Here is a 561,333-nt window from a genome sequence, read left to right as displayed (position 1 = left end):
TTATTGGTAAACTGCCATGAATACTCCTGATAAATTTACATTTTCTTATAATTTCCCTGTTAATTTTTTTTATGTTTAGCATTTTTGGTTTCCTATGAAACTTTATTTCTTATGTCTTGCAAACCTTCAATAACTTTCTAAGTCTGTTCTGCCAACAGATTGAGCTGTAGATCTCTGCAGCTCCTCCAAAGTTGCTTAGGAAGGTTTGTAGTTTGCCACTCTTTCCATTTTTCCATGAAGCATTGATTTGAAATTTCCCAAGCTTTGGATATAATCATATAATGCTACTATGATTTTCTCTTCAATTGGCTCCTCTGGATTTTATTTCAGGGTATTAGAGTGGAGGGTGGCGTATGCAAATACAGGAAAACCCTTTATTTTTATTATGCTAACCCTAATTTTCTTTCCACTCTACAAATATGCATTACATTTCATCTATCACATTCAGACATCTGCAGCTGTGAAAAAATGTTTTCAGTGCATTTTTTGTTGTATTATCTGACGCATTCTTGCCTTTACCAGCAGCTACATGATGGAAAAATAATGGAAACGGGTCATTAGCTGTAAAAATCCAAAGGCTTTGAGACTTGTGTATTGTTTTATTGAATTCTCATGACCTTTCTTTTGACTGACAAGGTTATACCTCGGGTAAAAATGAGAAAAACAAACAAGTCTAGTCTGACTCTCTTGATTTTCCTATTCTACTTCCTTTTCACAGAGAAACATGGTCAGGTTAGTCAAAAAAACTCTTTTTTTTTGTTAAAGGTTATTTAATTTAGACAATATTCAAGCTGTGAGCCACACGGTGAATAATAGTAAGTCATTCAGTGATAAATATAGAACTGTATTCAGGTCACTGATGGAGAAATTTTCTTATTTTATAGTACAATTCACAAAGCGCAGAGGTTGTTCACAGTTCATTAATTACCTAAGCTCCACACATAATGAGGGTCTCATGAGAACGAGGCTTAAGGCTTATTTCTGTTGATATATTTCGCTCACAAAGATTTTTCTCGCATGCACACAGGAAAAGAAACTGATGTGGGAGGTCCTCTTTCTCCAGATGCTAAAGCAAGAGGAACCTAAATAATGAGGTAAACAAGTAGTGCTGTGCAAGTTGTACGGTGGCAAAATATCAGATACTTTTTCAAAAATCACACTCTTAAATTGAGTAAATTCAATAATCATCATCAGAGGGTCCGCGCAATGTTACCGCTGCACCTGGCCCACAAGAACAGAACCACATCTCCAACACGCATAATGTGCATGTCGCACAAAACCAGCGCAAACCTAAACCACACAAAGACATGCATGTAATGCGCCTGGCCCACAAGAACAGCGGGCCTCTTCAGCTGCTTGTTTTTGTTTGTTTTAGCAAAGTATACTAAATAATAAAGGCAGGATACCAAAGCCTACCCGTGTGATCCACGGCAGGTGGAGGATGGAGATTCCCAGGTTCAGGTGATGTTTCTGAGACTTCCAGAGAAAGTCAAACATTTTGACTAGATTTAACTGTTTAACCTGCAGTCATAGCGAGACGCTCAGAAAGAGAGCGGCAGATGTCACGGTCGGCCAGCTGGGTGACCAGTCAGCTCTATGCTTCATAAAACCACAGAAAAAAAAACTGCTCATAAACCCGCGACCCTGCCTGAACTGCGCACACTGTAAAAAAGTGAGGTAGGATTCACTCGACCGCTCTTTGGACTACAGGAGGGATCAAAATCAGCTCATTCATTTTTAGTTTACACAAAAAGCGCCAAGCTGCCCAATAAAAGCAAACTGACCAATAAACATGTAAGCTTAGGACTTGCCCACCCCCACAGACTCACATGGGCTATGTTCAAGATGTTTTGACACAAGATTTTTTTTTTCTTCACAATTTTGTTAATAAAGATGGTTAGATAATAAAAAAGCTTAAAGAAGGTACGGACAACGGATGCAGCTGCTGGCACTACTGCTTGTGGGGATCATATCAATATTTTTTGTATTTTTTTTTATCAATTCTAATAAAATAATGTGTATGCAGCGGAAGCGTTTATGAATTTTCATCTTCTAATGATTCTACAGGAGAATAAATGTGAAGTGATGGAGGTTTATTGCACTTATTCACTTTATCAGAGGGGAAAGAAGGGATAGCGTTCCTTTCAACTATTTCAGAAGTTTGCTTTAAATACATAAATCAGAAAATGACGACAAGCTCCAAGGTTATAAGATGCTGTTGGAGAACACAAACTTCTATCCTGTTGGTGAATCATAGCTGTAGAAGGCTATATAATATATATACAGACACATGCCATGCATTTGTGCTCAAATTGAAAATTAGAGTTTTTAAAATTATTCTGCTAGAGATTAAAGTAAAAAAACCGTGTTTGAATCATTTATACAGCTAGCTAGTTATCTAGCCACCTGGCTAGCTAGATAACTAGCTAGCTTAGCTTAAGACAGACAGACAGACAACTAGCTAGTTATCTAGCCACCTGGCTAGCTAGATAACTTGCTAGCTTAGCTTAAGACAGACAGACAGCTAGCTAGTTATCTAGCCATCTGGCTAGCTAGATAACTAGCTAGATAACTAGCTAGCTTAGCTTAAGACATACAGCTAGCTAGCTATCAATCTATGCAAAACTTTTTAGACTTTTGACTAAACCATAAACTTAAACCTTATTTCATTTTCTTTTGGCTCTTCTTATGTGCGCCCCTTTATATTTTTCTATCCCATGAATTTCCAATAAAATCCACAGAAGCTTGTGGCAATAATGTGCATCAACATAAACCCATCACAGGTGAACATTAATCACTGCTACTTTCACTCATTTAAACCAACTTCCTGGAATAGAGCTAATGTAGAGGAGAGTGCTGTCATTTGAATTGTAAATCTACATTATTCAAAAGTTGCTTTAAGTTGTATGCGTTTTTACCCTTCCTCCCATGGGGTGTCTGGTGATAAATCCAAACCCCGAGTGCTATTACTCATATCGAGTCTGTGTGTGGGGGTGTGTGTGTGTGAGATTTCGGGGTGAACCAGCAATGTGGAAATGAAAGAGGAGCAGAAAGTTGCAAATTAAACTCCTTACTTCCTTCCTTTTGGCAGGTTCTTTTCAGCAGGAGCTGACGGGGCTTGAAGGACGCGCTAATCTCACTCAAGGAAATTATATTTAAATCACAGAAGCCCGTGTCTCCTGTACTCCGCAGTGTGGATTTGGGGATTTCTGTCCAGTTTCGACTTCCACCACGATTCCATACAATCAATATTTGATCAAGGTCCTAGGCATCAAAGCTCCGCGAATCTCCGTTTTGACTTTTAATTCCCCACCGTGACGCGTAATTCTCTGAAACAGGGATGGCTGCTTGTGCCAATATTTGATTTTTCTAAGTGTGCTGTTGCAGTTGCTGCCCTTTGAACCTTAATTTTAGCCCTGACTGGCTGCTTTGTACTTTGAATTAGCCAGAGAATCAGTAGGCATTCAAAGGGATTTGCACTGACACACCAGACGTGTGGAAAAGTTGGTTGTGAGGTATTGTTGGAAATCGTGTTGAAGTCGAAGAAATTCATGTTCAATGAATTAAATTTGGAGGTATTTGTGCTAATGTATTTCATGCCATTAGCACCGTGGGCCACAATGGGACTCGGTCCAACAGACACTTTGTTACACTTACACCTCTTTTTAAAAATTTTAGTCACATTTTTAAATGGTTTTAAAGGTTTTTAAAAGGTTTTTTAAAACTTTTTGAGTTGTCTTTTTGAAGATGTTTAGACACCATAACAATGATTTTTGATATAAATTAAAAACAGGATGAAGATTCCCTAAGAAAAGTTTTTTAAACACCTCTACCACTTTCAGTTTAACACTTTTAAGGGGACTTATAATGCAAAATTCACATTTTGTATTTACACTTGGGTTTCTACAGCTTCTAAAAACTACCCAAGTGATTAAAAAAAACAACACCCCACTGTTTTTTTGGCTATATGTTAATTTTATTTGCTAGTGTCTAGATCAGTGGTTCTTAACCTGGGTTTGATCGAACCCCAGGGGTTCGATAAGTCGGACTCAGGGGTTCGGCGGAGCCTCTGCCACCGAGGTAAAGACACACTTGTGTAAAGTCGTGATGACGCCCCGCTTTGCCATCACTTGCTGCAGAGGATCACGTTACATTGCTTAGCCAATCAGTGCTCCGGAGGAGGAGCTAGAGGCAGTAGCAAACCCGAAAAGATGCGACTAAGGAGCAGATTTAGACTATAGAATTTGGTAAAAACTGTGAGTTTTCAATCAGAGCTTCGGAGGAGCACTGATTGAAGGAGTCCCTCTCAGCATGGATTTGAACTTGTGTCTTTAATTACTATAGCAAAACTCACCATTTTTACCAAATTCTATAGTCTAAATCTGCTCCTTAGTCGCATCTTTTTGGGGTTGGTACTGCCTCTAGTGGCGTGGGGGTGGTAACACAGCTAATATAATTACATTACTAAATCAGAATACCGCAAAGTATTCTGTGTCGGCGGGGGGGTTGAGAAGGGTTCGGTTATGAAACTTGGGGGGTTCGGTACCTCATAAAAGGTTAAGAACTAATGATCTAGAAAATAAGCCTCCTGATTAAAGCCTCAGTATGTTTTTTTTTTGTCTTTTTTCACACATTTGTTAAACCAAGCAGTACAATATGAGGCAGATAATCATTGAAAATTAACTATTATATTGCTGTCTGAAGAACAACCAATCAGAGCCAGGAGGAGGGTCTTAACATTGCCAATCAAACTCATGTGCTCGCTGCTAAATGCAGATAAACAGAAAAAATTGTTTACCTGCCGTCTTCAATGGTTATGCTAACTAGTTTTAGCAACAGAATCTCCTAGCTGCAGCGTAGCAGAGAGCAGCGTCACATGAAGCTGCGATTGACAGCGCTAAGACCCGCCTCCTGGCTCTGATTGGTTATTTCTATTTAGAACAGGAAGAAGGCAGAGGAGCTTGGTAATTTCCACAGATTCTGTCTCATACCATACGGTCATGATACTGACGGTTTCAACAAATATGTAAAATATTTTTATAATTATATATTTGCATTTAGAAAAAATATTTTAAATATTTTTATATGTAACCCCTCAGGTTATATATATAACTCTTTTCTCCTAGGCACCTTAAACATTTTCTTAGATACAATGCACTGTAGGCTTTTTCACCTTAAGCAGTGTTAGTTGTTTTTTACTTAACCTGACTAATGTTTTCCACTCACATATTGGAGGCTTTACACACTGTAAAGTCCTTTACATTATAATACATACAAGTATTTTCCATTGACTTAAAACACCCAGTAAATGTAGCGGTTTGTTAGTAACTGTTATTTACTACCGCCAATAAATGCATCGTTTTACTTGTCGCTACCTTACTGGTCAGTCAAGGGCAAAATCAAGTTTAAGCAATTTGATTGGTTGTGATGGACTGGGGGGGAGAACGGGACTGGAGGTGCACGTGCCCGCTGCGACGGACGGGGGTTGATTCGGCGGCCATTCATGGTCAAGGTTGGATTTGTACCGCTGTGGACTGTTATTTTTGTTTAACTAACCAGTTGGAGCTACGAACTTTTTCTTGGACGTTTTGCCTGTTTTTGGAGCCACAGAACCGGACCACGCTCGGCGTCTTGCTTGGATTTTGGAGCTGCAGACCCAAACCCCGCTCAGGAGCTGGAAAGGACTGTTGGGCTGGAGTTGGAGCCGTTTTATTGCCGTTCGTTTGAAACTCGTAATCCATGGTGGGGTGAGTAACCCATTCCTCGTGGTTGTTCTGGGAGCCGCCATCTTTGGAACTGCTATTCCGAGGATGAATGCTAACTGAGTCCTTTCAGGCCTGCAACGCTGATAAAGCTAACGGACTGCTTTACTAATTCAAGAGACTGAATAGTGTGATTGATGCATTCAGCCTTGTTCGCTAATTTTTTGTATTCTGTTTAAAAGGGCTGTTTTATACAGTTCTGAGACTGTGCGGTTGCACTAAGTGTGTTAAAAGCTGAACGTTAACTGTGCACTGTTAATGTGCATTGCCCCTGGTTTATTACTGACCAGTACGGTTTATTAAACTGGTACGTTTCAACCTTAGCATTTTTCCTTCCTTATTTTAAGGTTAAAGTTGCACTGCATTTAGGTCTTACTTGTAGAACTCTTGGCCTTGCTATTGTGCTCAGTTACGCACTCTATTTACCATATATGCCGTTGCCAATTAACACACTTATTCCTCAGTGTGAAATACTTCATAGAGTGTAGGTCAGAGAATCTGGGCGCTGTTCATAGGGGACACTTGAACAGTGGTTACATATATTTTTACTAAGTATTTTTAATAAATATTTTTATTTAATTTTTCCAAGGGTACGCCTCAACTTTCACTTGCTAATAAAATAACCAATAAACTTCTTTTGGGTTCCCACAGATAAAGCCCAAAAAGTATGTAATACGGTTAGTTTTTCTGGGTCTAGATAAGCATTTAAATAAATATGGTTAGTGGAAAACTAATTTGATTTTACAGACTTTATTCTAAAAATGGGTAGAAGTCTGAAACTGTAAGAAAAGCTTCTTCCAGCATCCTGCTCTACTGGTTTTAAAACACTTTATCCATGTCATTACTGTAAAAGTACTAATAAGCAAAGCAGGAATGGATCGTCCTCTTTACAGCTAAGTGAGCCAAAGAGCATTTCAGTTATTTAAAGTCATTCTCAGAAGACAAAACTAATACCAGGAGGAAATGGCTTCAGCAGCTGAGATGGCATTTCTGAATACGTTTCTAGGTTTTCTTATTTATGGCAGCAAAAAAAGCTGAATGGGAAAATCACAGAGGACTTTTCTTTTCCTTTTATGACACTTCAAATGAGACGTAATTAAGGCCATATTTCCATAACGTTCCTCAAAAACTTTAAGGACAGTAAATTTAATTAAGCTATCATACTGGGGGCACAGTGACCTTGTCTCAGCTGAAAATATAAAAATATATGTTTTTATCCTTTCAAAGGTATGCTAATGATATCGTTTGAAAAAATGTAACAGCCATAACAACCATGATTTATTTCAAAGCGGAGCGTACGTCTCCCCTGTGGTCTCCTTAAAATCTCTGCATGATTCTGTAAGTTTGAACTGGTGAAATCAGGACAATTAAAGAACCTCTCTGCGGTAAACATTAAGCGGATGGTGCGCATTTTGAGCAGAAATTGGGGATTAACTTCTTAAAATGTTCTGCCTGATCCCCTGACTGGACTTCAAAGTAAGAGTTATGTTGGAAGAAGTGGTATTGGAGGGCCATTGTCAGCGGGTTTGTCGTGCTTCTGACACTGAAAACCCACAAAGGAACTCAAGAATCACAACGGATATCAGTGCAAGTCCACAAGACGGCTTGAAAAAACTTTCCTGGTGTGAAAATTACAATTCACCCCCACATAAAATCACTGAATGTAGTTTTAACCTAAGCTGAAGAGTGTTGCATTGGTATATTGTACATGTAAATGAAGGAAGACCATTATTATGAAGGACGTTGTGTTCAGACTCTTCCTGATTTCCCATTATAGTTTATTTACAGCCTGTGAATACGGCATGTATGCAAATTACCAAATCATAAATTGATGTTGGCGCAGATTCAGAGGGCAGGCCTGGCTTAATGCTGCGTTTTTCTGATCAATTATTCCCCATAGGCTTGCAGACATCAATCTGTGGTCATACCTGGCTTTACATTTCTAATTATTTTATGCTTTTTATTGACTCTAGCATAAAAGCCTTTCAGTGTTTGGAATAAAATCAAACAACACGACCACTTCCATGGCTTTCTGTGCTCCTAAAGTGACAGAAAGCATTTTTAGTGGTCTTAATTCTGGGAACTTGGATGGAAATGGAAGAAAGAAAGTTAATTTTGTGTCTGGGATCTTTTTGTGTTGATTGGGTCATAAGTTTTGCATCATTATGCAGCTAAAAGCCCCAGTAACGACCCATTTTTTGATTTCTGGCTGACGCCACTAAACTCTTTAAGGGAGTTCGTGATGCATTAAAATCTAACATGATGCCTAGATGGTTCATCAAAATGCAAAAGACACTAGGAACGTAATATAACAGACATAAAAAAATAAATTCACATAAAACTGAAGTTATGCTAAACTTTTTGTGATTTTGAAATCCATTTAATTATTTATATTGAGCCATCTGAGCCACCGTACTTATAAAATTACAAGAGTATCTGGAAGAGAAAGCCCTACATCATCAACGAGCCTCCAAGCACCATCACAATGTAGCAGTAAACATTCATTGTTCATTTTTACATCTGTTCATCCTTTAATGCCAGAAACTCCTGGGATGTTTCTTGCTTGAAAAATTTATTCAAACTCGCCTGATAAAATCTCACAAATCCAACTGAGTCTTTCAAGCTATCATTTTGTTAGTTAGCTTCTTATCTTTCCAGTTATCCATCTTGCTAGCTAACTATTTTGCAAGCTATCTATCTTGCTAGCTAACTGTTTATCTTGTTAGCCACATATCTATCTTGCTAGTTATCAATCTATCTTGCTAGCTAGTTATTTTTGCTAGCTAGATATATATCTTGCTAACTACCTAGCTATCGTGCTAGATACACATCTATCTTGCTAGACTCGTATTTATAGCTATCTACCTTGCCCGAAAGCTAACTATCTTGCTAGTTATCTATATCTATCTTACTACCAATTTATCAATCTGAGCTATCGCAGTGGCAAACTATCTATCTTAGCTATCTATCTTGCTCGCTAGCATCTTGCTAGCTAAATAGCTAGCTGTATAAGTATGTTGCCCATTTTTTCCTTCTAATGTAAGACTGGTATTTATAGCCAAAAACTCCCATTCTTCACGAAACACAAATGGACTCCAAAATGGAGCCGTTTTTCTCTGGCAGCATTTGTAAACTACAGCCTCTAGGATAATTTTTTTCTTCCTTGATGATGAATTGGCTTTCATCCCAACTATATACTCGACTTACGTCACTGTAAAAATAAAAAACATGGCATTAGTCTTACCAGGTTCAGCTATGCAATGTCGTTTGGATACAGAATGTTTTCCTGATGGCTGAACATTTCCAAGCTGTTTATACTCACACAGATGAACATGGCGTTTTCAGACCTCTAGAAATTGACAAGCCACTAAATATTCTGGTGTTTTGCAAATATACAACTTCAGTAATCCTACCTGACTTAAAATAAGGAAAGCTTAATATGATTATTCATTAGAAAGTAAGAAATCCATGTAGATATTCAACTATGTTCTGACTTACAGAAAGATTCTGCAGAGATCTTTGGCTATGAGATCACTGGTATTGTTTTACTCTGCCTTTCACTGCTGCAATCTAGTCTATTTGAGTGAGCAGAATAAGGTAGAACAGGTTGTACATGAAGTGTTGCATGAAAACACAGGGACGAAGCGTTATATATCCACATGCGTCACTTCCTGCACTTCTGACTTGAGATCTTCTTTGTAAACAAAGACTATTGTTGCACTGCTGGAGAACATTGAAAGTGGCACAGCATTCAAAAAACACTCAAATTAATTGGTCCAAGATGATGACTGCGCCTCACCCTCTGATTTACATCTACTTTCATGTCAGATCACTTTTTTCCATTATAGTTTCTGTTTGTTTGCTAGTTTTCGAAGCCATTAGATGAACCGCGCCATAATGCATTCTGTCTGGCTTCCATTTCTGTGACGAGCACTTTAGTCACACTGTCTGAGGAGGCAGGATTTGCCGTTTTTAATTGTACATTCAGTGTCAGGATGAACCAAGACACAGTAATCAGCTTGTTTTTATAAAACGAACAAAGAAAGTTGTCAGATTATGTTGGCTTTCTAACATTTTCCTTTTTATTTATGATCAGTTTGTCATGTCAGAAACTGGTAATGGCTGTATTTTTTATGTTAATTAATGTCATTTTTGCGTTAAGGGATTAAATCTTTATCCAACTCATGTGGAAGCATGAATTTACTTACGTAAGTGGAAGTCGCAGTGATTATTTTTTTCGGTCTGAGCCAAGGTGGTTGGTGTTAAGTGCAGGTTGGTGCGTATAAATCCTGAGTTCTGGCTATAGGAAACAAACTGTGCAGCTGATGAATCACAGCCTCCTGGTTATTAACAGGTCTATTTGTTTGCAACTCTATGCTAATTTGCGCTGCTCCTGGTGACTGCTTTGGTCATTATTGAAATGAGTCTGTGTCTGTAAATCACCACACCTGCCTGCGGTACTTATGATTTGCAGCCACACAGTAAATCTGCCTCTTTTCTCCTCTGATTAGTGTACAAAGGAAGATGACTTTAATTTGTTAGATCCTGCCCTGGCGTTGATGTCTTTTTTCAATCTTTGGTTTGCTACTGCAATCACATTTATAAGTATGTAAGTTCAATTTAATGCAAAATGGCATGTTCATTATTTAAAAAGCATCTTCCTGTCTGCTGGTGTTGGTGAGAACCAGGACTTTAAGCATTTTAAAGTCTTAAACTTCTGTAACGCTGTGATACGTGAAGTAAATCAGCTTTCATCCAAAGAGCTGGTGCAGGACGTCATTAATGTCATAAATCTCTTTGTTTTGTTATTTGTTTTGCTTGTTATAATCGCAGGATTTCTTGTTGTTTTTCTAACAAAGTACGTGGCTTTTTGGATGCTTTAATATATTCAAAAACTCGCCAAACGTCACCCAAAATTGTCCCCGAACTAAAATTTTTGAATTCCAGTGGAATTGCAAAAACTGCTCTACAGCGCCCCCTAATGTGAGATAGGACAAAAACTGTAGGTCTGAAATTAGGTACATGGGTAGATCCCCCCCCAAATTAAGAAAAAAAGTCTTGGAGGTACCCCCGGCCATTTTGGGTCAAAGGGCACATTTTGGCAACTTTTCACTTTTGCACACCTCGAACTTTAACGAACGTGTTCTAGGGATTTCGACCTATCAGCTTCATTCTTGATCAGGATGCAGGTAAGGGGTGGGGCTTTAAAAGTTATCAAAAAAACAAAGTTTTTGTTTTATGTTCAGGGGGCGTGGTCGAGTGGCAAACTTGTCGTACTCACCAAAGCAAATGAAATGCTATAACTTTCACATAAAAGGGTCAACTGGCACCAAACTTGAGTGATCCTGGTTGGATGCCTGACAATCCTATGTTGGCATAGCCTGACGTCATCCAAGTCCCGCCCCCTCAGAACAGGAAGTGGCTTTTTTTTTCTTGGAAAGCTCCATCTCTGACCCCCTTCAGGCTGGAGCGGCGCTGAGCTGCAAGGGCCTCCAACGCTGCTTGCAGCTTTAATTTATCTTTGTATCTGTTCTTAAGTATGGCAGGATTGGTCCTCCATAAATCTTAAGTGAATGGATATATAGACATCAAGTTCCCCTAAATGTTTCTACAATAAGGATTCTCTTTTTTATCTGAAGAAAATATTGATTTCCTTCTAGTGGGAGAAAAAATGTCTTTAAGCTTAAGATTTTTTCTGCTCAGAAGCTTTACTGACACAGAAATGGTCGGCTAATTGTGGTAAATAAACATCAACCATGCATTTTATTAGTCTAATGTCCCTAAAGCTTTCCCAAATTTTCAACAATCACTGTCATTAATGTTGGCTAAATTAAAGTAACGCAAATGTTTTTCACAGAATGAGCAAACTCATAGCTGCTGCATTCTTGTTCCTGAAAACAGGCTAATTGTTTTCTAGACCAACAAAATTTAAATCTAAATTTTATTAATGCATAAGTGACGGGCTGTTTTTTATTTTCTGGATCTGCAATGATTTACATGCAGAGCCAGTAAGAAAATATTACCATTTTCTTTAAGAAAAATATTGTAATTTCTTTGCTTGGTAAGCAGATAAAACCGAATAAATGGCGAAAGTTTATAATTTGCTTTTTGTGGGCTGAAATTGACAATTTAATATGTCAATTTTGGTGTGCTTTGCACTACAAAGATGTACATTTAGCTCAAGATTTTTAGTTGACATTAAATAAATCTTTTTTTAGGTTTGGACAATTTTACTAAAGTCTAAACTAGTTGAAGGACTGAAAATATGATCTCTAAGAAAATCTGAACTGGATTTTGTTCATCTAGTTCTGTTTGCAAATATCCTGCAAACTCAATTCACCTGTTTTCTAAATCACTTTGTGATTTAAAAATGTTACATAAATGGCATTCTGTCAGTCTTTTGTTTGGAAAAAATTATGTATGACTTTGGCAGAAATGGCAGCCATCAAAGCGTTTTTTTTTAGTTTTTTTTTTAGAAGTTGACACTTTTAGTGCCTCCCTGCTGGTAGTTCTGCCATTTTCTCTTTGTTCTGTGCTGAAGTTCTCCACAGGAGTCTTTTCTGCAGTCGCACACTTCAATATGCTCCTAAAGTTGTCAATTTGATCCATGCACGGACTTGATGAAGGTGGTTAAACACTTACGCATATTTTATCAAGACGCTATTTCTTCTTTTTGTTTTCAACTTGCATTGCTGCATAAAGCAATGCCTCGTACAGGAAGCAACATATTTGGGACAAGCATTTTGGTATTACACACTGTGTTGCACAACTTTCTAAAAGAGCTAGCTGATCATCTTACAAAACATCTCTGGAGACATGAAGACCCCTTTCACACTGGATGAAGACCCCACTAAACTCTCAACGACCTAAATGACCTATGTGGACGTGGTTTGATTGCAGCAATTTGTAAAATCCCCTTTAGTGTGAAGGCAATCATTTCTTTTTTTTTTCCACTCAGTACTTTGTAAAAAGATGTATCCCTGTAGCAGGACATGATGCCTGTGGCAGCAGCAGTGGAAATAACAATAACGTATTCAGAACCTTGCTAATGCAGAGAGAGGGGTCAAAACCAGGGCAGGGGTCAGCAAGGCCAGTCTAGCTCCAGCTATCAAGTGATTAGCCAAGAGTTATATGCATGGTCCCCACTTTACAGATAACCTGCTACTGCCTGGCTGCAGAAATTTTGTATTTTCAAAAAGCTGAAAATGAGAAGCCAGTTGTATTCCTATTACACCCATTAAGATCTAACAAAGACTCTGCAAACAACATCAAATTTCAGGCTTGGTATTCACCCAACATGGGTTTTTTTCTGAAATTGGACCCAGTTTCTGCAAAGACTCATTGCAGTAACTTATCTAGAGGACTTCCAGAGCAGGTTGAGGTCAAAGGCAAAGCCAGGGTATCTGCAGGTTTCAGCAAGTCCAATTTAAGACTTTCTAAGGCCTTTTTAATGTCACCTTGAATTAAATTTAAGCCCAAAAACGATTTAAATATAGAGGATGGTTATGGGATCCTGGTGTATTACAATCAGGCATTGCCAAACTTAAGAGTTTAAGACAAAAGTGAGCCAGAGGCAAAAACAAAAATTATCCAGTCAACTGGCAATAAAGTTCCACTTAGCCTGATAGGAGCAAAAAAGCTAGCTGACTGGTTAGCAAGGGTATATTAGCAGCTAGTTACAGGTAGCCTAAACTGCCTTTCACAGACGAGATACGGCAAAATTTAAGATCTGTGATTAAAGTATTTAAGGCTAAATAAACATGTTGAGGCCTTAATTTCAGATGGATGAATTTAAGAGTTTTTAAGGACATGCAGACACCCTGGAAGCATTGGTCAGAACCTTAAGTCAGCTTTCATTTTCATAGATCATGCCATGTTGGTGCTGGTGAGACCCTACATAATAGGTGCCCATCCATTGATGCTACCCAATACGCTGCCACAAATGATAAATGTCAAGTCCAGAGGACTCCAAAGCACTTTACTCAACATTCAGTCATTCACACATTCACAAGCTAATGGTGGTAAGCTACTGTAGTAGCTTACCACCATTAGCTACTGTAGTAGCTTACCACCATTGTTGTTGGTGGAGCTGCCACGCTCCACCAACAACTCCTACACCATTGCTATAATTGCTGCCACAATGACGTTCTTAGGAAAGTTTCATAGATGTTCAATATGGAGAGTCGTATGAATCCAGAGCGCACTGCAAAGACCATCAAGTTTCTGGCTGACTTTACATCACAGCAGGATGTTTATCCAGCTTTGAAGTAAATATAAATGGCAACCCACACTAAATGTATGTGGTCAGTGGTTGTTGTTCCAACTTGTGGCAACCAGCAATCCTTTTTAAACTTGCAGAATATTTGACATAGTTGTTGTTTCATGTTGACATAGTTCAGCACTCAGCATCCACTACAACCAATGGCACATGTTGGGCTGGTCAATTGGCCTCCAAGGCTCCTATAACCATTTATTAATGCAATGCAGTGCAGTTAGGCTGATTTGTGTTACCAAAAAGACAGACTCTATGAATTACTGAACCTTTATGGACTTTTTTGGGGAACCATGTCCTACAGATAATGGCTCATTTATTAAAATAATTTTATTTTTGTCCAAGACTGTTTGGTTTTGCAGTTTTGTTTAAGTCAATAAAATATGTGAGGTTAATTAAAGCTGAAATTAAACCAGCAAATTAATTCAGAGGCTTTATTCAACCCAGGACTGTTTGTTCTGTATTAGCCAAACCGAAGGAGTAATAGCACAATTTAGTATGGATTAAACGATGGAAATCTGGAACCAGACTTGTAAATAAAGACCATTCTCCAATATGAGTCAGCAGGGAGTACTCCTGTGTTTGGGCCAATGAGAAGCTTATTAAAACACTAGTTCTCCAAGGACAAGCTGATTCTGAAGTTGGGAAATTTGGGATTTAATTAAACATGAACTACATAACGAGACTCTGCAAGCTAATGGCAAGGTTTTATCCCAACAGGTCAAGGACTGGTCTAACACTGTATGGCTAATTGGTAGTTCTCCCCATTATTCTCCTTCTGAAATGCAGCACAAAGTCGAACCAGCAAGAAGCAAATTGACGAAATGGCCAAAGAAAAAAAAAAAAAAATCAAAATTTAAAACAAGAAAAAAATACTCTAGTTTTGTTGGTAAAAACGGGTATGTTTTATAAAAATGGAAACTTTGGAGATAAAAAGTCTAGTTATGCTTCTAGTTCTTCAGAACGGATGTTTCTACTGGAGATCTTCTGTAACTACAAAGGCAGGGACATGGTATCATAATTAAAAGACTGTATTGGGTATATATAAAGCTTCTTTAGATGCCTTTTAGTCAAAGAAAGCTTGGCTTATTAAGTCTGGAAACTTATACAACTGATTGCCCATCACTATTTAATCTCAAATAAAGGAGAATGACTGAAATGACTGATTAGATTATTTAGTATTTGGGTATACATTAATATTTGTGTTAAATGTATGCTTCTAAATCTTTCTTTTATGAGGCAAAATATGGTTTGATTTGGTTTAAAAAGTCTTTTCCCCTCTCTAATAGCAGCTTGAGTTTCTTTAGCTTTCCAAGCAAAACTCCTTCTTCCTTCATCCTCTGAAAATATATTACTGCAGCACATTCAAGTTTTCAGACATTCATAATTGAGTAGCATATGATGAATAGCAGAAGGGTGTTCCATTTTAGGCAGGCTGGAAAACAGCAGCAAGATCAGCAGTGATTCAGTGTTCTTTTTCGCAGCTATGCAACCCTCATGTGTCTCAATACAGAATTTAATTCACCACAGTTAGTGGAAATAAATGTTTTAAATAAATGTGAGACATTTGCCATTTTTATCCCCATGCCAAATAAATATTTTTGTAGTTTTTGTTTGTTTGTTTTTTTTAGCGTGTATTAGTGTCAAATGAGGGACATTTAAATGGATTACGAATGGGTTGGAGTTGATTATACAAGCAGTGGAAGGCATGGAGTTTCATTTTTGAACTATAAGGACATATCTGATCTTGTAAAATATGTATGCCACCAATTCAAGTTCAGTTTGTTGAGCAGGTAGCTCTAAAAAGCTAAGAAATATGAAAAATTTGGCCTATGCCTTTAAATTAAAATTAAAATTAACATTTTTATGGCCTTCATTCATTCATAAAAAAGCTTGGAATCCAATCCAGGAACTAGTTATCTGGGGAAATCATTGCCCACTTCTGTTTCCTCTGCAGTTTTTATGGTCAAATCAAATTACCAGATATAAAAATATCCATTTGCATTTATTATTAACTCTTTAAATTATAATTCCTCGGAATCCTGTCAGTTTGTGAGTTAAGTTGCCCCCTTGTGGTGGTTTTCAGCTACTGCAACATTAACTGCCAGACCTTTTCAGTGTGTATACACAGATAGCACAACATGCTACACCACAGAAAGTCACTTCTCTGAGTCTGGGAGTGGAACCAACGGTTAATATTATAAAGTTGGTTATTTTAGTTGTTTTATACAACAGTGGGTTATGTTAGTGTTTGGAGAAGCTTATTTTGAGCTATGTAACCGTGTTAATGATGCTAATGCTAAGTGCGAAGTTAGCCGCTAGCAGGAGGCTAGCTATGAGGCTAACGATGAAGCTTCAGGTTAATTTTTGTTGTATTTTATATAATGCTTATTTCTTGTGAGAGAATTCAGATTATGATGGGGGGTATTTACTTGAATGTAAAGACATATATAAATGTAAAATCAAATTCTAATTGTGCCTTTTCTGTATATTACAAGACATAAAAACACAAACCATATTAGTTTGGTTTTTTTCATTTACTTGCCAAACTCTTCTTTCTTCTGCATAATCAAGAATGTAAAATTTTATTTTAGTAACTGTTAAAGCTGTGACTTGAAAATTAGAAAAGAAAATATCTTATTGGTAATAAAAAAAGTCTATTTTTATGCAATTAAAGATTGATATTTACTCGTCTCTAATTTTGCATGCTCCCCGACCTTTATACCTTTCTATCTATCATGATGTTTTTAATAAAAACGTATGAAATTAATCTACATGGAAGTTCAGTACATTGTTTGTATGACCGGTTTTACATAAAAAGCTTTTCTTTTTATGACATTTTGACTTGAAGAAATCACATTGAAGTTGCTCCAAGTCAATTATCCAGGATTTCTGTGCAACCTGGAGATTTTTTTATTGGTTTGAAGTATTTCCCAGACCTGGATAAGTATGGAAAAATAGTTTTTATTTTCCTCTTTATACTCTCCCCTGAATATATGTCTCTTCTTTACTTTATTTCTTTACTCCTTTCCTACTTTGTTTCTTCTGTATTCTTCCTCTCTTTTCCTTCATCCGTTGTTTCCTTCTTTTGTTTACTCCATCTTTATGGCCTTTCTTTTCGTCCATGTTTTTTTTTTATCTTCCTCCTTCCTTCCTTCAATCTGTTCTCAATTTCTTTAAGGTTTTATATTTAAAGCCTTCTCACTGTGGAAATGTCTGCCATAAATTCACAGTAACTTTAATTTAGTCATATTTTAAAGTAAACATTAAAGACTAAGTCTTGGTTTTTCTTCTAAAGGCGCTAGAATATTGAACATTAAATGTAAAAGACACTCCTTTATGTGACACTTTAAGGTTTTTGTTTCCTCACAACATAAAACAAACGCTCCAAATGTCATGTTCTAAAAATCCCAAAATAAATAGGATTATCTCTGTTTTATGGAGTATAAATTTGTTCTGTTTTCCAGCTTTTCCCATCTTATCTACTTTCTCCTTAAGCACCAGATATCGTAGACGGCTCCCTCCCACAAATATCTGGACCGTCCAGTTTATTTATTCCCCACTTGTGCAGCTCTTGCACTGGAGCCGGTTCACCTCTGACGCACATCACTCATACATACACTTACAGAAAGCTACTTTATGTGGTTTTGTCCTACCGCTCGTAAAGTCATCCCATCCCTTGTCAGGTGACGGCTTCGTCTTTTCAGCACAAGAGCCTTTAAAGTTTAAGGGAGGATTTATCGATGCTTGCTCATACAGATGGGTGTATAAATAAAAGTAATGACGGATACATCACCGGCCAAGGTCACACTGGCTCTGCCACTCCTTGGCGTAAGTGTATTTTAGAAAGGCCACTCTGTTGATTAAAATATGATTTAGAACGAGGTCTGAGATGGTGGATATAGTGCTTGGTTCATTATCGCTAAATGGCTTAATGGGAGGCATTAAAACAGGAAAGTCCTTTCTGTGGTTCAAGCTTTTACTACTAGCCACTGTTCTTCTTTGGGTGGCTTACAGTATCTATGTAGTTATAAAGTCCTTTTTTGGTATTATTAGGGTTGAAATTTCCATATCCAAGCAAAGGTACCTTACAAAATGTTACTGTTTTGAATTTTTTTAGTCACATTTCAGCCACAGACATCAACAAAGCTTGAGAAGAACGATGCGTCACTTTATAAATATGAATATATTTTTAATTTGTATAAATGAAAATCTTGAATGTCAGTGATTTTTAGACTGGGTCTAGCATATCAAGAAACTGACATTTTTGTCCCCGTTTTGGTTCAAAACATCCTGTTTTAGATGAAGAGCGTCTGTTAATGCAGTTTACATTTTGCTGTAAATTATCACAATTCTGAGCTTGAAAGGTGTAAATTTTGCCAGTTGTTTAAGTTAATCTCAGAAGTTTTCTGAAAAAAACGGGACATTTCTGAGTTTCATAAGATGAAAATATTTGACTTTTGGAGATATTCAGAGTTTCAAAATTCAAAAATGTTAATGAAAAGACTTTGGGATTAATAAAAAAAAAAGAAGAAGAAGGGGGAGATTTCTTGGATTCAAAGAGATTTTTGTAGAAATTTAATCCGTTATTTATTCTTTTCTATTTAAAATGGCCCTACTTCTAAACTGGAGCTACAAAAACTAAATCTAAACATCTGCAACACTTTTAAAACTTCAGCTGAAGAGAAACTGGAGCACAGTAAGATTTGACTAAGTGGTTTACTAAACACAAACCGTCAGAACAGGAAAAACACTCCAAAAATAAAATGTAGCTTCTGAGGGCTCTTTGATTGGTGGTTCAGAATCAGCTATTTTGCCTCAGCAGAAACAAAAGATTTAAAATTATTTTTAACATCAAATGCAGGGGAACTCGTTTGGAAAACGCTGCGCCGAAAGGAAGAAAAGCAAACAATTTATGCACCAACTATTGCACCAGAATTAAGAACACTGCTTGAGGCCGGTGGTAAAGTTAGAAAAAAGAAAGAAACAAAGCAATTTTCTTCTAATTTCAGCTGTTATTTTAGATTCAAATGTGACATTTTTATTGTTTTTAATTAGTGTAGAGAAAACACGGCTCTTACCTCATTGGTGGATTGTATTGTGAGGAGTTTAAGGGGACGTCTGAGAGATGGGGGAGCACAAGGGGGTCTTACTGCAGAGGAATGCTGTTGGCAGGGTTTTATCAAAGGCATTTTGGCTGCAGCTCCAACTGGAAGCACAGGAGACATTTTTATAGCTAAAGGAAGGCTGGATTTAATTGGATGCCAGCATTTTTTTGTTCGAGTGGAGGTTTTACAACACCATCATATCTCACGGGTTTGGATAGTTTCTGTAAGTTCAATTTCCTGAATTTTACCTGCAGAAATGTGTTTGTATGAACATAATTTTGTCCCATTAAGGTGGTGTTTGTTGACTCTGTGACACGGGAACCCTATTGCTCTTTTTAACCACGTAACAAAACATGAACACTTTCGACGCAGCCTGCAGTACAAAACATATTAAATGACGAGTTTACGCAAACATATAAATCTATTTCTTGATCTATGACTAAATAAGCTACAGAAAATATCAGCTCATCCAGCATGTGAGCATCTAAACAGCAGCGACCTATTTAAAGAGCTACAGTCAACCCTGATTTAGGCCAAACTTCACTTAATAAACACAAAATAAAAAGCAGCATCGTGCCTTAATGAGAGGAAATATTTTGTAGGTTTCTAGGACTGGCTGAACGTCCACCAATAAATTCTTGTCTCCTGCCCACTAATATGGACTTCATAGTTTTGGCAAGGTGTATTAAAACCAGGACTGTCAACGTTAACACGTTATTAATCTGAAAAGTTTAACACACTAATATGACATGATCCAGATTCATCGAATCGACACAAGAGACTATCGACAGCAAAAGGCGAAAGTTTTACTCCAATCAGAGTGAGCCCGACTGCGACAGAAACAAAAGTTTAACATTTTTCAACTTTCTTGTGTTATGAGGTTGAAACTTCACAAGCACGAATTACAAGCGACACCAGTTCCATAGAGAATGAAGAAGGAGCAACGTTGCCTCCCGTGTGTGGAGCCCAATACACGGTCCTGTACTGCGGTCAACAATGCAGAGTCGCAAACACAAGTGAAAAAATGAGCGAGGGGAAAATACCTGATGGAGGTTTGGGTAGTATAAGGTGGTTAATGCAGCAACTCTTCAATCTAAGCACAAAGGGTTTATAGTAAATATCTCTAAATGAATGTTTAAAACAAAATTACTACTTTTCAACCTTCCTGCATATGAAACCTGGAAATCTTGAATTTGGTTTGTAACAATAAAACATGCAGATTTACATTTAGAGCTTGCACAGTGATTAATCATGATTAATCTGATTGACAGCACTGATTAAAACCACATCTGGGCCACAACTACAACACACAGCACATTGTACCACCAGCACACAACACAGGAGCTACAATAAGTACAAATGGATGGTCAAACGTGTACATCTGGCATGATTAGGTGAGATCCAAGAGCTCCTGACTTTACCGATTCTGGAGACTCCCAGCTAAGAATAAGGCGTTTTTCAGAATCATTTTGTAGATTTTTTTGGTTGTTTTTCTTTTTTTTCTTAGAAAAAATAACTTCAACCTGTTCCTATTCAGGTGTTGCTTTAATTGAAGAATTGTACTTTTATTGCTGGACTCTAGCTAACAGGTGTTTTGCCGTTTCTTTGTTTGAATTGAAGGACGGGTTGGTAACAGCAAAAAGGATTACTGAAGGCATCGACTGAAAAGTTAACTTCTCTTCCCATTTTAATTTGGAGTAACTAAACAATAATAGCAGAGCATTCTATTGCCGATCCATTTGTCAAGGCATTGACTTCAAATTTAGAAAATCAATGGCTATTTTAGATTGATATTTTTTGAGTAGCGCCTTTTCTTTGAAAAACCACATTTTTATTTGAGCAACAAACCTTCCTTGACTAATTTTCTCATATCTTTTTCATGCGTTCACCCTTTTGGTGCGGCCGTGTTCATCTAATAAAGACGTACGAACAGCAGAATCCTTAGAAGTCCTGGCTTAGTAAATGTGACGGCAAATAAATTTCCCCCAAGACGAGACCTTTAATTAACTGCCTGCTGTCATTAACAGGAGCAGGCAAAATTTGCTTCTGCTGACGATAACAACCAAAACTACGGACTTCATTAGGTGGTACAATACCATACGTTAAAGTTTAACATGGATTTAAAATCAAACGGGAAACCAAGTGATGTCTTACATTTTAAACTGTTTGCCGCAGTATCGTCCGTTTTCCACCAAGAACTAATGAGCTACCCGTAGAAATAATGGTCAAATCAGTCTCATTAACACCGAGGCTACATCTTTCAACTGCCTTTGCCCTCTAAACTGTTGTGGAGATTTTTCTGCTCCTAATGGGAATGTCAAATACACTCACAGACACCAACTGTTAGAAACCCAGAAGCATAAAGGACCAATAGTGTTACCAGTTTCATGAAATAAAGCTACGAAAATCCAGGTTTCCATTGTATCCTGTGTCCCCCATTCACTCCGACACCCCCAAAGGAAGCATCAAATGCAACCAACAGTCACAGTCAACCTTTCAATCAAAACGATTTTAATTAAAACTGTGTAAGCTTGAACTAATTTGAAAAACAAAAATGGGAAAGATTTCAGTGAAAACTGCTTCTATGAAGTTTTTATTCTTTTATCTTTACATATTTCTTTTCTACTTTAAACATTGAAGGTACAAAATGTTGAACATTTTAAAGAGGTAATGAGTTTTTGGTTGTTTTTCTTTTCAAAGGTGATCCATTATGCTTCCTCAAACATGTTAGAATAAATCTAAGGGCTATAAAATATTTTCATTACATTTTAGTCTCATCAGTTCTGCCTATTTTAAGCTCCTTTCAGAATGAGCTGTTTTAGGGGCTCCTGTCACTTTAAATCCAAATAATCTGCTGCTGATCACAACACCCAAGCTTAAGGTTTACTCCCACACATGAAAATAGCTGCAATCATATGTGCAATTATACAATCATTCATGTTCATGAACACAAAACCAACAAAAATCCAACAACACTTAGCTTTTCCAGCAGCCATTGTACAGCACATACAGTGGTAAAACCAGATGGTGGAGCTTTGCTTGGGTTGCTAGGTAACGGTGTGGGCTTTGCTGGGGTTGCTAGGTGATGGGCAGTGCTTGCTAATTTAATTTTGGAAATGGCTAATTTTCCAATTTAGTGTCAAAAATTTGCTTTTTTACCTATATTTCTTTAAGTGCATCACCAAAATCGCCTTTACAGAATGATATGGACGCTGACAGAAGCAGTGGAGTCCCAAGCGGAAGGAGAAAAACATGCAAAACATAAATTTTGCATACTACATTCCCTTTAATAACTACATCCAAATTGCATGTGTCTTGGTTCTTGCAAGTATTGTCAAAATGATTCATAAAAGTGCAGTATTTATGGCATGCAGCTGTGCAACACCTATTTTATGCTAACATTGTTTGTGCTGTGGTGAAACAATTTGTTTTAGCTTTACCTGAAATGTATTAAAACCTCTGTAAGCTCTTCCCAAATGGGCACGACTGCAGCGCTACTCTGCAGGAAGGTTGAAACTCTCGTTGCTCAGCACCTGTGGTTTCACCGAAGCACACCTTAGCTACTGTTTCCACCACCCCAGCCACCAAATCAACCCTTCAACATGCTAATGAGCACAAACAGGAGAGGGGCGAGGTGCGTGCACAGAGGGTGAAATCATGTTCCAGTTGTTCCATGTCAGTGGGAGCATCTTTCCGGCTCTGACAGATCGCCCAATTAACCTTATTTACCGCATTTCCAGTCGTCCTCTAACGAGCTCCACTGGGCTTCTTTCTAATAACGAGCTGCCCAGATCGGGGACCGTTGCCGTGTTGGTTCTAGTCGCTTTTGTCCCGCAGTTATTAAGGTGACAAGACAGCAGCTCGTGTTCTCCTGTGCTTCCCGAGCCAGGACAACCTTAATGTTTCCATCCTTATATGTTTTATGTGGTGTTTTCTTTCTCCCTGAATTTGTCAAATTGGATATTTGCTGGTATTTTTTACTTAAAGTTTGCATGTAGGGAACTAGCCACATTATTTCATGTTAGTTATGACACACTGCTAGTCCCACAAAACCCCTTTTAACACAGTTACTAAGTTTTTATCTGTGAAATAAGCAGCATAAAACAAAACAGTCAGTGCTTTATTTTGATAATGCATGCATTTCTATTCACAATAAAATTGCACAAATTAGAGTCATGAAAGTAAGTTTGCGTAATGGAAACGCTGGAACGTTTGTTGATAAATTTTGGCACTAGGATGTTTTTCAGCTTCTTCAAAATTGGTTTAAGTCACAAAATTGTAATAAAAATGCATATTTAGCACCACAAGTGTCATGTTATGTTACTGCTGGTGTAAAAGACGACGACAGGAGGTGATAAGAGGATTTTTAAGGCTTATTGCATGAACAAACTTATTCACATGTGACTTTAAGTGCATTCCGAAGTTAATATAAAACACCAAAATTGTGTTTTCTCAACATTAACGGAAAATCAACAAAGTTTGTAATAGAAAAGAAGCTAATGACATTCTGTCTGCAGTAAGGAAAGTGGAGTTGACAGCTTTGTTTTTGCATATTTTCAAATCTGTCTGACATATTTAAAGCCTTTTCTTTATTAGATGAGCTCTGCTCAGGATTTATAAACTGAACATTGAGACTAATCCCCAGTTGATTGGAGCCATCTTTAATAAACCAGCAGCTGGATGACATCAAAAACATATAGTTTAATTTGGTCTGGCTGGAAACGACCTTCATGTTCAGGTAGACAAAACAAACCTCCTTCTTCTCTGTACTCAAACTGTAGGAATTAGAAATACATATTTTTAGAGGTGAGACGTAGCAAAGCATATACTTTGCTACACACAAGTAGCTTTTTCAGGTATCAAGTATTTTTTGACCGTTTTATTAGGCCAGTCAGCATTTTATTTATTTCCTTTCTTTCTTTTCAGTGACTCTAATCCTCTTCCATATAACAGTCATGACAGATGGAAATTATCCAATGGGAGCACAGTTTGTGACACAGAAAAATATTAACAATGACACGAACGGAGACATTGGACTGAAAAACATTAGGCGGCGATGGATCAGATTTAGATCCGCTAATTTGGATTAGCAAGTCGTCCCCACCCTGGGTTCTCTAATTAAGAAAACCCAATGGACGTTGTTTTGTGCCAGTCCACACACCACGAGTTTCAATGTTGTGATAACTTCCTGAATGCATCGTGTCAGAAAGAGCAGGAGTTTTTAAAGAGACAGAGACCCAATTCCAAGGCCTTAAACTACAAAGTCAAATTTCTCTTCTGAAGGTGACACAGTTACTTGATTGTGCTATGAAATGCCACTATATGCCTGGAAAATACATAAGATTGCTCCTTTAAAATGTGTGGTAGTGAACATGAAATGGTGAACATTTAACAGTCTTCATTTTGATTCTTTCTGCAACAGAACAGTTTAACTGTGGTCTTTGTTGTTGTCCTTGCAAAAGTCACATTACTTTCTTTGAATGTGACATTATTCTATGAGAAAATTCCTCCCTGGAAAGGAAAAAGGCACAAAAAAGCAACTTTTTGATGCTCCGGCCACTTGTGATTCATCTATTCAAGCAGTTCTGCCTTTGGAGCCGATACCGTCTCCGCTCCGTGACCTTCACTGGACAAGCGCTGGTTTCAGGGCTGTGATTTTCAGGTCCCCACTGTGTTTGCTGTGGATGCCTGCGGAGACACTAATGCAACCCATAGTGTGGTGCTTTAATATGGTACCTAGGGCAGGTGCTGCGAATCCTTTCCCATTCAACCTTTACCCTTCGAGAGCCACTCGAGCGATCTTTGAGTTGCTATTTTTATGAAGCAAAGGAATCTGAGATGAACACAAACAATGAGTGCCCTCAACTAAAAGAGGATTTCTGTGTGTTTGAGTCCAAGTGCATTATTTGTGTTAAGACACTTTGAGTGGATTACTGCCTCAAGAGCCCCCCAGGCCTTTTTACCTCCTGCATAAGTAGCTGTTAACCAAACAAATCCACTGTGCTAGCAGAAAATTACAACAGCCGGTGTTTGTTAGTGATCCATACCAAGTAACATGCTTAATAATCTTGTAACAATCTTATCTCAGGTTAATGCTGTTAGCAGTGCCATGGTAATAAGGCAGATGTGCTGCTGCAGCAAGATTCCCATAAGGTGCGATGCTCCTTTCGGCCAAATCAAGTGGCTTTAGGAGAAGCTAATGATGGAAAAAAGTGGAAAAAAAACAACATTAAAGCGTTGTTCTAAACCCAGCTAGCTGTTCTGTAAGCATTTACTTACACCAAGGGGTGCAAACTTTTTGTCATAAGTCAAAATTCAACAAAATGAGCCCAAAATATATAAAAAAAAATATCTCTAAAAGTCACAGGATTAATGTGGAAATGCAAAAATTTCCACACAACTGGTTTCATAAAGTTACTCTCAAATTAAACATTTAAACCTAATCATCTTGTCATCTTTTAAACTGGCTTTAGTTTGGATTTATGGTTTTGGATTTTAATTGAATCAGAAATCATTATTCAAAAATTATTCTATTAATTTGCTACATTTCTACTAGCTGTGCAGGAGGCTCTACTAATGCTTTTCAAGTACATCAATTAAAATTTGAGAAATATCTTGGAATGCATAAATTTACAAAAAACAAAATTCTGATTTTTTACTGCTGTGCTGCCAAATTAACCTTCTTCCCAAAAAACACTGCCAGCTAATTAAATAAGGTTAAATTTGAGCTCAGATTTGGTTTTAAGGTCTCGTTTAACAATATCAGCATGAGTAGTGCAATATAAACACCCAAGAATAAAAACTGTTTTATATCCTTTATGCCTAGTGACACTTATTCGTATCACACCTGAATCTACAGCCACTGGAAAGCAAAAAGTGTTAGAGGTAACCTGGGATTGATCTGTGTTTTTCCTTTGGGTAAGGAGCCTCAGAAGAATTGCTCTTTCCTCTCCGGATAGCAGCAAATATTTGCAAACCTGATTGGAAGCCATCTTCAAAAAGATCCACTGCAGAGCAGCGACATCAGAGGAAATGTAGCGTGTCGTCTCCTGTAATGCAGCCGGGCCCATCTGATAATCAAGCTGGCACGCGGCACTCACTTTTATTTGAAGTGTAAAAGTTGATGAATCAGACTTGGCGCTGCACTTACAGGACCCTCTGGTCTGCTGGGCTTTTGTCTGTTGCCTGGCCAAGATTCTTTCGCCTCGTCCATCCCATTAGGGCGCGCTGCCCTCCAATATGCTGCCCATCACCATGCATAGTGGGGGATCAGCCCAGTCCATTTGAATTACAAAGGACTGGAATTACACTGCCTTTCTCCTAGCGCCTTTGAGGCATTCTACAGTTAGTTTGTAATGGATAAAACACGCTCTGTTTCACTTAAACGCTGCTTCCAATCTTTTGCTGCTCTATTTTTGCAACAAAACAATACCTGCATGACCAATTGGTGTCATTACAACTCAGTGAAGAGACATCATTCAATCTCACAATGAAACTGAAATCTTTACTACCATTATGAGTTAGTCAATCCTGTATTTACAAAGTGCTCCCTTCCCATTTCAAACATAGGAACTCGGCCATTAAACTGCAAAGTATATCAATTAATTAACCAACCAAGCAAAGGGGCTTTTCATACGAACCCACTGTTGAAAAATAAAAAAGAACACTTCACAGAAATGTTGGAAAATAAAAGGTGTAACGAATAAATAAAGCACTGTGTACTCACTAAGTGGCAGTATCTCTGCTGCTCTCGGTTTTTCACAAGGACGCAGCAGAGGGAGTATAGTCTGAAAAATATGGTATATTAAAATTAACCATTTTTTCTGGACTCTTAAGTTTATTTGTATGGCACATTTCAGCAACAAGGCAGTTCATTAGTCTTTTAATCCTGGAAATGTTCTTCAGGAGATAGAAGGCCGACTTTGTAATTGTCTTTATGTGATTATTTATGTTCGAAGATAATATCTTCAGTTTTGTTTCTGTTCAGCTGGAGAAAGCTCCATACATTTACCTGTTCTAAGCATGTGTTCAGTACAGATGGGTTCAGAGTCATAATGTCACCATTACTTAGACCAGTGTTTTTCAACCTTTTTTGAGCCAACGTACATTATTTTAATTGAAAAAATCTCGAGGCACACCACCAACCAAAAATGTAAACAAAGATACTCTGTAGCCGCCTATATTACATATTTAGTCATTCTTATCAAAGTCTCTTGAATAGGAATCAAATAAACACAAAAATGCATTTTTATCACATTTTACATTTCTTATTTCAAATTGCACTTAACATGTCCACTTCAAAAATACCCCTGAAAAACACTGTGGTGTTAAATTTAAAGAAGTTGTAGAAAACTTCAAACTGTTTTACAAACTAATCCATAAGCATCTTATAGCCGGAATACAGAAAATAATTATTATTCTGAAAGAAGCAATAATATTTGGGAAACATTTCACTTCATATTCACTGTTACAATATGAAGAGTTGCATGTACAAAATGTCAATATCTGTATATTTTACCCACCTAGTGTGAAACCTGTGCATGTTTGGATGAAAAAAGACAATTTCCTGGCAGAAATTGAAGAAAGACAAAGCTCTTCCTCAACATCTCAGTCTCTCTCTGGTTTTAGTTTTTATAGTAGCCAGACTAGAGAAGCTCAATTCACACAGATATGTTGTGGGAAATGGACCCATGTTCTTTCCAACCCAACTACTGCTGAGCTGCTCTGTCTTTTCCATCACTGTCTTGCTAGATACGATGCTCTCACTGCTACCTGTTACATTCATGCATCACTAATTCTCTTGTTGTAATGTAAAAGGCTGTGTACCTACTGCCATCTAGTGGTAAGAACATTACATGATTACGCCGCTAGTCACTGCTACAGCAGACATTCGAAGATGGCATTATTTGCAGATAATTCATTTTCAAAAAATCTTTTAAAATCAATTTCCATATTTTTCGGACTATAGAGCGCACCATACTAGCACCTTCAATTTAAAAAAAATAAAAATAAAATATAAATAAAAACTGGAAGCTGCTCTCTGTTTTCCATAAGGACCCAGCAGAGGGCGGCGTCCTAATAAATCTGCATATATTAAGGACGCTGCACTCCGTTTCCAAAGCCGAACCATGGTTTCGTTCACACCGAGCTTAAATGCAGCGGCTCTATTTCCCTCCTGTAGTGCCAGATCGACAGCCCTCAACTTAAAAGCTGCATGATATGAGTTTGAAAACATTTCTCCGTCGTGCCTGCTGCTAGCATGTGGTTGAAAATTAGCACGTTCTTCTTTTGATTTACAATTTTGACTTCTGATTCACTTCCTGCTAGAGAGCCCCCTGGTGGTTGAAGAAAAATACACAGCAAAGCCACATCGGGCTACAATCCGCATGGTTCAAAGCTTAGAAAAACAGTAGCAGCTTATAGTCCGAAAAATACGGTACCGTAGGTGAAATTGAATCATTTCCACGGCACACCTGACGATCACTCACGGCACACTAGTTGAAAAACACTGGATTAAATGACGCAGTTGCAAAGGGTTAATATCTTGAGTCATGCAGAACTGATTTGACCGTTTCCATGGCAACGATGAGAAGCAAGACATTCCCCTAGAACTACAGCTCATGACCTCTTCTATGACATGGATCTATGTCATAGATCAAAGAATGTTGGAGGTTATGAATGCTTGCATCTCAAAACATCAGGTTACAAACAAACAACTCTTTGACTTGACCACTGTTATACCAGGATTTTTAAAATGGAACAGGCATTAGTCACAATGTTTTTTCCCATCAGTTTCGGAGTTGGATATATGGTAACAACGGGAGTAAAGAAGGTTTTTAACAAACTGCTTCCCAATATCAAATTTGAAAGAAGCACCTCTCAGGACGACACAGAGTACGATATTTTTGATTCGTACCTTTTCAATCCTTCCCCGGCTGGGGAAGAAGTTTTCCCTGAGAAAAACATTTGCTCACAGGACGTTTACACTGACTGTGAATATGATGTAATTGATGCCTATCTTTTCAAGCCTTCCCGAGCTCAGAAGGAAAGTTCACTGGCTGGGGAAGACGATACAGTTGAAGAGATGGCTGCATCAGAGAACGATTTATCAAATGATTCCCCTGCCGAGGAACAAACATCCTCAAGTGGGGAAAAGGCGACATCTGAAGACGGGAGCCAGGAAGAAAAATCTGACCAAAGGAATGATGTCTCTGATCTAAGAGAACAAACTTCCCCGGCTGGGGAAGTTTGCTGTAAACGTTCTCCCCCAATGTTCTCTTGGGCAGGAGTTGAGTTTGATGAAGACTCAACTCCTGCTCAGGTGAAAAAGGCATCAGAAGACTTTACCCCTGAAGAAACATCTGTCCTAGAGAACAAGATCTCTGATCTCGGAGAACAAACTTCCCCGGCTGGGGAAGTTTGCCGTAAACGCTCTCCCCCAATGTTCTCTTGGGCAGGAGTTGAGTGTGATGAAGACTCAACTCCTGCTCAGACAAAAAGGACATCAGAAGACTGGACCCCAGAAAATAAATCTGTCCAAGAGAACAAGGTCTGTGATCTTGGAGAACAAACTTCCCCGGCTGGGGAAGTTTGCAGAAAACGTTCTCCCCCAATGTTCTCTTGGGCAGTAGTCAAGTATGACGAAGGACAAGAAGACTCAACTCCTGCCCAGACAAAAAAGACATCAGAAGACTGGACCCCAGAAAATAAATCTGTCCAAGAGAACAAGGTCTGTGATCTTGGAGAACAAACTTCCCCGGCTGGGGAAGTTTGCAGAAAACGTTCTCCCCCAATGTTCTCTTGGGCAGTAGTCAAGTATGACGAAGGACATGACGACTCAACTCCTGCCCCGACAAACAAGGCATCAGAACAGTTTACCCATGATGAGACATCCGTCCTAGAGAACAAGGTTTCTTCCCCGGCTGGGGAAGTTTGTTCTCCCCCTATGTTCTCTTGGGCAGGAGTTGAGTATGACGGACAATATGAAGACTCAACTCCTGCTCAGACAAAAGCAGATTTAGAGGATTGCACCCAGACCCAAACAGATTACTCTGATCTAAAAAAACAAACTTCCCCGGCTGGGAAAGTTGGTGGTAAACGTTCTCGGCAAATGCTCACGTGGGCAGGAGTTGAGTATGACGAAGACGACGAAGACTTTTTTGCCCCTGCTGTGACAAAAGAGACGATGGACGACTGCAGCCATGACGACCACAGCTATGATGTCCAGGAACACACTTCGCCTGATAAAGAAATTGACTGTGAAAATAATACAGCTGAATTTAAAGGCTCACTTATTATCCTACCAAAAGCGCAATTGGAAGATTGGACATACGAGGCAAGATGCTTGCTAACAGTTCCTGAACATAAAAAGAAGACTAAACCCAAACCACAAGCTAGAAAATCTTCTTTTTGGCCATTTTAACAGACAGTTAAAATGGCCAAATATATATATATATATATATATATATATATATATATATATTTTTTTTTTTTTTTTCTCCTATTATTTAGAATGGCAGAAGTAATTACCACTGGTAAAATGTATTTACCAGTGGTAATTACATTTCCTGTTTCAATTCACTTCAAAAATACTTTGTTAATCCCAAAGGGAAATTACATGCTGTCACTCATCAAGATTCTTCAAAGAGCCATTGAAGAGCCATCCCAAGAACGTCTCGTCAAAGAGGATGGTCAGGACTGTCCCTAATTTTCTAGATCCTACGAAGAATCCTTCTTTGCATTAACATCTCCAGCAGTTGCACAGTCGTTTCCAGAACAGAACCAGCCTTCTCTATCTATTGCTGCTGCCCCAACAGATGACAGCAGAAAAGATGGCGCTCCAAACAACAGATCTGCAGCATCTTGCTGCAAACCTTGAAGGATCTTAGCTTCTGTCTGCTCTGTCCCTTCTTATAGACGCTTCACTGTTGCATCTCCAGTCCAGTCTGTTGTCTTGGGTTTGAATCCCGGCCGGCCTGGGTTCTTTAAGCATGGGGTTTGCATGGTCTCCATGAGCATGAGTGGGTTCTCTCCGGGTGCTCCGGCTTCCTCCCACAGTGCAAAACGATTTTGTGCACATTAGATAATAGATGATGGAAGAAAATGTTATAATTTTATAATAATATAACAATTATTATAAAATTATAATAATTAATATAATAATTTGTATATTAATATTCATTATTATTATTATTGCTATTATTACAAATTCCATCAATCCATTTTCTTCCGACCCCGGATAAGCGGAAGAAAATGGATGGATGGAATTTGCAATAATAGCAATAAAAATAATAATAATATTAATATATTAGCATATTAATCAATACACAATGAATTATACACTGTATAATATGATACTTAGTGATATAGTAATTATTATATTACTATATTACATCATAGTAATATAATAATTACTAATTATATTAGTAATAATTTACTAATATAATTAGTATATTATATTAATACAAATATAATATACTATCTATCTATCTATCTATCTATCTATCTATCTATCTATCTATCTATCTATCTATCTATCTATCTATCTATCTATCTATCTATCTATCTATCTATCTATGTCACAATATAATATATAATATATTGTGATAATATATCATATAGTAAATAATACTATAGTACAGTATTATACTATAGCATAATACTATAATACTGTAGTATTATAACATTTTATAGTATAATAAAATTATGATCATTTTATAATACTAAAATGATTATAATTAATCACACTAATTATTAACAATAATAATAATAATTAATAACGTTTGCTGCAGATGGGCACCAGCACCCCTCCTGGTGTTAGAAAATGGATGGATTGATTATTTATGTTGATAATTCTAATTATTACTATTGATAACAATAGTAGTAATAATATAATAACATACATTTATTATAATGTAATATTATTGCTGTTATTGTTTAATAATAATAATTTTCCTACACAGAAATCAGAATATTCAGTATGTTAAAGTTTCCCGTTTTCATGGCTTGATGTTTATTTTGCGATTATTAATAAGTGATCGCTGTGGTAGCTTAGCTACCGCTGCTATTAGATAATCACACACCTGCTCAGCTGATGATCAGTCAGAGTTGGTGTTTAAGTCGCCTTTTTTATGTTCTGACGGAACTGAAACACAGAATTTCTCACCATATCTACATGTTAAGGTTGTCAAAGCATAACTAGCATAACTGAACTGTTTTCCTTTCCCTTGATATTTTTCTGAATTAACTTTTTTCCTGACCTGTTCATCTAGTTGTCAGAGTAGCAAAGCACTGCATCCCTTTTTCTTTTATCAGGCTACATTTATTGACAACCTTTAGCCAAGTACTTCATTAAAGCTTTGTATTTTACATATTTTATAATGTGTTTGGTAAAACACTGAGTTATTTTGTCCTCTAGTTTTAAATAAGCAGTTTAATAAATGAACTAAAGGTTTATAATAGTTGTCGCGCTACAAGTTCAATTATCTCTGTTATAGATCCAGATACGCACCTCACATCAGGAAAAATAGATCAATTATTCTTCTTCTTCTACAGAAATGAATAATTAATCCCAGGTCTTTAGTCAAAACTCCTAGAGATACTTATTTTCCTGGGTAATTTAAAACTTTTTAAATCTAACTCAGTTTTGTCCGTCCCTGACAGGGTAGAAGAAAAGTACAGGTGGAGGCTCAATCTTACCCTCTTAATACAAACTGAATTCTCTACTTATTGGGGAACAAATTCATTTTCTCATTTTAACAAATAGACCATCAGCTCCAAATATTTTTATTTCTTAGGAAACATTAAAAGCATTTCTGAGGGGCCAAATTATATCATATACTAACAGAATAAAGAATAAGTATAACTTTGAGCTTAATACTTTAGAAAGACAAATTTCTGACCTGGAGAAAACAAACCAAATTGCCCCAACTAAGGACATGAACAGAGAACTGGTGAATCTGAAACTAAAACACAACACTATGAATACATATCAAGCAGAGAGAGCAATAATCAGGTCCAAACAACAATTTTATGAACCTGGAGAAAAGGCAGAAAGTATTGGCATGGCAACTTAAAACTGAGGAAACCAAACAAACAATTAACGCTACTGAAAAACCCCAAAACGTTACAACGTTTAATCCCAGAGGAATCAATGAGGCCTTTAAAAAGTACTATTCAGATCTTTATACATCACAATCTCAGGGGGATTTATATGAAATCAAGTCCTTTTTATCCTGCGTTGATTTGCCTTGCTTATCAGAGGAGGGCAGGATAACTTAGACAAAACCTGTTATGTGCTGCGGGCACATTATTATTTTTGACTATTTCTTTTCCTTGTTTTCTTATAGACTTTAGTTGAATGACCTTTTGTTAATCTATTTTGGAGTTTGGATAATTATGTTAATTTGTGGCGCTGTTGGTCCGCCTATAAATAGGCTGGCTTTTGGCATGTTCAGGAGGCCCGCCATCTTCCTTCCTGAGCTCCGCCTTTTCCGCTCGCGCGGTGCGCGCACGTCCAGTCGCTGTGGGCCGCAGCTGACTTTCCAGCCTGCCATGCGGTATTTCTGTTAGCTTTTGTTTGCTTTTCTTGTGATTTTGGCCTGGTGGGACCGGTTGTCCTGTTTTCGATCTTTCTTTTTATTAGATTCTTTTTTGCTTTAGTCCGGTACCAGTAGGGGCTTCGACGGCCCTGTGCCGGGTCCGGCCCCCTGCTGTACCGTTTTGTTCTGTTTGATCGGCTCACCAGGTCCAACTTTCTGTTAATACTTTTGGGGTTTTGTTTTTCTTTACTTTTTGGAACACGGGATCTGAGGGCCTTAACGCTATTTTCTTCACAGAAAATCAGAAGAAGCTGACTTAAGAAAATCAAAGTGAAGAGAATTTATAAATAAAACATTTTGTTAAACCCTCATTTTTTTGTCTCGTGTCCTCAAATATGTTGTGCCCTTGGTGGACGTAACAGCGGCTCAGTTTAAGTTCTTGGCACAGATGTTTGATTTGCAGACTCCTCTTTCATGGCTCAAAATTGAAACAGTGATAAAAGAAGAGACGTTTAGGTTAGCAGGCTCCCTTTCTCCTAAAACCCCGTTATGGGGAAATGGACCACTACCAAAGATTTTTCAGTCTGGTAACTTTAGATCCTGGCAGGAAAAGGGAATTTGCCAACTGGAGCACTGCTACGAAAATGAACTATTTATGTCACTACAGCAGTTAAAAGAGAAGTTTAAGTTGTCAAATAAAAATTTCCTTGGCTATATCCAACTTTGCGACTTCATGAGAACTAATCAGGAAGGAAGTTGGAAGTTGCCATCCATGTCTCCCTTTGAGGAAACGTGTCATGCCAATCAGCCATCATGTAAAATCATCTCAAGGGTGAATACAGCACTCATGTCAACTTTACCTATAATAACTGGTATGGAGAGTTCCAGAATCAAAAGGAAAAGGATTTGGGAATATCTATTGAGAGGCAATTATGGAATCATTTGTGCAGAGAAAGTCTCACCTCTACTCTAAATGCTCGATTTAGACTATTACAATTAAATTTTCTATATCAGTTATATTTTACCCCACAAAATTTACATAAATATAACTCCAATATATCTCCTCTTTGTTTTAGATGTGGCCATTCCACCTGGCAATGCTCTAAATTGCAGGGCTTTTGGAAGGCAGTTTGCGAAACGCTTTTAGACATTCATGGCATCACGATTAATAAACTTCTGTCGTTTCATAAGTGACTGCAGCCAGTCGTTTATGGTAACTAATGTTATACTGGAGCACCCAGATGTTAAATATTAGGAGTCCTAGGACTGAACCTTGGGGAACCTCAGATGTGACTTCTGTCTGCTCCAGTGAGAATTTACCTACTGACATAAAAAAACCTTAATACGCTCTCCGACTGTGTAACTCTGATATAACTGAAGTCTGCAGCAGCCATCTTAAAGCTTTTTGTCTTTTATTCATCAAACAAATGAGGTTGTCTGAGGAAGCTGCAGCTCTGTCACTACCTGGGAGAAAAAGAAAATAAAAAAATTTAGATTTTGCAACTTGAACTGTGGGTTCATTCTTCTACCTGCATGCAGCTACATCAGGCAGGAAAAGTACCTGTTTCCCATCTCAGACTCTGTCTGTACGATGAATCAGAGGGTAATTTCTATGGCAGCATCCATCCCTAACAGTCCTGACTTATGGGTTCCACCTTCGACAGCCTGCTGTGCTTTGCCTTCATTTCCTTTGTTTCTAATTTCGATTTCTATCCCTTGGACATGATGCTCATTGTCAGTTGTCGGCCTCGGAGATTGAATAGCCCAGCCATGCCTCCCAGGAGGCCCTCTGCTCCACTGCAGTCTTGGCAGGGGAGGAGATAGTTGATGTTGCCTCTTTCTGCTCCTCTCTTTGAGAAGCACAGACACTCATCGCATTTGATTCTGCTTTTCCCCGTAGATGAAACTGGGTTTGTTGGGGACATGATTGGCATCTGCGCTGTTTCAACAGATGCGACTCAACGTAGAGGAAAAGCACACTGTTGTATGGATGTGCTTGTTGTACATGTTTTTAAGTTTGGTTTTGGTTTGTAGCTCAAGATGGTTCATTTTCATGACAGAAATCAAGAAATATACATAAAAAAGTTGATTGTTTTGCTGTAATGTCTAACAAAGTGAAAGCAAAGTCTCCAACTCTAATTTAATAGCCAAATATTAAGATTTACTCAGATAAATCTGCTAAGAGGAGATACCTAGCAAACCAGCACCCTAAGAATTTAAGAGCTTTCTGTCTGATTTGTAATTCACAACAGTGAGGAATGACTGCTTGTGATAAAATTACAAGAAGTCATATTATGTGTTTATTCTCATGTTATTGACTTTATTCTCATAATTAATTATTTTTATGTTCTTAATATGGCCCTAATACTACATCATACTATACAAATGTTATATCTTTATTCTAAATGCTCATGAATTCTCACCAAACGAGTTGGGATAATGTAAAATATCAAGATTCTGTCTTGGTTTATAAAACATTGTATGGCTATGTTCCATCTGTGTTACAGCAGTTTATTTTTAAAAAGTATCCGTAAGCGAACAAGAGATCTTTCACTTCCCATCTCATTGAAAAATCATCTTTAAAAACGGCTCTTGGAAAGCCAAAACTGTCTAAATTGATTTTATGCTTTTCTTACTCTGTAGTAGTTTTTTTAGTTTTAACCTTGCATTTATTTTGTGCTTCAGCCTAAACCTGCCAATGGGATTAGAGATGAAAACTGTGTCACCTGGTTATAATGTTATGTATTTACATGTTTATGTTCATTAATACATATAATCCCATTTTTTTTATTTTAAACAGACTATACATCCAACATTAAACATAAAAAGGTGTTTTTAAAATGAAATATTTACTGTGGAAAACAAAGAAATTCATTTTATACCTATATATGGGTCTAATACATGATATTTGCCTTTTAAACATAATATTTGCCTTTTAAAATGGTTTAAGACTTGGATAATTTGAATGCTTTACTATTTGAAAGCTAGAATAAAAAGATGTGAGTTATCTCCTTTCTATTGAATCAGTGACTTGTTTAAGATCAAAGTCTTTCTAGGACAATCTCACTACTATCCCCTCAGGCTTCCCATTGTTTTTTAATCTCAGGAAAAGACTGAGATTAAAAAATTAGTGCTTTAGAGGGAACTCTAAAGCACTAATTTTCTCATTGAATATTCCTCTGGCATACATACTTCCCGACACCCTTCCTCCACTTTTAAGTGCATCACTTCCTCTTATTTTCATAATAAGAGGCATTATTAAAGTAGCAGTTTTTGGTAGTGAGACGTCCGCTGTTGCATTCGTCAGTTTGCATGTAGCATGTAGTGTATTTTTGTAGGAGCATGAACTCTGTTCGCCTGTCTGTGTTGTCTGCTTGTGTAAGTGCAGAGGTGGACAGATTGTGCCTGGCCTTGCGTGCCCGTGGCCTTTTGTTTTGAGTCCCCACAGACCTCCCTCTCGTGACAGGCCCCCGTGTTTGGGTGGAAGCCCCACCGAGCGCCCTGCTGGCAGGTTAAGTGCTCCTGCACATCACCATGGGGACCAGAGACGGACAGGCAAAGACAGCGTTTTGCTGTTCTCTCCTTAATGGTGTCTTTGTTCGTGTAAATGGGTCTTGGTGAACGACGAAAATAAAATTGCTCCGTTTCTTTTATGCTGCTCCCAGGCTAAATTGTGTTATATCCTAGATGGAAATGCATTTCTTTCAGATGACTTGCTCTAGTGTTACATTAACCTTTTTTTTTTCTTTTTTTACATTGTTTAATGCTATATAAGCAGGATATAGAACATTTCTTGCCCTGGAGGAGTTGGAAAAGCTTAAAGGTGACCCATTATGCTTCCTTGAACAAGTTAGGATAGGTCTATGGGCTATACAAAACATGTTTGATACATTTCTTGCACAAAATGATTCCTAGATTATATTTTAGTTTGATCAGTTTTGCCTATTTTAAGCTTTTTTAGAATGAGCTGTTTTAGGGCATCCTGTCACTTTAAATCTAAATAAGCTGCTGCTGGCCACGCCCCCCAAACTCAACATTTACACTCATACATGAAAATGGTTTCAACAGAATGGCAATTATGCAACCGTATATCTTTGAAAAGTATAAGTGGAGCCTGCTGCACAACCAACACGAATGCAGAGAGTGGTTTCTGGACTGTAAGTCAACAACAAAACATTTGGGTTTTCCAGCAGCCATTGTACAGCGCATATAGCTGTAAAACCAGTTGACTAAACGGACTGGCGCTCAGCTTTGGTTGCTAGATTTGCTAGGTTGCTAGATAACGGGGTTGGGGTTGCTAGGTAACAACCCCAAACATTCCAGAAGTTATTAAAGCAACTCATTTTCCAGACACCAAAAAACATGAACTTGTTGCCAAAAAGCAGCAGGATGTTTTTCTTAAAGCTTGAGCTGTTTTTAGAAGCAGTAGAAACCCAAATGAAAGTTAAAAAAAAGAAAAAAAACTGTAAAATGTGAGTTTCGCATTTAATGGACACGTCTTCATGTCCTGCTTGTTTTCACACAGTCAGCCACGGCTTTCAGATGTTACATCTCACACCCATTTCAGAGAGCTTTCTGTTGCAGTCAGCTTATTGCTGCTTAGCACCTTAAACTGCAGCTTCAGAGCAAGTTTTATTTACCTGAATCTGACGTTGACACAAATGGCTCTGGAAAACATACAGCTATTGGTGTGCTGCACAAAATTAAAGGGGCAGTATTATGTAAAATCAACTTTACATCATGTTAAGATGTTCTTCCTTCATCATAAAACATACCTGGAGTATTACTTTGATCCTCCCATGGTATTAGGGATGCCTAAACGCTTACTCTCGCAAAGCTCCGCCCATTTCCACAAAGCTCCTCCTCTCCAGCAGCATCCAGCCGAGTTTTGTGTAGAAAACATGTTTGAAGGACTTCTATCTTAAAAAAAAATAAGCCTAAGATTTCTTCCAAATAAATAAGTAAAAACAATTTTTCTGTCTAAAAGATTTTGACTTTCCCATGAAATCTTTATGCTTACTAAAACATTTAAGCTAATTTACCCATGCATGTTCCTAAAAGAGCAGCAGTCCAGCCTTCATCCACATGAAACAAGATTTTCCATGCATCATTCTCATAAACTCATTAGGCTGCGACATTCAGAGCCAGAAGTGCCACAAACAAGAAGCGGAGCCTGTTCGGATTGATTGGACTGAATGTTTCAACGCTGCAACAATGCTGATGAACAGATGATACTGCAAACAAACCGAGCACACTTAATTAAATCTTTGCAGAGGGAATTATCTCACAAAGGCATTTGCTTTGAAGCATTTAGACATTCAACAAAACAGAAATTGGCTGAAGGGAAGCTGATTGTTCAGCAAGAGCCTCCGGCAGCAAAACGGATGAGTAGAGGTGGAGGGAGACCACACGGCGAAATGAGCGCATGAAATTTTACAGCATGACGATGTCCAAACTCACTCTGCAGCACAAAGGTTTTCCAACGTTTTCCAGGAGGCTTCATTTGTAGAAACGGCTCTTAAATGTACCGTAACACTGACACCTTAAAGTTCTTCTATGGAAAAGGATTGGGACTTCTGAAAATGTCAGAATTCTGAGGAAAAAAAAGACAAAATTCTTAGAAAAATAATTATTTCTTTCTATTGCTGTTTGACTATTGCTGTCAGTCAGGACCTCCTCAAAATTGTTGCAAGACTGACTGCTACAGGAAATCCATGCTGTATGATTTTTCCATCACTGGTTTGGCTCTTATGTTTCTTATGTGCCTCATCAACTTTGAAATGTTCAGTACTTCACAATAGGATTTGTCTGGATTTTGATTGGCTTGTTCTGATACTAAAATCAGACAGCTCCAGCACATTTGGTCAACTGGTTTCAAAGCTGTGTGCACTGTACAATGACTCGTGGAAAAGACAATTGTTTTGTTGTTTACTTCCTATCCAGAAACTGCTTTCTGCATTCTTGTTAGGTGTACAGGAGGCTCCACTTCTGCTCTTCAAACGTGCGTATGTAAACGGAGGTGTGGTCAGCACACCTCCAGATTTGGATTTAAAGTGACAAGACACCCTAAAACAGCTCATTCTGACAGGAGCTCAAAATCTCATTATCTAAGATTGGTTTTGTGCAAAATAAAACTGTAATGAACATGTTTTGTATAGGCCATAGACCTATATTAACTGGTAGAAGGAGTCATAAAAGGTCACCTTTAAGAGTAAGGTTTATCTTTCCTCCATGAACAGTCGGGAAAATGGTAAAAGAAAAAAAAAAAAACAAAGCTCTGTGTTGTAGGGCTGCAATAAATGTTTCAGTGCACAATCTAATTGCAATCATTTTTAAAAATTTATTTCAGGTTATTCACATATCCGTACCAGAGAGTCAAGAGATGGAGAAAGGAAGAATATGAAATCCATATTTTCTTACTACTACTTCCACAACTAATAGTAATAACTAAGAAGAAGAAACAAAATAATAGATCATCAGAATCAAATAGAGTACCTCTCTGTCGTTTTCCATCTGTGCTATTTGCAGTACCGTTAATAGAGTGGCTCTGTATTTGCTTGTTGAAAGGAAATGGTGCTTCTCACTTGCACACAGTGGAAGGGAAGTGATTTAGTTTTATACATTACAAACTAAATGCCCAAAAGGATTTAACGAGGAACTATTACTGAATTGTTTTCTTATGAATGATTTATTCCAGTTAATGACAGCAGCTCTTCATTAGTAGTCACTGGGAATAATGCAGTTTCTGTCGGTACCATTAGAAAAAGCTCCATGTTTATGAAGTGGTCGCTCTTATGATGTTCTTGCGACATAATTACTGTATTTTTAGACATGCACTTGTTTTTATTATGAGCCTGCTGTGTTTTTGGTTTACTTGAGCAATGGGAATGTGTAAATACGTTGTTCAGTTCTGCTTGTGGTGGAGGTAAACTTGGTGATGTAATTATAAAGTTGTTAAAAGCCATATTTGGTGGAAATTAAGGTTTTTGTCTTGGATGTCAACATTTAAAGCAATGGTCTCCAATGTCCTGTATACTTTTGATCATTTGGATACAACCAATTTAGCAGTCATGCTGAAAATGAATGGTGTGAATCGCTTTTAATCGAACTCTAGTCCATTTGCCTAGAAAGTCCGGTTTGTTTGGGGAGGTTTGGCTGTGTGATCGAACGACGATGTGGACCGAAAAAGTGAACTCTGTTCCACCTAAAAACCTTTGTCTTGATTCGGTTGAAGTAAACTCTCGTGTAGTTTGAGCCCATATGTGAACGCCAAGTGGACTAGAGACCTTTCTAAAACCAGGAAGTGGACTATACCCAGGGCATTCTGTGTAAATACAACCAAAACAAACATGCAACTGTAGCGCTAAAGGGAGAAATGGCTCATGTTTTTTTTTTTTACCAATGACAAAAGAGAAATCTTACAACCACTAAAATCTGACGCCACTCTAGTTTGTCTGCATTTTGAGAAGAAGGAAGTTGCGCTCAGTGTCTTCTTTAGAGATTATTGTCATTTCCTACAGTAGGTCTTGGTGCAGCGCCCCCACAGTTGAGGAGGGGAACATGTTTCTCAGTTAGTTTGAATTGTTTGCAGTGCAGTGTGAAAGCAAACCGCAGCATCTAAAAATGTAACAAATGTTGCAACTTTGGTCCCCAATCGAACTGACTCTACTGGACTATCAGGGGTGAAAGTTCAGAGTTCATGATTCAACAGCCGTCATGGGAGAGTTTCTAGTTCAGAACCACAGCTTACTGGAAAGAACAAAGACTCACAATCTCACATCGCCAAAAATAATTTTGATCATTTCAGAGGGTTTTTTCCTTTAGAGTTTCTTAAACTCATTGAGGTTTTTCTCATGCAAGAAATGGCTAATAAAAAAGCAAAGAAAACTTCCAATTTTAGTGAGAGATGGCAAGGATTTTTGACAAAATAATAAAAAATAATAACCTTTATTTAACCAGGATTTTCTCATTCTGATCAGAAAATCTCTTTTGTTGTATATGAAGCAGATGCGTCTCACAACAATGCACATCTTGGTACATGTCAGAAATTCCAATTTAATAAAAAATAGTTGATGGAGGAATCTTCTACTTACCAAGGTAAACAGCTTTTATGAGTGAGATGAGAACAGACAGCAATACACCCCGTCCCACCTGTCTCACTCTGCAACTCGCGCAACACCAGCGATCTGTGGGAGTTTTCATTTACCTGCGACGCAAACGCTCAGCGTCTCTGCTCTGAATGAATGTTGCCATGAATGCTTCCCAGCTGACCTTATTATAAAGGGTGAGAATCGCGGCAATGGGGGTGAGGGAAAGAAATGGGTCGACTGCCTGGCTCGCTGCAGGTTCTCCGTCAGGCAGACACAAGAGCAGTGATGTGACTAATGCCGCAAATGGGCTGCTGTGCTTTCAATATGGGCTGCAGCAGAAAGGCAAAGCAAATGGAGCTCCGCTGCCTGTCTGCTCACCTACACACCTTAGAGACTCTTTGTGGGAGGCAATGTTACCTTTGTTCTCCTGTTTTTATGTCTGAGCAAGTCTAAGCCAGTTCTAAAACGTATAGAGATTCATGTGTCTAGCATTTATTTATATCTGCTTGTTCATTAAATTTTTCCATACAATGCTTTTTAGTAATAAACCTCATTCCAGTGGTGACTAAAGTCGGTCCTTGAGGGCGACTATTCTGCATGTTTTTGTTCTATTTCTGGTTTAACCAATCTGAATCAAATGGTTCATCAGAACCGGGGTACATGGTGAGGACAAAACATAAAATTTTACCAAGAATATTTGGTATCGTTTCTGGTGCAAATATCTTAGACCACTTGAAATAAAAGAAAAGTAATTTATTTTTTATTTATTTGTTTCAAAGATAAACCTTTTTGATATGTCGTTTTCAAGAGGGCCCTTACAAAACATTAAAATAAACTGTAAACAGCAAAATTACTTATGGGTAATGTGTCTACGACAGTGTATTACGGCCATTGTTGATGGAAAAAAGACAAGTTTCCGCCAAAAAACAGGAACATTTTTGAGTTTCAAAGTCAAGAAACTCAGATTTTTGACTTTTGAAACTCCTAAAGTCAAAAATACAAATCATACTACAATAAAACTAGTTTACCTAAGTGCTAGAGCTCTGCTTAGGTCGCTAGGTAACGTTCTGGCCTTCCCTGGGGTTGCTAGGTAACGTTCTGGCCTTCCCTGGGGTTGCTAGGTAACGTTCTGGCCTTCCCTGGGGTCGCTAGGTAACGTTCTGGCCTTCCCTGGGGTCGCTAGGTAACCTTCTGGTCTTCCCTGGGGTCGCTAGGTAACCTTCTGGTCTTCCCTGGGGTCGCTAGGTAACCTTCTGGCCTTCCCTGGGGTCGCGAGGTAATGGGCTGACCTTCCCTGGGGTCGCTAGGTAACGGCCTGGCCTTCCCTGGGGTTGCTAGGTAACGGGTAGTGCCTGCTTGTGAAGTCACATTCCAGAGGTTTTTTGAAACGGCTCATTTTCCAGGCATCAAAAGCATTAACGTATTGCCAAAAACAGCTGCGTGTATCTTTTTAATCACTTGGCTGCTTTTAGAAGCAGTAAAAACCCAAACAGAAGAATCAAAATATGAAAAATGTAAATTTTTCATAATTTGGGTGGGGAGAATTCTACCAGTCTACAAATGACTGACTAGTTAAAGTCTTTCACACAACAAACCTAATGAAAGAAGCTACGATTGCATTGGTATGCAATGACATTATTCATGTTTAAATCTTCTTAAATCCACTTAAGACTTTCTGAGGATACTATGGAAGCCACAACATTATACTGCTGGTAAATACAGAGTAGACAAACTCTCCTCAAATGCACCTCTGCGGTGTAATAGCAGCTTCAAACACATGCCTCTAGTTTAGTTTGTTCCTACTGTCACATTAGCTTAAGTCAAACTGACCAAGCATGGAGACACCATCCTATCTAGAAAGCATTTGCGCCTGTTCATGCACTTCTATTTCAGGAATAACAATTTGTACAGAAAACAAGCTGCCTTTCTATTTCTAGGATGGCGCAGTCGGAATTGAAATGCTACAAAGCAACACCAGACGAACAATTTATGCTCCTTTCTTGTTTTAATAGAACCATGAGAACAAAGGATTTTTTAAAAATTCTAGTTTTTCATCTTCTACACCTTTATTTTGAAAGGAACCATTGAAGGTGGACTAAATCAGGTGTGTGTATTTAATTCTGAGAAGTCTTTTTAAAGGGGAGTATTTTACATCAGACTACATTCAATAGCATTTATAATTCATTCTTCTTTGAAAGCACCAAAATGTTTTTGGTGGCAGGGGGGAGGAATATCTAAATGGCTCCTTTAAGTGCTTCTACCCCATATTTCCCCTTTGCACCCTTCATTGCATCCTGTCACTATGTATTTTTTTAGGATGGATTGTTATCTAATGACGGTTTGATCCCTAATAAATGTAGGTAGTAAATATCTTTTTGTTCTATGAATATCAATTGTACAGTTATTATTATGAACATTTTTGCAGTGCAGTAGCATCTTGTGTTTTGTAGCTTGACTTTATCTGGGTTAAACGCAGCATTACAACCAAACGGTGGGACCAAAATTAAAAAGCAGGCATGATTTAAAGTTAAAAAATCTATAAATGTTAGTCACTGATTTTACTGAATATTCTAGCTTGCAGCTTTAAGATCAAAAATGCTTTTGCTGTACAAGATAAATCTGTACATTAATTTGCTATGGTGTGTGCAGATACGAGTCCCCTAGCAATATCTGAGGCTAAGTTTGAGCTTCTCAGAGGAAACATTAAAGATCTGCTAATTAGCATCATCCAGACCCCATCCGCAATAAGAACTATGCAACGTGTTTTTACCAAGATGAATGGAAAGTTAATTACTATTAAACAAATCTTTAGATAAACCTTGTGGATGGTTCCTTTTTTGATCAAACAGTGGGCAAAAAAAGGGAAAATTAACCAGTAAATATGTCCTTCCAGAAGCCGAAGCTGACTAAATATCTGAGCTTCCCTTACCAGGGAACCATGGAGTCAGAGTGAATAAAAACATGTCAGCAGAAATGTAAATGGATGGTTAGTTTAGCTGAAATGGCATTGTGGGTGGTTAAATTCAAGTTTAAACCAAAATTACACTGAAAAAACACAAAATCTTACAAAATCTTTCTTCCTCTTACGGATAAGAGGAAGAAAATGGATGGATGGATGGATGGATAACTTAAAAGTAAATTTCTGGAATATAGATTTCTTAATATAGATGAAAAAGTGGTAGATTATTTCATTTATCACATAGGAAAAATGTCCTGTTATAAATTAATTAATCTACCAATAATACAAGAACTTTTTCATCAATGTTAAGAAATTATTGACCTAAAACAAGCCCCTGTTATGTTGTTGAAATGTTACTTATAAGTTAGTTCCTTTCAAGTGCACCAGAAACTAGACCAAAATACTTGGCAAGATTTAGTGTTTTTGCAAAAAATGAGTTTAAAACCAGAATTAGCTCATAAAGAAACCATCCAATAATTTTTATGTGGCTTTAAGTTCATCGTTTCACTATTTTGCATCTTGCATGGATATAGGTAGATGTCCAGAGGTATATCTCTCCATGTGACAAATTACATCAATTTACTCTGATGAAGTTCAAGGATGACACCATTATGATGATGTAATAATGAGTCCGGCCCACCTGACAGCTTCTAATAGGAAAGTGCCGAAGGACATTTTGGTGATGAATGAGAGCGTCGTTGCGCTCTTTATGTCAAACTCGGGTGTAACCTGAATATGCTGAAGGCTTCAAAATGCTGAAAACTCACACCTGGGATTAAAGTATTTGCTCAGACTGAAATGTAATATCCTGTCCAGAGTTTCTCCCAGATTTTCAGATTAGATTGCTACCAGCTGACTGCTATATTAGTTTTGAAGTCTTTATAAGAGGCGTGGGCTGGTGTGAGACTGTATGACAAAAGAGGAAAAGTGCTTCTTTTTTTTCTTTTTTTTTACAGAATTAGAAGAAACTTATATATTTTTGAAAAATTATTCAACTGCTTCACCATGAAAACTAAAATAGAATAGCATAGAAATGCTTTGTTGTTGTTAAAAAGTGGGACAATTTCGATGCAAAAGCAGCAAAATGGCAGCAAAATGTAGGTTTTTTTTATGTTATGACCTGAAACTTGATATATTTTAAAGAGATTTTATAAAAATTGTGCACATTCATCATTGCAAAGAATCTCCACTTCAGTGTTATTGGATGAAACCATTTACTGCATTCTTGTTGGTTGTGCAGGAGGCTCCACTTCTACTTTTCAAATAAATATGGTTGTATAATTGTGTAAGTTTTTGTAGCCATTTTTACATACAAGTATAAACGTAAAGATGGGAGGATTGGCCAGCAGCACCTTATTTAGAATGAAAGTGACAAGAGGCCCTAAAACATCTCATTCTGAAAGAAAATAGGCAGAAGTGACCAGATTAAGTGTAATTAAGAATGATTTTGTGCAAAAAAATGTAATATGAATATATCCCAAACCTTTCAAGGAAGTATTCTAGGTCACCTTTAAAGGAGGAGCAAATGAAAACTCCTTGTTATAATTTCATTTTTTAATAGGAGGTTCTTTTCTAATAACCTTTCAGGTATTTTTTTTCTATTCATCCCAGTGTTCAGACTAATCATTCAGTTTGACAGAACTCCTTTACCGACACTGACAATTTTTCAAGTCCTTCAGTCTGAGAAGGTATACTTCAATTAATTTAGAGACACTTTAGCCCCCCTGCTGTTTCAGAGCCTTGGGACCTCGCTGAGTGTGTGGGTGAGGCAGCTACTGACCGACCTCCAGACCCCTCGCTGCTCCACTAATGACCCCGCCGGCCACCTAGCAGTCACCGTCCCGTAAAGCAATCTCCCAAGGGAGGGAAGCAGCAACATTAATAATAAGACTGAAGGGGGTAAAGATTCACCAAAAGCAGAGAGCCACTGACAGCACATCAAATATAAATGGCCTCTCTTCTGCTGGACTAATGTGTTTGTTCATAAGTGAGCGCATTAGGTTTGAGGATGGTGAATGGAGGGTGCTGCGAAGTGCCTGGGGATTTGCTCCTCTCTGTGTAATGATTGTCCATTGAGGAGATTATGATGCTGTGTTGCATTTGTGGCCAGTATAATTCTCAAGTTATCTCTGCAAACTTTTATGAATTTAATAATAAACACGTTGAATACATTTTCAGCGCCTCTGGCAGGCATGTTAGTTCTTTCACAATATCAAATTATTGTGTGACAGATACATTTACAATAATCGGCCATATTTATTTACTGTCATGGTGTATTGATTTTTGGTTTGGAGATTTGGTTGTGTCCTTGTGTTGGACTTGAGCCACTCAAGGCTCAGATCAGAACCTGTGACCCGGCTAACAAGGACATATTTGAATATTTTTGGTCGTTTTATTAATTTGCACTTACCCTCTTTAGTGTTAGTCTTTTTTTTATTATTTTTTATTAGTGTTAATTAGGTTACATTGAACTGTGTTTTGTTTGTGAAACCACCTTTTTTGTAATTAATGATTTTAAATTTACTCTTTCTCTGGACATGTTTTTATGTTGCCACACATGACTCCCTAGATGGGGGTGCGAAAGGTCCTGGGTTCATATCCCGGACGAGCCCCCACGAGTTTGAGTTCCTTTTATGATGATGGTTAAGGAGTAGAGTTGTTTTGCTTTAATCTTATTTTTAAATGTACATAATTATTTTGTTCTCATTCTTGTTGTCTTGCACTCTGGTCAACATCTGTTGTTTTTATGCATTATATAAATAAATCAACTTTGATTGCATTTCCATTAACCATAAAATTGCTGAAATTGGAAGTACAAAAATAAATTTACTTAATGGAAACAAAATATTTTTTGGTAAAAAGTTTTAGCGCTTGATTTGGTGGTTCTTTATTAAAATGTGTATATTTCATAAAATTGCTTTGGAAACACTTTTTCACATTACATGAATCATGTGATCAACAATTGGTTGTTACTACTTGCGGAACGACAAAGAAGACTACAGGAAGTGGTAGAAGGATGATGTCATCGCATGTTTTTAAGAACTTATAGCGTGAACACCTTATTTTCAGTTGTTTCCTATTTAACTGAAACACCCCAATTCCAAGAATTTTTTTTTTTTACATTAGCAGAATATCAACTAAGTTTTTTACAAATTCGTAATGGACACACAGCTACTGACATGCAATAAAAACAGATGCAACCCCATTGAGTCACTAACGGGTATGCCAATGTTTCCGTAGGACCACAGAGACTTTAAATAATTAACATGTTGGTATTCGGACATCAACAAGCTGAAACTTTCTTGCGTTGTACTTTTATTTTGACTACAAATTCTTCACAAGCTCATCTCTGTTTTAACGTCCATATCAGAGAGCAATAGACGGCCTGTTAAAGGTCATGCCATAGCACATCAGTTGGACTTACGGTCTTTGACTAGGTCATTCCAAACCTTAATTGTTTTGTATGCAATAACAGGTGAACTTTCTTTGGTTCATTATGCTGCTAAATTCACATTTTGTACTTCAGTTTGGGTCTCAACTGCTTCTACAAACTTATATTTGATTTAGTCCTTACTGCATGTTGTTTTCATGGCGTTTTATAAAGAAATATTTAAAATACAGTTGTGTTAACGGTCTTTTTTTAGAAGTGCAAAGCATTAACGCAGTTTACTTTAGACCAGAAACCTGAAAACATTTGTCACTGGCCTTCAAATTTCCTTTATTTCGGAGGTTTTCTTGTGTTGCATTGTGCATCAGACCTCTTCCACTGCCTCCAGAAAACAATTGTTCTGTCAGCAGAAATTCCCCTCACACCTCACTGCTTCCATCTGTACAGAAACTCTGGCAGTTTGCTTAACATACAGATGCCAGATGCGAGCATTATGACCGCACTGCTGCTCCACCTGTTAAAAAACGTCTCTTTTCACATTACAGAGGTAAAAATCAGGATCTGTGTCCAAGTCACAGATGAAAAATAAAGTGACAATCTAATCTCTTGACTGAGACATTTCTTAATAAATTTTGTACGAGATTCAATATATTATTAATGCTTTTAGTGAGCATGTTAATAATTTCAGAGGAAATACAACGAGCTTAACTTTCTGAGCTTTTTAAAGGATAAATAACTTTTTGTAAACAATGCATCAAAAACAGTTTCACCTGATAACAAGGAGACTGATAATGGTGTGATAATAAACACTCACCTGCAAGCCATGCATATTTATAATGGCTGCACTGATCCTTGTTCTGTCTTTGTCGAGACATGTTGCACAGAATTATGCAGCAGTAGATCGATGAAAGAGTCTGCAGCTCCTATATCACACACATCTCTAAGCAACACCATCAAAAACAATAGAGATTAAAGCTTTTACAGCACTTTTACCACATTCCTCAATAAAATGACCTAACATTTCAATTTCGCGGCTCGCCACATGAAACCCAGTCCCATTTTTTAACCTTAGCTGCCCGCTGAACGATAATGCATCATAATAGAAGATCCTCATCTCTGGACATTCACTTAAAGGGGCAGCACTATGGATTTTAACACATATTAAACACGTAATGCTTATTATAATAAGTGTTTCCACTGCGGTTTTGTGAAATAAACCAATTCCGAAAATCAAAACTGACTTTTTCCATTAAGCGAATTTATTTTCTAAATGTCAAATTGTGTAATTATATGATCAATGGAAACGCAGCGAGTTACCCCTCTGTAAACCAGAGAAAAAGACTCGGCGTACCTCTGTGTGTGAATGTGTGTTTAGAAATATCTAGAAAACTTTCCTTCCTGCCACTTCTAATCACAAGCATTTTCAAAGTCCACTCCATCCTCTGCTTGTGATTATTAACCCTTTGCACGTGACGTGATTTTGATGGAGGTCAAAACAACCAGTTCTCTTTAAAGCTAGTCTAAAAACAGACATTTGTAACCTAAAACCGCAGAGTCAATCATAATGACTGGCAGCCCTCGGTCTAATTTTGCAGCAAACACTTTTCACAAGGTAAGAAGACTATTGTTCATATACTTTGTGATTAGAAAGATATTAAATATCGCATTATAGAGAAGGTGCGTCTAACCGGAAAAACCTGGTTAGCATCTCGTCTTTTGTACGTTTTTAATGCCGCTCCGGTTTAAGAGGAAACGTCGTGTATGACATTGTGGTATAAATCATGTGGTGTGAATTCAGGAAAAGTCGGTAATTTAATCAACACGTCAGGAGGGGGGAGGTTCGGGTCGGTTTCTAAGCTAGCTGTTTCCAACTTATGTAAATACCGTGGACTATGAGCCCCAACCAGGTGTTTCGTTCAGACAAATTAGCTGAACTCGAACAAGTAGAAGCCACGAATAAACAAACAATTTCAGTCGCTTTGTTCAACACTCCCGTCCCTCACTTCAGACGTTCGTCACAGCACCTTGAGTGATTGTCGTAGTTGCAAAGGGTCATTAAGGAGTTTCTGCCCTCATCCACTGATTTTAAAATCTGCCTTTTAGAAGGTAAGAAGATGCATATTTATCACCCGTTATCCCTGACTGTGATATACGAGAGCTGCCTTCTCTTCACTTTCCCCAAAACTTTCCATGCAAACCACCATCACACTGTCCTCCTCCACGTATCTGTCGGGTAATGTTTTCACCTTCATAAAGTATATCTTGTGTTGACATTGACACCTTCTTAGAGGAGCATCAAGGCTGTGTCCGGGTTAGCTGTCAGTAAAGTGTAACGGATGTCATTGTAATCTCTCTATAGCTATAGTAGCTGCATGGCTGTTACTGGAAATGGCTGAGCATACTGTACATTTTTCACTCCGGCAGAAATTAGATGTCCTGATTTATTGAGGCCCATAAGGGAAGCGTTTTATAAATCACTGAGCTCACATCTTACTCCAAAATATAGATGGCAAGAATTTTCAGCTTCTCAGCTGAATTCCTGCAGTAAATCAGTTCGCTGCGGCACGCCAGCCTCTTCGTGAATGTCGTCTTCACAAAATAATCATTAATTCAATTTTTACTGAGACTTTCCTAACTACTTCTTCAAGTCGGTTTATTCACGTAACGCCAATTCACAACAAATGTCAAGAAGAAACAGATGAACTGATGTAGGATTATTTTCTACGTTCATGAAAAATAACAGAAGGCGAATTATCAGGATTATTTCAGCTGATGCCTCCAGGAAGGAACCACAAACAAACAGAACGCCAGAGCAGATGTACGCTGCAAAAACTCAAAACATTACCAAGAGTTTTGGTCTAGTTTCTGGTGCAAATGTCTTAATACACTTGAAACCAGACTTGCAACAAGATGTTGCAGTTCAACAAGATGTAGGAGCTGGATTTAAGTAAACCCTTCCTTATTATTGATTAAAAATGAATACATACTAGATAAACTGGCAGATTAGCACTTATAAGTGAAAGAATCTGCCAGCGCAAATAGTAACTTTAGTTCATTAATAATTACTAAAGAAAAGTGTTAGCAAGTTTGTTACAATAAACAATCAATTAACTGCATGATAACATAAAATGAGCACAATAATTTCCAGTTTTAGAATATTTTTTTAATGTTAATTTTGTTTTGAGAGACATCAAAATCCATTTTATTAAAATAATTATTTCCATTGAATTCATTGTTTTTGGTTGTTTTATTTTGGATATTTAACAGTTCCAGTGTTAAGTGTTTTTACAAAATGTAACTTTGCAAGTCTTTAAGAAGGCAAACTTTCCAATATGTTACTTGAAAATGTTCACAAAACAACAACGTCGTCATTAATCGCAATAATTTGGATCACTTTTTTCAAATCAGTGAATGAAACCGTCGTTTGGAAACTTGATTTTGTATTTTTAATTTTAAATTACAATTTATTTGATGAACCTAAACATTTAAAAGCAAATTATAAGAGATCAGTCAAGGGGAAATACCTTTCAGGATTACTGTTCATAGAAGTGCAAATTTACCCTTTATTAGGCTTTTATTCTATTCTATTCCTGTAAGAAATAATAAATGCATTCTTTTACGATCATATGAATAAGTCAGTCATCACAGATATTTATTAATATGCACTGTGTATGCGTCTCCAGAGGGAATATTTCCACTGTCCTCTGTGAAGCACATGGCAGCACTTTGTGCTTGAAAAGCTTTTATAATATTTAAGGTACTTTTAAAAGGTTAACAGCATACATAATAAAAAGAATGATCACTGATGTGATTTTCATTATACAAATCTGAGCCATTATGGTTCTCTCACAAGGATTCTCTAAAGGCCCTCACTCATTCCTCAGTGGATATATTCATGATTTGATTTGCTTTGATTCTTTGAACGCTGCTTGAATGAAATATTTTATGACACACTGTCTTCATCCACTGAGACTCATTTGAGAATTAAACATGCTGCCTTCGCGTCTCTGATTTCTTTTTTTCATTATTATTTTTGCCTAATTAAGTCTGCTGGACATGTGTTTGCTGAAGGTCACTGGGACTGTGAATTTTTCCCTTTTTGAAGTCGTGTTCAAATCTGCTAAGGCCAGTTCAGGGAGTTGGTGCTCTGCCTGATCCGCGGACCCCTGGAGGAATCGCAGCAGTCGCCCGCCAGATCTCTGTGGGCATTTTAATAAACCTTCCAGAACTAACAGCAGTCACATGCATGGAAAACACGGAAAGCAGAGATTTGAAACCAGCAGAAATGACTTGATTCGTGATCTAAACAACACAAAATGCAACCAGTTCTTTTTTTATTTATCAATTGGTTTATTCAAAGTTGTTCTTATATGACTTGAGTTAGTTTTTTTTTTAACCACACAAAAACAGAAAAATTTGAAGAAGTAGAGTTGGTGGTGGTCTGACAAAGAAATAACAGCTCACCATTCTTCTAAACTTAGTCACATGGTGTATTAATTATCTTATTCTCCACTCTGAAGGTAAAGATGGACAATAAATCAACACCAATATATATCGCCATGGGCACATGATCGATACCAATAATACTGGTTTGATAGAACATTCAATAATTTCACTGAAATCTGATCTAGAACTGCACAGCATGCTGGGAAATGAACGCAAAGGAAAGACTTCAGCCACTCAACCTCACAGCCAGTTAAACTGGATTAATTGCACCACCTGACCAATTCAGTGTTTGGTTACCTAGCAACAACCTGTTGAGTAACTTACTGACTCACTCTTTGGTTACCTTAGCAACTCACTCACTCTTTGGTTACCTAGCAACAACCTGTTGAGTAACTTACTGACTCACTCTTTGGTTACGTTAGCAACTCACTCACTCTTTGGTTACCTAGCAACAACCTGTTGAGTAACTTACTGACTTGCTCTTTGGTTACCTAGCAACTCACTCACTCTTTGGTTACCTAGCAACTCACTCACTCTTTGGTTACCTAGCAACCGCCTGTTAAGTAACTTGTACAGCAGCTGTTTTATGTTTTGCTACTGTGCCTCATAACTCCCTAAAAACAACAACAATGTTGTGGAATGAAAACTGGATTCAACAGTGGAGGTCAAGCCACAGTTTGGGAGAATTTCAGAAATTTAAAACGAAAAGCTAATCAATATTTATTGATGTCGACCGTAATAAAACACGTACATCCTGATATGTTTTTCAGTTGTCCACTTGCAGGTCAATTTTGCTAAATTTTGCTTCATTGTTGGTGAAATCGTTTCTTCTCTCAAAGGTTCTGACGCTGCTAAGCCATAGAAATATAGTTGGAGGTGTTGGGGGCGGGGGCGGGGGGTTACAGAAAAGTAAAAAATACAGCATCTAGCAAGAGGTAAGCAATTAGCAATTAGTGGGTCACCTTAAATCTCGGTTCTAAAAACCAGAAAAGAAATGACTCTTAAATCTGCTCAAATCTGGACAGAAGAAAAACATGCGACTTCAGTCGCAGAATGAGTTCTGACATCTGCCACTCTGCTCTGAAATTGAAGGAAAGATTTTGAAAAGTGGACTCTGTTTATTACTTTAAGCTGTACAAGCTGTAACCCGGCACAAGGTGTACTTGAACGCATGCTGGGAATCACTCCATCCCTCAACGATTCATACAGTTCAGCACCTCTTTCCAACTTTCCCTGCGAGTTCACAGAGAAAGTTAGAAAATGTGTTAATAGTGTCTAATTTGGAAATAGAGAAACAACTAAAAAGTGTCTCATGACTTTAATGCCTCCTTTATAAAAAATAAGATCAACATCGACAGTCTAAGCAGTTTTAAGAAAGTAACGGTAAAAAGAAAGCACAACCTCTTTCAGTTGTACGGTTTTTGTGTAAAAACATACTAAAAATTACTTTCAAAATTACTGAAATCTAACCTCACGAGTAAAAAACAGTTTTAGAGCCAGTAAACAAGAACATTTTATAAGCATAAGACATATATAAATCACAACTGACCTTTAACTTGCTCTTAATTAATTGTAACAATAATACTTGAGATGAGAATGAATAAAGACCCAGTTGTGTTTATTATTTCCTAATACATAAAACTCTAAAACAGTTCACTACATTTTGGTAATATATGTCTCCTGTCAAGTCTTTTGTGAAAACTTTCAATTCAGAAGTTGTTGAATGAAACGTAAAAACAATGAAACACCATTGATTTGGTTGAAAACAATAAAACTGCTGACATGCCCTAAACCCATCCCAGCTGGCGGGATGCCAGTGCTGCCACCTTTATTTGGATTTCAATCAATTTCGTTTTGACATCAGATAAGGATAAACAAGGCTCATTAGCATCGCCTTAATTAGATCTCTGCCATGGCGCGGTAATTAGCTCAAAAACCAAGTCTTAGATCTCCCAAGTTACATCAAAAGGATATCTTTCTCAATTAGAGTTAAGAATCCTCTTTTCATTTCTCTTTGTTTACCTTCTCTGAGTAGCATTCTCCATATATTGTGGGTGACAGCTAACGTCAATAAGATTAGCATATTTTCCCACCCACTAAGTAAAGGGTTTTTTTCCTTTAAAGTGGAATGACACAGTTTAGAATCTCATCCAGTAAATCTGTGCAATAACAAAACCGCTCAGTGCTTCTGGAAAATGCTTGTTTTTGTTGCATAAAAAAGGTTATACCTTTGAAATATAGTAATTTAAAAGTAATTAGAAGCATTTAATTTGTTTCCTGCTGCTGCTTGCTCGATAATCTGCCCAGGCAATTTGATGGTTCTGTGTCATTAAGTCTGTTGTTTTTCCAGAGGAAGCCATCATCGTGGCAGCCGACGTTTGAGATTACGGTTAAATTGAGGTTTCAAAATAAAGTGTGGTGAGGAAAGGTCACGGCCTGACTGGAAAGGGTTATTTTAACTTCTCACCCATATTTACGTCATCTGAATTGGATACATGTGATGCATTGTGCTTGTTGAAAAGATCTGACAATGAACCAAACAAAATATATATCAATATACTCACGTTTACCTACTTGACAGAAACAATTCAGGTTATTACAGTATTGTGTCACTGACTCTATCTATATATCTGTATATAATGCGTTAATACATGCCACTAATCTAAAAATGTTAAGGTGTTGGTATTAAATAATGCAAATTAATGAAAGTGCAGCAGCGCGTTATGGATTCGACACACAGGGAGAGACGATTGACAGCGAAAGGCTGAAGGTTTTACGGCACTCAGGTTTAGCTCAACGCCGTGGACCTGATTGCGACAGAAACAAAAGTTTGACATTTTTCATCTTTCTTGCTGCGTCACTAGTATGTGCACATTTACATATGAGCTCAGAATTTCATGTGTACGAATTACGCCGGTCGCTTGGCTGGAGGCAAGCAACTGTTGCCTCACCGCACAAGTTAAACGTGTGGAGCCCAATACACGGTCCTGTACTGCGGGCAACAATGCTGAGTTACAAACGCGTACTGTGCTGAGTGGCAAATTTTGCTTTAAAAAAAAAAAATCTATGAAAGTTTGGATAGAACCAATGTAGTACATATTGCAGTGATGACTTGTCCTACCATCCAAGCACAAGGAGTTTGTAATAAAAAGTTTTACATTGTTTAAAACTTCTTGGATATAAAGACCTGGAAAACATTCTGTTTGGTTTGACGAAACATTTTTTGAAAACATGCATATTTACATTTCAAGTTTGCAAAGTTAAGCATCCTCTGCAGTGACAAGTTTTGAAAACGGGGAACATTTCTCGGCAAGACTCTCTGAACGAGGGGCTGCCTTATCCCCCAAACACTCAGCGGGAGGAGAACCTCCATAACTCAACTAACATTTAAATTAACGGATTTAGTTACCTCTGCTATATTTTTTATTCGTACAGTTGAAAATGTCAGTGCATCTGCACCAAGTTGTCAGGTGTGTGTAATCTGTCAAAATGACTGATGGCCTTCAGATTTTTCCAACGCTTATGGAAAATATTTGGTTGAGTTTGTGAGGTTGGACCTTTATTAGAATGACTGAAATAAACATCGAGTCTCTGGTTCCTAAGAGTTTTGTCCTTCATTCCTCTTGACCTCCTGTTTTCACAAGGAGAGATCAAGAAGTGCAATGTAGTATTTCCAAAAGTTTAAAATTTGCTGAGTCATAACTTTTGTTCTGCTCCAGGAAAAAAAAAAAAAAAAAAAAAAAAAAACCTCTCCTTGGTCAACATTTCCCTTTTGACTGTTCTGGGCTTGTGTTTTATATCTCCTGTCTACAGTCAAGTGTGACATGAAATGGGAGATCTTTGAGTGACCTGCTCTATTAACAGAGAATTATTCTGTCACTCAAGTCTTTGCCTTGCCGTAGACGTGTCAAAGTTTTCAGCTGTAGCTCCCAAGGCATGCGCACCGCAGCTGTCAGAGGATGAATTGTTGAGAGAGGCTTTTTAAATATGAAGTGCCCAGCAATCTTTAAGGGGAGTGGAACGCATCACTCAACGACACATCCGACAAAGTGAAGGGTTTCAAAGCTTGACATTTGTCAACAGGCCATTCTGAGATTTGTCTCCCGTTTTGTGCTGTGAACTTTCCAAGCCACAGCGAGTGGTCAGTGTATTTTTACAAATAAAAGTGCTTATGTTCTCCGCAGACATTTACCTCGATGGAGCTCTTAGAGCTTTTTCCCTTGTGCCTGGGGCTTGTCTGACAGCCTCTTATGTTCTTACTGTAAAACATGTTTCAAACTTAAACATGTCACAGTTGGTGTCAGTGCCAACGTAGCAATCAACTTTGCCTTGAAAAAGTTTATAGCACATGGTTTTTTTCACATTTTGACACTTTAGAACCACAAATTAAGTGGGTTTTATTGGGATTTTAGAGAAAGTAGTTTAGAATTGTAAATGACAACACCCCAAAATAAAATCAATGAATCTAATTGCCTTCAGAAATCACCTAATATAATGAGTAGAATAAATTCTCCTGTTCTGAAAGAGCCACATACTGCAGTGTTGTCTTCAAGGACTGATGTATCAGTGTTTGTCCTCCCGCTCAAACACTGACCTTGGATGACCTTGGTGGTTTGTAAGAGAGCATTGGTGACCAAACAGCATGCTGATGATATTCTGTACAGCACATTTTAGCTACAGGGACGTTAAGAGGTTCAGACGTTAGATTTCAAGTAAAATACAGGAAAGCAATGAACATTTGGATCAACAGCTGCAATTGATAGTGTTACAGCTATTAATGGAAGGCAGTGTTTAGGCCAGTGGCTTTTAACCTGGGTTCGGTCGAACCCCAGGGGTTCGATGAGTCGGTCTCAGGGGTTCAGCGGAGCCTCTGCCGCGGAGGTAAAGACACTTGTGTAAAGTCGTGATGACGCCCCGCTTTGCCGTCACTTGCTGCAGAGGATCAAGTTGCATTGCTTAGCCAATCAGAGGATCACGTTACATTGCTTAGCCAATCAGAGGATCACGTTACATTGTTTAGCCAATCAGAGGATCACGTTACATTGCTGAGCCAATCAGAGGATCACGTTACATTGCTGAGCCAATCAGAGGATCACGTTACATTGCTTAGCCAATCAGAGCTGCGGAGGAGCCCTGATTGAAGGAGCTCCACTCTCAGCATGGATTTGAACTTGTGTCTTTATTTACTTCAGCAAAACTCACAGTTTTTACCAAATTCTGTAGCTTTAGGCGAACTTCTAAATCTGCTCCTTAGTCTCATCTTTTCGGGGTTGCTACTGCCTCTAGTGGCGTGGGGGTGGTAACACAACTAATATAATTACATTACTAAATCAGAATACCACAAAGTCTTTACTATTTATTATTAATTTTTCATTCTCTTAAGAATGTAGAGCTGATTAAATAATCTAAACGCCTAAAGACCTTAAGGTGGTTCCAGTTTCTCTCGATGGCCAACCTGTTGAAACTGTGGCAGATTTTAAATACCTTGGGTCGTTCCTGGACAGTCAGCTCAACTTTGCTGAAAACACTGACTATATTTTGAAGAACTGTTCTCAGAGACTCTACCTTTTAAGAAGACTTGGTGATCTTGGAGTGACCCGACTCTAGTTGGGTCACCCCCATGTCTTGAATTTGGGTTAAAAAAAATCATATTTTATTTATCACTACAGAAGGGTTCAGTGAATGCGTATATGAAACTGGTGGGTTCGGTACCTCAAAAAAGGTTAAGAGCCACTGGTTTAGGCAGATTTGCTGTTTTTTTGGAGGATGGTGGGTTTGGTCCAGATTTGTGGTGCATAAAACCTGAATGCTGCTCCTCCATGTTTGGTTCTGGTGAACCAGAAGACCTTCAGTGTATCTTAACATGGGTCATATCCTCTGTAAGACCAGCCTTCCAATGAGCCAGACATAAACTTCTGGGGTGAAGATTAGGGTTGAGGTGTGATTGAAGGTCATAGGTCGTTATAAAAAAGATCACTGGATTTTAGGTTATGGTTGGAGTCAGAATGGATTCAATGCAATGCAATTAATCAAGACAGCAGCAGTACGACAGAGTATTAGGACCAAGAAGACCTATAAAATAAATTATGAGAAGAAAGTTATAATATTCCGACTTTATTCTGGTATTCCTTGACTCTTTTCTTGAAATATTTTAACTTTATTCTCGTAATATTATGACTTTATTCTTGATGCCATGACTTTATTCATATATTAAGAGGCTATACTCAAATTCTGACTTTATTCTCGTAATTTCATGATTTTATTTTGCTAATACGACTAGATTCTTGTACAGATTCTCGTTATGACTTAATTTTATTCTCATACTATGACTTTATTCTTGTGATCTAACTTTTTTTCTCATAATTTATATTGTTAGCATGGACCTACCATTCTGTCATACACCAGAAACTGTACATGTATGGAGTTCATTCATCATTTACCAGTTAATCAATTTTCCAGGTGGTTGGTGCAGACTCTGGAGCTTTTTTTTGCTGTAAAGAGGTAGAATTTCCTGTTTCAGGTGAGAGCAGGTCTGCACCATGAAATCTCATCTTCGATTGGATTGGGTGAAAGAATATCATCTGCAGTTATGGTGTGACAAGTTACAGAGACTTAAGTAAGGTACGGAAGGAGAAAAATTAATAAGGTCGTAACGGTGGTAAAATTGCGACAAAATTCTTAATACTAAAGTCCACAGGGTCAGAGCTCCATCTTCCAGGTCGTGAGCCCAATAATACCACTAATTGGCTCCCAAGCAGGGAAAATTACAAATCCGGGTCTTTCCATTTGCGGAGTAGGTACTTCCAGATAGCCTGTGAGATCTCAGGATGGAGCGATAGACATTTTTGGACATTATATGGCGTTCTATGATTGGTGTAATGGCACGTTTCGATCCTAATACCCACGCATGATGGAGAAATCCTCTGACAATGTGCAAAAATAGGCTAAAAACCAGCCTAAGGAAAGATCCTCGCTCAGGTTGATTTTGAACTACATCAAGTTTCAGTTTGGAACGATCTTGATGAATGAAATGACACACAGGTGAAACAATTAAGCAAATAATCCATGTCTAAATAAAAATCCCCAAAGCTGGTTACAACAAGTGATTGTCATGGCAGCAGGATGTGTAACTGGAACTAATTTGACACTAGTCTATTAATTAGGCATTCTAACTGTACCAATACCCCCCAAAGATATGAGATATTCATTTGCGGATCTTTCTTATTTGTTGGATCCAATTAAGAAGCCCCCCTTCTGAGCCGATATGCTGAATTAAGTCTTATTAGAGATAAAAATCTAACTCAAAATAACAGGTTGTCATGGAAAAATCATGCACATTAATATAATTAGATCTGATTGTAGCATTTGAGAACACGTTGGATACATTAATGGAAAAAGACATAAAGTGCACTTAAATCCCTGAATGTGAAACGAGGGATAAAAAATGTCTATGTGCTTTACATAAGAATATATTTCAGAAGTTTCTAATTTTCAGGAATCCTGATGGGAAAAATTAATCAAAGTAAATATATCTCAGCTGAGATGAGCTAATCAGAACAGAGAACCGAGGAAAGCTTCCTCTTCTTCACACTTTAAAATTGTCAAAATGAAGAAAACCACAAGACCACATGCACCAAACATAAAGACACGCATACATATTTTCTCTCACAGTTTGGAAACAAACTAAACCAAACCAAACTTCACTTGTTTTAGGTCAGTTACATTTTTTTACAGTGTAGTTGCAGCCTAACAAGAAACATAAAAAGCCAAGTTGCAGTTTACAGATGCATGAAGGGTCAAAAACTTTCACTTTTGGAGACATGTTCTGAGGTCTGATGAAGCTAAAATGGAACTTTATTCCAAGGTGACTTATTAAGCTTCCTTCAACAGGCTTGAACAGGTCTGTGGCCTATACAAAACATTACATTTATACACAAAATGACAGTTTACTCAGTTTGTTTCAGAATGAGCTGTTTTAGGGGGTCTTGTCACTTTAAATCCAGGATCAACTTGTGGAAATCCGCCAATGAGTTTGGCTGCTGGCCACGCCCCAAACTCACTGTTTAGATTCACACCTGAAAATGGCTGGAGACAGATGCGCAATTATACAACAATACAACTTTGAAAAGCATAAGGAGAGCCTCATGCACAACCAACAAAGATGTAGCGTTGGTTTCTGGATGTTTAGTCAAAAACAAAACACTTGGGCTTTCCAGTAGCCATTGTGCAGATGCACTAACTGGGTTTTCTAGGTAACAGTTCTGCATTGCCTGTCGATTTTCACTCAAAATTCCAAAGGTTTTGGAAATGGGTCATTTTTCAGACACCAAAAAAAACTAACTTATTGCTAAAAAATGACTGGGTGTTTTTTTTGTACTCCAATTTGAGCTTTTTACAAGCAGTAAAAACCCAAATTGGAGTACAAAAACTTTAAAAATACACACTGTTTGTAATCTCTAACCCATAATGTGGTGAAGCATTAACCTAAATGTATGGATTTCCTTCTTCCAGTGCTTGAACTCTTCAGTATTGCGCTCTAAACACGGAAGCACAAAGCAGAACAATGTTCTGTCTGACAAATTAAATTTCCCATCACCCGCAACATTATTCAAGTGTCCGGCGCTGTTTGTGGCTGCAATGCATGAGTCACCAGCAGGCAACACGAGGCTGTCAGCTGCGCCTTGTGACTTGCTCTCAATCTCAGGCAACCCCACTGTCAGAACACAGGGATGTTGGCAGGAGCATGTGGTCCAACACATGAAACTGTCCAAATGTTAACAGGCCTGGCACAGTTCAGGCCTGGAAGGCATAAATATTAATCTTCCCCAGTTAGATATGAACACGTGAGTCCTTCCAAATTAAGTGGCATATTTACACAAGCTGATCCTGTAATGGAGAATGTTTCCCTGAGTCATTTCCCTGAGATGAGCTCATGTGATAATTATATAGGACAGCATGTGGTTTAGGGAAACACATTTATTTTTAATACAAAAAGGGACATTATTTATTAAGCTTTTTTTGGATTTAATCTATTTTATTAGGATTTTTTGGCAAAGACCAAAAGAAAGGAGTGTGTAACAGACATGGAACAAAAACAAAGACTTTTTTCAGGTGGAAAAACAAATAATCTCACATCTGTCACGTATTTTTAGCCAGAACTCAAAGAGTAAACAGTCCAACCAGGGTTTATGCACTTTTCCTACAGTAAAATTCAAGCATTTTCAAGGCAAGTTACCAAAATTTTCCAGCATCACACTTTAGAAATAAAAAACAATCAAAAAGAACTAAAAAAAAACTGATATATACAGTATTTTTTGTTATTAATAAGTCATTGAGCAATCAGGAATAATATATCTTTGTGACATTGAAACAATTTAAACAAATCATGTTGAGGTAAATCACCTTCCTGCACAGATTAAATGCTAAAATACAATTTATAAAGAAAGTAAAAAAAAATTTAAAAATGTTCTTGCATAGTTTTCTGGAATTAAGCAAATATAAATAATTTTGGTAATTCTAATTATTCCAGAACAAGAAAAGTTTAGTCTAACTTAACTTCAGATAGAGAGAAAAATATTTATTTTAATTATGTCTGAAAATATCTGATTTGAACTGTGAATAACATTTCTAAACTCTTTAATCAAACATTAAATTAAATTTTTTTATTACAAAACTGCAGAGTTTGAATATGAAGCACTTTCAAGGACTTTTTTAAGAAATCAAAGACTTTCCAAACCTTGAAAACACCTCATTCAAGTTCAAGGATTTCAAGCACCTGTAAGGACCCAAAAAGAAGTCAAACATATTTACTTTCATAAGTGGAGAATTACAGCTTCATATGTGACGCAGCATCATGCCGATTCCAGAAGAGACATAACAGCTGGTCAGAGTTTTCCTATTTAGTATCTGTGGCAGGAATTAAAAACTGATTCATTTTGTGAGGAAGAATCTTTGAAAATTTCAGTTTCTAAATGAAAACTGATTTAAAAAATCTGAAAATGGTAAATGAGATTTGGTCCTTTAAAGTACCGACTCTTTCTGCTCCACACTTTCTGATTTTCATTGGAAGAAATGATAAAAAATGTTTGTATTTCCTCAGAATTGCACCCTTTGTGTTGGCATGTTGTGTGAAATCCCAATAAATGACGAGGCAGGGGGACAATAACTTTCTGTAATATGCGCATGGCATTTTGGGAGGCTCCCACCTGCAGATCTTTGGAGCTATTTTAACCACATGTCGATCAGAACAATTATGTCTTCTCTGGGAAACAGAAAAAACTGACGCAGATTTGAATGCCAACGGTTAATTTATGCTCACAAGTTGAAGCTGAAACTTACCTTCAGTCAAGATTGATGGTTAAAACAGACAAGTTCATTTGTGCAGCTCACGCATCAAAGTGCCAGAGATTTTCCTCCGTGCACGCAGCACGGCGGCGCAAATCAATAATGCATTATTTATTTGCTTTGCCTCTAATTCAGCCGGGATGAAACATCAATAAAGACTCACTGATTGCAGTAAGTGTCGCATCAATTTGCCCTGATTTGTCCTTTACTTAACAAATGTCAAACGGAGATAAATGTCTACTCTTCCACGTCTTTTATTTGACGATACAGTCGTGGCCAAAAGTTTTTGGCAGTGAAGTGTTTTTATTAACTTTGTGGTTTCGGTTTTCACGGACAGTTCCATTACTTTCAAATTATTCTGCAAAATGTCCAGATGTACGTTAATTCCTTCTAGATTATTCAGCTGCAGGATCTTAAATGATTTCAGTAAAATGCCAGGACAGTCCTGCTAGAGAAGGTTGTTGCCACCAGTGCAGAGTTCAGTAAATACTGGCAGCATCTTAATGCTCAGTGGCATGAATACTTTTGGGTACGAGTGAAAACACAAAATGAATCCTCCAATTGTTCTGAGACATTGAGAAAATCATGTCTGACAAAAAAAAAGTGTCTGAAATTCAACTAACATAAGGCCTCAAAATGTCTTACCTTCATTTTGTATTTAAAATTTCCTGGGACTTTTTTGTCAGGCAGAAGTTGTCACAAAATGCAAATGTCCTCGTTGCAATCTGTAACTCAAGGAAGATGCAGCTACCGCTAACTAGCTGCTGATATACCCTTCCTAGCTAGTTAGCATTTTGCATCTGAGTAAATGCAAATTTATCACTACCTTAAGGTAGAAACAGAATCCTAGAAATGAATGTACAGGTTGTATGAATGAGCACAAAGGTGATTTAAATTGAAAAGTAATTCCACTTTGTTCTGATCATTCTGTGGTGCAATATGAAACCTACACTGAAATAGTGAAAACATTATAAAAGTGTAAAAATTAAAATTCACACACATACCTTTCTGCGAGTTCTTTTCACTTCAAAGTGTAGCTGAGTTGTACAGATTCAAAGATGACCAAAGATGACCAGGTATTCATTTTTTCTGTGGGTGCAGATAAAAAAATATGTTGGAGATTAATAGGAAGAAATGCAACAAATACTAATGAGGCCCCATCAATAGACTCACTTTATAGAATCTGAACAGTTTGGCATATTAGATCAAAACAACTGTTGGAAAATGTAAGAACTCATTACCTTAAGCTATTAATAGCTATTTTTAGATAATCCAGACACTCTATGAACAACAATAAACTTAAATTCAAATGTAGAATATGGACAGTAAGTGTATAACTTTGTCAGATTTCCAAAGATTTCTTTATTCCAAACACTGAAGGTGTACAAGAATGACTTTCACCGCCATTTTTTTTTTTTTTTTTTGCTCCCGTCACTGGATCCTCTGTATGCTGACTTTTGTCATTAGCTGGCCAACTTTTATGAAGGGCACCAGTCAGTTATAGCATTATGTGAGCTGCTTTTAATTGAATTGCCTCCTCCTACGAGTCCTTTGTGGGCTCCGCGTTCTCTGGAGGGAAACGTGAAGAGTGAATTATAAATCTGCATGTAGAGGAGGGAAGGTCCTGTGGCAATATCACTTTTCACTTCAAGTCTTTGAGGTAATGAGCTTAGGTTTAAGAGCAAAGCGCCAGACAGGACTGAAGTGACAGTATTGGAAGCAGCTGAACTCTTGGGATACAACTTCTTAAATCCTCATCACTTTAATGTCAGAACTTAACTCGCGCCCGATGCCGTGGTTATCACTCTGCAAGCATGGAAGCAGAGAGAGACATTTAAATGGAACACAGGCAATTTAACACACTTCTCTTCGTTTAACTAAGCGAAGTTTTTAAATAAGTGATGACACTGCCTCTGTGCTACGTGCCTCTGGAAGACTGGAATTTATTCTGCCTGAAAAGTTAGATATTTCTCATTTGTCATAAAGGCCAATGTTTTGTATTTTTTAATTTTATTTTGACTTTATTTTTTCATTTGAAAGAAAAGCAGTTCATCAGGTATGAAATCTGCTCAAATGTGAAGTAAAATGGTCACTTATTTCAAGTTTACTTTACCTGGAATAAAAATAACAGCACTTGTATAGATACTTCTCAAATTTGATAGCCGGTGCTAAATTTAGCACGTGCTAAATGTGTCAAATATACCATTAAATCTGCCTGTAAGTGAAAAGATTTGAAGATTTTATTTTTATTCTCCCTCTTTCTTCTCTGAAGGTAAAGGTCTGAACAGTTTGTATCCAGGATGTGTGTGTTCTGCAGAGATATAAGTAGCCCGTTTCCTGAGCCTAGACCTGTAAATTGTTCAGTTTGCTGTTTGGATTTAGATGTAGGTCAGAAAAGTTCAGTTTTGGTCTCAACTGACCAGAGTGCCGTATTTAATGTTTGTGGTAACGTGAAAACCTCAGTGTGTTTCTTTGCCTCTTACATCTTTTCCTTCGACTTCAAAACTGGCAAACCGAGTTTTCCCTTATTACTTAAGCCTTTCCTTCTGAAGACATGCAGATTAGTTATGGTCCATTCGCTGAAAGGAGAAAAAAAAGTCAGATATTTCAGTGACTGACCAGCCATTTTCCAGTGTATTGATTGGTGCATGCCTAATTTTCCCCTAATTACCGTTACTTTTCTTCAGGGTAAAAACAAACGGTTGCAAAAATAAAAACATATTCCAGTTCCCACAGACTGTTTACATCTCATGTGTTGAATTTTCTCCCAGTAGAGAACAAATGACGCACCCAGAAAAAAATTTACCTTATGCAGCAGCAATTTTGTGTAACATCAGAGAAGCAGCACAAACATGGTGCGCAAAAAAAAAAACTCCCAAGAAGCAACCTATGTTAATGAAGCAACTTCGGAGTTTATTCAACAGAGACCACTAATGAGACACAGAGTGGCGGAGGAGGGGATTGTTATGCATCTGAAATGCAAATTAAATTTAGAAGTTAAATTACAGTTTGGCCACATGACAATACCAAGATAGTACAGAGAAGAGCCAGCTAATAAAAATGGTGTCACTAGAGAAAGGATAAATGAAAGAAAAACAATAGAATGAACAATGTCCCATTTTTTAACCATCATGGTGTGCTGGGGATTTCTGAATGACTGAAAAACCCCAATGTTTAAATCAGTGAAATATGTGTTGCTTTCAGAGAAAATATTCCTATGAATTCCTGAATTTCCCGAATGTGGGACAAAGGAAAGATATTTCTATTTCAATTCTGGAAAAATTGTGTGGATGATGGGTCGCCAAGAGATTCATACAGAGTACAGTGATGTAAAAAATACAGGACACGATGCAACGACCTGTCGTTTCTACTATCAATACTGACATTCATATACAATTCACAATAAATAAATAAGAAATGGCATTTAAATGTTCTGTTAAATGTCATCTAAAACTAACATAGACCTATCACAATAAGTCCAAATGATTACAACATTGTTACTCCAGATTTTGAAGTAGTTTTTTCTTTTTCTTTTAAACCTCATGGTCCATAATCTTTTAGTTTTATCTTATTCACAAAACAGGTTTAGCTGATCTCTTAATGTGGCCAAATCAGTCTTTTTGTGAGCCTAAGGGTGTTTTCTCACCTGATAATCCAGTGTATAAAATTGCAATATTTGTTACATTTTCAGTTGCTGTGGTTCACTTTCACACTGCACAGTTTTAAACGAACCAGCCTTTGAAAAACTTGTTCTCCTCGTCGCCTGTGGTGGCGCTGCACCAAGAACCACTGAAGAAAACGAAACTAGAAACTCAGAAGACACTGAACTCAAATTTCTTCTTTACAAAATGTAAACAAAACTGAAGCAGTGTCAAAGTTTAGCAGTTAATGAAGAGACATTTGTTTGTTTTGGTTGTAATTACCCAGAATGCCCTGCACTACAATCCACTTCCTGCTTCTGGAGCATTTTCCAGTCCACTTGGCGTTCACATAGGCATTCAAACCACATTTGCAGGTGGACCATAGTTCACTTTTTTGGCCAAAACAAGCCATGATATATTTGTTTTTTCTTGTTTTATTGTGTTTAATTTTTCAACCAATCACAGTCCAAATAAAGCAGCATCACCTCCAGCCATGTGGTCAGCCATAGCTGCTCACCTAGCTGGGAATTTCTTCCCATCGACTCCAAATCAAGTGTAAAAGCTGCAGATTGAAAACAAAGTCGTTAACAGTTACTTAGGTAACAGCCACCAGCAGGAAGAGTTCATTGTGAAGTAAAAGACAAAGCTGGATGTAGCTTCTATAAACAGAAATAAATTAAGACATAAACTTAATGTCAGCGATAGCTGCAGATAATCCGTAAAAGAGAAAGTAGCAAAGTAAAAAAAAACAATAAAACTAGATAATTTAATTGCCTTCCTGTCAAACTGTGAGCTTGTGTCACTGCTGATAGTCAGTTTAACAATAATGTAAAAACTAATATATATCTAATATCTAAAAATCTGCATGTATAACAGACAAAGTACATGTTTTTTTATATATATTTTTACCATAATTTTTTAAGCAAATGAAAACGCCTTTCTACGTCTACAGTATGTTTGAACATAAAAGACAAAAACTCTCATCAGAGTTAACCTTGTATTACGTAGAAATCTTTCTACAAAGTTTAATCAAAAAAGTTGAGTATTTAAATGTTTTAATTCCACGATTCCCTAGTTAATTAAAGAAAAAATTTAACTAATTTAGCTATTTGGTGGTTTGATTAAACTGCATCTAATTTTAAAAGTCACATCTTTAAAGTAGCAGGAAATTACAAGGTTAAAACTATTTGTACAAATTCAGCGAAATGACTTTCTCACTTGGCTCTTTGTATAAAACTCTATATTTTAGGTTTAAATCTGTCTGCTGCTGAAAATAAAATAAATCTTGTTTATATCCAAGTGAAAAAAGCTGGTTTGCATTTAGGATTTGGAAGAGGAGCTAAGAGAGTGACACGGTTCAACAATTTTGTTTGTGATGCTTTAATCACTTTGCATCAGCAAATATGAGATGAAGTATTGATTCTCATGAGAAAATGAAATGGATTATTGTAGAAGCAAAGAATGGCGCTTTAAAGTACTCACACTAAGAAAGCTTAAATTAATGGGGATAGAAAAGCAATAGATGTTCCCAGTAAACAAGGTTAAAGGGGACCTATTATGCAAAATTCGCATTTTGCATCTTTTGTGCTTCCATCTGGGTATCAACTGCTTCTGAAAACAGCCTGAACACTTAAAAAAAACACATGGTTGTTTTTTGGAAAATAAGTTAAAAGTCACAAATTAGCAGGCACTGCACATCACCTCGCAACCGCAGCAAAGTCAACGTTACTTAGCAACCCAAGCTACTAAGCTCCAGCACATTCAGTCACCTGGTTTTACTGATGTGCTGTACAATGGCTGCTGGAAAAGATGGGTGTTTTGTTGACTTATCAGAGGTGGGCGATATGGACTTCCAAGATTTATCACGATGTTTTGCAGTAGCATTGTGATAACGATACCAATTATAGGCCCACAAACACAAATAATGCTTTTAAAACGCATTCCAATTTGTACAATTATCCCGCTTGTTTAGGACAATGATAAAGAAGAGAGATTTGCATCAATAACTATGGTTCCAAATTTTGTGCCTATTTGAATTTAAAGTGACAAGATGCCCTAAAACAGCTCGTTCTGAAAGGAGCTCCGAATTACAACGGCATATTAGGGCAAATTATAGAACAATGAGAGTAAATTTCCACAAAAAAATCAGAAATCTTGAGATTAATCTCAGAAAAATTAAAGAAAAAAACTTCCTGAAATTTCTGAACTTGGAAGAGTTGAAAAATTGCGATTTTAAAAAGGTCAGAAATTTCCACGTATTTTATTGAAGATTTCTGAGATGAATCTCAAAATCTCTGGTGGAAATAAAAGGTATATAAATAACCACAATGGTCCTAATTTGCCATTGTACAAAACAGACAGAACTGTGCAGATTAAAATCTCATCATCTAAGAAAGATTTTGTGCGAAAAGTGTAAGAAACATGCTTTGTAACCTGTTCAAGGAAGCATAATAAGTCACCATTAAGACCTTCCTTTCTCTTCTTCTCTATTCCTATTTATTTATTTACCACAGCACCTAAAGACAGAGCTTCGATTAAAGGATGCGGTTGTGCACAAAACCCAAAGTCAGCACACTCATAAGGCAAACCGCCTTTAAATTAGGTAAAGAGGTTGAGCGGTTTAATGGATGGCTCTGGCACCCAGATAAGGAATGACAGCTTTCGCTGGTTATAGATATGAGCCCCCAAGTGCAGCTCTGTCAACCAGAACGTCATTTACCAGCTTGAGGGATGTCGGCATTGATTTCAGCTCACCATTGATAATGCATTCCAACAACACCGGTCCGCTTCCTCCTCTTGTCAATGGGGAACTTGATGGGAGGTTATGGTGACGGATGCTGCTGTCTTGTCAAATTAACACAACATGGATGTGATGTTCATGCTGTTCTGCAGACACTGCCTTCAACAGGTTTTAACCTCATAGGACAATCTTAACAGTAAAGGAACAAATGGGTATGAAGTTGGTGTGAGTCCATCATTGGATAATTAGGCTGCAAAAAGTTGGGTTTGCTTATTTTTATTATTTTAAAACCATTTTTGCCGTTGTGTTTACCAAATTTCATGACGATTTTACAAGATGAGATGTTTCTTTGTTTATACAAATTAGTGCAGCAAGTTTTCGCAGGAGCTTAGAAAAGTAGCAGATTGATACAATGTTTAATTTGTATTTGCAGTCATCAGTTTTTAGCTTTTAATTTCAGATAAATTGTCTGAATTACCAAAAAATAAGATGCAGAACATTTAAAATGAGCTGATAATGGTAGTTCATTTCCAATGGTCAATGATACTGTCTTACTCCAAAAGCAGAAAGTGGACTACAATACAGGGCATTCTGGGTAAACACAACTAAAATAAATGCGAGTATCTAGCGCTAGAAAGAGAGATGGTCTTTAACAAACAAGAGAAATCCTACAACCGTTAAAATCTGACACAAATCCATTTGTTTTACATTTTGTGAAGAATGAAGGGTCTTCTTTGAGACTTTTGTGTCATTTCCTTCAGTGGTTCTTGGTGCGGTGCCCCCACAGGCGAGGAGGGGAACAGGTTTTTCAAAAGTTTTGTTTGACTCGGTGCAGTGTGAAAGACAATCACAGCATCTGAAAATGTGACAAATGTTGTAATTCTGTTCCCGATCAAACTGATTATCTACAGTATTATCGGTTGTGAAAATACCCTTAAATGTGAGTTCGGAAACCTTCATAAACGCTGTGTTTACAATAAATTTAAAAAATGTCTTACTTTAGAGCAGAACTCGGCAAACGGTGTTCAAGAACTGTAATATTGTGTTCAGTGAGGGTAAAGTCATTACCAAATCTCATTTGGTCCAGGGCTAATCGCTGGTAACTGTGCCATCTAACAGTTATCCACTGTGAGCTTCATAAAACCCTCATTGTTCCTGGGTTTAATCATCCTAGTTGACTTGTAGATGAGATAACAAGGAGCTCTCCCTCCCCCCCAGCCGAAATGAGCATAAACACGGCGCAGCTCTCCTAACCCTGCTGAGACAGAAACACTGCAGCGGCGGATGCGTCACAGCCTGTGACACCTCACATCTCTTTCCCGTTTGTGAAACGAGAAGAAGCAGCTACCTGCCATTTTAATTGCATTTCTCGCTTTTGACTAATCACAGAGGACGTCTGGGCCCGCTGGGCAGCCAGCCAGCTGGAGCAGAAGGATACTGTATGTCATTTTTACTCCCCGGCACAGGAAAAACAACATGGCTGCAACAAGGAGAGACGCCCCTCCCCAGCGAAATGCGTTAATTTTACCTGGTGGGGTTTGTTTTGATTTGATTTTCAGATGTGTCCTTCGGTACACATTTAGGAACTATGAGAGGAACGCATAAACATGTAATATGTGCATAGTTGATGGATTACTCAGTATTTTACATTCTAGTTGACAGTTATATTACTTTTGTGGACTCCAGAATAGCGACCCTTTGCATGTTACTGTTTACATCTGGAAATTTTGCGAATTAGCACAACATTGGAGGGCGAAAAGACGATTCTTTCATTTGCTATCCATAGACGCGCTGCCGCGCTACAACGATTTTGTTAAATGAAACAAAATCTAGCGCAGAGATATAGGAAGCTGGTGATGGTGGTATTATTAATTTAGTGCAGTGTGCCACAACAAATGGAAGATTAACGCAGAAAAACATTGAATAATAACTCAAAACTACTCGTATTCTACTTTTGTTCTTGCTCTCTGTGTCTGCTACACTATACAGACTCGTTTCCATAGCAACTGACTCTTAATAATGTATCACGATTAACCACCAAAAAACATGCAAACATTTCCCACACATACAACAGAATATTCAGCATGTTGCAGTTTTACGTTTTCAGTGAATCTCCTGCAGCTCCAGCTTGTTTAAATTAGACAATTTTATCTACGACATCTTCTACTGAAGATGTATCAGAGTTGTCTTGTTTTTTACCTGAACCAAAACACACAGAATTCCACAGCACATCTTAATGTTAAGATTGTCGAAGTCAAGCTAGCATAACTTACCAACTTTTCTTTCCCTCGCTATTTTATTTTTTTTATTAAAAATTTTTCCCCAACCCTGTCTAATTCAGTGTTGATAATTAGTAACAAAGCTCTGCATCCCTTTTTCTTTTATATTTAGTGCATTATGTTGACAAGTTGACAGTTAAACCCAGCGGTAGTCATCGTCGATTGATCTAGGTTAGATTTAATTTGGATTCTGAACTAGAAATGATCAAATTCTTTCCAAATTCCCTCAGAAAACAGTAATATAGTGCAAAAATTAAATGCATTTAATTTTTGCAATTAAATTTATTTTTCACAGGGCTGTCCTCATTTAACTGAGTATTCAGGCTGCCCTCTTGATTATGCCACCCTGGGCAGTGTGCCAAGTGGTCCATCTTTTTACCCTCTGCTGTAGAGAAACCATAATTTTAGATTTGTTTTGGTTTTTTTTTTATCTTTGTGAATTATCACCATATGCTCATAAATTTCTGATTTTACTGGGCAGAAAGTATGCATTTGATGTGTAAAGTGGACCATTATCCAACGTTATAGAGTAAAATACACACTACTGTGAAAATCGGCCAATTAAAACCGTTTTTGATGGTGCTTACAGTTGGGGTCAGAAGTTTGCATAGACTCTACAGGCATGAATATCATTATTTTAGTGGATTTAATGATTTATTTACGCTGATTATACAACAAGCAACTTGAACCATATTTTTAAAAAAAAAAAACAAAAATTGGGTGCATTAGTTTAGGCTTGCTGTTGATTTTCTCTCCTTCAAAAGAATCAACGTTCGCTGGAGATAATTACTAGCACCCCTACAGATCCCACTGTCGACAAGGGTGGATGGAAAAGAATCAAATCATACATGCATAGCCCTATCTAATGATTAGCTATTTTAGCTACATATAGTTAGCTTTATTTTAGCTAATACCTTAGCAAATTAAACAAAAAATATAATTTTTGCAGCCATCAACAATGGTGATGATGCTGGATATTATATAGAAATAGTAGCGCTTACCTGCCTTATTCACCCCAAAAACTCTTGATGCGTTTCCAGAGGGTTTGTCTGCAGACGAAGTAGTGAACAAAAGGAAGGAGCCACACCTGCACAGACAAAACAAGCAATTTTTTTCTTTTTAAAAAACATTTCTAGCTTACTTCTCTGGCATCAGACAAGGGATTTTTAATCAAAAACCGGTTCTTAATTGTTCAATTACTTGGAATTATAAAGCTGCGTGCTCAATGATTCCGCTGATCAGTTCCCGTCATATGTGACGTAGATGCGTGATGACGTATTTTGCTGTAGAAAATTTCCAAGATGGCGCGGTGGCAGAAGCGCTCCAAAATACGTCTAAGATGATGCTAAGGCCAGTTGCACCATGTTGAGAAATTTAATCACAATAAAAGGAGAAAATACTTCCAACATCCTCAAACAGTTGGCCAGACAACCTGAAACCGATTTGTATAAATGTAAGCCGTTTGATACGTTGCTTAGCAACGGCGGAAACTACAGCACTAGTCTCTTGCTATGGGTAACGTTAAACTCCTCCGTGTCGTGGTTATTGTAGTAATAATAATAATAATAATAATAACAATAATGATAAATGATAAATAATCTTCATCTCACATTAACATTTACCATCGTATTCAATAAATTAGAATATACCGACAAAGTTCATTCATATTAAATTATACCTGCTCAACGGCTGCTGAGGTGCAGAAATTTTAATTTCATATTAAAATGTTAATTTGACAAGAGGATTCCTTTTGCTTAAGCAAGTTTTAATTTTGTTTAAATTGAATACAACATGGTGCATATCTTGAATTAATTTATTTCCTAACTACATCAGACTTTCTTTTTTCATTTTACGAATTCTGAATTCTGACTTTAATTTCCCCTAAATTATGACTTTAATCTTCAAATGTCAGAATTATTTAATTTTATTTTTATTTACAGTGGCCCTGTTTCTGTTTCTTCTGCAAACAGAGAAACAATTTTCCAACTGAGCAGTACAGAAGGACGCTGGTTCAGGCTCAGGCTGAGGTCAACAGTTCGGGCTTGAAAAGTTACCCGCAGCTTAATGAACCAAACCTGCATGGATGCAAGATGAGAGTAAACATTTCTTCACACATGCAGTGACCCTCCTGCAGCTCCAGCTTGTTGACTGAAAGAGACACGGAGTCTGACACGCGACCCGTCTCTGTCACTCAGCTGAATCTGGCTGAGTTTGCCTGCTGGATAATCAATGGGTGCAAATCTTCTCACAGATGTTGGGTTCAAATCTGTGTGAAGGGGCGAGGTGTTCACACAGCCAATAGTTAATCACATTTTGTCACTTTGCAACAACAAAATGTAAGGTGTTAATTAAAAATGTTTTTACATTTCTGTAAACTCTCACTATGTTGTGAAAGTATAAAATGAGACAATCTGTGAAATAAATCCTCCCTGTGGTCCTAATGCCATTTACAGAAATGAACAACTCCCAGTCAAAAACAACCAATCAGAGACAGCAAGAGGGTCTCAGCGCAGTCAATTAGGCTTGTGTGCGGGCTGCTAAATGAGCTAGCAGTGGAGAAACAGCTCACCATTCATCTGCTGTCATCAATGGCGTTGCTAACTAGCTGTAGCATTCATGGCACACTATGTCAGCAAGAGGAAGGGTGTGACTAGCACGTACACAAGCTTGATTCACAGAAAAGAAGAGCACAATGTAATATAAATGTTCTTAGCCTACATGCACACCACAGCTTTTGGATTTTTATTCATAAAAAAAATAATATTTCATTTTTCTTACTTACTGTGCTGGTTTATCACAAACTCCAGATATTTTTGCCAGGAACTATATTTTGAGCCTGCTGTTGTTTCACCAGCCTTTCTGGCTGTAAAACTGCATCGCATAGTTGTCAATATTTGCTTTATTGCATCATTTTCCACAAGATAACATTGAGCTTCCCTCTTTTTCTTCTGTGAAAAATGGAAGAAAAAGGTTTCTCAACAATCAACAAAATGGTTCAGATTAGTGAAGTCATTTCCATCATTTTGAATTAGCTCAGGGATTGAGGCTTTTCTTTTTAAAGGGGATTATTCCTCAAGCTATAGCACTGTAAAAGAAAAAAAAGAGGCTAAAACTGACCATCTGAATCAATATTTTCTGACATCTGTGTCCATCGAGTACTTCATGCTGCTGTGTATCTTAATGGAGTTTGTTTGCCTCACAGCACTTTTCATTTCCCAGCTGTGATTGTCTCATGCCGTCGTAGCCGTCAGCCTGCGATCTGCCGATAGCTCTGATTCGAGGCAGATGTCTTCCAAAGGCACGCCGCAGAGCCCGATCCAGCACCGCAGCAAGGAAGGGCTTTTTCACCCCCGCAACATCATAAATGCTGGCTTTGCAGGGCCATCAGAGGTGGAGTAATCTCTGCAGCTCAAAAAATATATATAAAAATGACCCAAATCTTCGCGGCCCAGCATTGTTGTGGAGGGAATGTTGCGCTGTAGGGTGTGATTGCTTCCCCCCCGTGGCCTGGAGCAGGGGCTATCTGCAGCTGTTGGCGAGAAAATAACAGATACTGCAAAAAAAAAATTTGTCCTGGGAGATCCAGACGGCAGCTTACAGTGAATTAAGTGGAAGTATGAACCGTGTAAGTGAGCTGTGTCTACTGTGTGTAAAACAGCTGGTATTACTGTGGTTTTGGTAATTAATCTTCTTGGAATTTTCTTGCCAGTTAATTTTAGGCCCCTAATTATTCCGACATCCCAAGGTCAGGCTAACAAACCTGTAAGTGACTCACCACCGGGCCACTCCCTCCTCAACACTCGGCTTAAATTTCCTAATTATGTTTACTATTAGTATTCTACTGCCAGGCTTTAATCATGCAGTGTGTGTTTATTGAGCATGCAGCCTGCTCTGGCCTTCAGTTCATGTTTTAAGAAGCACACTCATTAAACGCAGCGACTAGAGGGCTAATACTAGGTGGACTGAAAAAACTTGTTGCTTCAGTAGATTTCAAATGAGTGCACTCATGTTAAAATACCATTTCTGTGTTCAAATCAAACATTTTCCACGTTTAATCCAGTACAATTCAGCTGAAAGACACACATTTGTTAAAGATGGCTTATTGAACAGGTTAGTATGGGTTTATGGATAATATAAATCATGTTACTCACATTTTTTGTACAAAAACATTGTTTGAAAATAAGATTTTAGTCTGGTTTTTTCTACCTATGAGCCATTTTAGGTTCCCTGTAAATCCAAATAAGCTGCTGTTGGCCACGCACACTCCAAATCAACGTTTACACTGTCACGTGAAAACGGCGGTAAACAGATGCACAATTATACAACCATACATCTTTGAAAAGCAGAAGTAGTGCCTCCCGCACAACCAACAACAATGCACCAGTTGGTTTCTGTTTTGTCAGTCAACAACAAAACACTTGTCTTTTCCAGCAACCATTGTACAGTGCATACAATGGTAAAACCAGCTGACCAAATGAGCTGGAACTCAGCCTGGGTTGCTAGGTAACTGGCGGAACTCCACTGGGGTTGCTAGGTAACGGTCAATGCCTGCTGACTGGTGACGCTACATCAGGCAAGTTTTTGAAATTGCTTATTTTCCAGACACCAGAAAATACGAACTTATTACCAAATACAATTTTTTTTAAGTAATTGGACTGTTTTTATAAGCATTCACAAGGCAAACGGAAGTACAAAAATATGTATAATATGAATTTTCCATAAATAAGTCCCATTTAAATTGATGCTAACTTGGATTATGCAGACACACTGATTCAATCAGATTCTAAAAGGCTGAAACAAACGGGGGGGTAAAGGCTTCAGAGAAGCCTAGTCAAGGTTTGGACATCAGTCAGGTAAAAATATTGAATATTGTGAAATTACCTAAAATGGGACTTTCATGATGCATTATCCTCCAAAGTGGCTGGTTTAATTCTGCAGAGAATTGGCAATGAGGCGATTCCTCAGTAGCTACGTTTCCATTACAGATATGCACAAATCTTTAAATATACAATGCTATAAAAATACAATTTTGCAATTGCAATGCTCCCAAATACAATAAAATTACATGAATAACCTTGTTCATGCAATGAGTCATTAGAAACCATGCTGCGCCATCAGTTTTCTACCTATTCTTGTCGTCTTCTTTGTGGTTTCCACCAGTAGTAATATCTGGTTGTTGATCACATGCAAAATAAAAACTGTTTCCCTTGCAGTTTTGTGAAATACACTAGGTAACTTCAAAGTGAATCAACTATTGGGAGTTGTTTGAAACATTTTGACACCAAAAAACTGTAACATATCACCAAAAACCATTTTCATGGGGTTTTTAAGCGATTGGACTGCTTTTATAAGCAGTTGAGACCCAAATGGAAGTACAAAAACCTCCAAAATATTTATTTAGGATAATAAATCCCCTTTAAAGATGTACGGATACCCTGTCCAGCCAAATCTTTCCAGTTAGGAGTCACGAGAGACGGATTTTCTAATAATGGACCAAGGTTCCTTCCAAAGAAAGATCGATTTATCAACCAACTCAATAACCTCTATATGCAGTGACACACAGATGAGGGGTAATTGTTCTGAGAATGAAGGTGTTCCTGTTTGCTCCGATGGCGCCCATTTCAAACGCAGGCGGCCGGGCAGCTGGAGGAACAGCAGGTCTTCATATGAGGAGAAAGTAGATGCTCTTTGGTTGGCTGACCCTGAAGTTTGAGCCAAATTATTTACAATAAAAGCTCCACATCAAACCTGTTTAACATTCAGGATGGGATGTATATGCAGCAGTCACACTGAATGCCAAATGGTACGGCGGGTAAAGACTATAATGCGAGCTAAGAGTTGTGACACATATGAAGCGTAATAGAAGGGAGCAGATGTAGAGCTTTCATTGGCCGTTAAAATGCCACAATGAAACGTCTTGACTTTTGTTGTCAACATGGACCAAATGTTGTTTTTATCAGATCATCTGGTAACTTCTTTTCTCTCTCAACCTTCAAAATGTTTCCTTATCGGCCATACGTCCCAGCACACAATTATGCACATAAGTTAAACATGTCAAAGTAAAAACTACATAAAAATCATGTGGCTTTATTCACTTCAATGATTTATTCACGTTCATATCTTGCTGATGCACGGCAGACAGGAAAGTAGCCACATAAGGAGAGGGACAGGAAAAAGAAGATTGATTACGTTCTTGTGAGCTGAAAGAGCCGGGCGGCCCAGAGGAGAGTCTCCTGATAACACAGTGACATATTTAGGGATTTAAGCTGGTGGTCCGTGCTTCTGAGACTCGTATCAGACAGAAAGAGTTACGATCCAACAATGTTTTATGAGAAAAACCATAAAATTTTGTTGTCTGAATACAAGTAATTTCTTAACCTATATTGGTTATTCATGAATCAGGAAATAAAGTGCCACCGAGATGCTTGCTGTTCTCAGAGACTTCATATCTTGATGTCCAATAAACGTTTCTGTGATGAGATTTTGTCTGTTTTTTGCTTTTTTTATCGTACATAAATGTTTCAGATCATAAAACGCATTCAAATACCAGACCAAGATAACCTGAGTAAAATGCAACATCTGGCATTGAGTCTTTTGGATTTCGCCCAATTTTGATTTGCAGAATGTCATCCCACAGTATCAAAGTTTGATTTTTGAACCTGGTTTCTTAGTTTTTTTGTTTTGAAACCAGTCCTGGGTAGACATGAGCCCCTTCTGTATTGTCTAGTCTCACTCCAGGCAGTTAATGTATAGACTGTGGACTGGGCTAAAGAGGCCTTCATATGCAAAATTCGCATTTTGCCCATGTTTGTTCTTCCATAGGTCTCGGCTGCTTCTAAAAAAAAACATTTGCGTACTTAAAAAACATCCAATGTTATTTGGAAATTAATGTTTTTTGGTGTCTGGAAAATGATCCGTTTCAAAAACCTCCCAATTGTTGAGTCAAAATCTGGTGTTGCCGTTACCTAGCAACACCAGCCAAGCGCAGCCCGTTACCTAGCAACCCAAGATGAGTTCCAGCACGTTTGGTCAGCTGGTTTAATGAGATGTACAACAGCTAACAAGCGTTTTGTTGTTGACTTACCATCCAGAAACCACTTGATGCGTTCTTGTTGGTTGTGCTTACACTGACATGTGCTAATTTTGTTTCATTCTTTTTATACTGATTTTATTTTTTTTTATTTTCTTCTGCGTAATCCGAGATGCATAATAAAACAAATAAATTGCAATACAAATGTAATACATGACAGTCATTCCTGAACACATCTGCTCAGATTTTTAAAAGTAGTATTTGAAAATCCCGGAATGGTTTAATAACATTTAATGTTTAGTTTTCACAGCACTTTGGCGCTGTCAGAGAACAGTGATTTTTCTATGCATGTGGAGGATTTACTGTGATCACAGCACTGCCCTGAAGTACAGACCCTTACACCTACACATTCGCTGAGGTGTTAGTGGCTCCATAATTGGCATCATACATTAGGCTAGATAAAGGTCATAGCTCAGAATGAAACAAAACAGTATAGAAAATATCTTTTGTTTTTTATTAGCAATTTAAAGATTAAAACAAAAAGTATAGTTTCTTGTTTTTCTTCTTTCCAGCTGAGAATTAATCATATCCGCCCACATTGTTTGCTATTATAATTTCCTTCTGTTACTGCAGTTTGTCATTTAAAACATCTTCATTCTGTCTATATCAAAGATAGTCATTCTTTCACTTCAGCAAATGCCATTCTGCAAGCTTTTACCTTACACACCATCATAATAATCATAGTCATAACCATCTCCGATTAATTTTCAGGTTCTTGATCACAACTGCAATGTAATGCAGGGTGCTGATAAGGAGGTCACGCTGCATTGGCTGAGCTTTATGATGTAACAGAAGATGTATGAAACTGCGTGTGCACGCCGAAGGATGCGATTCACTTATTCTTCCAATATCTACGGCTTCACCTCCAACAATTGGGAAATGGGATTAACGACGGCATTGTTGCTTCAGGTGATTTGTGTTGAAGAAAGAATGGCAGCCAATGCCAAACGAAATGAAAGAATTTGTAAAAAGAAAAACAATCTTCCTCAAAGACACAAATTTGAGGTCAAATAAGATTAGATGGATTTTAGTTTTCTCAGAGTTTGCTGTATGTACTGCAAAAACTATAGGGAAATTTTCCTTTCTGCAATTTTTCTATTAGTAGCAGGTTGATTGTAGCTGGTCTAATACATTCTCACTCTGAGCCAGGAGGTAGGAGTTGGAAATGCAAATATTGAAAGCATTGATCAAAAGCAGTTTTTCAGTGTTGTATGATATTCATTTGCAATGTGGAAACTTCGAGGGATGGATCTAGTCTTTGCTCAGACTGTAAGTGGTTTGAAACTGGTGTCCAACGTATGTGCTGCTACCATTTTAAAGATATTCACTGTTTCCAGAGGTCAGCAAAGGTCAAGCAGTCAGTCCACATTTACAAAATCAAGGAAATTTAATGTCAAAGAACTGTGCTACAAATATTTTAGCTGATACGGTTTTGTTGCAGGAATAAGTTGATTTCTAGTGACCTCTGGTCTAGTGCAGTTGAATGACACCATACTTTCTTTGATTTTGTAAATGTGAACTGGCTGGTTGACCTTTGATGACCTCTGGAAACATTTATTAACATTTCTTAATATGTTCAAATTGATAGCAGCACAAATTGTTGTTGCACAAACCAGAAAAACAAGACACAAACGGTTTACGCTAATCATAGCAGGACTCACTGTGCACAGTCAGGACAGTTACAGTAGAACGTTTGGTTCGTTCCCATATTGTTGCGAAAGTCTCCAATAACAGAACAAAGTTGTTAGATAGGTTTCTTTTCTGAAAAAAAGTCACAGTCAGGTCTAAAAAGTTGCTAACTATGGTGACAAAGTTGGCATATTTGGCGACAGGCCATTTCCTAGACCTGACCACACCCATATTTAACTCACAGACATTATATATGTTGCCACCATATTGGATTGATCTGTCTTCACTCTAGGCTCGCATAAAACCCAAACACATAGCAAGCAACTGTGTCCGCAACTGTGTCCACATTTCGTGCAGCCTATGGTTACAATAACTGGTGCAGTATTGAAAGTAAATCGTATGCTATGCTTGTTTGGCAGTCAGCAAAATGTTAACGTTTTGTTAATGTTTGTCTTTCTTCAATCTTAAAGGTTTCCCAGTAACATAGATTTAAAGAGACAATGGGAAGTTGCAACAAGAAGGAGTGATTTTGTTGCCAGAGTTGTCTCTATGGCTAACATTTCCAAGCTCGAGGACTTTGACAGAATGGGTTAGATTGTCAGGTTTAGAGATGGTGTGACCACATCTGTCTTCAACTTCCCATCTCGTCTCGAAGAGTAGGTGTGTTTTTCTTTTCCTTTTTCCGCTGCTTCACCCTCATCCTTTGACCGGAGCTACTATCTGCTTCAACTTAAAACAATGGTGGGCTGATCATCAGAGGGAACAATGAAAGGTGGTCAACGCAGAAATCATATTTGTTGGTGTGTAGAGATCTGTGTGAGAGTAAAATACATTCAAATGAACAATCACACTTGTAAAAGTAGAAAATGTATTCATTTATAAATATGTCATCCCATATGTTTGTCTTTCTTAAGGAGCATAAAACAAAGTATTTCAGCATGAAAGCTTGTATTTTTAATTTGTATTTGTATTTAATAATTATAACTATATCTCTACTGTTTGTAATAAACAAAACAATGTGAAAATTGGATAAAACATTTGGGAAGTTATGATTATTTTAGTTGGAAAACAGCTTTCTCAGTTCAACTGAGGCGAGAGAGGGATGATTCCAAGATGGCCGCCATGCTAATACATCGGTTTCAATAGACAGCGCATGTCTTCTAGGTGTATGTGATTTATTGCCAAAAATGTGTTTCTCTGGTGTCTGGTAAATGAGCCGTTCCAAAAAATTTCCATAATGTAACATCACAAATCAACAGGTGCAGTCTGTTACCTAGCAACCCAGCAAACCCCACACTGTTACCTAGCAACTCAAGAGGAGTGGCAGCTCATTTGGTCAACTGGTTGTACCGCTGTACAATGGCTGCTGGAAGAAACAAGTGTTTTGTTGTTGACTTACCATCCTGAAAACAGTTGCTACTTTCTTGTTGGTTGTGCAGGAGGCTCCACTGTTGCTTTTCAAATATGTATGTTTGTATAATTGCATATCTATTTGCAGTCATTGTCACATACAAGTTGGGGGGCAGGAACAGCAGCAAGTTATTTGGATTTAAAGTGACAAGAGGCCCTGAAAGAGGAACTAGAAGTAGACAGAACACAGCAGAATGAAATCTCACTAAAAGTCGTTTTTGCAAAAAAATAAAAAATAATGAACATGTTTTGTATGGACCTTGAACAGACCTGTCCTAGTCTGCTCAAAGAAGCATAGTACATCACTTTTAAAGTCATTACCACTTCCTCAACCTGCAAAACAACCAAACAGTTCAGTTGTTTTCTACATTTTAATAGTGCAACAGCTTTCATAAATACAGTCACTTTATCCTGGGGTCTTATTGGATCTATTGCATCCAGTTCCCGAGAACTAAAGTCTTTCATCGGAAATATAAATAATTGCTGCTTTGTATAAGTTACAGCTGGATCAATAGTCTCTGGTTGCTGCAGTGGGAGGCCGGTTATGGATTCGTACATTAGCCTAAGCAAAATTTAGCCATTAGCATTTACCACAAGTCATTCTGTGGAACATATGAAAGGGCCTGTTACACTTCATTAACATAAAATGGCCTCTCATCGCGCATCAATCCGCAGCCATTAACACCACTCCCCACAGTCCGAGCTCTCACAGCAAAAGTGACCAATGGTGTGGACAAACGCACCCGCTGAGCCGCTGTGGCAGATGGTGTAGAGGGGAGATTAAAACACAATGAAAATCACCTGGCATGCAAACAAAACCTAAAGCTGAGGGCATCATATCACCCGGGATACTTTCTATACATCTGCGGAGAAGGCTCTGTTATACATTAGGTTATTACCCAGATTAGATTTGTTAATCTCTGTCTGCCGTCTTGTTCCATATCAGTTACATTTTCCTCACATCTGGCTGTGCACAAGCATCGGGGGCCTTGTGAGAGACATCACTGCACAGATGAAATTCAATAATGCAGTTATAGGGCTCACGCAGGATCTAATTTCATGCTAGACCACTCATCAAATCATCATATAAGCTACTGTAATTTTGAAAGAGCCGTTATCATTTTTACATAGCTTCAGGAAACGTTTAGTGAGCGCTCCGTAAGACGCTGCAGTTCAATATGTTTTCTTATTGCAGTTACCAACAATAAAATGATTTTCAGTTTAAAATAGTGTATTTTAACAATAGGTAAATAAGAACGCGTTTGTGCTTTGTGTGCACTTTGATTGCTGAACTAGACCAAGGTTCTTTAATAACATCTTGTTGATGCAGAGTTGATGTAACAGCAGCAGAATGTCAGCAACACAACACCATCAGCAGCCGGCTGTCAGAGTGTACACCGGACCCGTCAAAACCAATGAGTCAAACTGCAGGAATGATGAAGACGCATTGCAAACAGTGGACAGATAAATATATATATATATAGACACAGGTACCTATCAGAATTTTGTGATACAAAAACAATCATTTCAGCACTTATTCTACATTAACAGGGGAACTATTATGCAAAATTCACATTTTGCATGTTTTTGTACTGCCGTTTGAGTCTCTACTGATTCTATAAACGGCAAAAGCAATTAACAAAAAACACACCAAAAACCTCCAGAATGTAGCATCACAAATCAGTGGACGCTAACTGTTACCTAGCAACCCCAGCCGAGTTCCACCCGTTACCTAGCAACCCAAGCAGAGCTCCAGCACTCTGCTTGCTCCAGCAAGCAGAGCTCAAGCGTTTGGTGAGCTGGTTTTACTGCTGTACGCACCACACAATGGCTGCTGGAAAAGATGAATGTTTTGTTGTTGATTTGGATTTAAAGTGACAGGAGGCCGTAAAACGGCTCAATCTGAAAGCAGCTCAAAATAGGATGAAATTATCTGAATAAAATCTCATTGCCTAAGAATGATTTTGTGTAAAAAATGTTTTGTATCCAAACCTTTCAAGGAAGCATCATAGGTCACTTCTAATATTCCATATTCTCTACAATTCCATTGAAATGCAAATCTTTTTAAAGGGAACAATGTAAAAACAATTGCATAAGTGCATATAAATAATATATTGCATCTTGTGTTGCCTTTTGATTACTTTCCAGCCACCAATATCCTTGGGTACACGTGTTAAAAACTTCATATTTCTCCAAAAACCTCCGAATAGATTAAACTGAAACTGGTCAGGGAAGCTTCCCAGAGTAACGCTGAAGCAGCTGCAGGAATTTCAGCTCATTACTAGTTTTATCTTCTGTGTGTGGCAGAAATCTCCCGTATTCTCCACATGTTGAGAGTAAAGACTAGAGTTGAGAAGCAGAAGCATTTTTCCTTTCTGAAAGACCATAAAGAATTTTTCTATCCTTTCTTACAGTAGAAACATCTTGGTCTCCTGCCAGCATCTCCCAACGCCTTCTGGACGGATACCAATCTGAAAACAGGCTTGGTCTCAGTCCCAAGACATAAATTTGGCACAAAAATCAATGTTAGACATAAACAAAGCAGCATATCCACAATAAAATAATAAACTTTACTTACTTACTTGCTAATTGAAGGAACATGAGTCTATTGTGAATTTCACAACACAACATGTAAGCTAATGCTAAAGCACTAACTTCACTTCAAATTAAATCTACCCTTGAAAGACTGCGGTTATAATTACATAATTTATCATGTTTAAAAACTAATGTTACAAAATGCAACTGTTACAAAATGGTGGAAATATCCATGTGAATCCAGCTTGCAATGCTGCCCAAGCTAATGTTTAAACTGGAGGATTCCTAATAAACTAAAATAACAGAATCACTTAAAAACTAAAGTTTGAGAGTTTAGTTCAATCAAGGTTGTCCAGGATTATCTCTGCACGCCATTTTGTCATGAATCATGTTCACCACTATTGTTTGCTCACCCCAGTGAGTCATAATGAAACGCTCTGAAGAAAGACAGTAAGCTGTGTTTTTGCTCCACTCTGGACAAGGACGTCAGCTTAATGTTTGACAGAATAAAAGTCTATAATCTAGACACGTGGAAACGGACAGAACTGAGCAAGAAAAGTTAACCTCGATCCAACAAACTTCAGGATTGTGAATACGGCAAAAAACAAACAAACATTATTTCAAAGAGCTGACTCTTAAGCTCATGAAACTAAGCAGTTGCATCAGGAATGAAACATCATATTTGCATACATGTCTGGCACTTTGTTTTGTTCTTGGCTCTGTGAAATGTAGGTGAGACTGATTTAATGATGAAAGCTGATCCGCACTCAGAGGTACTCGACGAGATCAAAGCGAGCTCACAAACCTCCTACATTCTCATTTCAGCCGAGTTGCAGAGCACAAACTGCTCCGTAAGCTCTTCCTCTCTTCTCTCCAGCAGAATTTCCTTAATGTAGAGTTGTGATTGTTTAGAAACTTCATCAACAAGGTAATTGGATTACAGCGGCTTTGGGTGACCTCTGCAAAACGACTGCATATTGCAGACATTATGAAAAGAAAAGAAATTTAATTTTTCCACTATTTTTTTTTTAATTCAACATTAGTCCTGGAAATTCTCTAGATTTTTTTTTTTTTTAATAAATATGAAAATTTCAGAGTTTTAAATGTCAAAAAAAGGCTAGAAAAAAACTCTGAAACTTTAAGATTAAACTTAAATTTTCTAGACAAAATTTTACATTTTCTGAGTTTAAAATGTTGAAAAGTTTGTAGAGATTTGTTAGAAATGTTTAAATTAATGTCAGAAAATTTTCTAAAAAAAAAAACACGAACATTTATGAGCTTAAAAAGTTGAAGATTTGTTCGAAAAAAACTCAGAAGTTTTTAGGTTGATTCCAGACATTTAAAAAAAAGGGAAATTTCTGCGCTTGAAAAATTGCTGGGAAAAAAAATCTGAAATTTTGAGAATAATCCTAGAAATTTTCCAGAAACAATTTGCAAAATTTCTGTGATTAAAACATTGAAAATTTACTGAGAAAAAAAATCTGATATTTTGATCTTAATCTCAGAAATGTTCTTGAGAAAAACTAAACATTTCTGAGCTTTTTTCTGGAAAGTTGGTTTTATCTTGTTCCACAATATAAAGTTGCCAGTAATACTTATTATTAAAACATTTTTTCCAAAAAGTTACACAAGTAAATGTAATTAGTTAGATACCTAAGTAATACCACTGACATTTGTTCGTCCTTCTCCTGACTGATACATTTGCATAATCAGATCCTGTTTAAATGATGGTTTTAGCTAAAAGATGCATGTTTCAGATAAATCCTGAAGGAACAACTGAATTTACAGAAGCTTTTCAAAATCCTTAAAACTGGATATTTTAAAGAGTTGTGAACTTTTTTCCACTTTATTTCAGTAAAATACAAGAGACTATTTTTATCTTTATCTTTACAAGGTCAGCCAAAATGTCAAGATTAGCAAGAAAAATGTTACATTGAATCAAATTCAATAATATCGTTTTCATGGTTTAATTTCTTCCACAGACTCTCAATAAAATGAAAAAAAAATGTTTAAAAAAGGTTTGACATTTTAAAACAGTTTAATGGGACTTGGGTGGTCAAATCAAAAACATCCTTTTCTTTGAGCAGCTGCAAAACGTCAGGGTTTTATTTTGGAATATTTAAGAGCAGTTGGATTTTGGGTTCATTTATCATGTGATGCTAAATATTTAATCAGTTTTCGTAGAATGCATAAATGTGTCCCTTTTAATGACGACTTGGTTGTGTGAAATAGAGGCTCTACAAAACAAAAACTGTTGCAGAAAACCAAATATACACTCAGTAACGCTTCCATATATAGCAGGAAATCCTTATCACTTCTTTTAATATATCTTATCCAGCTTCTTAATCACATTTCCTTCTGATTTTTATTGAGTTCCACTCATCATTTCTCAGCTGTATTTTCATAACTTTAACCTGTCAGTAAACAGACAAGTGAAGCGACGCTGAAATTACAATAAATGTAAAAAAAAAAGAAAAAAATTAGGTGATTGATCAATATTTTACAAACAGTTAGGTTTCGAATGAGTATAAAATAAAACTGGAAGCTCTGTAACAAACTGTGCCAAGACACCAGAATACAGGTTTAAAATCCAGATTGAATTATTATTTTAAAAAAATTAAATAGCACCTAAAAAATCTGAATATTGTAGAAAAACTAAAACAATTTTGTCACTCATTTCATAAAATGAAAGTTATGAGTGTCATAATCCACAAGTCATTGTTGCACAGAACCTTTTATCCAAGTAGATTCGTAGAAAATTGAGTGGAAGGAAAACCGTCAGGAAAAGGTGCACCAGTAACGGGGATAACTGGAGCCTTGAGAGGATTATCAAGCAAAATCCATTCATAAAACAAATCAGATACAAGTTTCTTACCTGAACCAAGCAGAAAACTATCTGAACTACTGCTACATAATACATGCAGAAGGAGGAATGGAAAAACGTTTCAGAAGCCCGACTTTTTATATTTGATCTTATGTAATATTTACATTTTCTGAGATACTGAATTTAGGGTTTTTATCTGTAAACCACAGTCATTAAATAAAATATTTCACCCTATGTAATGAATCTATTTAATGAGTTTCACGTTCTGAAATGTGGCATAAAATATTAAACGTTTTCATAATATTCTTTTTTTTTTAAATATGCCTTTCTATTTGCTTTATTTCAGGTAAAAAACACCAAGACGGTTGGTGAAAATTCAGATGGTGCAGCAGTGAGAAAAGTAAATAAACAATAAAGTAAATAAACTAAATAAAAGTTCAGTTTATTTCTAAACTATTATGTAAAAAAGAACAAGACAAAATCAGAGCAAAAACTAATCCAGCCGCTTCTACAAGGTTGGATTTCTTGAACATTCGCCCCAAAAATGTTTGCTCAAAGCCATTTTTCAATTACTTTTTGCTGCAGTAGACAGTGAATACACATTGTCTGAAGCCTGCATATTTGCTGATTTCTGCATTTCCTTTAAGGTCCCTTAATACAGACGTTGCACATAATCAGTGGGTGAATAGTTGTGATGGCGTCTGGCAGTAATGAATAAGATCACTCAAGCTGATGTAGAACCCTTGACACAAGAGCCTGATCAGACAAATATTAAAACCTGAAATTAGAAAAAGATGTGATGACATATTTCCCCACATTCTCCTGAGATGTCTTTACTATCATCAGGTCAGCAGGAGATTTTAATATTCTGATCATCTCGAAGGTAAATGCCAGGTTTTTAAAGCAGTATGTAGATGTGATTGTTCTCTATGGACCAAAACTGAATTCAAAATAAAAGCAGAAATATCTATATGTATACATTTCCTTTTCCGTATATATGCATTTTTGTCAAAAAACATCTGTTGTGATTTTTCCTTATTTATATGCATGTGTTTTTGTCTAAAAATATATTTTTGTTGTTCCTCTTTTCCTTGTGGATATAAGAAGAATAATAATAAAAAACAATACATATTTCTGCATTCTGTCAGTTTTGATCCTCCATATGTATATACGGTATATTGTGACAAAAAGCATGTATAATGAAAAGGAAAAACAAGAAAAAAAAACACATTTCTGCATTTAAAAAAGTCATTTTTGGTCCTCCACTATTCTCAGAAATATTAAACTTAAACTAGTGCTGCCGCTATAATAAAATATTTAATATTAAATTTTACATTAATTTAATTCAGTCCTTGGAACGAAATGTCACTAGTTTACATTTTTATTTCTAAACATACTATGTTCGCAGGTTAGACGTAACATCACCTGTCAATCATTCTAGGCGGTTTCGGAATTTGCCCGGAAGTACACGCCCCTTATCCGGAGGAACTGGACTTCCGTCAACATGGCGCGCTGTGGGTCATACAGAGTTCGAGGAAAAATAATCAACGTTGTCAGCCATTACCCGGAGCGTTGAGAGGCGGAATACAATTTATTACATTTCCAAAACTAAAACAGAGTCTGGAAAGGGCTCTTTGCATGTCAGCTTCCGTGTTCGGGGTTAAGCTGCCGGAAGCGACCAGACATGGCCCGTCACTTCCGGTCATGACCGGAAATGACAGGACATAGCCGGTTACTCCCGGTCTATTGAAAATGGCATTTTACGCTATAGGTGCTCGCAGGGCTTGCACATAATCAGGAAGGTAACAATAAATGATGTACCTCGATCCAAAGCCCCAACAAGTAAGCCGGAGAAAGGTTTTAAGATGTAAGCCTCGTTATACATTCACGGATACGAAGGTGAGTTTTACTTTCTTTAAACTTTGTGGCTAGCATTAACTTTAGCTTATGCTAGTAGGCAATATTCTCTGACATTTTTCTTACAATTTTACCATATTTAGTGTTTATTTTCAAGTATATTATGTGTGTGTTTGTTGTCGTTAGTGTCAGAGACCAAGTAAAGGTTCGGGCCTTTTGCTCCCGAAGCATGAGGAAACGCATCAAGCCCCATAGCTTAGAAGTAGGGCAGCACTTGTAATTGTCAGTTCTAGTTCAGCTGACTGTTCAGGTTGAAAGCTGTTGCTTTTAGAAAAATATAGCCGTGTTCCTTAAGGTCTCCGCGTTGTTTAGTTTTATTACTTTTGCATGCTTCTTGTGAAGAGCTCAAATAGGATGGTGTTTACGGATCAGCTGCTCGGCTGTCCGGCTCTGTTCTGCTCACTCGTTCCCATAAACTCGCTCTTTCAGACTGAATGCAGAAGTGGTTCCATGGAAATAACATAGGGACGGCTCTTTTTTTTTTACCATCCGTCTCCCCCCGGTAGTTTTAGGCTGAAGAGGCTGATCCGGAGTGAATGAAGGCTGCAAACGTTGCTTCATCTGGTAGCGACGAATATTTGCAAGCCACCGTCTTCTTAATTCAGGATCGTTTGGAAATCCATGAAAACTTAGAAGCCCATTATATTTAGAAGACAACAATGTTCATGGTATTGCTTTATTTGCTTCTGAAATGCGACTTTGTCCTTTCTAGCTATCATGATAACTAAAAGCGGAAGCAAGAGAGTCGCATTTCGCTCATGCGGATGTGACGTCTGCGCCGTAAAGCCCAAGTAGTGGACCAAAACCGAAAGTCCACCTCGTGTCCGGTGGAATGAAACTGAGAAGCAACTCCAACATGTTCCTCTGAACGAAGGTAACTGGTTGTAAACATCCTTTTTTTTTGTCATGGTGACCCTTATTCGCTGCACAGTGGCGCAGTTGGTAGAGCTGTTGCCTTGCAGCAAGAAGGTTCTGGGTTCGATTCCCAGCCTGGGGTCTTTCTGCATGGAGTTTGCATGTTCTCCCTGTGCGTGCGTGGGTTTTCTCTGGGTACTCTGGTTTCCTCCCACAGTCCAAAAACATGACTGTCAGGTTAATTGGCCTTTCCAAATTGCCCCTAGGTGTGAGTGTGTGTGTGCATGGTTGTGTGTCCTGTGTGTCTCTGTGTTGCCCTGCGACAGACTGGCAACCTGTCCAGGGTGACCCCGCCTCTCGCCCGAAACGTTGGCTGGAGATGGGCACCAGCACCCCTCCCGACCCCACTGAGGGAAAAAGGGTGCAAGAAAATGGATGGATGGTGACCCTTATTGATAGTCAGATCAAAGATCAATAAGTGAAGGTAGTTGTGTTTGATTTTATGTGTGTAAATTCCAATGTTAGCTCAGTGGCAGCATGTAAACATGAACTGCATTAACTGTGGTATTTACATTTAAGCACCTTTTTATGCTAATGTTTACTTTTAAGCATTATTCTGAAGGCATATTTTTATAAACTGGTATTATTTAAGTCATTACTCACCGGTTTTGAGCGACGCAGCGTTCACACTCGGATCCAATCAATTTTCCACCTTTAGTCGTCCTCTGGATGCAAAATACTTGGGTCAAAGCTGCTATTTATCCATTGTTTCCTGAAAAATAACTTTACAGGCCTGATGTAAGACTCACTGGAGAATTTTCTTGCCTCTTGTCCTGGTCTTAGTTCTGGCTGATAACTAAATAACTCAGATTGTCTCGGGTAACTCAGTGTTACCTGAGACGATTCTTATTCTGTGTTTTTCCGACGCATTTCTGATTACGTCATGTTTCTGCAACCGTGTCTTAATTTTTAAAAGTAAAATAGCAGAATTCACCTTAGTTAATCAGCTGGGTTTTAGAAAAGTTCATTATAAATGCAATCTAAAGAATTTTTAGGGCAATTTCACCATTCATGCTTCCATAGTAATGCAATGAAATTATGGACCAAGTAAAGTAATTTCACTTACTGAGGGAAAAAATTAAGTTTTTTCAGTCTAAAAATATTGCACAGCGATGTTCATAACTCATAAGATTGGTTTAAATGTTGATGAATCTTGATGTCTTGCATATTATTTCACCAAAAACAAATAATTCATCCCTTAAAAAACTCACTGGATAGAGTAGAGATTCCAGCTTTGGCCTCACAAATAGAAAAATAATAATAAAAAAAACAAGTCAAGCCAGAACAATTTTCTAAGCTTTATCTAGCTGAACAGCAATTACATGTACAAGATTTAATAACACACTCTACTTGTAGTCCTTTAGGGGTGAAGTGAAGAGAAAATAATTCAATAATGCACTTTTCAGCTCCAGTGGGGCCAAGCAAAATCATACAAATTGCCTCTAGCGATTGCCACTTGACGAGTACAAGTTTGAAAATGCTCTAAAATAAAAGAATAGACGCTGGTTTAGGGCTAGAAAATGCAAAGCTGACGACTACAACGCTTGTATTTTTCCAAATTCAGTTTGAAGGCGACGCCTGTAGGCTGCATCAACCAGTGGCTGTACTACAAAAATCCTATTTTAAATAAAACATTTTTGCTCTGAATTGAATCACAGCGAGCTGATTCTGCATATCAAGATAAATGATTACGCTATCTGACGACTGGAGGAACCTTTTGTGAGCTTTGTTCAGGAGTTTGCGGACAGAATGTAACAGATTGCAGTCAAAAGCTGCAATGGTCTGATCATAAATATTGCAAAGGCTGTGACACTTTGGCTCAGACGAGTCCCATGCCTCCTCCCTCAGAACAGACAAGTACATGTGTTTTTGCCGTTAATTAGAATCGGCGCTGGGCCCACGTTGCATGATTAATAACCTTGTACCTTTTTAGTTGCCTGCAAACAACGATGACTCCCTGCTTGTACGCCATAGATAGCTTGCGCCATTCATCACCCCTGTAAGGTCAAGCCCAATGTTGCATTACGTTGTGTAATTACAAGTCTCTTGTTCCTGGTGTCATGTTCACTTAATGGTTTTGATTTTGACAAATATGTTCATTTTGTTTCTTTGGACTTTAAATCAATGTTTGCATAGATATACAAATACAAGAAGGGTTGCGTATTTGTGGAGTTTGTACAGTTTATAACTGGAAACAATCAATCTGATTCTACAATGATACAGATTTTTTTATTTTCAGTTTGGACATTTGTAGTTATTTTAGTGATACATGTTTGTTTTTATCTTTGTGCAAATAGCTCAAACCCCAAGTTGGACTTGGTTAATGGTTTCAACTTAAATTTATTAGCTGGATTTGGATAGTTAAAAAGACGCACACATTTTTTTCTCTCGCTGCCTGAAGTTGAATCCAAATAACTTTTCTAGTTTTAGCTTAATTAGAATCACCAAAATTATTTCCATCTGCTAAATACCAGAAAACTTAGCAGGAAGATTTTTAGATATTTAGAGATGCCTTTTTATTTGGTGTAATCAAGTTTCAACTGTACATTAAACAACTAAATTTATTTGTTTTGGAAAGGTTTTTATAAAATAAATGTAAGGTTTAAATTGTCTGGTGTTGCGTAAAGAAGATAGGCATCACATTTACAGTTTGCTATCAAATATATTCCTGGGTAAAATGTGCTCCGCAAATTGTTTTGATGGTACAAAAAACCTCAACCACTGTCTTAACCAAACACATAAAACACTTGTGGGACAAGATCTGAAGTGATTAGAGCGTGGACATTTTGTTTTGGCAGCTCTTTGTTTTAAAGCCTGGCAAGATATTTAGCCAGGTTAGCTTCATTTGAAGCCTAGAAGCTATGCTGCTTATTTCATTGCTTCACTCATTGTTTTCTTATTGCGGAAAAAAAACATGACTTTTCTACCATTCTGCTCTTCGTATAGTTAAGCTAGTATTGTTTTTCTTTTACTGTTTCGCTTTTTGTCTGAATAGTGATAGCATATTTAGCATTTAGCATGTTTAGCGAGTCTTTCTATTAAAAAAAACATGACTTTTCTATCATCCTGTTGTTTGTAAAGTCAAACTAGCATTGTTTTGCTTTTTGTCGAAATAGCATTTAGCATATTTAGCTTCGTTAGCTTCCCTGGTTGCATAACTGAAACATTACTTTTTTACAGTAGACACAGTAATAACTCTCAAAGAAAATGTGATCTTGTTAAAAGAAAACACTGCCAACTAGCTGCAAATGGTAGAAACAGTTCAATGCATTACAATAAAGAGCACAGTCTTCCCAAGGTTAAACCAAAAACATGAGATATTCAAAACTGATGCACCTTAGACAGCTGCGGTATCTTTCTTTGTTTCTCTCTCTGGAGGAAATCCATTACCACACACCTTTTTGGCTTTGGAGAATGCCACTGAGCAAATGTGTGTCTCCTGACACCTTGAGTTAATGATCAGCCAGCTTCCACAGAGGCAATGTATTTTGAGTCACCGGCGAAGCATGACAATAACCTTTAACATTATCATTTACACACATATTATACAGCAGGACACATTGTCTATAGGCTGCCTGCAGCAATAAGTCATCTGCCACCGATCGGGTACAACTGTCATTTTTTTCCCCTTCTTTTTATGTTAAGGTATGTGACTTTAAAGAGGTTTGCAGGCCAAAATCATCCATCTTATAAAATTTCATTTTTGTCTTTTATGGGACGCCGTCCCACCACTCCTCCGCTCTGAGGTGAAACATTATGATAATGTCATTGACGAAATGTTCTGAGATTAAAAAAGAAGGGAAATGAAATTAAGTGAGTCTTATCAGCCCATCGAATATCGCCCTCGCATGCAGAAATTTTAGTTATTACATATGTTTAAACTGCAGGGTGACAGTTTCAAGGTCACGTCATGTGCCAGGAGGAGAGTGAAATATTTGGGAGAAAATGCAGATTGACAGGCGCCGAAAAAAGAAAGCCGTGGTGAGACGATGTGTGGTGAATCATGCTGTGCAGCAGGATTTAACACCAAGACACAGCAGCGTCTGCTTTCTCACTGTTTTATTAAAACAAAGTCTTTTGACACCAATTTAACCCCGTTTTTAACATCTAAATTAGCGGCATGAAAAGCTAAGGAGCAAACATGTTGGAGAAAGTAAGACCATTATTTTTGGTTTGGTAGAAAAACTCTGTTGCATTTAATGTCATCTTTAAATACCGCTGTAAATGTTGCACAAACTGCAAATGTGCATTTATGTAAAGAATTGCATCCCTTCTGCATAGTGGCAAAACTTAAATATTCATAGCAGTTTTACTGTTTAAAACTGATATTTAATTACCACTTTGTGCATATTGCATATATTATTTATTTTATAACTCAGCTTTCATGTCAAATGTTAACAAAACTTAATCAACTTTTGCTTTGAACTGACAAGTTGGTTTGTTATTTGATATAGTTGAATATATTGATATTTAGTAATATCACTATAAACAACACATGGTTTGAATTTTAGTATAAAAATAGATTTTACAAATAAGTACCACTTTTTCTTGCAGGTTTAAAAAAAATTCATGCAATGTATAAGTAAACCGAGTATACTAATAAAATAAAATTATGACAATTAAGTCATAATATTACGAAATTAGTTAGAATATTAGAATAAATCCGTCTGAGAATAAAGTCATGCTATGAGACAGGCAAAGTATTACATTTTGAACAGATAATTAATTACCAAATAAAAATGAGAATTTTTTTTATTACTTGAATCAAACATGGCAGATTTGTTTCAAAATTTTGAATCTGATTGTTTTTTTTTTCTAGGAAAAGCCGTGAATATTTATCCTGGTGATTTTTCATATTTGCTCTGATGTACTTTGCAAGGTGAAGCAACATGTCCGTGTTTTAATATATGAATTTAATAAAACACCAGCATTTTCCTTTCTTTGCTGCTACTCTCACCGTTTCCACCGACTTCTCTGCCATTTCTAATCCCATCCCATGCAACACTCGGTTGGGAAGCAATCAAGAGAGCTTAATATTTTGAAAAAAATTAGTTTCTCGTTCCTCAAACGTCCTCGTCAGTCAGTGGAACTGCTGAAGAAGCAACACAGAGCTGGTGAAATAATAATCACTGGGAAGAGAAGAAACTCTTGATTCAGTCAATTACCTCTCTGGTAATTCAGTGTTTGGAGGCTTTGACGACAAGTTTAACATTTTCCCCACACTTAACCAAAAATGGACTGGTAGCTAATATACAAGACAGGAATTACATGATGCGTTTTCATTCATCGTTCTTAAAGGAGGACACATTTTATATTTGCTTTAAGCTTTGTAAGCTGTTCATATTTTGGTTACAGCGGCCAAAATACAAACAATGAAATTCAACACAAACATAACACAAATCTATTCAATCTACATATATATATATATATATATATATATATATATATATATATATATATATATATATATATATATATATATATAGATTGAATAGATTTGTGTTATGTTTGTGTTGAATTTCATTGTTTGTATATATATATATATATATATATATATGTAACCATGAAAAGAAAAAAAATATATAAAAACCTTTACAATAAAACATAATGACCAGACTAATAAAAATTCAGTCACAAATTTACGATAATAAAGTAGAAAAGTACGAGAATAAAGTCGTAATAATATAATAATAAAGTCATATGTCAAGAATAATGTCATAATTACGAGAACAGTGATATTTTGAGAATAAAGTTAAAATATTATTGCAAATTGACTTATAAGATTTTTTTTCTTCCAACTAGAGCTGGATGACATGGCTGAAAAACTTAACACAATATAAGTGTTTCATATCAGTCAATATTGATAATTGATTAGTTATTGGTTTTAAATATATTGGTGACTTGACCTTTCCTGTTTTATCCACAGTTTTCTCTCCACAACGTTGTTTACTTTTGAACAGTTATGAGCCAAAGTGGTGGAACTTTAAACTTCTTAACAACAAGCTACTTAACAAATTGTTGCTAGGCAACCATAGAGAGGGAGAGAGTGAGTTGCTAGGTAACCAAAAAGTGAGTGAGTTACTCGATTCCTAAAACTTTGCTTAGCTTGCTGTGAGATGATGGTTTCCTCTGCCTACATCTCCCAGAATGCCGTGCGGTTCTGGATCAGAGTTCGGCGAATAAACGACCACATATAAACGTTTTATGTGATGTAAACAACAGTTTTTATCCAAAACTTTTGTTTATATCAACATGTGAACATGTGAATGAACGAAATAAAATGTAAAATCTGGATAAATGTAATAAGGCGGCAGTATACTGTCACAGCTTGCTAGCTTCCCTAATGAAAACTGTATTTCTACAAAATAAAACAAATGTGCTCAGAATACGACCTTTTTATCAAAAACAGATGCATCATTTTATCTACAACATAACTGATGGTGCAGATGGGAGCCGGGTGATTTAATTAAGGAGGCAAAACCATCTTTTCTCCTTGAGCACTCAAAGACCTTTGTAGCAGCAGACATTTTGACTCGTCACAGTGGGAAGAGCACAGGTGGAATTAATGATGGCTCATTTCCATTAGGTTTCACCGTAAGCCGCCACAGTGCAACAGCGTGCGCAATAGGCACAAGTAAAATAAGGCCATCATTAAATACCTGCGCTTCCCAACTGCTACATATCACAACGCCTGCGGTTGTGATATGGAAAAGTTGGTCTCTGCTAAATGTGGTTTAGTGTTTCCAGCTAATGCTAATGATCTGTCGGTTCAGCAGCAGCAACACAGACCAAAAAAAAGAGGCTTTTTGTTTTGATCCCCCAGTTTGACATTTTAGCTGCGTTTTACTTCATCACCTCTATATCACTTTCTACATGTTTCTATTATTACAAGTGGCATGCTGCTCATCCTCTGTGTTATTGAGATCTGCAACAAAGTTGTCAACGTTTATTTAGAAGAGGAGATGTGTGTTCTCTGTAGAAAACACAGAAAAGTGCTGGAATAAAAATCTGTTTTCCTTTATTTTTTGAAGAATAGGGCAAGAAAAGTCCAGGGGTAAAACTTTTGGACCTGGCAGATATCCCTTACTGCAGTGGGGAGTTTGGAAGAGCTAAATGTTTTCTGACTTTGACCTTGTGTTTAACATCAACAAATACTGGCACTGCAACGTACTTCCTGCTGGTGGAGGCCATGAACTGCATCACTAACAATGATTACTGTATATCAAGATTGAAAAAGCTTTTAAATGTTATCTCATATGAAATTGTGACAATTAAAATCTTGATATTCAGCAATACTTGTGGCCGGTTCACCTTCTAACTTTACGTTGTGTCCTGTAGTGAGGTGCATTAAAGCTGCGATATTTAACTTTTACAAAAACATGTTTTCATATTTGTTAAAACTGTCACAATGTCATCACAGTACAGACTAATGTCCACCTCCTCCCTGAGCTGCTATTTCCATCTGAATGCGTCCTACAAAAAACAACCAATCAGAGTGAGGAGGCGGGTCTTAGTGCTGTCAATCATCCTCATGCATTCGCTGTTCAATGTGCTAATGGCAAAGAAACAACTCACTAGACAGGAGAACAGTTTATTCAAGGTCATCAGTGGCTAGGCTAACTAGCCTACAGATTGACAACATGCTATGCCAGCTGCAGTGTAGCAGAGGCCAAAGAGCAGCGCCACATAGAGGCTGATTGACAGCACTAAGACCCGCCTCCTGGCTCCGATTGGTATTTCTAGTCAACACTGAGATAGAAGAGCTTAACCTTTTCACAGATTATCTGTCACGACTTTGACAGCTTCAACAAATATGTAAAAAATATATATTTTATAAAAGTTAGATGCTGCAGCTTTAAGAAAACGAGACTGGAAATAGGTTGACTGTCAAAACATATTGTCCTGCAGGGAAATGCAACCCAAATCCATTAGTTATGCCCAAATGTGACCCATATCTGACTTTTTCACGGCAGTCTGAATGTCACAACTCCGATCTTTTCACAGCCAAAAAATCTGATTTGAGTCACTTCAGCATGAGGAACCAATTCGAATACGTATCTGATTGATTTTAAATGCTGTCATATTGCATTTTATCTCACTTTTATGTCGTAATTCTGCACTGGAAAACCCCATATAACTATAAGCTTATGAAGGACGTCTGTGCATGCTTGACTCTTTGGGTTCGCAAGACGTTTACACAGAAGTTTGTTTTAATAAGGAGAATGAATAACCACTCATAACAAACAAAAAGGAGTTGAGCATCAATACCTTTTCATCAATATTAAGGATTTATTGACTTGTGCCAAAAAGTTACTTCTGAGTTAATTTTGTCTTATTTTAAGTGCAGTTTGCACTAGAAACTACCAAAAATACTTGGTCAAATTTTGTGTTTTTGCAGTGTATTCACATTTGCCTTAATTTCAAGCGTTAATTTTTCTCCTTTTATAAATCTTAAAAGTTTCTCCAAGGGAGGAAATACTGATGTACATTCTGTGCCTTTGCTTTAGTTCCAGTCAGTAGTTTCAAGTGCATTTTACCTTTGGCACCTTTTTTCAGTTTAGTCAAATATTGATTCTCTTTGTTCTTCTGCCTTTTCATTGCTTTTGAAAATAAACAGTGCTCACCTACGCCTGTCTGGCTTTCAACATCTGTCTGCAGTTTGCTCCTCTGCTTTCCTCCCAGCTTGATTTTGTGTCAGTTGTGGCTGAAAGTAGGCAGTTAGATAATGCCGCACAGCTGACGCTGCCTCACTTGAGCAGCAAGGTAGCAGTTTAGTCCATTGCCTTGTCATTCTCCAAACCCAATGATCTGTACAGTTGTATAACTCCGCTCATCACCTTGACGCAACATCTGCTGCAACAACAAAGCTGTGGACGCAATTAACATAAGAGACACTTTCAAAGCTCCGGCAGGCTGGACAGATGGGAGGAAGGTAGACTTCTGTGTTAGTGATTTGTGAAATTCTGCCAGTTTTTTTTTTTTCTCTGTCTGAATCCAAGACTCTTATAAAAGGGTGAAACTCTCGTCTGGTTTATACAAAGATGAAAGGGTCAGCTTACAAAGTGTTTGCACCTGTTGGAAAGTCAGTTGTGTGCCGTTTATATTGGAAATGGGAGTTTCTGACTTTGGTCCTCGATGGTTTACAGCCATCATTAAAATGTCAGGTTTTTGTGACGTTAAAAACTTGACTTTGATAAATCATTTCATTTACCTTGCACATTTTATTAGATAAAGAAAAAGCACTAATGTTTTAATGTATAAGGGCACCCCATTTTGTCAGAGTAATGGGGACACACTAAGAAAATAAATAAATAATTGAGAATAAAGTCGTATTTCAACTTTATTCTTGTGAAAATATGAAAATCCTCAAAATGACTTTTTGCTCAAAATATTTTGATTTATATTTTCAAATTGATTTTATTCTGATACTTTTTGTAACTTTTTTTCTTTGTTAATTATACCTCCAGGAATTGACGGCTAAATGCACTAAAGGGAACCTACCCTTAGAGTGCATGGGTCTTAAAAGACACCTCCAGGAATTGACGGTTACATGCACTAAAGGGAACCCCCCCCTATTAACTGCATTACTCTTATCTCTTTCGAACTTTATATTATATGAATACAGGAATTGATGACAAGAATCCTTTTGGATCGACATATGGCCCTCAAGAACAAGAAACTTGAGCAACACGACCTAGATGGATGAGAGTGAAGACGTCCACAGTGCTGCTACCCCTTGCTGAATTCTGGCACCCCGCCTTGGCCCAAGAGTACGACTGGAGAGTTGGCAATACCCAAAGGTCAGCTTCCTTTGGGTAAGATGGTGGAGAGTCAGTTCCCAAATTGGCGCGTATGCTGTGGTGATGAAGGGGACTTAGGAACGGAGGTCTCTGTCGACGGGAGACGTTAAACTGCCCGAAAGAGTCGCCCAGCACTCCGTGTTCTGCGGTAGTGACAAATACTGGGACCTGGTAGGGCAATGGTGCCCTACTAGCATCACCGGCAGAGTTCCGACCCTGGAGCGACTAGCGCGACCAGGGCGGTTCTCAGACCACACCCAGGGATCACCCACATGCAAGTTATGTGGGGGGAACACCGCCCAAGCCCTGTGAGGTCATTTGGACCTCACAGTGGGGAGCGTGGTAACGGCGGAGAGCAATCGATGACTCCCTTATAACAACAATTATAGTTGTTAGTATGGCCCTAATACTCCGTCATAATGTCTGTGGTCAGTTAGGCAGTGAAAACTTTTAGACAATACATCCTCTATACTTTCTGTTATGTGTTATTGATTGATGTATTTTCTGTGTGTTCACATTGTTTACAGACTAAAAAGAGAAAATTAATGAGGCAAATCAAACAAAACTAAACAAATATTCTGTTAAATGTCTTTCTGGCTGGATATTACGGTTAGTTACATCCAGAGAACAGAACAGCTTTGATATAAATTGAAACAACTGAACCAGCTGAGAGGTCTTCTGCAGCCAATGGACTCAGTGACGCGCACCAATGAAAAATCTTAATATATCGCCCTGCGGGTACAAACACTCAGAGAACAATGCGAGCAGCTTTAAAAGTTTTGGAGACACTGACCTCTGGTCAATAGATTTCTTCTCCTGGTGGTTTTTAATACCTACTTGTGAAGTAACTTCACCAATTGACGGTTTTAAGAGTTTAGAGTTATCCTAACATTTCAGTGAATGTCACTATTTAAAATGCTAATTATCTTAATTAGGCAGGTGTGCAGTTAAACAGCACAGCTTGGACTTGTCACCTTACAGCTGAGTGATTGTAAGTGATGCATGGATTCTGGATGTCAATGCAAGAGGTTTCATCTGCCTTGGAGTTAGAGAGTCATTTTTGATTTGTTGGGTGGCGTTAATGCGCCAAAGTGAAATGAAAAGTCTGCTGAGATGGAAAACCAGAGCCGTTACCAGCTCCAGCAGGAAGCAGGATTTAGGGAACAGATTCTTCTACGTGTCATTTATCAGCACAATGACAATAATCCCAATAAACGTCCAAAATGTGTTTGTAATAGAGTAAAGTATCTTCAAATTTCTCAGCATTATTATTTAGTAGAAGCAAAATGATTTTAAGAATCTTCACAAATAAAAACCAAAGGTTGTGTTTGGAGTCAATGTGCTGATTTAAGTCTTAACAATTAGAAGCTTTGATTAAAAGCTTATATCACATAACCAGAGAAAATGTGAAAAGTTATTCTGCCGGTTTACTCTGACCGCACGCTTGTAGTTTTCCGACCTCTAAGCCACAATGTCCAACTTTGCAAAAACCTCAGACATGCTGGGATACATGCCTTATAGTATTAGTTTGGATTCTGGGCAAATTCCAAACTTTCTCATAATAAAACACCATAAACCATCAATTCAATGCTTTAATTGTCCTCAGGGTCACTGGGGGAACTAGTGCCCATCTTCAGCAATCAGCAGCAGGAAGGCGGGGGTAGACCTGAGCAGGTCACCAGGTCAGAGTTTGACTTAAAACTAATGAGGCATTTTTCTCCAGGTTCTCTGATTTTTATTTATTTAGTTTTCCAGTGGGAGGTTTTTGTTGTAAAAGTAAATATCAGCAGGAATCTCAATTTCCCACCTCCACTGACATGAGCTGTCTTCTGCAGTAGTTAATCTGTGTCATCTGTGCGGTTCACTAAGACAACATGCTAAGCTCCTAAAACATGGCTGGAAAGTTCAGTTTCAAACTCTGATAACTTTTAATAACTCCTTCAAATATGAGCTAAATGTAAACATCTAAAACTCAGTACTGAACGTTCACTTTTAGACCAAGTAAAGGTGACCTGTTATGCTATATGGTCAATGCAGAACATGTTCAGTAAAATGTTTTTGCATAAAATCATTCTTAGATTGTGAGATTTTAGTCCGGTCAGTTCTTCTGTCACTTTAAATCCAACTAATCTGCAGCTGGCCACGCCCCCCAACTCAATGCTTACATTCGCTCATGAAGATGGCTGTTAACTGATGCGCAGTTATGCAACCGTACATCTTTGAAAAGCAGAAGTGGGGCCTCCTGCACAACCAACAAGAAAGCAGCAGGTGGTTTCTCAACAATAACTTTACAACAAAACCCTTGTCTTGTCCAGCAGCCATTGTACAGCGGTAAAACCAGCTGACCAAATGTGCAGGAGTTCCGCTATGGGCTTCACTGGTGTTGCTAGATAACGGGGAAATGTCTGCTGATTTGTGATGTTGCATTCCAGAGTTTTTAGAAATGGCACCTAAAAATATTAACTTATTGCCCAAACGAGCTGGATGTTCTGTTTTGTAAGCGCTTGGAATATTCTTAGAATTTGCAGAAACCCAAATGGAAGTACAAAATCATTCCAAAAAAAAAAAAGGTGAATTTTGCATCACCCGCCCCCCTTGAGATCGGCTAACTGTGAGGCACTTTGGTTTAGACATCAACCCAAATGGATTAAACAGATTGTATATTTACAAAAATGCACTCATGCACGACACAGACAATATGCAGAGCCACCTTTTTCATGCATAATAAACTCAACATATTGTAATTTAAAATTAAAACTGTATGCCTTCGCACCTCATGGACGCTCTTATTTGGCTCCGTAATGATTCCTGTCAAGCAGCCAAATGAAGACATAATGTGACCTCAGGTTGGTGAAATGCTTCCTTGCAGAACAGATTAGAAAAAGGATCCATAATGTTTCTTTAAGGCAGGTTTTATTTATGCTATTCCATACTCCTCACGGTTTCAATGCTAAGCGAAAACTTTAATCCTAAATTCTACTTTATTGCTTCTGCAGTGAAAGTATTTTCAATTCTGTCCAATACTTAAGCAGCGTTTTCTCCTGCCCGCTGTGTACCAGCCTTGCGGTCATGTTATCTGATAAAGTAAAGACATAAATAGATCTTTGAAGCCTTTAGTACCCCCTTTCGGTTGCTGATAATAAAAATGAATAATTCTGCCATTTTTCGGCGGCCCATTCGGTGCACATCAGTGGATTCCTCTAAAAGAGCCTTTTATTATTCAAATTGCCATGTCTGTCCGTCTGATGGGCTCTCCCAGAGGAACTCTATTATCTTACCTTGTATCTGACTTCACTTGAAAAGGGGGAAAAAAGTGGATTTCTATTGAAAGAAAGTGACACAATGCAGCAGAGGGAAAAAAGATCAGAACATATCAATTTATTTTTAACAGCCCTTTTGACTTGAAATTTACCCCAGATGTCCGTAACAACTCAAGTATACCGCAGATACCAAGAAATTAGAGCTAATTAGCCCAGAAATTAAATAATGCGTGATAAAGTTTAATGACATATTCATCACACTTGGCCAAATTAATGCAGTACTCAGCAGAAAATACGTCTTTATGTAGAAACTAGGTTTAAATTTGACTCATTCTTCCACTGTTTTAGAGTGAGAAAAAAAACAGGCTTCATTATGCAAACTGTGGTTCAACGATGTAATCGACTTGTTTTATGACTTTCATCTGTGCGGATTGTTAAAGGAAGCTAGGTAAACAAAGCAGTAAGGCACATAGAGGTGGAAATAAATCTTCATCACATGGAGGGATTATCAGTCGACGTCACATTGTGTGCCAGCATCCACTCCGCTGCACATGTTGCCTTCAGAACACATTCAAGAACAAATTATTCTAAACTATTACAATTAGGCTAATAAAATAATTTACAACTCGCCGCCAGCGCGGATCACCTCCCTTCACCTGGCGCAACTCCTGCATGAAGCTTTGCGGCCTGTGCAGATGTCAGGTTTTATTTTTAGTGCATTGATTCTGTACCTCAACCTGCTGCATTTTTAATCTCTGAAGGCTTAATTTGTCACCTTGATGGATGCAGAGCATCTTCATTTTCCTTCTAATTGTGACCAAACTAGGAAGAAATTATTGTATTTGTCCTTTGCATGCTAAATGTGAATTTCCCGTTTTTCTTTTTTTTGCTTATAAAAACGTACATTATAGTCGAACCCTATTCTGATGTTGTTGCTCACCATGTGAATGTTTCTTATTTAGAGGAATTCAACATATCTCATCGAGAGCTAATGATCTTACTGTGAACACATTTCTTTTATATTGCTAATAATGTTTGAAGCATTTTCTCTCGTCATTTATCGACTCGCCTGCATTTAATGTTTACGAGTCCTTAACACGCATCTCACTCATTTCATTAATGATAATTTAGCAGCATAACTTATTTAATCACTCTGTGATAAACAGTTGGGGTACGCTGACAACATGCTAACTTTCTCTCTCTCTTCACCAAAAACTGGATGACAAAAGACTTCAGTCTGGTTTTTGTTTCTGTTGTTTTGTTTATTTTGGATATTTAAAATGTCGTCCAGTTCCAGTGTCAAATATTCATTAGAATTTAAAGTTTATTGATCTTTGAGGGTGTATTTCTGCATTGTTTTTATACCATTACATCACTTGAAAATGGTCTCAAACAGCAAAATTATCGTTTATCGCAATAACTCGCTAAATTTGATATCGTGACAGGCCTGTTTCTCCACTGTATGTTTAAATTTACCTTCTCCATTACCTCAGATCTGTTGTTTTCCAGTTGGGTCATCCATGGGGGTTTAAGCGAAAACTTTAAAATGAAGATATTAGTTCAGCTGCTTTGAGTGTTTACCACTTGCTTGTGTGACTTTTCCCGACAAGATTCTGATCCCAGCTGCTCGTATTTTCTGATATGAACACAGAATCCCATTAAAACACACCTGATGTTTGTCCTTGGGGAATCCACGGAGCTCTTGACTAGTTGAAATTGAGGCTCGAGCGGAGCACTGTTTATTTATAGCACATTTTACAGCACCTTGTTGTCAGGGTGATATGATATGAAATGGAGGGAAAAAAATGTTTTAAATGAAATCTCTTCAGCGAGTAGAAGCTTCCCCCAAAGGAACGTCGAGAAACCCCTGCAGGACGGTAACGCTAATAACCAAACGTATGTAGATATATATAAAAAAAGACAATTTGCAACCAGCAAACAGTGGCTCAGGCTTCCTTATTAGAATAATTGACGCATTTTCAATGAGGACAGCTTTTCAAGAGTGCAATCTATACTGTCTGATTTCAAGAAAGGAGGAGATTACACTGTCAAACACTCTTCTGTTTACGGTTTTAACTGAAGATATCGGCCTGTCGGGGGCGATGACACCTGGCAGTTATGTCCTGTTAGATATGACTTGTGAGAGGGCTGCATGGTGCTAATTTTAGGGACAGTTAAATTGCCTGTGGAGCGGCCGCAGTGCAGTAAGTGGCTCATCAGTTGGCTGTCACTGGAGCGAAGTATGAGGATATAGTGGTTTTGTACAAACAGTAACATATTACAGCTCTGGCAATATTCTGCAAGGCTCCCAGGAGACGCTCCGTTACGACGCAGACTCGAACTTTAATGTGTTTTATTGGGAATTTCATGTGACAGACCAAGACTAGAAGTACATGATTGTGAAGTGGAAGGAAAAGTTACACACGTATTCAAAGTCTTTCACAAAGTGTTCAGCTTTGATCTGATGCCCCTGAATACGATCATGTGCAAACTTTTTGTGTATTACAGCAGAGTTTAGCTGTTCTTAGAAGGCGTAAAAGGTTCTTTAGCGTGTTTTCACATCTGATAGATGGAAATTGAGGACCAAATTTGCAACATTTGTTACATTTGCAGCTGGTGTGATTCGCTTTCACACTGCGCCGTGTCAAACAGCCCAAACCCTTTGAAAACCTGTTCCTCTCCTCACCTGTGGTGGCGCTACACCAAGAACTACTGAAGGAAGCAACAGAAGACTTTCTTCTTCATGAAATGATAATAAAAATGGAGTGGGGTCACATTTTAGCAACTGTAGGATTTCTCTTGTCGTTGGTAAGAAATAAATAAATAAACACGAGGCATCTCTCCACTAGTACTAGACTCTTGTTTGTTTTGGTTGTATTTACCCAGAATTCACTGCACTGTAGTCCACTTCCTGCGTTCACATATGCTTTTACATCTCGCCAATCAAACGGGACTTCATAGACAAAAGTACTAGAGTTTGATTAAAGTGGACTAAACAGACCTGGTGTGAACACAGCCATGCAGATGATTAGTGAATAAACAGCATCGTGAAGACCAAGTAATTCAGCAAGCAGGTCAGAGAAAAGGCTTAAAGCAGGGTTAGGTTCTAAAACAACAAGCCAAGCTTTGAGCATCTTAGACGTTTAATCCATCATTATGGAAAGAGGATGAAAGAACATGGCCGAGCAACTCTGGAGACCACAGATTGCATTAACTGAATTTATTTTTTTAATGGTGACAAAAAAAAATCTGAAAGCCATCGATTAATTTTTGAAAGATTACAAAATAGTTTGTCTAGAAAGTACAAATTGTTTGGGTAGGTGTGATATTAAAATTTAATCCAGGTCTCAGAAGGGTTGAAGTGAACTCTAGTGTGGTTCGTATGCATGTATGAATGCCAAGCGGACCGGAAAAGCAGGAAGTGGACTACAGCGCAGGGAATTCTGGGTAAATAAAACCAAAACAAAAACAAGAGTCTGATGCTAGCAGGAGAAATGACTTGTGGTCTTTTACAAACGACAAAAGAGAAATCCTACAACCACTAAAATCTGAAGCCACGCCATTTTTCCTTATATTTTCTTTGAAGGAGGTTGCACGCAGTGTCTTCTTCAGAGGTTCTTGATGCAGTGCCCCCATAGACAAGGAGGGCAAAAGGTTTTTCAATTAGTTTGGATCGTTTGACTCAGTGCAGTGTGAAAGAGAACCGCAGCAGCTGAATATATAAGAAATGTTGCGGTTTTGACCCCCAATTGAACTGAGTTTACTGGACTATCATGTGTGAAAACATAAGTAGAGACAAATCCTAATCCTACAGCATGAGTGTACACTGGTTCTGCTCAGTATTTACGCAGATTTTATTTGTAAAAACCATTTAAACCATGTTTTATTTTCCTTCTACTTCACTATTATTCACTATCTTGTGTTATCAAGGAAAACATAAATGATATGGGCTAATTTAAGAAAAGCTGATTCATGTTTATTCGTTATGAAGACAATTTGACGGGTCACATTCACTTCACAGCAGGAAAACCACCGTTCCTGGATGGCAGAAAGTCAGTATAAGAAGGTATGACTTCAATGGAAAACAGCCCATTTCCCCTTGATAGGATGGCCTAATTAATGGCCGGGATAATTAACTGGGTCCCATTTCACTGGACCTGGAGAGCGAGGCAGCAGCCCCATTATCCTGTTGATAACTGAAGTGTCCTTTCTTTCATCTCCACTCTTAATGCCATCAAATACCATTACTGATTGTCCAATTTACAGAGAGCTCTGGGATCTCACTCCTCGCTGAAATACAGAAGTGCATCACAAATAGGAGTCGGTGCAATCACAGGCCGATGAATTTAGCCATGGCCGTGGTTTATTTTAGGGTCAGCAGCAGAAAGCCAGTATAGACGCCATGTCTGAGCTGAGGTACAGCTACAAATGTGTGCAAATTTTTGTATATTTTTGTCTAATGTCAAAATAACTCAATATCGCAATTGTGGTGTTTCCATAAATTAAGCAATTAAAGTCAAACAAGTAAGCTTGTTCACACGATAAGCCATTAAATATCATGTAATCAGCTACATGAGAACTTCATAATTCTTATTCAAGGAGAAATTAGGGGTCGATCATATGGCTGAAAAATGTATCACAATGTAATCGTTTCATATACGTTTATCAATACTGATTAGAGTTTATATATATATATATATATATATATATTTGAAATCCTGTCAAACTGGTGGCGAAACATTTTCTGTTTTATCCTGTTTTTATTCCACTTTATTTTTAAGCAGAATGAGGCAAAGTGAAGAAACCTTAAATCACTGCTGCGCAAGTTACTTAAGTTGTTGCTAGGTAACCATAGAGCGAGTGAGTTGCTAGGTAACCAAAGACTGAGCTAGCCTTTTCTCTGTCTATATCTCCCAGAATGCTGTGCGTTCAGGACTGGAGTTCAGTGAAATTACTGAACATTTTATCAGACGATATTGATCACTTATCTATTGCAATATATATTTTTATTGATTTATTGTCCATCCACAGCAGGAATAATGCCAAATACAAGATTTTATTTAATTAAAATCGGCCAAAGTTGAAATCCTTGTTGGCCCAGTTTAGCAAACTAAAACCAACCATCTTCGACTGAGCTGATGTCCTGTTAAGTATCATAAAATCATTAAGCAGAACTGCATCTAAAGCCATGTCATCTTCAAAGAAATCTATGAACAATACATGAAGAATCAGCCCATGAAAATCTGCTGGTTGCTGTTATCTGGGTCAGCACCTGTGAAAACGTATCAGACTGCTATTTTTGGCGGGGAGTTCTCTTTCATCAAGTATCGCTGTCTGCTCTCAGAGCTCTGTGACATATTCAATACTTTATTGTTCCTGACGTGACAAAAATGAGAGCTTTCATAATTTTCACTGACACCACCAATGTGCTTGCTTGACATCAGTTGTACATCATTTATGTCCCGTAGCACAGTGGGCTAACAGAACCGGGTCCGACCGAAACTAAACAATATTTTACTGATAATAAAACTAGCAGACCCACTCTAAAAACTAAATGACTGAATAAGTCTAGTTCAGTTACAGTCTAATTCCAAGTAGTCAAAGTAGTACTGCTATAACTAATACAACTCAACTAAACAATATATTTCACTAGCAAATCCAGTCTAAAATCTAATTAAAACTTACTGAATCAGTCTACCTCAGTCACTACTTCTACTAAAACAGTGGTTCTTAACCTGGGTTCGATCGAACCCCAGGGGTTCGGTGAGTCGGTCTCAGGGGTTCGGCGGAGCCTCTGCCGCGGAGGTAAAGACACACTTGTGTAAAGTCGTGATGACGCCCTGCTTGCCATCACTTGCTGCAGAGGATCATGTTACATTGCTGAGCCAATCAGAGGGTCACGTTACATTGCTTAGCCAATCAGAGGATCACGTTACATTGCTTAGCCGATCAGAGGATCATGTTACATTGCTTAGCCGATCAGAGGATCACGTTACATTGCTTAGCCAATCAGAGGATCACGTTACATTGCTTAGCTAATCAGAGGATCACGTTACATTGCTTAGCCAATCAGAGGATCACGTTACATTGCTTAGCCAATCAGAGGATCACGTTACATTGCTTAGCCGATCAGAGGATCACGTTACATTGCTTAGCCAATCACAGGGTCACGTTACATTGCTTAGCTAATCAGAGGATCACGTTACATTGCTTAGCCAATCAGAGGATCACGTTACATTGCTTAGCCAATCAGAAGATGTCTACACAACTCCCTCTGGCAGATTAAACCTCATGAGAACTCATAAGTAGTAGATTTATATTTTTTACACAAACACGTCTGACAGCTTAAAAGGATGTTTAGACATTTCTCTCTGTCCTTTATTCGTCACAAATCCAGATTAAATGTGTCAAACTGTCAGTCTGTCACACTTTGTTCACATCTGTCTCAAAGATTATCGGTGCATAAAACTGCATTCCTCCGCATGCTGTGGAATAATCTAATCAAAGATGATAATTCTTTAATTACCACTGTCGTTAGGATGGCTCTAACTTCACAATTTATTTACTTTTGGACAAAATATTTGAAAACCCTTTGCTGACCAGAGATGGACTAATATAAAAATCTGTCAGAGTGAAAGGGAAGCTGCAATGGATTGGTTTTAGAAGAGGAGACTCCATCTTCTGCATTTCAGCACTGAAACACACTTGTTTACCAAAAGGTTTTATTATTAGAACCATGAAAAGCGAGAAGAGATAAAACCCGGTGTTTGGGAGAAAGAAAATGCCCTGCAGCAGCAGCAGCATCTCCCCGGTTTGTAGTAAAACAAATAACATCTGCTTCTGTTAACGCCACCTTGGCTGCAGCTGTGTTTATTTCCCATAATCCCCAGGGAATATAGACCAACAGTAGTGATGCCACCATGATTGTCAAAACTGCTTCATTAACGAGTAAAACTAATCCAGAGGATTTGCTTCTGTCTTTCATTATTCGAAAGAGACTTTGAAGTCTGCAGCAGATTTATAGTTTTGGATTAGTTTGATTTAAACGTGACTTTTGGTTTATCTATTTCAGTTAGTTTTAGTATGTTTTTAGAGTGGGTTTGCTAGATTTTATTAGTTATTTGTGAAATATTTAGTTTTTATTAGTTATAGTCGTAGTAACTGAAATAGACAGTCTAAAAACTAAAACTAACTGAATTACAGTGGATTTGCTGGTTTTTATTGGTTATCAATCAATCAATCAAATTTTATTTGTATAGCACATTTGAACAACAAGGCATTTCAAAGTGCTTTACATAATTAAAATAAAAACAGCATGTGACATTAAATAAACAGTGAGAAAGAGAAAGAATTTTATTTAAAAAAAAAAGAAAAAAGATAAAAACATTAAAACCCCTTTAGAACTTCAGTTAAACGCCGTTTAACTGGGACTCTAACCCTCAGGGACTTTAGTCAAAAACACCGTTTGACAAGGACTCCAACCTCTAGGTTTTTAGTTGCAACTCCGTCAACTGGGACTCTAAACCCCGTAGGACTTTAGTTAAACGTCGTTTAACTGGGATTCTAACCCTCAGGGACTTTAGTCAAAAACACCGTTTGACAAGGACTCCAACCTCTAGGTTTTTAGTTGCAACTCCGTCAACTGGGACTCTAAACCCCGTAGGACTTTAGTTAAACGTCGTTTAACTGGGATTCTAACCCTCAGGGACTTTAGTCAAAAACACCGTTTGACAAGGATTCCAACCTCTAGGTTTTTAGTTGCAACTCCGTCAACTGGGACTCTAAACCCCGTAGGACTTTAGTTAAACGTCGTTTAACTGGGACGTTTTCCGGGGGGCTTTACATAGTTAGTGAAATTTTGTTTAGTTTCATTTTAGTTGTTTAGTTCTAGTACAATAACTGAATTATTTAGTCTTAGTTTTTAGAGCGTTTGCTAGATTTGTTTAGTCATTAGTGAAAATGTTTAGTTTATTCTTTATTAGCTACACTTGTAGTAACTGAATTAGACTGGCTAATTCAGTTAGTTTTAGTTATTAGAGCGGGTTTGCTAGTTTTTGTTTAGTTACAAGTAAAATGTTTACTTTCACTTTAGTTTTATTAGTTCTAGTAGAAGTAGTAACTGAATTAGACTGTCTTATTCAGTTAGTTTTAGTTAGTTTCTAGAGTGGGTAAGAGTTAGTTGAAATATTGTTTAGTTTTTATTAGTTATTGTAGTAGTAGTTGTACTAAATGTCTGACTGAATTAGACAGTTTAAATTAGTTTTTAAAGTGGGCTTGATAGTTTTTATTAGTCACTAGTGAAACATTGCTTAGTTTCACCTTACTTTTATTAGTTTTAATACAGTGGTTCTTAACCTTTTTTGAGGTACCGAACCCCCCAGTTGCATATGCGCATTCACCAAACCCTTCTTATTCCAACTCCCCCCACGGACACACAAAATACTTTGCGGTATTCTGATTTAGTAATGTAATTATATTTGCTGTGTTACCACCCCCACACCACTAGAGGCAGTACCAACCCCGAAAAGATGCTACTAAAGAGCAGATTTAGACTACAGAATGTGGTAAAAACTGTGAGCTTTGCTGAAGTAATTAAAGACAAAAGTTCAAATCCATGCTGAGAGGAACTCCTTCCACCAGGGCTCCTCCGCAGCTCTGATTGGCTAAGCAATGTAACGTGATCCTCTGATTGGCTAAGCAATGTAACGTGATCTTCTGATTGGCTAAGCAATGTAACGTGATCCTCTGATTGGCTAAGCAATGTAACGTGATCCTCTGATTAGCTAAGCAATGTAACGTGATCCTCTGATTGGCTCAGCAATGTAACGTGATCCTCTGATTGGCTCAGCAATGTAACGTGATCCTCTGATTGGCTAAGCAATGTAACATGATCCTCTGATTGGCTAAGCAATGTAACGTGATCCTCTGATTGGCTAAGCAATGTAACGTGATCCTCTGATTGGCTAAGCAATGTAACGTGATCCTCTGATTGGCTAAGCAATGTAACGTGATCTTCTGATTGACTAAGCAATGTAACGTGATCCTCTGATTGGCTCAGCAATGTAACGTGATCCTCTGATTAGCTAAGCAATGTAACGTGATCCTCTGATTGGCTCAGCAATGTAACGTGATCCTCTGATTGGCTCAGCAATGTAACGTGATCCTCTGATTGGCTCAGCAATGTAACGTGATCCTCTGATTGGCTCAGCAATGTAACATGATCCTCTGATTGGCTAAGCAATGTAACGTGATCCTCTGATTGGCTCAGCAATGTAACGTGATCCTCTGATTGGCTCAGCAATGTAACGTGACCCTCTGATTGGCTAAGCAATGTAACGTGATCCTCTGATTGGCTAAGCAATGTAACGTGATCCTCTGCAGCAAGTGACGGCAAAGCGGGGCGTCATCACGACTTTACACAAGTGTGTCTTTACCTCCGTGGCAGAGGCTCCGCCGAACCCCTGGGGTTCGACCGAACCAGGTTAAGAACCACTGGTCTAAAGGGTTTTATTGTTTTCATTTTATTTTTAAGTTCCTTGTTGCTGTGAGTGAAAAAATCACTCATTTTTTCCTTGGCGAATGATAAGTCTGATAAGATGAGAAAATAATATTTCAATAAATTATTTTAACTTGCATTTTATAAGAAGGATTGGAAAAAAAAGTATAGTGGGACTGTTAGCTGTATTTTCTTCTACTGAAACGGTGTCGAAAATTATACATAGCAATAAAAATTACAAGTAAAAATACCTCAAATTAGCCCTGAAAGTTCTAAAATGAAAATCTAACACCTAAATTTGACATGCGAACAAAGATGTGCTCTAAATTATAAAAGAAAATCCCTGATTAAAGCCAATTTTTGGCCTGCGGTGAAGGATTGGCATTCTTAAAACCTTTCTTTCTAATCATCAGGGATGAAAAAAAAAACTGTTCATGTTCTGATTACCTAAAAAGATAAAGTCTGCATTAAGGACAAATACCTGAAACTGAAGGTCAAACGTTCCATGTTTAGCTTACAGATGCATCTAAAACTAGACTGTAGTTTAATATCCAAGAAGCAATTCAGTCTCGTTGGAGATAACCAGAGACATGATGGATAGATTGAGCCAAGTCCTTTGGTTTCACTCGTTTGTTTCACAAGGTTTTATACAACACATGCTGTTAAAACCTGAGTTTTACTGTTAATGTATAAAATCACCAATTTTATAACACTTGGGATTAAATCAAGAGAACGAGTAAAGGCTTAAATGCTAATTGTATCACTTTTCAATAAGGAAGCACCTTATTTAATGTGTAGATGTTTTATGCTTCCTGAAACAGATTAAGATAAGTTTATGGGATATACAAAACATTTTTTGCATGAAATCATTCTTGGACAATGAGATTTAAGACTATTTTGTTTTAGGGCCTCTTGTGACTTTAAATCCAAATGAGCTTCTGCTGGCCACTCTGTACGATTTTACACCCGTGCATCTTTGAAAAGCAGAAACAACCAAACATCTGTCTTTTCCAGCAGCCATTGTACAGTGGTAAAACCAAACCTCCTCTTTCTGGACGGCTTTTTAGAATCAGTTTTGACCTAAACTGAAGTATAACATTTATCATCTTTTTTTTTATGCAGTGGATTTAGTTTCAAATATACTTTTTGGTTAGAGGTGGGGGAGGACAACATGTATCCATTTAGCAGTGAGGTCAAACAAATCAAGAGTGATGCTTGTAAACCGTAAACGTCCAGCAGCTTACCAGCATGTACGCTCCAGAGATTCAGCAGCGGAGGATGTGTACTGCATCAAAACTGCTGATCCTGATGTAATATCGACAGGCGAGGTCTCTGTGTCTGACACATTAAGGTCATATTACCGCCTCCCCAGCCGCCTCCCTTTGCCGGGCTGAGCTCCAAATATACCCTTTTCCAGTACAGAAGCATGTTTAGGATTAAAAATTCATGGACTTAATGTTAAACGTGTTACAGCCTCGAAAAGTGTTGGAAACCAACCCAAACAAGGTTAAAAAAAACAAGCTTTTACTCGAAAACCTGGAAGAATCCAATATAAAAACCTCAAACAAAAATATAATTATTATTATTATTTTTCTTAAACCTGGAAGACAATATTTCATTGAAGTGTCAGGGCAAAATTCAATATATCTTCTTGGCAGCATAAATAATGCAATACAGGCTCTTAGGGTAAAAAGGAGAGGACGTTATAAATATGAAAGATATGAGTTATATTGATGCGGCCTAGTCAGGCTGGCTCCTGTCATCGTTCTTATGAAACAACAAACGAGTCCACTGTCATCAGTCTCAGCCGGTTCCAACTCTAATCTTAAAGGTGAAACTGTTTTTACCTTCATAACAATATAAGAAAACACCCGAGGCGAAAACATTTCTGAGATTTTGTTTTAAATTTAGAGTAAAAAAAAAAAAAAAAAAAGTGCAATATTTTCCTCTAATTGACTTTTTTTTTTAAAGTATTTTGTAATTCAGACTGAATTCAGATCCTTCAGCCAATAATTGTCGCCTGGATTGAGAATCCACATGATTTTCAACGTGGCTGATCCTCAACCATGAGTCTGGTTTGCAGCTGTTTTATTATTTTATATCCCTCTTTGCAGCAGTGCTACAGTTTATTTATTAGCGTCTCGACGCAGAAGTTACTCTTAAAAAGCCTCAAAATATACAGTTGTGAAATTTTTGATCTGCTGAAACATTTCATAAGACATGCTGCTTGATTTTCTTTGGTTGGTAGTTTTAAATTAAGTGTATTCTTCAGGAGGTTGTCCCAAAAACAGGAAGTGGACTACACCGCAGGGCATTCTGGGTAAATACAACCAAAACAAACAAGAGACAAAAGAGAAATCCTACAACCACTAAATCTGATGCTGCTCCATTTTTGTTTACATTTTACTGAGATGGGTTTTTTCTGCTCACGTCTTCTTCTGAGGTTTTTGTGTTTCCTTCAGTTGTTCTTGGTGCAGCGCCCCCACAGGTCAGGAGGGAAACAGGTTTCTCAAAGGATTTTGTTCTTTTGAACATGAAAGAGAAACATAGCACCTGAAATTTAATAAATGTTGCAATTTTGGTCCCCTATCAAATCAAACGGAGTCTAAACACTTATGCAGCTATGCATTGTTTCTAAAAATCACTGTGTGCTACGTCTAAATGGATACATTTAGAAAAATAAAAATATTTTTCCAAGAAAACGACATTTTCCAACCAAAGACTCAATTTGATTCAAAACTACTTTAAAGAGAAAATAAATCTCGTCACAGTATTTGATATATCTTCAAACTCTTGTTTTAATTATTTTGTTAAAATCTTGTACATAATTTTCGTAAAACTTACTGGTATCTATAAAATACGTTTATAACATGATTTGTGTGTGTTTTTTCTAAACAAAGTGCGAAGCGTTATAATTTGAGAGCAATTCAAACCATTTTTTTGCGTACAGTTGAGAAACTACAGTAGAAAAACAAAATCCATTTCTGAGATGGAATCCAAAACTAAATTATCAATCAATATTGATATTATTAATATTTTGGATCAATCCGCCAAACTCTACTAGTCCAGAATGGATGGGCTGAAACCAATCTTAAGCTTTTTTTTTCTGGTTTTCTGTTGCTAATCCACCTCATTTGCTTTTGCCTCTCCTCTTTAAAGAGTTGATCGGTAACATTATGTCTTCCACCTCCTCCTTTTCTCTCTGCATCCTTTTTTTTAATCTTCCCTTGTTGCCACGGTTACACATCACAACAATTGTCCCAAAAAAGAAAAGTGTGTTTGTTCTTTTTGCTGAATATCTGTTTCTGTAAACAGTTTTTATATTTTGAAGTGATTTCTCTGAAGATGTAAACTGTATTTGGCTGGATAAATTGTCCCGGGGTTTTTAGTCGCGTTGTGGATATGAAAACAATAAGACACAAGTAAGACTGTGTAAAGTGGGGGGTAATTTTTCTCCTGCAGATTTAGCCTTTTCCCTCTTTTTCTCTTTTTTTTTTTTATTCGTCATAAATAATAAAGGTTATGCGAAACCTCTCCGTTGGTGTTTAAATAAATGTTTTAATATACAATGCAAACCCAGAGGGAGAGCAACGTTGCGTTATTTCACGATGAAAAGTTCAAAGCAAAGCTTGAGTTTATGAAAAAAAGAATATGCTCTCATCCATCATAAGAATTGGATGAGCTGTAGTTGGGATAACAAGTGGGATCCTTCCAATGTTCCCTCCCAACACACAAAGCAACTCGCTGTTCATCCATAATCTGAATTTTTCTCTCTTCCACACAGTATGACTTTGTAATCTGTGGATCAGCAGGAGATCTGATTTGTGTTCTCAACACATTGGGTGTGTTTTAGTGAGATGGGGGTTGAACTCAGCAGCTGGTAATCCCAAGAAAAAGGGTTGTATTTTCTCTGAAAAAAGAGGCATAATGTTTTTGTTGCTTTGAAAATGTATTTTTCAAACGCTGACCTTGGCCAAGGACTTCGTCATGTGTGGAAGCGGCAAGTAGGAGCCAATAAGAAACCCTTCAGTTTCTGACTCGCTTGGATTGAGTGGCAAAGTTTCTCTCTCAGAAAGAAGAGCATGAAATCAATTTGGAACTATTTGGCTTTTAGATAAATTCAAGAAACTGATTCTATTTCAACAGAATTGTGTTCAAATTCCTCAAGTTGCAAGATTTGGATTGAAACTGCCTGACTAACGTTTATAATTAACCCTGAAAAGATTTATGTTTTTCTTATTTATTTAAAGATGCCCAGCTCACACTAACTTTTGAAAACAAACCTTTTGGTTGAATAAACATAATTTGGAATCAAAATCTGACATACGGGAATAATTTGGGGCTTAACTGTGCGATTTGTAGCGGTGGATAAACAAACTTCATTACAACTAAAGAAAAACATAGAAAAACATGTAATCCTTTCTTATGTAAATTTTGTGCTTTGTAAATGTAATTTTCTCATTTTAAGATGATCTTAGCCAACAGGAACAATAAGTTTAACATTTAATATTATAGCTAACAATGAGCTAACAGCATTTTTGCTAACTTGTAAGTTGTTCATGTGAGATTTATTTTATTTTATTTCCTATAACTTCTTGGTTTTGCATCCAAAGCATCTGGAAAGCATTGTCAGATTTTCACTTTTTCCACATTTTATTAGGCCCTTATTCCAATTGTATTAACACTAAAAAAACACAAAATATTACCACTTTTTTTGTCAGGTTTTCACTGCCAAAAGTACAGTTGAAATAAGACGAAACCAATACTTACTGCGAAATTAGATTGTGTGATTATTATGCCAAAAAACACAATGAAAGTATTTAATCAGGCAGGATAATTGCTACCTCTTTTACCTGAAACATTCTCCATGCTGCTGATCCTTGAGCTGACTCACGGTCATTGTACGCTGCACTTGTCAAGAACTCTGAGCACCACTGAAAGGCATTTTTCCCAAGCTATTTCGCTCTTCTTTCTTCAGTATCCTTTGAGCTTACAGCAGGCAGATGCCGAACAGCCCAAGGGATTTTCATTTCTGAAGCAGAACAACAGAAATGTCAGTACATTGGCTCTGGGCGCCGCGTCCAAGAGAAATCAAAGCCTTGAATGTTTCTTGTAGTCCAACCTTGGGATAAGCTTGTACTTTCATACCTGGGCCGTGTTACCTCAAGATCATAGCAACCTTTTGCTGTGAGTAATTGCAGCAGCTCTCTGTTGGATTGAATGTATTTTAATGTTGAAATTTGGTGTGATGGACTAAATTAGTCTAAAAAATGTGGCTTCCTTTTGTATTTAGTCCATTTTATCCAGTAGAAAATGAAGTTTTTTGGGCTTCTTGTAAAACACAAAGTGTAGCGGCATCATCAGAATCAATCAATGGGAAGATGGATGGGGATAAATACAGAACAAGAAGAAAACCTGTTACAAGCTGCAAAAGCCTTGAGATTGGGTTGATATTCCTCTACGTTTTGGTGTTTCTGCTACAGTATAACCTAATAAAAACAGTTAAATCATTAGCAGGACTGGAGGACTTTACAGGAAGTTGGAATGTTGACTTACAGTTTTCACCAGTCTTTGCAACTTGTCCACAAATCTGAACCAATCACCTAAAAGTCTTCCGTATTTACCTTGCGGTTTCACAACACCTCTGGAAAGCCGATTCCTTTTACATGCCATCCGTAGCTGTGCTGCCACAGTGGAACAAAAACATTAACAACATGAAACCTGGAGGTGCAGGTGTTATTAAGTTAGTGAAATTCGCCACAGCAGAGGGAAAAATAATGCTGAAAAACAGTTGCTGCTGTTAGCTAGGCTAACACTGTGGTGGCTGATTAGCTACCGCTGCTATTAGCTAGGCTAACACTGTGGTGGCTGATTAGCTACCGCTGCTGTTAGCTAGGCTAACACTGTGGTGGCTGATTAGCTACCGCTGCTATTAGCTAGGCTAACACTGTGGTGACTGATTAGCTACCGCTGCTGTTAGCTAGGCTAACACTGTGGTGGCTGATTAGCTACCGCTGCTATTAGCTAGGCTAACACTGTGGTGGTTGACTAGCTAATTTAAACATCTTTTATACTGATTATCAGTCAGAGTTGGTATGTAGGTCACCTTCTTTTATTTTGTAACTGAACCTAAACAAATCAAATTCCACAGCACATCTACATGTTGAGGTTGTCATAGTCCAGCTAGCATAACTGACACACTTCCCTCTCTGTCACCAACTTTGTTTTTAATTTAAACTTTTTCCTGACTTTGTCATCCAGTTGTCATGGTGTTGATGATTAGTAGTAAAGCACTGCATCCCTTTTTCTTTTATATATTAGGCGTACATTTAAGATTTAGCGTGTCATGTTGATAACCTAATGGCTAAAACCAATGCTAGTCATCGTTGGCAAGCAGTTTTTCGGCCAGCATGACGTCACACTGCAACAGTGAAACTCTTACTATAAAAAGTATTTTTAAATGTATGTTTTCTATAATGTATTTATGTATATATCTTCTCTTAAATGTGTTTTTTTTCTGTTTTTGCTTTTCTTTTTGATCATGTTAGCTTGGTGCTGCTCTTGGGGGCCCCCTGGTGGTGTGATCGCATTGCCTTTAGCTGCCTCTGTTGTGAATCTGAACTCTGAATGCTTTTTATTGTAACTTAATCTAAATGACATATCCAGAGTTACCTCCAGATCATAGAAACCTCCTGTTGCCGCATGATTCTCTTGCTGTGGTGAGAAAGCAGTGCGAAGAGCAGAAGGTTTTTGGGTTTCAGAACCACAGGCTGACCTCTGGAGCATTTTATCTGGCCGTTCAACCTGGCTGGATGGCATTCTCTTTGCATGCCGTCCTTGTGACTGGCCGCTTGGCGTAAAGCCCGGGGAAAGCTGGCGCACTCTGCAACCGAATTCCCCCTCCCTTCCTTTTATTTCCCATCTTTACCCTTCTCCCTCTCTCTTACTCTCTCTGATTGGCCACTTGCCTAAAGACAACTGCAGAGCTTTGTGTGGCCTACGAGTCTCTTTATGCCGTTTTCACAGCCGTGGCTGGTAGGGAGACATCGCCATGATAGCTATAGACAACCGCACAATTATACGGCATCGTCGGTAAGTCACAGCGACGCGGCTTTTTGCAATGCATGAGCCAACCATCAGCGGTGACTTACCGAGACGCCGGTGTAATTCAATTGCAGGGATGGCCTTGGGTGGTGCAGAATCAGGGGGACGTACAACAGCTTATTATCCACCTCTCCGACTGTCGATCAAACTGATGGCTCACTCTTAGTGGCATCTCATTGACATTGTGTTGAATGTCCTGTGTCTGCCCTGCTTAATTGAACACAGAATTACCCAATTTGGACACGCTTAGCGGAAGGGAGCTTAACGAACGCAGAAAATGGAAGATGAGATCGGCGCTGACCTCTGGATCACACTCGGTGCACAGAAAGCAAGCGGCGCCCGTCACAGAGATTACCCAAAGAGCTGGACTCGACGCCGTTTTATTTCAAATGTGATAAAGGCTGGAGTCCAGCTCAGCTCTTCAGTTTTTTTTATGGTTTTAACACATTTAAAACATTTATCTCAAATATAGACGACTTGATCTAATGACGGTTCAGAAACACCTTGAATTTGTTTCTAATCGGAGGTTAAATCACAAAATAATCTGTAATTATGAACTTTTTCAATAGTAGGTCTTAGGAAATTAGAGCTGAGTGCTAAATTAATTTGATCAATTAATCAAAATTTTGGTTTTTGAATATTTAATTTCTGGAAAATCTGAACAAAAAACAAAGAAGTTACAACTAGGCCTGTCTCAATAAGCAATAAATCAATAAATCACATGATAAATTACAACGAGCTCAATATCTTCCATTTGCATGATTTATCTCAGTTTCTTTTCCACCAAAAACTGGATGACAAAACTCTTCAGTTTGGTGTTTTGGTCTCCACTAGCCTTTTTTTTGAAGAACAGTTTTCCTTACAGGGACTTCTTCATGCACTTTATTTTATTTTTTTTCTGTTTAATTTATTTTGGATTTTTAAAATGTCTTCCCTCATAAAGGTTTCCCTCTAAACACTCAGATGTATCATGTTAAATCAGAGTTTCTACAGGTTTTACCAGCTCAAATTTAAAACCTTTTTAAGGCTTTTCTGAATGAAATTTAAGTTCTGCATCATGACAAACGTACAAAAGAAAATCATATATTTTATATGAACGTATAGAAATATCCTTGAAAGTCAATAAAACTCTGCAGCTTATGACACTTTTGTGGCTGTCCTTCACTACAACAAAAATAATAAAATTACGAGAATAAAGTCAAAATAAGGAGAATAAAGTCTCAGTATTATGAGAATTTATCAAAATAAAATTGTACAAGAAAAGTCATATTACGAGAATAAAGTCATAATGTCTTGAGAAGACATATTACAACTTCTCAAACTATTATGTCTTTATTCTCAAGTTATTACTTTATTCTCGTTATTTTATTTTATTTTTTAGAGTTACCCTAAAACCCCTTCGTAGTTGACAGAATAATCTCTGGTCAGCATGTGAATCACTTCCCAAAGTGTTTTTGCATCCTTCAGATATAAAGCAGCTCAGTTTCAACACCTTTATAATCAATCATTACCAAAGTGATGTGAATTTTCCCGGATCTAATCTGATGACATCTGCCTGTTTGCTCTCCAGATATGATCGCATGTAGTGCTGATTTAAATCAAACATTTGGTAAATTCAGTCAAATGTAAATCATTTGACTGAGGAGGTTTCCCCTCATGAATCTTTGATCTATATGAATAATTAATGATTCTTATTTTTCACGTCTCTCCTGCTGTGTGGCTGGAATTAAACAGGCTTTGGATGTGATATGTAGCATCTTTCATCAGTTTATGTTAAGCCTGGATTACAAGTTTTTGCTCATTATTTGTCAAAAAAGCTGTCGTTTCTTTTTTTGTTGTTGGAAGTTTTAGTTTTGTGGAAGTAAAAAAATATATTTTTCATCACATTTATGTGTCAAACCAGCAGCAGTCGCTTTAACTTAATAGATCTCTGCTGCCCTCTAGTGACTGCTTCCTGCATCTCAAATAAAAAAGTTTTACGAGGATTTTCTAAATATTTCCATCTGTTTTATGGTTCAAAATATTTTTTTCCAAACATACCAAATGTTACCTTGATGTTATACTACTTCACTCCAAAAGATAAATTTGTTAGTTTATTACAGGGATGACATTTTTTTCAATAGTTCCTGGAAAAAAAATAGAATCAGTTTGTACAGATGTGCATAAATATGTTTACTGGACACCAAAACATTTGGATTTTGTGAATCATCTTTGATAAATGAAGAAAAGTGACTATATAAACAGATAAACTTGTTCAAAATTCAGTTAAAATGAACTAATAATGACAAACTAAGTTCACATCTCCATCTTGAAATACTTCTCATTCATATAATTTTTTTTTTCTAAAAGAAAGTTTAACTGACATCATAATTCAGCTCAACATAAATGCGTTTTTATAACGGCTGAATCCCAAAAACAGCTTCTCTCATCCTCATACTTTAATGCTTTTGTCATCAGAAAACAAACAAAAGAAAATAAAATGTCCATTTTGCAAGTCGCAATCACTTTAACAGTCAATTTAGTGCAAACGGGACTTAACATAAGCTTGTTGAATTGTCCTTTAAACTGTTAATGCTCAGTCAAAAACACACAGAAGCTGAGAATAAATAACTGCTACATAATAAAGTTTTTATTGCCTTAGAGAAAATGGCTGAACTGCACAATTTTTGATGAATCTGCAGCTTTAAAATGCTGATGGTATTTAATTCAGCTGTATTTTGGGAGGTGATTATAAACATAAACTCAACTTTGCACAAGTTTCTACTGACAAAACTAACAAGCAACTTTTCAGGAAGATATATAAAAATAAAGTATCAGTTTAGTTGGCAGATTATTTCACTCATTACAAGACAGTTTTTGTTGTTAAGTAAAATAATGTCAGTACATTTTATCAAGATTAACGAATTATTGACTCTAAACAAACTATTTCTTGCTAAAAAAGATAAAGTAATTTGCAGTAGAAACTAACAAATACTTGGTAAGATTTAGTTTTTGCAGTGTAGGCGTCTACATGTCCATTAGATGGAGCCAAATACCAGCTTAAGATGTCTCCATTTTCAGTGTTTCTGTGACAGAATATGTGCAAAATGTGCATTAGACTCCACTAAAAAAACTAGCCTGTGATGGGTTTCCTTTTGAAAAACAACCAATCGACTCAACATGAGCCATCCGTGAACATCCTGCTCCCAAACAAAGACAGGCACCTGGTTTTCCCGACTTAAATACACCGAGAAGAGGAGAAAAGCTTGTATGAGTCGCTGCTTTCCCCTCAACAAAGACAGCATTTACTGTTTCTGAACGGCAATCACATCTCCACCCTCCTGGAGAAAATCCTCCAGATGGGTTTGAAATCTGCAACAATTTGTTTGGTCATTAAGACGCCTATTCAGAACTGCTTTTGCTTCATAATTATAACAAACTAGGCAGCGTGCCATGTCACTGATGCATTCCCTGGTGCTCACAAGTAATTTTCTTTTCCTAAGGGGGAAAGACGCTGCTGTGTGTTCTTTAATGTTCGGCCCACGTCTGGAACTTGCAGCTACAAGAGTGCTCAAATTATTTCAAACACACGGAAGTGGATTGAAGATTGCCTGAACAACAAAGCTGGGTTTCTACTCAGGAGTTTATCTCGGTCGTTATTTGACCAAACCATGTTGATGCTTTGTGGTTTTGCTCAGGTGTGAGGAGCACGTGAGCCATTGTAGTTGCATGAAACTAGCCTTTGAGCTAACCTTTGGTCATGAAAGGATGAGGCTCTGAATACGAATGCACCAATCACTGGTTTGACCTGCTGACTTTAACCGTTTCATTTATTTCTGCACTACTTATGGGCTTTTAAATGTGACTTATTCGGCTTCTTTGAACAGGTTAGGATGGATCTACGGTCTGTACAAAACATGTTCACTTTTCCATAAAATCATTCTTATACAAGGAGATTTTAGTCAGAATGAGCTGCTTTAGGGCTTCTTGTTTCTTTAAATCCAAACAGGTTGCTGCTGGCCCCCCTCAAACCAATGTTTACGCTCTCATGTGAAAATGGCTGCAAACATTGAAAAGCAGAAGTGGAGCCTCCTGCACAATCAACAAGAATGCAGCAAGTGGTTTCTGGATTGTAAGTAAACAACAAAACACGCGTACACCAATGAAACCATCTGACCAAATGTTCTGGTGACCCCACTTCGGTTGCTAGGTAACAATTCTGGGCTTGGCTGGGGTTGCTAGGTAACGGCATAGCAGCTGCTGACTTGTGACGCTACATTTGGAATGCTTTTGAAACGGCTTTCATTTTAAATAAGGAATGCAATTAAAATCACAGATAAATAAGTTCGTACACACACAGTTTAAAAAAATGCAGCGCTATGATCTGTCTACCACTTCCTGTCGTCTTTTTCGTCATTAGTAACATCCGGTGTTTATCACGGCCCCCCAACTCAACGCTTACACTCGTATGAGATGTCAGCAAACACTGTACGTTAAATATGTCGTGCATCCGTACATATTTGAAAAGTAAAAGCAGTATAAACCAGATGTTCTGGTGCTCCACTTGGGTTGCTAGGTTACAGTTCTGGGCTTGGCGGGGGTTGCTAGGTAACGGCACAGCAGCTGCTGATTCGTGACGTTGCATTTGGAATGCTTTTGAAATGACTCTATCGTTAACACAATTAAAATCACATAAAAAAGTTCGTACACACGATGAGTCGTTAAAAAAAATGCCACATCATGATCCCTCTACCACTTCCTGTCGTCTTTTTCATCATTTCCACCTGTAGTAACATCCGGGTGTTGATCACATGACTTGTGTGATGTGAGAAAAGTGTTTCCAATGCTGTTTTGGAAATATTCCAATTTTAATGTAACCAAAAAACCACAAAAGCTTTTTATTGAAGGTGAAAGTTGTTTTTTTCCCCCTAAATTGGTTCTCGTTAGAAAAATAATTTTTTTTTAACTCCAATTTTAAAAGATCAGTGGAAACTCAACTAGTGCCAAATACAACGAACACTGGGTGGCTGTTGTTGCCAGTGTTTTAACAAGCGGTTATTAGCATTAGTAACATAGAAACTGAGAAATACATTTTAGTTTTTTAAAATTAACTTGATGATCTGAAATGTTTACGTGAGACCAAAAAGCACAAATTTGAAAATTACCAAAATACTTCTTCGTGACTTGCTGAGCTACAAAGCCTCCCTCTGGAGGTCTGGATAGGTGATTAGAAAACAAGAAATTAAGAACCAGAAACCATTTTCTCACGTTCATCTGCAGGTTTTCCGAGAGCAGCTGTAATTACGAGCACATATTTTCTAATAACACTTTTTCCACGATGCGTTTCTGAAGTGCACCTGGATCGGCACGTTGGGTTTTTCGAACGCTAAAGGTCAGTTAATGGAAAAATCTATTCTGCCCTCAAGTGGGGTGGTCGAGGCTGCAGTTATGTAATCAGAGCATGTTAAAAATAATGACTTTTTGGTTACAGTTTAGCCACATTAAGCTGATATGCAGGGAATATGAGAAATTGTCTGCCCTGGGTATCAGCTTGGAACTTGTTTGTGCAAGAAATTACTATTATAAAAATGCAGGCGAGGGGGGACAAGGGAAGAAAAAGCCTCAGGCAGTTCTCTGCTGCTGTCACATCTCGTCTGCATACCAATATTTCACCTGCATTATTGATTGCACTACTTTGCGTCTTTTAGTCCCTTTTTTTTTTCTTCCAGCCACAATAGACCCATAAGAAACATCATGCATTATGAAACATGACACAAGGCCTGTTTTGTACTAACATCGCAGGGAATCGGAGAAGGTGGGGGGCCAAAAAAACATCCTGGAGAACTGAAGCCTGGAGTTGTGACATCGGCTTTGTTTCTGCCGCCTAAAACAAACAATCCTAAAATGAGATTTAGTGTTCAGGAATTGGAACCAGGTGAGTTTTTTGCAAAAGCAGAACCGCCTCCAGGATGTTGATGATGCCACTATTTTAAGCAATAATGGGTCAATAAAGAACTCGTACTGCCACTGAATATTTTGCTTGCGTCTAGGCGACACGGCTAAGCCATGCTGGGTATGCCGAGATTTTTAAAAAGCGCTGACGGCGTCCTGTCAGGTGAAAATCTCCTCCTATTTGCACAGGATACCGAGCCTCTCTTTGTATTCTCAGCCCATTGCAGTCTTGTATTCTGATAGCCTGTTATGGATGACCCAGGAGGAGAGATTGACAGTATGATAACCAAATGTTCCTCCAAATAAAGTTGCACCTAAAACACTTCGACTCAAAACTGCAAATTAGGTTTATTGGCAACATTTTTAAACCAGCATCTGCAAAATATGAAATAAACGAATTGGACAAGAAGGATTTTAAATGCTTAATGCAACTAATATTCCAAGTGGTTTCTCCTAATTAAATAGAAAATGCCACACTTAATGAGTACTGCAGCCTCTGAAATGTTTAACCCCGAAATGACCAGCATCTTCAGCACTATTGTGATTTGGCTTCAAACACACCAGAGATTTTCAGTCGAGTTCAAGTCAATGGATTTATCTGCAAAAACACAAAATCTTACCAAGTATTTTTGGTTTCTAGTGTAAATATTTAAAGTATTTGAGATAAGACAAAACTAACGTACAAGTAACTTTTCAGCAAGCATTATGAACGTTTCTAAGTAAATAATCCCTAATATTAATTAAATACAAGTTCCACTGGCAGATTATTTTTATTTATTACAAGACGATTTCACATGATAGCTTTAATGTTGGCTAACTAGCTAAAAATACTAGTTCCACTAGCAGATTTTTTCACTTTTTCTGTGTTGGAAGTGGGAAAAAAAAATCTGACAGTGGCACTAATACTTTGTATTAATTTTCAAGAATTATTCACTTAAAACAAGCTTCTATATCTTGCTGAAAAGTTATTAAAGACGTTATCAGAGAAGTACGTTAGTTCACTTGAAATAAGACAAAACTAAGATATTTACACTAGAAACTAGACCAAAAATATGTTTGGCATGGTTTTGTGTTTTTGCAATGTAATAAGAAAACAGTTCAATTTTCTTCTTGGTGGATTTTATTTGCTGACATCCTAACCGCCACTTATCCAAAATCTAACAGCTTTTATACAGAATTGGAAGCAAATGTCCTGGAACTTTGGGTTGCTAGGTAACGGACGGGGCTTGGCTGGGGTTGCTAGGTAACGGGTTACATTCCGGAAGTTTTTGAAAAAACATCGACTTATTGGCAAAAAACAGCAGAGCGTGTTATTTTAAGCACTTGGGCTGTTTTTAGAAGAAGTTGTGACCCAAATGGAAGCACAGAAATGTGAATTTTGTGTATTACGTCTCCTTTTTGTCACAACTACACAGAGTCATCCACTGAACACGGGTTTTTTTTTTTTTTTTGCACAAGTGTTTCAAACTGCTTTTCCTTCGGACTTCCCAGGTGCTGCTGTGCAACAAACCATCTGTTGTGTCATGTTACTGGGTAATCCCAGAACTCCCGATGGGTTGTCAGCGTGTGAGTTTAACCCAGAGCCCTGGAGGCAACCAGGACTGAAGCTGTCACTCACAGCAAAATGAAAACATTTTTTTTTATTCCTGGAAAACCTGGAGATCTGTAAGGTGTAGCATCCAGCTCTGATGTTAATGTATTATTCGCACAACCTCCATGCTAATGTTCCCTGGAAGCGTCCAGGCTCATGGAGAGGGTACAGATTATCTACCTCAGACGCCAACAGACACCCCGAGGGGAGCAGATGCCCTCCTCATATGTTCAGGTTTCAGCTCAGGTCAGGGTGTCGACTCACGAAACGCGCTGCAATTCTGCTGAAATAGCGACGCAAGGCCAAACGTTTCTGCCAAGGCGAATCGGATGAAGAACATTTCCTCTAATGCTTCCCACTGGATGTATAGTTGAGTTTTTCTTTCTGGGTTAAATTAAGGAGGTTAACATTCACTGACTTGCACACTTCATGTTAAATATACATCACAACTTCCCTGTATTGAACGTATGAAAAGTCAGATTTGATTTGCAGAAATCATGTACTTAATGATCATATTAATATTCAGAAAAAAGGAACAAAATACTTATTTGGGTGACTGACAACTGCTAAACTCATTTTCATTTTGAGCCATATCCACACTGCAAAAAATCAGTGTAGAAACTATTTTTGTCTAGTTTCTAAGTCAGTAACTCTTTTTAATATTAATGGAAAAAATACCAGTTTCACTCTTGTATTATTTTACTTGTAATGAGACATGTGACAAACCTTCTTTCAAATGATTCAGAAAGAAGAAATTACGTTAAATTCTAAATATAACGTAAAATAAAGAATTAGATTGAACAGATCTGCCATATGGATCACTAATGCTTGACATTTTTTCAATATTGAGACCTATATAAATATTAAAATCAAATCGGCGCATCTGTAAGCACGAGGGATGTTTAGTAGAAGTAAGAAATACTGCCACCTGCAGGTGGGAGTTGGCATAATTTAAATCCAATGTTTTTGATAGGTTTTCACTTTATTACTTTTAGGGATTAATAATGCATTTTTGATTTTGTATTTCAATTTTTGTGGAAAATTTGTGATAGACTAAAAATGCATTAGTGAAAAGAAATGAGAGGATCTGATTTTTTGCGTGAATTTCTTTGTAAAAAAAAAAAACTGGAATCAAGCAGAAAACGGATAAAATCTGCTTAGATTTGATTGATAAAAATATTTAATCAGATATGTTAACTTGAAGGATCTCTTTTGCGTCCATTCAGAGGGCCATATTGAAAGTTACAACTGGCCGAATTTGGCCCGAGAGCCTTGGGTTTGACACAGTGAAAACCATCATGTGGTTATTAAAATGTGTTGTCAGTTTTATCAATATGTGGGATCAAAGATGGTGATTAAGGGGAAGGAAAAAGGTCTCAGCAGGTCGGCTTTGTGTGCGAGTCGTGACGGAGAGCGGGCAGGAAGTCACAGTCATCTGACACACAGACACGGTCAGTTCCACCGCGGCGCAAACGCAGCGTGAACTCCAGAGACTCAAAAGGTTTCCTTCAGAATTAGGTTCAGCCTCTCCCGCTTTCAGAGTAATCACTAATGCAGAAAGAAGCAATCGCTGCCGACGCCCCGCGCTGGCCCCAGTCCAAAACCTTATGCAACACCTTAAACGCACTGCTTCAACTTTTCCCACTTTTTAAACCCTGAAAATTTAAAGTATTTTATTGGGAATTGGAAGAAAACATTTTTAAAAATAGGCTTTAATGTCAACCATCCCTTCTGTGAGTTATATGATGTAGTTACTGTATGAACCTGTCACAATAAGTAGTCAATCAACTGATTGCATGATAGAGTAAAACATTTTTGTTTAGAGACATTGGCTGCATTCACACTGCAGCCCAAAATGATTCAATTCTGATTTTTTTTCCCATAATGCCACCTGATTTTTTTTTATGACAGTCGGAAAAAACAAAAGTCGGATTTTTCCGAAAGGGCCACTTGAATATCCGATACGCATCCGATCTTTTCAAATGTGACCTGAACCTGCAGGGCCAGGTCCTGAACGTCATCGAAACTCGACAAACGTCACTATTCTGCATCCTGATTCGCAAGCGGGAAGAAAAATAACGACCACAGCGGAATGTAATGAGGCTTAAGTTATTAATATGCTGCCTCCAGTCTAGACAACAACTTCAAAATCATAAGACAAACAAACTTGCTCTTTTGGCAACAAGTTGATGTATTTTGGTGTCTGGAAAATTGGCAGTTTCAAAAACTTCTTCACTGTAAAGTCACGTGCGCCGTTACCTAGCAACCCTAGAGTTCTGCTCGTTACTTAGCAACCCAAGCAGAGTTCCGGCACCTTTGGACAGCTTTTTGTAATGCACTGTACAATGGCTTCTGGAAAAGACAGGTGTTTTGTTGTTGACTTACCATCCAGGAGCCACTTGCTGCATCCTTGTTGGTTGTGCAGGAGGCTCTACTTGTGCTTTTCAAAGATGTACGGTTGTATAATTGCGCATCTGTCTGCAGCCATTTTCACGTGCGACCTTCAACATTGAGTTGATCTTATTTGGTTTTAAAGTGACGAGTGACTCATTCTGCAAGGAGATCAAAATAGGCAGAACTGAACAGATGAGAATGATTTTGTGCAAAAAACTGTAATGAACATGTTTTGTGTAGACCGTACACCTATCCTAACCTTTTCAAGGCAGCATAACAGATCACCTTTAACCCCGTTTTAAACTCCAGGACATTCTCCCTGACCTGCTTGATGTGTTGTAGCAAACCAAAGCGGCCTTCCCTTCACTGAGCCACTGGATTTATACATCTGAAGGCAACTGAATGCTCTGGATTTGATTTTATTGGCAGCATTTTTTGAAGACCATCTATCATTTGCCTCCGACTTCACGATAATGCTCTATTTTATGTTGGTCTATCACAGAAAAGGAATAAGTACAATAAGTAAGGTAGCTTGAGGTTGTCTTGCAAGACACTTTTACAGATAAAAATGTAGATACTAACAGGAAACATAGCAAAAAACATCCCTTAAAGTTCTCTTCAAGCTTATTAAACCTAAATGTAGAAGTGCCATATTCTTCTATTTTATCTGTTTGATGCTAAAATTGGATCACAGTTCACAGATCGGACATCATGCTCTGTTAAAGAAGCTGTAAAACTAGCCGAGACCATAAACAGTTTTAGAAAATGTTTATTGAGGTCACAAATCAAATAAGAAGTAGGGTCATTTTCCCAAAGACGTCTGCACAAACAGTTTAATACTTTCTGCAATGACTGGACATAAAAACATCACAGGGATTAGATTAATTGCTTGGCTGCTGGATTGGAGGCACTGGCTTGTACACGTGTACCTAATCACCACTTAGCTCCATAAAGTGTGATTTATGGAGTTCTTATTCAACTTTCCAAAGCAAGAGCACTTTATTTTTAATGATGATAGTTTTCTGGCTCAGAGTAATAACAAAAGTTTGACTATTTGTGGTTGTAGTATAATTGGGATGTGTCTTTTGTAGATTAATATTGGAGATTTAAAACTCTGTGGAAGTTTATTGAGTGCAGGAAGATTTTTTTAGTCTTTTATTCTGAAATTGAGAGTTTCTGCATAATTTTGAACTGGATATTGGTATTCTCTAGATACAAAAGAAAATGAGGCTTATTAAAAGTGGGGGTTTGTACAAACCACACATTTGTTTTTAATGCATGGTTGCAATATCAGGGGAAACGTGAGGATTTTTAAAATATTTTTAAACAGCTACTAATGTCTGCAGATCACATAAAATGCATACAACGTCTCCAAATTTTCCTCCTGCATCCTTATTCGTAATAATTACCTTTATCACTTAATTTTGTTTGTGTTTGAGCCAAATGAAAGAGAAAGTGTTTGAGTCGTGCAACAGAAATGATGTTTTGGTTGATACATTGTAGTTTAGGGGCCTTTAATTACAAGATCATTTGTTATTGATTCCAAAATGTTGATGTTTCTAGCAGTAAACTGAATTTGTGTGTTAAATTTTAATTTTAAAAATTTATTTTTGACACCAGCATGCAATTTCAATTTGATTTTGATCCATTTGACAAAACGTTTAAATGCTTTATTACCAAACTAATGGACTATTTTCTTTGTTATTAATTTAATTTTTAGTTATCCTACTAAACCACCTTTATCTTTAAATTAAACAAAGTGATTTTAAGTGAGCAAACTTTTCATTCTTTCACAAATGTAGCATATTTGAGTATTTTCAAATAGTAGTTGTTACATTTGTATTACAGAACAAAATCTGGGAAAACTGAAAAGAAGCATGGCTTAACCCTTTTCAGATCATTTTATTAAGAAAATAAGTATAAAAATATAAATATAAAACAATATGACTCGGCATTCAAATAGCATGAAAGCAGTGTGTGACAGTTTCCTACAACATACACTTTCCATTACATTTTACACCTACATGATGAAATGAATTCACAGTTTGACAAAAAGAAACTCCACCAACCATTCACATGAACATAGTTCGTCAAACAGATATAGCAAATAGTTTATACGATGTCCATCATTAAAAACACTTTGTACATTTACAGTATTTAATGGAGTTGGCTGGAAAAGCCGTCGGACTCCTTCCCCCGTTTCCCACCCAAACCGAGCCGGCACCATTTAACATTGATAGTATACAATACTACTATCGTTCATGTTGATTACAAAACACATTATTCACACCATTGTTCACAAAAGTCCTAAAATTTAAAGGCATCTTTACTGATTATGACCAAAAAAAAAAGCAAAAGACTGAGATTTATATTGGATCTGCTTATAGAAAACTCGCTTCAAGTCTCGCTCTGTGTTCGAATTGTCCAATCGTTTACAAATATCGCCATTTTGTTTTGGTTTTAAACGTTACGGGGTAAAGAAAAACTAGTTACTTTCACTTCGGTAACTTTGTTGGAAGAAAATGTACATTTTACTTTTACTTGAGTAATTTTATTAAGAGTTAAATTTCTGGATTTTCTACCTACTCAGTGAAAAACAAACAAAAATTACCAGCTGCAGTTTTAGCTAAAGTTTCATAAGATTTTTATAGAAAGAAACAGATTTGGAAACAATTGTTTTTCCTTTATTTTGTTATTGTTTGTTACTGATCTTAAATTATTGTGCTATAAAGAATATTGTCACCTCCCTAAAATAATGGCTCAACAGTGATTTTTCCAAAACATGTTCTAACCAATAAAATGACTTTGAGGAACCTGATGCTATATATTACTTTATAAATGGTCTCAAAACAACATTAGTGTATATCGTGATAAATACTGGGGCAATTTATCGTTAAAATTTTGTGAGTGAAGATTTACAATATAGCTTTCCTGTTTCCAGGTCACTTTTGGCCAAAGATGACTTTTAGGAAGCTGACAGTATAAATTACTTGAAAATGATCTAAAATAACAATGTTAACATAATCATGATAATTAGAGACAATATATCGTCTAGAAGAATATTGTGAGTCATTATTTCAAACATAGCTTTTCCGTTTCCACGTCATTTATGAAACTGATAATACATATTTTTCAAAAATTATCATTTATCACGATAATTAGAGACAGTATTGTCTTATAAAATTTTGTGAGTGAATATCTCAAACATAGCTTTAATGTTTCCACGTTACCTTTGGCCAACAGTGAATTGTAGGAAACTGACAATATACGTTACTTTAAAATGGTCTACAACAACAATATTATTGTTCATCACTATAGACTATCATTATTCAAATTTTGTAAACATTTCAAACATAGCTTTCCTGTTTCCACATCACAATTGGCAAAATGTACTTTTAGCTGATGATATATATTACTTTAAAATGGCATCAAACAACAATATTATCGTTTATCGCGATAATTACTGGGACAATTTATCGTGTAGTAAAATTTTGTGAGTGAACATTTCGAACACAGCTTCCCGTTTCCATGTAATCTTCCACATGAGGGTTTAATATAGTGCGCATGAGTTTGTGCATTTTCACGCACATTTGTAGGTGGAGCAAACAGACAACCAGTTGACTATCAAGCTAGCTAGCAAACTAGACAAACAGATAGCTTGATAGATATTAAGACAGACAGGCTAGTTAACCAACTAGACAAACATGTGTCTGGCTAGCTAGTTAGCCGAAAGGACATTGAAAAGGAGTTTGGATCGCAGAGAGACGGATGGCTTCGTTTAGGTCTCTCTGTCGGGGCTTCTCCCTATGTACATCTCCGCCAGCTTCTTGAACTGTGGTCCCCAGTTGCTGAGGTAATCGTAGTCGTGGTCCCCCTCGGTGGCGGCGGACTCCAGCGAGCTCAGGGACTCCGCCAGGGACCCGGTTCCCTCGTACGCGTAGGTTGCCAGGGAGTCGTAAGGGGGCGCCGTGGGGTCGGCGTCGTTCTCCTGCAGCCGCCCGTTTATGAAGTCTCTCACATCCGTGTTATCCTTTATCGGTGATGTCCTCCGAAAGGGAAACAGCATTTCGGGTATGATGTCCCTGCGAAGCTTGTTAGCATCCATCACCTCCGGGTTGCGCAGCGTGCCGATATCAAAGGCCTGAGTGTCCTCCTCTCCTCCGCCCTCGTCGTTGTAGCTGACAACGTTGTCTCTGACATCCTCTTTGGAGATGATCAGAGGCTCCTTCTTCCTCTGTCTCCTCAGGGCAGCGAACAGCACCACGATCACTGCACAAAAACAGCAGAGAGGGAGCGCGGAGCATAAGATGCGTGCCTCTGAACATGTGTCATGCATTAGGGAGCAAAAAGCAGAAGGGAGACACATTTGCTACCAGTGACAAATCCCTAACTCTGCCTCGGGCGTTCACCTCCTATTATTAAAGATTCAGTGGAAAAGCTTTTTCTTCCCCTTTTTCTCCTGAATGGCACTTTCACTTTATAAAGTGCGCCGCGGTTCGAGGATCCCATTTTACACTCGTCAGCGAACATCTTCATATTTCATCTCAGGGGTGAAAACGCTGCCATGGAAGCTGCTGGAGTTGAGCTGTGCAGCTATTTCACATTTAGTTTCAACAATTTGTTGTTGTTTTTTTACAAGGTATCTGAACAGCAACAAAAAAAACAAACATATCCATAACCCATCCATTACTCACACCGATTTTAACAAAATATGTTAACAAAACTGCTGTAAAAAATCCTGCAAGATTTAAAATTGTGTATTTTACAGAAAATGTAACTTTAAATCACTTTTAAAAAATACAAATCCAATTTAGACTTAAAATTTAAGTTATAAACAAAGCAGCTCGATTGTATTCTGAAAATATTACAACTTTATTCTTGGAATGTTGAGTTTATTAAAATTTGGCTTCATTTTCAAAATATTACGACTTTATTCTCAAAAAATGTCAACTTATCAAAATATTACGACTTTATTCTTGTATGATTTCCACTCTATACTGGTGCGAGTTTATTCTTTAAAATTTTAACTTTTTCTCAGAATAACATCGCATTATTTTTCAAATGCTACAACTTTATTCTTGCATAATTTCCACTTTATTCTCGTAATATTATGACTTAAAATCTTTTCTCTTTTTTTTGGTGCGGCTCTTATACTTTGTCTTAAATTAGTATTTTATTCGAATTAAAAAAAACTCAGATATATTTAAGAATCTTCACCAGCGATGATGAACCTGATCAAATAAGGACAACTATGATTTTTCAAATTAAATGCAAAGAAGTTTGTGCAGGAAATGTAGGACAACATGTAATTATTTAAAGGGCATAAATTTGATGAAGTGAAATTCTCCCTCTGCCTCTTCCTCTCTGGTTTTTCTCGTTTTTCCTCCCAGTGGGCTCCGCAGCGCTCTGCTTGCCTCCCACCTACGCGTTAATTGCAATGCTTTCAGCATGGGCTGAGGCCGTTTCAGACATTAGGACGTTTGTGACTGGCCAGTGCACGATTTCAGACAAAACATAAGTGCAGCTCCAGCTTCCTGCATTTCTGAGTCAAATGGAGGTGAATGAGACAGTCTGTCAGGGGGGTTTCAAAGGCAAAAAGCTTCAGATAATGAGCAGATGTCATGATATTTTGTTTGACATGAGAGGCATAAAAATTCAACCTTCAGTTCACTTGAGAGGCTTGTTGAGATCTGCCCACCGGATATTTGTTTATATATCTGGATTTTAAAATGCAGACAGATGGAGGAAGAGCTGGTCTTTTCTGAACTGCTTGTGTCATTAGTCTGGTCAGAGGAAAAACGAGGATAAAGATGGGGTCAGTTCAACACATGGAGAGAGTCAGAGTTTCTTATAAACAGCAGTGAGTACGCCCACACATGCATGCTAATTTATGAGGATTTTTTTTCTGAAGTTATCGTGATTATTCTTACAACTTTTGCACAGCTTTTTGCAGCACGAGGAATTATTGTAGGTTTTTTTGGCCAAGAAACTCGTGTAAATTAGGTTTTAGGTCTCATTTGCTCTTTACTACTTAGATAAATAAATAAGATCCAAATTATTCCTAGGTCAGACGGTTTATTGTGGCCAAAGTAAAACTATCCATCCATCCATCCATTTTCTTGCACCCTTGTCCCTCAGTGGGGTCGGGAGGGTTGCTGGTTCCCATCTCCAACCAACGTTCCGGGCGAGAGGCGGGGTCACCCTGGACAGGTCGCCAGCCTGTCGCAGGGCAACACAGAGACACACAGGACACACAACCATGCACACACACACACTCACACCTAGGGACAATTTGGAGAGGCCAATTAACCTGACAGTCATGTTTTTGGACTGTGGGAGGAAACCGGAGTACCCGGAGAAAACCCACCATGCACAGGGAGAACATGCAAACTCCATGCAGAAGGACCGGGGCCGGGAATCGAACCCAGAACCTTCTTGCTGCAAGGCAACAGCTCTACCAACTGCGCCACTGTGCAGCCCCAAAGTAAAACTAAGATTTGCAAAAAAAAAAAACTGATATTTTGAGATAATCTCAGAGTTTAATCTCAAAATTTTGTAGAAAAAACCTGTAAATTTCTCAGTTTTAAAGGTGACAATGTTCTAGAAAAAACACAGAAATGCTTAGATTAATCAAAAAGATTTCTGGAAAAAACTGAATTTTCTGCGCTCCAACAGTAACGAATTGAAGGAAAAACTAAAATTTTGAGATTCAGAAAAAGGAAAACTTTTGCATCTAAAAAATTGAAGTTTTTCTAGAAGAAAACTCAAATTTTGGAGAAGAAAAAAAATCAAATTCAGATGAATCTCAGAAATTTCCTAGGAAAAAGCGCTGAAATTTCTGAGCCTCAAAAGTCGAAAGTTTACTGGAAAAAACTCAGTCTCAAAAAATTTTAACATTTTGAAATTTTAAATTTGCAAGAAGAAACTCAAAAATCTTTTAGGAAAAACTTAAATTTGAGTTTCAAACCTGTAAAGATTTCGCCCAGATGTTAAGCGCTCTCTTTAGTTTTCACAGGAAATCTTCATCTTGGTGTAGTTTGTGTTTCCAGATCTTTACCATAATGACAAAAGACTGTTTTGAGTTGGAGATTTTGCCAAACGTGGTTCCAGATTTTGCTGGATAAACAATCTGAATGCAACACTTTTCATTTTGCATTTATGTAATTTTTGGAGCACAATGTCCCCTTTTGCTTTGTGCAACTTTGTGTTGCTTTTCCACATGAAATCTCAATAAAAACTGGTTGTAGTGCAACAAAATGTCAAAAATTCAAAGGGTCTAAGTACCTTTCCATGCGCTGTATAATTTTGGGATTAAAGTGCATCAGTTTACTGGAGCAAAGGCCCTTTTTCCCACCGCCAGGAGAAACCGTCGTCCCTCCTGATTGTGTCTGTATAATTTGTGCATCGGCGTCGGTGTGAAATGTAAAATCTGCAGCTTGAACTCCTGTTTTCTTTAGAAACTTGATTGGATTTTCTAAGCCCTTTTCATCTCTGCCGTCCTACCTTTTTCATCTACGATGTGCGGCTTATGTGGAAAAATAAGATAGGCATGAATTTTAAGTGAAACACAGGGCAGCTGCCTCAGAGTGAAATGGTCTGGCAATGCATATAAATAGCTCACCATTTTCAGGTGCTCATTCGCTTGTCATTGATATGCATTTTACGCAAAATTTTACACAGTTACAATGACTTGGAACAATGTGAAGGACTGGATGGTTTGTTACGCTATGCAGCTTTAGAGAGCATCAGCTAAAGGATGCTCAGGGTTTTGAAATGCTGCAGGGTTCTGTTTGTTTGTGTGAAACATCAAAAATGACCTGTGATGACCTCTGATGACCTTGACATGTATGAGACAAGCTGCAGCAGTTTAGAGAAAACACTAGAAATCTGTCCAGTCGCTTTCTTTTAAAATCTTTTAAAAGCAGTAATCTATAAACGTAATGAAATGCTGCCATTCCTGTTCACAGATGCATGATTAATCTGCCTCTACAAACATAAATATTACAATTTATCACTCAGTAGAGCTCTGACTTGTGTAAAATTAACATTTCTCCTCTTTTGTATTGTTACAAACAGAACAGAAGTTCCTTATCCCAACTCATTTGATCAGTAATGTGGATTTTAATCAAATACAGTTAAGATAAAATAAAAAAAGCAGTGGAACAACATAAACCATGTTAAAGTAAAGATTTCTGGCTGTAACGCCACACTGTTATTTTGTAACTTGTTACTTTGTAACGGTTGTTATCTTGTAACTGTTACTTTGTAATGGTTGTTATTTTGTAACTGTATATGTTGTTACTTTGTAACTTGTTACTTTGTAACGGTTGTTATCTTGTAACTGTTACTTTGTAACTCACTTTGTAACTAACAGTTGTTACTTTGTAACAGTTGTGACTTTGTAACGGTTGTTATCTTGTAACTGTTACTTTGTAATGGTTACTTTGTAACTTACTTTGTAACTTGTTACTTTGTAACTAACAGTTGTTACTTTGTAACAATTGTTACTTTGTAACTAACAGTTGTTACTTTGTAACGGTTGTTATCTTGTAACTGTTACTTTGTAACAGCACCATAGTGCAACATGTGGTGCTACAGTGTAGCTCCTAACATTCAGGTCACATTGTTACATTGTCACATTGTAACTCCATCGTGTTTGGAAACTGTAACTGCAGTGTGACATTATATCATCCCATTATTATAACGTATCGTAATTTAAATTTTAAGTCTCACATAAAATAATTTTGGTCATTTTATCTGACTTAAAACTAGAGATTTTATTCTGATTTGACTTCAGACTGTGGGTTTTCTATTATTTGTATGAAAATATCTGGTTTCATCTCTAAATTAAGTCTTTTAATCAAACTTTAGATTACACTTTATTACAAAACTATGAAGTCTGAATGTCAAGGACTTTCCAAACCTTGAAAACAATTACAATTCAAGCACTTTCAAGGGAGGCTTTCAAACTTTTCCAGCACCATGTTGGGGATAAAAACAATACAAATGAACTGAAGAAGACAGTTTAAATTCACTATATTTTAGAATTTGATGCTGTTAATAATGTCTTGACATGGTGTTTGACATTCTACAGTAGAGACAAATTAAATTAAAATGCAACATTTTAAATCTAATTATTTTGGTAATTCTGACATAAAACAAGAGATTTTATTTTTATTTCAACTTTAGAAGGTGACAAAAAAAAACACTCTTATTTAGGTGTAAGAAAATATTTGGACATTAGATTAAACCTTGAAAACACCTTTTTAAAAATCCTGGAAGATTTCGAATCTACTAGGATTTCAAACCCTGAAAATGTGTCGATCTGAGACCAGCGATGGATTAATTTCCTCTCCTGCCACAAACCGCCACATGGGTCGGATGCTTACTGAGCAGGATGATCACGCAGAGCAGGATGGCCACCAGCGCTCCGGTGGTGAGGCCGTCTGAGAAGGGCAGCACCTCCGGGCTGCAGGACTGCATGTTGCCGCGGCTGTCGCAGGCGCAGACGCGCACCACCAGCGTGCTGGTGCTGCTCTGGATGGGGTAGTCGTTGTCGGAGATCACCACGGGGAGGAAGTACATGCTCATCTCACGCCGGCTGAACCCGCCCCTCCTCGTCAGGATGTTGGCAGTGTTGTCTGCGGGGAGACGGAGCGGGTCAAACCAACGGATGTCCTCTTGTCACAAATGTTTGAGATAAAAACTGAGAATTTGTAAGTTGTGACCCCAACAGGTTCATTGAACAGGTTGGGATGGATCCATGAGCGAAACACAGATTCATCACATCTTTTGCACAAAATCATTCTTGGGTAATGAGATTTTTACAACGGCGTCTTCCACCAAAATGTTCTGAGTTTGAAATATAAAAAATTTAATGAGTTTTATCTAAAAAAAAAAAAAAAGTGGAAATTTCTGACTTTGAAAAGTCAAATTTTTGCTAAAAAGACATTTTGACATTATCTAAAGAAAAGAAAAATTCTTGGTCCAAAATAAAAATAAAAAATAAAAAAAAGACATTTTGAGACTAATCTCAATTTCTATTAGTAAAACTGGGAATTTCAGTTTAAAAAGTTGAAAATTTGCTAGGAAAAACTGAAATATTAAGATTAATCTCAGAAATCTTTTAGAAAAACGGTGGAAATTTCTGAGTTTGAAAAGTTTAAAATTTTTCAGAAATACAGAAATGTTTATATTAACCCGAGAAAGTCAAATTTCCATTTTTGTTCTTGCAAATTTTCAGATTAAGATTTCAGATTAATCTAAAAACATCTGAGTTTTTGCCTCAATCTTTTTACTTTTGGAGTTTCAAAATGTTCTTCTTTATTTTACAAAATGTTGGAAATTAATCTAAACATTTTACTTTTTTTGGCAGAAATTTTCTCCTTTTTGTTCCATTAATGATGCTATAATAAGCCATTGCCGTATTTGGTCTGCTTGATTCTGCCTATTTTGATCTCCCGTCACAATGAGCTGTTTTAGGGACGCTGTCACTTTAAATCAGCAAACTCAATCTGTCTAAATCCAAATAAATGACCAAACATTTTATTGTTTTTTTTTTAACATATCAGTTTTATATTAAACATTCCATCCAGGAAAAAGAGCAGTTGAAGTTGCAGGAAGCTGCAGCGACTCAGAGTTTCTGTGTTTCTGGTACAAATGTCTCCAACTGTGTGCTGGGAGCTGAACTTAATCCTACCTTCCTTGTCAACGATGGTGAAGTTTGGGTTGGTGGCGCTTATGCTGAAGACAAACTTGTGCCCGACAAGCGGTTCGTCTGTGTCAACAGCGCTTATTGTCTGAATCAGCTGCAGAGGGAAACAGCAAATAGTGAGTATTAGGGATGAGAAAACATCCATAATTCTTCATAATACAGGGGTTTATTGGGGATGTGATGCGCAAATAAGACATTTATGCATGAATCTTGTAATACAGTGCTCATACTACAACCTCCTGCAAAAGGGTTTCAAGTCACAAAGTAGACTTTTACTCTGAAAAATGGACAAAGAGGAAACTTAATGTGTTTTAGACGTAAAGTTTACACAAATGTAAATACAGTGTCTAGCTGTGTTGACAAAATCATCTGGAAGGGAAATCGAGTTCATAATTCAACGCATTTCATTCACCTGTCCTGCCTTGACGTTTTCACAGACGAAGGTGTCGTAGGACATGGCGAACTCTGGAGCGTTGTCGTTGACGTCCAACACCTTGATGAACACGGGCACTCGAGTCGTCTGCCGAGGGTTGTCTGAAACACGAAAATGAAGCTTTGTCTCGCATTTCAGGACTGAAGAGAGCTGTTTAAGGAACTGAAGGAGGAAGTTACTTATTTCGGTGGCCACCACAGAGATGTTGTGCCATTTGGACATTTCTCTGTCGAGGGATTTCAGCGTTGTGATGGTGCCGTTCACAGAATCGATGTTGAACAGCCTTTCAAGATCCGTGTGTCGGTCAATGGAGTATCTGCAAGAGGGACAAGGACATCGTTAGCAATTGGTGCTAACTGTAATCTCTAAATGGCCGATCCGGCTTGGCTAAATTTTCTGGGGGGTTTTCTGAAGTATTCTTGGAAAACTTCCCTACCCTGGGAATTTTTTTCATAAAGCATTTGAAAATACGGCATTTAAAGCTGGAACACACAATGAAATGCGAAATGCTACTGGACATGCTATTGGCTGGTGTTCGTAAAGAAGCCAATAACAGAGCGCCAATCATTTTCCTAGTAGTTGATTGGCTGGAGCGGAGATGAGAACAGTGTTGCCAGATTATCCTCCGAATAGCGCAAATTGAAATGGCAAAAATAAATAACACACCATTTTCGGAAGAAAACAATTTTCAATAAGGTTTTGTGCTGGGATAAGGTGTTTATTGGCCATATTAAATAAATATTGTTCCGAAAACTGCAATGGAAATAAATTTTTTGCATCACGAGTTAATCACAAAAGCACTGGGTTGATGCAGGATGTTACTACTGTCAGAAACGCAAAAGAAGACGACAGGAAGTAGCTTCCACATTAGCAAAATATAGACAAAAATTTGTGCGTATTTGGAATGGAAAAACAGCAACTTTTAGCTTATTTTACACAATACTAGACATGCATTAAAAGATGAACATAAACAAGTAATTTCCTTTTTTTGAATTGAAAAATTTACATTTTATTGGAAATAACAGCATTTATTTACTGAATGTACATTTTTTGTATATTGAATGAAATTTTTTGCATTAACTGAATAATAATTGCATAGCAGAAGATGCCTAATAGAAACTTTGTGTTTTTGCAGAATTTGAGCCGTTGAAGCTAAAACCAAGTCACTTTAGGAGTTCTGGGTAGAAAATATCTACAAAGACATTTTTATTTCAATTGCAAATGTATATTTTTTGTACAGTTTTGTCTAAATTACCTCCCTGAGTGTGTTGTTCTGTCAGCGAATGTCCTTTTTGAGTCCCTGTACCCCAGTTAATGATTAATAAATTAGTTGATTATTCCACTAATCGATTAATCATGATTAATCGTTTCAGCCCTAAATACAGTACATTGCAAATTGTGGCTGTAACGTGATAAAAATGTGAGAGTTGAAAAGGTCTGAATGCTTTTGAAACATTACACCCAAAATCTTATTTCCATTTTAACTGGAAAAGAAGAATCCCTTTAAATATACCCTGGACGATGCTGAGTTGTAATTGAAATTTCTGGCTTTAGGCTGAATGTTGGGTTTTGTTTGTTTAATTTGCATAGATTTGTTTTTTAGCAGTCAGAAAAGAAAGAAGAAGAAAGCATATTCTCTTTTGTCAAAAGATGACGCCTCTCTTTTTTTCTTCCTGGAGTCGGCTCATTTGTCATCGTCACCTCTCATGCTCAGCCGAGATTTGAATATGCAACACGAAGCGCTGCGTGGTGTGCCACAGCTCCTGCGACGGGGGACGGGCGGCTGCCATATGCGCGCCGAACGGTTTCTGTGACCCACGCGAATCAATACGGCAAATTAGGAATGTTTGACTTTGCGCGGCGCCGTGGAGGGAGCTTACATGATTCTGGGAAATAAACATCGTCTGTATTCACTTCGCCGTCTTCCGTTGGGAAATCTCCAGTAGGGACCTCATGAATAACACTCCTTCTCTCCCCTGTCGGAGCACTGACACGTGGGCGGGTTGATGGATTAGATAAACCTGGTGGGCACATTTTCATCTTCACTGCATAAAACTGACAAGGAGACTGTAAATCCACCATATCGCACTTCTTTCTGTATTGATTTTTCCTTTTTGCTGGTATAATTGAAGAAAGGGGAATGAGTTTCGAAGAGATCAAATTAGGAGGATGAAGCAGAAAGCCCACATGGTTGTCGAGGAAATGTTTGCTTAGCGGTCTATTGATCTAGCCTTAAGTTTGTAGAATGAAGCTGATTTCATTTCATGCAGTTACAGTAACTCACAAAAGTATTCACACTGAAAGAATCGATGCATTTCGTGAGGATTTTATCTTGTAAATCGACATAATAGGATAGAATATTTATTGTCCCACCGTGGGATTGGTGTGCAATCCCACTATTTAGCTCAATCCATCTTAAAAAGGTGACCTGTGTCTCTTTTAGCGTTTCATGTAAAGAAACTTCCCTTTGACTTAATTTTAAATATATTACACTAAAGTTTACTGTAAATCTTTGACAGAATGTATTAGAAAAAGGAATGAAGGACACAAAATGGAGTCAAGGGTAGAAGATAAAGAAGGAAGAAGAAAAGAAGGGAAATTAGTTGATTATTTCAATAATCGATTAATACGATTAATCATTTCAGTCCTACTTCAACAGGTGAAAAGTTCAGATCTTTCTGCTTGAGTTAACATCAAATACAGCGTAGAGCTAATCTGATTATTTGACTGACTGATAAATAATTAGATGAGAAAAGGTGCTTACATTTTTAATAATTTGAACCAGGTGAAGCTAAAACTGCAATTTGAGGTAGTTTTAGACAAAGTTTTTCTATCTTAAATGCAAAAAGTATGTTGTTTGTACAGTTTTAGATTAATTACTGTTTCAGCAAATGAGCTTTTCTCGATCTACTCCAGCTAATGATTAATCGATCACTAAATTAGTTGATAATTACTTTAGTAATCGATTAATCACAATTAGTCTGATTAATCGTTTCAGCTGTACTTCCAACATGTGAAAAGTTGACTCCTTTCTGCTTGAATTAACATCAATATGGTGTTTAGCTGATTTGTTGACTATTTGATTTACTGATTAACAACTGGACAACAAAAGTTGCTAAATAGATTTTTAAAAAGTAATTGTAGTATTTTAAATGCAAAATGTTTATTTTTGTAAAGTTCTAGCTTAATTACTGCTCTCAGCATGTCATTTCAGCAAATGGGCTTTTTTTGAAAGTCAGTATACTCCAGTTAACGAGTAATCAATAACTAAATTAGTTGACAATAATTTTAATAACTGATTAATCACGATTAATCATTTCAGCCCTACCTCTGACATCGATATGTTGAAAGCTCGGTCCTTTCTGCTTGAATTAACATCAACACAGTGTAGACATAAACAGTAGATTATTTTTGATTAATCAATTAATAATTGGTTAGCAAAAGGTGCTTCATAGGAAATTTTTTTAACGGATTTCAACCAGGTGAAGCTAAAACTGCTACTTGAAAACTTTTGGGTAGAACATATTTACAGATAGTTTGTTTAATCCTATATGCAAGATGTTTATATTGTTTTGGCTTAATTACTGCTCTTAGTTTTTATTTTAACCATTAGACTTTTTTTAGTCTGTATACTCCAGTTAATGATTAATCGGCAATAACAAGTTAATCGCGATTAATCATTTCAGCCTGTCTTCTCACATCAACATGTTAAAAGTTCAGCCCTTTCTGTTTGAATGATCAATTAATTAAGAAGTCTTGGGTGGGACATATTTACAGATAGAAAACTTCTTTGAGTCTGTGCACTCCAGAAGTCCACAACTGAATAATCACAATATCACGATTAATCGTTTCAGTCAAATCCAAAGCCTGTAAATCCCTGAAGATAACTCGTGTGGGATCCTTATTGTGAGAAACGTACTTCACTGGCTTGTTGTCTGCGTCGGGATCCCTGGCCAGCACAACGCCGACGAAGCTTCCGGCGGCCGTGTCCTCGTGAACTTCGATGATGTAAGGGTTGCGGGCGAAGACGGGCGGCTCGTCCACGTCCACCACCGTCACCTTGACCGTGGCGGAGTCTTTGAACTGCACGCCTTGGATGAACCTTTCGTCTATTTCGGAGTTTATCACCTCCACTCTGAACTCGTAGTCCCTCTTACTTTCATAATCCAGCGCCTGGAGATGAAAGAGCACCAGAGAAGGAAAGCTGTAGACTTTTCCATTTAAAAGAGAAAGCCTGCCTCCGGGATTTTGATATGCGATTCATTGCGTTTCATTTGTCTGCCTTTATCTTACTGCCTCTCTAAATTCAGAGTAACAAATCCAAGTCAGGAATACTAGAAGATCTTAGGGGAAAACTAAAGAGAGTTTCTTGCAAAAGGCTCCTTTCTATTATTCATTTTACAGGCTTATGATATCTGATTTTACACTGCGCTTCAAAAATAAATCCTGTCACCTTTTTCCTTTTTTTGCATGAATAAATGTTTTCAGGGGGCCATTTTTTCTTCATAAGAAAATCATGCTGGGGTTAAATGTTCTGTAATGTTGGGAGGGAGTCATTTTGTAAATCCAGGCTGGCTCAAAAAATGGCTAAGGTTTGGCTGGAATGGAAATATGCAATAAGTTTCAAGTTCATTTCAATCCCAAGATATTTAGGAACATAATAACAACCCTTAAACCGTTAAAAAAAACTTACAGGGATAAATAGTTGACTGGAAAAAAATATTTCTTGTATTTTTCTCATTTTGTCTGCTTACAACCACAAACTTAAATGTGCCTTTTGGGTATTTCCTGTTAAAAAAATAATTAAAAAAAACATCACAAAGTTGAACATAATTAGCAGTTAGGTGAAAAATAATGCATTTTATGTATCAACAAACCAAAAAAAATGGTAACCCCAGGCTGAAAACAGACACACTAAATAAATTTGAATATTATTAAAAAGTCTGTTTATTTCAGGAAGCTTATCTCAAAGTGAAACACATTATAAAGATTAAATGCACCAAGATGGACGTTTGAAATTCTTTGTTACTGTTATGATAATTACAGTTTTGGCTTAATTATTACTCTGAGTATGTTGTTTGAATATGATTAATCAAATATTAAATTAGTTGACAATTATTTCAATAATCACAATTAAGACGATTAATCGTTTCAGCCCTAACTGAATTACACACAACTGATTGCAATGGATTTAATCAGATTTAAAAATACTACAAATATTGTGTAATATTCCTTCATTTCATAATAATCCACTACTTAAAATCCAAGTAAAATACAGGAAGTTCTGAGTGTAACATGATAACGGGGCGATACCTTTTTAATAATGATGACTCCTTCCTGCGTCGCCTGGTCGGTGGTGATGTTGAATGTATCGTGACCGCCAATGATGCTGTACACCATCTTAGCGTTGTCCCCCACATCGGGATCGTCGGCCTTGATGCGTCCGATGGCGCCACCTATCTCCGTAGACTCCACCGTAGTCACTCGGAAGGAATCTAAATGAAATTTAAATGTCTGTTTTTCAGCGTTTTAAGCCTCTATTGAGTCAGTGGAGATGTATTGGGAGGTCCTTACGGTTGGCGAAGCGTGGCGGACTGTCGTTTACGTCGGAGAGGGTGATGCTGACTGTCGTGGTCCCCGAAAGGCCCCCCATCTGTCCGGCCATGTCTTTGGCCTGAATCACAACCTGGTAGTGCTCCTTCACCTCTCTGTCCATGCCAGGTAGAGCTGTCTTTATGGTTCCTAGTGAAAAATATCTTAATTTTATTACATTTATATGACGATTGGATGAGATCTCAAACAAAATCAGATTCCTGATGAGGTTAGAATCCATGTTTGGGTTATTTTCAATACCAGATGTCTACATGAATCTATATGCTCCAGAAGTATTTCAATGTAGAATATGCTGGATTATTCTGAACTTTAAAATTTTCAACAGTTTTACTCCAAATTGCTTAAAAAAAAAATCATGCTAACAGAAGTGAACTCTGGTGCGGTTCAAATGCATATGTGTACGCCAAAAGCAGGAAGTGGATTATACCACACGGCATTCTGGGTAAATTAAACCAAATTAATGAAGAACTAGTGAGAGAAATGACTCATGGTCTTTTATCAACAACGAGAAAAATCCTTCAACCGCTGAAATTTGACGCCACTCTAGTTTTGTTTACATTTCGTCAAGAAGGAAGTTGCGCTCGGTGTCTTCCTCTGAGGTTTTCGTGTTGTTTCCTTCAGTAGTTCTCGGTGCAGCGCCCCCACAGGAGAGGAGGGGAACAGGTTTGTTCAAGAACTTTATTTTCAGTGTGAAAGCGAAACGCAGCAGCTGAAAATATATCAAATGTTACAAATTTGGTCCCCTTTCGAACCGAGTGTACTGCTTTCAGATTGCTTAAAAGGTAAAATCTTACTTTACATTGCTTAAATTATTGTCTGATCTCCTTAATGTTGTGTTTTATTCCGTTTTGTGATACAAATCATGAAAATCTGACAAACATATAATTTCTCATGACATTAGAAAGGCATCAGAGTCCTTGCCGGGTTTGTCTTACCGTGTTCTGAGTCCACAGAGAAATATGGCTGCCCCTGCAGGATGCTATACACCAGCTTAGCGCTGTTTCCGTATGTTTGATCATCGGCGTCAGTGGCGGTCACCGTGACCACAGACGTACCTGTGAAATGCAAAGAAAACACACACAGTCGAGTTCAGCTGCTTGTAATGCTGTGATCTGAGTCAACTTATTTTCTTGTTTGCTTTCAATTTGCATGGGCTGGCTGCAGGCCTCAGAGCGCTTTTCAGCCATGCAGGTTTTTTTCCAGCTTTTAATACCAACCGTGCCCTCATGTTACTGTTTCAACCAGTAGCCAGTGACTAATCTTTAGTGACTAGATGGCCTAAAAACAGGGCTGGAGTTTAGTTTCTCCTGGCACCTCAGTGATTAAACCCTGTTTTTTCTTTTTCCCATTTCATTTGTGCGGATCCTTTGAGCTTTGGTGAGACTGAAACAAGCAGCCAGCTGTCGAAACGAATGCATTTAGTTTAAAAGGATAAGAGTCGAATAAAGATTTTAACTAATTCAAGTTAAGTATATTATGTAGTTTTAGGGCCATACTAAGATTCTTTTTTAAATTATGAGAATAAAGTCATATTATGAGAACACACGTACAAAAATAAAGTTGTAATATTATGACATTATTGTGGAAATATTATCAGAATAAGGCTGTACAAGAATAAAGTCGAATAATACAACAATAGTCATACTACGAGAATAAACTCATTATAATGAGAATAGTCATATTACGAGTATAAAGTCATAATATTACAACTATTTTTGTGATACAACTTTATTCTTGTACAATTTATTCTTGTAATATTATAACTTTATTTTTTATTTCCTTATTGTGGCCCTAATACTCAGTCGTACGAATGTACCTAAAATAGATGAGATGCAAGTTTGTGTTAGTGGTCGCAACATAAATTTGCATTTTAGACAAAAAATTTTTTACTATTTAAACAAAAGAAACGAATTGTTTTATTTGAATCTTTTAATGAATTTCTAATGTTCTATAAAAATGCTTAAGTGGCGAAATGAAAAATCTGAAGAATGTGCCAAATTCTTTATCCGATTAATCAGTTAATCGTCAGAATAATCGATTAATCGGTTCCATTTTTGTCATATCTGCTTCTGGGATCAAGATTTTTGAAAATATTTTCGAATTGACTTTTGTTTCAGTAGCTCATATGTTTCCATGTTTAGTGCTTTACAATTTCAAACATGAAAGCAAATAAAATAATAATTTTGTTTTTATTTTTTTTTTGCTTTACAGCCATAATAAATATGGTGTTGGCAATAAAATGGTTATTTTCTCATTCAGAAAAGAAACTGAACTGTTTATTTGTATCTTTTAATGTATTTCTAGTGTATAAAAATGCTTATGTGGTATAATGGAAAAATCATTTTTATCTAATTAATCGATTATGCTGATGAGTAATCAATTAATCAGTTCCAGTTTTGTTTTGTCGGGCTCAGGGTTTATCAAGATTTCTTCTTTGGAGAACATTTCAAGTTGATCTCTTGTTTCAGTGGCTCGTGTATTTTCAAAATTAATGCTGTACAATTTCAAACATGAAAGCAAATAAAAGAATCATTTTGTTTTGAATATTTTTTTGTTTGATAAATAGGACATCCCACCATTTTGCTCAAGGTTACCACACAACCAGAATCTCGTGGTGTAAAAAAACCCCAAATAACTGAAGCTTACAATGAGCTCAGCTCCTCTTAGACATCCAAACACGGAAATCGCCTCGGTAATAAACCCCGCTTTATCCAGCCGAGCGTTTCAGCAACCCACACTGCACATACTGTCCTTGGCATTCAGGAGACCTCTGCCATGTCCTGTTTGGGTCTGACTGTCTCTGTGCATACTAATGATCCCCTGAACATCTGTCTCACTTAGTTCCTCCACCGATAGCGTAAAGGGAAGAGGGGGTTGCTGATTCTCCATGGCTGGCTGCCTTGATAAAGTAACGTGTTCAGTTTCAACATGTGAGGCAGCTTATTAGTCCACAGATGAGTAGCGGTGACCCTGACACACACCTCTCCCCCGCAGCCTGTGCAGCTGGGAAAACTGAGGACACCCATTTATGAATTCCAAATTGAGTATTGTTATTTGTCATAAAGGCAATTGGTTTTTTGATTTACCCCTGATTGCTCCTGTGTATTAATTTGCAGCTTCGTAATTGAGGATTGATTTCAGCTTGCATGCATTATTTTCATAAGCTTTGTTTATATTCAAGCCAACCGATTTATTCCCATTACTTGAATTCGAATGGAGTGCAATGAAGCAAACACTTAATTGGAAAGACTGTGACAATCTAAACTTTCAATATTTCAGCTGCCTATTAAAAATGGCAAATGGCGTTACTTATTATGAATGCCCAATGAGGCTGACCAAACATAGCAGTCAGAGAACTGCAGACAAGCTGCACATTATCACAGTAACTTGCCTCATATGCATTTTAAAACTTACCATTAATTCACCATAAAAGCTGGACAATAGGTTTTTGCAATAAATGATAATACTGTTGTTCTGAAACCATTTTTAATGGATTTATAATGCAAAAAAAAATCCTCAACGATCAATAAGGTTGAATTTCTAATGAACTTTTAAAACCCTTTAAGGCCCAAGTTTCAAGTCTCCGCCTGGATATTTTTGCTTATTTTAATTGTATTAAGTTCTTTAAATGTCCTGAGTAAATATGTTTGTCCATTTCTCCAACTTTCATTCTCTAGCAGTTATTTTCGCAATTTACTGTCTATTAAAAGAGCGTTTCATCAGAGTAAACCAAAGAAAAACAAACTCCCTGCAACGGCAGGAGTGAAATTACCGTAATAACCCAATATTGGCTGGAAAGCGCAACGTCTCCCTTTTCAGAAACAACTGGAAATTGTCAAGATAGCTCAAAGTATGGTGGAGTTTAAGGCACCACAAAGTTGGCGACATATTTCAGCCGATGAGGATTAACACTGGAACTGGAAGACATTTTAAATGACTAAACAAAACAACAGAACAAATAAAATGAATTATGAAGTCTCTGTAAACAGAATTGTCCCTCAATAAAAGGCTGGTTGAGGCCAAAGCACCAAACTGAAGAATTTTGTCATCCGGTTTTTGGTAGAGAGAAAAAAAAGAGAAAAACTCTACATCATGCAAATGAGTTCATCTTAATTTATCATGCAATTAACTGATTTATTGCTTATTGCAACACTCCTACTTACCATATTCTACTCAGTCTGTACTGACCACCCATAACATTATGACTGCTGGGCTGTAAAATGAGCAGTGTCTATGTCCTGTTTGCCTAGGATTTGCAGTTCATCCAAAAAGCAAAGGGGGCCATCATCAAAACGGTGCAGGCAGGGATCAAAGAACACAGAAAGAGAGAACGGAGGTGCTCATCCAAGCCCTCGACCTCAATAAATCCAAATCTGATGCAATCTAATGGCATCTGCGGGAAGCAAGGCGAAACCATCCTGCAAATCCACAGGGCCCAGAGGATCTAACGCAAACTTTCTGGTACAAGAAACTTACAGGGACCCGTGCTCTGACAGCATAAAGTTAATAATATGGCAAAAAGTCTGACTTACTTTTAGGCAGCTTTGATGTAGTTTCTATTAATATTAATCACAATATGAGTGACAAAAAACTTTCCCTGTAAAATGGAATGGTTTTCTATTTGTCTGCAACATTTTCGAGGTACGTCTGTGCAGATTGCTGTCTATTTTAGGGCTTCAACTAACGATTAATCGATTATTCTGACGATTAATCGGTTATAAAATTGGCACATTCCACAGACTTTTCATTTCATCACTTAATTCTTTTAGTGCCTAGAAAGCAGCAGCATATTCCTGAAGTGAAGCTAAAACTACTACTGACTCTCTTCTAAAAGAGATTTTCTTTGATTTACAGACAAAAGTATTTTCATCTTAAATGCAAATCCAAATGTTTTTCGTATAGTTTTGACTTTATTACTGCTCTGACTGAATATGTTGTTTGAACAAATGAGATTGTTTGAGCCTTTACACTCTAACGATTAATCGACTACTAAATGAGTTGATTATTTCAGTAATTGATTAATCACAATTAATACGATTAATCGTTACAACCCTACCTTAGTAGGGGTTATTCTAGTGACTGAACATTGTCATATTTTATACTGTATTTTAAGTGTCATAGATTTGCATTTTATACAGACAGTACAACAAATTACAGCTGCTGTTTTCTTGATAAATGTCATTTATCAAGAAAAATTTCTTACGATTTTAATTTGTTTTCACAATAAACTTAAGTTATTGATGTTAAATAAAAAAACAAAACAAAGTGTTATTTTTGCTATTCACTTTAACTTTGAAATTATCAGATTTTCTAGACTTTGAGTTAATTTTTTTTACATTTATGAAAAAAAGAACAATTTTCTAGAATTCTTGTTTTTTAATTTTTCCAGAAATTAGATATTTTCTCTGACACTTGGAAATTTCTTTCTTTAAAATTTTTGAGATTGATCTAAAATGTTTGCAAGTTTTTTTCTTGCAAATTTTCAACTTCCGAAGCGCAGACATTTACTATTTTTTCTAGAAAATTTGAGATTAATCTCAATCTCTTGAGTTTTTTTGGTGGAAATTTACTTTTTCTGTCAACAATGACCATAAAATGCTCCCATAAATATCAGTCAACATGATGTTTACATTGGACAATATTTGCTAATGTCCGGCGTGTTTTCACAAACTGCTGTTTTCTTCATAATCTTGTTTATGAGAATAGTTTTTTTTAAAGATAATGGAACCAGCAGCACAATAAAAAAATTAATGATGCAGAAAGTAGCATGCAATTTATGCAAAACCAGCAATATTTGCCAATCAGAATCATAACCACAAACTTTCATAGTGTCTAAAAATAAGAGGACACTATGAAAATTCAGGAATTCATGCTTTGTAGTGACTTTGCATAATGTTTGTCAGATTGGCAACGTGCATCTGCAAGAATCTGCATGTTTTGTACATTGTAGTAAAAATAATTTCCTCTTGGAACCAAACCAAAAACTCACCAACTTCAGACATTTCACGGACGCTGGCGTAGTACACCTCCTTGTCGAATCTGGGCGCGTTGTCGTTGATGTCGTGGATCTTTATGTTGAACTCGGTGTCGGGTTCGAGTTCTGCGTTGGTGTTTCTGTCCAGGACCTTGGCGTGAAGCGTGTACATGGCTTTCTCTTCCCGGTCCAGCCGCTTGGTGGCGTGGATGTCTCCGGACTTCTCGTCGATCAGAAACAGGGTGCCAGCCCCGTCTCCGGTCAGGACGTACTTCACGGTGCCGTCGCCTTTGTCCGCGTTGGAGTGCAGCTGGAAATCAGAAGACAAGTTTGTTCAATACAGAGAACAAACTTTAGAAAGTAATTCTGTCTGACTGAAAGGTGGGAGTTTTATTTTTCCACTCTTTTTAAAGCAAGGTTGATATAGGGCTGGACAATGTGGCTGAAAGATTTAGCACTATATAAACATATTACATCAGTCAGCATTGATAATTATTTCTTAATTTCTTGGCATAAATATTTGAAATATTGCCAAACTTATGGAAGAAGATCAGTGCCACTGAAAAAAAAAGATTTCTGACTTTAATCTCCGTTTATAATTCTGAGAAAAAAAGTCAGTTATTTTTTTAGTATCAAGTATCTGGGGATCTTGTTCACGAATGAGTGAAGAAGGGAGCAGGAGATCGACAGGCGGATTGGGGCAGCATCTGCCGTGAAGCGGGCGCTGTACCGGTCCGTCGTGGGGAAGAGAGAGCTGAGCCAAAAAGCGAAGCTCTCGATTTACCGGTCGATCTACGTTCCCACCCTCATCTATGGTCATGAGTTTTGGGTCATGACCGAAAGAACCAGATCACGGATACAAGCGGCCGAAATGGGTTTCCTCCGCAGGGTGGCTGGGCTCTCCCTTAGAGAGAGAAGCTCGGTCATCCGGGAGGGACTCAGAGTAGAGCCGCTGCTCCTCCACGTCGAGAGGAGCCAGTTGAGGCTCAGACATCTGGTCAGGATGCCTCCTGGACGCCTCCCTGGTGAGGAGTTCATGTCCCACCGGGAGGAGGCCTCGGGGAAGACCCAGGACACGCTGGAGGGATTATGTCTCTCAGCTGGTCTGGTAACGTCTTGGGATTCCTGGAGGAGCTGGAAGAAGTGGCTGGGGAGAGGGAAGTCTGGGCCTCCCTTCTGAAGCTGCTGCTCCCGCGACCCGACCCCGGATAAGAGGAAGAAAATGGATGGATGGATATTTTTTAGTGACCCTGGTCCTCTTCCATGCAGTCTAGTGATGTGACTAGATTCTAGGACCTTTCCTGCTTTATCCTGTTTTCCCTCCACGCTGTTATTTTGAAGCAGTTATACGGCACGTTGCCAAAACCTGAACCCAAAGAGGGACAGAGGAGCTGATTCCATTCTAACCTGTGAGAGGTTGAGCAAAGAACACACTTTCTGCCTGCATCTCCCAGAATGCAATGCGGTTCTGGATCTGAGATCAGTGAAATTACTGAATATTCTGTCAGACATATGTATTGATAATTATCACGTGTCTATCACAATATATATATTGTTATTGGTTTATTATCCAGCCGTGGGTTAATGCATGTTTTCATAAATATTCTGTTGGTCTGAAATGCATTGCTGTGTTTTTATTTTTGCAGCAATTTGGAGTAGGGTTGCAACCAACGATTAACAATTAACAAGTAATTGATTACTACTTTAGTTGACAGTCATTTCAGTAATAATAGATTAATCACAATTAATCCGATTAATCGTTTCGGACCTAATTTTGAGTATAAATTATATTATCTGTACGTTCCACACATTTTAACACAATGCAGTGCTTAATTTTGAACTCAATTTGACATTTTAGTACTGGAATATTTCCTTGGCTGCTTTCCAAACCTGCATCTGGTCTATAAATAAAACCTTTGAAACAACGTTGCTATTTAAATTGTAGTTTTTAATTTCTGATGCCTTTGTTTTATCTGTTTTAGAATAAATAGCCAGACTGAAACCCCAATCTAAGAGATTCAACAGATTGGCTCTTTTATTTTTCCAATGTGTACTGATGGACTTGTACCTTCAGGGCACATAAAGACGATTACAAAGTCAGCCTTTTATCACCTGGAGAACATTTCTAACATTAATGTCCAAAGAAAATCTTGAGAAACTTGTGCATGCATTTATTTTTAGTCAAAATAATTACTGTACGAGTGTCTTCACAGATATGCCTAAAAAAAAAAGCAAAAATAGAGCACATTACTCCAGTTTTAAAGTTCTTACACTGACTCCCTGTTGCTCAGAGAATAGACTTTAAATTCCTCTTTTAGTTTATAAATTATTCAGTGGTTTAGCACCAAATGCATTAAAGATCTGTTCTTGTATCAACCTTCCAGACCACTCAGGCCTCCAAACATGGAGAAGCAGAATTCAGTTTTTACGCATCACAAATCTGAAACAGACGCCCAGAAAACTGGAGATGCTCCATTTTAGTTCAATAAAATGTCACAATTTAATTTCAAAATTAGTGTATTTTCCTTTTGTTCTGGGCTTGACACACGCATATCGCGCCAAAACTCATTTTCTCTTGGTTTGGGACCTAAAAACGTGCTAATTAAAGTTTCACTTATTTTACTCACGGTGTTCTGATAATCTTGGTTATCATCAGAAATTCATGCGACTCGTGCCTAATTCAAATGTTTTAACGTCCTTTCAAATCGTCTCGAATATTCCTCAGCTGTTTCACGGTGGTGCATTAAGGCTCCACAGAAACCCCTTGTGAGCGATGAAATAATGATGTAAACCCACCAAGGAATCGGTCTCGGTCTCTAAATCTTCGCCTCCCACTGCGGCGAGGGCGCCATCGCTCATTACTCAAGGTCAAATTATGCTCCGATTTCTCTCCCAGATTGGGCCTTTTAAAAAAAATGAGGAAAATCTGACCCAGAGCAACAATTGCTAAAATTAGTCACCTCTGACCCATCGATCACCTTGAGGAGCCTGGCGGTGTCAGCGAGGAGTAATGGCGCCATATTGTGACAGACACTTGATTCAAGCTCATTACTGCGCTGGATCTGTCAGCAGATATATTTAGAGCACTATCTCACATGGGCTCACATTTTAAATGACAAGGAGTTAGGGACGCGGAGTGTACCTCGGCAGCTTATTAATATTAATGCCTGCATGCTGCGCGGGGAAGTAATTATTTTTTTTTTCTCCTGCGTGTGGAAGGAGCGATGCCAACAGCACAACTTTTGGATGGAAATCAGAAAAACGCAACGCCAAACCGGTCCGCCGCCGTTCCCGGGGAGGCATTAGAGAACGAGGACGACGTTCGAAAACAAGACGCCGTCAAGTTCAAATGAGCAGTAGATGCGGGATTTGGCTCTGTATTTGAAGAAAATTTCATGCAGATGAACCCTATTATTCCAAGTCTATTAAAGAAGAATATCAGTCCGCTTGAATGTTTACTTATTCATTGTCGTGAATTTGAATTCCCTCCTGAGCTTTAGGCCAGTGAACCAAGGATTTAAAGCAGGATGCTATGGATGTAAAAGCTCCTGCTGTTATTGACTATAATTTATGGGACAATTTAAGCAGGTAGCAGAGTATTTGTATGAATTTCTTGCCCCCGAAACAAGCTTCTCATTCCAGATAAAAAGAAAAAAACGTGGAGGACAGGAATTGAAAATTATCCGGCGCTAGAAATGCAACAGTACGCAGTTTTTGTTAATGCAAACCACATAAAAATAAATGAGAAACAAACACAGAAGCACCTTCTCCCTCTTAAAAACTCATAATTCAACAGTAATCCTTCATCCTCTACTTTGAAACCAAATGTTTATCTTGGGTGTTGCGTGTAGGAGGACGTTGATCTCCTCAGCAACATGAGAGGAACATATTTCATCAACGTTATTCAGAACTGGGACTCTTCAGACTTCTTCTTAATTAGGCCAGAAGAATTTCAGACCACAGGAGTTGCCTTTTTTTCTCCCTCTAAAGCTTTTGATTATATTTTGCACTGGTTTTTTTTTATGTAATCATTACCATATTTCCCTGTCTGTGTTGCTAATCCTGTAAAATAAAAATGAATATGAAAATAACAAACAAGCAGCCATCAAAGACGCCTGTACTTTACCGACGGAGCAAACATGCTTCCTTAAAAACATCCGTCAGTCTTTGGAGAAACTTGTATTTTTAAATAGTGAAAGTTTTCACACCCAAATGAACTTTTTAACATTACAAAGAAAGTTTTCATGTTCAGATGATGGATTCAATGAGACGTCAAACGTTTGGGATATTATTTTATAGCTTAACTCTGCAAACATTTGTAACGGGAACACAGCTGTTGACTTCAGCTATAATGCTGCTTGTATTAAATAAAATATTTAAAGATGCTACCTGCCAAACAGTCCAGTGGGTTTTGATTAATCAGTGGACGCAATTTGTCCCAAATAAAAAAGCCCTCACCTGGAGAAACTGAACATGCGACAAAGTGTCGGGTCTATCATTGAGAATGCACTGCGGACAAAGAGATTTGGTGGAAAATAATAGAAACAAAATGGTTAAAAACTAAAGATCAGGATAGTTTATTCCTTTTCCAAAACTCAAAGTCTGAACAAATGTGAAAGATTGATAAATTCCTGTGGCTGACCTCATGAACAGCTGTACAGCTACCACATGTTCATCTACATGAAGGTTTTAGTCATCATTGCACCGAAGGCTTAGTGGTCAAATCAAAGATGGATTCGTCAAGCTGGGCCCAAAACAATAAATGTTTGCTTTGGCTACTAATGGATGCAGCTTCTTTGTAAAGCGGCAACGTTTTAGGCATGTGGTGCAAATATTCTGACAAAAGTGATCAAACATAGTTCAGATACGTACTAGTAAGTAAATACTCACACGCTTTTTACAAGTGCAAAATGCGCCCAGCACAATAAGCCAAAAAAGATGCAAAAATATGACAGAAAACACAACCAAGCTAATATTTGGAATATTTAAAAAATATTCTAAAAGTAGAAGACAAATATTTACCAGCAAAGCCAATTTTCAGCAGCAGGACAACCTAATAAATCCAGCACATCTTCACGTTATGGCACAGCCGAGCTGCTGTGACTCAAGGTGGTTGAGGCTAACACTAACTAGCTGCTAACACACCCTTGGTAGCTAGCTAGCTAGCTTTTTAGTGTCTAGAATGATATATATAAGTCTTAGATTTAATTAATGATCATCTTAAAAAGTTTTAAATTTAAGTTGGTGAAACCTGCAGAGTATTTTTGTTACATGCTCCATAATTTGTGCAGAAAAAAATGTCTGAGTGGGACACATTAGCCTAGCTGAACTGCTGTGACTCGAGACGGTGGAGGCTACAGCTAGCTAGCTAGTTTTTTTTACATCTATTGCCAGAACGCAGGTCTTAAATTCCATTCATTGTGGTTGTAATTAGTTTTAAATTTGAGTTGGTGGAACCTGCCAATGGATTTAAGTACCATTAAGTTCCAGATTTTTCTAGCTTGGGTCGGAGCCCCGCTAACCTTATTTTGCTGCCTGACTTAGCCGACCTGCTAACGGCTAACGGCTGCCATGATGAAGAGATTTTCAGTTGTTTATGTCACCCGTCAGTAGCCTGATTAGTGAACACCAAACGTTTAGGTAATAACCAGTTTCTGTCCTCTGGCTTGCTAAATTTCTCACTAAGAGCTTCTGCAAACAAGGAACATTTGTGCAAACAGTGATAGCATGAAATATTTCAACATGTGCCAGGAACACAGATTTATCCAATAATACCACAAAAACTCAAAACTCCCTCGCTTTAAAGGCTACAAACCAAAGTGTGCGGCTCTTCTCTGACACGTGAATCTATATTCATGACTTAAATCTATATCAGTTTGCACAGCTTGGAAAAAAACGCCTTGGTAATTTTGAATAAGTGTGGCACAAAGTGTTTTTGCACAGCCTCCCCTTAGAAAATCAAATGTTAGCACATCCGCACTATATTTGCAGAGACTTAGCGGCTCGTCTTCCAAGGCCCCGTTGCACAAACACAGCCTCTTCAAGGCCTTACAACAGAAGCACAGAGGAGAGCCTTGATGAGTTAAATCGCTTTGCACAAACACTGAGGAATTGTCAGTAAAGCAGCAAAAAATCATTGGCAATTCTTGTCAGGTCTCTGGTAAGCATTGCTCGCTGCTGCAAAGAGGAGATAGCAAAATAGAGCACAGAATGGATGCAGAATAATTACTCTTTCTCCTCTCTCTCCCTGCGCCTTTTAAGACCTGGGCTGTGATTCTGTACTGTGCTATAATGTCAGATCTGCAGGTTAAAGTTGCAGCTCGCCGTATCTCTTAATGCGCTTTACGATTTTCCATTACTTACGCAAAAATGTATCAAACGAGGCCTTCCTTTGCGAATTCCCCTGGATGCTTATTGTCCAAATATTAGCACAACAAAGCAAGCTACCTTGAATATTTTAATTTAGGCCAGCACATTTTGTTTACAAGGCACAGCACAATGCAGTGTACCAAGAATTTAATAGGATTTAGCTCACTTCAAACACACCACTCCAGTGCTCCTGAATCCAAAGTTTGCGGCTGTATTGCTCAGCATTGCAAGTGTTCACACTTCACAGCCTCGCTTAAGAAGTAGGCCACCGCAGCTGCAGACAGCACAGTGCTCACACTCACTAATGGCCTTCTCAAAGTATGTTAAAATGAGATTTTTTTTCTTCCTGTTTCTTCTTATGGGAGGGTGGTTTTGCACTTTGATTGCATAGGATATGAGTGGACCAAAAGATACGCCGTGCTTCTTTTAATCACGGCGACAGCTGCGACAAAGCAGAGGGTAAAAGGTTGCAAATCCTACAAACGGAATGAGTAATTGTTTGTCTATGTCATTTTCTGGTATCTGTCAGCAGCATTCGGCACGCAAAAGCCTGAAAACGGCGTGTCTTTTGAACGCTGCGATAAGCATTATTGTGGAGCAGCAGTGCACCGCTTTTCCTTTCAGCTGAGCAGAGGGCTATAAAAGACTGACAGTTCTTTACATCTAGTTTCACTGCCATAATCAAGAAATCAACCTCAAGTGACAGTTAGTGAGCGTGCAAAGGCTGATTGGAGAGGTTTGATTGAATGTGAAATAAACAAGGTTTCCCACAGTGCACTGCAAAAGGCTATTAAGTGATCTTTATGTGGAAGAAGACCATCAAGGCTTTGATAGCTTTGTACAAAACATGAGTTCTTTTCGCAGTTTCATTACTTTCTTTTTCCTGTCTCGCTTCGTTCTTTCTTGCAGTCGACTTTGTGATTATATAATTACACAACGTATGTAATGTATAATTTATGTCAATTATGTAATGGGCAATTATGGGCGAAGGAAAGAAGTGATGTTCCTTAAAAATAACACTGTAATGAGTCAAATTCATATTCTTCTCTTAATCAAGTTTACAGTCTTTGAGGGCAAATTCAAGTATTGATGCTAAAAGTACAAAGTTTCTATAAAATCATCCAAACAATGAGCCAAAAGTCAATTTTAGATAATTGACTTTCCAGATAAATCTTTAGTCTTTCACCTTTACTCCAAAGTCCCCACTGCAAAAGCACACTGCAAAGTCAAACACTGCAAAAGCACAAAATATTACCAAGTTTTTTTTGTCTAGTTTCTAGTGGAAATATCTTAGCACAATTCAAATAAGACAAAACTAACTTACATGTAATGTTTCAGCACGATAAAAGAGCTTGTTTTATGTCAATAATTAATATTGATGGGAAAAGTACTAGTTTCACTGGCAACTTATTTCACTTACATCTTGTAATTGAAATAATCTGCCAGAGGAACAAGTACTTTTTATGTATTTTATACATAACTGAACCTAAAGCAATTGTATTTCCTGATCATTTTTTTATTATTTTCAAAATGGTTGTCATGGAAAATGTATGTTTATCTAATTGCAGTAAAATCTACAATTAGATAAATGTGTTTGGTGTTAAATCATAGCCCATATATTTTAAATCATGGAAATCAAATATATTTTCTTGATCTTTTTGCACACTTTTCAAAATGGCCGCCGTGGTTGTAAGGGAGAATATGTGTTTGCGTTAAAGTCGGCACCAGTTACTGCCAGTGGTGGGCACAGCTAACCAAAAAGATAAGTTCACTAACCACTAAATTTCTAAACAAGCATCCGAGCTAGGCTAGTGCTAAACTGCTAAACACACAAAAAATAACAGAAGCTAACATTAAACACATGAAAAATTACCGGAAGCTAACGCTAATCAGTCTGAGCCACACATCTTCTTCTTCTTCCATTTGACGAATGGTGCGAGACTCGCAAACAGCAAAGTCCTCGTTTCTGATTCTCTTACATATCAGTACTTTAACGTCGTTTGGATAGGATGAGCAATATTACACACATGATGCAACATAAAGTTAAACCAAGTTATGAAAGTGGTTCATATTTAATGCAATAACTGGCGGACATCTTTAAAAATGGCGGTCATATGAAAAACATTCAACCTGATCACTTTTTTTCCTCTGTTACATTTTCCATTTATGTTGTTTGTATTTTACAAACAACACTAACATGCTACTAAACACAACTGTAAAAACTACATGGATATTTGACATATTTTGAATTTGTATGTTTTATGAAACTATATGTATAATTGTTACTACTGAGGTTATTTACTTAACTTAATTTTTTGTGAACTTCACCCATAAAAACAATTAAAATAAAACTATTACAAATAAAATGGCTATTCGTTTAAAAAAAGTCATTTGAACGACACAAGCTCATTTTCCTGAATCAAAATGGACCTTTTGTTGATTTCTTTTAAAGCAAAGTAATTTTTATGTTCAGTAAATAAACGTAACATTGAATATTCAACAGGCTGTTCTCATTTTTTATTCTGTAGCTCTACACTACAAAGACCTGAAAACAAGTAGTAAAATAAAATGTATTCTGAAGTGGACTAGAAGACTGTCTGCTGTGATTTATGTAGATTACATGTGTATTATTGGTGAGGCCTATTCAAACCCCCATATAGATAATAAATCTGAATAAGTTGCAACAAAGGCATCACTATAAGTGCTCTCTACAGCTTGGAGAGGTAAAATGGATTCTCTCTGATCGTGATCTCGAGAATCTCACAATCTGGCTGCCTTGAAAGGTGATAGCCACTGGGGAGAAATCAGAAAATGGAGTTAAAATACTCCTCAGTTCAAGATGAGTCATAATGTTTTAAGAGATTGAATAGACTCATAATTAAATGCGGCCTGTTTGCTATTATCGAACTTGTCAGTGAAATAATATTCTTCTTCCTGTGTTCGTGCTTCCTCTATGAAGCCGTTCTGTTTCTCTGTCACCGGCAGAAGATTGTGGCTGTTGTTAGATTTACCGATGCGTATCGCCACGCCTCCGCCTGTAAAACAAGAAGCACAGAGCCTTCACCAGCACCGCCACCTGTAAATTATTTAACCGTCATGAAGTTCTGACAGTTTAATGACTTTAGACGCGAGGAGAGCGCGGAGACGGCGAATGTGATTGCCACGAAAGTTGGATGCCAAGAGGCATCAAAGAGTTTGGGGGAAAAAGGAAAAGTCATTGATGATTCACCGGATGGCTCCTTTTATACTTCACAGCAGCTGCTTTGCTGCATCATCACATATCAGAGAGTGAATTTATATATATTTTTTGATTGATATGTTTTCTTCCTTTCCATTTTGTCTCTCTTTTCTGTTTATTATACGCTGCACCTTTCTCCTCACCCCCATCAGGATGATAGTTTCTGCAGAGGAAGTTGTCATCCCCCCACCCCTCTCCACTCAACCCTTTCACGAGACACTTGTTTTCTCCGGAGACTGAGGTGCCTGATGAAAGCAAGCCTTCTTCTGAGAAAATTGGGTGTTGACAGTCGCCTCATTTCCCTCTCCGAGTTGATAACGGCGGCGTTCCACCATGCTGCCTGTCTTTGCGGTGAGCCGGTGAGCTGACAGGAACCACTCTGATCTCCGGGACTGCAGATGAGAAGAGTTGTCCCAAAACTCCCTCGGATCGGTTGTAGTCCTTAAATTTGATCTCAAAGCTGAATCTCATGCTGATAATGTGTCCAGCCTCCTTATCGTACTTTTAGTAAGTACGTTTTTCCGTGGAACAAGTTCCTGACCTATGAAGACCTTACTGCAAAGACAGTCTCTTGTTTTTCTGGTCAAGAAAATAAGAGAATGCCCCCTACAAAACAGTTTTAAAAGGGACGTATTTTGCAAATTTGTACGTTTTTGAGCATTTCCATATGAGTCTGTACTGTTTCTAAACAGCGCAGACACCAAAAAAACAAGCTTTTGTTTTTTGGTGTCTGGAAAAGTAGCCATTTCAGAAAACTCAGCAGGCACTGCCCTCTCACCTAGTGACCCTGGCCAGTTACCTAGCAACCCCCGCAAAGCCCAGCCCGTTACTTAGCAACCCAAGCTGAGCTTCAGCACATTTGGTCAGTTGGGTTTTCCTCTGATCTGTGCAGTACAATGGCTGCTGGAAAAGACAAGTGTTTTGTTGACCAATCAGAATTCAAATTCAAAAATACTTTATTGATCCCAAAGAAAAATAAAATGTTTGTGGTAACTTGTATTAATTCAGATTCTTCAGAGTTATTGTAGATAGTGAAGCTTTTTGGCAGGAAAGATCTCCTGTATTATAACGACTCTGCAGAACTCTCTTACTGAAGACACACTATTTTTCTAAGACAGTCTCATGAAGAGCATGGTCAAGGTTGTCCATGGTTTCATTACTTTTATGAAAAATTTTTTCTTTTTTTGCGTCGTCACCTCCAGAGGCTCCACAGTCGTCCCCGTTAAAGAACCAGCCTTGCTGAGCCTTTTAAAATCTCAAACCTTGCAAACCTTGAATGATCTTAGCTTCCTCAAAAAAATCTCCCGTCCAGGCTGTTGTCCAGGCGAACATCTATTTATATTCCTCAACCACCTCCACTTCTTCTCCCATGATGGAAACGGGGTTAGATCTAACCCCGTTTCTCCTGAAGCCTACAGTCATCTCATTTCAAGAAGATGCCACAAAACGGTCAGCTAGATCTCTGTATTCAGCTTCTTGTCCATCTCTGATACACCCGACGACTGCAGAGTCATCTGAATATTTCTGTACTTGACAAAAGTCTGACTTGTGCTGTAAGTCTGAAGTGTAGAGTGAAAAGGAGTGGTGAGAGTACAGTTCCCTGTGGTGCTCCTGTGTTGCTCACCACCTGTTAGACACACAGTCCTTCAGTTTCACAAGCTGTGGTCTGTTGTGAGGTAGTCAGAGATCCACGCCTCCGCCTGTGTCTCTATCCTCAATCTCTTTTTGTGATAATTTTAGTGTTCATGTCAGTTGTGCACAGTGGCGCAGTTGGTAGAGCTGTTGCCTTGCAGCAAGAAGGTTCTGGGTTTGATTCCCGGCCCAGGTCTTTCTGCATGGAGTCTCCATGTTCTCCCTGTGCATGGTGGGTTTTCTCCAGGTACTCCGGTTTCCTCCCACAGTCCAAAAACATGACTGTCAGGTTAATTTGCCTCTCCAAATTGCCCCTAGGTGTGAGTGTGTGTGTGCATGGTTGTTTGTCCTGTGTGTCTCTGTGTTGCCCTGCGACAGACTGGCGACCTGTCCAGGGTGACCCCGCCTCTCGCCCGGAACGTTAGCTGGAGAGGCACCCGCACCTCCTGACCCCACTGAGGGACAAGGGTGTAAGACAATGGATGGATGGATGTCAGTTATCCAGTGCTACTCCACATCCAGCCACTAGGGGGCGTCTGTCGCATTGGTTGCATAGAAAAGGCTTATGGACACACGCAGAAGAATAAACCTTCCTGTTAAATGCTAACAGAAGCTCAACATGTATACCTCATCATTTCAGTCACAGGTCAGTAAATGTGTATTTTAATCGATATATGTTGTTGACTTTTAAGTTTTGAAGATATTATTTGACTACTGAGTCACACCATTTGGTTTCTGATGAATGTTTTTATATAAAACGACATATTCCTGTATGCTAACTAGTGCTAATGCTAGCGGATTTTGAGCATGTCTGTTAAGCTAACTGTCAAACAACTGGAAGACTGGTGAATTTCCTATGAACTTTTTGTACTGATTTAAAAAAAAGGTTTTCACAACATATTACATTGTTCTTGTCTATTTGTTGTAGACACTGGAACAATCAGAACAAACCGTGTTAAGATAAATAAGTTGCTCAAATTAAATACTAAAAGACAATATAGGTAAAAAATAAATAAATAAAATCTGAAAACCGCTATGTTTTCAAGCATTTAGCATATAGATTTTAGTGATTCTAACTGACATAAAAGAAGAAAAGTTTAATTTAACTTAAGATAGTAAGACAAAATGTCTTTGTTCATTAATCATCTAGCTTCAACTGTAAACATTTTCCAAACGTAGGCTTTTAATCAAGCATTAGCTTGCACTTAATTACAAAACTGTGAAGCTTGAAACAATAATTTTGTATTTTAAATGACTTTATACAGAAATTAATGCCTAATTAATATTCAAGCATTTTCAAGAACCTGTTCGAACCCTGTCCATTTTACTTTTCTCCAACTTATACTTTAATATCCTGAGAGAAATGGATAGTAGATACCAGATAATATTCTTCAGTGTTCAATCAGTGGAAGCTTGATTTTAAGTATAACTGTACTTTTTAACTGGATTAGGAGTGCGCTGGAGAGTCCATTGGTATGCACTCATGTGGATCTGATTGCTCCAGTTAGCTCTGCCCGTAACAATCAAGACTTCTGGCAGCCCATCCATCTCCTCCCAATTACATCAAACACTAGCCCAACAAGCTAAACCAGCTATAATTACTCTGCAGACAATGCACTTGGACACTTTACCTTGCCAACGTATTGATGGTCATTTCCCGTGTACTCTTCAAGCAGAAAGAATTGATTCCACATCCATCCCCGTTTGGAACGCTGAAGAACCTTCCCATCACTCTCTGGCATCCCAAACAGATTCCCAATATTCCCAGTAATGAAAGGCAGTGCAGTACTGGGCCACAGGAAATAGAGCATCAACAGGAGCAGAGCTTGATTGCCTATCATGGTATCCAATCGGCAGGGAAATGTCCGGAATGACTTGTGAATTATGGAAATAAGCTGGAAGGTAGCCTTGGCAGAACAGGCATTGTATTTCCTTTCACTCGTGTCCTTTAGGTTTCTGTGAAGAGAGAGAACTGCAGTTAGCGTGGACTTCGTGACACTTCGTGGAGATTACAGCACAAGAGTGCTCTTGTATCCACGAGCTTCAGGCTAAATTTATTCAATCGTAACATCAGTTTGTGCTTCATAAAATCAGTAGCTGGAGAAAATATGACACCAAGGAAAAATATGTCTATCACATGATTTATTTATGAGGGCGTTGAGCCTTAAAGTTTCTAATCTGATGCTGGAATCTCGTCTAAATTCAAATATACTCAAAGTTATACAAAATAAATGAAAAACATATTCAGATATGATTTACAAGCCCATGAACAAGTATATTTTCCATGACATAAAAATGTCAATGCTTTGTCTTTGGTAATGAATTTTAAAACTGATGGAAACCCCATAAGACAGGAACAATTATTCAACATATGTCTACCTTGGAGGCCTAATTGTTTCATTCATTCATTATTTGAAATCAAGTTTATTTTTATAACACATTTAACAACAAGGCAGTTCAAAGTGCTTTACATCGTAAAATCACAATAATAAAGTCAAAACTTGAGAAATCAGTAAATCAAAATCATCAATACACATCAATGTTTCAGTGATTATAGGTCAAAAGAATAATAATACTTTTGATTTCTCGTCATAAATTCCAAATTATGTTTTAAAAAACTGTCCACATTTTGTCAGGGTTGCTATTTTTACTGTTTTTTCCACTGTTTGTTCCATGAGAACATCAATAAATTTCAATACTTTTGAAAATATAATTAAATGGAGTTACTTTATGCATTTTAGTGATTTCAGTGACTTATTTGAGCACATTACAAATAGTTTTTAAGAGCAGTATTTGTGTTTGTGGGACTAAAATAGGAGTCATAAAATGATCGATAGATGATCAGTAGATTTAAATAGTTATTCATTAGTTTTTTTGTTTTAAATACTTGAAACTTTACTTTTCGCTCCACACTGTTGTATTTTATCTTTAAGCAGTTATGAGAAACCTTAAACTACTGCTGCAAGTTACTCAACTCAGGTCGTTGCTAGGTAACCAAAGTTGGGGAGGGTGCTTCTTACAAGCAGGCTGTTGCTAGGTAACCAAAGAGGAAGTTAGTTGATTCCACATCTCCCAGAATTCTGTGCATTTCTGAAATTAACTAATCTTTCAGACGTATTATCTATTGATACTGATATCAATAGATAATATTGATATCGGTATCAATATTATCTATTATTGATAGATAATATCAATAATATTATCTATCAAAATGCAAAAGCCATTTTAGAAGGTTTCTAAAATGGCTTTTGCATTACCTGCTGAGACTGGAGTTATTTGAAGATGGCATCAGTCCACTTTGATTTTGGCCCCATCTGACCAACACCTAGCATTAGCCTCCATGGAAACTAATCAGATGAAAACTTTAAGTGCATTACCCACTACAAGTAAGATAGTATTTGTTCACAACTTTTCCACAGAAACCCAATTTCAGAAGTTTAACATACTCCCTTTTGGGTCGTGAATGAAACAATCGATTTAAAAATGTAATTCACAAGAGACAGAGGCAGAGGGGTAGCTATAGATCTACAATGTACCAAGCTTTAGGAATCAGCTTAAGGTCTCAATGTAATATGTGCTCAGGTTCTCTTTGGTCCCCAATTTGGTCCAGTTTTTCCCTGACCAGTGTCTATCATGTCTATTGTGTCTATCGTGAAAGACACATTGTGTCTATCGTGATATATATTGTTATTGATTTATTGTCACAATGGTGCCCCAAAATATCGCAATAAAACTTGTAAGTTCGTATCGCCTGCCCTTACTTCAGAGTCACTTAAATAGCCTTAAAGAGGCATTTTTGAGAGTCGAATGCATAAAATGTGAGGGGGGAAAATCCCCAGACACAACCCTACATTTTTTTTCCTCAAACTCACGTTTTATTTATGCGTCTCGTTTCACACCCAGTTGCAGTGTGCAGCTTCTCTAACATGTGAAAATGGATCGCGTTGCTCACAGGAAGTCTCATTTTTAATCTACCCTCTTTTCACGACTCCTTGTAATTTTAGCTCTAGTCTATTTTACTTCCTTTAACTGAAGGGAAAAGTCATTGATTTTTGTTCCTACATCAAAAACGTTGTGAATCCACATGAGCATATAAGGAATGGCCAAAAACGACCAAAAATCACCCCCAGTTGCTGCCCAAGGTTTTGTCTGCAGATTAGCTGTTTTCTGTTATTGGCAGTCTTCTTCCAAGACCTCACTATAAGGCTGTATCCCCAGCAGGAATGGCCCCTGACAGGTAATTTGGGTGTGCATGCATAATTTACCGTCTTTTGGGAGTTAATCCTAATAAATCTTTCTGCTCTCTTTAAAGCCATTTGTGAAGGCTGAAGTTGGAGATTTATCCTGAAAAGCATTCTCTGTGAAACTCTGGGACTGCTGAGGCCAAGTTCACACTGCAGGTCTTGATGCTCAATTCAGAGTTTTCATTTTTATTTATTTAGCTGTGTGTGGTTGTTCATACTACTAATTAAACATGACCGCAATGAGACTTAAGTGTGAACAGTTTACGACTTTACTGCAGTCCGCATATGTAGAAGAACGTAGACGTCACACAGCAACGCTCTGTTTACGGAAATACCAATGGAAATGAAGCCATTTTTGGATTGATTTAAAAGTTTATTCAGCAATGGGAGCCAACACTATCGTCACAAGATAACTGCAACACAAAGGAAGCTCAACTTCGGCTACGTTCACATTTAATTGCAGCTTGAAGTGACCCAATCGACAAATGTCACTATTCTGCCTCCTGATACGTGCAAGCAAAAAGAAAAACAACAACCATGGCGGACGTTAATAAGGAATAAGTTGTTATTGTGCTGCCTCTGGTTGGGTAACAACTTCAAAATCGTAAGATAAGCTCCTCCATTAGCATCTACATTTACTTCTGCAAACACTGAGTATTTCTTATTCTGCTTCCTTTTTATGGCAGTTGGCAAAACACTGACATCATTGCGCATGCGGGACACTGTCAGGTCGTTTGCAGCTCACACAGGAGATCACATACAAGTTGCATGGAAGTATAAACAACCATTAACATAAAAATCCACAAAAAAACTGGAACTGAGCATTAAGGCCTGCAGTTTGAACATAGCCAATGGACTTTAGTGAAGCATTGACTGCAGTTTCTGTGGAGAAGTCTGTTTAGGAGATGTAGTCAGAGCTAAGAGCTGTGGGATTATAACGCATTTTAGTGACCGACTTCTTTCATAATTTCCTGATTTACAGCGTCCAACTTTTTCTGATCCAGAATTATGTCTCATGTCAGATTGAAGACACTTTGAAAACAGGTGGATATATCTGAATTTGAAAGTGAAACATCACGGTAACAAATTTTGCTGGATGATAAATTGTCCCAGTAATTACTCCGATAAACAATATTGTTGTTTTGAGACCATTTTCAATAAATATATTGATAATGCCATAGCAGTGCAAGTCTGCTTACTTTAATTTTGTACAAACCAGTTCACACTGGAACTGGAAAAACATTTTAAATATCCAAAATAAAACGTAAAACCCAAAAAAATAAAAAATAAAAACATCAGAATTGGTCCATTTAGACTGCCTTGAAAAAGTTTGATTTTCCTGCTGTGTAAATTTAGCCCAAGTCAGTTCAGCACTTTTGTTCATAGCTTTTAAATAAGAAGTCATTAATGTCTTAAATGAAACAACATACAAATAAAAACAAAACTTTTTGTTCTAAGAATTAAAAATAAGAGCTATTTGAATGTCTTTGCTAGCTCAGGAGTTTGTAAATAATTTGCATACTTGGGGGATTTAAAGTACTTTTGTAATTATGATATGTTGTAGTACAAGTAAGTCATCAAAAAGTATGCATCTTGGTAAAAGTATAACAATAACAAGACATGTTATTGGTATGATAAAATGATGCTAATGATAGTAGGTAGCTTAGTAACAATAAAACATCTGGTTAGTATGGGGGGCCTCCCAAATAAAAATCAGCTTAGGGTCCCAAAAAGCCTTGGTCCGGCCCTGCGTAGGCGTTACACGTCCAGTAGAGTCCAAAGTGTTGTAGTTTCCCAGGAGTTAAAGCCATAATCATGCTGATTGGAGCTACATTTCTCTGTAGGTACAAAATGTGACATAAGTGTGACACGAATGCTGCTGAAATCAGGGGAAGCGCCCGCCTTGCAATTAATCCAGTCTGATGCTTGTGATTGCATTTTCTAATTATCATTCCAGCCCGTCCTTGAGATTTTAATGGCATTCTGGATATTAATCTTTGATGTGGCGTGCCTATTAAGCATTAGGCCAGTGTTTCTTTTTCAAAAATTCTTCCAAACACTCCATTAAAGGATGAATGAGCGCGCTTGAAACCACGCCAGATCCTATAGGGTCGAGCTGAATTATCTCGACTTATTCAGCCCATTAAAAAAGCGGGGCGCATTAAAAGAAATTGTTTATGACTAGATTAACTTGTAGGGAGCTTATTCGGCTTGGCACTACAACACACACAGATGTGGAGGGGACCAAATTGTTAAATATGCTTTTATGGGTGGTTCTCTTTGAATGTTTTCTCTTAATCTTGGCAACTACGCATTCCGGCTGGCTGGCAACAACTTCACCGCGCTCCATTGCTTTAATCTGCAAATTATACATTCTTGTTTTGCTGAATAAGAACATCTTTGATCAGATACAAACGAGCTGTTCATCAGGATCTGCTTCCTGGGAAGAAGAAGGAAAAAAAAAAAAAAAGCGCAGCCTTTGCAACATTGAATATGAATTTTCATGCACATGCCGTCCTAAAAAATGAACATGCAAGCTTGGAGAGAAAACCCAGAACTGAGCTCTGCAACTAAGCACTTTTGTGGATTCTCTAACTCGAGGAGTACAATAATTATAGCTGCAGTATGCTCTTGAGGTAAGCCTGCATAGAAGGTTTTAGAAGCGTAAAATATATACAGCAGAGCTCAAATTTATTCATACCCCTGGTAGATCCAGAGTTAATAGTTTTTATGCAACAAAGAAGTTGATTTCTGATGGGAAATGACACAGGAATCTCTAAAAAGGTGATAAAACAATGTAAACAAATCAATATTCAGTTTCCAAGGAGAAACGTTGGCTTTACAGTAGAGCTTCGACTCGTCCAAAAACTTTCAGATTAGACTTAAAACATTATTTTCAGTGAAATGAAACAAGCTGATCTAATTAAAAGATTATTTTAAATCTAAATCTTCCTTGTATTCTAGTTTAAATGTTTAATGACTTCTTGAACAAAGCTTAACGTTTTCTCAAGAAGCTGCTTTACCAAATAAATGTTAACATATTTTACATATTATTTGTAGAAATACAAAACGCAAAATTTTTTTTTACGATGAAATTTGTCATGCTAAATAAAGCTTTCGATTATAGTGCTATATGCGTATAGTTCCACTTTCTTTCCATGTTCACACTAGTATTTAACTTACATTAAAACAAATCTTGATTAAAATCATTAATTAAAAATCCAAGTTTATCCACTAAAGTCCAGGATGTTATTGTCTTCATGTTTACCACTTTCCTCCAATCTGGATTAAACTTCTCCAATCTGAGATTAACGTAAAAAGTTAATTTCACCACTATATGTATTTTAATATTGGTGGTTCTTAAACATAACTTTAATAAAAATCCAGCTTTTTTACTTGAGGTAATGACAGAAGGAATATTTCTCAGATGGACAAACCTAAAAAAAACACTATATCTTTTAATTTAATCTGCCTGCTGGTATTACTTTCTAGTTTAAACTTAAACTAGTGAAGATATTTTTCTGATCATGATCAACCTTTTCATGCTAAAAGTTTTCAATTAAGCTTATGTCGTTATTTTATATATATATTTTTTTTTCACTTCAATGTTCGAACTAAAATGTAACGCAGATTAAATTAAACCCAGTGAAGTACTGGAAGCTAATGCGATATCTTAACATTAAATGCAGTTTGCCACTTTCTTCCAATATGTATTAAACTCAAGTTAATTTCTCCACTGTGTGTATTAAGAGGTTTTAATATTTGACATTACTTGAGTTAATGATAGAAGAAACATAATCCAAACTTTTTCTTTTTAACAAAAACCGAAATTTATTTAAATTTAATATGTCTGTTGGTTTTACTTTCGAGTTTTAAGCTTGAATAAAGACATTTCCTGGTTAGAATAAACTTTTTAAGCTAATTTCTCCACTATGTATTTCCTTTAATGTTACTATTAGTTATTTAATATTAAAATGTCTTTATATTTAACCTTAATCAAAATACTGCTATTTTTTTTTACTTGAGGCAGTGATAGAAGGAATATTTCCCAAATGAATAAACCTAAAAACCATCTATTCTTTTAAATTTAACATGCCTGCTGGTGTTATTAAGTTTAATCTTAAAATGGGGCTCTAAATATACTCGTATGTAGATGTATTTATTAGCAGATGCAGCGTTACGTAAGGATTGGACCATATAATTAGGCGTCAACAATCCAAAAACTCCCACGCACAATTTGAAACAGCCGGCTATTTCGATTCAAGGATTATGTGGAGCAATATTCAGCAGTGAAGGTCTCGGATTACGAGAAAACACAGAAGAAGACGACGACAAGGTCATGCATTTGGGTTAAACATAAAAAAAAAAAAAAAAAAAACATAACTCAGGCTGACACAAGCAAACAAACAAAAAAAAAAAACACTATGCGAGGTTTGATTTCCAAACTATTGCGATCTGATTGGCAGGTTTAGTGACTCCAGTGATTGCTTGCAGGGACAGAGTGTAAATCTACCTGAAGGGGTGGGGGGGGGGGGGGAGGGTATAATGGACAGGGTTGGCGGTGGGAGGGGGGGGGTTGCAGTTGCAGTTACACCTGCCTCCACTTGGTGGAGCCCTAGCCCTTCTCAACGCCGCTCGGCTGCAGTCTTTGCCAGACCTCGGCGAGCTTTACTCATGTTTTGAAATCCTCAAAGCAATTTTGTGATACAGTGCACACTTCCAACACCGCCGGCTCGGCTGGGCTGGGCTGGACGTTTCTTGAAAAGAGTCCGACAGTTAAAGTATGCCATGAAACCCAACCTGTGTATTATTTAGAAGAAGAAGAAGAAGAAGAAGAAGACATTCTCACTGGACTTTCTTTGAGGCTCATTAGACAAAAAGACTAAATATTCATGTTTAAAAAGTGAAACATGCAGCAGTCTCTACTCTAATTTGCACCAACTGGCATTGCTTTTTTCAACCCCTAAAAAAAAAGAAAAATCACTTAAGAGTGAGGAAGAATAAAAAATCAAGCCGGTCAGGGTTGGATTAAGTTTGTGCTTCGGAGCACATGTTCAAGATAAACACCTGGAGCTATTTTTTTTTTTCTTTTAGAGATATGAACGCTGCACCGCCTCTCCATCAAATCGCAGTATAAGTGCGACTTTCTTTCTTGTGGAGACTCAGAAAGTCAAACAGGTGCAAACACCTGCTGTACGTGCGTAGACACCAAAAAAAAAAAGAGAAAAAACGAGCGGGGATGAGTGACAGGTGCTTAATCTGAATTAACAGCTGCAAAAACAACAAAAAAAGATGGATTCATGAGGAGTTTTCAGTCTTATCTTTTAAAATCTTGACATGTGATTATGGGTTGAAGTAGCATCTAGATGAGATATGATGGATGGATGAGGGGAAAGGAGGAGAAAATGAACTGCTTTACCTTTGGTTTTGCTCTGCTTAGCATCCATCTGTGTGTCTGAGTGAGCGCTGCTCCGTCTCGGCGCTTAGCGGTGGGAGAATCGGACTCCTGACGGCAGCGCTTACATTCCAGGACTGACAGCGGCACAGCTGCTGCGAATGTGTATGGGACTGTGTGTGTGTGTGAAGGAGAGGAGGAGAGAGAGAGAGAGAGGGTCCTCCTCGCTCGCTCGCTCACTCACTTACTCCTCCTCCTCCTCTTCGTCCACACTTTCCTTCTTTCTTTCCATCATCTCTCACAGTCCCCTCCTCTTCTCTTTCCTCCTCCAGCAGTGCATCAATCCTGCCGGTGGATGTCACCGAGGCGGAGGCGACTCTGCCCCCTGATTGGCTGCCATTCACAAGTTACAGATAAAAGGGGATGAGAAGAACCAGAGCGCCGACTGACGTCTGATCTTCCCTCAATGACGGAGGAATGAAGGAGAAAGAGGCCATAACTTGTAAATCAGAGTAAGAAGGGGAAGAAGGTGGGCTTCGTTTTGACCAGTTTAGCTTCATCTTCATCATCTTCGACTCGTAGACTTGGCCGCCAGCGTGAGGCAGGTGCACACACACAGAGTCCAGGCACTCAGTCATCCCTCCTCATTACATGCTGGATGCATATCAATCCGTCTGCATGCAGCGCGGCCCACTGAGAGCCGTATAACATCTGTGTGCATGCACAGTCGAACCGCGGAGAGGTAGAGAGTAAATAAAATAATGAAATTACAAGAAAATGCAAATTTACGAGAATAAAATGACGAGAATAAAGTAATAAAACTACAAGAAAAAATTCATAAAATTATGAGGTTAGTCATGTTACAAGAATAAAGTCAAAATTACGTGAATAAGTAATAAAATTACAAAAATAAAATTGTATAAGAATTAAGTCGAAATAATTCAAAATTAAAGTCGGAATCTTCCGAGCATTTTCAAAATATAACAATTCTCTATTTACAACTTTGTTCTAGTATTTGAGTTAATCTTGTACGTCTAGTAATATTTCGACTTTATTCTCCAACAACTTTATTCTACAATAAATAATCAATTCTATTTATAATTCCCTTTATATATCCAATTTAAATCTTAAAGGGGGTGATGGCAAGCTACTGGATTGTAGCTACAGCTGCTCTGTGGCAGCCTGACGGAAGCTAGGCGGCCATTTTCTGCCACTGGCCCAGGACACAAACGATGGCAGGCGGACCGGGAATTGAACCAATGAACTACCAATTACTGGACGAACTCCTACCTCCGTCGCTCACGTTATGACTTTATTCTCATACTTTTACTTTTTTATAATTTTTTCTTAGTATAGCCCACATACTCTTCATGTCGTAGACTCGGCCGCCAGCGTGAGGCAGGTGCACACACACAGAGTCCAGGCACTCTGTCATCCCTCCTCATTACATGCTGGATGCATATCAATCCGTCTGCATGCAGCCCTGCCCACTGAGAGCCGTATAACATCTCAGTTCAGCTGGAAGCCACAGAGGGAGGAGGAGTGACGTGTGATGGATCTGATGAAGATGGGGAGCGTTGCATCTATGAGGGCGGATTCACGATGTCTGGTGCGCTTTAATCGACTAGTTTGACTACAAAGTCCAGGCCATTGGGGGAGGTGTGAATGTGCAGTCGAACGATGGAGTATTAGAGCCACACTAAGAAGATTTTTTTTTTAAAAATGAGAATAAATTCCTTATATTACGAGAATAAAGTCCTTCTTGGAATTTTTCTTCAGGTGACGGAAGGCCGGCTTTGTAACTGTCTTTATGTGTCTCTGAATGTTCACACCTAGATTTTTGGTCTGATATCTAGTTTCCACCTGTAATAACTGACTCTAGATCATGTGTGTCAAACTCGAGGCCCGTGGGCCAAGTCTGGCCCGCCATAGCTTTTTATGTGGCCCTCTAGATCCTAAACACTAAGTGAGCTTAAATATTATGTTTTCAATCAAATCAGTGCAGTTTTTATCTGTTTACTGCCAAATTATATCAATCAGTCCCTCCAGTTTATAGAGAATTATCATTGAAATTCACACAAAATCAACAAATCCCCACACTTTTTTGTGCTGATACATAATTGGGAGTTTATTGCAAATTTTTCTCAAAAATTGTTAAATGTTTTTACTTGTACTAAACAACTGATTCAGCCTTAATTTATGTCAGATTATAATCCACGATCTACACAGCAGTAATAAAAGTCGCATTTACTGTCATAAATTAGTGTAAATATTGTAAATATTTCCAAGTTAGTACCACAAACTCTGGTTTTTATTGCAAAAAAAATCACTAAAAGTATCACAAAATCCTTGACGGACTGAAAATGTTCAATAATATTATTTAATTTTAAGAATTCATTGATATTTTAACAGTTTGTGATCAGGTTTTATCAATACATTCTGGCACTAACCCTTCTTCTAATCTCAGGATTGAACCTTGAGGTACGCCACATGTGACTGATAAGCTACGCAAAAAATAAAATGTTGATTTTCTTACTTTAAAATGGAATTCATTATTCACTTTTTAATGTGTTTCCAATATTATACAAAAATGTGATTAAATAAAAAATCTGCAGAATGTGCCATTTATCAGATAATCGAAATTGACCCTAAATACCACATTGTGTTGGTCAAACACATCAAATCCCATTAAAAACCTCGACCTTGTGATGAAATGTGCAATAGTTCCACTCTGTTAAGACTCTGGAGACCTTTAGACATCTCCATATTTCCTTAAAACACACCAGACCAGATAAAGTGACTTTTAAAAAACCGCCAGTCGCTGCTTGATGAATAATGTAAGAAAAGAAGCGGCTCCGCTGGCCAGCTTCAGTCTGGGCTCGAATTTTATTCTGCTGATATCAGTGTGCATAGATTATCAGCTGTAATGCGCTGCACCAGATAAATAAAAATGCAAACAGGCCAAACTAATTAACATCCAAACGAGCGGCGAGGTAGCCTCCCTCTGATGCCAAGCCAAGTCCTACTCACACTCCATAACTCAGCCCCTCGTTGGGTTCATGGCGCTGGGAGATTAAGAAGTAGGTGTGTGTGTTTGCATTTGTTCCCCCTGTGCGCAGTGTTTACCGAATGGTTGTGTGAGTCTGTGTGTGGCGTTCTCTTGCTAACAAGCCTCGGAAAAAAGGAAGCAATTTTGTACCTCTCTGCATAGAATTAGTAATAATTTAGTTGCTATTTACACCCCTGGGATGTTAATTACGCTGTTGTTACGCGGCCCAAACAACTCGGCAAACATCAGAGAATGAGAGCGAGCATTGTTCCAAGCTGCTTGAGGAAATACAGGAACATTTTCAGACTACACTTCTTTAGAAAACACACAAACAAGCAATATCTTCCCATTTTAACTTCACAACCTTATCCGCGGCCAGTGATTCACACAAAGCAGTTTTTTTCCTGCCTCTCTTATTCTCTAGATGAGGACTCTATTACATTAAATCAAAGTTTTCCAGCCTGCAGAAACGGCTTCCTTAAGTAAGAGGTGTCTCTTGATCCTCTCCTAATACGGAGTGTCAGCTTCCATCAGCGTCACGAGAGCATACCATCGAGCTTCGCCCCTGATCGGTTTTCCGATGTGCCGCACCTTCCCAAAGCTGCCAACCACTGCGGATGCTTGGTGGCTGTTCTTTGTGCTAGCATCAGGACTCCAGCTGATGACAGGTTGTTGATTTGCCTCATTGTTTGGCAGTGGGTTAAATCACATTCAGCGAATTTTCCAAGCTCCCATTTTTCTCAGTTTTTTTTCCTTTCATCTTAAAGGTGACCAATTATGCTTCCTTGAACTGGTTTGGATAAATCTTTGACATACAAAACATCTTAATTACATGTTTCTGCACAAAGTCATTCTTGGATAATGAGATTTTAGTTAGACTGAATTGTTTTAGGGCGTCTTTGTCATTTTAAATCCAAATAAGCTGCTTCTGAATGCACCCCCCAACTTAATATTTACACTCAAATGAAAATGGCTGCAAACAGATGCGCAATTATACAACCGTACATCTTTGAAAAGTAGAAATAGAGACTCCTGCACAACCAACAAGAATGCAGCAAGTGATTTCTGGATGGTAAATCAACAGAATGACTGTCTTTTCCAGTAGCCATTGTACAGCACATACAGCAGTAAAACCAGCTGACCAAATGTCCTGGTGCGCTGTTTGGGTTGCTAGGTAACGGGCTGGGCTTCGTTGGGGTTGCTAGGTAACAGGCAGTGTCTGCTGATTTCTGACGTTACATTTCAGAGGTTTTTGAAACTGCTTATTTTCCACACACCAAAAAACATTAACTGAGAAACACATAAAGATGATTACAAAGTCGGCCTTCCACCATCTGAAGAACATTTCCAGGACTAAAGGACTATATTACGAGAATAAGGTTGTTAGCAATTGTTTCATGGTGCAAGTCAATGACTCAATGTAATATACGGTTTCCTTAGACTGAAAACTTCTTTAACCAATTTGAAAAATAAACGTCTTAAGATGACGTGTTGAAAATGTGTTGAAAAATGCATAAAAAAACCGAACTGAACATTTTAGGGATGTGCACAAATGAAGGCGAATGTTTAAATTTGAGCCTTAGCCCTAACTTGTGCACACAATTCTTATAAATTACTGCCGTTTACGTTTTCGTAATAAACAACAACATGAATTAATCAGAAATTTTGTTCATGATGGTCGTCCACCTAAAAAAACAAATTTAAGATTTTAAAGGGACTGCACTTGACTGTTATACTCTTGGTGTAGAGACAAACAACTCATTTAAAAAAATACCTTAAGTTTGTTCCGCTTGTATCGATGCAAGTCATTGAATATACAGTTCAGCGAGGCAGTAATTACCCAATGTCATGAAAAGACACAACAAGGAATCTCAAGCAGTCGTCCAACTCACCCTATGTAGTTCTTAAATTTCAGTTTGTTATGAACAAATGAGCAAACGATGAATCCAAGAATGTAATTAGGGCCTGAGAACTTAATTAGCTTCTTGGGTCCTTGGCTTGTTCACAAGAAGCTAATTAAGGTCCAGGAACTCTGTAAATGTTGTATGAGAGCTGAAATCCCTCAGGATGGTCAAACATGAGGGATTCTGGAGATCATTTTGTTTTAACGTCCTTCCACAACCAGTACAAACTTTTGTTTACAGAGTAAAGACTCCTCAATCCTGGTCATCTGTAAATGTTAATAATACTAACTTTGCTATTATTCCCAAAGACTTTTCATAAATAATTTTAAAGTATAGCAACTGGTCTCAACTAAGCTTTCAAAATATGTTCGGTTTCATTGTCGTGAAAAATGACAATAAATTCCACTTAATTATCTCTGAAAAACCCAAAACCGGATAGTTTTTTTTTTTTTTTTCTCCCACATCACACAAGTCATGTGATCAACAACCGCATGTTACTACTGGCAGAAATGACAAAGAAGACAACAGGAAGTGGTAATAGGATAATGGTGCAGCATATTTTAATAACTTATTCACATGTGATTTTAATTCTGCGTCTTATTTATTGAAAACACAGCAATTGTGAAATTGTTTTTTTTTTTGTTTTTTTTTCTCCCAACGTTAGTAATGGAAAAGCAGCTAAGTTAAGACTTCCTCTGATACTGGGGTGTACAAAATTATGAACTATTATTTCATGTTGGGGAATTCAAACATTTTCTCTCTCAATATTTTATGTAATTTAGGAGATTTTCATTGTTTCATTGTCAGACCTCAGTTACGAATATATCCGTAAACATTTGAAGGAAACTTGAACAGCTACTATTTGTAGTTGATACTGTTAAGCTTTTTTCTGTTATTTGATAATACTGACTGCATTGAAAAAAATACATTATTTAATTATAGTTAACAATGTACTGAAAGTAGATCTCATGTAAATTTAGCATATTTTCACCTGTTTTCTCTGGTTTACATGCTTTAAGGATCAAGTATGAACACAAAAGTATTGTTTAATTAGAGCACCTTATTACCACCATTGTCACAACTATTCCTTTTCAATTGCATTTCATGGTAGTTGAACTGTACTTCATATTAATAAGCATTTTATATAAGAAGTTTTAGTGGTTAGAAAGATACAGGAGATGAAACAAATAATGTAAAAGTACGTTATATAATATACATTGGCTGAGGGTTTGATTTGGTTTCATTTAAATTCATTTCACAGATTAGCTGCAGCCTTACTGAAAGCCTTGCTGAGACCAACTAACCCTGGGTGAAAATCTATAACAGAGCTTCATTTCCTAGTTCAAGGACACTTTCACTGTTTGAATGGCTCTTATTAGACACGTTAGCTATCACAGGGCCTGAGCTGCCTTTATATTACACAGACTTGGATCCGGGTTCGGAGTTTATCCGAGGTTTATTGCTCTTGTGGAACCGTTCCTTTCAAAAGGCATTTCAAAAGAGGGCCTCAATTTATATTTTGAACTATAGATATTTAATATTCATTCTAAGCAAGACTAGTAATGCAGTAAAGAAGGAAAACTGGGACAAAGGACATGTGAAATATTAAACTGGAAAGGAATAAGTCATTTATTGTCACTTAAAATGCCTCACATGAGATGCATATTATCTAACAATCTATCAATCAATCAATATATATAGACAGAACAGGCGTTTTCAATTCAAAAACCCTTTTTGCTGTTAAATTCGGTAAATAGACATGAACTCCATAACATAATGTTCAATGTTTTTGGTCTGATATGTCATCCAGCCGTCAGATTGATGCAAAGTGCTATTCTACGTACAGTCATAGTTAATAAATTAGAATGTGTTTGCCAAGGAAGCTAATTTGTCAGATTAAATGTACCTTTTGAAAATAGACACTTGTGCATCAGATCTACATAAGTGCCATCCTTTATGTATAAAAAGAGACATTGCTTTAATTTTTTTTAAAACTTAAAATCTTTTAATTAACTGAAATTAACACGAGAAAGTCCTGACCCTTTTAAAAACAAAATGTATTTGGTTTTACATTTATGTGTTGGTTGAAGAACATGACTTTGGAAGCCTTTTTTATGAATTGAACATGATTCTCTGCGGGAGTTTTTTGGGATTATCTTGTCCTCTACTGGACTTTCCCCTTGTGCCTGTTCTCTGTCTCACATGTTGGAGAATCAACCAGGGGTTTGTATAAAGATTTATGTAAAAACAAAAATAAACACCAACAGGAGCAACTTTGTTCCCATTATTTTTGTTAGAGCCGGTGAAAATCAAACTTGTAGCCCTGATATTAAAATCCTTGCATTAAGAATTTCTTTTTTGCTCCAATATCTGTCTTCTGCTAGCTCTCTTTTTCTGACACATCCTCCTTTTTTGTGTGTTTTTATTTATCCTCCATTGTACTCCCAGCAGTCTCTCAAGTTCCCACTGAGCATGCTGAAAAGGCAGTGATTAGTCTTCTCCGGACTCGTATTTAATTCAGCTGTAAATCTAAAGTTTTTCCTTAAAGCCAAGTTCAGACGGCACAGTTTTCAATGCCATTGTTTGCTTCGCACTATGCGGCGTGTTTATCTCTTAATCGGGAGTTTAGGAGTCCCTGAGGGTTCATTCTACACAAATGATCAGCAACGGGGGGTCGAACTCTGCCAGATCTTTCACTACACTGAACCCCCTGACTTATCGGACGGATCTTTATCAAGGAATTAGAGCTGTCATGCAGACAAATCTCTCTTTCACATCATTACTGTGTTTTACACCACAATTCATGTAGCTCCTGGTGATTTAGTCGGTTTCACTCAACATTTTGTTGGAGAAAAAACTCAATATTCCCCTCCAAGCTTTTTCTTTCTCAACTCTGCTGTGATTTTGCATGCTGAAAATAGTCCTTCAAGCACAATACCGTCTCCACCATACTCTCCGTTGTGACCATTGCGTGTTTTTCTTGTTGTATTTCCCTCTTCCCCTTCCCTCAATTGTTGTTGTCTCATTGGCATCGGCTCCTTCTGGCATCTTGCTTCACCACAACCTTCTCCAAAATATCTGGGAGCATAGATACATGTCTGGTAGGGGACTACTAACTGCCAATGCGGCCATCAATCCTCCTCAGATCTGGGCTATTTGCCTGAAACTTGCAACGTTTCTCGGAAAATCAGGTCTAAAATGGTGTGAAGTGTTAACCTGGCTCCAGGCAGTGTCTTCCTCCAGACTTTGTTGTTCATTTTTACCAAACACATTATGTTTGCCTGGGAGGAGGTGTAGTCTTAGGAGGTATATATGAAAATAATGTTTTTTTCCCATGTTATAGAATATTCCCTCTACTGTTAACTATATATAAAAATATTCTACAACATGGCGGTGTGAGTGTCGCACTATTTTGAGTACCTCTTGACACTTTAAATCCCCCCCAACATCTCCAAACTCAACGTTAACATTCACACATGAAAATATCTGCAAACAGTTGTGCAATTATACAACCATACTTCTTTGAAAAGCAGAAGTGGAGCCTCCTGCACAACCTATAAGAATGCAGCAAGTGGTTTCTGGATAGTGACATGAACAGCAGAACAATTCTTTTCCCGCAGCCATTGTACATTCAGCAGTAAGATCAGCTGACCAGTAGTGCTCGAGTTCCGTTTGGGTTGCTAGGTAACGGGGCTGGGCTTAGTTGGGTTGCTCGGTAACGGTGCAGTGCCCTTGGAATGTGATTTAACAATCTAAGTTTTTGAAATGGCTCATTTTACAGACACTAAAAAACATTACATTATTGCCAGAAAACGGCTGTGTGGATTTTTAAGTGCTTTTAAAAGGAGTTGAGACAAACATGAAAGTACAAAAATAGGTAAAATGGGTCCCAATTTTTAGGTGAGGAACCAGACAAAGCGCAGCCCGAAGACCCCCTTATGAGGGAGACGAACTTTGGATCTGGCGTTCCCTTGCTCGGACGCGGGTCACCGGGGCCCCACTCTGGAGCCAGGCCTGGAGGTGGGGCACGATAACGAGCACCTGGTGGCCGGGCTTTTACCCACGGAGCCCGGCCGGGCTCAGCCCGAAGAGGAGACGTGGGTCCCCCTTCCAATGGGCTCACCACCTGTCAGAGGGGCCAAAGGGGTCGGGTGCATTGTGCTATGGGCAGCAGCCGAGGGAGGGGACCCTGGCGGTCTGATCCTCGGCTGCAGAAGCTGGCTCTTGGGACGTGGAACGTCACCTCTCTGGTGGGGAAGGAACCGGAGCTAGTGTGCGAGGCTGAGAGGTTCCGGCTAGAAATAGTCTGCCTCACCTCGACGCATGGCTCTGGTTCTGGAACCAGTCTCCTTGAGAGGGGCTGGACGTACTTCCACTCTGGAGTTGCCCATGGTGAGAGGCGCCGGGCAGGAGTGGGCATACTTGTTGCCCCCCATCTTGGCGCCTGTACGTTGGGGTTTACCCCGGTGAACGAGAGGGTAGCCTCCCTCCGCCTATGGGTGGGGGGACGGGTTCTGACTGTTGTCTGTGCTTATGAGTCAAACAGCAGTTCAGATTACCCACCCTTCTTGGAGTCCTTAGAGGGGGTACTGGAGATTTCCTTGTTCTACTGGGGGACTTCAACGCTCACGTGGGCAATGACAGTGAGACCTGGAGGGGCGTGGTTGGGAGGAACGGCCCCCCCGATCTGAATTCGAGTGGTGTTCTATTGTTGGACTTCTGTGCTCGTCACGGATTGTCCATCACGAACACCATGTTCAAGCATAAGGGTGTCCATATGTGCACTTGGCACCAGGACGCCCTAGGCCGCAGTTCGATGATTGATTTTGTCATCCTTTCATCTGATCTGCGGCCGTATGTCTTGGACACTCGGGTGAAGAGAGGTGCGGAGCTGTCCACTACCTGGTGGTGAGTTGGCTCCGGTGGTGGGGGAGGAAGCCAGTCAGACCTGGCAGGCCCAAACGTGTAGTGAGGGTCTGCTGGGAACGTCTGGCGGAGTCCCCTGTGAGACGGAGCTTCAACTCTCATCTCCGGCAGAACTTCGAACACGTTCCGGGGGAGGTGGGGGACATTGAGTCTGAGTGGACCATGTTCCGTACCTCCATTGCCGAGGCGGCCTATCGGAGCTGCGGCCGCAAGGTTGTTGGTGCCTGTCGCGGCGGCAACCCTTGAACCCGTTGGTGGACACCTTCGGTGAGGGATGCTGTCAAGCTGAAGAAGGAGTCCTACCGGGCCTTTTTGGCCTGTGGGACTCCAGAAGCAGCTGATGGGTACCGGCGGGCGAAACGGCATGCAGCTCGGGTTGTCGCTGAGGCAAAAACTCGGGTGTGGGAGGAGTTTGAAGAGGCCATGGAGACAGACTTCCGTAAGGCTTCGAGGCGATTCTGGTCCACCATCCGGCGTCTCAGGAGGGGGAAGCAGTGCAGCACCAACACTGTTTATAGTGGGGATGGTGCGCTGCTGACCTCAACTCAGGACGTTGTGGGCCAGTGGGCAGAATACTTCGAAGACCTCAATCCCACCAACATGCCTTCTGTTGAGGAAGCTGAGCATGGGGACTCTGGGTTGGGCTCTCCAATCTCTGGGGACGAGGTCATCGAGGTGGTCAAAAAGCTCCTCGGTGGCAGCAGAAAATGGATGGATGGAGGTCCCAATTTTGCTGCAAACTGCAATTTGCTTTTACCTTCTGCGGCAATAACAACTATTGCCTAATTTCCCGATTGAAAGAATCTACAGCATTTTTGCACGTTAATATAGTTTAGACTTAAAGTGACAATAATTTGAGGCAATTTCAGGCCAATATTCTACTTTCCAGTGGTAATTTTACAGTAGTTAACCGCGCTAGACATCCAGACACCCCTTCCGTGATGTAATTTATTACCAACAGTGATTAATTAGAGTTAACAGTCTATATTGCACATTACTTGGTGAAGACCTTCCATCATTGGCTGGCATAAATCCCCCGTAATGTGCGGTGACGTGTGTGGGGATGGGTTGTGTGCATGATGAAGTGTTGTGTGGTGGATTCCCAGCAAAAAGCCCCGAGGATGCTCCTGTCCTAGCCAAAGTGATGACAGTTTAGTCAGTCTGTGAATACTTACTTATGGAAGTGAAACATCTGCTTTTATTGACTAAGCTGGCTCTATATCAGAGAAATTTTATGCTCTGCTGCACTCTGTGGGCTTTCATCAGATGCAGCGCTTGCAGTCTTCAGCTGCTGAAGCTCATTTATTGCCACACAATTAATTAAGCAAGTTGGAGAATTTTTTGGGGGATAATTAGTTCCTAACACATATAATTCTGATAACTCAAAACGTATCATTTAATAGCAGGAGATAACAAAATGGAACAATCAGAGCATTCAAAGTCACCTTTTTTTTCCAACACTGCAGGAAAACAAGATTTAAAATGCTACAATATGGAATAACATCACATTATGTTGTAATGTAATTAAATCAGGCTTCAGAATGTAATAAAACATTAAAACAGTATCACAATAATAATAGTACAATAAAATTTATGTAGTGCATTTAAGGACAGTATAAAATAGTCTGCCAGTGGAAATAGTAATAAAAAAAAATTAAGTAATTATTGACTTAACTGACTGAAAAGTTCCTTGTAAGTTTGTTGTGTCTTAATTCAAGTGTACAAAGATATTTGCACAAGATTAACCGCATGCATCAACGCGTTAAAGTTGACAGCCCTAATTCCTACACACATTTCCTTCCATTTACAGGTAAACACAAAAAAATTCCCTCCTTTTACGGATTAAAAGATATACAAAAGGTTCATTTTGAGTCAGGAAAAAGTTAGTACTAGTGATTGGACTTTGTTGTTAAAAGAAATACTAGTTCCATGGCAGAAGATGTTCCAAGTGAAATGATCTGCCACAGGGTTTAGTATTTTTTCATCAATATTCAGGAATTATTGACTCCTATCTTGCTGAAAAGTTTCTTGTAGTTTTGTCTAAATTCAACTGTCCAAAAATATCTGCACTAGAAACTAGACCAAAAATCCTTGGTAAGATTTTTGTTTTTTGCTGTGCATGTAAAATTCAGATTTTGAATACATTAATAAATGTCTTTTATATATTATGTCTCTTATTATTGTGACATTTAGCAATTAAAAAATGCCATCTTACTTCACCTAACTTTAGACAATAAAGACACGTCTTTATTTGGTGTATGTAAATTCTTGGTTTCAAATGTATTATATATATATTTTTTCTTATCTTATGAGCTGCATCCATTTGTTGTTGGAAGGGAACAAGAGTCTGACCTTGACAGGAAAAAACAGAACGAACACAATGAATGTTTTGCATCACATCCTGCCTGATTGGCTAATCAATGCTAAAAAAAAAGGGGAAAAACACGTTCAGTTTGCGGAGAATTACCGATAATAAACCTTGTAAAAGTGAATCCTTGCTGCACCAAAGAGACGCGCCATGATTTCTTTTACTTTTTTCCCTATAGCAGCTGCTGTCAGTACATAACTGTGTGTAATTAAGGCGCACCCACGAGGTTGTAACACTAAAGCCACTCCTGTGACTCCTGAGGACAATTTTTCTTTTCCTTTTTTGCCTTGTGAAATGTTGATGCGTTGTTGAGCTCGACCTTTTTATGCACTTAGGAACCATTTTATATGTGCAAAAAATAAAAAAAAGGTCTTCAAAACCCTTTTTTGCACATGCTTACTAGAGGGGGTTTTTATTCAAAGGCTCAAAATCACAGAAAGCTTCTTGGCCTCTTTGTGAGATTGTTTTGGTAACTGACGTCAACGTGACTCAGAAGCTTGGAGAAGAGAAATTTGTAGTGAAATTATTAATTTATTCTGACGATTAATCGCTTGTTCTAATGATTAATTGAATGTTCCAACGATTAATCGATTGTTTTGATGATTAATCAATTATTCAGATAAAGAAATGGGCTCATTCTGCAGATTTCTAATTTAACCACTTGAGCCTATTTTACACAATATTAAAAATGCAAACAAGTGAAATTATTCAGATACTTTTTCGAGTAAGAAAAATCCTGCAGTCCTTTAGCCACAACTGATCATTTCTCACAAAAAACGCATCTGCAGCTAAGAAACACGATTACTTTAATTATTGCTTTATTTTGAGCCACATAAAAGAAACAATACTGCATATTTTACCTCTTGATATATAAAAAAGCAACAGAAAAATATACACCTGAGTGAAGTTGGCCCCCCACCTTCTTCTGATCAGACAAAATTGGTGTCAAACGTTTGTGCTGGTTTGTGCAGCAAAAATTTTTGTTTGTGCCGCTATCATATTAAAGCTATAAAGAGATGTTTCTAGAGGTCATCCAAGGTCAACCATCTTCAAATCAGACAAAATGGGTGTCAATCAACTCGGCTACGTTTGTGCTGGTTTGTGCAGCAAAATTTTTTGTTTGTGCCACTATCATTTTAAAGCTATAAAGAGATGTTTCTAGAGGTCATCCAAGGTCAACCATCTTCAAATCACACAAAATGTATGTCAATCAACTCGGCTACGTTTGTGCAGCAAAAATTTTCGTTTGTGCTGCTATCATTCTAAAGATATAAAGAAAGTTGGATTTCATAAAAGTGGGGCGGCTGGTTGAACTTTTGAACTTTACACTTTCATTAATATCTTCAAAGCCAAAGCAGCACGAACGAAAATTTTTGCTGCACAAACCAGCACAAAGTAGCCGAGTTGATTGACACCCATTTTGTCTGGTTTGCAGAAGGTGGGGGGGGATGGTTGACCTTGTATGACCTCTAGAAACATTTCTTTATATCTTTAAAATTATAGCGGCACAAACGAAAATGTTTGCTGCACAAATGTAGCACAAACGTTTGACACCAATTTTGACTGATTTGTAGAAGGTGGGGGGGGGGGGGGGGCAACTTCACTCGGGTAAAATATACAGACAGGATAAGACATAGCCTGAGTCATCCAATTCATGTTTTATATAATACTGTATTTAGACATCAAGAATACATTCAGCTCAAAAAGGCGTGGGAAGAAGACAAACTTAATTACTCCCACTCCAAATTCACACAAATAAATACTGTCTACTGGTTTGTTTGTTTGGATTTACAAATGGACAGAAAATGGTGCATAATATTTGTTTCTTTTACACAATTTGAACCAGGTGAAGCAAATTGGAGGAGCTTTAGGTAGAATATATTTACAGGCAAACAGGGTTTTTCACCTTAAGTACAAAATATTTATGTTTTCTTGCAGAGTTTTGGCTTAATTACTGCTGTGAGTATGTTGTTCTTCCAGCAAAATTGTCTCTTTTTGGCATCTGTATTCTCCAGTTAGCGATTTATCTATTACTAAATTAGTCTGTGATCATTTCAATAATTTACTAATCATGTTTAAGTCAATTAATCGCTTTAGCCCTACTTGAAATGTGAAGAAAAATAGCAGCAAAAATTGTGAAATGTTCACTGTTCTTTCCTCCTAAAACATTAGTTTGGTCCAGTTCTTAAACATAAATATGTCTGATCAGAAGACTAAGTGAGATTAGACTGTTATTTGTGGATATTGGTGGAAAACTTCTAGTTTCACAGGCATATTATTTCAGAGGAAATGTCTTATTATATGAGAAATAATCTGCCAGTGAAGCTTGTACTTTTACATCAACATTAGGGAAAAATTGACCTAAAATTCCTATGTCTTGCTGAAAAATGACTTGAAAAATGACTTGTCTTATTTCAAGTGCTCTAAGATGAATGTACTAGAGACCAGACAAAAACTCTTGGTAAAATGTAGCATTTTTTACAGTGTTCCCAAAGCATGCCTTTCAGGTTTGGCTTTTTTCTTTTCCTACCTCTCACAATAGCAGCATTTTTTCCCAGCTTGAATAGTGATTACACTCCAGACTGTGTGAAAATTGGTTCAAATTGCTGCTGATTCAATTAGTGTCTTTAAAGGGAAGCATGAGAGGTGATTTGATTGGTCGTGACTAACGGTGGCCTCAGCAGCGTCTTAGTGGTAAGGAGTCGTTGCCAGGTTAGATAGACGGCGACGTCTAGGTAGGTTTGTACTTGACGCACGAAGGTCCAGAAAACACCTGAATATTCCTAAAGCTTTTTAGTACTGCCAGGACTTTGAAGCGTTCAATTAATTTACAAATCTAGCTGGAACCTTTTTATTTGCGCGTTTCTGGTACGCCTGTAAATCTGACGCACAAGTGACCTCCGTAAACAGTGATGAATGAGAAATCCACATATCTTGTCCCACGGGGGGTTAATTTTGCTTCAAAAATCGATCTGATTGGATGCTGGAAAAGATGATGTGTTCAAGTTATGCTAACAGCAAAGCAGTTAAAGTCTAAATTAGCGTCTCAAATGCTAAACATGTAGCAGCATCACAAACATCCCCAACGCTATTGTCAACGTCCATAGCGCACAATTAAAATGTTTTGGTTTAAATGTGGCCTGTTACGCTTCCTCGAACAGCTGCGGTGTGGTTGCTAGGTAACGGTGGAACTCTGCTGGGGTTGCTAGGTAACGGTGCAGTGTGTGCTGATTTGGGACGTTACTTTCCGGCGTTTTTTTTTAATCGGCTTATTTTCCAGATACCAAAAAAATATTCAATTCATCACGAAAAAACGTCTAGCTGTTGTTTTTTTTTTGTGTTTTTTTTGAGTGTGTGGGTTGTTTTTAGAAGCCGTAGAAATCCAAATGCAAGTACAAAAACGTGCGAAAAACATTCTTTTTATATATAAAAGGAATGTTTTTCGCATGTTTTTGAGAAAGAAGGAAACGAACATATATGTTTCTTTGTTTTTCAAAAGAAGTCTGTAGTTTCACCTCAGAGACAAACCTTTTGGTTAAATGAAAAGATTTTTTTAATCTGCAGGTACATGAGTATTTTCGATTTGTGTGAGATTGATTTCAATTTATTACATAAAAATCTTATTTTCAAGCATTAGTGTTTGCATGTTTACGATCTTTTAGAAATTAGATTTGACTTTCTTAAAGAAGGGAATTTGAGATGTTTTGACAGATCTGTTGTCTCTCATCTAAAAAATATCTTAAGACATGAAATATTTGTGTCTGATAAACAGAAATATTATTTATTCATGTGTTTGTTTTCCTTCCACCTCAACATTTATTCCCCAGATGGATATTCTGACATTTGCCTCGAGAGATAGCCGGTCGTATACGCTGTCCTGGCCTCCGTGATTCACAATAGGACAAAAATATAATGCCATAATTCTCGTGCAAATACTCATGTAAACAACATGTGGTGGTGTTTCACAGATGGGAAGGTTCTTGAGCTCGAATGCGGGGTTTTATCTTCTTTCCACCTCGTAACATATCGCTGCTAATTTCAACCACGATCTCCCGTTTTGCTCTCATCCGTGCAGATTTTTCCAACAGCTCTCTAGTTTGTCCTTGTGATCTTTCGCAAACTTCAGATGGCAGAAATGCTATTCTGAGAAAAAAGCTTTTTTTTTTCCCCTCTATACATCCCTGCAATGCACGTCATTGTTGCTCAGACGTCTGCTTACGGAGGAAACGTAAACAACAGAAGCCAAAAAGAAATGCCTGGAAAGGCTACTTTACAGTGATGCTGAAAACAGCAGCTGGTTTTTGAGCTGCTACTATTTCAGAACCTGAAAGTTTTCTCTATCTAAAATCTAAAAATGGTGACGCGTTATGCTGACTGTAGATAGAAAAAGTTTAATTCCAGCCAAAACACTTTCTAGGCAAAACGAGGACATTTGAGTTTCAGAAATGTTACATTTGTAAGGAAAAACTCAAGAATCTTGATATTAATTTCAGAAATTATCTAGAAAAAAATAGAACATTTGACGTTTTGAAACGTTTGAAGGTCAAAATTTGTCAACTTTTCCAAGGTTAATCTTAAAATTTCTCAGTTTTCTAATAGCTAATGTTTTACTTTTCAAACTCAGAAACTTGCAAAGTTTTTTTCTAGAAAATTTCAGAAACTAATCTCAAAATCTGAGCAAATTTTAGATTTTTCAAACTCAGAATTTTACTTAATTTTTGAGATTCTCAATTTCTATGTTTTTTCTAGTTAATTTTCAATTTTGAAAATCAGAAATTTGAGGAGTTTTTCTAAGATCCTCAAAGATTAATCTCAAAGTGTGATTTTTTTTGGCGGACATTGCTCTTTTTTTCCGTCTACATCGGTTATAAGGCAATGTTGTATTTTTTTTCCGCCTTTACGTTGAGTTAAAAGATACAAAAGAATTAAGTCACTATAAACGGCTGAAATTATGGAAAAACATTAAGATATCCCAATAATAAGATATCTCAGATATGACCAGATTCAGATTTATCACATTTATTTTGGTAAATTTACAACATTAAAAAGAATGAAAACACAATTACATGCTATTCCGCAACCCTTTTATAAATAAGTAAAATGAGTTTTACCAATGTTCAGTTTAAAATATTTATCTAAGTAAACGTAACGTCTTCTAGTGACCTCTGACCCCTTTGAGGAATCCCATTTGGATCAGCTAGCCTGTTAGCTGTTATAAACCAGAGAACATCTAGTATGTGGCGTTGTCCAGGTTTCAGTTATTGCTAAATGTTGAATAATTTATGTGGCTTTAACTGCTGAGGCACATCGGAGAAAGAGAACCATCTACTCCAAACTAATCCACTCTGGATCCGGTTAATCAAATCCTCTGCAGAGTTTTAAAACGCGGCGGCTAAGCCCGCCGTTTCCGCTTTGTTTTCACTTAAAACCTGTTTAGAAAGTTGGGGGAGTTATTAGGTTAATACTTTGCAAGCTGGCTTTTACTTTGATAAACAGAAGAAAACTAAAACCAGCCGTTTATTAGATTCGATCCAGGCGCAGATAGCTTCTTGGTGAGATTGAAAAGGCTGTTCGTCTGATCAGGACTGTCCTCTGCAGAGGTGTCCAAACGCGAAGGAAATGTCCAAATGGAAACAGAAGCTGGGACACACTGCATGGATTATGTTCTTTATCCCATATAGCCTCGAAGGATTGCCAAGTACGGATGGAGGGAGAGGCATTGGCCTACTGCTCAGTCAGAACTGGAAGGGGTGAGGATTAAGAGCTCCGACAGATTTCACAAACAAAATTTAACTAAAAGGCTCCATATTAGTCTAAAAAGTACATCTACAAGAATTAGAAAACCATCAAAAGTGACTTTTACATCACAGGTTTTGTTCAAACAGGGAACTTTGCAGATTATTGATGACATACATTCCTTATGTTGGGGGCTTGAAATTGCAAATAGAAAACTGTTTTGGTATAACTTCAATTTAACCATAACTACCATTTGAGCATGTAGCGCGTGAATTGGAAATCTCTCTTGCAAATGAGATCTTAGATCATTTGGATCAATGGGACAAGCATTATAAATAAGTCAAATACAAGTAAATTAAATAAATTTCCTTCTAGCATAACTTTGGTTTTACCATAAATTACGACTTAGAATAAATCCCATTTTAGCATAAATTCTGCCATAGCATAGCTTTTATTTTAGCTTAACTTTTGCTTTAGCAGAAATTCTGTTTTAGCATTACTGCCACTTTTACATAGCTGCCATTTTGGAATTACGTTTTAGCATAACTTCTGTTTTATCATGATCCTCGTTTTAGGATAACCTTAGCATTAACAAAAACCTGTTGGTAACTTGGCAGCGTAAGTTATGCTGAAATGTAACTTGCGCTGCCATTAAGTTACAGTTTAGCATAATTTCCATTTTTGCACGAGTCATGTTTTGCATAATTTTTGCTTTAGCATAAATCCCAATTTTAGCACAACTTTCATTTTAACAAAGCTGGCATTTTAGCGGAAGTTACATTTTAGCATAGCGTCCATTTTGGTGCAACTTTTGTTTTGGCTTAAATTAAATTTTGTCATGGTTTTTGAATTTTGTTGAGCTCTTCTGGGCCACCGTAGCCAGAGTACCAAGCAAAACTCTGACATTAACTGGGAAAACATGCTAACTCTTTGCAGAAAAACCGCAGGCTTTGATTTGAAACCTCTTTATCTTTTTCTCCCTCAAATGGCTCCAGTGTTTTTTCCTTCATGTACCCTTCATGTGCTCGGATTTGCTCGTCACTTCATGAATAGAAAACTGTTCTTTGTTTCCTCTACATTAACTGACCCATATAGCATTTTATTTTGAATTACCCAACCACTGATTTTTGGTTATGTAACTTCTTTTTGTGGGACGCTGTTGAATGCGTGGTCAAGCTGCATGCAGCATATGATGTAGAAGGCTATTATAAATAAAAATAAAAGCCCATTTTCACCCCCTCCACTCGCCAACCCTTTGTTTCCCCTCTTTGTTGCAGCCGTTGCTGCGTTTCGCTGCAGTAAATGTTCCAGCTGATTTGACATCAACCATGTGGCGCTTCTGTTCGGTGATGTTGCATTTCTTTTCTGCGACTCTGATTTGCTGTTATTTACAAGACGAGAGACCTTGTTTTCGTGAATCCACGTCTTCCAGAAGTGCATTAGCATTTAATTAAAGTATAAAACCCAATATAGCATCTTTGCTAACTGTAATAGCCCAAAGCATTTCACTGAAGATGACCTTAAATCCAACCACTGAAAATATCTTCCTTTTTTTCCTGCTTCCTTCCTTCCATGGCAACTTTGCCCTCATCACCATAATCACTGATTAATGACTACAGCGTGACACCGAAATGGAAGCAGCTTGAGCCCTAAAAGAAGAGGAGAAAAATCCACCGGATACAAGAAATCTGAAGAAAACCTCTAATCCATCTGTCTCTGCATAAGATGACATTTGCTCATCTGAATGAGGGGTTTTATGGAAGGTTTGCAAACACTAAAATATGGGTCTGAATATACTCTAACACCAAATATCTACTGCACTGAAATGTAATGCAAAACAAAACAGAATTAAAGCTACAACTTAAGTTATTTGTACATTTTCTTCTTTTTTTACCCTAAAAATGTTTAAAGATTGACTGTGACATGCAGCTCTGGAAGAAACTGATCACTTAAAATGATCAGTTTCTCTGATTTTACTCTTTATAGGTATATGCTTGAGTAAAATGAACATTGTTCTTTTATTCTATGAACTACATGACAAATTCCACGCAAAAATTTAGCATTTATTTGCAGAAAATGAGAAATAGTCAAAATAACAAAAAAGATGCAGAGCTTTCAGACCTCAAATGATGCAAAGAAGACAAGTTTATACTCATTTAGAAACAACAATATAAATTATTTCTGAACTCAGAGTTCATAAATCAATATTTGGTGGAATAACCATGAGGTTTTCAATGGGGTTCAGTGCAAAGGGCTCTTTTTTCTCGATCCAGTAAAAGTTTTAGTTCATTTTGAAAAATGCAAAACAATTCCCTAAGACAATAAACTCTTAAACCATCAGAAAATAAAATATAAGCAGTTCAGTTTTTATTTTTCTATCATTTCAATATCCAACAAAAAGTCCAACATTCCTTACCAGTAACTAAATTCAGACCTGTGAAGACAGTTACAGTAATTAAAAACTAGATAAACATTGGGAGATTCGGTGTTTAATCCTGGAAACGTTCTACAGGCGATAGAAGGCCGACTTTGTAACTGTCTTTATGTGACTCTGAAGGTTCAGGTCTACTACACCCAGATTTCAGGCCTGACCAGCAGTTTCTAGCCGTCGTAAACAATATTTTACGTCCAGATTTACTGCATCTGATTTCTTCTAATGCAGGATTATGACTAATTTTTCATCTTAATGACAAAATTCTTAAAACTATCGGATGCGTTTCTGATTTAGTACCACGTATGGAAGTTGGACAAATCGTGTTTTTGTGGGTGCAAAAAGATCAGGATCAAGTTGTTCTGTGTTCTTGTTAGAAAAACTTCAGTCATTTTAATTTATAGCATGTTGCACTGGCAGATTATTTTACATTCAATTTTAAGGGGTTATTGACTTAAAACAAGCTCCTGTTTCTTGCTGGAAATGTTTACTTTTGTCTTATTTCAAGAGATATTTTCCTTAGAAATGAGACAAAGCCACTTGGTATGTTTTGTTTTTGCAGTGCAGACCGTCAGTTTCTTTGAAAATTGAGAGTGAAATCTAAATGTGAAGGGTTGGATTTCCCACTGCTTCTCCATCACCTTTTAAGGTTTATTTTTGCTCAGTTAGGGCCCATAAACATGGAGCCACACTGTTATTAACATGGATTTATGAAGTCCAGTAATTCCTGCCTTATTATCTCTGTTGTTTTGGCTGATGGGGTTTGAATCTACGCAGGCAACAGCCTGTTTACCACCATCCCCTTACTTTCTAGAGCATTGCCACAAAGTTAATTAGCTTTGCTCCCTAATTGGGTGCAGAAGATGCTTGTGGATTTTTTTTTTTCTTTCTCTTTTCGTTGTGACAAAAGCTGGTGGAATAAAGCTTGGTCCACTTTCAGCTCAGAATGAGATGGTTAACTGTGGCCTGCTGCAGCTGTTTTCTCCCTCTGTGTAAGTTTCTGTGCCCAACAGGCTCCATCTTTTATTAAACTCCTTCCTGCTCCAAGTCTTGCTCTGACAGTTAGCAGAAGGTAGCATGTAAAACTACTTTGAGAACAACTCACGCTCTGCAGTGCACCTCCACTCCTCTTTCTGACAAGTGGTGACATAGTAACTGTCGATCTTTCCTCCCCTATTATGAAGGAGGTTTCACATTTCTCCCACTTCAGGGCTGCCAGCCGTCTTTTCTCTCCACACATTTCTCCTTTGAAACTTGCTCTGCTGCTACAAATCAAATCATGACGTATCGAGCAGAACCGCTCTCAAGTAGCGGCTGCTTTGACAACGCTGCAGACAAGCGTGGATGTCTGGTAAGGCGCGTCGCTCCCTATGGTAGCCGGCTGTGCAGCATCAGAAAAGGGGTCATTCTGACACCTGGAGACTTATTAGAAATCACTTGCTTACTTTTAGGAAAATCAGCTGAATTTAAATTCAGAAATACTTTTATTTTGAATATTTTGTTGTAGATGCTGTAGCAGTCTGTAATACAGCACTTTCAAAGAAGCCTCTGACTGAAGAGATTTTTTTTTTGAGAATCTTTTTTTGTTTGCACAAACATCTGCAGAAAATAGTAAAAATAAATAAATTAAAAATCCCCAAAAAATAAAACTACACTGCAAAAACAGAAAATCTTACTTAAAAGCTGAAGGTGAAGTAGTGTCTTTCACTGACTGCACTGCAAAAATATACAATTTTACCAAGTATTTTTGAGCTATTCTAGTTCAAACATACTTGGAAAAAAAAACAAGTACAGTACAACTAACTTTTCTAGAAGAAAATGAAACTTGTTCTATAATTCCTCAAATATTGATTAAAAAGTACTAGGTATAAATCCCATAATTTGCAAGTGGAACTAGTACTTTTTCATCAGTATTAGGAAATATTTACTTAAAACAAGCTGGTACATCTTGCTTAAAAATTACTCTCAAGTTAGTTTTGTCTTGTAATATATTTTCTCTACAAACCAGACAAAATGCTTGGTCAGATTTTGTTTTTGTTTTAGAAATATGAAAATAAATAAACTTAATGGCAACACGCCAATTTAGAAGAAACTTTTTTTTTGATAAGTTTATGCGCCAGGATGAGGTGGCTTTTTGAGAATATTTTGCAAAACTGCAATGGAAAAACTTTTTTTTTGCATCACCGGAGTCATGTGACCAACAGCCGGATGTTACTACTGGCGGAAATGATGAACAAGACAACAGGAAGTGGTAGGAAGATGATGATGCTGTGTGTTTTTTAATTACTTTATTCATGTGTGATTTTAATTGTGTTATTTAATGGAAACACTGCAATTGCGAAATTGTGTTTTTCAACATTAGTGGGATATTAAAGTTTTGCGCACATTTGTAATGGAAATGCAGCTAGTGAGCACAACTTCCTGTTTCACAAAATATAAACAAAACTGGAGAAGCATCAGATTTTCTCTTTTGCCGTTGGTAAAAGACCACAAGTCATTTCTCCTGCCAGCGACTCTCGCGTTTGTTTTGGTTCCATTTACCCAGAATGCCCTGGTCTGTAGACCACTTCCTGCTTCTGGAGCAGACTTTCTAGGCAAACGGATTGGATTTGGATTAAAGCGGACTAAACAGTGCTGGTTTAAGTATATCAAACGTCTGAATCTATGATTATCAGTAAAACTTAAAGAAAACATCCCTGACCCAACGTTCTTGTCTCATTATAAGCTTTGCAGATTAAAATCTTTTTGCAATTCAAATACTTTTGCGCATGGGAGATCTTTCTGCAGCGGTATTAACTAACATCACAAAACAGAAGACCGTGCTGTTTTTATCTCAGTGGGTCACCCCCTCCCACATCTTTTCTTCTTAAAGAAAAGAAAAGGATGTTGCAGTGGTGAATTTGTGATTAAGGCCAGGAAGAACCCAGGTGTTTTAAAGGTTTGAACGTCTGTCACTGGTTTCCTCACAACCCGCCGGGACCTGAACTGACAGTATGGCTTCTGGATGGATTTAACTTCTCCACCAGATGCTTCCCTGACTCTAGGGTACAGATACTCAGGAGGAAAAGCTTGTGTTACATGTTTTCTCCCTTTTTTTTTTCATTTTGGGATATATTACAGAAAAGCTAATTCTCAAGGGCAATTCAGTGGTGATATTTCGCCTGCTGTGTTAGCACAGTTCATCATAATGATGCACAGCCTGGGAAGGTTATTTTCGAAAATATATTCATTTCATTATAAGCGTGGAGTTAAAAAGATACCCTCCAGAATGTGGTTATTAAAAAAAAAGAATATTTCTGAAAGGGTACACAAACAAAATGACTGAAGAGGATTAAAAAGAGCCACTGATAGCAGAAAGAAGACAAATATATCACTATTCTGACAAGAAAAAGGCAAACCTCAAGTGTAGAAGCAGACTGCATTTCAAGGTAAAGTTCTGTGATGAAGCTGAGTTTTATTAATTACACTCATACTGGGATTCTACCTGAAAGTATTGCTGCAAAAATCATCCCTATAAGCTTTTTAATTAGCTTTTTTCAACCATTACAATTCAGAAATACAAATTCTTATTTTTTTCCCCATATTGCCCACATTATTTTTGTCCAAGAAGAAGAAAGAAACTATTCTAATCTGTCTGAACTGAATAGATTAGGACTTGATCTAAAGCACTCCACACCAAAGTAATGCAAAAACAGCTGCCAATTCTGGCAACAAAAGGAGGTTTAAGATCTTGGTGCTTGTTTTTAATCAACAGTGCAGCTGCTTGTTCTGGTTTGTTGTTTTATTTCACAGTTATTGTAGAGATGTAACAAACAAAATGCCACAAACACAATAGGAAGTTGACCATTTTGGGTCACAGCTGAAATTTTAGGACAAAAAAGTGAACCTTCGTCCACCCAAAAAACCTCGGTCTCTGTTCGGATGAAGTGAACTCTGGTGCAGTTTGAATGCATATGTGAATATCAAGCAGACCAGAGACAGCTTCAAAAGCGGGAAGTGGACTACACCGCTGGGCATTCTGGGTAAACACAACCAAAACAAACGTGATAGTTTAGCGCAAGCAGGAGAAATGGCTCCTGCTAGCACCAAAGGGAATAGATAAATCCTACAACTAAAGTTTTTGTTTACATTTTGGGAAGAAGGAAGTTGCGGTCATTGTCTTCTTCAGAGGTTTTCATGTTGTTTCCTTCAGTAGTTCTTGGTGCAGCGCCCCCAGAGGCGAGGAGGGGAATAGGTTTTTCAAAGCTGTAGTTTGTTTGACACAGTGCAGAATGTTGAACCGCAGCAGCTGAAAATTCAACAAATGTTGCAATTCTGGTTCCCAACCAAACTGAGTGTACCAGACTGTCAGGCGGGGAAAAACACCCCTAGTTGCTTTTAATTTCTTTGTGGTTTCTTTGCATTGCTTTGGTGTGGAGTGCCCTAGAGAATACCTTCACTAAGTCCATACTCAGATGAAACGGACATGTTTGATTTGATAAAATTTTATTGAAAGTAATGCCCCAAATGTTTAAATATCCACACTAGACTTCTCCAGTGATCATAATCGACTGCTAGTCGTCTTCTAGTTTCATCTCTTTTTTTCAAGGGTTTCATCCCGTTCCTCAGGCAGAAAATATTGAATGAGTCTGGGTAGTGGAAAACGAGTGTCAAGAAAATGTGCAACTGCAGCAGAATAGCAATTTAATTGCTCTTTGACTTACTCGGCTCGAGTGATGATCGTTGTAAAATCACCAGCCAATCACTCCTTTGTGTGCGCAGAATAAAAAGGACCAAAGACGGCCAGCAGTCCTAATGTTGACAGCACGTCTGGTTGCCTTGCGTACACTTTCTTCAGAAGACATCTTGTCATAAGGGAACATGAACCATCCTCCTTTAATTTTTCCTGCTTTACACAGACATAATGCTGGATAAACATTTATCTTCTTTTTGGTGCTAAGAGTAAAGAATCCAGGTGCGTTTATGTGGGACAGTACAGCTTTTTATTCTTTTCTGCTCTTCCTACAAATTGCAGTAATGTCCCACATTTTTACTCGCGCTATTTTCCAAAAAATCATGTCTGCAGGGTGAATGCTTTTCCCCCCAGTTTACCAGATCCACTGGCGATTAAAGAAAGTTGGGAGTACGTCAAGTGCAGGCTGACCTGTCGCTGTCTTTGCTGCCCAGATGGGAAACATTTTCAGAAATGCTATGAAAATAACGACTTAAGCTGTGTAGATTTCTATTGTAAAACAGAGAAAATGGCCGCAGAGGAGAGGAAATAAAATGGGAACAAATGTTTCCTTGCTAAAACCCTGGAGAAGTAGAGATTTAGAAAAATAGCTGAAAACCACATCACTTACCACAATGGGCTGCACAAGTCGGAGTGCAGGAATAAGTGCTGATGTATAAATTTTGTTGTTTTTAAAAATCAGTTTGCACATTTTTCTACATCCATTTGGGTTTCTCCTGTTTCTAAAAACAGTCCAAGCACTTAGAAAAAACACCCAATTCTGGTGTTTTTCTGATACTAAATGTTTTTTAGTATCAGAAAAACGAGACATTTCAAAAACCTTCAGAATGTAATGTCACAAATCGAAAGGCACTGCCCGTCGCCTAGCAACCCCAATGAATTTCAACCGGTTGCCTAGCAACAAGAGGAGCTCCAACACGATTAGTCTGCTCAGATTTCTTAGGGTTTTGCTTTCAAAAATAATATCCCAGACAAGATGAAAATAAGAGAAAGTATGACATAATTTCTTGGAACAAATTTAGATTTCTTGAAACGGGTAACATAAAATTTTTAGTTTTATAGAAAACATGTTTTTGACATACCTGTTGAAAATAGGATTTTCTTGTATATCCTTAAGATAAATTTAATTTTTCTAAATGTAATAATACTTTATTTAAAAATCATGATTTTCATGAGCAGGGTTTCCTAATGTTGTCTAATTTGTGGCTCTTTGTTTAGTTTGGCTTCTTCTTGAGCTGGATGACTCGTTCACATTTTGAGCGTTTTTGAACTTCCATTTGGGTCTGTTTTATTTCTAAAAACAGCCCAAGCACTTAAAAACCAAATACCTTTTCATTTTTTGGCTTTAAGGTAAAATTGTTGGTGTCTGGAAGATGTTCAATTTCAAGAACCACAAGCATGTATCGTCATAAATCAGCCAAGCCCAGCCCGTTACCTAGTAACTCAGACTTCCTCGACGTTTGGGCAGCTGGTTTACAATGGAAGCTGGAAAAGACGAGTGTTACCTAGCAACACAAGCACAAAATGTAATGACCATGTTTTGTATCGCCCATAGAACTATCCTAACCTGTTCAAGGAGGCATAATAGTTTAATTAGGTAATAATTAGTGCTAAAAGACAGGAGGCTTCACTTGGACTTATCCTCAAGGACTTGATTCTTGAAATGGATTTGTCCCTTTCAAACTTGAGATTTGACTTGGACTATTCCCTAAATTACTTGAAACCTGACCTAGACTCGTGCTGTAAAGACTTAAGATGGAACTCACAGTTGTAGTTTGGGACTCAAGTCTCACAAATCTTTGTCTTTCTTAGGTTCTTATTAGAGACTTGAACTAGTCATTTAAAAATTGGAGACTTCACACTAACTTTCAGCGAATTGTAAAAAAATATTTGTGAACATCTCTGAGAATTATCCACAACTTTCAGCTTCTTAAGGAAGTACCCCCTTCCAGAGCTGGAATATTTTAACTGATTCTTGATTACTGTGCCAAGGGAAAAGGTAGGCACATTTATCAAATGGTCAAAAATAACTAAAATGCATACACTGCAGTGCAGCCTTATTGCATTCCCTGTGCACACACCGGTTCTCCTTTCTGTGACGTGTTGGCCTCTGTGGACCCATTCTTAGCCAGAACATTTCTTGCTTTGTCAAGTTAAAAGGTTCAGAATGAGCTTTCCACTATACCATCGGAGGTGAGGCAGTGGCCATTCTCCCTCTTCCTCAGTGAACACAACACTGCACAAACGGAAATGAACTGAAGGACAACTGATGCAAATGAGCCAAACTGCACAAAGGATGCAGGTTATCATTACTTAGGAATTAGCTTTGAGCCGTGACCTTTGCCAAGTGACACTTGAAGGTGATATAGGTTGTTCAGTCACTCAATCAGATTATAGTACATCAGACTCTCATGATATAATGATGAGACACGTAGAAAGAGCTTTTTCAGATAATCAAATATGATTAAGGTTTCTAAATGTTAAATATTAAAGGGCACAAAATTCACATTTTGGACATTTTAGTTCTTCTGTTTGGGTTTCTATTGCTCCTTAAAACATCCTAAGTACTTAAAAAAACACCTAGCCACTGTTTGGAAATAATTTAATGATCTTTGGTGTCTGAAAAGTGAGTCGTTTCAAAACTAGCAACCCCAGCCAAGTGCAGACCGTTACCTAGCAACCCCAGCAGAGTTCCGCATGTTACTTAGCAACCCCAGTGGAGCTCTGACACATTTGGTTAGTTGGTTTTACCTCTTTATGTACAATGGCTGCTGGAAAAGACAAGTGTTCAGTGGCTGACTTGGTGAGGGCGGGCGATATGGACTTAAGGTTTTATGGCACTATTGTGATAAAAACTATTCACTTCTTTTTTAGGTAACTGTATAACTGTGACTGTGTTACACAACAATTACAACCCCACAAACACAAATAATGCCCTTTAAAAAAATTCCAATTTGTAATTTGCTTCTTTTGAATTACAGTTGCGTAAGGAAGTGTGATTTGTATCACTAAGCTGCATACTGTGACTGTATTTTCAAGTTTGTTTCTTTGTTTTGAAGCATTAGTGGAGAAAATAGTCATCAAAATTATTATAAGAAATTCATCACAATTAATGATAAACAATGTGATAAATCCCCACCTCTACAACGTCTGCCTTCTAGAAACCACTTGCTGCATTGTTTTTAATTGTGCAGGAGGCTCCACTTCTGCTTTTCGAAGATGTACTTTTGTATAATTGTACATCTGTTTGCAGCCATTTTTATGTGTGAGTGTAAGCATAGAGTTGGGGGGCGTGGCCAGCAGCAACTTATTAGGATTTAAAGTGACAGAGGCCCTAAAGCAGCTCATTCTGTAATGATCAGACTAAAATCTCATGATCTAAGAATGATTTTGAGCAAAAAAAATGTTTTGTATAGACCACAGACATGTCTTAATCTGTTCAGGGAAGTATAATAGGTCACCTTTAATCTTTATTTGCTACTGTAAGATAAAATTTAATGATTTAAATCTTTAGAGTATTTATAATCCAACATATTTTAGAAAATAAAATTATAGGTAGTTCCTTAATGTATTATTATCATGATCTCTGCATTACTCTAAATAAAGATGATCTACCAGCTGTAGGTGTTAAAACCTAAAAAGCTTTTCTTTAAGATAAAAGACAGTTTATTTGATGTTGTATTGAACCACTAGATGGATGGAAACATCCACAGAGGGCTAAGCTAATAGGCTGTGGGTGTTCAGAGTGATTTTAATCAATTAACTTACAGCGGCTAAAAAATAAAATGGATTTTGTAGTTTTGCCAAATAGCACTGCCCACTCCTTTTCTAAGCCTAAAAGCTACATTTGTCCACAATATGAAAGTCTAGTCATGTCAACAAAGGATCAACCTGACCTGATTCATGTCAATATTTCATTGAAAAACTCCTGGTTAATGCAGCTTTGGATTGTGAAATGTTTCATTTTGAAAATATTTCCATAAGCTAGTTGAATCTCTTTGCCCTGTCGTGGTGACAGGATCAAAATCAACAAATTAATCTGAACAAAATGCAGAGTAGAGTCTTTAAACATGTGAAATGCTTTCTCACCCGTCATCGCATCTCATTATTCTCTTATTTTTACTTTATTGTGGTATGACTTCTCAAATTATTATGACTTTATTCTTGTAATTTTAATTGTACTTTTTTTTCTATGTATGGCCTCAGTTATCTGAAAATACTTCACATATCAAACATAAAACATAAAAGAAACTTGACATAGCAGTTTGATGTCTTGGCGTCTGTCTCTTTAAGAAGCGGGCGGTTTGCACCACTTTTACATGTGCAATCAATTGCACTGGCAATCTTTGTAGATCATGTGCAACAAAACCACTTACTGTGCATATGATTTGCTATTTTTTTGCTCACAGTCATCTTAATGATTTGTTTTTTTCTAAATGAAAAGCCTTTTTGTGTTTAGAAAGATAGTTGCTCTTGTTAATGCACAAGCTAACATAAGCACCTTAGCAGTTACAGGAAGTTAGAAAAGTAGACGTTTAAATTATTACTACAAAAAATATAGCACGTTTTAAATTCTCATCTTATTTTGTTTAGCATCTTAATCCTTTATTTGTCAGATGGCAACCTATTGTTTCTGTTTATGCACTTTACTACTGATAGAACGTCAGCACAGCCAGCTAGCTGCAATGCTAACAACTAAAAAATATATGTTTTTGATATTGATATTTACTAAATGGAAATAATTTTCCGCTTCGTAAAATGAATGCTAGTATAACAGGGTTTTATTTTAGCAATATTAAAAATGTGAAGTTTGTTCTTTGAATTTATTTTTGCTTAGTCAAGAAGTTGTTTCGTCAGACATTTATTGGTGTATGTATCAAGTTCTGTTATGCTGCATTTGGCAGTTGCTGGTTACCATAGTAACCGGTAACTGACAGTTCCGCCCCCCTTTTTCTGTTACCGTTGGTAACGGTAGTATGTATTAGGATCAACTCTGTGTTTTCTTTACAAATATAATATTTTAACATATATTTTAGATAAATGTAATCATACACAGTGTTTCATGAATAATTCTGCTATGTTTATATTTAATTTTCCAAACGTTAACCGCTGCCAACTGCTCATTGTATTTAATTTAATGGGGCTGGACTGATGTTAACCACCAACTAGATTTCCTCTTTTCTTAGAATAAATACAAGGAATCTGAACGCGTTTGTTGTGAAGTCAACCTATTGGATATGAGACGAACATAAAAGAGTCACACTAACATTTACGTCCAGGTACCGGCTGCTACATGAGGTTAGCAAAGTTAGCAGTTAAAAACAGCATCAATTAAACATGTTTGCTTGTTATACACAATTAGTAGCTAACAAAAATAAGTGTTTTGGGTAATATTGTGTCTCAAAACTCAAAGCTGCATTAACCAGTTAGTGTAATTCTGTACATTTTCCATGTTTCTTTTTGCACCCTCTCTCTTTTCGCTTTCATGTTTTTATAGTGTTTTTCCTTGAGCAGCATTATGTGAAATGTTGAATTGAATGTTGTTTTTTTTGTCATATTTCCTTTAAGCTCAAGTCAGAGTTCAGCTTTCTCTCAAGTTTGAGTGAAATGCACTTCAGTTTGTACTGTGAAATTGAAGACCAGAGTGGAAAGAATGAACATAGAAAGCTCTGAAGCGTAGAAGAGAGGCACTTTGCACTCCTGCGTGAACCTTTTTTATTTTTTCTCCCTTTACTCTGCCGTTGTATTTACATTCATGCCTACTGTATATCAAACCCTCGCTTTATTGTTTCCAAATGTGTGAACTTTGTAAGTCGTGCATTGGAAATTCAGCACAGTGTTTTTCTCTTCCTTGTTTGAAATAAAAACATTAAATAAACAAAGGCAGCAACATAATAATTAAATGTCTGCTGCTTAAAATATATTCAAGTCAAACTAACCACCATGAAAACTGGATGAAAATCAACTTACAAATTACTAAACAAATTACGGAAGATAAATACATATAAAACATTGAACATTTTCAGGGTGGTACAGTCAGGGGACAACCAGATTTTGCTATTGAATTTGCTCATTGTGAGCGCTCTCCAGGGTGCGGTAAATCAGTGTTTAAGCTTAGATTATATTGTAATGAGGTCGATCCAGACTGAGAGAACAAGAGGGCTCTTTTGAATAATTCAATGTGAACCTTTGGGATCTTGCAAAGACAATTATGTGCCTGTCGACTGTAATTTTCCTAAAAATTTTTTCTTTTTTTCCAATTTTTTAAGGCCACAGATTTATAGCAAAGGGCAGAAAATAAAAAAATGTATGTGTAAATACAGAATCAGAGCTTGTATTTTAATCAGATATAAAGTCAGAAGAGTCAATACAGATTAAAAAGGGCTTTATTAAGCTTTAAAGAAGATTAATCCATTATTTCAGTCAAATATGTTTGATTATTGAAGTACAGGCTTGTGATATGTAATCAAATCACCATTAAACCTTTTCTTAAGCAAAATAATAATGTTTCTGTTAGTTTTACCATTTATCTTGGATACTTTGTGTTGGTTTTATTCGTGTCAGTGACTCACACTGATAATGTCTTGAGTGTTTTTAATGCTTCAGTGTTTAGCAACAAACGCCCACCAACATTCAGGGGCTGAAATACTTTGAATTAATTTGATTCAGACAAGGAGATAAAACAAAACAGACAGGGACTGGTTTTTAATTTAAATGAAAAACTGAAACAAATATACTGTAAAAATGCAAGTTAGAAAAAAACTGCATATTAATTTATTTTACTCACTGCCAAAGGTTTTGCTAGTCAATTGATTTGTTATTTAGGAGATCATACATGGAAAGGAACTACTGACTCTTTGCCCAGTAATTAGGCAAGATCTTGGTTAAAACTCGACGTTTACACTCGCATGTGAAAATGGCTACAAACAGATTCACAATTATACAACCGTACATCTTTGAAAAGCAGAAATGGAGCCTCCTGCACAACCAACAAGAGAATGCAGCAAGTGGTTTCTAGATGGCAAGTCAACAACAAACCAGTTGTCTATTTCCAGCAGCCATCTACGGCAGTAAAACCAGCCGATCAAACGTGCTGGAACTCCACTTGGGTTGCTAGGTAACGGGTGGAACTCTGCTGGGGTTGCTAGGCAACGGAGCAGTGCCCTTCAAATGCGACTTGACAATCGGGAGGTTTTTGAAACGGCTCGTTTTCGAGACACCAAAACATGAACGTCTAGTTAGTTACTTCCAAATGAAGTATAAAAAAATACAAAAAGTGAATTTTGGATAATAATTCTGAGTTAAAGAGTTATCCGGTTCAAGAAGAAGCAAAAGGGCCACAATTTAGACAACTTTTGGAAACGTCTGTCAAAGACGTCCGTCAAGCCAGCATGAGAAAATTATACTGTCAAGTAAAGCATAAAATAGTTTGTAAAGTTTCATTTAATTCGTGTTTGGCTTTCACAGGAATCCCCAGAGACGAGTTCTTACAAATGACTAAAACATGATTCCATAAAAATGAAATATTATGAGAAATATAAACTTGTGTTAAGAAATGTGGTCATTCTTCCTCCTTTTTGTATCTTGTCTAATATATTCATTTTGAAAGCAAAACCTTAAAAAATCCAGTTGATTTACATTTATTGGTGCAAACATCCACAGTTTGTTGTTTCTTTTCTTCTAGCAGCCAGCAAAGCTACAATTACGTTGCTGTCACAAGCTGCCTCTGCACATAATAATAATCCATTTTTTTCCCCCCTTTGAATTCGTTTCACACTTAACAAATCACCGGCGTGGTTTTGAAGCATGAAGTTGACGGGGCCCGTTGTTTCGTACGGCGTGACAGTTTGTTTCCTTGTCAGCTCGGCTCTCGTCAGGGGTCACAGGAAGTCGCATCTGAAGCGTATGACATGAATGAAATCTTTATTGTGCCGCTCTTTTGCATAAATGTTTGAGTTTTAAACATTGTTTTGATTAGATCACAGGGAAACCAGTTGGAAAAAAAAAAGACAGGACTCGTCACAGGAACATGAGCCGACTTGCGGCTGAATCTAGATTTTTAACGATTACTTTTCTAAGAATGAGAAATGTAATGTTTTGGATGCCAGTGACCTTTTATTGCGTCAAGGAAACGGGTCTATTAATACACTTGATTAATTGAAGATCGGATCCAAAAGTAGCAGAAACAGAAGAAAGCCGGAGTTGTTAAATGTCATTTTTGTTCATATTTACCATTGTTGAAGATTAAAGTTCCAGCTTTGCCTACTTACACATTTCTAATGTTTTTTGTAGAATTACGAGGATAAAGTCGTAATTTTAGGACTTTATTCTCATATGACTTTATTCTTGTAATTTTTCTGTTATTTATGTATTTTGATTTTAAAAATATTATTAGAACTTTATTTACATATAATTTTGACTTTATTCTCAATATTATTTTATTCTCGTATTACTTTCACTTTATTCTTAAAATATTGTGACTTTATTCTAGTGCGACTTTAGCCTCATATTTTTCGGCTATTTTTGTGTTATTTTGACTTTATTCTTTCATTATTTTTGATATTATTACAACTTTATTCTCATAATAATTTATTCTCATTATTTCGACAGTATTTTCTTATTTCAACTTTATTCTCGTACAAGCCTTGTATTTCAACTTGTATAACTTTATTCACGTACGAGGTTTCTCTCGTAATAATCTCTTACTGTTTCAACGTTTTTTGGATTTATTCTTGTAATTTTATTTATTATTTTTTATTTTTTAGTGGTGTGGCTCTATCCGCCATCGTAGACTGGCACCAGATTAACATGGCTGTTATTAATGTGACCACCAGGGGGCAGTCATTGCACATACGACTGAAGATGGTCTGTGATGATTTGGTGAAACCTGTTTGTTGCTTTTAGGGTGAATTACTGTGCATTATTTGGCCTGTTGTGCATTAGTAGAGGGAGAAACATTGCTTTACTTTAAAAAACAACCTTCCATATTTCATAACGATGAATCCCTGCAGGCCCCAGTGTTGCAGATTAAAAAATAAATTGTTTGACCTGTTTCGTATGCACTTTTACATCTTTTTAAATAATCAATTTCATCCTCTGTGTGTTTTTATATGTATCTGCTATCTGTTTGGAGGGGAAAAAAGTGTTTTATATTGAAATGATTTCCATGATGTAATGTGAGGTGACAGAGTGTGGGCAGTTTGGACTTGGTATGGCTCTCAGGTAGATTTCCATGCAGGAAAAGAAACCCAGCAGTCATCAATCACTCTGAGTCAGGCTGGAGAGACTGGCATATCTATCCTCATTCGAGCTGTCTGTACCAATCAGGGAGCCAAATTACACCCAGGACCTAATGTGTTTATCAAGGATTATTAGGGGATTTTTCTCCGCCTTAAATCTTCTTAAGTGTTAAACTTTTTTCTTTACCGTTTTTAGATGACACCGTGAACGTAATATGTCGATTATTGGTTATTTTTCGGTTTATTTTTCCATGGCAGTTCTTCATTCCTGTCTGAGATCTCTTGTAAAGGATCCATAAACTTGCCTGTCAGTGTTGCTGCTGAGGGTTACGAATAAATGTAGTGAACTCCAGAACCGCTAACGATTTTAATAGTGGTGTTGGTGCGAATATTCCCAGCTGCTAAAAAAATTACCAAATAGATCTTAAACTTTACCTGTCAATTATATTCTGTGCACTAGAACAATACACTAAAGTAAAGCACACAAGAATATAAATTACTTTACATTTAAAAAGCAGCTTTATTTATTGTCTTCACTACATTTTTAGCAGCTACACTGCAAAAATTCAAAATCTAACCAAGTATTTTTGGTCTAGATTTTGGTGCAAATATCTTAGTAAATTTGAAATAAGACAAAACTAACGTACAAGCAACTTTTTAACAAAACATAGGAGGTTGTTATAAGTCAACAATTTCTTAATGTTGATAAAAAAATTTACTAGTTCTACTGACAGATTATTTAATTTATACAGAATATGTCTTGATCTAAGTAAAATAATCTGTTTTTTATTATTTGTCACAATAAGATCTGCTTTTACTAAAAACTATGCATGCTAACATCTATCTGTGCTAATAGCTAATCATACTAATGGCTACCAAGCTAACAGATTTTGTTTAACAGTGAATTTCAGTTGTTTTTTTTTGTTTTTTACATTTCATTACTTTAGCCTAGGGATACATTTTCTTTGTTTTAATTGTCTGAACCAAATTACATTGGTGTCAATCTGTAGTGATACAAATTGCCATTGGTAGTTAAACAATAATAATTCAAGCTAATAGCTATGCTAACACCCAAGCTAACAGCTATTGACTGTGTGTTTAACAGAAAATATCAGCTTATTAAAATGTTTTTTCTCATTATCACTTTAGTACTAGACATGAATCTGCTTTATGTCAATGTGTAGAGACACAAACACCATTGGTAGTTAACCTACCAATAATTCAGGCTAACAGCTAATGACAACAGAGCTTGTTTAACAGTGAATTTGAGCTTTTAAAAATGTTTTTACACCTCTCCACTTTTGCATTAGATATAAATTTGCTTTGTTGCTTTTGTCTGAACCAAACTACATTTGTGTGAACCTGGAGTGACGTAAATTGTCCTAGTTAAGCTATTGATGATTTGAGCTAACAGCTATTCATGCTAACTGATACAAAAGCTAAAGTCCATTGACAACAAGTGAGCTTTTCATCACTTTCCACTAGACATGAATTTGCTTTAATTATCTTAACCAAATTACATTTGTGTCAATCTGTAGGGTAGATAAGGCAGCTCTGCTACATATTTTTAGGAATAGCATCATGGCTGCCTTCTACAGAGAAGATACTGACTTCTGAAATTAAGACGATACATTATACTGAAAAGATTCTTTAATATATTTTTGGTTTGAAGGTACTCTATACACTCACTTGTCCCCAACTCCATCCTACAGACTAATATAAAATAAATTCTTAATCGTCAGCGCCTGACCTGTGGGTCTTTGCTTTCTGATGAGCCTTAATTATCATCACCACAGATTTCCAACTGTGGACACCAAGAGGTCAGCGGAGACGGATGCCACGCATCTCAATAGTTCAGCAATTAAGGTAAGAAAAGTCAGTCGTTTTTAAAGCTGGGGATGTAAAATTGTTGTATTTATTCTACCAACTGCAAAGCAGTACAGCAAAAGAAGGTTTTCTTTGATTTTAATTAAACAGAATGTGAACACAATGTAGATATATAACATCACAGTGACTCTGGTCGGTAAATGTATTGTTTGTGAGCCTCGCTGTCATATCCATGTGAAGTATGCATGTAATAAATACCCCGTTGTTTGCTTGGCGCCATGAAAAGGTCACGCTTTGGGGATTTCAGCAGTGCCTAAAAATAAAGCATCTCATCAAGGTGTATACATAATTAATGATTGGTCATTTTACATAAGGAGGCAGATTTTTCCGTCTCATTGCCCTAGTCAATCATCCAGTGTCAGAAAAGAAGGTTTTAATTCACATGCATTAGCTCATACTCATCAATTTGAGGGTCTTGATGTTTAATCTTCAATATTTGTCGAAAGGTGTTGATCAGGTGTTTAATCTTTTTGGATAATATAATACAGAAAGTTCTTCAAAATTGCAACCAGTAATGACTTCAAAAACTAAAAAAAAGTTCTATTTTTTATTTATTTTTTTATTTTTTTAGGAATAATTAAACTTAGGATGCGTATAATACAATAGGGAACGCCTTGAATGTTGTAAGGCAAATTATCCGCCACAAATTAATTAAACATGTCAGCCCTTTTAAAATCTAAATTTAATCGACTCATTAGAAAGTAAATTGCATAAATTAATGATCTGAAGAGTTCACAGCCTGTAATAAAGAATAAACTCTAAGCTAGCATCATGTTTTTGTGCTCTGGTTTACATTTTTTTATGCCAATCTGTATTTTTCCACGAAATCTGGGAGTTTTTTTCCTCCATCCCCCTCTGATGTACTTCCTGATTTGTTTTAGCGCTTGTCCTCCTTGGTTTTTATCCAATTAGTTTCCCCCCGGCCCTTGACACACTTGGCCTTTGCTTGCTGATTACCATTCAGCTCTTGTTCATTTGTCATTATTTCCTCCTGGTTTCATGCACGCAGACAGTGGTGTTTTTGACAAACAACTTCAGTTTTTGACACATCAAAGTGTTTTAAAGGGGACTTATTATGGAAAAATTCATTTTATGCACATTTTCCCACCTACTTTTCAGTTTCTACTGCTTCTAAAAATATAAAATAAAAGTTTTCTTGGCAATAAGTTGATCTTCTTTGGTGTGTGGGAAATTAGCCATTTCAAAAACCCTCAGAATATAACGTCAAATTAGAGGGCACTGTGCCGTTACCTAGCAACCCCAGCAGAGTTCCGTCCATCACCTAGCAACCCAACAGGAGTTCTAGGATGTGTAAAGCACTTTGGGGTCTTCTGGACTTACGTGCTATACAAGTACAAACCATTTACCAAGAACCTGAATATTTAGGTCAAAGATAAATATTTAGTTTAAAGCTAAAACATTTCTTAAGCTCATTATTTTACATGCTAGCTAAATATTTGTTTTAAAGGTAAATATTAAGTTCAGTAACTAAATATTTAGCTCCAAACTGAATATTTGATTAGCAAACTAAAGGTGTTAAACATTTAGTTAGTAAACTAAACATTTAGCTTACTAATTATTTAGTTAGCAAGCTAAATATTTAAAGCAAAAAAATTAGCAAGCTAAATATTTAACTTGCTAGCTAAATATTTGTTTTGAAGCTAAATATTTAGTTCACAAACTAAATATTTAATCTGCAAGCTAAACATTTAGTTAGTAAGCTTATTAATTATTTAGTCAGGAAGCTAATTTTGTTAAGCTAAATATATAACTTAAACCTAAAAACGTTCGTATCAAGCTCAATATTTAACATCTTTACTAAATTAGCTAGCTTAGTTTTAAGCTTTTATAAGCTTAAAATTAAAAACTTTAGCAGGCTCAATTTTTAACATGGTAGATGCATATTTAAATTTAAGTGTGTGAAATAATCTGCCAGTAGAACTTGTATCTTTTCATCAATATTAAGGAATTATTTACTTAAAACAAGCTTTTGTATCTTGTTGAAAAGTTACATTTAAGTTAGTTTAGTCTTTTCAATCGTACCACAATACAAACTTATCTCATTAGCCAGACAGGACCGTGTTGACCCGTCTTTGCCTCTATCAAAATATCAATCACTCCGAACCACATTACAGCTTCCAAAGATGTCGATGTTTCTTTCCCAATTTGAGCTTCATTTCCCTCATTAGAGCAGCACATATTTCACCCTGTCATTTGTTTTGAACCGGTATTGAGCATGTATGATTAAAAGAGAAGAGATTGATTTTCTTACAGACAGCCTCTTAATGAAACCCAGCAGAATAATTGACCCTGAACTTTTAGTGCCGCTGCATCTTCCCCTCATGTATCCTGAGCGGTAAAGATGCTCAATATTTAAATAAACACAACCGCGGCACTGCAAGGAGGAAATCGAAGGCCGAACACTTTAAAGTACATTCAGATAATACACTACTTGCTGAAATGATTGGTCGCACGGAGGGAAGCCATTACGTGGCCGCCATTAACAGTGCATCATGCAGAAATAAGCTGATCAGCACTTTACGATGGAACTGGCATTTGTAAAGAGGATGGATGGCCTCCTGTGTTCATTATCATCAGTATGTCTCCAGTTACGCAAATCAATTGCACATTAAAGCACAATGAAGCCAAAATGCGTCTGGAAGGTTTTGTTTTGACAGCTTACATAGCGTAATATACAAATATATATTACAGTTATACAAATAATGTAATATAGCATTCTGTCTATGCAGATGAGAAGTAGCTCTTCTGTTTGTTTTGCTTCGACTCCTTTTACAACCATGTTTCATTGTTATACAACATTACAAGTAATTATGCTTAATTTTAATTTCCTTTCACTTTCTTGACATATTAAACGTTTTGTGGTTTTATTGTTGTGACAAATGAAAGTGCTGACAGCTGAATTTGCACCTGGAAGACAATATTTCCAGGGATAAATAGATTTATTATTATTATTATTATTAACCTTTATTTAACCAGGTAAGAAAACCCATTAAGACCAGAGTCTCTTTTACAAGGGAGACCTGCCGAAGAGGTCAGAGGCACAAACTTCAGAAACAGGAGTTAGTTAAAGGAGTCGTTTGACATTTAAAGAGCAAATTCAGTTCAATTGAAGACAAAATAGTGTAAAATAGGCAAGTTTTCACTGTAAAATATTTATCTCTAAGTGTGTTTTCCTGCCTAATAGCCCAGTAGACTCAATTTGGTTGTGCAACATTTGTAACATTTTCAGCTGCTGTGGTTCTCTTTCAGACTGCACCATGTTAAATGAACCAAACTATTTGAAAAACCTGTTCTCCTCCTCGCCTGTGGGGGCGCTGCACCAAGAACTACCAAAGGAAACAACACTAACTGGAGTAGACGTGATCGCCACTTCCTTCTTCATTGTCAATTTGTAAAATTGAATGAAAAAACTATTATTCCAACCTAAATTTTTGCATTAACAATAATTTCGAAAACTTATTGAAAACTTTGCAACAATATGCATTGAAGTAAATTATAGTAGTGATGTATAACAGTTAGAATTCCTAAATTTAAGCTGTTTTATGTATTTCTCAACCTCTAAAAAGAAAGTAGATGAAGGTAAATTAACGAAAATAGCATAAATAAACATGAGCCTTTTTTTCCCATCAGATAGAAACCATACCCAGTTACAGAGCAGACAGTCGTGATAAAATACCGTTTGTACGAGTTTCCTTTAACATAAACTGATGTTTGTTCTCCAGCAAACAATTTTGTCTCTCAGTTGATAACGATTCACCCAGCAGACATTTGGACAATGATTCCTGCAATCTTACTCATCATCTACACAGGACTGCCTCAATTTTACCTTTATGGCTCCAACAATAAAGCACCCAACAGATGAGATGGATGGAAACAACTGGAGAATAACATACACCTTGTTAAATGTTTATTCAGAAGCAGAATAAACAGATTTACATTAAATTGTTCATGCTTTGGCAAATTGTTTTTAAAAGCAGAAAACAAATCTTAGATGAATTAAATTATCTTAGCTAACATTCAAACTAAACTCAGCTGAACAGTTCATGAAAATACAGCATGTAAATATAATTTTTAGACATTTAATGTTATAAAAAATTTCCTGCTTGTTTGGAGAAAAGGCAGGTCCAAAAATCTAGAGCATGATTTCCTCATTTTTCTGTCTTTCTGTCTTCCAAGCTATGTTTTCCGGTCCTCCCCTGCCGTTCCCTCACAACTGAATCCGACTGCGAGTCATAGATCACTCAAGACGCCCCAATCATTTATATGCAAATTGGATGCCATCTATTAGCCTTTTACAGAATCAGTTTAGATTATGGGAGAAAACAGAGAAATGTCTGTATCTGATTCTTCTTTCCTGGCCACAAAACCCCATTTCCCCCCCCACATGCATTAAACTGTCATATAAAAACTCGACAACGCTTTCACCACACTATACTTTCTCTCTTTATTAGTGGACTGATTATTGTGAAATATAATTTCCTGTTATAATGATTAATGGTTGAAGAAGAAAAGAAAAGAAAATCTATATTATATGATTTTTATTCCTTAGAGAGAATGAATAGCTATTCAGACACGATTTGTGTTAACCTGGTAGCTAGCAGCTAGCTAGCTAACCTCATGGGTTAGCTAGCTAGCTGCTAATGCTTGTTGGTTAACATTTCAATGTTAATTTCCAATTATAGTTACCAACTGTATCTTAAAATACAGCCTTTTTAAACTTATAAGGGGGATTTAATTTGAATCTATGTAAAATATATATATATATATATATATATATATATATATATATATATATATATATATATATATATATATATTTGAAGATGCACATAAACGTAACTGTTTAAATTTTATAATTGGCTAGCTTTAGCGTATTGCCATTTATTTTCTTTCTTTAAAGTTGAAATTAATTATTATGTTTTGGATAGCTTTGCATCCATTGTGCTTTTTTTTTTGTCTGACTCTGGTAGTCCCTATGCAAAGGATGATTTATGTAGAAATGTTCTCTTAGTTTTATTACTCTTACTATTTTTAGGTTTCTTAATAAACCAGAAAAACATTTCCACAAAATGACAACGCCAGCTGACTGGCAACAGATATTTCTAATTAAAAAATAACATCACATTATTTTATGCTAGATGACTCATTGTATGTTACATGATTGACAAATATTTTGTGTAGAAAAAAAATACATTAGTGAAAAAGTTGAACAAATAAACATAATCCATCCTGGTATATAAATAGCTTCCATCTTTGTATTTGAATGACACAGTGTATGGTAATTGTTTTTTGCAAAACAACAACATCTTTGCCTTTTTTTTTATTTTTTTTTACCAGTAATGGCTACTTTGAATGTTGGCATCATAGAGAGAGAGAGTAATGGGTTGGGGGGGTGTGGAAGCTGCATCTCTGCTAATTAAATGACAGCGAGCAGGCAGATGAGGGAACCGGTTTAATTTTTCAAAGGTGACATGCAACCAGGAACATTATGTGCCAGCTATCAATATGAATAACAGGTAGAGAGGCATCAGCTGGCAGGCTTTCTAATGAAGGACTGCAACACTGTAATGTTGTCTCCATCTGTTGTCAGATGTCACTGCATTCACCCTGTGGCTCTTTTTCCTTATCCTGATGTTTGCCTTCGTCTGTGTCAGAGCTCGGCTATATAGGCTGTCAAATTATAGATTCAGGTACCAAGAAAATACGCTAAGTTCCCACTCATAATTAGGACAAAGTATTGGGGCTAAAAACATAAAATTAGTACAATTATGGGAATAAAGTGGTAGTATTACAACAACAAAGTCATATTACTACTTTATTCACGTAATATTATGACTTCTTGAAATATTTTGACTATACTCATAATATGACTTTAATCTTGTTCTATTTTGATATATTTCTTGTAATCATAATATGATCTTATTTTGTGCTAGTTTATTCTCGTAGTTTTATTTATTTTTTTCTGTTTTTATAAACTTTTGAAAGTAAAATTATGTAACGTATTAACTGACTTGAAACAAAGATGGTTAATTCTTACTTGCTATGTTTAATTTGAAGAATATCACAAGTTTTCAAGCAGAGTTTTGAAAAATGACTGAAGACGAGATGTTCCTATAGTTTTCATGATTTTATGTTAAAAAGGCTTGCCATAGGGACGCAGCATATGTGTTAAACCGTCGACCAATCACGTCACTTCCTGGAGGTCTGGAGTTCTGGAACTTTCTACAGGCTAAATAAAGATGGTTAATTCTTACTTGCTATGTTTAATTTGAAGTATATCACAAGTTTTCAAGCAGAGTTTTGAAAAATGACTGAAGACGAGATGTTCCTACAGTTTTCATGATTTTATGTTAAAAGGGCTTGCCATAGAGACGCAAAATATGTGTTAAACCGTCGACCAATCACGTCACTTCCTGGAGGTCTGGAATTTCTGGAACTTTCTACAGGCTAAAAAAAAGGTCAACAGAAGCTACCGCCATTTCAGGACATCTGTGCAGCTAGAAGTAAAACAGGTAAAATTTTATTTGATTAACTGTTAATAAAGCATAAATGGAATTTCCTAATGCGGATATTTATTTATTTAGTTAAGTTTTTAAGTCGGACTGTAGTGTCTCAAGTCATGGCTTGACATTAGTGACTTAGCTTAGCATACACCGAGATTCTTTGGGTATAAATGTATTTCGAGACTTAAAATGTTAAAATTATTTTACACTATAAAGGAGCAAAATTATTGTGTTAAATAACTATTATTGAATTATTTGCACCGTAAATGTGTGCCGTCTTTATATAGACGCCTCATTGTGTTGGATCGTGACTCGGTTTGCCTTGATATTAACACATCTGTTTTAAGAGCCCCTTAATTACTGAATTTAATGTTTCATTTATTCTGATTACATAGCGTTTCTGTCATACCAGTTTAATATAAATGCACTGGCACAGTTGAGATTATTATTTGAAGTTTGAGTTCAACAACACAAAAGCAGTAGTGTATTCAGAAAAATAATTGGCTTTAACGCAAGAACCAACCAAACAAGTAAACCCATAAAAAAAGAATTAACCTCAAAAGCATCCAAGCATAAAAATAATCCCAGCTGGTGTTGTTTTATTTCAGATTAAAGCTTGTATATTTGCTTTATATATCAAGTAAGAGGACATTGCAGAGCTGCATTAAAGATGCAAGTCGGAGAAGTAATAAGGAAGATAAAGTCAGTGCTCCAAATCCATGTAAAATATATGCAATTAGATCACTTCATTTACATTATTTTGCATACATGTCTCATTACAACATCCGTATGTTGAATCTGTGCTTTATAGATTGTTTTGTGTGTCTAATCAGACTTGGAGAGGACTGACTATTAAGTATCTGAAGACATTCCAGTCATCAGGGTAAATAGAGTCCCATGATAAATTTTTGATTTAAACTTATTAAAAATGCATAGACGCTTGATAAGTATATCACTGCACTGTCCTAATGGAACAATAGAGAGTGAAGATGGCTAACATCAATCTTTGGAGAGGAAATATCCTTCTTTACAGTAACACTTTAAGTATTTCAGCTCAGATTCAGCCAAATTGTCCCGGTTGAGAAACTGTAAGTCGAGGCCAATTGGAACAAAATGTTTTGTTGCGTTTCATGTGAAAATTTGCCTAACAGAAATAAAAACAACAGTAAAGTTTGTTGTAAACATGTTTTTGGTTGTTTACTGTAATATTGACTAGAGGTGTGCTGATCGATCGGTCACCGATCATAATTGGCTGATTTTCGTGAAAAAGTGCATGATCGGTGATCGGCGATCATTGGCTCTTGTTGCCGATACCGATCACCTGCATCTCATTTCTCAACCTGCCTGTGCAGCTGGTCTCCTCTTTCCTTCACTCTGCAAACGCGCAGCAACAAATCCTAAGCGATGTGGAACTATAACTATGACGCACTGAGTGAATGGTGAAGTTTGCGTGTTGCAGTGGAAAATTGAAGCAGGTCAAAATGCATCAACACAACGAAGCTAATACGACATAAAAACAATGCCATACTTGACAGAGTTTGGCTACATCGAGACTCACTGCAGTAAAATGACATATGGAGGATCAGATAGCAGGTAAAGCAGCGCACAGCTACAAACACTCACCTGGATTAGCATGACGGTCAGAAAGCTAACAAATAACCCGCAAAATTATTTAAGTCTTGGAGCTGCGATGTAAGACGCTGGTTCTGCTCTCGCTGTTGAACCGCTGCTACGCTAAAGGTAGTAATATTTCACAGACGGAGCGCCGCTTCTGCTCCACCTGGTAGTGACTCTCACACCGAACCTCTACTTAAAGCTGCAGCATCTAACCTAAAAAATACATTTTACATACGTATTAAAACTTTCGCTGTCCTAACATGAGACAGATAATCTCTGAAAAAAATAATCAATCTCCTCCCAGTTCTGCATAATTACTCAGCTCAGTCAGAAACAGCCACTCAGAACTAGCAGTAATCAGCTAGCCGCCATGCTAACAGGAAGTTTTCATTCAGTAACTCAGGATTGTTTATTGTAATGGATCCTGTATTTGCCTTTGAATGTTAAGTTTTGTACTTGAATTTCTTTGGCAATGTTGAGAGGTTTTATTTTGGCTCTTTGCATTATTTAGCCTCTTCAGAGCCTCCATATGTCATCAGTCTGTTAAAGATAGTTTTACTGATAGCAGTACAATTTGCACAATGCCTGTTTTGTCTAGTTTTCTTCTTGGAAAAAGTTATTTAAAACAAGTTTTTGTCTAAATTAAGGTGAATTCATGGTTCCTTTTTCCACATAATGTAACTGGTAGTGCTTATGATAAAAAAAATAAAATAAAAATTATTATATGATCTGTATCGGTGATCAGTATCGGTGATCGGCCCTCATGGGTGATCGGTATCGGCAGGAAAAATCCTGATCAGCACATCTCTAATATTGACCAGTTTCACGTTATGTCAAAAACGATGACGTATGTTATCTCCTGGATAGCACCTCAAAATGACAGTTTAGTCCAATATTGCTTTTAATTTCTTGATTTCCCTGTAAAAATAGTCATAAGTTTCTGCAAGGTTGGCTGCACAGGCAGTGCTGTAAACCAAACATGTTACTTTATGGTAAACCTTTTGATGAGGAATGAAAAGTATTAGTTCCACTGGCAGATTATTTCACTAATGCCTTGTAATAAGTGAAATAATCTCCCAGTGAAACTATAATTTTTTAAATCATTATTTAAGAATTGTTGACTTAAAACAAGCTGCTATTTTTTGCTGAAAAGTTAATGTAAGTTAGTTTTTGTCTTTTACAAAAAACCAAAGATATTTGCAGTAGTAACTGGACAAAAGTAGTTTTTCCAGTGTGGATGCAAGCTGGCCGGAGACCGCTCAAAAAACCAGGAAGTGGGCTACAATACAGGGCATTCTGGGTAAGTACAGCCAAAACAAACGCTAGCGGCAGAAATGTCTCGTGGTCTGTTACCAAAAACAAAAGAGAAATCTTCCAACCGCTAATATATCATGCTACTTGGTCTTTCTGAAAAAGGGAGTTGTGCTCAGTGACTTCAGAGGTTTTTGTCGTTTCCTTCGGTGGCTCTTGGTGCAGCGCCCCCACAGGCGAGGAGGGGAACAGGTTCTCCATAGGGTTTGGGCCGTTTGACACAGTACAGTGTGAAAGAGAATCGAAGGAGCTGAAAATGTAACAAATGTTGCGATTTTGGTCCCAAATTGAATGGAGTCTACCAGATTATGAGGTGGGAAAAACCCTTTGGCTGCATTCTCATCAGCCCTGCTTAGTCCACTTTAATAAAACTCCTGTTCGCTTGCTAAGAAAGTCCAATTAGTCTGAGCAATCGAACTCTGATCCGGACCAAAAGCACCAACTCTGGTCTTGGTTTGGTTGAAGTGAACTCTGGTGCGCAAATGTCCAGTGGAGACCGCTCCAAAAGCAGGGAGCGGACTACAGCGCATGGCATTCTGGGTAAACGCAACCAAAACAAATGCGAGAATTTAGCGCTAGAAATGACTCATGTTTTTTTTTTCCATCAGACAAGAGACAAATCCTACAACCGCTAAAATCTGGTGCTACTCCATTGTAGTTTACATTTTGCTCAGTGTCGTCTTCGGTGTTTTGTCGGGTTTTTTTCAGTGGTTCGTAGTGCAGCGCCCCCACAGGCTAGGAGGGGAACAGGTTTCACTATTAGTTTGTGCCTTGTGAAAGAAAACTGCAGCAGCTGAAAATGTAACAAATTCTGCAACTTTAGTCCCAAATCAAACCGAGATCACAGGCCTATCAGATGTGAAAAAACACCCAAAGAGTCACGTTTTTGGACCGTGGGAGGAAGTTGGAGTATCCAGAGAAAACTGGGTGTTGCAGGCCCCTGCAGGACGCTGCATGCAGATAAATATCAGATCTTAAATTAAAATAAATATCAGTATCTCATCTCCTGAAGAGCGTAGGATGTTTTTTTTTTCTCTTGTTCTAGTATATAAATAGAGTTTTCTTCTATTTTGTGGTTGTTTTATTGGTTTGTTGTACAGGTACATTATTGTGTTAAGTTAATGTATCCCCCTTAGCAGAAGTGCAATCTCATTGCACCTCTAAAAAGCAATATTAAACCTGCATATGATGCATTTTATTTTTAGCCTGGATGTTTTTAGTTGTTTTTTTCCCACCCGTTAACAGTAATCATTGTAGTAATACACATGACGCTTAAATGTTTTTCTGTAGCAGTTTATTTATCCTCGTCGGCCAGAAGCGATGGGGTGGTTGTTTTCCCAACGTGAATTATCTGTGCTACCGATGCGTGGTGCAGTTACAATGACTCATTCTAAAAATTCAATACTGCTGCTTAAACACTGCCTGAGTATAATGGGGACAGGAATATTAAACACTGGCAAATTAAAACTATCCATAACGCTGATTAAAAGCAGCGCTCTGAAACACAGCCACACGCAGGTGGAGGGAGATATATGAGCAGCCAAAGAACAGCAGAGTTTCCTGTTATGTGCTGCTGACATCCTTGTTTTAAGCTAGCTGAATACACAAAGTACAAGCCATTAGAAGGACGAGTGTCAGGGGACCTACTTAGCTTCACATTCAAGGCCTAGTGTGCGTTCTTAATGGCCAGTTATTCACAAAACTAAAGTTGTTTATTGTGTCAATGCCTCTTTTCATTGCCTTTTGCCTGACGTGAGTGTTTCCATCCTGTCGTTTGCTGTGCATGCTGTGATTTACAGTTAAAAAGTGTTCTTCTGTCACACTGAAGCGCCTTAACCACAAATCAAACGCTGTTGGTTTATGGTTTTCTTTTGGTTTGCCCGGCTACGTCGGTGACTATTTGTTTAAATATGCAGAAGCTGTTAAAAAAAAAAAAAAAAAACTCAAGCAGTTGCTTGAAAAATGAGCAAATAAATCCCTCGGTGTGTGAATGGCTCATTGGACCATACACACACCATCCTTGCCAGTTTTAGAAACGGTTTGTGTCCTTTTTGATTAATTTCTGCACCATAAAGCAGCTCAGACTGACTTTGTTATTACCGTATTAAAAACTTTGGCATGTTTAAGAATGATAAAACGTGGAAACAGTAGCTTGTTCTAAATTTTGTTAGTGATAAAAGTTATCAGCTCTTTTGTTTCTGTACTTTTAAATCACAGGAAATGGAAATAAAACATGCTTAATGTTTTTCAAGCATAAATGAAGGTCAACATAATTTGCATTGTATTTTATTTCTATTTTATGTGACAGACCAACACAGATTACTGCATAGAAATCTGAAAAGTGTGGCATGCGTTTGTTTTCTGCTCATTTTACTCTAATACTCCAATATAAAATCCAGTGTAAACATGTGGCTGTGTTCACAATGCAGGCAAATCCGTACAAAATCCAATTTTGTACGGATTTGCGACCCAGATCCAACTTTTTCATGAAGGTCTGAACAGCTCAAATCTGAGCTTTTCACTCTAGAAAAGTTGATTTGTGCCTCTACCGATTATTACATGTAACCAAATCAGTTATGTATTATTTTTTGCTAATTTATTGAAGAATGACCATTGTGTTCTCTTTGACATCGTAAAACTGAAATAGCATTAGCTAACTAACGTTGCAAACTATCCTGTTACATGCTTACTACAAGCTAAAATAATATTATGTGCAAGTTATCTTATTGTAACAATAAAAGAGAAAATTATTGTTGTCTTAATCCATACTTCGGCATTACGTTCGGCCATCTTGGATTTGTCTTCTTTCTCTAACCGAAACAACGTCTCAAAACAACCACCAGAGGGAGTTTTAGGGCGCTTTACAAAAACTGTTAATCCAGTATCCATCCATCCATTTTCTTTCACCCTTGTCCCTCAGTGGGGTCGGGAGGTGCTGGTGCCTCTCCAGCTAACGTTCCGGGCGAGAGGCGGGGTCACCCTGGACAGGTCGCCAGTCTGTCGCAGGACAACACAGAGACACACAGGACACACAACCATGCACACACACTCACACCTAGGGACAATTTAGACAGACCAATTCACCTGACAGTCATGTTTTTGGACTGTGGGAGGAAACCGGAGTACCTGGAGAAAACCCACCATGCACAGGGAGAACATGCAAACTCCATGCAGAAAGACCGGGGCTGGGAATCGAACCCAGAACCTTCGTGCTGCAAGGCAACAGCTCTACCAACCGCGCCACTGTGCAGCCCGTTAATCCAGTATTAAAGGAATAATCTGTAAAAAATTAAAAGCAAGACAAACTGTAATGAATGTTGAGGAATAAAAAGCTTTTTTGTTTCAACTTTTAATGACGACATCAACTCCTCTATGAAACACAAAAGCTTAATCTGTCTCGGAAATGTCCATCATGATTCTTTATTTATATGTGAAACCTTGATCTCATTTCAGAAAATATAATCCTATTCTCCTGCACAGCCCTGTAGCAGCAGAGATGACTGTATTCATCTGAGAATATGAATAAATAATGGCACCCTATAGCTATCAAAAGACCACCAGGCTGGTTGTTTAGTGGCATTAATTTCATATGCAAATCAATAACTTCACATCGATGTCGTACTTGAAAAGGGCGCTTCAAAGTCAAACATTTTTAACATTCACTTCTAGTCCGTCTTTGTGGCCTTTTATCTGTTTAGATAATAATTGTTTGTATAATTTCACCAAGCAGAACCCGTCCAAACACACAATCCGGTGTGTACTGTTGGGTTTTTACTCACACAGAGGCTGCATGTCAGGAGCAGCTTATTTAACCTTTGGTCCGGTCCCACAGGAACCCTGCGGCTGCACCACAATAGGATCAGTGGCTTTTTCAACATGAATAAGTTATGTACTGTAGCCTGATTATTGAGGTCTTAATGTTACATGATGCCTCTGTGGACGTGGGAGCAAATACAGAGGATGGGGAAAGCGATATGAAATGGGTAATGCACTTTAAAAAAGGACTGGATCATGTCTCTCTGGTTGGAGTCGAAGATGAATAGAAAATATTTCATCTGAAAAACCAGAACTGAAGCTGAAGGAACTAAATAAAGCTCCGCACTTTTGTTCACGTTGGAGCTAAGGTTGTAAATCAGGTGGGAAGACTCGACTCTCACTTTTTGTTTGTTATGTAACATTTTCAGGGGATTTGGAGATTATATCACAACCAGATAGAGCAATCTGAAGCTCTGGATCCCAACGAGGTTTTATTAATGGCTACATTTATAATTAATCAGCCCCTGCAGGACGCTGCAGTGGTTTTTTGTGATCACTGCAAACTGAAATTACTGATTTTGCGTCACAGTCAAAGTTGCAGATTTTTTTCGTAACATCACTTTGCAAAAATGTTAAAATTTATGTACATAACTTTCCCCAAAATGTTAACATGAAGTAACATTTTTAAGTATCTTTTGAAATAACACCATTAATACAAGTGAAAAAGAATAATTACATACTCAATTAATAATAATAACTACAAACAAAATTTCAAGTAATTTTGAAAGTGCTAAAACTATGAAGTTTAAGGATTTTTTTTGGGGAGAACATATGAACAGACAATAGTATATTTTTATCTTAATTGAAAAATATATATATATGCAAAGTGAATGGAAAAAAAAAACGTTCTCACGCTCGAGTTATTTCTTTATTTTTCTATCAAATGTCCCTTTAGGAGCTCAGTATATTAGTCATGCTAAGAAAATGTTAAGTGAATAAAGTGATAAAATTACAAGGACAAAGTTGTAATATTACCAGAATGAATGCACACAAGAATTTTACAAGAATAAATTTGTACGAGAACAAAGTTGAAATAATACAAAAAGTTATAATGTTCTCTTATGACTTTATTCTTTTAATTTTATTTTTATTTTCTTAGCATTGCCATAATAATACTCAGTAATTCCCTGTAGAGTCTTGCTTAATTACTGTTCTGGAATTGTTCTTTGTTTTATTATGATTTATTTACGATTTTTAACAACAACAATGAACACCTCAAAAATTTTTTGGGAGAATAAACACAAAGCAATAAATGACAAAACAAAAACCGAAAACAAAGCAGCATTTATTTCCATAAGTAGGTGGATAAAAAGTTAATAACTAAAAAACTAAACGGAAGTCATAGAAAATAAAATACAAACATGTTGTAATTTAAGCAGAATGCCGTTTTTAATCTGTATTCTCCAGTTTGCAATTAATCTATTAACAATCGATTAATCGCGTTTAATCCGATTAATCGTTTCCTCCCTGGTCTGTTCATGTTGCTGGATTGGCCGCGCCGCTTCAGGATTCTGCATTGTGATCAGACACAAAGGGGAAATCCACTACAGTGTTTTCGTTCCCACAGTCGGCGTGTGCTTGGGAGTCCACAATGCGAGTGGGAGAGATGAGAGCCGGGGCTTTTGGGAGGTCACTTTTTTCTGCTGCCCACCTTGGCACCGCCGCCTGCTTGTCTTCAGATCAGAGCTTTGCCGTGAACCGGAGGTTGGCAACGAATCCAAGTGGCCGGGGGAGATAAGGCAGCCGCTGGGACATTACAGATGCAGGCATTAGCTGAGAGGAGGCTTGATGGAGAGCAGGGCAAGCTGAAGCCTTTGATAGTGCTTCCGATGTTTACTGCCACCACTCAAGAACCGGGCATCCTCGAAGCGCTTCGGAGACTTCAGGCTCTTCAGACTTGTACTGACACAGGCGTTCCACAATCGCTCCACAAACAGAGTGATCAGATGTTTGGACGCTGCCAATTCTTTGCCATTTCATTCCTCCTGAGGGGATTCGGCAAGACCGAACAGATACATAAAATCAAATCACATCGGTTTTAAATATTTGTATGCAATAAATACCTCTATTCATACAGATTTTCCCCCTTTTCCTGCTGGTTTTTTTATCCCTCCCCCCGCACCTTATAGAAGATTCCCATTGGATTGCCCGGCATCCCACATTTCCCGTTCTCTGCTTATCTGACAGTAACAGTGCCGGTCCCCGTCCCGAATCTAACATTTACTGTACCATCCGTCTTTCTCCTAGCTGCCTTCAAGCAGCTCTGCCATTTACTATACGTGCCAAGAAGTCTGCAACCCAAAGAGACAACCGTGAACTGAAAGAGGGAGGGCAACGCTTGACAAAGTGGCTGTCACTCTCCAATGGTGTTTCTCGGGTGAATAATTCCATGGCTGGAATAATCGCCAACATAATGCGATAACCCACAGTGTTGTTTAATGTAGGACAAGTCTCCATTAATTAAAAGCCTCGTGGTCAACCGGCCAGGCCTAATTCACCAACCTTTTAATTATGCTAACAAATTCCATGTCAGACACGCTAAAAACTCAAAAGACATTTCAAACTCGACAGCTCCTAAGCTAAATTACTAAATCTTACCAAGGAGTTTTGGTGTGGTTTCTAGTGCAAACGTCATAATATAGTTGAAAAGTAACTTTTCAATAAGATGTGAGCTCATTTACAGTAAATAATTACTTATTATTGATTAATAAGAGGTACTAGTTCCACTCACAGATTTATTTAATGCTTTAGAGCATTTAATACCTACATTCATGATGTGCCATACTTTGAAATAATTTTATTTAGACAGATGAAAAACATCCTAATTTTTCATTTTAAGTTAGAAAAGTCACATATTAATTCCTTGCATTCATTGCCAAAGTTTATTTTTAAACTAATAAGTAATTGATTTGTCATTTAGGAGATTAACTTTAAAAACACAAAATCTTACCAAGTATTTTTGGTCTATTTTCTGTTGAAAATATCTTGGTACACTTAAAATAAGACAAAGTTAACTTACAATAAACTATTCATCAAAATATGAGATCGTTTTAAGTAAATATTTTTTAAATATTGATTGAAAGCACTTGTTCCGCTCACAGATTTATCTGATGCTAACAAACTCCTACCAACATTCACGGTAATACTTTGAGATCATTTTATTCAGACTAACAGGTGAAAAACACATTTTCATTTAAAGTTAGAAAAGTTTTGATTCTTTGTATTTATTGCCAAAGTTACTGTCATTTAGGAGATTAACTGCAAATACACAAAATCTTAGCAAGTCATTTTTGTCTAGTTTGTAGAGCAAAGTATGAGTAATTATTCAAAACTATCTAATAATCAGAGATTAACTGCACAGTGGCGCAGTTGGTAGAGCTGTTGCCTTGCAGCAAGAAGGTTCTGGGTTCGATTCCCGGCCCCGGTCTTTCTGCATGGAGTTTGCGTGGGTTTTCTCCGGGTACTTCAGTTTCCTCCCACAGTCCAAAAAACATGACTGTCAGGTTAATTGGCCTCTCCAAATTGCCCCTAGGTGTGAGTGTGTGTGTGCATGGTTGTGTGTCCTGTGTGTCTCTGTGTTGCCCTGCGACAGACTGGCGACCTGTCCAGGGTGACCCCGCCTCTCGCCCGGAACGTTGGCTGGAGATGGGCACCAGCAACCCTCCTGACCCCACTGAGGGACAAGGGTGAAAGAAAATGGATGGATGGATATCTAATAATCAACTTTTCAGCAAGAGATAGGAGCTTGTTTTAAGTCAATAATTCCTTAATATTGATGAAAAGCACTAATAAATGAGATAATGTGACATATTTTCAGTTTTCCAATTCCCATTGCGTTTCTAACCCTCTTAATCAACACAAAGGGCAGTAATTAATTACCATACTAACTAAATCGGATCAAATCATCTCCTTTACGTAGTTTACTGATTGATAATGAATAAAGTTTTACACATACTCAGGACTTCAACCCCTAATTCATTTTGTAGACAGGCCACTGGCCTCCTAAATTAAAAGCAGTGATGTCTCTTGGTCTCAACCTCAATGCTTCATGGTTCCAAGGTTTCATTTATTATGCTTCACCCACAAATTAACAGGACGTAATTTGAAATTTAATATGGAAAAAAGGGGCTGTGATTCAGGGTCATATTTGGTGTTTGATGAAATACCGTATAATCCATCTTACAGACTCGTCCGTGTGGTCTAATCACGGATGGTCAAGTGGACTGTGAACTTAAATGTTAAATAGATGAGTACATCTAGCAACCACAGAGGGAGAGGACAAAGTAAAACGAGCAGAGGAACCGGAAAGATGGGGCGAATGTCTGGTGCATTTTTATTTTGGCGCCTGGAATAAATGGACATTTGGTTATAGAGGCTATTTAAATGAAACTCACTAAAGACACAAAACTAAACTGAAAAAATATAGATCTAAGAAACAAATACCTTCCATCTATTTTTCTAAATTAGCTGTACACTTGAAAAACAACAATTTTACCAACTGATTTTTGCATAATTGTATCTTAGTGCTCTTGAAATGAGACGAAACTAAACCACAAGTAACTTTTCAGGAGCCGGTTTTAAGTCAGTAATTCTCTAATATTGATGAAATAACTTAAAAAGTTACGTTTATGTTTTATCTTACTTCAGGTGTACCATAGTCTATTTCAGTATTTCAGTCTGGTTTGCAACGCAAGCATCATAATATTTGCGCTGCACGCCAGACTGAAATACTTGATAGTATTTGGTGTTTTTGCACTGTAATCATTTACTGAAATGTTTTGGTTTGGTCCAAATGCAGGTAAGTGAATAAACATGTGGTCATAATGGGAAATCTTCTGGAATATTGTTTTTTTTTTTTTTTTAGCTTTTTCTGAACTTTGAAAGGTCATTAACTGAACACCAACAAATCTGATGGTATTTAATGAAAAATTCATTTCTGGGGTAAGAGGCAGAGCTATGGATTGTAAAAAAAAAAACATTTCTTTCTGCATTGGCAGATCCTCTCTGCCAGTTTCAAATAGCTTTTTCTGCTGTTTGATTTTATTTCTTAGATTGGAGGATTGAAGAAAGATAGTTTACTAATTTAACAAATACGGATCACAAGAGCCTGACACATAAAGTGGTCAGTGTTTGGTCAATGTGGCTAAGAGTGTTTTCACATCTAATAGTCTGGTAAACTCTGTTCGATTGTGGACCAAAGTTGCAATATTTGTTACATTTTCAGCTGCTTTGGTTCTCTTTCACACTGCAATATGTCAAACGGTCCAAATTCACTGAAAAGCCTCCTCACCTGTGGGGGAGCTGCACCAAGAACCACTGAAGGAAACGACATAAAAACCTCAGAATAAGACACTGAGTGCAACTCCCTTAAATGTAAACTGAAATGGAGAAGCATCAGATTTTAGCGGTTGTAGGATTTCTGTTTTCGTCTTTGGTATCTAGTTCTAGCCTGTTGTGCTTGTTTTGGTTGTATTTACCCAGAATTCTTTGCGTTGTAGTCCACTTCCACTTTTTTTGAAGTGGTCTCTGGTTCGCTTGGCATTCACACATTCATTCAAACCGCACCAGAGTTCACTTGAACCAAACCAAGGCCGAACCAGAGTTCACTTCTGTGATCGATTCCGCATTCACACCTCCCTAATTACGAGAATAAAGTTCAAATAATACGAGAATAAAGTCATAATATTACCTGAATAAAGTGGTTTATAAAATTTATTTTTTGTATTTTCTTACCCGTCGTAGTAAGCCGTATAACTGGGTAGAAATATTCGCTACAGGACTCTTGTGCAGTGCATCAGCAGAGAAGAGAGGAAGTCAAGTTTCCCTCCTGTTGCTCTTTGCACCCAGCGGCAGAGAGGCCAACAATGAACGCTTCCATTAAACAATCAGCGAACAATCTCTGCCGTCCTCAATCAGCGAGATGTTTTGCACTCATCAAAATAATTACCATCCTGGCCAGACACTGCTGACTGATAAACAATACAAATGTTATACTGTACGAGAAAAAAATCAGAGCACGAAAGGAAACAAGTTCGTCTAGACCTCTTAGATTTTTACTTCAACCAATTAAGTGTGATTCTCCAAGCAGCTCACCACGGTTTAATACTCTTCACTTGTTTGTTTTCACTAATGCAATCAACCGTAAGTGTGCATGGCGCAGAAAACAAACAAACAGCATGAATGTAGTTGGCAACCAACAATGATTGTCAATTATTTGATCATTTGCTGCAATAAACTGAGGTTTCTTTACGTAAAAAAACTAAGTGCACCCTTGTTGCTCCAAAGAGAAAAGAGCAGCTCTGTTCTTTAATCAGATTTGTGTTCAACGAGCTAAAAGTTTACATTATTATAAACGAGGTTTATAATAATGCTTGAATTTTAATAGTTAATTTTCAAGATTTGGAAAGTGCTTGAAATTCAAACAGTTTTTTAATAAAGTGAAATCAAAATGTTTTATTAAAAGCCTAAATTTGGAAAATGTTTTTTTTTTACAGTTGAAACCAGATATTGGATAATTTTTTTCTCACTCAAGTTAAATCAGACAAAACTTTATTTGTTTTAGGTCAGTTAGAATCACCAAAATTATTTTTATTAGCAAAATGCCAGAAAAAAATAGCAAGAACATATTTTTGTAACTTTCTTTGTATTTAAACATTTAATTTGAGCAGGAAGGTGAATAACCCATGATGTGGTTGAAATAATATTTATTATTCTTTACATTACCTTATTTATTATTATTGCAGTGACTTAATGATCTTATTTCTTTTACGTTGAACAACATTGTTGAAATTGGGGGATTTGTTGTCAAGTTCGTGTTTTTTTTCTCAGACCAGTCAGGTGTATAGATTGAGACATTTCAAAGCATAACATTTTGTTACATGTTAGTTTACTTTGTCCCTGTTGCACAATAAATAATATATAATAATAGTGAATTTAAGCTGTTTTTTTTATTTGTATTGCTTTTTATCTCCACAATTGTGCTGGAAAAGTTAGAAAACTTACCTTGAAAATAATTTTACAGAGGGGAAAAACGTACAAACCCTTAAATACCCGCTGTCATTTAGTCATAATTAGGAAAAATGCTCATTTTGTTGCCTGATTATTTTCCTAACATGTAATTGCTGCGACCCCTTCCCTGTGCTTTTCTTTAGCTCAGATCGTTGAACTGTGCCGCTCGGTCTCCTAACCACTCCCTACAGAGCCTGTAAACCATATGAAATCAAAGAAAGTTTCCTTAATGCAGAGCCTATCATTGATTCCTGCAGGAGCTCTGGCGCGTTTTGGCTTCGGTGATGGGAAGGAATTGATTTAGTGATGACCGTATTTCCCCATCGAGTCCTTTGTACACAATTTCTGCTCAAGTCTACGAATTACAGCGCGGATCAGAAGACTGCTGTCAGGGGCAATTGTCCTGGAAGATGAATTTAGAGGGATGCAGCCAGAAGCTGAAATACTAATCAGGAATGTGAACGATGCTTTAGATCTGGGCTTTTAATGATCTATTACAACATTTTTAGTGAGATGGAGAAATTTATTTATCCTTTTATTTAATTTTAGAAACTACAATTGGGTGCACAAGCTGAATTTCCTGTCATGTTCTCTAATCCATACAGGGTCAAATGTTTACATTCAACAACTTTCAGACAATTTTGACTAAAATGCTGATCAATCCTCTAAAGGCTGAAATCTATTGAATGATAATCTATTGATTATTCTGGCATTTAATCAGATTAAAATATACATTCTGCAGATTTTTCCTAAACTACTTGAGCCTCCATCCATCCATCCATTTTCTTGCACCCTTGTCCCTCAGTGGGGTCAGGAGGTGCTGGTTCCTCTCCAGCTGGCGTACTGGGCGAGAGGTGGGGTCACCCTGGACAGGTCACCAGTCTGTCGCAGGGCAACACAGAGACAAGCAACCATGCACACACACACACACTCACACCTAGGGACAATTTAGAGAGGCCAATTAACCTGACAGTCATGTTTTTGGACTGTGGGAGGAAACCGGAGTACCCGGAGAAAACCCACCATGCACAGGGAGAACATGCAAACTCCATGCAGAAAGACCGGGAATTGAACCCAGAACCTTCTTGCTGCAAGGCAACAGCTCTACCAACTGCGCCACTGTGCAGCCCCCTACTTGAGCCTTTTCCATACAATACCAGAAATACATTAGAAGGTGGAAATACTGTAAATAAACAGTTGATTTTCTTTTTTAAATAAGAAATTAAACATTTTATTGCTTAAAATGTGACACCTTAACCAGGTGACTATAAAAACGTTTTTGCATGAGTAGTTTTGGGTAAAATATATTTACATACAAGGATTTTTATCGTATTTTTTATCTTAAATGCAAAACGGATAGATATGTTGTTACACTAATTATAGCTCTGAATACATTGGTTTATTCAGCAAATGATATTTTTTGAGTGTGTGAGTTTAGCGATTAATCGATTACTAAATTAGTTGACAATTATTTGAGTAACTGATTAATCACAATCGTTTCAGCCCTCAGTGTGACCCAGTCTATTTGCTGTTTAGTATTTACATACTCCACTTTTTCATGGATTTTTCTTTTGTACCCAGAAAAATCCAAAAGGAACTGCAGCTTGAGGAGCTGAAATCCTACTTGACATCCATAAATTTCCAATAAATTCTGAGATGAGGACCATTTTATAAACTTAATCCACTTTGTCCATTTTGTTTGATTGTTTGGGATTATTCTCACACAATCATTCAATTGTGTGAAAGTTTTAACCATCTAACTGGGCCATAAACTATGGATGTTTTCACATCTGGCACTCCGGTAGAAATTAGCAGTTGCGCAAAGAAAAATGACATAAAAACCTCAGAAGACACTGAGCACAACTTCAGTCTTCACAAAATGTAAGCAAAAATTAAGTGGTGGCAGATTTTAGCGGTTGTAGAATTTCTCTTTTGTCGTTTTCAGAAAACCCCACTAGTCATTTCTCCTTCTAAGACTAGACTTTTAGGTTGTATTTACCCAGAATGCTGTGCGCTGTAGTCCACTTCCTGCTTTTGGAGCGGTTTCCAGTCCGCTTGGCGTTCACATATTCATTCAAATTATGCCAGAACCTTCCTGATGGCCACAGATAAAGGATTTGTAGTTGAGGCACAACTTACTGAAACATGTTAGTGGTATATGTTTCTATACCACTAATAAAAGAGTAGAGGTAGCAAACAAGCCTATATGTTCAACACATCAGTTTCATTGTCTTCATAAATCACTTAACACGCTTTTTAAAAGAAGGAGTTAATTTCTAAAGTTGTCCTAATTAGAGATACTTGGATTTATTCTTGAAGAGTTTTTAAACTTCTTTAAGCAGCGGATAAACCGAGAATTCACAGATTCTTCCAGACATCGGTATTATTCTTGGAACAATTGCTAAGTGCTGATAAACACAGACGAGTGAGTTTAACCCGAGGCGGAGATCCTGTTTGCTGTAAGTCTACCAGAAGCCAAACAGGACTTTTTATTTTATTTTTTCTCGTCGTTTTTTTCAGAGCAGCGTCTTGCCACTGGCTCTCTACGCCTGCAGCTATGTCGCCCCGTGGGGAACGTTCTCTTGGGCGACTCTTGCCAATCTCCTACCTGCCTCCAAAATGTCCGTGCCAATTTCTAGTTTGCGGTCCAAAATAAGCACAGCTCCTTTTGTGTTCTTGCATCCAGCTCACCTAATTATCCTGGTGCTATGAGGCATGTTAGAATGCACTCGCTCTGCCTCTGCCAAGCCACTTTCCAACCTGTGCTCTTTAATTGGTCTTCATTATAGAAGGAGCTTGAGGAAACAAGTTCCACATAAAGACTTAATACGACTTGTTTGTATGCTGCATGCAGGAATGGTTCAGACTGTGTGTTTACAGTAATGCTGCTAATAACATTTAGGAAGGGGAAGCTGCTGGTAGCGTCTTTCTCACTCACACTATTGGATAAAAACTGGGAGGTGAGACTGAATCCACAGACAGCAAGTGATTTGAAAACAACTCCTCATGTTTTTAGGGCTGCTGTCAGTAATTTAATCAGATTAATCCATATGTTTATCTCTGTTAGCTGGAAATATGAATATGAACGTTTTCAAAACAATCTTCAAAGGGGATCTATTATGAAAAATTCAAATTTTTACTCATTTCTGTATTTCCATCTGCGTCTAAAAACAGACCAAGCACATAAAAAGAAACAGCCAGCCCTCTTCTGGCAAAAATATATATATATATTTTTTTTGATGTCTGTTTCAAAAACCTCTGGAATTTAAAATCACAAATCAGCAGGCACTGACCGTAGCCTAGCAACCCCAGTGGAGCTCCGCCCATTACCTGGGAACCCAACCTGAGCTTCAGCACATTTGGTCAGCTGGTTTTACCGCCGTAAGCTCTGTACAATGGCTGCTGCAAAGGACAAATGTTTCATTGTTGACATTGATCCAGAAGCCATTTGCTGCATTCTAGTTGGTTGTGAAGGAGGCTCCATTTCAGCTTTTCAATAATGTAAGGTTATGTAATTGTGCGTCAGTTTGTAGCTATTTTCACGTGCGAGTGTAAACATTGATTTAATGTGACAGGAGGCCCTAAAACATCTCATTCTGACTAATGTCTCATTATCTAAGAATGATTTTGTGCAGAATATTTTTATAAAAACGCTGTAAGTAGCCCGTAGACCTACCCTAACCTGTTCAAGGAAGCGTAATAGGTCACCTTTAAAAAACAGAAAACATTTTATTGTCTCTCAAACCAAACATCTGAAGATCCTGAATTTTCCAGGTTTGTTCATGTAGAAATATTATTTCAGAAATCCTATCAAATAGTATTTTAGTTAATATAAATGTTACACTTTCTTGATGTACATTTTAAGAATAATCCTTCAGTACTCATTCAGTTTCAAGAATTTTGAATAATTTTGAGTTACGTTCCACAGAAAAACGCATTAAAGCTGAAAAGATGAGGGTCAGCTGTAAATATTCGTTTTGCGATGGAAAGACCTTGAAATCGGTCATCGCCAGTTGGATTAACTAAATAGCATAAGCTACATAATCCAAGTTTTTCTTTTTTGCTGTTTGGGTTAAAAAAACAACAACAAATAAACAGAATCAATGTTTTAGGAGAGCAAATGGAAAATGTGGGAAAGGTCTTTCTATCCAATCTATCAGGTCAAGAGTTTCATCCTTGAAAATAACAGTAAAGCAATAAAGCAGACGGGCGAAAGAAGAAGAAAAAAACCCCCGACACGGTCACGAGTCGTCCTGAGGTTCAAATAGAAAAACATAACAATAAAAAAAATGGAGAACCGCTCGGTCCGCAGTCATATTCCGAAACACGCTCAACAAGAACAATTACTTCATCCCAAATGGCGATTTCTCCCCTTTCTCCGGCTACTGTACCGCTTCCATTTGTTCTAATTATTAGAGGGTTTTACAGAGTAATTGCTTTTGGATCAGAGGAGCTGAAACATCAAAAGGTAATTCAGACATTCTCCACACCCCACAATGAGGAGTATGCATCAACCACAGCGAATAACAAGAAATGAAACCGTAGAAAATGATGTGATTGGATTGACCTTCTGAGTTAGAGCACGTCTGTGGAAGCTCCACTCAGTCACTCATGAGTGGGTTTTAGCTCCTGCACCATCCACAGCAGCCATTATTGTAATAGTATGCATTACTGGCATTCAGTTCCTGTTTTGACTCAAACCTTGACCTTTACGGCCAATTTTCCACATATACGTCGGGCTTAGGTGTTGTTTTCTTATACGGATATATTTGGAGAAATGTCAGCAACAGTTGGGGTTATATGCATAATGTATATAAATCAGACACATTATCTGAGCAGAAAAAGGCAGCAGAATTAAAATAAATCCCTAAATAATTTGAGTTTTGCTCCTCATTTAAAATCCCTGAGAGGCTGGAATGAATGTTAGTCACTTCCCCAAAGTTTCGCTATTATCCAGACGCACAAAAATGAAATGCCATTTGAGGCCATGTACTGGAAATTAGTTTTCAAAACTGTAAAATGATGAGCAGCGGTAAGATGCTGGAGGGAAGGCCCTGATTGGCAGGTCTCAGACCAGCGCTATCAAACCCAAACTGCTGGAGAGATGTGAAATCCCAGACCCATGGGGTGGATAATAATAGTTCTGGTGCAAATATTAAAATACCGACTAAACCATAAAGGAGATGTTGATGTGCTCTCAGCGTGCGCTACGAAAATTCCTCTGTTAATGCGGTTTTCTGAACATGAATTATTACGAGCATCCATCATTTAAATTTAAATTTAAATGTATTCAATTCAAGTTTAAAAATGCTTCATTTATATACACAAAAGATGAAATGTAACAAGTGCCTTCATGGAGTTGTTGTGGACAGGAAGACACTCCTGTAGCAGTCGGTGTCGCAACGACTCTGGAGAGGCCTCTGACTGAAGACTTGCTTTTTTTATTTCTTTTATTAGGATCCAGATTAGTCTCCGTTCCTCGCATCAACTCCACACATTCAACAATAAACAACTAAAAATATGCAACATACACAGGTAATAAAAGTAACTACGAAAAACAAATACAAAATAGAGTCCATAGGTAAAAACAAATTAATTACTGTATAATGAAAAATATTCTACAAAAGGACATTAATTTCAATATGTACGCAAAAACATACACAATCAATATAACACCATTAAGAAGAATCATTCATTCAGTATATTTGTTTTTCTTGTAAATACTTTCTTAAAGCTGTTTGAAATAAATTTTCTGATTTATCCCCAATATATATTAGTAAAATGTTCCATGTGAGCATATCTACATAAGGCAGACATCTTCAAATAATTTAAATGAACTTTTAGAAGAATAAATTGACCTATGATTGCATGTCTAGTGTGATAATAATGTATATTGGTCCTAAAAAACAACAGACTGACATCTTGTCTTTACATCTCATGACTGTCAAACAGCCGTTTTGGTTTAATTGCATAAATATTGTTAACAGACGACTTTTACCAGCGCAATTTGTGGAAAATGTAGCAGATAAATATAATCTGCATCACCTTTCATGGGCTATACTGAGTGACTTATCGCAGGAACAAACTTATTCACGTGTGATTTTTTTATTGCACTTGTTAACTAATGATACGACGGAGTATTAAGGCCGTAATGAGGCAAATAAAAAAATACAACTACAAGAACAAAGTCATATAAGAATAAAGTTTAAATAGACAAGAATAACGTGGTAATGATGCAAAAATAAAGAAAAAATAATCATGATTCTCGTAAATATCACTTTACTCGTAATTTTATGAAAATTTTTTTTTTCTTAGCATGGCGTTAATATTCATATTTTTCAGGACAGTCTTAGCACTCTGAACGTGTTCTGTTTTTAGAAAATGACCTTTTTTGAGTTTGTTTAGGCCAATTTTATGTTTTTATTGTCTTGTTTCGTACGACATTAGCTGAATATTGGTAAAGTTTTGCCCACATTTGTAAGGAAAACTTGTCGTCTTGTTGGCGCTCGGCAGGATCAGAAAACCTGAACGCTGAAATCTGCTGTGGATGCCACCAAAATCACAAACTGTCACCGCTGTAATGTATGCCACTCTCAGCCGAGGCCAATTGACGGCAGGAAAAGCGAACGTGACATTATCTTACTGAAACTCGGACCCCGGTACCAGACGTACATCCGTGCTCCGCCGTGTTAATGTAAAACTCACTCTGACATTTATTTAAAATCCAATTTAGCTCAGGTGCTGCGGGGATATGGAGTCTGGATGGAGTTTTGTGTCGGCTCTCTAATGAAGGAACCAACGCTGGAAAACTTAGAGCCTGATGAATATGAGCAGATGTCAGAAAGTGATCTGACACATATTCCATCAATTTGGCCGTGTACCTGCAAGGAAATAAAATGTCTGAATAACTCATTTGGTAAACAGAACACCTTGTGTGGCACCTCGAAATTCTATCAAACCGGGATGGGAATGGCTCTCTGGATATACGTGCGTGCCTGACTGTATATGCATGTGGGTAATTTTCAATATGATTGTATTTGGACAGTCTGAATTAGAGAGTAACGCATATCCAATTTTGTTCAATTTCATCCAATTTGACTTGTTTGTCAATTTGCTCCTGGAAAGAAAGGTTGAGATGCAACCGTCAATTTGCCTTCGGAGGAGCCGTGAAATGGACATTTTACATAAATATCCGGAAATATTTACATTTAGCTTACTTCGTTGGTATTTTATAACACAGACCAAAGCTAAGTAGTGCGTAATTGTAGAATGATACAGTTAAAACCTTTTTTCTTCGCTCTTTTAAGTTAAATCAGACCAAACGTCTCGATTTAGGTTAAAATTATCAAAATTATTTCTATTAAATGCCACAATAATGAGAGAGATTTACTTTTTAATGCCTTCAAAATCAGAAGTTTACATACATTTCCTCAGTATTTGGTGGCATTGCCTCCCTCAAGCTTCACACTATAGTTTTCTGGAGTCCTGACTTCCAACCAGGCCTGAGCTGCAAGAGCACAACTGCATCTTCAATGCGCATCATATTGTCGCATAAAACCAGCACAAACCTAACACAAATACAGGTCACATGTGCATAATGCACACAAAAACAGTTCATTATGTACCACAAAAACAGCAGATTTGACTTTGTTTCAAATGTATTTACAGATTATGCTAAATAGTAAAGACAGGAAAGTAAGGCCTTTGTGATCCACGGGAGAACGAGGACAGATTCCCAGGTTCAGGTGACGTGTCTGGGACTTCCAGAGGAGGAGAAGCAACAATGTTTGTTTAATTTCAACTCTTGGCAAACGTTTTGACTAGATTTAACTATTTAACCCGCAGTCTTAGCACAACGCTCCGGAAGAGCGCAGCAGATGTCACGGTCGGCCAACCGTGTCAGCTCTTCAGTTTGCTAAAACAGAAAGAGTTGGTAAAAACTAGAGGGTTCAAACTCCACTTATTTATTTTTAGCAAGCTTCAGTGTATAGTAACATCTAGTTTACCCAAAATATGGCGACAAAACAGGAGGGTCAAATTTGTTGGCCGAATGAAACTTTTTTTGTCTTTTTTCTTAAGCTAAACCAGACCAATTTTCTATCACTCTAGGTTAGTTAAAATTATCAATTATTTTTATTAAATGCCACAATAATAAGAGAGAAAATTGATCAGAGGTTTACTTTTTAATGTCTTCAAAATCAGAAATTTACATACATTTCTTAAGTATTTGCTAACATTTCCTTTGTATTTGATGACTTGGGTCAAACCTGTCAGTTTGTTGGAGTTCTGCATTTTATTAAGCTTTTTTGTATTTTACACAATTCTAGCGTTTTGCTTAGAGGTGCACCATCTTTTGCTCAAATGATTCTGCACTCTGTTATAAAAATACACTGTAAAGTTATGATTCCTGCAATATAATGGCTTTATTCTCATTATTTAAACTTTAAACTTTATTCTTGCGTCACTTTATTCATGTAGTATTATTAGTTTTATTCTTGAAATATTATAACTTTGTTCTCATGTTATTTCAACTTTATTCTCGTAATGTTCTTACGAGAACTACAAGGAGAAAGTAATGTGACATTTTTTTCTTTTTTGGTCCTAATACTTGGTCAAAACTTTAGCAAGGCTGATGTGGTTGGAAATCCAACAATAATATGTCAAAGTTTATTTATATTTCACATTTGCAAAACCCTCAGCTGACCAAAGTGCTTCACAACTATAACATCACAGGCAGATAAAAAAAAAAAAGAAAATACCAAAAATAAAAACATGTCAGCATTTCATTTCAACTGCAGCGATTCCCCCCCCTCACAATCAGTTAATAACAAACTTTATTTTGAAAGGGGCAATGCAGAGCTCAAACATAAATGTCACCAGATTATAGCATAAGCTAATTCACATCTGAAGTCCCATTGCTGCCATTGAACTATGTAATATAAGCAGACTTTTCTGTCCTGATTGCCAATTGACTTTCCCCAGATGAAGCCACAGAGAAGAGGGCACCATCAACAATGGAGGCCAGATTTTCAGACACAATGTGGCTGATTTCCTCAGGACAAAAACGCCAGAATTGGTTGACGTCTCTTTTTGGATGTCTTTTTTTTTTAAAGAGGTTTTGTGAGAAGCACGGCTAATTAAATTTGCTTCGCAGGCAGCGTGTGACTGCTCTGCATTCTGCGCTGATATGTTTGTGTACCAGCTGACAAAAACTCAATGCTTCAGCGTCTCGGTAATGAGAGAAGGTTGTGTGAAACGTATGGCTGGGCGTTTAGATTCACTGTGATGTAATGAACATTAATGGGACACACTTTCAGAAAGTCAGTCAGATGACAAATGATGAGAGTAAAGGTCATGATGCCTTTTAAAGACGAGAGAGTTGGAGGATACCTTACCCACAGATTCAGATGCAGAGTTTGGATGGGTGAAGGAATAACGGATGGATGGAAGGATGAAGGAATAACGGACGGACCGACCGACGAACCATGGACCAATGAATGAATGGATGGAACGATGGATGAATAGATTGAAGGAACAAATAGATGGATGGATGCCCTGATTAAATGAGAGACGGATGGATCGATGCATGGATGGATTGAGGGAAAGATGGATGGTCGGAGAAGCGGGCGGATGGACAGACGGATGGATGGATTGAAGGAACAATAAATGGATGGTTGCCCTGATTAAACGATGGATGGATGGATGGATGGATGGAAGGATGGATGGATGGATGGATGGATGGATGGATGGATGGATAGGTGGTTAGTTGGATGGACAGATAGCCTGACTAAAGGATGGATGGATGGATGGATGGATGGATGGATGGATGGATAGGTGGTTAGTTGGATGGACAGATAGCCTGACTAAAGGAAGGATGGATGGATGGATGGATAGGTTAAAGGAACAAGTAGATGGATGGATGCCCTAATTAAATGATAGACGTATAGATGAATGAACAGATGGATGGATTGAAGGAAATTTGATTTCCTATTTTGACCCACTGAAATTGGGTCTCTGTCGCTTTAAGAAGCTTCTACTCTTTCTGACAATCCACCATCACAACAACTTTTCTCCATTAAATTGTTCACAATCGTTCTCAGTCCAACGTTCCTAAAGTCCTCAGACGATCCACCAGGTGTTTGCTAATTGCTGCTGCTGCTAGTCTAGAGGAGCTAAAGTGGAAAGAGGCTTTAATCTGAGAGTTACCGTATTTTCAGCACTATAAGGCAGCTAAAAACCTTCAATTTCCTTAAAAGCCGACAGTGCGCCTTATAACCCGGTGCGCCTTATATATGGACCAATATTGAGCCACAATAGGTCTAGCAGCTACGGTAAGCAGCCGCCGACTTCATTTTCCCCTGTAGAAGAAGAAGCGCGCGGTGCATGCTGGGATAGTTGTCAGAACGCTGGTTTGTTAATAAAGTTTGATAATACATTTAAATCCAGGGGGGCGGGGGAAGAGAAACAGAGACTGCGGCGGCAGCGTGTTGGTTGGTCTGTGTTACCCAGAATGCAGTTGGGCATAATATCGCAACACCGTGAGTGAAACGACGACTGGGGCAGAATACTAGATAAAGCACTGGGGACCATTTCTTTACAAATGTAGATGTGTAATAATAGAGTACGGAACAAACTGGTAACCCAAACTGAAGCGTCTGTTCTATGCGCCTTATAATGCGGTGCGCCTTATATATGAAAAAAGTTTTAAAATAGGCCATTCATTGAAGGTGCGCCTTGTAATCCGGTGCGCCTTGTAATCCGGTGCGCCTTGTAGTGCGGAAAATACGGTAATTGAGAATCAAGTATTTCTTAAACGTGTGAAAGAATCAAAGCAACACTCCAGGTATATTTTTGATAAAAGAATAACACGATATAAAGCTGAAAAAAGTTGATTTTTACATAATATAACGCCTCTTTATCCACCAAATAGACTCGACTACTTCCTGTACCCCCAGGATAAGGAATGTCGAATACCAAAAGTTGATGACCTACGTTTGCGTTTGTTTATGCGGTGCCTCTAAAGCCATGAGTTCTTGAGCATTATGAAGGTCGTTGCACTCCCACTGAAGTGTACGTGAGAGACCAAAGCATCTTGATAATGTGAGCGTGTGGAAATGCTCACAGCAGAGGCTAAGAAAAGGTCACTTTGACAGAAGAGAATTAGAAAAACGACAGAAATGTCAGGAGGCAGTTTTATTAAAATGTCAATATTTTACTATATCACTTCAAGCAGGTCATTGAGATAAGACCTTTATGCTGTGTTTTTCTGACTTTCTGCCAAATTCTGGCATTTTCTACAAGGAGAACGACACAGTCTCATTATATTTTGGGGGAAGAAGGAAATATGCTTTTCACTTCTAATACACTGCCCTCCTAAAGTTTTAATGAACTTTTTTACTCTGTGTCTCATTACAATCACAAACTATCGCATACTTTTTTAGGATTTGATTTGATCTCTTAGGAAAAACTCTTAATTATGAATAGTAGTGGAGCTAATAAATGTTTTGCATGAAAATCATTAATAAACGCCTTTGTAGAATCGCCTTTTGCTGCAGTTACATCAGTGTTTTGGGCTCCAACTTGGCACATGGAAGGAAGGAAGTTTTTGCATATCTTGTTCAAACAAGATATTTCCATATATTGTTTAAAAAAACATTTTATTTTAATGATTTCAGTACATGGGTGGGGAAGAATTTATCCAAAGGTTCCTAAAGCTTGTCTGGACTCCTTCAGTAATGCTAAAACACACACAGGAAACAAGTCAATAAAAAATTAAAAATATAAAATAAAAAAATAGATATATAGTTTTTCCCACTATGTATGTTTTTATTACACGTAATGGCAGCTAATTTTATGTTTAGCATCTTTGCTAACTTTGAAAACGTTTAGCCCACTTATCTGAACCAATAATTTACTTAATTCTTCAAATAGACGTTTACAATAACGCTCTTATTTTGAAGTGGGTTTATATTAAAGAAGCTGTTCTGTTTCATTTGCCCCAATAAAGTTACAACAAACCAGAAACATACAGTACCAAAACAAAGCAGACCACAGAAAACGAGGTTTAAACATAAATAAAACATTTTATAGTGTATAGTAGTCTTTCAAATGCAGAAATAAATTGAGTTGAAGTTAGCATGTTAGCATTAGCTTGTGCTAAACACTGTGTTGGTGTTGTGCTTTAGCGTTAGCTTAACAGAACTAATGTTTGATTAATTCTTTAAGGTTAGTGCTTAAATTAATTAATCTTATAAAACTTAAAAAGTGCCAGATAATTTCAATTCTTATGACATTTTAAAGGGCTATTTTTACACAGACTTTGTAATCAATATTTTTTATGTTTTTGATTTTTTTCTTTTTTTTGCGTGGCATTGAGGGGAAACTTAAAATATCTTCCAGTTTAATGTGTTATTTACAAAATTGAAGTTTATAAATTTTGGAGTAAAAGTGTAACAGATTTTTACTCAAGTTAAAGTGAAAAGTCCAAGAAATGACTCAAGATTTTAAAAGTATTTGGTAAAAAAAAAAAAAATATATATATATATATTGAAGTGCTAAGTAACGGATCACATTATCGAACATTTAATATTTAAAAATTACATAATCATCACGACCAAAATATAAAATTAAGTGGAAATTTCGTTTTTTTTCAGGACCAAAATGACAATAATTCATACAAGTAACAAAAATAACAAAATCAGGCAAAATAAAATTGTTCCAAATCAGTTTTTTAAAATAAAAAACTGCAGGATTTTTGGTTAAAACATGTTTGTTTCTCATTCAGTGGGTAGAAAATCCAACAATTTTACTCAAGTAAGAGTTGAAATACTTCATAATAAATTTACTCAAGTAAAAAAAATAAAAGTACAGCGTAGTAAAAATACTCCTAAAAGTAAAAGTTACTCAAGTTAATGTGACTAGTTTCTACCCAACTCTGCAGTTCTAACTGTATTTGTGTTTATATGACACATGATGGAGGCTGCACAGTGGCGCAGTTGGTAGAGCTGTTGCCTTGCAGCAAGAAGGTTCTGGGTTCGATTCCCGGCCCCGGTCTTTCTGCATGGAGTTTGCATGTTCTCCCTGTGCATGGTGGGTTTTCTCTGGGTACTCCAGTTTCCTCCCACAGTCCAAAAACATGACTGTCAGGTTAATTGGCCTCTCCAAATTGCCGCTAGGTGTGAGAGTGTGTGCGCATGGTTGTGTGTCCTGTGTGTCTCTGTGTTGCCCTGTGACAGACTGGCGACCTGTCCAGGGTGACCCCGCCTCTCGCCCGAAACGTTGGCTGGAGATGGGCACCAGCAACCCTCCCGACCCCACTGAGGGAAAAAGGGTGCAAGAAAATGGATGGATGGATGATGGAGTTAAAAAGGAAAAACCTCCACAGATTCCTGCCTACATTAGCAGGATTAGCTAGCTGCAATATCTTTTTACACCCATCATTCACAGTTTGTGTTTTCCGGATTAGAAATGAAATATTTCCTTTGTTTTGACTTTCTGCAGCCTGTAAATTCAGCTTTAAACAGGAATAAACAATGAAGAATCTCTGCTAATTTGGCCTAGCAGGAGTTTGGACATAAACCGCTCGATAAGTCACGCTTAACTCCATCTGATAAATAATAGATCATATTCCATCATTGAATGAATCCAATCACATTAAAGGATAACAAGAGGAGCAGGGGAACAGGTGAGTGGGAAGAGGCTCAATTTCATCCCGCAAATAAGAGCGAGGCGAACAGCTGGGGCCTCAGCAAGCGGTTACATCAAGACTGACAGCTGCCAGATAGCTTTCAGGGCTGTCAGAGGCAGCCGTGACCTCACATGTCTGCAGAGTGATATGTGCACGGGGGTGGCGGCCATGTCAAGGTCAGAAATACTTTGCTTTTATTGTTGGGTTCTGCTTTCCAAGAGAAACTCTGGCGTTTGGTTTGAGGAGCTGGAAGGAGCGACGGAGCGTCGGGACAAAACAAATAAAACTGCAAGAATGAAGGCAGCAAAATTATGAGGCTAGTTATTAAATTACAGTAATATTCATATTACAACAATACAGTCGTAATGAAGAGACATTATGAGAAGTCATTAAATTTCATGAATAAAGTCATAATAGGAGACCATAGTTACTAAATTACAATAATAGTCTTTACATTAGAATGAAAATAAAGTCATGTTACAGGAATAGTCATTAAGTTACAAGAATAAAGTCATTATGAGAATAAAGTCATAATATTAGGAGAATATAGTTATTAAAATACAATAATAGCCATATTACAAGAATACAGTCATTACAAAAATAAAGTTATGAGGACAAAGTTGTACAAGAATACTCAAAGTTACGAAAACAGTCATAATATGTGAATATTACAACTTAATTCATGTACTACTATGACTTTATTCTCATTATTTTTTGGATATTGGTAGCAAATAAGCTTCAGTTTATACCAGGTATTTTCATAGAACATTTAAAATTACATATTTTCTAGACCACACATTATCCTTACACTAAACTTTCCTTTAAAATGGTTAGACAATACTCTGTGAAGCTAATGTTTTGGTTTTTTAAAGCTGTTGTAGCTCACCTTTCTCGTTGAGGGTCTCCATTATGCCCATATTCAATGGAAAGTTGAGTGGAAGGAAAACCGTTGGTGGAAAACGTGCACAATCAACCTGGGATAACCATTTTTGAAGGATTGAGTCTTAAACACAAAAAACATAGTTCGTTGTTCCAGTTCCTGTTGTAAAGCTCCTCTGGAACCAGATACAAGCTCAGAAACATCTTGGTTTTCAGATTAAAACAAATGTGAAGGAAAAGTCCCACAGGATCTATTCCAAGAATTCCTGATTTACCCATTTGAAACTTTTACCAGAGTAAAGTTTAAAATGTTTTTTCTAAACATCTAATCACCTCTTAGTTTCATGGAGAAGAGCAGTTAAATTACTGGAGGTCAGATAAAAATATCTGTTTCACACAGAACTCCTCATGGCCAAATTGTCCTTTGTCACAGATCGAAGCGTTGGGAGATGAATTGAGGGTGACCGTGTCTGGAGGCGAATGCCTGTCATTTATCAGATGGAGGTTTGAAGAAATTAGCAAGAAAAGCATGTATTCTGTGTATTTTACACTCTGCGCTGTTACACGGCTGTTTTTAAGGAAGCAGCAAAGACTTGTACTACTTTCTAGCTCAAGAATGAAATAATCCTTTTTATTTTTCTGTGAACTCGTTACTTTGCTTTGACTGAACTCTAGTTCGTTGGCCTAGAAAGTTTGTTTGGGTTCGTGGAAGTGTGAACAGGAAACCTCTCCAAGATGAGGAAGTGGACTACAGAGCAGGGCATTCTGGGTAAATACAACCAAAACAAACGCGTTAGCCTAGTGTTAGCAGAAGAAATGGCTTGTTGTCTTTTACCAACAACCACTAAAATCTGACTCCACTCTATTTTTGTTTACATTTTGTGAAGATAAAGTTGCGCTCAGTGTCTTCAGAGGTTTTCATGTTGTTTCCTTCAGTAGAAATTGGTGCAGCGCCCCCACAGGCGAGGAGGGGAACAGATTACTCAGTTAGTTTGGTTCATTTGGCTCAGTGCAGTGTGAAAGTGAACTACAGGAGCTGAAAATGTAACTAATGCTGCAGTCTTGGTCCCCAATAGAACCGGGTCTACCGGACTATAAAGTGCTTAAAGTGTAGTCAAAGTACAGCTTTCTATGAAAGCAGAGCTGGCTCGATTCTACGCAGATATCTTTGATTTGACCTCATTGATTTGTCAGATTCACCTTATATGTTTTATTTCATTGTCATTTACCTTTCTGATTGGATTTGTATAATTGGTTGCTCTGATATGGGGAATTGCATTTTGTTACCTTGCAACCAAAAACTAAAGAGTGTCCTTTGGGAATGTCGTGATTGCTCAACGTTGTGCATAATCGTCAAGTGTTAAAGATCCTGGATGACATCATCACTTGTTGACAATCTCTGCTAATCTACCTCATTTGCTTTTGCTGCTTTTCTTGAAATCTCTGTCTTTAAAAAGCACTGCAAAAACATAAAACATGACCTAATATTCTTGGTCTAATATTTTTAGTACATTTGAAATAAGACAAATAATAACTTGTGAGTACATTTTTTGAGATATGGGAGTATCGTGTCAATAATTATACTTCCTCTGGCAAATTATTTCACCTAGAACATGGAAAAATGACTTTATAAGTTAGTAAAATCTGGCAATGGAATTACCGTAGCACTTTTTTTAAAATCAAGAATTAACTTAAAAAAACTACTTTCATAAAAACTTGCAAGTTAGTTTTATTTTTTCAAGTGTTTGATAGAAACTAAACAAAAATACCTGGTAAGATTTTGTGCTTTTGCATAGAGATGTTGGAGTTTGGGATATGATTCTTGCCCATTAAGATCATAATTTGGTTGTTATTTAGGCTTTCCAGATGCTAATTAGTTGTAAAAACAAAACAAAAAAACCTTGTTGCCATGGTTGCATAGCATAACGAGTGTCCAGATAATTGTCCACACATTCAACTCTGGAAAACTAAAAGTCTAACCAATCAGAACATCTAGAATAACTTTGGTTCACTCCGATGTTTACAGAACGTTGAGTTAAGACGCTCCGACACAGGCGAAAACTTTTAAAGTTATTTAGGGCATCAAACAAGAGGAAAAAGTAATCTCCGTAGCGACAGTGGGTCAGCTGTGTCCCTAAACGCACCACGTTTCCCATCCGGTATGAAAAAGCATTTCACAACATGATATTTCACTGCCTCTGGGGACAGCCAAAATTGGGTGAACAACAGAGGGGGGAAAATGGTTAGTAAATGTCACTTTAGTGCTTTGGTAACCCAGGCTAGGATTAATGTCAGTCTGAGTATAGGGCTGCCGTCTCAGAAAGAGAGGAAGCAGACAGCTTTCAGACAAATGGTACACACTGTCGACAGTTAAGAAATAAATCTCCCAGCGTCTTCAGACTCTCTGTTTTAGAAGTTTGTCACAGTCTCTCAGAGAGAAGCTCCAATTATTTCACCCTTTTCATCTGAATCTTTCACATCACAAACACAGCGAGACGTTTAATGTTCATTTTTACATGGAGTGGGCTAAATTAGGATTATTTGAGGTTTTGAACCGAGCTAAGGCACTTAACAGCTCTTAATGAGAATATGTCAAAACCACAAACAAACAGATTATTTGTTTATGTTGAGACATCTAACTGTGTAAAATTCAAATGAGGTGAGAGAAACTGACTAATCGACCATCTAAGGATGGATATTTGGTTTGTGGATTAATTTCATGAACGGGTGAACAGAGGGATGGGTGTAGTAATGACTGGATGAATGATTGGTTAATGGACCAACCAATGGATGAATGGATGGTTTATGGACTGACCAATAGATGGATAGATGATGGGTTGACCAATGGATGATTGGTTGGTCAGATGGATGGATGGTTGGTTGGTTGGTTTATGGAATGACCAATGGATGGATGGATGGATGGTTGAATGGTTGGTTCGTTGGTTTATGGAATGACCATGGGATGATTTGGTTGGATGGATGGATGGATGGATGGATGGATGGATGGATGGATGGATGGTTGGTTGGTTGGTTTATGGAATGACCAATGGATGGTTGGATGATTGGTTGGTCAGATGGATGGATGGTTAGTTAGTTTATGGAATGACCAATGGATGGATGGATGGATGGTTGGATGATTGGTTGGTCAGATGGATGGATGGTTGGTTGGTTTATGGAATGACCAATGGATGATTTGGATGGATGGATGGATGGTTGGTTGGTTGATGGCATGACCAATGGATGATTTGGTTGGATGGATGGATGGATGGATGGATGGATGGATGGATGGTTGGTTGGTCGGATGGATGGATGGTTGGTTGGTTTATGGAATGACCAATGGATGGATGGATAGTTGAATGGTTGAATGGTTGGTTCGTTGGTTTATGGAATGACCATGGGATGATTTGGTTGGATGGATGGATGGATGGATGGATGGATGGATGGATGGATGGTTGGTTGGTTTATGGAATGACCAATGGATGGTTGGATGATTGGTTGGTCAGATGGATGGATGGTTAGTTAGTTTATGGAATGACCAATGGATGGATGGATGGATGGATGGTTGGATGATTGGTTGGTCAGATGGATGGATGGATGGATGGATGGATTGATGTTATCCAAAACTCTCGCTGCTCCAAAAAGCCCTGCAGTTTCTCTTCAACCCTTTACAGAAACATCAACTTAAACATCAGTGGGATTTTATACAGTGCTGTGAAAAAGTGTTTGCCCGTTCCTGATTTCTATTTTTTGTGATAAACATGCCACAAAAAAATAAATCAATAAGGGGGAAAAACATTTTTTTCACACCACTGTACAAAACTAATTAACAACTCAATAAAAGATTAAAATCTCAGAATTACCCACAATCACCCCCATAACGACTGACTACTCACAAATAATAGAAATCAAGTTAAATTAAGACACGATTTATTGTCTTTGGAGAAACTATAAATTCACGCAGCGTCTTTAACCCAGCCGACATTTCTGCACCGCGTCTCGGGAGCCTTCCTTCTTTCTTTCATTCGCAAACACTGCTGGATTCACAACAAGACAGTAAGGCGCAGCATAAGTCTGCCCATCTAATAACAGATTATTACGGTCTAATCTCCCACCGGGTCCTGAACACTGGCTCCCAAATCAAGAAGAAATATCTGGCCGACGCGCTCCGCAGTAACCCACTTACCTCAGTCGCATCTTTTATTTCTTTCCACCTTGTTGCCGTTTCTGCTCATCTCTGCGAATATTACTGGATGCTGCTTCTGATAAGGACTGAAATGCAGCTCTGCTCTCCCTGCGGAGGGTTTTCTAGAAATACCGGAAAACATTAACGCAAATTAAAATAGTGCCGCTCGTCGTTTATGAGCACCTGGATCCCCTTGAGAAGAATCACCAACCAACCTTAAAACAGTATTTAAATTCAACTTTACTTTTTCACCAGTGACAGCGTAGAAAACAATCATTACTGACTAGTAAACAGAGTAATTAATCTACAAAATAACCAGCTAGATAAGCAGATAAGAGAAAAACAAAAACTGTAAAAATTCAAATGAGTAGAAGTTAGAGGAAAAAAGTCACTAAATAACATGTTTTATGATCTTATTAGTAGATATTTACATTTATTTATAGTATTTAAATTTAACCTTGAACATTTTTTTCACATATTTGTTGTAAAACTGAATTTTCTACCAAATATGTGCCACAAAAATCAACTTTACACCCACTTTGAAACATGGTGGTGGCAGTATCATGCTGTGGGAAAGCTGATAAGAAAGGCTCAGTCAAAGGCCAGATATAAATCTAATGAGATTTAAACAGGAGGCTTCGTGGATGCAGAGGAGGAAGTTCAAAACGTCTCTTTCATTGATGAGGCAGGATTGTATCCCCTACTCCAACATCTTTCTAACGATGCGGCCAGACAGATTTAAAAAGGAGCGGCAAAAGCAAACGAGGTGGAAATAAACTAAATCTCACCAAGTATTTTTGTCTCGTTTTTAGTGCAGATGTGTCAATATTCTTAAAATAAGACAAAACTAACTTACAATAACTTTTCAGTAAGATGTAGGAGCTTTTTTCAGTCAAAAAGTCCTTAATATTAATTTCAAAAAGTACTGAGAGCTCTGGCAGATTATTTCACTAATGAGGCATTTATCCAAAAATTTTTTATCAAGTGTGCTAACATGTTTGTACTAGACAAAATACTTGTTTTTGTATTGTTTTGTATTGTTTTTGGAGTGAAGTATTTTTGAATTGAATTAAATCATAAACAGGTTTTGGAAATTAAAGTCACAGATGCTTTTTATCTCATCTACTTCAACATAATCAATTTTTGCAAAAAGAAAAAGGATTAAAAAAATTGTAGTTTCTAGTTGAGTGAAATAATACTTTAACAGACCTGTAGTTGGGGAGGCTGAGTTGAAATGCCTGCCACACTATTCAGATATTTATTTGCATTTTACTTCTACTTTACAAAAACACCTAATACACGTAGATTTATAGTTGTAAAATTGAAGAAAAGTGAGAAAACTCAAAGGAATATTATTAAATTTGTCAACTTTTATCACTGATTTCATCCCGTTATCCCAGCTGCAGACTGGAGGATCATTACTGTTCACTACGAACGTTTCTCAGGTCAGGCTAGCAGTAGCTATATAATCAACAGCTGGCTGCATTAGTGATGAAAAACAACTGAAACAAACAACTGTGCGTGCCTACACTACTCCCTCCTACGGTCCATGCCGGACCGAGGGAGAAACTGCAGCACCTGGAGAAAACCCACACAGGTTCAGTGAAAACATGCAGCATTAAAACACAAAGGGCAAAACTGAAACGGAGGATTTTCTGGGAAAAAGGAATGAAAACAACTTGTGAGGAAACGGTTTGTTCTGACAATATCAATTTTATGAGACGTCGTTTGCTCTTTTTGCTTGATTGTGTCTTCTCAGATTTCCTGGAGTTTATTTGTTGGAGGGATGGCTAAAGGTTACCTGCTCTCTAAATCTGTTTAATTAATAATGTAAGTACTGTAAAATAATATTTATAATTCCAGTTTAAGCTAAGAAATGAGCCCACAGTTTGATAAACAAATACAGAAATAACATTGTTTGGAGGCCAACTACAAGGTTAGAAAGCAAATAAACAGCAGAAATCACACATTTTTTAATTTAAAAACAACTCAAACTGACAATATCTAATTTTCTTTAGAGTTTCACTTTTCCTGCGTCTGGCTGTCACAAGCTCCAACTCTCCACCCCAAAAAAGCAACAACAACAAAAAAAGGCTTCCTGAAGGAACGTCACCACTGTCTTGGGAACGATGAGGAGAAAGGAACAAGATGTTTCAGGGGAAAGTACGCAGAGATTTGTTCAAAATATCCGCCCCGAGTCAGCCGTTATGTGGTGCTGTTAAAGTTTCAACGCCAACTTTACACCCAGTAAAAAATGCAGCAAATAGTTTTCACATTGTACCGTAAAATTAGTGGAAAAGACCTGCTTTCTGGGTTAGCATGCTAACATTAATTCTGGTGTACGTGCTAACATCAGTATGCTAATTAATGTGATTTTTAGACTTATTGAAAATGATCAGAGTAAATATTTCCTGAATGGGTCACCAATAAAATGTGTCACAAATATTTGTCACATTCTATTGTAAAGTTAGTTGAAAAAACGTGCTTTCTGGGTTAGCATGCTAACATTAGTTCTCAAGTACATGCAGGTGCTAATGTTAGCATAATAATAAGAGTTTTCATACTTTTTGAAAATGATCGTAGGGTAAACATTTCCTAGATGGGTCAAGTTTACACCCAATAAAATGTGTCACAAATTTGTTGCATTGTACATGCTAGTGCTAATGTTAGCTTCTAATTAATGTGACTTTTGAAAATGCTCAGAGGGAATACATTTTTCCAACTTTGCACCTGGTAAAAGATGTGACATTTTAACTTAAATTTGGTGAGAAAACCTGCTTCTTGTGTTAGCATGCTAAAATTAGTTCTGGTGTACATGCCAGTGCTAACGTTAGCATGCTAATTATTGAGATTTTCAGAGTTATTGAGGGTAAAAAATTCCTAGATATAATCAATTTTTGCATATTTGAGAAATATGTTTGGGCGAATGGACAAAAAAATTGAACATTTTAGCCAAAAAAACAGTAATTTACATAATATAGATTGTGGTTTTCAAACAAACATTGCATAAAAAAGTGGGATGGATACTCTCTATCTACCTCATAGAGAGTAATCAAACACAGGAATACTTTCTATTCTGCTGAGAGTCGAGCAGAAAAGTCTCAAACTGCAGGTTTTTCTGTGATCCACTCCGATTGAAATGTGGCCTCCCTCGGAGCAGCCATGCACATAAAACCATGATGTTTTACTTAAAATGAAGCATCCAACCTGAAGTGGTAGCCCATGCATGAAATAGGACATATTGATCCAGAAGGTACCGCAGAGCTTTCCAGGCTAAAGGTGAAAAGTTTCTGAGGTTTAGACCCAAACCTTTTTTATACGGTTGGAGTATTTAAAGTAAATGTGAAGAGTTAGCCCAGGGAATCGCTAACGATTGCTTAAACCGTATATTAAAGACAAGTGGGTTTACTTCAAGAGTTCATGGTTTCATCAGCAACTGCTTCACTGATTGTCTCAGTTCAGAAATGGGCAAACAAAAGTGAAAAAGTTTAACTTTAATCTGGATTAATGTCCGTTTCGTAACATTAAGAAAATGTTACTTGACATTAAATTTCTTGAAGCCAGCATTTGAACACCACTCTTCTAGTCCATACCTCTAAAAATTAATTGCAGTTGTATATTGTGTAATTATTCCAAAACTCCCTGTAAATAGAAACTGAATTATAAAGTTAGATGAGCTTTGAAAAGACGCTTGCAGCACAAAAACACTGTAGAAGACATTGAAGCGCAGTTTAAAATCCCCCAGAATAAGAGACGTTGGTGAATACAGGTCCTTCTCAGAAAATTAGCATATTGTGATAAAGTTCATTGTTTTCCATAATGTAATGATAAAAATTAAACTGTCATATATTGTAGATTCATCGGACACCAACTGAAATATTTCAGGTCTTTTATTGTTTTAATACTGATGATTTTGGCAAACAGCTCATGAAAACCCAAAATCCCATCCATCCATCCATCCATCCATCCATCCATCCATCCATCCATCCATCCATCCATCCATCCATCCATCCATCCATCCATCCATCCATCCATCCATCCATCCATCCATCCATCCATCCATCCATCCATCCATCCATCCATCCATCCATCCATCCATCCATTTTCTTACACCCTTGTCCCTCAGTGGGGTCGGGAGGGTTGCTGGTTCATCTCCAGCTAACGTTCCGGGCGAGAGGCGGGGTCACCCTGGACAGGTCGCCAGTCTGTTGCAGGGCAACACAGAGACACACAACCATGCACACACACTCACACCAATTTAGACAGACCAATTAACCTGACACCCAAAATTCCTATCTCAAAATATTAGCATTATTTCATCCGACCAATAAAAGAAAAGTGATTTAATACCAAAAACGTCAACCTTCAAATAATGATTTTCAGTTATGCACTCAATACTTGGTCAGGAATCCTTCTGCAGCCTTCAATGCGGCATGGAGGCAATCAGCCTGTGGCACTGCTGAGGTGTCATGGAGGCCAGGATGCTTCGATGGCCTTAACCTCATCCAGAGTTTTGGGTCTTGCGTCTCTCAACTTTCTCTTCACAATATCCCACAGATTCTCTATGGGGTTCAGGTCAGGAGAGTTGGCAGGCCAACAGTAACACCATGGTCAGTATACCAGTGGTTTTGGCTCTGTGAGCAGGTTGTGCTGAAAAATGAAATCTTCATCTCCATAAAGCTTTTCAGCAGATGGAAGCATGAATGGCTCCAAATCCTCCTGATAGCTGCTGCATTGACCTGCCCTTGATAAAACACAGTGGACCAACACCAGCAGCTCCCCAGACCATCACTGACTGTGGGTACTTGACACTGGACTTCTGGCCTTCTGGCATTTCCTTCTCTCCAGTCGTCCTCCAGACTCTGGAACCTTGATTTCCGAATGACATGCAAAATTTGCTTTCATTCGAAAAAAAGTACTTTGGACCACTGAGCAACAGTCCAGTGCTGCTTCTCTGTAGCTCAGGTCAGGAGCTTCTGCCGCTGTTTCTGGTTCAAAAGTGGCTTGACCTTTGACCTGGGGAATGCAGCACCTATAGCCCATTTCCTGCACACGCCTGTGCACGGTGGCTCTGGATGTTTCTACTCCAGAAGTCCACTGCTTCCCCCAAGGTCTGGAATCGGCCCTCCTCCACAATCTTCCTCAGGGTCCGGTCACCTCTTCTCGTTGTGCAGCGTTTTCTGCCACTTTTTCCTTCCCACTGAGGTGCCTTGATACTCTGGGAACAGCCTATTCATTCAGAAGTTTCTTCCTGTGTCTCACCCTCTTGCTTGAGGGCGTCAGTGATGGTCTTCTGGACAGCAGTCAGGTCAGCAGTCTGACCCATGATTGTGGTTTTGAGTAATGAACCAGGCTGGGGTTTTTAAAAGCCTCAGGAATCTTTTGCAGGTGTTTAGAGTTACTTTGTTGATTCAGATGATGAGGTTAGTTGCTCGTTCAGAGAACCTTTTCATGATATGCTCATTTTTTGAGACAAGGATTTTGGGTTTTCATGAGCTGTTTGCCAAAATCACCAGTAGTAAAACAATAAAAGACCTGAAATAATTTAATTTTTATCATTACAATATGGAAAACAGTGAACTTTATCACAATATGCTAATTTTCTGAGGACATGTATGTTTTGAATTTGTTGCATGACTAACAGGCTAGAAGCTCAATCCATCATCTGCATGTGGCCTTCAAACAACAACAAACGTTTGATTAAACTTCTGAAATGTGGATATTAGAGATGCAACGTTGAACAGCAGGAGTTCATGTGCACATCCAGATTAAAAAACGAAACTAAACGTGTTTGTAGCAGCTGTAATAAGACTTCAGCGTGTTGCAGATGCTGTGTTGCGTTTTTACTTCCTGCACATAAAATATCGTAGTAATTTATTACACGATGCCAATGTTGCTGCATGTCTGTGTGACTTATAAACAGTTTCCTGCCGAGCGCTGAAAGGTTAACGGTGTTAATATCTGTCCATTTAGGAATTTAACAACTTTTTAAATCTATGTTTAGTACAGTTTTGGCTAATAAATCTCCTTTTTATTATGAGTAACAGCAAAATGCTTGAAAATGCCTCCTTTAATAATTCAAATGCTAAATATGTCCTAATATGTATTTACATGCACGGTGCATGGATGCATGTTTTCTAAAAAAAATTACAGTAATGTCAGAAAACAAGCTAGGATCTACAGTTTTCCTTAAAAAAATAAACGTCAATTTTTTCTTTTATTTATTTGGATTAATAAAAAGTCACATTTAGCATCAATATTTCTAAATCAGCATCACAAAGTCTGTGATTTTGATCGCAGAAAACCCACAAACCAACCTGGATGGATGCTCAGTATTAATTAACTCAAACAAACGTTTATGTATTGATATTTTAACAGTTTAATTTTATCAATGCATTCTGGCACAACCGGCCCTTTAAGAACATTCAGACTTTTGATTTGGCCCAAAATGAAAATGAGTTTTGACTTATTACACTTGAAATAGGATAAAACTGACTCCTAAGCAACTTTATGAGGTTGTTTCAGGTCAATAATTTGCGCATAAGGTGAAAAGGCACCAGTTCCCGTGGCAGAAGTGGAGCTAGAAACTTTAGCTGAAAAGTTACTTTAACTTAAATTTGAGCACTGAGATGTTTGCACCAGGAGCTCGACCAAAAATACTGAATATTTGGTGCTTTTGCAGAGCATAAAAAGAGAAAAACCTTGTTTCCTGAACCCGATTCCAGATTAATCAATTTAATTTCTGGCTGTATCTCATCACCCTTCCTTTCTGGCACGGCCTCACCGTCTCGTCAGCATCGATTCCCCCCCAACAACAACAACAACACTCTGCAAATCCCTTTTCAACTCGGCGTTCTCTTCCTTTGTGTCGCCTCTGGTAAGATTCTCGAGCCAAGAATGAGAATAAACACTGCGATGGTATACTGGAGGCTCTGGAATAAAAACACCGGCCGACTCTGACAAACTGATTAGTGAGCAGATGGATAAAACAAGATTAATGTGTATAATTACTATCGACAGGGCTTATCTCGGGAGAAGAGTTGTTTGGTGACTTACACTGTATCTACAGCAGGCTTTTCTGCAGTTTGGATGGTTCTGAATCGCTTCAGGCTTCAAACAAAAGAACAGAAAATATCCTAAAAAAAACCAGATGAGTTGTGAAAAAATGATGTGCCTGAAATATTAGCTTCATAAAACTCTTTGGATGCAGGCAATTTACCTTCCTTTGAGTCAACAGGCTGCGAAGCTGCAGGGAGGTAAAAGAAACTCTGCTTCTGTCTCCATTAAGTTGTTGATGGAAAGCCCCGCTGGGGCGCTTTCTAATTCCCAGCAGAGGTAAGCTGCAGTATGTCAATACCACACACTTGATTTACCTATAACAGTTCAGAGCCAATAACAACACACTCAGGCTCGGCTCAAACGCTGAGCTGAGGGTGATTAAAAACACGCCTCGAGGAGGAATTACTGGTGCTTTAGCATCCGTTAGCATCTCTTTTTTCATCAATGTGCTCATCTTCTGACACATCTCACCATGCAGGGCGACACAAACACAAAATATACGACACATGCAGCATTTGGCTCCTTCAAAATGCCTCAAAATCATGTAAACTACGCTTTAAATGACAAAATGAATGACGTAGAAGCTTGTTTTAAGAAATAATTCCTGAATACTGATGGAAAAAGTCCTGGTTCCAGTGGCAGATTATTTCACTTAAATAAGAGGAAACTTTTTTTTTAAAGTGTAGCTGGTAGTTTTTCATCAGCATTAATGAATTATTTACTTAAAAAGCTTCTGTATGTTGCCGAAAAGTTACATGTAAGTTAGCTGCGTCTTATTTCAGTTGCGCTAGAAACTACACCAGTAATACTTGGTAAGGTTTTGTGTTTTTGCAGTGTAAAGGCTGGAAGATTTTAAATTTGTCTGTTGGTTTTCAAAACCTTTTTTTAAAAAATAAATAAATAAAAAAATCATAGATATGACAAGTTTAGCCGTACACACACAGACTGATTTCACTCACGAACATTCAGAAGTCAGACGGGGAAATGGCGTCAAATCAAAAATATTTTCTGTATTTTTATAGCTGAAGCTAACATAGTTAATTTATTGCGCTACAAAAAGGCTGGAAAATACGTAACACCGCCCCTTTAAGTCACATTCAGCTGGCACTGCCCCGTTGCTTAGCAACCCCACCAAGCCCAGACCCGTTACCTAGCAACCATGGAACTACACTGAATGTTTTTGAAACTTACATGCTAAACATACTGACATTATAGATATAAAACATACTGACATTATAGAAATAATGTCCTTTATTTTCATGTCTATTTATAAGTCTTTTGAACTGATGTTGAAATTGGTTTTCTTTACACGAGTTCACAAAATGGTGACAGCAAAAGTTGGGAGAAATCACCAGTCAGTGGGTTGATCAACAATAATTTAATGCATTTTTTTGAAAATGTTATCTTCAAACAAATGTGTTATTTATTACTCAACTCATTTTTAATCACAATACAATATAATCCAAAGTATGACAAAATTACTTTTGTCATACTTTGAGTGAAGAAAGTAGCTTTTCTCCCAAAAAATGATTATTATTATTATTATTATTATTATTATTATTATTATTTTTAGATTGAAAAATGTAAAAAAAAAAATTCATTTTTAAATGTATTTAAATAAATAACATTTTTTAGTTAAACCGCTATTTAACTTATAATACTCAACTGTTATTAGTTATAAAAATGAAACATTTAACTAATAATAATGAATAATAAAAACTAGCAAACACACTCTAAAAACTAATTAAACCTAACTTAATTAGACAAACAAAAAGCCATAACGAAATAAAATTAAGCTTTAATGAAAAACCTAACCCTGACTTCTCAAACTCCCCCTGACTTTGATGTTTTTTTTAAAAAGTTGGTGGCGCTTTAAGTGAGCCACCAGGCTGTCTGTGTGTCTCACGGTGCTGATCCGAACACCTGCTGCTCAACTTCCTCCCGCTGAGCTGCTCAGATCCAGACAGGAGCAGCTCCAGGTGTCCAAACCTGCGACAGGAATGTTGTCACGTTCCCAACCACCCACAGGACCGAGGTGTTATTAATGTAATATAACACATAAACCAGGCAGGGACTGACTGCGGTCAGGTTCCTGTTGTGGATGTCTGTCACGCTGATGCCTCAAACATCCGGCGAAGGGATCAGTTAACCCGGTAAACCGTCTCTGAATTATTTTATTTTCATTTTTCCAGAAGAAATGAATGATTGATCGCCTCTGTTTAGCGTTTTAGCATCGACTCGTCGGTGCGATAACCCCGCCGACTCCACGTTTGCTTCCGTATCTATATTTATTCATTCACTTATTTATTTTTGCCTCTTTCATTCGTCAGTGTCTCTTGTCAGAACGCGATCTCGTTTTTTCTTTCATCACGCAGGAAGTGACAACTTTTTTTGTCAGCACGATGCAGATGGTTCAACTCGATGTTTTTTGTTCCCAATCTGTTGGTGGACGTAAATAAATCTTTGATGTCACAAATATCATTTACATTTCCAAAGGTAGCAAAACACAAAGAGTAGAAACAGGAATTTAAGGTTGACAGAAATCCTTTTAACCTCCATAACTGCTGCTTAATTATCAGGATTTATCTGTCGACATGTGACACTATAAAAATTGACAAATGTTCGTAAATGTTGGTTTTTAAAAATATGTATTTATTTCTCGGGATCCACAATTAGTTGTAGCAATATTTGAGAAACATTTATTTCAGATGTAAAGACAATACAGTAAAATACAGGAGGCTGTTTAGTTTTTAGAAATTTAAATAAAATATTGTCACATGTCCGTTGCCATATTGTTTACGCTGCAATGGATTCTGGGTAGACGATGTATGCTAGGTCCTCCAGGCTACCTCCATTGAGGCAGAACAGTATTTTTTGAGCAAAAAGTAACGTTCAAAATTTTAAATTTTAACCGTAATGGAGAAATAAACCAAATGGATGAAGAAGAGCGATTCAGCTGAAAAAGGTTGGTGTTTGTGCAGCTGCTGCTTGGAAGTATCAGTCTGACAGTATGCTACAAATAGCTCCACTTAGCATTAGTTAGCTAGATCAAAGCATTTTCTCAAATATATTACAATGGTTTATTACAAAGACTTAAAAATGCTTCATTGTCACTTTAAACAATCGTTCAATATCTTCCCATTTGTTTTGATTTCAAGTTAGCGCCTGCTAACTGTGTTAGCTATAGCTAATATAGTAAACAATAGATTATAAGGAGATCACACCTGTTTTTCAACAGTTTTATACATGAGTTATAGCTCATGTAACGTTCAACAGTTTCCATTTGAACTGCAATTTAGAAATGACAAGAGGAAATGAAGATGAGGACCAAATAGCTCCACTTAGCGACGGTTAGCATCGAGATCAAAACATTCTCTCAAATATATTATAATGGTTGTTACAAAGACTTAAAGATGCTTCATTGTCATTTTGAACATCCACGCAATATTTTTTTATTTGTTTTGATTTGAAGTTAGCTCTTGCTAACGATGCTAACTCCTGCTAACTGTGTTAGCTCTAGCTAATATAGTAAACAATAGATTATAAGGAGATCACACCTGTTTTTCAACAGTTTTATACATGAGTTATAGCTCATGTAACGTTCAATAGTTTCCATTTGAACTGCAATTTAGAAATGACAAGAGGAAATGAAGATGAGGACCAAATAGCTCCACTTAGCGACGGTTAGCATCGAGATCAAAACATTCTCTCAAATATATTATAATGGTTGTTACAAAGACTTAAAGATGCTTCATTGTCATTTTGAACATCCACGCAATATTTTTTTATTTGTTTTGATTTGAAGTTAGCTCTTGCTAACGATGCTAACTCCTGCTAACTGTGTTAGCTCTAGCTAATATAGCGAACAGTAGATTACAAACCGATCATATTTGTTCATCAGGTATTTTCTGTTTAGCTACATCTGAGGCAGTTTGCTTCAATCCAGACATTTTTGGGATTAATGTCAACCTACATGACCTTGAGGTCTTGTTTTGTTTTTAGACTCGACTCCTTTTTAAGATAATCGCATCATCGGCCTGACATGCATTGCACAGGGGGAAAAATGGCTACCTCCGTAGATGAAGGGTCTAATAAACATATACAGTTTTTGAAGTTGAGTTTTTACAAATAAAATGTTTTAGGTTCATTGGAAAATAACATTTTTAGGCCTTTAAGGACCAGGATGTACTTCTTTACGCAAAAGGGTCTTTACATTTGTTACCTTTTTAAATAAATATAACTTCCTCCAACACAGTTGCTTTTCTTTGGTCTAAATTGTTGTTTGGCCTCTTTGTTTTTGTGTCTCCCCATCCCGTTTTAGCATTCTGCGCACTGCTGTTTGCCCCCCAAATCTTAATGTCATCCACTGTTTTTTCCCCTCATGCTATTTGCTCTGTCTGGGTTGTCTGCTCTACTGGCTTAAAAACGGCTACCCCAAATCATTTCATTTGTTTGAAGTATTTTCAGTCATTCTGATGTCCAAACAACTTTGATTCCATTTGGTCTGAGCATCTTTGTTGCCTCGGTTTTCGCAAACAGAAGTGTGTGTCTGGCGAGTTGGAGTTCTCTTTGGATAGTCTTGTGTTTGATTAACCATCTGATTTGATATATGTTGGTATCAGATCCAGCCAGATTGTCTGTCTTTAGATTATCAAGTGCAAAGGCAGAACTTTATGACCTGGAGGAAAAATCTTTTCTATGTTGGGTTTACTAGAAACAACGGTCTATTTCTGGTCCCTAATTTAGCTATTCAACAACCCAATTGGTCATTAATGGTTGATTCAAATACAAAATCGTCCCAACTTAAAGAAAAAGATGCCCCTTGACAAAAGACTGACTTTGTAACGGTGTTTATGTGACTCTGAAGGTTCAGGTCAGAGTTCATCACTACACCCATATATCAGCCTGATTTCTACTTTCCAGTGCTTGCATCATTCGTATCTAACTTATAAGCAATATAAGTACATTACTACATACTTTACTTACTGCTGAACTAGTAAAATTAGCTTTGCCAATTAGCTTTTGTGTGCTAGCTGAGACGGACATGTGGCCTACGTGTTTGTTACTACCTGTTCTCACTCTGCCAGCCACCAGAACCTTGTCATTCACACGAAGAGTTCGTACGTCCTTTACCTCACATGTGATTTCTGTCTGCTCTGGTGAAACGTTACCACTTGACACAAAAAATTTAATCTTCTTTAGCTGAGAACTAATTAAGTACTCAATAATGCGTCACAGTTGATAAATTATTTAACAGCTTTTTCAATAACTTTACAGTTTTACAGAGTAAAATCCACAAATTCAGATCTGGAAGCCATGTTTTCCTTACACTCCACACTTAAAGTTTGCAGTTAAAACATGAGGAAAAAGTGGAAAAGTTCGAAGTTCTGCACAGTTTTGCATCTGTCGGGTTTAAACGTTCGTGTTTCTGAAAGGGATCAACTTGAGCTGCTGAGTTGGGAGACAATGTTCCCTGCAGCAGACAGCCCATAATAAAACCAGCACTGACTCTTTCAATGCCTCCATTTTGCTATGCATTAAACAACTGACACATCGTGTATTAATTAATATGCTTTAGAGGTACTTAAAAGGAGAATATGATGTCGCAGATATATTGTCCAGCCTCCTCCGAGCCGTCTAGCCATCTTTTGGCCGCCACAAAGGATTAAATGGACTGTTATGAAATTGATTGTATCGATGTCCTATAAGTCTTGGCACAGCGGAGGAAAAAATGCGTCTCACCCACAAGGCTGGGACGTTCTATAATGTATAAAGCTCTATAGAGGGAGAGACGGGTTTTTTGTTTGCTGTGAAGGTGAGAAAGGATGTGTGATATAACACAAGAAATATTTGTGTTCCTGTTATCTTACACAGCTGTTGTGGGATGGCGAATAGCTTGTCGGGCGCTTGGAGCCGCAGAAGTGGAATATGAATAAATAACGACACAAAACGGTGTTTGTTCCTCCGTGTGTCATTCTGCTTTTCAACTTTCCAGTTTTTGTTGTTTATTTCTGCAGCGTGAAGCAACAATTGATTGTAAGATTTGAATAATTGGATTCCTTGTATGAAAGGCCACTTCAGAAGGGATTATTCGCCCGTTTTTTTTATGTATTTATTTAATTAATAATCTTCACCGCAAATGTTTGGTCTTTTAAAAGATGCAAAACCTGAAGATGAATTTTAGCTGCAGGATTTTCCATCGATAAGTAAAAAAAAATCTAATTTATTTGTACATTATTAATGAGCCATCAAGCTTTTTATTAGCATTTTTATAATTTCATTTAATTCACTATTGTGGAGCACGGTATGGTGTTTTAATGGCGTAGTCAAAGTCCAGACCTCAATCATTTTCTTTCCCCTTTTCCAGTTATCTGATCATTAGTGTTGAGCTACCAAATAAATAAAAAATACACTGCAGTTTGTTTAAAGAGGAAAAAATGACTCTCAGCATACAGTAGAATTACAGAAACATGGATTTGACAGCAGGTGTGAAGGTTTTCTTTTACGTCGTGATTTACGACGGAGAAATGTAAGAATTACAAGAATAAAGTGGAAGGACAGTTTTATGACTTTAATCTGATGTGACTCTATTGTCATAATTTGGCTTTATTCTCATTTTATTATGACCTATCTTCAGATTATTTTGACTTTTTTGTTGCACAACTTTATTCTGGTAGTTTTTCAACTTTATTTTAGCATTATGTTATAATATTGTGACTTTATTCTCGTAGTATTTCCACTTTAGTTTTGTAATATTTTGACTTTAATCTTTTAATATTTCAAATTTATTCTTGTAATATTATGATTTGTTTCTCAAATTGCATTATTTTAACTTCAGTCTCATAATATTATGACTTTATTCTCATAATGACTTCATTTTTATATTATTAAAACTTTATTCTGGTAATATTCTGACTTTATTCTTGTACATTATGAATTTATTCTCATATTTTTCTTAGTACCATTATGGCCCCAATGTGGCGCCGTTATGTTCTGCTAGTTTCTTTCTTTCTTCCTCCAGTAAAAATCAAAGATCAGTAGAAGAGTCTCGACAGAGAAAACCCAAACTATCCCGCTATCAGCGCAGGGTTAAAGTGTCTTTCCAAAGATTGGATAAAGTCCCGCGTTGTCCTGCTGGATCGTCTCGGCTCTGCGGGAGCAGCAGAGAAAGGTTGAGGGGCTGGGAGTTAACCGGCCCGCAGTGGATCAACCCTGGGTCAAAGGTCACCAGCCAGCAGGGTACAGATGTCAACCGGCAGCTATGTGCTCCGTCTTAACTTAGTGATTTCTGCTTTAACACTTTGACTCGGAGGCTTCCTCCAGTTCCACTGTAGTCTGTTGGTTCCTGCAGTCAAAGCGCTTTGCTGCAGTCAGTCCTCGTCTCATTTAAAAATGAAACCAAACAAGATCAAATCTAATTTTATTTGTGTTGCACATTTCAGGAACAAGGCATTTCGAAGTGCTTTACATCATAAAATCAAGAACATCAACATTTTTCCAACAGACGTCGTTAAAAATCTAAACAGGTGGGTTTTTAGTCCAGATTTAAAGGAACTCTGCGTTTCAGCTGTTTTGCAGTTTTCAGAAAGTTTGTTCCAGATTTGTGCTGGATGCTACTATGACTGTAAAATACTAACAGCTGTATTTTAAAGTCTAGTCTCTCAGTGCAGGGACTTTAGAACTGGGATGATGTGCTAAATCTTCCTGGTTTTAGTCAGAGCAGCAGCAGCGGCAGCATTCTGGATGTGATTGATGTTTTTAGGCAAACCTGTAAAGAGGCTGCTGCAGCACTGCGAAAAAACTAAACCTTACCAAGGACTTTAGCTCTAATCTCTAGTGTAAATATCTTGGCACACTTGAAATAAGAGAAAATTAACTTACAAGTAACTTTTCAGCAAGATGTAGGAGCTTATTTCACTAAACAAATGGGGAAAAATAGCAATATTAAGGAGTGACTGACTTAAGCTCTTATTTATTGCTGAAAAGTTATTTGTAAGTTAATTTTGACTTATTCAAAGTATACCAAGATATTTCCACAAGAAACTAAACCAAAACTACTTGGTAAGAGTTTGTGTTTTAAAAATAAATGCCTGGATGCATTTCTCCAGATCCTACTAATCCTGGAAATGTACTGCAGGTGACAGAAGCCTGACTTTGTAGCCGTCTTTATGTGTCTCTGAAGGATCAGGTCAGAGTTCAGCCTCTACTTTCCAGCTGTAATAACTGAAGCTGTGTGTCGGCTCTCGATGGTTCCTCTTTAGGTCCAAAGATAATAACTTCAGTTCTGTTTCTGTTCAGAGATCCTCAGATTGCTTCTCAAAGCTACGGCGTAATATTCCTGAATTCGTCTCAGGGGCTGATCATACACCGTATCTGATCTAAAGCGATCTGGTAAAGGAGAGCTCATTGCCTTTAAATGGCTGTGAAATCACAGGACACTTCATTTGCGACACATATCTATGGGTGTTTATTCTGTGTACCGTCTCTTATTGCCGCCGCTCCACAACTGTAGCCCTGGAAACCAGATTATGCAAACGAGGCGCGTTCGCCTGAGAGCCAAAGTTATATCCAAGTGCAGAAATTATCCCAGTACCGAGGCACAAACAAGATCATGGGGCGAGCGAGAGCAAAGGGGGAAGAAAGAGAGTGATTATAAACACGCAGGCTAAATATATCCGCAGGTTATTGACCATAATGGTTTGGAAAGCAGCGACTGCCCCCGCTCTGAAGCCACTGATGCTGATTTAATTATGAAAGTGGCACAAAAACTAGAGATGTGCCGATCAGGTTTTTTCCTGCTGATACCGATCACCCATGAGGGCCGATCACCGATACGATCACATAATTATTATTTTTTTATCATAAGCACTACCGGTTACATTATGTGGAAAAAGGAACCATGAATTCACCTTAATTTAGACAAAAACTTGTTTTTAATAACTTTTTCCAAGAAGAAAACTAAACAAAACAGCATTGTGCAAATTGTCCTGCTATCAGTAAAACTATCTTTAACAGACTGAAAACATATGAAGCTCTGAAGAGGCTAAATAATGCAAAGAGCCAAAATAAAACCTCTCAACATTGCCAAAAAAATTCAAGTATAAAACTTAACATTCAAAGGCAAAAACAGGATCCATTACAATAAACAATCCAGAGTTACTGAATGAAAACTTCCTGTTAGCATGGCGGCTAGCTGATTACTGCTAGTTCTGAGTGGCTGTTTCTGACTGAGCGGAGTAATTATGCAGAGCAGGGAGGAGATCGATTATTTTTTCAGAGATGATCTGTCTCATGTTAGGACAGCGAAAGTTTTAATACGTATGTAAAATGTATTTTTTTAGGTTAGATGGTGCAGCTTTAAGCAGAGGTTCGGTGTGAGAGTCACTACCAGGTGGAGCAGAAGCGGCGCTCCGTCTGTGAAATATTACTACCTGTAGCGTAGCAGCGGTTCAACAGCGAGAGCAGAACCAGCGTCTTACATCGCAGCTCCAAGACTTAAATCATTTTATTTGTTTAGCTTTCTGACCGTCATGCTAATCCGGGTGAGTGTTTGTAGCTGTGCGCTGCTTTACCTGCTATCTGATCCTCCATATGTCTTTTTTACTGCAGTGAGCCTCGATGTAGCCAAACTCCGTCAAGTATGGCATTGTTTTTATGTCGTATTAGCTTCGTCGTGTTGATGCATTTTGACGTGCTTCAATTTTCCGGCGCAACACGCAAACTTCCCCCTTCACTCAGTGCGTTATAGTTATAGTTCCACATCACTTAGGATTTGTTGCTGCGTTTTTGTGCAGAGTGAAGGAAAGAGGAGACCAGCTGCACAGGCAGGATGCGAAATGAGATGCAGGTGATCGGTATCGGCAACAGGAGCCAATGATCGCCGATCATACACTTTTTCACAAAAATCGGCCGATTATGATCGGTGGCCGATCGATCGGCACACCTCTAACAAAAACACATTTCACTGAGATTTCTCATCACAGGACTGATATCAGCCTGTTTTCTCATTTAGTTTGAGCACAAAGAGTTACAGAGCTCTGGGCCTATCTCTGGAGAAACTCTGATCTAATCCCATCACTTTTAATCTGAAGATTGTTGGGACATGTGAGAATTTCTCATATTATTTCAACTTTATTCTGATTTTATTCTAGTAATATTATGACTTTATTTTCACATTTCTATGACTTTATTAATGTAATGATTATTTTATTACATCTCAATATTATTATCATATTATGCAACTTTATTCTTGTATTATTTTGACTTTAATCTTGTAACGTTATGACTGTTTTTGTATTTCTGACTAAATTCTTTAATTATTTTTATTTTATTCTTGAAGTTTTTTGGATTTATTGTTGCACAATTTTATTCTTATATTACTATGACATTATTCTGAAATGACTATTTTTGTAATTTTTTATTTTATTCTTGTATGATTTTATTCTCATTAATAGCTTAATGTTAGACACCAACAAAATATCAAAATATGTTTTGCTAGCAGCTAGATGTAGACTCCATTTAATTCAACACAGAAATAACTAAAATAGCAAATTCATCTTATTTATATTAAATAAGATAAATTATAATAACCGTAAAGAAGTTAGCTGTTTTTAATCTGGAACAGCTTTTCTCACAGAATCAACGTCCTGTCTTATCTTTTTGTAGATTATTTATCGGTTCACTCAATGCGTTGCAAACAGTTATTTTCTTCCCAGGAAGCATCTATAGCATTGTGACTCTTGGACCAGGCTCAGCTAAATGAAATACAGCTGCCATTTTGCTGCTTTGATGTGTCAGAATCTCCACTGTGAAGCGAAACAGGACCTGGATCATTATTCCAAAGAAAAATGGGAGCGGACGCATCAATTTTTCAAAGAAAATCAATAGAAAAAACCTCACATTCATGAGATTTTTTTATTTTATTGTTTGCCTTGAGATGTTTGTGGAGAAGCTGACAACCAACAAATGCAGCAGAGAAGCTGCTTTCAGTTGTTTTTAAATTTAATTAGATGAGTTTCCATGGCAGCTGAAATATATATGTTGCACTCAACCACTTTACCTTCTTACTTGATAAATTAGAAGATAAAACTGTCAGTTTTTAGGTTTTCTCTGATTTCCCAGATTGGTTGCAGTCTTTCTGTAGCCGATAAATGGGACAATAAAGGAGCAGAGACGATATAATTACAGCTTTTGATCAAAGTAAGAGTCATTGCAAAGATTTAAAACTTGCCCACTGTTTCATTTTTCCTTCTCCAAGGACGTTATCAAGCCTATGAAGTTGCTTTTATGATGAGAATAATTATCAAAGAAAGTGTCAAATGATGTCACTGTAAGAAATGTATCAGAATTTGAAAAAAAGGAAAATTTCAAGATAATATTTAGCAACTTGTTCATGTGCTTCTGTATGTGCTTTAACATTGTGGTGATATGCTCATATAGTTAAAAAAAATCTAAATCTGCAATTTAAGTTTGATAATTTGGATATTATTCAATGCTAAGTATTGAAATTTTGTTTTGCTCTGTTTACAGTTTAACCAGATATAAATGCAATACATAAATCAGTGATTCTTGAGAATAGGGACAAAATGGGTTTTAATTTTCCCATATTTATTTATTTATTTTTGTTATTTCTCAACATGATGTATGCAAATATGACAAATAATGTTTTGGAAATGTAAAGATGCTAAGGTGCAGGATCCCAGTAGCAACATTTTTTTTATTACATTTTTAATCGACCCGACCCAGAACGTTGTCATCACCATCTGACAGAAATAAATAATTTTTAATGATCCTATTAGTGATATTTTTATTCATTTTACAGACAAATGCTTCTCAAGAAACAAAATAAATATTATTTAAAACAAAAAACAACAAAAAGGCCATCTGGCGGAGTTGACACTGCATGACGGAGTTGACACAGAACTGAAGGTGGTGAGAAACTGGTGAGTAAAATGAAAAACTTGATACATGTGAAGTGATGCAATTTATGTAAAATACATTAAAATGAATTAACTGCACATTTAAGTGAGATTTGACAACAATTTCACTGAAAGAGTCAGAAAAACTGATGGAGTTGATATATGACGGAGTTGACGAAATGCCAAACTACGTCAATTTATATGATGTTATTCTGAAGGAGGCCATATTGTAGCTCATTAGGTCCATAAAATCTTTACATTTTACCAAAATTAAGCTTAAATTTCACAAAATTTTATCAAAGTTTTGTAAATTGTCAGTTATGGTGTTGACACATCATGGTTGTGACAAACAACTTAGGAATAAAAAGAAGAAAAAACAAAAGAATAACTTAAGCTAACCAGAGCTAACTAGCCCTCTTAGCAAAGGAAGAGAAAGGAAGTGGTCATGGGGTCCTCAGAAGTTCTGGTGCCCCCAATAATGCCTGATTTTTTTTTTTTTTACATTCTTTTCATTTCTGACGGTATTGACAAAAACTAGGGACAAATTTCAATGGAGTTGGAAAATATCTAAAAATGATTTTTAATTCAATTTATTGATACTTTTATAATTATTTATATGACTACTTATACTTAATTGTCATAATATATAATTTGAGTATTTCTTTAATTGTTTTAAACTATTTTAATGTATTGAGTTCTGCTCCTGGACAAAGGGCTTTTACAGGCATCATCCACCGACTACAATGTTTAAAATAATAAAATATTCAGCAAATACCTGGAAAATATACATTGTTGTGCTCACATGACCCAGGTTAGTTTAGTCAGATATTTGAAAATGTATATTTTGTGTATATTTTATTCAAATTTTGTGCTTTATCCACAGGACCTGTTTTGTCCCTATTCTCAAGAATCACTGAAATAACAACCACTTGCTTCTGTTTTTCGTAAAGTTTTTCCATTTTGAAATACATTTCTTGTCACAAGCAGCTTTTTTAACAATATACTTTTGCAAAAATCACATTATAAACTTCCACATTCATAACTCGAGTTCAAACTGCAGATTTTGCTATCAATGCTTTTCTTTTTGGGCGCCCATTTTGTTATGCTTTGTCAATTCATTTGCTCACATTTTTGTTTCATGCTCCTTTACATAGTTCATGGTTTTGGTCATGGGCATAAATTTAACCATCTTGAGCTAAAAACCTGAAAATTATTGAAAAAGAACAATTATGCACCATTTAAGAAAGACATACAGGAACGTTTGGGCATCTTCATCTATGTGAAAATCAAATATTTATTTGAATAATGTGACATAAAACCAAAATGTAATGAACAATAGCTAAAAGACAGTTAAATGTCAGTCTGTTTCTTTAAGTCGCTTCCTTTTGCCGTGACATTAGATTAACTCATAACTCCCATGGAGTTCATCAGCCTGTAACACTGGAACGTGACCATATGTTGGTATGGACATCTGACGCTGTTTTGTTTTTTCTCTCTGATGGGAATTGGGAAAGAGTATTTTAATGGATATAGATTTTCTGACGTAAAGCAATCAGTTTTAAGGCAGTTTTCTTCTTATTACGAACGCTGCTGCTGATTGCCACATTTGTCAGTTAGAATGACAAATGTTGCCGGCAGCAGGTCACATCGTTTGCCTCTAATTATTGTTAATTCCTCGAGTAATTTGATGGCAGGCCAAAACATTTGGCTGTTGTCGGGTCTGTGTGCTTTCTGCAAGCTGCCGTCTGGCTGTGCTCAGCCAAAGATCTTCTATGACGGAAGAACATTCACTTTGTGCAATGTCATTACACTTGATTGAGTCGCATTAGTTTCAGATATTTTTATGGTTCATGTCGGTAATTTATGCTAATGAGAGTCAGACGGAGCAGAGGTAGCTTATCTGTGTTGTAGCATTTAGCAAAACATGCTATTTTAGCTGTTGGTGTAACCCTCGTGTAGCCTTTAACCCTATGTAGTTGCTACTCGCCGTGCGGCGTACAAGCATGTGACGCATTAATAAGGCTTCGTAATAACAGACGGCATACTGAGTTTTCATTTCGACTCTGTTGGACAGCACGGACTTCAAACTTTATAAAAGTGGTGTTTTTATATTGGTTTTGTGGTTATTTACTTCAAAATAAAGCCAGAAATAAGACCGAAATGTACCACATTTCGAAACAACCAATGAAAATGTGTTGACGGTCTGTTGCTAGGTAGAACGGAGAGACGCGGAAAGAGACGAGGGGGGGATTTGGATACGGCAAGAGACTAGCGATGCTGTGGATTTTACTAAGAGTGTTTCGATGGGTTTTTTAGACTATAAGTGTGTTAGAGTTCGTGGTATGTGTAGGGGTAGTAGCAGTTTTGCTAGCTATCGCTACATGGCTTCATAGCGAGCGCTGACGCACAGAGAAGAGAGACTGGAACGGCCATTTAGACCTCGACTGCAAAGGGTTAATATCTTCCTCCAGAGTCAAATCACCAAACGCTGTCATTCTAACGCTGCTTTTTTGCAGCACACACAACCATAAAACACAAAAACGAGCATCAGACAGGCTTTATATGGATAGAAATGGACCGTTACGCCCCACAATGCTGGACGAGCCCCCAATATTTGGACATTACACAATGCAAATAAGTAGAACGGACATATTTTCCCTCTTTCTCTCAAAAGCTTGTCAAATCAACTTATTTTATTTACATGAGATTACTTGAAAATATCAAGTTGAAACTACAAACATTTTATCTCTCACCATAATGTAAATATATTACGTATTTAACTTTTTTTAAGTCTCAGCAACACTATTATAATGAATATCACCAGCTTATTTTTCACTGCCAGTATTCTGTCATGTTACAGCTTTAAATCCTACTTTATGTTTTTAAGTTATCTATTTACCTTTCTCATGTAAAATATGTTATAAAAAAGAAACAGATCTTTGACGAGACAGAGTCCAAGTGCTGCTGAACAATTAAACTTTATTTAAATGAACAAAATCACCATTTTGTATTTAGCCTTTTTTACATTTAAGACACAAAACATTTTTAAATTGAGTCTCACCTGATATACAGTTTTTATGAACAAACATGACATTATATCAAGTTTTGATATATTAATATTTAAGATATGAAATGGATATTAAAATATCACAATTAAGCTTTATAAAACATATTTAACATCTTATAGAAAAGTATTTCAGATTTTAACAACGTTTTTGAACATGTAACATGACATTAAAGCTGCAGTATGTAAGTTTTATAGCAAAATGTACGGAAGAGGATTAGGGCCAACGAGAGAAAAAAAAAAGAATTCTGACTTTAAAGTCAGAAAGTATAACAAGTAATTGTTATATTTTTATATCCATTTCATATCTTAAATATTAATATATCAAAACTTGATATAATTTCATATCTTTAAAGAATTCTGACTTTAAAGTCAGAATTTTTTTTATTTTTTCGGTGGCACTAATCCTCTTCCGTAAAAATGTCTTTATTTTTACGTATTTATCAACACTATCACAATGTCATGTCAGTGGAAGACGCCACTGGATTCTTTCCACAGATTACGTCTCTTGCTTTACTGTAAATGACGAGGGAAATTTATGCAACTGTTTTAAAGAACCTAATTTTTAAAAGTTACACGCTGCAGGTTTAAAGGTTAATATTTGTGCAAAAGATATACAAGATTATGTAGAAAAGCAAGTCAGATTTCAATAACACTATTTGACAGGGTGTGCAATATGACTGACTTATAAAAGTTACATACATACATGTTCAAAAAAGTTGGTAAAATTCTGACACTTTTCTAAATAATTTTATCTTTTATAGAGATGTTAAAGGTCAACCTTTAAAACAAAATGTTTTTTTAAATATTTGTTTAAACTATCACTATATTATTATTACATTGCAAACAATAAAACATGAGACAAAAACACTGAGCCTCGTCTTATACAGGCATAATGTTCTAACAAATACGTAAAAAGAAAGTTATAAAAGTTACAATCTGCAGCATTAATTTCATATTAATACATGTTCAAACACTATATTTGACGAGTTGTGCACAATACTGACATGACACTGTCATAAACATGTCATAACACCTGTCATGAACATATAGGAGTCTATGAATGTTTTTATGAACTGTCATTTGGTAAATAATCACACTTTTAAAGCAAAGTTGCATTAAAAGTGCCAACTTTGCATTAAAGTGTCATTACAAAATAATGCAAATTTGGGCCTTTTAAAGCAGCCATTACCTTAAAAAGACTCTTATGTTCATGACAGACGTTCTGCCAGGTTTATGATAGATTTCTATCAACTTTATTGAACATGTACATGCTGCCAAATGTAACTTTTGTAGCATTTCTTTTGTACATATTTGTTAAAATTACTATTATGTCAAGTCAGTATAGGGCTGCACAGTGGCGCAGTTGGTAGAGCTGTTGCCTTGCAGCAAGAAGGTTCTGGGTTCGATTCCCGGCCCGGTGTCTTTCTGCATGGAGTCTCCATGTTCTCCCTGTGCATGGTGGGTTTTCTCCGGGTACTCCGGTTTCCTCCCACAGTCCAAAAACATGACTGTCAGGTTAATTGGTTTCTCTAAATTGCCCCTAGGTGTGAGTGTGTGTGTGCATGGTTGTGTGTCCTGTGTGTCTCTGTGTTGTCCTGCAACAGACTGGCGACCTGTCCAGGGTGACCCCGCCTCTCGCGCGGTACGTTAGCTGGAGAGGCACCAGCAACCCTCCTGACCCCACTGAGGGACAAGGGTGCAAGAAAATGGATGGAAGTCAGTATAAGACAGCTTAATTTTTTTTTTGTCAAAATGAAACAAACACTGTAAAATCATAAAGCTGAGGTTGTGCTGAAAATGATACCAAACAAGGCAAATAGTTTTTTAGGTGAAAATGTAAAAGGTAAAATCAAAATTACTCAAAAACGTTAGAGCAGAGACTACGGAGGGTTAAAGGTGCAAAACACATAAACATGCTGCAAGCACAATCTGTCCAACTCTTTAGTGTCAAAAACTGATTGTTTGGTTAAAATATGCAGGAGCAACACTGTAGTGATTTAGGGCTGAAATGATTAATCATATTAACTGAAATAATCGTCAACTAATTTAGCAGTCGATTGATTAATCGTTAACTGGAGTGTAGACGGCTGCACAGTGGAGCAGTTGGTAGAGCTGTTGCCTTGCAGCAAGAAGGTTCTGGGTTCGATTCCCGGCCTGGGGTCTTTCTGCATGGAGTCTCCATGTTCTCCCTGTGCATGGTGGGTTTTCTCCAGGTTCTCCGGTTTCCTCCCACAGTCCAAAAACATGACTGTCAGGTTAATTGTCCTCTCTAAATTGCTCCTAGGTGTGAGTGTGTGTGTGCATGGTTGTGTGTCTCTGTGTTGCCCTGTGACAGACTGGCGACCTGTCCAGGTGACCCCGCCTCTCACCCGAAACGTTAGCTGGAGAGGAACCAGCAACCCTCCCAACCCCACCAAGGGACAAGGGTGAAAGAAAATGGATGGAGTGTAGACACTCAAAAAAAAGTCATTTGCTGAAAAACGACCTACTAAGAGCAGTAAATAAGCTAAAACTGTGAAAAATACACATTTTACATTAAAGATGAAAAATCCACTTTTAGCTTCACCTACTTCAAATTCTGATAAAAATGTCATATTATGCACCTTTTCTAATCCACTTATTAATGCAAAAAATAAAAAACAGATTAGTAGACGCTGTTATTTTAGCTGTACATGCAATAAATAATCAAGCATACATTATTTCATTTTAGGCAATAACATAGTTTCCTGTTCAAAGTAACTAAATTACTGAATATTTAATGTATTTCTAAAATAGTTCAAATGAAAAATCTTTGTAATGTGGCAAATCTTTTCATCGGGTTCCTAAAACAAGCGTTAGCTGCACGTAGATGTTGCTGTTTGGTGTGTTGAATGGAAGCGGAAAAGGTTTTTCCTGTTATCAGGAAAACAAGGAAGAGCTCAGTAAATATTGGCTCAATCTGCGCCTCTCCGCCGCAGCACATTAGAGGGATTACAACACGCTCATACCTTCACAGGTGGATATGATTTACTTTCGCCTGCCTCACATTATTCCAGGGCTGCTGTTTCCCCCGTTAGGGAGATGAATTCATCCGCTGATGATTTACATAAACACCTGTCACTGCTTTGTCTCCCACTGACACCTAATGAATTTCAAGCATTGCTTGTTCTTTGAGGTTCGTCTCCCCCCCCAGTCCAAAGATGCCCTCTGCTAATCCTGAAATGCAGATTCGTCTGCGTCTCGCCGTCTTTCTGAAATTGTATCCGTCAGTCATCTCTCCGCTGGATTTTCACCGCAGAGCAACTGGGTTTGAAATATGAATTGAGATATTTCAATTGAGGCTGCACAGTGGCGCAGTTGGTAGAGCTGTTGCCTTGCAGCAAGAAGGTTCTGGGTTCGATTCCCGGCCTGGGGTCTTTCTGCATGGAGTTTGCATGTTCTCCCTGCATGGTGGGTTTTCTCCAGGTACTCCGGTTTCCTCCCACAGTCCAAAAACATGACTGTCAGGTTAATTGGTCTGTCTAAATTGCCCCTAGGTGTGAGTGTGTGTGTGCATGGTTGTGTGTCCTGTGTGTCTCTGTGTTGCCCTGCGACAGACTGGCGACCTGTCCAGGTGACCCCGCCTCTCGCCCGGAACGTTGGCTGGAGATGGGCACCAGCAACCCTCCCGACCCCACTGAGTGACAAGGGTGCAAGAAAATGGATGGATGGATATTTCAATTGTACTCTCTACAAAAGTTGAAATCCATCATCCAGTGCCTTTCACACTGCAAAACAAAATCTTACCAAGTGTTGGTTTTACACTTGAAATAAGACAAAACTAAGTTTTCAACAAGATGAAGGCACTTGTTTAAGATAACAAGACTTTGGACACAGATGTTCTTAAAGGGCCGGTTGGGCCAGAATGTATCGACAAACAAATGTTTTGAACTGTCTCTGCGTTTATAAATTCATCTTAAAATTAAATCATATTTAGTATCGTGAATATTTAGATTCTCACATCGATCAATCCCTCCAGCATTTCACTTTAAATTGCTAATTTCAAAATATTTTAAAGAAATTTAGCAATATTTGCAGTTGTGTCTGATGGTAAATGTGATGTTTTACTTTAAAAATCGATCACAGACTAAAACTCGACATCAACCAAAAAACTATACTGCCACCTACAGGTGGGAGTTGGCATCACTTAAAACCAATATTTATGACTTGTTTTTCAATAAACTAACAATGATGCATCAGCGCAAAAAAAAAATGCAGTTTGTTGATTTTTGCGTGAATTTCCACGATTGCAGTAAAACTGGAAATATTGGCTGATGTGATCTGGCGGCAAACAGATAAAAAACACTTTGATCTGAATAATAGAATAATATTTAACTGTTGAAGGTTTTATTTATGTATAAGTCTGGAGTCGAGAGGGCCACAGAAAAAGCTGCGGCGGGCCGGATGTGGCCCCCGCGCCTCATGTTTGGAACATGTGAAGTAGGAGAAAAATAGATGGTGAGATTTTGTGTTTTTGCAGTGCAATCCCATTTAAAAACTCATAACAGAAATATACTTTTTCCCATCTTATAAGTGAAATAATTTGCCAGTTGAACTAGTATTTCTGTCAGTTTTAAGAAATTATTGACTAAAATAAGCTCATTTTTCTGGCTGAAAAGTTGCTTGTAAGTAGGTTTTGTCTTATTTCAAATAAAAGACAAAAACACACAGTAACACTGTGTTTTTTCATGCATTTCCATTTAAAAACTCCAGACAGAAAACATATATTTTTTCCCCCTCTGAAATATAAAAACTGCCTCTTCCTCTCCCAGACTCCTCCTCCTCCTCCTCCTCCTCTGTCGACATTGAATCTGAATAACAGATTAAGAAATAGGAATTGATGGCGCGCTCACGGCATAAAACAAAACGCATTAAAGGGGGAAGCACGGGCGCAGACCAAGGATTCTGCAGGCCTGACGGTGATGAGTCGGCTGCTGCCGCTCACAGTTTGTTATAAATACTGCCTGAGACTGACTGCTATGGGAGCCATGCATCACCTGGGCAGATAGACCAGCGAAGTGATGATGCGCGTGTCCTTGGCGCGGCCTGCGAGGAGGGCGGGGTGAGAAGGACGCCTGGCTTTTATCTCCGCCGAGCATCAGCGGAGAACAGCCTTCGTAAGGTCAACCTTGAAGGTGAAGCTTCAGTGGAATGTTTTGCTATCATAATTCGCTTAGACGACATGCTCTAAATAGAAAGCAAAGGCATTTGTGCGATTTGTGAAACAAAATTTCAGCGTTAATAAAATTTGCTGGAATCTGTTGTGCGGCTTGAGGGAAGGTGAAGGTTAACTTGGTTTGACAACAATGAGGCAAACGAGGTTTGTTCAGATTCATTTAATTGTTTTTGGTTTTGGAAAAGGGATTTCAAGTCTCGGATAGAGACGACAAAAGATGATTGGTTTTTTGTACAACCCAAGGTAATGTCTGAAAGTAAAGGCAATTCTTCGATGTCAAAAAGGTTTTCTTGCCTATTTTTCGATTGTAAACGTTCAACAAATCACAACTATTTCTGCTTGCATGTTTTATCGTTTTTCTTTTTCTACCAAAAACTGGCTGATAAAAGTCTTCTGTTGGGTGTTTTTTTCTAAAATAACCGTATTTTGGAAGGACAATTTTATTTCTAATTTTACTTCATAATTCATTTTATTTGTTGTTTTGTTTATTTATTTTGGATATTTAAAATGTCTTCCAGTTCCAGTGTTAAATGTTAATTATAATTTAAAGTTTATTGATTTTTGAGAATATTTTTCTTGCACTGTTATGCCGTTATATCCAGTGGTGGGAAGTACAAGTACTTCGTTACCGCACGTAAGTACAGTTTTCGTGTATCTGTACTTTACTTAAGTAGATTTAATAATGGATACTTTCTACTTTTACTCCACTACATTTTACAGTAAGTATCTGTACTTTCTACTTCACTACGTTTCTACAAAACCGTCTCGTTACTCGTTACATCCAAGTCGTGTTGCTCTTTTCTTCCGTTAAAATGTGAAGTTCAGGGACTTAAGGTGGCGCCGTAAAATCCAAGCATAACGTGACTTAGTGTCTGTTGTCACCCATCGGCTCCACCTTTACTCGCACTCGGAGCTCCAGACATGCGCAGTGGTTTTCTCTGATCGTCAGTAATATAATAGTACTGAAGCGCTGCATTAATCATAAGATATGGCTACATGTAAAATCAGCAGCGCTTCGCTTTCACAGACGGTGGGACTTTGTCCAATTTTTAGCGTCACTTGGAAGGAAAGCTTAAAGAAAGGTAAGATCTGTGGACGTGATGCTAGCAAAGCTAGCTGTACTGAGACACGTTGCATCTGCGATGAAAAAAAGTTGTCACTCATGCGCTGAATTATTGTGTGGAGGTTTTGACTGAGGTGTCACAAATATGGGACAACGCTGTGACCAAAGTCTGCATTGATATGACATTCAGGAACGATCCGATTCTTCTGGACGCATCTTTACTGATTACATTTATTTCAGCTCTAAGTATTTAATATCTAGGTGTTTTATGGGAAGGTGGATCTTTCAGATCAATTTGAGAAGTGATTTTGATAGGTAAAGGTTCATTTTTTTGTGTCACGTAGCGCAGGTGCTGGTCTTGACTTGGTCTTGGGTTTGGTGGTCTTGACTACAACTCTGCTACGTGGCTCCTTGGTTGCATGTCCTCTCCCACCCACCTTCTTTCCATCCCCTTTCTGTTGGACTTCTTTAAAAATAAAAGCCACTACTGGCAAAAAAAGTGAAGTTCATACTTTGTTAGGACAGGAGACAAGATGTTTCTGTCCCTGAAATTATGATGCATAGAATCAAATATCTAAATCTAAACTATGTTACAGAGTAAACACAATAAAAACATGCTTTATCTGTGGCATTGTTCATTAAAATGGCACATTTCTAATGTATTAAAATTAAATATGATCGGTTCACTTAATGATATTGTATAAGGGATTAGGTAATGCATTCAGCAAGTACTTTTACTTTTAGTACTTAAGTATCTTTAAAAGCCAGTACTTTTTTACTTTTACTTAAGTACAAATGTTAATGTGGTAGTTTTACTTTTTCTTGAGTACATTTTTGTCTGTGTATTTGTACTTTTACTTAAGTACATTTTTTGAGTACTTTCTACATCACTGGTTATATCACAGAAATGAGCGCAAAACAACAATAAAATGTAACCGAATGAGGTAATAAAATCAATATATTTAAAAGAATAAGCTTCAATTTTATGTATAAATAAAATCACATTTGGATTTTTAATATATTCAAAGTTCAAAGTTCTAGTCTCCTTCAGTGCCTAAGCTGGTGAATTTTCCAATAGTTTAAATGGAAGTAATAAGGAATAAAAAATAAACAACTCGACAGAAACAGCAGATAATATGAATTATATTTTATACTGATATAAAAACAATGGAAATATACATTTGAAACTGAATTTCAAATTAAACAAGTTTATTTGCACTTAAAATTTAAGCAACAAAACAGTTAAAATCCTGAAAACATAAAAACATCATAACCATGCCACAGGGTTAGCAATTGTTAATCTTTTTATTGCAGTAATCAAAGTTCAACTATATTACTTTAATACTAGAAATGTTGTTTAATTGATAGAAGACTGACTTTGTAACTGTCTTTATGTGACTCTGAATGTTAAACCAGCTAGCGTTAGCATGTTTAGCTACAAAGTCAACCACGTTGGTTTTACAACATCCATATTGGGAAAATCAAAACACATCACTTCCTTTCTTCCTTTGCTTGTTGACGCCACAATAATAAATATAGAGATAGAAATTGATTAAAGTGACATTGTTTTATACAAGATGGCTTCCAGGAACCACTAAGTGATAAACAGATAATAAATGTAAGAGTTAAAACCAAAGTGTTTAATGTATAAAACAAGGCTTCTCATGCTGGGTCAAAAGCACATGAAAAAAGACGAGTTTCCAGAGCAGATTTAAAAATACACAGACAGAGCGGAGGCCTGTCTGATGTGCACTGGCAGCGAATTTCAAAGCCTTGGAGCTGCCACAGAAAACACTCTGAGTTTCCGCCGCGTCCTCAACACATCTAGAAGGATCTGACCTGAGCAAACGGGCAGCGAAATCATGAAAGCTCAGAGAAGTAGGGCGGGGCGAGACGAGGAACAAATGAAAGAAGATGCAGGTGTGTCGTAGGATTATGTTGATTTCTGTCCTGATGTTACTTCAGTCAGTAACAAATACAGTTACTACGTTTTTAAATGCTGTAAAGAATCCGATCTAATAAACTCTTCTCCTTTGGAAAATCCAAATAATAAAACAAAAACAAGATTAAACGATTTCCTGTACATGCTAGCTTTAGCACGCTAGCAGAGCTAGCAATAACAGGAAGTTAGAAAGTGCCATCAAAATGTATGGGTAGTTTACTTTTTGATAGTTATTTTTGTTATTAGTGTTAATTTAATACCAGATGCTTAGAATATATGAATAAAAATATTTTGTTGTCTTTTTCCCCAACACTGATATGAAATAGGGCAATACTTGATATAAAAAACATAAAAAATTTATCATAATAATCATTCAAATTTGTATATTTGTTAAATGAAAATGGCAGACATTTCTTTTAGGCTTATAAAGCCAATATAAGCCATTGTTTGCATTTTATCTTAGCATTTCTACTAATTTGCTTTAAAATTGTTGTAAATTCTACTCAAATTGATGATGGGCGATTTATTACAATATTTTCTGGTGCTATTGCGATAACGATAAAAGTGACGATAAAAACTATTTATTACTTCTTTTTTAAAGCTGAGAGTGCTCAGGAGAAACATATTTATTGGTAATTTGCTTCTTTAAGACACCAGTTTTGTATTTATTGATATTCTCAATGAACAAAAAGTGGAGAAAATAATTTAAACAATTGAATTTTAAGAAATCATTGGAATTTATAGTGACAACGATACATCATAAGAAATTTATCACGATAAATGATAATGCAGTAAATGCACACAATACTATTGTTTTTCTTTAAATTGTATTTTTGTGCTTCTTTTAACTGTTTATCACTCAACACAATCCACTGCATAACTACCATGTTGCATGTTTTCCACAGTGTAAAATGAACGTTTCTCATATTTTCATAGAGGAAATCATTTAATTTATTCCAGACGAAGTTTCAAAGCCACGTCCAACCAGGCATTTGTGGATATTTGTGGGGTTTTCTGATCGCTTCAATCTGTGCAGCTAATCAATCCACATCCTGCTCATTCAACCTTTAAACCAAAAAAAAAAAAAAACAAAATGTCTGTGCAGCTAACAAGATAAAAAACAAAAATAAAAACCTACTAAAGAGACGGTGGAGTTGAATTATCGGGGCAAAAGGAAGGTGATATCATTTGGCACAGAGTGCCGTGTTTGCTTAGCGTGTAGTTGAGAGGCTCAGAAGACAACAGATGGCCAAACAATAACCAGAAGCAAAATGTGCAGTCCTGAGAGGAATGGGATGAAAGTTGTTGGGAGGACTTGGCATTCAGTCGCTCCCCTTCACCAGCGCCTGGCCCCGTTTTGATGTGTTCCTCCCCGTGGCTGTGGTCATTCTCAACCAATAAATCACCGTGACAATAAACGCTGTGACATCTGCCACGCAGCATCTGATGGCTGACAAAAGTCATCTGTACCCTGGATCTTTGAGGAGGGAAGGCAAAAATAATGCGCTGCAGTGGGCCAATGACACGAGCCGCCTCGTGTGCCGCGGCTCGTATTGGCAGATCGGTTTGTAAATTAGTGCAAACTGAACTGCGTCCATTCTCAATTAGCAATGTCACAACTGTTCAATTCTGACCTTGACAGTGAGGCTGGTAACCAATACGACACACACATCTTCTCATTTTCTTTCATTTCAAACAGGTAGAACACACATTTAACTGTTGTTATTCCTTAAATAGATTAGGATATTAAATTGTTTCGTATAAAATCCTGATTAAATAATGAGATTTGGGGAGTCTTGTCACTTTAAATCCAGATAAGCTGCTGCTGGCCACGTTCCCAGGACTCAACGTTTGTATTGGCTTGTCAAAATGGCTGCAAACTTATTCGCATTTATACAACCGTACATCTTTGAAAAGCAAAAGTGGAGCCTCTTGCACAACCAACAAGAATGCAGCAAGTAGTTTTTGGATGATATCTTTTCCAGCAGCCATTGTACAGTAAATCCAGCGGTAAAACCAGCTCACCAAATGTGCTGGAGGTTTTGAAATGGCGCACTTTTCAGACACCAGCTGGTTTTGGGCTGTTTTTAGAAGCAGTTGAGACCCAAATCATGAAGCAAGAGGGACCATAACAGGAAATGCCTACAAATTTAAAATGTGAATTTTGCATAATGCATTAACATGAATTCAATCCTAATTGTGAAGTTCAATTTAATCAGTTTAGCTGTTGGTTTCCACCTAATAGTCCGGTAGACATTTGTTAGATTTTCAGCTGCTGTGGTTTGCTTTCACACAAACTAACCAAACTTTTGAAATACCTGTTCCCCTCCTCACCTGTGGGGGCGCTGCACCAAGAACCATTAATGGAAACGACACAAAATCCTCTGAAGTAGACAATGAGCACAACTTCCTGTTTCGCAAAATGTTGATAAAAATTAAGTGGCATCAAAGTTTAGCAGTTGTAGAATTTCTATTCTGTTTTTGGTAAAATAAAAAAAGTAATTTCTCCTGCTAGCGCTAGGCTAACTCCTTTGTTTTAGTTGTATTTACCCAGAATGCCTTGCACTGTAGTCCTCTTCCTGCTTTTGGAGCGGACTCTGGTCTTCTTGGCCTTTACATATTAATTTAAACCAGAGTTCACTTCAACCTGAACCGGTACAGAGGTTTATAGGCGGACCAGATTAAATTTGGTCTGAGTTTGACTAAACCGGACTAAACTGGGCCGGTGTGAATTAATTCTTACAGCAGCTAGGGAGTTAAAGATAACTGCTTGGGCTTCGTCTGGGCAAGCTTTTTGTATTTGTGCTCTTTCTTTCTACCGACAACCTCACTGAGAAACGGCGACGCGATGAGACTGTCGGGCGCAGGAGGAACAGATGGGGCTGCAGGAAACACCTGGACCAAGGGTCACACTTCTCAAAGCCACCATGTGCAAACAGACAGCGAACCTTCACATGATTCACAGTCTGAGCCTAAAGCCACAGCTAATTGTTGTCCAGTGTGGTCATTTGATTTGGAGCATTTTAAAGTCTTATTGATGTCATCATGGCTGAGATTAAATGCATAGAAAACCAAGTTATTATAATTTATATATAAATGTGGACAAAAATAAACAAAAAAAGCACAAAGCAATAATGTTCTGTTCGGTTGAAGTGAACTTTGGTCCATTTTGAATGCATGTGTGAACGCCAAGTAGACCGGAGCCTGTTCCAAAAGCAGGAAGTGGACTACGTTGCAGGGCATTCTGGGTAATTATGACCAAAACAAGGGAAAAATGGCTCGTGGTTTCTTACCAAAGACAAAAGAGAAATCCTACAACGCCAAAATCTAACGCTATTCCTTTTTTATTTACATTTTGCCAAACAGGAAGTTGCGCTCAGTGTGTCCTTCAGAGGTTGACAATAAAAATTAACAGAAATAAGTTAAATACATCTATTCACTACAAAAACTCAAAATTATTGAAAGTATTTTTGGTCTAGTTTTTAGAGCAAATACTTTGGCATACTTGCATTAACAAACTAATTTACAGGTAACTTCTTAGGTGTTAGTGAATAATACTTTAATCCTGATAAAAAAAAACTAATTCCACTGAGATTATTTCACTAATAATCCATTTTTCATAAATACTAAGGCATTAGTTGCTTAAAATAAGCTCTTTCTGTTTGCTCAAAAGTTACTTGTAAGTTAGCTTTATGTAAATTTAATTGCGCTAAAATATTTGCACTAAAATCTACTTGAGAAGATTCTGTTTTTGCAGTGTAATGGATCTGTATTTGCTTTTCAACTTGAATTACTAAAAACACCTGCATTTATCCAGTTGCACCTGTAAACGAGTCGTAATCCCCAATGAACACGTTTATTTTACAGCATCGCTGCTCCAACAACATGACGCAGACGACGGAAAAAAGGGATTTTTTTACATCCCAAAAGTTTCGCTGTCCCTGATATCTGATATTTCTGTCTCCGTCTGGAGAGTTAAAGCCGAACAGAGTCTATTTTCTGACTTCTGAGAGTTCTCAACTCAAATAAACAAAGCATTCATTTACATTTATTAATATTAAACAAAAAAAACTGTTGACTTCTCCGCAATGTGGGGTAGGTGTTCATCATGTAGACGGTGATACAGAAGTTCATTGTTAAGAGGTTACTTCTTGATGTTGCCACATGTCTTTTAAATGTATATTTATGAGGAACCCCTGGCACTTGAAGGCAAGCCAGCCCATGCGCCGCGCACATAATTCCCCCGTAATTAATGTATTTATTCAACATCATGTTCAAGCATCGGCGTGCCCTCTCTTTTCAAACTGCCCTTTTGAAGAAGCCGGCGTGCTCTTTATAGCTAACGCGCACGTTGTTTTCGTTTCTTTTCCCGCAGATAACAACAGCGCACATTTCCATTTTTGCAAGGCCGGAGAAAGAACGTGTGATTTTTTTAAGGTATACATAAATAGAAACTTCATTTATGAGCCGTAAATAAACACGTGCAAAGCAGAGAGGCTGCACCAGGAATAGAGCGTGAAGCTTAGGAAACGGCAACGCCACAGGCTCAGACAATTATCTTTCAATTCCCGTGGCCAAACGGTGTTATTGTTGCTTTATCTGTGTTGAGGAAAATTTCTGTGAAATTGTCGGCCATTGACTGGAGGATTTGTTGCGTCAGTGCGGAGCACGTGTTGTTAACAAAAAGAGGCGGATGCAGCTCGAACTTCACTGAAGATCGGTGGAGATTTCAGAACAACTCGCAGAAATGATCTTCATGTTTACCGTTTCATGACGCCACATGGTAAAGAGAAACGGTACAAAACGTAAAAAAAATACAACTTTTCTGCAGATGCATGTTTCTCCTGACACCTGCAGGGACTTTCAGTCCAGTTTGTTTCACTTGGAGGTTTTTCCTTCATGCTTCTGTCTTGTTTTCATTTAGCAAGCAGAGTGGGACTGTTCGCCTGGTGCAGGAGAAAAACAAGGTTTCTAAAATATAGGTTCTGAGTTTTGGGTTTTTTCAGCGTTTTCACACCTGATGGTCTGATAGTCGCTTCAAATCAGGAGCAAAACTGCAACGCACTGCAAAACTCAAATTCTAACCAGGTACAGTTTCTACTGTAAATATCTTAATACACTTTAAATTCTCAGCAAGTAAATATTAAATAATACTGATGAAAAAACACCAGTTTCGACTTGCAGATAATTTAATCTACGACAAGATGTTTTTCCTGAGTTATGTGTGAAAATTAATTTCAGGTATAAATAATATGTTTAATCGATATTTAGGATTATTAACTTAAAACTTCTTGTTTTAAGTTGGTTTACTACGACTTTATTCTTGTAATTTTAACATTTGATTCTCATAATACTAAGACTTATTTGATATTATTTTGACTTTATTCTGGTAAAATTATGACTTTATTCTCATGTTTTTATGACTTTGTTGCCAAATTCTTTCAACTGTTTTTGTGTACGACTTTGTTCTGTGATTATTATAACTTTATTTGTGAATTATTTAGAATTTTTTCTCAAATGACTTTATTTTGGGAATATTGCATCTTTGTTCTGATAATTTTATGACTATTTTATTACAACTTTTTTCTCAGAATATCACTTTTTTCCTCATATTATTTAGCCTTTGTTTCCTTTTATGAGAGTATTACAACCTTATTCTCATTTTATTTAAACTATTTTTTTGTGCAACTTTATTGTGGGAATATTACGACTTTATTCTTAAATTCTGACTTCATTCTTGCATTTTTTTAGTCTTTATTCTCATATTATGACTTTATTCTCATGTTATTACAAGTTTATAACCGTATTATTTCAACTTTTCTCTGATTCGACTGTATTCTTGCATTATTTTGACTTTATTCTTATAATTCTAAGACTATACTTTTATAATTTGACCTTTGTTAGCCCTCTAACCTCAATCTGTTTTGGAGCGATTGCTTTTCCTGCTCCCTGAAATTTTTGCAAACAGAAAAATGCAGTAAGTATAAAAAAATCCCAGTTTGGCGTTAAACCTGCTGGTCTGTGTGCCGAACTGTAAGCAGGCCTCTCCCACGGCGAGGGGCAGATTGATTAGCGATGAGGTCATAATTGCTGCCTGAATCACCTCCATAGTTAATCAATCTCTGGCTGAAGGATAAATACGTTGGGTGAGAAAGGACAATACTTCATGAGGTGATGCACGGTTGATAAAGGACATATTCATTCATCACGGGGTTCCTTCGCTTGATGGATATGCAGCCATCGATGGTGGACTCCATCCATCAATCAGACGTAGAACGGAGGTCAGCTTTGAAGATCAAAGTCAAGCACCCAACTATTGCACATCTAATGCTGTACAGTAAAGACCTAATAGGTTTTCCACGGATCAAATTACCTGCTATATTCCACCTTCAAGTGTCCATTTGGTCTCATAATCTGCAGGTTAACCAGACGTGGGAATAGATTAGCTCCTGCTTTGTTGCTTACCTTCAAGCTAGGTGCTTTAGTAATCAGCGGAGAAAATGTTTTCCACTGTTTTTTTGGGGAGGTAGTTTGAGCTCAGCGCATATATATCATCCAAACTGACTGTTTCTGACATTCCTTTTGCAGGGCTCACAATAAAATACACTGAACCTCTTGAATTATGAATCTCTGAGCAACGCTTTGATGTCAGCTCCTTTTGAACCAAATTCAATAACCATAATAAAGATGAAGGGAACAGAAGCAATTTTTCCACTGTGCCTCTTGCCGTCCAAAGCGCCGTGCTGCCTATCACACGAGCGCTGCCCTCTTCCCTGCAGAGACTCTCTGAAATGCCCAAAAGCAAATATTATTTCTGGTAGATGACAAGCTTCTCCTGAAGTCACAATAGGAGCTCTGGATTCAGGTGAACATTAGTCTAGTCAAAGTAGGCTTTTTGGATGCGCCTAATGCTCAAAAAATAGAAAAGTACTGCCACTTCTTTTTCTCTTCAATGGTTCACTTTTATTTAAATGTGTGACTGTGCAGGCGTGGGATTTGCAAACCAAAGATTCACTTATAATGTTTTTATAAAGTATATAAATGGCAAAAACACTCATTAATACAATTTTTTAAAATTGTTTTTGTTATAATTACACAAAATGTATTCTGGTTATTCGGATTGTTTTGCTTTGGAAATTCCATCATTGTTTCTACCGTGAGACTTTAAGATCGGGTTTTCTTCTTCTGTGGTATTGTAGTAAAATTGTTTCCGCCTCTTTTGTCATGTTGTGCTGTGGGGGAGAGGTGGGTGTTGTTCATCTAAATACATCCAGTTTATTTATAGATTTATTAAGTCTGTATTTTTAAAATCTATTCCATGATGGGAATATTTAACTTTAGTTTTATTTATACTTTTGTGCATATACGGTTGTTTTCTGTTTGTTCTCGTCAGTATAAACCGAGAATCCACCAGTTTTAAAGAAAAACCGTGTCACGTTCTAATAACTTTAATAAAAGGAGCAAATCGCAGAAATGTTAGTTACATAGGCAAAGCTCAGGATAGAAATCAGAAATTTTGATGCAAAAATTTTACTTTTTTCTTCTTCTTTTAAACGGTCACATTAGGTAAAATTAACTTTCTTGTTGTTAGCATGCTAAGCTAGCAATCTCATAAAAATGTCAAGAGGGCTACACAATGAAGTCAAAATAATATACATTTTGAACCCTCCTTAAACCAGTGGTTCCCAAACTTTTTCTCCTATATTTATGGAAATTTTGTGGGGTAACATTTAAATGATATAAAAAATGTAATTGTAATAGTCTAAATCGAGCATTTAGAGTAGAGGTGAGACCTTCTCTGTACAAATTATTCCATAATTGCCTCTCAATAGATATTCCCAAATCCTTTCCCTTTTGATTCTGGAACTCTCCATACCAGTTATTATAGTTAAAGTGGACATGAGTGCTGTATTCACCCTTGAGATGATTTTACATGATGGCTGATTGGCATGACACGTTTCCTCAAAGGGAGACATGGATGGCAACTTCCAACTTCCTTCCTGATTAGTTCTCATGAAGTCGCAAAGTTGGATATAGCCAAGGAAATTTTTATTTGACAACTTAAACTTCTCTTTTAACTGCTGTAGTGACATAAATAGTTCATTTTCGTAGCAGTGCTCCAGTTGGCAAATTCCCTTTTCCTGCCAGGATCTAAAGTTACCAGACTGAAAAATCTTTGGTAGTGGTCCATTTCCCCATAACGGGGTTTTAGGAGAAAGGGAGCCTGCTAACCTAAACGTCTCTTCTTTTATCACTGTTTCAATTTTGAGCCATGAAAGAGGAGTCTGCAAATCAAACATCTGTGCCAAGAACTTAAACTGAGCCGCATCATAGTACAATTAAAAATTAGGGAGCTTCAAACCTCCATCCTCATACCGGAGCAATAATTCATCCATGCTGACTCTTGGTGGCTTACCGTGCCATATACATTCTATAATTGATTTTTTAAGAGAGATAAAGAATGCTGTTGGGATGTGAACTGGGAGTGACTGAAACAAGTACAGAATTCATAAGAATATTCATCTTTATGACATTAATTCTGCCCAGTAATGTGAGAGGTAAATCCATCCATTTTCCTAAATCCTCACTCACCTTCTGAAGGAAGTTAGCTAAGTTGAGTTTAAAGAGGTTTTTAAGGTTACTATCAACAAACCTCCCTAAATATTTGAAATCCCCAGGAGACCATTTGAAATTAGACAGTTTTTTAACTTTACTGTGGTCAAAAGCAGACATTCGTAAAACCTCACTCTTTTCCAGGTTAACTTTGTATCCAGAAAATGATACAAAGTTAACCTGTATTTACTCAGTAACTCCTGAAGGTGACAAAGAAAGCCTTCTGGATTGGTTAAAAATAAAATCATGTCGTCCGCAAAAAGCGAAATGTTGTGTACCAATCTCAAAACCACTAGTATTAGAATTTATTCTAACGGCCTCAGCCAGGGGTTCGATGGCGAGCAGAAAGAGGGCAGGACTAACTGGATCTCCCCGTCTGTTGCCTCTATACAGCCAGAATGAATCAGAGGTGATCCCATTGGTGACAACTCTAGCTAGAGGAGATCTATAAAGAGATTGTATCAAATTGACAAAGACAACACCAAGCCCAAATTTCCTTAAGAAATTGGGGCCTTAAGAAATGTTGCCTAACAACCATATCAAAAGCCTTTTCGGCATCAAATGATGCAGCTATACTTGGTATCTTTGTTTGTCAGCAATATGTGTCATGTTAAACAATCGTCTCAAATTATTAGAGGAAAATGTATTTAGAATAAACCCAGTTTGATCGGGGTTGATCAGTAAGGGTAGATACCTTTCCAATTCTTTTGCTATCATTTTTGTAACTAATTTATAATCGGTATTGAGGAGTGAGATTGGTCTATAAGAAGAACATTTTAGAGGATCGTTCCCCTTGTTATAGATGACTGTTATAGCAGCTTGAGCAAAGGAGTCTGGAAAACCCCCTTCTCTTCTACCTTGCTCGAGAACATCCATCAAAAGTGGTGCTAGAAGGTCTAGGAATTCTTTGTAAAACTCGGATGGAAAACTATCCTCACCAGGGGATTTATTTCCTGGGAGTGACTTGATAACATGAAGTAATTCTGCCCTAAAGGTTTTGTCTAAGTTATCCTGCCCTCCTCTGATAAGCAAGGCAAATCAATGCAGGATAAAAAGGACTTGATTTCATATAAATCCCCCTGAGATTGTGATGTATAAAGATCTGAATAGTACTTTTTAAAGGCCTCATTGATTCCTCTGGGATTAAACGTTGTAACGTTTTGGGGGTTTTCAGTAGCGTTAATTGTTTGTTTGGTTTCCTCAGTTTTAAGTTGCCATGCCAATACTTTCTGCCTTTTCTCCAGGTTCATAAAATTGTTGTTTGGACCTAATTATTGCTCTCTCTGCTTGATATGTATTCATAGTGTTGTGTTTTAGTTTCAGATTCACCAGTTCTCTGTTTATGTCCTTAGTTGGGGCAATTTGGTTTGTTTTCTCCAGGTCAGAAATTTGTCTTTCTAAAGTATTAAGCTCAAAGTTATACTTATTCTTTATTTTGTTAGTATATGATATAATTTGGCCCCTCAGAAATGCTTTTAATGTTTCCTAAGAAATAAAAATATTTGGAGCTGATGGCCTATTTGTTAAAATGAGAAAATGAATTTGTTCCCTAATAAGTACAGAATTCAGTTTGTATTAAGAGGGTAAGATTGAGCCTCCACCTGTACTTTTCTTCTACCCTGTCAGGGACGGACAAAACTGAGTTATTTAAAAAGTTTTAAATTACCCAGGAAAATAAGTATCTCTAGGAGTTTTGACTAAAGATCTGGGATTAATTATTCATTTCTGTAGAAGAAGAATAATTGATCTATTTTTCCTGATGTGAGGTATCTGGATCTATAACAGAGATAATTGCACTTGTAGCGCGACAACTATTATAAACCTTTAGTTCATTTATTAAACTGCTTATTTAAAACTAGAGGACAAAATAACTCAGTGTTTTACCAAACATATTATAAAATATGTAAAATACAAGGCTTTAATGAAGTACTTGGCTAAAGGTTGTCAATAAATGTAGCCTGATAAAAGAAAAAGGGATGCAGTGCTTTGCTACTCTGACAACTAGATGAACAGGTCAGGAAAAAAATTAATTCAGAAAAATATCAAGGGAAAGGAAAACAGTTCAGTTATGCTAGTTACGCTTTGACAACCTTAACATGTAGATATGGTGAGAAATTCTGTGTTTCAGTTCCGTCAGAAAATAAAAAAGGCGACTTAAACACCAACTCTGACTGATCATCAGCTGAGCAGGTGTGTGATTATCTAATAGCAGCGGTAGCTAAGCTACCACAGCGATCACTTATTAATAATCGCAAAATAAACATCAAGCCATGAAAACTTTAACATTCTGAATATTCTGATTTCTGTGTAGGAAAATTATTATTAAACAATAACAACAATAATATTACATTACAATAAATGTATGTTATTATATTATTACTACTATTGTTATCAATAGTAATAATTATAATTATCAATATAAATAATCAATCCATCCATTTTCTAACACCAGGAGGGGTGCTGGTGCCCATCTGCAGCAAACGTTTATTAATAATTATTATTATTGTTAATAATTAGTGTGATTAATTATAATCATTTTAGTATTATAAAATGATCATAATTTTATAATACTATAAAATATTATAATACTACAGTATTATAGTATTATGCTATAGTATAAAACTGTACCATAGTATTATTTATAGTATTATTTACTATATGATATATTATCACAATATATTATATATTATATTGTGACATAGATAGATAGATAGATAGATAGATAGATAGATAGATAGATAGATAGATAGATAGTATATTTGTATTAATATAATATACTAATTATATTAGTAAATTATTACTAATATAATTAGTAATTATTATATTACTATGATGTAATATAGTAATATAATAATTACTATATCACTAAGTATCATATTATACAGTGTATAATTCATTGTGTATTGATTAATATGCTAATATATTAATATTATTATTTTTATTGCTATTATTGCAAATTCCATCCATCCATTTTCTTCCGCTTATCCGGGGTCGGAAGAAACTGGATGGATGGAATTTGTAATAATAGCAATAATAATAATAATGAATATTAATATACAAATTATTATATTAATTATTATGATTTTATAATAATTGTTATATTATAAAATTATAACATTTTCTTCCATCATCTATCTATTATCTAATGTGCACAAAATCGTTTTGCACTGTGGGAGGAAGCCGGAGCACCCGGAGAGAACCCACTCATGCTCATGGAGACCATGCAAACCCCATGCTTAAAGAACCAAGGCCGGCCGGGATTCAAACCCAAGACAACAGACTGGACTGGAGACGCAACAGTGAAGCGTCTATAAGAAGGGACAGAGCAGACAGAAGCTAAGATCCTTCAAGGTTTGCAGCAAGATGCTGCAGATCTGTTGTTTAGAGCGCCATCTTTTCTGCTGTCATCTGTTGGGGCAGCAGCATCAGAGCCAGGGACCTAAAAATAGATAGAGAAGGCTGGTTCTGTTCTGGAAACGACTGTGCAACTGCTGGAGATGTTAATGCAAAGAAGGATTCTTCGTAGGATCTAGAAAATTAGGGACAGTCCTGACCATCCTCTTTGAAGAGACTGTCTTGGGATGGCTCTTCAATGGCTCTTTGAAGAATCTTGATGAGTGACAGCATGTAATTTCCCTTTGGGATTAACAAAGTATTTTTGAAGTGAATTGAAACAGGAAATGTAATTACCACTGGTAAATACATTTTACCAGTGGTAATTACTTCTGCCATTCTAAATAATAGGAGAAAAAAAAAATATATATATATATATATATATATTTGGCCATTTTAACTGTCTGTTAAAATGGCCAAAAAGAAGATTTTCTAGCTTGTGGTTTGGGTTTAGTCTTCTTTTTATGTTCAGGAACTGTTAGCAAGCATCTTGCCTCGTATGTCCAATCTTTTAATTGCGCTTTTGGGAGGATAATAATTGAGCCTTTAAATTCAGCTGTATTATTTTCACAGTCAAATTCTTTATCCGGCAAAGTGTGTTCCTGGACATCATAGCTGTTGTCGTCATGGCTGCAGTCGTCCGTTGTCTCTTTTGTCACAGCAGGGGCAAAAAAGTCTTCGTCGTCTTCGTCATACTCAACTCCTGCCCACGTGAGCATTTGCCGAGAACGTTTACCACAAACTTTCCCAGCCGGGGAAGTTTGTTTTTTTAGATCAGAGCAATCTGTTTGGGTCTGGGTCAAGTCCTCTAAATCTGCTTTTGTCTGAGCAGGAGTTGAGTCTTCACATTGTCCGTCATACTCAACTCCTGCCCACGTGAGGAAAACTTTCCCAGCCGGGGAAGTTTGTTTTTTTAGATCATAGTAATCTGTTTGGGTCTGGGTCCAGTCCTCTAAATCTGCTTTTGTCTGAGCAGGAGTTGAGTCTTCACATTGTCCGTCATACTCAACTCCTGCCCAAGAAAACACAGGGGGAGAACAAACTTCCCCAGCCGGGGAAGAAACCTTGTTCTCTAGGACGGATGTCTCATCATGGGTAAACTGTTCTGATGCCTTGTTTGTCGGGGCAGGAGTTGAGTCGTCATGTCCTTCGTCATACTTTACTACTGCCCAAGAGAACATTGGGGGAGAATGTTTACGGCAAACTTCCCCAGCCGGGGAAGTTTGTTCTCCCAGATCAGAGACCTTGTTCTCTTGGACAGATTTATTTTCTGGGGTCCAGTCTTCTGATGTCTTTTTTGTCTGACCAGGAGTTGAGTCTTCATCAAACTCAACTCCTGCCCAAGAGAACATTGGGGGAGAACGTTTACGGCAAACTTCCCCAGCCGGGGAAGTTTGTTCTCCAAGATCAGAGATCTTGTTCTCTTGGACAGATTTATTTTCTGGGGTCCAGTCTTCTGATGTCATTTTTGTCTGAGCAGGAGTTGAGTCTTCATCACACTCAACTCCTGCCCAAGAGAACATTGGGGGAGAACGTCTATGGCAAACTTCCCCAGCCGGGGAAGTTTGTTCTCCGAGATCAGAGATCTTGTTCTCTAGGACAGATGTTTCTTCATGGGTAAAGTCTTCTGATGCCTTTTTCACCTGAGCAGGAGTTGAGTCTTCATCAAACTCAACTCCTGCCCAAGAGAACATTGGGGGAGAGCGTTTACTGCAAACTTCCCCAGCCGGGGAAGTTTGTTCTCCGAGATCAGAGACATCATTCCTTTGGTCAGATTTTTCTTCCTGGCTCCCGTCTTCAGATGTCGCCTTTTCCCCACTTGAGGATGTTTGTTCTTCAGCAGGGGAACCATTTGATAAATCGTTGTCTGATGCAGCCATCTCTTCAACTGCATCGTCTTCCCCAGCCAGTGAACTTTCCTTCTCAGCTGGGGAAGGCTTGAAAAGATAGGCGTCAATCACATCATATTCGCAGTCGGTGTAAACGTCCTGTGAGCAAATGTTTTTCTCAGGGAAAACTTCTTCCCCAGCCGGGGAAGGATTGAAAAGGTACGAATCAAAAATATCGTACTCTGTGTCGTCCTGAGAGGTGCTTCTTTCAAATTTGATATTGGGAAGCAGTTTGTTAAAAACCTTCTTTACTCCCGTTGTTACCATATATCCAACGCCGAAACTGATGGGAAAAAACATTGTGACTAATGCCTGTTCCATTTTTAAAATCCTGGTATAACAGTGGTCAAGTCAAAGAGTTGTTTGTTTGTAACCTGGTGTTTTGAGTTGCAAGCATTCATAACCTCCAACATTCTTTGATCTATGACATAGATCTATGTCATAGAAGAGGTCATGAGCTGTAGTTCTAGGGGAATGTCTTGCTTCTCATCGTTGCCATGGAAACGGTCAAATCAGTTCTGCATGACTCAAGCTATTAACCCTTTGCAACTGGGTCATTTAATCCAGTGTTTTTCAACTAGTGTGCCGTGAGTGATCGTCAGGTGTGCCGTGGAAATGATTCAATTTCACCTACGGTACCGTATTTTTCGGACTATAAGCTGCTACTGTTTTTCTAAGCTTTGAACCATGCGGATTGTAGCCCGATGTGGCTTTGCTGTGTATTTTTCTTCAACCACCAGGGGGCTCTCTAGCAGGAAGTGAATCATTAGAAGTCAAAATTGTAAATCAAAAGAAGAACGTGCTAATTTTCAACCACATGCTAGCAGCAGGCCTGACAGAGAAACGTTTTCAAACTCATATCATGCAGCTTTTAAGTTGAGGGCTGTCGATCTGGCACTACAGGAGGGAAATGGAGCCGCTGCATTTAAGCTCGGTGTGAACGAAACCATGGTTCGGCTTTGGAAACGGAGTGCAGCGTCCTTAATATATGCAGTAGATTTATTAGGACGCCGCCCTCTGCTGGGTCCTTATGGAAAACAGAGAGCAGCTTCCAGTTTTTATTTATATTTTTTTAAATTGAAGGTGCTAGTATGGTGCGCTCTATAGTCCGAAAAATATGGAAATTGATTTTAAAAGATTTTTTGAAAATGAATTATCTGCAAATAATGCCATCTTCGAGTGTCTGCTGTAGCAGTGACTAGCGGCGTAATCATGTAATGTTCTTACCACTAGATGGCAGTAGGTACACAGCATTTTACATTACAACAAGAGAATTAGTGATGCATGAATGTAACAGGTAGTGGTGAGAGCATCATATCTAGCAAGACAGTGATGGAAAAGACAGAGAAGCTCAGCAGTAGTTGGGTTGGAAAGAACATGGGTCCATTTCCCACAACATATCTGTGTGAAATTGAGCTTCTCTAGTCTGGCTACTATAAAAACTAAAACCAGAGAGAGACTGAGAGATGTTGAGGAAGAGCTTTGTCTTTCTTCAATTTCTGCCAGGAAATCAGCTGTTTTCATCCAAACATGCACAGGTTTCACACTAGGTGGGTAAAATATACAGATATTGACATTTTGTACATGCAACTCTTCATATTGTAACAGTGAATATGAAGTGAAATGTTTCCCAAATATTATTGCTTCTTTCAGAATAATAATTATTTTCTGTATTCCGGCTATAAGATGCTTATGGATTAGTTTGTAAAACAGTTTGAAGTTTTCTACAACTTCTTTAAATTTAACACCACAGTGTTGTTTCACTGTTCAGGTGTATTTTTGAAGTGGACATGTTGAGTGTAATTTGAAATAAGAAATGTAAAATGTGATAAAAATGCATTTTTGTGTTTATTTGATTCCTATTCAAGAGACTTTGATAAGAATGACTAAATATGTAATATAGGCGGCTCCAAATTATTACCTATTTACTGCAAAACTATGAACAAATAATTTTTTAAAACACTGAACTACAAGTAGATCAGTTTTATAAAAAATGTAAATTACTCCTGTAAAATGTCTTTAATCCAGAGTAACTCTGATGACATGAAGCTTCATTTATCTCAGAGTTTCTTCTGGTTGTAAAGAGGAAGTTTGTTCTGCTAAATGTTCTGATCAGCTTTACGATAAGAAAAAGTTTAGATTAGTTAGAGATGATGATGAGGAGTTTTCAGCTGTCGGGTTATTTCAGCAAATAGTCATTAACAATCTGCATTATTTATCCTTCTGGATTGATTTAACAATATTCTGATTTCATCTATTAACTCTGCATTTTAAAACAAAAATGAAGAGTTGATACTTTTTTCCAATATTTTATTTCTCCATTGCTCTTGAAAATAAGACCTCAGGAACATCAATATGGTTATTTTTCCCACCAATTTTACCATAAAATATATTTTAAAACTAGATAAAAATGTTTGTTTACTGAAGGGCCTGATGTTAGTTTGTTATATTTTAATTGAAAACCATATATTGACAAAATAAGCAACATTTTCCATTCTTGCTGCTAAATTGATTGTTCAGCGCTCTTATCTAGAGAACTACGGACCAGGACCAGCCCGGCTCCAGACGAGTTTAACAGGGGGGCACCGACTTATTTTGGGGGCAAAATGAATCTACGTAGCTGAACATAGACAACAACATCAGTAGCCTACAGGCTACTTGTTAACAAGCTTAGGGTGCTGTATTGACATTAGCTAGTCATCTTTTAGCTAACATTACTTGCATTGCTCAACTCAGTCGGTTAGTTTGGGGGAAAAACTGAAAAGTTCTTTGCGTTTTGCTGGTTTGCTGCCATGATTCTAACACCTGCGTAGCTCCGCACAGCAGCAGCAGGTCTCCGTCGTTGCCGCACAGGTGTAAACCCAGCGTCGTAGCGTTCATGTTGCGTTTAAAGGCGGCTCGGAGAAACAGGTTACAACATGTTAAATAGTTTTAACTGCTGATAAAAGTGACAGAGGACACAGATATGGGAAGTGTGGAAGCTCCTACTGTATCCAATTGACAGGAATAACAGAGTTGGCCGTTCTAAGGTAAAAACCAAGCGCATACAGCGTTCAGGTTTTTTTTTTTTGTTTTATCCAGACGGCTTCCCGCGCCCCCCCTGTAATGGCACGGCGCCCCCCCCTAGGGGGCGCGCCCCACAGTTTGGGAACCTCTGCCTTAAACAAAGCTGAAGGTTAATTTAAACTCTAATATATAAACTATTCTGATAAACTAACAGTTTTTTTTTTTAACTTTAACTGTTGATGAGACAAACTGACTCCCAACATCTATTGAATAAGTGGACAGCTAAAATATGTCCTTTTGCTATTCAGCCAGAAGTTAATTCACTCTGACAGGGAGCTGTGCTGATGCTGCAGCAGATTCTTTTTCAATTATATCAGATTCACATGTGGCTGTTTTACTGAACTATTATTAACAAAATTATCTTTAATCTCCCAGTGCTTTTGGTAAAATCATTTCAACCTTGGATGGAAAGGCAGATACGAATCCCTGAACTCCCCCTTTTACCCATACAATCAAATTACTTTATAACCAGAGAATAAAATTAATTAAAGTCTTACACAGCTGAATATCATAGTTTAATAAAACTTAATGGAAACTTTATGTTCATCACCACAAGCAATTTCAGGCATTTTTGTTCCTCCCTGAAAAGTGGGGCCACCAAAGGGAGAAAGAGGAAAAATCTAATTTTAAAAGGAAAATCTCACAAGATGTAGAAGATTTTTTACCTGCAGGAAACAGGATCATTTTTTTATATTTATATGAAAACGTAAAGGCTGAAACAATTAATCGGATTAATCGTGATTAATTGAATAATCAACTTATTTAGTTAACAGATTATACACTTTAAAGAAAGGTAATTTACTGAAAGAAAAACATAATCAGAGCCAAAACTGTACAAAAAATACTTACATTTTGCATTCAAGATGAAAATATCTTGGTCTGAAAATAGTTTTCAGCCAAAACTCCTTATGTGGGGAGTTCAGATTTACTAAAAAATAAAGCTATGATGTTGTATTTTATACAATAAAATATTCATTTTCCTCTTTAAAAAATAATTTTTTATTGTTTTTTTTCTTTTAAAGAATTTCCAATATTGTAACAAAAAAAAAAGACTGAAATGGTTAAATTAAAAATTGGTAAAATGTTTGATTTCTTTAGCAATCAAATTAATTGATTAATCGTCTGAATAATCAATTAATCAATTTATAAAATGATGTTTATATATATTTATACATAAATCTACACATAAGTGGTTATTATGATTAATTGCTAGCAATTAATCAGAATAATTAACAATTAATCAGAATAATTGTGAATAATTTATTATTTCAATAATCACCAATAATTTAGTAATTGATTAATCGTTAACTGGAGGTTACAAACTCAATGAAATGTTTATTTTCTTATTAAAAAGAAGAATTTAATTACTTGTTTATTTGTATCTTTTAATGTTTTTCTATTATTGCATAAAAAAGGCTTAAGAATAACCAGTTAAAAGATTAATCACCAGAATAATCGATTAATCGGTTGCTTAAATAATCATAATGAGACAGAAACCTAAAAATGTTTCATCATACGAGTGTTGAAAGCCGTCCTTTTAACGCGTCTTCTTATTAAACACAATTCTACATCAAATCTGGTGCTGTAATCTCTCCATCTTTCACTTTGTATTAATTATCATTATGCTGGCTGCTCTCATAATGGCCAGAAAGGGAGAAAAACAGGTAAATTTGTCTTGTCTTGTCTGTCAAACCAGCCAATATTAATTTCAATAAACAACCTGGTAAAAGCTCTCTTTCAGAAACCTTTGAGTAGCTAATCTTTGGCTCCTTCTCAACTGCTGGCATAATGAGAGCTAATGAGGTTTTTCATTATTTTTAGAACAGGAAAAAAAAAAAACTGCCGTCGCTCTTAATCAGCAGTTCTTTGGGGATTTGTAAGAAAAGTTTTTTTCTTCTTCCGACACTTTCCCCTTCTTTGGCTTGTTATTTAGTAAATGTTCAGCTCATTTCCAAAACCATGAAGACAAAGTAGTGGAGGACAAAAGGAGGATTACTGTGAAAAACCTCCAGAACGTTTTTTTTTTTAAAGATTACAAAACAGTTACTCACCATGAAACATAGCCATAAAAACAATTAAAATTACACTTAAATACTAAAATTTTCTTTACCTTTGTCATTGGATTCAACTCAAATTAAACATCTTGATCCTTGGCTGTATGTTAAATAGCTAACTCACTGGAGACAACCACGTTTTTATAAAGTTTTCTAAAGAAAACCAGCAACAGGAAGCATCAGCATCATAGTTATTCATGTAAAATGTGTGAAAAGAACGAAAAGTGATTTTTAATTCCAGTAGTTTCACCTCACATTGAAAGTTGTAAAAGAGCGTGTAAAAAGGTGACATCCTGAACTTCCTGTTTTAAGTGGGTGGAGCTTAAGTGACAAAATGACCATATAAATGTGCTTAATTGGTCTATGATGACACAGAAAGTTTCGTCCATCTCTGACATTTTGTATAGAAGATTTTCCACCTCAAAGTTTTATGTTGAATGGCCACGCCCAGATTCTTTGGTGCAGCAAAAAGCTTTTGATAACTTTTGATGTCCAATCCCTTAAAATTAAGCTGTCTATTTTTGATGTTTTTAAGTTAAAAGCAGGAAAAAAAGCAGCTTTGGTCCAAAATGGCTGACTTCCTGTGACAGTTTGTAGCTTTTTTTGTTACATATTTGCTAAAACTATCACCATGCCATGCCGGTATGTTATGCGAAATGTAAGTATCTAAAATTAAGGTCTTAAAATGTTGCAAATTAAAGAAACCCCAGTAAAATGATCTTAAAAATCACAGGTCTTACATTTTGTTTTTGCAGTTTAAACACTCAATACTGGGACTTTTCTTTCAATCTGAAGTTTGACTCGCCTGCAGACATATTCAGTGCATTCTGAGAGTCAATGAGCTAACTAGCTGCTAAAATACCCTTACTAGCTAATTTGCTGGCTTTTTTTGCATCTGTCATGGATACATGCAAATTTATTGCACTTACTGTGGAGTTAGGTTTTAATTTCCTTTATAGTGGTTTTAAAAAGTCTTAAATTTGAGTTGGTGAAACTTGCAGAAACCCTGTAAATGTGAACTGAGTCAGATTTCGTTGTATTTAGTCGAGTTTGAGAACTTTTTACTTTGTTGTTGTCGACTAAAAAGGTTTGTGTGGCTGCTGCACATAAAAATTTCACACAAAGTTCGTTTTTCTACATTCAGACTCGAGTGTCGGCTTATGAGGCTCCAGAACTAAATCTGGCACAAGATCTGTGCAATAACCTGCAGAGAACTGTGGATAAGAAATGTTCTGACAGTCTGTTAGAACCTTTGCAGAATATAGAAATCAACATGCATCCTGCAGTTTTGATCTCTTGTAACCTGAAGCAGCAACTGAGTAGGCAACAATGCGGCAACTGATGGAATAAAAATAAAGTTGATAATTAAACAACTGGACGATGCAGTAAAAAGTGGAGAGGTATTATTACTTAGGCCGATGTCTGCTGCAGGAGAAATACATCCTACTTGTAACAGCATCGCACCACTCCATTATAAACCAAACTTCCTCTTTAATGCAGCAGCTTACTGAGGCTGAAGCCCCGGGGCTGACGGCATATCAGGCCCAGGAGGTTTGGTAAAAAAAGTATCACTGGGAGAAATATTGCTAGACTTTGTGAGTTAACCTATTTCCAGCTGTGCTGAGAGTGTGTACACACTGTATATTGATCTTTAAAAACTTGCAGACAAGTTTTTGAATCAATTTCAGCTGTAACTATTTTGAACTGAGGTTAAGTTCTCCTTAAAATATTGAAAATACAGATATCAGGATTTATATTTTTTGTCCTGACTTCAATACAAGTGATTTTAAAATAGTTATCTGCTGCTAATGAGTACTGATACTTTCATTATAATCAATGAGCATCACATTGACAGCCCACTTGTCCCAGATGGAGTTTCTGCAGGGACTCAAACGCAGAATTATCTCAGCTGTAAAGCTGCTATGCTATCCTGATTACTCATTATGTACAAGATTGTTTTATAAATTATTAGTAAAGTTGTATCTGAATCAAAACCTGCTTCTACTGGCAGAAGCAGGAAGTTAGCATAAACGCTAACATTAGCATGCCTGCTTTTTGTTGTTATATTTCTTATTGATAATTGTTGATCGTTACACTATGGCATTATTGTAAGTTTATTGCAAATTTTTCTGCTAAAATAGTCAACATATTGGCTTTTAGGGATGCTAACTCCCACCTGCAGGTGGCAGTATTTATTACTTCAACTACATCGCTTCCTCAGCGTTATTTAATTTATAAAACGTGATCGATATGGCGAGTAACAAAAAGTCAAATTTACTGTAATATAAGCGCAAATACTGCAAAATTCCTCTTAATATTTCCAATTTAGCCTCACAAAAACTGATTTTGATTGCAAATAAAAATCACAGAAAGAATCATGTAATTCTGCAGGGACTGCAGTTATTACCTGCTGTTATTCCCTATATGAAAATAACAGTTAATGTTTTTTATAACATTTTTTCAAAAACCCACTTCTACTGGCAGGAGCAAGAAGTTAGCAAAAAAGCTAACATTAGCATGCCTGCTTTTTGTTGTGATATGACTTGTTGCATAGCTACAGTTCATCTTGCAGGGATTTATCTAAGACGTCCAGTACAATAATTTAAATCATTCTGGCACAACTGGCCTGGAGAACATTCATAATCTTGATTTGGTCCAAAATTGAGGCAGTTTTAGGTACTTATATTTTCAGCAGTTTCAATATTTTTTAAAAGCAAGAACTTACTTTTACCCAGGTAAAAATGTTAATTTGGTCATTTTACTTTAACTAGAGTAAATTTTTTGTCTGTTTTTTGTACTTTTACTTAACTACAGGGTTTAATATCCAACATTTAGTAAGCAAAGCTCATTTAAATGTCTCCTTTGTGAGTGGAGACATTATTCCAGTGAGCTTGGACGTGCAGAACCATGGCAACAGTACAGCTGCTCCGACCCAACAACACATAACAAATCTCAGCTTAACTCTGGCAATTTGTGGCGTTCACAGCTGAGAAATGATTGGCACTTTGGTTGTAGCGAAACAGTGAGATTTTCCTAGCTGCTGTTGCTGCCGTCGGAGTTTGGAAGGAAATCACGAGCGTGGCACTTTACTGGATTAGTTCCTTTGTGATAAAAGGTAGCTGATTATACGGGAGTCGGATGGGGGTGTGTTGGCACCGATATAAAAACTTGGGTTGAAAAGCGAGCTTGTAAAAGCTTCCTTACAGACATGAAGAACGGCGCTGCCGCTGAAATATGAGCTTTAAAATGGCGCCTTTCTTGCTTCGCAATGTCCCAAGTCCTTAATTCCATTAGGTAACCTTAACCTCGCCTCACTTTTTCTCTTTCCATGCGGGAAAAGTCATGGTCAGCACTACCACGTTTACCCTTGTGGAGTTGTTTTGTATTCTGCACATGATAATGAAAATATTGATTTACATTTTAGGCCCTGGCCAAGAAGTCGTGGATGGCGATGACAATATTTCTGCAGGCAGCAAGGTGAGGAGATTAAAAAGTGGATTTCAGAGAGCGATGATAAAAAAAAAAGTGCCAGTCGAGTCACAGTCCACTGTGTTTGGTTCATAACCCCATGTGGAAGCAGAATAACCCATTAGAGCAATTAAACATGTCTGTATTATAATACAGATGTTATTTAAGGTCACTACAGAGATTTTATGTAAATTCAGTGCAGCTCCAACTCATTTCCAGTCGCTGAATGCGTTTAAATTATCCAGCTATATTGAATGCCATTTTTAATGTATGATGCGAATACATTTGGCAGGCGGCTCATATGAGCTAATCTCGCTGACTGAAAGGGGTAATATTCTAGACCACCCTCTCTCCATTTTCTCTGCCTTTCGCCAGAAATGAAGAGAAAAAGTCTACACCGCCGTCAGAACCGCCTGCAAAACCTCAACTCACCTGCCTGAAATTAAACAACCTGGTCAGATTGTTGGGTTTGTTTTTCTCCTGGCGTAAATATAGATGGCATCTGAGAAAAAACCCACCACCTTTCACAGTAAACCCGGTTTGGTTCCCGACAGAAACTGGATTGTGCATCTTTAAGCTCAACTAGAGGGAATTATTTCACAAGATTTGGTTTAAAAAATATGTTAAATTGGACAATTTGCTGGAAAATTGTTAGGAATAAATTAAGTAGGATTCATAAAAGTAGCAGAACTTAAGAATTTTGTTGCAAAACCATTCAGTGATTGATAAACTAAAGCACATGTCAAACTTGAGGTCCGGGGGCCATACCTGGCCCGCTGAAGCTTTTTCTGTGGCCCTTTAGACTCTAAATTAAACCAGTAAGTCCCTCTAGTTTTTCATAAATCCACAAAATTCATACAAAATGTATTTTTCTGATTTTTACTGCAGACGTGTCTAAAAATGAGCCAACAACGTTTAAGTGACTGCTGCCTCAGCCTTTCATGATGTCAAGTTATAGTCTGATTGATATGGCGAATAACAAAAAGTCACATTTAACATCATACATACATTAGCGCAAATATCATAAAAATTCCTTATAAATATTTCTAAATTAGCACAAAATCTGTTATTTTGATTGCATAAAAACCACAGAAACAATCATAAAATCCTGGATGGACGGATCAATATTATTTAATTTTATTAAACACTTACTGAATGCTGAAACAAACAACTGTTTGTTAATATTTTAGTAGTTTATTTAGTTTTATCAATACATTCTGGCACAACCGGCCCTTTAAGAACATTCAGATTTTTAATTTGCCCCAAATTAAACGGAGTTTGACGCCTCTGAACTAAAGTATTTAACAGTCTGTTCTCTGAGCTACAGGTAAATACTTTGAAACTGGAGTGATGCGCTCGGTCTTCCAAAGTTTTAGTGAGATAAACTGTAAAGACACTGAAGTAATCAGTATCTAGATCTTGCTGGGAGATTTGTCCTCCAGTCCTGGACATGTTTTATTTTAGGTGATGGAAGACCGACTTTGTAACCGTCTTTATGTGATTCTGAAGGTTCAGGTCTGATTCCATCACCATGTACCCAGATTTCAGACCTGATCACGAGTTTCTAGGTGTTTCTAATGCGATGCATTCGCACGCGGCTCCACCCTGTTACGCTCCTATCAGTCACTCATCCCAGTAGATTTGCGTCCAACTCTTCCTGCGGTTACAACAAGCGACAAAATGGAGCTGGAAGACGTTAACCAACACCGCTAAGCCAGCAGCAGAGTGCAAAGTCCAGCTTACGTCCGACTCAAGCCTCTAATTAGAGTTAAATAGATCTAAACTCTGGAAATGCTCGACTCTCCTTTCCCTGACGTCCAACTCAACTCAAATTCTATTTATAGTTCTCAAATCAATCCTTTTGACCATAGCAGGGGTAAAATCTGTGCCTTGTCTTGCGATTTGCTAATTTGCAGACAAAGTAAAGGAAAGCAGAAGAATCAAACTCTGGGATCTACTGACTGTAAACCTGCATCATTTCTACACACCTCTGCTCCAGCACACACGATTTAACTAACTGGTTACTGACCAGACCTTTCTAAAACCTGCTGACATATCTAGAAGTTAGCATGAAACTTCCCAAACTCGACTGTTTTACTGCTGATAACATTACCACTAAAAAAAGTCCATCATTATGTTTAAATCAGGTTTCCTACACAGAAACCATCAGACGCTCGTATAATGCCAAATAACGTCTCATTTCAGAATTATAAGGGCTATCTGCGCCTTTCTCTGCCCGGCTTCGGCGTCTGATTAGGTTTTCAAAGCAGCTCTGAGCACATGTTACAAAGTCTATATTTAATGTGCAAGGCAAACCATCATAAATCTCTAAAGCGCTCATCAGTTTTCTCCAATGGCAGTCTAAATCACTCAGAGGATGAAAAAGCTGACACTTCTCCCCGTCTTCGGGTGCAGAATGGAAGCTATCTGGCTTTAGATTCTTCTGACTCCTTTGGCTCATTTATCAAGCTGTGAGTTCTGCTTCCAGTCTGTGGGCAAAGGGAGATATTCAGCTGCTCCCTGCCACTGCACAAAGTGTGCTTTTTCTTCTCAAGCTCCTCTGTTTGGGTGCCAGTTTATATATCTTCATGACAAACGCATTTATTCCTGTTTCAACGAGACGTATTGGTAGAGTTATGACTGAAACGATTAATCGTGATTAATCGATTATTACAATAATCGTTAACTGGAGTACACAGACTCAAAAATGGGAAATTTGCTGAAAGAACATCATCCTCAGGGCAGTAATTAAACCAAAACTGTACATAAAATATGAACATTTATCATTTAAAATAAGAAAAACCATTTGTCTTAAATCCATTCTACCAAAAACTCCTTAAATACATAGTTTTCGTATCATCCGATTAAAATTATGGTAAAAGTCTCCAATTATTAACAATAATCTATACTGTATTGATGTTAAATCCAGGAGAAAGGGCTTCTCTTTTCACATGAAATTATTGTTTTGTCTGGAGATGCTTCCTTGGCTACGAATCAATTAATCGTCAGAATAATAGATTCATCGACAACTGACTGATTTTCCAGTCCTACTTAGGATATTTCAGCACATTTAAAATGCAATAAAGTACTAATCAGATGCTCATACAGGCGATAATCAATTGTTCACCAAGTGAATGCTATGTTTTTGTGTTTTAGGCAATAACATTTTTTTTTTTTTAAAGGAATTGAATCATTTGCTTTTTGACACTTTTCAATGTATTTTTCAATTTGCATTAGAAAATTTAAAAATCTGCAGAATGAAAATTTGTATCTAATTAATCGATTAATTAGAATAATCGATGAATCAATAACTAAAATGCCAGTTGCAGCCTTAGCGAGGACATGTTATCACATCAAAATGTTTTTATTATTATTATTATTATAAAAAGGGCTGCACAGAGGTGCAGTTGGTAGAGCTGTTGCCTTGCAGCAAGAAGGTTCTGGGTTCGATTCCCGGCCCCGGTCTTTCTGCATGGAGTCTCCATGTTCTCCCTGTGCATGGTGGGTTTTCTCCAGGTACTCCGGTTTCCTCCCACAGTCCAAAAACATGACTGTCAGGTTAATTGGTCTGTCTAAATTGTCCCTAGGTGTGAGTGTGTGTGTGCATGGTTGTGTGTCCTGTGTGTCTCTGTGTTGCCCTGCGACAGACTGGTGACCTGTCCAGGTGACCCCGCCTCTCGCCCGGAACGTTAGCTGGAGATGGGAACCAGCAACCCTCCCGACCCCACTGAGGGACAAGGGTGAAAGAAAATGGATGGATATTATAAAAAGGAACTGAATAGTTTTTTTTTGTGTGTGTGTATTTAATGCATTTCTAATAGTACATAAAAAAAGAAATGAAAAATCTGTCAAATGTGCCAATATTTGTATCCAACTAATCATTTAATCATCATAATAATCAATTAATCAATAACTAAAATGTTAGTTGCAGCCGTAGTGATGATGTTTAAAAGCCCAAACATATTAATGAGACACCCAGAGCAAAAGTTGCGCTGCAGAATGATGTTATTAGTAATAAAATGGTTGATTTGGCCCTTTTGTTGATGAAGAGGGCGATGTTGAGGGATATTCAATGAAGCCAATGGGTACATTTCTTAATGTATAACTGTGTTGGAGTTGATGCAGGCCTCGGTGCACAGATACCCATCCGTAATCCATATTCAGAGCCGCTTTCTATTGATTGAGTGTGTTCCAGATAAGAGGGGATGCTGAATCGCACAGAGATAATACATTCTATGGATCACAGGAATGCAAATCAAATCAGATACCCATGCAAATGTGTGCCAAAGTCATCTCAAACAGATTTTATTTTATTTATTCAGATTCTGAAAATTCCTTATTTCAAGTTCACATTTGTAGCTTTCGCTCTCTCTCTCCGTTTTTTTTTTTTCCCCTTCTCCTTCCTGAGCTCTCTTGGAAAATAATTAATTGGCTAATGTTTTTCAGAGCCCAATTACCGGCTCGCCTTCTCCTCAACATGCACAATCAGGAGGCGTGACGCATATCCCCAAACCCCTTGATCACCACTGTCCTTAGTCAGCAGCCAACTGCTGAATCACTGGCTGCTTGAGTCTGTTTCTTTCTCCGTCGGCATTCAGAGTTTGATTCGCAGGCATATTTTCTCCAAACAACTGCAGCTGAAATTGTTTCCTGGGGCTCATGCTTTATGTCGTACACTTCCAGTCAGACCTTTACATGCACTCACTGGTCTGAATGTTATATATGGGCTTGTAACGATTCATTTGAACCACATTTCTCCCAGTTTAAACTGGTTACAATCGTAAAAGTTCAGTATTCACGGATTTTCTCTAAATTATTTGCCTAGATAGAGCATATATAAATTATGTTTTAAAGATGCAATGATGATTGACACTGTTGGCTCGCATTTGCAAAGCAGCCAATCAAGGAGCACCAGTCATTTTCCTGGTCGCTGATTGGCTCTTTCCCCAATAAGATGAGGAGATCACATGACTTTAGCAGCAAAGCAAATTGAGTCAAAATGATGTTTTGACTCCATTTCAAAGTCTTTTTAAGCAACAGTAGCATCAATTAAATAAACTACTTTACACACTGGGATTAAAAAGTTTGCTTTATTTCTTAAGTGCCTGGTGATGCTAATTGGCGACATACCTAAATGTATAACAACAGTAAGTGCAATGTTCAAATCAATAGCCTCTTATTCAAACTTTTTGCCATGTGAACCAAAATTGTGAACTCAAAAAAATAGTTCTGGGTCAAAAATAACAAACCTAAAATCAAGCAAATAAAGTATTTGTTGCAGATTCAAAACTTGAACGCGATTTTTATGACGGTGTAGAAAATAACTTGTAAATTTTCGCCAAACACTCGGAATTTTTGTGATTAATCTCTAAAAATTTCATGAAAATTTTCAAAATAAAATTTGACATTGAAATACAGAATTTTCCAGTATTTTTTGTTGAAATTTTCTGATGATAATCTCAAAATGTCCGTTTTTTTTTTTTTTTTACTGTTTTTGCTGTATGAAAAAAAAACAAAAAAACATCCAGTTTTCAGTTTCTTTTGGACTCGACTGATTTCATGTATTTTCAGCAATAAGAGCAGGATTTGGTTCACTTTCTTTCAAAAAGAATAAAAACTGGTAGTGGAGTAAATAAAGCTGGAGGATTCAAACCTAAAATCTGTCCAGAAAAACAGCCAATTTAAATGAACTCTGCCAATTCAACCCAGGCTGACTGATTGTAAACCTCTGACCTGAACTGTGTTTACAAACAAACTACTGACCATGGAGAGCATCAATAATGCATTTGCCAATAAAGTCATGCCCGGTGTCTCTGTGTCATGTTTTTATTGATTCAACAGAGACAGAAAACACACAAATCAAGACAGGAAAAATAGGAGTCATGACTCAAAATTGTTGAACGTAATGCTGGATGGTAAAATCTTTGAAATGAATGCATAAACACACACATCCAGCAAACGAGAACTGACCACACTCTGTGATCCTCATGTTTTTATTTGTTCAGTTTTTTTGTTTTCTTTCATTTCTTTTTTTTTTTTTTAACACAAAGTTACAAAATGCAGTTAAAAGTCTGGGCAGAGCTGCTCTCCTGGCCAACTAATGTTATTTTAATACAGATTTAACCATTTTAGTCAGTTACGTTCTAAAGAAAAATCTGCAAATAGGCAGATTTCTTTTGCATTTCTTAAAACTACATCATAATTAAACATTAAGATAATCAAGTTAACATTTGTAGGATCAGAATTGTTCTCTTTTGCAATGTATTGCATTGAAAAGTATATATTTTTTTATTCCTCCACCTCTGTTATGAAACGATTAATCAAATCAATCGTGATTAATCGATTATTTGAAATAATTGTCAACTAATACTAATGCAAAAACAGGCCATTTGTTGAAAGAACAGCATATAAAGAGCAGATACTAAATCAAAACTGCACAAAAAGATAAACATTTTGCATTCAAAATAAAAATAATTTCTTTGTAAATAAGTTTTGTCTAGAACTCCACAGATTTTTTCAAATTATTAATCCAAAAAATAATCCATAAATTAGTATCCAGTGTTTTGTTAGATGCACATAATCAACCGTTATTATATTGCATTTTAGGCAATACAATTACTTTCTTTTTTTAAAAAGTAACTGATCTTTATCTGCATCTTTTAATGAATTTTTGATATTGTGTCAAAAACGTTTTGTGTTTAAATGAAAAACCTGCACAATGCAACAATTTGCTTTATCCGATTGATCGTGAGAATAATCAATATTTCTGTAACTAAACCATAAATAAAACTAAAACTCTTTCTGCTGTATTTGTTTAAAGGGTTGTGTTGGTTTGGCAGCTGTATATGCATTTGTTTCTGTATTAACTATATAAAAATCAGCTTTTATAATTTATTCTTATGTTATGTTCTGATGTTTTAAGTTAAATTAGTGAAGGAAGTGAATATTTGATGGCATTCTAGTTCACTGTTTGGTTGTGTTGCGATCTAATGATCCCTGCGAAGGCGGTAATAAAGAGCCCGCTCCCCGTGCATCAGAGCGGATCTTTTTATTCACTCGCCTCCTTCTCTAAAATGCAGTTAGGTATGTTAAATAAAATCAGACGACCAATAAGCAAAGCCACTAAAGCGACACACTCATCACTCAGATCACCCGGCGGACCTCTGAGCTGTCAATTACTTCACTCCTGCAAGCGCGCCTCGCATACTGACGCCGGCGGAGGACCAGACCAGTTCATTAATTGATCTTTGGTATTCCCCAACGAGGACGGAGGCTCAGCAGAGCAGCGTTTGCTGATTTCGTCGGTAAAATCCACCACTTGTTCGTCTCTCTAAGCGGGTTCGGACTCGGCGGACGGTTTTAATGAGAAGGAAAACTGGTGTGTGAATGTGAAAACAAATTGTCAGCGCAGGCGAACTTGATGTACCTCAGGCTGAATATAGTCAGGGTTGCCAGGTTGGGCGGGTTTGGACTCGGTTTGGGCGTGTTGTTGGAATTTGGGATGATTTTTTACCACTTGTGGCCAGATTTTATTTTATTTCTAAGAGCACAAAAGGTTTAATAAAGGGCTGTGATTGGACTTACTCTATTGTTTCATTTTGAAATATCTAAAATCTGTCGAACATGACATCATCGGTGATTAGTAGTTATTGATGAATCATCTCTATGTATACATTTCTATATATTATAACTTTATTCTCGCAATATTGTCTTCATTGTCCTAATATTACGACTTTATTCTTGTAATATTTAAACTTTTTTTGTACTATTTCGACTTTTATTTTGTTTTATTATGACGTTATTCCCAAACAAGTTTAATCTCATAAAACTATAAGTTTAGTTTCGTAACGACTTTACTTTTGTATTACAGCTTTATTCCAGAACCAGTTTATTCTCGTAATTTTGACTTTAGTCTTGTAGTATGTCTTTTATTTTGGTAGTTCTTATTTTTCTTAGTGTTGCTCCAATATTCTGTTGTTGTTTTTTTACACACGTGTATTCAAGTGAAACTACTCAAGGTTGAAATTTGTGCTCGTTTTCTATAGAGTTGGTCACATAGAGTATGTTTCATGTGGCTGGAAACCATCAGATCTGGCAACCCTGAGTCCAACTTTCCATCACCTAGTTTACGTCAGTGCAGCAGCTTCATCTTAGATGCGACAGCTGCGTTGTTTTATTCCACTGTTTCCTGCGAGTTGCGATGCACCAGCCTCCTCCTGGACCCCCTCAGACTTGCTGATGCATTCTGTTGGTCTGCGATCCGCTCTGCCTTGTTCCGCTCCACACAGCCACGCATGACACTTGCAAACCTGCCGGCCTTGAAGTCAACATGCCGCCTGTCTAAATTGTTCTCTTCCATGCGCCGAGAACAAGCTCGATGTAATTATTCTGCCCCTCAGAAGTGGAGCGCTGGCTAAAATAAAGGAGACGTGTCTTTGCCGAGCACAGTCCAGCGCGTTGATAGACCCGTCTGCAGGCCGAGCCGTCCCTGGAGAAACGGCGAGCGGCACGGATGTCAAATACGCCGATGAGCAGATATCAGAATCCGTCCGCATTATGAACTAAAACAGACTGCTGGATGCCATTTTACTTATACTTCATACCAGAAGCTGTGAGACTCTCAAACTCCTCTCAGTCTCTCTCACTGCTCTGTCCCTAACAATAACTTGGTCACTTCAACCCCTAACCCCCCCAATGACACTGTATTTGCACTTTACACTCGGACACTTTAAAATGTTGCACTGCTAAATTTATCTTCCCATGCTGCTACATTATTCATACTTCGTCCATTTTGTACATTCCTATTAATATACATTTCATTTTTCTACTTCTTGTTTTTATATATTTGTAAACATTTTTCCTATGTATAACAATTTGATCTTGTAGCTAGTTTTTATATTTTATACTTTATATTTGGATGTAACTGGGGCCGTGACTCTCAATTTCGTTCCACCTCATGTAACACGTGATGTGAATGACAATAAAGTCTCTTGAATCTTGAATCTTGAATAATCATGTTTTAAACTGACAGATCTCATTTTGGTGCAAAGCAGCACAAGCAAAACATGAGTAGCAACGTTTGACTTTTTCCCCCATAGACTCTTAGTGTTTGGGGTGGACAGCAGGTTGCAAAAATGTGAAACCTTTTCACATTTTACACACAAAGAAACATTTTTTACTTGTGAAATGGGTGTAAAATGATACTGTTTGTTTACAAATACAATATCTTACCAAGTATTTTTAGTCTACAAAGTAGTTTCTAGTGCAAATACCTTAGTGTACTTGACATAAAACAAAACTAACTTAACTTAAGTTTCACTTGTAGGGTGAAACTTAACTTTCACCCTACAAGTGACTTGTAGGGTGAAAAGCTGTTTGCTAACGATAACTAGCATTAGTTTTAGCTGTCAAGTTGTCAACATAACGCGCTAAATCCCAAATCTACTCCTGATATATAGAAGAAATTGGGACGCAGTGCTTTGCTACTAATTGCCAACAATATAACAACTAGATAAGGTCAGGAAAAGTTTTGATTAAGACAAAAATAGCGACGGAGAGGGAAGCAGTTCATTTATGCTAGCTTGACTATGACAACCGTAACATGTAGATGTGCTGTGGAATTTTGGTTTTGGTTGAGTTAAAAAAATTTTTTTAAAAAGGCGACACAAACCAACTCTGACAGATCATCAGTAAAGCAGGTGTTTAAATTAGCTAATCAACCACCGTTGTGTTAGCTTAGCTAATAGCAGCGGTAGCTAATCTACCACAGTGAAAATATAAAAGTGTAACGTACTGAATGTTCTGTTGCTTGTGTGGAAAATGTTTGAGTATTTTTAATTTGGGTCTTGAATCTTGATACATTAGTGGAGCTGTTGTCGGTCAGTTGCTATGGCAACGGCTCTGTGCGTAGCGTAGCCGATATAGAGAACGAGAAAAAAAGAATACGAGTAGTTTTGAGTTATTATTCAACGTTTGTCCTGCGTTATTTTTCTTTTCTGTGGCGCACTGCACTAAACTAGTAATACATACGTCTCCATGTTTTATTTTAACAGAATTGTTAAAATAAAGCAACTTTTCAGCAGCATATAGGAAATTATTTTAAGTAAATAATTCCTAAATATTGGTAAATAAGTACTAATTCCACTGCCAGATTATTTCATTTATTACAACACATTTCTCCCATGTTTTAAGTGGAACTGGTACTTTTTGTCAGTTCTTGCTGAAAAGTATAAGATAGTTTTGTTTTTTTCAAGATATTTGCACTAACGTCTAGATAAATACTTGGTAAGATTGTGTGTTTTTGCAGTGAATGAATGAAGTAGAAATAGATTTTAACAGAGTTGAAATGTGAAAACATTAAAAAGTTAATTGTACACAAAAACAGATGTTTTGGAAAAGTGAGACTGTTGTTCTTTTGCTCTTATTCCGTGTTTTTATTGGTGCAAAGGATAAGCATCTTAAAGAAAGAAAGAACTTTATCTCAACTGTTTTGAGGTAAAATAATTACCTGGCATGAATCCTCCTTACAGCTACGATCAAAACAAGAACAAAAGCGAACTGGCGGATCAGAGGGAAGTAGTTACAAATAAAAATCCAGTTCAGAACTGGGGTGAGGCGACCGTGGAGCAAAAACAAATCAATAGACAGAGCGGATGAGTCCAATCCCTGCTCATCAGGAGGATCCCTGGGGATTGGAGACGCTCCCCAACACTGCCCACCCATTACCTCCCAATCCTGTCCAAATCCCAACACAAAGCCGCCGCGTCCAACAGAGCAAGCAGCTTCCTTTGCACCACAAATGAAAAACTGCATATTGAAACTATCCTCTAATATCTTGTTTTGATGTGAGAGCTTAGTTTTAGTGATGATGAAAGGGGAGCGCTGCATCTCTCTTACTTTGAAGTACTTTATTAGTGCTATTAGTGTGTGTCCTTCAGCTTGCTGCATCCAGTAAGGAGGGAATAATTATTGTAATAAAGTCTGCGAGTTACAATAAACAGCAGCGGGAGGAGGGGGTCACCTAAATTCATTAGAGGTGCAACGTGGGAGGAAGAGCTGCGGCTTTCATCCGTCAGGAAACCAGATTCAAACTTCGTTCTGCGTGGATTTTAAAAATACACTGCAAAAACAAAATCTAACCAAGTACTTTTGGTCTAGTTACTAATATAAATGTGTTATAACACTTGAAATAAGACAAAGGTAACTTAAAACTAACTTTTCAACATGATATAGGATCTTGTTTAGTCAATAATACTGATTAAAAATGGCAGATTATTTAACTTAATTCAACACATTTTTCCAAAATTTACTAAAATATTTGCAATAGAAACTCAACCAAAATTACTTGGTGGCATTTTGTGTTTTTGCAGTGTAGGGGTGTCACGAGTATGCAAAAGGTTTTGCACTGCAAAAACTAAATCTTACCAAGTATTTACAGCGCAGTTTCTTGGTACACTTGAAAGACAAAACTAACATTCATGTAACTTCTCAGTAAGATAGAGTAACTTGTTTTAAGTCAATGATTCCTTAATATTGATAAAAAGGTTTCAGATTATTTCACTTAAAACGAAACAATTTTACCATGTTAAAAGTAAATTAATCTGCCAATGAAACCAGTAGTTTTTCAGTTCAGTTCAATCCTTACGTAGTTTATTAATCCCAAAGGGAAATTAAATGTTGTGTCATATTATCTAAGGTTCTTCAAAGAGCGTTTGTGAAAGGGAAGCACCTCCATTAGCAGTCAGTATAACAGTGACTCTGAAGATACCTCTGACTGAAGACACTTTTTTATCACCAGGATTGGTTTTTTTTTTTGTTGTTTTTTTTAGTTTCTAAAATCTAAAGAATGAAAACCAACAGCAAAAATAAATTGTTGGTTGAGTTTCTTGTGCAAATATCCAACTTCACTTGAAATAAGAAAACTAACTCACAAGTTAGCAAGAAAAATTAGTTTCTTTTAAGTCAATAATTCCTCAGTTTTGATTTAAAACAGTATTGAATTCTGCACCTAAAAATTAACACTAAAACTACAACTGTAACTAATAAAAAGTAAAGTATATTTAACAAAAAAATACACTCTAAATAAAACTAACTGAATTACACAAACCAAAAGTCACAACAAAAAGTGAAACTACAACAAGAAGATAAAAGATTATTAGACCTTCCTAAATGTTCGCTGTGAGATCCAGTTGCTGCAATAAAAGATGAATAAATTTCAGCGTTTCTGCCGATAACTGTGGTCAGAGTTAGTTTATCAGTGCAGGAAAAGTCTGTGGGTGGGTGAAGGATTTGGCCTTTGATTGAGTTGAGCAGCATCCACTCTATTGGCCTGTCCATCTCTTTAATTCCACTGTCAATGAGAACAACTTTCATTCTTCATTACAGGCACGGCAGCCCATTTATCAGCTCTGAGAACCTCCGACTGCACTAGCAGGTCGCCTTTTAGTGGCTGTTTTTACGGTTTCTCTTACTGCGTTCTGGCTATAGTTTAAATCAACAGCAGAAAATATAAATGAAAGACAAGAACATCATTTATACAAAAGGAAATTCAGTCGTTCACAGGAGAATAAATGGATAAATAAAAATAAAACAAAACGCAAAATGTGAGCACACCAGAAACCAAACTTTGCTAAACTATTATCAAAAATTTACATTTTGCGTATTTTTTGTGTCTTAATTTTCTTCTAAAAGAAACTCAAGATCTTTAATCAAAAAATAAGTTTTTTGGCAATAAGTTCATGTTTTTTAGTGTCTGGAATTTCTGAAATGTAACAAATCAGGAGGCACTGCCTGTCACCTAGCAACCGAAACCCGTAACCTAGCAACCCAGGCAGAGTTCCGCCACAGCCGGTTTTAACAGGCTGCTGGAAAAGACAAGTGATATGTTGATCACTTACGGTTGTAAAATTGTTCACCTGTTTTCAGCCATTTTCACATTTAGCTGTAAACGTTAAGTTATGAGGGGGCGAACCTTAAGAAAACGCCCTTAAAACCACTCACTTTGACTAAAATCTCATTATTTAGGAATTATTTTGTGCAAAAAAAAAAAAAACATACAATGAACATGTTTTGTTGTTTTGTTTTGTGGCTTAAAGTACATTTTAAAAATTATTTGTTGCTATTAGTGGCACTTTGTTTTCCAAAAAGCTACAGAAAAAAGATGGAACAACCCATAAAATAACATTTTTATTTTTTTAAAAAACCAAATGATTTTATGTTATACATAAAGCTGGAAAAGCTGCCAACTGTTCCTAAATTTCCTTCCCCTCATTAATACCCCCAGCTGTCAGCAACATACTAGAAAGTCCTTTAAAAGTCTGGTTGATGCATCTGTTCGGTTGACCTTTAACTGGGCCAACCAGCAGATATCGATACACAGAGCAAAGTATTGACCAGAATGAATACAGCTGGGACTAAACGAGCTCAAGGACCAGAAAACAAGACCAAGAGATATACCACAGGCCAAAACAAGGTAACAAACATCACATGAAGGGCTAATAAAGCTAAAGAAAAACCCAGAGGGAACCCTATCCTGTAGCATAACAATCCCATAGACGTCCAAACTGTTCATTTTTGGGTCCAAGTTGATAGAAATGGAGGAACTAAATGATGAAAAATGAAACGATGACCCATGATTGAGGAAAATCGGAATAACATTCACAGTTTGTAAATGTAAATCAGACCATGACCTTACAAACGTCGATGCCCTCATTATGAATACATTAATATGGAACAGATCTGGTGAAGAAGCTCCAGTTCCACCAACAGTGGAAAGAAAAGACAACTAACACTAATTAACTACGTATTATTAAAGCTAGTTGTACTCCACTTTAGCTGAACAAAACTATATATGTACTATTTTCTGTTTATTTCATATACCAAGGATACCCTGTCTGTTTACCGGTACAACTTGGGTCAAATGTTTTGGGTTTCCTGCCACAAGCTATTCACTTTGTTGGAACCCAAACAGAGGAAAACTGAAAGCATGTTACAAAAATGTTGCTGAAATACTTTAGAACAAGGATATATCCAGTACAAATAAAAGACAGACTCTGGGCAAAAGTCGCAAAAGGTGCAGTTACATCAATGCTAACGTTTAATTTCTGTAGGAAGTTTTATCTGGGTAGATCCTGTGTACGAGTTAAACGCTAACTAGCTTTAGTGTGACTATTAGCTGACACTAGCTTAAAAGCTAAATACCGTTAGTCAGAGTCTTAACTATCTCTAGCCTAAATGCTAACTAGTGTGACTGTTATTTGCCATTAGTCTAAACATTATCAACTGTTAGCATCTTTGTAGAAGAAGTTAAGCTGTAGCTGTTAAGTGCTGTTAGCCTATGTGCTAATTACCATTAGTTGGGCCGTTAACTGTTGCTAGTCAACCGTTAGCATCTTTGTCGAAGAAGTTAGGCTTTAACTGTTGGCTGACTACTGCTAGTGTGACCGTTAGCTGCCTTTAGTTTACACATTAACAGTTAGCATCTTTGTAAAAGAAGTTAGACTGTAACAGTTACTGTAACTGCTGCTAGCCTAAATGCTAGTTACCGTCACTATTACCTTTTTACTGCCATTAGTCTAAATGTTATTATCCGTTAGCATCTTTGTAGAAGACATTACACCGTAAGATTTAACTGCCATTAGTTTATAGGCTAACAACCGTTAGCATGTTTGTAGAAGAAGTTAGCCAGTTTTATGATTATTTGCCTTTTGATTATATGTTATTTATTCATGTACTGGTATATTGCAAGTATGAAATTGGAGATTTATTTGTTTTAGGAATGTAATATATGCTAATTTTATGACTGTTTATCCATACTGCTTCATTTTGTACATAATATGTAACTTCCAGAATAGAGTCTGATTTGTTGAGGCGTACCTGTACATGCATGCATGCGACATCTACACAGGTGAAGCCGCCCAGCAGTGCAGGCAGGGGTCGGCTACTTCCTGAAGGACATCATGACTTTGCAGGCTTGTATTTTTTATACATATTTTTTTAAAGAGAAAACTCGTGACCATCTGGTTGCAGGACAATCTCAGGACAGCAAAGACTAACACACCTGCTGTTAGGTAATGAGTCTGTCCACAAGGATTACACAAATACATCCAAATCTTTACGCCAATTAGAGGTGAGAACTGGAAGTTTGTGCTCCAGTCAGTTTAGCTGATAAACGGCTTCTATTTATACACCATATATATATATATATATATATATATATATATATATATATATATATATATATGTGTGTGTGTGTGTACTTTTTTGTTTTTTGTAGTGTTTCTTAGCAATCATCAACTTTTTTTTTGTAGTTAACAGAGGTCCAAACTGCAACCTGGCTTTTGGGAGAGGAGTTTGCAGATGACAACAATAACAAATGCATTGACTAAGCAGGAAAAATCCACATACCATGACTTAATGTATGGCTTCCTCGCGAGGCTTTGCTTACCTGCACACATTTTTGAATACGATCAGCACTCCTTCTCTGCACAAATCCCTGGACTCGAGTTGTAGGTGGAGGTTTGAGAGAGCGAACCCTCTTCCCGCCTTTGGTTTCATTGAGGAAGAGCAAAAAAAAAGAAGGTTATTTTTCCATGGAGCTTCAATTTATAATCCCTGGTCATTGCAATCATGGGCCGTGAATTTGTTTTTGTGATACTGACTGGGTGTACTCCGCCAGCGGTATTGATTTCTTTCTTTTTGTTTAAGATTCAATGCGTGGGCGGCAGGATGATCATTTTGATTAGGCTGGAAGGGAGGCTGATTTTCACCCTCTATGTGTTTGCAATGTTGATAAGACTGTGACAAGTATAGGAAGCATGAATAATCCATGAAGTAAAGATGTATACCGTGCCGCTTTAACTTGAAAAGCCATTTTTCAGCTTCAGGATTTTTGTCACAAATCTGATACTTTTTTTTTTTTGCCTTTTGAGGAATACATTTTCAAAGAATGGAGGATATTTATCTGCACCTAGCTAAGACATTTAGCAGTTTTAAACAAAGTGCTGCACCTTTTTTTAGCTTTATCTAAACGGGAAGCTGCCATTACAGGTCACTGCATCACACGACTTTGACTACGCCACTACAAAACTTAAATTTTCTTCTGTTGTATAATTCAACTCCACTTGAGTTCAGGGTCAGGATATTTAGGTAAAGAGCATCAGTTACAGCAATGTTTTTCAATGTGGAGGCCACCAGGGGGCGCTCAGAAAGATAGAAGGGATATGACAAAACAAAAATACAAAAATACAATTGTTTTTATTATAATATGCAATCTGTTTTTCATAATGGCATATCAGGGCCATTGTGAATAGAAGAAAAATGAATATACGTCTGGCAAAAAACAGACATTTTGAGATTAATCTCAGACATTTTCTAGAAACGATGGAAATATTTCAATTTTAAAAATTGCAAATTTGTTACAAAAAATCTGAATTTTGAGATTAAACTCAGAGATTTTCAATAATAAAACATGTTTTTCAAAAACTTGCAAGTTTTCGAGTTTGAAAAGTTGATAATTTGCTAGAAAACAGTTTGTAATGTCAAATATTGGCTAGAAAAAATTTCAAAAATTTGAGATTAATCTCAGAAATATTCTAGGAAAACTTGGAAATTTCTGAGTTTTAAAAAAAGTTTTTTGGTGGAAATTTACTCTTAATTTTTTTCTTTCTACAATGACTCAACGTTTTTTTATTCATTTTAATAAAACATAAGTGAAATTTATTCAAATGTTATTTTTTATGCTCTTCTTTCTGTCAAATTAATCAACCTGCTTTGCTTCTCAGGCTCCTTCCAGACACACAGATGTTACGTTTGCTCTCATTTCTCTTTAACTGCTTAAAATTATTACAGGATGTTTTGCTTTGTGAGGTTTTCCTTGTTGTCTCTTTAAGATGCTTAAACTTATTTTTCAGCAACATCTTAGTCCTAATGATGTTGCCATGCAGTTTTATCACTAGTTTGTCTTTTTTTCTATCTGATTTAATTGAAGATAAACAAATTCACAGGCACTTTTATTTTTGTGACAAAGCTGTATGAACAAATAAGTGGTTTTCGTTCCTGCTCCATAGCTGTGGTTAATATTGATGTGGGTCACCTAATATAGCAGTAAAATGGCAGCTAGACGTTGTTTTTTAGGATTGGGAGCCTCCAAATTGCTGTTTTTGATGTGTTGATAACAAATAACAAGTTGAAGGTAGAAAACAATCACTACTGATTCTGAGGTCGTTCCACCAGCTGAATTGCATGTTGGGGTGAACCGGTTGGACCAGAGCAATCAGTTGGAGGTTGTCTTTCAGTTTTAGAGCCCAAATTGTTTTTACACACCGGCTTCTCAAGGTTTTAATTTAGGCAAACACACCAGGCTGTCAGTTTAAAAGAAACGGACCGACTTCTGTTATCCAGTAACTGAAAAACAGAAACTGTAATCCAGATTACAAATCCAGAATATCACCAAGTTTTTATGCAGAAACTACATATTAATAATTTTTGTTGGCCTCATACTACGATTCCTGATGATGCTCATTATTGCGTAATATTACCCAGAATGCTCAGCTCCATAAAGATAGTCCCTGAATTTACAGCTTAATTGGCTGTGTTGGTTAGGTTGTTTAATTCAATTCAGCGCTGCTAGTCCAGCTCATTTGCTTTTGCTTCTTCCCTTTAAATATCTAGCTATATGGTTAGAAAGCTGGGCACAGAGATGTTGGAGTAGGGGATTTGAACTTTGCTCGATACGGTAGATAGAAAAGATGGTTTGAACTGCTCTTTGGTTCTACTCTGGTAATTGGGGTCAAAGTTCAGGGATTATTTGAGCTTTTAAGGGTCCATTTCCTCCAGTCCTGTTTGATCAAATTTAATCCAACTGTAGTTTGTTTGTCTAGAGTTTGGTTTCTTTGGGGAGGTGTGAATCAAACCAAGAACGTGAACCCGGGTAAACTTACAAACCTCGATTTCGTTTGGTTGAAGTGAACTCTGGTCCGGTTCAAATGTGGACGCCAAGTGGACTAGAGACCGCTCCAAAAGCAGAAGGTGGACTACAGCGCAGGGCATTCTGGGTAAACACAACTAAAAACAAACACGAGAGTCTAGCACTAGCTGAAGAAATGATTGGTAGTTGAAAGAGAAAACCGCTAAAACCTGATACTACTCCATTTTTATTTACATTTTGCGAAAAAGTTGCGCTCAATGTCTTCTTCAGAGGTTTGTGTGTCATTTCCTTTTATGATTTTCAGTGCAGCGCCCCCACAGGCAAGGAGGGGAACAGGTTTTAAATTAGTTAATTTTTTTGACACAGTGCAATGTGAAGGAGAACCGCAGCAGCTGAAAATGTAACAAATGTAGCAGTTGAGGGCGTTAACTACTGGTTGACACCCTCAACCACATCAAACTGTCATAAAACAGACATTCATCAATTTAATGATTTTTTTACTAAAAACTGCAGCGTTTTACGTAGGCGACATGACAGAATAAAGACCCACTTCAGTTACAGTTTTGAAATAAATCCAGAGATGGAATCTAATGATGGTGAATTAAAGTGTAGGTGTGCACTCTCCACTCTCTGGGGTGACTCAGAGAAACGGGTCCTATAGCAGCGGGAACCAACGGTACCAAACACCCACGCTGACATGGGAAACAAAACCAAACTTTGGTTTGAATGAAAATGATAAAACGAAGAGATAAAAATTCCAGTTTAGTCAGCTATCCAACCTTTCTGTGTTTGTACTTTATGCTACGGCTCAGCTTTGAAACTCCAAGTATCTCCAACAAACAAACCAACTTTCAAATGAGCTCTGAAGAATAACATGAACCAGAACACAGAACAGGGGAAAAAGTTTTTAAGTGTTGCAGTTTAGTTTTTTAAAATCAGAATCTCTGGATCTGAGCTTTAAAGCTGAACAAAACATGTTCATTATATTTTTTGTGCTCAGAATCATTCTTAGATAATGAGATTTGTTTCAGGATGAGCTGTTTTATTGTGTTCCGTCACTTTAAATCTAAATAAAACTGCTGCCAGGGGGGGTGGAGCAGTTTGGGTTACTAGGCAACGGGCTGGGGTTGCCAGGCAACGGCGTGGAGCCCTTCTAACGTGATTCAACTCTAGGAAGGTTTTTGAAACGGCTTGTTTTCCAGAAACTAAAACCTGTTTTTAGAGCAAGTAGAAACCCAAATGGAAGTACGAAAAAGTAAAAAGTGGGAATTTTACATAGTAAAAATAAAACAAACAAAAAGCTCTACAAACACTGAAAGTTCAGCACAATTAATCGCATATGAAATAAGATGTAAACCATTAAAATGAGAATCCTTAAAGCCTGGTGAAGGACGGTGGAGTTTAACAATCATAAAAAGAATCCAGATTTTCATCGAGTCTCCGTCTGACGACGGTTTTCTTTACCACTTTAAAACTCCAGGTGCCGATTTCCCTCCTTACTGCCAACATGAGCAAAACGATGAAAGTTAAAATATTCCCCAACGTGTCCTCCAGTAATTTAACATGTTTTGTTTACAAAACACTCCTGCAAGTCTTGTTTCTTTTTTTTCTTCGGTTTCCTGTCGAGACTTTTCCACCTACATCATGTTTATCCCCTTGGGTTCAGTATGTTTATATATATATTATTTTTTCTTTTACTCTTGTCTGTTTGCCACCAAAATCATGCACGGCATCTCCGGGATGAAGAGGGGAGGAAAAAAAAACACATTTAAGTCTAATTTCCATACAGCATGTCTGCTGAAGGAGTGATCTAGTATTCACTCTACCATATCTGTCAGAAATATTTGTCAATGGCAAAACTATTTCTTGAAGAATATTTGTCAAACATCCTGGAAGAAGTGAGAATATTACTAAGACGCAGTTCAACTGAGGACTTTTTTCCAAAGCGTTAGTAATTTTTCTGCTCTTTTTTAGTTTGATTTTGAGTTCAAATGTTTTTTAAATGGTTTAAGCTTCTCTTTTTCTCCATAAAAGTCCTACTATCCAATGCAAATTAGGGAATCAAACGTGGTTCTGTGTTGATGATTCCGATTAAAAACTTAAACTTGTTGTTTTCACACTTAAATGTAGCTTTATTTATTTTTTTGTCTCTAATCTCATACCAAATGCAGCTTTAGCTCATAGGGGAATGAGTGTTTTGGCGCTTGTATTTCACATTTTCAGTCCTTTCATGGTTTTGAAACATGCTGATTATTCGAAGAGGCTCATCTGACGCATCAAACGTTGCAGAAAATATCCTTGCGAACTCTTGTAGGAAAAATGAAAATGAAACTATAATCTGTGATGCCTCGCTTCAGCAGAAGTACCAGTTTAACTAAAGTAAGTGTTTTCAGCAGGAAGAAGGAAATGCTCAAAAACACAACAATCAAAGTACGGCAGGATAAAGAGTCTTAATTTAGAGGAAACTACTGAAACCAACAGAGGGTTATGTCAAAACCTTGGGATAACTTAAGAGATCAATCTATTTATCTCAAGATAAAACTAGTTCACATAGCAATTTTTAAAGATTTTACTTAAAAATTGTCCGTCTAACAAGCTAATATTACCTAAAGCTAACTTGGTAGCTTGTAGCTCTCTGGATAATTTACACTGAGTAGGCTTTTTGAAACCATTTTTTCTACTCATTAAGATAATAAATTGTTTTTTTCTTCAGTCTTACAATGGCACAAGCATAAAAACCACAATATATTGACTGGTGAACGTTGCAAACATAACCTTCATACTAACATCATACTTGGATGTCAGAAGAAGTTATGGAAAAATAATCCCTAAGTTGGGAAAATGTGTTTTTCTGATGGTTTACCTCAGTTCAATTTGATCTATTCTCGTGGAAAGACTCTACAGTAATTGAAGTGTTTTCCCGACTGATAGTCCGGTAAATTTGATTTGATTGGGGACCAAATTTGCACCATTTGTTAAAATTTTCAGCTGCTGCGGTTCACGTTCTCACTGTACTGTCAAACAAACCAAACCCTTTGAAAAACATGTTCCCCTCCTCACCAGTGGGGGCGCTGCAGCAAGACCCACTGAAGGAAACGACACAAAAATCTCAGTGAGGAAGACATTGAGTCCAACTTCCTTCTTCACAAAATGTAAACACAAGTGGACTAGCAGCAGATTTTCACGTTTGTAAGTTTTCTCTTTTGTTGTTGGTAAAATGCAACAAACCATTTATCCCACTAGCGCTATGCTAGCAAGTTTGTTTTGATTTATTTATCCAGAATGCCCTTCACTGTAGTCCACTTCCTGCTTTTGGAGCGATTTCCAATCTGCATGGTGTTCACATATTCTTCTGAACCGCACCAGAGTTCACTTCAGCTGAACCGAGACCAAGACTTTAGGTGGACCAGAGTTCACTTTTTTGGTTTGATTACACATTCACACCTCCTGAAACAAACCGGACTATCCAGACAAACAAATTGATGTGAATGCACCCTTTTTGTTTGTCTGTTGATATCATGCTTAAACAGAAGGAAAAACATTTCTACACTACAATATTTGGCCACTCCATCCATCTCTCATCATCCAGCATGCTAAATAAAAATATAAAAGTTATTATTACCAGGATGAGGGTTAATAAAAAATAACATCTATACTTCTCTATAAATCACAAGGAGGTTACAGTGTTCATTTCGTGTTGAATAAGATTCCTCTCCTGGTGCACTGAGTCTGTGTATAAAGTTATTGCTTAAGGCAGGAATGACCTGAAGCCGACCTCACTGCAGCAAGTCTCTCAACCAGAGGAACCTGGTGCTTTGGTTTGTGCTGAGGTTATGCTGTGCTGTCCCAAATGTTGAACATCTTTTGTAACATCCGACTAGAGGCTGCGGTGTAAAGGCCAAGTTTGATTGGATTTCCTTTTATTAGATGTTTTTTGCTAACTTTAATCCCAGTGCTCCAACAGGTCACCCTCTAACAAAAACAAAATGGCTCCCTGAACCTCCTCTCTACACTGCAAAAAGTCCCCTTTCAAAAACAAGAAAAAAAAGTACAAAAATAGGGTATAATTTTCTTAAAATAAGAAAAATTATCTGCCAACAGAACAAGAAAATTTATCTTGTCAAGATTTTCTAAAACAAGAAAAAATATCTTACCAAGATAAACCTACAATATCTTAAAATTAGTGTATTTTTACTTAAAACAAGCCAATTTTACTTATACGAGTAAGATATATTATCTTATTTTAAGAAAAATTATCTCAAGTAAAGAAAATGTTACTTGACACTGAATTTCTTAAAATAGCGTAAAATTTTCTTATTTTAAGAAAAATGTTCTATGTATTAAGAAAATAAATCTCATATATTCTATTTGTATATATAGATAGATTATATATTATATATAGATACAAAGATCATCAATCATCTTATTTTTTACAGTCTTGTTCATATACAGGAAAGTTTAGGTTGTTCTAACAGGATGATCAAATTTTGGTTAAAAATTAATTGAAATAATATATAAAATTGAATACTCACTTCAAAAAGTATGAGCCAAACTTTTAATTACAGTAACAATGCTACAACTAGCTAACTGTTAGCTGCTAACAATGCTAAGTTTTATTTGTTTGAAACCATATTTATTTACTCCGGTTATTGCTGCTATTTTTCCCCAGACTCTATAAACTCTTCAGATCTGCTCTGCCGTTGTGCTGCTCCTCACTATTCGAGCTACACAGTTAAATGCTGTTATTTTGTGTCCATTAGCCTCTAAAAACCTCCCTTCCGAAGGTGTTTTTCTTTCGGTTTTACAGCAGGGACTACGTCAGGAGTCCGTTTTGCCCTTTTCCCACTTCTCCCTAGTCTCCATTATCCGCCGATGTACAGCCCAGCTTTACAACCGGCTGTTTCCCCGGTGACCTCCCGCTTCGGCGTCCGCCGCCTCTCATTGCCTTTGACCCTGTTTGCCATGCAGGCTGTAATTGTCACTCGCTCAAGGCTTTTAAAACCATCAAAAGCTCCTCAGTGCTGGGCGTGTGGCAGTATATCTCGGCTCTCATCAGACCGCTGTCCTCCAAGAGCTAATCCAGCAGCCCCCGAGGTGGCTGATCCAAACCAAACTAATTATTTTGTTTAACCGCTGCGGCTGGAAAACAGCCACTGCACTTTCAAAATGAAGGTCCAGAGCGAGGCGTCTCAACACGATGCTATCTCTTACGTTCTCTCTCCTTTTCCAGCTGATAGAAATGTCTCTCTTTCTGTTTTTGTCACAATAATCTGTTTCTTGAAACAGCAGCCACCATTTTCAAAGTTTTTTCTTCCTCCTTGTGTGTGAAGTCGGATGTGCTATATCCGTAATGGAAACCTACCAGCAGCGTGTTGAGGAGAATCTTTTTCTCTGCCCCTGAAGTCTGGACCTTCCCCGGGCCAGCAAATATATCAAGCAGCTTTCCAGTTTGTGTTCTGCTCTCAGAGGAAATAGGCTCCCTGAGGCTTTGAGGCCTTCTCTTGATCCCTTGGTGATACCGAGGATTTACAGGGACTCTAGTGATTAGCCAGAGGGGAAATGGGAAAACAGGGGCAATCGCTGCCAGCAGTCCCACATCCAACAAATACAGACACACACACTGATGCTACCATAGCAGGAAAACATCAGAACATTCACACACCTTATAATCGTATTATCACACACCCCTTTAAGACGCTAATGTCTCTGATTAGGAGTTTGTTTAACAGGTCAAATCAAAGCAGTTCAAAATTAGGAGTGAAGTTAAAGGATGAATGGTTTTCCAAAGATTGAGGTAATTATTTCGGGGTACGATTGAGTATTAGGGTCATGCTAAGGAACAAAATAATTAAATTATGAGAATAAATTTAGAATATTACAGGAATAAACTTGTATAAGAAAAAAGTCGAAATGTTACAACTTTATTCTGGTAATATTTTGACTTTATTCTCGTCGTTTACTCTGCCGTATCAGGGTATCCACTCATCCTAAAAAGATATTTAAAAGCCTTAAATCCATGTATCTAAAATTAAGGCCTTAAAATACATTAAATTAAGTTGGCTCTAATTATTTCTTGGCAGGACTTTTTAATCCCATTTATTCCATGCAGTTTATTCCTCCTGGAGATTTTTGTGTCAGGTAACAGTTTAGCATCTTTGTTGCATTTTGCGACTCAAGACCGTTAGCAGCTAGCTAGCGGTAGCTGCTAACATACCCTTGCTAACTGGCTAGCTGGCTTTTTAGCGTCACTCATGGGCAATTTAAGCAAGTGATGTTACATTTCACTGAGTCTAGGAGTGAAAAAGTGGCAGATTATTTCACTTATAACGACATTTTTTCCATGTTATAAGTAAAATAATCTGCCGTTTGATCTAAATCAATATTCAATAAGTATTTACTTAAAACAAGCTCCTTTATCATCCTGAAAGGTTGCTAATAAGTTGGTTTTGTCTTATATCAAGTGAACTAAGATATTTGCAGTAGAAACTAGACAAAAATACTTGTAAAAGTTTGTGTTTTTGCAGTTTTATTGCATTTTGTATTTGTTTTTGTCACTTTGTAATTCAGTTTGTAGACGTTGAAAGGTGTTACATAAATAAACTTTGATTATATTTTTTATTTAGAGGTATCAAAGGCTATGAAAACTATGCATCTTTTTCTTTCAGTTGTACAATTAAGAATAAAATGCAAAAAGCTCAACATTGATGAATGTTAAGCTAAAAACAAGCCAATAAACCTCTAAATATGTCTATTCTGCCATAAAGTTTATGTGATATAATTCCCTGTTTTTCCCTGTTTTTCCGAACTCGGTGTATGAATATGCATCCTCTTTGTTCCCTAACCTTGGAAATCAGCATATCTAAACAAATCAGAGCTCCTTGATATTGAAAATGGTTGTAGCAGTCCCATATGTCCCATCTGGCCTTGAAGATAAAACACTGAAGAGACATGGTTTGAAAGTACAAGCTCTTCTGCTGCAGTGTAAGTGTATTATTCGTATTTAGGGCTTGTAGTCGTGTAGCACGCTGGCATTTGGTTGATCTTATCCTCTTTCTGTAAGAGATAAGCAAAGGCCAGGATCAAACTGGCTTTATTTGGCTTCATGCTGCAGAGGAACGTCCAGCTGTTAGCTGGAGCTGCAGCAGAAAGAGTTGGACCTGAAGACTGATGAGAGCGTTGCATCATTTATTTGACGGCGCCTTAAAAACCGTAAAGGTTAGCAGAACGACTTACGGTGTGAAAAGAGGATCAAAGAGGTTTTAATGAAATAAAAGTAACTCAGTTACTGCACTGCAGGCGCCAGGATGAACGGATGAACGGGTGGATGGATGAGTTAAAGAGAAACTTTATAGCCAGAGAAATCAGTGGAAGAATCTATAGAAAGATGGATGGATGGATGTTAAGGTGGATGGATGAACAGTTGGATGTTCAGATGGATGAAGGAACAGTTGGATGTTGAGATGGATGAAGGAACAGTTGGATGTTCAGATGGTTGGATGTTCAGATGGTTGGATGGTTGGTTGGATGTTCAGACCGACGAATGGTTGGTTGGATGTTCAGATGGATGGATGAACAGATGGATGAACGGATGGAAATGATGTTGATTCTCCAGATTCAAATCACTCTCAATCCTTCTCATCCTGAGCTTTTAATAAAAACATTACCGTGTACAACAGGATTATATTTCCACATTTTCCATAAAACCAATTACGAGGACAGTGGTGAATGTCTCTCCTCCCAGAGGACGTCCAACGTCTCAACGTCTCCGCTCCCTCTGGTGCTGCTTTGCTTCTGGGGTTGCAAAAAGCAATTAAAGGCGCCACCTGTTTCTCGGTTCCTCTGCCTCCGCTGCTGGATAATTGGAAACCTCTGTCTATTGGTGTTGGCACTCGACCTCATCTGCAGCTGATATTTCACACAACTGGCCCTTAAAGCTGCAAATGGATCCAAAAACTGAGCAGTGAAACCGTCTTTTGGGCTTCTGAACGGTCTAATCTTTTGTTGTGGCAGATTCAGGTGTTCGCTGACGTTTGGGAAACTTTACGGCACAACGACGGGACTTTTTAACTTATTTATTGGGATCCAGCTATTTGGAGCTAATTAATGACGGTGAGGGATTGCCGTACGTGCAGGCAGAGCTATGAGCAGAGACCGGCCAATCAGCATTCAGCATGATGTCACTTCCTCTTTCATTTACTTCCTGATCTGTGATGATTTCTGTCAAGTTTTTTAATCTATTCATGTGTTCATCCATCCGAACATCCAACTGTTCATCCGTCCATCTGAACATCCAACCGTCTGAACATCCAACCGTCTGAACATCCAACCGTTCATCCATCCATCCGTCCATCTGAACATCCATCCAACTGAACATCCAACCGTTCATCCATCCATCTGAACATCCAACCGTTCATCCGTCCATCTGAACATCCAACCGTTCATCCGTCCATCTGAACATCCAACTGTTCATCCACCTGAACATCCAACCAACAATCCATCCATCTGAACATCCAACCGTTCATCCATCCATCTGAACATCCAACCGTTCATCCATCTGAACATCCAACCAACAATCCATCCATCTGAACATCCAACCAACAATCCATCCATCTGAACATCCAACTGTTCATCCACCTGAACATCCAACCAACAATCCATCCATCTGAACATCCAACCGTTCATCCACCTGAACATCCAACCAACAATCCATCCATCTGAACATCCAACCGTTCATCCGTCCATCTGAACATCCAACCGTTCATCCATTTGAACATCCAACCAACAATCCATCCATCCATCCATCCAGTCATCCGTCCGTCCGTCCATCCATCCATCCATCCATCCATCCATCCATCCATCGTGTTGGTTGTACCAGCTGAGCTGAAGCTCTTCGCTGCCATTTTAAATATTACACAGGTTGCGTTTTTAGTTTCTCTTGAAAATACAGTTTATGTATTTTATTTTATTTTTGTGTTTGGTGTTTTAGTACTTTTACTATTTTTTTATTCAAACGTGCTTTATAAAAATAAATAAAATTAAGAATAAATTGATAAAATAAATCATTTTAAATGTGGATAGTAGATAGATGAAATAAAAAGACATAAAACTAATAGATGAATAAAATAAGAAAAAAACATTAAAAAATAAACATGGATTGTAAATAAAAATAAACTAATACATTTATATAAATTAATAAAATGCATCAATAGAAAAATATTTACATTTATTTAAAAAATCTGGATAATAGATGAATAAAACAAAAGTAAAAATATAGAAAGAAATAGGTAAAATAAAGAAATGCATAAAAATAAATGAATATGCAAAGTAAAATAAGAACTTAACTGAATATAAAATAAAATTTTAAATTAGATAAAAAGTAAAAAAATTTATATTTAATAAATGAGGAATAAATTTGTAGTTAGCTTGAAATATTTTGTTTTTATCACATTAAAACATAAAACCATGATGAGTAAATAAATGAATAAAAATGTGGTAAAAATAATGAAAAACGGATAAAGAACAGATAAAAACAATAAAATCATAATAAATAAAGTGGATCATGAACTAATTTAAAGTTTTCAGAACAAATTTTACCCCCGAAATAACAGAACAAAGGAAACCAGCTGCCTGCTCCTCAACATCAAGACGTTAATAAGTTTGATGCATGAGGTCACTATTGATCATTATTGATCTCAATCAGCAAACCAATACCACTAATATCCTCTGTCTGTCCAGCTGCTGTTCATCTTGTTTATTCCCTGAGTCCGGAGCGACGTGGAGCAGGAAGCTTCATGCGTTGTTCCAAACCGACAGTCTGCAGCTTCACGCACAGAGAACTGCAGCTCGATAATTGTAAATACTAAAGTATGAAATCATTATATGTCTCATAAAGTAGACAGCTGGACTTAAATGAGTCATCTGTTTAAGTGGCAGCTGGCACTAATGGAAAACCGCGGCTTATATATCACTGAGCAGCCGGAGTTTCTGTACGGCAGAACCTCCGTCTCTGGCATTACAGCCCGTCGTACGGAGCAGAAAACACCACAAAAATATCCTTCACTGCCCCAAGATAAAAGAGAAAAGAGAATAAAAATACCATATGGGAAGGGCAAAATTTAAACAAAAATGCTGGGTACCGAGGGGCTGCACAGTGGCGCAGTTGGTAGAGCTGTTGCCTTGCAGCAAGAAGGTTCTGGGTTCGATTCCCGGCCTGGGGTCTTTCTGCATGGAGTTTGCATGTTCTCCCTGTGCATGGTGGGTTTTCTCCGGGTACTCCGGTTTCCTCCCACAGTCCAAAAACATGACTGTCAGGTTAATTGGTCTGTCTAAATTGTCCCTAGGTGTGAGTGTGTGTGTGCATGGTTGTGTGTCCTGTGTGTCTCTGTGTTGCCCTGTGACAGACTGGCGACCTGTCCAGGGTGACCCCGCCTCTCGCCCGGTACGTTAGCTGGAGATGGGCACCAGCAACCCTCCTGACCCTGGGTAGCGGTAAAAAAAAAAAGCTAAATGATTTGCTCAAAGTCAGAATTCTCAGTCTTAAATAAAGTTTGAATTCTGGGATTAAAGTTATGAGAAAGTCAAAATTTTGAATTGAAATAAAGTCAGAATTCAGAGATTGAAGTTTTTAGGAAAAAAAAGTCAGAATTATGAATTTTGAGGAAAAAAGTCAAGAGTTCTGACAATAAAGTAAAAAAATGCTGAGAAAAAAATTTGAATTCTGAGATTAAACTCAAAATTTTGACCAAAAAAAGAGTTCAAAGTCAATTTTTTTTGTTCAGCAGCCCTGATCCTCTTCTGTATGATTCTTCCTCCTGCGGGGTTTTTATTAACCTTTTCACTTTTCGGCCTCATTAACATCCCCAGTCTGCAGAATGGAGGTAAAGGAAAAAAAATGCAAACTTTTCAGCTTTTCCAGCCGCCAACGTTGGACTCAAACAACCTCTGCATCCGGCCAACCATGAAATTGAGCTCTTACCAGGTTTTCCTGGTGACAGAGAAAAATCACGGCAGAATTGATGGTGGCTGTTAGAGCATCTAGAGAATCATATTGTCTGGTCTTTGGATCCGAATGAAATATTCATTGGCCAACACATTGGTTGTGCGCATGCGGCGGCGGCGGCTGCTTGGGAAGGAGAGTCTTCCTGCTTCTAATGACTTGGACGTCCTTGACAACCAGAATGTTCTTTAGCATCATTAGAAGGAAGTGAATAATCAATCATCTCCGGTACAGTTCTTCTGCGTTGTTCTATAAGTAGGTTTTAATGCGACTCCTTCCCACCAGGATGAATAAAATGACACACCAATGTGTGCAAACAATGGGCCATCTGAGTCTGACCCTTTCCTTTCCCTTCCCACGAAAAATTACTCTCTCTGCGGGGAGCTAACTCAGACATTGGCACTATTTCATTTCCCTTTCAAAATATTCTCAGCAGGCCTCCAATATGAATCTAATAGAGCACCGGGGTCCTCCAGGAGTGTGTTTGCATAGCGGTTCACACATGTAATATGCCACATGTTTCTATCCCAAGAGGTGCAACGCTGCTACCTGCTTTCCAGATTCATAAAATCCCTTCAGAGCAACGAAACACAGAGGAAATCAAAAGCAAACCGCCTCATTTCCTGACGAGAAACTCTAAAAGTGTAACATGTTTTAAAATGTTTCACAGAAACGTGTTGTTTTGCTCACTTCAGTTTCATAAAACACACATTTCTGATTGCCGTTTTACACATATACACTCGGATTAACTGCGTTAGGGGGGATCCACTTCTGTATGTTCTCTGGGGTTCAGCAGAGCCTCTGTCTCTACCTTGCTGCTCCCTCCTGCTGCTAAACTTAATGAAAAAATGTGTTGTGAGGTAGAGGATAGAGGGGAAAAAAAGGTCCTTCCTGTCCAACAAAAGTTTTTTTAAGCAATAGCGAACAATGTAGCTCTACAGGCAACTGAAAAAGCTTTCTGCAAATCCTGAAATTTGTTTCTTGCTGAGTTATTCTCAAGCTAGTAAAGCTGTCATCTGTAGTCTCTCCTACAACAGCACCTTAGGAAATTCATATATCTAAAATTAAGGCCTTAAAATGTCTTAAATCAATGTTATATATATATATATATATATATATATATATATATGCGTCAGGTGCTGGGGAACCAGAGCACCCTGATGAAAAATGGGCTACTGGAACAAGACGGAAATGGGCGAGAGGTGAAAACATGGATCTGTTGGAATGCTACTACTCAAGTAATCCTAGTCAGAGGGGCTACATGCAAAGACTGTGGGAGGAATGGTTAGCTCGACATCCCCAGTCAACACTAACTGCCAAACAACTAGTAGCTCAGTGTTCCAACATCCGCAAACGGCAACTGCTGTCACAACTTGAGATTGACGAGGTACGACACAAGTGCTACGGGAAGGAGCCAGGATGCCAGGTCAGAAGGGAGTCAACTACAACTCCCCGCCCAGAGACTGGGTATGTAGCCCCAGTAATGAACGAACCATCTGAGCTGAACGAGGCAGCAACTGACCTGAGAGAGAGAATCATGGCCCGAATGAACACCAGACGACCCCGACGCCAATTACAACGGCTGAGTGAAGTACCATCAGAAAGTCTCATTGAAGATGTGAATGCAGCATTGAGAACGATCCCTACCAACACCATAACAGAAACCAATGAGCTGATATACAACTCAGCATCAGTGATCCTTGAGATGCTTGGTTATAAGAGGAACCATGAGACCCAATACCCACCATGGAAAAGACGGTTAGAGGCTGAGATCAAGATCACAAGGAGGGAAGTGAGTCAACTGTCCGAGCTCCAAAGGGGTGCAATGAAAAGATCAGCACCCAAAAAGTACAGCCAGATGCCCATACCTGAAGCACTCGAAACTGCCAAACAAAGGCTCCAAGCCTTGGCCAGCCGCCTAAAGAGATACACGAGAGAGAATGAAGCCAGGAGGATTAACCGGCTCTTCGCCACCCAACCAGCTAAAGTGTACTCTCAATGGCAGGGTAATAACAACAGAGCAGACCCACCCAGGCTGGAGACTGAACAATACTGGAAAGGCATATGGGAAAGGGAGGTGTCCCACAACAGCAATGCACAGTGGCTAACCTCTCTACGAGAGGACCACAGCAACCTCCCGGAACAAACCCCGGTAACCATCACTGTGGCAGATGTCCAAGACAGAGTCTCGGGTATGAAAAACTGGACAGCACCAGGACCTGACATGATCCATGCCTACTGGCTTAAGAAACTCACTGCCCTCCATGAGCGACTGGCAGCTCAACTGAACCAGCTGCTACAAAATGGGACTCACCCTGAATGGTTAACTGAAGGGCGCACAATCCTGATACAGAAGGATCCCTCGAAGGGTTCAGTCCCATCCAACTATCGGCCAATAACCTGTCTCTCTACAACATGGAAGCTCATGTCAGGCATCATAGCGGCTAAGATAAGCGGGCACATGGATAAATACATGAGCAAGGCACAGAAGGGCATAGGCATAAATAGCAGAGGAGCCAAACACCAACTCCTTGTAGACCACACAGTCGCCCGAGACTGCAAAACCCGACACACCAACCTGTGTACCGCTTGGATTGATTACAAGAAAGCCTATGACTCAATGCCACACACTTGGATCATTGAATGCTTAGAGATGTACAACATCAATAGGACTCTAAGAGCCTTCATTGCAAACTCGATGGGGCTGTGGAAAACCACCCTTGAAGCCAACTGCAAACCACTTGCACAAGTGTCCATCAAATGTGGCATATACCAAGGAGATGCTCTGTCCCCACTGCTGTTCTGCATAGGCCTGAACCCTCTCAGCCAAATCATCAACAAGACTGGCTACGGATACCGACTCAAGAATGGGGCCACGATCAGTCACCTCCTCTACATGGATGACATCAAGCTGTACGCCAAGAGCGAGCGAGACATCGACTCACTGATCCACACCACCAGGATCTACAGCACTGACATTGGGATGTCATTCGGACTAGAGAAGTGTGGTCGGATGGTTACAAAGAGAGGGAAGGTCGCCCACACAGAAGGGGTCTCACTCCCAGAAGGAACAATAGCAGACATAGAGCACAGCTACAAGTACCTGGGAATACCACAAGCAAATGGCAACCTCGATGAGGTCACAAGGAAAGGAGCCACAGCCAAATACCTCCAACGAATAAGGCAAGTCCTGAGAAGCCAGCTCAATGGCAAGAACAAGATCCGTGCAATAAACAGCTATGCCTTACCAGTAATCAGATACCCTGCCGGAATAATTAGCTGGCCAATGGAAGAGATGAAGGCCACGGATGTTAAGACTAGGAAGCTACTAACCATGCATGGAGGATTCCACCCCAAATCCAGCACCCTGAGACTGTACACGAGCCGTAAGGAAGGAGGCAGAGGACTAGTGAGTGTGAGAGCCACTGTCCAGGATGAAACATCCAAGATCCATAAATACATCAAGGACAAAGCCTCAACGGACGATGTGCTCAGCGAATGTCTCAGGCAATGGGGAACAGAAGACAAGGTGCTGGAAGTACCATCATGGGAGGACAAGCCCCTACATGGGATGTACCACCGACAAATAACTGAAGTGGCTGATGTCAGGAAAACCTACCAATGGCTGGAGAAAGCTGGACTCAAGGACAGCACAGAGGCTCTCATCCTGGCCGCCCAGGAACAGGCCCTAAACACCAGAGCAATAGAGGCTCAGATCTACCATACCAGAGAAGACCCAAGGTGTAGGTTGTGCAAGGAGGCCCCTGAGACAGTCCAGCACATAATAGCAGGGTGCAAGATGCTGGCAGGGAAATCGTACATGGAACGACATAACCAAGTGGCAGGCATAGTGTACAGGAACATCTGTGCAGAATATGGACTGGAAGCCCCGAGATCACAGTGGGGAACACCCCCAAAAGTGGTGGAGAATGACCGAGCTAAGATCCTGTGGGACTTCCAGATCCAGACAGACAAGATGGTAATGGCGAACCAACCGGACATTGTGGTGGTGGATAAAGAACAGAGGAAAGCCGTTGTGGTGGATGTAGCAATACCAAGTGATTACAACATCAGGAAAAAGGAGCATGAGAAATTGGAGAAGTACCAGGGCCTCAGGGAGGAACTGGAAAAGACCTGGAAGGTGAAGACCACAGTGGTGCCTGTGGTTATCGGGGCCCTCGGGGCAGTCACCCCCAAACTGGTGCAGTGGCTACAACAGATCCCAGGAACAACATCAGACATCTCAGTCCAGAAATGTGCAGTTCTAGGCACAGCCAAGATACTGCGCAGAACCCTCAAGCTCCCAGGCCTCTGGTAGAGGACCCGAGCTCAGAGGATGAAACAGACCACCCGAGGAGGGTGAGAAGGGAATTTTTTTTTTTTTTATGCTAATTACAGGTCTTAAAATTTTGTCAGAATTGTCTAAACTTGTTTTTTTCTGTCAGGCAAAAGTTTCTTCTTTCATTACATGTCGCTAACTAGCTGCTAATATACCCTTGCTAACTAGCTTTTCTCTTTTACATCTACCATGAGTAAGCCACCCAGATTGATGTTGTAATTTAGAAACAACCTTTAATCATCTCATCTTTCTAAATAAAGTTTGAAATAATTAACTAATCAAAATAATAAAAATACAAGCGACATCAGGAGCATTTCTCAGAAGCAGGTATTAGCTTGGTTTAGCATGCATTAGCTTATGGTAAACATTGAGATAGCGATAACATAAGAGATAGTAGCAGGTAACCTACCTAAGCACACTTTAGTGTAATAGCTGGTTGAAGTTCATCTGCTAGCTAGTTAGCATGGCATTATTGAGCATTTCTTAGCCTAGCCTAGCATGTCTTAACTTACAAAACAAAAATAAGTAAAAAAGAGGCTACTTAGGACTTTCAAGCTTATTTAGCACACCTTATCTTACAATAACATGTAAGTAAAGGAAAACTTTCTATGAAGGAACTGTTAGCTTGGCTAATTTAGCATGTCACTGGGTGAAAAGTTAGGTCAAGGAGAAGACTCCATCTGTCAGCTGTAAGCTTAGCATGTGTTAGCTTAGCGTTTAGCTGTATGTTATCTTAGAAACAAATGTCATAGATAGGGAGTATGAAATGCAACAAAAACAAAAACTATCTGGAGATTATTGACTCATTTACCAAAGTGAATCTTAGCTAAGTGACATTAGCCCCAAATAAATCTGTAATAGAGTGTGGAGACCCGATGTTTGATCATTTATTCACACTATTCATTTTCCACCAAGTCTAAAAAGTTTCATAAAGCTCTGGCTCTGCTGGACACGGCTACATTGACTTCCTCCCTCCTCCACTTTCATCCTCCCGTCACGCCAACATCTGTTGCATCGCCAGCAGGACATGACGGCTACTGGGTGTAAATTACCTTTTGTTTTAATGCTGGTTTTGTTTTCGCATCTCAGGCACATAAAGCTGCTGCACAGTCTGCACAAAAATAATATTCTGTCCTGGAAACAGAAAGTCCTAACCGTGTCCAAGCAGCATCTTGCATCTCAAGGTTTTCATAATAGAGCATCTCTTGATATTCGCTGCTGTTTGATTCGAGTATAAAGCTTTGCTTGACTGCTACCGTCAGACCCTGCCGAACCGTCAGAGAATAATAAATATATGCATTTATGTACACAGTACGGATGGGTATTAAATTGATCATCAATTAGTTTAATTTTTGAAGATAAAATTTTTTGGAAAGTCAGTATTTTTATTTATTTATTTATTTTAACCAAAGCTGTCTTTCCATAATTCAGATGTAAGCACGGCCAGAGCCGCCATCTTGTTTTACAGCTTCGACTTATTTGGACTTTATTAGGATGAAATATACGGGTCAGGCTGGGATTTTTTTTAATATAAATATTATTTTAATGAGAATAAAGTCAAGTGACTATAAAGTTGGAATAATGTGAGAATAAAGTTGTAACATTAGGAGAATTAAGTAATTTTTTTGAGAACTCCAACATGAAAATAAAAAAAAATGTATTATCCAACTTTTTCTAATTAAAACAACACGTTTTACTCATAATTTTAAGAAGCTGTTCTGGTAAATTGCATCCTTATTCTGCTATTATCATAACCACTGTTAAAAAAAAAACATAAGTTAGCTGTTGTTTTACTGCCTGGTGTATTACATTACATGCTAAAAACTGTGGAAATAAAAACATGAATTGGCTTAAAACATTTTTTTACTTTTTAAAGTAATAAACAGCATTAAACACCTCTGTACAATAAACAACCGTTAGCATTGCGCTAATTAGCTGTCAATGTACGAAATAACATAACATTTTCATTAGCTTAATGATAATTTAGAACAACAAACACTTTTCTCTCATTAGCTTTCAACCTTCAGCATTAACTCACCATGTTGGGCAACCTTCAAACACGTAGGTAAGAAGCAGTTTTAGGGCTAATTTAGCTTGCTAGCATTAGCCGACGGCGACATAAAACAACTTCCGGTTCGCGCAGGGTCACTTCCGGTCGGCCGTAAAGTCACTTTAACTCGGTTTGACATGAGCTGTGTCGCCCCCTAGTGGAAATTGAGGAGTGAATCCAACAACTATGTTCTTGTAATTAAACAAAAGGTCTTGTAGCCCTTTTTTTTGAAAGACAATTTTGTTTACAAAGACTTTATAATTCATTTTAGTTGTTGCTTTGTTTATTTATTTTAGATATTAAAAATTTCTTCCAACTCCAGTGTTAAATGCTCATCAGAATTTAAAGTTTATTGATGTTTGAGAATGTGCTCTTGCATTAATTTCCATAAAAATAGCCTCAAAACAACAATATTACTGTTCATTGCAATAACTGTAAAAAATAGTTGTATGTGGAGTCAACCCTAAGCATCCAGCCAATGCTGCAGTAGGCTGGTTTTAGACACATGGTACATCCCTGCACAAGCCTTTTCAGCAGCTGTAAATGCAAATTTTAATCTCGTGCATCAGTGCTGAGGACTTTTAGGCCATATAACTCTTTTATGAATCACCACCAGGGTTCATAAAACAAGAGTATAACTCATGATTGCTGTTCTGCTGACACCGCATACCATTACTTTTACTCCCTGCGATTACATCACCGTTTTGAACCGACTCCCTGCTGCTCGCAGCCTCTCAGACCCGCTCGACGACGACGCCGGTCACGACACGCGACGCCGAGCTTAGAAGCGGGGTTCGCCTTCGGGTGTGCGTGGTCATGACTTCGACAGTGCAACAGAATCACTATGGCGACCTTTCCAAAGCCCGCCGGCGTCACGTCTGCCTCCTCATTAGCACATTGTGAAGGTGGTAATATTGTTCCCGAGCCATCTGTTTTGACCACCTTTCAGCTCCCGTCATTAAGCAGAGGCTGTGTGGCCGTGTATCTGACAGTTGCACACTACGGACTGAAAAGAGGCATTAGCCAGGGCGAACCGCAGGCTTCCCTTTGATCCACACTGGAGTCAATGCTGCTATGAATTCATTATAAATATCAGAAGAGGAGAAAAAAACATATTGCTGGCTAAAACAATAGGTTACCGAGTGCATTACCCCAGCTTTATTTAATCTGCCTGACTTGACAAGTCGTCTGAACCTCTGAAAAACACCGAGCCGAGCCGGGTGAGTAGACTTACAGATCGCCTACATGAAAAACATTTACATTCATATTCTGCGCTGTTTGTATTAAACAAAAATACAGGATTTTTATTCCTGTTTACTGTCACTGCAAAGACACAAATCAAGTTTTTTGCTTTACTTTCTAGAACACTTGGAATAAGACAAAACTTACTGGTACCTTTTCAGCAACATGTAGGGTTTACTACACTTTTTCCTTCCACTCAACTTTCCATAAATATGTTGAGCATTTGTAGCTTGTAGAGGGTTCTGGGATGAGATCAGTAGTGTTTCCTATGATTGTGTTGCACTGCAAAAACACAGTACACTTGAAATAAGACAAAACTAACTTACAAGTACATTTTCAGCTAGATAAATAAGCTTGTTTTAAATCAATAAGTCCTTAATTTTGTTGAAAAAGTGCCAGTTCAACTGGCAGATTATTTAATTGGGAAAAATTTCTTGAAATAAGTGAAATAATCTGACTATAAAATTAATATTTTTCTCAATATTAAGCAATTATTGGCTGAAAATAAGCTTATTCATCTCAGTTTTGTCTTATTTCAAGCGTTCTAAGACATTTGCACAGATTTTGTGTTTTTGCAGTGCACTTTTCAGAACTGCATTCGTAAACAAAACATGCGTCATTTTCCATCCATTTCACAAATAAAACCATGTTAGTTTGCGTCTATAATAACAAAAAGTTTCACATTTTTGTGACTCGTTGTAGAAGCTAAACTGACGTTCTTAGCAGAAATGTCAAACTCTGGTATTCATGTTTCCACTCGTTGCCTTGCACCAAAATGAGAGCTGTCACTTTAAAACACCTAATTTCAAACCTACTAACACATCTGCACTAGAAACTGGACACGAATACTTGGTGAAATTATATGTTTTAGCAGTTTTGAAGTTCCTGCTACCAAACGTTATTGGAGTAAAACCATTTAAAGTCATGCATGTGCACAGGCTGGGGTTTCTTTGCATGCTGCTGATGTTTTGTGTATCAGTGTGCTGCACGTCTACCGTCTGATGTGCTTGTGTTTCTCTGCAGCGCTCCCCACTCTGCAACCATCTAATTATGCGCAGAACAAAGAGACTATGAGACTATGTAGTCCTTTGTAGTAATTGATCCTTCCACCTGAGGGCAGTACTTTCTAATGTAATTCCAGATAAATCTGTTTCATCTTCAATTAATCTGAAAGATTGAATGAATTGGGTGAGCTCAGGTTGATCTCATTTGCTTTAATTAGTTTACTTCATGGTGTGCATTTAAAAACAAAACATGAAAGCTTGCAGTACCGCCTTCCCCCAGCAGGACGACGTAGAAAAAAGGTCATGCATTGCATAAAATTAAGGAAATGTTTCAGAGGCTGAATAATGAATTATGATGAGCATGTTGTATATTTTCTTTTGTCAGTTAATAACAGAAAAATACGAAGCAGAATATGTGTGGATTTAGGAAATCCCTCAAGGACAGCATATGTTATAAACTGCATGACTCAGAGAGAGAAATAATAAATTTGTTTCCGCAAATTCAGTAATAATCAATCATAATTAGCTGCTGTAATTGTGAGGGGACAATTAGATTATAAGTCTGGATGGAAAAGTCAAAAATCAGCATTAGAAATTAACCAAACGCCAAAAATATGACGTATGATGATGGTTTTAAAATTTACATATTACATCTGTTTAATCAAATGCAGAGATATAACAATAAAGAAATCATTTATTCTCTTTTTTTTATATAAATAAAACCAGCAGACAAAAAAAGAAACAATTTTAACTTCAGTTTTTTTAACTAACTGTGTGATTTGAGACCAGAAGCAGAGAAACATCAGTGATTTCAAGGTGTTTGTATTCAGATGCTGAACTTAACAGATGGACGATTTAATTAGACTTTGGTAACAACATAAATTTACATTTTTCTTATCACTCAAACCTAATTTAAAACTGTACAAAGTTAAATAAGTACTGAAAGATTGCTGGAGTTCATAAAGTAACCAGTAAGTTGTTCATCATAATAAAAGATGATGACCGAAACCTGATACCTGAGGAACACCTTGGGAAAATTACAAATGCTTTTTTATATGTCATTTCTCCAGACAGTCTCATATATCTTGTTAAAATGGGACAAGTAAAAACTTTTGAGTTTTAAATCAAAAAAGGTTTTGCTTTAACAAAATATAAAAAACGCTTTCAGAGAATCACATTTTTCTAATAATTGTTTTAAATATTTTTTGACAAGAAAAACTGAGTGACAAATAATTTTATACATTAAAAACACATTTATGTTAATTTATAAATATTTTTTTAAAATTCAGAAAACTCACGTTTAAGAACCCAGTTTTTAAAGCGTTTATTTATTTTTTAAAAATTAAATACTCAGTTATTTTCAGTTGTCTTATTTTTTGGGATTTTATAGTATTTAAAATATTTTTTTGCTTTAAAGTAACTTGGATTTTCCTCGATGGGTTTATGCCTCATTAAAATAACATTAAAAGCGTCATTGAGGCAAAAAAAAAAGGTTGATTTTTGTGTTTAAAAATACCATAATTGTAATAAATGTCCTTGAATCAAACTGAATTTTAGATTTTACAAAGAGAACAAATTTAGATAAAGATTAGTTAGTTTATTAAGCCCTGCAGCATTGAGCAAAACGCATAACAAAAAGAATAACAATTGAAATTCAGCAGCATAAAAACCAATAAAAGGATCAAATGAATCACATTATCTATATAATAGTATATAAATCTTAAAAAGTAGCCAATATAAACTGTAAAATTGGACTACATGCAGCTGAATGTCATCTGCATAGAAGTGATGACAAATCTCATTCGAAGATTTAATGATTTTTTATACATATATTTGATGTTTTTCTTCCTATTTTTTTATTTTAGCTGTGCCACCTCTTCATGTTTGTTTTAAAAAGTCTTAATATGTTAGAGAAAACAAATTTTATATCTTGTTAAAATGGGACAAATTAAACATTTGAGTTTTAAATCTCACTGTAATGACAAAAGTTTTCGCTTTAACAAAATACTACAGTTTCAGAGATTCACATTTTTTCTGGAAATTACTTTAAAATTTGAAGAAAAACTAAGTGAGAATTTGTACATTAATTTGTACTTTATTTTTCAAACAACTCATCTTGTATGTTTAAGAATTAAATGTTTTAGGAGTTTATTTATTTAAAAGAAATAAAACCCTTTGAAAGAGAAGTTCCCCTCCCCGCCTGTGGAGGCGCTGCACCAAAACACACTGAAGAAGACAACTTCCTTCTTCAAGATATTTATTTATAAAAAATAAAATTAAATATAAATTATATTTTCTGTTATCTCACTTGTCTAAAAATATTTTTCCAGGTTTTTTTCTTTTTGTTTTAAAGTCTGTAAATACCTTTACTGTTCCCAGATGCTCTCAGCAGTAGTTGCCCCTGCCGCCGTCCCTTTATACTCCTACATTACCTTCTCCTTTACATAAATCAATTATTTTCACCATTCAGAATCTGGTGCCAGAGGCTTCGCTCTTCCTCTCTTTATTCATTCAGAACAATGTCTGAGCTGATTACACAGACAGCCACCTATCACCACACAGGCCAGGAAAACACTTTTCTTCACCAATGAAAAACAATAATTTTGATGTCTCATGCTGGAGTGACAATTTAATTTAGTCTGTGCTGTGAAATGTATGCTCAGAAGTGATATACTGTAGTGCCAGGCTGAATCTTCTCCTTTTTGACCCAGAGGCTCGAAAATAAAGAGAGAAAAGAATTGATGCAATTCCTTAAATTAATCTGCCTCTGCCACTCTCTGCTGATAGATCACAAATTGTTCCTTCAAATAGTATTTTCAAGCTGTACACACAACCTCCAGGTTAAATCAAATATAAATGTTGCTTTGGTGCTCACCCAGAATAAAATACCTCAATAAAAAACAATATAATCAGTCAAACTAAAAGATAAAGGAAAAATGATCAGACTGTATACCATCTGATGTTACGACTCCATAAAAAAGAAGAAACGGTATGAAATATCAGCTACAGTCTTTACCTAAAGCGATGGACTGTTTGTTTTTCCAGTGAATATGTGGGTTAATATTATAAACAGAGGCTCAGAAATAGTCACACATTAAACTGAGAGTGTTTTCACCAAAACTGCAACATTTGTTACATTCTCAGCTGCTGCTGTTCTCTTTCTCACTGACCAACCAAACCCTTTGAAAAAGCTGTTCCCCTCCACGCCTTTGGTGGCGCTGCACCAAAATCCACTGAAGAAGATACTGAGCGTAACTTCCTTCTTCAGGAAATGTGAACAAAAGTGGCGGAGCGTCAGATTTTTGAAGGATTTCTCTTGTGTCTCTGGCCAAAGACCACGAGCCATTTCTCCTGCTAGCAGGTTTGTTTTGGTTGTATTTACCCAGAATGCCTTGCTCTGTAGTCCACTTCCTGATTTCCGGTCCACTTGGCGTTCACATATGCATTCAAACTGCACAAGAGTTCAGTTCAACTGAACTGAGACTGAGGCTTGTAGGTGGACCAGAGTTGGTTTATTTACATCAGAGTTCGATTACAAACTTTCACACTTCCCCAAGTTAACCAGAACGGAAAGCGGACGAAGTACTCAATAAAAGTTACTGAAGTGTTTAATTTAGATAGCAGACTTTGCGAACTGTACTTCCCAGCATTCATAGCGAGACGCTATTGTTGCTCACGGCAACAGAGTTCTTCAACTTGACGCCAAAACCTTAAAGGAAGCACGCTTTCTCCCATCCTCTTAATACTTCCTGTTGTCCTCTTTTTGTAGTTTCTACCAGTAGTAACATCCAGTAATTGATCACATGACCCCTGTGTTTCCGTTGCAGTTTTGTAAAATACATTTGTTTTGATACGGCCAAAGAAACCACCTAATCTTAGCGCAAAAACTTTTTGAAATTGCCGTATTTTCATTAAGCAAATTCCACTTTGGTGGTTAAATGGCCAATGGGAACAAGGCTAGCGTTTGTGTCATTTCCTTCAGTGGTTCTTTGTCTTTTTCTCCAATGTTACCGCTGTTTTCTCCAATTTGCATTGTGCTACAGAACAGCAAGGCACCAAAAACTCTTCTGCTTTTCCTCTTAAGCCTCATACAGGCGACGTGTATTTAGCTCCATTGTTTGTATCGATGATAATTGAAAGTTTGTTTCTCTCATTACAGTAAATACTCGCTAAGATGGATTTAGTAATTCCCTTTTCCACACATTTGGACTTGCATGCAGCCATTTCTTTCAGTCTCTTTATAAAAACGTATTCTCCAAGATCAATAATTGAGCGTGTCTTTGCTTGATCATGCACTAACAGGATTAGCGTTTCAATCAAAGAAAGCTCTAATAAGTCTGATGATAAAAGCAGCTGATTAAAACAAGATACTCCACTTAAGGGAGACACAAATAACTGTAATTCCTCTATTGGAGTGTGTCGATATCCTTCAGTTTAACAAAGCTCATCGGTTACTAAAACTATTTGAAAAATACTCACTGAAAAGCACAAAAACATAGTGATTAATTATAGCTGAGTCAAACAGACAAAAAAGATGATCTGTAGATATGGATCTACAGTGGATAAAACGAATAATAAAATGTGATAACGTGCTTATTTTAACGTAAAATAATGTAACATTTCTACAAAAACATATTTGCGGGTGAAGTACAAACATTTAAGGCATCTGAGATGACCTTTTAAATTATATAGAATTGAGCCTCAGAGCAAATTATTTTTTTATTTGCTAAAGAAAAATATTGTTTATGCTTTCAAAATGCCAAAGGCTGCATACAATTTGTATAAGACAGACATTCCCCTGATTCTTCCTGATGCATATATTGACACAGGCAGCTGCGGTCATGAGAAATCAGGAAAATCTATGTTTTGCATATCTACATGTGGGTGTGAGATACACTGAGTCTGAGTCAGTTCTTTAAACATTAGCAAATGGATAATATCTCCAGACTGGCAACCAGAGAGAATTTAACTCTGAACACATTATATGAACGACAACATCGGGACAGAAGGCGTGAAATCCTCAGATCTCTCCCCAACCAGCCGCTCCGCTGGGACTTTACCGTATTCCCAATCCAGCCTTGAGATATAATCCCTCCAGCGAGTCAAGTGTCTGCTTGAAAGCGTCTCCCCTAGGAGTTGATCTAAAGGCATTTAACCAAACAACCTTAAATGGTTTATCTGAGTGCAGAGCAGCAGGGGTCCAACCCAAAGGCCCCGGCCCGATGACTGAACCCAAACACTCACCTTTAACGGTGAGTCTTCTCTCACCTGGCCGTCTTTTCTTGATCATGGAACAGTTGGGTAGTCAATCTACCCCCATATTCTAGTCATCAATATAAACATCAACCCTGTTTGGTCCACTTTACCTGAGTTCTAGTTCGTTTGCCTAGAAAGCCCAGTTTGTTTGGGGAAGTGGGAAAACGTAGAGGAACAGAGTGCAACTAAAACAAATGTTCAAAGTCACCTGAGCTTCAAAAATGTACATTTTAGCAGCTTCAACGTAGCTCAGTTGATTGACTCCAATTTTGATTGATTTGCAGAAGGTTGAATTTTCATGACCTCTGGAAACATCTTTAAAACTAAAACAGCACAAACAGAAACATCTTAGCTGCAGAATCCGGGTCAATCGAAGTGACCAAACCAGTGAACTCTGGTCCGCCTACAGACCTCGGTTTGGTTGAAGTGAACTGTTGTGGTTTGAATGCATATGTGAACGGCAAGTGGACCAGATACCACTTCAAAAATAGAAAACAGGCTATAGTGAAAGGCATTCTGGGTAAATACAACCAAAACAAACATGCTAGTCTAGCGTTAGCGGGAGAACTGGCCTGTGGTCTTTAGCCAGAGACAAAAGAAAAATCCTACAACTACGAACGTCTAACGCTTTTCCATTTCTGTTTACATTTTGTGTCTTCTTCAGAGGTTTTCCTGTCGTTTCCTCCAGTGGTTCTTGGTGCAGCGCCCCCACAGGCGAGGAGGGGAACAGGTTTTTCAATTAGTTTGGACTGAGTGCAGAGTGAAAGAGAATCACGGCAGCTGAAAATGTAACAAATGTTGCAACTTTTCTCCCTAATCGAACCAAATCTACCAGATTATCGGGTGTGAAAACACCATAATATGGTAAATCTGGTTCCCATCCTAGTTATTGTTGTTTTTGTTTTCTTTGCTGGGACACCAGCCACTTGGTGGCCTTAACTCCTCACAAATTAATCGGCCAGCTTCTTTAAAAAGATCTACTTCAGAAAAATCAAGATATCGAGCAGAAATTAAAAATCAATCCTTGATGTCAGAACTGAATTATCTGCCACCAATTTAACTTGGAATCAAATCTACGTTTTAAATGTAAGAAAAACCACCGCTTAATTTTTCAACTGGTGACGTCAAAACCTCTTTTAATTCAATCTAAAACTCATTAATCTCATGTCTGGAGTTATAAATAAGGGATTCCTGTAAATATGCCGTCCCAGACAGCAGAACATTATGTTGGACCTCTGATATTCTGTTCACACACAGAACAACACTTATCGCAGCTGCGATCTCAGGTTAACTGATTATCACCTGTTCTGTCTGTGTGCAGATGTGTTGCAGACTCTCCAGTGCTTGGATAATTTTCTCATTTCTCGTATTATTCTGGTTGCTTTGAATTATCTTCCCTTACGCTTTTCCATGAGCTTTATCTGCTCTACATTTCAGCTTTACTTTATTTAATCTATCAATTTTTGAGACTTATAATGTCTACTACTCTTTATCTTTTTTGAGTCTAATTTGCTTCATAATCATCTCAAGAGAGTTTTTCTTTCCACTAAACTTTCCAAAAAATGCTTTTAGTTTATGCTTCACTGAAAGAGTTGTAATTATCTCTTTATTTTCTTTAGAAATAAATGCAAATTTCCACTTTTGAACCAAGAACTCATTGTATTTTAATGGAATATTGTCACCTCTAAGGCGTATTTGGGAAGACTGAACAAAAATACACTTGAAAAGGCAACGCTGTTACATGCAGTCACTATGAAAAATTCACTGAGATATCTGAGCACCATTAGCAGAGACAGTTGTTAAGGATCCTTGGAGGACAGCCACACCGTGGATATTTGTTACATTTAGTTAAAAGCCTCGTCGATAAGCAATTTAAGCAAGCCAACTAGTTTTTGACACCAACTAATGAAGCCAATGAGTGCAGAAACAAGACGGAGCGATATTAAAACGGGGTTGTTGCAAAGCGCCGCTGTTCTGTGTGATTAAGGAGAAGCTCCAACTCAATTATCAACAAAGAAAAACTCCTCACTTTTTGATAATTTTTGGTGTAAAAATACAGTCAAGGCTTATTTGCAGCTTAAAGTCTTGAGTGTTACTGAAAATACACGCTTGAAAGACGTGTGTAATTAGAAACAGTTGAGTTTGGAATATTAATAAGAGCCAAGTGCAGGAGACATGAGGAGTTATTGATTATTTAGACTATTAATAGATAAATCAGATTAAAAAAGTGCCTCATTCTGTTGATTTTTCAGTAATACATTAAAAGATGCAAATAATTCAATAAAGTTTTTGAATAAGAAAATAAAAATGTTATTGCCTGCAGCTATCTAACACAATCTACTAATCGTTTATGTTTTTTAATTAATAACTGAATAGCAAATAAATTTTATTACAGAACTGGAACCAGGTGAAGCTACAAATGTAATTTTATGAGTTTTAAGTAGAAGACATTCACAGAAAAATAAAGTTTTTGCATCTTAAATGCACATTTTTTTAATTTTGTACAGTTTTGGGTTAATTACTGCTCTGAATATGCTGCTTTTTCCCCTAAAGAGACTTTTTTGAGTCTGTCTACTCAAATATGTGATTAATCACGATTAATTCAATTAATCGTTTCAGCCCTGGAAAAATATACACAACTCTGGTCAAACTTATGGAGTTCAAGAGTTAAAACAAATGAAATCCCTAAAAATGTAATAGAAAACATGGAATCCACATCCAATTATATGATTACAAAGTATTATGAAGTAAATCTGATTTAAATAAAACTCAGCTGTCCTGTTTAAAGGTTTCAGTCAGGGGAAGGCTACAAAACAAGTTTCAAAAGCAAATTGATGAACATGAAACATCTACAGGAAAAATCTTTAATCTGAGTTTTTTTTTTTTTGTGGAAATCAAACTGAATTATTGCATTTTTTTTTTTTATGAAACATTTTTGTGTATTTTTTAGCTGAAATGTCGCATCATAGAGACGGTGATTTATGCCATAATTAAGATGTTAAATTGTCTTTTGATTAAATCTGAAACTCATTAATGTTAAGATAAATAGCTGATATTCTTCAGAAACCGACAGCAGAACATTATGTTGGACCTGTAATATTCTGCTCACACGCAGAAAAACACCTTTAGAAGCTGCGATCTCAGGTTAACTCATTATCACCTCACGTTAGAGCTGCAGACTCTACTGCTGGGATAATTTCCCCATTTTTTGTTGTTTTGAATTATCTTCCTATATGTTTTTCCATGAATAGAGAATCAGTATTTTCTGTACCTTTGAGTCTCCATCTTTATATTTCAGTTTTCTTTAATTAAAGCTGTTAACAGGGATCACGCTGTTTCTGTACAAGCTACAAGCAGCTTTGTTTTACTTTAATTAAAGCTTTAGAAAATGTATTTAATACAAGTTCTAATATAAATTACATTCACTGGGATTATTTATAATTTAAACTGTGGCTTTTACATAATCAAACTGCATTAATGTTTTAAATTAACATATTTAAATTAAATGTTTTACATGTTTTTAATGGGTGTGACTTGCTTTTTATAAATGCTCATTTGTACTAAACATGATGTTATGTGTGTGTAAATTGTTTTTATTTATATTTTACTATCAACCTGCCAGAGGAAAAAATGGCAGTTTTGAATAAATCAAACCAAATTGTGTTAATATGCACCGTCCCTTATTTTGTTATTATTTTCATAGTTACATTTTTTGAGATTTTCCATGAGATGTATTTTTATTAAAATATTACATATTTTAAAATCTTTATCCTCCGTTTGTTTTTTAATTTATATTTAATTTTTTACTCCATTTATGGTTAGATGTAAGTAATATTTAAGTTGTCTAAAACAAATAAATACAGTGAACACCCACTTATTTTCCAGATTTTTCTGTGGATCGTAACTCAAAATTATCTGTTGGCGAATAACAGAGTGGCGTTGATTTTCCTTGGCTCTGATTGGCTGAGTGGAGTTAGAGAAAGTTCAAAGTGTTTGACTAATTCATCATCACATTTGATCAACTATCATCAAAATCAACAACATGTTGGTCAATTTTCCAGTTACAATTTTCCAGAAGCAACTGTAAAGGAGCTCAGTGTTTCGGCTGTTTTGCAGTTTTATGGAAGTTTTTTCCTGATTTGTGGTGCATTGAAGCTGAATGTTTGGTTCTGGTTCTGGACATGCAAAGCAGAAAGAGCAGAAATGTTCTTCAGGCGATAGAAGACTGACTTTGTAACTGTCTTTATGTGACTCTGAAGGTTCAGGGATTTGATATGCTCTTTATTTGAGTAACTTTTTTTATTTATCCGTCTATTAATTAAGTGTTCACGTATATTTATTTATTTATTTCATAGTTGTATTATTGACACATACAATCTGGCTTTCTGTAATACAAACTTACATCAAAAAGCATAAACAATGTAATTATCTGAATGAATTCTGTTTCTAGATTAAGACCAAACTGTTTTAAAACAAAATAGGAGTGAAATATAACCTGGACTTTGGTTTCTGCCATGACTTCTGTTTTTATAAATATCTCCAGCTCAATTAAATTGGTCAAAAAATGTAATTTATTCAAACATCAGGCTGTTGAGTGGGCTTTAATGCTGCTTGCTGCTGGTCCTGCAGAGGTGGAGGTGCAGGGCAGCTTCTACCACACAGTCCCGGCCTCTGAGCGCTTTGAAGACAATGAACTATGGACTGTACTGTACTGCTGTCAGCAGGGATTTTCTGCAGCCTTGTGAACATTTTATGAAAGATATTTTGTTGTTCTTTCTCGAACAGCATGAAAAAACAAACTGTGTTCAGACTGAGTAAATATTCAGAGCTGGCTTCCTCCTTCTGCCTTCTTCTCAGCTCGATTCGGGTTTCAGAGACGGACGAACCGACATGGTGGGCCGCGTTTTAGTTATTAGTTTTATTAGGAAATATTAAAAAAAGATAATTACCTACTGAACTTATAACACTATTCACATTTATAAAATTTCTGACTGCTTATTCACTAAAGAATTGAAAGAAATCCAACTTTTTTATTAATCAAAATTCATATTTTGAATATTTTGTACTTCAACTGCTTCTTAAAACAGTCTGACCGCTTAAAAAAAAAACACCTGGACTTTTTTTTTTTGTGGTAATAAGTTAATTTTTGCTGTGTGGAAAATGAGCCGTTTCAAAAATCTTCTAAATATAACATCACACTCGACAGGCACGCTGCCGTTACCTAGCAACCCAAGTAAAATCCAGCCCTGTTGCCTAGCAACCCAATCTGAGCGCCAATGGCTGCTGGAAAAGACAAGAGCTTTGTTGTTGACTTACCATCCAGCAACCGCTCAAAGCGTTCTTAGTGGTTGTGCAGGAGGCTCCGCTTCTGCTTTTCAAAGATGTGCGGTTGTATAATTGCACATCTGTTTGCAGCCATTTTGACATGTGAGTGTAAACGTTGAGTGGGGGGGCGTGGCCAGCAGCTCATTTGTATTTAAAGTGACGAGATGCCGTAAAATAGCTCACTGTGACTAAAAGAATGATTCTGTGCATGAAAAATGTGATGAAAATGTTTTATGTAGGCCACAGATCTATCCTAACTTGTTCAAGGAAGCATAATATGTCACCTATAACGCCTTAATCCCAGTTTCACCTGACCAAGCCACCGTCCAGGTGGAGTTCAAACTGGAAGGACAGAAAAAAAGTCCCGATCTACCACGAGATGTGGTCCGATGGTTGCTATGGAGACGCTACGACTCTGCATTTCAAAGTGCATATCAACTGGACTGCTCTTATTTCTTAAGCACAAATCATATTGAATCCTCTGTGAAAACGCTTACAACTGCTTATTACAACAGTTCAAACATTAATGGAACAATAGAAAAATTAATCCATTCAAAAATGTGAGAGATTGTGCAGCTGTATAAAATCTTTATGGTTTTTAGACATATCTACTGTAAAACAGCCCGTTTGAGCTCAAAGGTCAACAAAATGGTGGACTAATCAACAAATGTGGTCATCTGAATGAAAATGGGGTAAAAATATCCCTTTGCTTTCATGTTATCTGGACAAGAAAATAGGTTTGCGGGGTAATGGAACAACATACAAAAAGATTTTAGAGACAGAAAAGCATCTTTTAAAGAACAGGACAGGATTAAAGAGATGCACTGAGTTTGAGCATACTCCCGGATAAATCCCATCCCTTTCAGTCAGAGATGTGCTAACCAAGACAAACCTGGATACCTCATGTTCTGTGGCTCTCATTGTAATTGGAGCAGATCAATTGTGCCTTTATTACACGAATAAGATGGATAACCTTGTCCTCCTTTCCGGGCTGTTTTAATGGGCCACTCGCAATCTCTGCTCCTCGCCTCTCACTAATCCCTGTGAAGCCTATACACACTTTTAATCCTCCCTGCCGGACCGCTAACACAACATGGGCTCATCATCCATCCAGCCTGCTCAACCTCCCATATACTGCAGAAATTACTAATTCCTCGGGGTTCGTCAGAAAAAAAATAAAAAAAAGTTTGGAGGAAACGGAAGAAAAACTGAATGTTTGCAGGAAATACTGCAGCTTTGGATACTTAAAATACACCAACAGCTAGCATAGCGTTAGCTTTAAATACTGGGCTACATTCACAGCAGCCATGTTTGGTCCGGATTAGTGAAACTCTTTCCGGTTTGTTTGGGGATGTGTGAATGAATCGAACTCTGGTTCACCTACAAACCGCTGTCTCGGTTTGGTTGAAGTGAACTCTGGTGCATATGAGAAAGCCAAGTGAACTTCAGAAAGTGGACAACAGAGCAAGGCATTGTGGGTAAATACAACCAAAACAGACTAGATTAACGTTAGCAGGATAAACGCCTCATGATCTTCTCCAAAGACAAAAGAGAAATCCTGCCACCATACATCCTTTCTTAGCAGAGTTGCAAACAGATGTGCATTTAATCAACTGTATGTCTTTGAAAAGCATGAGTGGAGCCTTCTGCACAACCAACAAGAATGCAGCGACTGGTTTCTGGTTGGTGAGTCAAAAACAAAACACTTGTCTTCCCAGCAGCCATTGTACAGCAATGAAACCAGCTGCAAACATGTTGGGTTGCTAGGTAACCGGCAGAGCTCTGCTGTGGTTGCTAGGTAACTGGTCGAATGCATATATTGACACTTGTAAACAGTTCTACTATCTTGCCAGGTCTCGCTTCAAAAAAAGATTGTAGATCTCAATTATTAACGCGTTGGGCTTCGCTCGGGTTGCTAGGTAACAGGCACTTCCTGCTCATTTATGACTCAATAATAATGAGGCTTTTAAAATGACTAATTTTCCAGACACCAAAAAACATTAGTTTTTTTTTTTTTTTCTTTTTAAGTTTTGGGTTTGTGAAATGTGATTTTTTTTCATAATATATTCCCTTTAAATTGACATAGCAACAATTTATGAAAAAATTGATAGGATTACTCATAAACCACAAGGAGAAGAATGAAATATACGTGTAACTATAATCACAGAGCCTGAGCTACACATTTGACAACAGCTTTATCTGCAGTGATATTTCTGTTGCCATCTGTAGCCTCACCGAGCGTCAATACGAGTCTCTCGTCTTGTTGACAGACACAAAAACAAGAAAACTTCCCAAAGGGAAGCGTTTCGGAAAACATTCTCGGGGCGCAGCGCTGATGGTGTTTGTTCTGCTCTGCATGGACTCGATAACATCCTGTATTCCTGCTGTATCCGTGTGAATCCAGCAGGCTGATCAGAGGAGACAGGCTGCCGGTGCATACGACCCGGCTCCACTCAAAGAGGAAAGGAGGACAGACTTTCATTTGATGCACATCATGTGGTGTGATTAGACTTCGTTGCACAGTGCCTTCCGCAGCCCTTTTAACTTCTTCACGCTTTGTCGTATTCGACCACAAACGTCTGCGGCAACGACAGGGGGAATTTCTGAAAAACTCCTTTGAAGGAATGCGAGTCCTTCAGATTTATCTAAGAAAATCTCTGCCATGCAAAGTTGAACAAACAACAAGGCGCTTCGAAGTGCTTTACACTGTAAAACACAAGACGGTGACCAATTATGACACAAGAAATAAGCATTACATTTTTACCAAATCCAATCAAATATGTTGATCAGTTTAACGCTAAACAGGTTTTTAATCTAGAATTTGAAGGATCGATTAATCTATTATTCTGACGATTAATCAGGTAATCATTGCAGAATGTAGAACATTTTTTATCTGATTAATCGTCAGAATAATGGATTATTTGATTACTAAAAACAAAACAATCGATTCATCTTTATTTGCGATGCCTTGGAATAACAGCTACTGTTGACAAAAGAGCCTAAAATAAAGAAATGTGCAAATTTTTTATATGATTAATCGTCAGAATAATTGATTAATCAATTAATCTTTACATCCATTTGCAATGCTTTGGAATAACAGCCACTGTTTGTTCACCACAAATCCTAAAGTGAAGAAATCTAAGTTTTTTGACCAATTGATTGATGAGTCGTCAGCATAATAGACGAATCGATTACTAAAATAACTGATTAATCTTTACATCCATTTGCAATGCCACTCTGTTAACCACACTACCTAAAGTGAAGAAATCTACAAACTCTTTATCTGATTAGTTGATTAATCATCAGAATAATAGATTAATTGATTACTAAAATGACTGATTGATCTTTACAATGCCTTGACTGAACAGCCTAAAGTGAAGAAATTGCCAATTTTGACTTTTAAAAAAAGGAATTAAATTTTGTATTTGCATCTTTTAATGTATTTCTAATTATTGCATAAAAAGACTCAAGAGGTTAAAATTAATAATCTGTAGAATGTGATACATTTTCTATCTGACTAATCGATTAATCGTCAGAATAACCGATTAATCGATTGCTAAAATAACTGATCTTTACATCCATTTGCAGAGCCACGGCCTCTGTTTGTTGACCAAACAGCCTAAAGTGAAGAAATCGGCATGAGGCTTTTAATCCGATAAGCGTCTCTCCTCTCCATCAACATTACTAACTCTGCATTTGTGTCAAACTGTAGAGCACAAACAGGCAAACGATCGATAAACTGCCACGGTTCAATAAGTGTACAACCCCAGGCCTTGGTTTATTACCGGCCTCTGAGTCATAAACCCCAATCTTGTGTACCTTACTGGCTTTTTTTCAGAAACACAGTTTGGCCTCCGTTGGTCCTTTTGTTTGTTGAAATAAAACTTTCCTTTCAGCTCCGACCATCAACATGGCGGCGGAAAAGATAAACGTATCATTTCCGTCTTAATCAAATGCTGGATATTTAATTTGAAGCGTCTTCTGTTTGAACAAATAAAACCTCCCGAATCCACGCGGTGGGATAAAGCGGCTGATTTACGTCTTTTCCTCGCTCAACATGTCACTGCTAATTTGTTTTGCCTTGTATGTTTTGTGGAAACGTAATTGCTGCTTGGAGTGGTTCTCCCTAAAGTGAGTCCCAGTAGATTGATTTTTTTAGACTGTTGTACACAACGCCAGCCTTCGTCTTCATCAGAAAACCAACAAACTCCAACAGGAAACTTCTGTCAGACCGGGGTCCGTAGAGCAGCGGACGTCATTATCTTACCTAAAGTAACCAGCATGAGACTTTTTTTTTTAGTTCTGCTAGACAGAAGTAATAATTATGTAAATAATTATCGTTTATCGCAATAACTTCTGGAACAATGTATTGTCCAGCAAAATCTGTTACCGTGACAACCCTAATGAATACCTTAAAGAGGAAATTTGTTGTCAATTTCAAAATTTTTTTATTTTTTTATTTTTTCAAATTTTAAGGTTAGAAAATAAAGAAAACAAACCTTTTCAAAAAGACAATGGATCACAGGACATTTGTTGGAAATGATATAAAGAAAAAGTAAAGTTTTTGACTATTTTTGAGAAAAATCTGCAATAAATTCCCAATAATTAGTGCAACTAAGTGCGGGAATTTGTTTGATTTTGTGTGAATTTCCATGATAATTCTCAAGCAACTGGAGGGACTGATTGATATAATTTGGCAGCAAACGGATTAAAACTGCATTGAAAACATGATATTTAGTGTTTAGAGGGCCACATAAAAAGCTACGGCGGGCCGGATTTGGCCCACGGGCCTCAAGTTTGACACACGTGGTGAAAACGTACCTAAAGTTTGTGCTAATCTGCTTTATTATTCATGTTTTCCTCTGATTTCTTTCACCATTCCTCTTTAATGAATTGACTGGCAATTTTTCATCCTTTCTGTTCAACAGTCAATAAATGACCAGAATCCTGACGTATGACAGCAGCTTGATTTTGTTGATTTCTCAGAGCTTCACAAGCTGATTGTCTGGATAAATAAATCTAATTATCCGTGACATTGTGTAAAATTTCCCTTTTTTAACGTCATCTCTTGTTCTGTATAAGTCTGTGAAACTGACTCTAAATCTTTAGGAGATAATTCACAGCAGGGGGATTTTATTAATCACAATTAACGACGGAAGCATAGCAGCTATCACATCTAATTGCACTACAGCGTCTTGGATTACATCCATTACCAAACACACGTTTCATTATCTCACATCGCATACCTGAATTCAATTAAACCCAAATTTACAGCGCAGCTTTCAACGCCACTTCTAAAACACTGCAGCGTCAAAATTAAAAAGTATGAACCTGAAACAGCCCATCGTTTAGCTGCAGCTCCAGCTCATTAAATTTGTTTTATCACCTGTTTTTGCGTGTTTATAACTCCTTCTGCGTCGACGCCAGGATCTCTAATTCAAGCGATCAACTTAATCAGCCACATCGATTTTACTGACATGTTCATGATGCCTTTTAGTGTTGTTCTTGCTAAACGCCGCGTTAAATGAGTGGAGGGTGCAGAGACATTAAGGCCAACGTGAATTAATCACCACTGAACCTCCGAGACGATATTTTTTAAGATGATGGCAAAAGAACAGAAGCCAAATGATTTTCCGTCGGACGGCTTCAGAGCTTTAAATCTCTTTGTTATTTTTATTTCTTGCAGAAATTACACACATCAATTTAAACGCTACATGAAGTTCAGCTTTTATTTCTTATGAAAAAGCATTTCTTTCATTAATTTCTCTGCCAAACTAGCGCTGATTAAGGTCAGATTGATCGCAGATATGTTTTGACAAACAAAAAGAGGTCAAAGGTCACCAAAGGCAGGAAACATCCAACCCTGACCTTGGGCTGCTAGCATCTGAACTTGCCCCTTTTTGTGTGTTTTTTTTTTCCCATTTAATTTGAAATAAATGAACAAAAGAGGTAAAAATCTGCAGTGTTGGCCTGTCACGGCCGCAGCATTGTGTTGGTTTTGATTTGTTTTCTTTCTCTCTGGAAAGCTTTCCAGTCAATGTGATGGTGTTATTTCTTAGATCTGCAGGTTTTATGTTTGTGTAAGTAAAACGTTACTTAAACGCATTTATATTATGTTATAATGTTACTCTTTCATCAAAAACATAAGTGGAGTTTATGTTTGAGAAACCATTTAGTGACCTTTGGCAACCATTCAGGGATGAGTAAACTTTCAGTTTCACCAATTATCTCCACTCAGTTCCTGCAGACTAGCGGCAGCAGCAATTAGCTGTTGGAGCTGCGTATCTCTGGAGTTTATCCTGCACACTTATTCTCAGCCCAACATTTCTAAGAAAGGTTGTAAACGGCATAAGAGCGCTCCAGCTGCTATGATGACGGAATATCAGGAAGAGCAGGAGAATCATTCTTAGATATTGATATTTTAGTCATAATGAGCCGTTTTAGGGCGTCTTGTCACTTTAAATCCAAACAAGCTGCTATTAGCCACGACGCGAAACTCAACTTTTACACTCAGACGTGAAAATGGCCTCAATCAGACTACCGTGCATCTTTGAAAAGCAAAACTGGAGCCTCCTGCACAACCAACAAGAATCCAAAGTGGTTTCTGGATGGTAAGTCAACAACAAAACACTTGTCGTTTCCAGCAGCCATTGTAAAACCAGCTGACCAGACATGCTGGAGCTCACCTTGGGTTGCTAGGTAACGATGCAGTGCCACTCGTTTTTGAATTACCAATCAGAAAGTTTTTGAAAACATTAACTTATTGTTTTTAAGTTGTTTTTAGAAGCAGTAGAAACCCAAATGGAGGTCGGTCCACTTTGTCAGGGCTCGATGCCTTGAAATTAACCTCTGTCTCTTTAAGAAACTGTGCCAAAAAAATGTAATGAACATGTTTTGTATAGACCACAGAGCTATCCTAACCTGTTCATGGAATCATGATATGTCACCTTTAAGTCATGTTTTGTATATACAGCCTTTTATAACAAGTGATAGTTACCTGAGCTACAAAATGGCAGTAAATAACATAAGCATTTCTCAATAGATTTTATACAGTGTAATATTTTTAAAACAACAAAATAGTAAAATTAAAACCTATCTTGTCCTTTTATTGTGTCAAATCAGTCGACACTTGGAAGTCATAATTGCTGGTGCTAAAAGTGTTTGTGGGTTTTTACTTGATAAATGTGCGACCAGCGTGTTTTATTTACTCTACTATAAAAAAGAATACATTTATTTTGCTTTTTGTTAAATGAAAGCTCTGCTCAGTCCAGAAAAGAAATCAAATCTGAATTTCATAAATGTTACTAACACATAAAAAGCTTTTGATACACCATATTAAAAATAAAACATTGTGTTTTCCACTGAGAGGCAGGTGATAAAATATTTTCTCAGTGAGTTCAGTGGTGACAGCCAGAGAGTTTTAGTTACTTCCTGGAAAACATTTTTTTATTTTTTTATTTAGGAAACTTGTTTTGGTGGAAAGAAGCAGCTGAAATTTTGGGTTTTTGTGTTTTAGCCTTGAAAAACTTGCTCTAACAGAAGGTTTTGTCAACTCCACAAATATTTAACTACATCAACGCTTCACATTACATGTATTGTTTCACCTGTAGGCACAGAAACTTCAGGTTCCACAACACTATTAACTTTAAGGAACTTTTATTTTATATTGTGGTGACTCAGAAATCTGGTACAAGACTAAATAATGGCAAAGAAAAACATGAAATGTTCGGCTTTAGGTAATTTTTGTCACTAATTTGACAGGGTGAATGTGTTGGGAATCTTTTTTAAATTGATCTATAGGCTGTCTGATTTACTTTCGTTGGATTTTGGCTAATTTTTTACTCATTCTTGAAGAAATGCGCTACAGTGTTGTGTTTTGTTACATATAGCATGTAGCTAAATGGTTTTTAATCTGATACATCTGCACAAAAATTACTTAATTACCTACAAAAGAACCTTGTTCTATGTTTTGCGCTGCTAATAATCGCTAAAAGTTGTTTTTGTCTAAAAATATCTAACTAAACTTGGACTAGCTGATAACAGCTGTAGAAGCTAAAGACCTTTTAGTTTACTCCTACTTCAGCTAAGAACTGCTGAGGCTAACTGCTATGTTCTGTCTATGCCAATTTATGCTAACGCAAACCATGCTAAAAGCTACTTAATTTAACTGCTGCTAACTCTAGCAGCTACTCAAGCCAATTATACTTAATTGCTATTTAAGCTAAACATTTATTAGGCTAATGTGGTTCTAATGTACTAGTTTAAGTAGTACTGAAGCTAAAACTACTACTAGCTTACTACTTCAGCTAATAGCTTACTACTAGCTTACTACTTAAGCTAGTAGTAAGCTACCTAAGCTAGTTCTTAAGTAGTACTTGCTAATTTCTACCAACCTCGGCAAAGTTGGTAGAACTTAGTTTGACTACTAATGGTTAATTACCATCACCGTCTTTTTATTTGCCAACAGGGAGTTGTTGTTTTATTGTTGTTGTTGTTTTTTAAGGTGACCTCATGCTAACATCAATTCATGCTAAAAGTTACTTCGTCCAACTGTTGCCTATTCTAGCAGTTACTCAAGCCTACGCTATTTGAGCTAAACATATTTAGGCTAATATGCCATTCTAATTTAAGACTAACTACTAAGTTCTACCAATGCTACAAAGCTATTTATGGCAACTGCTAAAAGCTACTTAATCTAACAGCTGCCAGTCCTAGCAGCTATTCAACCCCATGATAGCTGAAGTTTTAGCCATTTGAACACAATATTTCTTAGAGTAAGTGCTGTTCTGATTTACTCCTTCTTAAGCTAAAAGCTACTAAGGCTAACTGCTAAGTTTTACCAATGCTAAAGGCTACTAATGCTGACTACATTTCATGCTAACAACTACTTAGTCTAACTGCTGCCCACCTTAGCAGATAATCAATCCAACATCATTGATATTTAAGCTAAATGTTACTCCAGCTATCTTTGGCTTAGCTAAGATTAATGAGAGGCTAAAATTGTTTCGTGGAAAGTTGGATTTTAGCCTTGGTAAATTTATGTCCAAGAAGCTAGCTAGCATACAGTGGATGATGCATCTCTTAGCTACTGTATGTCCTGTCACTCCTTTCCCATTTCTGCTTTTTTATTCAATATATTCTAGAAAACCAGCTAATGTTCTCAAACCGCTATGGTAGCTATAACAACATTATAGGAAAGGTTGTATATTGGACTACAGAGACAATATCCCAAGGAAATTCTTGGCATTATATCCCTGATCAAAACCTAAATTCCAGCCAATAAATCATGTTTCCCCTTTCCCTCTTTTCACCTACTCCTTTTATCTAAAGTGATTATATTACAGTTTTATCCATTCAGAAAACTTCTTCCTGGTACAAGGGAAAGGTCACAGATTTAATGAGCAGAGAACAAGAAAGCTTTAAAGGTCCTAATAATACCACAATGAATATGTCTCAAAATGTACCGGTACACCTTACAGGCGCTTATATACCTCAAAACAGCCTGCTGCTGAAATGATGCTTATTTAAGAGGCATCATGGGAATACTCTTCACCACAGGGTGAAAGAAAAATCATATGAGCGCATTTAAATCACAGGCAGATTGATGGACACCCCATCAAGCCATGTCTTCACACCATATGCCAGCTCATGTTGATAAGCTGGAGGCAATTCATCTTCGTCACACAGAACACATCCTCAGCCTGACTGCATGCTTTAATGGTTTGTACACCCAGCAATCAAGCTACAGAACCAGAATAAACTTTTATCGGTTTGGGGAGTGGGACTGTAAAAACCAGAGTTATGGAGTCTGGTTATGCTTGTGTTTCGCCGGGATCAGAACGCGACGCCAGGAAGCCGTGCCCGTGTGAAATTAAATATTATTGCAGCTTCTAAAATTACCATCTGATCGGAAAGATCGCTGAGCAGGAGCATAAAGTCCGCTAATTACAATAAAACTTTGGAAATGGGAAGGGAAACTGGTTCCAGTTTATAGTGCAGGAGCAAATTTCGTTTTTAGAGATTTGACTTAAGAGAGAAATGCAACTTAACCCTTAAATACATTAAACAAACAGACAATAACCTGAGTTCACATGAGATCCAGTTTTTCACAAAAACACAAAATATCACCAAGTATTTTTGGTCTAGTTTCTATTACTAACACTGAAAAAAGACAAAATTAACTTACAGGATCTCCTCAGCAAAATAGGATTGTGCTTTAAGTTAATATTGATGAAAAAGGTGATAATTTCACTTATAAAAATACATTTCCCCTTGTTATAAATAATCTGCCAGCGCAACCAGAACTTTTTCATCAATAATAATGAATTATTGACTCAAACAAGCTCATATATGTTGAAGAAAAAGTTACTTTTAAGTTAGTTTTGTCTTATTTCAAGTGTATTAAGATATCTGAAATAGAAATGAGACCAAAAAATACTTGGTAAGTTGTTGTTTTTACAGTGCATAGGTAAAACGTAGTAACGTTTTTCAATCCTTTGTAGCAACAAGTGGCGTCAAGCGTTTGTGACAACAGATAATGAGATTTTTACATCGAAATGTTTGTTTCTTAAAGTTTCTGTTAGTTTTAGGTCAGATAAATGCAATGGGACACAAATAGGGCCTCAACTACCGATTATTTTTGTAAACAATTATTCTGACGATTAATCGATTAATTGGGTAACAAAATAAAACATTCTGCTGATTTTTCATTTTGGTACAACATATTTTATTTTGATCTTAAATGCAAAATGTACATATTTCTGTTGTTTTGGCTGAAATTCTGCTCTTAGTTTGTCGTCCTTTAAGCAAATGGCTTTTGTTCACTCCAGTTAATGATTAATCGTTGGCAATTATTTTAATATCTTTTGCTGCAAATGATCAAGCGTTCACAAACAGAAGGTTATTATTTTCTTATATAAAAAAGGAATTAAATTAGCTGTTTATCTGCATCTTTTAATGTTTTTCTTTTTCTAATATTGTACATAAAAAGGCTAAAGTGGTTAAATGAAAAACCTGCAAAATGTGCCAATTTTTATAATCTGATTAATTGATTAATCGTCAGAATAACTGATTAATCGAATACTAAAATTATTGCTAGTTGCAGCCCATTGCAAATCCTTGGATTTAAAGATTTAAAAAAATCAGCAGAATGTGTCAGAGTAATCTATAAACTAATCAATACTCACTTCAGCTCACATCATAGAAAATATTCCAACTGTTATTGTGTATTATCAGTGTTTGTAGGTTTGCTTCTGTATGTCCGTCATATGTATTTTCTTGTTTAACTTTTTTCAGTACAGTGTTTTACAGTAGCAAACCTTCAGCTTCTCCTTACCTTGCTTCTTGAACTGGATCAAGTCAAGGTGAATTTCCAAGGTAGTTTTCATGTGTAGATGGCACATTTCAGCTCTAAAAACTCCCAACGCTCCCCTTGGATTCAAAAGAGTTGTAAGAGGCTCTTGTAGCCATTATATTTAAAGAGATTCGAGGCTTGAAGGCTGTAAAGACATTGTCAAGGTTTCTCCCTGAGAAGCAAGCTGTCAAGCTGCTACACCTGATCCAAGGTCTTTTTATTTTCTGTACAACGCCAAAGATCTTTTCTCTAAAAATCCTTCGATTCTGAATGGTGTTTCATATAGTACGAACCCACGAGAATGCAAGCAATGTTATTTTCATTTTAGGTATAAAGGAACATGAAGCTAAACCCAATTTTTTCACATTGAGAAGCAATAATTACAAAAAAAAATTAGCTTTTGGATTTTAAAGGCATGTTGCTGTAAAGTTTCAGTGTAATTACTCAGTAGACCTTGAAAGTCCAGGAGAGGCGAGAAAGTGTTTGCAAAGGCAGGGATGTCCAAAGTGTGGCCAGCAAGCCGCAGTTTGTAAATGTTACTCCACAGGTCAAAAACATGACGATACTTTACAATAAAACCAGGCGTAAAAATACGGAAGATTAGAGGGAAAAGACAAAATAACTGAATTCAGTGTGCAGTTACTGAAGCCCAACAACAGACGAAAACAAAGAGGAATGAGCATGCTCTGAGTTCTTACGTTCTTGTTTTACTTATTCACCAATTATATATATATATGAAATAAAATAACTGCAGTGTGTACGCACGCAGTGAGGCTTCAGTCTTATCAACCTTAGTAAAGATCCGTCCAGAAGAATCGGATCGTTTCTGAATGACATATCACTATATTGCACTTTGGTCACAGCGTTGTCCCATATATGCGACACCTCAGTCAAATCCTCCACACAATAATTCAGCGCATGAGTGGCAACTTTTTTTCATAGCAGATGCAACATGTGTCTCTGTACAGTTAGCTTTGCTAGCATCACGTCCACATAGCTTACCTTTCTTTAAGCTTTCCTTCCAAGTGACGCTAAACGTTGGACGAAGTCCTCACCGTCTGTGAAAGCGAAGCGCTGCTGATTTTACATGTCGCCATATCAATTTATGCAGCGCTATTATATTATAGACAGACATCTCCTCCCGCTCAGAGGAAACCACTGCGCATGTCTGGAGCTCCGAGTGCGAGTAAAGGTGGAGCCGATGGGTGACAACAGACACTAAGTCACGTTATTGGTTGGATTTTACGGCGCCACCTTAAATCCCTGAACTTCACATTTTAACGGAAGAAAAGAGCAACGCGACTTGTATGTAACGAGTAACGCGACAGTTTTGTAGAAATGTAGTGAAGTAGAAAGTACAGATACTTACTGTAAAATGTAGTGGAGTAAAAGTAGAAAGTATCCATTATTAAATCTACTTAAGTAAAGTACAGATACATGAAAATTGTACTTAAGTACAGTAACAAAGTACTTGTACTTCGTTACTTCCAACCACTGCTAATTAGTAATGTGAAGGATTATTTTAGTAATCAATTATACTGACGATTAATCGATCAGATAAAAAAAAATTAACCGGCAAAAATGGCAACGCTGTTTTTATCATAAATGTGAAATGGTCATTTTGATTCCCGGTTAACGATTAATCGATTGCTACATTAGTTGATGATTATTTAAATAATCAATTAATTTGATCAATCTGATTGTTTCAGGTCTGTTTGTGTGTAAACAGCTCACAGAAGGCAGACATCACAAAGCATCTGATAACTGTGACAAGACAAAGCAAGCGATTAATCGTGAATAATCGATTGTTGAAATAATCGTTAGCTAATTTAGTAATCGATTAATCATTAATTGGAGATCAAAGAAAAGGGCAATTTACTGAAAGGACAACATATTCAGAGCAGTAATTAAGCAAAAACTGTACAAATAATATTAAATTTTGCACTTAAGACGTAAATATGTTTGACCTAGAAGTCCTCAATTGACTGAGGACTTTAAACTTCACCTGGTTCCAATTCTGTAAAACAAAACAAAATAAAGAAAACTCATATTTAGCACCTTTCACCATAATTTTATTAATCCAAGAGAATAGTCACCAGATTAACCAGATTGGCTACAAATTTGCAACAAATTTTGCAAAAAGCCTAAATTTTATAGCACTTTAGGCTATAAAATTTAAATGTCATTAAAATGTTTTTTTTTTCCTTCTTTCAATATTTTAATGTATTTTCAATGACATATACTAAAAGCTCAAGTGGTTAAATGAAAAGTCTACAGAATGTGCCAAATTTTTTATATGATTTATTTTTTATGATTAATCGAATAGTCGATTAATCATTAGAATAATCTATCTATAGCTACGAAACGTCACAAAACATCACATCTTACCCCTTGCAGCTGAGTGCCTTTGATATTCAAATGCAGCAACAACTGGACACAGTAAGATTTGCTTGAGGATCCATAATAAATCCACTTTTTAATACAATACTTAAGGTTGAGGACACAAAAAAAGTATAAAAAACGTAAGGAAGCCATGTTTGTCTCTACTCCTGTGGTCCCATCGCCCCTAATTTGATTTGACCCGAGTTCATTTCTGGACACTTCAAACAAACACGGCCACTTTGGGCCGACGCTCAATGTTAATGGCGTGATTAGTGCCGTATCTTTCCCTTGGTGTGGCAATTTATTTTGCCCCATTAAGCCTTTGAAGCTATGCCCTGCTGACTCAGATGCTCTTAGTAACAAACAGTAGTACTGAAATGGCTATTACCGCCAAAATCTATCATCTGGAAATGCCTTGTAAGGTCACAGAAAAGTGCACCTGAAGTGAAACGTCCGAAACGGGAAAAGGCAATAAATCTAAAGGCAAGTTTTTAGACTTAAGTAGAAATTCTGTAATCTTCACAAACCAATCCATCAAAAATTTGTTCTCACTTCTTATAGAAATAAATCAGTGTTGCGTAAAGTATTTCCATTAAAGAAAAAGCATAAATAAGATCACATGTGAATAAATTTGTTCACATTATAAGTCATTAATGGACGTGCTGCGTCATTACTAAGTAGAAGACTACTTCCTGTTGTCTTCTTTGTCGTTTCTGTCAGTAGTAATGAAAAAGTGTTTCCATTGCCGTTTTGCAAAAATAAACCAATTTCAATAAAAAAAACTACTTCATCCTCAAACTTATCAACAAATGAGAAATGCATGATTTTACCAAACAAATTTATTTTCAAAATGTCAAATTACGCAACTACTGACTTAAATCAATTCAAAGGATAAAAGCAATTCAAATTAAAAATATAATTAAATAAAAACTAAACCACGAGTTCAAAAAAATTACTTGAATAGAGGATATGAAGTAGATCTCAAAATGCAACACATCAGGATGAATTATCACAATTATTTTACTGTTGTGGACAAAAAACATATTTCTGCATAACGTTAGCATATTATCAGCTAATATGCTGCTTTGAACAAATGAAAAACATGAAAATTTATAAATAAAAAAGCAACAAAGATATAAGAAATAATTCACGGTTTCCCCCAGGAAACTTGCTAAGCCTGGCGGTCGGGGCGCTCAGCAGTCATTCATCCAGTCGAGTTTTTGAGTTTAAAAATGTTTAAAGTTGACAGAAAATTGATAAATATCACTTGATAATTATGTGTTATTAAAAGATTGGAAAATTAATACCAGAACACCAACTATAAAGTCTTAAAAATGCAAACATTTTAAGACAAATAAGCAACGCTAAGCCTGGTGGGAACACAAGTAAAGCCTGGTGGCCCGCCAGGCTTATAATACACTGGGGCAAACCCTGTAATTTCATGTTCAGCTAGGTAATAATTTAGTTTAAACAACAGAGTTGAAAAAACAAAATTATGTGAATGAAGTTGAAATAATGCCAGAAAAAATTGTTGTAATATTTTAAGAGTAAAATCATAAAATTATGACTCTATTCTCACGTGGCTTTATTCTTGTAATTCCTTTTTCTCAGATTCAAAAGTTTACATACATTTGGTCAGTTTTAGGGATAACTTTCTTAATTTTCTAGAAAATGTTCTCGCCAAGTTTTCTGTAATCTTGTAAACAGAAATAATTTATGTAATTCTAACTCAGCTAAAACAAGAAAGGTTTGATTCTATTTAACTTCAGACAGTCAGAAAACGTATATTTGTATCTTTTTACACAGTGTATGCAAATATCTGGTTTCATATGTAATTTAAAATAATTCTGTGACGGTGAAAGAAGCAGAAACGCTTTTAATCCGGAGTTCATTTCCGTTTTTAAACATTTCCTGCCACGCAGTCAAAGATCCTGGGATATACAAGCATCTGCGAATGTCCCTGCCTGACTGACAGAGGAAGCATAACTCCTTCATGTTAGAGAAAGAAAGGGCAACATGAATGCATAATAGCGTTTCGCTGTGTTGATGCCTCGGGTATTCAAATTGTGTTTGCTGGGAAGAGGAAACAAAATCAGGGCTGTGCATAAACTCCCTTTGATTGACTGTTGATGAATCCTTCAGAGATCACTGGAGGTAAACTGCTGGATGGCGGAAAGGTTTCGTATTGACAGCTATCCGATAAAAACATTGTGCCAGAAGCCGGAAATTCCCTCAAGGTATACGAGGCAGGATTCCCACAGAGCGCAGCTCCAATTAAATAAATAACAACCTCAACATTAGCTGCTTTTTAGTAGTATTATTGTTATTACTCGAGCACTCCTTCTTTTTCTCTCTCTCTCTATTCGCGACTGACAATGAAATATTCATCACTCTCTTAGTATATTTCCACATCTGATTTGCAATCTTCAAACCTGAGTCAGGAGCGTTTGTCTTTGTGTTTGCATTGAAAGACTTTTCTCTCCTGTTTTCGGATTTATGAAGATAAAACGTGAACAAATCTGCAGCATGTGGAGCTCTGATGAGGGTCATTTCATTTGGGACCGACTGAAACGGCTCGATAATGTTGGAAAGTAGAACAAGACGGCTGGTGTTTTGTTGCATTTTCAGTATTAAATGGATCACATTACCCGGTCAGACGTAAGGAAAATACACTAAGCTGCTCTTGTTTAGTGTTTATTTTATGATTTTGGTTGGTGAATGCATGGATTTATTGGCTGCAAATGAATAATTCATTAGGAATTATTACTAGGTTTTAGTGCTTTATAAACACACAGATCATGATAAATTCACTCCAGTCCATTTGTCTGAATGATCCGGTTCGTTTTGGGAGGGTGAATGCAGAATCAAACTCTGAAATGGACCAAAAAATGTTTTATACTTGAATTTTTTGGCAATGTTGAGAGGTTTTATTTTGGCTCTTTGCATTATTTAGCCTCTTCAGAGCCTCCATATGTTATCAGTCTGTTAAAGATAGTATTATTGATCGTAGTACAATTTGCACAATGCCTGTTTTGTTTAATTTTCTTCTTGGAAAAAGTTATTAAAAACAAGTTTTTGTCTAAATTAAGGTGAATTCATGGTTCCTTTTCCCACATAATGTAACCGGTAGTGTTTATGATTAAAAAAATTTAATAAAATTATGTGATCGGTATCGGTGATCGGCCCTCATGGGTGATCGGAATCGGTATCGGCAGGAAAAAACCTGATCGGCACATCTCTAATAAGAACATTACGACTATGTCTGAGAACTCTAACTTCCAGCTTTGTGGGAAAAGTTCAGAGACGGTTCTCCAGCTGAACGGAACCAAGATAGAAGTTATTATCTTTGGACCTAAAGAGGAACGATCGACAGTCAACGCACAGTTTCAGTTATTACAGCTGGAAAGTAGAGATCAGGCTGAAATCTGACCTGAACCTTCAGAGACACATAAAGACGATTACGAAGTCGGCCTTCTATCACCTGAAGAACATTTCTAGGCATTAGAGGGCTAATGTCTCAGCAAGATCTTGTCAGGGTGGGGTGGTAGGTGGTGAGGAGATGACGCTGAGACCCAGGTAGGATGATGAAGATGAAGATGTTTAATGATAAAGATGCTCAAACAGTCCAAAAACAGGCGGCACGGCACAAACGTAGCATGCAGCTAAATACCGGTAGCACTGACAGCAAAGACTGACACGATGAGCTAATGCAGGCACAGGACTTCACAGTTCAACTGTGCGGGCAGACTGACTAACAAAGACGACGTGGACGTACGTTACACAAACTTAAGACAAGGATCCGACGAAGAACACAGACAACAGGTGAGACTAAATACACACGGGGTAATCACGGGAACGAGACACACCTGGGAGACAATCAACGGGGAAGACGCAGAGACGGGACTCGCAGAGAACAGGATCACACAGAAAAACTCAAAATTAAACACACAGAAACACGGATCATGACAGATTTAGAGAAACTCATCCATGTGTTTATCTTTAGTTGCATTGATTACTGCCACAGTGTCCTCACAACTCTGCCAAAAATAATCAATAATATCCAGAACGCTGCTGCTGGCATCCCGACTAAAACCAGGAAGTTAAAGCACATCAAACCAGATCTAAAGTTCCTACACTGGCTCTCTGTAGACACACATGGAAGCAATCAGAGCAGAGAATTGGTGTCCAACATCAGTGTCTGACCTCGCAAATGCATCTTTAGCTGTTTTGCTAAGAAAAACTGCCAAAAATGCCAGTTTCTTGCCCCTGAAAACACAAAACACACAACATGCTGACTCAAGTGGAGGCTTTGTGTTGGTGCATCTGGTCTTGTCATGATTATAAATTTTGCTGAACGATAAATTGTCCCAGAAGTTTTTGCAATAAACGATTATATTGTTGTTTTGAGACCATTTTGAAATAAAATCAAAGTAATGGCACAATAATGCAAGAACTGGAAATTTTAAATAAACAAAACAACATAAAAAATTAATTATGAAGTATCTGTAAACAAAATCGTCCTTTAAAAAAAAGGGATAGTTGAGACCAAAACACCAAACTGAAGACTTTTATCGTTCAGTTTTTGGTAGAAAAAGAGAAAATGATAACTTGTGACAGGCCTGGGTGTATCCATTAAAATCTCAGTAAAATACATTAAACTTCACCGTTTTTAAATGTTAAAAAGCTGAAAATTTCATATTGACTGCATTAGAAATGGTCTGGATGTTGCCTGTAATACAGTTTATTCGTTAGTGTAATCTCAGCAACTTTGCCCCTTCCTATATTATATTCTCTTGTTAATGTTGCTCCTAATTAGAGATATGTGTCATCATAAACTTGCATTGCTAAAATAAACACCTCAAGTCCAATTTGTCAGTGTGAGCTCAACCCCACCTCCCGTCCCAAAAATAAATAATCAATCACCGCCTGAATGAGGGCGGGGGAAGTCAGGGATCAAATTGCCCCGGCCGTCACTTCTCTACACCTGAATTAGCTCAATAAATGTTTCAAACGTCACAACAACTAGAAGCCACACAACTCTGGGGGTTGCCTGGCTGTTGCATCAGTATGATGAAGGGGTTGCTCTAGATCTCTCTGCATGTGGTGTTTATTCATTAATTTATGTAGTAGTTTCTCTGATCCCACTTCAGAGGGAATACAAAGGCCTTGTCTCCCGCCCCTTTTTTTTTTTTGCTGTGTGAAGATCCAAGTCCCTGCTAAAACACAGGTGCATCATCAGACATACATCTGTTTTCCATCAATACAGATGATTTTTAGACTGAAGGAAGTCAGTTTTCAGTTGAGTTCATGTCCAAGCAGCATGAAGAGTTTTAGGGGGATAAAACACCTGATAGTCCAGTGGATCAAAGTTGCAACATTTGTTACATTTTCAGCTGCGGTTCTCTTTCGCACTGCGCCTGTTCCCCTCCTCACCTGTGGGGGCGCTGCAGTAACAACCACTGAAGGAAACGACATTAAAACCTCTGAGGTGCAACTTCCTTTTTCATGAAACGTAAACACAAATGGATTTCTTCTGCTAGTGCTAAACTAGTGCGTTTGTTTAGGTTGTATTTACCCAGAATGCCACGCGGTTGTAAACATTTACCTTTGAGCGAACCCTCTGGTGGACGTCCACTTTGACTAGGGATGAGTAACAACGATTTATTTATTTTTTCAGGATTGATCGACCCTGCACTCCCGTACGGTAGAGGAGGTTGAGTCTACATATTCTGATATCGATCCAATACCAATACTGAAACTTTTATCAATTTGGTTTGATATGACATCACAAATCTGACTTTATCATCTCCTTTAACGCCTGGGACAGAATTTGGAAGCATAGTTGTATCTACAAAATACTTTAAAAGTGACCCGTTATGTTTCCTTTAACAGATCAGGATTGATCTTTGGTCCATACAAAATCATTCTTAGATAATGAGATTTTAGTCAGTATATGATGTTTTAGGGCCTCTGTCACTTTAAATCCAAATAAGCTGCTGCTGGCCACAATCCCCAAACTCAACATTTAAACTTGCATGTGAAAATGGATGCAAACAGATGAGCAATTACACAAAGGTACATCTTTGAAAAGCAGCAATGGAGCCTTACGCACAACCAACAATGGATGGTAAGTCAACAACAAAATTCTTGTCTGTTCTAGCAGCCATTGTACAGCACATACAACGGTAAAACCAGCTGACCAAACGTGCTGGAGCTCAGTTTGGGTTGCTAGGTAACAGGCGGAACTCTGCTGGGGTTACTAGGCAACGGCAAACCTCCCACTTAACAATTGGAAGGTTTTTGAAACAGCTTGTTTTCTAAACACAAAAAAGCATTAACTTACTACCCAAAAAACGTTTTGGCTATTTTAGAAGCAGTAGAAGCTCAAATGGAAGTAAAAGGTGAATTTCTAACAAAATGAAGACAAAACAGAGAGAACAAAATAATCCTCAACTCTGTCTCAGGGATTTATAATAATCAGTTAATATAAAATCTGCTGCAAGAAATTGCTTTGGGTTATTATGATGTACTTTGAATCCAGAAGAACCAGTTAAGAACAAATGTAAAACATCTTAAGACAAGTTATTTTTCACTGGGAGGAGAAACGTGTGCAGCCTCCTCCAGGGGATCCTGATGTGTGGAGTATCCATTAAGAAATGGGACGTCTCCGTACCTCCAACCCCAAAGAGTGCGCGGGACGCGGTGCGTGACCTCTGGAAACACTTAAACGACGTGGAGGAACAAGCTCTTCCCTTATTAATGTGCTGCTTTACAAAGCAACACACCATGCTCTGTTCCCCCAGGACAAGGCGGTGCAATGAGTGTGGCGAACGGGTCTGTTCATTTTTTAAACCTGGCCTTAAAGGTAGCGCAGTAAATCAAGATGCTGCTTAGCTGCTCCGCTAGGTTTTACTCACTCTCCGGCTGATGCATGTAATGACTCATGAGCCATCCGTCTCCGACAGAAGCTACCGCTCAGACGTCTGGTTGCAAATAAAGTCTTCTCTTTTTAAGTAAAAATTCTTGGTTAATTCTTGTGTCACGGCGTGGAATCGATTGGCAGTTCCAGCCATGATGTGTTCACAGTCCAGAGGACGGGGCTGAACGCTTGGCTGGCTTTGTACCTATTAAAGGTGGCGCTTTAGAATAAGGGGAAATGCTTACTTTGATTTCCCCCAGGCTTTTTGCTCTCAGAGCAAAATGAAAAGGCTCCTTCTACGGCGCCGTAAAAGGTACGACCCGCCACGCAGAGGCCCATTTATCCTCAAAGAATCGCTCACACATACATGCATGCACAGGAGCTTTTTATGAGCTCGCAGTCTGCAAAAGGTTTTGCCAGTTAAAAGATTTCTTCACAACTGTACGACCTTGTGTGCTTCATAAAACATGACGGATGCAGGGATGTGTTCGGGCATGACAAGACGATTGATTGTTTTCCCTGCTGTGGCGCTCATGTTTCATTGCCTGGCTGAGAAAGCATGGGACACGGCGCCGCTGCCGATCCATATTCACTCAGGCACATAGAGCCGGGCAAAAGTGTTCACACCACTTTACATTTCATCACATTAAAGGAGTTTTCACACCTGATGGCGCGGCAGATTTGGTTCGACTGGAGACCAAAACCGCAACGTTTGATGCATTTTGTGTCAAATGATAAAAACATTTTGAAAAATCTGTTCCTCTCCTCGCCTGTGGGGGCGCTGCAACAAGAACAACGCTGCAAAAACACAAAATATTACAGATTCTAGTGCAAATATCTTAGCACACTTGAAATAAGACAAAACTAAACTACAAGTAACTTTTCTCAAGATACAGCAGCTCGTTTTACGTAAATAATTTCTTTATATTGGGAAAAGATGTCCTGGATCAAATGGCAGATTATTTCACTGCCTTGTTATAAGTGAAATAATCTGCAATTTAATGTGGGACTTCTTCCCCAGTTTTAAGGAAATACTTACTTAAAATTAGTTAATTTTGTCTTATTTCAATGAAACTAAGATATTTACTCTAGAAACTAAACATTTGGTAAAATTTTGTGTTTAGCAGGTTGTTCACAAACTGCAACACCTGGTTTCCTACTCAGAATAAATTGTTACACATTTTTATTTAAAACTAAAAGAAGCTTCTGTTTGTACTGAGTTTCTGAAATATCTTTTGAAAACTGCGAGTCGCATTATTTCCTCCCTGCAGTCAGACACAACTTTGGATTGTTTTCCACATGAAGCTTCTGGTTGATAAAATGTGAAAAAGTGGGAAGATTCCTGGAAGGCTCTGTATTTTCTGCTATCTGCGATCTCTGATCCCTAATTGCACAAGATGCTGAGGGACAGGTGGAGCTGATGCGCTCTGCTTGGCGGCGGCGAGGTTGGGTTCACTTTGACTGGGCCGCCGGCATCTTGAACCGATCTCCAAGCGCTGGAAAGAGCCAAAGGTCCTCTGAGTGTGTGAGAGGGAGAGAAACCGCTAAGAGGCGTCCCTCTTCGTCTCATCACACATGAAATTACAGCCCATTCTAATAATTTATCAGGTTTTACAGTTTGGTTCAGCGCTCACTCCCAGCGCCGGGCGAATCGCGGCGTGGCACCAAGGGTTCCACGTTTGATTAAGTCGCTTTACCCTCCGCATCCTTCCATCAGAAAGGTCACCACACATCCTCCTCTCATTTACATTTCGCAGAGCAACTCCCCAAAGCCGGCCTCATTTACGAGACGTAATCCATTTCACTCACGATTTCCCCGAGTCAGGTGCCGCTTTGGTGTGAATCCATTGGAAATTTCCTTTCAGTGTTAAACTTGTTGCTAGACAAATGGCACCTTGGTTGCAGTTGGAGTCAACCTTTTGTTATTTTATCTCCTGTTTTGAAGCACCTACATTCTCCACACTCAATTCTTTCATTTATTTATATGCAACTTTTACTGTTTGGTAATGGATCATTGCTACTGTATGCGCTGTACAATGGCTGCTGGAAGAGACAAGTGTTTTGTAGTTGACTTACATTCCAGATACCACTTTCTGCATTCTTGTTGGTTGTGCAGGAGGTTCCACTAATGCTTTTTAAAGATGTACAGTTGTATAATTGCGCATGTTTTCAGTCATTTTTAAGTGTAAACGTTGAGTTGGGGGGCGTGGCCAGCAGCAGATTATTTGGATTTAAAGCGACAAGACGCCCTAAAAAGCATCTCATTTATAGAACATCAGTAAAGTCTAGTGAAGTCAAATTCTTTGTCAGCAACATGGCAGTCCAAAGTGCTTTAAACATTAAAAGAGGAAAATACAAAGTTATAAAGTACACCGTAAAGTCAACGATTGAGAAAACCAGCAACAAACATCACATTTTGATGAGTGCCGTCATGAAAATCATCAATACACGTCAAATATGTTGGTCAATGTTTAATTTGTTATCTTTCAAAGGCAAATCTAAACAGGTGGGATTTTAGGAACTGAAGCTTTTCGGTTGTTTTGCTGTTTTCTTGAAGGTTATTGCAAATACACTGCAAAAACATAAAATCTTACCAAGTATTTTTGGTCCAGTTTCTAGTGTAAAATGAGACAAAATTAACTCAGAAGTGTCTCTTCAGTAAGATATAGGAGCTTGTTTTAATTCTTTAATATTGAATGACCCCAATATGCTGCTGTACAGGTATGACATCATTTATACAAATTAAGAGAAACCTCAGCTTGCTAATGCATCTAGTTTAAACCAATTTCAGACATCGGGAATGAAACAGATTAAATGCTAAACCGGCTTGCCGTACGGTTGGACAGCGCGTCGCCTCCATTGTTCTTCTTCTCTGCCTGCTAAAGTCCGGAAGGCATATTCATGAGGGAGGCCTAATTAAGCAGTCGGGGTCTGGATGGCGTCCAGATGGATGAGTTATTATTGCCGTTATTGATACTGGCTGGTTTGAGCCCCGCTATCAGGGATTAATGCTGCTTGAATTTAGAAGCCATCTTACCACTTAGTCCCATGATGAATAATGTTAGGCAAAGTCGTTTGCTCTGACACTCACTTACTTCCCCTCATTTTATGTACTTTGCTTGCCTTATTAAGGCTCTTACCACCGGCTTAATTGCCTATTTAGAATTCCCCTCTTTGTGACCTAGATGTGTGTTATTTTGTGAATGTAATTAAGTTACCTGTAAATATCTCAGCCGCAGCCTCATCCATCTACGTTATGTCGGCACTCTTTCTTTTATTTTTAATTAATTTAATGGCTGCCGTATCTGGACACGTATAACCTCGATAAAACCAGGAGAAATTGGTTTCGGTGGTGTTGGACTGGAGCCGTAATGGATCGGCGCTGGAGTGGCGAAGCGTCAGGCGCGCGCGGTGAAAGATTCAGGGCGCGTGGATTAATGTGGCGGCGTGTGAGGAGACGCTCCACATAGATAAAAACTGCTCAGCTAAAAAGGAACGTCTTGATTATCACTAAATAATGTTGACTTCTTTAAGAATAATGGAAATAACATTTAGTGTCGATTTAAATTAGGCTTAATTAGCTTAAAGATGTAATTCGCCTTTACTGACGCTAGCTGCGTTTTCAATGCAAATGTTCGGAAAACTTTGTAAATATTTTGTCTAGGGCTGAAACGATTCCTCGAGTGATTCGAGTACCTCGATTATTAAAATTCCTCGAGGAAAATTGACCTGCCTCGAAGCTTCGTTAATTTATGTTTTATCATTTAGCGCACCGTGTTTCAGCCGGAACATTATTTGCGTTGCGCGGAGCTCTGACTTCCGCCTCTGAGTTGTTGACGGAAGCTACGTGTTAGCGGCATAACGTCCAATCTTCAAGTTCGGCCCGCGGGGATTTTACTGATTGGTGATAATTCCGGGTTTTCATCGTTTTTGTGGGACCAATAAACATCCTTAAAATGACCGGCGCGATGCCGGGAGTTCGGCAGCCTTTCTGCTCCGGAGCTGCTGGTTGAACGGCGGGAAGAAGCTGAGGAGGATTTCTACAGGTGAGCGGAGAGACTGAACACGGCGGGCGGCTGAGGGTTGATGCTTACAGGGTAAGAGCAGCTTTACGGACGAACCGCACAATAAACTTATATCATCCCGGTCTGAACAAACGGGAGGCGGAACATGGCTGGTAGATGAGTTTCTGAACGGAGGAGCCGTAAATATCCCGTATTGCTCCCCCGGTCTACAAAAAAGTAACTGGTAGGGAAGCTCAAAGGTGGAAAAAATAGACTGATGTTGATATCCGATAGTAACACTGGTGTTATGGAAGATTTACCAATATTTTATTTCATAATTGTTTTTATCCGATTACTCGATTAATCGTAAGAAAAATCTATAGATTACTCGATTACTAAAATAATCGTTTACAACAGCCCTAATTTTGTTAAATCAAAAAAACAACAATTTGTTTCCATTAAATAAGAAACACAACAAAAATCACAGATGAATAAGTTTAGAAAACATGCAGCGCCATCATCCTCCTACCACTTCCTGTCGTCTTCTTCATCTTTTCCGCCAGTAGCAACATCTGATTTACTGAACAGGATTACAGTCACTGAAAGAAAGAAAAAATGTGACTTAGTCTTAGTCCAACTTTCTTTTTTTTTTCCAAAACATTTTGACAAATTTTTCTCAGTCTATTTCTTTTTTCTTAGAATTTTAACTTTAATCTCAGAATGTTTTTTTTTCCTCAAAATTGTGAATATTCTTAGAATTCTGACTTTAATCTGAAAATTGTGACCATTATTGCTCAGATTTCTGACTTTAACAACAGAATTTTAACTTTTTCTTAGAATTTTTAATTTCATCTCAGATTTTTTTTAGCTTCTCCTCAAAATTCTGACTATTGTCAGACTTCTGACTTTAATCTCAAAAGTCTGACTTTAATCTGAAAAATTGACTAAGAATATTAACCTTTTTCTCAGAATTTTTACTTTTTTTCTCAGAATTTTGACTTGTTCTCAGAATTTAGACTTTAATTTCTTCCTCTTGCACAGACAACTTTCACCACAAAAGAGCACATGAGAACCACTTATCACAAACTTCTACTATTGCAAACATTACATTGACAACTACACCAACACACTTTCATCCTGCTACGGAAACAGAAATGGAAATAAACGTCTGTTAAAATCGGACCGATATGTTAAAAAATCCCTCCGATGTTGATAATTTCGAACATCCTTAGTTTTCTGCCCTAAAGTGTCTCCAGTCCTGCTTCCTGTGTGATTTATTGCAGGTGTGAAACGAAGGAATCCATGTAAAGTTTGTGCAACACGTTGCAGGAACAAGTCGTCGTCTCTTTCCATATGTTACTGCAGTTTCTTTCCAATTATGGTTAAAATGTCAGCAGCTGAATCACGGTGTTTCTGTTCCCAGCCAATATGTTCTGCTGGAAATGGGTACATGAGGGGGGGGGGGAAGTGCACCAGCAGCATTTAAAGCTCCATAAAACAGCTTGTTTAAAAGCACAGATCCAGGGTTTCACAGGCATGAAGGGACAATCTGTGAGAGTTCAGAGATATTCATGAGGAAAACTGCGTTTACTTTACAACACGTCACATGGTCACTGCAGATCTTTCCTTCTCCAACTTTTTGTTATTTTAGAGGACAGTCGCTGACTAAACTCCAGAGTAGGTTTTCCTTCGGAGAGCTCACTACCCTGACCTAATTCAATCCTTTAAGATGAGTATCCCCTGCTGGAATAGCAAACAGCTTCTGTTCTCTGAGCCGGATCTCCGAGGATTGGTTCGCCAAATTTCTGAACGGAGAGGAGAAACTAAATCAGATTCTCCTTCAGGAAACAAAGTTATCCCTCAAACACTCACAACTTTTCCTGAAAACGAACATTGTGAAGTTAAAACTAACGACAAAAACAACCTGTAACCATGACAATATCCATCCATTTTGGTTACTTATACTTTTACTAGCATCAGTTGGAGATGAAAATCATAAAGAAAGTTGGGTTGCAACTAACGATCATGTTAGCAATCGATTATTTGATTGAATATTCTGACGATTAATCGAATAACAAATTGTCTCATTCTGCATATTTTTAATTTATTCACTTAAGTCTTTTATACACAATATTAGAAATTCATTAAAAGATGCAAATAAGTAAATGATTTTAAATTTTTAGAGAAGAAAACCAAATTTATGTAATGAAATGTAATAATAAGCATTGTTTAGAAAATGTTTCTCGACATAATGAACAAAATATAAATTTTTTGTACAGTTTTGTCTTAATTACTTCTCTGAATATGGTGTTTTTTAAGCAAATGGACTCCAGTTAACGATTAATCGTTTACTATATTAGTTGGCTGTTATTTCAATAATCGATTAATCACAATTAATTTGATTAATCGTTTAAGCCAAAGTTAAAATATGACTGAACCCCTAAATAATTTTCGTCTGGTTTCTAGTGTAAATATTTTGGTACACTTCAACAAGATAAACCTAACTTATAAGTAACTTTTCAATGCATTGTAGGAACTTGTTTTAAGGCCATCACAGATAGAAAACAAAAAGGAGGAGAAAATATTCGCCAAAAAATGTGGAAATATTTAGACTAATCTGAGAAATTTTCCACAAAAAAAAGTTGGAAATTTCTGAACTCCAAAAGTCAGAAAATTGTGGGGGGAAAATCTGAAATTTTCTCGTGTGAAAAGTCAAAACATTTCTAGTAAAAACTCAGAAATTCTTTTGGATTAATTCCAGGACATTAATCTAGAAAAGCTAGGAAATTTGAATTTCAAAAACTGAAAACTTTTGACTTTTCAAACAGAATTATCGACTTAAAACAAGCTCATATCTTGCAGAAAAGTTACTTGCAGGTTAGTTTAGTCTTATTTTTAAACATTAAGATGTTTTCAGTACTTGGTAGGATTTTGTGTTTTTGCAGTGTAACCATCTGAATTAAGCAGAAAACTCATTATTCTGACATTATCCTCACACTCCTGACTGAACCGCCTTGCAGAACATTGTTTTGCAGGCAGGACTGCATCAGCATTACGTCTTATTGGCACTGTCAAAGCCCGTCTTCCATTAACCTCTGCAAATTAATTATTATCGACACATTTGGATGGCGCTATTGAATGCGACTGAATGCCAGATTGATGCTGTAATTGCAGCGACTCCTTATATAATAAAAGGTCACGCAGAAAAGAGATGAGATATTTGATATTTATTCATTCGTGAGGATAAATCTCTCTTTTATGAGCAGACTATTTAGAAGATGCATATACCATTTAAATCCCCTCAGCGCTAATCATGGGTTGTTTTATTTTTAGCAGACAAGTTGACATTTTTCTCAACTTGCTGCTCTGAAACAAAGGAATAAAGGCATCTCCTGCAGACAGCGTGCAGGCTGAAGTCTGTCAGAGTGTACTGTAAACTCATTTGCTCTCATCTCACAGAAACACGATGCTGTCAGTGCACTCGCGCTCGCCGAGTGATAGATCTTTGTTCGAGACCACCGACACTCGGCGCAGACTTGTTCAGGCTGGAAGAATGAAACCCGGGTTTAGGCAGATCGTTTCTTTGATCGCAGCTGGTTAATCACGACTCTTTTCTCCGCAATCAGCTAAGTGTTTCTGCAGATTTCAGGCTGGTGTTAATGTTTTGACATTTGCGTTGCCACCGGCTAAAGGCCGCGTCATTTTCTGACTATTTATGGCCGAGCTTTGGCCGCCATGTTTGACGTGGGCATGATCGGCTTCAACACTTCAGTCAGAGGAAAAGTGCTGAATAATTTCAAGCATTTTTACACAAGGCAGCATTTTTGCAACATATATAAATCTTTAATATCAGTTGTGACAAACTGCAAAAACACAAAATCCTAGCAAGTATTTTTGGTTTAGTTTCTAGTGCAAATATCTTCACTTGAAATATGACAAAAAGCAACTTTTCAACAAGATAAAGGAACTTTTTTTAAATAAAATGTTCCTTAATATTAATAAATAAGTACTAATTCCTCTGGATAATTATTTCACTTACAATGTGGGAAAAATATCTTGTTATAAGTAAAATAATCTGAGTATATTTCTGCCCAAAAGCCATCATGAGATTAATCTCAAAAGTCAGAAACGTTCAACTTGATAAAATCAGACATTTTCTTGCTTCTTCTAGAAATTTCTAAGATTAATCCCAAAATTTCTGACTTTTTTCAAAATGTTTCCGCTTTTGTAGTGGCGACATTTTCATTTTTTCTAGAAAAGTTATTTCTAGTGGAAATTTATCCCTTTTTTGTTTTTTTCTAGTATTTTTTTGAGTTTTCAAACTCAGAAATGTACCTGCTTTTTCTTAAAAAATTCTGAGATTAAGCTCGTTTTAAGTGAATAATTCCTTCATATTGGCAGATTATTTCACTTATATCATGGAGAAAGTGTATTGTTATAGTCAGTGGTGGGAAGTAACGAAGTACAAGTACGTCGTTACTGTACTTAAGTACAAATTTCGTGTATCTGTACTTTACTTAAGTAGATTTAATAATGGCTACTTTCTACTTTTACTCCACTACATTTTACAGTAAGTATCTGTACTTTTTACTTCACTACATTTCTACAAACTGTCGCGTTACTCGTTACATCCAAGTCGCGTTGCTCTTTTTTTCCGTGAAGTTCAGGGATTTAAGGTGGCGCCGTAAAATCCAACCAATAGCGTGACGTAGTGTCTGTTGTCACCCATCGGCTCCACCTTTACTCGCACGCGGAGCTCCAGACATGCGCAGTGGTTTCCTCTGAGCGTCAGTAATATAATAGCGCTGCATAAATCATAAGATATGGCGACATGTAAAATCAGCAGCGCTTCGCTTTCACAGACGGTGGAACTTCGTCCAACTTTTAGCGTCACTTGGAAGGAAAGCTTAAAGAAAGGTAAGATCTGTGGACGTGATGCTAGCAAAGCTAGCTGTACAGAGACACATGTTGCATCTGCGATGGAAAAAAGTTGTCACTCATGCGCTGAATTACTGTGTGGAGGTGTTGACTGAGGTGTTGCATATATGGGACAACGCTGTGACCAAAGTGCAATATAGTAATATGACATTCATGGACGATCCGATTCTTCTGGACGGATCTTGACCAAGTCCTATAGTGCTGAAGCCTCACTGAGAGCTGTTCTTTGTTCTTGTAATGCTCTGCGTACACTGCAGTAGCTATTTTATTTCATTAAAATATCTTTATATTTAGTTAGTGAATAAATAAAACAAAAACATAAGAACGCAGAGCATGCTCATTGCTCTTTGTTTTCATCACCTGTCATGGTGGCAGACGTTGCAGCAGGAGGGAGGATGAGAACAGTCACGGTGCTCCTTCTGCTTGGTTACTTCTTGCTTATTGGGCCTTGGACAGTGTTCATAGTTGAGCGTTGTTAATTGCTATGTTTAATGGTGCAATTTCTGACATTGGCAATATGGGCAACCGCCCAGGGTGTTATTTCTTTAGGGATGGCAGGAGACCTCTGTGTATTGTGGCACAGAGATGAAAGCAAAACAGAATGAAGATGAGTTTGAATTGTCACTGGTTAAATTTATTTCAGCTCTAAGTAGGTGTTTTTATGGGAAAGTGAATCTTTCAGATCAATTTGAGAAGCAGTTTTGATAGGTGCACTTAATTTTATTGTCATGTAGCGCGGGGTGCTAGTTTTGATTTGGTCTTGGGTTCGGTGGTCTAGACTACAACTCTGCTATGAGGCTCCTTGGTACCATGTCCTCCTCTGCCAGTTGGATTTCTTTCAAAATAAATGTGTGGCAAAACAAGTGAAGTTCATGCTATGTTAGGACAGGAGACAAAATGTTTCCATCCCTGAAATTATGATGCATAGAATCAAATATCTAAGTCTAAACTATGTTACAGAGTAAACAATAAAAACATGCTTTATCTGTGGCATTGTTCACTAAAATGGCACATTTCTGATGTATTAAAATTAAATACGATCGGTACACTTAATGATATTAGTGATTAGGCAATTCATTCAGCAAGTACTTTTACTTTTAATACTTAAGTATTTTTAAAAGCCAGTACTTTTTTACTTTTACTTAAGTAAAATGTTAATGTGGTACTTTGACTTTTACTTAAGTACATTTTTGTCTGTGTATTTGTACTTTTACTTAAGTAAATTTTTTGAGTACTTTCTCCACCACTGGTTATAGTTAAAATAATCTGCAAGTGGAACGTACGACGGCGCAGTTATGGGCATTTTAGATAGAAAAAAAGAGGAGTATATTTATGACAAAAAAAACTATTTTGAGGTTAATCTAAAACATTTCTAGGAAAATTTATGACCTCAAAAAGTTTAAATTAAGTTTTGAAACTCAGAAAGTTTCCTAATGTCAAAAATTTTTGACTTTATGAGCGCCGACATTTCCTCGCTTCTTGTAGAATATTTCTAAGATTAATCTCGAATTTATGATTTCTATTTTTTTTTTTTACTTTTGAGTGCCAAAATTAAAAAATTTTTCTAGAAAACTCGTGGGTTTTCAGGTGAAATTTACCTTTTTTCCCCCACTCTCTTGAGTTTTCCAACTCAGAAATTGACATGATTGATGTGACCATGTTTTACGTTAATCAAAAAACTGCAAGTTCCACTGGCAGATTATTTCAGTTATAAAAGAAAGTGAAATAATCTGCACTTTCTCATCAATATTAAGCAGTTATGTCTTGCTGAAAAGCATTTTAAGTGTCCTAAGATATCTGTGATAGAAACCAAATCAAAAATTCTTGGTAATATTTAATGTTTTTGCAGCGTTCTGCGCGTTGCTGGACGTAAAATAGAATTCTCTTTTCCAAAACGAGGCGGTGAGGCCATATGGCGCGCGGCGGCAGTAATTCTCTCCACGGTCTGTCCGTCTCGGAGCAGATCTGAGACACAATGCAGGAGATGATCGAGTCTTAGTGTCAATACATCAGCCCAGAAAATTACCTCCTCTCTGCTTGGCCTACTTTAATCTGTGGCCCTCTATTGAAGCAATGAACACTCTCTCCTCTGTCCTATTGACGACGTAAAATAGGTTTGCCGGCTTGATTGACAACTTTGTCCAGCTGACAAAATGTAATGCAGTTCAGGACAAAAAACAGATCAGGAATTCTTTTGGACCCAATCTGGTGCTGCCGATTACATTTTTCTCCTCCGTCTTCTTCTTTATTGTATCAGACGGGTCTTTTGAAGTATTGAGGGAGAGTTTTTCTTATTTATTTATTTATATCGTGTGAGCGCTCACACACGTATTCAGGTGCATGTTTGAGAAGAAGTTGGCTTTGGCTTTTTAAGCTCCGACTTTCATCCGGACCGACTCCTGAATAACAAACAGAAAAAACAGAAAGCGTGTTCTCCTGCCACCAGGAATAAGATCTCATAAAAACAGCACCGACTACCTCTGGTAGCATTCCAGTGACCATGATTTATTTTTCTGTTTTAGCTCGGTGAATTATTCAGGCTGCACTTGTAGACATCAAACACATTTTCTGCTGACAGGGAGATTTAATGAAAACCAATTCGGCTCTCCAGCAACACTAAAACGTGAATGAAACTGATGGTTTTTGGAGCTGTTTGAGGGCTTGTTTTACCTTGTATCTGTAAGACATATCTGAGCTGCTAAAGCCTGGCTTTGATATGAAATTAATGTCTAATTAAATTTCAGCTCCACACCAGGGAAATTCTTAAAATAAATCTTTTTTTAATGTTTGAACAAAAAAAAAACATATCATTTGGCGTCTCTGCAGTGGAAAATATTCATAACCTGTTTAGTTTTATTGAAATTTTATGTAATTCAACTCAAATCTGAGCAATAGAAACCTAAAAACGTAAATTAAAATTCACCTTTTGCACATTTTCTACTTCCGTTTGGGTCTCAAATGCTTCTAAAACGATCAAAGTACTTAATAAAACACCCAGCTGTTTACTGCTAATAAGTTAAAAAATGTTTGGTGATTGGAAAATGAGCCATTTCGAAAACTTATCAAATGTTGAGTCACATTCCGTTACCTAGCAACCCCAGCAGAGCTCTGCCCGTTACTTGGTAACCCCAGCCGAGCTCTGCCCGTTACCTAGCAACCCCAGCCGAGCTCTGCCCGTTACCTAGCAATCCCTGCTGAGTTCCAGCACGTTTTGAAAGCTAAGCTATGTTTTGATTGAACTGTCCAATAATTATTTAGTCAGATCCTCTGTTTTTGTTTGGTTTATTGGTCAGTAACAGAAAAATTACCAAAGATCCATTTGTGGCAACTTTTCATAATGCATGCAACAGTCAAATGTTACACATTGCACAATTTCTTTTGGTTTGTAGAGTATATAAGACCATTAAAGCGAACATATTATGCAAAATTCACATTTTGCACAGTTTTGTACTTCCATCTGGGTCTCAACTGCTTCTAAAAACATTATAAGAACTCTAGAAAAGCAATTTTCTGGTAGTATGTTGATGTGTTTTGGTGTCTGAAAAATGAACGTTTTCAAAAACTTCCCGGATGTTAAGTCGCATTCCGTTACCTAGCAACCACAGCTGAGCTCCAGTTGGTATTTACATCAGCAATCAGCTTCTATCCATCACAAATCTGGAATAAACATCCAGAAAACTGCAAAACAGACGAAACACTCAGTTCCTTTAAATGAAAACAAACACACCTGTTTAGAGTTTAGAGCTGCTTCTGAACCATAATAAATTTGACATGATGATTCTGATGATAGGGCTGCACAGTGGCGCAGTTGGTAGAGCTGTTGCCTTGCAGCACGAAGGATCTGGGTTCGATTCCTGGCCCTGGTCTTTCGGCATGGAGTTTGCATGTTCTCCCTGTGCATGGTGGGTTTTCTCCGGGTACTCCGGTTTCCTCCCACAGTCCAAAAACATGACTGTCAGGTTAATTGGCCTCTCTAAATTGCCCCTAGGTGTGAGTGTGTTTGTGCATGGTTGTGTGTCCTGTGTGTCTCTCAGGAAGTTGTTAGTGAGAGAAATGAGCAAACACCCAGATTAAGTGCAAGCATCTAAACAAATTTCTGTAAATCGGCGTGAGATGGCAGTCGATAGCGCATCGATTCCTGTGGCGTCTCTTCTCCCCTTAAACGTCCTGATCCCCCAGTAAGCAGCGGCGGCAGTGGTCTCCAGACGGGGGAACAGAAAGCGGTCATTTTCAGAGGAAACCGTGTTAACGCGGACTAAGATATTTTGCCGCAGCAGGGCTTTGGAGGACGTTAAGTATTCATGGCATGAATTTTCCATCAAATCCATCCAGAGAACACACTGATCACAAGGCTTTAAATAACCAAAAACTGCAAGCGGAGCGTGTTAACCGGCAGGGCTCTCCTCATCTGTTATGCTACCAATAGGTGAACAAAAGCAGCAGAACTGTACTACATTACTGCCTCAGTGTGCTACAATTTAATGATCATGTCAGCAGTTCTCTTCAAAGGCCTCACTTCTGATCAGATAAGCCTCTCGTTTCCTCTTCGTATTTGAACCCCCTTGAACTAGAAAATGGATCTACCCCCATCCGTCCAGCCCTGCGCTCGTTCGGCACGGGGGCCGAAACTCAATCCGCCGAGAGCTTTTGGAAACGAATTTTGATCAAGAACATAAAAGGACATTCGGCTCGACGTGAAAATTACCGGGTTAAATAAGCTGTGGGGGACAGAAGCTCCCCAGAAGTGATCACACCGCTTCGATTTGATTCAACTTTTGACAGATTGGAAACACTGACTTTACAAACATTTGTGTTTGTGCACTGCAAAAACACTAAATCTTACTAATTACCTGGTCTAGCTTCTAGTGAAATATCTGAACATTTAAAATAAGACAAAACTAACTTAAAAGTAACTTTTGAGCAACATGTAGGATCTTGTTTTAAGTAAATAATTCCTCAATATTGATGAAAAAGTTCCAGTTTCACTGCCAGATGATTTCTTTCATAACAAATGTGAAGAACTTGGACTTTTTTTTTTCTAGAAAATTCCTGTGATTAATTTTAAAGTTTCTGAGTTTTTTACTAGAAAATGTTGACTTTTCAAAAGTTTTTCCTCATAATTTTTTGACTGTTGGAGTTCAGAAATTTCCAAGTTTTGTTGCCAAAATTTGCTCCTTTTTTTTTTTTACATACATAATGGTTCCTAAAACTCACTGAAAAGTTACTTGTAAATTAGTTTGGTCATATTTAAATGTACTAAAATATTTACACTAGAAACTAGAACAAAATACTAGTGGAACTAGTACTTTTTAAAATCAAAATTAAGGAGTTAGTGACTTAAAACAAGTTCCTACATCTCACTGAAAAGTTTCTTATAAATTAATTTAGTCTTTTTTAAGTGTATTGAGATATCTGCACTAGAAACTAATAATAATACTTTGTGTTTTTACAGTGAGTGAAAATCAAATTCCTTGTTTTTGTGCAGAAACTTGGTCAGTAAAATCAACTACAAACATTTGCACCCTATATGCATATAATACATTTATATTCTTCTTAATTTCAGCCGCTAATCAAGCTAAACTGCAGCGCTTTTCGCTTCCGTATTGCTGCTTGTGACCTTGAATGTTTGCCTATTAAACTGCCGATGCTCAGACAAGTATCCATCTCAACCTCAGGGGACTCATGCACAAGGATAACGAATCAATCGCCGCCTTCATCCATGATCCAAAGGCGCGATAACTCAGGACTTTGGCTCTTTCCCTGAGAAACTGCTTTACCTCCAGGGAGTAACTGCAGGCTGAAGACGAAGGGTAAACCGATGCAGAAAGAGGTCACTGTCTGTTCCCTCCGCCCATGGCTCTGTCTTTCGTCTAAACTGGAATGTTTTTGTAAGAATGTCATATATTGTCGAGTTTCCCTAAAAATACCTAAAGTAACATCCCAACCTAATTAAATTATCATCTACATGACACAGAAATGTAGCTAAAGAGATAAAACTGTCACATAAAGCACATTTATCTAGAAGAGGACATATTTTTTTTATTTTTTTTAACTTAAGCTGCTAGAAATGCACATTAATAGGATGTGATTTTAGGACACTTTAGAGACATGTTGGAAATTATCAGCAACTTTTTATTTGGTAAACTAGAAATTTAGCTTAAAGGCGATGTTTTTGTACTTCCATTTGGGCCTTAAATACTTCTAGAAATAATCGAAGCGCTTAAAAAAAACACCCAATAAGTCATTGTTTTAGTGTCTGAAAAATGATACAGTTCAATAGTTACATTCCACAGGCGCTGTGCCGTTACCTAGCAACCCCAGCCAAGCCCAGCCCCGTTACCTAGCAACCCCAGCCAAGCCAAGCCCCGTTACCTAGCAACCCCAGCCAAGCCCAGTCCTGTTACCTAGCAACCCAAAGCCGAGTTCCTTTACATTCTGTCAGCTGGTTTTAGACATGTAGAGAACTTTTTGTGTTTGAACTGAACATTTAAAATGTATATATACAGCTCAAAAAATAAAGGGAACACTTAAACAACACAATATAACTCCAAGTAAATCAAATTTCTGTGAAATCAAACTGTCCACTTAGGAAGCAACACTGATTGACCCGACGAGGGTCCCCGTTGTCAATCAGTGTTGCTTCCTAAGTGGACAGTTTGATTTCACAGAAGTTTGATTTACTTGGAGTTATATTGTGTTGTTCAAGTGTTCCCTTTATTTTTTTGAGCAGTGTATATTGAGCTAAATTTAATTCCTAGGCTCCAATAATGATAAAATAAAAAAATAAGTAAATTAATGTTTTACTGCTGTATGTGTTGTACAATGGCTGCTGGAAAAAGACAACTGGTACAACTGGTTTGATTTTCACTTACTTTTCAGAAACCACTTGATGTATTCTTGCTCATTGTGCAGAAGGCTCCACTTCTGCTTTTCATACATGTATGGCTGTTTAATTGTGCATCTGTTTGCAGCCATTTTCATGTGTGAGTGTCAACGTTAAGTTTAGGGGGCGTGGCCAGCAGCCGCTTAATTAGATTTAAAGTGCCAAGATGCCCTAAAACATCTCATTCTGACCAAAATCTCAATATTTAAGAATGATTTTGTGCAAAAAAATGTAATGAACAGGTTTTGTATAGACCATGGACTTATCCTAACCTGGTCAAGGAAGCATAATAGGTCACCTTTAAACAGTTCACTCATGGTTTCATTATGCTGTTTTCCAACATAAATGAAAACATTGTATGAAAAACTGCCTTTTGTACCCGTCAGCGTAAATTAATATAAAAACTTGTCTGATAACATGTTACATTTAAGGACAAAAACACTCAAAAATGGCTAAATTTAATGTCAGACTTAAAATGAAGACTTCAATTGGCTGCTGCTCTACAAGATGACATTTTTGTGCTGTTTTAAATGATTTTGAATGTGTCCCAGATTGTCCAAATGTCCAATCCAAGCATGTAAAGTAATAATTTTTCATCTTTAAGCGTCTTCCTAACACGTTCCGTTTAAATCTGGAGTCCCAGCTCCCTCTTTAAACCAGAGGAAGAGCTGATTTAATCCATCTTGCACCGCCAACACTCTGCCATACGTTCTGATTTACATCCTGATTTGTTGGCCTTTATGTTCATGTAATGGTTACACTTCTCATGTGTGGGATATTAGAGCCTCTTTCACTGACGCCCATAAAAACCGACATTACAGGGCGAGGCGTCGGTGAGCGGCATACCGATTACAGTTTAATCATTTATTGAGATGCTGTGAATAAGCATCTGGTTTCTTGTTGCTGATTTGTCTGGATTTTAAGGAGAAGTCAGTCGGCATCAATCATAGCTGGTGATTACGGTGAAATGAGGTAGATGAGTCACTTCTGACCGCAGCTACGGTTTGAGCAACTTTTTAATGGAGTTGTTTAAAATGTCACAGCCTCAGATTTCAGACGGATGAACATTTATGTTTTCTGTCTGTGCATTTTTAAGTTAAATCAGATTTTAATGGTGTTTTATGAGATAAACCAACATAAATGGTGAATCTATTGTCCAAATCTGCTTAGAGGAATATGCATTACCGATTAAAACAGAAGAAATTAGAGGTTGAGCATTGAAGAATCAGTAGAAACTAATTTAAACGAAGGCGTGAAATAATAAATATTTTAGTAATCAAATATTCTAACATTTATTCTGATGATTAATCAACTAATTGGATAAATACATTTTTTCATTTTGCTGATTTTCAATTTAACCATTGACAAAATTCAATCTTTTAAAAAAACAAACATTTTATTTCCTAAAATGAGGGGTTTGGTTCACAGGCTGGTAGAAAAAACAGAAAGTTGTGTCTTGCATATGGCCAAAATAAGCGGATTTGGGTCGAATTTGCCTCCTAAGAGGCCTCCAACGGCAGCCTTCATTTAGGACTATAAGCATAAAAGATACTTTTTATATCATTTCAGTTTGTTCACCTTCTAATTTAAACAGATTTTTCTTCTCATCATATCACATCTACACCTGTCAACCTTGAATAGTTACTGAAAATCCTGTTTTGTGAAGTGGAGAAGTCAGGAGTGAGTTTTGAATAACCTTGAGTAAACCATCTGTCACCCTGGCAGACACCGGTGGTTTCAGGTAAGCTGGAAACTCTGCAGTCTCTATTATTCTGCATGCCATGTGAGAAAACCCGCTGACTTCAACCGTCCTGCTGGGCTAACCGCTGATTAGCTTGCAGTTTGGTTTGTGTGAAACAAAGCTGCATTAAACAGAAGCGTCCAACAAATACGCTCCTTATTGCTATTCCACGGATTAGCTGCATCTCTTCCAGAAATCATTGCTGGAATTAAAAGCAGGAAGTTTCCGATGTTCTAATGGGTTTCCGACATTTGGGTTGCATTTGGCTCCAGCGGTGGCCAATTTCTGCACAGCAGCTGCCAGTCGCACCTGGACGCAAACCGCTGTTTCTCGAGAAGGCTGCAGGCGCGACAGAGAGGTGATGTAAGTCGTTTCATTCTTTGTCCCGGCAGCTTCACGGTTCCTACGAGTCTGTTTAAATCCTCCGAGCTTAATTAATCAAACTATTTCATTTGGTTTTCTGTAACGGATTACTGTACTGAGCTAGAAGAGATCATATTTTACATTACTGTAACATTTATAAGATAAAGTTAGTTTTAAAAATGGACAGCAATTTTGTTTAGCAAATAATATGCTACATTTTAGCTTAATTTTCATTCATGTGAACCTGAGAAGGAGGAAGAACCACTGACTAAGAGCTTGAGTGTTTTACTCTACATTCACATCGTTCGGTTGTTTTTTCATATCAGGAATATCTTATTATATTTGTACATTCTTGTTAAAACAGAATCAAATGTTTGTGTACGTTCATTTGCTTCTGAAAACAGCCCAAATTATTATTATTATTATTATTATTATTATTATTATTATTATTATTATTATTATTATTATTTTATTTTTTTCAATAAACTTGGTGTCTGGAAAATGAGCCGTTTCAAAAACCTCTCAATTGTTAAGTCGCATTTGGGCACTTCGCCGTTACCTAGCAACCCCAGGCGAGACCAGCCCGTTACCTAGCAACCCCAGGCAAGACCAGCCCGTTACCTAGCAACCCAACCAGAGGTCCAGCCCGTTGGGTCAGCTGGTTTTATGCACTGTACAATGGCTGCTGGCAAAGACAAGTGTTTTGTTGTTGACTTGCCATCCAAAAGCCACTTAATACATTCTTGTTGGTTGTGCAGAAGGCTCCACTTCTGCTTTTCAAATATGTAGGGTTATATAATTGTGCATCTGTTTGCAGCATTAATTTTTACATGTGACTAAACGCTGAGTTGGGGGCTGTGGCCAGCAGCAGTTTGGATTTTTAACCCACTTGATTTTAATACTTTATGTCATGTGTATATGAACAGCTGTTTGTGAACGTTAGTTTTATTTTGACAAGTTCTGTCGTTAAAGCTGGTATGTCATGTAGTTTTTGTTAAAGCTAAACTCTTTGGGGTTTTTTCCCCCTAAAGTTCTTATGATTTGCTTGTTGAGCTTCAACAGAAACTATCTCTAGTTCTGCACTTCTATGTCTATCAGTGTCTCTTTCCTGGAGAAACTGCTGCCAATGACTTTGTGTACTTCTGGGTTTTGTCCCGTCTTTACAGCAACTGGCCACCAATCCTCCTTTCCTTTTCTTCTTTACTTTCTCCACCTCTCAGCTAACGTTTTATATTATACTGTCGCTTGACTACACTTACACAAACGAATCACCAATAAACTGTCAAGATGCCTAATTTCATCAGCACATATGGAAACCCTGACAAATAACATAACTACTATACCTCCATATGGGTCCACACGGTTCTGTTTAATCCTTGGTTTCTTTCATGATTTGAACATAAGTCTGCCTGTTCTCCATCTGGCTGTTAATTTCCTGTTCAGTCGTGTTACATAAAGCAGCAAAACTATCATCAAATTATCATATAATTAAACCAGACCAGAGAACATCTGTAATTTTCTCCTTTCTCCTCTCAAACAAAATCTGAAAAATCTTTGCTAGACTCCTGGAGCTCCAGGTTCAGCCGGTTCAATGAACCCGCTCTAGGTGTGAGCACAACTACAACTCAATGCAGGTGTGTTTGTTGGCTCAACATCAAAAACATTAAAGCTGCTTCATTAACACACCGATTCTGTGTTTTTCCCCAAAACTTAAACCAACATTATTAAAAAACAAAGCGAACACTGAAGGGCAGCTGTTTAGGTAAAGTAGAAACAGAAATGTTAGCAGGTATGAAGTGTATAATAACTCTGAAACCTCTCATCTATTATTGAGTCCTGACATTGGCAAGTGGTAGATGACATGAAATATATATGAGGTTGAACTCCAGTTACTTAAAGATTCAGCTCCACACATAGTTGTACTGAATCACTCTTTGTGTCCAACTGGGACTAGAAAATAAGTTCCTTTTGGATGGATGGAGCAGAAGTTGTTTAGTCATGAAAAGCCTTGATTGCCCAGCAGAGAGGACATTACCTTTTAATTTGCATTTGCAGCGCTGGAACGAGGTTAAAGCTAAGCAACAGGAGAGAAGGTGGACGGGATTGTTGGCCGGCCACAGCTGAGACGGCCATTACAGCTGGCTGAAGAAATGCTGTAAACTTTGCGGCCCCGCTGATGTAATTGTCTGTAATGACCAGTTCTTCGTGGCCAAGTGGAATTCAGATTTGATTGCGCGAAGGGAAAAGTCGAAGCGCGTGTTGTTCTAAAAACAAAACCCTCCAAAACTTATTATTGAAGCTTGGAACAAACGTTGAACCTTAGGTGAATATTTAATATCGACCAAAACAAACTAACAAAAAAGGAGGAAAAAAGATGCAAAATTGTCCAATCACTGAAGAAAAGTAGAGAGAGCATTTGTATTCATGTCCAGTCTCTTTTTATTTGCAATTCGCCTCCTCAAAATGTGAATCTCTGCTGGAGAGCGACTGAATGTGTTGTCCTCGTCCCGTCTGAATAGACGTTAGAGACAGGTGAAGTCAAAGAAAACGATCCAGCGTCAGAGAGAGAGGTTATAATGTAACATTTAGAAAAATGATAAGAAAGCAAAGCAGTTATTAGCTTCACGACACATCACACATGTTTTCCACTATCCTGTTGGTCCAGCTTAACATTTAAATAGTTACTACCAAACTTTGTCATGTTGTTATTGTCTAAATAGCATTTAATGCAGATTCAGACCCCAAAAACGTAAAATTTTCTGTTTTGTACCATCCTGAAATTATAAACCAGTATTTTGTATCACTTATATCAAGTATTATGAATGAATCCAGTCAACCTGATGTTACTTTCTAAACCTCAGCTTTTCTTCATAATTGATAAATTAGGCTTTTGTGGTTATGGATATAACCAATAAGTTTCATTTTATATACAGTGTTAGAATATTTTCAAAATGTTACTAAATAGTTAGTTTTCAGAATTGCTCTTATTCCCATTAATCTGCTGTAAAATATGCTAATGCTAACGAAACAGTTCATCACACCATTATTTTGATTGATCTAGTTTATGTAATATAAAGGTTTCCATGGGTTTGCTATTACAAAACACTTCCAAGTTGTTTTTTTGTACTAAATTTTTTTATTATTACCTTTTTTTGATGACTATGTTTCAAATCTTATGGTTGCTAGTTTAAAATACTAGCATTTCATTTGCTGAGGTTTGTTTTGGTAGCACTTAGTAGTTTGTGCTTTTTGTTGCCAGCAGCTGTTGCCACTAATAAGTTCTGTTGCTAATGGTTGTTAGCATGTTAATTGATGCTACTGCTAGCAGGTTTATAAGGAAGTCAACTATTGTTGCTGTCGGCGCTCAATGTTTCTGCTAGCAGTTGTCGTTAGAGCTCACCCAGACGTAAAAATGACTGCAAACTGATGCGCAATTATATAATTTACACCTTCGAAAAGCATAAGTGGAGCCTCCTGCACAATCAACAAGAATGCAGGAAGTGGTTTCTGGATGGAAAATCAACAACAAAAACGAAAACCAGCTGACCAAAATGCGGGAGCTCAGCCGGGGTTGCTAGGTAACGGCACAGTGACCGTTGATTAGGACTTAACAATCGGTAGGTTTTCTTGACACCTAAAATCACAAACTTACTGCTAAAAAGCTTGGGCTTTTTTTAGAAGCAGTTGAGACCCAAATGAAAATACAAAAACGTACAAACAGTAAGTTTAGTACAGCAGCTCCCCTTTTAAAATCCTCAGAATGTCATAAAAGTTACAAAAAAATAAAATAAAAGTGATTTTTGAAAAATATGGAACCCTGAAACTTTCACAGAGCTTTGGCTTTCTAGTAACCTTGTATCTTTTCAATGCATCTATTCTTTTTCCACATTTGGTTTAAAAGTCTAGATGTCATATTCCTAGAATAACTAACTTAATAGAGATGGGCTGTTGCATTGGAATTGCACGCCTTCGTCAGAAGAGCTGATCAGAAGTCTTTTTTTTATGCTTTTTTGTAATATTCATCACCAGGAGGCAGGCAGGGCGCTGCCAGGAGCTCAGTGGGTTTGTTTCATGAAACCAGGTGCAGCATTGAATTTAGAAAGGTGTACCTTTCTTTCCCCATTGATACATTCTTACCTTTTCATCCTTTTCCCCTTTCCTCACTTCCTGCCTTTCAATAACAAGCATATTATTGATATCCTCCTTCCTCCCTGGGAGAAACAGAAACAGAAAGTCTCAATGTATCGCCGTCCTTATGAGTATTTTTAATATTTCAAAAGAATGCTTCATAAAATAAAATAAATATTTGTTAGAAAAGAACCAATCTGAAGCCTAAAGAGAACAAACAACAATGCAGCCGTCGATAGTTTCAGGAAGATCAGAAAACATGGAGCGTATCACACACTCGGTTGTTGTTTATCACTGGGAGTGCGTGTGTGTGTGTGTGTGTGTGTGTGTGTGTGTGTGTGTGTGTGTGTGTGTGTGTGTGTGTGTGTGCAGTGGTTTTTGCATAGGGTTGCTAAGCTCTAAGCTCAATTGGAAGCAGGTGCGGCGTAAAGACCTAATCACATTTGCGGCTCATTACCCGGTGACTGTGTGCACATATTTGCCTCTCTGTGTCCTTATTAATCAGGCCCAGACAACCCTAAGTGCTCCTCTCCACTTTTCCACATGACTTGCTACAAGCAACAGTAGAGCACAACAACGTGATGAGACCACCTGCTGCTGTCTGCTTTTCCAACACCTGCAATGCAAACGCGCGTAATTTCTCACTTGACCTCTAACCGTTTGCCAATTGGCAGAGCGTCAGTTTTTTGGCCCGCTTGAATGTTGAGGTACTCGCTTCGGAGTGATCATAACAGCATTAGGGGAGCTTCCTCGCTCATCTGTAACTAATATAATACTGTATGTGGTCGTTTTCTAAATCAGCAGAAGTTGTACGGCGATATGGAAACGCAATGCGGTCCAAAATGTTTTCCTGCATGCAAACGGATCACAGTTTTCAGGGTTTTTGTAATCAAAATGTACTTATTTAAACATGAGTTCACTTTTTTTAAAGAAAATTCCAACTCAAAACATAATATTTACTTTTAAGTATGAGAAAAGAAATACAACATAACTGCAAACTGAATTAGAAACCAATGATTGTTTTCAGTTGTTGAAGATGCTGCCGTTTATTTTAAACTTAACATCAACAGAAGCTGTTTGTTGTTTTATTGGGAAGCTAATTAAATAATCAGGTGGACAATTATGTAACAATCTGGAATAAACGTCCAGAAAACTGCAAAAAAGCAGAAACAATGAGCTTCTTCAAGTCAAGGCTAAACACCGACTTGGTTGGATCTGAATCATTATGAATGAAACATTGATTAACTTATTTGATGTGTATTGATCATTTTGGCACTTGATAAAATGTAATGTTTGTTACTGCTTTCTGAATTTGTGGCTTAATTATGTTTTTATTTTTGTGTTTTTACCTTGACCTGCCTTTTGCTGAGATATGCGATACAAATAAACTTGATGGATTAAAGAAAAAAGGCAAAAATGGATAAAATGGGAACGTTTGTAGGATACCGTTTGTAGGATTTCTCTTTTGTCTTTGGTAAAAGACGAAGAGCCATTTTTTCTGCTAGCGCCTTTGTTTTCGTTGTATTTACCCAGAATGCCCTGCACTGTAGTCCACTTCCTGGTTTTGGAGCGGTCTCCAGTCCGCTTGACGTTCACATATGCATCCGAACCGCACCAGAGTTCACTTCAACTGAACCAAATCAAAGGTTGTAGGCTACGACGGAGAATTAGAGCTATGCTAATAAAATAAAATAAAGTCCTAAAATTATGAGAATAAAGTTGAAATAATATATAAATAAAAATCTGAATATTATGACTTTATTCTTCTGATCTTATGACTCTTCTCATATTATTTCGTCTTAATTCTCGTACAGCTTTATTCTTGTAATTTCAAGACTTTCTCATATAGCTACCAGAGTTTGCCAAACTGAAGGTTAATATCTGACCATCAGCTCAACCTTTTGCAATAATCCATCGCACACCAGCCAGTCTTCCTCTTAAAATCTACAAAAAAACAAAAACATTTTGCAGTGGCCTCCTCAAAGCATTGCGGTCTTCCAGTAGAGAACATTAGAGAAAGTACTTCACCAGATACTGAGAGCAGCTGTGTGAAAAAGCTTCGTAAAAGCTCTTCTTGCGGCCACAAAAGCATAAAATAAGTTGAACCATCCACCAAATTTCCTGCTCCTCAGTGATGTTAAACTGTCTTTCCAGCCAAATGCTTAATGGCAGCTGGTGATGCCAAAGGTGACGCAGTCAATTATTAGGTTTGGAGAGTAATTAGTTTCCACATCAGGCCAGGTTGGTTCGAAAAGCTTTTTTTATCTCTCCTAATGAATGAAAAACTCATTTAAACTCTGCTTTTTGGATTTACCGTATTTTCCGCACTATAAAGCGCACCGGATTATAAGGCGCACCTTCAGTGAATGGCCTATTTTAAAACCTTTTTTCATATATAAGGCGCATAGAATAGACGCTTCAGTTTGGGTTGCCAATTTGTTCCGTACTCTATTATTACACATCTACATTTGTAAAAACGTGGTCCCCAGTACTTTATCTAGTAGGCTGCCCCAGTCGTTGTTTCACTCACGGTGTTGTGATATTCTGCCCAACTGCTTTCTGGGTAACACAGACCAACCGACACGCTGCCGCAGCAGTCTCTGTCTCTTTGCCCCCCCTGGCTTTAAATGTATTATCAAACTTTATTAACAAACCAGCGTTCTGACAACTATCCCAGCATGCACCACGCACTTCTTCTTCTACGGGGGAAAATGAAGTCGGCGGCTGCTTACCGTAGCTGCTAGACCTGTTGTGGCTCAATATTGGTCCATATATAAGGCGCACCGGGTTATAAGGCGCACTGCCGGCTTTTAAGGAAATTGAAGGTTTTTAGGTGCCTTATAGTGCTGAAAATACGGTACTCAGGTTATTTTGTCTGATGTCAATGTTTGATTGATGATCTGAAATGTATTTTAAAAGATTTATATATTTTTTACTTCTGTATGGTGTTTTTTTTTGTTGTTGTTAATGTTATTTTCCACATCCAGATTACTGAATAAATTAACAAACATTCTAATATTAATCAGTATTAGCATGAATATAAGGAACATTGCCTACAGTTATTTAATCAATAAAAGATAAATACTTTGTCTCAAAGATATTCATTGAAAAATGCAATATAACATTAAGTTAAAATGATAAAAATAAAATTTAAATGAGAAAATGTCAAAAAAAAGTTAATAAAAAATAAAGTTTAAAGACTTCTAACAGCCATTTCTCATGTAAAGTTGCCCATAGAAAATGTGCCATTTTGCAATTTTTTAAATTTCTAAGTCTGGAACCAGCAATAATGGCTAAAAATTTACCGTATTTTCCGCACTATAAGGCGCACCTAAAAACCTTCAATTTCCTCAAAAGCCGACAGTGTGCCTTATAATCTGGTGCGCCTTTTTATGTTTTCCACTAGTTCATGCTCTGATCTGACCCTGTGAAATAAAATATTGTCTTCCACCATCATAGAAACGTTGAACAAACACATTTTAAATGGAGAGAGTGAAGCGATTACATTAAATCGACTTCCAGCGCGGTGCACTGTAAGAAATAATTTGCTTGTTCGTAAATGAACCCTGAATGAAATTCTTTGGCATTTCAAGACACAACGCTTTGATGTTGTGTCATTTTCACGAATTTCCTCAAAATTATTTGTTGCAAATTGAGTTCAGTGACAGATAACAGCAGCAATTATGAGGCTGAGCATTTCAGGGGTCCACACCGAGACATGTATATGCATACATAAACCGCCGGGAGGGAAGACGGGACAAAAATAGTTTACAGGAAGGCTTGGTGTGGGAGTCCTGTTGGGCCCTGGCGTCTATTCTTCTGCCGCTTTATCTCTTATGCTGAGCATGGCTCCACCATCTCGTAAGGATCTCGGTTTCCTGTTTGGTGCGGCCCCAGAGACACGCATGGCACCGAATAAAGGGCCTTAAGTGGGACACAGAGACTCGGAGTCCCAATAAAAAGAGACGAGGAAAAACACTTTGAAAGCTGAGACGCGTTTTCACTGAACTGTCCAAAGATTATTATTACCAAAGGTCTATTTGTGGCTACTTCTTAGTTCCTTTAGATCTAAAAATGCGACTATGTGATGTAAAATGTAACTTGGTTTACAGCTTACATAAGACTATTTAAAAGTTTTAACAATTAAATTCAAATTTAATTGTTAAAAAATTGTTATTTAAATATGAGACTTTACTGCTTCTAAAAGCAGTCCAAGCGCTAAAATACCCAACCCAACCGTTTTTTGGTAATATGTTCATGATTTTTGGTGTCTGGAAAAGAAGCCATTTCAAAAACCTCTGGAATGTTAAGTCACATTTGACAGGCACTGTGTCGTCGTTACCTAGCAACCCCAGTGGAGTTCCGCCCGTTACCTAGCAACCCAAGCAGAGTTCCAGCCTATATGGTTAGCTGGTTTTTATGCACTGTACAATGGCTGCTGGAAGAAAAAAAAGTTTTGTTGTTGACTTATCATCCAGAAACCACTTCCTGTACTCTCATTGGTTGTGCAGGAGGCTCCACTTCTGCTTTTCAAAGATGTACATTTGTATAATTGCGCATCTGTTTGCGGCTATTTTCACGTGTGGTTGTAAATGTTGAGTTGGAGCAGCTAAGAAGCTCATTCTGACTAAAATCTCATGATCTAAGAATGACATTTTGCAAAAAGAATAAATACAAATGTAAGGAACATGTTTTGTGTCACCATAGATCTATCATATGACATTGTGGTCATGCTATAATCTACAGAGTCACTGTTTTGAACAAAATTATTGAACTAAATGAGTCTTTTAAGGATATTGAAACTCCCTCAGATCCATCTGATTTTTATGGTTCAAGGTTTTCAGTTTTTATTCAAGTCCTATTTTGTTGGAACCAATAGTTATTCTGAAATCTTTAGAATTTTTTTAGAGTTGCTTTTTAGTCAGCACTTGAGTGTTTTCCAGCAAATGCAAGCTAACTTTACATGGTTTTCACTCTTTTGACCCCTACGTACCAATTTAGTCTTCACTATCTCATATTAATACAATTTTTAAAGGTTTTTAATTAGGGCACATGTTCCATTGTATCCTCACACATTTTATTTTTCTTAATTTTGGATATATAGTCAGATCTTGTGAAAAAATGAACACCAACAGCCAGTTGTTGTCGGTAGAAATTAAATTTGTAAATGGCAGATAATTTACTGGAAGGCATAACAGAGTAAGAGAAATCTAACAGATGAAACAGTCACCACTTTCAGGCTGCTGATTTGCTGTTACTGTCTCAATAATTGGATTTCATTGTTCAGATGAACAGCAGTTGAAAAGTAAATTCTAGAGAGAATAAAGATATACACAAAAGTGCAGAAAATGGTAGCCGGCTCAGGAGAAATTGGCTGAAATGGTTCAAATTAAAGCTACAAAGGTGTGAAAAATAGAAAACAAAAGCAGAGCCAACGGTCAGCCCCAGGCTGAAGATGAGGATCTGCAGATCTGCTTGTCAGAACTGTAACGATTAGAAGACATCTATGAAAAGGCAGGCTATCAAAAGATATTATTGACCATTTTTATGTCGATTCCTAGCTGTTCTTATGCTTTCTTTTTCTATGTTGACCTGCCAAGAGACTGCAGATGTGAATTAGCTAAAAGCTATAATCTTTTGCAACTCATCAAATGATGACGTTTTATGTCTCAGTTGCACGTTGTTGCTTTTCAAACAGACTTCAAGAAGCGGCGCAAACAAAACCAGTTCTTGAAAAAATAAAGAAATCTATTCTAAAACCAAAAAATACCAACTCCATGCAATAGCCGTGACGCAGTTCTCAGAAATGGTGATCATACAAATAAATATTCTTTCAGTGAATCACAGGAAAGTTCCATCTTTTCCTTTCTTATATAAAATGTTTCAGTTTGTAATTGAAAATACATTTCTTTAAAAACCCTTGCATTCCATTCTTCCTCACTTTCTGTAGACTAACAAGCTATTTGGTCAATTTGTCTTTCAATTTTATTTTGGAATATGCTATGCAGTGTAAGTTTACCAACTCTGTGAAATACGTAAGCAGAATTGTACAAAACATCAGCAAAAAAGCAAACAATAAACACTGAAAGCATGTTTTTATTATTTCCTTACTGGATGTTATAAAAGTAACATCCTCAACAACACCAGCATTAAAAACCAATTAAAACAACTTTGTGAATTACCGACTGTACCTGACACTTTTTTAACTTCATGTTGCAGCTAACTGTTCTGTTGTGCTAATGCTAGCGCACAAAAACAACATACAGAGATTCAGTTTTAGCTAATATTCCTGTCAAGTCTTAGTTGCTGGTCTAATAAGCAATATGTGGGTCATAAACATTCCAATGAGTCTGTTTTTCTTTTTTTGCAAGCTGTTATCCTAGTTTTCTTCATTGCTAACTGTGCTACAGTGTTAACACTGGCTAGTACAAACATTTAGCTCAGGGCAAGATGCATCGATGTTTTCATATTTTCACAGAGTTTTGACCACTTGAACGTTGCTGAAATTGAGATTCTTCGGACAAGAAGGTAGGTAGAGTGCCCAAAAGATTATTATCAAGTAAAAGTAGCACTACTTCAACGTATTTTTCAATCAATCAATCAATCAAATTTATTTGATTTACATTTCAGCAGCCAGGCATTTCAAAGTGCTTTACATAATTAAAGCAAAAATAAAAACAGAATAAACAGTGAGAAAGAGAAAGAGATTTTGAAAAAGATTAAAAAAGATAAAAACATTAAAAACATCGACCCACGTGAGGACTTGCCCTTATGGGGTCTCCTCGAACAGAGTTTTAGCAGAGCGACATCTTGCAAGGATTCTCAAACCTAAGACATCAAAACCCGCAATTTAGATTGATCTGTTCTAAGCATCTATTCAGTGATTGGATGGGTTCAGAGTCACCTAGTGACATCGTGATGTAGAGCTGTGTATCATCCGCATAATTGTGGTAGCTAATCCTATGTCCTGTTATAACCTTAGCCATTGGGAGAATATGAATATTGAAAAGAAGGGGTCCTTTAAAAAATAAATAAAATAAAATAAAAACTGGAACCTGCTCTCTGTTTTCCATAAGGACCAGCAGAGGGCGGCGTCTTAATAAATCTACTGCATATATTAAGGACGCTGCACTCCGTCTCCAAGCCGAACCATGGTTTCGTTCACACCGAGCTTAAATGCAGCGGCTCCATTTCCCTCCTGTAGTGCCAGATCGACAGCCCTCAACTTAAAAGCTGCATGATATGAGTTTGAAAACATTTCACTGTCGTGCCTGCTGCTAGCATGTGGTTGAAATTAGCACGTTCTTCTTTTGATTTACAATTTTGACTTCTAATGATTCACTTCCTGCTAGAGAGCCCCTGGTGGTTGAAGAAAAATACACAGCAAAGCCACATCGGGTTACAATCCGCATGGTTCAAAGCTTAGAAAAACAGTAGCAGCTTATAGTCCGAAAAATACGGTACCGTAGGTGAAATTGAATCATTTCCACGGCACACCTGACGATCACTCACGGCACACTAGTTGAAAAACACTGGATTAAATGACCCAGTTGCAAAGGGTTAATAGCTTGAGTCATGCAGAACTGATCTGACCGTTTCCATGGCAACGATGAGAAGCAAGACATTCCCCTAGAACTACAGCTCATGACCTCTTCTATGACATAGATCTATGTCATAGATCAAAGAATGTTGGAGGTTATGAATGCTTGCAACTCAAAAGATCAGGTTACAAACAAACAACTCTTTGACTTGACCACTGTTATACCAGGATTTTAAAAATGGAACAGGCATTAGTCACAATGTTTTTTCCCATCAGTTTCGGCGTTGGATATATGGTAACAACGGGAGTAAAGAAGGTTTTTAACAAACTTCTTCCCAATATCAAATTTGAAAGAAGTACTTCTCAGGACGACACAGAGTACGATATATTTGATTCGTACCTTTTCAATCCTTCCCCGGCTGGGGAAGAAGTTTTCCCTGAGAAAAACATTTGCTCACAGGAGGTTTGCACTGACTGCGAATATGATGTGATTGACGCCTATCTTTTCAAGCCTTCCCCAGCTGAGAAGGAAAGTTCACTGGCTGGGGAAGACAATACAGTTGAAGAGATGGCTGCATCAGAGAACGATTTATCAAATGGTTCCCCTGCCGAGGAACAAACATCCTCAAGTGGGGAAAAGGCGACATCTGAAGACGGGAGCCAGGAAGAAAAATCTGACCAAAGGAATGATGTCTCTGATCTCAGAGAACAAACTTCCCCGGCTGGGGAAGTTTGTCGTAAACGCTCTCCCCCAATGTTCTCTTGGGCAGGAGTTGAGTCTGATGAAGACTCAACTCCTGCTCAGACAAAAAAGACATCAGAAGACTTTACCCATGAAGAAACATCTATCCAAGAGAACAAGGCCTCTGATTTCAGAGAACAAACTTCCCCGGCTGGGGAAGTTTGCCATAGACGCTCTCCCCCAATGTTCTCTTGGGCAGGAGTTGAGTATGATGAAGACTCAACTCCTGCTCAGGTGAAAAAGACATCAGAAGACTGGACCCCAGAAAATAAATCTGTCCAAGAGAACAAGGTCTCTGATCTCGGAGAACAAACTTCCCCGGCTGGGGAAGTTTGCCATAGACGCTCTCCCCCAATGTTCTCTTGGGCAGGAGTTGAGTATGATGAAGACTCAACTCCTGCTCAGGTGAAAAAGACATCAGAAGACTTTACCCCTGAAGAAACATTTGTCCTAGAGAACAAGGTCTCTGATCTCGGAGAACAAACTTCCCCGGCTGGGGAAGTTTGCCATAGACGCTCTCCCCCAATGTTCTCTTGGGCAGGAGTTGAGTGTGATGAAGACTCAACTCCTGCTCAGACAAAAAAGACATCAGAAGACTGGACCCCAGAAAATAAATCTGTCCAAGAGAACAAGGTCTGTGATCTTGGAGAACAAACTTCCCCGGCTGGGGAAGTTTGCAGAAAACGTTCTCCCCAATGTTCTCTTGGGCAGTAGTCAAGTATGACGAAGGACAAGAAGACTCAACTCCTGCCCAGACAAAAAGACATCAGAAGACTGGACCCCAGAAAATAAATCTGTCCAAGAGAACAAGGTCTGTGATCTTGGAGAACAAACTTCCCCGGCTGGGGAAGTTTGCAGAAAACGTTCTCCCCCAATGTTCTCTTGGGCAGTAGTAAAGTATGACGAAGGACAAGAAGACTCAACTCCTGCCCCGACAAACAAGGCATCAGAACAGTTTACCCATGATGAGACATCCGTCCTAGAGAACAAGGTCTCTTCCCCGGCTGGGGAAGTTTGTTCTCCCCCTATGTTCTCTTGGGCAGGAGTTGAGTATGAGGGACAATGTGAAGACTCAACTCCTGCTCAGACAAAAGCAGATTTAGAGGACTTGACCCAGACCCAAACAGATTGCTCTGATCTAAAAAAACAAACTTCCCCGGCTGGGAAAGTTGGTGGTAAACGTTCTCGGCAAATGCTCACGTGGGCAGGAGTTGAGTATGACGAAGACGACGAAGACTTTTTTGCCCCTGCTGTGACAAAAGAGACAATGGACGACTGCAGCCATGACGACAACAGCTATGATGTCCAGGAACACACTTTGCCGGATAAAGAAATTGACTGTGAAAATAATACAGCTGAATTTAAAGGCTCACTTATTATCCTACCAAAAGCGCAATTGGAAGATTGGACATACGAGGCAAGATGCTTGCTAACAGTTCCTGAACATAAAAAGAAGACTAAACCCAAACCACAAGCTAGAAAATCTTCTTTTTGGCCATTTTAACAGACAGTTAAAATGGCCAAATATATATATATATATATATATATATATATATATATATATATATATTCTCCTATTATTTAGAATGGCAGAAGTAATTACCACTGGTAAAATGTATTTACCAGTGGTAATTACATTTCCTGTTTCAATTCCCTTCAAAAATACTTTGTTAATCCCAAAGGGAAATTACATGCTGTCACTCATCAAGATTCTTCAAAGAGCCATTGAAGAGCCATCCCAAGACAGTCTCTTCAAAGAGGATGGTCAGGACTGTCCCTAATTTTCTAGATCCTACGAAGAATCCTTCTTTGCATTAACATCTCCAGCAGTTGCACAGTCGTTTCCAGAACAGAACCAGCCTTCTCTATCTATTTTTAGGTCCCTGGCTCTGATGCTGCTGCCCCAACAGATGACAGCAGAAAAGATGGCGCTCTAAACAACAGATCTGCAGCATCTTGCTGCAAACCTTGAAGGATCTTAGCTTCTGTCTGCTCTGTCCCTTCTTATAGACGCTTCACTGTTGCGTCTCCAGTCCAGTCTGTTGTCTTGGGTTTGAATCCCGGCCGGCCTGGGTTCTTTAAGCATGGGGTTTGCATGGTCTCCATGAGCATGAGTGGGTTCTCTCCGGGTGCTCCGGCTTCCTCCCACAGTGCAAAACGATTTTGTGCACATTAGATAATAGATGATGGAAGAAAATGTTATAATTTTATAATAATATAACAATTATTATAAAATAATAATAATTAATATAATAATTTGTATATTAATATTCATTATTATTATTATTGCTATTATTATTACAAATTCCATCCATCCATTTTCTTCCGACCCCGGATAAGCGGAAGAAAATGGATGGATGGAATTTGCAATAATAGCAATAAAAATAATAATAATATATTAGCATATTAATCAATACACAATGAATTATACAGTGAATAATATGATACTTAGTGATATAGTAATTATTATATTACTATATTACATCATAGTAATATAATAATTACTAATTATATTAGTAATAATTTACTAATATAATTAGTATATTATATTAATACAAATATAATATACTATCTATCTATCTATCTATCTATCTATCTATCTATCTATGTCACAATATAATATATAATATATTGTGATAATATAGTAAATAATACAGTACAGTATTATACTATAGCATAATACTATAATACTGTAGTATTATAATATTTTATAGTATTATAAAATTATGATCATTTTATAATAATAAAATGATTATAATTAATCACACTAATTATTAACAATAATAATAATTTATTAATAAACGTTTGCTGCAGATGGGCACCAGCACCCCTCCTGGTGTTAGAAAATGGATGGATTGATTATTTATGTTGGTAATTATAATTTACTATTGATAACAATAGTAGTAATAATATAATAACATACATTTATTATAATTTAATATTATTGCTGTTATTGTTTAATAATAATAATTTTCCTACACAGAAATCAGAATATTCAGAATGTTAAAGTTTTCATGGCTTGATGTTTATTTTGCGATTATTAATAAGTGATCGCTGTGGTAGCTTAGCTACCGCTGCTATTAGATAATCACACACCTGCTCAGCTGATGATCAGTCAGAGTTGGTGTTTAAGTCGCCTTTTTTATTTTCTGACGGAACTGAAACACAGAATTTCTCACCATATCTACATGTTAAGGTTGTCAAAGCATAACTAGCATAACTGAACTGTTTTCCTTTCCCTTGATATTTTTCTGAATTAACTTTTTTCCTGACCTGTTCATCTAGTTGTCAGAGTAGCAAAGCACTGCATCCCTTTTTCTTTTATCAGGCTACATTTATTGACAACCTTTAGCCAAGTACTTCATTAAAGCTTTGTATTTTACATATTTTATAATGTGTTTGGTAAAACACTGAGTTATTTTGTCCTCTAGTTTTAAATAAGCAGTTTAATAAATGAACTAAAGGTTTATAATAGTTGTCGCGCTACAAGTGCAATTATCTCTGTTATAGATCCAGATACGCACCTCACATCAGGAAAAATAGATCAATTATTCTTCTTCTACAGAAATGAATAATTAATCCCAGGTCTTTAGTCAAAACTCCTAGAGATACTTATTTTCCTGGGTAATTTAAAACTTTTTAAATCTAACTCAGTTTTGTCCGTCCCTGACAGGGTAGAAGAAAAGTACAGGTGGAGGCTCAATCTTACCCTCTTAATACAAACTGAATTCTGTACTTATTAGGGAACAAATTCATTTTCTCATTTTAACAAATACAGTGGGGCAAAAAAGTATTTAGTCAGCCACCAATTCAATCAATCAATCAATCAAATTTTATTTGTATAGCACATTTCAGCAGCAAGGCATTTCAAAGTGCTTTACATAATTAAAATAAAAACAGAAATAATCAGTGAGAAAGAGATTAAAAAAAATAAAAAAACAAAAAACATTACATCATTAAAACGTCGAAAAGAAAGAAGAAATTAAAAACATTAAAGACATAAAAACCTGGAGGACATCAAAACCGGCACTCTAACCCTAATTTAGCCATAAGCAACTCTAAACAGGTGGGTTTTAAGTTGAGATTTAAAGGCACCCAGTGTTTCAGCTGTTTTAGTTTTCTGGAAGTTTGTTCCAAATCTGTGGTGCATAGAAGCTGAATGCTGCTTCTCCTCGTCTGGTTCTGGTTCTAGGGATGCAGAGCAGAACCAGAACCAGAAGATCTGAGGGGTCTAGACGGTTGGTACAGTAATAACAGATCTTTAAGGTATTGTGGTGCTAAACCGTTCAGTGATTTATAAACTATCATCAGTATTTTAAAGTCTATTCTCTGAGCTACAGGGAGCCAGTGTAGGGACTTTAAAACTGGTGTTATGTCTCTATCTTTCTGGTTTTAGTGAGAACCCGAGCAGCAGCTTCTGGATCAGCTGCAGCTGTTTGATTGATTTATTAGTCAGACCTGTGAAGACGTTGTAGTAATCAATGCGACTAAAGATAAACACATGGATGAGTTTCTCTAGATCGCGCTGAGACATAAGTCCTCTAACCCTGGAGATGTTCTTCAGGTGATAGAAGGCCGACTTTGTGACTGTCTTAATGTGGCTCTGAAGGTTCAGGTCAGAGTCCATCACTACTCCCAGGTTTCGGGCTGATCTCTGGTTTTTATTTGTAATAACTGAAGCTGTGCATTGATTGTGGTTTGCTCCTCTTTAGGTCCAAAGATAATAACTTCAGTTTTGTTTCTGTTCAGCTGGAGAAAGTTTTGGCACATCCACACATTGATCTGTTCTAAGCATCTATTTAGTGATTGGATGGGTTCAGAGTCACCTGGTGACATCGTGATGTAGAGCTGTGTTTCATCCGCATAATTGTGGTAGCTAATCCTATTTCCTGTTATAACCTTAGCCAGTGGGAGCATATAAATATTAAAAAGAAGGGGTCCTAGGATTGAACCTTGGGGTTCCTTTGACCTATCTGACCTTTCCGATTGAAACAAAGAAATTCCTGTTCTTTATGTAAGATTCAAACCAGTTGAGCACTGGACCGGAGAGTCCGACCCAACTCTCCAGTCGATTCAGTAAAATGTCATGGTCAACAGTGTCGAAAGCTGCACTGAGGTCCAACAGAACCAGCACTGTGGTTCTCCCACAGTCTGTATTTATATGGATGTCATTGAACACTTTGACTAGGCCGTCTCCGTGCTGTGGTGAGCACGAAAACCAGACTGGAAGGAGTCAAAGCGTTTCATTATTGTTAGGAAGTTATTCAATTGTTTAAAAACTGCTTTTTAAATAATTTTGCTGATGAATGGGAGGTCAGAGGTCGGCCTGTAATTCTGCAGTAGGGATTTGTCCAGATTGTTCTTTTTTATCAGTGGTTTGATGACTGCTGTTTTCAAAGCCTGGGGGAAAACACCTGATGAGAGCGATGAGTTGAGATCAGATCATTAGCAACGACAGGCAGGACTTTCTTAAAGAAATGTGTGGGTAGGACATCCAGACAGCAGGAACCGGAGCTTAATTGACTTATAATTTCTTCTAAGGTTTTATAATTTAGTAGTAGAAATTGGGTCATTTTTCCTGCATGTGTTTTGTTTGGGCACAGCATTAGTACTGTCTTTGGAGTGGATGAGCAGATTAATCCTCTGATCTTTTGAATTTTCTCTAAAAAGAAACTGGAAAACTTATTGCAGGCGACATTAGATTGGAGTTCAGGTGGCAACGTCATCGGAGGATTTGTGAGCCTGTCAACAGTGGCAAATAAAGCTCGAGCATTGTTAATGTTTTTGTTTATGACATCTGCAAAGAAAGCCTCTCTTGCATGTTTTAGTGTTGTGTGATAGTTACGTAGTCTTTCCTTGTAGATGTCATCATAAACGTGCAACTGAGCTTTACGCCATTTCCGTTCGACCCTGCGGCAGAGTTGTCTTGCAGATTGAACTGTTTGTGCATTTCTCCATGGAGATTTCTTCCTACCTGTCACAACCTTCACTTTAATGGGGGCAATGTAATCAATGATATCTGAAAGTTTGCACTGAAAATCATCTACCAACTTATTTACGTCATTATAGCTTAAGGACGAGGAAGAAGAGTAGATTTGATTAAATGTTTCTGTTGTGTTTTCTGTGAAAGTACGTTTTGTGACAGTAGCTGTTTGTCCAAGTGGATTAACGGATAAAGAACTTTCAAAGATAACAGCAAAATGATCCGATAGGGCGATATCAGTTACACAGACATTGGAAATATTCACACCCTTACTGATAACCAGGTCCAATGTGTGTCCATGAGTGTGTGTTGCTTGTTTGACATGTTGTGTTAAACCAAAACTCTAATATATTACAGAGCTTTTTAGCCCCTCGGTCTTGGGGGTTGTCAACATGAATATTGAAATCACCGTCAATTATCAAACAATCATAATCAATGCATATGAGAGATAGAAGCTCATTGAAGTCCGTAAAGAAACCTTCCACATATGTTGGGGTTTTGTATAGAATTAGTGTCAAAGTTCGTTTGTGGCCTTTTACCTCGATTCCAAGATATTCAAAAGACATCAAAAATTACCCAATGAGATTTTACTGCAGTTCATGGTATTCTTAAATATTGAAGCTACGCCTCCTCCTTTTTTGTGTTTTCTATTTTCACTTAAAAAAATTGTACATAGGAGGCGTTGATTCAATTAGTACGATTGCTTCATTATTGTCATTCAGCCATGTTTCTGTCAGAAAACATCAATATTATGCTCGGTGATGAAGTCATTAATTAATAGAGCTTTAGCACAGAGAGATCTGATATTTAAAAGAGCCAATTTAAGTGACTTGGAGGCTGAAAGTTCTTCAGTCTGGGGTTCTTTTAGGCAGGGGATCAGTCTGAGATTTGAATTAAGACCGTTATAAAAGTTTTTTATAACTTTTCTTGTAGTGATCTGGACAGGCTACGAAATGTTGGGGGGCCAGACACATTCTAGAAGAAGACGGGTGTAACGATAATATCAGACCTCAGAAACACAGAGTTCTGGATCCTCTGGGAAGTCAGAGGCAGGTGGCTTAGATGAAGTGAGGTCTGCTATGTTAAAGCAACGGATAGTCGTGCCGAGGCGAACCTGTTGATCCATACTATCCTGCTGGGGGTAGGAGGAGTCCGTCCGTCTTCCTCTCTGACCCGGATCCCCCACCAGCATCTTCAGGCGGCTCAGGTGCAGCCCGACTCTCTTTAGTGATTCACTTCCTGAGGAACTCTGATTTTGTGAGTGAGTGTAGGAGCAGAGAGGGAGGGGGGAAGGAGGAGGGGAACCAGTCATTCTTTCCTCAGTCGATGTTTTATCACTTTGTTTTGGGACACTTTGCTTATGATAAGCGGAGAGATCCATCCTAGTCAGACATCCTTGAGCCTGTTCTTCTGAAGCGATGGTCACATTGTTGTTCTTGTTGATAAAATGAAAAATGTTTGCAGTGAGCAATCTTATTCCATGTTTGTTAAGATTGCGTCCGCCTCTTCTAAAGAGGTGAAAGCGATGCCAGTAGATCCAGAGGTTATTGATGAAGGTCACTGAGCTGGCAGAGCAGGTTTTAATCAGCCATTTGTTTATCATGCCCAGCCTGGAATGTTTTTTGTCTCCCCATTGAGGCAATGGAATTGGACCACTGAGAAATAACTTCGTTTTAAATTTTCCCATTGTGTCCAGAAGAATATTAAAGTCCTTTTTTAGAATCTCTGATTTTTGCTTTGCCAGATCGTTGGCTCAAACATGCACAACTAAAGTCTCCATGTTTGGCTGATCAGTGGTTAAAGAGAGCACTTTGCGAGTCAAATCAGATACAGTGTCACCAAGAAAAGAAACCACTCTCGTTTTCTTGGGATTGCAAACATGACTGATTCCATTTACTGCCTCATCTCCAACAATAAGCACTCTAGGAATGCATTTCGTTTCCTGGTGGTCACTTTGTCCTTCGGAGTTTGTGCAGTGGATGCATTGATTTAGCCTCCTTGCTGATGTTTGAAGGTGGATTTTCACTCAGAGGCTCGTGCTGAAGTGCAGAAAATCTGTTTTTAAGTGGGATTCCCACAGAGTCAGAATGTTTTGAGGCTTGGGCTGTTCGCATTGTCCTTGGTGGCGGGGTTGATGGTGCTGTTTTGGTTCCAGCTGCTTGTTTGCTATTCTTTGGCGGAGCAGGTGGTGAGGTTGAAGGTGGGTTTCGGCTCAGAGCCGGCCACGCTGATTCTTTCAGGTGAGGAGTTCTCCCCGTTGGTCGTCTCATGGGATCTGCAGTGTGAGACTTTTGTTTTGGCTTGGCGCCCTGAGCGATCCAGGGTGAGCTGCTTGGTGCGGGGTGTACGACCTATACCCTGATTTGAGAAAGAGTTGTTTCATATCCACAGGAAGCGTTGATCTCAAAGTTTACCTCCAGCCGTTGAATCTTGAAAAAATTGAAGTTGTTGTAGAATACTGCTAATGTCCTTGAGGTAGGGCGGGGGCATTTTGCCCTAGTTCAACTTGGAGGTGAAGAAAAGTAAGGTAAAAATAAAAGTGAGAAAATCTCCCAGTCCTTAGGTTTGAAGTAATCCAGTTATGATGTCGATAATGTAAATATAACCATAAAAATTGTGACTTTAAAAAAAGTTATCACTAAGGACGGGAGAGAGCAGGATAAGCTGTTCCTCCTTCAGCTGCCACAGACCTAAGCTTTTTACTTTTACTTTTTTATCCAAGTAAAAGTAAAAGGTAGCCATCATTACTCAAGTAAGAGTAAAAAAGTATTTGGTAAAAAATCTACTCAAGTACTGATCAAAATGTCACTCACATGGAACAAAATATAAAGTTAAGTAGAAATGTTTGACAATAATTTGTATAAGTAATAAAAAATAACAAAATCAGGCAAAATATGTTTTTCCCAAATCATCCATCCATCCATCCATTTTCTTGCACCCTTGTCCCTTGGTGGGGTCGGGAGGGTTGCTGGTGCCTCTCCAGCTAGCGTGCCGGGCGAGAGGCGGGGTCACCCTGGACAGGTCGCCAGTCTGTTGCAGGGCAACACAGAGACACACAGGACACACAACCATGCACACACACACTCACACCTAGGGGCAATTTGGAGAGGCCAATTAACCTGACATTTCCCAAATCAGTTTCTTTCAATTAAAACTTATTAAACTTTAACAAAAACTGCAGGTGAGTGTCTGTGTCTGGTGGATTTTTGGTTAAAACATGTTTGTTTTCCATTCAGTGGGCAGAAAATCCAGAAATTTTACTCATGAAAGAGCAGAAATACGTCATAATAAAAGTATTCAAATAAAAGTAAAAAGTACAGTGTTGTAAAATTATTCCTAACAGTTACTCTGCCCAACATTAAACTTAATAAGGTGTCTAGTGAATAGAAAAGACCAAAAGATACAGCAGTAATAATATTCATTTTTGCATTGGCTTGATCCCATTTTATGTCACCCAATATTTCAATCAATGTCAGCATTGTGAGTTTAACGTTCTGAAGGTTTCGGTTTTTCGCTTCGTCAATCTTTTAGGTTTTGGTTGCTTACAGATTCAGGTGAAGCCTTGCTTGTGTGCAGAAAGTGCCACTGAGGAACCTTGAGGAAGCGCCCTCCCTCACTGTCAGATGCCGAATCTATATCAGGATTCATTCTTATTCAAATTGCACCCCGCCAACTCATAAACATAGCATTAGATTATGGAAATGAGAGGTCTGCATCTATTCCCGTTTAATTCCTTTCGGGACACATTTAATTTAAACAAATAAATAAATAACAGCAGCATCAGGTGTTTATTAAGGTTATTGTGTAAATGTAGCCATGCAAACTGAATGATAATCACTCCATTTGACTATCCACGCTCAATCACCCAACACTGAACACTTCATTAAGGCTTTAATAGTCTTTTAAATATGTGAGACACTCGACTTTAAGAAAAGGTATCAGGGGAATTTTCTCTACTTGTCATTCACAGTAACGTGCCTTCAGTCCAATGAACTGCCCATTCAGATGCCCATTCATTATTGAGTGAATGTTTGCTGTCGAAAAAGGAAGGACAAACAGTGTGTTTTATAAAATATATTCAGTTAAAACAGGTCACTTTTGAAAAAGAGACCTTCTGCCCATCCAATTCCAAAAAGTGTACAAAGTGCTATTTGGGCGATTACATGAATACTAAGAGATTATGTGGAATTTCATAAAACTGCTACAGAAACTAACTAGCATTGACCCTTTGCAACAACATCACTAAATCATTCGAGGCGCCATGTTGGACGTAGGAAGTGAGGGACGGGAGTTTTGAACAGAGCGGCTGAAATTATTGTTTTTTCCAGTTTATTCATGGATTCTACTTGTTCGAGTCGAGCTAATTTACCCGGTTGGTTGGGGCTCATAGACGGCGGTATTTACAAAACATTAAACAGCTAGCTTAGAAACCTCCTCTCTCCTGACATGTTAATCAAATTACCGACTCTGCCTAAATTCACACCACATGATTTATGTCACTTTGTAATAAACAGCGTTTCCTTTACACCGGAGCGGCATTAAAAACTTACAAAAGACGAGAAGCTAACCAGTTTTTTCCATACATGCTAGGCTACATGACGACGCAGCATTGACACTTACCTTCTCCCTAATGCGATATTTGATGCCTTTCTAATCATACTTACCTATAAAGTATATGAACATTAGTCTTCTTATAGACCCCAAATTTTTACTTAGCTCTTTAGAAATTAAATTTTTATGTATGTGTTTTAATGTTTGACACGCTCTTTAAGCAGATGATGTTTTCATAGATTAAACCCAAAAACATGTACTAATTTTCTGTGTGACTGGCTACTGGTTCAATTAAATCCTGGTCTTATGCAAGGGATGGTGTCTTCATAAACAAATGATAAAAACTATGAAAATGGTAAAATACTTGACCAAAAAACCTTGAAAGACCTTTAGAAAACTTGAAGTATTATTGCTCAAGGGTACTTTAAAGATAAGAAAGTCTGAATAGAAAAAAATAAGAGTCATGGAAAGTTTCCATCTGTAAAATGTTCCATATTAGGTGTGTCTAAGAGAAATGTTTCAAACAAAAATGGAAGAGTACATTATGGATGATTTCAGCCATTATAAGTCGTCATTGGACTGAGGAATTACTAAAAATGCCAAGCACATCTTCAATAAAATGTTATCCTCAACTCAGTTAAAATTTTATGTGGATTTCCACATGAATCAACTTCTCAGAAAAGGTGAGCAATATTTTGAGCGGTCTATACGGTTGCAGCAAAGTAAAAAGAGCAGACAGAAAGTTTTCAGAGGATTGCCTCTAGGAAATATTGGAAGCTCAAACCTTCGCTTTGCACAAGAGGATGGAAATATGTGCTTTGCTATCTTTTAAATGCACTGATCAAGAGGGTCCACTTACACTTGGCTCGGGGCCTCACACAGGACATACGGACGAGTCAACAAATGGAGGCAGTCGTGATGTGGATGGATCACAGGATTAACAGCATCTCAGAGATAGAGCGCTTCTTACTGGAGACAAAATGCATGAGGCAGAAGGCAGTGGATCTGGCACAGAGACTCCCATAAGTGGGACATGTATTTCATACTGAGAATGGGTTTGCAGTAGCTTGAAGCACAGTGAACATGGTACAATGTACCACAATGGATGGGATTTGTGAGGGCTTGGCGTTTGCTGTGCAGGAAAAATTCACTGCAGAAGCAGTTAAATAAGGCTCTGAATGCAGTATGCTGGCTGCTGGAGGGCAACTGTGAGGTCCTGACCCCAGCCACAGCGGCAGAACAGAAAGTAAACTCAAGATGCTCTGGCCCACTTGAATTCAAGACAGTAAACCTGCCAAATACCTTTCTGGAAGTTCCAGCTGCATACTGAAAACCGTCACATACGTGTCTTAGGTTCGTTAGCATGAATGTGTCAGTATTTTCTACTCATCTTTAGGCCTATTCTTCGCTGCCATTTGAGTTTTTTGTCTTAGACTAGCGGTTCTCAACGTGGGCGGCACGGCCCCCCAGGGGGCGTTCAGAGGACGGCAGGGGGCGCTGGCGGACATTTTTACAAAAGGGGGGCGCTGGGTTGCCTTTGGGGGGCGTTTGGTCGAAGGTAAACTTTACACCTTAAATGCACAACAATGCCAGTTTAGACTTTGAGCAACTTGGTAAAACTGTATTGTGTAACATTAAAACATGCTTGGCTGCAACTGTATCAATGGCAGCTCTTCTTCTTCTATTCAGTGTTTGTTAGCTTCTGTTAGCTTCTTGGCGCAGCTCCGTTCTCCTGCTACTGGTAGCTAAAATCACGATACCCTCACTGTGTATCCCTCTGAAAAATGAACCTATTTAAATAAAGAAATAAAGAAATCCCTCCATGGGTGATACCACGATAGAGAGCGTTCATTTTATAGCGTTTACACCGGTGCTGTGAGTGGTCCGGTATGAAACGGGGTGATAGAACAACACAGCACTTTTAAATTTCAATAATCAGAATGCAGAAATTATTTCCGTTGTTTTAAAAGGTTTATGTCAGTCTGTCTTTTCCCCATCGATGCACTTCCAGACTGCCCTGCACCTTATGGGCTTAAAAAAAAGACGCGCACATTGCGCAAAACTCTGAAACAGGAGAAGCGGGACATAAAACGGAGCGACGAACTAGATGTGAATTATGGTATAAAAACAGAGAATCCAACTTTGAACAGTGAAAAAATCAACACATGATATGAAACACATGACGATTAGGAGGCGCAGCAGGTGATGAGTGAAGATTACTGATGGTCAATAAACGATAAAATAAATTTAGCAACAGGAAAGAAACTAAAGTGGACATAGCAATAAACCAAGAGAGGATAAAACTAATCAAAAGAAACTAAATGGAAATGAATGAATAACAAAATGCAAGAATAAACTAAGAAACTAAAGTAAATACGGAGGAATAAAATGGTATGGCAAGACCTTTCAAGCAATAATTAATACAGAGACTGTATGGCAAGAATAAACAGACACTATTTCCAGATAAAAGGTAAAATAAAATTGTTGAAGTGTCATGGGTTTGTTGAAACCATATCTAGTACTGAGAATAAATATATCTTACAGACCATAACAGTAAATAACTTATCATTTATTTATGTTTTTAATTAGATTTGATATATTTATTTCTTCAATATTATTTTTCATGTCAGTGTTAATGTCATGAGGCTGACGACTCCATGACACTTTCAGTTTGACTCATTAGGATTTGATTAAGAACCAGATTTGTTCTTTGTAATTTCTGTCCAGTAAAACTACTAATCTATAATCAATAGAAAGGTTTATATAAAGATATAATCCATGTTTCTGTCTCATATTTGTATGACATTAAAAGGACCTGGAACTTTGTTTTTCCAATGAAAGCTCTGGGTTGCACAATAAATGCCATGTGGGTGAAGTTTTATGGATGATACTCTGATGTCCCATTCTCCTGAAGGCAGCACAGAGCTGCACCACCAGAAACTGACAGAAACACTGAAGAGAAGAAGAGCCATGATTAATGTAGTTACAGTTCTATCCATGTTTTAATGTAGCAGAGCTCAGTCGTTTTGCAAATAGATCAAAGTTTAAATTGGCATATTGAACATATTTTATCTGGTCATTTTGTGGAATATTTAATAACTAGAAAATGACACAGAATAATAATATTTTTTCCACTCTGACTAGCTGCTGTTAGGCCTACCAAGTTTAAGTTGGATGTTCATTGCATTTTTCATAGACACTTGTGAAAATAATTTCTATTCCCATGACTTTTTTGTTCTCTGGGAAATTATTTTTGATAATAAATACAGAAACAAGCATAAAAATCAGAACATCTGCAATAGTGATAATAATATTAATAAAATAATAGTCAGTGCAAAGTAACCTACAAATTCTTTGATGGGGGGCGGTGAGGGACCTGGATAAAGGCTGGGGGGGCGCTGGCCCAAAAAAGGTTGAGAAACACTGCTTTAGACATTGAGGAAGAAACCTCAGAGATAACACTGGCTTTAGAAAGTTCCTGAATGCCGACTTTCTGGAATTCTTTGATTACCTAGCAACTCACTTACTCTTTGGTTACCTAGCAACAACCTGTTGAGTAATTTGCGCAGTTTCAAGTTTCACCAGCATGCCTCATAACTGCTTAACTGCTTAAGTAGCCTTTTAATCAAGTACACGATTATGTTTACAAGAGTAAAAGTATGTTGAAGTAGTTCTACTCTTACTTGATTACAATAATTTGTCAACTCTACAACTTCTGGTCGTAATTTTCTAAAACTTTCTTTTTAAAAACATCTTATTCCCCCACAAAAAGCTTTCAGGTTCTGAAATATTCAATGTGTTTTCCGTATTGTTTCACTTTCAAAGGAATTTAAATGACCTTCACGGAAATATGAAAGTGATTTATCCCAATATTTTACATCATACTTTATTGTGTAAAGACAGATTTAAAAAGAAACTTTTTTCTGTTGGGATGTTTTACGCTTTATGTCTATTTTTTTGCTGGAATTTGACTTTTTTACTTTTAGACATTGCCAAAGAAACGTCTAAAACAGTGTTTTTCAACCACTGTTCCGGGGCACACTAGTGTGCCGTGAGTGATCGTCAGGTGTGCCGTGGAAATTATTCAATTTCACCTACGGTACCGTATTTTCCGGACTAAAAGCTGCTACTTTTTTCCTTAACTTTGAACCATGCGGATTGTAGCCCGCTGTGGCTTTTCTGTGGATTTTTCTTCAACCACCAGGGGGCTCTCTAGCAGGAAGTGAATCATTAGAAGTCAAAATTGTAAATCAAAGAAGAACGGCTAATTTTCATTTAGAACAACCACATGCTAGCAGCAGGCACGACGGAGAAATGTTTTCAAACTCATATCATGCAGCTTTTAAGTTGAGGGCTGTCGATCTGGCACTACAGGAGGGAAATAGAGCCGCTGCATTTAAGCTCGGTGTGAACGAAACCATGGTTCGGCTTTGGAGACGGAGTGCTGCGTCCTTAATATATGCAGATTTATTAGGACGCCGCCCTCTGCTGGGTCCTTATGGAAAATCGAGAGCAGCTTCCAGTTTTTATTTATATTTTATTTTTAAATTGAAGGTGCTAGTATGGTGCGCTCTATAGTCTGAAAAATACGGTAATTGGTATTAAAAGATTTTTTGAAAATGAATTGTCTGCAAATAATGCCATCTTCGAGTATCTGCTGTAGTAGTAGCAGCGGCATAATCATGTAATGTTCTTACCACTAGATGGCAGTAGGTACACAGCATTTTACATTACAACAAGAGAATTAGTGATGCATGAATGTAACAGGTAGCAGTGAGAGCATCGTATCTAGCAAGACAGTGATGGAAAAGACAGAGAAGCTCAGCAGTAGTTGGGTTGGAAAGAACATGAGTCCATTTCCCACAACATATCTGTGTGAAATGAGCTTCTCTAGTCTGGCTACTATAAAAACTAAAACCAGAGAGAGACTGAGAGCTGTGGAGGAAGAGCTTTGTCTTTCTTCAATTTCTGCCAGGAAATCAGCTGTTTTCATCCAAACATGCACAGGTTTCACACTAGGTGGGTAAAATATACAGATATTGACATTTTGTACATGCAGCTCTTCATATTGTAACAGTGAATATGAAGTGAAATGTTTCCCAAATATTATTGCTTCTTTCAGAATAAGAATTATTTTCTGTATTCTGGCTAAAAGATGCTTATGGATTAGTTTGTAAAACACTTTGACGTTTTCTACAACTTCTTTAAATTTAACACCACAGTGTTTGTGGCTGTTCAGGGGTATTTTTGAAGTGGACGTGTTAAGTGCAATTTGAAATAAGAAATGTAAAATGTGATAATACATTTTTGTGTTTATTTGATTCCTATTCAAGAGACTTTGATAAGAATGACTATATATAGGCGGCTACAGAGTATCTTTGTTTACATTTTTAGTTGGTGGCGTGCCTCGAGATTTTTTCAATTAAAACAGTGTGCCTTGGCTCAAAAATGGTTGAAAAACACTGTTCTAAAATAACACTGCTGTTAGAAAGTCCCTTATTGTCAAGTTTTTTGGAATTCTTTGGTTACCTAGCAACTCACTCACTCTTTGGTTACCTAGCAACGAACTGTTGAGTAATTCGCACAAGTCAAGTTTCTGGAATTCTTTAGCTGATTATCAGTGACCTGGGTAAACCGCCAAACTAGAAAATCTTGTTGGTCCTGGCTGTTCAATCAAGTTTAGCAAGGTGAACTTTCAATGAATCATTTTTAAAAGGGCTAAGATGAAGAAAATCTGGAGGAAAAGCTGGAGGGAATTTGCTTGGAGCATAAGGATCGGCCAACAGATTTGCATTGGTGAGCTCTCTAGCAAGTCTATTCATCATTAAATCAAAGATCATAGGGATACTCTGTGATCCCTATGATCTACCTCCAAGTTGTTGGAGGTAAAACCTCCAACAACTTTCAAACAGCCAAAGAAAATGAGAAGGTAAAAGTCAATGCTTGCTCTCTTCTTCCTCACTTTCTACTTTGTCTTACTGGCAAATCATATTTCCTGCCTTATAGCCACCAGGCCGCATCTTTGTCTACACTGCAAACTGTTGCCCTTGTGAGAGTTTGATGCTTTCACCTAGTTGGTTTGATAAAATGACTAATCCCAAGTCTTCCAGGTTTTGGTCCCAGATACAACCTGCTGAAATGAATTTACTCCATATGGAGGTAGGACCCATCCCAATATCTATCGGCTATGCTAAACATATTCGCTACATTGTTTGCACAAAATCACTTTTAGATAATGAGACTGAGCTGTTTTATGGCGCCCTGTCACTTTAAATTCAAATAAGCCGCTGCTGGCCACACCCCCCAACTTAATGTTTACATTCGCACAAGAAAATGGCTGCAAACAGATACACGATTGTACAGCCATACTTCTTCGAAAAGCAGAAGTGGAGCCTCCTGCACAACCAGCAAGAATGCAGCAAGCGATTTCTGGATGGTAAGTCAACAACAAAAAATGTGTCTCTTCCAGCAGCCATTGTACAGCGCATAAAACCAGCTGACCAAACATGCTTGATCTCAGCTTGAGTTGCTAGGTAAATGGGCTGGACTTTAACAGTGTTGCTAGGTAACGACGTAGTGTGATTCAACATTCAACATTCAGTAGGTTTTTGAGAAGGATCGTTTTCCAGACACCAAAAATCATTAACTTATTGCCAAAATAAACTGGGTGGTGTCATTAACCATGCAGGAACTGTTGGACATATTGATTATTGCTTCCCGATACTAAACTCAGATTCAAGGAATTGCATCAGAATTTAACATACAATCATCTACAAGGTCCGTGTTAACTTTATGTAGCTTATGAATTGCAAACACTGAAGTATTATCTTTGTTTAGAATTTGAAAATTTCTCATCATGAGAAATCAGTTAAAAATAAAACATTTAAATGTCACATTAGCATTTAATCACATTTACTCAAAACACACAATTATCCATGATAGCAACCAGTTTGATAAATGGCTCCTTTAACCACGGCTCACATAATTACGCTGAGTTTATGATGGAAAACGTTTCACAGTGACGTGATCAAATCAACACAGTCGTGTTGGATGTACTGCATTTTAACTGCAAGGGTAAATTCTGACCTTTCAGTTTTCTCTCTGAAGATGCTGCAGCTTTAAGAAATGTTCCTCAGAGAACACGGCCGCCTATCTGATGTAAAAGCTGTGTAACTGACAGTTTTCATGTTGTTGTTGTAAATGCATGACTTCACAGCTCGTAGCACCAAGCTCATTCATCTTTGCAAAACATAAGGCAACCTGCATTCCGATCGATTTTATCATTACAGGTTTTCAAAGAACTTATAAAAAATAAAAAATATTCTTTGTTTCCAGATGTGAATTTTTCAAAAATAAAAATATATAGTCTTTGACTCAGAAATTATCACCTCGATACTATGTTTACGGACAAGGTGCTGCTGTCGCTATGAAATATTTACTTCAGGGAAATTAAATAAGAATGAAATGCTTACATTTTCCTCCCAAATCATGAATAAGAAATTGTTTACCTGCTTTATGGCTCTGTTAACTTTGGCAGATCCAGCCAATGTGTCAGCGGTTCTCCTTTAAAGCTATTGTCTGCAAGCATCTACTATATTCTGTATTTCAAAGTGTTTCTAGCTCTTGATTTGTTGCAATTGTCTGCTTTTGCATTGCATTTGAGCTCAAAAGAAAGTTTAACGACTAAAGAATAGCAAAAAGCATTAACTTTTCCACTGTTGAGACTAAATTAAATGAAACTGGTCGTGATTTAAATTGGGCAGAATGATGCTTTCTCAATCTCAAAGTCTTGCAGAGAATTTCAGATTTGATGGTTGAAGGAAAATATAACCCGATATTAATAATTGCACAATCAATCTTCGATTTTAAAGGTTTGTTGAACTTTTAAAGGTCTCACATGGTAAGCCTATCTTTTTGATTTTTTCCTGCCAAGTCCTGTGAAAAATGTACTTTAATTTAATCAGGGTGTAAAAGTTTAAGTTATTCAAAATGTTATTGTAAAAGCGTATAACTGTATACATTTATACTGTTTACAAACGACCGCTTTTTTACTTTCTTTGCCAATTTTTTTTGCCAGTGTTCATCATATTTCTCTCACAAGATCTGGCAACACTCCATCAAACTGACGGTAAATACTTAAAGAGCAGAAATTAACCTAAATTATGTGTAAGAAGAATGGTAATTTTTTTAACTAAAGCTCAGCTTTGTGTTAATTCTACAATTTTTCTTGTGTTTTTCTTAATTTTTTACAGGGCGGCCAATTTCCACCACCAAAAGCACCAAGCTAGCATGATAAAATATATTAGCATATATTTAAACTAACACTGAATAAAACAAACTATTATTTTTTGTAGTAATGGATTGCTTTCTTCCTGTTTGGGGCAAATATAAGATGTCAAACTTGTTAGCTTGTTTACTGTAAATTTAAAGTTTATCAGCTAATGTTACTTTCAAATACTAAAAATAAAATGGCTCACTCAAGTGCATACTCTGCATTTCAGAATCCAGTTATTTTTTATTTATTTGCTACTAATGTAGAGTTAAAATAGCCATGATGCTAATTTTTAATTAGCAAAAGGTAAGCTAATTAAAAATGACTGGTTTGGTGGCCCCCAAATGAAAATCTGCTTAGGGCCCCAATAAGGCTTGGACCGGCCCTGTTTGTTTGCATTTAGAATAAAAGACAAACTAATCAGTGTGTTGAGATCTGTGATGAAATTTACTTTAAAATAATTCATCATAAATTAAGATTAACAGCAGATTACCATGATTTAACACTTAACTTTGTGTCAAAATGAATATACATATTAGAAAAACCATTTAAATGACTAAAATAATGGTTATTATTAAAAACAATGGGAGAACTACATTCATATTATACGTTTTTTACATTTCTGTTTCGATATGGTGAAATAGTTGGATGTTATTGGGTATTTTTTTTTTACATTTTTTTGCCTAAGGTTTCCATACAGGCTGCATGTTTAAGCGGCATCAGGACTCCAGCCACTGGAACCGTCCCTCCTGGGATCTCATCATCTACCAAGAAGTCTGACCCCAGATGTTTTGTTGTTGTTTAAAAAAATGGAAAATTATTCCAAACCAGAGCGGCAACAGTGGGTGTTATGATTTTATGTAAACCAAGAGCAGTATTTCGGATTCACATCCAATATTAAACGAGAACTGAGGTAATTTCTATCTAAATTATGATGTTTGTTATTGAGAGTAATCTGTTTATTTTATTTGTTGTGTTTGAAGACCAGCAGCTGTTGTTTCTGAGGCTTTTTAAATGTCCTTCCAGTTAATCCTTTGAGCATTAAAACGAGGTTTATCATTATGTAAGCTTTTGTAAACAGATGCTTTTATTATTCTTATGAATTAAATTATACAAATAGGTACAAACTAACGACATACCAACTGGTTTTTGGTGCCGTACTCTGTGGTGATACTTATTTGGACGAGAGAAAATGAAAAATTCAAAACGGCATGAATAAAACATGGCTGACGCAGTTGGTACCTGTTAGTGTCCTGAATCTTTGATTGACGTCGTTTTATGTATCGGTCCATCAAGCTGTGGCTATTTAGTGCAAAACAACTCACAAATACAAATTAGAACCACTTTGGGTGCTGAATTGGAAATGTTGCATTTTAATAAGATAAATTTTAGTTTTCAGAGATAACGACCAATCAGAAGAGATGATTAAAGGGGGAAAAACACCAAGTCGAACGTCTCGACCTGATATGATGTCATTTTCGTTGACAGGCTGCCGCCGCGCACCGCCGGGGTCAGGTTAGCAACATCCGCCGCACTTTGTTTACCTCGCACCGCGGGCCTTGTAGAACCATCTGTGGAGTTTTTTCAGCATCTCAGAGAGGGGATCGGTGCCAAACAGGGCTCAGCTGTCTGCCACTGGCCAGTTTTCAGCTGGATTTTACCTTCTCTTTCCCTCCAGGTCTCCTATTAGTGTCAAGAAGGCCACCTATGTCCAGGTGTGAAGATGTCTTGCCAGGTGCAAGATGTGATAGTAATTTGTTGTGCCCATAATGTCAGCCGGTCGGTTCTCCTGGGAGCACAGCAGCTGACTTTTTGCCTCAGCGGTGTAAACTAATTAAGTGTTAAATTCGGGTTCATGCATCTGTTTTTTATGTAAACAATGTTTTGCAATTAGAAAAAAAGGATGCAAATGATGGGAGATATCAAGAATAACTACCAATATTAACACAATAAGGACTTAACGTTTTATTACGATATTTTGGAGTAGAATTTATCACAATAAATTATAATATTGTTGTTTTGAGACTATTTTTAAGGTAATATGATGGTAATACTGGCATAATAATGCAAGAAACTATTCTCAAAGATCTATAAACTAAATTCTGGTGAACATTCAAAACACACATTATAAATTTCCAAAATAAATGTAAAAAAAAAACAAGAGAAACATCAAATAAAATTAATTGTTAAGTCTCTGTAAGTAAAATTGTGCTTCAAAGGGCTAGTTGAGACCAAAACACCAAACTGAAGACTTTTATCATCCAGTATTTGGTAAAAAAGAGAAAAACGAGAAAGGGAGAAACGAGTTCATTTTTATTTATCATGCCATTAATAGACAACAAATGACAATATTTATTACTTACCAACTATATAACTGTGACCAAATGGCAAATTATAATTTGCTTATTTAGGTCACCATAAGTGTGATTAATGTCTCTAATCTGCTCACAGTAACTACATTTAATTTATTTATTTTTTTAATTTATTGATGCTCTAAAAAAAAACTGTGGAGAAAATATATCAAAAGAGAATATATCTAATTTAATATAGGCAGAGGAAAGACTTTAGCTGCTTTTCATGTTCAGCTAAGCTAGGTTGGTAGAATCAACTACCTCTCTCACTCTACGGTTGCCTAGCAACTCACTCACTCTATGGTTACCTAGCAACTCACTCACTCTATGGTTACCTAGCAACAACCTGTAGAGTGAGTTTCACCACTTTGTCTCATAACTGCTTAAAAATAATCAACCTAGTGGAGTGAAAACTGAATAAAACACGAAATGTCCCACCACCTGATTGGCAATATTTCAGATATTTTAAAACTAATAATTATCAATATTGACTGATAGGATGCGTTTTTCAACCAGGCGTAACGAGTTTTCTAGGTTTTTTTTTATTGAAAAACATTGTTTAGAAAAAAGTGCTTCTCTGGTCATTTTTAATATTCAGTGTTTAAAATGCCATAATTTTAACATTATTTAACATTTCCGGGTGTTCTGCTTAAGCAGCATTTCAATCACATATGTTTTTACATTGAATTACTTCAATTCTTTCTTCAGTACAAGTAAATGTCAACTCTACTCACTTCTGGTTTTACATTTCTAAAACTTTCTTTTAAAAACACCTTATTCCCCCCACAAACCTCCTCCAGGTTCTGAATTATAGCAAGGTTTCTCCTGTATTGTTCCACTTTCAAAGGAATTGAAATGACCTTCACTGAAATATGAAAGTGATTTATCCCAATATTTTACATCACTCTTTATTGTATAAGACAGCTTTAAAATGCAAATGATTTTCTGTTAGGATGCTTCAAACAATACTTTATTGCTTTGATCTTTGCAGCTACATAACAGTGGAAGATATTATTAGCGTCTTTTTTTTTTTTTTTAAAGGAAATTCGCAAGAGGAAACGAGTCGTATGGAGTCGGTGCTAAATCAAGTAATTTTCTGTAATTTACCTTTCCTTTTAGACCTAACATTCATGCTTCCTTTCCTTCCCTTCCCTTTCCTTTCCTCAGTGGGAGATGTGAAGCTGACGGAGGCAACAGCGCATGATGTATTTGAAATAAATGCCTGTCATGGAAACAAATTTGAAAGTAGCTGCCAGACAGCTTGTCAGTTTCAATACATCCTGCTTGTTTTTTTATTTTTTTTTTTTTGTATTACAGTACCTGAAATGTTCATTCTGCGTTTTGGATCCTAGTTGTTGGCGCTGCCTGACAGCAAAGGACTTCCAGGGCGTTTTGCTTGTTATGTGTTGTACGGTTGAGTTTTTTTTTTTTTTTTTTTACATCTCCCTTTTGGTTTTGCTTTCTGTCTTTTCAAAGTCACATTTCTGGCGTTTTCTCCAACGTGTCGGTTATCAAACCAGCTGGGAAACGAGCGGCTGTCCTGTTTGGTTCGCAGGTCAGTGCTTTGTGTTTGAGATTCGTTTAGTTTCCCCCCGACGCAGATTGATTAATTAAAGGGAAAGTACATGAAACCATGGTAGATCCAACAATCCCTGGCTTTCCTCTTCTTACGAAAACAAAAAGAAAAAACAACAACAGACTGGTTGTAATAAAGAAAAGACAAATGTCAGGGTTTCCCTTCCAAGGTTTTGGGGGAACAGATGCAAAATGAACAGCATGAGAAACTTCAGTTCCCAACAGGCTTGCTCAACTACTTTACAGTCAAAGCAATATTGATTTTGCAAAGCAAAGAAAGGAAAAAACTGGAATTATTGTTTATTATTAGCATCCTGAAGCTGAGATCTGAATATTTGGAAGAAAGACATGGATGTGGAGTGAGAAAACTTTTATTAATCAACTAGAATCAATCCAAAATATGAATAATTATCAATACCAAGTGGTATTGACTTTGACAGAAGGGGTAGACTAAGATTTTTCTTCAAACTTCTTCTATTTATTCAAAACTTTTGTTTATTTTAAACTGTAAATGAATTAAATAAGCAAATAAAATTTCAACTTGACCTAAAAACTGATTCTGTTTTGATATTTTTTTTAAACTTTATTTATTTTTTAAAAAATCCTAATTTGTTTTTATCTCTCAATCATGTTAATATGTTATTAAAATATTTTGTAGTTTAAGTAATTTTAAACTTTGTTCAAATTTTGTCCTTCATTTTAACAAAATAATTCAAATAAAAACAACAAAAATATCTAAAGATCAGATGTTTAATGAATTACCAAACTGAAATAAAAAGTATTGGTATTGTCTAATATTTACTTTGTATCAGATCAATATCAAAATATGCAGTATGCGTAGCCACCGTTTTCCTGCAACAGTGAGTTGATTTTTTCCCATAAGCACATTTACCAGCGCGTTCACAAGCATGATTGACAGCATTGAGCCCCGCCTCCTGACTCTGATTGGTTTGTTTTAGAGTTCCTTTAAATCGAGGCTGAAAACCGACAGAGTTGTTTTTGATTCCTAGTAACTGGGACACTGACCAACAAAAACTTGGGCTCCTCTGACATCTCCAAGTACTAATTAGGAACAACCAATCAGATAGGAGTGTCTTAGCGCTGTCAATCATCCTTATGAGTGTGCTGCTAAATGTGCTAATCGTGGAGAAACAACAGATAAATTGTTTATCTCCCATTAGACAAACTAGCCTGAGCATTAACAACAAGCAGAGAGCCAGGAGAGGGTGATTGACAGCGCTAAGACCCGCCTCCTGGCTCTGATTGGTTGTTTCTAATTTGTACTTGAAGATGTCAGAGGAACCCAATTTTTTGTTGGTCAACGTCCCAGTTACTAGGAATCAAAAACAACTCTAAACAGGTCGGTTTTTAGCCTCGATTTAAAGGAACTCAGTGTTCCTGCCCAAAAACAACCAATCAGAGTCAGGAGGCGGGACTTAACGCTGTCAATCAACTTTGTGAACAGTTCACTATTACAGCAAAAACCGTTTATTTGCCATCACCGGTGGCTACACTAACTGGTGGGGTGATTGACAGCGCTAAGATCCGCCTCCTGCATCTGATTGGCTGCTTCTAGTTACCACAGATTATCTGCCTGAAGAAATATTTTTAAAAACTTACATCCTGGTGCTTTAATGGTATTTTAAGCACATTGTACATTTTTATCTGATGCACAGAAACATTTAGATGCATTTTTCCAACCAAACACATTTTATGGGGCCTTTAGGATATTGTGCGCTTGTTCTGTTCATATTCACATTTTCTAAGTGTCTGTACATTTATTTATATTTCTTTTTCTGCTGAAAGGATCAGCTGAATGGATGGATCTGTGTTGTAAAGTTTCATTGACAAAGGTTATAGGTAAATGATATTCCTTTCACCATTCGCTCCAGCCCTCTGCAGTCTTGCCATTACTTTGATTCACTGCTGCTTGTATTTCCATCCCTGCATAGAGTAAACACCTAAACGCTGGAGTGATTAGTTTTCCCGGCCATTCATGGTCCCATTCAGTCTCGTTTCATTGAAAGCAACAAGTTCAGCGCCTTTCTCTGGGATCTGTCAAAAGTCCTCCTGGGAAATGAAGAAAACCGCTAATTGAAGTCTAACAAGACGAGGCGGGTTGAGGCAAAGGGCTTACAGCAGAGTGAAATAACGCACCGCGGGATAAAAGGTGGGAATTTATTCCTTTTTTTATTGAAAAATAAATAAATCTTTCAAATTTAAACCAGCTTTATCAGGAGAAAAACACTGCTATTCCTTTTATTTTTTACTTTAATGAAAAATAATTCAGACTCCAGCTGCACAAAAAGTAAATAAGAATGTATTTGGAGCAAAAGCTGCGCCTGTGTGACAGGGGGCCGTGGAAATACAAAACGCTGTGGATGAATAATATTTTGAAGCGAACAAAACGTGTGCGCTGTCATTGCTATGAACTGGAACACCATGTTGTTTCTCTCTTTTATCCGGAGTGGCCCTGACAAAAGCCAACACTGGAACAATGGCTCTGAAAATAACAGAAAAACAGGATTTCTGTGGCAGCCGATGAATGACGACTGTAAACCTGCAGATGCAGTCAGAGTAAAAAAACATCGAAAACTTCATGTATCGAAACATTAAAAACCAATGCAGTCTTTTCTTCCCTTTCTTGTTTCGTTAGAAACTTAAACGTACTTATTGGTGCTTTAATTTTTAATCAAAAAGTTTTAAAATTTCATGTAGGGAACCTCTTCTATTCGACGGCTGCCATCTGTTACCCAAAATTCAACTAAAAATGCTTAGAATGGATTATTTTAACAGTTCAAACACCAAATTTACCTTGAAGGTGACTTATTATGCTTCCTTCAACGGGCTAGGATAGAAACATGGCCTACACAAAACATGGCCATCACATTTTTGCACAAATCATTCTCTTGTAATGAGATTTCAGTCTGCTCAGTTAAGCTGGCCACGCCCCCCAACTCAACATTTTCACTCATACGTGAAAACGGCAGCAAACAGATACGCAATTATACAAACCTACATCTTTGAAAAGCAGAAGTGGAGCCTCCTGTACAACCAACGAGAATAAAGCAAATGGTTTCTGGATGGTAAACCAACAACAAAAACACTTACAAGCGGTAAAACCAGCTGACCAAATGTGGCTGGAGCTCAGATTGGGTTGCTAGGTAACGGGGCTGGACTAGGCTGGGGTTGCTAGGTGATGGCATTAACATATTCCCAAACAAGAGGGGGTTTTAAGCACTTGGGCTGCTTTTAGAACCACTTCAGGCCCAAATAGAAGTACAAAAAAAAGCAAAATGTGAATTTTGAATAATACGTCCCTTTTAATATTTACAAGCAGAAGCAAATTTTTGCAGTCTTCCTTATTTTCACTCATGAGGGATCAACCAATCAATGCTGAGGAATATAAATGTCGCTCCTGGATTGGCCGCTTTTGTCAAGTAGCTTTGGTATTTCAGCCTTATTTTCATAAAGCATTTTTTAAATTCTTTATGAAAGAAATCCATGACCAGGCATATTTTCCATTACTAATCATTTGGATCTACGTTTCACAGAAAAATTCACAAATACTGAATTGGGAGTAATCAAGAATACACCAGAATGGAGAGATTAGGACTACATCTGTTTGGTTATCTCTACTACGAAGAATATTTGGCTAAATACAGGAAGCATTTTGTGACTCAAATATTGTTTATATTGCTTAAATCAAGCCCAAATGCTTTTCCTTTTCAAAGGCAAACCTGTCCTGAAATTATTTATCAGTCTCTTTCCTACATAACAATCTGACAAATTATTGTTAATTAAAATATTACATGATTAGTTTATTGTCTCTCTGTGTTGCCCTGCGACAGACTGGCGACCTGTCCAGGTGACCCCGCCTCTCGCCTGGAACGTTAGCTGGAGCAACCCTCCCGACCCCACTGAGGGACAAGGGTGTAAAGAAAATGGATGGATGGATGGATGGATGGATGGATGGATGGATGGATGGATGGATGGATGGATGGATGGATGGATGGATGGATGGATGGATGGATGGATGGATGGATGGATGGATGGATGGATGGATGGATGGATGGATGGATGGATGGATGGATGGATGGATGGATGGATGGATGGATGGTTTATTGTCAAGCAGGTAAAAAAGTGAACATTTAAGCTTCATTTGGCCTGTGAGTATCTTTTACTGGCAATTTTGTCCCAAAAAGTTTGGATACCTCTGATCTAAACCATCTAATTTGATTTTATTCTGTATGTTTTGGGTTTTTATCCAGCTGGAAAGTGAATCTCAAAATAATTTACCTTCTCATCTAACCTGAGCATCGTCTGTGTCCCTTTCATGGCTTGTAGAAAAATTGATCTGATTGGTTTTTTTGTTATTGTTTTTTTTTTTTTTTCAACTATTTTGCCATTCAAATTGTTGTTATTGAAGGTTAATAATTTGTTCCTTGGACAAATTCTCTGATGTTTTAAAACCTGACTCTGCTTTAAAGCTCCTTCCTGTTGTGGAGTTTGCCATTTTAGACAGAAAACCCTGAGTGTGAAAACTTGAGGAATGTGTTGGAGCCATGATACCATCAGACAGGCTTTATCTTTTCCTGCTTTGTTGTTAGTTTTTTTTCCCTCAGCTTGGTTAGTTTTCTCTACATTTCACAGAAAATCGCAGACAACATGAAGTAAAAACCGAAGTGACGACCACCTTTTCCCCAGTTTCCTTCAGCTTCTACCCCACAGTTTCATTTAAATGCTGAAAATGATCTATTAGCAAAACAACAAAAACTCTCATAAGGCTGCTCTCAGTTTCTCTTCATCTCTCACTTCTTCTTGCCTGGAGCGAACTCTTGAATGGTCAGAATTTGAATTGTGTTTGCAGTCTGCTGTGATATAAGTGGATTTAATAAAAGAAAATATTGAATAGCTGTCTGATCTCTCCTTCTTGGAGATACAGGGTGTTCTGCATTTTCACATGTATTATTTATGAGACCACCAGGCAGCCGCTGTTAGCTTCATTACCTAATCATGCTAGCCGACTGACGGTAAAGCTACCGACTGGATGGGAGGAAAAACCAAACATAACGGCGAAACGCAGAGAAATTATTAGCTGAAATGAGCTAGCATCCCACACCATCACCCCTCCACCTCCATGCTTGACTGCAGATATGAGTCGTTTCACATAACAATGTTTGATTGGATTGGGCAAAACTATTTACACCCTGTGGTTGTGCATGTTGTCAAGCTACAGCCACAAAACTTGACGTGTTTTATTAAATTTACCTGATCGACCAACACAAATGAAAATCTTATCCTCTACATAAAATTCAAAGAATATTATCAATCAATCAAAGTTTATTTGTGTAAAAAAGTTTAGCAACAAGGCAGGTCAAAGTGCTTTATTTTGTGAAAACATGAAAACATTATATAGTTACCAACTGTGAAACCAATCATGGCTGTTGATGAATGTGGTAATCAAAATCATCAATACGCATCAAATATGTTGGTCAACGTTCCAGTTATTACGATTTAAAAGCAACTCCAAATAGGTGAGTTTTAGTTTTGATTTAAACCAGTGGTTCTTAGCCTGGGTTCGGTCGAACCCCAGGGGTTCGGTGAGTCGGTCTCAGGGGTTCGGCGGAGCCTCTGCCGCTGAGGTAAAGACACTTCTGTAAAGTTGTGATCCTCTGCAGCAAGTGACGTTACATTGCTTAGCCAATCAGAGGATCACGTTACATTGCTTAGCCAATCAGAGGGTCACGTTACATTGCTTAGCCAATCAGAGGATCACGTTACATTGCTTAGCCAATCAGAGCTGCGGAGGAGCACTGATTGAAGGAGCTCCACTCTCGGCATGGATTTGAACTTTTGTCTTTAATTACTTCAGCAAAGCTCACAGTTTTTACGAAATTCTATAGTCTAAATCTGCTCCTTAGTCGCATCTTCTCGGGGTTTGTACTGCCTCTAGTGGTGTGGGGGTGGTAACACAGCTAAATTACTAAATCGGAATACCACAAAGTATTTTGTGTCTCAGGTGTGTGGGGGGAGGGGGGGGTTGTTGGGGTTTGGGATAAGAAGGGTTCGGTGAATCTGCATATGCAACTGGGGGGTTTGGTACCTCAAAAAAGGTTAAGAACCACTGATTTAAAGGAACTCAATGTTTTAGCTGTTTTGCAGTTTTCTGGAAGTTTGTTCCAGATTTGTGGTGAATAGAAGCTGAATGTTTGGTTCTGGTTCTGATGTAAAACAGACAAGAACAAACCAGAAAACCTGATTGTCTGGAAGGTTGATACAACAACAGCAGATCTTTACTGTATTTGATTCTGTGCAGTGATTTATAAACTAACTAAAGTATTTTTATCTTCTTGGTTTTAGTCAGGACGCCAGCAGCAGCAACTAAAGATAAAAACCTGGATGAGTTTCTTTAGACCTTGATGGGAAATTAGTCTTTTAATCCTAGTAATGTTCTCCAATTGACAGAAGACTGACTTTGTAACTGCCTTTATGTGACTCTGAGTGTTCTGCATCTTGTGCAAAATACGCAAAAATAAGTTTAATGGTCCTAAACCTGGCAAATAATTAAAATTTACAGATTTCCAAGATGTTTTTGAATCTATAAAATGAATTTAAACTACTTTTCCGTTGGGCTCAATAAAGAATTTTTGAGAACGCACTGAAGATTCCTCCATGTTCCACCCAAAACTCCAGGGATCTGCAGAGCCGCTGATTCTTATTCAACACCTTTCAGTTGAATTGGACGGCTGCAGCCTCGAGCACAAAGTTCAACCCCATACCTTCATTGATTCTGATCTGCATAATATTTGTATTTATATTTAAAAACCTCTTATTGTTGGGGAAACTAATTGCGGCGACACAATTAAGCGATTTTAAGTGCTTTTTGTCAGCTTTTTCAGAAGCGAAGATGGTGTTGATGTATTTTCCCAGTGAGAATAATTTCCTAGAAACACTGCAGAATGCAAAGCAGCGTCACTTTAGAGAGGTTTGTGAAATTGTGATGCATGGAGGATAGCCTCTGCCTAATGCAGTGTTCATTTTGTTGCATGGAAATAAAAGGAGGCGAAAAAAGAAACGTGTCACTGCTGTCATGGTGACCAACGTAATGCAAGTAATCAGCCAGTATAAAGGCAGAAATCAGTTTGTCTTCCAGTAGAAACTGATTTATTCTGATAATTAGTTGAAAATGTCATCCTGGAAGCTGTGAAAGTGTTTTAGCCCATTTTCTCTCAGCAGACAAGAATAGTTTTACAACTAATGAAAATTTCTGTCAAAAACAAAGTTTTTAACTTTTCTTTTCATCCAAAATTAAGAGCAGATTCTGCTCAATTAATCTGGGTTGGAAAGTTCAAGGTATTCAAGCCTTTTAGAGACAGCTATTAATGAAAAAATCAGGAATTAACAGCATCAGTTTTAAATTCCTGTTTGCTTTTAAGGGTGATCAGAAGCAGCTACATTTCAGAGCAATGATGGTTTAAATTCAGATTTTTCATGTTTTTTACAAAAACACAAAAGTCTGAATTTTTATCTTAGCAGCTGCATTACCAGTAACTCTAACAATTACCAGTTTAATCTTTTCCAAACTATATTCATGCTATATTTAACTCCAAAAACTGAACCGTTTTGTTCTCTGGACTCGTTCATGGGGAATTGATTAGCTGTGTTTCCATTGACAAGAAAATTTAGCAAATTGAAAAATAAATTTGATGAATAGAAAAGTCAATTTCGAATCAATTTCAGTTTTTGTGCGAGTGGTTTTTGGGCCGAATTGAAATTGGTGCATTTCATAAACTCCCATCATGAGTCATGTGAGCAACAACTGGATGTTACTACTGATGGAAACGACAAAGATGATGACAGGAAGTGGTAGGAGGATAATCGGGTAGTATGTTTTTTAAAGACTTTTTGGTGTGAACAAACATATTCATGTGTAATTTTAATTGTGTTTATTATTTAATAGAAACACACCAATTGTGAAATTGCAATTTTTTCAACATTGACGGAATATTAAAGTTTTATGCACATTTGTAATGGAAACACAACTAATACAAGCAACTTCCTTCTTCACAAAATGTAAACAAAAATGTATTAATATCAGGTTTTAGCGGTTGAGGATTTATCTTTTGTCTATGGCATTTGGTAATAGCACTGGCTCTCTAGTGTTAGTGTGTTTGTTTTGGTTGCATTTACCCAGAATGCCCTGCTCTGTGGTCCACTTCCTGCTTTTGGAGCGGTCGCCAGTGCACTTAGCGTTCACATATGCATCCAAATTGGTCCAGAGTTCACAGAGACCAAGGTCTGCAGACGGACTGGAGTTTGATTTTTTTGGTTCACAAAAATTTGATTCACATAAACAGAGTATTAGGGCCACGTTAAGAAAATAAAGAAAATTACATGAAGAAACATGAACCAGAATGAAGTTTAAATAAGCCTAGAATGCAGTCAGAATCTTACAACTTTATTCTCATAATTTTATGACTGTAGAGTTGTTGTTTTTTTGTATGGGCCTCATGTTCTGTCGTATGATTACGCATTCACACCTTGCTGAACAAACAGGACTTCTTAGACCAGTGTTTTTCAACCTTTTTTGAGCCAAGGTACGTTATTTTAATTGAAAAAATCACGAGGCACACCACCAACCAAAAATGTAAACAAAGATACTCTGTAGCCGCCTATATTACATATTTAGTGATTCTTATCAAAGTTTCTTGAATAGGAATCAAATAAACACAAAAATGCATTTTTATCACATTTTACATTTCTTATTTCAAATTACACTCAACATGTCCACTTCAAAAATACCCCTGAACAGCCACAACACTGTGGTGTTAAATTTAAAGAAGTTGTAGAAAACTTCAAACTGTTTTACAAACTAATCCATAAGCATCTTATAGCCGGAATACAGAAAATTATTATTATTCTGAAAGAAGCAATAATATTTGGGAAACATTTCACTTCATATTCACTGTTACAATATGAAGAGTTGCATGTACAAAATGTCAATATCTGTATATTTTACCCACCTAGTGTGAAACCTGTGCATGTTTGGATGAAAACAGCTGATTTCCTGGCAGAATTGAAAGACAAAACTCTTCCTCAACATCTCTGTCTCTCTCTGGTTTTAGTTTTTATAGTAGCCAGACTAGAGAAGCTCAATTTCACACAGATATGTTGTGGGAAATGGACCCATGTTCTTTCCAACCCAACTACTGCTGAGCTGCTCTGTCTTTTCCATCACTGTCTTCACAGTCTTGCTAGATACGATGCTCTCACCGCTATCTGTAACATTCATGCATCACTAATTCATCCATCCATCCATTTTCTTGCACCTGGTCGGGAGGGTTGCTGGTGCCTATCTCCAGCTAGCGTACCTGGCAAGAGGCGGGGTCACCCAGGACAGGTTGCCAGTCTGTCGCAGGGCAACACAGAGACACACAGGACACACAACCATGCATACACACACACACACAGGGGCAATTTGGAGAGGCCAATTAACCTGAAAGTCATGTTTTTGGACTGTGGGAGGAAACCGGAGTACCCGGAGAAAACCCACGCATGCACAGGGAGAACATGCAAACTCCATGCAGAAAGACCGGGGCCGGGAATCGAACGCAGAACCTTCTTGCTGCAAGGCAAAATCACTAATTCTCTTGTTGTAATGTAAAATGCTCTGTACCTACTGCCATCTAGTGATAAAAAAAATAACATGATTACGTCGCTAGTCACTGCTACAGCAGACACTCGAAGATGGCATTATTTGCAGATAATTAATTTTCAAAAAATCTGTTAAAATCAATTACCGTATTTTTCGAACTATAGCGCGCACCATACTAGCGCCTTCAAAAAAAAAAAAAAAACACTGGAAGCTGCTCTCTGTTTTCCATAAGGACCCAGCAGAGGGCGGCGTCCTAATAAATCTGCATATATTAAGGACGCTGCACTCCGTCTCCAAAGCCGAACCATGGTTTCGTTCACACCGAGCTTAAATGCAGCGGCTCTATTTCCCTCCTGTAGTGCCAGATCGACAGCCCTCAACTTAAAAGCTGCATGATATGAGTATGAAAACATTTCTCTGTCGTGCCTGCTGCTAGCATGTGGTTGAAAATTAGCACGTTCTTTTTTTGATTTACAATTTTGACTTCTATTTTCACTTCCTGCTAGAGAGCCCCCTGGTGGTTGAAGAAAAATACACAGCAAAGCCACATCGGGCTACAATCCGCATGGTTCAAAGCTTAGAAAAACAGTAGCAGCTTATAGTCCGAAAAATACGGTACTGTAGGTGAAATTGAATCATTTCCACGGCACACCTGACGATCACTCACGGCACACTAGTTGAAAAACACTGGATTAAATGACGCAGTTGCAAAGGGTTAATAGCTTGAGTCATGCAGAACTGATCTGACCGTTTCCATGGCAACGATGAGAAGCAAGACATTCCCCTAGAACTACAGCTCATGACCTCTTCTATGACATAGATCTATGTCATAGATCAAAGAATGTTGGAGGTTATGAATGCTTGCATCTCAAAACACCAGGTTACAAACAAACAACTCTTTGACTTGACCACTGTTATACCAGGATTTTAAAAATGGAACAGGCATTAGTCACAATGTTTTTTCCCATCAGTTTCGGCGTTGGATATATGGTAACAACGGGAGTAAAGAAGGTTTTTAACAAACTGCTTCCCAATATCAAATTTGAAAGAAGCACCTCTCAGGACGACACAGAGTACGATATTTTTGATTCGTACCTTTTCAATCCTTCCCCGGCTGGGGAAGAAGTTTTCCCTGAGAAAAACATTTGCTCACAGGAGGTTTACACTGACAGCGAATATGATGTGATTGACGCCTATCTTTTCAAGCCTTCCCCAGCTGAGAAGGAAAGTTCACTGGCTGGGGAAGACAATACAGTTGAAGAGATGGCTGCATCAGACAACGATTTATCAAATGGTTCCCCTGCTGAAGAACAAACATCCTCAAGTGGGGAAAAGGCGACATCTGAAGACGGGAGCCAGGAAGAAAAATCTGACCAAAGGAATGATGTCTCTGATCTAAGAGAACAAACTTCCCCGGCTGGGGAAGTTTGCTGTAAACGTTCTCCCCCAATGTTCTCTTGGGCAGGAGTTGAGTTTGATGAAGACTCAACTCCTGCTCAGGTGAAAAAGGCATCAGAAGACTTTACCCCTGAAGAAACATCTGTCCTAGAGAACAAGATCTCTGATCTCGGAGAACAAACTTCCCCGGCTGGGGAAGTTTGCCGTAGACGCTCTCCCCCAATGTTCTCTTGGGCAGGAGTTGAGTGTGATGAAGACTCAACTCCTGCTCAGACAAAAAGGACATCAGAAGACTGGACCCCAGAAAATAAATCTGTCCAAGAGAACAAGGTCTGTGATCTTGGAGAACAAACTTCCCCGGCTGGGGAAGTTTGCAGAAAACGTTCTCCCCCAATGTTCTCTTGGGCAGTAGTCAAGTATGACGAAGGACATGACGACTCAACTCCTGCCCCGACAAACAAGGCATCAGAACAGTTTACCCATGATGAGACATCCGTCCTAGAGAACAAGGTCTCTTCCCCGGCTGGGGAAGTTTGTTCTCCCCCTGTGTTCTCTTGGGCAGGAGTTGAGTATGACGGACAATATGAAGACTCAACTCCTGCTCAAACAAAAGCAGATTTAGAGGACTTGACCCAGACCCAAACAGATTGCTCTGATCTAAAAAAACAAACTTCCCCGGCTGGGAAAGTTGGTGGTAAACGTTCTCGGCAAATGCTCACGTGGGCAGGAGTTGAGTATGACGAAGACGACGAAGACTTTTTTGCCCCTGCTGTGACAAAAGAGACAATGGACGACTGCAGCCATGACGACAACAGCTATGATGTCCAGGAACACACTTTGCCGGATAAAGAAATTGACTGTGAAAATAATACACCTGAATTTAAAGGCTCACTTATTATCCTACCAAAAGCGCAATTGGAAGATTGGACATACGAGGCAAGATGCTTGCTAACAGTTCCTGAACATAAAAAGAAGACTAAACCCAAACCACAAGCTAGAAAATCTTCTTTTTGGCCATTTTAACAGACAGTTAAAATGGCCAAATATATATATATATATATATATATTTTTTTTTTTTTTTCTCCTATTATTTAGAATGGCAGAAGTAATTACCACTGGTAAAATGTATTTACCAGTGGTAATTACATTTCCTGTTTCAATTCCCTTCAAAAATACTTTGTTAATCCCAAAGGGAAATTACATGCTGTCACTCATCAAGATTCTTCAAAGAGCCATTGAAGAGCCATCCCAAGACCGTCTCGTCAAAGAGGATGGTCAGGACTGTCCCTAATTTTCTAGATCCTACGAAGAATCCTTCTTTGCATTAACATCTCCAGCAGTTGCACAGTCGTTTCCAGAACAGAACCAGCCTTCTCTATCTATTTTTAGGTCCCTGGCTCTGATGCTGCTGCCCCAGCAGATGACAGCAGAAAAGATGGCGCTCTAAACAACAGATCTGCAGCATCTTGCTGCAAACCTTGAAGGATCTTAGCTTCTGTCTGCTCTGTCCCTTCTTATAGACGCTTCACTGTTGCGTCTCCAGTCCAGTCTGTTGTCTTGGGTTTGAATCCCGGCCGGCCTGGGTTCTTTAAGCATGGGGTTTGCATGGTCTCCATGAGCATGAGTGGGTTCTCTCCGGGTGCTCCGGCTTCCTCCCACAGTGCAAAACGATTTTGTGCACATTAGATAATAGATGATGGAAGAAAATGTTATAATTTTATAATAATATAACAATTATTATAAAATTATAATAATTAATATAATAATTTGTATATTAGTATTCATTATTATTATTATTGCTATTATTACAAATTCCATCCATCCATTTTCTTCCGACCCCGGATAAGCGGAAGAAAATGGATGGATGGAATTTGCAATAATAGCAATAAAAATAATAATAATATATTAGCATATTAATCAATACACAATGAATTATACAGTGAATAATATGATACTTAGTGATATAGTAATTATTATATTACTATATTACATCATAGTAATATGATAATTACTAATTATATTAGTAATAATTTACTAATATAATTAGTATATTATATTAATACAAATATAATATACTATCTATCTATCTATCTATCTATGTCACAATATAATATATAATATATTGTGATAATATAGTAAATAATACAGTACAGTATTATACTATAGCATAATACTATAATACTGTAGTATTATAACATTTTATAGTATTATAAAATTATGATTATTTTATAATACTAAAATGATTATAATTAATCACACTAATTATTAACAATAATAATTAATTAATAAACGTTTGCTGGAGATGGGCACCAGCACCCCTCCTGGTGTTAGAAAATGGATGGATTGATTATTTATGTTGGTAATTATAATTATTACTATTGATAACAATAGTAGTAATAATATAATAACATACATTTATTATAATTTAATATTATTGTTGTGATTTTTTAATAATAATAATTTTCCTACACAGAAATCAGAATATTCAGTATGTTAAAGTTTTCATGGCTTGATGTTTATTTTGCGATTATTAATAAGTGATCGCTGTGGTAGCTTAGCTACCGCTGCTATTAGATAATCACACACCTGCTCAGCTGATGATCAGTCAGAGTTGGTGTTTAAGTCGCCTTTTTTATTTTCTGACGGAACTGAAACACAGAATTTCTCACCATATCTACATGTTAAGGTTGTCAAAGCATAACTAGCATAACTGAACTGTTTTCCTTTCCCTTGATATTTTTCTGAATTAACTTTTTTCCTGACCTGTTCATCTAGTTGTCAGAGTAGCAAAGCACTGCATCCCTTTTTCTTTTATCAGGCTACATTTATTGACAACCTTTAGCCAAGTACTTCATTAAAGCTTTGTATTTTACATATTTAATAATATGTTTGGTAAAACACTGAGTTATTTTGTCCTCTAGTTTTAAATAAGCAGTTTAATAAATGAACTAAAGGTTTATAATAGTTGTCGCGCTACAAGTGCAATTATCTCTGTTATAGATCCAGATACCTCACATCAGGAAAAATAGATCAATTATTCTTCTTCTACAGAAATGAATAATTAATCCCAGGTCTTTAGTCAAAACTCCTAGAGATACTTATTTTCCTGGGTAATTTAAAACTTTTTAAATAACTCAGTTTTGTCCGTCCCTGACAGGGTAGAAGAAAAGTACAGGTGGAGGCTCAATCTTACCCTCTTAATACAAACTGAATTCTGTACTTATTAGGGAACAAATTCATTTTCTCATTTTAACAAATAGACCATCCACTCCAAATATTTTTATTTCTTAGGAAACATTAAAAGCATTTCTGAGGGGCCAAATTATATCATATACTAACAGAATAAAGAATAAGTATAACTTTGAGCTTAATACTTTAGAAAGACAAATTTCTGACCTGGAGAAAACAAACCAAATTGCCCCAACTAAGGACATGAACAGAGAACTGGTGAATCTGAAACTAAAACACAACACTATGAATACATATCAAGCAGAGAGAGCAATAATCAGGTCCAAACAACAATTTTATGAACCTGGAGAAAAGGCAGAAAGTATTGGCATGGCAACTTAAAACTGAGGAAACCAAACAAACAATTAACGCTACTGAAAACCCCCAAAACGTTACAACGTTTAATCCCGGAGGAATCAATGAGGCCTTTAAAAAGTACTATTCAGATCTTTATACATCACAATCTCAGGGGGATTTATATGAAATCAAGTCCTTTTTACCCTGCGTTGATTTGCCTTGCTTATCAGAGGAGGGCAGGATAACTTAGACAAAACCTTTAGGGCAGAATTACTCCATGTTATCAAGTCACTCCCAGGAAATAAATCCCCTGGTGAGGATAGTTTTCCATCCGAGTTTTACAAAGAATTCCTAGACCTTCTAGCACCACTTTTGATGGATGTTCTCGAGCAAGGTAGAAGAGAAGGGGGTTTTCCAGACTCCTTTGCTCAAGCTGCTATAACAGTCATCTATAACAAGGGGAACGATCCTCTAAAATGTTCTTCTTATAGACCAATCTCACTCCTCAATACCGATTATAAATTAGTTACAAAAATGATAGCAAAAGAATTGGAAAGGTATCTACCCTTACTGATCAACCCCGATCAAACTGGGTTTATTCTAAATACATTTTCCTCTAATAATTTGAGACGATTGTTTAACATGACACATATTGCTGACAAACAAAGATACCAAGTATAGCTGCATCATTTGATGCCGAAAAGGCTTTTGATATGGTTGTTAGGCAACATTTCTTAAGGCCCCAATTTCTTATGGAAATGTGGGCTTGGTGTTGTCTTTGTCAATTTGATACAATCTCTTTATAGATCTCCTCTAGCTAGAGTTGTCACCAATGGGATCACCTCTGATTCATTCTGGCTGTATAGAGGCAACAGACGGGGAGATCCAGTTAGTCCTGCCCTCTTTGTGCTCGCCATCGAGCCCCTGGCTGAGGCCGTTAGAATAAATTCTAATACTAGTGGTTTTGAGATTGGTACACAACATTTCGCTTTTTGCAGACGACATGATTTTATTTTTAACCAATCCAGAAGGCTTTCTTTGTCACCTTCAGGAGTTACTGAGTAAATATAGGTTAACTTTGTATCATTTTCTGGATACAAAGTTAACCTGGAAAAGAGTGAGGTTTTACGAATGTCTGCTTTTGACCACAGTAAAGTTAAAAAATTGTCTAATTTCAAATGGTCTCCTGGGGATTTCAAATATTTAGGGGGGTTTGTTGATAGTAACCTTAAAAACCTCTTTAAACTCAACTTAGCTAACTTCCTTCAGAAGGTGAGTGAGGATTTAGGAAAATGGATGGATTTACCTCTCACATTACTGGGCAGAATTAATGTGAGATACTAGCACCTTCATTTTAAAAAAATAAAAACTGGAAGCTGCTCTCGGTTTTCCATAAGGACCCAGCAGAGAGCGGCGTCGTAATAAATCTGCATATATTAAGGACGCTGCACTCCGTCTCCAAAGCCGAACCATGGTTTCGTTCACACCGAGCTTAAGTGCAGCGGCTCCATTTCCCTCCTGTAGTGCCAGATCGACAACCCGCAACTTAAAAGCTGCATGATATGAGTTTGAAAACGTTTCTCTGTCGTGCCTGCTGCTAGCATGTGGTTGAAAATTAGCACGTTCTTCTTTTGATTTATAATTTTGACTTCTAATGATTCACTTCCTGCTAGAGAGCCCCCTGGTGGTTGAAGAAAAATACACAGAAAAGCCACATCGGGCTACAATCCGCATGGTTCAAAGTTAAGGAAAAAAGTAGCAGCTTATAGTCCGGAAAATACGGTACCGTTGGTGAAATTGAATAATTTCCACGGCACACCTGACGATCACGAACAGTGGTTGAAAAACACTGTCTTAGACAAACAAACCAGATTGATTAAGCAAACCAAACAGGACTGGTGTGAATTCACCCTGAAAGAGTCAACAACACCAACACAGAATGTACTAATGGTTTCACGTAAAGTTAAAGTATTTCTCCGTTAGAAAATCCTGATATTTCTGTATTTGAAATCACAGCTTTGGTTTGTCTAACATCACAGAAAATATTGTTAAACAGGGTGAAAGGATGGTGGGGTCTAAGCTTGTTTCGTTCACAGCTTCTGCTTTGCTTTTTCTTGTTCAAAGAAAAAAAAATAGTTGAAAGAATCTAGAACTGAACAGCTCTGATAGTACTCACACGCTATTTATCTTTGCCTCTGGCTCAGACGTTTCTGATTATGTTCCAAGATGATAATCAACTGTGGTCTTCAAACATCTCTTGGTTTCCTGACGTATTCTTCACATAACGGCACTGAAGGAGAGTGTATTTCATGTAAGAGTGCAAGCTGTGTGTCCGTCTAACCTCAGAAGAAAAAAAAAAAACTGATTGTAGCAATCAAGAGTCAAGGCAAGACCACGCGGCAGGAGTCGGCCTCTGGAGAATTGGTTTAAATTTACACACGGACTCACACAAGCATGCAAGTATAGGGTAGCTGAGGAGTTCATGCAGAGGTGTGCAGAGGCCAACGCTGCTGCAGAAAGTCCTTTTATGATGTGAATGCCTGTTTATAGCCCTCTCCCCTCCCTCGTGCCCTCACCTCTGACTGCGCCAGAAAACCAGAACACGTTGATGGTCAGTTTATGAACAAATCAACCACGTTAAAAATCAGAGAAACTTTTTCTGCTACCCAGCACATCACAACACTCAACGCCGCTTTGCAGCAGACCTAAAGATCTGGGGCTGGGTGATTGCTAACTTCCTGATTAGGTGTAAAATTATTTTCTCCAGCCACAGGACTTTTTCTCCTCCAGCAGTCACGGCATGTGGTCAACTACTTATTACCTAATTTGATCGCAACATTACTCACAGGTCTGTTTCTAAAGGTGAATGTGGCAATCCTGAGCCGCTGAGACATCAAGAAGAAGGTAAATGAAAGGCTTTAGAAAAGTTTAACTGTTTGACATCTCTCCGTAGAAACTGCCAGTCCAGTGGTAAAGAAACAAAGCTTAAGGCATCGTAAGGGTTTAATCTCACCTGCCCAGTAGAATCCACTTTAATCCAGTTCGTTTGGGGAGGGGAATCAAAAAAGCCAACCGTGCTTTGGTTGAAGTGAACTCTGGTGCGGTTTGAATGTATATGTGAACACCAAATGGACTAGAGGCCGCTCCAAAAGCAGGAAGTGGACTACAGCGCAGGGCATTCTGGGTAAAAACAACCAAAACAAATGCGAGAGTCCAGGGGCAGAAATGGCTCGAGATCTTTCACCAAAGACAAAAGAGAAATCCTACAACTGCTTTTGTTGTTGACTTACCTTCCAGAAACCATTTGAGGTATTCTTGTTGATTGTGCAGGAGGCTCCTCTTTTGCTTTTCAAACACGTACGGTTATATAATTGCGCATCTGTTTGCAGACATTTTCCTGTGTAAGTGTAAACGTTGAGTTGGGGGCATGGCCAGCCAATTTGGATTTAAGTGACAAGACGCCCTAAAACAGCTCATTCTGACTAAAATCTCATTACCTAAGAAAACTTTTGCACAAAAAAAGTAATAAATATCTTTTTATAGACCACAAACATATCCTAACCCGTTCAGTGAAGCATAATTGGTCACCTTTAAGGCTTAAATGAACAACAGATGTTTCTAAAGCCTATAAAACTGAGATCAGAGAATCTGAGACGTGCAAAAAAAAATCCAGCAACATCTCAAAACGAATCCCTTCAAGGATGTAATAACCACTGAGCCCAGGTTCATTTTGGGACAGCGGGTCGGTGATTGAGAGGTTTTCTCCTCCTTCCTGCGGTTCCCCCGTCGGATCATCGACGACCCAACTGACGGCTTCCTCTCCCACCGTTTCCGTCTGCCGTCCGCTTCTGTCAACAGCTCATCCCGTCCCACTGGGAGTGAAATCAAACCAGAGGTGGCTCTCCTCTATCTACTGTCATTTCTCATTAAAGAGATATGAATCACTCCTGACACCGTGTAATTGGTAAATGGTAATTTCTGAAGGGAGAAATTCGGGGAGAGTGCGGAGAAACCTCACTTTGGGTTTGGAGATGGGAAGGATTGTGACACGGAGCTTAACTGGCTCTTCCTACTGTCTTCTTTTATTGTATCTGATAGCCGAGGATCCCACTTGCTCTGGAATCAGAGACATTTCTTATCTAGGTACCCTCAAATAATGGCTCCGCTGGGTTTTAATATCAGCTGCTTTACATCATTCTGAGTCCTTTAAACTCTGATTTCACAGTCCGTTTAGAAGGAAACATTTTCATTAAACCCCCATTAAAAGAAACACAAGTTTGTCTTTATGTCTAAGAAAAAAAACTTGTATTTAATAGGATACTTTTCAAATTTGCCGTATCCTCGGTGGTGACCAAGGTAAGCATCTGATTATTTTAACCCCTCATTAAAGTCGCTGATTCTTCGACTGCGAGTCTAGCAAATTAACGTTAACGTTGCAATACAGAGATGAAAAGAGAGATAAAAAAGACTGGGGCCACAGCAATTAAAAACTTATTGCTGCACAAAATCCCCCAGAGAGAGGAGACGGTCATGGTGAAAAGCTTAATTGGTTTTGGGTTAGTATTCCATTTATTAGAGTACCAGTGCAGAAGTTAGACGTAAATCTGCTTGCGTTTCTGTTTTTGCAAAATCTGGAATAAATCTGCTGCCTTATGGTTTTAGAGGATGCATACATTTTCCTGAACCGTGCATATATTGCATATATTTCACCTCTTTCCGTTGCTCCTTTGGTTGCTTTGTGGAGCTCAGGGAGCGGAAGACAGTTTCCTCAAAAGCAGACGAGCTTTCTTTTCACTAATAAGACAGTGGGCCGCCCACAGAAGTACAGCGCCATGGAGCTTTTTCACTTTTTTCTCATTATAGCTTCAAAATTATGTGTATTTTATGTGATAAAGACACGAAAAGCTCCATAAATCATGTAGCAAACATGCAAAACACCCTGAACATACCTTACAAATTGATTTATTGATTTCATTTCAATGGGACAGTGCATATTATGAGTGTTCGTTACGTTTTCTGCACAAATTCAGTCTCAGATAATGAGATTTTGAGTATTTTGAGCCCCTTTCAGAATTAGCTGTTGTCACTTTAAATTCAAATAAGTTGCTTCTGTCCGTATCCCCCCAACTCAAAGTTTACACTCGCACATGGAAATGGCTGCAAACAGACGCACAATTATACACCTGTACATGTTTGAGAAGCAGAAGTGGAGCCACCTGCACAGCCAACAGGAATGCAGCAGGGCTTTCTGATTGGTCAAAAGTCAGCAACAAAACACCTGTGTTTTCCATCAGCCATTGTACAGCGCATATAGCGGTAAAACCAGCTGACCAAACTTGCTGGAGCTCAGCTTGGGTTGCTAGGTTACGACGCAGTGCCTGTTAATTATGACTTAAAGTCTTTCAGACACTAAAATAAATTTACTTATTGCCAAAAAAGGCAGGGGTTTCTTTAAGCACTTGGGCTGTTTTTAGAAGCAGTTGAGACCCAAACAAAAGTATGAAAATGTGCAAAAAGTGAATTTTGATTCAAACAAAAATGACCAGAATGTAATAAAACCTAAAAGAAACGTCATAAGTGAGTCTGGAAAAATAAGGAACCCTGAAAACCTCACAGAGATTTTCTAGATTTGGTTTTCTTTCCAGCTTTGCATCTTCTCAATTCATCCGTTACTTTTTCTACATTTAGATCAAAAACCGGTTGACCGAGCATGCTGGAGCTCAGTTTGGGTTGCTAGGTAACTGGTGGAACTCTGCCGTGGTTGCTAGGCAACGGGTGGAACTCTGCTGGGGTTGCTGGGTAACGGCGCAGTGCCTGCTGGTTTGTGTCGTCACATTTTCCAGACACCAGAAAACATTAATTTATTAGTTGGGTAGTTTGTTCCTAAGTGCTTGAGCTGTTTTTTAGAAGCAGTAGAAACCTTAATGGAAGTACAAAACTGTGCAAAATGTGAATTTCTAATAATAGGTTTCCCTTTAAACCTATTAGATTAAAGAAAATCCAAATAGTTTCACTGAAAGAAACTATTAGGACTATAGTTTCTTTCAGTTTTGCTCAAAACCATGAACCTACTTGTGTTTCCCTTCGATGGAGGGGAAAGTCGAACGGTTCGGGGTGTAATCTCTGCGCAAACAAATGATAAAAGCAGACCGAATTACCGGCAATAAATTAAATTAACGTCAGTAATTACTGAACTAAACATTAGCTGCATAAATATTGACTTTGCATGAAATGAATGTAAATATTGCATTGTTCTCATACATTAATTCCAGATTAGTATTCAGGCTGTTGAACACAACAAGATTTGTTTGGTTTTTCCGTGGCAGCAGAATGCAGAGGGGCTCGACAAATCTATTTAAAGCCACCTAGAGCCATAAATGGGGGACAAACAGATGAATAGCAGTTTTTATGATTATGTCACACTGAGCTATACGAAACAATTATTATTTCCATCTCATGCTGAGGCATATACTGACCAAATCCCATTCAAACCGGGCCTTTTGCTCCACCAAATCCCCTAATATGATACTGAAAAGAGAAAAATATTAATTATAACGAGCTCCGGCAATCTAACCCTTGCACAATGGTTCATTGACATGATTAGAAGTAAATAAAGTAATTATCCATCGTGCAGTTTGAAAAAGCTCCTGCATATAAATAGGCATCATTATGGCGAACAGTGGATGAGTTGCAGAGCCTTTCTACCTTTTGGTGGAGAGCGATTTTGATCTAAATTGATTGCTATGGGATTATCCAGGATTTATTAAATATTAAGGCATTGACATTCACTAATGTTGATAATTAGGGTTTATTCAAAGTCAGGGCAGAATTGGCATAAAACGTGCATGGAAAGCAATTCATTACCCAGCCACGAGTCAATTCATCAATTATGATTTTCATTACATATCATAATTAAGAATGCTCAGGCTGAATTGATGTAGTTTAAAAGACTCGTTACGCTGCTATTTTGGATTAACAAATACATTTGGGAATGTGTAGCAACACACGCTGAACAGACCGGGATCATCTAAGACACGGAAAATTATTAATCACTCAATGGGACGATCCACTTCTGTAATACGCAGTGATGGCAGAGAAAGTTACCAAAATAACTAATTCACTTGTTTAGGTACAAAGAAATTCATGACTTCAGTCCAGATACCTACGATGTGAAGTTAGTTTGAATATTGGTAATGAAAAGGTTAAAAAATGCATCTAAAATAAACTGAATTTACTTTATTAGGCCTAAAATGAGTAAGTAGTAACTTAAAAATCTTTTGCGTTTTGTCAGTTAATTCTTTCTTGTCCTGAACTTTTTTTTTTACTGTAGGAAAGTTTGTTTATTTCCCTTTAAATAGTGTTTTATTACAAAGTCTTACTAAGTATTTTTCTAGCTTTTCGTGCAGATATTATAATGAAAATAAGACAAAACTAACGTGAGGGCTTGTTTTGAGTCAGTAACTCCTTAATATTGTGGAAAAAGTTCTAGTTCCACTGGCGCTTTGGAACCGTCTTCTCATAAATGAAATGATCTGCCACTTTTTCCATCAATATTAAAGAATTATTGACTTAAACTCACATTTCTTGCTGAAAAGTTACTTTTAAGGTATGTTTGACTTATTTCAAGCTTTGTCCAGAAACTAGACCAAGGCGACTTGGTGAGATCCTCCAAGGTTCTCTAGCAAACCTTCGCTAGCAGGTGAATAAACCTGAACTTGTTTACCTTCCTGCAGAAGTTCAGGTGGTGATCCTGCATGTTTCTCCTCATGTCAGCCATTGTTCTCAGCAGGCCTTTCAGCTCTCACCGAGCCTGGCGCAGTTCAGCTGTCTTCCCGCTCCGCGCCTGCAGTAACAGTAGTTCATTATCAGCAGGAGCTAGCTGAGCAGACACCGACACTGCTGTGGCTGGAGTTTAGTTCAGTTTAGACACAAAACAAAAAAAAGAACATCCCTGGGTCTCATGTTTCTGCAGGAATCCAGCAGAACCTTGCAGCTAGGATCACACTCACAGTTAGAAGAAACCATTCAATACCCACCTGAAAGCCTAAAGCACTTTCTCTTGCTTTGATGCCTTCATGCCAACTGCAGTCTCTGCACACGTACAATTTTAACATCCAAATAGATATGGAAAATGGCTCTACTAAAAACAACTCCACAGATATAGCCAGACGCTGTATGAGGGCCGCTGCAGAAAGTACAGTGTACATTCATGCCAAAAAACTAAAACATTTTAAACTTATCTAAAAAAAATGTCAGGAAAAAAGTTGGAAATTAAAAACATGTGAATTTTGAAACTCAGAAATTGACATTTCTAAAAAAAATAAATATTTTTTATTTTTTATGGAGCTTCAAAAGTGAAAAATTTGCTAGATAAAATTTATCTAGAAAAAAACATGGAAATTTCTGAGCTCCAGAAGTCAAAAAATGTTCTAGAAAAAAACTCTAGAAATCTTTCTAGAAATATTTGTGAAAAAATTTGGAATTCTCCAAGTTTGAAAATTTAACATTCACTAGAAAAAAAACTCAGAAATTTCCAAAAATTTGGACTTTTGAAACCCAGAAACTGATATTTCTAGAGAAAACATGGAGCTCCAAAAGTCAAAAATGGGCATGAAAAAAACTCAAATTATCTAGAAAAGAAAAATTGGAAATTAAAAACTTAAGATATTTTCTACAAAAAATTTGGAAATTTTTGAGTTTGAAAACTCAGAAATTTGCTAGGAAAAACTTTGGTCTTTTAAGATTAATTTCATAATTACTCTAGAAAAACATTTAAATTTTGAGATTGTCAGAAATTTGAAACTTCTGAAACTCAGGAAAAAATATTTTTTTTATGGAGCTTCAAGTCAAAAATCTGTAAGAGAAAAAATCTCTAAAATCATCTAGAAAAAAAACTTAGAAATTACTGAACTCCAACAGTCCAGCATTTGATAGAAAAATACTCAGAAATCTTTCAGAAAAAACTTGAAAATGTTCAGATTTGAAAAGTCAAACATTTGGTAGAATTCAGATATTGTCAGACTTGGAAATGTTGAAAGTCAGAAAGTAATATTTCTAGAAAAAAATCAGTTTTTTTTTCTTTTCTGGAGCTTCAAAAGTTTAAAATTTACCCTAAAATGAGCTAAAAAAATATCTGAGCTCCAAAACTCCAAAATCTGCTAGAAAAAACTCAGAAATTTTGAGATTATTCTCAGAAATTTTCTTTAAAAAACTCTCGAGGCAAATTTCTCAAATTTTCTGACCTTTTCGCCAGAAATGTTCTCCTTTTTCCCACCTACAAGGTCCCAAATAATCCTCCGTCGCCGCTGCCGGTATGCAGCTGCTGAAATTAAATTACAGCATGCTGTTTGTGTCGCTGACATCCGTCTAGCTCCCCAAAGTAAATCCCATTCTGGGGATAAAGTGAACTTTCCATGTTGGAGGCTTTGCGTGGTGAAACACCGTGGCGGCAGAAGCTAAATGCATTTGAGCGAATGGAGTGTTGCAGAAAGACAGCGGCTCTCTCTCAAGGAGCTGGCGGCGCCAACTCTCACATTATAGAGCTGGCAGAGATTCGAGAGCCATGCTCCTGCTCGTGATTGGCGATTAGCAAATGTTTTGTCCCGACCAGAGATCCGGGTAATGGGACTATAGACTCCCCGGTTGGTGCTCAGGAGTTAATCACACAACAATGAGGCGCGGAGGTAAAGGATGGAAGTTACGGATGAAAAGGAAATGGGTTCAAACCTTGCAAGACGAGGCCCCAGAGTTTAATTGTGTTTGGATAATCTCATTGTCTGTACAGGTAAGTCTCTTCACTCTCCTTATTCTCTTCAGACGAAGTTGGTTAGAGTTCAACAGACTCTTGAAACAAACTTTAATGGGCAGCATTATATATTTTCAAGGCACATACAGACATAGAAAATAACTATTTTACCTTCAGTTGTTATAAAACATGTTAGAAAAACTCGACGTTGTTGCCTTTACAGGACGTTTTTACAATTAGGAGTTGGAAGACACACGTTTAGGCAAGAAGCTCTTATTTTGAAGTCTGCTGAAACAGGAAACGGTGATAAAACTGGATGTTTTTTGAGATATGCAGTAGGAAATAGCATGGCTGAATCCATTTAAAGCTGATGAATCAAAAGTGATTTAAAAATGTAAGTTTGAGCTGATTTCTTACTGAGACATAAAGTTGCTTTGTTGAAAAAATTCACTGCATAATTTTCTGAGTTTGCACCTTTTGCTACTCACTTAATGTCGATCTGTAAATCTTATTTCTGTAATATTTGTTTCATTCAAAGAAACTAAAGAAGCAAGCAGCCTCACATTCCTGACTCTTCATCAATATTAACAATTTGAAAGTATATCAGAGGAAATTTGATTTCGCAGTTTAACAACTTGAAATTAGGACTCTGTCCCTTTAAGAAGCTCCTGTTCCTTCCGAAACTCCGCCTTCATGACGTCATCACAACTTTTCTCCATTAACCTTTTAACGTCGTTCTTTATAGCATTGGAATAAGAAGTAATTCATATAAACTCAATGGACTCGCAGTTTGCCAATTGCTGCTGTTGCTAGTCTGAAGGAGATTTGTCTGGTTTCTACCACAAATATCTTAGTACGCTTGATATAAGACAAAACTAACTTACAAGTAACTTTTCAGCAAGAAATAAGAGCTTGTTTTAAGTCAGTAATTCCTTAATACTGATAAAAAGTACTAGTTCCACTGGCAGATGATTTAACTTATGGGAAAATGTCTTGTAATAAGTGAAATAATCTGTCAGGAAGCAACTGGTGAGAGTTATGGAATAAAACAATATAAAAAGCTCAGTGACCTAATTCCACATAAGTTCTGTATGTTTATATTTGTGCATTTGATTTATAAATTCCAATTAATGAAGTTTTACCATTTTCTGCACCGTTTGTTCACTGAAAGCATCAATGAATACCAATGAATTTGAAAATACCATCTACAGCTTAGTGACACAAATCACATTTCTTTATGCGGCTGGTGTCCAGAAGAAGCAAATTACAAATGGTGATGTTTGTGGGGCTGTAATTGCTGTGACACACAGTCTCAGTCATAGTTTCCTAAAAAAAAAACAATGTACGGATTAAAAATAAAATCCTAAATAAATGGAAAACACTTGACCAAATTATTGATTCTGAGCATCATTAATTAATATTCAAATGCAACATTTGAAGCCTAAAACTAACACATATGTAAACTTCTGACCAAATCTAAAACTTTTGACTTCAGAGTGTTTTTTCCCCGCTTTAGCTCGTGCTTTTACACCCATGTAGACACACTTCCAACCCACCAGACTGCACTGACAAACCCAGTTATTTACCTCCCAAACACTGCCGATGCATCTCTCTGGTTGCCTACAATTGTTCTGTTATGATGTGTTTATTCCAGACTTTAGTACGTCTTTCTTCCAAAGTGTCAACGTTGAGTGAGTAGCATTGGTTCTGCAAAGCTAAATTACTGTTTTTACCGTCGGAGTTCTGAGAGTTTGAAAAAGCACTTAAAGGAACTCCGTTTTGCAGATTTTTGAAAAATCTCTGAGGTACAACGGTAAAAGTTTTAAAATGTAAACATGTCAGGAACTATATGTGATTGTAGGCTTGCTAACGTAGTGTTTAGGGTTTATTCTTGCTTAGCACTCAGTACAGTCCACTTTACCGTCTTCTCCAAACTGAAACTACTACACCAGGGTTAGGTTAGGTTACTGGAAGCTACACAAGCCAAAAACTATTCAAAAGCATTTTTCTGGAAATAGCAGTCAAAGCAGTCTAGCAGAATGCGGTTTAACTGTATTTTCAATCTGGATTTTTTTTTTGTTGTACTGTTTAAATCTTCTACTATTTATACAAAGAAAAAAAGAAAAATATCTGCTCAGGCTGATTTCTTTTAGAGTACTTATGCTAAAAGCTATTCAGGCTAACAAGTACAGCTACAATAATGCCATTAATCCGACTAAGAGCTATTTAAAATCTACTTTTAGCAGCTACTCAAACTGGGAGACAACTAAATTACCCACTAAAGCGATTTAAGCTAACAGCTACACAAGCTAAAACAGTTATTCATGTTAACAGCTAATCAAGCTAAAGTTTTTAAACTAACAGCCACTGAATTGAGCATCTATGCTTACTTAAAGCTACCGAAGTCAACGGCTACTTGTGCTAACAACTGTTCAGGCTAACAGATGAAATGTTAGCTTTTGAATAGCTCCTAATCAGTGCAGGAGCTATGAAACAGCTAACATTTCATCTGTTAGCTTGAATAATTATTAGCACAAGTAGCTGCTGAATACTGTTAACAGTTAGTCAAATTAGTGGATAAATAACTACTAAAACAGAGTTAGTTATGCTAACAGTCACTCAAGCTAAAAGCTATTCAATTGAGCAACTATTAAAGCTACAAGCAAAATAAATAACGCTTACAATGAATATAGCTAAGAGCTACTTGTGGTAGCAGCTGACAGAAAGTTTGCAGCAGCTCAGGCTAACAGTTAGAGAAGATTACAGCTACTCAAATAGCGGTGCAAGCTGATTCGCTTTTATATTGGGGTCTAGAATTGCAACATTTGTTAAATTTTCAGTTGGTGCGGTTTCAAACTAAAACCCGTTCCCCTCCTCACCTGTGGTGGCGCTGCTCCAAAACCCCCAGGGGAAAATTACACGAAAATCTCTGAAATGGAAACAAAAATGGAGTGGCGTCAGATTTTAGCAGTTGTCTTTGGTAGAAGACTGAGACCTACTGCTAATGCTAATGGTTAGCGCTACGGCTAGACAAACATAATTAGTGTAATGGATAACAGATGCAGACTAGTTTCCTTTTTATGTAGACTTCAGTGCTTCTCTATCCTCCTGTCAAATCTCTCCCTAAAAACCTTTTGACTTTCACCTGCTGCCTTAAATTTTAAACCTGGAATCAGCCTTAAAAATGAAGAAAATGAAATATTATGTCCACATTCAGAAAGATCAACTACCTTCATTCTTTTTAAAATGAAAAATGTGACATTTCTGCTCCTTTAGTCACGCAACTGTCTGGTTGAGATCTAATCTAAGTACTATAAAGTATTCATACACTGAGCTAATATCATTTGTCAGCCTTCATCTTGGCTTTTACTCAGCCAGATTAAAAGTAATGTAATCCTCAGAGGAAACTAAGTGGATCATGGTTGTTTTACTTTAAAAATTAGTCATGCACCCTGATATACTTAGCATTTGCTCACATTAAAGCCACAGGCCTCAGGCCAACTGAAAGCTGTACGTAATATTCAATTAGAAACAAAAAAAAAAACATGTTTAGGTGTAAAATCAAAATGGAAATTATGCAGCTAATTTCTCCAAAATGTCTCAGTATTTTCTTTGCAGGTTGACGCTGCTTGTGCTCTTCCGCCAGAATCGATCGAACGTTTTGGACCTCAAGGTTTGACTATGGATTTATTGATTTGCAGTCTTTTTAAAATGGTGGAAAGTCCAACTGTAAACAGCTTAAATTGTGACATACTGCTAAAGTTCCAGATATTAGTTTTATAAAATGCTGCTGTTGGCTGTGTAAGTTTGGTTAAAGCAAAGTTAGCTTGTGTGCACATTCTGAAATATACTTTCTTTAAACGGTTGACCTATTATGCTTCCTTATACAGGTTAGGTTTATGGTCTATACAAAACATGTTTTTTAATTTTTTTGCACAATGTCATTCTTAGATAATGAGATGTTAGTTTTGAGCTGTTTTAGGGTTTAGGGCTTTTTGTCAATGTTTACATTCGTACTTGAAAATGGCTCCAAACAGATGTACATCTTTGAAAAGCAGAAGTGGAGCCTCCTGCACAACCAAAAAGAATGTCGAAAGTGGTTTCTGCACAGTAAGTCAACAACAAAACGCAGATTCAGTGGTAAAGCCAGTTGACCAAAAGTGTTGGAGCTCTGCTTGGGTTGCTAGGTAACCGGGCTGGGCTTTGCTGGGGTTGCTAGGTAACGACGCAGTGCCTGTGGAATGCAATTTAATCAAGAGGCTCATTTTCCAGACACAAAAAATACTAACTTAATGCCAGAAAAACATGAAGGGGTTTCTTTTTTAAGAGCTTGTGCTTTTTCAGAAGCAGTTGAGACCCGGATTGAAGTACAAAAATGTGCAAAAGGAATGTTCTCAAAACCGTACAAAGTTGTTCTGCTAATACATAGACAAGACTTGTGTTTCATGTCAGCTGTACTTATAATTATTACCTTTACCTTAGCTTGTGGCCTCCCAAGTGGCTCCAGAAAAGAGACATAAAGTCTAAAAATCTCCTTCGTCTTCACTTAAACATGCGAGTGGCCCACATCGCTGATTCGTTATAAAGAATTGAAGCTCTCGGTTGGAAGGAGCTGCCACCTGTAGACTTTCTTGAGATGTTATATTTGGTGATGTAAAATGTGTTCACGTCACATCCAGCCAGGCCCTAGTTGTACATCTCTACAGAATGTCTGGGGAAACTATCTTCCACAATCTGTCAAACGGTGCAGCATTGGTCTACCAATTACAGCTGTGAGAAGCGAGCAGCTGTCTTGGCTCTACAAACTTCTGTGCCACCATGTCTCATACTGCAGATTACACGTCTCCCATTGTGAAAATGTGATGGTTTTCACTGAGAAACAAGGGTGAAGTGGAGAGCAGTGATGGAAAGGGTGGTATGGCAGAGGGGTGTGGGGTTTTTTAGACCCGGTAATCAATAGTTGATTATAGACGGAGGTAAAAAGATCTTTGAGAAAGCGTTTCAGAATCGGTCCAAGACTGTAAGATAACTATATTCCTGCATTTCATACAGCTGGATTTAAAAGAAACCACTCAGCTGTGTGTGAAGTTGACGTGTTCAAGCAGAAAAGTGAAGAATAAAATCAGCGGGTGTCCGAAGTATTGAGTTCAGATCTCATAAGTGCAACTTTTATATATATATATATATATATATATATATATATATATATATATATATATATATGAAAGCAGCTTTTCAGATCATTGATTTTGTACAACTGAATACTAGAACTGGATTAAGAGAATTATGTTTTAATCATGAGAATAAAGTCTTAACATTATAAGAATATAATCATAATATTAGCAGAAAAAACATGCAATATTATGAGAAAAAGTTATTTTTAAGAGAAAAAAGCTTTGATAGTCTTCAAAATAGCACAAAGTCCTCCTACTGTTAATAATCTGATGCTATTAAAAGGTTAAGTAATTATTTATTTTTAAAAGATACCAAAGTATAACTTCACAAGATGCTCAACAATCCTCATTTTAATGCTGTAGTAAGACTAAAGCTGTTTCTTACAGGACTTGTCATAAAAGTTCTACTTTATCTTGGTAATTTTTCAGCGTTACTCTAAATTTCAAAAAACAAAATTCTCTTAGTCAGGCCCTGATATGTCCTTGTAATTTTGTTTTCATGGAAATAAATATTGAAAATATTTTTTCAATATTTGATATTAAAAAATAAATAGAAACCTTAAAAAAATATATACATTATATGTAATTTTTGAAGATTTCAAATTAGTTTTACCCATAACAGCGGTCTTGGAGAATTTTCAATTCAGTTTTCACTGTCGCAAAAAAGTGCAGGTTTTCTTTTGTTTTTGTTTTTATTTGTTCTTATCAGAGTTTGATTGATTCACACCTCCCCAAACGAACTATACTTTCATTTAACTAGATTTTGATTAAAGCGGACTAATCCCCATTAGTCCGCAGTAAAAAACAGCCTTTTTACTGTGAAAGGCTGTTTTATTAGCCTTTCACAGTAAAAAGGCTAATAAAACACAGTTTTGCCATTTGTTAAAACGAGTTAGCTCATTTGTAGCTCTCATGTTACATACTAGTAGCAGAAATAAACCAATAATATAGCGCTACATTATTTATAAGCTAATGCTAAAGGCTCAGCTTAAAGACAACAGTCGGGAGGCTAGCCCATTAGCATCAAATACTTGGTCACGTTAGAGCTCAAATTAGAAACATTAAATAAACAAGTTACAACAAAGCGTTAGCTAACATTAGCGCCAAAATACGGCCTCTCATTTACATATCGAAGTGATAATTAGCGATCATTAACGCAGTTATAACTCACCTTTGTCACAAACGCAGACACTTATCGGATAATTACCGCCAACAGCACAACGCATATATTCCTAAGGACCCTTAGGTGCCCAACAAGTTGCCTGATGTAAAAGTTCAGCCATGAACAAAACAATGAATAATCCCAGGCCATTTATAACCCCAAATGTCTGGAATCAAACCTTCTCGCTAAAGCAGTTACAATCTTTGATGCTCTGTCCAAATCTTGTTTGTCTAATTTATTTCTTCTAATTTCTGCAGCATCTTTGGTTTTCTTTTTTCTACCCTGTAGCATTTTAAACTATTTTTGTAAGAGGTTCTGTATTGTATGCAGGCCACATCTGCAGTAACCATGTCTTATATTTTGATCTAAATGACGCTGGTTTGTATCTGTTCTCTTCATTTTTTTAACCATGTTTTTAAAGATATTAATAAAAAGAATTTAAACTATACAAGAAAGGTTTTTTAGCAAAGCTTCAGCAAACTAAGAAGTGTTTTTTTTTAGGTTATATCGCTTCATCTGAACATGAAAAATTCTCTTGTCTAAAAATAAGTTTGCTTCCCTTTTTAGTTTTAAATTAATCCCACAGAGAGCAAAGCTTTGACAACAGGGACTGGTATTCACCACCTCATCAAGACCACGCAATGTCAGTGTTTAAACATGTTGAATTTCATGCTGTGATTATCCCAGGCTTGATTTTTATCACAGAGAAAACACATGAAATGCAGTCAGCAGGTTGGTGGTTGTATTCATTAACAAGGTTTCTACACCGCTATGTGAAAAGAGACGGTGTTGCTTCTGTTGTAAGGTTACAGAAAATGCATCCAATTTCTCTCTGCTTTGGAACAATTAGCCAATTCTCAAGCAAATTAGCATTTAGAAGCTAATTTACTGATACAGGTACAGAATAGTCAGCAGGGCTGTAACAAGATCCGCAAGGCAACCACATCTTGCTTGCAAGACTTATTTCAGGGGGAAAATCTCTTATTTTTAGTCCAACATGAAAGTTTACGTATTTTAAAGGAGAACTATTATGCAAAATTCACATTTTGCACATTTGAGTACTTCCCAACTGCTTCTAAAAACAGCCAGTTGTTTTTTCTTGGAAATAAATTGATGTTTTTTGGTGGGTTAAAAATGAGCCGTTTCAAAAAGATCACAATTGCTGAGTCACATTCAGCGCGCACTGCACATTTACCTAGCAACCCCAGCACAGTTCCGCCCGTTACCTAGAAACCCCAGCGTAGTTCTGCCCGTTACCTAGCAACCCCAGTGCAGTTCCGCCCGTTACCTAGCAACCCAAGCACAGTTCCGCCCGTTACCTAGCAACCCAAGCACAGTTCCGCCCGTTACCTAGCAACCCAAGTAAAGTTCCAGTATGTCGGGTTTTCCAATGGTTGCTGGAAAAGGCGAGTGTTTCGTTGTTGACTTACCCTCCAGAAACCACTTGCTAAATTCTTGTTGGTTGTGCAGGAGGCTCTACTTCTGCTTTTCAAAGATGTACGGTTGTATAATTTTGCATCTTTTTGCAGCCATTTTCAAGTGTGACTGTACTGATTGGACTATAATCTCATTATCTAAGAATAAAATTGAGCAACTGTTTTGTACAGTTCATAGACCTATTCTAACCTGTTCAAAGTCACCTTTAAGTCTGAGTTAATTTGGGAAGGCTGGGGAACAAAGAAGAGAAAACCTCCAATTTTATCATTTTCTTCCCTTACTGCCAGTAGTATCAAGATACAATTCATTTAAGAAGGTTCTGTGTCGTTCTCGTTTGGTATCGGCTGGTATTTTAGGGAAAAATGTCAGTTCAACATGATCGATTCATGTTCGGCCGTCATGCTGACGAAAATGAGAAATTGAAATTGATTTTTGAAGGATGCTATTAAGATCCAGGCTGTGACTTTTGCTTTCTTTTTCTTTTTTTTAAACGTAATCATGGGATTGTTATGGAGACAAAGACTGGGGCAAACATGGTAAAGCTAGAAAATAAACTCAAATATAAGCAACACACAGTACAACAACAGAGAAAAGGTGTTGTCATGAGTGAACACATGAAAAAAAACCCTTAAAATCTGAAACATGATTCTCACCACATTGTTGTCATGAATTATAAATGTCAGTTTATTCAGCCAGGAGTGGTGTTAGGTTTACATATGCATGGATTTGTTCTGCAGCTCTGTTGTCTTAACAGCATTACAGGTTAGTTGGCTGTGTAACTACAAGATGTTTTTCACCCTCCACTGCAGCCAGGAAAATATCTCACATTCTCAAGGAGGTTGTTACATGATCTTCTGAGTGAGTAATTCAGAGATCACATAACAACTTATCCATCAGTGCATGAAACCCGGCAGAAAATGGGCTCTCTGATAGCCCTGTTGCAGTAATCTTTGCAGAACTCGATCTGTCACGTTTTGGGAGCAAGGAATCAAACCAGAATGTGCAAAAGATGGAGGTGAAAATGTTCTTTTTATTAAATATTTTAAGATCAGACTTTGAAAAAATGTAACACCAAAAACATTTATAATTCTAGCACAGGTAACGTTATTTTTCCATTTTAGTGAAAGGTTTCATGGTATTTGACTTCTCTAGAGCCAGATGTTTCCTGACCTTTGACTGCAGATGAAAAAAGTGCACTTTCAGCAAAACTACTTGTCAAATAAACCTGCTGTTTTCTATTGTATTGTATTGTGTCTTTTTCTGTATCTTGTCCAGCAGTGTAGTGATCAGAGTTGTTGTTGTCCGAGTCCCAAAGTTCAATCGATCTAAAATGTTACAATCTGTTTGCATTCAAGTAGACGCAAATAATGTCAAATAAAACTCATAAATGTTACTTAGATCAAGTTATCCAGCTTAGTGCCTACTCTTACAACGTCATTACCATTAAACCATTTTTACTCTTTAACACAACAAATATTAACAGAATACTGAGAATCAACAAATAAATCCAAACAAAATGGCATAAAAGGTTTTATGAAACCAAGTAAATCTCCATCATTGTGACAAAGAACATAAGTTAGCTGTTCTTGTTATTGTAAATAAAGTAAAAACTAAACTTTGTTTACTTTTGTATAATATTCAAATAAACACAATATTTAAAACAGATTTAAACATTTATTAAAGTAAACCATATTAGCATGTCATCACCAGTTATGCTTGATTTAAACCACAAATCATAAAGCATATAGTTTACTCCATGAAAACTCTACAGCATTAAGCGCCACTGTGCAATCAACAAGAGTTAGCATTGAGCTAATTAGCTACTATAACCATTAGCATTTCCATTAGCTTAAAGCTAATTTGCCAAAATCCACATGCAGAACAAAAAAAATATCTCTCAAAAGTTTAAACATTCAACTCACCGCGTTGGTCCGTTTCCAAAGATCGTAAAGAAGAATTATCTTTAAAAGTAATTTGACTTTCTAAGGAGTTGACGGCCGATATAAAACCACTTCCGGTTCGCCGTGAAGTCACTTCCGGTCACTTGAACTAAACTGCGAAGCTCCTTACTGGAACGGGATGATTTAACAATCATGAAGGTTTCAGATTTAAAATATTCAAATCGTTTCATAGATTTTGATCACACTTTGTTTTCATTCCCTTTCAAAGTGTGTTATGTTTTATTCCACAGAAGTTTAACTTATACTTGGTGGTTTTAAGCTAAACTTTTTTCTTAACGTTTTTTAAAACAATTCCTGGATATTATTGGAAAATATTATTTTTTGCTCTGCATTTTGCTCAAATTTTAGTAATTCAGAAAATGTTAATCCTCCCATTTGTCTAATTAAAGTATTGGTGTGGCTGATTTTTCTACTTAAATGTTGATTCTTGTTTTCCCAGGATGACAAGTAAAGTTGTATAAATGCATTGTGTAAAGTATATAATGCATAAAAATTTAATAAACCATTTTTTTTGCAGTGTAAAGCAACATAGATTCTACTTTATGTCTTCATTGACTCAATAAACCTTTTAGATTAATCACATCCATTAACACATTAACGTTACTGAAATTATCAACATTTTCTACAACAACTACACTTTTTTATGTTTATTTAGTTTGTCTACGGTTCTAAATGACGTTCTTACAGGAACACAATTGCTTTACTGGTTGATATTACATTTATTTTACGTCTGAGACCAAAAAATACTTGAAACAGTTTTATCTTGGGTTCTTCCAACACTGTATTATCCCCTTTGTTCTGAGTGAACTCCGCCACTCACCTAAACATCAATCATCCCAACTCCCGAGTTAGTATTTCATGATTAGGCTGATGTTTTTTTCATATTTCTAAATTACATTGTCTTCTATTATATCAGTCAGGCTTTCAGGAATGAATGATGACTTGTATTTACTGTTGGTGGGGTTTTTTCTGTTTTTTTTATAACAAATGACTGCTATTCTCTCTTTCTTTCGCCACACAAAGCTTTCACCAAAATGAAAATCTGCACCTCCTGCGAGGGGCACAAAAAAAAAAACTAAATATAAATGCATCCCTGAAAGAAAAAAAAAAGCTTTTCTTTTGTTCCTAAGATCTCTCTTCCAGTGGCAAACTTTTCTGCAGAGCGTGTGTGTGTGTGTGATGCTGCAGACAATGAGTTGCTTTCCAATTGCCTCCTCTCCAGCCGCCACACATCTGCATACGAAACCATCCGGATGATATAAAGGCTAAAAAAAAATGGGCTGATAAAACAGAGGCAAGGGGTCATTAAGCAGCAGGTTTGGAGACAGCTTGGGAGACGCGAAGTCCCAACTTCATCAAGATTAATCACTGACATCTGGTGCCTTTGGAGGACCTAGTTAGTAACCCTCTGTTTTCCCCCCGGTGGGGCGTGAATCATCGATGGCAGCGAGGCAGAGACGCAGGAAGCTCAGCCCCGGACGCGTGTTGTGTCTTTTGTCTCGCTGCGTGACAGAAACTGATGACAAACGACACAAAGGAGCATAAATATGCATTTTCTTAAATGGTTCTGCTGCCATTAACTGTAGCGACGTAATTTATTTGAGCAAAACAAAAGCTATGATTATAAGAAAGACCTGAAATAGGGTGAAAGTATCTCATTGTATTTACTCACAGTGAAGCATGGTGGTGGCAACGTCATGCTATGGATGCAAATTCGTTTCTTGAGCTTCTTATTTTTCAACATAATTCAAGCTACTTCCGTCACAAAATATTCATCTATTATATCCAAGGTTTTATAATAAGTAGAACTATGTCTATCACAGACTTTTATTTTGCTGCATTAAAATCAACTTTTATCTGATTTATTAAATTTGGTTAAATGTAGCAAAGTTGTGAAAGGAAGACAGCCAAATCAAACTCTGGTCCGCCTTCAAATGTTGGTTTCTGTTCGGCTGAAGGGAACTCTGGTGCGGTTCGAATGGATATGTGAACACCAAGTGAAGCGGAAACTGCTCCAAAAGCAGGAAGTGGACTACACCACAGAGCATTCTGGGTAAATACAACCAAAACAAAAGCGCCAGGCTAGAGCTAGCTGGAGAAATTACTTCTGTTTTTCCCTAAAAATAAAGGAGGAATCCTCCAGCCGCTAAAACCAGACGCTACTCCATCTTTGTTTACATTTTGTGAAGGAGGAAGTTGCGCTCATTGTGTTTGTATAATTTACTACAACAGTGGTTCTTGGTGCAGCGCCCCCACAGGCCAGGAGGGGAACAAGTTTTTCATTTGACTCTGCAGTGTGAAAGCAAACCACAGAAGCTGAAAATGTAACAAATGTTGCAACACGGTGCAAGTCTATTTAGATACTATCCATGTACGGGTTCGTTATCTGGAAAATATTTTCTGTATGAAACGTGTGGCGTTTGCTAATCTCTACTGACACTTGAATGTTTTGGTCAGATGAGGTCAAGATTGAGATTTTTATCAACACAAAGTCCAGGAAGGAAAAACTACGAATGAATATCAAGAGAAGAGCGTTCTAACTTATGTAGGGCTGAAACGATTAAATTGACTTAATTTATTATAAAAATACTATATATACATCAAATATGATTGAAAAGAAAATTGATGTCATTTGACGCTGTGAACTTGGGCCTCTGTCTCTTTAAAAAACTCCTGCCGTTTCTGAAGCTCCGCCTTCAGGAAGTCATCACAACCTTTCACAACGTTTGTACCAGCATTTTAAAGTAGCTTCTAATATGAGCTCAACAGGAGTTTGCTAATTGCTGCTGGCTAGTCTGAAGGAGCTGAGTGGGGGAGCACTGCTCTGTGAGGTTGGAAATGCAGCTGTGAGGCGGAGCTTTGTCCTCGAAGGCGGAGCTAAGTCCACCCAGGTGTTTTGCATAGCTGAATGGTTGCCATGGAGATTAAAGGTTTTCTAAAACATGCATGAGAGTCAAAGCAACACAGTTATAACATGATGTAAAGCTAAAAAAATTCAATTTCACATTATATTTCCCCTTTAATGACCCAAAATATATTTAAATAAGATCCGAAATGGTTCCACACACAGAAAAATCAACAGACAAAATTTACCATCTATTTACTATCATTTAAACCTTTTAATCAGATGTTTCTTTGCCGTTTTTGAATGATAAATAAATCTACATGTAGTTATCTGTTCAGCGTCTCTTCGGCGTGACCTCAACAAATATTCCAAGAGCGTTGTCTCATTATTGATCACAGGAAAGTGAGGAGATATGGATATTACTGGGCCGAAGGCCACAAAGGTACCGGGGTTGATTCATGGGGCGTCTTCCTCATAACTCAGGCTCTAGACAAACAGCTCGGTCCCAGCAGCGCTGGCATTTGAAGGAATAAAGTTCTTGGCTTTACAGCAGGCCTGAGCTGGATCCCTTTCTCTTAAAGGTCCTTTCTTGAGTCTGGCGGCCATCTTTCAGGTTAAAGTTTTCCTCCAAAACCACAAACACTATCTCTTACCCCTTTGCCTTTCATTCCACTGTTAAATCCCTGATTTTTTTTTTCATGTCTTTGTGAAGCAGCTTGTGCTGATCTTTGAAATCGGCGCTATTTTCTGTCTTGCAGAGACAAACCCTTTTCATATTTCCTGACCGTGCCCTTTCCGGCGAGATCCTTCGAACACCCTCTGCTTTGTGTTTTTTTTTTTTCCCCCCTTTTCTCGTTTTTTAATACTACGGCTGTCACTTGTAGAGAGCCAATTAACATATTGTGTCTGAGGAAGTCACTCTCCCCAACAGTCCTCCCTCTGTTTTTGTCACTCTGCCGGCTATACCGGGCAGTCTCACACAAATTAGCGGCGTGGGCTTCGAGGCTCAATTACCTTTTAAAACGTTCGGAGGTGGTGTCAGCCCGTCTCAGAGCCTCTCTCCGGCGATAAGGGCACGAAGCGAGGAGGAGGAGGGAACAATCGGCGTGCAGGGGGCTGGGTTGGGTTTCTAACTGATCTAATTCCTCTGTCTGCAGGGCGCCTAACTGTTGGCATCCCAGTTTCCCCTGGAGACAAAGGCAGCTCTCTTCTTCTTCTTCTTCTTCTGCTTCTCATCAACGCACCTTTGTCCATTTGAATATGATGGCAGTGTCGGACTCCCAGGAGGAGTCGCGGCAGACCAAGCCTTGTTATCGTGTAATGGAGACAGGAAGGCTGAAATGGGAGAGACAGAATGGTAACAGGAAGTGGTGGGAGAGGCAGACATTTTATTAACGCCTCCAATTGCCAAAAAGAGAAATTTATAACAGAGTAGAGCACACAAACACCGTAGATAAAACTTTCTTTAAATGTCTTTTCCAGTGTAAGGTCTGGTTAAACCAACCTCTTACCTCAAACATTGATAGATTCTTGCTAGTTCTGGGTTGGGCATCCAGCTATGCTTCCTTAAACAGGCTAGGAGAGGTTTGAGAATATCTTTTGCACAACAATCATTCTTAAAAAGGTAGATTTTAGTCAGGATGAGCTCTTTTAGGGCGTCTTGTCACTTTAAATCCAACTAATCTGCTGCTGGCCGCGCCACCCAAAACTCAACGTTTACAAATGAAAATGGCTGCAGACCGAAGCTCAATTATACAAGTGAATATGTTTGAAAAGCAAAAGTGGAGCCTCCTTCACAACCAACAAAAATGCATGAAGTGGTTTGCTGATGGTAAATAAGTCAACAACAAAATGCTTGTCTTTTCCAGCAGCCATTGTACAGCGCATACAGCGGGAAAACTAGCTTGGGTTGCGAGGTAACGCCGTACTTCTTGTTGAAACCAAAAACATTTTGTCTAGGTGGGTTTTTTAATCACTTGAGCTGCTTTTAGAAGAATTTAAGACCCGAATGAAAGTACAAAAATATGCAAAATGTGTTTTTTGTACAGTAGGTCCCCCATTATCTCTGCCACATTCAGACCTGTTCACGGGAGCTCGTCATATTCCAGAAAACAGTTTGAGACGATGTGACACAGTGGCCTATTTCTTCCAGCGGCTGCAGATTCCCACCAGCACTCTGAGGCCCTGCAGCCTGAAACACTTTCTGTTTGTGAATGACTCAACGTCCAGTTTAAATGGGCAGAGGACATCCTGTCCAAGTTACAGCCGGACTCGGAGCAGTAAACAACCTGTCATCTGACAATTTAAGGCAGTTTGTGATTAGGATTAGAGTTTAGTCAGAGTTGGACTTTCAGCCATGAAAGTGAAAAGTTCACCAACTGGAAAAGGCCTGGGAGTTTCGGGGAAGGAGCTTTTATGCATCATAAATCCGGGACAAGCTTCCAGAAAACTGCAAAACGGCCGAAACACGGAGTTCCTTTAAATCAAGATTAAAATCCCAGCTGTTTAGAGCTGCTTTTAAACCATGATAAATGGAAAATTGTCCAATATATTTGATGTTTATTGATGATTTTGATGATGTCATTTGACAAAATGTAATGTTTGTTTCTGGTTTCACAACTGGTGACTTTTTATTCGTGTATTTTTATAATGTATAGCACTTTGAACTGCCCTGTTGAGAATGATGCTTGTTTACTTTTATAGTGATTTTTTTCATCTTTAATTTTGACTTTAAATATCACAATTTAAATTTTTTTTCAATAAAATGTAAATTTTTGGGCTTTTCTTTCAATTTTATACTCATTTTTGGACCCCCATTTTTTGAACACAGGATTTTTTCCCCTTTCTGAATAAAAGTACTCAATCATAGGTCGGACTTTTCCACGTTTTTCAGTGTGAAATTAAACTACTGCAAAGAGGTTTTTCATGCGGTGCCAATAAACGTGACCTGCTCTTCTTTTCTTTGACAATTTTTCAATGAACCGTCGCTCGCAGCCTCAGGTGAGCTCCAGCAAGAAAAGCATCAGCAGGAAGTCTCAGTCAGCAGTTAAACTCACACACTGCAGAGCGTGTCGCGCTTTGTGTCATTCATTGATACGGTCTCGTGTATTTATAGGCCCAAATCATGCATTACACATGCAGTTTTTAAACCTCTACATAACAAAACGGAGACGAGAGTTGAAATCCACGGTGAGAACAAGATTATTTTAATGCAGACATCATGTTGGATCAGAATGACTGAAGACTTGCAGCTTCTACTAGAAAAATCTGTCGATGTTTGAAGAAGAAAAGGAGAATTGTTAATTTTCTAAAAACGAAAGGACATCAGAGGCAGCTTGGCTTTGTTGATCCGCCACCAGGGGGCAGTGTTGTGCAGGCAGATTGATCTCACCTAACCCCATCCTGAGCAGATCACAGAGTCTCTGCTGCCTGTCCTCTCTGTGCAGCTCTGGAGTCACGATGCCTGTCGGTGTTTGCACAACTTCTTCATGTTGGTTTTTAAATGCACGTCTTTTCACTTATTGCTCCACACGATGAGAAGATGAAGCTCAATCAGAGACACAGACTGTTTTGTAGTTTGAGGTTTTTGATGAGCCGACTATTGAGTAGGTTAAAAATACACTGCAAAAACACAAAATCGAGTAAATTTTATTTAGTTTTTGGCATTAATATCTTGGTGGATGTGAAATAAGACAAAACTGACTTACAAGTAACTTTTCAGAAAAACATTGGAGTTTGTTTTAAATGAACAATTACTTAATGTTGTTTAAATATTTTGCCTATTACAAAACATTTTCCCAAGATATAAGTGAAAGATTTTTCTTGTAAATTTTATGTTTTTTAAGATCTGAAATTTCCAAGTTTTTTCTAGAAAATTTCTGAGATTGACGTCAAAATTTCTCCGTTTTTGACAGAAATTTACTTTTTCTTTCTTTTTTTACTACAATGTCCCAAATACACCACATAAACCTGCCAGTGGAAATAGTATTTTTTTCACCAATATTAAGGAATTATTGACTTAATCTCTCATACTGTATCTTGCTGAAAAGTCACTTTTTGTCTTATTTCAAGTGGACTAAGATATTTACACTGAAATATATAAAACCAGATTTCTAAGGGATCTGAAAGTTTGACTAGGCCATCATTTCTTGGTTGATTGCAGTTGGTGCTTTCTCCTTGTCAGCATAAACAGGATTTGTTTTGATAGCACTCATTGGATGGACCGAGACCTGGAACATTGTTAAAGTTCAAGGAGCTCATTGAATATCTGGGAAGGAGATTTACAGACTTACACAAGCTGGGAAAGTCTGTTGGTGATTATTGATTATTCAATGTAGTTTTAGAAAAAGTGTCTGTCTGAATAAAGTCACTGACATCTTGTATTTGGTCCTGTGGGCGAAACAATCCCGAGCAAAATGACTTTTTCTCTCTATTCCAAACTAAATCTCAGAGTCTCCAAAGGGGAAATCTTGGATTCATGCACTAATTGTAATTACTAAATAAATTCACTTAATGGAAACATGGCAAACTTTTTCAAGTCATGTGATCAACAAATGGATGTTACTACTGGCGGAAACGACAAAGAAGAATACGACAGGAAGTGGTAGGAGGAGGATGGTTTTAATAACTTATTGTGTGATTTTAGTTGGATTTATTTTAAAAAATCTGTTTTTTAAATATTAGTGGAACATCTACAAAGTTTTGTGCACATTTGCAATGGAAGCAGAGCTTTTCCCAAGAAAATGTTTTGTTCTTGTTTGTACAGTCACAAAATGATCAATAAAAACTGTTTACACGTGTTGCAGTCAGTTGTACTGATCCACGGATGGAAAGAGGAGGAAATAATTACGGTTAAAGGTTTTGGTAATTTTAAATGTCCATTACCTCCCATTGGTGGCGCCACTGAGGCTCAACTTTACTTTCCAAGCTGGAAGTACGCATGCATGGAATGAAACCAGATTAGCTTTAAACTGGATGCACCAGCAGCTGGAAGAGCAAACAGATGAAGGTGAAGCGAAGCTGTGGCCCGGAGGAAATGACAGCAGGAACCAGAGTTCGGGTCCACGTCGTTTCCTGACAGCCTGCAGCCCAGAACAGGAGACAAAGTGTCAAAACAAGCTGCTCACTGTGGACTCTGGCTCTGTTCTCCCATTGATCCGTCTGTCCTGCTTGTCCTGTCTACCTGCCACAGATCTATACCAAAGAAAGTTGGACTTTGATGAAGCAGCCCTGGAATTCAAAGTGAATTAAAATAATAATAATAAAAAAAGATCTGAACTACTTTTCTCTTTTTTCAAATTAAAACATTTTTGATGTTTTTGCAAACTAAAAACATTTTAAATTCTTTCTGGAGTGAAAAGGCGACGGAGGCGGAAGATTGTTTCCTGTTTTGGATTGAAGAAAAAAAAATCCATGTAATTCACAACAACAATAAGAATAAAAAGATAAAAATGTGACAAAAAAATAAGTGAAGAAAAAATGTTTAGGAGAGAAAATATACAAATACACTTAAATTAAATGCTAAATAAAAATATTTACTATTACTATAAAAAAATGTTTATAAATGCTTTGAAAAGACTAAATATGTAATGGAATAAGTAAAAAAAGTTAAACTTAAACATTTTTTCACCTGCTAATTAATTTTAGGTTATAGGAGAATATTTTCTCCTACTTGGGTTAGTTGTAGCACCAGGATGGCCGTGTTGTTCTACCGTACAGCAGCAGGTGTTAAACTCATTTTGGCCAAATTAAGATCATAAATGCTCTTAAAGGGACGGTTGCGCCAGAATGTATTGATAAAACCTGATCACAAACTGTTAAAATATCAATTAATTCTTTACATTAAATAATATTATTGAACATTTTCAGTACCTCCAGGATTTTGTGATACTTTTTGTGATTTTTTAAAAATAAAAAGCAAAGTGTGTCTGGTGCTAATTTGGAAATATTTTCAACATTAACTCTATGAGAATAAATGCGACTTTTGTCACTGCTCTATAGAACACAAACTATAATAAATTAAAGCTGAGGCAGCTGTTTAGTACAAGTAAGAAAGTTTTTGACAATTTTTGAGAAAAATCTGCAATAAACTTTCAATTATGTATCAGCACAAAAAAGTGCAGGGATTTGTTGAATTTGTGTGAATTTCCATAATTCTCAAGAAACTGGAGGGACCGATTGATATAATTTGGCAGTAAAGAGATAAAAACTGCATTGATTTGATTGAAAACATAATATTTAAGCCCACTTAGTGTTCAGAGGGCCACATAAAAAGCTATGGCGGGCCAGATTTGGCCCACGGGCCTCGAGTTTGACACAAAGCTTTTAAAACAAGTCAGGAAGTCTACAGCATATTGATGTTTCTGTGTGTATTTTAAAGTGTCTTTCCGTATCACGGTTTCTCTTCTGCTAACCATCCAGTCGTGTTAGCAGCGTTAGCTGAATTACTCCGTATCGCTGCAACATCTGCTTGCAATAATCTTTGCTTTACTTTAATTTCTGCCAATGAAAATACTAACTACAGCTGAAGCGATGCGAGCCGCTGCTGAACATGTATCTCTTGCTCTGTTTGACATTTAAAGTTTACAGCAGGAGTGACTAAACCCCAGTTTAATATTACCTAAATGTCAACTGATTCAGTCATGTCACCTCACAGTAATCGTATTACTGCACAGATCTGGATCTGCTGCACTCTCAGGTTACTTAAACACAAATTTATCTTTAAATTTGTTGATTTGAAAGAATAAATTTGTGTATTTAGAAAACCCTGCTGAGTTGTTGCACTTTAGGTCATTAAATTTTTATTTTCCTGTTCAAAAAGGGATAGAATTGTTTGTTCATTTGTCTTTTTATGTATTATTGATATTGTATAGAATAAACTTAAGTGGATAAATGAAAAACCTGCGAATGCAGCAAATTTTTTATCCAATTAACCATCAGAATAATCGATTACTAAACTAATCAAAGCTGTTCATTGTCATTTATCTATTTGACTTTCTAATCTTTTCCTTTTATCGTTCCAAAGTGCATCATGCCACTTTTTTCCTCTCCTAAGTGTTTTATTGTGCAGACATGCCTACAGCCAAAGTGGCATTTCTGAAAATCCAAAGACATGATTGAAGCCATCTGTGTGCCTGCATGCCCTACTAAAACTTTCTTTCCCACCAAAGGAACAAAAAAAGTATTTTTTCGATTAAAGCTGATCTGTTTCTCTCTGTGGGAACCTGCAACTAAAATAAAATCCAACATGACGGAGCTGCACTTGTCTGTAGTTTCTTTAAATGGGCAAACCATCTGTGCCAGGCAGCCTGAAGCCCTGCGCTCTAATTGTCCCGTCTGTGGTGTTTGATATGCATAATTAGACTTTTAATAATCTTTGCTGTGCAGGTGATGTTTGCCATGAGTGCCGACAGATTTGCGTGGCTCCAGCAGGCCGTTGTGATCTCTCTAATAACGAGTCGGGGTTCAAACTTTTTCATTAAAGTCTTTCATGTTGACCAGTTAAAACAATATGTGGCGGCTGAATGTAAAAGAGGAAACATTTATTTATGGAAAGCAACATTATGTTTTAACTAACCACTATTATAGTGATATAAGGTGATCTGTTGAAAACTTGAAACTCTCCCATGAAGGCCATTCAGTCATGAACTCTGACCTTTCACACCTGATAGTCTGGTAGACTCGGTTCAATTGGGGATCAAAGTTGCACCATCTGTTACATTTTCAGCTGCTGTGGTTTTCTTTCACCCTGTACTGACTCAAACAATCTGTAATAATTAAAAACCTGTTCTCCTCCTCGCCTGTGGGGGCGCTGCAGCAAAAACCTCTGAAGACACTGAGCGGAAACTTCCTTATTCGGGAAATGTAAACAATCCACGATCCGCTTCTCCTGCTAGCATTAACATTTTGCAGCCGGTTTGGTTGTATTTACCCAGAATGCACTGTGCTATAGTCCACTTCCTGCTTTTGGAGCGGTTTCTGGTCTGCTTGGCATTCACATACACATGCACCAGAGTTTTCTTCTACTGAACCAAGACCGAGGTTTGAAGGCAGAACAGAGTTTGATTTGGGTCAGGGAATTCTGGGTAAATACAACCAAAACAGATGTGCTAGGCTAACGCTAGCTGGAGAAATGGCTTGTGGTCTATTTCCAAAGACAAAAAAAGAAAACGTAACCACTATAATCTGATGCCACTCCATTTGGTGCCACTGAGAAAAAAGGAGTAAATTCTCCCCTTGGATTTTTTCCTCTGGACTTTTTCCAGGTAACAAAATTACATCTTTGAAAGCCACTTTTATTTCTTCTTCTGTGCTTCACATATTATAAAAAAAGAAAATCTGAACCGTTAAATGCAGCAGAAAAATGTCAAGCTCTTCCTTTTCATCGGCGAAGTTAACAATAAATATAAAAATGTTATTCTTTATTTAGAAGACACTTGTTAGAAGGTTGGACTTGAAGGATGCATTGACTGAATCTAAAGACCTGAACGCTTTGCATTTATTCCTTTATCTGTAATTGTGCTTGAAGAAAAAGGAAGAAATGAAAAGGACATATGGAAGTTCATAGTTCTCAACAAATACATTCAATATAAACTTTTGTAATATTTATTCTAACAAGTGAAGGCGGCAAATACCCTGAAGCTCATCTTATGACTGAAACAGAAACAATAAAAGCAGCAAAGCTGTAAAAAATAAACAGTTTTGTGTACATTAGTAAACAAAGGCGCATATATTCAGTGTTTTGCTTTAAAAATTATCCAGTTCTGTCTGGTTGGTGGGAATCAGTTACACTGCAAAACACAAGATATTACCAAGTATTTAGTTTATCTTAGTACACTTTAAATAAGACAAAACTAAATTTAAAAGACCAGTTCCACTGGAAGATTATTTGCCTTATAAGACGGGGAAAATGCCTTATTATATGTTAAATAATCTGCCAGTGAAACTAGTACTTTCTTCTCCAATATTAAGGGATCATTGACTTAAACTTCCTAAGTATTGCTGAAAAGTTACTTGCAAGTTAGTTTTGTCTTATTTCAAATATACTAAGATAAAAAAATATTAGATATTCATCATTTTCTTTGCAATTTGTTGTCTCAAAAAGGCCAAATTCTGCTTATAAAAGCATTGAATGGTGCCACATCCAAAGGGGAAATACTTTTTACAGGCTCTGTGTGAAACTCAGTCCACTTGAACGGTTCCTTGTTGGACCTCAGAACCGACTAAATTCTTGGTGCCATGGATATTTTGGTCCATATTGACATAAAAGCCTCATCTGGCTGCTCCACATGTGAAAGGTTCTCTGTTGGACTGAGATCTGGTGACTCTGGGTGTCACTGCAGTTCAGTGAACTCGTCGTCTGGATCAGAGTCCAGATTGAGACAACTGGAGCTTTTGTGCTTTACAGAACAAAGTCTGCAGTTACGTCCCGAAATGTATTCTGTAATAAAAGGTATTATTTTATGGCTCAGACGGCCTCCAAATATAAGAATTATTCAAATATTTTCTGATCCAAAAGGAGACCCATTATGCAAAATTCACATTTTCAATGTTTTTTTTTATATAAACTTTTCTGTTTCCTGAAATTCATTTTTTTTTTTTTTAGAAATAAGTCACTGTCTTTGGTGTCTGGAGAATGAGTTGACCGTTACCTAGCAACGGTAACGACACGACATTACCTTTGCTTTGATTTGTAATTGCTGCTAGTTTTGGCCATGTCTCTCTTGAAAAAGAGATTCTTAATCTCAATAAAACACACCTGGTGCATTGGGGTGGACTGGGCTTACCTAGCAACCCCAGGGGAGCCAAGCCCCGTTACCTAGCAACCATAACGGAATTCCAGTATGTCTGTTCAGCTGGTTTTACTGCTGGGGGTGCTGTACAATGGCTGCTGAAAAGGACAAGTGTTTTGTTGTTGATTTACCATCCAGAAACCATTTGCTGCTTTCTTGTTGGTTGTGCAGAAGGCTCCGCTTCTGCTTTTCAAAGACGTACAGTTGTATAATTGCGCATCTATTTGCAGCCATGTTCAGATACGAGTGTAAACGTTGAGTTGGTGGGAATGGCCAGTAGCAGCTTATTGAGATTTAAAGTGACAAGAGGTAGTGTTTCTAAGTCCATTTATCATAAACAACTTTGGAACTTATATTTTTTCTCTAAAGTGGGTTGAAATTAATAAGTTACGTTATTTTAGGGCTTGTTTTTGAACATGAAGTTACTTATTTGGGCTTGACTTTTTTTCCAAAAAACAATTATCTCCCAGCTTCCACAATAAAGCAAATCTCTAATGGTAGGTAGAGTTTGCAGAGGAGTATCATATGTGATACGCATTACACTTTAAAATCTCCTGCATATAACCATTTAAAATAAGCAGATAAACCAGTTTTACTTGTGTCAAAAGTTTTGGCAGGAAATGAACTCCATATAGCTGGTTATCCAGTGTATCAAACCCATTTTCCCATAATTTGTATGTGGTATCAAATAGGCGAAAACTGCATTTTTTGGTGTTAAAATAGAGTTTATATTTGCTTCTGCAGGCGTTTTTAACCAACGTTTCTCCTGCAGAAAGCTGGGCTGTCACATCAACATTTTCTACTTACCAAGACGGTAACTGTGATTAAAAGCAACTGCAAGTTCATTAGAGGAACTGTCTTTAAAAACGCAAATGGCAGGATCGAGCTGAAGAAGCATTACGAACTGCAGGCCTGACGTTTGACACGGCAGCATTACTCGCACGTCCAATGTAATATAAAACGATTTAATCTCGACGCGCCGCTGATGCGGTTTGATGGGCCGGCTCGGGTTTTTTTTTTCTTTTTTCTTCTTCTTTTTTCCTGCATCGTCTCTGTGAGTTTTGTTGTGCAAGAGGCCCAGGCACAATGGCGGTGTTGTGGCATTGCTGCTAATGCCTCCTGAATGTGGCAGTGGAGGTTTAAAGAGCGCACTCAAAGGGCTCTCTGATCAAAGGAGTGTTTCATCTGTGAGTTCTGCTGCAGTGTCGAATGCCAGAGACGTGTTATGACAGAGATCTGATGTGAGGAGAGAGACGGCTCCGTCTCTGATGACCCCTCTGCACAAAACAAGAGAGAATAAACCGAGAATCAGAGCGCTAACAGCTACTGGAAGGATTACAGTGAATCCACAACAAGCCAAATCACCGCTTCACGCACAGATGATTAACTCTTTACGTCGCTCTGATGAAAAACACTTAGAAATTACGTAAAAAACAAAAGCAAAAAATGTCTAAGATTGGAAAAAAATGGTTAAAATATTAAAATGATGTCTTAGACAATGAATGACAGGCTGTCAAATTCTTACAAAAACTCTTTAGATTTTGAATCTTTAGCGTAATACGATGGCTTGCAGAAGTATTCATACACCAACACAAAGTGCTATACAACGTGAAGATGATTCTAAACGTGTTTTACATATTATAAATTTGAAAAGTGCGGTGTGAAAAAGTATTCAGACCCTCTGAATTAATACTTTGTGGAACCGCCTTGTGTTGGTCTTTCACATAAAAGTCCAATGGTGTATTTTTATTTTATTTTTGTGGTTGTAATGTGACTAAATGTGGAAAAGTTCAATGGGTATGAATACGTTTGCAGCCCACTGTAGCTGGTTCATTGAATCCCAAAAAGTAAAACTTCATGCCCTGATATAAACACATTAAAGAACCTACAAAACACCCAAAGCCATTGAACTCTAGAGACACAAGGTCAAATGTTACATGTGTGGAACCACAAGGTTCGGTCCTTGGGCCTCTCCTATTTAGTATCTATATGTTCAGGCTACAACAAGCAACGAGACCAGCTGTAACTATGCAGATGACACACAGCTCTACGTTACGATGTCACCAGGAGACTTTGAACACTGAACAGATGACAAATCCACGCATGGAGGCGTCATAACTTTCTCCAGCTGGACAAAAACGAAAATGAAGATATTATTAGAGGCCTAAAACACGATTAATCATTAATCACGATTAATCCAACCAGCAAAGCTTTTAATTGCACCCAAATCTTCAAGTTGGTGCACCAACGAGTAGATGTGGTCCTAGTTACCATGACGAGAGAAGGAACCCAGATTATCACCTAGTTTTGGATGTTTTGTAAGTAAATTTCAATTTCATTTATTTTTCAATTATGGCTGCAAAAAAAAAAACAGTCCATGGGCCACAAATGGCCCAGGGACCCCACTTTGAACACCCTCCCTCATCCTCTAGAGCTTCTATCGTACTTTTTAAAACGGTCAAGCTTTTAAAATGCACCATTCTGATCCTTTCTGGTAAGTTTTAACAGATGAGCAGCAGGATTCACATTGTTTAACGTTTTCTGAAGCACCAATATATATATATTTTTTTAGGTTAACTGTCCATGAAGCCACACTGTTAATCTTTGCTGCTTCTGCTCAAAACCAGCAGATACAGAAAAAGAGATAACAGACTTCATTTAATCAGCTCAAATAAAACAAAATGGCCGTATGGTTCTTCCACATAACGTCTGAAATCGCTGAATATTTGTTTAAAACAGAAGCATATGAGGTGTAATCTTCTCAGAAGGAGCAATAAAATCTGAATTTTATCGTCACAAGCAGAGGCAATGTTGGTCTGTTTGGAACAAAAAATGCACCTTTGGTCACTTTAGCACAAAGCTGAGAGCCATCAATCAATCACTGCATCACAGGATAGTGTTGTAATTCATCCCTTTGTGTCAGGCTTTTCTCAGTCGGCTTCTTCTCCTTCTGTAGGTGATTTTCCACACCTTAAAAGGAGGTTATCTGTGCTGCTGTGTGGGAAGGCAGAGCAGCAGTGCAGAGAAAGAGACTTTCCAGGGGGAAAAAAGTGGTTCCCATCCCCCAACTCGCCACGTCCAAATTTCAACTTCTGCTGCAACAAACGCTTCATTTAAAGATGGAGTCAATGAAACTGACCCATTTTTACATGTTTCTATACAAACCAGCTGCTGCATTCTCAATTTTGGCACAAATTTTATGCTGAATATGAACTTTGAAGTCTTCAACTGAGCATCCACCTCACAGGGTGCTAGTCAGCTCCTCTAGACTAGCGGCAGCAGCCGTTAGCAAACACTTAGTGGAACTGTGAGTCTGCTGAGCTCCTTATACAAACTACTTTTCACTCCAAAGGTCCTAAGTACGTTTGTAAACAGCAAAATGAGAGGCATTGTTGTGATGACGCGATGAAGGCGAAGTGTCAGGAAAAAATTGGAGCTTCTTAAAGGAAACCTATGATGCAAAATTCACATTTCTTACTTCCATTTGAGTCTCTACTGCGTTTAAAAACAACCCAAGCGCTTAAAAAAATCCACACCGATGATTTTTGGTAATAAGAGTTCATGCTTTTTGGTGTTGCGAAAAAGAGCCGTTTTAAAAACCTTTGGAATGTAACGACACGAATCAGCACACAATCACCGTTACCTAGCAACGCCAGTGGAATTCCGTGCCGTTACCTAGCAACCCAGGCAAAGCTCTAGTATGTTTTATCAGCTGGTTTTACCAATGTATTTGCTGTATAATGGCTGCTGGAAAACACAAGTGTTTTGTTCTTGACTTCCTGTCCAGAAACCACTTTCTGCACCTTTGCTGGTTGCACAGGAGGCTCCACTTCTGCTTTTCAAAGACATAAAAAATGTATTAAAATTTCATTATCTAAGAATAATTTTGTGCAAAAATGTAAAGAATATATTTTTTTTATTACATAGACCTATCCTAAACTTTTTAAGCTTTTCCAGGAAGCACAATAGGTCAAATTAAATCTAACTTTATATCTTGTTTTGCAGTGAAAACATATTGTTTCACACACAAAGTAGTGAAAACAGAATACCTGTGTACCAGATTTCAGAGGGAAGAGCTGCTTTTAGTCGAACTGAGCCACGGATTGTTAGGATGTGTTTTTAACACTGACTATCAATTAAACAAAGCCGATTTCAAGATTCCTCTCATTAACTTCAAAGCAGAGATCTGTGTTCGGTCAGAAAGTCAAAATTCCCATAGGAGTCTCATGAAACAAAAGGAGAAGCTGCTCATTCGCAGAGATTAAAAAGTAAGATAATCAAACATGCGCAATAGTTTATGCTTTCAAACATTACTGAAGGTGAATTTGTCAGAATTTACATTTCAAACACAATTTAGCACAAAAAACAAGGATGACTGACATCTACAAAGCTGGAAGTCTTTCTATTATTTATCAAAGTAAGCAGTTAGCACATAATGAATTAATAAGGCAATTGTGTGTAAGTGAGAGTTTCCATTCAGCTTCTTTTTGAAATGTACATTTGACAAATATCACAGCCTTTTCTGCAGCCAGACTGCAAATATTCATGGACTCTTCTGAAAAATTAATGAACCAACACAAGAAAAAGTTACTTAAGATGCAGAAAACAATACAAATAAAACTAAAATCTAATTCGTCACTGGGCATCACTTGATTTATTTATGGTTAAACTCTATGGTTATAACCAAAATTAACCATATTTTATTAATTTCTCAACAAATTTAAGGACTTAAACTTTATACATTCCTGGACTGTTTTGTTTCAAGCAGATGGAAGTACAAATATGTGCACATTTTTTAATAAGAGGTCCCCTTTAAATGTGACAAAAAATAATAAATCTGTAAAGAAGAAAACTGCCTTTTCCAAATTTCTTCTGTTCTGTCTGCATATTTGTAAACAAAGCTGTTTAGGCCGCCTGCCCATTGAAATATGAACATTTCTTTGGGTAATTAGAGGAAATAGAATAAACTTTTCTGCATTACAGCTCCAGGATATTCTGACATGGAAAGCTGCACTGACAAAATAACCTTAATACTCATCTTTTTAGATTAGCGAAACAATGCCTGAGCTGGAAGGGGCGAAAAAAAAAAGAAAAGATGACTGCCGACCTGACAGGGAGCCAACCTGAAAATTGCTTTTGGATTAATATATTTAAAATATGCATTCACATATATCATTTACCTCAGATGATGGGCTGGCTGTAATTTTCTCTGTAAAACCAGACTTGGCCGAAATGAAAAAGGAGGTCACATTAATGTAAATGTATTTTCTGCATTCAGCTAAGGTTTTCATCCAATTTGGTTTCCAGTAAAAGAAGTCAGAGTCCACTTTCTGCTCAGGGGCTCAATTTAAGACACACATGCATACACACACACACACACACACACACACGGAGAGAAAATGAGTGGCAGAACAATGCTATTAGTTTTTACAACCATTCTGAGATTATAATGCAGTTCAATTCAAATTAAAAAATACAAAAAAATTAACATAATGCATTTTATAAGTTTCTTTAAAGAGTTGTGAAAGTAAGTATCTCCAGTAGCAGTCTGTATTCCAGCTACTCTGGTTAAACTACTGTCTGAAGACACTGTTGTTGTAAAACATGAAAACAGTGAAAATGCAGCTTTTATTTTGATAATCCATTTCTGGTTGTTGGCAAGTGAATTTTTATCCGAGTTCTAAGCTAAATGTTTAAATATAAGGTAAACATTTGTAAACTAACAATTTAGTTTGCTAACAAAATATTTAGCTCCAAACTAGAATAGAACATTTAATTTTTCTGAAAGAAATTAATCTTCAACACACCTATAAAGTATTCAAAAAAGACATAAAAACAAGGTAAAAATCATAAAGTTGTTTAAATACCGTTGCTGTTAAACGCTGTAATTGTGGTTATATTGAATGACTATAATATTTATCTTGCTAACTAAATGTGGAGCTACATATTGAGCTTATTTGTGAATTAAAGCAAGCTGGAGCTAATTTTAGCTTGATAACTAAATATTGAGCTAAATATTTAGCTTGCTAACTAAGCATGGAGCTAATTATTTAGTTTGTTAACTAAATACTGTACATAAATAAACATCTAGCTAACTTGCAAAAATATTTAGTTTAATAACTAAATATGGAGCTAAATATATGTGAAGCATTTAGCTTGCTAACTAAGTTAGCCGATTAAATATTTAGATAAATATCTAGCTTGCCAACTAAATATGGAGCTAAATATTTAGATTACATGCTAGATATTCAGTTTGCTAGCTAAATATATGCTAAATATTTGGATTTCTGGTTGAACATTTAGTTTGAAACTGTTAAGAGAATGGTGAAAATATGATTTTTTTTATGACAGGGTGTTAATTTTTCACTGTAATTTTACAAACAGCACCTCATATTCTTTTCATTTGTGAACAATAAATTTGTATTTATTGACTTTTAAGTAATTATTCTGAAGGCAGTTGGTTGGTTTGCTTTACATTTAGTGTTAGAAGAGAAAAGGGAGTTAAACACAAATTTTGGGGGGTAAAATATTTAAAATGCGTCATTTTACTTCAAGTCTGAATCCCTGTGTAGCTCTATAGTACATGCTATTAAAATAAATACATGGAAGTTTGTTATTGTTGTGTGGAAGAAAATGTTTTTCACGCTTTAAGAAGATTTGATGTATCTCCTTAAATGTTGTTGAGATGAACAAATGGACTAAGGAGGAAAATAGGGAAACGTTTCAATAATAAATAAGGGTATCTGGGACAGAGTCCAGCTATGGCCGCAGGGGGTTTGTGTCCCAATATTTCAGCCATAAAATGCATCTTTATCCCCACTTTTATTCCACAGAAACTCTCCCACCAGCACAGCAGGTTGGCTCTCTGGATCGTCTCCATGAAAAGTTGAAAAGCGAACAAACAAACACGAGTCGCCACCATGTCGTGGGAGTTGAAAGAGAAACAAAATGGCCGCGAGGTGGTGGTGTGTTTTTTTTTCTTCTCCAGACTCTTGGAGGTTGATTGAGCGCTTAGAAGATAAGCTCGGTGACATTAGATATCCCGGTGGGCGGGGGAAGGGAGGTTAATCTCATTCTCGGTGATGATGTATCCGAAGCGACTCTTTTAGCCGCTGGTGTCGTCTCTGAATACTCCTTGGGTTCCAAGGGCAGCGGGAAGTGTCCGCTGGAGCCGCTGCATTGATTGCTCCGCGATTTGATTAAACCCTCGGCTCTTCTCCAAATGTAAGACAATAGCATTGAGATAATCCCAACTTCCCTCCTCAGGTCAGGAGTAATGGGGTTTAACGACGTAGCTGTGCGCTCATGTAACACCTCTGGACACTTTTGAGTCATCCCAAACTTTTACAAACTGTTGGAAAAGAAAGAAATCGCACCACACTGCAAAAAGACAAACGGTAGTTTTCGTCTAGTTTCTATCACAAATATATTAGTACGCTTGAAATAAAACAAAACTAACTTACAGTTAGCTTTTCAGCTAGACATAGTAGCCTGTTTTAAGTCAGTAATTCATTAATATTGATGAAAAATAGTCCCAATGGCAGATCATTTGAAGTTTCTGCTCCCAGTGACCCGTTTTAAAACCGCCCAACTGTTAAGCGACGGCCCCGTTACCTAGCAACCCCAGCCAAGCCGTTTCCTAGCAACCACTGGGAAACCCAGTCCCGCTCTGCCCCTACATCTAGCTGAAAAGTTACTTTTGTAAAGTGCACTAAGATATTTGCACTGAAAACTTGACCAAAAATATTTGGTAAAATTCCCAGTGGATCCCAAATGGCTACAAAAACAATTAAGATCTAATATTTAGTAACAAATCTCGAGGTAGATAATAACTGCTTAGTACTGATGAAAAAGTACAATTTCTACTTGCAGATCATTTAATTTATAACAAGATTTTTCCCATATTATAAGTGAAATGGAACTATAACTTTTTAAATAAATATTAACAATTAGATTACTTAAAAAACCGCATCTATGTTGCTGAAAATTTACTTGTAAGTTACTTTTGCTTTAATCCAAAGATATTTGCACTAGAAACTCGACAAAAACACTTGGTAAGATTTTGTGTTTTTGCAGTGCAAGTACTTTATCTCTGGAAAGCCTGCGTTTTATTTGAGTTTACTTTAGCTGTACACTGGAAAAACATAAAATCTTACCAAGTACTTTTGTCTAGTTTTCAGTACACTTGAAATAAGACAAGATAAATTGATGGTATTTTTATTTAATTGTTAAACTTTATTGCGAATAGTTTAAGTGGCAAACCAAAAAGGCAACTGATTTTAGGAATTATAGGCTTACAACAAGCTCCTATATCATTTTGAAAAATTTGTTTTGTCTTACTTCGAGCGTACAAAGATTTTTGTACTAGAAACTAGACCAAAGATACTTGGTAATACTTTGTGTTTTTGCAGTGGAAGGAGAAAACTCGCTCCCGGATATACCAGCGTATCCCAAATGGCTGCAAAGATAATTAAGATCTAATATTTAGTGAGGAATCTCAAGGTAAACATCTCAACGGCCCGGCGGTCTCTAGTGGGTCATCTCATCCCAAAGGGCAAACTGTTAAATAGGATCCAAGTTCATCCTCTGAAGCCCGTGGCCAACATCTTTATTGGCCCTCATTAGCAGCCGTCCTATACAAAGTTATTCACTCACTGATTACAGAACCAAGCTCAGGGCAGGAAAACCGCAGCCCGGGAAATCATTAATTGATGATCCTGCGTTTCCAGTCCTGCTTAATGTGTTTCTCCAAGCAGGAAGTAGAAAGAGCAGACTCAAACCAACAGCTTTAGTTTCAAACGTCCTCCCCTCCATGAGGTCTTTTTTCCTGGCGTTTCTTCTGGAAATGACCTCATTGTAGATTATTCACTTATTAAGGCCCTTTTTGATATGAAAAAGGAGAAAAATTCCACCAAACTACTCGAATTTTTTTTTTTACTTTCTGAGTTCAAAAAGTGAAAAATTTTGAATAAAAAAATCTCAAATTTTGAGAAAACAATGTCTCTCCTTCGTTCCCTCCTTCTTCGCTTCCCCCAACCCCCACCTCTCTAACGACACGTCAGCCCCCCACCTTCTGTCCTTCTTCTTCTTCGAACCTCTTCTAGCCCCCCAGTCCGCCACCGTTCCGTCGGCCCCCCATTCTGACTCTTCGGTATACTCTACCCACCTTGCTCTGACTGTAACAGCGGATGACTAAAGGTTTCCTGTATTCTCAGATTGAAAACTTGTAAGCACTCTTAAGGCCATAATCATCCGCTCCGGTAGGTTGCAAAGTTCTGCTGAGGAAACGCATCCAGTTTTGACACTTCTGACAAGGTGGTGAGAAAAAATCCTGATAACACCATCAGGCATGAGTACTCAGAGGTCTGTCGTGAGTCGGAGACAGGTCCTTACTTGGAGATCTGTCCAGACTCGGAGACCGGTCCTTACTCTGAGATCTGTCCAGACTCGAGGCAGGTCCTGACTCTGAGATAGGTCCTGTCTCAGAGTCAGGACTTAACTCTGAGACAGGTCCTGACTTTGAGGCAGGTCTTGACTCTGAGACAGGTCCTGACTATGAGACAGGTCCTGACAAAGACATCTGTCCAGACTCTGAGACAGGTCCTGACTCAGACATCTGTCCAGACTCGAGGCAGGTCCTGACTCTGAGACAGGTACTGACTCAGACATCTGTCCAGACTCGAGGCAGGTCCTGACTCAGAGGCAGGTCCTGACTCTGAGACAGGTCTTGACTCTGAGACAGGTCCTGACTCTGAGACAGGTCCTGACTCTGAGACAGGTCTTGACTCTGAGACAGGTCCTGATTAAGACATCTGTCCAGACTTTGAGACAGGTCCTGAATCTGAGGCAGGTCCTGACTCTGAGGCAGGTCCTGACTCTGAGACAGGTACTGACTCAGAGACAGGTCTTGACTCTGAGATAGTTCCTGACTCAGACATCTGTCCAGACTCAAGGCAGGTCCTGACTCTGATATAGATCCTGACTGTGAGACAGGTCTTGACTCTGAGACAGATCCTGACTCTGAGGCAGGTCTTGACTCTGAGACAGATCCTGACTAAGACATCTGTCCAGACTCTGAGACAGGTCCTGACTCTGATGCAGGTCCCTTCGCAGAGTTCTGTCCTGACTCTGAGATGGGTCCCTACTCTGAGACAGGTCCTGACTCTGAGACGAGTCCTGACTCTGAGATGGGACCTGACTCTGAGACAGGTCCATGCCCAGCTAAGCGTGGACTAAACACAACGTTTGGTCCACTCTTGGTGGGTTCTTGCCTCTCTTCTTTGTCTGAATCATCTCCACAACAATTAGCCTTTTTGATGAGCCCCCATGTCTTTTAAAGAAAGGTGTCTCGGAGATTGATTTTTCATGGTCGTGCCAGGGTTCTTCTGAAGCACGCTACATCCTTGAAAATCACTATTGGGTTGTTGCTTTTTATCATCTTGAAGAGCAGTTCTCTAACTGCATCTTCATTGCCCCAGAGAAGTTGCAAGATATCTCGGCAGACTTTTTTTTTTTTCCATTTTCTCATAAAAGACTAAATCTATGTCTTTCCAGATTTTTGGAGCAAGCTTTCTCTGGACAGGTTCGGTGTGCTTCATTTTGTAAGCCCCATAGCTAATTCTGTAACTAGACTTGTAAATCAATCTCCAAAGAATGTTTTGCACCATAACTCTCCTTTCGTCTTCTGTTCCACGTCTGAAACCGAGAAAAAGTGCACTCGTCCTGAGAGCTACTTTTTTAAGATGCTATCATTCAAGATGATGGACAACAAGACCGACAACAAGAATTTCTAGCCTGATGTTTTTGCTGATTGGCGAATCGAACACAGTAGATATTATTTTTTCTTGCCCTTTTCTGTATGACACAGGGTAAGGTTTCAGAGCCCGGTCTCTTCTTTTTAGAGCAAACGTCCTCAGCCGAGGAAGTCTGCTCTTCACAGCAAGCTGCCCCAGCTGCCCGACATCTGTCCTGACTCTGAGACAGGTCGTGACTCAGACATCTGTCCTGACTCTGACATCTGTCCTGACTCTGAGACAGGTCCTGACTTTGAGGCAGGCCCTGACTAAGACATCTGTCCAGACTGAGACAGGTCCTGACTCTGAGACAGGTCCTGACTCAGACATCTGTCCTGACTCTGAGACAGGTCCTGACTCTGAGACAGGTCCTGACTCAGACATCTGTCCTGACTCTGAGGCAGGTCCTGACAAAGACATCTGTACCGATTCTGAGACAGGTCCTGACTCAGACATCTGTCCAGACACTGCGACAGGTCCAGACTCTGAGGCAGGTCCAGACTCTGAGGCACGTCCTGACTCAGACATCTGTCCTGACTCTGAGACAGGTCCTGACTCTGAGACAGGTCCTGACTCTTAGGCAGGTCCTGACTCAGACATCTGTCCTGACTCTGAGACACGTCCTGACTCAGACATCTGTCCTGACTCTGAGACAGGTCCTGACTCAGACATCTGTACCGACTCTGAGACAGGTCCTGACTCAGACATTTGTCCAGACACTGCGACAGGTCCAGACTCTGAGGCAGGTCCTGACTCTGAGGCAGGTCCTGACTAAGACATCTGTCCAGACTCTGAGACAGGTCCTGACTCAGACATCTGTCCAGACTCTGAGGCAGGTCCTGACTCTGAGGCAGGTCCTGACTCAGACATCTGCCAGACTCTGAGGCAGGTCCTGACTCTGAGACAGGTCCTGACTCTGAGACAGGTCCTGACTAAGACATCTGTCCAGACTCTGAGGCAGGTCCTGACTCTGAGGCAGGTCCTGACTCAGACATCTGTCCAGACTCTGAGGCAGGTCCTGACTCTGAGACAGGTCCTGACTAAGACATCTGTCCAGACTCTGAGGCAGGTCCAGACTCTGAGGCAGGACCCCAGCCGGGGCAGCTTGCTGTGAAGTTTGCTTCACAGTCGGGGAAGATTTGAAGAGGTACGCGTCGAACTTATCGTACTCATTCTCATCCTTGTAACTACTGATGTCAAAAGTGATCCCAGGAAGTATCTTGTTGAAAAGTTTTTTCACTCCTGTCGTGATCAAATAACCTGCCCCAAACATCAGGGGAAAAAACATGGTGGTGAATCCGATCTGTTGCATTGTCAAAACACTTGTCCAACACGGTGCATCAGAGAGATGCTTGGATATAACCTCCTGTTTTGAGATGACCTCATCATTGTCATTGTAGCTATGACATCATTGTAGCTATGACATGGTATGGAAACGGTCCATACCATGACCGTTTCCATAGTTTCATTGCTATGGAAACGGTCAAATCAATTCTGCATGACTCAAACTATTAACCCTTTGCAACTCCATCACTTAATCATTCGAGGCGCCATGACGGACTTCAGAAGGGTATATTTCAGGAGGCTAGGGATTAAAACCACGGATTTTAAAGGCTAAATATTAAGTTTAGATTGACAATGGTATATTAAAACAATTTAAGTAGGGTCTTTCATCATTCTATCAGGTTTAAAATTTTGAATCATACTTGACTTAAAAATATCTTGAAAGTAAAATTAAATGTAACTTACAAACATTTACTGCTGCTGCTGTTGTAAATTGTGACAAGAAATTTTGCAATTTTTTTTACTTTTGAGCTCCACAGTCAAATTTTGGAGAACAAAATTTCTAGAAAGCTTTTGAGATTTTTTTTGAAAATTTTCCACTTTTAAAACTCAGAAATTTCCTTGTTTTTCTATAAAGTTTCTGAGATTAAATATAACATTTCTGAGTATTTTTCTAGCAAATTTCTGACTTTTGGTGCTCAGAATTGTCCTTGTTTTTTCTAGAAAATTTAAGATTATTTTTCACTAACAAATTTTTGACATTTGGAGCTCAGGATTTATTTCTGAGATTAATCTCAAACTTTTTTAGCGGACACTTTCTCCTCCTTTTTTAAATTTCTTCCTATAATAGCTCCAAGTCGTCGTGGTAGCAGGTTTGGCGCCTGTAAGACAATAAAACCCTCCGCCTCCTGATAGGAGAGTGATTCCTCTGACAGGTTGGGTTTTGTGTTTCTGGGAGAGCGATCTAATTTAGATGCAGTAAAATCAGTGATCCTGCTGAGGTGAGACGCCTTCTTCTTCTGCTGAATCTTTTTTTGTCTCAGCTCCAGTTTTCCGCAGCTTTTCCCGTCATCGTAGCTCACTCCGTTAATTTCCTCGGAAGCGCCGCTGAATGCTCCCGTAATGACGACAATTAACCAGGAATCGCAGTAATATTAAAGACCAGAATCAGCGCGCATCAGCCAACTCTGAATGCTAATTGACTTGATTGTTATTAATTTTGACATTACATTCTAATTAAAGATGGTAAAACACTGATATTATTTTCTTTTCATTTTATGCTGGGAGATTAGGGAGGCCATTGATCACACCTGAATAACTCGGTGTGTGTGTGTGCATGTGTGTTGCTAATTAAAGACCGAGATTGCAATTAAGATAATGAGTCCAAGTTTTTAATTGAAGCACGCAAACATGTTTTTTTTAACCCTGTCAGTCAGAAAAGATTCACAAGAAGAGTTTAATACATGGAGACATCCTGAAATAAAAATAGAAACCCCAGTTTTTCTGTCTCTGCTGCTAAAATTGGTTATTTTGGGTGGAAAGTACTTTAAGCAGCAGTCCAATTTAAACACTCACGCCACCTCATATCGTCTGCCTGTCTTTTAAATAGTTTTGTTTTCCTTCATTGTCTCCCTATCTTGTGTTGCAGGCGCAGCATCTCCACCCGCCACTTACAACCCGTCTCCAGGGCAGAATCAGACAACCCACCTGCATAGCGCTCTTCCAGGATCCGCTCCATCCAACCAGCCTGCAACAAATCATTGCTCAAGCTGTTTAATCTCACCGAAGAGGCTGAGTCTTTTCCTGCTCTATTTCAAACACAAGTTGAATCCATTTTTCTTCACCAGAGCTTCGGCTCAGACTCTGAAAGAACATTTTAAATGAGACACATTAAGGAAAATTCACCTTTTGTAAGTTCTTTGTACTTCCATTTCGGTCTTTATTCATTCTAAAAGCAACCAATCAGCCATTTTTCACAATAAATTAATGTTTTCTGGTGTCTGGAAAATGGGCCGTTTCAAAAACCTTCGGATTGTAACATAACAAATCAGCAGGCACTGACCGTTGCCGAGCAACCCCAGCAGAGTTCCATCTGTTACCTAGCAACCCAAGCTGAGCTCCAGCACGTTTGGTCAGCTAGTTTTACTGCTCTATGTGTTTGTTTGTTTATTTAAGTCAAGTATACACTGCCAAAACACAAACTCCTACCAACCCTATTCGGCAAGGTTTTGTGTTTTTGCAGTGTCCACAACTACTTGCTAAATTAACTGAAGCTATATATCATAAAGTGAATTGTATTGATTTTAAACAGCAAACGCACAAAGTCTTACCAAGTATTTTTGTCTAGTTTCTAGTGCAAATACCTTCACATGAAAATAGATAAAAAATTATTAAAAAGCAACTTTTCAAATACAGGAGCTTGTTTTAAGTTAATAATTCCTTAATACTGATTTAAAAATAAGTTAAAATAAGTACAGATTATTTCACTTAAAACATGGGAAAAATGTCTTATTATAAATGAAATAATCTACCGGTGAAACTAGTACTTTTTTAAAATCAGTGTTAAGGAATTGCTGACTTAAATCCAGCTCCTATATTTGGCTGAAAAGTTACTGATAATTTAGTTTTGTCTTATTTTAAGTGTACTAAGATATTTGCACTAAAAACCACACAAAAATACCTTGTTAGATGCGTTTTTGCAGTGTAGTAGGTCACTTCTCCATTACAGCACAAGACCAATTATACTATCACACTAGGTTATTAAACTTGTTATATTAAGCCATTAATTATTCATTAAACTCATTGTTTTACTTGGTGATAATAGTGCAGTGTAACACAAGAGGAAATCTAAGTTTTTTAACATGTTAAACAGGTGTTATCATGACAAAACTCTAATAAAACTGTTGTGGTTTATTAATACAGTGGAACAGAAGGATGGAGTAATATTTGAAATATTTCAGAATTATTTATTGTTTTCCTGTTTTGCAGCTGAAGGGCAGAAAGCTGTTTATTAATAATTTGATCTGTTTCATTTTTGTTAGCAAAGTTAATGCACACCTCATCGACATCTGTCCAACCATGAACTAATTCAATCTTTTCAAATTATCAACATGTTTTTATTAGATTTTTCAGTCGAATATTGTTTTGTTCCTGCAACTAATGATTCATTATTTCCTTTGTTGCTTTAATGGAAACACTATGAATGTCTTTGAAGTACCTTGAGAAAACAACAGAGCTATGTTTGGGTGTTATTTCATATTTTTCGCCTTGGATCTCCTGCACATTCACAACCCGACCTGATTTTTTGCTAATGAATGAAAAGTTGGAGTCCATGCTGGTTCCAGACGTTTCTGCACCGTGACGTTGCGCCGCAGTTGGAAGGATTCGACCTAATTAAAGGGAACGTCCTGATGCAGCGGGGCATCCTGACGTTGTTCCTTTGATTGGAGTGGCAGTCAATTTATTACCGGATACGGCCGGCCAACATTTACCTCCGTACAGCGGGCCTCTCGCTTTCTGTGCCTCGTGCAGCAAATGTAATTTGTCATTCATTATGTATTATTTTTTTATTTTATGTTAGCCTCAGTGGGTCATCGTAGCTGAATCAGAGTTGATGTGAATGAAAATGTGACTCTGAATTTAGGTTAAAGATGTTCATGAAATGTAGTAATTTACTGCAAAACACAAAGTCTTAAGTATTTTTGTTTAGTTTCTTGCGGAAATATTTTAGATCATTTGAAAAAAGACAAAACTAACTCAGAAGTAACTTTTAAGCAAAAATAGCTTGCTTTAGGTTTTTAAAAAATTACTTAGTATTGACGAAAAAGTACTATCTCCAACAGGATTACGATTGCACAAAAAACAGAGCACATTGCTGCCAAAAAACTTAGAAATTTTTAGATAAATCTCACAAATTTTATTTTAAAAAAACTCAGAATTTTCTAAGTTTAAAGTGTAAAATTTATGAGAAACAAACTCAGAAATGTTGAGATTAATTTCACATATTTTATTTTAAAAAACTGTGACATTTTCTAAGCTCGAAGTGTAAAATTTGCAAGAAAAAAAAATCCTGAAATTTTGATCTTACAGGGAAACTAATAGTTATTTAATAAATATTGATCAGTTATTGACTTAAAACAATCTTGCTGAAAAGTTACCTGTAAGTTGGTTATTTTTGTCTCATTTGAAATGTACGAAGGCATTTGCAGTGGAAAGTAGATCAAAATACCTGGTAAGATTTTGTATTTTTACAGTGTAGCTGAATCATTGGCAGCTGCTATAAATTGCAGGTATTATAATATAGATGAAGGTTTATGACTATATTGCACCAGCCATTTTATTTGGACGTTGCATTTTTGGTTAGCTACCTAAAATATTTCCACTTAAAATGTAAAAGTTAAATAAAAAGACTATCAGTTTAACTCCTTTAAAGTCAGTTTTGTCTTATTTCAAGTGTACTAAGATATTTGCTTTAAAAACTAAACAAAAACCGGATTTTCTAGAAATTCAAGCTGGAGTTTGATTGAAGCGGACTAAATACAGAATCTGTGGCAGTGATAAGATTCAACTTTGATTTTCTTCTGCACATCTTCCGTCAACAATCTAATCTCTTACGGGATAACAATGCTGCAAGAATCCTTTATTAGTGCACTTCGGATCGTTATCCTGCCTCGGCGTAGAGGAACTCGGGACGTCTCTCCTCCGATGCTCAAACCTAAACAGAGTGGCATATTTATGGATATAAATATGTTATTTTTCTCTACTTGTCGTTGTTGAGCAAATGTGGGCAGCTGAGGCTCGGTGTAGAGGCTTTGATCCTCCGGTAGGAGAATGGGTGGTTCACCCTTCAGTCCTGTCAACTAAGAATAAAAATGCTGCATATGTAGAAAGCAAGATTTTTGGGTGAACACACACAAAAAAAAATGCTGTGAAAAAGCAGTTTGTAGAGGAAAAATAAGGAGAGAAAGGTGCCCTACAAGTGTGGGCTATTTTCAAAATGCAGACTGATCAGAACGGTGGGTGAAGGTATAACAGTAAAGGCAGCAATGCTTATGGTGGATGTGTTTCCTTATGTTATCATTGTTCAAAATTTCCTCATTTCTTCTTTAAAAGTTCATATAAATAAAAAGGTACCACACAAATTACAGCAATTCATTACACAAGGTTTGTCTTTCAGTAGTCATAGTAATCTAGTCCCTAACACATAATGTTACCAAGTACTTTTGTCTAGTTTCTAGTGCTAATATATTATTACACCTGAAATAAGGCAAAATTAACTCAGAAGTAACCTTTCAGTAATAGGTAGTCAATAATTCCTTACCATTGTTGAAAAATACTTGTTTCACCGGCAGATTATTTCACCTACATGCGGGAAAAATGTCTTATCTTCGTTCCTGCTGCCACCAACGGGCCGTTTTAAAAACGTGCTAATAGTTAAGTCACATTCGACGTGCCCTCCGCCGTTACCCAGCAACCTCCCCGAAGCCCAGGCCCGTTACCTAGCAACCTCCCCGAAGCCCAGGCCCGTTACCTAGCAACCTCAGCGAAGCCCTCTTTTTTTTCTCCAGAAACTTCCGTTCTATGCCAAAGCAGTTTGACTGTCAGAAAGATTAACGGCAATAACATTTCAGTAAATTATTTTAACATATTTTATAACAATGATTGGAAAACACATTAGATTTTATGATAAAATATTATTTAAAATTTATGATTAAAAAAATTTATTTGTCGATATTTTTATTTTTTTCCACTTTTTTCCTCATCTTCTCTCCAACCTGCAGCAAAATTCAGCATAGGTGTCTGTCTCTGTGTGATAAGAAACTTTAACTTTAATTTCACTGTCTTTTAAAAACGGTCCAACCAAGGACTAGGTTTGCAAATTAGCGTATGGATAGAAGTCCTGTAACAATGGTTACTCTGTTTTTGACATGTCACATTATTTAAAGTGCTACCCTTGATTAAATGAATTTGAATTGAAAACTCATGGATGCATACAATCAGTTTCAACTGCTTTGTAAATGACGTACCAACTCTTCACTTTAATAATAAGATTCTGGTGACTGGGAGAGTATTTGCTAGTTCGGCAGTAATTACTACAGTGAATATCACTGATCATTTTCTTACCAATTGCCTTCTTCTCAAAATTATTACAATACACTACTGGTGTCTGAACAAGTATTTACCTTTTAGAAGATAGCATAGCATATTGAAACTAACCACTGCAGAGATGTATTCAATTATGAACAGAAAAGACATTTAAAAAAATTATATGTACAAAAATATGTATACATTTTAACTGGAATAAAGGTAATCGGAGAGTTCAGCACTCAACTCCATTGTTTGAGATCCTGCCGAACCGTCTGCACAGTTGAAACATCTGTTCGTCCATCACGAAAGCTTTGTGCATTTAAATTAATATTTCACGTCACGCGTACTCAATTTTGCCTACCAAGATGGCCGTCAGCTACACAGTTCCACATGAGAACAATGTATTACGCTGATGGATCAATTCATGGGAAGCACAAAACTTTGTCCCAGCTTTCTTCTTCCTAAAATGTGAGGACAAAACAACCAAAAACAGCTAATTTACAATATGGTAGGCTACCAAGATGGCCGTCAGCTGGCGTTCTCATAAGTGTGACGCCACATGAAAACTGTGTATGGCGTTGAATGAAATTATTGGGAAGCCCAAAACTTTGTCCCGGATTTCTGCTTCCCAAAATTTGAGGACAAACCAACCAAAAAAAAGAAAAAGAAACTAAGTTACAAAATGGCAAACTGCCCAGATGGCGGTTTTGTTGAACTTCATTTCCAAACATTGCTTTGTGAACCTGTTTTTCACCAGATGACTTTTTCCGTGTCAAAAGAAAGAGGCCAACATGAATCTTTTTATAACGCTGTTGAAAACATGCATGCTGGTAAATTAGCTGGGTTTAAATTGTCACTCAATCAGACTGAAAATCTCCACCAAGCACGACCTGCATGTGTGAAATGAGTTTTATTTGAGGCCTGTATTTGTTTTTGATTGCTCCTAAGAGGACATTTTACACTCCTTGGCAGCTTGCAATTGTGCTGTAAAACCCAAGAGAAGCAAACCCACAAAATCTGTGTTGAATAAGAAAAGAGGGAAGAAACATTTCTGCTTCCTGATTGTTGGATTAATTTTCTTTTTTAAAGTAGGAGTGCATTATTTCCTAATTTGGTGTCTTTTGGGAAATATTTTTGCCTTTTTTGATCCTTTAATATTGAGAACTGGTACCACTTTTATCTTTTATGTCTTTATTAGACATATTCTTCCTTCATTCTTGTGGTTTTTGCTCAATAAATTGACATTTTTCTTCACGTTTGATCAAGAATGAGGATTATAAATGACTTCCTGCAGGTGCTCTGGAATGTAAATATGTCACATTTCTTCATGGGTGTCACATTGCTTTTGATTTCACAAGTTTTTCTCCGCGCAAGCTCTCATAATGACTCAATAAGTAAAAATAATTATCATTTCTCAGTGGTGTAAAAATAAAAAAAAGTAATTAGCACGGCTGAATTAATCAGACAGAAAAATTGCAATCATTTTGCTCTTATTAAGTGCCATTATTTCCCAGACCACCATGAAATTGTTTCTTTTGGTGCTGCATTTCTTTATGCGATTTATTATTAATAGTGGTATGTTCTTTTTCAAAATTAAGAAGCAGTGGGCTGCAATTTAACTTTTTCTCTCTTTTCGCATCTCAAGGCCAGTCCAACAGAAAATCTGCGCTGTGTTACAAAAAATAGAGCGAGAGGAAGGTTTAAATTTGACAAAAAAAAAAAAGCAGTTTTTATTAAGATGAATGGGCAAATCAGGCCCAGGTGTGTTCAGCAGCAAAACTCAGCCTTGGATAAATAAAGGCAGCTTTTTCAGGCTGTGAAGGACAAACCTGAATACCTCCATTCATCTGCAGTTCAAATGAACAATTCAGTTAATTTTAAAAAGTCTGCGATTTATAATGAAGTTGCAATATCAAAACTGACCGAAACATTAAAAGCGTAGGCAGCTTTTTATCATCCAATTTAGCCTCGGTTTAGAAGCAAAATGAAAAGCATTTCTAAGACGCTTTTCACTTCAACTGGGTTGAATTATGTGCTGCAGCCAGTTGGAGACGTGCTATTCAGCTGAGGAAGACTTTTAAAAAGCTTTAAGGGTGAAATGATGATGGATTCATCCTCACACGTGTAATATGACGTAGAGAAATGTTCTGGAGCTGCTGGAAGTGCAAAAGCAGAACCTTAAAGGCCATAATACGCCCGAGAACAGAGAGTTTTAACACTTCACAACAACTCTGGTGGAGTGTTCAGTTTCCTGCTACAGCAGCATTTGTTTACAACAGGTTCAGAAACCAGACCAAAAGAAAAAAATTACACACAAAAATATGTTGTGATTGAGTTGAAAGAATACAGAAGAGGATTAAAGGTGCTAAAAATAAACAACAATAAAAAATTCTGACTTTAATCTCAGAATTGTATTAAATTCATTAAGCAATGGTCTTAAATTTTGTTTTGGCAGGACTATTTAATTGCATATTCTGTTTTTTTTTTGCGTTGTTTTGTTTTGCCTCGCACTTATACATACATTGTGTATGACTAAATGGTTGGTTAATACAGTTGCTAGTTAGTTCCAGCTCACTAGCTAGTCACTTGGCTATTCAAACTGTAAGCTACAAGCTAATGGTTGATCAAGCTAACAGCTAGCTAGGCTAATACATGCTCAAGCTATGCCCAGTTAGGGTAGTCATACTAACAGCTAGTCAATTTAAGCTGTTCAAACTGCAAGCTATGTAGCATCATAGCAACCCAGGCTAAAGCATTCTCATGCAAGCATTCTGTGTGGCTTTACCTTCTGTTGACCCAAAGTGCAAAAGCCACTAAATGACTAAATGAGCCCACACTAATTAGTAGCCATGCAAGGGAACCACTACTTAGCTTTCTAGTTAAGTAGAGATTTAAGTAGAGAGTTAAGTAGAGTAGAGAGCTTTCTAGTTTCTCTAGAGATAGAGGTTTTAAATTTCATTTATTATGATCTTAAAAAGTCTTAAATTTTAGTTGGTGAAACACTAACTTCACTTTGTGTTAATCTATTTACATTTGAAAAAGATAAAAGTTTAGCAATACTTATGCAAGACACTCTCAAACTTCTTCCATTATCTTTGTTTAATGTGTAAAATTCCTGGTCAGTTTAAATTTCCGAGCCATGATCTGGGCTGACCTGCTGCCGATGTGTCTGTTAGCTATGCACACGCCGTGGGGTGTGCTGCAGACCCAAACCCGAGATCTCCCACTAAGCTAGTATGTCCATAATTAGTTTCACAGTGAGAAGAAATCCATTTTCACATGCCTAACAGCTTCCAGCTGTCAGCCACTGCCAATGGATATAGATGGACCTTATCCCACTAATTACCTAATAGCAAACTTGCCTTTTTTATCCTTCATAGCAAAAGTAGTGTCTTAAACCAGAGTTTAGGTAATTCTTCTTATGGTGAAGTTTACATACGACTTTTTCTGTAGAAAAGGCCCAAATTGGGTTATTTGTCAAACAATACGCATATTAGTTTTTCAAAAGCAAGTTTTATATATGTTGAATGAGGGCAACTCTGAAAAATTAAATATTTTTTGCATTTAAATACTGCTGTAGGACGAAACCTCTCTATTTCTGAAAGTGTTCTTATTTATGGACTTGACGATGTTTAGCATTACTTTGCTACATAGCAAGATGGCTGTTAGCTTAAGCAACAGCCAAACTGACTACTTGATAGCATGAGTAGCCTAACTTGGCATAGCTAGAGTATATATTAGCATGGGTAGCTATTAGCTTGAGGAACAATTAGCTTAAACTAAGCAGTTAGCTTCATTAGCTAGTAAGCTAGGTAGTAGCTAATTAGTCTGAACCTGTTTTGTCGCTAACTTATTGTTGTTATTGTGGCGTTTTTGCTTTATAATTTATAATACAAACTTTGTTTTGCTAAGAATAGCAGATGTGTTGTACATCAAATTAATGTTTTAAAAAATCTGAAGCAGCTGGACTTCATTTAGTGCTTTTTTTTAGTTGTTTGTCTTTTCACAGGAAAAAACTAAACATATTTCTGCAGAAAACAAAGCTGTTTTTAACCAAGGCCAGGAAAACAGATCTCATTTCTAAAAGACGTCTGATTTTTTTTTTGGGCTGTTTACAACTTTCATTTAAGATAAAATGAAAGCGTAAAAGTACGTCTTTTTAAAAAAGAAAGAAAATGTTTGTGGTAGAATAAAAGAGACTGGATAAATATATTTTGCATCTTAAGCATTAGGCTGCTTTAGCTTTACCTTCATGGTGCTGCATCATTTTTGAAGTCTGTGCCGAATCAAAACACTGACTGAAATATAAATGCTGCTGAAAGGATGCCTGCCTTTGCTGCCGAGCCTGCTGGGAGTCACCTGCAGGGCCTGTATAATGCTGCTGCAGCTGTGGCTGTCACTCTTTGGATGGATTAATGTCTTGTAATCATACTTAATTATTATCCCCACCTGCTTGTGGACTGCCTGAGACTGGGGGACCTTGTAAAACGCAGAGTCTGCGCCAAGAAAACCCCCTCCTGGGAGACGGTTGAATGTCACCACACAAGCCTTACCAGCCAAGGAACATTCAAGGCTGTCAGGTTGGCCTGGTGCTTTTTGGGCCCATATAAAAACAAAAAGGTCAAAGGTTCAATGGCGGCAGAAGGCAATCTGTTCTATGCAGCTCAGGAAGAAGAAATAATGATATTTGGACATGGAGGTAACATCTGCCCATGTGTTTGTTGTTAATGGAGAAAGACATGCCTCACTTTTTGCAATTTTCTAGAATAAAACTTCAGAAGTTTTTAGAATAATAATTTTGGAAATTTTTGAGTTTTTAAAGTAGAATATTTTCCAGAAAAAAACTTAAATTTTGAGACGTAGCTCATAAATTTGCAAGAAAATAAAAAATGTATTGCATTTTCATAAATTTTTTGAAGAATTTGAGACAAAACTGGGTCATTTCCATGTTACCTTGAAAAGTCAAAAATTTGTTAGACAAAAATCAGAAATTTTAATCTCAGAAAATTTCCAAAATTCTTCGTTCCTTTAATTCTTGTTCGACTTTTGAAACTTAGAAATTTCCACGTAATTTTTTTCTTTGAAAATTTCTGAAATTAATCTCCAAATTAATGTTTTTTAAGGCAATTTTTTGACTTTTCAAACCCAGACATTTTCCAGCATTTTCCAAAATTTCTGATTTATATAAAAATGTAAACTTTTCTTAGCAAATTTTTGTCTTTTCAAACTTAGAAATTTCCAAGTTTTTGTAAAAATAAATTCTGAAATTCATCTCAAAATTTGAGAAAATTTCAGAAATGTAAGTTTTTTAATTTTTTTTTATTTTTATTTTAAGATTCATCTCAAAATGTCTGAAATTTCCTCCTTTTTTTTTTTTTTTTTTTGCAAATGTTTGACTTTTTAAACAGAAATTTCACTTTTTTTCTAGAAAATTTTAGAGATTTTTTTTGTGGCTGAAATTTACTACTCATTTTTTTTAGTACGGTGACCGTAATACGTCGTCATCACTCACAGAGCTAACAACATGGGTCTTGTAGTTCCGGGACATATTTTCCATATATGGTAAAGCGAAGCATCTTTATGTTTTGTCTAGAAAATTTCTGAGATTAATCTCCACATTTATAAGTTTTTTTGGAGGAAAAGGGGCAATGCCGCTGTAGTGAGCAGAATGGAGAGGTTGTGATGTTTTTCTTCATTATCCATAAAAATATCTTTTACTTTGCTCGATTATTTATTATTAAGATGCGGTAACGTGATTTTCCGAGTCGTCCTTAAATGCACCAGGAGTGCAAACATGCCGGTGTTCTGTTTATCTGTGCTACCCGTAAATCCGCCCGTTACACCTGTGGATCTGAGAGTGGAGGCTCATATTCAGCCAGAACCAAAAGGCAAAAAACTTATTGTTTTCTTCCAAACAAACCGAATAAGTCGAGTAACGCTTCTCCATGCCGATAATGTTAGCTAACAGGTGACTAGCTAATCCATGTTATTATATTAAGCTAGTTAGCAAGAATACTAATGTTGTTTTCCGTATTTTACATCCCTTGCAGGTTAGTTAATGCCAGGAATAAACCAAATCCTCTTTAATTTTGCTGCAGAAGTTGTTCTCAGTGTTGCTCTCCACACAATTTCTGTGAAGAAATTATTCACAGATTAGAAAAAGTCAGGAAGGAAGGAGACATGCAGGTAAGGACAGATTAGAACTTAATGAGAAAAAGAAAACTGCAAAAACACAAACTTTCTGGTCTAGTTTCTAGTAAACTTTAAATAAGACAAAACTAACTTAAAGTATTTTTTACCAAGATAAAACAATCGGCCTATGGAACTAAAACTTTTTCACCATGATTAAGGAATCATGGTGAAAACAGCGTGTTTTATGTAAATAATTCCTTAATCATGGTGAAAAAGTTTTAGTTCCAAAGGCCGATTGTTTCACTTATAACAAGATATTTTCTCCATGTTATAAGTTAATTTATCTGCCATCAGAACTTTTCAACAATATTAAAGAATTATTTACTTAAAACTTTTATTTGTGCCAGAAACTAAACCAAAGTTAGTTGGTTTAGTTTCTAGCGCAAATAAAAATCGCACCAAATACAAAATCTGGCTGAGATTTGGTATTTTTGCAGTGAAGGAAAGAAAAGATTATGTGTAGAAATGCCAATTTTTTTGTAACATAATGTTATTTCAAATTAAAGCTTAAAAAATTCAAAACATAGTAAGTAATTGTAGGCTGCAACAGTCTTAAATTTAACTACCTTTTTATTAATTAAATGTTTACTTTTGTCTACAAACAAATATATTGTTAATAATATTACACTTGATCCTCTACAGGACTTTTAAATATGCATCAACAGTTTTCCTCTGATTAAATACTGCAGCTTGTTTCAGCAGCATTTACAGATAAATCTTATGATTTGTCCTAATACTTTTATTTCCTTTCCTCTGTTTCTTGGCGCAGAAGAGAAGCGAGTATCGAGCCAAACCTTTTATCCAGCCGAGGTCAAGTTTCGGCCAGATGTTGGTGCCGCTCTCCGCAGTCTGGACACACACTCGCTCCGCTCCGTCTTGGTTTCAGTCCTGCGTTCAGCAGGCGTTTTCTGTGCAGAGATAATTAGCATCTTTCCAGATTCGGGGCGTTTTGCAGACGCAGAGAAGGTAAATTTGCATCCGTTTCCAGTGATCAAAGGTGTGTGAGTTTTTTGTCTGCTTCTCTGTGAATTTATGTGGTTTCTCATTATAAGTTGTTTTGTTTATCTTATACAATAACGTAATTACTGCCTCCAGAAACAGATGCCTCCACACCTTTCATTATGAAAGGGTAAGCCTGTGAGATATGAGCCTCCTGCTGCACAGGAGAACACAGATTTCTCCTCGCGCGCAGAATAACAGCATCTTCATTAGATTAGTTGCAAAACAGCAGAAAACAAAGTGAAGGATAAACAGCAATTTCATTTAGTTTTCAGCAGAAATTTCTCAAAGAGACGATCTCTTTCTCTTAAAGTTGTCTCAAAGTGAGCAGCTTCGCTTTATATATTCACAGTGGGATGTGAGAACTTTCTGTTTTTAAAACTCCAGCTGGGCAGCTCTATAAGGCGGCTGAATAATAATTATCTTAGCAGTACTTCTCTCTTCTTTTTATGCTCAATGGGTCCTTAAAAAGCCAGCCCTGTTTCATGAAAAGCTGCAATTTCGTGTTGTTAAATAAAGACTGAAGCTTTTCAATCTGAAAGCAAACGTGTGATAATTTGAAACAAACTGGTCTAGTTTTGTATTCATAAAAAGGGAACATCAATACCTAATCAAGCAGATTTCTCCTAATCAATACACACTCAAATGTTTAATTCAATTTTTTTAATTCTTTAATAAATCAGAGTGAAATTAAATGTTGTGGAATTTCCTGCAATGGCAGGAAGGATCTCCTGCAGCAGTCTGTGTTACGTCACCTCAAAGGAAGCCTCTGACTAAAGTTGATACTGCCACCGCCATGCTTGGTGGTTAAACGGGTTTGAAAACCTCACCTTAATAAATTTAAATGTAAAAATATCTCAATCTCTGATTAATCTAAATGTAGTTGTGAACGTTTCCAAAATTGTGTAAATTGATCTTCACCAGGATTTCTGCAGGTTTCACAAACTCAAATTTAAGACTTTCTAAAACCATTCTGAATAAAATCTAAGACCTGCACTACAAAAACACAAAATCTTAACTAACTTACAAATAACTTTTCATCAACATATAGCAGCTTGTTTTAAATCAATAATTCCTTAATATTGATTACAAAATTCTAATTATATTGGTAGATTATTTCACTTATAACATGAGAAAAATGTCTTGTAAGTGAAATAATCTGCCAGTGGAGTTGGTATTTTTAGCTAGTTTACTAGCATCAAAGCTAGCTTACTAGCTAGCACCAAAGCTAGCTAATAAATTAGTGTATATTGGTAGCTACTGCTAGCTAAAACCAGCTATTTTATGACAATAACTTTTTTGGTGTCTGTAAAATGAGCCGTTTCAAATATCTCCCGAATAAGTCACAAATTAGCAGGTGCTGTCCCGTCGCCTAGCAACCCCAGCCTAGCACGTCACTTAGCAACCAGCAGCTTTTATCACTGTATGCGCTGTACAATGGCTGCTAGAAAACACAAGTATTTAGTTGTTGATTTACCATCCACAAACCACTTGTTGGATTCTTGTTGGTTGTGCAGGAGGCTCCATTTTCACTTTTCAATGATGTGTAGTTGTATATTTATGCATCGGTTTGGAGCCATTTTCACATGCGAGTGTAAATGTTGAGTAGGGGGGCGTGGCCAGCAGCAGCTTATTTGTAATTAAAGTGACAGTAGTTTTTAAAACGGCTCATTCTGACTCTCATTATCTGAAATAAAATGTAATTAAAATGTTTTGTCTATAAATTATTAGAAACTGTTCCAGTCACCTTTAGGGCTAACTGAAGACATTCATCTTGCTCTTTTGAGATCTTTTCCCCATGTTTCTGAGTCAATCCAAATGAAGCTGTAAGCGTTAGAGATGTTAATACTTTCTTTCTTTATTTCTTTTTTTAAATTCTTATTATCTGACCTGAGCCAACCTGTCTTCCCTTTTACTGGAAACGCAGATAAATCCCTCACGCCTTCTTAATTTCTGCTGATTTTTTACAACTCTTAACTTCCTCATCACTCCCTCTCCAGAAGACATTTTTTCGGGTCGTCGTGATTAGAACGTGTCTCCCTGTTTTACATAATGCTGTTAACACAGTTTTTCTTTGCTTTTTTTTCCGTCTTCCTGTCGTTTTCTGTCAAAACAAGTCATCTGGGTTAGCCCCGTTATCAGCTCCCCACTCAGCACTGCTGCAGATAAATCCCTCTCACTCTTTCACCAGGCTCCTTATCGCTTACAGTGCCATGATGTGGTCACAGCAAATACAGCAGAAAGGAGATAAATCTGCTTGTCTGCAGAAGTCGCTGCTACAGATATGCCAGAATTTTAAATTCACCTCAGGAGTAAGCTTATTTAAGCCTGTCAGCTATTAAAGTTTCCAAAACTGGAGAGCTGATATTCTTAGTCTCCCAGTTTGCATCTCTATGGTGCCTGGAAATACATTTCTACTGATATGACACAGAGATCTCTTTCGGAAAGATAACAACAACCATTTCTTAGTTGCGACATCTGTGCTGTTCAGGGATCTGTGCAGTACAAAAACACTGCAGCTTCACAAAAATCTTTAAATTGGATAAACTCTTGCAATGCAGTCAAAGGAGTTTCCTGATTTATTTCCCAAAAAGATGTAAAATCATCTTCACTGTTACTGATATTGAAAGAAAATCACATTTAAAAATCCCTGTAAGAGACTTTAGAGCAGAGGTGCTGAACTTATTTTGATTTTTGGAGACATCAAGATAACAAATGTACTTCAAACAGCCGCTTGTGGCAGAAAGTATTGATCAGACTGTCCATTAAAAACTGTTAAAATGTTAATATAACGTTAATATCTTTCTCTGCATTTGGTGAGTGCTTCTTGAAATTAAATATAACCATTTATGCTTCCTTGAACAGATTAGGACAGTTATTTTATGCACAAAATAATTCTTATATAATGAGATTTTAGTCAGAATGAGCTGTTTCAGGGCATCATGTCACTTAACAGACGCAAAATTATACAACCGTACATCTTTGAAAAGCAGAAGTAGAGCCTCCTGCTCAACCAACAAGAACACAGCGAGTGGTTTCAGGTGATAAGTTAACAACAAAACATTTGTCTTTTCCAGCAGCCATTGTACAGCAGTAAAACCAGCTGACCAAACATGGTGGAACTTAGATTGGGTTGCTAGGTAACGGGCTGGGCTTGGTTTGGGTTGCTAGGTAACGGGCTGGGCTTGGTTTGGGTTGCTAGGTAACGGGCTGGGCTTGGTTTGGGTTGCTAGGTAACGGGCTGGGCTTGGTTTGGGTTGCTAGGTAACGGGCTGGGCTTGGTTTGGGTTGCTAGGTGTCTTTGTGACGTTACATTTTTAAAACGGCTCATTTTCTAGACCAATAAATATTAACTTATTGCCAAAAAAATGGCTGGGTGTTTTTTTTTCAATGCTTGCGGTATTTTTAGAAGCAGTACAAACAGAATAGAAGAACAAAAATGAGCAAAGTGTGAATTTTGCATTAGAGGTCCCTTTAAATATTAAACATTTTTCATATTGATGTAATTTGTCATTATTCCGAATGAAATGGTTTTGATTAGTTTGATAAAATAACACTAAAGCACATAGTTGAAGATTCTATTTATGTGTTTATCTACATTAGCGGTGTCCAAATTGGTAAACTGGGTCACAAAATTCATGAAATTAAAAGTGCTAATATTAATATAGTCTGATTTTCTTGTTTTTCTTTTATCTCCTCAACAATAAACACAATGTTCTATGAACTATGTATATTATAAAAATACAATTGCAGTATTCAACCATTTGAAAAGTCAGCTAATCATACAGTCCCAAAATCCAGGCTCTTGAAAACACAAAACACAACACATAAAACATGACTGGAGTTAATTTTTTTGTTTTTTTCATTACAATAACCCAGTATAATTTGATTTAAAGAATTATTCTAAGTCATTTTTTGGTGTTTCACCATAAAAGTTGTGGTTTTCAAACTCAAACCACAACCATCTTCTGTATCTCTGCAGTGGAAATCTCAGCTGAAATTGTCTTGTCTTCTCCGAGCCCTTGGAAACTGCACCCAGCATGCTTCAGAGACTTTATTTTTCATTTATATGAGCTATCTAACCTTGTGACAATCACATTGCCACCCAAGTGTATAATAGTTGTTTTGACATCATTTCACAAAATGGAAGTTAATATACCCCAACATGTTGCTGTGCAGGCGATACAAGGTCATTCTTGTCAACGTACAGAGCTGAAATATATCTGCAGGACTGAAGCTTGATAGAAGAAAATAGTCAAAATGACTTTGCTTGTGCAGAACTGCTCTATATGGTATAGATGTTGTCACAAAGAAGAATGTTCTATGGTTTTCTAGGTCATATATCATCTTAAACTGGACTAAATCAACATGTAATATGTTCTTTTTATGTGTACTGTGTCTTTCATATGGATATATTTCAAGGGTTTATCACTGTGACTTTGTGGCTAACGGCTAATGAAAACCCAAACTCAGTTTCTCAGGTGATGTAAATATTACAAAACACCAATAAAACATTTTATTTTATAAAGAGCCATTGTTGTTTGTTGAGTGTCACACGTATTTTTGGTGTGGTTAATATTGTTTATTCAGTTAAATTTTGAAAATCGGGAAACCGGAAGTCACAGAGTTTGTACTTCCGGTTTAGCATTACTGTTCTAAGGACCGTTTGCAGCTGTTTATTCGGCGGAGCACAACATGTAAGTTCGTAAAAAAAGTATTATTTCACACGCAGGAGCATATATTTACAGTGTATAAATACTTAAAACACAACTATACTTTCAGTTGATCGAAATGTTGCATCTGAGCTGTTAGCATGTTTAGCATTTAAGCTAGCGGACACGTGCATTAGCTTCTCACGTCATTTCAGCTAACGGATGTGCTGCTTCTTTTTTTACTCTGATCAGTGGTGTTTTGAGTAAAGCTGGCAATCTGGTTTTATTGGCTAGATGTTATACTCAAACCAAATTTTAATTTTGTCTGTAGCACCGTACGCTTATTTGTGTAACAAACCTCTAATATTTGAGACAAACGTTTTGAATTTAATGAGAGAAATTAACAGTTAATATTTAAAAATTACAGAATTAGATGGATCAAAATATAAAACTGCAGGTGTCTGTGTCTGATGACTTTTTGGTTAAAATATCTTTTGTTTTTCATTCAGTGGGTAGAAAATCCTGAAATTTTTCTCAAGTAAAAGTAAATTTCAAAATATGCTGTATTTAAGCTGTGGCTTAAATATAGCATATATATATATTATGCTATATTTAATAGTTTATAATGTAAATGATTATATAAATAGTACTTAAAATAATTGTACATAGTTAAACATAATGAAAAATGGAAACAAGTTGTCTCTTGTTGATGTTCTGAAAGTTAATTAATAATACATCGACAAGTATGAAAGGGGCAGGATATTATAAGATGTATCTTCTACCTGCTCCTTTTGGAACAGAAAATATAAAATTGCATGTCACATGGGCAAAATAATTAGTTTTACATTTTATTTCTTAAGTTTGTCTCATTCTATTTTGTTTTCTTGTTCTTTTTTGACTGTTAATAAATGAAATGAAATGAAAAAGTACAGTGTAGTGAAAACGTTCCTAAAAGTAAATTTTTTCCAAAACGTTACAGAGGTAGATGTAATAGAGTAAATGTAACTGGTTCCCTCTGTCCGGCTCTGCCTGCGGGTTTCATTGAAGCATAAAGGTGGGTTATAAATTTAGCCTCCATCTTGGCCTTCCTCCCCCTTTGTTCTGACGTCCAAGGCCGGATCCCTGCTGATGCAGAGAGGGGTCGGCTCCGGCAGCAGGAACAAAGTGGACTTGACAAGTGTGAAAGATTTAGTGCTCGGCATTTAGAGTGATCATCTTTTCCCCTTTGTCAGCAGGTAGAGAAAACTCTCCACCCTTACTTCGTCCTTGGTTTTGAGTTTGATGGCGCAGGGGGAAATCCTGTCTCCCCTCCGCTGAGGTCGCCTGGGCGCATCGTTCCTGTAATGACTGTTATTCCTGTGAGTGGGATGATTATTATTACCGCAAAGCCTCACTTCTTATTTCCTGTATTTATGAGGCGCGTTTTTAGACTAATATTAACTGTGAATGTCTCCTTGAATTAAATTACCATTTTCTTCTTGTTTTACTTCAACTCTGTAACTTCATTTCACCAGAGAGTCAGAGAAGTTTCAAGGTGGGTATTTTTAAAGAGAGAAATTTAATATAGCAGCTTTATTTTTGCAAGGAATTTGATTAAACTTAAAAATCCTCCTGTGCTGCCTTGTAATGAGGTCATTAGTGGAAGCGTGATGCTTCATAATCGCAACCTGAGATCCATATCGCCGTCTTATCACTGCTCCAGATATTCTGCTTCTGTTTTTTTTTTCTGGTGGTATTTCATCTGGATGGAGCGGACAAACAATAACGAGTCACGAGTCGACCTGGCAAACTGTTTAATGTCGGGAAATAAAAGCAGAAAATGGGTTTAATCATAACTCACCAAACACTGTGAGGCTGTGAAAAAGCCTTAAATCTACTGGGGAGGATTTCCCACCGAGTTCAGGAGTTACTGGCCGTTTTTCCAGGAAAACGTTTCTGTCTTCACTTGACTTAGACTCGATCCTCAAAGACCTGAGACTTGACTTGAGGTACAAATCAAAGTAAAATTTTAAAACTTAATTCTCAAGTGTTTGAGGCGTAAGTCCAAGTCAAGTGTCAGGGTTTTGATAGCTGAGTCCATGTCAAGTCTCAAATATTCGAGCGACGAGTCCAAGGACTTGGGACCTGGCTTGGACTCGCCTCTCAAAGACTTGAGACTTAAGTTGGAGAAATTGACTTGGACTGCTCCCTTGAGTCTCGAGTGTCTTAGTTGTGGGTCCAAGTCAAGTCTTAAGTATTTGAGAGGCAAGTCTAAGACAAGTTTCAAGTCTCTATGAGGATCGAGTCCAAGTCAAGTGAAGACGGAAACGTTCTTCTGGACGAACGGCCAGTAACTCCTGAACTTGACGGAAATCCTCCCCAGTAAAGTCCCAAGTCTTGCCTGGACTTGGACTTTCCCCCCAAGAGTTCAGACTTTACTAGCCTTGGACAGACAATGCTTGACTTTGCAAGTCTTGTCTAAGTATCGACGTCAAAATCATTTGACTTGGACTTGCCTCTCAGACACTTGAGACTTGACTTGAGACTCGAAGGACGAGTCAAAGTCAGTTTTTCCAACTTAATGCTGAAGTCTTTGAGAGGTGAGACCAAGACAGGTCCCAAAAGAAGAGGGACAAGTCCAAGTCAACTCTTCGACTCGACTCTGAAAGGTTTAAGACTTGTCTTAAACTCGTCCCTCAAAGACTTGAGACTTGATTTGCCTTGAAAAGACGAGACTTGACTTTCAAAGTCTTGTCCAAGTGTCAATGTCACTTAACTTGGACTTATCCCTCCAAGATTTGACTTGGACTTACCCTCAGAGACTTGAGTTGAGCTCTCCACTCAGACACTTGAGTCTTGATTTGAGATATGAGGGACAAGTCAGTCAGTTTTTCCAACTTAAGTCTCAAGTCTTGAGAGGTGAGTCCAAGTCAAGTCCCAAGGAATAGTTTGCCAAGTTTTGACTCTCTGTTGATCTGAGTAATAAGTATTATGATCTAATTTAATATTTTGTCTTGTCAACAAATGATTGTGTTGCTGTTTTTTAGTGCGTTGTCTTTAAAATTGGCCAGATTCTTTGTATGTTTTACTTTTCTAGGCTATAATTTTAAAACCACTGGAGTGAATAAAGAATAAAAAGCGTTCAACACGCTGCATATTTCCATACATCCACACACTGAATCCCCCTCAGGGATCAATAAAGGGCTCCAGTTAAATGGCAACAAAAGCTGCATTTCATTTGATATTTGCACTTGATGAGCCATATCACTGAAAAAGAGAGGAAAAATGAAGCTTTGTCTGCAGATATTTCACATCTCACCAGCAAATGATGGAAATACAGTCCATCAAATTGAATTTTACAACACAAGCAAAGTTGGTAGTGAAAACTACGGAGCGTGTAATTTCTCCTTTACATTTTGTTGTCTTCCACAAAGCGCCTTCGTGGGTTTCTTTTCATGAAGGAACCCGCAGCGGAGGTCTTCCCGTTTTCCTCTGCGGACCTGCTGGCGCGGAGATTACCGGGCCGAGAGAAGCCAGAGAGCGGTGCTGAATAATGCAGCTCCTCCTGGGAAGCTGCTTTGTGGCCGACCAGGCCCACTGTAGATGACTGGTTAAACAGGTCGGCATTATATAGGTAACTGCAAGAGGGAGATAAAGGAATTCAATATTATCTGAGAATATAGCAGCGGAGAGAAAAGGGGGCAAAGGTTAATATTTACAATAGTCCGAAGAATAAAAGCGGTCCATCCTCGAGAGCTTCTAATAATTATGTACGTAAGTGCTGATATCTGTAATCATATTTGCGTGAAGAAGAGACGAAGACGAGGGAGTTCTAGTAATAACCCTTCAAGAGTGAATTAGACACCAGCTTCGTTTGTGTTCAAAGAAACCACTTCGAGTGTCTTTTTTAAGTGAATGAAATGTGAAAGACGCTGCAAAAACACAAGATTTTACCAAATATTTTTGTCTAGTTTCTACTAGAAATACCTTAGTACACTTAAAATAAGACAAAATTAGCTTACAAGTAATAATTCCTCAACACTGATTAAAAAATACGAGCTTCCACTGGCAGATTATTTCACTTACAAGACATTTTCCTATGCTAGCTTTATTGCAACCTAACTAGCTAAAAATGCTAGTTCTGCAGGCAGATTTTTCCATGTAGACAATTTCCCATGCCAGCTTTGTTGCTAGCTCAGTAGCTAAGATTTACTAGATCCACTTTCAGATTTTACACTTGTTACAAAACACTTTTTCCATTCTAGCATTGTTGTGACCTAAATAGCTACAAAATGCTAGTTCCATAGGCAGATTAACCATGTATTGCAAGATATTTTTCCATGCTAGCTTTGTTGCTAAGTAACTAGCTAAAAATACTAGCTCCACTGGCAGATTATTTCACTTATAGCATAGGGAAAATGTCTAATAATAAGTGAACTAATCTGCCAGTGTAGTTAATTAGCTAGCTACAAAGCTAACTAACTAGATTGCAACAAAGCTTGATAACTAACTTGCAACAGAGCTAGCTAACAAATTAGCAACAAAGCTAACAAGTTGTCTGTAAACTTGTTAGCTTTACAGACAATTCTTGTAATTTAGCCCACAATAATATATGAGATTAAATAATCCTGCCTTTAAAGAATTTATAGTATTTTTTTAGCTAGCTAGCTAGCTAGCTAGCTAGCAATAAAGCTAGCATGGGAAAATGTCTTGTAATAAGTGAAATAATCTGCCAGTGGAATTAAGCTCCAATATTGTGTTGAAAATTTACCTGAAAGTTTTGTCTTATTTCAAGTGTACGAAGATATTTTAAACAAAATTACTTGGTTAGATTTTGTGTTTTTGCAGTGCACTCTAAGTATATGGGAATATCTTTTCCTCCAGATTTGATTCAACACTGCTTAGAACAATAGAAAAAAGCAGAATCTTTTCACTTCAAACCGCATTTCAAATACAGCTTTAAAACTGCGGGGAAATAGTCATTATAAATAAGGGGAAACGCCATAAACCAACCTCAAAGGGAATTTTTATGAGTCTGGGATCTCTAATAAGAAACCAGTTTGGGATCCTGAAATAAGGCTGCTCTTTGTGAACTGGTGAAAACAGTTCGGAAAGCTCGCTTTGAATTCCTGTTTCTGAAAAGGCGCCTCGCGGTTCAAGCCCACGAAATGAAAGCAATCAGATAAAAGTCTGACTGTTGATAACGGCTGGAACGCCACCAAGGCAGGAAGCGGCCCCGTCTCATTTGGGCTCCGTCGGAACCGAGCGGACAGCGGGACGTGTTTACCGTTAAACGAATGAATGATGGAGAGAGTAGGGTGTCACATTTCAGGGGAAATGACGGGTTTAAAATGTAGTGATGTAATGCAGCGTGAAAACGCCGATTCAGCAGAAGAAAACAGGTGGGAGGTGGAGGGTAAACGGCTCCATATGGCTTTTTTTTTGGTGACCTGCATGAATGTTTTCCAATTTGATCCATCAATAAGGCAAGCCATTATGACATTTAATCCGAAAATTAAGATAAACATAATTCATGTGATTCTTTACAATTTATTTAAGTAGGATGACTTTGGTACTTATGAAAATTAATTTTAAGTATATTAACAGTTCTAATTAATAATTGCCCTGGAAGAAAATAAGTTTAAAAACCTTTTAAAAATGTAGGCAGCATTTATTAGCCTAGATGCTAATAGATGCTGCATCAATCATCTAGGTCAGTGTGCTGTTTGGATCCTTTTAACTTTGGTTGAAAATGTTAAAGAATAAACAAATTTTTAAAAATCTAAACAATAAATTGAATTGTCCTTATTTTTAATGGAATAATTGCAAGACATTTTCGCAACAAAATGACACTAACAGTACGAGATGCTTTTTTAGATCTTGTCTTTATGTTGGAAACTTTATAAATAAAATAATGTTTTGCTTTTTTTTTTATAGCAAAAATGTTCGTTTTTCAAAAATTATTGTCTTGCAGCAGGAAGTGGACTACAACGCAGGGCATTCTGGGTAAATACTACCAAAACAAACGTGTTAGCTTAGCGCTAGCAGCAGAAATGACTTGTAGTCTTTGCCAAATGCGTAAATTAAATCATACAACTGCAAAAAACTGACGTTACTCAATTTTTGTGACAGAGGAAGTTGCGTTTATCATTTTCTTCAGAGGTTTTTGTGTCGTTTCCTTCAGTTGTTTCTTGGTGCAGCGCCCCCACAGGCGAGGAGGGGAACAGATTGCAGTTAAAAATGTAACAAATCTTTCTATTTTGGTTTCAAATCAGACCAAATCTACCGGACTATCAGGGCATAAAGAATCCTAAAAAGCAACAAAAAGAAGCCTTGTACATTCAGTTTGGGTTTTTTGCTCCCTATAAGCCTTATTAGTCAGAAAATGAACAGAAATAAATCGATTACTCAGCTGTTTTGTGTTTAAATTAAAGAAACATTTTGTTAATATTCTAACACATCCAGCTGTATCGTCTACAGAAGATGAGATGAAATAAAAATCCACACTGTCCCTTTAAGAGAGAGCAAACAGAGGAGGACTTGTGGCCTGTTTAAAGGTGATGTAAACAGGCTTTGATGGATGAAGGACTCCCGTCCATCCATCATCCGTCCGTCCTGAAGAGCCTTAATCTTCCACAAACACAATCCTGCCACTGTGCCCCTCATCTCGTCTGCCTTGTCTCTCAAGTCCTTAATAATATCCCTTCGTTTGGGGACCTTGTTGCTGCCGTGTCCCTGACATGCACACTGCTGGAAAAGAAATGACACTCTCCACAGGTTCAAAGCCACATGAAACGCACCGGCGGAAGAAGCTTCTTGGTCCAAATGTGTCGAGAAATGAAGATGGACGGCTACCGGTTTTCTGTTTTAAAGTTGTAAAAGAAACCAGAAGCTTTTCTGATTTGATTCAGTTGCTTTTTCTTGTTCAGAAGCCTAACTTTCCCGCACCGTATTTCCTCTAAGACGCTGCGACATTAGTTTGACTTTCAAGTCGTTTAAAGGCATTACTGTAGTTGGGTTTTGTTGGCTGCCTGTCAGTTTCTCGGTGCCCCTCCTGTTAGCGCTGCTGCTGCCAAGCTACTGTCTCCGCCAAATAATGTCAGACTTCTGGGCCTGGCACAAGATCTTATAAATGCTTGCCCGGCTGGCCAGCAGACATCGCTGAGTTTCGGTTGCCAGGGTTATTACAGTGATTGAGGTATCGTGATGAGTTTACAATATGGGTGACGATGATAACATTTCAGCAGCAGCTACTCCATTTTTTTGTTCTTCTAACCTTTTAAGGACGTGCTGGAGTGTTTTCACATCACTAATTCAAAACTTTGGCTGTTGCACATTTGCTTTTCCCTTTAACCTTTTATAATTTGCAACTAACGATTATTTTAGTTATGGATTGGATTTAAAAAATCGTCACGTTCTGCAGATTTCATTTTGTATACAATATTAGAAATACATTAAAAACAAATAAACAAATTACTGCAGTGATGCTGCTGGTTTGATTCGAGACCAAATTCGCAACATGTTACATTTTCAGCTGCTGTGGTTTTCTTTCATGGTGCACCTGTTCCCCTCCTTGCCTGTGGGGGCGCTGCACCCAGAACCACTAAAGGAAACGACACAAAAACCTTTGAAGAAGACGCTAACTTCCTGTTTCACAAAAATGGAGTGGCGTCACATTTTAGCAGTTACAGGATTTCTCTTTTGCCTTTGGTACAAGACCAAGAGCAATTTCTCCTGCTAGCATAGCATGTTTGTAATGCTAACCTAAGGTTGCCTTCACACCAGTCCTGTTTAGTTCACTTTAATCAAACTCGAGTTTATTTGTCCAGAAAGTCTGGTTTGTTTGGGGAGTTGTGAATTCGTAATCTAAGTGTTCAAATGCGTGAACGCCAAATGGACCGGAGTCCGCTCCAAGAGCAGGAACTGGACTACAGCGCACTGCATTCTGGGTAAATACAATCAAAACAAACCCGCAATGCTAGCACTAGCAGAAGACCAACGACAAAAGAGAAATCTTACAACTGCTAAAATCTGACGCTACTCCATTTCTGTTTACATTTCATGAAACAGGAAGTTGTGCTCAGTGTCTTTTTTAGAGGGTTTGTGTCATTTCCTTCAGTGGTTATTGATGCAGCGCCCCCACAGGCGAGGAGAGGAACAATCTTTTCAAAAGGGTTTGGATTGTTTGACACAGTGCACTGAGAAAGATAACCACCACCACCACAGCGGCTGGAATTGTTTAAAATGTTGTAATTTTGGTCCCAAATCGAACCTAGTCTACCAAACTATCCGGTGGGAAAACACCCTAAAAGTAGCTTTTAGCAACTCAACTTTAGAAAATTATCTTAGAATTTTCTAGATTTTTACGATTTTTCTTAGAATTTGACCTTTACCTTGACAGAAATGGTTTCCAAAATTCACAATGTACCAAAAATATTTGTAAGCTTGACTAAATATTGAGACAACATTGAGGATACTGCAGGTTGTACACTGCAAAAACACAAAATCTTACCAAGTAATTTTGGTCTAGTTTCAAGAGAAAATATCTTAATACACTTGGAATAAGACAAAGCAAATAAAATGGGAAACATGTCTTTATTATAAGTTAAATAATCTGCCAATGGAACTAAAATGTTCTCATCAATATTAAGGAATTATTCTCTTAAAACAACCGGCTATATCTTGCTACAAAGTTACTTTTAAGTTAGTTTGTCTTATTTCAAGTGTATTAAGATTTCTAGACTAGAAACTAGGCCAAAATTACTTGGTGAGATTTTGTGTTTTTGCAGTGTAGTGCCAATCCCAGCTGCATTAACCAGTAAAGTTCAGTTCAATCCAGAGACATTATTTTAAGAAAATGTTTTCACACGTTTTCACCTTCCTGGTGTTTTATTGGAGATCTTTGGGAGTTTATTGTGAGAGATGTCTTGTTTCTCAAGATCAATGAGAAACTATTTAGAAATCACAGGAGAAAGAAAAAAGATATTTAATCTTTAGAAATCAGGAACGTCGTCACTGGCAGCTGATTCAAACTGAAACTTTAAGGAAACATCCAGTTAGATTGATGCACTAAGGGATTTCACAGAAGATCAGGTTTTCTTTTTGTATTGGACGTTCATTTGCAAACTAAGCTAGTTTGAAATTAGCATCTCCTACTGTCTTTTTTCAACTGCGTAAAAAAAAAATCCCTGCTGTTTGATAAAAGGTCAACTTTTCATTGAACTCCTTCTTGTTTAGAGTTTATTTGCTATTTTTACTCGTCCCCAAGTCATTTTCCACCCCCGTTAACCCGACCCAAGAACAAAAGCAAGGGCACACTTTCCTTTTCTCCTGAAACTCTCACCGGCGAAGCGAAGGAAATGCGTGTTATTTTCTGGTCCTTGGATGTCTTGAATCATAAACAAAGCAGAAACTGTTGAATGGAGAAAAGAAAAAAGGAAGAAGGAGAAGAAGCGATCAGCTGTGGAAGTTCAAGCCGAAAAGAAACGTCTGGAATAAAAACACACATCGAACAGTTAGAGGCAAAGCGATGGAAGGATGATTGTGCTTTATCTGCTGCAGATGAATGCAGAGGCTATTTATTGGCTCGTAACGCCGCATGTGGAGACGATCGGAGGGATGCACACGTTTACCGATGGAGAACGGCGTTTTAGCTGTTGTTATTGAACGCTCTCTGGAAGCATTAAAGCTGTGAAACACCGTAAACTCAGGCTATTCTTGTTCCCTTCCTGAAGTAGCATAGAGCCGTCTTCTGCAGACAACAAAGCAGCCCTGATTACCAGCAACTGCAAATATCCAGCCTCTTCAATAGGAGTCAGCGTGGAGGTATACCGCAGCTTCAGAAAGTTAGGAAACAACAAAAATGTTACATTTTGATTATTTTCTTTCCTATTTTTAAATGTGGGATGCCAAAGACGGTGCAGTGGGGTTGGTAGCTTCTTTTGCGTGATTAATTTCTGCGCTTCTTGTAGATTATAGACACTCAGCTGTGTTTTAGTTTAATCTACCAATGGAAAATCTGTTAAAGTCTGAGCTTATTTGTGCAGCACATTTCAGTAACAAGGCAGTTCAAAGTGCTTTACATCGTAAAAACATGCAGTGAACAATTATGAAGCAAGCAATGAGCCCTCCTGTTTGTCAAATGCAGTTATCAATCAGTTACACATAAAAAATGTTGATCAATGTTCCAGTTACAACTAATAAAATTCAACTTATTTTTTAGCTTTGATTCAAAGGAAGTCAATGTTTCGTCTGTTTTGCAGTTTTCTGGAAGTTTGTTCCAGATTTGTGCTGCATAGAAGCTGAATGCAGCAGATCTTTAATGCATTGTGGTTCAGTGATTTATTCTCTCGGTGTAGGGACTTTAGAACGATGTGCTATAGCTTCCTGGTTTTAGTCAGAACGCCAGCAGCAGCACTCTGGATCTGATCAATTATTTTTAGGCAGACCTGTGAAGACACTGTTGCAGAAATCAGTGCGACTAAAAGATAAACACATTGATGAGTTTCTCTAGATCTTGTTGAATCCTGGAGATGTTCTTCAGGTGATAGAAGGCCGACTTTGTGACTGTCTTTATGTGACTCTGAAGGTTCAGGTCAGAGTCCATCACTACAGTCAGATTTTGAACCTTACCGCTGGTTTCTAGTTGCATTAACTGAAGCTGTTCCTCTTTAGGTTGAGAGATAGTAACTTCAGTTTTGTTTCTATTCTACTGGAGAAAGTTGTGGGATTCTCCACTGATTGAAGTCTCAAAGCTTTCTATGACAAATGTGAGCAAACCTTTGTCGATATTGCACGAATGTAAAAAAAATACAAATTCACAAATGCAGTATTTCTATTAAAGTCACACACGGTAAGTCATTAAAGAACATATGTTGCCATTATTATTATTATAATAGATACTACTTCCTGTCGTCTTCTTCTTCGGCGTTTCCACCAGTAGCAACATCCGGTTGTTGTTGATGTGAAAAAAGTGTTTCCATTGCAGTTTTTGAAAAATACACAAGCAAACATGTTTTAAAATTCACCAGACACACACCTGCAGTTTTTATTACATTTTCATTAGATTTTTATTAAAAGAACCTGAGTTTACTTTTTACCAAATATTTTTTTTACTCTTAGTTGAATAATTTCTTAGATGGCTCCTTTTTACTACGTTTACTTGAACAAAATATTTGGGTTCCCCACCCACAGAAAAATTCCCACTCTTACAGACCAGTTCAATGAATTAGGATATTATCGAACAGCTAATTTGTTTTAGAAACTTTATCAGAAGTTAATTATGCACTTTGTGTGTTTTCCTTACAAATGTGTACAAAACTTTGTCAATATTCCGCTAATGTCGAAAAATACAATTTTGTAATTTCTGTTTCCATTAACTAAGAAATGCAGTTAAAATCACACATAAGTCATTAAAAAACATGCTATGCTATCCTCCTAATACCACTTCCTGTCGTCGTCTTCTGCGTTTCCACCAGTAGTAACATCCAGTTGTTGATCATGTGAAAAAAGGTGTTTCCATTGCAGTTTTAAATATGGTTGTGAAACCTTTTCTTCTTTGCACGAAAACCTTTTATCAAGTTAGTTTGAAATTATTACAAATTATTTTTGTAACTCCAATCGTACGGTCAATGGGAACCGAGCTATTATCTAGATGAGTTGGTTGCTTTTTGAGATTTTTTAGCCCACTTCGTGTTGTCAAACAGGAACAGCTTGAGGTTTTTCCTGATCCTACAGGTCTGTAAATTTGACCAAGAGATACTAAGGCTGTAAAAATGCAGACGGGTTTATTTTCCCATTGGACCAGGTTGGTTTGGATGCAAATTTCATTAGAAAACAACTTTTTGAAATCATAAAATAAATGTAATCTTCAATTTCTGTCTTCAATTTGAGCAGAATTATAGATAATTGTCCATCATCAGCCAGAAAACGTGAACCAGAAGCTCCAGGTCCTGATTATGGCTTGAAAAACTCCGACCATGAAGCAGCATTTCAGCCTCGCGCTGTACTTTTATTCACCGCAGGGATTTTTAGAACAAAATACGCTCTGGAAGAGGAAATTGCCTGAAGAGTTGCACATTGTGGGAGCTTTATTTGGCGAAAGAAAGACAGATGTATTTAGCAAGCAGGAGATGTGGAGTACTTTGGAGATATTTATTGCCTGTAAAGAGGCGTTTGCGGCGCAGCGCCGAGATCCTGTGAATATGCTCAGAGACAGCGATTCACTACGACTGATATTATGAAACGTCTTGTTTCTTTATTATTCTGCTGCTCGGCTTGAATTCAGCGCCGGAGAGATAAAAAGAAAGCCTGTACAACCTGTCATGCTGTTGTTGAAATATTAACTCGGAGACAAAATGAAATATGATAAGTGCTAAAGGAAAAAAAATCAATATGACATTTTTTTTTTTTTTTTTTGCTCTTCAGCTCGTCTGAGAAACCTTGAAAGGTTGAACTTTAATCTGATTTGCTGGAGGCAAAAGAAAACTTAGAGCAGGAGGAATGCATGGAGGTGTTGGGTTGACATTCATGAGGTCCAGAAAATCCATCAGATACATCAACCCACTTACAAACAGAGGCGTGGAAAAGTTTTCACCCCCTCAAACATCTTTCTGTTTTCACATTTTCTCACATAAATCAAATTGTCATTGCTTACCCTCATTTATTAAGAGTAAAAAACGCTCCGTTTCAAATCTACGCCTGGATATTTTTGCTTATTTTAATTGTACAAAGTTCTCTAAATGCCCTGTGAGTAAATAACTTTGCCAATTTCTCCAGAACAACTGGAACTTTCAATATCTAGCAGTTATGTACAATTTACCGTCTATTTAAAAGTTTCACCAGATTGAAATGAAGAAAAACCTGCTTCCTGCAACGGCGCGGGTGAAATTACCGTAATAACCCGATATTGGCTGGAAAGCGCAACATCTTGCCTTTCTTATTGTGGAAGCTAGCTGTGTAGCTAGCTTCCACAATAAGCTAGCTTATGTAGCTAGCTGTGTAGCTAGCTTCCACAATAAGCTAGCTTATGTAGCTAGCTGTGTAGCTAGCTACATAAGCTAGCTACATAAGCTAATGTAGCTATGTATAGCTACATGTATAGCTATGTAGCTACATAGCTATACATGTAGCTATACATAGCTACATATATAGCTTTATAGCTTTATGTATAAACGTCTTGTTTACATGTATAGCTATACATAGCTATGTATGTAGCTATACATAGCTATGTAGCTAGCTACATAGCTAGCTATGTAGCTAGCTTCCACAATATATGGCTATGCAAAGCATATTTATTAAATAAATCACGTATTTTCCACATCTTCACAAAATTATCTTGGTATTTTTGTGCATTTACATTAAAAATTGAAGGATCTATTCAGATATTTGGTCAAACGTGACCATTCATTCTGGCTTGAAGAGGTTGGGATTCTTCCGTGGGATAAACAAAACATGTTCATGACATTTTTTGCACATAATTATTCTTAGATAATGAGATTTTAGTCAGAAGGCCTTTTGTCACTTTAAATCCAAATAAGCTGCTGCTGGCCACACCCCCCCCAAGCTCAACGTTTATACTCGCGCATTGAAACGGCTGCAGATAGATGCGCAATCACGCAACCGTACGTCTCTGAAAAGCAGAAGTGGAGCCTCCCACACAACCAAAAATAATGCAACAAGTGGTTTCTGGATGGTAAACACTTGTCTTTTCCAGCAGCCATTGTACATCGTACACACGGATAGTTTTTCCTCATCATAAATACAGACACTAAAACTGATCTTTGTATTTACTCCAGTTATTTGAAACATTAAACATTTTCAAGAAGTAATAAATCTATTCGGGGGTAAATATTTATTTTTAACCATTCGTTGCTCTTCCTCGTGATTCTCTGATTTCTGTCCTGAAGCACACACCTTGTTTTTCATACTTTTCCGCTCTTCTCGCCGGTTTCCCGCCTGTGTAATCGGTGTTGTCATCATCGAGGCGTTTCCCTCCTGGGCGTGGCGTCCTCCCAGGGGGAAGTGATGCGTACCAGGCCTCAGACAGATACATGCGCCGCTTCATCTTCCTGTTAGCTTTGCAGCCAAATGAACTGTAGAAAAAAGCCTGAGAAAAATGCATCAGCAGCTGCAGCGCCGAAGATCCCCCCCGTCCTCCTCCTCTTTCTCCTTTAGGCTCCGAGTCAGCAACAAGTCTTGGGAATCCATGCAAAGCAAATACTATTAATAAACATGGCGCTCGCCTAGCCTCGCTGCTGAGATCTGTGGGTTTTAGAGAATTCAACAAAGTGGCAGAAAAATGGCTCCACAGATGGAGATTTAATCAGAAATGGCACCTTTTCTCTGCAGAGAAGGTGTGAAGCAAACAGTAAAAGCGCTTTATTTTATAGAAATTCATCTTGGTTGCTCATATGAAGTTTGTGTTTTCTCAACAGAACATGAATAATCTTGTCAAATCTCTAAATGAGACGCGTTTGATTGACTCAAGGGGGGAAAAAGTGGTAAGAAAACCCCAAATATTAAAAGCAAAACTGATTATTAAGTAAAAAAATATTATTTAAATATTTAAAGGGGGGAAATGACATATTAAAAGCATGAAATTACTTTTTAAATCAAAGCAAATGCTTTTTATCAAGTTGGTTAAAATGACCAACGTTTATTTTTTGTATTTTTCTCAAAAATAAAACAAATAAGAGAAAATAAATAAAGAAAATGAATGCTCCCATCCCTGCAAAAATAGAGAAAAGATAAATATATAAAGAAAAAATATTTAAATAAAATTACATAAATAAAAAAAACACAAATGAGCAATATCTAAAATGAAATTATACAAATACTATTAAAAATTAAATCAAAAAAGTAAATACATTTATTTAACTTAAAAAAATTAAGATTATATCTAAAACTTATTTACTAAAAATAATTATAAATTTAAAATGAAAAACATTTTCCACAGTGTGTGTTATTATTTCAGCGTCGCTGCTTGACGCATCCATTAACGTTAAGTTAAACGTTAAGTTTGTTTAGTGTCTTTTGTATAATTTGTGTTAAACGTTCTGGGTTTTCTGCCTCCAGCTTCCTGGTAAATGCTTTCAGAAGTTGCTTCAATATTATTTTCCTCGTCTTTCCAATCATCATTACAACTAAACATTTCACTTTTAGTTCAATCACAAAACAGGATTTGTCTCCAAAGATCTTTCTCTTTGTCTTTGACTTCGTTTTCAAACTAATTTGGCGTTTTGTGTTTCTGTTGGAGCGGCGGCTTCTTCCCCACCGAGCGACTTTTCAGCCCAGAACTCGGTTTATTTTCCCCACAGCAAAATTCAACCATTCGACTGGAAGTTTGGACTCATTTTGGAGACAAAATGATCCAAATCAACTACAAAGAGGGCAGTTTAAATCTGTTTTAATAATATCTTGTGATTTTATTCTATGCTGTACAGCAGGGGCAAACAAAATGCAATGTTTTGACATTTGAATGTATAAAACACCAGCCGACCTTTATTTAAATTACACAGATCAATAAATCATTGAGCCATCAGGATTATTAAATATTCAATAATTCAGCAAATAGAAACAATTTAACTGACCTAACAGAAGAAAAGTTAAATTTCAGACGGTGAGGAAAGAAAGTCTTGATTTAAGTGTAAATATCTGGTTTCAACTGTAACACAAACCCTGATTTAACTTATAACTGTAATTTAATCTGGCGCCAAAACAACGAGAATGAAAAACGTTCTGTGTCTTTCTGTAAATATCAGTAAATATCCGTGCGAACGGCGGTGATGGACGCGTTTCATCGAGCTGAACTCGGGCCTCTTCTCTCCCCAGCAATGTGAGTATTTAAATGGAAGGAGGGTGGAAGAGCAGACAGCGTCATTTATTTCACTTCCAGTTTCTATGGATTCATTTTTATCCATTCTTTTTTTGGTTATTTCCTTCTTGCCTGGAGGGACAACAGTGTAACTCGACTGGAGCTGCAGCTGGCGATGCCACTGCTGAACCCTGGAGTTCATAAACACCGAGCAGGAAGAATGTGGGAAAGTAATAGAATATGAAGAAGCAATAAAAACCTGCTGAAGAAACTGGATGTATATATATCTTATTTTAATGCGGCGTCTTTCAGCAAGCTGTTCCTGCTGCTGTTTTACCAGGAGGATAGAAATGAAAGATAAGGCCAGCGGAAACAAAAACACAAAAAGGGTTGAAACGAAAACACGGCCGTGATTATGTGGTGCGTTTCTCTGCAGATAAGCCTGCAGGTTTTTTATTTCTGCGTATGGATTTGTTCTGTTTTTGTCCAGCGTTTCAGATAAACCTCCAGACGCTCCAACCTGAAGGGGCGCTCCGAGTTTTCCACGGCCGCAGGCTGGAAGAGGCTTTAATGACCCACTTCAGAGGAACCCGCCGAACTGCAGACTTTTGATGAGGTTTATGCTGCTTTTAAACTCAATGCACACAAAACATCTACGAGGGCCAAACGTAAAACAGCAAATTTTCACCAAAAATCTGGTTTGTGTCCAAGAATTTTACCTAAAGTCACAATTTTGGAGATAAATGTGATGAATTTGTTTGATTGAAGACATAAATTTATGACATATGTTAGTTTATCGGCTTATTTTAAATATTACACTTAATAAAGACTGTACACCTTTTGAGCTGCGGCAAATAAAAGCTAAATTTTATGTCAACAATGGGAAAGAAGTATAAACTAATATTAAAGCTCGATATTCTCTGATATTATGTTAAAGGTTTGCTAAAAGCTAAAGTGAAGCAATGGCGTCAATTTATGTAGAAAACAATTATATAGGACTACATTTCTGCCAAAAACTTTCTAGAGGAAACAAATTTGAAAAGTCAAAAATTTGCTAGAAAAAAAACCGTAAGTTTGAGGCGAAGTTCAGAAATCGCCTAAAAAAACAACAGAAATTTACAAATTTTGTAGAAAATGAGTTTTGTTTAAAAATAAAAATTGATTTTTCAAATTAAAAAATTTTCATGTTTTTTTTTCCTCAAAATTTCAGATTTTTTCTTTTTTTTCTTTTTTTTTTTTTTTTATTATTATTCCCCTGAAAGATTTGCAGAACTTTTGAGATAAATCTCAAACATCTTTGAGGAAAAAACATGGAAATCTCTGAGATTGATCTCAAAAGTTCTGCGTTTCTTTCTTGCAAGTTTCTGACTTCAAATTCAGAAATTTACGTTTGTTTTTTATTTCTGAGATTAATCTCAAAATTTCTGAGCAAATGTTTGACTTTTCAAACTCAGAAATATTAGATTTTTTTGGTAAAAAATTAACTTCTTTTTTTAATCGGCAATGCGATAAACTCAAATCGGTATGTAGAGTTTAATCCTTTAAAAGTCTGTTATTCCCCAGTTGATCCAAATGTTAATGCATATCACTGTATATTGTCATATTTTTTGGTTTTTCGGTCTCAATCTTGTAAGAAACTTTAGATAGAGACATAACACCAGTTTTAAAGTCCCTCCTCTGGCTCCCTGTAGCTCAGAGAATAGACTTTAAAATACTGATGTTAGTTTATAAATCTCTGAACGGTTTAGCACCACAATACATTAAAGATCTGTTATTACTGTACCAACCGTCTAGACCCCTCAGATCTTCTGGTTCTGGTTCTGCTCTGCATCCCCAGAACCAGAACCAGACGAGGAGAAGCAGCATTCAGTTTCTATGCACCACAGATTTGGAACAAACTTCCAGAAAACTGTAAAACAGCTGAAACACTGAGAGCTTTTAAATCTCAACTTAAAACCCACCTGTTTAGAGTTGCTTATGGCTAAATTAGGGTTAGAGTGCCGGTTTTGATGTCTTCCATGTTTTTATGTCTTTAATGTTTTTAATTTTTTCTTCTTTCTTTTCGACGTTTTAATGATGTAAAGTTTTTTGTTTTTTGTTTTTATTTTTTAGTTTTTTTTTTTTTTTTTTTTAATCTCTTTCTCACTGATTATTTCTGTTTTTATTTTAATTATGTAAAGCACTTTGAAATGCCTTGCTGCTGAAATGTGCTATACAAATAAAATTTGATTGATTTATTTAAAATCAAAGAAACGGCGACATGAAAAACAATTTGGTTTTTGTACCAAGACAAAGCAGCTTTCACATTAAATCTCCCAACATTTCGACGCAGATGTCAAATTTAGGATTCAGAGTTCCCATTTGAAAAGCGGCGTCGCTCCACAGAAAACGGATGACGGGTCAAGTTTGAGCTGCGGCTCTTTCAAAGTGGAGCTCTTGGGTTATTTTTGTTTCTGCATCGTTTCAGGCAGTAACCTCTCCATTACAATAAAAACAATCTGAAAAACCTCGAGCTCTCTGAGCGACAGACACGTCTCTAAACACTCGGCCTGTCCTTGTGGACATTATTGACATTTTTCTTTTTTTTTCAAATTAGAAAGAAAACAAAACCCTCGTAACAATGAGCCTGAAATAACGATGACATCAAATGGGAGCTGGAGCAATTTAAAGGCAACTGCTCATTGCTTTATTTCATGGTAAAGTGTAGAGAGGGAGAATAAAAAGGAGATCTAGCTATAAATACACTGATAAAAATACTTGCAAACATTAAATTGTATTTAATCTTAACCCATTGTGTTTAATATGAGCCTTAAATCTTCTGGGAAGACTTGCATAGACTCTCCATGTTCACCTTATCAGTGGTGTAAATATACCTATAATCTGGTTTCCCTTGACATCTCTAACAATGGATTGGTTCTGTAACTCCCCATAGTTTTATCCAGGCTGGTTTTGATTTGGCCCTTAACCCCTTTAAATGCTCCGGACGATGGTTCATCGATGCTTTTTCAATTTAGAGAGAACAACACCAGTCAAACTGCAAGGAACCTGACTCTACAGCCCAACTTGGAGTCTTCTGTTCACCTGCCTTGTACTGGTAGGCCTGTGGTTCATGTAGCTCTACTGTTTTAGCTTCCAGAAATGCATCGGTGAATTACAATTCACCAAAGTCCGTCCCAAAATGGTTTGGTTTCCGGAGCTCTGAAAGCTCCAGAGTCATGGCTCAGCAATGCTTTTTGGGGATATCGGTTGACAAAACTTGCTTTAGATCACATGTGTCAAACTCAAGGCCCGGGGGCCAAATCTGGCCCGCCGTAGCTTTTTATGTGGCCCTCCAGACTCCAGATTACATCAATAAGTCCCTCCAGTTTTTCACAAATACACAAAATTCATACAAAATCAACAGATCCCCACATTCTTTCTGATTTTACTGACATTTTTTCTCAAAACTGGACAAAAACATTAATTTAACCTCACTTGATGTCAAGTTATATATGTGACTGATACAGCAATTAATAAAAAGTCACATTTAACATCATATATTAGCGCAAATATTGTAAAAATTCCTGACAAATATTCCTATCTTGTCACTACAAAATCTATGATTTTGATAGCAAAAAAACACAAAAACAATCACAAAGTCCTGGTTGGACTAATCAGTGTGAATTATCAATATAATTTCACTTTAAGAAACACTTATTAGATGCTGAAACATCTATTCATTAACATTTTAACAATTTAATGGTTTTTATCAATATATTCTGGAACAACCGGCCCTTTGAGAACATTCCGATTTTCGATACGGCCCAAAATGAAAATGAGTTCGACACCCCTGCTTTAGATCATACGTTACCTTCCCAGGAGTCTCTCTGAGGTCGCGTCTGTCTCCACTTTACCGGTTTGTTGGATTTATAGTGAAGCTGTGAGACTCTTCCACCGACAAACTGTGATTTGCAGGAACCTCTTTCTTTTTTGCTCCCCCATCCAAGAGAAAACTTTTTCAGTGCGTTTAGCAAATCTACAAACCATGAAAACCATACCAGCCGCAGACCAGAAAATCTTCAATGAAAGAACCAGCAAGTGGAGGAGAAATCCCGTATCGGTGCAAAGAGTGTAGGGAATGACTCAAGGTTTACTTGTTTCACAAAGCTGCCAGCAACAATCTGTCAGAAAGCTTCACTGTGTCTTATTCGAACGTTCACCAGTCTGAGGAGGAAAACCTTATCAAGGAGATGAGAGCAACTGTGATAAATCCGCTGCATCCAGCTGCATCGAGCTGATAAGAACAAAATTATATTCTCTCTACATGCCTGTTCTAATTAAAAACAGTCTCTCAGGTTCCAGCAAGTCACCATGTGACGTGTTTTAATCTTTGTTTAAAAAAATGATGCAAGAACCGCATCAAATTCTCAGATTAGGTTTCCCAGTTCTTGAGTTGATAAATAAATAATATCATCCCTGCGCCCTCTTCTTCTGGACCACCTGCTGCTTTCAGTCTGCGCGCCGAAGCCGGCGTCATCAGTATTCATCCGGATCCTTCCACCTCATGTCGCTCCCCGCAAAGCAGCCCTCGGGGCATTAATGGTGAACCTTTACCCACATGGGACCTGTTGGTCTCTCTGACACCTGTCTCCCTCAGGTTGACCCCAGTCACGCCTCGGATCACGCTACGATGCCTCCCAGTCTGGATCTGTCGGCACGGTCCGGCGTTGATGGGCAGCTCCAGAGAGCCGACATGCAGATGGGAGAAACTAAAGGAAATAATCCGGAGGAGGAAAATGTAAAAGTATGAGAAGAAAGATGATGTTTATTTGCACCAAAGCCTGGTCACTTGCACGCTCTGCTTGGCTATTGATTGTCAGGAGTTTATTAATCTAAAAAGTTTCCAAGAAAGACTTGGGGAAAGGCCACCGCTCATAAAAACAAAAACGAAACAATCTTGGCAGAGAAAAATCAATGCCTATTACCATACATAGGACTGAATGTGATGCTGAAAGCTTTATTTTCGCTTCCGTCTGAGAAAACATGCAAGAAATACCCAAGCATTAGTTTTACATGACCATAAAAAAGCAGATAAACCGAGAGTATTAATCTCCATATAAATCTGTTACTACAGTTTATATTTCTAATTTAAACTGTACATCTTGTTTTTGGGAGCTAATCGTTTGGTCACCATGTAATGCTAACAACGGCAAATCCACAAAATCTTAGTATTTTTGGTCTAGTTTCGAGGGTAAAAGTCTTACTAAACTTAAAATAGGACAAAATTAACTTATAAGTAAGTTATATTTTCAAGATATAGGAGCTTGTTTTAAGTGATCAGGTCATTTCTAGCTAGCTACTTTTTTCTCCTACCTCCATTGGTTCTGCAGAAACCAGAACCAATGCTAATAATGCTGCTAATATACCCGTTCTAGCTAGTAAGGGTATGTTAGCAGCTATTTACCATTAGCTGCAACGGCCTTGAGTTACAAAATGCAATGAAGCGATTCCACAAGAAAAAAACAACAGAAAACGAGATTAAATCGTTTGGCCACAACTAAATGTAAGAGCTATGATTAACTTATTTAAGGCCAGTATAATATTTTTAAAATTAATTTAAGACATTTTAAGGCTTTAAGATCTGTGTTTTACATATTTAAGACTAACTTGGCAATTTAAATATTAATTTAAGACATTTTAAGTCTTTAAGAACATTTAAGGCCAACGTAACTTTTTAAAATGAACTTAATGCATTTAAGGCCTTACAACCTGTATGTTAGCATATTTATGGCATTAAAATGGCCATAAATAAATATGGCCATTTTAAAGGCCATATTTATTTATGGCCGTATCGTACGATCCGATATTAAATAGTCCAGCCACATTTTAAGGCCTTTAAGATGCATTAATTTAAGACTTTTTAAGGATGTGCGGACATCCTACACTAAAGATTTGTGTTCAAATCGTGAGAAAACCTGCAAACGTTTGAGAAACTCTTTGATATAAACAATGAGTTTCCTGTGAATTTAATACAGCTGTTAAATCAATTAGTAAACAGATGATAATCAGAAACAGACGCCTGTTTTGCAACAAAACCACTGATGTAGACACATCCCCTACCACTTCACGCTGAATAAATATCTGTCAGAAGTCTCTTAAACATGTTTGGATGAATTATTTATCATCGAAGGCTCCTGCTTCCCATTCTTTCCACTCTTACCTGCAAAGTTGGACCTTTTTTCTTTTAGCTGACGCGGCAAACTGTTCACTTGTTCCACACAATTATCCATGAAAGTCACTCTGTGTTTTACATCCCAGCTGTTCAAAGTAAATTACCTCGCAGCAGCAAGAACCGCCTTAAAAAAGGCATCTGAGCAGAAGTACATCAGGCTGAAGGACATATTTACCCACTTACGTGGAAATATAAACAGAGAGGTGGTTTCCTTTTCGGCTAAGCTGCTTTGTCCATGTCGGTTTGCAAACCGGAGTCCTGGAAAACTTCTTGGAGAGAATGTCAAACAGCTTCCAAGCCAATTAGGGGATCTACTCCCTGCAGCAAGGCCTGGTTCTTCAACCCTGAGGACTTTAGCTAGCAGGTAGAGGCTGTTACAGCTCTACAGGGAAATGTCCAGGAGCCTGGAACCAGCGGAAAATGCTTCTGTCAATCTGTTTCCTGCTGTTCAGTCATAACGTACTTCTGCTATAAATAATTATATCTTCTCAGTTTATATCATAGAAGTCTTACCTGCTGCCTGCACCGTTTATTGTCACTCTGCCCTTTGAGGTTACAGCTGTTTCGACTCTTCTGGGAAAGCTTTTCATGAGCTTTAGGCGCTGATGTTGAACGAGAAGCTCCCTAAAATGCTCTATGCATAGTTACCACAAGTCTCAACTGGAAGTGATCCGCGCCATCTTGGTAGGCAAGACCGGACCCATGGCTTCGAGACCGACAAAAAGAAAATATGTAGACATTAAAGTGATACATGAACAAAATGGCTGCTGTTGGGATCAACTCGTATAAGACGGAGCAGTAAAATATGTGAGACGATGTGAACAAGCTGCCTCCGATCTCCTACTGGGACGACGTTTACTACTTGGTGATCACAAAGAGTTCGTACACAACGGAGGAGCTTCATGGCCTGAAACCTATCAGTGCACATAGTCGGTGTTTAAATGGATTTGTAAAAAACATTCTTTGTGTGAACACAAGGTTCTGGTGACTGGCAGAGTAAGTACATGTAGTAACAAACACGAAGGCTTCATGTCCGTCTCAGCTAGCAGATAAAAGCTACGTTAGCTAAGCTAAATTTAGTCTAGCGCTAGCAGGAGAAATGTTTTTTTTTACTTTTACCAAAGACGAGAGAAATCCTACAACCGCTAAAATCTGACGCTACTCCATTTTGTTCGTGAAGAAGGAAGTTACTGTCATCAAAACAATAAACTCTGGTCCACCTTCAAACCTCGGCCTCAGTTTGGTTAAACTGAACTCTGGTGCGGTTCGAATGCATATGTGAACGCCAAGCAAATCTGAGACAGCTCCAATAGAAGGAGGTGGACTACAGCAGGGAATTCTGGGTAAATAAAATCGAAACAAACGCTCAAGTCTAGCGCTACTGGGAGAAAAAGACAAAAGAGAAATCCAACAAACACTAAAATCTGACGTCGACATTTTTGTTTATATTTTGTGAAGGAGGTAGTTGGGCCCATTTTCTTCCTCAGAGGTTTTCGTGTTGTTTCCTTCAGAGGTTCTTGGTGCAGCGCCCCCACAGGCCAGGAGGGGAACAGGTTGCTCAGAAGTTTGGTTTGTTTGACACGGTTTAGTGTGAAAGTGAACAGCAGGCAATGAAAATTAACAAATGTTGTAACTCTGACCCCCAATCGAACTGAGTCTAGCAGACTATCAGGTGTGAAAACGCCCTTAACTTCATCCTTGGGCAAATAAAGCATTTTGTAACTGAACTGAACAGAAGACTTTAAAAAACTCCTTTAAATGTGAAAAGGAACAAAGTGAGGCGTTACATTTTTGGAGGATGGCCATTCCTCTGACTGGTCTATATTTTCCTCGTTTTCCTTTTCCAAATAGATAAAAGTCATTGAATTTGTTCCTCATCTGCTCAGGTTTGATATGTTGCTTTTTGAGCCATTCAGGCCTACTTCGTGTCATCTGACAGGTCCTGTGTAGATATCACCAGACAAACCGAGTCTAAAAACACTGAACACATAAGACTTAACGTATTTATTCCAGACTTCAGGGTTAGATAAGCTTCGTCCACTGCCGCCGTGTCACCAGGTAATGATGTCCTCTGCGTTTTATTGCCCTGACCGTCTCCCCAGCCGTTTGTCAGCGTCCTGCTTTCTGTGTACGGTGCGTCATATCGTGCTTACTTCCGCCGTTCGGCCCGCCGCTTGTCCCATGCTGCTGAGTCATTTGGTGGGGAATGACACTCCATTTGTTTCCCATCATGCTACCTGGGCAGTCACGTAAGATTAACGTGCCCCTGCTTACTGACCCGAATCCGGTCTCTTCTTTTTTTTCTCCTTCCTACCACCCTGCTTGGGTAGTCACAGCACACAGCCTGATTCCCTCACTGTGGATTCTACTGCCCAGTCCACATTTGGATGAAAACCCTCCTTTGTTGGTGTTTAAACATGCAACAGAATTTAGAAACATCTTCCAAAACTATCGGCGAAGATCTGTATGGATTTGCACCGTTTTTTGAGATTCAGCCCACAGGGGCAAAGGTTTCTGAACACAGCCGAGTACTTTCATCCTGAACGCTGCCGGTCCTGTTTTACACCAACTGAAGGTGAGTTAAACACAGACAGAAATTTAAATCCAGCGCTTGAAGCGAAAGCTTGGAGGTTGGAATGAAAAGTTGTTAAAAAAAGGAAAAGAAAATCATGCAAACTGGGTGTGAAATGTATTCTTGTTGCTTTTAAGGGAGGGAAATTGGAAAGACGGGACCACAGTGTGTGCCGGCGCAGAGGGAAAGACGAGATCTGTCTTCCACAGAGACCTTGTCTGTGAAAAAGAGATATGGAAGGGACATGCTCGGAGAGGCGTGGACCAAACATGACAAACACGCGCGCAGAACCCAAGAACTTCCCAAAATATCTCACCCAACTGGGGGAAACTCAAATACTCGAGAGGGAAAAGGGTTGATATAATGAAGAGAAGGACGGTGCAAATGTGGGGTTAGGGAATACAGAAAAAAAGTGAAGTAAAAGTAATTTTTCACATGAAAGCAAGTGTCCAAATCCATGACTAAAGCAGGCCAAGCCATCAGGGGATGAATAGTTGAAAGAAACCAGAGAGCAGGGTCTCCCAAAGCGTAAACTGCAGTGACAAGATGGTAAGATGACAAAATGGGGGAAAACACCAAAGTTTGACAAGAGGGGACACAAATATGTGGAAAACAGCAGCAGTTTGGTGGAAACGTATCAGTTCCCAAACACTGACTTTGAAGCTTGTGACTTTATGAACCAACAGAAACAAGTGGTGTGCATTTCAATACCCCTTCAAAAGTCACGTAAACACATTTACTCTCAGCATAAATCAGGGATTCACCGATTCAAATGTAAAACGTTTTAAGACCACCATGAATGAAATTTAAGACCTGCATCAGAAATATACAAAAGGAAAATGTCATGTTTTAGATACTATTATAGTAGTACAAAGATCGTATTTTTTTTGCTTGGGAACAGAAGTGACCCAGTGGAAACGAGAAGTATTCAAAAAGCTAGCTAGCAAGGCCACGCTAGCAGCCAGTTAGCAGTGAAGATGTCTGAACAAGACTCAAACATCAAATGTGCAATATAAAATAGTCCTGCCACCACAAAATTTAAGACCTGTTATTAATATATTTAAGGCCAACTTACATTTTGTTTCTAATGTATTCAAGACTTTTTACTGCCTCAATTTTAGATTTAGAAATTTAAGACTTTTTTTAAGACTTATGAATTAAATTTAAGACTTTTTATAAAACTTTTATGAAGGAAATGTAAGACTAGCATCACGAGAGAAATATACAAGAGAAAATTTCATGTTTTAGATAGTGTTATAGCAATACTGCAGAGCTTTTTTTGGTTTGGCAACATAAGTGACCCAGTGGTAAAGAAGTATACAAAAAACTAGCTAGGTAGCTAGCTAGCAAGGCCATGCTAGTGGGCAGAGAAGATGTCTGAACACGACTCAAACAACAAATGTACAACATAAAATAGTCCTGCCACCACAAAATTAAGACCTGTTATTATTGTATTTAAGGCCAACATACATTTTTCTGAGGTATTTAAGACATTTTAAGGCCTTAAAAGATAAAACAGCGACTAAAACTGGTTTCTGGATTTCTTTTTCTTTTTTGGGGGGGAGGGAACACCATAAACTGATTATTACTTAAGAATTAAAGTCTAAAATAATCATTGTAATTATTGGAAGCAGTAAAAATTTCTCACACAGTTTAAACTGAAACACAAAAAGTGAGCCACAGTTATTGTTTGTTTCTGAATTATGGTTGTTAAATACATTTAGTTGCTTTTTCTTTACACAGTTTACATGTTTAATGTTGAAGTACAGTTGCAGCATACACAGTAATACTTAATTTTTAAAAATAAAATGAGTATGTAAAGCACTGTGTAAATAACAAAAATGGGAGAAATATAAAAAAACTAGACAAACACGAATTAAAACAAAAAATGAAATGTTAAGTTATTCTGAGACAAAAATGAGAAATATCTATGTATTAATGCATTCATGAAAAAAAGTTAAAAGAAATTGATATTTCTTTCTAGCTTTCCTAAAAATCAACTACATTTCAGAATGCTCTGAATCCCTGCACTGTTTTTGAACCCCATCCGCGGCAGAAAAACGAAAGATTTTCCGAATGGAAGGTTAGCGAACCCAGAAGATCTTAAATCAGAGCTCTACAAGAAGATTAGAAAGAAAAAACAAACAGTCGGGAGCGACAGACTACATTTTCTCAGCTAGAAAACTGCAGTTCCTGGAAGCAGCGTCGGATAAAAATAAAAAAAAACATACAGCGCAATACATGAGAGACGAAGCAGGGCCTAATTTAAATTGTGCTTTATTTTAGAGGCACAATGGAGAAAGACCACAGAGGATTCACTCATCAAACAACCCAGGAAGCGTCTCCACGGGAAGCAGAAGAAAAAAGGAATAATAATTGTGTATACTCTGAAGGTCCAAGATTTGTCATTATAGAATGGAAGAACAGAGGGAGAAATAATAAGCAAGGGATTTCTGACGTTATTTAAAGAAGTTTTAATCATTAGTCGGCTGCGCGGCGTGGTCAGAGGAGCCACCGCGGCCTCCTCCTGCGAGGAGAACATGATCAAAGAGGAGGAAGGTTAAATGAGTTTAGTTGGTAGAAAGACAAGAAGGACTGACCGGGGTTTCTCACACGCTCGCTGAATGACAATGCAGCGCCACAAATCCTACAAATGGTGGACTCTCGGTTTCCCTCCAGACTGGAGCGACAGCAGAACCGACACAAAGAGCTGGAAATCTATTCAAATCTCCTCATGTGGCATAAAGTGAGAATCAACTGTTTGTTAGCTGCGACTCTCCAGCTGTCCCCGTGTTTGCCAGGCCTGAGCTCCCCACGTTCTCCTCAGTCTGCACGCAGCAGCGCCGGGCTTATCTCTGCTGATCTTCTGTCCTTAATAAACACTTACTTCACAACCAATTTGGGCTCCGGCTCACGCTGTGAATGCTACACGATGTTTTCGTGCCAGAGCCTTGCTCTTACTGCAGCCTGTGCTGTACTTGCAGCTAACTCACTGAGTCGAAGGTGATCTCCCTTTCAAAATAAACCTGAAAAATCATCATTGGTTGGATAAAATAATCAGATAAGGTGAAGGTCATTGATTCCTGAGAAACAAGATCAGAGAATGTACCTGAACCTTATAAAAATGGTGTTAATTGTGTAAAATATCAGTAAAATGTGTAATATTTTAGCAACAGAGTCCAATACACTGCAAAAACACAAAATCTCACTAAGTATATTAGTCTAGTTTCTAGTGCAAATAGTTTTGTCTTATTTCAAGTGTGCCAACCTACATGCAACTTTTCAGCAAGAAATAACCAAATAACTGTTGTACTATTGGTGAAAATGTGTTTGTTCCACTGGAAGACGTACAATGTGAAAAATGTCTTGCAATAAGTTAAATACACTGCCAGAGCAATTAGCAGTTTTTAATCTCGTTAGCTAGCAGCAAAGCTAGCTTGGAAAAAGTCTTAAGTGAAATAATTTGCCAGTGGAAAGGTTATTTAAAAAAAAAAACAATATTAAAACATTATTTATTTAAACAATGTTTAAGGTTAACAGGAAAATTGCAACATTTTTAGGCCAATATGTCCAACTAGTCGTGAACGCCTTCGGTATTGTGTCACTCGATGCTTCTTTGTCATGAAATGCATGAAAAATCAACTTCCAGTCACATTTACTCTGTTACTGTGCAGAAAGTTTCAAACCAAACATCATTTTCAAGCTGCAGTCAGTCGTCGTGTTTTCATTACCAATGTGGGCAAAACTTTGTTGATATTCCACTAATGTAAAAAACACCATACAGGTGTTTCTATTAATTAAACACAATTAAAATTACAATTTATACAATAAGTCATAAAAAACATGCCAAGTCGTCATCCTGTTACCACTTCCTGTCATCTTCTTTGTCGTTTCTGCCAGTAGTTACATCCTGTTGTTGATCATGTGACTCATGAGATGCGAACAAAGTGTTTCCATTGCAGTTTTGTAAAATTTGAATGAAATTTGTTTTCAATTTTGAAAAACACGTTTTGTTTTATTTTTTTCTAAATTGTTGTTTCCGGTAAGCAAATTTATTTTCGTAATTCCAATTTGCGCATTTTTACGCAGCTACTGTTTCCCATCTCACCATATATTTACTCGTTAAAAAGATACATAACCTTTTATTTCCACTCTAATTCAACTAATTATTCAAGCTGCCAGGTTTCTTCTTTTTGTTGTCACGTTTCCTCTCACGCTTCTTCGTGCAAATAAAATTTTAATGTTGGATTTTTTTGTTAGTTTGAAAAATTGACAGCAGATTCTGCCTCAACACTTTGCAGTCAAAGAGTAAAATATGCTTGGCCCCAATTCCAGACCTGGGTAAAGTTTCTTTGCAAACATTTCTGATTTATTTTACAAGTCAACACACCTACTGTGCTGAATTCTTATATTTCGCCTCATAAATTGCTTCCTCCCCTCCACCAGTTGGTAACATTCACAACAAATCCCTTTTTTTTTTTTTTTTTGGCCCAATTTTCCCGCCGCCCATCTGATTGATGGTAAAGCCGGGCCTCCGCAGTTGGAGCCGGCTGTTTACGCCGAGGTGAATTGGCTCCTGGGAGTTTTCAGCTGGACTTAGAAAAACAAACAATATTCGTGTCATGATCTTCTGCGGCTCTGTGAAATAAAACAACAGCTCTGGATTTATTGGGTTGTTTTCCTGAAACGATATTTGTTTGCAGGTTAAAGGAAACTTCGTCTCTTGGTTTGACTTTGAGTCTCCAGCAGATAGTGGCTCCTTTTCGTTTCCGGGACGTTTTGTGTTTTAATTATTATCCACGTAATAAAACCGAATGTGAACGTGTTGGAACAGCTGCTACAAGCTGTCGCACATTAAAAAGAAGCTCTAAAGCGGAGAATGAAGGAAACTGGCACAGACCAACACAAGCAACAAAAATGTCATCTGTCGTGGAAGATTTGGAAAGCTCCCATGAAGAGCCCTGAAATGATATTGCACGTATAACCGCAGACAAATAAATAAGTGCCGCTTTCTCAGTTTGAATTAAATCAGCGTCAGACATTGATTGGAACGAGGGTTTCATTGCATGTAATTGCCTCTGTGATTCTGATCATTGATCTAAATCTAAACAATTGTCTCAGAAACGCTGAGAAAATATTATTACTGCCGTCTACAACTGTATTTCGTTACGAGTGATTTCCATATCAATGCAGATTGATTTTGATCATTGAACACGTTGAAAGGAAGGGAACTCGAACCCCCAGGGAAGCTTTTCCAACAACAGGCTGTCCCCTGTGTTTATAATCATTATTTCAGTTAATTTTCACTTGGTAACGGAATGAAATGTAATTTCATAGTCTATAATGTGATAATATGGAAAAAATTCACTTGAGGAAGTCAAGAGGAGCTGACTTTTCTTCCTTTATTGCAGTTAAGGACAGTATCAGTCCGTTTGGGCCGATTTAATCCAACCTGCAGCCTGTTTTTCTGGAAAGTCCGGTTCGTTTGGGGAGGTGTGAACACGCAGTAAAACCAAAAACACAAACTCCGGTCCACCTACAAACCTCGGTCTCCGTTTGAATTGAACTCTGGTGCGGTTTGAATTCATATGAACGCCAAGCAGACCAGAAGCCGCTCCAAAAGCAGGAAGTGGACTACGGTCCAGGGCATTCTGGGTAAATACAACCAAAACAAAGAGGCTAGCTTAGCGGGAGAAATGACAGACGAGAAATCTTACTAAACTTTGACGCCACTCCGCTTTTGTTTACATTTCATGAAGAAGGAAGTTGCGTTCATGTCTTCTTCTGCGGTTTTTGTGTGGTTTCCTTCAGTGGGTCGTTGTGCAGCGCCCCCACAGGCGAGGAGGGGAACATGTTTTTCAAAGGCACTGATTACGTCAAACACCCCAAACATCTTTGTTTCGGACAGCAGCGATTAAAAATGCTGATTTTGTTTGTGATTGGTTGATTTAGGTTATTAGTATGTGCAATTTAATGCCCACCTGAGTTCCTCATTGCTCACCTGTGCTGCCTGGAGTCCTGTACTGTTTTGGATCATCCTCATTAAACCACCATTTCCACCTCAACGTGGGCCAACCGTGTCAATCCTCGCCATAATTCATGACAGAAATCTTTTATTTTGCCTCATGAATTGCTTTGAAACCCTCAAACAGTTGATAATATTCACAATAAGTTCCATTTTTTGATATTTGCTGCCATTTAAACCACACCAGCTGAAAACAGGAATGTTTCTCTGGAAGACTCTGGTTTGCCCCGAAGCACCAGATCCTAAAGTTTGAATTAATTTCAACATTTGCATAATGAAGAGATCCAGTCTTCCAACGTTGCACGCTCTTCAAATGTCGCAGTTCTGTTTGTGCTTTGTTTGGGCAACAGTGACGCCATTTGCAATCAGCTGAAAACGCAACAAATGTTGCAGTTCTGGTCCCCAATCGAACAGAGTCTGGAAGAAGGGGCACATCAAGTCAAAATGTCTCATCAAAACTGCTGCAGCAACAACAGCTGCTTGGTTACGAAAACTGCAGCAAAGCAAACGACGTCAAAACCGCTAATCTCATGCAGCGAGGCGGTGATCGCTGAAAACAAACTGCGCCTTCAGGGACATCTAAATATTCTCCATTAGGGCAGCAGCAATGCTTTTCCTCTGCCAGGCGTTTGACATTTGATGTGGAAAGAAGTGGCGTGAGTCAGAGCCGGGTCAGAATCTATATTTAGACCTGCCACAGCCGCAGCTAAATCTGTGGGCGAACATTGGCCATTTGTCGATTAAATATGAACGCTGACAGTTTACAGAAACCATAATGGATTTTCGAGCAACCTTATCAAGAATGTTCTTTGAAGAGCAGCTGTAGCCTGGAGGCTTTTTCACTAAATTCAAAGAGTAGATTCCCAGTAGGACTCGGTTTTTTCTCTCTACTACTAACAGGTGAGAGGGCACTGAGTCAGCTAATCGAGAGAGTTCGATTATTTTAGCGTCTCCAGGTCAGTTTGGTGCTCACATTAAATGTAATGTTGCCTCTGTGAGGAACATATGAACTCTGGACGCTTGCTAACCAGCCCCAAAGAGCTGGATACTCAAAATAAAGTTTGAATTAATTTTAACGTCTGCATAATAAAGAGATCCGAGCTAATTAAGTAAATTCTCTCTCTTTGAAAAATAGATAACACTGACCTCCCCAGTTGAATTTAAAACAAAGCCAAGAACACTAGAATATTCATTAAAAAGCAACGTTTATGTAACACTGAGAGGTTTTTATGACTTTGCTTCCCAAAGGAAGGGAACCAGAAGGCAAGGTTGAAATATATAGTTTTAGCTTCAAAGCATAATACTGTATATTAGGTTAATTAATTCTGGCGCCTAGGGGGTCTGAATGAAGCGTAGCAGCAATATATGCTTACATCAACTGGATATTTGCTTCAAGTTCAAGTCATTGCAGCTTTATTTTCTTTATCCGGTGTGAAAATGATTTCAGCAGGTGTGACAAGCCTTTTAAAAGCAGCAAATCTTGGCAGGAGTCTGTTGGTGGGTGTTGACACAACGCCAGGAGGAAAAGATACCAGCAATGACCTTAGAGAAGCAATCGTTGCTGCCTATCAATCTTGGACGGGTTAGAAGAGCTTTTCCAACTCTCTGAAGTCTATCACGGTGTTGAGACACAAGATTATGTAGTGGAAGGTGCCAATCTTTCCAGGAGTCAAATTAACCAATGGTCAAACTGTACAATACTCAAAGAAATTGCACAAAAAACCTGAGACTCTTCACAGTTCTTGACAAAACAATTAAAGCACAAACCACAAGACTTCTGGAACAATCGTCTATGGAGAAACGAGACTAAAGTAGAGATTTTATCCCTTGTACAGTGGATGGGATGTAATTAGGGCTGGATTTGGATTTGCAGTTGTTAAATTGACAAATGACTCTAGAAAACCAAAGTTTTCTTGAGTTGAACACGAGGCGGTCAGGCTTTGGCAGACAATCCTCGACAGAAACTTTACAACATGGCTGACGAAGGAAAAGACCTTGACTTGGTTAAACGGACTAAACTTAAAGGTTGTTTCTACTCTGTATTAGATATGCAGAGAATAATGTCTGTAAACCTCAGACCTTATTCTGTGGACCAGAATCCTTTTCTGCTCACGCCTGATGTGTTTCCATTGACTTTATAATTGCACAATAACATTGGAATTATGAAAATCAATATGGTTAATCTGAGCATGTCTATTTAAAAAACAAAAACTATTCGATTAAAGGTTTTTGCGATGGGATGAGGTTGTTTGTTGACTGTGTTGAAAACTAGAATGAAAACACTTTTTTGTCACACGAGTCACTTGATCAACAACCAGATGTTACTACAGGCGGAAACGGCAAAGAAGACAACAGGAAGTGAGAGGATAATTGTTTTTTTTAATGGCTTACCATGTAAACAGATGTGATGCTAATTTCTTTTCTTATTTAATTGAAACACTGCAATTGTGAAATTGAGTGTTTTCAACATTAGCTGAATATCAACAAAGTTTTGTGCACATTTCTAATAGAAACTCATCCGAATTGAACGGTTTTCATTGGCCGTAAAATTGTGCGAATTAGAATTTTGAAAATAAATTCACTTAATGGAAACACGGCAATTTTGAAAAAAAGTTCACCTTTTTATTGATAAAAAGTTTTTGCGATAGGATCAGGTGGTTTTTCGATCGCATTGAAATTGATTTATTTTGCAAAACTAATGGAAACAATTCTTTTGCATCACGAGTCACATGATCAACCGGATGTTACTACTGCCAGAAACGACAAAGAAGACAACAGGAAGTGGTAAGAGGATGACGTTTTTTAGTGATTTATCACGTGAACAAAGATAATTACTTGTGATTTTAATTACATTTATTTATTTTTTGTGTGTTTCAACACTTTTAGAAAATTGACAACGTTTTGTGCACATTTGTAATGGAGATGGATCTAACGGTAGCGGTGCTAAACCTGTTAGGTCGTCTGTGGAACGAATTTACAAATTAAATGGCTGATTAGAAAAAGCCAGATGGAGATAATTATACTTTATCTTTGTTTAATAAAATATTACAGAGTCCGTTGGATGTTCACGTACACTTTAAAATCATAAAATCGACGAGTAAAGCCCAGATTAATTTCATTTTGTCCTGAAATGGTAGAACTGAGTTGTTAAAGTTTGACACCGTCGGCCATTAAAGGACACATTGGTATGGCGTTTTGCTAATGGATGATAAGACACGGACAGGACGAATCATCAGTACCATGAAGAAGAATTTCATACAAAGGTGAGCCCAGTGTCATGTTGTTAATAGCAACAATTATCCATCAACCAGCAAATGAACCATCAGCGTTTACTGCCAGCTCTCCATCACACAAATCAGTCTTGATGGCTGCATGGAACAAGCTCACAGCCACCTTTAGATCTGCTCTAATGTCAGATCCCATTCCTTTAATCCCCCACATCCGCCATTAGCACAGTCGTTAACCATTTTTGTACCGGTACCTTTCTAAGCTTTAGCTGGAAGTTGCGTCACCTCCCTTTGGGCCACATTTGGAGCTTTTTGCAGTGGAGCGTGCTGAAATGGCTGGGCAAAATAAAGAAGCTCAGTAATATGTCAAATTAGGTGCCTAGCAAAGTCTAAAAATATCACACAGCACAGATATTTACGAGGAAGCCGTGTGTTGTATCTTTGCTTTGGAAACCATCTAATCTGTTTATGAAGTTGGAAAATAAGCTGGAAAACATCTACTAACTAATTAGAATAATTGGCATCAGCTTAACAGAATGACTGCGTATAAAAGGAGAAGGGGGTACTTAAGGAGACAAGGGGAGGAAGACCATGTGGGATAATTGTTTAGTAATTTCAGAATAACAATTCTGAGAGTTAAGTTTCAGAGCAGCGACGGGTTTCATTATTTATGTCTCAGAAACATTCAAAGAAATCTCTGAACATGATGTAACCTACCTAAAAATGATGGATGCTCTTTCAAACTTTGATGAAACTTTAGTTTATTTATGTGTAATAAGGTTTAACATTTAAACTGCTATTTACCCAGAATGCAGGGCATTCTGGGTAAATATAACCACAACATACAACAAATGGAGAGGCTAATGCTAACAGGAGAAACAGCTCGTCGTCTTTCACCAAAGACAAAAGAGAAATCCTACAACAGCTGAAATGGGACGCCACTCCATTTTTGTTTACCTTTAGTTTGTATCTTCTGAGCTTTTTGTGTAATTTCTTTCAGTAGTTCCTGATACAGCGCCCCCACAGGCCAGGAGGGGAACAGGTTTAGATCGTTTGGTACGGCACTGTATCAAACGATCCAAGAGAACCACAGCAGTTAAAATGTAACAAACGTTGCAACTTTGGTCCACAATCGAACTGGATATACCGGACTACAAGGTGTGAAAACCTAGCAACTTCAGCTCAGTCCGTTACCTAGCAACCCAAGAGGAGCTCCAGAACATTTGGTCCGCTGGTTTTGCTGCTGTAATGTACAATACAATGGCTGCTGGGAAAGACAAGTGTTTGTTGTTTACTTACCATCCAGAAACCACTTGTCGCATTCTCGTTGATTGTGCTGGAGGCTCCACTGCTGCTTTTCAAAGGCATAGAAGTAACAAAGGAACATCAACAAGCTTTAAAAACCTCTGACAAGCCTAAACTGATGAAGAACAACTGAAACCAGGGTCTGTACTGTTTTCCCACAGTAAAATTCAAGCATTTTCAAGATACGTTTTCAAACTTTTCCAGTACAAAGTAGTTGATTTCCTTTAGATCAGTGGTTCTTAACCTGGGTTCAGTCGAACCCCAGGGGTTCGATGAGTCGGTCTCAGGGGTTCGGCGGAGCCTCTGCCGACCGCGGAGGTAAAGACACACTTGTGTAAAGTCGTGATGACGCCCCGCTTTGCCATTACTTGCTGCAGAGGATCATGTTACATTGCTGAGCCAATCAGAGGATCACGTTACATTGCTTAGCCAATCAGAGGATCACGTTACATTGCTGAGCCAATCAGAGCTGCGGAGGAGCCCTGATTGAAGGAGCTCCACTCTCAGCATGGATTTGAACTTGTGTCTTTATTTACTTCAGCAAAACACAATTTTTACCACATTCTGTAGCTGTCGATATTCTTCTAAATCTGCTCCTAAGTCGCATCTTTTCGGGGTTGCTACTGCCTCTAGTGGCGTGGGGTGGTAACACAGCTAATATAATTACATTACTAAATCCAAATACCACAAAGTCTTTATTATTTATTATTAATTTTTCATTCTCTTAAGAATGTAGAGCTAATTAAATTATCTAAAGACCTTAAAGTGGTTCCAGTTTCTCTCGATGGCCAACCTGTTGAAACTGTGGGACATTTTAAATACCTTGGGTCGTTCCTGGACAGTCAGCTCAACTTTGCTGAAAACACTGAATATATTTTAAAGAACTGTTCTCAGAAACTCTACCTTTTAAGAAGACTTAGTGATCTTGGGGTGACCCAACTGGACTCTAGTTGGGTCACCCCTATGTCTTGAATTTGGGGGGAAAAAAATCATTTTATCACTACAGAAGGGTTCAGTGAATGCGCATATGAAACCTGTTGGGTTCGGTACCTCAAAAAAGGTTAAGAACCACTGCTTTAGAGATGCACTACAAAAACAAAATCTTACCAAGTATTTTTGGTCTAGTTTCTAGTACACTTGAAATAAGACCAAACAAACTTTGATGTAGGAGCTTGTTTTAAATGAAAGGTCTTAATTCAGAGAGTCTTTGTACTCGCTGACCTCTGGAACAATACACGACTTTGCCTTTCTCAAAACTGTTGAGTCTGTCCGACCAGCTTCCTGACCGCTACCTACATGTTCGTAATATTCAACGTACGTGTCACACTGGTTGCTTTTTTTGTCCTTAACTACATTCCTGACCGTATTTAAATATAAAACTTGTACCTCCCATACGACGAACCGTTGAACAAACCTCTGCAGTCTCTGGAGGTAGGATGTGAGGTTTTGATTTGGATCATTAAAGATGTCCTCCAGCAGAGCCGCTTTAATTCCTGGCAGTGGGAGCTATTCTTGCTGCTCTTTGTCACTCATGCGCTCCCACACAGTCACACTCAGCTCATTCTCCATTTGGTTACCATCACTGTCCAGTAAGCCTCTCAGCCATTATCTCCGGGAAGAATCCGCGGCTGATCTCTGCTCCTAAAAATGTATTGCTGTTCTGTCATAATGTCGTTCAGGCCGTCTGCGGCTTTCACTTCTTCCCCGTTGTCAGGAAGGGCTCGGCCTCCATCAACCGTCTGCTAACCCCGCCTTCAGCATCGACACCAGCGTTGAGACAACAAGGGCAGTTCAGAGTCATCCTGGTTTCCATTTGCAAAAATACTCTGACTTAAATTTGGGTCTCAACTGCTTCTAAAAACAACCCCCCCCCCCAAAAAAAACCCCACCAAGATGTTTTCATGGGAGGTTTGTTTTTTGTAGTTGTTGTCTTGAAAATAAGCAGTTTCAAACATAAGTCGCATTCCACGGGCAGTGAGTCGTTACCTAGCAACCCCGGTGGAGCCCAGCCCCGTTGCCTAGCAACCCAGGCTGAGTTCCATTTGAAATAAAACAAAACTAACTCACAAGTAACTTTTCAGCAAGATATAGGAGCTTGTCTCAAGTAAGTAATCCCTTAATTTTGAGAGATAAATTCACTTATCACATGGTAAGAATATTTTGTTACAATTTAAATAATCAGCCAGTGGAGCTAGCACTTTTTCATCAATATTAAGGAATTATTTACACAAAACAAGTCGATATATCATGCTGAAAAGTTACTTGTAAGTTGAATAAGACAATCTAAGATATTAGTACTAGAATGTAAACCAAAATGACTAAAGATTTTGTGTTTTTGCAGTGTACTTGATAACAGTTCTTTCTATTTGATAGATAATTTTCGATTTTGGTTGTGTGCTAACCTGGGACAAACAATCCCTCCTTTTGGGGGATCAATAAATTATTGTTATTATTATGTTCTTAATTTAAGTAAAGACTATTTAACATATAATGTAAATCTATTATAAAACTGTCAACTTTGACACAGTAAAGCTTCTATAAAGTGAGAAAAAACCTGCCTAAATGCATAAAGTAGCATGAATTTATTAGCAACCGATGGGCTTGTGGACTTTGCCGTTCTGTCAGCTTTGTTTACCCCTTTAATTCGCAGAAGAGTTGATCTGATCTCCATCCTTCCCTCACCATCTGTCTGTGTGGACTAAGACGTTCTCCTCGTTCTCGCCGTGGAGTGGTTCACGTCCCCGTTGACGAGAGATTTTCATTTGCATTTCATATCAAAGTACAAATTACTGGCTTGTTTATGAGCTGCGGTTTTACATCAGCAGGATCTTTTGGGCATTCTGAGGTTCATAAGAAGAATTAAAAGACTGTGTGTGTGTTTCTGTACATGCATGTTTTTGATTAATAAATGTTCCAGACAACAGGCCTGAGAGCTCTGTTTGCAGAGCAGAGTAGCTGAACCTCAGGTGTGAAGATCCCCGCAGAAATGTTCACCTTATTAACTTTTTAATCAACAAGAGGCCGAAATTAAAGCAGAGAAGATTACACAAAGTTCACGAGGTGTTCAATCATAAACAAAAACATTGAACAGCTTGGAAAATTAATCCGAAGAAAATTGCTAGATGTCATTAAGCTGGTCGTGTTGAATCCTACTTTTATTAGTTCAATTAAATCCATTTTTATGTAGTGTCATCTGAAGGCACTTAAAAAAAACATAAAATTAAGTCAATTGTAAATACGTAATGCATTACAATTGAATACTAAATAATGCAGTTAGGCTTAAATCATTAATCAAATTGGGAAAGAAAAAAAACCCATTTTGCTCTGAATCTGTGTTTTGATTGCAAATGTGCATCAAACTAGAGTTGAAAAAATGCAATTTCACAATCAAAGTGTTTACATTAAATATAGAACATAATTAAAATCATGTGAATAAGTTTGTTCACATAATAAGTCATTAAAAATCACCTTTATACAACTTCCTGTTGTCTTCTTTGTTGTTTCTGCCAGTAGCAACATCTGGTTGTTGATCAGATGCTGTAAAAAAAAGTGATTCCGGTGCATTTTATGAAATGCACAACATTTGATGCAGCTGAAAAAACACATCTTTCTAGTATAAAAACTTATTAATGGATAACTTTTTTTTTTTTTGTAAAATTGGTTTTTCCATTAAGCTAATTTATTTTCACAATTTCAATTTGTGCAATTTTGAGGTCAACAGGAATTCAGCTACTAGTTCTAGTAGCACATCCAACTTGTTTGAATTCCCATTATAAACGAGCTCAGAACTTTGTCAATATTTTGCTAACGTCATGGCGTCTTATCCGTTGTTTCTGGCAGTAGCAACATCCTGTTATTGACCACATGACTCGTTAGATGTGAAAAAAAGTGTCCATTGCAGTTTTTGTAGCACAAGTTTATTTTTTAATTGGCATGCCTCTATTAACCACATTTATTTTTGTAATTCACTTTTTCTTTTACGGTCAGTGGAAACACAACTAACTTTGTAGTTTCAGCACTGGTAAGTTTAACAATTGTCAATTCTTTTAACCATAAATGCAGTTGTTTGTCTTCAAAAGCTAAACCCAGTTGAGCTTTCCTGCTTTTACATTTCAGAGCCTAAAACATGCATTTAAATACGGGAAGAATGTGAAGTTTCTAATTTAATCCTAACACTTTCAGAGTTCGATCCTGACACCTCATTGTGTTTGTTTGTGTTTGCTCCAACAACTCCAGCCTTTCAGTTACTTTCTTGAAGGGTTTCTTCTGTTATAATCCTTCTCTGTGGTTTTAATTGACAGCTTTCTTGTTAGGACCCCTTTTCCTGTCAAGCATCCAGGTGCAACAGCTCATTAAGGCCCACAAGCCCACCCTTTACTATTCAGACTCATTTACATAATGATTCTGGCTACTTCTACCTGGAGGTGTAAATACAGCAACGTTAAATTCACATCCTCTGCCGTCGATGTGGGTTTGATGGAGTACCAAGCAGGTTTTATGTGTTTACCTGCTTTGATTTAATGAACCATGATGGAGTGCTATTTGTGTAACCTTTTTTAAAGCCGACACCCTTCGTTTATTTAATTAATGATCCAGTTATTACCAACGGTTGAGTCCGTGTACGTGGCTGACCCCATTAAAGATGTCTTAACCACACTGTAGGATAATTAACATCACTTGATCTGTCATATAGTTGGAAACAAACACTTTAATCAGCCTCTAAATCCAGAAGGCATCCATACCTTGGATGTGTAATGCCAGCACAAAAAGCTTAAAAAGTTTATGGAACCTTTTGCAATGTTACCAACATTGCTAGGAGTATCTTTTCTCAGATAATTGCGAAAAAAGTTGTTCTAACAATTGTTTCTCAGCCACTCACTAGCAGAATGGGATATTGCCGATTTATTTTAATTTGGTGTTTTATGATCTACTAGTCCTAGGAGAGATTATGGACTTCTGTGTTTGTTTTCTCTGAATACTTGCTTAAAATGTATCACTTAGTCTGCGTATTAGCTGGACAAGCTAATGAGTAGATTGTTAGGCATTAACAACAACTTTCCCACCTTAGACATGTTAATATGTATTTGTTGTTATCCTGGACTGTCTCATGTGTGTTGCAAAATAAGCAATCCTATGTCAAGGAGAGGTTAGCTGTAAGACATTTAACAAGCTAAAAGGTATTCGAGGCTTTCGAAGCTAACTTCCTGAAACATGTAGCTTACTTTACCATTCAGTTGCTTGGTCTCTAATTCATTGTTTCATAAACATTTTTAGAGTTTTGTTTTTGTTTTCTCTATCTAGCCCTAAAACAATATTGTCTCTCCAAATTAGCTATAAATGCTAACAGGTTAATATTTAGAAGCATTAACAAAGAAAAACTATTTTCTCACCTTAGACATTTTTACATACATAACATACATATATAATGTTTATTAGTTGTTTTTTTTATTACCTGTTGTCCTGGACTGTCTTATGTGTTTCCTATGCCAAAGAGTGGGTTAGCTGTGAGACATCCAAAGCTAACTAGCTAAAAATGTAACTTTACAATATTTTAAAAATTTTTTGTTGACTATTAACTAATTAATAACTATTGTATAGACTTCTGGGTTTTGTTTAAACCTAGCTTAACAAGATTACCACTGTGCTTCAGTTTAGCTAGATAAGCTAATGGATTAATATTAATATGTATTATTACCCCGACTGAATTTTAATCATTCTGACAAGAATAAATTTTTTTCTGCTTGTAAGTTTAAAACCAAATATGAAATATATATAAAATATTACTTAGTATTGATTCTTAGTTCTCAGTACAATGGACTATTATGAGTGTTACAATAATACTGATATTAGCAAGAAGGCATTTTAAGCTAACTTCCTGAACATGTACTTTACCATAAACCGTTATGTTAGTTGGTCTCTAATTTTTTATATTACATTTTTAGAGTTTTGTTTTCTTTCAAACCTAGCTCTAAAACAATAGCTCTATCAGCAGTTAGCTAGGTATGCTAACAGGTTAATAAACAGACAGATTAGCATTAGCTCTGCTGTTTAGGGAAAACTAACTTTCTATCTTTGGACATTTTAATTCAGAAATAATAGTTTAAACAAGATTCTTATTCAACCGGGTCCAAAGTATGTTCTTCAGCTGTTTATTTCAGTGATGCGCCACAGTCATTTAATCATCATTCCACTCAGACATCTTTATTGACTTCGTGTGTTTTCCTGAACCACAGCCACAGTCCCACTCCTCTCCTGCCGGGCTCGGCATGCCTCCACTCTTGACTAAATCTCAGACTCGTCTCTCACTGCGGCCCTTCTCGTTCTTGGCATCCATCCTGCTTTGAACCTGTGGATATTCCTCACTGAATCTAAACTGTACCACCCACAGTCGGCACCACTAGCGATATCGCTTCTGTAATAATTCAAGCATTTCCGCTGCAAGTAGCGAGACTTGATTTAGATGTTTGTGTGTTTTGCTCTCAGTTGTGTTGAAACAATCAAATTCCATTCGGAGCACTGAGGTACTATGCAAATATAAAAGTATATATTACATACACATTTTATTTTAACCTTTTCCAATATTCACATGTATGGAAAATACCCAATATTTTGTGGAACCATCTATGCCAACAATAATTCTCACAGTTTTCTTTATTAGTCTTCAACATTGGATTGGGAATTATGGCCCGTAAGTCATCAGCTCAAAAGAACCCAAAAAATATAATTAAAAAAAACTAAATTCACTAAAATTATTGTTTTTTTACCTACTCAGTAATAAACTATCCATAAACTGTTTTAACTAAACAAATAATCTAATTTTTTTTGTAGGAACAGGCTTATAGATCCAAAGCTAGCACTGTAGGACTTGTTAGACGTCTACCCAGAATGCATTGCAGCGTAAACAACGTAGTAAGGTATGTTTGACAATATATATATTTTAATATTAAAAACTAAACAGCCTACAGTATTTTACTGTTTTGTTTTTACATCAGAAATACATATTTCTCAAACAAAGTCTTGTTTTTTCATGTTTTCACTCGGATGTGAAAATGACTGCAAATAGATGCGCAACTTATACAACCGTACATACTTGAAAAGCAGAAGTGGATCCTCCTGCACAACCAACGAAGATGCAGCGTCTGGTTCCTGAATGGCCAGTCAACAACAAAACACGTCTGTTCCAGCAGCCATTGTACAACACATGTACAACCAGCTGACCAAAGTTATTAGAACTCTGCTTGGGTTGCTAGGTAACGGGGCGGAACTCAACTGGGGTTGCTAGGTAACGGGCAGTGCCTGCTGATTTGGAAGGTTTTTGAAACGTCTCACTTTCCAGACACCACAAAAACTTTAACTTATTGTGAAAATAAATTTTAAAAAAGCTATGTGTTTTGTTTTTTAAGCAGTTGGTCTGTTTTTAGAAGAAACCCAAATGCAAGTACAAAAACATGCAAAATGTGAATTTTGAATAACAGATCCCCTTTAAATCCAACGAAAGTAGCCGAGGTGGGCTTAAATTCAATCAGAGATCAAGTGTAGAGGTTAAAGCGGATCTTGTAAAGAATAATCCACACGGTCAGGCTTGAAATAAAACGACGTGTAGGAAAAGCGGTGCGCAGTGAAACGCGGCTCGCTGATGTGTTTTAACAGCATGTCTTTTGGCAGGAAGCGAGCCCATGGCTCAGAGCAGATACCTATTTCAGGCTTCAGCTAGATACTTGTTAGTGGGGAAAGTATTCTTGCCAAAAGACTGAAAAAGCCAGCTTGGGCTTTTTCCAGGATTATCGTGAACGTTGTGCTTTCCACACCTGCTGTATTTTATCCAAGAATATTGTGACAACGATTAATCACTGATGTCTCAGAGTAAAAAAACCGTGGAAATGCTGTGACAGACGCTGCCGGGGTTTCTGTTTCTCCACGCTGGCTCGGTGCTGCAACATTCGTGTAGGTTGCACAGAAAGGGAAGATGAGAAAGTCCTGCTGTCTGTGTTTGTTTGCAGAAAGTTTTTGCCCCAGTTTAGATGAGACGAAGTCCGGCGCCGAGGAGGGAAAGGTTCGCCTCGGGCGTCCGCAGCTGTGCGACTGTCTGCTGCTGGGAGTTTTCCACGGCCCCACTGGGACCAGAACAATCCTCTGGTCAGTTTCAAAGTGTGACCTGAAGTGTTCCCGGCTGGAGGACAGAAAAATCGGCTCAAAAACACCAAAGTCTCTCTCCTCTCCGAATCTTCTGGGCTGTTTTTTTTTTACGTCTTGCAGACTTGCAATTAATATTTGCGGCTCTCCAACATGACTCAGGGCTGATGTTCATTGGAAGATCGATGCTTGTTTTCTTCGGTATTGTTCCAATTTCCTGTTGAGTCACGGAGGCACTCAGAATGATGTAGCCTGGAATTAAACCTGTTGTTTTCACACATTATTTTCAGCTGCAGCTCCAGCCGTGTGTTCAGAATAACAATAAATAAGGGGCCCCATCAGGAGCGCTTTGTTGTGGCTGAAAAAGATGTCAGGACATCAATCTTAATCTTAATCAGCCGCTTGTATTCACCTCGCGCTGACCAGACCTGTGGATCAACAGATTATTATAAAAACACTCAATGAGAACCGCATAGGTAAAAATTACATCAAATTGCTCCCATGTGGTTTTATTATTTAAAGCTGAATATCCACTTGACATCGCTGTACAATGTTGAGGCCGACTGCATCAGCAGGTGGGTGTATCGACACTTCAACGGTACATTTTACCTCGAAAACAGTCGATGTTTATAACAAAATAAAATGCAGGATTTCCAGTTTTTCTGGTTTATTTCTAAAATAAATGTGTATTCTTCCAGCGGCTTCTTGATGGTTTTTATATTTAGGTGTTTACACACATAAATTACATATTTTGGTCACATATTTAAATTTAAGGTTCACAAACGAATCTATTTTTTATTTGTCGCACAACTTTATTCAGTTTAGATTGTTTTTGCCAGTAGTGCTTATCGGCTGTTGGTCACGTGACTCGTGTGATGTGAAAAAAGCGTTTCGATTCGGCCGTAAAGCAACAAAAATAAATAAATTCAAATTGGGGTTTTTTTCCATTAAGCAAATTTGTTTTGGTAATTTCAAGTTGCCCGCTTTTATAGAAACGCAGCCGGTGGCACTTTATTAACCAGATTCTGGTCTCAAAATGGAGGAACGAACGAAATGATTGCAAGAAGTTTTATTGAAATGTACAAGTTTTAAAACTTTTTTGACGCTCAGTTACAAGTAGGTCTTTCCTGCCGACAGCCATCAGTACCTGCTGTAACTCTTTAGAGTTTTAAAATAATATGAGTTACAAAAACATTTACTTTCCCCCTGGGATCAATAAAACATATTTGAATTTGAACTACTCTGAAAGAAGAGCCCCCAGGAGTTCCACTGTGGTTGCTAGGTGACGGGCTGGGCTTTGCTGTGGTTGCTAGGTGACGGGCTGGGCTTTGCTGTGGTTGCTAGGTGACGGGCAGCGCCTGCTGATTTGTTTTACATTCCGGAAGGTTTTTGAAACGGTTCATTTTCCAGTTACCAAAAACTTACCAAATATTTTTGTTCTAGTTTCAACTTCAACTAACTGAGTATAATTAAAATAAGGCAAAACTAATTTATAAGTAATTTTTCAGCTTGTTTTAAGTCATCCATCCATTTTCTTGCACCCTTGTCCCTCAGTGGGGTCAGGAGGTGCTGGTGCCCATCTCCAGCTAACGTACCGGGCGAGAGGCGGGGTCACCCTGGACAGGTCACCAGTCTGTCGCAGGGCAACACAGAGACACACAACCATGCACACACACACTCACACCTAGAGGCAATTTAGACAGACCAATTAACCTGACAGTCATGTTTTTGGACTGTGGGAGGAAACCGGAGTACCTGGAGAAAACCCACCATGCACAGGGAGAACATGGAGACTCCATGCAGAAAGACCGGGAATTGAACCCAGAACCTTCTTGCTGCAAGGCAACAGCTCTACCAACTGCACCACTGTGCAGCCCCTGTTTTATGTCAGTAGTTCCTTAATATTGATGAATAATTACTAGTTCCTGTGGTAGATTATTTCACCAAACCAACTTTATTTATAAAGCACTTTAAAACAACCACAGCTGATACAAAGTGCTGTACATTAAAACACAACATAATAAGAAAATAAAAACTTACAGTTAAAAAACAAACACATACAATTTAAAACTAGATCCCGTTGGTGTTGAAAGCCAAGTAAAATAAATGTGTTTTAAGACGAACTTTAAAAGTGGACAGTGATCTTACGTCTGTTCCAGCAGCCATTGTACAGCACATGTACAACCAGCTGACCAAAGTTATTAGAACTCTGCTTGGGTTGCTAGGTAACGGGGCGGAACTCAACTGGGGTTGCTAGGTAACGGGCAGTGCCTGCTGATTTGGAAGGTTTTTGAAACGTCTCACTTTCCAGACACCACAAAAACTTTAACTTATTGTGAAAATAAATTTACACAATAAGTGTAAATTTATTGTGTAAATTTACACAATAAATTGTGTAAATTGATCTTATTATTTCACTCTTATTATTTCACTTATAATAAGATCACTGTAAAGTATTTTATGATCAACATTGATTTAAAACTAGATCCTATAAGTTAGTTTTGTTGTATTTCCACTGTACTAAGACATTTGTACTAGAAACTACGCCAAAAAAACTTGGTCAGATTTTGTGTTTTTGTGGTGAAAACATGAACTTATTGCCAAAGAACTGCTCTGTTTTCTTTTTCAGCTTTAGAAAACCAACAGGAAGAACAAAATGTGAGATTTCGCTGCCCGTTGTGAAGCTAACTGCCCCCGTGAGCCGCCGCTGCCCCGGCAGTCAATCTGATGGCAAATCGCAGGACACAGTAAACATCGACAGAAGCATCCGTCTTCCCCCCAACCTGCCTCCGTTCATGGATTCATCCCGGTTCGGGAGCTCGCTGCCGTAAATATTAAGCTGCGGCGATCATTTGCCGGGCGCCGCGGATGGACTGCGTCGGTATTTAAAGCGCTCCGTGTCCACTCAGGGAAAATAGGCCTCCCACTCTGATTATAATGACAACGTAGGAAGAGATTAGCAATATAAATACTTGAAACACAATTACCAGAGCTGACTATTACTCTTTAACCACTACTTGGCCTCTGCTTCAGGCGTGAGGTGATTTCGTTTCTCTTTTGAATAAACTCCCGCTGTGTTATTTTCTGAGTTTGACTCGGATCAAACTTGGATAGTAATTACAGAGTCTCGAGATGATTATCGTAATAGAGCTAAATCTGCCACTTGATGGACTCATTAAAGGTATTTTAGAATTATATACTAAAACTTAAGCTGCAAAGTTGGGGAAAAACCAACTTAACTTAAAAATACTTTGCTACACAAACAGCTTTTGACATGAGGTTAATTAAAAGAGCGACCAACCAGCAGGAGGAATAAGAAAAACAGACGTATGCCTCTTTCTGTTTACTTTCTAATGTTTTGCATTTTAAGCTCTAATCCTCCTCTATTAATGACTTCTTAACAAAGCTAATTTACATGAATATTAATCTGAAAAACACAGAGAATAGAATATGTGGATGTTGTGTAACTGGCTGGGTTTATTTATTCATTCTGACACAGTTTGGGACGTCTTCACGCTCCCTTTTCTGCAAAGCTGGATTTTTTTATTTTATTTTTTTTTGTAGGATAAAGAGCAGATTTGTTTGACAGCAGCGGAAAATTAAAGTTTAACTTTTGTTTTGTTTTTTTCCCCCCACAGCAAGAGACGTTTTATTAAACTGGAGCTTTGTCTCGGTTCTGTGCTTTGGAGTAGAAATAAAAATGGCATTTGTCCATCAATTCAGCTGCTGCCAGGGAGATTTCCTGTTAAGTAGTTTTGCTATCAAACAGATAGTTGAGGAAAATAAACAAGTTTGTTGATTTAATGCTGAGTTTTATCACTTGGCCTCTATTTTGGACTTCCTACCCGTCCCTATAGAACTGAGCAGCCTCAAAAAGTTAAAAGAAAACAGCATTTAGTGTTAATTATTTATTTAAATGACAAATTGTTGAATAAAGAAACTTACCCAGGAAACCTGTTCCCCTCCTCGCCTGTGGGGGCGCTGCACCAAGAATCATTGAAGGAAATGACACGAAGAGACACTGAGCACAACTTCCTGTTTTACAAAAATGGTGTAAAATAAATAAAAATTGTTTAATTATTTAAAAACAATTATTTACGTTTTTAAAATTTAAATGTTTAAAACATAATTATTTAAATTATCTTTTAAATAATTAAAAGATAACTATTTATTCAATAAATAATTATCCTACAACTGATTTTAGCGCTAGGTTAGCATGTTTATTTTGGTTGTATTTACCCAGAATTCACTGCGCAGTAGCCCACTTCCTGCTTTTGGAGCGGTCTTTGGACCTTCTGGCGTTCACATTTGCATTCAAACCGCTCCAGAGTTCACTTCAACCAAACTGAGTTCACTTTTTCAGAGTTCGATTCATTCACACCTCCCCAAACGAACCAGACTTTTTTAGCCTAACGGACTGGAGGAGTTTGATTAAAGCGAACTCAACATGGCTGCCATGTTGTCCCATTTGAAATTATCATCATACTGACAGGCAAACATGACAGATGATGTGCTTCACATTTAACATTTCACTTTTTGGAGGTTTTTAAAGTTCAATCCAGTAAAATTTAAAATTACTTCATGTATCCCAGCACGAATTTAAATATTGTCCTAACTGACGTCATTCTTCATTGTGATTGAAACGCGGCGATTTCCAGGCAGCGGAGACGATATTCCACAGTAACATCCTGGATGACGCCGTCAGCTGTTGGGAAATCCACCTCATTTGCTTTTGCCACTTCTTTTTAAGTCTCTGTCTGGCTGCCGGGCAGAGAGATGTTAGAGTAGGGGATACAGGAAGGGAGTGACTGGTCAAACATGCAACCAAATGAAAATAAGAGAACAAATGGAAGCTAACACAACATGCTAGAGCCGTTAGCGACGCAATTCTAGTTTTTGGGTTTACTGAAAAAAACGACCAAACCTTTATTTAAAAAACAATTTAGTTTTGTTTTTAGACTTTTCCTTTTTGAAACATTGCCGTTGTCCTGACTTCTAGATCCTAATTACACATAACTGCTCACATTTACACCAAGTTGGTAAATAGTGAATTAAATTGGTGAAAAACAAAAGAATAAAGAATTTAACAAGTTGTCAGAAAACATAAAAGTCCATCCATTTTCTGAACACCCTTGTCCCTCAGTGGGGTCAGGAGGGTTGCTGGTTCCTCTCCAGCTAACGTTCCGGGCGAGAGGCGGGGTCACCCTGGACAGGTCGCCAGTCTGTCGCAGGGCAACACAGAGACACACAGGACACACAACCATGCACACACACACTCACACCTAGGGGCAATTTGGAGAGACCAATTAACCTGACAGTCATGTTTTTGGACTGTGGAAGGAAACCGGAGTACCTGGAGAAAACCCACCATGCACACGGAGAACATGGAGACTCCATGCAGAAAGACCTGGAATCGAACCCAGAACCTTCTTGCTGCAAGGCAACAGCTCTACCAACTGCACCACTGTGCAGCCCAACATAAAAGTCATTAAGTAAAATAAAGAGTTCACACACACCCTGATGGGCCAGACAGCTTTAGGCAGTGTGTGTGTTTCTGTCTATTTTTCCTCGTTTGACCAACATCTGTGATTATAACTAATTGTTTTATCTTTTCCCCTGAGTTTTCGCCAGACACAAAATGGCTTCAGGGACGAAAACCTGAGAGGCGTCGGGTTTTATTGAGAAACCTCCTCTGGTTTCCATTTTATGTCCCAAACGATTTTCTTTATTAAATACATGGAAAGTGAAATTTATTTATTGTTGTGGGATTTAAGAAATTGAATAGCCTCTCAGTCAACCGTAATAACATGCAGTATTAATCAATAACGGCGTTTCACCGTAAAGCTGAAGCATCTCCATACACCCACACAAATACAAAAAACTAAATTCACAGAAAGTCGAGGGCATGAAAGATAATACATGAAGGCTTCGCCGGGTCAAAGGTCACCAGTCATGCATGGAAAACTGTTTTATTTTCCACCAGTGCAACTACAGATTCATGTCTGCAAATGATTTCTTCCCAAAACATAAAGGTCACGTTTCGCCCCGTTCAGATCGACGGCTTCACCAAACGCTTTGGAGAAAACGATGATCACAAACACCTGAGCAGGAGATAAAACTGGTCACCACAATTAAAACTTTTTTTATTATTATTATTATTACTTATTTTTGGAAGTTTTCAGCAATTTGAGTAATTAAGACTGAACTCAGAAAAACATTTTAGGTCAACCAAGGTGTTTGTTTGTCTTAATTGTTTTTTATTAGTGTCGTGATGAGAATTCAGGTGTTTTATTTTGAATAAAAAGGCTAGTGAAATTACATAATTATTCAATATTATGCAGCTGCTGGAAAGCCTAAAACAGAACATGAGTCACTTTATTGATCCTCGATTTGAAATTAAAGCTAATTAGCTTTCTGTGGCCTCTCTTCTGTAAAACAAACAACTGATTAGACTACTTTTCTTTAATTGAAATGTTTGTTATTTACAACATGAAATATTCAAGTAACAATAACACTAAAATGGCAGCCTTTTTTTGAACTAGTAACACTAGGACATTAAATGAGTTCTTAGTTATTATCGGTTGTCTTCAGCCTTTTTCATGTATTTACGCCAGGGGGCATGTTTTTATTCCTAAAAACAGCAACATTTATCTTGAGTTTTAGAGTTAGCTAGCTGAAAGTAATTAGCTTGATTACTTGTTAGCTTAAATAGCTTTTAGACAGGAAAAAGTTGCCATCTGATCCACACTCCATACCAGTAGGTGGCGGTAATGCACACCATTAAGTTGCTTGCCAACCGCCATTAAAAAGAAGAAGTTACCATAAGCAAACGTGAGCTTTAGGTAGTTGTTGGTTTCATTTGTTGTAAACTGGAGTCATACTTTCCAGGGTGGCATTTAATTTGATCAACTGCTAGCATGAAAAGCCTAATTAGCTTTTAGTTTATGTAGCAGTTATTGTAAATAACAAGAGATTTACAATAAGTTGTAAAAGTGTACGTAATTCCTCACGGCCTCAGACAATTCTAGATTTCAACGTGAGTCCATATTTTTGATTAAAAATGTTAAGTAGCTTTTAGCTGGAGTAGTAGCTTGAGTAGATGTTAGCTTGAGGAGTGCTGAGCTTAAGTGATAACTTCATTGCAGTTGGTAGGTGGCATTTAGTTTAATAGTTAGATTTCCTAGCAGTGTCTTTGCCTGATTTGGAGCTAACTCGAGTAGCAGTTAGCCCATGTAGCTATTACTTCAAATGTTAGCTTAAGTATAAGTTATTTAATTATTGATCAGCAATTAGTCAAAGAAAATCTTAATCTAAGTAGTTTTTAACTTGAAAATAGCTATTTTAAGATAACTGCTTGAATAGCTAACTTAAATAGCCATTAGCTTACATATCAGTTAGATATTGGGCAGCAATTAGCCCAAGTAGTTTTTAATCTAAGTAGTTGTTAGCTTGAGGTTTAGGTCAGTAGTTTTTGGCTTCACTAGCAGTTATCTTGAGTAACAATTAGCATGATCAACTTTTATCTTAAATAACAGTTAGCCTAAGTAGCTTTTAGCTTGAGTTGCAGGTAGCATGAGTAGCTACTATCGTATTTAGCTTGAGTTATATTAGTTTGAGTAGTAGTTAGCTTGATTAGCTCTTAGCTTGATTATCTTGAAGGAAAGATATTATTTTCAATCTCCTGTTGCCAAGTTTTCAGCTCTTGAAAGTCACCTTGTTGGCAGTTTGTCTCTTTCTGAGCAGCTGCTGGCAACAACTTGCCTAATTATCCAATTTAAAAGTTGCTTCTTTGCTAAGTTTGTGTGTTGACAAAGCACTAGCTCGTCCCTTGAACGTAGCAGCCTTTCATGCGCCTGGGTGATTCACAGCCATTTAAACCAAACAAACATGTCTCTTTGAGTTAAAAAGCTTAAAAAGTGCAAAGGAAAACTCAGAAAAGACGTTTAGGAAGGCTCAAAACCTGCACATCTAAGTCTTCTGTTGCTCTAAGCGATTGGCCGCAATGCTATGATGTGCAAAGATCAAAAGTGTTTGTTTGAAAATAAATAAAAACAATATTGTAGATGGTTGATTAAAAATGTCTGATATCTTGTTTGTTGGGCTTTTGCGGGGATTACAGTGGTAATACAAGTCAAATAAAAAAACTTTAAAATGTGGATTTAGACATCGGTTGCCATGGTTACAGCCAAAGCTTCAAAGCTTTTGAAAGGGAAAAGTGAAATTATTAAAAAAAAAGAAGAAAGGAATCAAACTGAACAATTTTAGATTTGTCTCCTCATGTTAAACTAACCAGTCATGTTTCCAGGACTTAATAGAAATAAATGTTTTCGTCAGATCACTTCGCAGAAAGTTTCCGACCCATTTATTCCCAACTCTTTGGAGAAATCAAATCGAGCGAGCAAAATGAAAATGTGCGTCTTTGTGTGTCGAGGTCGTGATGTACGGCCGTTCAACCCTGATCTATCGCCCCGCAACGCCTGATTGCACAAGCGGAGCGAGAGGTAAGAAACGGAGAGAGCTGCAGCCCCTCTGGTGGGTTTGGCTCATTAAAACTGGTCTCATCGAGGGGGCGGAGCCACTGCGGCGCACATCACGTGGTGTCGGAGCCCCAACCCGCACCAGGAATCACACGGGTTGATGGGAGGGTGACGGAAAGACGAGTGGGATGTAGGTGATGGGAAGGTGTTTGAGTCACAGATGGAGGAAATGAAACTGTAACACAATCTGATTCACCCAACATCGCTCAGGTTGTTCCGCGGTTCGGCTAAGAGGCTCCACCGGGAGAGCGGCTCTCATTTTTTTCTTTCAATTGTACCTATCTTGCTTTCGGTTAAAGGGACCTTTTAAGCTAAATTCTAATTTTCTATATATTTGTACTTCCATTTGGGTCTCAACTGCTTCTAAAAACAGCCAAAGCGATTAAGACAACCACCAAGTCCTTTTCTTTTGGCAGCAAGTTCATGTTTTTTTGTTGTCTAGAAAATGAGCCGTTTCAAAAACTTCGGGAATGTAACGTCACAAATCAGTAGGCACTGTCCGTCACCTAGCAACCTCAGCAGAGTTCCGCCTGTTACCTAGCAACCTCAGCAGAGTTCCGCCCGTCACCTAGCAACCTCAGCAGAGTTCCGCCCGTCACCTAGCAACCTCAGCAGAGCTCCTCCCGTCACCTAGCAACCTCAGCAGAGTTCCGCCCGTCACCTAGCAACCTCAGCAGAGTTCTGCCCGTCACCTAGCAACCTCAGCAGAGTTCCGCCCGTTACCTAGCAACCTCAGCAGAGTTCCGCCTGTCACCTAGCAACCTCAGCAGAGTTCCGCCTGTTACCTAGCAACCTCAGCAGAGTTCCGCCTGTTACCTAGCAACCTCAGCAGAGTTCCGCCTGTTACCTAGCAACCTCAGCAGAGTTCCGCCTGTTACCTACCCAGTTTCTTTCTCATTATTTAAATGTTTTGTACGTATTTCTCTACTTCTATGGTTGCATTTGTGTTTCTGACCCCTTTGATTGTCTCAGTTGTTGTTGCTTCCAGCTGTTACCCGTTATTTACTTGTGAGTTTCAGGTTATTGTGGTATTGACACAAAGATTTAAGTTCCTTTAGTTCTTGTCACAATAAGTTTGGTTTTATATTTAAAACTAAACTGAAAGCTGCTTCATGTGTTCCTGTATTTGGGTTCAGTCTTTAAACCAAATTACCTCCTAAAAGGATATCAATAAACATTTACTCTAAAATGCAATGAGATTGTGCTGTACAACTTTACGGGACATCAAATGTTACGTCAAAACCTCCAGAGCTACAATTTATGTTCAAAATATTAACTGGAGATAGAAGAACATAGACCTTTAATCAGAATCAAAGAAAGGTTTTGCCTTGCAGATCTGTTTTTATTGTCTGGAATTAAATTAAAGGAAAAAGTAATTTTGGAAATACTTTTTTATTTAATCTATTAGGCTTAATATGTTTTTCCTCTAATTTCTAGGGAGTAAAAAGGTAATTTACCTTTGTTTTGCTTTCATATTTTGAAAGCCAGATTTCAGTAATTGGCCTATTTACTGTTTGAAGAAATTAGACAAATATAGTTGGGTAATGCATAAAACTTCTTAATATGGATATAGACATTGTTTTGTAAATTTCGTTTTTACTCAAACTTTATGCAGACTTTTAATACCTAACCGTAACTTAAAGTCATTAAAATCAACTGATTTGACCGTAACACAGAATTTAAGAAATATCTGCTGCTATAAAATTAATAATATCTGCTGCTTGTTGTTTGTAAATTTTTCTTACACCCATTACATTCATGTATTTGATTTTTACTAATGGCACTTATGGAGTTCCGTACAAACACTAGAACTAATTGTTGCGTTTTAAACATCTTGTTTAATTAGATAAAATCATAGGAGTAAATAAAAGCAGAAAGGGTTTTGAAGGACACAATGTCCTCCTCCTGTTTGCCTCTGCAGTTTTTCGCTCAGATTTAAAGAGAAAGTCACCAGCGATGATGCCACTGTATCGATTTTAATTATCCCATTACTGAGCCTGAGGGGTCTTATAAAAACAGATATGCTAAAGACCTCCGACTAATCAAATGCAGAGCCGCATCGTGCATTTGTTTCACCGTTGTTTGAAGTTCGATTTATGTTAAATAACGGCGTGATTCAAACACAAAACATATTAGCTTTGACAGGAAGTGGAGAGACGGAGACAGAGGTGGGTCAGAGAGGAGGAGGGAGGGAGAGCCGCTCTGCTCCGGCGTTTAACCCAAATATGGTTCAGTGTTACTGGCAGGAGACACTTCCTGGTCATAGTCCAGAGAGGCAAATTAACAATAAAACCAAGAAAATTATATGGATTCACAACTTTTGAGGGATTTTTACTGGATTTGTTCTGGTTTATCCCGAAAAGAAACTGGCTTTAGGGGAAAAAAACACGTATTTTTTTCAGTAAAATATAAGAAGAACCTGGAATCACTCAATGTTTCTTACCTAAATATTAAAATCCAAGATGGCCGCCTTTAGCATAATAGCAGGAATGAGTGGTTTAGCTGTACTTCTGACTGTTTGTGTCTCTTTAAATCCATCAGAGCCAAAGTACTAAACATAATCCGATCAATTTTAGTGTTTTAATGCATTGTGGAGAGGAAAAACTTTTCTGACTTTGGTCGTTTTTGAGATTTTCGTACCCTTTAGCTAAACATATGAGTATTCACACAGCAATTTATATATCAATTTTATTAAATTCATATTGTTTTTTACTTAATTTCTGTTCCAGTGGAAGTAGACAAACGAAAGACGAAGACATGAGAACGATAAGTCGGTGTTTAAACTGAACCTATTATCCAAAATTTATCATTTTTCACTTTTTTGCCCTTCAATTTTGGTCTTAATTGCTCCTATATGCAACCCAAGCTCTAAACAAAATGTGGAAATGTTGATAAGTTAATGTGTTTTGGTGTCTGGTAAAAAGCTCCCAGTTGTGACATCACAGAGGGCACTGAGCCGTTGCTTAGCAACCTCAACAGAGTTCCACCCGTTACCTAGCAACCCAAGCTGAGCTCCAGCACGTTTGGGCAACTGGTTTTACCGCTGTATAATGGCTGCTGGAACAGACAAGTGTTTTGTTGTTGACTTACCATCCAGAGACCACTTGCTGTATTTTTCTTGGCTGTGCAGGAGGCTCCACTTCTGCTTTTCAAAGATCTACTTGCAGACACTTTCATGTGCAAGTTTAAACAGCAGCTTTTTGGGATTTATTGTGACAAGGCGCCTTAAAAGAGCTAAAATCTCATTATGTTACAATGATTTTATGCAAAAACAGTTGTAAACATGTTTTGTATAGGCCGCAAGAAGCATAATGGGTCACCTTTAACTAAATATCTGAATAGATTGTTTCATGTAAAGCCACAAAAATTACCATTTCAATAAAGTGTTTCATTTAACGTGGGGCTTGTTAGGACAACCATTTCTTCTGAGCCACAAAAGCCAGTCACAAACTACAGCTGTTGTCGTTTACCTCATCCCATATTTTATTCCCCCCCCAGATGATTTGTATACAAAAAAATAAATTTAACATGGCAATCTGATGCAATGCAGCCGCAATCCCTTTCCATACATAGGCAGCCTTTTCAGGTTCATCCGGCTCACTGTGGATGTCAGAACGGCAGAAATGTAGAGAGAGGGAGAGGGAGAGAGAGAGAGGTGAAGAAATAGGAAGTAGCAGAGTGGAAAGGTGAGGGCGTGAAGCATGAATGCTCCAGCAGCACTGCCACCACAAACAGTGTTGACCTGGAAAGCCTCAGTGTGCCGGACATCAGCTTTAGAAAAGCCTTTTAGAGACCTCCTCTGGGGATTAATACTGTTTTGGTGTTTCTGTCTTTGGCTTTTTATTCCTCACTTTCTCGCTCTGTTTGTGTGCGAGTGTCGGCTCGACTTCGGGCGTCGGCACCAGAAACGCGCTTTTGGGCGTTTCTGGTGCTAAAATGGATAAAAGGCGGGAAACAAAAAGATACGGAGGTGGAGAGAAGAAGATGGATTTTTATTTATTTTTTTGTAATTCAGATGAGATGAAAAGGGAAGAAGTTATTTTATTAGTTGATATAAATTTCAGGGTAAAAGAAAGAGTAGGCGAAGGTTTTCTGAGGTTAGAGTCTCTGTTCAAAGTAAAATTAATAAAAAATGTCAGGAACATTTTTTATTTCCTTCACTGTTTTCAGACTCCAAAAAACGTCACTTATTAAGATTATAAATAACCAGAGTATGAAAACAACATTGAATAGTGAGTACACGATGATGATTGATAGCACTAAGACCCGCCTCCTGCCTCTGATTGGTTGCATTTCTTCAGACAGCAATAGCAGGAAGTGGAGTATATTAATCTTTTCCCAGATTAACTGTCTCATAACAAGCTGTCATAATACGGTGACGGTTTTACCAAATATGCAAAAAACATACATTTATTTTTAAAATGTTTTGCGTTTTGTCGAATTCAAACAACCAACGGAGTAAATGTGACCCAGTTGTTGCAGTAACCGTGAAACCCAAAATGAACTGGCGGAGCTAAAAGTCTCATCGTTGGATGAGACAGTTGGAGACGAGGAGATTAAAAAAGAAAGCCCTTCTCCTCTTATCAGCTCATCGGGCGAATGGACTTTGTCCGACGAAAAGCTAATCATGGCTGACAGCTAGCGTCGCATCAAACAGGTAGCATAGCTTCGCCTAGCACTGGACGCTGGATTGCTTTTGACAGAAAACATCCAAATAAAACATTAGCAGGGCTTACAGGGAGAAACCCACTGAGTAAATTATTCACACATTGACTTACTGACGGAATGAAAGCTTCTGTCTCCTCTCTAATCCCCAGCACAGCTTTTGGTAATAGCGCCGCGCTCAAGAGTTTCCTCTCACAAGGCTCTATTCATCAAACTTTCCAGCGTATGAAATCGCCGTCTGACAGGCTTTTGAAATCCTGCGGCTCCTGCATTATTATGGCGTTTAGCCTCAAACAGCCTCTCGCGATGGTGATTGCTTTGATTTTAATTGGGATCTTCTCGGCGTTGCTGCCGCCTCTAATCCAGCCGTCTCCCACCGGTTGGAAAAGGGTCGCTCGCGGTGAGGCCTGTTCGCTCCCAACGCCGGGTCGTCCTATTGAGTTTGGCGGCGGGGAAAGGCCGCGCGTCGCGGCGGGGCGGCTTGTATTTTTGCTGTAAAGTCACAGGTAATTGAGAGATGAAATATAGAAGCCATTTGATGTGGCTGGAAGTGTCAAACAGCCGCTGTCCTTGGTCTCCGGAGACGAGCTTATGGCATGGAAAAGCACCATTTAGCTCGTCCATCCTTGAAAGACTAAGCCATGACCCCACTGGGGAAAAATAAAACACATGGAAAGGCTTACCAGGTGCATGTCTCTCCAGACAACTGAGGAATCATGGCGCACCTTTGTTCTCCATGAAGCCGGACCACCTGCTGCTTTCTAAATGATCCTAAAAAATAATCCTTTATATACAACGGAGAGGTTTGCTGCTGCTGCTGCTGCTTAAACTCACAACACAATGGTTTCTAGGGAAGAACATAAAATGTTACCAGGCATTTTTGGTCTAGTTTTGAGTACAAATGTCTTATTACACACTAAATAAGACAAAGCTGATATAAAAGTAGCTTTTCAGCTAAATGTATGAGCTTGTGTTCAGTCAATAAGTCATTAATACTGATGGAAAAGTTTTCTATGCTAGCTTTGTTGCTAGCTAACTAGCTAACAAGACATGTTTCCCATGTGATTTTGTGTTTTTTTTTCAGTGCAACAAGGCAGTACAAATAAAAAAACAACTCAAAGTAACAGGTTATGAAACAACACTGCAAAAACACAAAATCTCACCAAGTGAATTTGGCCTAATTTCTTGTGCAAATATGTTATTAAGACAAAACTAACGTAGATGTAGCTTGGGTTGCTAGGTAACGGGTGGAACTTTGCTGGGGTTGCTAGGTAACGGGTGGAACTTCGCTGGGGTTGCTAGGTAACGGGTGGAACTTCGCTGATGTTGCTAGGTAACAGGCGGAACTTCACTGGGGTTGCTAGGTAACGGGTGGAACTTCTCTGATGTTACTATGTAATGGGTGGAACTTTGCTGGGGTTGCTAGGTAACAGGTGGAACTTCGCTGGGGTTGCTAGGTAACCGGGCAGTGCCTGCTGATTTGTGACATTACATTTCAAAGGTTTTTGAAAGCATTTTCCAGACACCAAAATACTTTAACTCATTACCGAAAAGAAGCTCGGTCTGTTTTTAGAAGCAAAAGAAACCCAAGTGGAAGTATAAAAACGTAGAAAATGCGAATTTTGGATAATCGCTCCCAGTTAAAAGGATCGTATCTTTATCTCTCAGCAGCCACGTTGTGTGTTTGTTGGAAGGTCAGGAAACCTCTCGGCTCCAGCGTGGAGGTCTGGAGAACAGAGAGAGGATTTTGGGGGTCTGTGCCACGGTGACTAATGGCGTCCCTAAAAAGTACGATTGGGGCATAAATTTCTTATCAGCTTTTTAAAATCTTGGTGATGAATGTCCTGCTCTTTTGGCATAATGAAATCCTGTCGCCTCTGGAGTCTCTCAGTAATTAGTCTCAAAGAGGGAAAAAATAAAATCACCTCATGGAGACAAAGTTTGCCAAAGTTTAATCTTCAACAAAAGGACTGCGCCATGTTGACCACAACTTCACATCCACGTCAGTTTGACGTCTGGATTAGAAAACAAATAAATAAATTCAAGTTTTTCCTCATAGATTCATTAAAAGGCTAAAATTAATGACTTCTGCTCTTGATGACCAATTATAGAGTCAATTTCTGCCAAAGAAAACAGAATGTTTTAGGAAGAATCAGGAGATTTCTGAGTTAAAAACAGATAACAAAAAACTAAAACAAAAACTCAGAAATGTGAAAAGTCAAGAATTTGCCAGAAGAAAGTCAGAAAATTTGAAATTAATTTCAGAAAATTTCCACAGAAAATGTGGAAATTTCTTGGTTTCAAAAGCAGAAAATTTGAAAGAAAGACCTCAGAAATTTCTGAGTTTCAAGTCAAAATTTTTCAATATTTGAAACTCAGAGATTTACATGTTTTTTCTAGAAAATTTCTGAAATTCATCTCTAAATGTTAGTTCTTTTCCATCAAATTTTTGGTTTTTGAAGCTAAAATTATCTGGAAAAACTAAAAAATTTCTGAGAATAATTTCAATTTATTTCCACTTTTCAAACTCAATCTCCAAGTTTTTCTTCATGAAATTTTTCTGAGATTTTTTTTTCTTGCAAATTTCCAACTTTTGGGTCTCAGAAATTTCCACATTTTTTTCTAAAAAATTTCGTACATTGATCTGAAAATCTCTGAGACGTTTGACAGAAGTTGACTCCTCCTCTGGTTCTCGCCGTCGTGTAAACCTCCGACTGCAGCTGGATGGGAACCAAAATGGCCGACGTCCCCTGACGGGAGGCCGCTCTCTCCCACGGCTGTGCGTTCGGGTTTCCGTCGTTGCCTCCATCCATCAGCAGCGGTTGCTGCGGTTAATCACACTGAGTGGAGAATGACTCGCGGAGGCAGGGGTTACCCCCAGCCAGAGCTCATTTCAGGGCCACACAGCAGCAGCAGCAGCAAACTCCAATCCATTTCCAGTTATCTCGCTGAGAAACTCTCTTTCTCATGCCTCCCCTTATTTTCTCCATTTTTGATAAATTTGAGGCACTTTTTCCCCCAGGTTTGCTGCCAGTCTTCCTCAAGAACCTTAAAATGTGAGGAATATCGTGAGTTACTTCTTCTTTCAGGGGAATAACACCCAGCATGCTGAAGAAACTGCTTACAAAATGCCGTTTTTATTTATCTTACACTCTTACAAAAAGTGCTAAAAGTTGACCAAAGTGCTTCAACACAAAGCCCAAAAATTAATTCAGGCATCAAATTAACCTGGAATGAGCTTGAACACATAAAACTGAGATAAATAAAACACATAAACTGGTGTAACCTTTCGGTGTTAATGAGAAAGCCTCACCTCCATTAACAGGAACTTTATGTGGTTGTTTATATGATGGAGGTCCTGCTCCTGTTTTCCTTCTTCTTCTTCAACTTGTTTTCATCATCATGACTTGTTCTCTGTGTTTTACACAATAATTCACATTCAATTTATTTCTTAAAAGTGATCTTTCAGGTTTTCAGAAGATCTTGTGAATGTTTTTTTTAATGTTTTTGATACTTTTTAATTTACTCATTTTCTAATCAGAAAGATCTGATGGAAATAAACAGGAGGAGGCAAAAGACATGATGAAGATGTCTTAAAAACATCATCAAATAACAAGATCATTGGATCTAAAGATACATTTATTGGTTCGTTTTTCTCTCTCTGTTGTGAAAATTCAACATTTTTAAAACTGTCAAAACCTGCATTTGTTAGTTTCTATATTCTGAAGAGAGTGCAGCTTCCAAAGCTGCACTCTCTTCAGAATATTTCAGTTATTCTCTATGAAAAAAATCAACAAATTTAAAGGGAATATATTCTACAACATTCACATTATGCATGTTATTTATTTATTTATTTTATTTCCATTTGGGTCTCAACTGCTTCTACAACCAAATCACTTAAAAACAAAATCACTGTTAATATTTTTTGGTGTCTGGAAAATGAGCCGTATCAGAAACTTCCTTATTAAGTCACATTCCAGGGGCTCTGCAGCGTTACCTAGCAACCTCAGCAGAGTTCCACGCGTTACCTAGCAACCTCAGCAGAGTTCCACGCGTTACCTAGCAACCTCAGCAGAGTTCCACGCGTTACCTAGCAACCTCAGCAGAGTTCCACGCGTTATCTAGCAACCTCAGCAGAGTTCCACCCGTAACCTAGCAACCTCAGCAGAGTTCCACGCGTTACCTAGCAATCTCAGCAGAGTTCCACGCGTTACCTAGCAACCTCAGCAGAGTCCCACGCATTACCTAGCAACCTCAGCAGAGTTCTGCCCATTACCTAGCAACCTCAGCAGAGCTCCACACGTTACCTAGCAACTTCAGCAGAGTTCCACCCGTAACCTAGCAACCAAACTGGAGCGCCGCCACATTTGGTCAGCTGGTTTTACTGCTGTACGCGCCGTACAATGGCTGCTGGAAGAGACAACTGTTTTGTTTTCGACTTACCATCCAGAAACCACTTGCTCTATTCTTGCTGGTTGTGCAGGAGGCTCCACTTCTGCTTTTCAAAGATGTATAATTCCGTGTCTGTCTGGAGTCACTTTCAGGTGTGAGTTGGGGGGCATGGCCAGCAGCAACTTATTTTGATTTAAAGTGATAAGACGCCTAAAACAACTCATTCTGAAAGTATATCAAACTAGGCAGAACTGATCGACATAAATCTAAGAATGAAAATATAATGAACATGGGGTTTTTTTAATAGATAATCTAGCCTGTTCAATAAAGCATAATAGGTCACCTTTAAAGAGATGTTTGACTTGACATCCAGATATAACTTGCTGCATTCTTTTTGGTTGTGCAGGAGGCGCCATGTCTGCTTTTCAAAGATATACAGTTGTATACTTATGCATCTGTTCGCAGCCATTTTGAGAGTGTAAACGTTGAGTTGAGTTAATCAAGGTGATATGAGAGATCACTCAGGAGATCCACGGATCAAATATGAGACTAAATGTTCAGAAATTTGAACGCTGCCCAAACGTTTAATGGGCAGCGTTTCTGCCCGTTTCAATAATCTCTCACTTCACCCACTTTTCTCGTTTTATAGTTTTTATGATCATCCCTCCTCTGAAACCGTTGTGCTTTTTTTTTTTTTTTTCTCCCCCGTCTGAACCGTTCCCGGCGGTGAAAAAATGCGAAGCGCCGGCATCCATCACCGGATGACAAGCCGACCTGCGAAGGCACGGCGAGACATTTACATTCTGT

At 37.6% G+C, this 561,333-nt stretch overlaps 2 protein-coding genes and 6 long non-coding RNA genes across 18 annotated transcripts; 2 read left to right on the top strand and 6 right to left on the bottom strand.

Moving 5' to 3' along the window:
* Nucleotides 1–131,347: 131,347 nt before the first annotated feature.
* On the bottom strand, nt 131,348–173,244 carry LOC103456693 (cadherin-10-like). Of its 2 annotated transcripts, XM_008396404.3 has the most exons (12): nt 173,102–173,239; nt 165,070–165,394; nt 152,215–152,509; nt 147,161–147,280; nt 146,187–146,354; nt 145,926–146,107; nt 144,532–144,785; nt 140,792–140,928; nt 140,592–140,713; nt 140,165–140,273; nt 138,855–139,106; nt 131,348–133,734 (listed from the first exon to the last, which is right to left on the bottom strand). In XM_008396404.3, the coding sequence occupies exons 2-12, from the start codon at nt 165,277–165,279 to the stop codon at nt 133,244–133,246; spliced, it is 2,340 nt and encodes a 779-aa protein (XP_008394626.1). In that variant the 5' UTR covers nt 165,280–165,394; nt 173,102–173,239; the 3' UTR covers nt 131,348–133,243. The 2 variants fall into 2 exon arrangements, with proteins under 2 accessions (XP_008394626.1, XP_081457624.1); XM_081601498.1 differs by having other exon boundaries at nt 140,592–140,928; nt 173,102–173,244.
* Nucleotides 161,392–250,801, top strand: LOC145549352 (uncharacterized). The gene is made up of 5 exons (XR_014085288.1): nt 161,392–164,084; nt 173,410–173,589; nt 209,259–209,328; nt 250,134–250,204; nt 250,393–250,801. It is a non-coding gene; the product is annotated as an uncharacterized LOC145549352 (long non-coding RNA).
* On the bottom strand, nt 197,960–199,097 carry LOC103456691 (uncharacterized). The gene is made up of 3 exons (XR_532292.2): nt 198,834–199,097; nt 198,195–198,379; nt 197,960–198,119 (listed from the first exon to the last, which is right to left on the bottom strand). It is a non-coding gene; the product is annotated as an uncharacterized LOC103456691 (long non-coding RNA).
* LOC145549353 (uncharacterized) lies at nt 223,844–374,500 on the bottom strand. The gene is made up of 3 exons (XR_014085289.1): nt 374,426–374,500; nt 316,546–316,643; nt 223,844–224,602 (listed from the first exon to the last, which is right to left on the bottom strand). It is a non-coding gene; the product is annotated as an uncharacterized LOC145549353 (long non-coding RNA).
* Nucleotides 374,501–375,631: 1,131 nt separating this feature from the next.
* Nucleotides 375,632–457,266, bottom strand: LOC103456694 (uncharacterized). 2 transcript variants are annotated; one of them, XR_001776006.2, is made up of 5 exons: nt 456,985–457,266; nt 450,169–450,218; nt 445,268–445,387; nt 391,959–392,032; nt 375,632–375,701 (listed from the first exon to the last, which is right to left on the bottom strand). It is a non-coding gene; the product is annotated as an uncharacterized LOC103456694 (long non-coding RNA). The 2 variants fall into 2 exon arrangements; XR_014085453.1 differs by lacking the exon at nt 456,985–457,266 and adding an exon at nt 453,635–456,588.
* A 5,787-nt stretch (nt 457,267–463,053) lies between these two features.
* On the bottom strand, nt 463,054–487,250 carry LOC103456696 (uncharacterized). Its single transcript, XR_532296.3, has 6 exons — nt 487,057–487,250; nt 486,351–486,450; nt 483,444–483,599; nt 464,753–464,949; nt 463,260–463,489; nt 463,054–463,135 (listed from the first exon to the last, which is right to left on the bottom strand). It is a non-coding gene; the product is annotated as an uncharacterized LOC103456696 (long non-coding RNA).
* On the bottom strand, nt 476,463–477,263 carry LOC108165679 (uncharacterized). Its single transcript, XR_001776008.2, has 2 exons — nt 477,123–477,263; nt 476,463–477,039 (listed from the first exon to the last, which is right to left on the bottom strand). It is a non-coding gene; the product is annotated as an uncharacterized LOC108165679 (long non-coding RNA).
* Nucleotides 487,251–493,336: 6,086 nt separating the features above from the next.
* Nucleotides 493,337–545,915, top strand: LOC103456697 (uncharacterized). Of its 9 annotated transcripts, none has more exons than XM_081601755.1 (5): nt 493,337–493,711; nt 494,785–494,981; nt 500,899–501,024; nt 515,407–515,480; nt 515,598–515,943. In XM_081601755.1, the coding sequence occupies exons 1-4, from the start codon at nt 493,618–493,620 to the stop codon at nt 515,407–515,409; spliced, it is 420 nt and encodes a 139-aa protein (XP_081457881.1). In that variant the 5' UTR covers nt 493,337–493,617; the 3' UTR covers nt 515,410–515,480; nt 515,598–515,943. The 9 variants fall into 9 exon arrangements, 4 of the variants coding, with proteins under 4 accessions (XP_081457881.1, XP_081457880.1, XP_081457882.1 ...); XM_081601752.1 differs by lacking the exons at nt 515,407–515,480; nt 515,598–515,943 and adding exons at nt 515,950–516,075; nt 545,562–545,915 and having other exon boundaries at nt 493,345–493,711; XR_532297.2 differs by lacking the exons at nt 515,407–515,480; nt 515,598–515,943 and adding exons at nt 493,874–494,009; nt 515,950–516,547 and having other exon boundaries at nt 493,350–493,791.
* The last annotated feature ends 15,418 nt before the right edge of the window (nt 545,916–561,333 follow it).

This window comes from Poecilia reticulata, chromosome 20 (genome assembly GCF_904066995.2).
Source record: "Poecilia reticulata chromosome 20, P_reticulata-male-v2, whole genome shotgun sequence".
Taxonomy (NCBI): domain Eukaryota; kingdom Metazoa; phylum Chordata; class Actinopteri; order Cyprinodontiformes; family Poeciliidae; genus Poecilia; species Poecilia reticulata.
This window is presented reverse-complemented; position numbering and strand designations above follow the sequence as displayed.

What these genes read in the sequence shown, in the direction of transcription:
- LOC103456693 (XM_081601498.1), bottom strand. Translation starts at nt 165,279, where the DNA reads ATGATAGGCAATCAAGCTCTGCTCCTGTTGATGCTCTATTTCCTGTGG. An exon ending in ACCATCAATACGTTGGCAAG is followed by an intron (nt 152,510 to 165,069) that starts GTAAAGTGTCCA and finishes TCTGATTTCCAG; the next exon opens with CTGCACTCCAACGCGGACAA. An exon ending in TCCGCCACGCTTCGCCAACC is followed by an intron (nt 146,108 to 146,186) that starts GTAAGGACCTCC and finishes AATTTCATTTAG; the next exon opens with ATTCCTTCCGAGTGACTACG.
- LOC103456697 (XM_081601752.1), top strand. Translation starts at nt 493,618, where the DNA reads ATGCCGGTGTTCTGTTTATCTGTGCTACCCGTAAATCCGCCCGTTACA. An exon ending in TATTCAGCCAGAACCAAAAG is followed by an intron (nt 493,712 to 494,784) that starts GCAAAAAACTTA and finishes TTCTTGGCGCAG; the next exon opens with AAGAGAAGCGAGTATCGAGC. An exon ending in GTTTTGCAGACGCAGAGAAG is followed by an intron (nt 494,982 to 500,898) that starts GTAAATTTGCAT and finishes CCCCTTTGTCAG; the next exon opens with CAGGTAGAGAAAACTCTCCA.